This window comes from Sciurus vulgaris (genome assembly GCF_902686455.1).
Source record: "Sciurus vulgaris genome assembly, chromosome: X".
Lineage (NCBI taxonomy): Eukaryota > Metazoa > Chordata > Mammalia > Rodentia > Sciuridae > Sciurus > Sciurus vulgaris.
In genome coordinates, this window is record NC_136471.1 from 101,504,958 (window position 1) to 102,081,673 (window position 576,716).

At 39.2% G+C, this 576,716-nt stretch overlaps 5 protein-coding genes across 18 annotated transcripts; 1 reads left to right on the top strand and 4 right to left on the bottom strand.

The window, feature by feature from the left end:
- The first annotated feature begins 25,064 nt into the window (after positions 1-25,064).
- On the top strand, positions 25,065-383,332 carry CASK (calcium/calmodulin dependent serine protein kinase). Of its 8 annotated transcripts, none has more exons than XM_079122840.1 (26): positions 25,065-25,664; positions 96,562-96,692; positions 155,861-155,966; positions 194,726-194,803; positions 200,029-200,101; positions 253,197-253,299; positions 259,608-259,783; positions 264,480-264,602; positions 272,829-272,912; positions 282,417-282,516; positions 295,046-295,167; positions 314,334-314,411; positions 317,732-317,812; positions 327,508-327,696; positions 335,496-335,574; positions 343,592-343,677; positions 344,723-344,791; positions 347,417-347,485; positions 348,912-348,947; positions 350,587-350,783; positions 357,993-358,108; positions 366,399-366,479; positions 366,602-366,682; positions 371,754-371,956; positions 378,955-379,038; positions 382,770-383,332. In XM_079122840.1, the coding sequence occupies exons 1-26, from the start codon at positions 25,606-25,608 to the stop codon at positions 382,944-382,946; spliced, it is 2,781 nt and encodes a 926-aa protein (XP_078978966.1). In that variant the 5' UTR covers positions 25,065-25,605; the 3' UTR covers positions 382,947-383,332. The 8 variants fall into 8 exon arrangements, with proteins under 8 accessions (XP_078978966.1, XP_078978967.1, XP_078978968.1 ...); XM_079122841.1 differs by having other exon boundaries at positions 96,562-96,674; XM_079122847.1 differs by lacking the exon at positions 25,065-25,664 and adding an exon at positions 89,594-89,655 and having other exon boundaries at positions 96,562-96,674.
- Positions 207,495-216,353, bottom strand: GPR82 (G protein-coupled receptor 82). Of its 2 annotated transcripts, XM_079122962.1 has the most exons (3): positions 214,903-216,353; positions 213,082-213,193; positions 207,495-210,758 (listed from the first exon to the last, which is right to left on the bottom strand). In XM_079122962.1, the coding sequence occupies exon 3, from the start codon at positions 210,517-210,519 to the stop codon at positions 209,509-209,511; it is 1,011 nt and encodes a 336-aa protein (XP_078979088.1). In that variant the 5' UTR covers positions 210,520-210,758; positions 213,082-213,193; positions 214,903-216,353; the 3' UTR covers positions 207,495-209,508. The 2 variants fall into 2 exon arrangements, with proteins under 2 accessions (XP_078979088.1, XP_078979087.1); XM_079122961.1 differs by having other exon boundaries at positions 213,082-216,353.
- GPR34 (G protein-coupled receptor 34) lies at positions 234,838-244,228 on the bottom strand. 4 transcript variants are annotated; one of them, XM_079122938.1, is made up of 4 exons: positions 242,889-244,228; positions 242,577-242,802; positions 241,905-241,980; positions 234,838-236,581 (listed from the first exon to the last, which is right to left on the bottom strand). In XM_079122938.1, exon 4 carries the CDS (start codon positions 236,482-236,484, stop codon positions 235,360-235,362), a length of 1,125 nt encoding a protein of 374 aa, XP_078979064.1. In that variant the 5' UTR covers positions 236,485-236,581; positions 241,905-241,980; positions 242,577-242,802; positions 242,889-244,228; the 3' UTR covers positions 234,838-235,359. The 4 variants fall into 4 exon arrangements, with proteins under 4 accessions (XP_078979064.1, XP_078979065.1, XP_078979063.1 ...); XM_079122939.1 differs by having other exon boundaries at positions 241,905-241,977; positions 242,577-244,228; XM_079122937.1 differs by having other exon boundaries at positions 242,577-244,228.
- A 29,908-nt stretch (positions 383,333-413,240) lies between the features above and the next one.
- On the bottom strand, positions 413,241-432,651 carry NYX (nyctalopin). Its single transcript, XM_079122657.1, has 3 exons — positions 432,138-432,651; positions 431,722-431,793; positions 413,241-415,446 (listed from the first exon to the last, which is right to left on the bottom strand). The coding sequence occupies exons 2-3, from the start codon at positions 431,741-431,743 to the stop codon at positions 414,038-414,040; spliced, it is 1,431 nt and encodes a 476-aa protein (XP_078978783.1). The 5' UTR covers positions 431,744-431,793; positions 432,138-432,651; the 3' UTR covers positions 413,241-414,037.
- Positions 432,652-503,616: 70,965 nt separating this feature from the next.
- On the bottom strand, positions 503,617-518,399 carry DDX3X (DEAD-box helicase 3 X-linked). Of its 3 annotated transcripts, none has more exons than XM_079122908.1 (17): positions 518,242-518,399; positions 515,599-515,656; positions 513,827-513,874; positions 511,683-511,815; positions 510,629-510,787; positions 510,445-510,544; positions 509,962-510,097; positions 509,492-509,577; positions 509,119-509,217; positions 508,854-509,014; positions 508,095-508,239; positions 507,870-508,014; positions 507,494-507,675; positions 507,286-507,403; positions 506,808-506,961; positions 506,388-506,524; positions 503,617-506,205 (listed from the first exon to the last, which is right to left on the bottom strand). In XM_079122908.1, exons 1-17 carry the CDS (start codon positions 518,284-518,286, stop codon positions 506,126-506,128), a joined length of 1,986 nt encoding a protein of 661 aa, XP_078979034.1. In that variant the 5' UTR covers positions 518,287-518,399; the 3' UTR covers positions 503,617-506,125. The 3 variants fall into 3 exon arrangements, with proteins under 3 accessions (XP_078979034.1, XP_078979033.1, XP_078979032.1); XM_079122907.1 differs by having other exon boundaries at positions 506,388-506,527; positions 513,827-513,871; positions 518,242-518,398; XM_079122906.1 differs by having other exon boundaries at positions 506,388-506,527; positions 518,242-518,398.
- Positions 518,400-576,716: the final 58,317 nt, after the last annotated feature.

Sequence of the window (576,716 nt, forward strand, 5' to 3'; positions counted from 1 at the left end):
TAGGTCCTGGAGGGCAGAGAAAACTTTCAAGCTAATGTTGCTCTGATGTGATAAGAACAAGGGGATTTGGGCAGGGTACTGTTAGCAACTGGTACCCTCTCCCATTGTACACGGCCATCTTCCACTGAAAGAGTGACTATAACTGTATTTACAAGTCTTTAATGACCTGATTGCTGTCCTCTTATCCTCAGCCTCACAGTGTTGTCACATGTAGTTCCTAAAACATAGTGGTTGAATGAATCCACAAATGATTTATTCCATCCATTATCATTATTACTAATGCAATTTAAAAGAAGCAAGAGCTCATTATGCAGTTCTGAAACTCTTTCCAAGTGTGCTTTCCTTCCAAAATAGCATCTAAAAAAACTAAGCAGTATGGCCAAGGGTGTGAGGAAATAGCAAATTTGCATGCTGTTAGTGAGTGTGCAAATAGAGCAAGTTTCCTGGAGGACAGTATGTCAACATTTACCAAAATTTTCGAGTGTACCCACTTTGGGGCCCAACAACTACATGAGCAGGAATTTATCTTACAGATACACTTACATAAGGGCACAGGGATATGCATGTAAAATATCCATTGCATATGAAATGTCCACTAATAGCATCAGGGTAAAATAAATTATTGCAAATTTATACAATTAAATGCTGTGCATACCTTGCAGGCATTAAAAGGAATGAGATTTAGCCATATTGGGTGACAAAGAAAAAGTCCAAGCTATATTTTTGAAAAGTATCAAATTGCAAAACAATGTGTTCATTATAATCCCGTGTGTACAAGAAAGGGAATGTCAGATATTGACAACATACCTGTGGTTATTTTTCAGTTAAATATCTAGAAATGAAATCCCTGAGCTTCCAGATCTATGAGACATCATAGTCTTTGTGTTTAACCTGAACCTTTGTATTCCAACTAAATTGATTGGCTATTTGGTAACTACATATTATGTACATTTCAACCTTACCAAAAATTCCACAAAGTGGGTGGTAATGCCCTATGTAACAGTCACTGTAAGTGCCCTGTTCATATACTACGCCTCACCGCAGAAGTTACCTCCAGAAAAATCTCTGCTTCCTTATCTCTTTGCCTGGGGCATTTGCTTGGTGTGGGAACATTATCTGCCTGTACAAGGTATGGGTTGGAAACACCAGGGAATGCTTCTCAATCCAATGAGTGACAGTGGTGTGTGGATAAATATTCCATCTTCCTTGGCCATCAGGTGGAATGTTTTCAAGGTATGTGTTCTTTCTACCTAGTCCTTCAGAACATTCCCCGCAGGACTGAGCCTCAATTGCCCACAGCAGTAACCTGTGCACCAACATGCCCTTTGTGGGCTTTCTCCTTTCCTTGTCTCTCTTACTCCACTCCCTCACTGAACTTCCTGCAGAATCCCCCAAATAAAATAATTACACCTAAACCCTCATCTGAGAGTCTGATGACCAAATGTTTACTCAGGGTCTGCTTAGGTTACAACATCACTATTTAATGGGCTAAGAAACTGAGACTCTAAATGGCTAATTAATGCCTACCATACTACATGACAACCAGATAAATAAAATTGCCCTCTGTGTAGGTCAAAAATGATTGCAGATCAGCAATTTTTATATGGTAGAAACCAATAGTAAGTATTATAATGGAGGTTTGTATTGAGATTGAAAGCAAAACTTGTGAGTTCAAAAGTGGTTCTAATGAATGTGGCCCAAGGAATGTTGTACACATTTTACATACTAGTTTTAAGTGTAGACTTTGGATAGACTCTGACCCAGGTTCAAATCAGACAATCCTCTGTCTCTTATTGGGATGCAATGATGAGCAGTGTTCCCTTATCTCTCCAAGGCTCCTATCCTATCACATATACAATGTAACTCCTTCACAAATTTCCTGTGAAAATCATATAAGATACTATGTAGCAAGTGCCTGGCACACAGAAAGTACTGGATAAATGGTTACTTGCTCAAAATGGGGAAAAAACTTTTTTTGGTTTTCTTTTGGTTACAATGAATAGAAATTCAATTCAAACAAGCTTAAATAGAAACAATGAATGTGGCAGGTGACTGGATGCTGGGATTTGGGGCATCTTCTTTCTGCCTATCATTCCTGTTTCTCTCAGGTGTTAGAGCATAGGATTACAGGCAGACTACTTCCAATTCTAGTTTGAAAAATCCTCAGAAAGATCCCTAAGGCATCAGGCTTTGACTCAATAGGTCTGGACTAACTCCTGGGACCAAAGAAAAGTGGTCAAGCCTGGATCATTTACCCACATCATGAGTTGAAGACAAGAGTAAAGAAGGAGCTCCTAGACAAAAGACAAACTTGCTTATCTCCATTTTAGCAGTCATTATTATAGTCAGAAATAGGATTTGTTTTTAAATTAATATATTTTAATTTTTAGAACAATTTTAGATTTGTAGGAAAATTGAACAGAAAGTAGAGCCCCTGCATTCTCCCTCTCACCCTCCCATTTTTGTTATTAACATCTTACATTAGTGTAGAACATTTGTTACAATTGATGAGGAACTATTGGTACATTTTTATACACCAAAGTCTATGTTTTTCATTAGGGTTCACTATTGATGTGCATTCTAAGGGTTTTGCCAAATGCATAATGTCACATGTCCACCACTACTATATAATACAGAACAGTTTCGTGGGCCTGAAATCCCCGTATTCCAGCTATCTTGTCCTTCCCTCACTTGAGTTCAGATCTCTTGAGTCAAAAAGCCACTGATCTTTTTAGTACCTATAGTTTTGAGTGATACATTGTTTTAAATAAACATTTGCAAAAGGATTTGAATACTATAACATTGGCTTTTGTTATGGTTTAGATGTGGTATCCCCCAAAAGCTCCCCATGAGACAATGCAAGAAAGTTTGGAGGAGAAATGATTGGGTTGCGAGAGCTTTAACCCAATCAGTGAATTAATCCCTAATGGGATTAACTGAGTGGTAACTAGAGGCAGATGGGGTGTGGCTGGAGGAGGTGGGAATTGGGGCATGGTTTTGGGTATATATTTGTATGTGGTGAGTTGAGTCTCTCTCTGCTTTCTGATCATAATGTGAGCCACTTTCCTCTGCCACACTCTTCTGCCATGATGATCTGCCTCACCTTGAGCCCCGAGGAATGGAATCTGCCTTCTATGGACTAAGACCTCTGAAACCATGAGCCCCAAATACACTTTTCCTCCTCTACAGTTGGATTGGTCAGGTCTTTAAGTCACAGCAGCAACAAAGCTGACTAAAACAGCTTTTATTAAAACTTTCATCATTTTTAAAGAAGCAAAGATTATTTTACAAACTGATCAACTTGCTTTTGTGAAATGGCAACCATTATATCAGATCCTTAGCTTTGACCCAATTTGCCTCTTCTCACCCTTCTGCACTTGAATGCCCCTCTTCCTCAAGTTCTGGCATCTTTTGAGCTGTAAATGCTATCGCATTTGGATTAATTTGCTGCCTATTAATTGGAAATCAAAGTTTCTGCACTTGGCATGATGTTAGATTATTGGATAGACATTTTGTGGCTTTGGGGGAGGTGTCTATAGAGGGGATGTTGTTTGGCATTTCTCTTGTTTTCTTTTGAGTTTTCTTTCAATTTTCTTTTCCATCCTAATTGGCAGTAGGAACTGATTTAGCAGCTATCACATCACTCACAGCCTCTTGACATTGCTAGCAACTTGTTTGTTTCTTCTCTTCAATATTTCTTTCAATTCCCCCCAATCTGATTTCTATTCTAAAGCAACTTGTTCAAAAAAAGTATCATAAGTAAAACCTATAACTAAGAATTCATGCTGCATTCTTCATATTAAAAAGCACTTTGGGAATTGCCTTAATTTCTTCCAACAATAAACATTTTCCCAGGGCTTAAGCAAAGGCTCTGTTTTAGCAGTATATAAAAAGACCTAGCAAAGTCTGATATTATATTAAAATGCTGATATTATCGTATTAAAATTATACAGATAACACATAAAGATTATATTGGCTGAATAATTTGTTTAAAGATATTTCAGCATCACTTTATTACATTTTTCTTTATTGGGTGTCTGCTTAACAATGTTAAAAAGCTTCACAATGATTTTCATCATATGATTCTGTGACAGAGAGAGAGAAAATCAAGAACAATACAGTATTTTTTTAGTCCATGATAAACTGTTCAGCTCTACTATCAACTCTTGGACCATGGCTTTACCAAGGTGCTAAGGGTCACAAAAGTAAGGCAAATAAGATGGGGAATTCAAAGTCTGTGTTGTAGGCTGGATTCTCCAAAAGCAGACAATGAGATGGAGTTTGCAGTACACGGTGGTTATTAGGAATCAACATCTGTGAAGGGAAAGTAGAGGGGAATGGGATTGAGTTCAAAGAGAAGTTGAACTGCAATCCAGATCTGAGATGATCCTCCAATCCTGCGGGGAGCTCTGGAGCAAGAGTTTTCCATAAAATCACATTTCCATAAAATATGAGAATTTATATAGCAATAATTTCATATAAAATTGCATAAAGCTGTCCCAAGTCTGGCTGTGCTGGCTGAAGTCTGATATTCCCAGTTTGACCTCCATTGAACTATGGGGCTAAGGGAGGGACCTAAGACCAATGGTCTCTCTATGATTCATGACCTCAAATAAGGGGCCCTGAAGGGGCTGGGAGCCCTTCCTGTAGCTGGGCAGCAAGTCTTCCCTTGAAAGGGAACCTGCGCATGAAATCTCTATGTCTACCATGTCTGTTGGGAAGAACACACCAAAATATAATCCTACTGCAATATGTAAAATTCAATGGTAGATGTGTTTGCAAGCTACTACAGAAACACAGAGCAGGGACTGGGCCAGGGAGAAGATTAAAAAAAGATTACAAAGGAGACCCCTAAGATTGCTAGAAGTGTTAATTTTTTTTTAAAAGAAGGTGAAAATGGCAGGGTGCAGTGTCACGCGCCTATAATCTCAGTGGCTTAGGAGGTTGAAGCAGGAGGATAACAAGTTCAAGGCCAGCCTCAGCAACTTATCAAGGCTGGAAGTAATTTAGTGAGACCCTGTCTCAAAATAAAAAAACAAAAAGGGCTGGGGATGTAGCTCAGTGGTAAAGTGACCCCGGGTTCAATCCCCAGTACCCATTCCCCCCCAAAAAAGGGTGAGAAATGATTAGGGTGGCAAGAACTTGAAGATGATATTTGTGTTCTTTGCATAGCTCCAAGCAGTTGGTAAAACCCCAAAGCCCAGCTCACCTCTATGGGGCTCCCCATGAAGTATAAGCATAGAGGGGGATTTCAGAGGGAATGGATATATTAGTAGTAGCTTGTTCATCATTACATCTGTGAATCTAAAACCATACTCAAGATATTTGTCCGATTGCCATTGAATCAGAGAAAGATTTCCACATGTAGAGAGGTTGTATCAGAATAAATAATAGGAACAAATAGGGTGAATTTAGAAAGAAAAGGTATTCTTGCAATAGGTCAATGGGAATACAATTATAGAATACAGAGTAATGCCCCCCACCCAAGATATCCACATCCTAATCCCAGGAACCTGGGACTATGTTACTTTACATGGAAAGAGGACTTTGCTGATAAAGTTAAGGATCCTGAGATGGAGAGATAATCCTGGCTAACAGAGGGGACTCAGTGCAATCTCAATCACTAGAATATTTATAAGAGAGAGGAAATAGGATCATAGACACAGAAGGCAACAGGAAATGTGATGATGGAAGGGCAAAGGGAGAAGAAAATGCAAAGCTAAATTGCTTATTTTGAGGAGGAGGATGGGGCCATAAATCGAGAAAGCAAGTGGCCTCTAGAAGATAGAAAAGCAAGGAAACAAGGAAACAGATCATCCCCAAGAGCTTCCAGAAGGAACACCTCCTTGCCAACTCAGTTCAGAACTTTTGCCCTCCAGAACTATAAAAGAATTTTTAAAAAGATGCATTGAGACACTAAACTTGTGATGATTTGTTAGAGTAGCAGCAGACACTATCACAGAAGCTAAAGATTAACTCAAGGAAATGGCAGGTAATACTGGAAAGATCTGAGTTTTCAAGGAAATGAACATTTTTTATTCATGATGTAATGCCAAGCTAGTCTTAATCCCCAGAGAAATCAGGCAGGGGCATAGACCATAACATTGAGTTCATCTTAGAAGACTGAGACATCTCCTTCAGGAGGAATTTAAACACTGAAGAAGTTTTCTTTACTACTCTGGTATGGTTTAGGAACAGTCCAGCTAAAAGCAAGGTTAACATCAAACATTTATGAATTGCACAGATCACAAGCGACCTTTCAATAGATTTGCTTGTATTTCAGCAGGATTGGAAAGGGTTTAGGAGCAAAGCTCAGGGATGCTGCCAGGGAATACGTGTTAGAAAAACAGGATAATTGGAGAAAGTCTTTTCCTATAGTGTAGACCTAGAGTTATGTGACTGGCTTTCCTGTTAAGATTTTCAACAACAGATTTGTGGACAGAGAAGACAGGCAAGCTCAGAAGAAGAGAAAGGGAAATTTAAAGTGGAATTCCCAAATATTAACTTCTCCTTCACTGTTGTCTCCCTTCTGTTTTTGTAATCTTGCTGCTTTTGAAAATCACAATTCTTGTAAATGGCAATGAATGCAAATATTACTATTCTCAGGTAGTCGTGCATGGTATCTATTCTACTAATCATAAAATACTATTACTTTAATGTTTTTATGTCTATAAGTAATGCTTTTTATGATCAATCATCCTGATCATTTAACCTCCTAACAACACCTCTAATATGTTCACTCCACTTTGTATCCTGCCACCATCTCTATCAGGGAAGGTACCAACAGGAAATATATGAGACATTAAATTAGAAGAATTAGAAGAGGGATTATTTACATAGAGATGAGTGCAGAGAAATCACATTAAATAAAACTATAGAAATTATTGGCAATAAAAGCAAAATTATCACCATCCCCTGGCCTGGAAGGATCAGGGGAAGGGGAGCAGTTACTGGAGTTACTGGAATACTGGAACCTGGAAAGAAGGGATGTGTGACTCAGTGGTAGAATGCTTACCAAACATGACCTAGGCCCAGGGTTCAATCTCCAGCCCTGCAAAATAAAATATGAGAGAGAGAGAGAGAGAGAGAGAGAGAGAGAGAGAGAGAGAGAGAGAGGTGTGCGTGTGTGTGTGTGTGCGCATGCGTGTAATGTGCAGAAGGGAAATTTGAGATTTTTATATATGAGTTTCTGTCAAAGGACACAGCCAGTCAGAGGCAACTTAGGACTAAAAGAACTAGGAAAATAAATACCCTAACCTCATTCTCCTCCAAATTTCAGTCTCCTATGGAGTTTCCCATTGGCCAAACTCAACCAGAAGACTGAAGGTATAGCATGCTGTTTCCGTAGTTTGAATAGTTTGGCTTCCCAGGACATAGAGCAGGATAGAGCAGGTGGAGAAGAAAGATGGAGAATCGAATGGAGCGATCCAGCACACCACCCCCATATGATGAATCCCCATTTCCCTGACACACCAAAGTCTAAATGATTTCTCACCATCCACTCTTACTCCGCTCTGGTATTTTGTATTGAAACTGAAGTGATCTTTTCAATACACATCTGATTATAGTAAATTCCTATTTAAAACCCATCAGTGACCTCCCAGAAAGATCAAAATCTTTGCCAGGCCCCCAATCTCATTTTAGATCATCCCCCAATACCAACTCCCTCTATCCCTGCCTCCACAAGCCTTCTTTCAGTTTCTGCAATAGCCCCAAAGACACAATACCAAATGACACAATAACAAATATTGAAAACCGAAAAGATCGAAATCCCTGAACTCTAAATTCCACCTAAAATCAAAACACTGAAAGAGTAAACTCCCAATGTTGAAATTCTGAAAGGCCCAAATCCCACAACTATGCTTTCCATGGGGGGAAAAGGCTACAGAAGAAGGATAGAAAGCTGAATTCTGAAGAAGGGATTGGCCACGCAAAACAGACATAATGAAAATTTTAGTTTAAAAATGCATAATTTGTCTGCATTGGCTTTTCTTCCAGCTTTTTAATGAATTAAAGCTACATTCATCTGGAGAAGCCAGCAAAGTTATGGACTGGTTTGAAAATCATTATGTGCATGGTAGGCTAATAATGGTGTCACTATTCAATCACCGATATTATATTTGCCAAATTTGTGGTCTGTATCTGAGTGCATGAGGAATAGATTTCCATGTTCCCAAAACAACACAGAAGCATGGCATGGAAGATGAGAAAATTTAATAGGGAATGCTTACATTGGTGTTTATCAAATGACAGGATTTCAAAAAGAGCAGTACCAGGTAGAAAATGAATGTGAATGTATTCTCCAAGGACAGCCATACTTTAAAAGAAAAAAGCAGCTATTCATTGTGATTCAAGACTTCAAAATATAGTTAATGATCTTTTATGGACTATCACTGTGCAATTTCCTTTAGTTTTCCCCCTCCCCTTTGGAGTGGGAGGTGGTTCTTTTTCTTTTTTTAAAGCTTTTTTCCTGCTATTTTAAATTGTCGGCATTATTTCTTATGATTTGGTATGCTATGTATTTCATTTTTGCATCATTTCCAATACTGGAGGTGCAAGCCACGTAAAGACTTTTAGAGAATCCTAATTCTTTTAATGCATTATTTCTTGTAAATTTAACTCCCAAATATGCATTATCGCAATGTTGACTTTGAACATAAGAATTGTGCATGTATGTAAAAATGTTCAATTTTCCTCTATTAAAGAATAGATATCCTTTTTGTACATCTGCATTTGTGAAAGATAAAACTTCTCAAGATCTCACTGGGCACAATGGCATACACCTATATCTCAGTGACTCAGGAGGCTGAAGTGGGAGGATCAAAAGTTCAGGGACAGCCTCAGCCACTTAGCAAGGCCCTGAGCAACTTAGTGAGACCCTGTCTCAAAATAAAAAAATAAAAAGGGTTGGGTATGTGGCTCCGTGGTTAAGCACCCCTGGGTTTAATACCCAGTACCAAAATATAAAATAAAATTACATTTCTCAAGATATCACCTATTCAGGTGATTGCATATGCAGTCATATGCAATATGCATATGCAGTCAAAATCATTGCTGATTTTGATAAATCTTGTCAAAAGATTTAGTTTATCCATAACAATATTTCAGATGACTGAAGTTTTAAAGATGGGTGCACACAATTATCAACCATTTAAACATTTAAACATTTCAGGTTTGCCTATTTATTTGTGGATATGGTTGGTCTGTTCATAGTGGTTACACCAGTACAACTGTTATTAGACTACTTGAATAAGTTTATGCTTGCAAAAGTATGTATGGTATTATTTCCTTTTATTGTGACCTATGAAGTGTTCTGTTGTGTTAATATGTTGTTCACTTTAAAAAAATATAAACAAATGTCTTTTAAAGAATTTATGCATTATTTCTTCCAGAATTATATTTTGAGGATTTTGATCTTTTAGAATTTTAGACTTTTAGAATTTCATATTTCAGGATTTCAGCACTGGGGTTTATGGTGTTTCGGATTGTGTCTTTTATGATTATGGCCCAAACCCTTACTTTCCAACCCCAGGGCCTTTGTATGTGCTGTTTCTTCTGTTTGGACTTTCCAGTCTCCAACCCAACCCTTGGTCTAGTCCATGCCCTTTCTGGGGAAGCCATATCTGGACTTCCACTATCACATCCTCTAAGTTTCCATTTTACACTCAATGATGTCATCACTGAGGGTACTTGGCTTAGTTTACAATTCTATGCCCATTTGGTGTGATCCTTTGATGAAGCCATCTTCCTCTGTCTTGTTACCCAACATGCCTTCTTTGCTGAGTACTGTGCCAGACACTTAATAAGCACTGGAAAGAAGGAAATAATACTAGCAAATTACTTTGAGGTTCAGATTTTTTGTTAATTCAAGCAGGTGCTAAAGTGAATTGTAGGAACTAATATTAACTTTAAAGCCCAGTTATATAGGAATTGGCTAAAGAAAGCAATCTTTCCTTACAAAAATGTGTTTCATCCCTTCATTTGTGAGAGTGATGATGCCTTCCATCATTCTTCTGTAACCATTTTCTCCAGCACAGCCTCAGTGCCTGGGCTCCCAGAGGAGGCAAGACTTCCCACAAGTGGCTGGTAAAGTACAATAAAACTGCTTCAGTGTTCTATACATAAATTATGACTTAACTGGAGTCTCTCCCTGCTCCCTTCTCAGCATTTGTCCTACCTCCTGGGTCACAAAGGATAGGAATTCATGACTCAGGAAATTGCAGCTTCTACACTAGCAGTTCTCTTTATTCATCACCATCAAAAGTCCAATATAAAAGGCATCATAGTACTAGGTGGTATAATTATTTATGTATACATTGACATGTAATGACATTTAAATGGTGAATTTCCTGACTTCCAATAACCCCAGGGTTTTAAAAAAAATGACCCCCCATGTCTTATAAGTCTCTAAATTCTAAACATTCAGTTTTATAGGTTTCTATACAACCTACTATGAATTTTTTCCTTAATTGAACTATTCATAAGGCAACGGGCATCTTTCAGTTTGACTTGAGAGCCTCAACTATTCAAAGTAGTCTGTGTGACTTTTTTTAAAACATATTCTTTTTTTATACCTTCATTTTATTTATTTATTTTTATGTGGTGCTGAGGATGGAACCCAGTGCCTTGCACATGCTAGGCAAGTGCTCTACCACTGAGCCACAACCCCAACCCCTTTGTGGCTTTTTTAATGTGATAAATCCATTCAAAGGATATTCCTTCTTTTCTTAAAATGTTCATTCCAGATCATTGTGAACTCTAGTGTTCTTTTTAATGTTTGTTATATTGCTTTCAGGAAAAGTAATTGTAAGGAAAGTAGCCCACAGGCTAAAAGGAGAAACAATTTGTCCAGATTTTTCTTCTTATTAAAAAGCATCACATTAGGTAGAGAAGCTTCATTATCAAAATAACCCAGAATCTTTTTGTAGCCATTTTAATATTCTTAAGCTTATAAACCTAAAGAATTTCTAGAGACTTAGACAATAATCTGCTTGTGCAATCACAGACTATGTCCCCCTTTCCATGAGACCCCAATATTTTTGAGCTCATGGCAATATGGCTGGGCTACTTTCCTTCACTTTACCAAAGTTCTATCCCTGTTTGGTCCCACTTAGGCACATCTACCTCTCTCCAAGTCCATTGTTGCTACCAGTTGCCCCATCCCAGCCTGTCTGCCTGAGCTTCTCCTTTGGTATAAATTATAGCCTTTACAACAGCATCAACCTTGATCCACTCAACCATTCCATGTACATGGCTCTCTTTAATATTATGGTAACTTCTTCAACTGAGGTACCTCAGCATCTCCAGCAGGTCAGAACACCCACATAACCTCCATGATCATCCACTCCAGGAATCCATCACTTTCTTTTCCCAGAGAAACTAATCTCCAGTTCACATCTACCAGCTACCTTATTTAGACTAAAGCAATCTATGATTTAACTGGACCTCTGAGATGTAACCAAGGGCTTTTCTAAGGACATCATGCCTTCAGTTGTCATTCTACCCTGCCAATAGGTTCTCAAGGATGCCGCTGTACTAAAAAATTCCAGGCTCTACCTCCATTGGGATTTAAGGTATTATCTTAACTGCAGAAGGAAAGGAAGCTTTTGAAACAGAATCAAAGAAAACTAAACTGTTATCCTGATTCCACACTTAACGTGAATTTTACATTGTCAGGGGTGTGGAGAGGGACTGATTATAATTACAGGGGACAGGTCCTTTATTGGCATCATTCACATTTACTGGTACCCACACTTCACTCTAAAGTTGGTGCTCTGTGATCTCTCATACTGCAATTACCAAACCCATCAACAAGTGGTTTTGCTCATTTATTTGAAGATCTGGTTATCTAAGTTAGGTGACAGTTTAGAACATGAACTTTAGGCTCAGGAAATGTGTTCAAATTCCACCTCCACCCATGAGTCTGTCACCTTGGGCAAATGACTTTGTCCCTTTAAATCTGAGTTCACCCTATAAAATGAGCACAATAAAGAGCTCTCAGAGAGTTGTTTAAAAGAGTAAAGGAGTTGCATATGTCAATTATACATTAAAAATGTTTCTTCAAATGTTAGATTGCAACAAAATATATATAACATAAAATTTACCATCTTAACCATTTTTAAGTACAGTTCAATAGTGTTAAGTATATTCCCAGTGCTATACAACCAATCTGTAGAACTTTTTTCATCTTGCAAAACTGAAACTCTATACTCAAACAAGTCCTCCTTTCCCTCTCCCTCCAGAAACCAGCAACCACCATTCTACTTTCTGTTTCTGTAAGTAAGTTTGGCTACTCTGGATACCTCATATATGAGAAATCATACATTATTTGCCTTTCTGTGTCTGAATTATTTCACTTAACAAAATATCTTCAAGGTTCATCCATGTTGTAGAATGTGTCAGATTTTCCTTCCTCTTTAGGGCTCACACTCTTCCATTGAACATATAGAACTTTGGGGTTGTTTCTACCTTTTGGGTATTATGAATAATGCTGCTGTGAACAGGGGGGGTCTGTCAATATCTTTTTGATATCTATCTTTTAATTATTTTAGATGTATACCCTATAGTGGTACTGTTATATCATATGGCAATTTAATTTTTAATTTTTTTTTTTTTTTTTGCAGTGCTGGGGATTGAACCCAGAGCCTTGTGCTTGCAAGGCAAGCGCTCTACCAACTGAGCTATCTCCCCAGCCCCTTATTTTTAATTTTTTAGGAAACTCCCTACTGTTTTCATAGCAGTAACACTATTTTACATTCCTATCAACAGTACACAGAGTTCTAGTTTCTCTATATCCTCAATCATTGTTGTTATTTTCTGGGTTTCTTCCTTCCTTCTTTCCTTCCTTATCTCCTTGATAGCAGCCATCCCCACAGGTATAAGGTGATAGCTCATTGCAGTTTTGATTACCATTTCTCTAATGACTAGTGACATTGAGCACATTTCCATAAGCTTTTTTTTTTATTGTAAACAAATGGGATACATGTTGTTTCTCTGTTTGTACATGGCGTAAAGGCATACCATTTGTGTAATCATAAATTTACATAGAGCAATGTTGTTTGATTCATTCTGTTATTTTTTCCCTTCCCCCCACCCCTCCCACCCCTCTTTACCCTCTATACAGTAGTTCCTTCCTCCATACTTGCCCCCCTCCCTAACCCTAACTCTAACCCTTCCCTCCCCCCCATTATGTGTCATCCTCCACTATCAGCGATATCATTCGTCCTTTGGCTTTTTGAGATCGGCCTATTTCACTTAGCATGATATTCTCCAATTTCATCCATTTGCCTGCAAATGTCATAATTTTATCATTCTTTATGGCTGAGTAATATTCCATTGTAAATATATACCACAGTTTCTTTATCCACTCATCAATTGAAGGGCATCTGGGTTGGTTCCACAGTCTGGCTATTGTGAATTGAACAGCTATGAACATTGATGTGGCTGTATCTCTGTAGTATGCAGATTTTAAGTCCTTTGGGTATAGGCCAAGGAGTGGGATAGCTGGGTCAAATGGTGGTTCCATTCCAAGTTTTCTAAGGAATCTCCACACTGCTTTCCAGAGTGGCTGCACTAATTTGCAGCCCCACCAGCAGTGTATGAGTGTACCTTTCTCCCCACATCCTCACCAACACCTGTTGTTGCTCGTATTCTTGATAATCGCCATTCTAATTGGGGTGAGATGGAATCTTAGGGTGGTTTTGATTTGCATTTCTCTTATTACTAGAGATGTTGAACATTTTTCCATATGTTTGTTGATTGCTTGTAGATCTTCTTCTGTGAAGTGTCTATTCATTTCCTTAGCCCATTTGTCGACTGGATTATTTGAATTCTTGGAGTAGAGTTTTTTGAGTTCTTTATAGATTCTGGAGATTAGTGCTCTATCTGAAGTATGATTGGCAAAGATATTCTCCCACTCTGTAGGCTCTTTCTTCGCATTGCTGATAGTTTCCTTTGCTGAGAGAAAGCTTTTTAGTTTGAATCTATCCCAGTGGTTGACTCTAGCTTTTATTTCTTGTGCTATGGGAGTCCTGTTAAGGAAGTCTGGTCCTAGACCAACAAGGTGAAGATTTGGACCTACTTTTTCTTCTGTAATCTGCAGGGTCTCTGGTCTGATTCCGAGGTCCTTAATCCATTTTGAGTTTAGTTTCGTGCATGGTGAGAGATATGGGTTTAGTTTCATTCTGTTGCATATGGATTTCCAATTCTCCCAGCACCATTTGTTGAAGAGGCTATCTTTTCTCCATTGCATATTTTTGGCCCCTTTGTCTAGTATGAGAAAATTGTATTTATTTGGGTTTGTGTCCATGTCCTCTATTCTGTACCATTGATCTACCTTTCTATTTTGGTACCAATACCATGCCGTTTTTGTTACTATTGCTCTGTAGTATAGTTGAAGATCTGGTATTGCAATACCCCCTGTTTCACTCTTCCTGCTAAGGATTGCTTTAGCTATTCTGGGTTTCTTATTCTTCCAGATGAATTTCATAATTGCTTGCTCTATTTATGTAAGGTACACAATTGGGATTTTAATTGGAATTGCATTGAATTTGTATAGCACTTTAGGTAGTATGGCCATTTTGACAATATTAATTCTTCCTATCCAAGAACATGGAAGATCTTTCCATCTTCTAAGGTGTTCTTTAATTTCTTTCTTTAGTGTTGTATAGTTCTCATTGTAGAGGTCTTTCACCTCTTTTGTGAGATTGATTCCCAAGTATTTTATTTTTTTCGAGGCTATTGTGAATGGGGTAGTTTTCCTAATTTCTCTTTCTGAAGATTCATCACTTATGTATAAAAATGCGTTGGATTTATGGGCATTGATCTTGTAACCTGCTACTTTACTGAAATCACTTATGAGTTCTAAGAGTTTTCTGGTGGAATTTCCAGGTTCCTCTAAATATATAATCATGTCATCAGCGAACAGGGATAGTTTGAGTTCTTCTTTTCCAATTCGTATCCCTTTAATTTCTTTGGTTTGTCTAATTGCTCTGGCCAGAGTCTCAAGAACGATGTTGAATAGAAGTGGTGAAAGAGGGCATCCCTGCCTTGTTCCCTTTTTTAGGGAGAATGCTTTCAGTTTTTCACCATTTAGAATGATATTAGCCATGGGCTTAGCATAAATGGCCTTTACAATGTTAAGGAATGTTCCCACTATCCCTATTTTTTCTAGTGTTTTGAGCATGAAGGGGTGCTGTATTTTATCAAATGCTTTTTCTGCATCTATTGAAATAATCATGTGATTCTTGACTTTAAGTCTATTAATATGGTGAATTACGTTTATTGATTTCCTGATGTTGAACCAACCTTGCATCCCTGGGATGAAACCCACTTGATCATGGTGCACTATCTTTTTAATATGTTTTTGTATGCGATTTGCTAAAATTTTGTTGAGAATTTTTGCGTCGATGTTCATTAAGGATATTGGTCTGAAATTTTCTTTCCTTGATGAGTCTCTGTCTGGTTTAGGTATCAGTGTGATATTGGCTTCATAGAATGAGTTTGGGAGGGTTCCCTCCTCTTCTATTTTATGGAATACTTTGAGAAGTATTGGAATGAGCTCTTCCTTAAAGGTTTTGTAGAACTCGGCTGAGAACCCATCTGGTTCCATAAGCTTTTTTAGCTATTAATGATCTTCTTTAGAGAAATGTCTATTCTAGTCCTTTGCCCATTTTTAATTTGGGTTATTTTGCGTTTTCTTGTTGAGTTGTAGAAGTTTTTTTATATATTTTGAATATGCCTAGGGATGTAGTTTACTGGTAGAGCACTTTCTTAGCATGCACAAGGCTCTGGGCTCCATCACCAGTACTGGAAAAAATAATATATTCTGGATATTAACCACCATATCTAATTTGTATTTTCTCCCATCCTACAGGTTGACTTTTCACTCTGTCAGTTGTGTCTCTTTTTTTTTTTTTTTGTCAGTGCTGGGGATTGAACCCAGGGCCTTGTGCTTGCAAGGCAAGCACTCTACCAACTGAGCTATATCCCCAGTCCCAGTTGTGTCTTTTGATGCACAGAAGTTTTAAATTTTGATGTAATTCAGTTTATCTATCTTTGCATTTGTTGCTTGCACTTTTAGTGTCATATCCATGAAATCATTGCTACATCCAATGTCATGAAACTTCTGTGTTTTCTTCTAAGAGTTTTATACTTTTTGGTCTTACATTTAGGTGTTTGATTCATTTTGAGTTAAATTTTGAATATGGTGTAAGGTAAGAATCCAACTTCATTCTTTTACATGTGGCTGTCCATTTTTAGTAGCACATTTGTTAAAATGACTGTACCTTCCCCCTATTAAATGGCCTGGGCACTCTTGTTAAAATAATCATACATTTATTTTTATGATTATCTGATTTATGTCTGTCTCCCTCACTAACCTATAAGTTCCAAGAGGGCAAGAATCAGGTTGATTTAATTCACTATTGTATCTTCAGTGCCTAAGTACATAATAAAGGGTCAATAAAGTTTTATTGAATGAGCAAAGAAACACTTGGGAAAACAACACAGTGCCTGGCACTAAATAAAACTTACATAAGCAGAAACTACTATTGCTGGGGCAGATCTGAAATAAAAGGCAACAAGATTTACTAACTTAGAGAAGCACAAGCAAGCCAATGGTAGGGTGCACAACAATTCAGACTTTGAGACCTGACAGAGTTGGTCCATACACTGGTCCCACCTCTTTCTAACTGTATGATCCTTGAGACATTACTCAACCTCTGAGTCTCAGTTTCCTCATCTGTATAGTAGTCTACCTCATAAGGTTGTTCTGTGGATTGGATGACTTACGTGTAATGTCCTTGCATAATGTATAGCACTTATAATAAGCCCTCAATAAATGGTACTTTCACTATTGCTTTACAGATCATTAGAATCTCATCTTTTCCCCTTAAGTTGTCTTTAAAAAGGTTACTGTTGTAACTATTGTCTCCATTTACAAGACCATTTAAAAGCCATAACAAGGGTAAATAAACTTGAATGGGAAATATTTGATTAGGATACTTACAGCAAAATGTCACTGAAGAATTCCTATCAGACCTGGGAATTACCACAAATCATCTGTGTATTTTTTCTCTTGACTGAAATGGAAAACATCTTATTAGTGTAGATCCTGACATACTCTGTGAGAATAAAGTTGCTTTTTTATTTTTTGGAAAAGAGCTTCCATTTAAAACAAAAAGATATCATTTCATGAGAAATTATGACAAGAACAACATACCTGCTGGAGAGTTTTGCAGATCCATGCAAGTCAGAAAAGACCCCCAGAAAGAATCTGCTTCACCCAAGCCCCATAGAAAGCAAATGATTAAACTTCCCAGTGTTGATAGGCTTGTATTTCATATCAGTGACTTATTAATCACTTGACCTTTTCCACAGTGCACCTAGCATAGTAAATTATACTCCTTTCTATAAAGGCTTGGGTGACTTACATGACACTTTTCAACCTAGCCAGGGTTGGGCTCGATATAAGTCATGCATTGAACATACTGCAGCTCATCACGTGTTCTTACTATGTGGTATGGCAGTTTAATGGCAACCTGGAAAGAAAGCACCAGGAAATACAGACAAAAGAAATTAAGGAGGGGATTTAATTCCCTATGTTTACCTTGGAGTTCTCTCACAGCTAAGCAGAAAGAAAATTTTTAACATTATGTCAGATTTTAATTTGTTTCCCCACACAAAAGAAAACTAATAGAACTATTTTCAACTACTGGAAATAAATCCAACGGCCTTTTTGTCCCTCCCTGCTTTCTTTAACAGTTCTTCAGACAGGATCTTGTTGACCACACCCTTGCTGTAAAAATCTTGATTCTTCTGTCCCATGGATTTTTTTTGTACTGAGGATTGAACACAGGGGTGCTTAACCTCTGAACCACATCCCCAGCCCTTTTTTATATTTTATTTCGAGACAGGGTCTCACTGAGTTGTTTAGGGCCTCAGTAAGTTGCTGAGGCTGGCTTTGAACTCCAGCCTCCAGAGCCACCGGGATTATAAGCATGTGCCATTGCACCCAGCTGTTTTGATTTCCTCCCAAGACCTCAACCCTTTGCTTCTGTTAGCTCCTCATTCTCTTCCTAAATAGGAATGATTCTCTAATTCAATTCAAGAAATGTATGCAGGGCTGGGAGGAGTGTAGCTTAGTTGGTAGAGCACTTGCCTAGCATACATGAGACCTGGGATTCTATCCCCAGCACCAAGCATGAGTAAGCATGCATGCACACACATACACACAAATATAAGGAAAGAAAGAGAAAGTGCTCCTCAACCTATCATGCAGTGACATCCCTATAAACTCGCATTGAGTTGAAATATCTATAAGTTGAAAATTCACTTAACACACTTATATTCCAAACATCCCAGTTTAGCCACACAGTACAGTACAGAGCACTGGTTGTTTCCACTAGAGATTGTGGGGTTAGCTGGGAGCTGTGGATCACTGGTACTACCCAGCATCACTAGAGAGAATCAGATCACTTCCTGCCAGCACTAAGAAGATCCAAATTCAGAATTTGATGCCTAGTTTTTACTGAATGCATATCAGTATGCATTCGTACCATTTTAAAGTTGAAAAATCATAAGATGAACCATTGCAAAACAGGAACCATCTGAAGTCATATTACTTAACAAATATATATCAAGAGCCTACTATCTCCAGACACCTACTAGGTGTCAGAGGTGAGGCAAAAACACTATAAACAAAATCAATGAAGGGGAATTCCAGGAAATGATAACAGCTATAAAGTTATCCATTCATTTGAACTTCAGAAAACATGTTCTGAATGCTTACTACACACCAGGCACAGTTTCAGATGCTTAGAATCCTCTCTCATGGATAAAAATTGGGTCTCTCCATGGTAAGTAGGACAGGACAAGCAGTTACTGGTAAGAGTTAGTGAGTCGAGTGAGGAAACATCTAAGTATGGGCTGATAGGAAAGTGGATTGGGGTAGAGACTGAAGAAATGGTACAGAAGGGGAGAATCCAGATGAAATTTTGAAAGAAAAATTAAGAGGAGATAGTGACTAGCTGAACTGGAGAAGGAAGCACAGTGTTCACATAGAGACAATGCTAGTGTCTGGGTGACTAGAGGAACAAGGAGTCTTCCCACCATTCATTCTGCCCTTCTCCTGCTAAAAGTGTGATGATTTCCCTTTGTGACTTTTTTTCTACCTCTAGTCCCATGCCCAGCTTGAGGACATGACTTAATTGGTAAAGTTATTCAGAAATTCTCATTGCATGGTTACAGTGATTGACTGAGGGATAGTCATGTGCCCCAGTACCAGGCCAATGAGACTAAATCTTAGGAAATGGGCAGGACCTTCTGAATTAGACTCCCTTTTCTCTAATCCTGGATGTACAAGGAGGTGAAATCAGAAACAATGGCAGCCATTTTGCTACCTCAAGGCCAGAGCCCGGAGTTCTGATGGCTATCTTGTGGCACCTAAGGATGTAACTAACACCACAGATGCATAATGATGAGACCTGGAGAAAGTGGACCATCAGTGATCACTTGAGTCCTGGATCAAGCCTCACCTGATTCTAGCATACATCTCAACTTTTCAATTATGTAAGCCAATACAGTCTCAGTATTCTTTAAGTTGGTTTGAGCTTTCTGATACTTGTAACCAAAAGAATTCCGATTAATGCAGTCCTCATTAGCATGTAGTACAATGTTGTGTCTTTAGGAGACCAGTGATCCACTTGTGATCATAAGTGGGTCAGTGAATTGATATCTTTGGGATAATTCTTAATCTACGACATGTTCAGTGTATACTGACACTGTGCTGTTTCCAAAGGCAATATTATTTTCTCTGTAAAAAAAAGCTTTTGGTGACTTCTTCATTGATGTTGAAGGAAGAAGGGCAAAGTGAGTCCTTAGACAGAAGTTTATAGGATTGGTAACAGAAGAAATTGCGTAGGAAACACACTTGCATTCAGGTCCTCATCTGCTCTCTGGAGTGTTCTTTTGCATTTCTTACAACTTCTCCACCCTAGTGATGAAGTCACCCTTGGCATTTTTGTTTGCTTGTTTCAGAGTGCTGTTTTATAGCCAGTGTCAGGGCAGTGGTACTTAATTTTTGATTGTACAACACTCACTTGGGGACCTTATAAAAATACAGAACTTGATTTAGTAGATTTTGGGTGGGTTCCAGATATCAACATTTTTAACATTCTGATAAACTCCAAAGTGATTTTGATGAAGTTGTCACTTCAAAAAACACCACTGTCTTAGGTTGGGTCCCCCCAAAGGCAATCCTGATGAAGGATTCATTAAGGAAGTGCTCCTGGGAGAAACCCATTAGGAAGAGACTTATAAAAGGGAATGGGAGGGAGGCAAGCAAGGGTATGATTTCAAAGTCCTGCAAAAGGTGGCTTTAGTCTGAACCCACAGGGAAGCTCTGGAGTATAAGGAATTCCCTCATTCCCAGTCAATGGAGCTGGGTGTCCACATTCCTGCACTATCAGTCATTGGCTAGTAGCTAATGGGATGGGGGAGACTGAAACTCCCAGGCACTTTCATGTTGCGAAACAATTCGTGTAGCTTTTGGGAAGTTCTCTGAAGTCATGGCATGGACTTTGGAAGAAAAATATGCTGAAGCTGGGGTGGGGCACACAAGGACCAGAGGGGATTTAAACATAGTACCTATAGTATCTACTAAAATCATTTAAAGAATTTCATATTTACTACAGGAATATCCACATTTTTCACATAACAGAAAGGACAGTGTGCACCAAGTATAAGGAAAGAATTACTTAAAAGTAAAATTCTATGCATGTGTGGGGTTGTGAGGACCCAATCTTACACATAAGACTGTTTGTAGTGCCACTGAAATTGAAAGTCTTTCAGTGGAGAACTCTTTAACATGATATGTGACATCTTTTATTTTCTGGCTCCTACCTACTTCTCTAACCTCCTCTGGTCTCTTTCTTCCTGTACTCTAGGATTCAGTCATGATCCAGATCTCCAAAACAGCGTGTTCATCTTCCAAAAGAGCATATTCTTGTTCACCTCCAAGAGTTCACAAATGCTATTCTCTCTGCCTGGAATCGACTGTCCCCCACTGCTCTCACCTGGCTAACTTCTATACTCTTTTCAGTCTTGGTCTAACTGTAAACCTTAGTGGCCATCAATCTTCATTGCAATTACTTGCCAGATCCTTGTTTTCTTTTCAAATGAAGCTTAAAGCAGGCAGGGACCATGTCTACCTTACTTGCAGCTGTAGTTCCAAAGGCTAGTACAGATATTCACTGAATAAATTACAGAATTTGCAACATGGAATTGGAGTATAAGTGCAATACATGAAATTTTCTGGAGAGATGGATGGTGTATGTCATTTGAGTTTAAAATGTCCTTCTTATACTATGAGACAATAACTTTATTTATTCCAGTTGTGAAGTGTCATTCTTAATTTTATTCATTAATTCAGTAATCATTTATGTGTTTAAAAAATCATACTACAGAGTGAGGCTGAACTCGAAATTGCCTAAATTAGCCCTGTGCTATGCTGACTCGTGTGGCCCTCTGTTAATACTTCTCTGGAGTGTGTTTTCTCCTGTTATATTTGTGTCGTGCTGAAATTCATGGGAGTCTGGCAACGTGAGAATGTCTAATGCAATCAGGAGGAATCCCAATACTTCAAAATCATTGAAGATTTTCACTGACTGACATCTGAGCATCAAATTTGTGTAGCATCAGCTCCATCTTTGTGAATTTCTAGATGTTTCCAAAAAATTTCTAAGGCTTATCAGTTACATATAGAGGTGTACTATATTTACTATAGGATAAAGATATAGAATTGCTTCCTTGGTAATTATTCTAGTATCAGAAATATTGCTGATTAGCTGCTGAAGTCCTTTCCCCACCTACTTCTCTCTTGACCACCTCCAAAGAGGAGGCAGCAAACATCAAATACTTGAGTCCCCAGCTTCCCTTGTGAGAGTTACTGTCTGACTCTGGACTGGACAGTGAAATGGGAAAAAATATTTTCATTCTCTAATATGAGAACAAAGAGGGTCTCCTACCTATATTGACTTCCTGTTTCCTGCCTTTGATGCTTGAAATGGCAGCAGCATCTTGTAACGATGAGGCAACAAGCCTGAGGATGAGATGCTAACGTATTGTGTTAGTCAGCTTTTCATCACTGTGACCAAAATACCTGACAAAAACAACTTTGGCTCACAATTTTAGAGGCCTCAGTTCATAGTAGGTCAACTCCATTGCTTTGGGCCTGATGTGAGGCAGAACATCATGGCACAATGGCATGGGAGAGGGAAGCCAAGAAGCAGAAAGAATGAGAGATAGAAAGAGGTGAGAAGGGACCGGGGACAAGATATAGACAAAGGTCATGTCTCCCAGGACCTACTTTCTCCAAATAGGTCCCACCTCCTAGTAGTCCATTCAGTTATCAATGGATTAATCCAGCAAATGGACTAATCCACTGATGAGGTCAGAACCCTAATCATTGTCTAAAAGCCACACTTCCGAAACTTGCCTTATCAGGGATCATGCTTCTAACACATGAGCTTTTGGGGACACACCAGATCCAAACCAAAACACTTATCAAGGATGGAAAAGTGGAAAGGACAAACCTAGAACACAGAGGACACTGTTGAATAGGTGATCCAATGTCAGTAACCACCCATCTCCAGAATCCTTGCTACATGGAAAAGATACCACTGTTGAAACTACACTTAGGTGATTATTCCACTATTAACATTTAAACATAATCAAATTGATGCACAAAGTACTTTAATGCTTCCTTTGTGGAAACTTAAACAGAACTGAATTATTGACACCTGACCATTTACACTTGGGGAAGAATATTGAATTTTGGGAAGAAATCTAGAAAAAAAATTACTTCATTTGAAAGGTTTGGTTATATTAGTCCTAGAAACAGGTGCTTTCACTAGCCTTTATCCTTAGTATAAATTCTGAATTGCAGAGAACCTTCTGTATGACTAAACACCACACTAGGAGCTGAGCGATCTAAGTTCAGCTTAGGGGGGCAAGTCCTGACCTTTGTACTGATTGGAGGACCTTGATTGGAGGCACTCACAAGGAGGGAATGCCAAGACCTGATTAAGTTAGGCCAGTTACTGTGGTAAGGGGGCTGCATTTATTAGTTTAATGAATCAGGGAACACCTCTTCAGTGAAGATGTGTACACTCCCACAGTCAACACTGGAGCTAGCCAAAAGTGGAGGGGTGGGATGGCTCTTGGAAGAGAGAACAACACATCCTCCACATCTGTAAATGAAGGAGTTGGACAAGCTTATCCCTAAGACTCTTTCCAGATCTAAACCAGCTGCAACTCAATTAGCAGAGAGCATACCTATCTTTGTAGTTGCCTTTTTTGTTTTTCATCTCCACTTTTTTTCTGCTTTACTTTGTAATTTTCCTTTTCTACCTCTGAGCATAGGTCCTGGTGAAAGACAAACCTCAAAACGAAGACAAGCCTTATAGCTCAGGCTTGGGCTGGGGAAAGGAAATGAATCTGACATGGTGGCTTGTGAGGGTCACTGGGCACTTCAGGGCAGAAGGGAGTGATGCCTTTTTCATTAGGTGTATGGTGGACATGCCACCTTGGGGAGAATGATTTGAAATGGTTGGACCCTCACAGGAGGTGATGTTTCTCAGGTTTTGAAGCCACCTTCTCTAGAGAATGCACAGGCTTTTTGGGAAAAGGAGAAAAACCTTGTTCAATTATATTTACCTCTGATTTGCATTTTTTTAAAAAAAGTTTTAGTACCCAAATCCTTACCAAATCTCTCAGCCTTTTGAGGGAGTGACCAAGGGTTTTGCAGGGAACATTTCTGAAGAAGAAATAGGCTCTGAGTCTCCCCTCTGCCTACTCCCTTTGGTAAATACTACTTTAAAAACACATTACCGCACTGAGAATTTTACCAGATGATTTCTGGAAGCTGACTTATGAACTAATTGGGCACTTTTTCTGTGCGGAGGAACAAAGACTTTTTTATTGGTCTTCAACTGAGGCATATACCTGTCTGTTGGCGTTGGCTCATTCTGCACATGCTCAGTTGAACAGAAATCTTCATATTGAATGCAACCTAGCACAACGGCAACACCCACAACCTTACTCCCGGGCTGACCCTATGCACCTACTCCCTCTAGTTGCATTTTTGCCCTGACAAATCTAACATTCACAGAGGGTATAGAGAACAGAGTAAGTATTGGGTGTTTGGGGACAATATACAACAGGGCTTAAAGTCTCGTTGTCACTACCTTACTTCTCTCCAGGTTGTCTCTAGTGGGGGTAGACGCTGCATAGATGTTTGAGTTAGGGGCAGAACGTGGGAGAAGCTGTCTGTCTAGGTTACTGTTTGTTGTTGCTCACTTTCCTAGACAGTTTTTGTTTAGTGTTTAAGTCTTGGACGGTCCTCCATCCCCAGCCCTCATCTTCATTGGAATGAGTGTGGCGCTGAAAGCATCCACTGCCAAGCACGGTCATGAGTGACAACCTCTCCCCACCTCTTTTCTTGCTTTCCCATTCATTAGCATCCTTTCCCTGCCTTTTTTCCCAGCAAAAACTGAGAAAGGCTTCCTGCAATTACAAAAGAAGGGGGACAGCGTCCGCAGTTGCGAGCATCTCGCCAAAGAACGTGCGTCCGTGGACCCTGTGTCCCTGGCCTCTTTCACGGGTTGGTCGCAACTGGGCGTGGAGGCGACGACCTAGACCAGCCCTGCCTCAGCAGCTGCAGCCCGAGCGCCCCACTTGCCAACCCCCTGCGCCCTCTAGATTCCCGGCGCCCGCCCGATCACCGTGACGTGGCCGGCGCTGCACGCATGCGCAGCTTGGCCCCATTCCCCCTTTCCCTGGGCCACCGCCTCCCGACGGGCTGGAATGGGCGGGGCCTGTGGGGCTGGCAGCGCGCGGACCTAAGTGGGAGGAGGGCGCGTATGCGCGAGGCGGGTGCGCTGGGCTCGCGAGCCGGTCGGCTGCTGAGGCTGAGGGGAGGAGCTGAAGACGGCGGCTTCAGCTCCCGCCCGCACAGAGCACTCGTCCAGCGAATCCCCCTCCCACTCCCGGGCGGGCGGCGGCGGCGGCGGGAGGAGGAGAAGGAGGAGGGAGCGTCTCTGCCGCCGCCTCCTGGTCCCCAGCGCCGATCCGCCGCCGCCACCTCCCTCCGTGGCGATCCTCCCTCCATGGTCCTGCCGCGGCCCCCCCTGTAGCCCAAGCTGCCCCGCGCCGCTCCGGAGCCGGCCTCGGGCAGAGGGAGCGGTCGCGGCCTCGCGGCCCGCGCGGGCTGACGAGCTGAGAGCGCGGCGCCGCGCGGTCCCCGAGGGTCCGCACGCCGGGCAGCGCGGCCCGAGCTGCGCGAGGAGCAGCGGGCGGGCGGGCGGCGCAGGGCCCGGGCCGCCCTCTCTCCCACGCCCCGGCCCCGCCGCCCGCGCCGGGGCGGTCGCCCGCAGAGGAAGGCGCTGCAGTCTCCGGGCCTCGCGGCCCCACTCAAGCGTCCTCAGCACCGAGGGCTCGCGGGTCCTGAAGGGAGGAGGCGAGCCCGGGGCCGGGCACTGAGCTCTTGGGCGCCCCCATCCCCGTTTTCGGAGCCCTCCACGCTGCGGCCGCTGTCCTCTCCGGACCATGGCCGACGACGACGTGCTGTTCGAGGATGTGTACGAGCTGTGCGAGGTGATCGGCAAGTGAGTCTCCACGCGAGGGAGCGGGAGTGTGGAAAAATGCATTTCAGTGATGCCCGGGTCCTCCCGCACCCGCTCCGGGCCTGCCCCCTGCCCTCCCTCCCTCCCCTCTGCCTCCCTCGTCCTCCTCACCCTGGAGTATTTATAGACGGGTACCTGGATCTTCTGCTAGGAGGGGGCCTGGGGGGTTCTCAGGGATCGGTTGAGGCCAAAGAGCCGAGGTCGGCCACCCCATAAGGCGTGGGGCCGGCTGCCTGCATTTTATCTGACGGTTGCACAGGGACGTGGCAGAACCGATTTTATAGTTGCTTCCTAGGAACAGTTGGGGTTATTGTTACCTTGCGTGTACCTTAGACCGTTTAGGAAAAGAGCAGCTTGCATTTCGTTTGCTTGTGTGGAGAAAGAGAGAAAGAGCGTCCAGGGTTTTTAATTGTGGGGTGTGTGTCTATTGTGCAGGATATTAGACAGATGCCTTTGTGTTCACCCCATGCCCGGATTGGAGGGGGTCATTTAAGATGGGGTGCGTCCAGTTTCAGCAAATTCCTCACCGGGTGTAGACGAACGTGCAAAGAGTTGGGGGCACCCGAATTTTTAATGCCTCGTTATGCAATAACTGTTCAATCAGTGCTCGAGGCTCCCTTCCACTGTTGTTGGGATGGTGGTTAGCGTGGTAGAGCCGTCTGCTTTGAGTCACTGGGCTGGTCTAGAATATAGAACTGACAGTCCAAATGCTCATCCTTTCATCTGTGTTGTATAATTACGCTAGGGAAAAGCAGGGAATCAGATTAATCACAGTGCTGATTGAGAATTAAATCTGCAGTTCCTCATCTAATTGTCCATTCCTTAAATCTGTTTTGAATAGTTTCCTTTTCATTCTTGTCAAACAATATTCCAAGTGCACAAATCCTGCTAATTTGCTTGTGAGGGAAAATGCTGGCGATCTGAAGTTGATTTCCTAGCTCAGCGTGTATTCTGTGGCTTTAGAAGTTGAGATAAGATTTAACAGCAATTTTTGCTTATTTAATAGAGCTCGCTAGATAGCTACCATTGGAATATTTTTTATCCCTTTTTTTGAAGCGGTGCTTTATTGTCTATTTTAAGGTCTGCAGTTGGGAAATGAAACCAAGACCTTAGAGCAATTGGCTCTCTCTCTTTTAAGTTGCCTGCAGTACTCAATTTCAATTTGTTTGAGTGCTGATAACTCATTTTTTCTTCCATGTTGAGGTATTACGGTGTTGCTTCACATGGTGAAATTGTGGGTAGAGCTTGCTACACACTTTACTCAGACCCAGTTGCTACGAGGACATGTTACTCCTTCCCCTATTGTTCAATGACCAGCCGTCTGTTAGAAGGAGGATATCCAAATGTGTCTGGTAAAGTCGTTGGGAAAGTGCTCCAGAGCTGCGCTGTCCAAAAGATATATAATGAGAGCCACATATGTAATTAAAAATTTTCTAGTTGACACATTAAATGATTAAAAATAAATAGGTACAATTAATTTTAATAAAATATTTTGTTTAACCCAGTAGATCCAAACTATTTCGATATTTATCATTATAAAAATTATTAATGAGATGTTGTACATCCTTTCAATACCAAGTCTTTGAAATCCAGTGTGTATTTTATATTAACAGCACATCTCAAATTCTGACGCTAAGATAAATTTTCATCAGAAATAACTTGATCTGTATTTAGGTTTCATAAAATTTGCATGTGTAAGAGTAGATTCACATACCCAAGTTGTTCCAAACATGCCTAAAAGTTTTTCAGTAACTGAATTGTTTCCTTCTAAATTTAAATTTAATTAAAATGAAATAAATTCCAAAATTCAGTCCCTCAGTCAGACTAGCCACGTTTCAAGTGCTCAGTAGCCACATGTAAGTGGCATAGTTCTAGAGAAAAAATATGTCCAAATTCTACTTGGTTTCTTCATTGTTAGGAGCACCCAGTGAGGAAAAATTAGGTGTTTCCCTAAAGTCCCCACATGACTATATGTGTGGGTGAATGATGTTTGTTGCGTCTCAGTTATAGCTGATGTAAATGAACCAGCAAAGTCATAATTGGAAAATGTAAGATTAAAATGTTAATTTTATTGTGATGATGGAGAATAGCCTTATTGAATCAATTTTGGTAAGTAGTCTGATTCCTTAAGGTCTGGAGGGGCAACAGTGTGATCTCTTTGAATCTTACAAAGTGGTCAGCATCACATCAGCACAGTCAGTATTCCACTGACTTTAAATTGATAGAATATTTTCAGGCAATACCCCCGTAGAATTCAGTTCCTCTGTTGTTTCATAGCAGAATAAGGCCCAAGAACAAGCTAATTTTGAGGCAGTAGGTATTCTATGGCTACCTTAACTGTTGTGAACAGTGAAATCTCCTTCAAATACTACAAAATCGAACTTGGTCAGTGCCATTTATAAAATGCCATTCTGTGAAATAATGAATCCAAGATAGCCTTAGTGTTAAAGAATGTAATGATAGCAGTCCTCACCCTGTGTAAAGGTTGAAGGTTTCTCCGGTAAATTGTCTCAGTATATATTGATCTGGAAATTGAAATTCGTTTGAGATTTTTCTAGCAGGGACCTTGACAGCATACATTTTAACTTAGAATTTGTTCAATTATGGATTTAAACAGAAATGCTTTGAAGATGTTCACTTGGACTGAAAACCTTTTTGTTGATTTCTATCCAAGTTCCATAGAAATTTGATTTTTTATATCAAATTAGTGTCACAAATTGATTTTCCCCATAAAGTCTTAATAGGTTTAAATTTTCACTAAGGCACTTTAAAATAGATTTCACTTTTCAAGACTAATTGGCCACCCACTCACTCCCCTACCTACTCATCCACCTACTCACTCAGCCACTGTGTACTAGGCTTTACTTGATGGTGTAAAGGAAAGTTCCATTTTAAACCCTAGTGTGTGTTTTCCTTGGGTCAAGAAGGACAACCTGAGTTAAGGAGGTTTTAAAGTACAAATCATTATTTGCAATATATTTTCTTTTTAATGGCTGTGGCCTTTATTTTTATTAAAGCTATCTTTGAGGGAATCATATATCTGATTCATTATAAAGATTGAGAGGATGCCATTTCTTTTTTAAAAATAAAAAGTCTCTCCCCTGTGTTTCTTATTTTTGAAAGTCTTGCAGAAACACTTTTGAATGTCTGTTGTTTACATAACATTTTCCATGTAACATCTTTCAGGTTATTGAAACAAATCTCCAATAATATTACCTTATCATAGTCCCAAAACTTCTTTTCTTTGCACATGTAGCAATTACTGGAAAAGAAAGGTATTATGCAGATCCAGGTTAGTGACTAATTTTTATGGCATGCTCATTTACTGTAGCTTTTGAAAATTTATAGTTTTGTAAGTAAGTATACAATTAGTAATATTACATGAAGGAAATTTTAAGATGATTCATCCAAAATAAAACATAGAAAAATGCATACTTTCTGGGGCAGCAGTTTCTGTGAAAGAGAATAGCAACATGCACATTATTTCCACCTTATGTAGGCTGAATATTTGCCCGGGCATTTAGGGTATTTAGTAATTTGTAACTTCTGACTTTCCTGCTCTGGTAGGACATATACTAAAATTGGAATGATGCAGCATGGCCCCTGCTCAAGGATGACATGCAAGTTTGTGAGGCATGCTGTATTTGCTTACACCTCAAGAGCACTTATCATATTTAATTACAGTTACTTATTTATGGTTCTCTCTCTACCTAGCAAACAGAGAGCTTCTTGAGGGCAGGGAGCAGATCTCACACATCTTTCTCCATTACTTAACACACTGCCTGCAACATAATAGTCATTCATTAGCTGTAGAATGAATTGAGTAGTTTTAATAAAATCTCATTAAAAGGCAAAACCATGTTTATCAACCTTGGAATAGTTATTGTCCCCAAAGGCTATATTAGTTTAAAATCATGATTCTTCACCTGGCTACCTATTAGAATCACCAGGGGAGCTATTAAAAAAGATCAATGCCAGGGCCCTGTGTCAGAGCAGTGAAATCAGAATCTCTGGGAGTGGGTCATGTCACTGGTATTTTTTTTAAGCTAACTGATTCTAATGTGCAGCAATGACTGAGAGTCATTGGTTTAAAACTCAGGTGATGTAGTATTTGGGGACTGGTTTTTCAGAGGATTACAGTTTTTACAAAGCATAATGTTTTTAGGAAGGCATTGAAGTGAATGGTCAAAACATGAATTTTAATCTTCTGTGTACTCATGTTTCTGAGCCTTGTTTAAGAATTTAGTTTCAGCCTTTGATTTCTTGGGCCTTTTAAGGTTCACATTGATTTATGACACTCATCTAATGCTAACGTGGTGATTGTCTGATATTTGGAACAGTATACAACAAGGATAGCTTCAATACCACTTGATGATGGCTTCCCACTAAAATGGCTTAATTTAAGATTAAGAAATTTATCAATTTAGTATGGATTGTGCTTGCATACACACTCTTTTAAAAGAGAATAGTTAAGTTTCTTGTGTACTTTAAATTCCATATTTGTGACTTCACTAAGGCTGTTTAGCAAAGGATTGAGTTAAACGTAACCTCCACATAAATACTGGATTAACAATGTGTAAAGTATATAATTCAGCTTAGAAAAAAATTCTGCTTTACTAAATTGTACTGGTTTCTATGACTTTCACCTGTATTGATTGGCTCAGTGATTTGGATTTCTAGCACTACCCAGGGAATGTTACATCATGTTGGAGAAATCTTCCTGGAAATTTTAACTAGACATTGTAGGTAAACTGGTTTTTAATGTTAAGAAAAGGTCAAGTTTAAGCCTGAAAGAAATAAGAAATTTCCAGAAATTTCAGGGAGTAGTATGCCCTGAAAGAACTGCATGATCACAGTGACAGCCATGTAACAAGGTAAATGAAACACAATCACCAGCTAAATTGCTGGGAGCCCAGAAAGAATCCAAGCCATGGAAGTACAGCTGCACTTCCACAGAGGAAAAACCCTGTTAAACACAGGATGTGAATTCCTACAGATGGTAGGCCTCATTGGGAGTGGAGAAGCAATGTTGATTTCTAATGATGGAATTTGATTCTGGGGCCCTTCAGCAGGGAACTGAGCTATTCATTTGCTTTTCTGCTTGTGCATCTCTTCATGTCCAGTTCTCACAGACTACTTTAGGAGGTGTCCTTTGCAAGTTGTCCCCCTAAATATTTCCCTTAACTTCCATGGCTGTGACCAGCTTTGTATATTTGACATGCAGTTTACCCGCCTCCATTCTTTTTCTGGTGTCTGCACAGTTTCACCTGATGAACAGTATTTCTAATGTCCCTTAAATTGTGTTCCTGGATATTTCCTTTCAGTTGAGCATTCTTCCATCTCTAGTTCTGGCTCTGCTCAATAAATTTAAAAAGTGGATATTCCTTATTTTTTGAGATCATGCTTGAATTATTACATTTTAAAACATATGCACATTGTAAATGTGCTAGGAACAGTATTTAAAGGAACTTTGACATAAGGTTGTCTAAAGATACAAAAGTTTTATAACTTAATGCCTACTTTGTAAAGGGAGTTTCCTTTAATTCTTCTAATGTTAGGCATCTTACATGTATTGTCACATTTAGTTATATCCATTTTACATTGAACAAGGGGAGAAGTGGTGGTAATTTGCCCCAAATCCCATGAAATTCCAAGTAGTTCTAAAGTCTATTAATTTCATGCCACATTCTGCTGCTGTTTCAGGTTGTGAAAATACTTCATTGGGTGTCTTTAAAATAAGACTCATCTTCATTTCCAAAGTTTATTACAAATTTTGATTGTTTCACTTTCTACTTAGATTTCTCACCTCTTCTGTAAAGATTCCATATACTGTTCATTCTTTCGTCTATTTACTTTTCCTTTTTGTCTTTATCATTAATGAAATAACAGCATTTTTTACCAAACTGACTGCTAAATCTATATATCTTTAGCAGAAGAAATAGGGAATCTTGGCCATCTGTCCAAAATATAATTGCTTTTGGAACTTTTTCTAACCCCTCTTACTCTTCAAGTTTTTCCTTCTGATTCCTCTGCCCCAACAGATGGAATATAATAATTACTCCTAGCTTGCCAAAACAGAAATAGTGGAGTTTCAGTGATAGATGTTTGTTTCGGTTTTGTGTTGTGATTTTCACAGGGTAGTTAATCCTATATCCTGTGTTGGAAATACTCAAATTATTCTCTCTGACTCTGAAAACCATGTACTCAATCACACTTGCTGAGTCTGAGCATCTCAGCCATCCGCCAGCGCTGCATGTCTAAGTAATCAAGATACTGAGTTACCTCTGCAGAGCAGGTACCTGTCCTCAGCCATCAATCTGATAGGATGTCCTGCTCTCACATTTTTTGGGTTATTTTTTAGTTGCACTGATAATGCAGATTCTGCAACCATCAAATATGGCACTGGATTTATGACACCAAGTTCAAGATGCTATATGACCCTGTCCTTTCTTTCTGTTCTGGGACCACTATGATGTGTATTGATTGTAGAGCTTGAGTCAGTATAAGGAGATTCTCTCTTTGACTTTCAAAACTGAAATGATTTCATATCTAAAGCTACAGTAGTTTGAAGTTAATGTGTATTTTTCAACTTTGAGATGTAATAGCATTTTAACATCTATTAATTACTGATTTTTATAAAGCAGCTTATAAAAATGATACACATAATCAATTTTAAAATATAAGTAGTACAAAGGTAAATAGAGAGTCTCTTTTCATTTTCCCACCATCTGCATCCCTATTTTTCAGAAGTACTATTATTCAATTTCTTATACATATTTTTGGAAGTGCTTTGTTTAAAAAATAAAATGGGAGTGTGTGGCACACACTTGTAACCCCAGTGATTTGGGAGGCTGAGGCAGGAAAACTGCAAGTTTGATGCCAGCCTCAGCAACTTAACAAGATTGTCTTAAAATAAAAAATAAGATGGCTTGGGTTATAGCTCAGTGGTAGAGTGCCCCTGGATTCATTCCCCAGTACCACTAAATAAATAAATACATGGGATCATGTTTGTGCACTATATTGAAATATTTACTTTCCGTTAAAAGTAGTATATCTGTTGATCTCCATTTCCATCATCATATCTTTCTCTAACTCTTTGATGCCCAGTATTCTATGATGTGGATGGTTACTTTGGCTTTGGATTGAGTATAAGCCATTTCTAACTGGACATTGCTAGATATGTCAGAATGAAATTTGAGTGCGAGGTATGGAATGTCAGTGAAGATTTGGGACTCGTTTGTGTGGAAGTGAACAATGAGTAAGTGAGTTCTTAGGGGTCAACTGATCTGAGGGGATTATGATTTCTATTTTGAGTATAACTCATAGAATCAGAAGAATCAGCATAGCTGGACAGCATAGAAGTTTCAAAATGAGGAAGATCAATAATGTAAAATTCAACATACTGAAGACCAGGAAAAGGTGTGGCTATAACACAGGGACAAATTAAAGTACATATCAAAATGAATATAACATTTAATATTCAGTTCATGGTGTGTCTGAAAAACAAGGCTCTGGCTGAATTTCTGTAGATGTTGGTAATTTTATACTATATCTCTGTGAATCTATCTCAAAACCGACTTATTTAGGGCCAAAAAAGAAGTAGATTTCTTTTTTACTGTAATTATGTTTTATAGATTCTGATGACTGGCTTTTAGATAAAATCATTTAGTTTTCCTAAAATTAGGTCATTTTCATTCCCTTGCTTATGCATGACTGCCAATTAAATGGGAGCCTTTCATGAAGTGACAATGTATATTTTTGATACTTTAAATTTACTTTAAGTTCTTGGTATTTGTCGAACTATTGTTATTTTCTTAAATCCTTCCACTATAAGGAACTTAATTTTTTTCTTGCCTCAAGAGTTTTTGTCTAGGTTGGATAAGACTACTAGTTTTCTTCTCCTTCCTCATCCCTCTTTCCACCACCCCCTAACTGAATTTGTCCTTTGGCTCATTCACAATAGAAAATTATTTCTTTATTGCATGTCGGCCATTTTTTATGTCTAAGTGCACATTATTTCACTTCAGCTTCTTGTGTTCTATTATTGGGCTGTTGTGCACCCCCCTCTTAAAGCATTTTTTTTTTTTTTTTTTGCTTTGTAACCATTGTGGTAAGTATTCAAATTATTTACAGGTTAGAAAGATGATTCATTCTCTCTCTTTCACCCTTCTCTCTCCGTTGTAGTTTAATGATAGCCAAAGTACCATGCAGATGTTAAATAAGCTTTTAATCTTGAATTTAGAGTATTTTGGTACATTTAAACCTGGCTTGGGAGTTTTACCATTTAACCATATGCAGATTTTAATATTTATTAAGCAAAATGATTGTAGTGTTATTAATTCAATTACAGAGGTCTGTAGCCCTGCTAGTGTGCAGATCATCATTATATTATTACTATTTTATATACTCTAGTTTGTGTTTTTAGGAAACATCACAGATTTTTGGCCTTTCTTCTTATAATTGGTATGTACTTTCCTCTGAACATATGGATCAACATTGCTTTGTGACTTGTAAGGCAGCCCCCTTAAGAGCTGGTCTGGTAACCTTTGGGCCCAGTGTGGTCATTTTCTTATTTGTAGACATGATCGCTGCTTCACAAGCCATTTGCATGGATAAGTGATTGTAAAGTACAACATAAGTAGTTTTTATTTGTAGAATGTCTGAGGTAGTCAATTTGCTTTTGGCAGTTGTGTACGAAAGTTTCAGCAATTTCCAAATGTGTACTTTTTCAGTGCTAAACACAGGCTGTGTTACACAAATAATGGTGAAATGAACATTCTGTTTACCATGTGTGTAAAATTGTTAGTAGTGTTAACATTTATTCTTTTGTTTATTTATTCCTAGCTGTGAGGTCGTGGGCAAATTAACCTTTCTCGGCCTTAGTTTCTTTATCTGTAAAATGAGATAGTACATACCTTACATAGCTGTTGTGAAGATTGAATAGCATGATCTTTGTAAAATGTTCAAGGGTTGTTGTTATTATTTTAATTACCATTATCATTATTTACCAAGCACTTGATGTGACATACCTCAAGGAGATCTCGGTCTGTAGGAGAAGATGAGAAGTAGTTAAATTTAAACTTTATCTAACCAGACCTTGAGTGCTGATAAGGCAAGGGTCACAACTGACTTGTTTGCATACCTATCCCCTGTGTAGTTTAGTAACCGATACATAGAATACTCAGTCAGAAGTTGTTCAATGAGTGTGTTAAGTGAGAAATGCAGACACTGTGACTACCTAGTAGGTGAAGGAAATTGGAGAAATCTTTATAGAGGAGGTGTGGCTTGAATGATTTTGTCAGTCTTCTTCTTGGGTAATTCATTTAATGTTTTTAGACTGTTTTCTTCATTTTTTAAAAATAAGAGAAATGCAAGTAAGGAAAATTAAATCTTAAGGAAGTTTAAAACATATTTAAGAGCACTTTGTCTTAAAAATCTGTTGTTGCTTCTTATGTACATAGGAAAGACAGTATTCTTGGATTTTACAGATTTTCAAAATTTGTAGGTCTGTTCTAGATTATAATTTTGTAGTTTTATGAAAAGCTCCAAAGATTATGTTAAAAGAGGGAATTTTCACCTTTGCATTTGGACATTTGACAGGACAATTAACTGTTCATAATATGGAATTTTAGGACTGAGAAAAGGAAAATTCTAGAATATACATTTAAGAAACAGCCATGTATAGGATTTATGAATATTATAATGTTCCTTTATGCAACTTCCCAAGGATTTATTATGACAGTAATTTCTGCATCTTAACAATGACCAAAATGAAATGGAAAGATCTTAAAGTTGTAGTCTCTGATATGATTGGGCACTGAATGCAAAGAACCTGAGTCCACAGAACAGCATTTCATCTACTAAGTCAGACTGTTGGAGGTGCAAGGATGATCATATTGGAATTGAGCAGTCTATTTAGAACACTTCTAGGGAAAAACCTAAGTTGGCTTCAGAGGAAGGCATCTTTTCCTGTGATAATCCTTGGACAGTATTATTTATATTACATAATTTAGGTTAGAAGTTTTTGGTGACTTTCCTTTTAGCCATTAATTCAAAAGTAGGATTGTCAGATTTTATTTAGATAAGAATTTCTACTGTTCCTCTTCTTAGGCTAAATATTTTCTTAACTGGATTTTTGTCCTGCCAGTATAATATATTGAATTTGAAATTATCTTTTTTAGTAAATAATTTTTCTTTAATTCAGTCATTTGTAAAATAATTAGATACTTGTAAAACAAATAGCAAACTGTTTTCACTGAAGACTTTCTTTAATTATATTTCATATATATTTAAAAATGTTGTTACTGGACTATTCAGATCACAGGTTAGAGTGAGAATGTAATTGTCTCACATTATCATCACCATATATAATGTTTTAAAAAACATACCAGGAAGAATGGAAAAAAAAACCTCTAGCAACCGTATACATTGTAGACTCTGCTGTTTTTAAAAAATGTTTGTGTTATGGATGTGAAAGCTATCTGTGTAAATATCTGTTCAAACAAAACCACTTTCATTATCATCATTGCAGAAAGAGCCTGGAAATCTGGAGAGGGAGCAGTCTAGGCCTGCTGCCCTACTTTTTGGATTATCTACATTAATATTTCTCCCATTGCTGAGTGTTTCTATTATACCACTGGATCACACTTCTATAATCTATGACCCACTTGCTCTAATGGTTTGGTAGGCTTTAAATTGACATCTGATTGAAGTTCGAGCTTCTTGGCTAGACTTGCTTAGGTGGCTTCAGAATTAGGCCCATAAATATGAATATGGACTAGAAGATTTTAATAGAATATTTTCCCCCATGTAGGCACATAGATGTAGTCCTAAAAGAATATGTGTGAATTGGATTTCAAAAATGTAATTTAAGACTTACTAGGAGAAATCAATATTTTAAGGAAGAAAAATTTAGTAAGTCACATTGCATTACCATTTGGTTTATTTTCCTCAGTTTGTTCATCTTGTAAAAGAAGGATAATAATGACTGCATTATAAAGTTCATGGAATTCTTAGCATGAAATGACAGAATTCTTAAACTGCCTTATATATATTGTTATTTCAACTTTATTGAAATGAAGTATTTCTAATTAGAAATAGGTTTTGTTGGATTTTCTTTAATTTTGCAAGAATCATTTACCTTTGCCTTTAAAAGTGATTTTATTTTCTTTGATTTGTCGACCTTAATACTTCTCAGCTCTAAGGACTTAGAACATGTTTGCTAAAAATGTTGAATAAAGAGAGTTGAGGGTGAATTGTGTGTATTTTACTGATGGGGGCAATAATAAATTTACACTGAAGTCAAAGTAAAGAATAAGAATTCCAAATAATGTGTTTCCCCTTAAATTGTATAATTTTGATTGAGCTTTGAAGTTTGGAATTCCCTAAAGTGCAAATGTTTGTGACCAGTCAGATATGAGCTTAGTTATTAGGATGTTCAGCATCCTGTTTAGCTAGTAAGGTCTACATCAATGGTTCTCAAAGTGTGGATCACCTCTGGACTCCAGCAGCATCTGGGGACTTGTTAGAAATACATATTCTCAGGCCCCATTGCCTGGATAGAGTCAGAAGCTCTGAGGATGGGACTCCACTATTTCTGATTTCATTAGCCCTCCAAGGGAATTCTGAAGCACAAAAAAGTTTGAGAACTACCAACTTGGCACTCTAGATCAGGGATCAGTAAATAATAGCCCATAGGCCAAATCATTCCACTACCTGTGGCTGCTTTCATGATGTAGGCAGAGTTGAGTAGCTTTGACAGGGACTGTATGGCCCACAAAGCCTCAACTATTTATTATTTGGCCTTTTAAACATAAAGCTTGCTGATCCATGATTGAGATGAACCCTTGGTGTTATTTTCTTGCCTGTAATTTTGAACTGAGACCAGCTAAAATCATTAGGTACACACTTGTGTCTACCTTTTACCTGACCGTCATATTTCTATAAGCCCATTCCCTTTTTCTGATATCAAATTATTAACTCAGTGACTAGCAAGTTGTGAATGAAAGTAATATACTACTCTGCCCTTTGCTTTTCTACTTGATAATGGTGGTTGCCCGTTTAACAATTCTGTGACTTTTCCTCATTGATTCTACACTGGTATATCCTCAGTTTTTCTGTGCTCTAGTGTCATCTAACTGAATCATCTATTATAATTTTCATTTTTCCCAATTCTTACTGCCTTTTTTATTTCCTCAAGAGAAAGCCCATCTTGTCAGTGCTAAGTTTAGGAATTCATGTGAGCTGTTTGGTGTGGTCTGAGTTGTTGAAATAGTGCCATCCCATCTGGAGCTTTGTTTTCCTTGTCGTAGAGTGCTGTAGTCACTTGTGTTTCACCAGGATGTTTGTGAACACATAGATACCAAATATTGTGGGCAATCTTAGAACATTTACCAGGAGAGTTATGGTTAGCTATCCCACATCTGACCAAGAATGGCTGTTTCTACCCATAGTTGGATTGTCATATTGTACTTTGTACTTGCTCTCAGCTGTTAAGGTGATTAGTGGCCAGCTTCACATAAAATCCAAGAACTGAATTTTTCCATTGTTCTTATTAATGTACTTGGAATTGTCCCCTTTACCCACATCACTGAAGGAAATGTAATAGCTTTTGAAAGAAAGGTCTCCTAGTTTTCAATGGCTTTAGTAGCAAGATCAAGAAAAAGTGTTGTTCTGCAGTTGGGATTCTATGGTTGTATTTTTTCCTTACTTGACTGATGTTTTAAGTTAGGAACATGAATTGGTCAAATCATACTGAGCTATATTATTGCTGAGTGTTTGGTCCGTAATTTTTTTCAGTAAATCTGCGCTGAATACTTTGATAGGAGATGCTGGGTATGACAGAAAATAGTGAGTTTGAGACTGGAAATGATTGAGTTAGCCCTTTCATTTAGGCTTTCCCAATCAACTTAATTCATAGCTTTTGCCCTGCTTACTCATCCCAGAGGAGAGATACAAAGAGAAAGGGTCAGGGAAAGGCCAGCCCTCAGAGTGTGGTTACTCAGGTCTGTTGCCAGAAGCATCCTTTCTACAGGAGAATTTGCACTTTGCTGTTTTCTGCAATATAGTGTTGGAAATGCAGTATTTTAAAAATTAAATTGTTATTTATAGTGGTGAATAAAATGTGAACTCTTTAAAAGAGAGCAGTGTTATTTTCCCAGCCCTCACAATAGCCACCCACACGAATCTTCTGAACAACCTCATCATTTCTGTTTTATCTACCTTAAATAGGGGTCACGGGTGGGTGATGATGAAAGCTTGGGAAATCACACCACACTTTAGGCAAGAGAAAAGCTCTGGTGATTCTCACTGTGTTGGTCTCCCCTCGTGTGCAGAGGAGTCTGGGACAGCCCCACAGAGTTGAAGGTAAGCTTTGGTAATTACCCTCCCTTCTCTGGCAGCTGGACATGCTTGGGAGCTGGATGCTACTTCAAGAGTAGCAACTGCTATTGACAGGTTCTGCCAAATGTGTGGATTTTGAGTCATTTTAAAGACTGTAATGTTCAGGCTCAAAATTTCTTAGTGGGCACAGAGTGTCATTTAAAGGTTCTTATGCTACAGTATCAGATGAGACTCATTATGAAATAAACATTGCATCAAGGTCCTGTGTCATAAATTTATTGGAACTTGTGTGTGTTTAAAACCATGCATTTCTTTATTATGTATTTTGAGCTTCATTAAGTCAGGATTCTTGGCTTTCATAATAATTGCTCTATCTCTACCACCAAACATTGTATTTGGTACATAGTACATATATAGTGGTTGAACCAATTCAAAGAAAGGAAGGCAATGGCCAAACACAATTAGAAAAGATAAAAATCTGGCTCATAATGCACAAAGTCAGGAGTTTGAATTTTCTTTTAGTGCTAAAATTTTCCTACTTCGAAACCATCTAATTCTCATAATGACCCTTTATTAGTAGTTAGTAGGTGTGTAGAATTGTACATAGATACTGAACATAATGGTAGAATCCTAAATAATACTTAGCTTCCCTAGTTAAGATCAATGAGATCATTGCTAGAAGAATAAAAGAAGTTTCTAAGGTTGAAATGGAATGGAGAATTTTACAGTGAGTAAAATTACTAGTAATTGGCTTACTTGATCTATCTAAAACTATCCTCATTTGTGAGATGGAGTCAGTAGAATCTGCCTAATTGTGATAATGAGATGGTGAATATGAATGAAGCACAGTCCTTGAAGCTATGCAGGTGCTTAATAAACATAAGTTGTTTTCTTCATCTATAGTAATTTTTAAGAACTTTCTAAATGCCAGGCTGTATGCTGAATACCTCCTCCTGATAGATGTTACATTTATTCCCCTTTCTGTTGTCCTTATTGGATGGATCACTTGTGGTTCCTTCTGGGGTACCTGGAGTGAGTCATGAGGCTGGGCTTGACTTCGGTCACCTAGCCACTCCCATAGGCCTTTGAACCACTAGATATAGCTATTTGAGGTTAATTAATATTGAATATTAAAATTAATTGAACAGATGTTTCTCCAAAGAAGATTTATAACTCGCCAGTAAACACATGAAAAGGTATACAATATCAAATCACTAGGGAAATGCAAATCAAAAACCACCATGAGATACTGCTTCATATGCATTAGGATGGCTAGAAACAAGTGCTGAGGAGATTGTAGAAAAATTGCATCTTTTGTACATTACTGGTACAAAGTATAAAATGGTACAGGCACTGTGGATAACATGCTAGTAATTCCTCAAAAAGTTAAATATAGTTTCCATGGGACCCAGAAATTCCACTCCTAGCTATATATCCAAGAAAATGGATACATGGAAACTTATTATATGAGTATTATACATAATAGCCAAAAGATATAAATAACCCCTGTGTTACATTTGACAAATGGATCAACAAAATGTGGTAGTTGCACACAGGGAAATATTATTCAGCCATGAAAAGAAGGAAGAATGGATGCATTCTTCAACATGAATTAACTTCAAAAACATTGTGCCAAGTGAAAGAAGCCAGATGCAAAAGACCACACACATAGTATGATTCCATTTCCATGCAGTATCCAGAATAGGTAAATCTGTTGAGCCAGCAGTGAGATTAGTGGTTATGAGGGATTAGGGGGAGGAGAGAATGGAGAGTGACTGCTAATGAGGTATGGGTTTCATTTTTGGGTTATAAAAATACTCTGGAATTAGTGCTTGCTGATTTAAACCCAACTGTGAATATACTAAAAACTACTGAATTGTATACTTTATAAGGGTGAACTTTATGAAGTATGAATTATGTCACATCAGCCACATTTCAGTTTCTCAGTAGCTATATATGGATAGTGGCTATAGAGTGGACAGTGTAGATTTAGGACATTTCCATCATCACTGAAAATTCTGTTAGTGCTAAAGGAACTGAGATTCTCAGTCTGGGATCAAAAAGGAAAACGGTTTTAAAAAGTCACAGAGAGAATGGAAGACAAATTATGTTTTGAAGAAATGTTATTTAGGTTATTTTTATCTTTCTTACCTTCTGATTTGTCCATTAGGACACCCTAAAACTATTTGGATTTCATTCTCAAAACAAATGCATGTGGTAGACAATATTATACTCACTTTTTATAAATGAAGTAATTGAGGTTTTAGTGAGCTTTAAGAGATTTACCTAGCTAGTGAGGGCAAAGCCAAGTTTCTAATCTAGGTTGTATTACTCCAAAGGTGCTTAACCTCTATGTTACATTGCTTTTCTCTGCTTGTGGATTTTTATTTTCTTGCCATCCACCCTCTACTTTGTTGCTAGCCCAGTAGAGCTATTTACAGCACTCAAAATGCACAGTTCTTTCCATGTAATAGCAGATGCTAGTCCTCTCTCCTCCTGCCCTCTCCCTTCAGTAGTACATGCAAATATTTACTGGCCTCACTTGCCTGAAAGCACAATGCAAGTATCTCATCCTTTGTGAAGGTACCCTGTGCAGGACTTCTTCGTGTGTTTCATTTCTGTATTTAACTTCTATATATCCTCAAGATGAAAAGATCCACTGAGGAAACAAATATGTCAGGCAGTTTTAGGGGCTGTTGTCTCACCTGATTGAGACTATATAATGTCCTAAGATAAAAGCAAGGGTGCTGACCTGATTCTTGTTTGTAGCACTGTGACACATCAAGCCTTATTCATTCCTACTATGTTGGTGATTCTAACAAGGAAGTGGTCTTGAATCTTTGCTTCAATTTATATATCACCTCCTTTCCATTCATGGGAATCTTCGCTGCCTACCCTCAATTTCATAGTACTTGACTGAACTTTGCTTTGTTTTTGGCTCTTTTTCTGCTTGGGGTCCCCACACTTGATGAAATACTACCATGTTTTCATGTTTTTCTGTCCATAAAACTCTTAATGAGAAAAAGACACCCAGTTGAATTCTGAGATTTTTTTCATGATTTTGTGTGATTTTGATGTCATCTTGTTCTTACTTTAGCATCAGTTTACTCTGGCTTTTGTAGAGCATATACTCCAATAGTTTCTGGAGAAATGTTTACTGGGAAGTAAATTTTGAGGCTATAGTCTGGGTAATGGTTTCCCCCAAAGTGTCCATGTCCTGATTCCTTGAAACTTGAATATGTAACCTTGCATAGTAAAATATTCTTTTCACATATGATTAAGTAAGACTTTGAGATGGGGGACTTACTGTGACTATTTGATTAGGCCTAGTTTAATCACAAGGGACCCTATAAGAGGGAGGCAGATGGATCAAACTCAGTAAAATGAGACATGACTGTGGAACAAACCAGAGGTTGTAGTGATGTACTCTGAAGATGGAGGAAGAGGGCCAGAAGCCAAGAAATGCAGGTGGCCTCTAGAAGCTAAAAAAGGTAAAGAAGTAGATTCTCCCCTAAAGCCACCAGAAAGAATACAGCCAGTACTTTAATTTTAGACTTCTGACCTCCAAAACTGTTGAGGATTAATTTGTGCTGTTTAAAGCTACCAAGTTTGTAATTATTTATTATAATAGCAATGGGAAACTATAAATATACCATGTATAAAATTATCTTTATTATGACCTTTGGCTTGGTTCAAAGTTTATATAGACAAATTATAGTTATTATGTCTCTAGGATAGTCCCTGTGACCCCAGGTGCCAAGCCATTCCCTATGGTCCCTGTTCCACTAGAGCCAAGGCTCAGGGCCATCTTCTATGGATGTGGAATCTAGGCTTTATCCCAGCATATCTAACCTTCATGCCCACCCTGTGAATCCAGGCTCCAGGCCAGCCCCTATGGGCTAAGGCTCTAGGTCCACCCTCACAGTCTCAGGTACCAGGCTCATCCTAGCATTAGGCTAAACCCTCAGAACTAGGACTCAGGACCTAACCCAGCACCTTGTTGACCCACATGGACCCAGGGTTCATGTTGACCCCCCCCCATGAACACAGGCTGCATGCTTGTCCTGTAGGCCCAGTTGACAGGCCCACCCCAGTGAACCTAGAATCCAGTTTTAATTCCACAGACCCAGGCATCAGACTGACCATTGTGCACCAAGGTACAAAGTCAGTCCACCTGAAAAATCTGTCATCAAGTCTATCCATGGATCCTGCCAGATGGCCCTTCCTAAATTTCTGGAGAGACTGACTAATGAGGGGCTTTCCCTGTTGAAGCCAGAGTGACTACTTCAGATGTGAGACACCACTGAAATGCCACAACAAATAATCAGGAGAACATGACACCATCAAAAGAATATAATACAGCACCAGTAACCAAGCATAAAGAAATGGATATCTATGAACTGCCTGACAAACAATTAAAAATAATAATTTTAAAGAAGTGTAGTGAACTCCAAGAGAATACAGATAGATAACTAAACAAAATCAAGAAAACAGTATGTGAACAAAATGAGAAGTTCAACAGAGATAAAATCAAACTTGGGAGGCTGAGGCAAGAAGGTTGCAAGTTTGAGACCAGCCTTAGCAAATTTAAGACCAACCCAGCAATTTAGTGAGACCCTGTCTCTAAATAAAAAAGTGAAAAGGACTAGGAATGTAGATCAGTGGTAAAACATGCTTGAATCCCTAGTACCACTGTTAATAGTTTGAATATGAGGTATCCCCCAAAAGCTCCTGTGTTAATTCAGGAGGTAAAATTATTAGATTTTAAGAGCTGTAACCCAGTCAGTTCATCCTAATTTGAATGGGCTAATTGGGTGATAAATACAGGTAGGTAGGGTGTGGTCGAAGGATATCAGGTCACTGGGGGCATGTCCTTGGGCATTATACCTTGGTTCCTGGCTTCTATCCCTCTCTGCTTCCTGGCTGCCATGAGCTGAGTAGTTTCCTTCTGCCATACCCTTCTGCATGATACTCTGCCTCACCGTGGGCCCAAAGTGATAAGAGTTGGCTGAGTGTAGACTGAACCTCTGAAACCATGAGCCCAAAATAAACTTTTCCTCTTCTAGGTTGATCTTGTTGGGTATTTTGGTCACACTGACATAAAGGAGAGAGAAAAATCATTAAAAAGAATCAAATTCTGAAGCTAAAGAATACAGTAACTAAACTGAAGAATTCCAGAGACCTTCAATAGCAAATTCAAGAAGAAGAAAGAATCAAAGAGCTCAAAGATGAGACATTTGAAATCACCCAGAGGAACAAAAAGAAAAAAAAAATGAAAGTGAAAACAGCCTCCAGGACTTATGGGACACCATCAAATGAACCAATATAAGCATTACAGGATTTCCAGAAGGAGGAGAAAAATGGGAAGAAAGCTTATTTTTTAAAAAATGACAGAAAAGGAACACCCAAGTCATGAAGTCCATAGGACACCTGAGTAGATTAAATATAAAGAGGTCTTCACTGAAACACATTATAATCAAATTCTCAAAAATCAAAGAGAAATTTGAAAGCAGTAAGAGAAAAGCAACTCATCAACAACAAGGGAAACCTCATAAGACTATCAGTGGGTTCCTCAGAGGAAATCTTACAGGGTAAGAGAGAATGGTATGATATATTTAAAGTGCTGAAAGAAAAAAAAAAACTATAGTGGATGCTATACTTAAAAAGCCTGTCCTTCAGAAATGAAGGAGAAAGAAAGACTTTCCTGTGGGATTTCATCACTACTAGACCTGCCTTACACGATTTCTACAGGGAGTCCTTCAATTTAAAACTAAGGGACCCTTAACAACATAAAAACTTGAAAGTATAAAACTTATTGTTAAGGTGAGAAGACAAATATTCTAATACTATAATGATGGTACATGAGTTACTTTGAATTCTAGTTTAAAAATTAAAAGTGAGTATTAAAAATAGCATATAGTTAAAATAATTTGTTAATGAATACACAATTTATAAAAGCCATAAATTGCGATATCAATAATATAAAATATGAGGGAGGATAAAATGTAGAATTCTTGCATGCGATTAAAGTTCTTTTCAGCCTAAAATAGATTGTTACAATTAAGAGATGCTTTATCAGCTCAACTCACAATAACTAAACTATGGAACCAACCTAGGTGCCTTTCAACAGATGAATGGATAAGAAAATGTGGTATATATATACACAATATAATATTCATTATTCAGCCTTAAAAAAAGAATGAAATTATGGCAGTCCCAGTAAATGGATGGAGCTGGAGAATATCATGCTAAGCGAAATAAGCCAACCCCCAAAAAACCAAAGGCCAAGGTTTTCTCTGATATGCAGATGCTAATTCACAATGAGGGGGTGGAGCTAGGGAAGAATAGCATAACTTTGGATTAGGCAGAGGGGAATGAAGGGAGGGAAGGGGTATGGGGGTAGGAAGGACAGTAGAATGAATAGCACATTATTACCCTATGTACATATATGACTACACATCTAGTGTGATTCTGCATCATGAACAACCAGAAGAATGAGAAATTATGCTCCATTTATGTATGATGTGTCAAAATGCTTTCTACTGTCATGTATAACTAATTAGAACAAATTTTTAAAAAGAAGCATTTTAAAAGAGCAAACATTAAAAAGATGCTTTATGTAAACCTCAAGTCTTAACAAATTTAAGATTGAAATCATATCAAGTATCTTTTCTAACATTATGAAAGTAGAAATCAATAATGAGATTAATTGGAAAATTAACAAATATGTGAAAGTTAAACAACACATTTCTGAACAACTAGTCAAGAAATCAAAAGGAAATTTTTAAAAAAAAATCTTGAGACCAAAAATGAAAATGGAAACACAGCATATCAAAACTCATGGGATGCTTTAAAAGCAGCTCTAAGGGGAAGTTTATGGTACTAAACACCTACATTAATAAAAACAAAAATCTCTAAAGAAAAACCCTAACTTTATACCTTGAGGAAATAGAAAAAGAAGAAACAGCCTAAAGTCAGCAATAGGAAAGAAATAATAAATATCAATGTATAAATAAATAAAATAGAAAAAGATCAACAAAACTAACAGTTAACTTTTGAAAAGATAAAATTGACAAAATTTTAGCTAGACTAAGAATAAAAGATGATGCAATTAAGCAAAAATCATAATTGATAGAGGAGACAACACAGCCGATAGTAGAGAAATGCAAAGGATCATAAGAGATGACCATGAGCAATTATGTGGTAACAAATTGAATAACCTAGAAGAAATGGATAAATTCTTAGAAAACGCCCCTTACCAAGACTGGATCATGGAAGAAATAGAAAATCTGGAGAAACAAATAATGAGTAAAGAAATTGAATCAGTAACCCGAAACCTTCCAACAAGAAGGAAAAAAAAAAAAAGCCTAGGACCTGATGGCTTCATTGGTGTAGTCTACCAGGCATTTAAAGAACATTAATGCCAGTACTTCTCAATTGCTTCTAAAAAATTGAGGGGGAACCACTTTCGAACTGATTTTATGAATCCAGCATTACCCTGATACTAAAATTAGGCAAGGACACTGCAGGAAAAGAAAATTACAAGCCAGTATCTCTGATGAACAAAGATATAAAAATGTTCACCAAGTACTAGCAAACCAAGATGAACAGCATATCAAAAGGAACAGACATTTTTATGTCAGCCTCAAACAAGTGATAAACTGACTTTTCAAAAACAAAGATTTATTCAAGAATGACAGGGTATTGTAATCTGGGATATGTGTGTCATTGTAAACCATGGGCATATCCAGGGAGACACAAGAAGACAAGAGTTTTAAAACAAAACAAGAAAAGTTTCATGAGGTGTTTTGAAACAGATATTCTTGGCTACAGGGTCAATAACAAGGAGGTGGTGTCAGTCCAAGGTTGAATAGGCAATTACTGGGTAGGTATATTTATAGATGCCTTTTTTTGGTACAAGATTGTTGTTTTGGCAAAGTTGTTCTTGATAGTTCTTGTTATCAGGCAAATATGCTTGAGAAGCCCTGCTTAGAACCTCCCAATTGTTAGAGTTTGACATGTGACTCCATTTTGATTCTGACAACTTTCACATGTGGTATACCAAATTTGATATGTGAAGGGACTCTTCTTTGAGATTGGTTTCTTCTTGATTGTCACTATCTCTTTAGTAAGCTAGATGCCCTTCAACAGATGAATGGATAAAGAAACTGTGGTATATATACACAATGGAATATTACTCAGCCATAAAGAAGAATAATATTATGGCATTTGCAAATAAATGGATGGAATTGGAGAATATGCTGAGTAAAATAAGCCAATCTAAAAAACCAAAGGCTGAATATTTTCCCTGATAAATGGATGATGATATATGATGAGGGTGGAGGGGGTGGGGCGTGAAAGAAGAATGGAGGAACTTTAGATTATGTAGAAGGAAATGAGAGGGAGCGGAGTATAACAATCATGGAATGAGACAGACATCACTACCCTATGTACATGTATGATTACACAAATGGCATGAATCTACATCATGTACAACCATAGAAATGAAATGATGTACCCCATTTGTGTACAATGAATCAAAATACAGTCTGTAAAAATTTTTTTTAAAAAATTACACAAATCTGAATGTGTAGCATGGGTAAAGTCACCTCTCTGGTCTCTAGATTTTTTAATGAGAAAATGGGGAGATTAGTTCCAATCATTTCTTAAGTCCTTTTGAGCTCTGAAATTAGTGATCCTATAATTTTAAAATGTTTTAAATTCATTAACTGAATGATATCACCCTTTCCCTTTAATACCTGTCAGATTCACTTTAAAACTGTTATCATACTTCATTTACTTACTAATAACTTTCTGGCAGTGTGGTTGGGGCAGCAGAAGGATCATATATCATGATCAAATAGGATTTATCCATGGGCTACAAAGATGGCTCACCATATGTAAAGAAATAAAGATGATGCATCACATTAGCAGAATGAAGTACAAAACCTGTATGATTGCTTAAATAGATGCAGAAAAAGCATTTGACAAAATTCAGCTTCCTTTTGTGATTAAAAACATTGAATAACTTAGGTATAGGAGGAGTGTACCTAGACAGAATAAAGGCCATATGACAGTCCCAAAGCTATCATCAGAGTGAACCTTGAAAATGTGAAAGATTTTCCTTTAAGGTGAGGAATAAGACAAAGATGCCCACTCTCATCATTTCTATTCAGTTTTGTGCTAGAAATCTCAGCCAGAGCAGTTACTCAAGGAAAATAAATAAAAGACATTCAGGTCACAAAGGAAGAAGCAAAATATTCTTTTTGCAGATGACATGATCTAACATCCAGAAAACCCTTTATGGGCTCCACAAAAAAACTGTAAGAACTAATAAGCAAACTCTAAAGTGGCAAGCTGCAAAATCAACCTATAAAAATGAGTAGCTTTTTGTACACTAACAATGGACTTTTCTAAAAGGAAATCAAGAAGGGTATCAAATATTTTTAATTTATTTCTAAGAGTTTTGTTGTTCCCTATTCCTTTTATATAGCTTCATGATTTTGGTTCTTGTGTTGTCTAATGTCCTCAAAGAGAAAGAGAAAGTAATGGAATTACTTATAATTAAAAATAATTAATTATAATTACTTATAATTAAAAATAATTATATTTTGACATTTTTCTTTTCCTTGTATTAACTGTTTCTCTGATTTTCTATTCCCCCATTTGTCAGTTTTGATCTCTGTCTTTCATGTTAGAGCCATTCCTGATGAATCTTTAGCTCTTAATTTCTAGTAAGGAAAAGGTGATTGGAAACGGTTCTTGTTGAATGATGGACCTCACTTTGGTAAGATTGGGGGGAAACCTGGGCGCTTACACGTGGGACCTTCTATCAGTTCTTTTTTCTTAAGCCAGTCAGTTTTTCTAAATAGGAATCCTCAAAATTCTTGTAGGAGGGAGTTTGAGGGTAATATGTTCACATCTAATGCTAATAATATTCAGAACCTGGAAAGGTCTGGATCTTTCATCATTGGCTGCACAGACTTTTACTTACTCCTTGTTTTCAGCAAGGCATTCCATTTCTGTTCTTAGAAATGGTTGGTGTTCCTGAATTCAGGGGTTCTTTGATTCATCCTCTCTAGAGAGTAACAAGTTCTCTGCTGTGTAGAGAAGTGGCAGTTGCCAGATATTCTGGTTGGGAAGAAAGAATCTGAGTCTTCCTTCTATTTTAAAGGGCTTTCACCCCCACCAGCATTTAAGGATATTCCTGTTTCCTTTGAGTATGCCCAGAGGCTGCAATTCCTGAACTTTTACTTTCTGATTTTCCAGGGCCCTCAAGGAATGAACTAACTTACTTCTGTTAAGATTCCCTCACTGCAGGTACTTGGCAGAAAGAAGGATGCAGTCAAATAGGTTGCTTCCTTCTTCCCACCTCCTCCTCTTCCCCCTCTTCTTCTTATTCCCCTTTCCTCCTTCTCTTTCTCCTCCTTTCTTCTTTCTTCCATGGAGAATTGAATCCAAGGGTGTTTTAACACTGAGCCACATCCCCAGCCCTTTTTAATTAGAGAGAGGGGCTCACTAAATTGCTAAGGGTCTGGCTAAGTTGCTGAGGCTGGCCTTAAAGTGATCCTCAGCCTCACAATCTGCTGAGATTACAGGCATGTGCCACTGCCCTTGGCTTCTAATTGCTTTTCATTAGGTTTTGTGGATAGCTCTCCTTTATTGTCATAATGCCTCCCACTCTCTTGATCTTGTTGGTTTATATCCAGTTCTTCACTTTCATGATTTATAGAGGGAGTTCGATAAATAAATCCTGTGTTCGTGTTCAGTTGGTTATATTTAAACAAAGCCCTTCTGTCTCTCTCTCTCTCTCTCTCTTTCTCTCTCTCTCTCTCTCTCTTTCTCTCTCTCTCTCTCTCTCTCTCTCTCTCTCTCTCTCTCTCTCTCTCTCTCTCTCTCTCTCTCTCTCTCTCTCCCCCCCCCCCCCCCGCCTTTTGGTATTGGGCATTGAACCTAGGGGTGCTTAACCACCAAGCCACATCCCTAGCCCTTTTATTTTTTATTTTGAGACAGGTTCTCGCCAAGTTCCCAAGGCTGGCCTTGAACTTTTGATCCTCCTTCCTATCTCAGCCTCCTGAGGCATTGGGATTACAGGGTGTGTGCCATGACACCTGGCGGACTTCTGTTTCTTGAACTGTACTTTTATCATTAGAATATGAGATTTTCAAAGGAAGAAACCATAGTTTTTATATCTTCAGGACTAGTATAATATCTGGAGTACAGTAGGATTATTAAATAAATGAAAATATTTTTAAGTTGTAGACTTCTCTTTCTTGGAAGATATTGTTTCAAATAAAATAATAAAGTCCTGCTAGTAGATAAGTTGGGATACTCCTTTTTCCTTGATTAATGTTTCTTCCTTATCCTCAATGCATCTCATTAAGGGAAAGAATAGATCTTTCTTTCTTTCCTCATTGGTAAAATACGTGGCTTTCAGAGCTGTTCAAATTAATGTACAAAGAATAAGTTGGGTATGTTTCTAGTGCTAAGTTGCTGAGCTTCTAGAAAGGTATTCACATACCTTCTACATACTTTGTCTACCTTTCTCTTAATGGTCCTGGTATATACACTATTCTGCCTACTATAAGTCCAGGAGCAATAGAATAGAGAATGGGTAAAGTATACCATTTCAAAGATTCACTATTGCTGCTTAGATGCAAAATCTAAAGGGAAAATCATTATACTATACATAAACTAGGTAACTCACATACACCATCAGAAATTCCATCTAAAGTAAATACTGATACATATGTGTTTTAGTGATTTGCCCGGACTAATGATGCAGTCTGTCTTTCTTGAAGTATGTAGCCACTGAAGTCTTTGATATTTTTTTGTTTTGTTTTGTTTTGTTTAAATTCTCGTCTTTATTTTTAAGCTTGGCTTCCTAGGGGGTTTCCCCTAGGTCAGCATTACTTTGTGGTTAGTCGCTGACTAGCCAGTTTTTCTTAAACACTTTGAGCCAATAAGCCTCCATCTTTTACTGAGGAGAATCTGTCTGTGGATTGTCCACACATTCATAGTTCAGGCAATTGAAAAGTCTGCCTTGGTGTCCACTTTCTGCTTTGTACATAGCCAACTAGGAGCCAGTAGATAACTGGGACCCTCTCCAGTCTCTCTGGAACATGCATGCTGCCCTGAACATGTACACAGCAGAACCCCCAGAATATTTCAGAGATTTAACTTCCTGTGGCTGTCTCATTTTCCAGGTTTTAGCTGATGTCTTGTTTGCCTCAACCAATATTTCATGCTTAAGCAGCTTTAATGTTTGATTATTTGCTAATGATTATTATTATTTTCCATAATGCCCCTGAACATGCCCCTTGAAGTTCTAAATCAGGGCAGCTCCCTCCCATGGCACTGTTCACACAGCTATAAGGATGCAGAATTTTGGTGGGAGGTTGGAAGCAGCCCCAAGTTAAAATGCAACAAACCTTGCTGGTCATACCTAGTATCAGGTAAGGTCCTCACTCTGCCATTCCAGATGTCTTTTCTACCCTTTAGGTTTTCAAGGTATTTTTATAGTCTTTTATAGTTTGATAGCTTTTCATTTGGTATAAATATTTCCTCATGTCCTTGATAATTCATTGTAAATAATTTCTGATGCCTGTGTCATCCCATCATTTGAATGTTCATAATTTACTTGGAAATTCCCCTGTTATTGTACTTTAGATAATTACTTGTGTAATTTGTCTGGATTTCCCAGCAGGCTCTAAATTCAGTGAGGCCTGGGACTGTTTTGTTTACTACTTCATCCTCAGTGCCTGACAATAATTTTCATTAAATGGAATTTGCTTTCCCAATTTTTAAAACGTTACAAGTAACACTCTGAGAGGTGTATCTCCCTGCCAAAGCTTTATCCAGATTTCAGATAATTTCTTAAGAATGAAGTTCCAGAAATGGAATTGCTTGGTCAAATGATATTTGTAAACCTCTTGACATAGGGTTGCCATATTGATTTTCAGAGAAGTTCCACAAAAATATTTTAACAAGAAATGGTATCCCTGTCTATCGCATTGTGTATTTGGCAACATTGAATGTGCTAATTGCTTAAATTTTATTGACCTGACAGGCAAAATGAATGTTACCTCATTGAATTATTTTGTGTCTGTTTGATAACCAATGAAATTATTGATTTCCCCATGTTTAATTTTTTGTTCTTTCTATAATTTGGACACTTGTCCTCCTACCCCCATTTTCCTCTTAGTTGCCTACTGTTTTTCTTATTAATTTATGTAAACTTTATGTATGAAAGATCTTAATCTTTCATCATCTTTCATGTATTTTTCAAATTTGTTTTTTAATTGTGTTCCTAATGAGTTTAGATATGAAAAAATTTAAAATCATATGGAAAAAAACTTTATATGATGTGTTTGGATCTCATAACTGATCTATTAAAGAAGGAGGGGCATCCCCAAAGTCTATATATGTATCTCCTCATCTTTTTAACTTAAAGCTTCAAAATAATAATATGTAGCCAATCTTTTGATATTGGCCTACCCTTTTCTTTCTTCCCTTTTTTTTTTAGTACCACAAATTGAACCTGAGACACTGAATTACTGAGCCACATCCTCAGTTCCCCCCACCTTTTTTATTTTGAGACAGGGTCTCACTAAGTTGCTTAAAGCCTCACTTCATTGTGAGACTAGCTTTGAACTTGCAGTCCCGCCTCAGCCTCCTGAGCCCCTGGGATTATAGGCATGCACCACCACGCCCAGCTACTCTTTTCTTTTAATGAGGCTGATTGATTAGAAATCTGCTATATATGCCTTTTATATATTTCATCCAGAATGTATCATCAGTGACTTCCAGTTTGGATTTCCTTCTTTAAGTTATAAGTAACTTTCTATTTTTAGGATGACATTATTTTGCACATATTTCCCACCTTAAATATGGTTATAGCTTTCACAGCTTCTAATTTACTATCAACAGTCTTTTACAAATGTTTGTTTTAAAATTTTCAGTTGACACATAATAATTGGATGTATTTATAGGGTACCATGTGATACTTCAATACATGTATACAACATGTAATGATCAGATCAGGGTAATTGACATAACTTACATCACCTCAAATATTATTTCTTTGTATTAGGAACATTCAGAATGCTTTCTTTTAGTTATTTTGTAATGCATAATTAATTTTCATCAACCACTTTAATCATCCTCTCTCCACCCCTCCCCACTTTCCTACCCTTCCCAGCCTCTGGTAACTATTTTTGTAGCTTCCACATATAAGTGAGGATATGCAGTATTTGTATTTCTGTGTCTGGTTTATTTCACTTAATGTGCTCCAGTTCCAAGTTTTGATTTCTTTAAAATGGACGGAGTAATAATGAGCCATCATCTGAGTGCACAATCCTTTCAATATTTTACGGTCTATCCTCACCCCCCCAAAAACCTTTTGCTGTTTTGTCACTTACTTTTAATACAAGATCACCTTTTTTGCAATTTGTTGCTCTGTTTTTTTACTCACATTTGATTGATTTAACATATCTGTAATATATAATTAAGAATTACAGAAACACCTACACATCTAGTATAAAGAGAAACACATTTGGGAACAAACAAATAATTCTTGGTAAGTAGACAACTTAATTTGTAGGGCTTATGAGCAGGTGTACTACGCAGTAGCCAGTCAGCATTGAGCAATCAGCGTGCTGTGAACTTTCATTAGGTTTCAGTCTGTGAAATTTGTTAATGGAGGTTGATTAAGATCATCTTCCATACTCATAATTTATCAGCCTTTTCCTTTGTTATTTCTGTGATTGTTTTGATGCTTAGAAAGTCCTTCCCTTCCTGGGTGTCATATTAAAATTCACCTACATTTTTCTCCTTTTGTTTTAATTTCTTATTAACTCTTTGATTCATCTGAAATTTGTTTTTTAAGTTAAAATAAGGATGAAAGGAGCTGAATATATTTTCCTACCCTCAAATGATGAGCCAGGGCTGTTTTTTTCCAATATGGCAAGTGCTTTCTTGATAGGGACAGATCAAAAGTGTAATTTCTAAATTTCTAGTTTTCAACAATTTGAATAGATCTGGTTCTTTGGAATGAAGGCCTCTCCCATTATTGGGGTTAGGTAAAGTGGGGCACAGAGTAGAATTTCACGCATTTGTGCACACAGAGAGACAGACCGACAGACAGACACACCAGGAGACCTGGGAAATTGGGTAAGAGCAGAGCTAGAAAGAACTGGGCATTTCTCACGGAATCCTTTATAGAACCCACACCCTTCCTGAAATGGAAATTTGAAGGGACAGCTGGACTCTATCTGGGTACTAGTGGGTATAGTAGATTATTAAACAGTATAACAAACAAACAAATACTATGTAGTTTATTAATAAGGAAGAAATTAAGCAAGTTCTACAGAAATGGCAAACTTGAAAGTGATTTGCTCCCATCGATTTTACCAGTTTCTACTGGGAAATTCATGATCATTTCTCAGTCCTTTGAACTATGATATTTTTCATGTAAGACATTTTCTGTAATACACTGACTTCTGCTTTTTTGTGAGCCATAGTTTTAGATCAATTAGTGAAATATTGGGTATAAAACTGTTTAAGGCTGTGAATACCCTTCAACTAGTGTCTAAAAATATGGGATTAATATTGAGAAGCTACAGTGAAGCAAATATTACTAGTCGAAAATTTTATTATGCAGTGGTATTTATGGTATTTTAAGCTGTAAAATGTTTTCTCTTAAAATGGCCATAGTATAAATTTTACTTTCAAAATATTGTTTGGTGTTAATAGGGACTATTTGGTCTTCCTAACATTAATTTGCATTACTAGTCACTTCAGAGTGACTCACTGGCTTAGCATTTAAACAAAGAACAACCAAACATGGGAGGTCTTAGTCTCTTAAATGTGTTTTCTTCCCTTGCTCTGGAAAGTACTAATTCTAAGTCCTTTTTTCCCCTTCCCAATTTTACATTGTTGGGGTTCTTGCTAGAAAGCTTAGGTGGAGTACATGGAGCCAGTTTTTCAGACTATCTGGAGCTACCTGTGGTTGACAAATAGCCTCAAACTCCAGGTGCTTTTATTATCTATTGACAGATGGCTAACTTGGGATCCTTGTGTCATGGTTCTCTTTTACTTTTTCATTCCAGAATAGAGAAGAAAATGAAATGGAGAAAGAATTATATTGAAGGTTACCATAGTTTCTATAAATTTGATAAGTATTGACATTTTTCAGAAGAATATGACTATAAATGATGTTGTCACTGACTTGGTTTTTTTTTTTCCTTGAGTCTCACATTTCTTCACCTGGAATTAACTGAGGAAAAGTGGCATTTGTAATGGATTAATGATTTCATTTAGAATAAAATATGGTATGATTTTATTTTTGGTGCCTTCAGAGATGTGGCTTAAATTAATTAGAAAGGTTTCACTCCTTTGTACAAGTCTCAAAAAAGAGTATCGATAAAAAGTCTTAGGATTTACTGAAAAGAGTTAAATGGTCCTGATCTCAATTGCTCCCTTCTACCCTCACACACTATTTTGCCTACTGTCCCTTTTGAATCCAAGGTGATTCCTCAACTTATAAAAGTTTTAATATTTCATTGTATTTCTAGGACATGTCCAGAATATTTAAGTGCATTTATTTTGGAAATGTAGACATGTTATAACACCCCATTTTATTTGTTTAGGTATCCAATAAAGACTTATACAAATGTGTGTACATGTGTGTGTGTAGAAGGGAGGGTCACTCAGCTAACCTAGAAGAAAGAAAAATGACTCCTAGTCAGAAGCCAGGCTGGAAACCTATGAGAACTCAGTTAGGTGTGTACCTGTTTATTAGGTAGTTAGATACACATAAATTAGTGCAGGAGAATATGAAATATGTTTAAACTTTCTGGTTTTGTTTATATGACTCTCTAAATCAACCCAGATGGTGGTTATTGTTCATAGTAATAGAAGGGAAGAAATATCACAGCCCCCTGACTGTGAGTGTATAAGCCCACTGTCAAAGGTATGCTGCAGCAAATCTATCATGTAGAGTGGCTTTTAGAGAGTTATGAAAGCTTTTCCATCCACGTCAGCCAAGCAAGAGAATGGATTAGACAGGACCTGCTAGTGCTTTTATCTCTGGCAGGGAGCTGAGTTTTTGAAAGAAGCTTTAATCTTCTCATCTACTCAGATTTTCACTTGAAATTTCCTAACTTTGCTTGCATGTCCTTATTTGTTCATTTTTAAACTGAGGTCCTTTAGCATTTAAACACATAATAGCCCTTGTAGAGCAATCAGATGTACTGTCTGCACATATATCTTTTATTTTCCATAGTTGGAATCTGTGTTATATTTATTATGTATTCAGTGTGAAAGGTATTCCAAAAGTGATCTAAGCAAACTTGACCTTAAAGATGTCTTTTGTAACTTGTTCTACATTGGTGCTGTTTCCTTCTTAGGTTACATTTCTAGACTTTCCAAGTGGTTCCAAAGTGTTGAAAAGGAAATTGAAATAACCTTTGGCAAATGTTACTGGGGGCTGAGGTTGTAGCTCAATAATAGAGTGCTTGCTTTGCATGTATAATGATCTGGGTTCCCTCTCTATAACTAAAAAATAAATACAAAAGAGAGAAGAAAAAAATGCTAATGAACTTCAGCTGGAAATATGTATACTAGCATCTGTTTTGAAGGCCACTGATAATGAGATGTTGAGTGCATTTTTAATGTTACAAAACTTCTCTAAGCACTGAAACTTCAATTACATTTTTATCATGGATTGCTTTGCTGCTTTCCTTAGTTGGGGGTCCTTATGTTGTTCTTTATTATAATGGTGTCAGATCGCTATGTTTGGTAGGCAGTCAAATAGTTGCTAGTGTTATTTCTGCCCAATGAAATTAAAGCAGTGAATACCACTGGAATACATCCTTGATCTTTTTGTGCTCCCTCCATCCCAGTCCACTATTTCTTTGGTGTAAAATCAGAATAATGAACTTAGTAGAATACTGTATACCATTATAAGGGTAACAGCCATTTTCTTGAAATGAATTTAAGACCTAAAAAGATATTGAGCATTCATAAATAGTAGCAAATTATTATGCTCGTTGTGAAGAATAAATTATACATTATAAATTTATAATGATTTATGTGTCCATAATAATTTCAGGTTCAAAGTTTTTCACACTCATTTTGTATATGATCTTCACATCAACTTAGGAGGTAAGTCAGTGTTCTTAATTTTTCTGTCTCATAGATGAAGAAACAGGTTTTTTGAGACAATGCAACTGGTTCAAAGTTGTACAATTTATATAATTAGAAGTGAGTTACTTAATATGTGTAGAAATTTTTACTTGACACATTTTCTCCATTGTAAGGTCTATATTTTTGTCTTAGGATTCTAGAGTTCTAGAGCTGAGAGAAACTGAAGTTGATACAAATGGAAAATGAGTTCTATATTGGATATCAGGTCAATATCAGTTGTAGCCATTGAAAGTTGGAGTTGAGAATTTTGCGAGGACATAGTCCCAACTTTTTGGAAGAAAGTGCCCTGATCAGCTGACCACGCCTGAAGATGTTATGGGGCAACCTATAAATAACAAATATGTGGCAGTCTGATAAGTAAACCTGGTAGAGCTTTTTACAGATTTTATTTTGTCTAAGGCATATTTGAAATAAATAGGACTCACTGAGTTAGAGGATTCTGTATGTATCAGTTAGGGATTGAATTTTGCTACATCAAACAGAAAACCCAAATAATAGTGGCTTAAATAAACTTGAGTTAATTTTCCTCACAAAATTCTAAAGTTAAGCTAGTAGAGTACCTCCAAGATATCATTAGGGACCTGGGCACCTTCTAGCCTTCCCAGCTGTCCTTATCCTGTGCTCATGGTTACAAAATAGTTCCCAAGGTTCTGGTCATCCCACTTGTGTTCCAGACATTTTGGAAAACAGGGAGGAACAAAATGATACCTGCCAGCTGAGTAAGGCCTCTTTAAAAAGCTTTCCTATAAACTACATCCTACGATGTCTTCTTTTATCTTGTTGGCCAAACTGTATCATGTGATGACTAACTCATCTACTACAAAGCTGGGAAATGTATTTTTATCTAAGCACATTGGAGCCCAACAGCAGTGGACTTCTAATAGCAAGAAAGAAGGGAAGAATGAATATTGGGTGAATAATTAACCTTTGCTACCATACACCCTTTTTTCTATCTGGTACTTATTCAGTCAGCTTCCCATACAAGAACATTCCCACCCCTTCCATAAAGGAAACACCTCCAAAATCTTATACAGTTATTGTGTTCAGTCTTTAATTCCTTGATTTCTTGGTGATGTACAGTCCTCTCTGTTAGGTCTAGTTATGACTTTTGGTGTTCTTGTGTCCCAGTAGCTTCCCCTTCCTCCTTTATTACATAGGTAGAAAAAAGGTAGCATAATATAATAATAATTCCTACCCCAAAAAAGGGGAAAGTGGGAAACATGGCAGTTATCAAATCCTACAGGGCAGAAAAGCAAGACTCCTTGCCCTGGATTTTTGGGTCACCTATCTGGCATTCCATGTTTCTGTTCTCTTAGGGGACTTTCCTCTACCTGGAAAGTAAATTAGTGAGGGGAGTGCCATCATCCTTGAAGAGCTCTGTGTTCAGTCAGAAATTGCAGTGGAAACTGCTGCTACTGATTGGGGAACCTAAACACAGTGCGGGCAATTGGATCCCAAGGTGGCAGGGGCCAATGATACTGAATTGCCAAATTCAGTAGATGTGGTTACTGAAACAGACTGCAAGATCAAAGCATCTGGGCAAGGTTGTGCAAGCCTGTAATCCCAGCGATTTGAGAGGCTGAGGCAGGTAGGTCACAAGTTCGAGGCCAGCCCCCACAATTTAAGGATACCCTGTCTCAAAATGAAAAGAACTTGGGAATGTCTCTCAGTGGTAAAGTGGCTCTGGGTTCCATCCCTACTGCCAAAAAGAAAGTAGCCCTCAAAATGGTCTAAGGAATACAGGTGGGGTTTCCTTTGCCCGGAAACAAGCCCCCAACTGTTCTCAGGAGATTTTTCATTATCCTTCCTTCTCCATGGCCCCATTTGAAGTACTGGGGTTTCATAATTTTAATTTTCTTGGATACTGCACAGCTTCACAGCCAGTGTCCTATTGATGAGGCTTTGGGGCCATGAATTATTTTAGAGTATTAATGGCTGCTGAATGCTGCAGGGCACTCTTAGGTTTTCCATGACCATATTGTTCCCTCAAAAACATGTAGGATTTTATTCATGTTTTTTCTTTTAGTAAGCTCCACAAGGGAGAAGCCATATTTAGACATAATTCCTTAGCCTGAAAATTATTCTTACCGGCCTCTGTGTTCTGCCCTTATTTTAGCTTTAAATTAATAATTATTTGCCTTGAGGTAGGCAACACCCTTAATCTGATTTTTGCTGTCTGGTTTTCTTATTTGTCCTAAGGAGAAGTCTTAAAACAGCTTGGGACTGTGGTCTCCTCTCCAATTATGACAGCTATTCTCAGAGTTATTGCTTATAATCACCTCAATATGAGTATACAGAGAGTATTGATATTTGTAGTCCTTTAAAGTTTGAAATAATGCCACTCTCAATTTAGATTGAAGGCTGCTTCATACAATGGCTAGCTATAGTGCCAATTTGGTCTTTCATGGGACTGGACTCAAAAGCTATAAGAGGAAGCCATCAAAGATCCATATCTTGAAAACGTCCTACATTTCTGTGAGTTATAGATTCATTTGACATGTGGTATTACTAAATGTTTTGCTACTACCTAACAAGAGTAACTTGCTTTAAAAACCACTATAAATTGGTTAGAGACTGATGGAATCAGTTAAGACTAATTTTCCTTTAAATCTTTCCTTTTCCTTAATATAGGTACATTCTGGCTGTTGATGTGCAGCTTGGGGTACATTCACTTTTTAGACTCATAAATTGGAAGAAATTAGGACTATGGGGAGTCATTTTCCCAAGGACAGGAACATTTGGAAAAGACAAGGAAAAAGTATGAGAGAAGAAATATGTTGACATAATTGCCAAGGAGGGAGTTAATCAGTGATGGATAAATGATCAAGAAAAAATGGACAGTTTGGTCCCTGTCTGATCCTGAAAGACAGAACAGATATTATACTGGTCATTTTTTTTTTAAATTAAAACACCAGGTGAGAGAAACCATAGTTAGAAGGTGAACTTACCATTAATAGTTTATACTTTCTCTAACACTAGGACCTGTCAGATGGTATCTAATAATTTTTTTCTTCAAGTGAAAAGTAAAAATTCTTTTGTGGCTGCTTTCTCCAATACTTATGTGTTCTTAAATTTACCTTTATGTAAATATGCTTAATCAATTTTACTTAAACTTCATAAGCTCTACCGTTTGGTAATGTCCTAGACTGAGAATTTATCTTGAATGACAAATTCTAATATAGAATCTTTCATGCCATTTAACTTTGAATATTGTAGTTTTATAACTTTTCTACTTTTCTAGTTAGACCCAACTAGATTTCTTCAAGATATTCCCCCATTTAAAAAAATCTCTAAAAAAATAACATTAAAGAGGCAAATAAATAATATGTGACCTTTATTAGAATCTCATATTCTAAATATTTTCAAATACTTTCTCATCTTATGAAATAGGAAGGGAAGAGTCATAAAATAATACATATTTGAACACTAATTGTCAGCCGTTACATTAAATAATAGGACTTAATATTGTGGAATTTTATAGTGCTTATTAAATACCAGGCATGATGATAACCATTTTACATATATTCCTTTAATCCTCACAACAATCCCAAGGGGCAGATGATATTATCCTTTATTAGTTTGCTTTCCGTCACTATAACAAATACCTCAATTTATAAAGGAAAAAAATGTTTTATTTTGGCTCACAATTTTGTAGATTTCAATTCATACTCAACTCCATTGCTTTGGGCCTGTAGCAAGGCAACACATCATGGCAGTAGTGAATGGGCAGAGGTAGGCTGGGAAGCAATAGCAAGGAAGAGGAAGGGGTAGTGGTCCCATTGGTCTAAGGACTTCCACTAGGCTCCACTTCTTAAAGCTTCCACATCTTCCTAATAGTGCACTTTGAGGGAACTACCCTTTAGCTTGACATTGAATGTTCAAGATTAAAACTAAAGCATAACTTTATGTTACTGATATATGTAAACTGAGACTCAGAGAAGTGTAAATCACTTTCCCAAAAGTGTCAAGCTCTCAAGTTGTAAAGCTGGGAGTCTGAGGAAGTTTGATTCTAAAGGTATTCTTCTACCTTGCTAAGTTATATATGATCCCTGCCATTTGGGAACTCAGTTTAATAGGGGAAGTAAACATAGAAATAATTGTATTATTTCACTTTCTTAGTTTTGCAGTAGTTGTTATGATCATTTCACAATATCTGTAAACAAATTGCATATGCAAAAAAGCTTTGGCATGCTTAGTCAGGATATCATTTTTGTGGTAATGAACCGAAATGGCACATCAATGAGTCCAAAATGACATGGAGTTTTTTTTAAAACCTTCATTCATTAAAATTTATTCAGCAGGTACTCCTCTCCACATTTTTCTGGACCCTGGTAATGCAAGTGGGAATAATATAGGCACTTCCCTTTCTGTCTTGGAACCTGCAATTCAGAGAGTAAGATAGATGTCAAATAATTCTACAATTATTTAAAATTCAATGTTGAGTGCTTTAGAGGAAAGTCATAGGGGTGCTATGACAGAATATGAAAAGGGAACTGAGTCTACTTCAAGAGTGAGAATTAATGGAATGATGTACTTTCTGAGTAATCTTTCATATTTCACAACCTACTTTAATATTTTATCAGTGAATATTGTGATTTTTGATTCATTGTCCTTTCTACTAATATACTGCAGTCCTGTGCTTTGTGAGCACCTAGGAGGAAGGAAGAATTTAACTTGGTCTGAGGAGAATGAAAAGCAATTCTTAGATACTTCAACAAAATCTCCAAGTATTAACAGAGTATGTTCTAGGCCAAGAAAACAGTTTATACAAAATTTGCACAAAGGCATTGAACATGACAAGAACCCAATCTTTTGAAGATAATGGTGACTGGTATAGCTGGATGTGGTTTCTCTCTAGGTGGTGTTGAGTGATGAGGCTGGGAAGGTAGATAGAAGGTGTGAAATATTCATGTAATCAAATCTGGTTTCTATAGAGCTATTCTATTAACCTTTCCCCATCATTTCAGAAGATCTAAGAGACGTAGAATTTTCTTTTCTCTGTCTTTTAATCATTAACGCTTTTAAAGAAAGTTTAAAAATTGGTTTAAACAGTTTGGATAATGGTTATAGTTGAAATTGTATATGACACAGTGATTGTAAGAATCATAGTCAGACTACCAAAGGAAGGCTACTGATCAGTGAAATACATTTGGATTCCCTCGATAGGCTGAGGTTTGGGTGTTGTGGAAATATACGGTTGACTATCCATAGCCATGGGTTCCACATCTATGGATTCAACCAACCACAGGTTGAAAATATTTGGGGGAAAAAATCAAATTTGTGCTGAACATGTATTGACTTTTTTCTTGACACTTTCTAAAGAATACTACATAACTGCTTACATCACATTTACATTGTATTAAGTATAACAAGTAATCTGGGATAAATTAAAAGATGTGGGAGGTTGTGTCTAGGTTCTATACAAATACTACTCCATTTTGTATAGGGGACTTGAGCAGGAAGCAATCTTCCACAGATACAGAGAGAGGACTACTGTATATTATCACATGTATATAAAATTAAGTCAGCCTGAAGGGAGACTTTTTAGTCATGGTATTCCAGGCATATTCTGATGATGAGGCAGTATATTTTATTAATTATCAAAGGAGAAATAAGAGATTAAATGGGAGAAAATTATTAACAGTGAAAGCAGCATAGGCAATTTGATATGGAACACTGAGACGTATCTAGAAGTCACATGTTCTATATTTGTGATGCCCTCTACCACTGATCTTAGGCAAGTTGCTGGACATTTTGGAATCAATTTGTTTTACTTTTTTAAACTTTTATTGAAGTATAACATGGCATACAGAAAGCATACAAATAATTAGCATGTATAGCTTGACAAGCTTTTACAAAGGGAACACACTCCTATAAGCAGCACCTAGATGAAGAAATTAGGGCATTGCCAGACGCCCTCTTTGAGTTCCTTTACTTCCTTCATTTTATCCTTAAAATAAGGGACATAATGTTTTCTTCACTTTTCAAAAGTACTGAGATATGACAAATTTTTAAAATGCCTTGATTTTTCTCAGATGATTTTATTGAAGTAAAATGAAATGCTGCTAGTGTTATGAAGAAATAAGACTAGTTTCCAAAGTTATATAGTGCACAGAACTTACTTGAAGCATTATTGATAAACCTATTAAGTTAGAGGTGATTGAAGAAGTAAATCTGAAAACCATAAAGCAAAGAACAAAATAGTAGTCTGAAACTAATCATAAAGATGTGTGGAAATAGTATGCAGTACCTTGTTGTGTTAGTTGTTATAAGTGGTCAGCCTTGGGATTGAATAGAACAACTTGTATATTTTTATGTGTTCAATAGATGCTAAGCCATTCTCATTATTTGAGGATACCTAAGAAATGGTACCTCCCTGAAATAAAAACAAGTTTCATATTGATGAAGTTTCAAATTTGTTTAGTGTGGTAGCAGAATGATGCTTACCATTTCTGACAAATAACACTAGCTCTAGTCACCACAATAACAATTTTGCATTTTTTAATCAGGTCTATTTGCTTCCCAGTTCCCCATCATCTCCTTCTGGAATCTGGTTGGATCCCCTTATGATCTATTCTGGCATGTACCAGTAAATGAAAGAAAATGCACTATGATTTTTAATTTCTCTAAGGTAATTTTATCAAGTTTTTTTTTTTTGTCTCTGATACTTAAAATTATCTTTTCTGAACTCAGAAGTTGAGTACATTTTTCAGTTGTCTTTTGATTTACTTGGAAAGTCCTTGACATAGGCAGTATACTTCTACAGATCTAAAAAATAAACAAGCAGTTATATTTACAGTAAAAATTTGGATATTACACAAGATTTTCATATTTTAAAATAGGATTTGAAAGTGTAATTGGAAGAAAAGTTAGGACTAAATATTATTTGACCAGTATTTGCATAGACATTATTGGGCATTTGAATGATTTCCATTTGGTTTCATATAGTCAATGATTTCAGTCTGTTCCACTGGAGATGGCCAGCTGTAAGTAGAGGAGAGCTGACTTTGTCAAGCACCTGTGATAATGCTGCCTACTGTGATTTGGATGCAGAGTTCCTTCATCCCTCATTTATCATGTGATTCTCAGTTCCTTCCGAAAACCACTTATTTTCTATATCTTTGGGGCAAAGTTTACTTAGCAATGATAGATGATCTGTGAGAGAGAGAGAGCTGTTGGTGTGTGTGTGTATAAGTGTGACAGTGCTTATTTTCAGATCAAGGAGAAACCTGGTCACTGGTAAGAAGGTAGAATCTAGATTTGTGGTTGCAGAGGGTATCTTAAATGTGAATATAACATAAGGTAAGTTAAATCCAGTCAGGAAAAGAGACTCTTAATCCTTCTCAAGTACTTGAATTTCCTGTGGCTATTTAGGCAAAAGGAAAGTTGGTCACATGGGTCTATGAATAAAAGGTAAACCCCTCCTTACTGGAACAAATACGCTACCATACTACATTACACCATGTCTTTCTTGGGCACCAGAGGCTTATTACTAAGGCAGATCTTCTATTCATTAGAAAGGGATTTTTGAAAACTTGTTCCTAGTCTGTCTGGTGTGATGGCACAGACCTCTAATACCAGTGACTTGGTAGGCAGAGGTAGGAGAATTGCAAGTAAGGGCTCGGGATGAGCTTGGTGCTAGAGCACTCATGTGTGAGGCCCTGGGTTCAACCCTCAGTATCCAAAAATGAAAAAACAAAACAAAAAACTTGTTCCTGCCATCTAGTACACAACCGTTGAACGTTTGGAAACATGTATAGCTCACATCCCATAGTTTGCCACTTTCATTAGTACAAATAGAGGGAACATTTCAAATTACATAGGATGTGTATAATTATATTTTATATCCAATTCCAAAAATTCAGTGCTTGCTAGAAGTTAACAAAATGCTGTTCTGATTGTTTAGCATAGGCTCAACCAACACTGCTGCCTTCAGATTAGCAGGAAACCTATATACTCCCTTTAGATTACCACTAAATCTACATATTCATTTCAGCAGAAAGACTGTTCCCCCAAACCATGGGGTCAATCTTAAGAATACTTGTTCTTTGGAGTAGGGGTAGCATGTGTTTAGTCTACCTCTATTATGTTACAGTCTTGTTCTTTGAAAATTCTTTAAGTCTATGTAATGAGCACATTCCATATCAGCCCATGTTTTGTTTTTTGTATTCAAATGACAAACTCTGTCAAATCTTGAATAAAAATGATTTATCAGAATTTATGCTTTTATTTTGAAGAGTCTCTTATCTTTGTATGTTGTAACATATTTTCCTCCCCTAAGAATCAAACATATAGTTAGTTGATATCTATGCTTTTTGTTGCTACTTTATTTGATGTGTTCTGAGTTTAATTCAGCTCCAGAAATATGTATGAACTCCAGGTTCTGAACAAGGCTCAAGGATAACATCTTGCAAAATATGCCTCAGAGAATATTGGTTGCATTTTTTGCAGATTGTGTGCTCAAAAATTTAGGATTTTATCTTAGTCTATTTTGAACTCTATAGCAAAATCTGGGACTGGGTAACTAATAAAGAATAGGAATTAATTTTCTCAGAACTCTATAGACTGGGGAGTCCAAGATCAAGGTGCCAGTAGGATTGGTGTCAAGTCAGAGCTGCTCTCTGCTTCCAAGATAGTGCCTTATTGCTATATCCTTCATAAGGAAGGAACACTGTGTCCACACATGGAAGAAGGAATGGAAGTATAAGACACTCCCTTCAAACTTGTAACCCTTTATAATGGGCACTAATCCCATTCATGAGGGTGGAGCCCTTATGACTTAATCACCTCCTAAAGGCTTCTCCTCTTAATATTGTTGCATTGGGAGTTAATTTTCAACATGAATTTGGGAAGGGACATCATTCAAACCATAGCATAAGTGCTAGTTTTAATGAAATATAATAAATCTCTTTTCCATGGGACCTCTTAGAGCCTTAAATTTGCTAATATGCATTGACTTTTTAAAGATAAAGATTATATAGCATGTTTATTAAGTTAATTTAATCCTCTGGGACCTTTGAGTAGTATGTCATATTGCAGGGGTAGTGAGCCTCAGAACACATTCTGGGAAATGTGATAGGGATAAAAACCAATTAAGAATATGAGTAACCATTTCAAAACATCATATATGCCCTAAACATATACCATTTTTACTTGTCAATTAAATTCAATTTAAAAACCGTAAATACTACAGAACTCCCAGGACACCTCACATTCCAGACTATATCCAATACAGAATAATTTTGATCAATGGCCTTAGTATTGCCAAGATGTTAGGCTTACCTTTGAAAAAGCAATTTTGAGGAGCTGGGATTGTAGCTCAGTGGTAGAGTGCTTGCCTAGCATGTGTGAGGCACTGGATTCAATCCTCAGCACCATATAAAAATATGTAAATAAAATAAAGGTATTGCATCCATCTATAATTTAAAAATTATTTTTGAATTACAATTTTTATCCATCAGTATATGAGCAAGACCACATTGCACTGATTTTTTTATAAGATGATGATATCATTAAAATATCCTAGAGATTAAGAATTCATCTGGAGATTGGGATGAATTCCTGGGATGAATTCCATTTTATCAAATAAAATCACTGGCCAGTTGTGAAAATGATCCAAAAATAAAAAGCATCAGGTTTGGCTTAACATTTGTGAGTATCATTGGTGCTACATTTTCCCTCTCTTCCTAAAGCCCTTGAATTTCATATAAATGTAAACAAATGTATTTGGCATTTTTGAGTCATGATGGATGTTTAGAAGGAAAATAAATGGAGAATAGAACGAAGTGAATGAAGATAGTTGCACTTTGAGTTGCAGAGTTTGGGTCCTAGCTCTGTTCCTAGTACCTTGTGTATCCATGTGTCCAAGTTTGTATCTGCATGCCTGCATGCCTGTTTTCAGGTGTGTGGGAGGTCGTGGTGGTCTCTTACCTTTTGCATGCCTAGAGTCTTCATCTGCAAAACTAGATCAAGTGACAACTGTGGTCATCTCCACACCTGACCTTTTTTTATTCTAGATGTGCCTCACTCAAAACAAACCATGTATGGAAGCCAGAATTTGTAATACACATCTGCAGAATTTATTGGCAGTTCGCTTTGAAAAAAATCTTTCATTTTAGAAAATTACTGTTGGTTCCTTTTCAAGCCAATTTTTAAAAATTAAATCATGGTACTATTTTATTATTCAAGGTACGTGCTATAAGGAACTGTGAAGGGTCTGAAATTTTATTCTATTTGCAAGCTAACAAGTTAGCCTAAACTGTTCTGTGGATGCTGGCAGAAGACCTAAGACTACAGAGACAAAGGTCATTATTGCCCACAGCAGCAATAGTGTGCTAGAGTATTAAGCATTTTAAAAAATTTTTAAACATTTTATTATGAAAAATGTATACGTACAATAAATTATGAACAATTTTAAATAAACACATACTCATCTCCTATAATGTATCATTTAACTTTTTGGGATTTTAAGCTTTTTATTTTTAATTGACACATAATAATTTTATATATTTATGGGGTGCAGTGTGATGTTTCAGTAGATGCATACATTTCATAATGATCAAATCAGGGTAGTTAGCATATCTGTCAACTCAGATATTTATCATTTCTTTGTGATGAGAGCATTCAAAATCCACTCTTCTAGCTACTTTGGAAATATATAATACATTATTGTTAACTGTTGTCCCTTACTGAACAATAGAGCACCAAAATTCATTCCTTCTGTGTAACAGCATTTTCTTGTTCTGGACCTTCAAGCCCTAAATCCCATAGGGTAGCACAAAGAGAGCCTAGGTGACATCTACACATACTATGTATTGCATTAGCAGAAAGGACTCCCAGTCAAGCCAAGTTTTGTCAGTTTTTCCCTCAAATTCATTTAGTCATAGTTTACATGAGCCAGAATTATCAGAAATATAACAAGTGTAAATATAACAAAGTTTTCAGAAGTATAATGTGATCCTTATGAGGTTTTGTGTCACAGCACTGTTAATGAAAAAGTTGGCCCTTTAAAACTCAACAGAAGAATATACTTATTTCACTTGAACAACATGCTAGATAATTTTTAAAACATACCCTCATGAAAATAAAATGCATTCCAAGATGTGCTTTTTGTTCTTCCCTATTAAAATTTTTTAAATTGTGTTGAAATGTATGTAACATGAAATTTGCCATTTTCTCCAGTCTTAAGTGTGTAATTGAGTGGCTTCAATTACATTCACAATGTTGTGCAGGCATCACCACCATGTCTGTACCTTCCTGGTATACTGCCTGATCCTAGGTATTATGGGAAGAGGGCACAATTCATAGTGTAGAATGGTTAAGTGATTTCTTAAGATCTAGTATTTTAGGTCTGAATTAAATAAATCCTTTGGCCAAAGATCAAGTTGAATCCGATTGACCAGAAGTCAAATCAGCAAGTACCTTACTGAATAGCTGCCTTTTTTAGACACAGAATAGCTGCCTTTTTTAGACACAGGTAGTCTACTCCCACAGGGTCTTAATGTAGTATTTCAAGCAAAAGAAAGGTGAAGGCACATCCAGCATTTATTGCCATTCATTCTCTCTCTCTCTCTCTCTCTCTCTCTCTCTCTCCTCTCTCTCTCTCTCTCTCTCTCCTCACTCTCTCTCCTCCCTCTCTCTCTCTCCCCTCTCTCCCTCTCCCTCTCTCCCTCTCTCTGTCCCTCTCTCTCCCTCTCTTTCCCTCTCTCTCTCTCTCTTTCCCTCGCTCTCTCCCTCTCTCCCTCTCTCTTTCCCTCTCTTTCCCTCTCTCTCCCTTTCTCCCCCCCTTCCCTTCTCTTCCTCTCTCTCACTCTGACCCTCTTTCTCCCCCTTCTCGGCTTCCATCTTTCTGGCAGTCTCACATTACAACCATAGATTTCTCCCTTGCTCATAGTATCTATTTGGCAATGGGGCTGGACTTTGGTAACTTCTATCAGGAACAAACGTTTCCTCCCAGCAAATGCTGTTGTTGTATGAGTACTCTCCTTCTCACTTCTGATTGCTAATATTACATCTTTGGGTAAATGAAGTTACTCATCCCTACAAAAAGAGATTTGAAACCAGTGTAACTTACCCCTATTTGAAGGAAGCCCCAGGGAGAACTAATAGGATGGGTTTAGAACTAAAACACATGTGTTCCAGTCTCTGGTCAGAGAAGATGGTTGTTCTGTGGTGGTCAGTGAAACAGAGATAGGGACAGGGTCAATAGAAAAACCTATGAGTAAACCCATTACCTTATGGTTTTTCCTAGAGTCAGAATTTTGAACTTGGCAGAATGGGAGTACTTCTAACCCCCTCTGTTAAAAATGAGGAAATAGGCACAGAGTGACTATAACTCAAAAATATATAACCAGTCAGTTGCAAAGCTAGAACTGAATACCCATATATCTTGACTTTTGCCCTACTGCCAGAGGTATAACACTGTGACTCTGTGCTTTTCTCTAATAGTTTATTTGCCTATGATATACTTGATTGAATTGTCACTGCCACATTATTATAGAATTGCTCCAAATGAACTATTTTTTATATTCTTGTTTTGTATTACCTTCTAACCAAGTAAGTACAAAATGTTTTAGTGCCATTTAACAGTGTAATCTTTCAACAGAAAGGAAATTATATCAATATGCAGTGTTAACTTCACTTTTATAAGTTTGAAAACTTTTTTTAAGTAACATTGACTATAAAGAGAAATGCTTTCTACACATTTCTGATAGCTATTAATACATATGCAATATTTTTCTTATATCATGTAAGTGAATACTTAATACATATTAATTTTAAAAACCCAAAGTACTAATAATTTTACCCAAATCTGTAAAACTTCCTGATATATGTAATAAATGAGTTTTTACTTCTAATAAAAGAGATAAAGACTGGATAACTTCAGTGGAGGACCTTGAATTTAGTCTGATATAGAGGTGAGGCAGGGATAATATAGTGATTAAGAAGAGCAGTGGATCTGGAATTTTTGGATTTAAATTCTGATTGAAGCAGTTACTAGCTGTGTGGCCAAATTATTTAACTTTGTACCTCAGTGTGCCTGTCTATAAAATGGGGCTAAAGATACTATCTGTAATTGATCTGACCTACCAGTTGTTAGAATTATGAGAATGAAATGAGTGGATACCTTTAAGACTTCAAAAATTACTGGCATGTTGTGAGTATTCAATACTAATGTCTTAGTCTGTTTTGTACTACTATAACTAATACCATAGACTGGTAATTTATAACAAATAAATTTATGTTGGGGGTTAAGTTTCCAATACATGAATTTTGAGGGACACATTCAAACCATAGTAATTAATACTATACTAATATATACTATGCATACTAGTATAGTACCTAGTACTAATAAATTTATCATTCTTGTTCCTCTAGTTGAAAGACTATGGTAAAGGTAAAATGTGAATGGGTAATCATTTTGATGCCTCTGATAAGCACAAGATTTTCACCTGTGGATCCTCTTGACTATTTAAATATAAACAAAAGTATTTTAATCAAAATTAAATCAATATTAATAAATTTTTATTGAGAAAGTATTTCTCAGCCCAGATGGTTTCACTAAGCCAACTTAACTCCTTGATCAATTTTCTGCACCACACAGCTAAACAATTTTTTATTTTTCTATTTGTATATTTTTCTGAAAATGTATTCATTGGGATTTTTTTCTGTTTAAATTCTTAAACCTAGCTGTTTTATTTCTGTGGTACTGGTAATTGAATGCAGGTGAACTCCACCACTGAACTACTATTTTTTTAAATTGTGAAATAGGGTCTCACCAAGTTACTTAGGCTGGCCTTGAACTTGTGATCCTCCTGCCTCAGCCTCCTGAGTCACTGGGATTGTAGGTGTGCACTGCTGCACCCAGCAGATTTTTTAAAATAATTTTTATTAATTATGGCTTCTGCCATTGTGAGTTTTCTTTCGTACTGGAATTGCAATACATTCTTTTTTCTTTATTATTATACCCTAATATACCAACCAATACAGGTTTTTTTAAGGGAAGCATTATTATGCCTTCCTGATTGTTATGTTTCTTTTAAAATGCATTCTTGTTTTCCTTACGTTTCTACCTATCAACCTCCCTCCACCTTGATATCATTAGCGCACTGTCTTTCAAACATCCCATTAACTTTGTAGTCAGAGAGCATAAACAAGGGTAGATGCTGGCTCAACAGTGAGTGCAAGATGTCCCTGTAGTAATGTTCCTGATGCCTAGGAGTGTAGCACGCCTGAGTCCTCAAGTAAACCAACCTGTTCTGTATGAGGAGTAAAAGGTAAGAAAAGAAAGAAGGCCAAGATGGTTTTGCAAATGCTCTGAAGAAACTGAATCACAAAGAGAAACTTCAGCAGGAAAAAAAGGTCACAATGTTCAGTTAGTTCATAAAGAAGAGTCACTGAAACTTAAGAACCAAAAAGGATTTGTATGGCACTTTTAAAACATTCACTATCTCTGATCAGTTTAATTCTAGTTAAAGATATAAATACAGGATTTCTTTTCTTTTTTCTTTTCTTTTCTTTTTTTTTTTTTAGTACTGGGGATTGAACCCAGGGGTGCTTAACCACTAAGCCACATCTGCAGCCTTTTTTATATTTTATTTAGAGACAGGGTCTCACTAAGTTGCTTAGGCCCTTGTTAAGTTGCTGAGGCTGGCTTTAAACTCCCAATCCTCCTGCCTCAGCCTCCCAAGCCTCTGGGATTACGATGTCATGTGCCACTGCACCCAGCAGGATTTCATTTATTAAGGAATATATTGTTGAAACTATTCTCTTGCTAAGCAATGACTTCTTGGTTTAGGGTATGAATCTCTCCAAGATCTTAGATAAAGCAATAAAGACAGATTTGCTCTGATGGCTTTAGCGTTATGCACTGTGCTTGATAATTTATTTAATGTTTTATTAAGATTGAGAAACATTAAGTATTGTACATTCAAATCAAGTAATAATCCAAATCAGTAAGCATCTGTTACCACTCATGCTTGTCTCTGTTCTGTGAAAAGCAACATTATGGCAAGGCTAAGAGTGTCTTGAGCAGTGATTGAAATAGTAGCCTTTGCCGATTCAACTGATCAGAACCATCTTTATTTTCTAGTCACTACAATACTCTTTATCTAATAAAGTTAAGGATTAAGCTGAGTGATCACTTTCAAAAAGAATGATAAGTCTTGACCAATAGAATATTACTGTAGATAGCATTTTTAGTGTAATGTGATTTCCTTACCTAATATTGAAATCCATTTTATCTGTCCAAGAAATGAAAGCAGCAGATGTATAGTACTTTAGATTGTTTATATTACAGATCAGCTAAGTATTTGTGTGAAACAAGAAGTATGAAACAAGTTCTAAAACCCAGTCTGTTATATGGAAGTAACAACTATAATCTCATTAAGGACAGTCATTCTGCATTTATGTGCCATGGAAGTACTAGAATTTCCCACAAGTGGAATGGTAATGGCCTTTTTCATGTGCTCTCTGCAAAGAACTGTGGTCCATCATTTTTTTCAATTCTTTGTTGTTTGGTGCTTTCAATGTTTTTATCAATAATTACAACCAAAATAAAATAGAGCTGTGCAGTAGAGCTCATTTCTTCTCTGTTATAGCTGACTCTGTGAAAGATGTTTTGAGGAAATCCTAATTGCCTACAGCCCTGCATGAATTGTACAACAGATGTACCATTTTAAACTCTTGAGTCTTGGCATGTGTTTTTCACCTTTTACTTTAGCATTAGCCTTTTGTTCAGAGCACTTAATGTTAAGTGGTATAAATGTGTCTTTCTAGGAGACATAATTGAGTTCTCATTTTTTTTCCAAAGGAAGAAAGAAAGCAAGGTCAGCATACACTTTGCATTTCCTTCTCAGGTTGTTCCTTGAATGGAATCAGGGTTGGGTCAAGGTAAAAAAAAAAAAATATTCTTTTCTATTTGCTAAAATGTAGTGGTAGAACAACTAAATATTTTGGATAAAAAGTTCTTCTGAAAATTTGTTATTTTAGATAATATTCAAATGTCATCATTACAGTGCCTTAAATTGTTATTACTTCTGCAAAAAAGGCACTTTTATGTAATATTTTCATTTACTTTACTCTTCAGTCATGAAGTAGTTGATCATATGCAAGGACACAGGAAGAAATAAGAAATGAACCCATAGCCTCTACTTATGTCTTGTGTATCTTATGTTAGCCAAATGTTCTATCACTTATAAACTTATAAAGAGAAAAGTTTTATTTTGGCCCACAGTTTTGGAGGTTCCAGTCCAAGATTGGGCAAACCTAGGGTTTTGGGCTAATAGGCATGCTGGGTGGTAATGGGAGGGAACATATAACAGAGCAAACTGCTTACCTCATGGCCAAGAAGCAAGAGAATAAGGAAGGGACCATATCCTTCAAGGATATACCTTCCCCAGTGACCTAAGAACCTCACTCACTAGGTCCTACCTCCTAAAGGTTCCACCACCTCCCAACACTGCCACTCTGGGAACCAAACCTTTAACACATGGACCTTTGGAAAACACTTATCTAAACCATAGCACATCTCATAAAGGATTAATTATAGATTAGTCCAGTGAGGTGATTTGAACTGTCAAGGTCATCAAAAACAAGGTAAGTGTGAGAAACTGTCACAGCCAAGAGATACCTGAAGAGACAGTGATGATTAAATGTAATGTGGAATCCTGGATGGAATCCTGGAATAGGGAGAGAATATTCAGGTAAAAAGTAAGGAAATCTGAATGAAGAATAGACTTGAGTTAATGTTGGTTTACCAATATTGGATCATTAATTGTAACAAATGTACAAGTTTAATGAAAGATGTTAATAATCAGGGAACTAGATACAGGGCATATGGGAACTCTCTGTACTGTCTTTGTAATTTTAATCTAAAAATATGCTAAAAATCATATTTTCAAAAAAGAGGTGTTGACTATGAAGATGATCTCTTGGTGATGAGGTGAGAGAATGTTTAAGAAGAACAAGAGAAGCATAGGTTGTAGGGCATGCTGTGACAAAAAGATTTTGCTAATCATGGTAATGCAGTAACAAGGCTTGGACAAGTATAATTCCCTATTCAAGATAAAATCAACTGTCACTGAATCACCTGTGGCAGAACTGAAGGGTTGGAAAAGATAGTCTTTTAGCATAATCTGAAACCTGTACTCTAAATGCATTATGAGATTGAAATCAACACTTTTTGGGAATGTCTTAAGTAAGGGGTAGACAACCTAGTTCTGTAAAGTGCCAGAGAGTAAATATTTCAGTATTTGCAGCCCATACAGTGTTTGTCAGAGCCACTCAACTCAGCTATTGTAGCAAAAAAAGCATAGACAATATATAAATGAATGGGTGTGACTGTATTCCAGTAAAACCATGTTTACCTAAACAGTTGGCAGTCTGGTTTTGGCCTGTGGTCTGCTGACCCTTCTGACATAAGTGATTACACTGACCAGCTTCATTAGGCACACTATTCTAATTCTTTCAAGAATTTATGAAGGAATGCAGTCTGAACAAACTATCATTGCCTTGCCTCTGTTTTCAGAGTAGGAATGGCAGCAATAGAGGGATAGATGCACATGGTCACCTGTGCATATGGCCATTGTGCCTTTGGAAGCTCCAAGGCCTATGGATCTGAATTCAGGAAAATTCATTAACCATACTTTTTTAAGGTTTAGTTTAATTTTAGTCTTTTTTATTTGTTTTTTCTTAACTGATTTGACTATGCTACAGCATTCAAAATCCTCTAGGGAAACCCTATACCACTGTCTTTTTGACCAAATTATTTCTAGCTAGGACTTAAAATAATATTCCCCTAAGTGTATGACAGGTATTATGGTAGGCTGTGTTTTTTAGGTACTACCCCAACAAATCAATTAAACAGTAATAAACAAAGAATTCTGTGTAGTGTTCTTTCAGTCTGACTAGTCTAATACCCTTGAAAAAGTCAAAGGTTGGTTTTCATACAACATTAACAACCAACATAACCTGTTTTTTTAAGTAAAATAGCTTTCAAGTTCACAGTATTTTGAATGCAACAGTACTTACCTGGAATTCTATAGTGCTGTTGTTTTGGTTTATTCTATTCACTTTTAAGGTTACCTTCTACTTGTGGGAAGAGATACTGTTTCTTGTTAATGGAAGTGGTACAGTTTTTTTTAAAATTAAGGAAAGAAGGTCAGTTTAAAGGATACTTTCTGTAAGAAGAGATTGGAATTGTGGGAGGGATTTGATGTGAGAGAGATTCTTCATTGCTGGCTTGAAGATGGAAGGGGCTGTGGGGCAAATATTACAGACGTGTTCTGAGAAATATGAGTGGCTCCTGGCTAATATAATAGCCATCAAGGAAATGGACCTTTAGCCCTACAGCTGCCAACTACCTGAATGATCTTGGAAGTGGACTCTTCCCCCACTGCCTCTAGATAAGAGTCCAGCCAAACTGTCACCTTGGTTTCAGACTTTAAGCAAAGAACCTACCAGAGCCACCTGGACTCCTGACCTGCAAAAGCTGTGATAAACACTTGTTATTTAAAGATGCTAAATTTGTTGAAATTTGTTGCAGAACAATGAAAAATTAGTACAAGCCTATAGACTTTATTCTTACTGCTCTTCAAACTATTAGAGACAGTGCTCTCCTCTCACAGCATCACTCCTTCCCACCAAAACAGACACTGAAGGGCTTTGGGAAAACTGAATCATTTAGTACTTGTCTTCAGGCTACTTCTGGTATGGTGAGAGGTCTTCTTTCTCTGGATGTGTAGCATGGCTGGCTTGGCAGAATACAGAATTTCTTGAAACCACCATGCCTGGAGAAGTTAGTTCTTCCTGTTAACTAGACTTCAAATTTTTGTTATTTGGGGAAAATTACCCAACGTATGATGCAAGAAGCAAAAAAAAAAAAAAAAAAAATCATCCAACATACGAGAATCTTAAAACATTTTAGCTGTAGACAAAGGAAATGAGACAGGAAAACACAACATTGCCTGTAGATTAAGAAAAACTAAAATTCCTTGAACATGCTTAGGATGATAAAATCAAAGAATCATAACAAACCAGAGCAAGGGAGAATGAAGACCAAATTAGTGACTGGAGGTATAGCTGCTGAAATTGACTGAGCAGTGGCTTTTCACTCTAGTCCATAAACCCATTTCTCTGTGGGTTTGTTTTTATTTTTAGCTAGTCCTTGACAATAAAAGTTCTGTGAATCCTCATCCAGCCAAATGCTTATTGAGTATCTTTAGCAGGTCTTACAGCATCTACTAATTTCATGATATCTTTCCTTCTAAATTTACTCTTCGTTCTTGCCAATAGTGACTGGCACAAGATGCAGCATGTTAAAACTCCTAGATTTGCAGTGGTATTAGCTGTGGGACACTGTGTAAGTTCTTAAAGTTAAGAAATCCTTATGTCCTTATTTGTAAGACAGGAATAATATTGTCCTCCTTCTAGAGCTGTTGAGAAAATTACATAAGACCTTTTGTAAAACAATAGAGTGCTTGGTGAGCCATAGGTATTTAGTAAATGGTAGCACTGCTGCTATTGTCTTCCTCAGGGCAAATCCAGGATGGAAGAACTCTGGGAAGCCCTCAAGGAAATGGAGGGGTGACAAACATGGGGAAGATACAGTATATTAAAAACAACAGTCGCTGCAAAGGTCCCAGCAGAGCTGTCACTGGAGATATATGACTTTAAGTCAGCTCTAAGCCACTTTCTTAATGAGGTCTCTCTTATTTAATACTAAATCTGTCCCAAACCCATCCTAATATTTCCAGTTCCCCTATAATATTCTACTTTTTATTCCCTGTAGACCTATTCCCTTTTAATACACTTTATTATGGTCATTATTTATATGTTTATTCCTGCTCCTGGCACTTAGTAGTGATATATCTGAATTTAAGTTTTCTATCTTATTTTATTCTTTGCTTGACCTGCCTTTTTAAGTCTTTATTTTTGTTCCTTTCTCCTATGATTTTTTTAATTCACTCCATTTCCTCCCCTGCTTAGTTTGGAACTTAGACACTGTGTTTCAATTTTTGTGGTGGTGGCAGGCATTGTGGAACATGACTGTGATACCAGCAGGTTGGAAGTCTGAAACCAGGAGGATTACAAGTTTGAGGCCAACCTCAGCAACTTAATGAGACCCTTAACAACATAGTGAAACCCTGTTTAAAAATTTTTAAAAAGGGCTCCATGGTAGAATGCCTCTGAGTTCAACCCCTACTACTCCTACCCCCCCCAACAAGATTGTTTTTTTTAAATAACATGTAGTATGCACTTATCAAAGTATAATATTAACAAGTGTCATTACCCTTGTCTCAACCAATGCAAGAGTCTTAAGGACATTTCAGTTTATTCCTTCCTGACTTATACAATGACTATATAATATTTATTATGCATTTTATTTTTTCTATTTTCAAAAAGCCCAGAAAACATTACTGTTTTACACAGTGTTTGTTTAGATTTATCCACATATTTACATTTTATTTTGTTTTTCTTTCTTTTATAAAGCAATCTCTGACCTTCTGTCTGATTGAAGTATCATTTAGAAATTCATTAAGTGGCTAATTTCACTTAGTATAAAATTCTCCAGCTCCATCCATTTACCTGCGAATGCCATGATTTTATTTTTCTTTATGGCTAAATAATATTCCATTGTGTATATATACCACAGTTTCTTTATCCATTCATCTATTGAAGGGGATCTCTAGTGGATGATGATACATAATGGGAGGAGTGGCAGGGGGTAAGAGACAAATTTAGGAACTTTGGATTGTGTAGAGGGAAATGAGGGGGTAGAGGGCAGGGGAAGGAAAGATAGTGGAATGAGACAGACATCCTTACCCTACGTACACATATAATTACACGAATGGTGTGAATCTACATCCTGTACAACCATAGAAATGAAAAGTTGTACCCCATTTGTGTACAATGAATCAAAATGCAGCCTGTAAAAATAAAAAATAAATTCATTGAGTGTGAGTTATGACAAATTTTTTGTTTGTCTTCAGTATGCTCTCATCATTGAAGATTATTTTCCCTTAGTACAGAATTGTTTGGCACTTTATTTCAACTCTGAATAGATCATGATTCCATTGTCAATTTCTGTTATCAGCTATTGTCACATCTTTAAAAATAATCTGGGGCTGGGGATACAGCTCAGTTGGTAGAGTGCTTGTCTTGCAAACGTAAGGCCCTGGGTTCAGTCCCCAGCACTGCTAAATAAATAAATAAAAAATAATCTGTTCTCCTTACTTATGGTTATAAGGGTTTTCTCTTTGTTTATTTTTCTATGATGTGGCTAGATGTACATTTCTTTTGAGTAATCCTGCTGTAATTCACTAGGCATCTCAAATTTATTGATAGATTGGTCTTATGAAAATTCTGTGAAAGTGTTCTATGAAAAATTCTTAACCATTTCTTCAAATGTCATCTCTAACTCATTCTCTCCTCTCCTGTTGGGATTCCAGTTAGTGTGTATGAAACCCTGTCATATTTCATTTGTTTCTTACCCTACCTTCTATGGTTTCTATCTTTTTTTCCTCCATGATGTATTTTGGATAATTTCTTTGGATCTGTATTCCTCTTCACTAATTCCTTCTTCAACTCTCCTTTGCACTGAAATCCATCCATTGAGTACATATCCAAAACAGATCACCCCTGGAAGAAGTCCCCTCTTTTTTGTATGTGCCTATTATCTTCTGTATACCTCAGAACTCTCTGAAGTATCTGTCATCTTCATTGCACAGTTTTATAAGGTAGGCCCAGAGATATTGAATAACTGGGCTCATGTCATCATAATTAGCAATGGGCACATCCAGCGTTCAACCCCAGGTCTTTTGAACTCTCAAGCACTTGTAATGATTATGCTCTGATGGTTTTGGTTCAAAGAGGAAAAGGTTCATCTATCAAGGATTGAAGTACCTTCTCCCAAGAAGACTTTTTCATAACTAAGAGATGTTTATAGCTAGAGTATTTATATTTCCATGTTACTTGGGCATGCCAAAGGAAGTTGTAAGTTCATTGTGAACCATTAATGTGCAAGGATACTTGACTACTAGAATAAATTTTCCTTTAAAAAATTCAGTGGTCACTTTAGCTCCCTTTAAAAATCATGTTAAAACATCTTGCTCTTTACTGTGATCTCAACCCATTTGTTTTATATCTATGCTAGATATTCTTTTATCCCACATTTTTATTGGTACATTGTAGTTGTACATAATGATGGGAGTTGTTGTTAGATATTCATATGTGCACACAATATAACAATATAATTTGGTCAAAATCACTCCCTAGTACTTCCCCCTCCCTCCCCACCTCTAACACCCTGGTCCCTTTCCTCTACTGATCTCCCTTTGATTTTCATGAGATCCCCTACCCCCCACCTTTCTTTTCCTTTTTCCTCTCTAGCTTCCGCATATAAAACATATGACTCTTGACCTTCTGAGTTTGACTTATTTAGCTTAACTTGATGGTCTCTTTCCTCTATTTTCCTGCAAATGAAATAATTTCACTTTTCTTTATGGCTGAATAAAATTCCACTGTATATATATATGTCACATTTTCTTTATCCATTCATCCATTGATGGACACCTGGACTGGTTCCATAGTTTGACTATTGTGAATTGACTTACTATAAGCATGGATATGCATGTGTCACTATCATATGATGACTTTAATTCTTTAGGATAAATACCAAGAAGTGGTATAGCTGGTAATATGGTGGTTCCATGCCTAGTTTTGAGGAACATCCATACTGATTTCCATAGTGATTGTACTAATTTACAGTCCCACTAACAGTGTAAAAGTGTTTCTTTTTCTGCACATCCTCTCTATGTGCTAGATATTCTTCATGCTTCATTCCATATTTTTCCCCACTGATTGGTAAAAAATAATTTGGTTAAAGGATAAGACATGGTATTGAATATGTGTTGATTTTTAAGGAATTGGTGAGTAATCATTGACTAACAGGTTTCTAATATTTTGAACTCATCCTACATTTATATACTGACTTAAGCTTATGATCAAAATGACAGTCTTCAATCTAGCATTAAGTTTTATTTGTTTTCCAAGTCTTAATTGAGTTTATCTATCTGTAATTTCACGTACAAAAAAGCTGATCATATGGATAATACAGTTTATTTCCAGTTATTAATATCTTCTGATGATAAACTATTACAGTGATTAGGCTCATAACGAATCTTGTCATATCATACAAACTGTATGTTTGTAGCAAACTATCAAAACCTATAAACAAAAAGCTTGAATTTGGAGTGAGTTATTGTTATAAACCTTTAGTTTAAAAAGCTTTATGAATTCTAGGAAATGTTCAGTTCTTTGCCATTACAAAATGTCATTTTGTTAAATACCTCAAGTTTACAAGGTCTATTTTAAATGATTATTTAAGAGCAGGTGTCAGTATATGTTAAAAGTTTAAGTGTACTTTTTGGGTTTTGATTATGGTAGCACTAGAAGAATTTTAAACATCTCTTAGTGAAACAGAATAATTTATTTTTTAAGAAGTATGTTAAAATTTGATAACATGTTACATGCTTTTCCAACTTTTGTTTACCTTTCAATAATTGACATTGACAAATGAAAATTTTTATTTCCACCAGGTAAATGAAATTTCCCCCCAAGGTATCTATAACTTTAGATTGACTAAAATATAATATTGATAGCACCTATGTTTGTGCATCCTAAAAAGGATTTATTTTTTGTCCATACAAAAGCATTTCTTGGGTCTCTACTAGGATGGTGTCAGCCATTGATTTACATGCTAGAGATAAAGGATGAGTAAGAGAAAATCTCTATCCTCAAAGTCATTTGGGAGGTCCTTTATTAAGAATTGATCTGTACAATAACACCTAACTTTTCTCACTGTATTTGTGTAGTGTATAAGACCTAAGTGATGAGTTTGTTATTAAAAACACCATTTCTCAACAGCGTGCTATGACTGAGAAATACTAAATACACTGGCATTTTAAATCTCTTTTTCAACTCACAAAGTCTTGAAGGTGAATAAGAATGTGTATGTGTGTATGTGAATGTGCATGCACACATATGCCTATGAAAACAACAGAAACAAACCCCTAGTATAGTTTGATTTGGATAGTTTGGTATTACTCAAATCCTAAAAGATTGGGAAACATCAATTACCTATTTGAGACGCTAAAATTCTGAGCCAAGACTCATGGAAAACTACATTATGGACCTTATGAGTTTAATGGGTACATTTGTCCTAAAAGAACTGTAGCTTGTTCCCTGATCTTGAATGAAGTGGTTTCCTAATGCCAGCCAGAAGGAAATGGGTTTAAAAAAGTACAGAATTCTATTTCCAGATCAAGATGACAGACTCACTTTTCCCTCACCCCTCCCCTATAAATACAACTAACTACCCTGGAAGTTATTCAACTATTAGCAGTAAAGGCATTCTGAAAGTTGGAATGAAGAAAGTGGAACATCTAGAAACCTCAGCACTTGAGGTTAGTTCACTAGGTTTTCTCTTTCACATACCATTTACTCCTGGACTGGATAGTGGAGAGGCCTACAACCCAGAATCATCAGTGGGAATAGAAATCAAACAAAAGCTTGCTTTCTGTGGCAAAAAGACCTGGAAAGAGGAAACCCATCAGAGACCTAGTCAAAAGCACTCATTCTTGCTTCTCTATGCTGGGCCTAGTGGGCAGTCTGATCTGCCTGCAGGAACAGGAATACCCCGGCCCCTCCCAGTCCTTTCTGCACAACCAAGGCCCCCGTGGACAGTCAGATCCACTAACAGCAGCAAAACCCTGGCTGGTTCATCCTCTGTGCCACAATCCCTAGTCCCTGTGATCTGATCTGCCAGCAGCAAAGCCCAGACTATACCCACCTCTACTTCCTGCTGGCCCCAGCAGGTGCTCTGTTCTATAGATAGCAGTCTTGTGGCCCCCTGCCTTCTGCCCCATAGCTTAAAGAGACCAAGGCCTAGTAACTTCTGAGCCCTCTCCCTCAATGCTGCTCAGTGATAGACAGCAAGTGACCCTGGGAAAGACCTTTTCTTCGTCCCTGCAGGTAACATCAGCAGAGATGGGGTGGGAGCTCCAATAGCACCAGAAGAATGAAGCAGACCGAAATAGCTTTGTGAGGGCTCAGGAAACTCAACTGCCATTGGAAGTAAAGCCCACAAAAGTAGTCTAGAACCTACACACTAAACCTAAGCAGGATGACTGCTTGCTAAAATAGAAGATCCTGTGATCATGAGTCTCCTAACAATAACCACAATATTCAGGATGCAATCAAAAAACCACTTGTCATACCAAACACCAGAAAAAACACAATTTGAATGAGAAAAGACATTCAACTGACTTCAATACTCAGTTGAATCAGATACTGGAATTATCTGATGAGAATTTTAATTCAGCTCTAATAAAATTGCTGCAACAATCAATTGAAAATTTTCTTGAAACAAAAAGATAGAGCTCAGCAAGGTGGAGCCAAGAGCATTTTCTAATGAATTAAATTGGAATATGAAAGAAAGGGGTCAAGAATGGTGCTCTGATTTTTGGCTAGGCTACTAAAAGGAAATAAGTTGCCTTCAACTGTAATAGGGAGAAAGGAGATGACAGGAGTTCATTTTCAGACATTTTGAGGGATAAAGGCCCTTTTTCTTGTCTTCCATGCTCTACTCTTTGAGTTTTTGATTAACAGGAAGTCATTCGATGAGCAATGAAAGGTGGTTCATCCTCGGGACTGGTTACAAGTGAGCATTACTAACTTGCATACTCTGTAACTTCGGTTTCTTACCCAACTTGAAAAATTCCCCATGTGTTTCAATATTTGATTTTCTATCTTGACTAAACAATTACATCTACTATACTCTTATTTTCAGATTTTTCCCCTAAAGCAATTACTTTCCAGATCATCTACTTTACTTCTTTAGAACTAGAAACTGATTACTACAATTATGATTCAAAACCTATTTTCTGCTGCCCTGCACTGAGCTGGGTAATTGGGTGTAAATGGTGATTTCCTTTGCATGCTTTGCCTTTGTGTTAAGTGCTTTTGGTTAAAAGACCAGAGGTTGCATTATTGCCTGCTGAATATGCTTATATTAACAATTGTGAAAGAAAGTAAATTACTTTTGGGAGTATTAATGAGCAGACATTTAAATTGCATGGTTAAATCTTTTCCATCCTTTACTAAGCAAAAAATTGGATTAACCCCCTTGTAGGTATTTAATCAACAATTTATATGCCTTATTTGGGTGGGAGAAAATTTGTTGCAGAAAAAAGTTGAGATCTAAATGGTTCTTACCATTGCAACTTCATTATTTGTATTGCTTGTTATCGTAAATATTGATTCAGATTATCATATACAAAGAGTTTTTAGGGAACATTTATGATTAGCAGGTTCTATATGGATGATAAGGGTGGAATAGGGCAAAGGAGAGATGCTTATTTCTTAACCATAAGGCTAAGCTGCTAACATGTCATATGTACGTGAGGGGCATGGGTTAGGTATTTTCTATGGTGTTTCCTGAGCTTACTTGGAAGAGAAATTTTAATTCTTTAAGGACACCTAAGATGCCAGTTTGGAAAACTCTAATTTAGAGTGTCAGCTTATTATATTTTTGTTTCTGTGTTACAACATAAATACTGCATAACCCCAATGCAAATAAAATGAGTAATAGAAAGGAGTATTGCTGGCTTTGAGATTTTTTTACTAACATTGATTTTTAATTAGATAATTTAATTGTATTTAATTTAGAAGTAGGTTTAACTAGTTATGGTGAGCCTTAAAACATGATTCTGAATCTGAAGAGATTAACAGCATTCCACAGAAGTATCACTGAAAAAAAATCTGGTAATTAAGATAGCAGCTTCTAAGCCCATTTATTAGTCTCCCCCACCCATAGATGCAGAGTTGTGATTAATAACTTGCAACAATACTATTATAAGATAATGTAACATTTGGAAAACAATCTATGTTAGAGGCATATTAACAGAACACATCCCTTTAAAGATATGATTTACAATGTAATTTCATACTCCCAGATTTCCATAATTATTAGTTTCAGTTTATGAAGACTGGATTATGCACAGAGAATTTGACACTTGTGATAATGGTAGTACTAGTTATAAGTAATTACATTCATGAACACTGGTAGAAGGAGAAGAAAAGGTCAGGAGTGAGTTCCAAAACTGTTGTTTCTCTGTTAAATATTTCCATTGGGCCAGTTTCTGATATATAACCCCAATGGAAATAAATGGAAAATAACAAGATGATAATTTGAAAGTGAAAATGATGGTTTTTTTGGGCCAGAAGTGAGTGGAATGGGGGAACCCCTGATCTGGTCTAGGGCAAACATGGCTAGGCATTTGGTTGTTGTGTTCGTATTTCTGGAAACTGCCATGCTCTAAGAGCTTGCCTTTAGCACTTGTTCTTTTTTCTTACTGGGCTTCTTACAATTTTTCAATGATGATGTTTCCAGCAATCCCTTGGAGAAGAGTTCAAGTCTGTGTTCATGGTTTCTGGGGCATCCTCCTCTGTTTCTTAAGTGTTCTCATTTGCAGCAATGACTTCAGTTACCTCCCATTCACTTGTGTTTCCTAGAAAGTATAGAGAATAAGAACTTAAGATTTTAGTGTTCCATATGAAAGCTGTAGTCCTTAACCTGTCTGAGCTGTAGTTTCCTAGTCTATAAAATGGGGGCTAATATTAGATTAGCTATGATGATAATGAGAGAATCTATATAAAGTTCTTAGCCGTATGCTTGCCATGTAGTATATCATAAATGGTAGTTGTTGATCATCAGGTAAATGTTGACCGCTTCCTTAAACCTTATGATCCTATCTATCTGCTCTCTATAAATCCCTGCCTTGGTATTCCATGAAAATCAGATACAACGTGTTTTTTTTTTTTTTTCTTTCTTTCTCGCCTTCTACCAGTGCTTTCTCCTATAGTTCCTCTCATTTGATGGTATCTCTGTTTATCCAGTAACTGTTGTCAGATATCTGCAAGTATTCTTTTAATACAACTGCAGCCAACTCCTAGCTAATCATTCACTATGTTGTCTTATCAACTTATTTACTTAAATGTCTGTCAGTTGTCTCTTTGGTATTGGTTCAAGTCTACCACTGCTTGCTCGGGCTAAGGTAATTACTCTCTGACTGTCCCCTGCACTCCCCCCAGCTCATCCTCCACTCTTTATCTTTGGCCTCCTCCATCACCAGCCACTTCTCACCCTCCAGTTTTTCATGCCAGTAGTACTGAGTAGCATGGAGTACCCAGCACACACTGCATTTTGACTTGGTTCTAGGCCATTTCACATGCTGTTCCCTATCTCTGGAATCTTCCCCTCTCTCTATTTGGCTTGAAAAACTCCTTTTCATAGTTCTGAGCCCTTCCAGATATCCCTGTCTCATAGAGGTCTTCTCTGACCACATTCCTATCCACAGATAATAAACTCATTGCATTAAACTATTTTAATACTTAATCCTATAACATTATACTAACATATTTTATATATATATATATCAACAACAATTTGCTAGATTGGGTGTTCCTTGAAGGCAAGAATTCCTTTATTAATCTTTTGTTTGTTCTTTGTATTTTTGTCTTATTTCCATTGGGGAAAATGAGGTGAATATGATAAAATGTGCAAATATCAATCAGGTTTTTAAAAATGTCAATGCTTCAGTATCCTATGTGAAAATTCTTTATATATTAACTAAGAGGGTCTAAACATGTATAACCAAATCAGAGTTCTTACTTTGTGATGGGTTTATCTTGCAATTGTTCATGCTTTCTATTTTTTAGTGGTGCATTGATTATATGTAATAGTGGATTCATTATGCCATATTCATACATTCACATAACATAATTTGATTAATTTTATTTCCCTTTAACTTCCCTTTCTCTCCCCTTCCCCCTCTCTTAGGTCCCCTTGCTCTATTCTGTTGGTCTCCCTTCTGTTATTTTTATTTAGTGCATTATGCTTATATATAAACACAGAATTCATTGTGGCATATTCATATATGGACCTAACATATTAGGTAGACTTTGTTTTCTGGTAGTTCCCCATGCCCTTCCTACCTCCCTCCTCTTCATCCCCTTCCTCTATTCTATTGGTCTCCCTTCTATTTTTTGTGATATCTGTTTTCTTTTCCTTATTCCTCGACACTAGCTTCCACATATTAGAGAAAACATTTGACCCTTGACTTTCTGGGTCTGGCTTATTGCATTTAGCCTGATATTCTCCAGTTTCATCCATTTGCCAACAAATGCCATGATTTTATCCTTTATGACTGAGCAAAACTCCATTGGTGCAAGTCTATCATTTATCTGTTGATGGGCACCTGGGCTGGTTCCATAACTTGGCTATTGTGCTGCTATAAACATTGGAATGTGTATATTGCTATAGTATGCTGATTTCAGTTCTTTCAGATAAATACTGAAGATTGCTTACTCTTTTCTTTCCACCTGTGTCTATTCTGCTTCCTATTTCTTATGTTACAAAACCTTTTTCCTTCTTTCTTAGCAATTCTCTTTGATCTATGCTCCATCATGTACAAATTAACAAATTCAAATTCCTCTACATTGACTGTAAACTCAGTCTGTTCTTCCCTGCCACCCTCCTATCTCCCTCCCTCCTTTTCCTTCCCCCTCTATCCCCCCAACATTTTCCAGAATCTTTGCTATGAGCAGAGACTGCTGTATATGGTCTGCAGCCCCTCTCATAAAAGTAGTAAATGATGGCTGTATCTTATGTAGACTCAGACTAAAGATGGCATACTATATGAAATCTAAAGCAAGACCTACTAAACTTTTCACCGAACTGTTAAGGTTTGACAGAGGTACTAATTATGCTGATATAAGTACTGAGCTAGTAAATGCTAGTCTTAATTCTGAATTACTCAGCTTTGACAGGTGAACCTGATTTGTTCCCTTAGGTTATTGGAGATCCATTGCTAACTTTCTTAAATAAGCCTCCCTCTTCTATTTTCAAGGAATGATCTGAATTGTACTGAGCTTAATTCCTTTGTTGGGCCTTTAATTGTTAACATTTAGTCAATGGTTCCCAAGACTGATTTTACTAATTTTCTACTTTATGTGTATTTCTTTAGCTATGAGTAGGCAATTTCTTTTGGTTCAGTCTCTGTACCTGCTACCTTGGGGTGTGTGTGTGTGTGTGTGTGTGTGTGTGTGTGTGTGTGTGTTGAAGTTTCTGTGTTGGCTATGGGGATGGGTACCAAAAGTATTAAGGAGGAAAAAAAAAGTGTCAGCACAGCATACAAAACAACAGGAAGACAAAGAATCTCTTTAAAGACAAGAGCCAGGTGTGGTGACACACACACTAATTGTCTCAGAAGCTTGGGAGGCTAAGGCAGGAGGATTGAAAGTTCAAAACCAGCCTTAGCAACTTAACGGGCCCTAAGCAACTTAGCAAGATTGTATCTCAAAATAAAACATAAAAAAGAGGACTGGGGATGTGGCTCAGTAGTTAAGTGCCCCTGTACCAAAAACAAAACAAAACAAAACAAAACAAAACAAAAAAGATATACATAAGCTCTTTTTTAATAGCAATGGCTAAATTAAATAGCAATAAATTTGAGGGAAAACGCCATTGTTATCTTTTTTAGGTATCATTTTTATATACATTTGTATATGTAGTGTAGTTTGCAAGATTTTATTCTTACTCCCACTGTCATTTATTATATTTCGGCATTGTTTCCTTTTTACCCACCCTCCAGAAATGTCCTTGTATTCTGAACGTCAGAGCTACACAGAAAGTCATACAAGAATATAGATTTAGTAAATGGGTAGAGAAATGTCAAGAAGCACTGTGACTTTTCAAAATTTTATATACTTAGGCAAAATTGTGTGATGTGATAAGTGTATCAGTGACTTATTGATTGCTAGTTTGTCATTTTTTACATTATCTACCAATATTTATTAACAACCAGTGACTGGTACATATCAGGTTCTTGATAAATATTTGGGAGGTTTGACTGTATCTTTATAATATGTAATATTGTTGTATTTATTATGAATATATAGTCAGCCTTTGGTATCTGGGTTCTGCATCCATGGATTCAGCTAATCACAGATCAAAAATATTCAGAAAAAATTGTCTATACTAAACATATGTAGACATTTTTCTTGTCATCATTCCCCAAATGATACAGTATAAAAACGATTTACATAGTTTATATTGTATTAGATATTATAAGTAATCTAAAGGTGATTCAAAGTATAGGAAACTGGGTGCAGTCATTTACATCTGTAATCCCCATGTCTTAGGAGGCTGAGGCAGGAGGATTGCAAGTTCACAGGTTTGAGGCCAGCCTCAGTAACTTAGTGAGACCCTAAGCAATTTAGCAAGACTCTGTCTCAAAATATAAAAAATAAAAAAGAACAGGGATATAGTTCAATGGTAAAGCACCCCTGGGTTCAATCTCTAGTAAGTACACACACACACAGATGCATACATACATACATACACATACAGGATTATGTAGGTTTTATGTATATACTTTCATTTTATATAAGGAACTTGAGTATCTGTTGAATTTGGTCTCCACAGGGAATCCTAGAACCCCTGCAGATATCAAAAATTACCATTATATTACATAATATAAATACACACGTATATATGCATATATCTGTGTGCATATACACATACACAGTTGATTCTTATTATTTGTATTATGTTTTATAAAGTTACCAGAACACTGAAAGAGAAAATACTGAACTATTGTTCCTGATGGAAATACAAGGTTAGATTCCTTTAAGCCTCTGGTCACAACATTTTCATCAGTCAATCAGTGTATAACCTTGCTTTATGTGTGTTTCTGTTTAAAGGTACTGTATTTAATATGTGCCCTTGATTCGTTAACACTGAACACATGACCAGCAATTCTATAACTCATGCCTGAATGAAGCTCTTCTAGCACACATATTTTCCTCATAAGGCACATCACAACTTTTTTGTGCATAGGAACACTTGATAACATTTGAGCACTACACTTGGAGACCATCTTCAATGGCAAAAATCACCAACAAAAAGCAAAAAATTGCAAAACAAAAGTGACTAAAAAGACTTCACAAATGTCACTTGTTTACGGAATAATAGCTGGAACAAGAAGCCAGAGTCTCACCTTGTTCAACCTCCAGTGACACAAATTTTTGCTACTATGTACATATCCATAAATAACTGCCAGAAGTGTTGATTTTAAGGTTACAAATAAATTTTAGCAAGTAGGCAAATGCATAAATATGGAATCTGAGTAATAAGGATCAACTATATATCAACTCTGTGTGTATTGTATGTGTGTTTGTGTAAAACTTTGTTCTTGGTCTTCATTTTCCTTACCCTTTTCTTTCCTTTTTTTTTAAAGGCCTTTATTATCACAGGCCTGCAGGTTTTATTGATACACATGGTGAATTAGCAATATATCACAAGGTATGTAGGAAAATTGTGAAAAAGAAGAAAAATTATATTTATTTATATTTAATATATATCATCATTTAGAATAATTTGTATTGTACATCTATGAAAAATTAAGACTTCCTGTGATTAGCAATATCTTAGGAACTTACCCCAACCATGAAATATACTTTTAAGTAGGAAATATAGATGTGTGTATGTGTGCATAAAATGTGTTTGTTTTATAGAATAATAGTAAATGAAAAACTACTATCTTGGCTTTTATATTAATCATCATGCCTTTTGGTTTTCTTCATATCTTTATCCCCATGTGTATGTTTAGTCTTTTTTTTTTTTTTTTGTACCAGGGATTGAATTCAGGGGCACTCAACCACTGAGCCAGTACTATTTTGTGTGTGTGTGTGTGTGTGTGTGTGTGTGTGTGTGTGTGTGTGTGTGTGTGTGTAACTGGGGATCGAACTGAGGGCCTTGTGCTTGCAAGGCAAGCCCTCTACCAGCTGAGGTATCTCCCCAGCCCAGTCCTATTTTGTATTTAATTTGGAGACAGGGTCTCACTGAGTTGCTTAGCACCTCACTACATTGCAGAGTCGAGCTATGAACTTGAGATCCTCCTGCCTCAGCCTCCCAAGCTGCTGGGATTACAGGCATGGGCCACCATGCCTGGCTATGGTGTTTAGTCTTTAAAAACTGAGTTGTTAAGTACAAACTTATCTGTATAAGGAAAAGGCAACATTGCTATCATTATATGAAGACTTTGAAGAGAAAAAGTCAAACAGAATCTCTTATTCAAAATTCAAAGTCTGTATTCAGTTGCCCTTAGTGCTTAGGAGCCCATTCTGGGAAGTCAGCTGGCAAGGTCACTAATAAATCCCAGTGCTTGGGGCTCTTTCCAAGCAGGAAGGACATTGGAACTATAGTGCAGAGTGGGCCAGGTCCAGCAGGAATGCGGTCAGGGATATAGTCCACTCTGCATTTCCTCCTCTTTAGCTGATTGGCACCTTCCTCCAGCTCTTTGGAGTAGGTCAAAGAAGAACACTGCAGTGGAGTGAAATAAGAGTCCTCTGCTAGTCCAGACAGCAGAGAAGAGCAGATATTTCATCAGTCTGAGGCCACAAAAGGCAAAACAGAAGAATAAGGATCCAACTTACCTAGCCATTCTCTTTTCAGGTTTAAAAAGTGATCAAAAATAGTGGAAATCTTTCCTGGCTCCCAGTCTGGTCTAGTTGCTCTCTGTGTTTGACACATAGCTATTAGCCTGAGAGTCCCTTCCTTGCGTTCCTAGGGATTACTTTCCTCCATCTTCTGTACTGGAGCACCTATTTTCTGTCCCTTGGCATCCATTTCATTGGTTCACTCTTTCTGACAACACATCCTACAATAATTCTTCAGAAATTATACATGGCAAGTAATTCGTTGAGCTTCTCATGTCTGAGAATGTCTTCATGGTTATTGGTGGTCTGGTTGGATGTAAAATTAAAGGTTAGATATCATTTTCTTTCATGATTTTGAAGATGTTCCTCTATTGTCTGGCGTTGCCATTGAGAGATCTAAAGCCATTTGATTCCTAATCCATTGTGTAGGAATTGTGTATCACCCTTCTCCTCTGTGCACTCTTACCTCCACTTCTGGAACCCTGAAAAGCTTGTCTACAGTGATTTTAAATTCTGCAGTGGTGTGTATACAGACATGGGTTATTTTGCTGAGTGCTTGGCAGGTCCTTTTAAGTTGGGCTATTCGTGATTTAAGTTCTGGGAAATCTTCTTGAATTATCCTTTTAAGTTCTTCCCTTCTGTTTTCTTTGTTATCTTTGTTCTCCTTTCTGGGAGATTTTTTCAAGATTGTCTGCCAACCACTTATTTGAGTTTTAGATTTCTTTGTGTATTTATTTTTCAAGAACCTTTTTTTGTTTTCCTAAAGTTCTGAGTTGCATTTTTCTTCATATTTGCAGCATCTTTCTGAGGATATTAATGGTCATTGGAAGTGTTTTTCTCATGTAGTCTGTTTCCTTTAAATTTCTCTTTGTTTGTTTTGGCCCCTATTTTCCAAATTAGAGACTCTTCTCCAGATGTCTTATGAGTCTTGATTGTCTACTCACAATTAGTAATAGAGCAGTGATTCTCTATTGGGGGCAGTTTTGCCCCACAGCGGACATTTGGCAACATCTAGAGACATTTTTGATTGTCAAAGCTAGAGGGAGAGGGGCTTCCAGTGGGTACAATGCAAATGATAATTTTCATACAAGAAAAAATTATCCAGCTCAAAATGCTAATAGTGCTGAAGTTGGAAACCCTGCCCCAGAGGACTCTGCAGGTGCAAGTGCAACTTGTTGACTATGGTTTTTGCCGAAGGGTGATCTAGTTGAGCAATTTGGAGAACTTTGTGTCTTTATCTTTACATCTTTCCCACTTGGCTCTTCATATATTCAGTAGAAAAGTCTTGACATCTCCTACCTTAAGAGTAAAGCTCTGGCTTCTAGCTTTCCCTCTGTTAGGTGAAAAGGAACTGGGACCATTTGTATTCAGTGTATGTGATCACATACTCCCCTTGTTTTCCATATAGTACCCCCTTGGTCATTGGCCATATCTTTCTGGTCCCATGACCCTGTTTTATACTCTCTGGAGAATAAATCTATTAGGATGGAGGAGGGGCAGTTACCCATGATATAGAGTTGAGAGAGATCTAACCACTCCCTAACAAATTTCAGTCAAACATTGTTATTTTAACCACACCCTCTCTACTTCTAGTTCCAGAATTGTCTGGTGCTATTAATTCATGAGCTTCTTGAAGATTTCTGTACTGTAAATGGGTTTGGTTCCAAATTGGTTTCCTTATTTTCTCTTTGCAGCTCAACTTTCCCAAGTCAGCTGAGTCAACTACCATCACTCCATCTTCTGCCTTGCCCTCCAAATTTGATTATTACAATTGTCTCCTCTCTTGCTCTCCCAGTCCTTTTTAAAAACCCTTTGATGTTTTAGTGGGGCTTGGGGAGGGAAATAAATTAGATGCATTGTGCTCAGTCTATCCTATTATTCCAGAAACTAACATACTAGCATAATTTCTAACATAATTTCATTTAACTCTAGTCTTTATTTTGATATATTTACCTTCAATATCAGAACCATACCAATATTTAACCTTCTCACAAATGAAAACTAGAGGAGATAGTTCTATGACTGCATATGGACACAGTTGTATTCTTTTCAAAACGTTTGGAGATTTTATAGCAATACTCACCTATATTCTGGTTTAATTGGCCTTTTACCTAAAAGCAAACTTCTGTAAGCAGCCATCTGCCTCAAGTAGAACCTTAAGTTACAATCCCAGTTAATGGTCAGTATTTGTAAGGGTTTGAATAAAGGTATCTATAGATGTATCTATAGATAGATAGATAGATAGATAGATAGATAGATAGATAGATAGATATAATTAAATCTGAAATGCCATCAATTATCATCCTATTTGATCAATACCCTAGGGTCAAAATTAATAGAGATATGAAAGAGATGGTAATTTATGATGATGGCTTACAAACTATCAATATTTTCCCCCACACATATACTCAAGGATTTATTGTACCATATTTAAAATTTTAGGGATGAAATTTCAAGCATCAAAAAAGGGTACAGGCCAGACTAAAATCTAGGCCCCAGAATTTTGCTCTTTCCTGAACTGTCATCCAAATATAACTAATAAGAATAATATAGTAGATGAGTTACACACATTTTTATCATCCCTTCCCATTTATGGGAGACCAAGCTAAATTTTAAATTTTTTATCAGTTACTGCCAGGTGTGGTGGTACATGCCTGTAAAATCCTAGTGACTTGGGAGGCTGAAGCAGGAGGATCACACGTTCATGGCCAGCCTCAGCACCTTAGCAAGGACCTGAGCAATTTAGCAAGACCCTGTCTCAATATGAAAAAGGACTGGGGACTTAGCTCAGTGGTAAAGCATCCCTGGGTTCAGTCCCCAATACCACAAAACCACAAAAGAAATTATCAGTTTCTGCGGAGTTTTAAGTTGAAGGTAAAATTACACACACACACACACACACACACACACACACACACACACACAACCTTTAAGTAAATTTTGGTATCATTTTAGGGTATTAAATTTGGTTCACTTTTTTAGCCCCCTGGATGTCATTGAACAACTGGCTCTTAAAATGCTTTACTGTGACTTGTCTTCAGGTCCTGAATAGTTCATAGATAACACTATTTTTTTTTCTTTGTCCCATGTTATAAAATTAGCTTAAAGAACCGGGAATATAAGTTCATGAATTTTAAACTTTCTGTGTATTATTGTTCCATTATTCCTTTTTCTCTCCTTTCTCCCTGGCTTTCTTAGTTTTACTCTTACTAAAAGGGTGGCGGGGAGAAGCTATGCTTTCTTCCTCAGCTTTGTTCAAGCAGGAAAAAGTGAAGAATTGACTCGATTGACCATGAACAATTCCACATACAGATCTCGGAAAGTTTCCAAAATGATGTAGTGAATTGAAGCACACTACACAAATGTAAATATAAATAGAGTCCCAAGGGTTTGTGTGTGGACAAAAACCAATTACGTTAAGCATTTCCTGAAATTGCTTGCTATTGTTAGAATAAATACAAGTAAGACATCCAGGTTGAGAATGAAAACATTTGTAGGAGTCCTGCCTCACTTTGTTATGTTGTCACAGAAGAAAACCTTTGAAGGGTTTTGAGTGATTATTGAAAAGGTCTTCTTTTCATTAAGTTTTGAAAGGTACATTATTACCCTTTCTTTTCTTTCCAGGTTAGCTTTGTTAGGTCATTTGAAGAGAGATTTGAAGCTGTGGTGTAATTGATGTCCTCATGCTGGTGATCATGTGATTTGGGAGAAATGTTTAATTCTAGGTTAAATTTCATTCATTTGTCCTCTAATTTACAAAAAAAGAAAGACAAACTAAGGCAAGCAGTATCACAAGGTATTCTTGTGTAAATGAAGAATCTTTTCATATATGCTATTGAGCACATACATCCAGCTATACTGTTTCGACCTGTGTGAAGGCATTCTTTTGTCTGTTCTCCCTCCCTAGGAGGTAAAAAAAAAAAAACACATAGATACATGTGTATGTTTTTCTAATTGGTGAATTATACCATAGTCAAATACACTGCTATAGTACATTGCTATTGTGTTGTGTTAATAGTCAATTCAAACACACACACAAATCTTTGATTATCTTGAGTTCTGATAGTTATTTGGTGACTTAATCTCAAAGAACAATGTCTGTGTGTGCTTGTGTATGCATGTGTGTTTGTATTGCCTGAGTGTAAGTATTGACTTTTTTTAAAGCTAGGGATAGAACCCAGGACCTCATGCCAGGTAAAAACTATACCACTGAACATATATCCCCAGCCTGAACATTGGCATTTAAAAATTTTTAATGACTCCTATTAAGAATCACTACTTTAGTATGCTGATTTTAAGTCCTTTGGGTATAGGCCAAGGAGTGCATACTACAGAGATACAGCCACATCAATGTTTATAGCTGCTCAATTCACAATAGCCAGACTGTGGAACCAACCTAGATGTCCTTCAATTGATGAATGGATAAAGAAACTGTGGTATATATATACAATGGAATATTACTCAGCCATAAAGAATGATAAAATTATGGCATTTGCAGGTAAATGGATGAAATTGGAGAATATCATGCTAAGTGAGATAAGACAATCTCAAAAAGCCAAAGGACGAATGATATCGCTAATAAATGGATGATGACACATAATGGGGGGAGGGAAGGGTTAGTGTTAGGGTTAGAGTTAGGGTTAGGGAGGGGGGCAAGTATGGAGGAAGGAAGGACTGTATAGAGGGAAAAGAGGGGTGGGAGGGGTGGGGGGAAGGGAAAAAATAACAGAATGAATCAAACAACATTACTCTATGTAAATTTATGATTACACAAATGGTATGCCTTTATGCCATGTACAAACAGAGAAACAACATGTATCCCATTTGTTTACAATAAAAAAAAATTTAAAAAAAAAGAATCGCTACTTTAGATTGAGGAGAAGACTGGTAAGCAAACAACTGGACCAGTGACTCTGCTGGTATAAATTATTTCCTTTCCTGTGGCAGTTTAAAACAATTCTAATTTGAAGTTTAAGGAGGGCAAAGGATTGCTCTGAATTCAAGTGAGACTGGAGAGATTGCTGGAGGTCAAATCATGTATGAAGTGCCTTTTGGCCAGATTTTATTGGGAGTGTATTCTTTTCCTTATTTTATTTAGGAATTACTTATATATATTGTTTCTTGATTAGATATGTGTATTGTAAGTACTTTCTCTGAGATTTTAAGCAGAGACATGAGATTTTCATTTTTAAACTACTACTGCAAGAATGAATGGCAGAGACAAATTCTGTTTTCATGGCAAAAGATGGTAGTAGCTCAAACTAGGGTATGAGACATGGAGAGAAGTGGACAGGTTTGAGAGATATTTGATATAAATTCAGTAGGACTTGTTAGTGCATATTAGATACGTGGTAAGATGGGAGGAAGGTGTCAAGAATGACTTCACTTTCATACTACCACTGCGATGGACCTCACTTTGTTTAAGGTGTTGATAATCTATATAGAATATGACAATGACTATTTGCCTTGAACATAAAAAATACTATGTAGAATTTTTTAAAAATGATTTCAGATAGCAAATAGCTTCCGTCTTTTCTGGTTTAATAATATTTTTAAACAATGAATTGCCTCATGAATTTCAGAAAAATATGTTCAAAATTACATTACTTAAATTTTCCTTAGAAAATTATATTCCATCAGGAATTTAAAATTAAACATCTTGGTGATTATGTAGTATGTCTACAGTAGATAATGAAACACAGAAAGATGTTGATATGAAAGAGGAACTTAAGAGAATCAATAAATTAAAACTGATTTTTTTGTTTTTTAGGGGTCCCTTCAGTGTTGTACGACGATGTATCAACAGAGAAACTGGGCAACAATTTGCTGTAAAAATTGTTGATGTAGCCAAGTTCACATCAAGTCCAGGGTTAAGTACAGAAGGTAAGAGATGGATTTCAAGTAAGTTATTTGATGTCTGGCTTTATTCCATCTCCAAATCCATTTATCAACCTAACCTTCATCTGGGGGTGGGAAATCAAAGGGTATGATGTAGTGGGAAGTGGGTGGAGACAGCTTAAACTCCATTTCAGTTACTCAGAATTCTTAAAGATAGTGTTTGAAAGAGTCATTTATAGTAATAAAGTCATCTAGGATTGTTAACAGGCCTATTTTTTTTTTTTAACTAGGAAGAAAGTGAAATCTGGGCATGTATGTTTTTAGAGTCTCATTTGTAATTTGAATCCTATGGTATAAGACACGGGATAGGAAGGAATGGGAAATAATTGCAAGGATGATAATTGCAGATTCAGGAGAAGCTAAGATTAGGCCTTCTCAAGTATATTAAGTATTACCTTTATGCTTATGATCTAATAGAACTAGAAGATTCATATATCACTTTTGCCTTAAGCCTCAAATAGCATAATGTGTAAAAATTTAAAAGATCAGTACAGTTAGGACTTACAGGACTTAAAATTTTGTCTTAAGACACTAATATGTGTAATCATATTTACATGTATGAATGTTTACAAGCAATATCTAAGCATTTTAAAGTTTCTTATTTTTAAATTTTTAAGCCGTAGTTTCATGTAACTACAATTCATATTTCATAATAGATTATTATATTAACTTTTCTAATTAGCCTATCTTTTAACTTTAAGCTTTTCCACAGTCCGTTAAAAGACAAATCCTTTAATCCTTTACTTTTTAATCCCAAGAGCGATGCAGTTGAGAATCTAGATTGGAAAATCTAAGGCAGAGTAATTATCTTACTGTGGGAAGTAGAAGCTCACATCAAGTTAATCTTCATGTAGATCTGTTTTCAGGATCATATCATTACTTAATTATTTTTGTGACCCTCTGAATTATTATCATTCATATACTGTTTATAAAAGATTCTTAGAAGTTGCTACTCACAATGAATCACTGATTTTTTTAGTGCATTAATCTTTAAAATCTTATGGTAAAATTTAGAGATTTTATATTTTATGATTTCATAGTCCCCTCGAATTGGGTATTAACTACTTTTGAATATAAATTACTTAAATTTACTTTTAAGCAGGCTTTGCAACTAAAATTATATTTCTTTAAACTTTTTTTTTTACAGTACTAGGGATGGAACGCAAGGCCTCAAGCATGCTAGGCAAGCTCGTTTTTCTTAAAAACTTTTAACTGCCTTTGAGTTTAATATATTCTGCTTGTTTTTTCCATACCTCAGTTGTCTAATAAAGAAAACCTGAAGTATTGAAGTCATTTTGCATAGACCTAATTCACTAAACAGGTATCTTGAAACTCTTTCTTTAAATATTCTGATACTGTTTATAAAATTAGTAAGATTCCTATTTAAAAATCATGTGTTTATCAATAATTACCTATATTTAATAGGAGTAATATGAGCTAAACTCTCTTAAGCATTGTTACAAATAATTGAAATAAATATTCATAGCATATTTTAATCAAAAATTATTAATACCAGATGTTTGATTTATCTCATCATTATACCTAATTTACATTTCTAAGCTAGAGACAATTTTTAGGGAAACAATTAATTACTTTTTCATTTAGTTGAGGTAGCTTATTGACATCAGCCAGAATGTGAGACTAAATCTCTGTTTATTGTCACATAGAGTCAAACTCCAAACTTAAAAAGGGAAGACAGCTGGGCATATATAATCCATATCCCTGGGTTTAAGTCCTGTCTTCACGTAATATAACATATGGGATACTAGCATTGAGATCATAGCTCACTCCTTCATTGCTTTGGCAATATAAATGTATTGAAGTCCTTCCTGAAGACAAGGTCAAGTCATTCCATTGATCCTTTATACTCAAAAGCTTCTTTGACCTGAATGGAATCCTGTACTCTTTTATATCCAGCCTGTATGGTAGGGCCATAGCTTATACATATTCAGTGATACCCAGTTGAATTCTTCATATTTCTCATGACTTTAACTAGTTTTGGTCAGAGTTCAGAGTGCAGTGGTAGTCAATTGAAAATATTACAGTTGACCCTTTATATTTATAGCATCAAACTATAGTTTTTCCCATCATCAGCAAAATGATTCATTATAAATTAACCAAGAAACTGAAGCAGAATTTCATCTTTACCACCTCCACCTGTTTTTTTGTTTTGCTTTTTGTTTTGTAATGAAATCCACATGCCCTCTGTTGCTTATGTTCACATTAGCTTCCTTACCTCTATTTTGACTTGGATACATTTTATTATAAGATGTATAATATATGTAACAAATACTAAATTATTTTATAACATAAAACCTCTATAAATAGTGCCCCCCAAGACTTCCCAAACAACTTCTTTCAACCCTCTTCCAGTCACTAAAGGCAAAACATCTTATCTCCTCTGTTCTTCTGGTCCATTTAAAAATTATTAGGGTCAAAAAATGGCCTTATCCATGACAGAATGTAGAAGGAGATCTTGTATTATGAAGAAACTAGTTTTGAAGTAAAATTTAATAAAAGATATTCCTAAGTTCAAATAAGAATATCTAGAAATATCTGTTTTCTAATTAAACCAGATTCTCAGGCAATAGATATTTTAAAAATCTATTTTATCTTTCCTTTTCTACCTCATTTTATTATTTTATTCTTGGCTTTGTGGTTTATTTCATCTTTGTCAATGTCTCAATATTTTTCCTATTTTCTTAGTGCATTTCTACTCAAAATATTATAAGCAAAATAGGTTTCATAAAGGGCTGCCTGGGAATGTATCATATGCTATTTATTTGGATAGATCATTGTAATACAAAGACAAAATGGGTACCTATACTTAAGAGACTTAAATTTTAATAGTCCCTAACTATTACTTATGTTTTTATTAGAAAAAATATATAATAAATTCTAAGTAAATAATTTACAAATCAACTTTTGAAATAAAATGTTTATTAGTTGCAGACCACCTTGTGTATGTTTTAATGTTAAATTCTCATTGCCCTACTAAAAATGAGGTAGTATAATTATTTGAATGTGTTCCATATTTTGCCATCAAAATCACAATTTTTATGTTCAATAGTTTTTTTTAAACTTGCAGGATGCAGGGTATCCAATAATCTTTTGAAATTATAAACAGATTTATGTATATATATATGAGATTATATATGAGATTATGTATATATGAGATTTATGTATATATATTTATGTGTATATATATATATATATGAGAGAGAGATAGAGATACCACAACTTTTGTTAGATTCCTAATAAGGCATATTATTCCTAAATAATTTAGAATTTCTCCTTTCATATGTATGAAAAAGTGAATTTGATACTTGTAAACATGAGGCAAAGCAGTTTCTGTTAAATGAAAGCTAGATGAATTCATGTTAGAATATTACTTCCGATTAGAAGATATTTTTATACTTATATACATAGTTTCCAATAATGAAATCCCAAGATTATGATCTTGAACTTTCAATTAATACACTTTTGTCCCTTACTCTGCTGAGCCACTAATTAAATTAGACTTTTATTTTAAAAATAGGTATCCAAATTAATTCAGGTAAATAAGGAAATTAGAAGGAGGAAAATGGATGGGATTAAGAACTGAATTGTCAAAGTTCTGAGTTCTTAATAGGACTCAGTTCTTTGTGATTTAATTGTTAGAGTCAAGTCCAAAAATGGCAGTTTTTGCTTTGGAATATTATAAGTTGTCCTCTAGAGAGGGTATAGATTGGGTTCCAGTTTATGTAGTCTCCAAGAATATCTTTGTTCTAAAAGTCCCGTGGTAGTGAGTGATGTCAGCGAAATTGGAGGAGTGTGGTTTTTAGATAGTTCTCATCGCCACAAAAGGAATGAAAAAACTGACAAAAATGTCAGAATCAACCCTGGAAGATCTGTGGCAGAGGTGGGCGGGGCAATGCTGGGTATAGAACCCAAGGCCTCACACATACAAGGCAAGCTGCACCCCCAGCAACACCCTGTTCTTTTGAGATGGGGTCACACTGTATTGTCCAGGCTGGCCTGGAACTTGTGGTCATCCTATCTCAGCCTCCTGAGTAGCTGGAATTACAGGTGCATGCCACTGTGCCTGGCAACCCAAGAAGAATTTAAGTAAGAAAAAATGACTGATTCTTGGTAAGAACAGTGAACTTCATAGCACTATAACTTGCAGCATTCCCATCTGCCTCTCTTTAGCTTCTTAGTATCCTTGAAAACAAACAATTCACAATTATGTTGAAAACCAGCAGCCTGACAGCCACCAAAGGAGTCAAAACAGGGAAGGAACTTTTTCAAAACCTCTTTCCCAAAATATTTTCATTGGGTGGGGTGTGGGGCTGTGTCTGGTAGTTCTTAGAAGACCCCACTTGCAAGGCTGTTTTTATTTGATCTGACTCTGAGTGCAAAAAACGTTTACTCCAGGGGCATTTGCTAAAAACTTTGAGTCAGCTGGTTAATGTCATTGCTGCCTGAGGCAATAGATAACCGGTTCAGGCAAACAGAAAACTAACTGAAAGCTTAAAAAAGAAAAGCTTAGGCATGAAATGTTCATAACATATACCTGGGAATCAAGAAAGCCATGCACATGTGTAGGGCTGTGCACATGCTCAAGAAAAGTCTGAGAAGCCATCACCTCTGACTGACTGTCAAGTTCTGCAAACAGGATGGTAAGACAGATGTCAGCTCTCAGACTGAGTGTTGAAGGTATCCCCACACGTGCACAAAAACTAAGCAAACCAAACAGACTTCAGTGGTCACACACAATAAAGAATGCAATTATAGAATTTATTCCCCCCAAATCATTAAGGAGCATTAAGGAACAAGAACAACAGTAAATAGCAGCAGCAGCAACAAACCCTGCAGGAGGCGGGATTCTGATGTTTAGAGTTGACACAATTTTTTTTTTTTTTTTTTTTTTTTTTTTTTTTTTTGCGATACTGGGGATCAAACCCAGGGCCTTGTGCTTGCAAGGCAAGCACTCTTCCAACTGAGCTATCTCCCCAGCCCAACACAATTCTTAAAACATCCAGTTTTCAACAAAACAAATTATGAAGTATGCATGAGAAGAAACAAGAAAATATGGCTTATGCACAGAGGGGAAAAATCAATCAGTAAAAACTGTCCCTGAGCAAATCCAGATGTTGGACTTATTAGAAAAATAATTTAAATTAGCTATTTTTAACATGCTCAAAGAAATAAAGGAAACCATGTCTAAAAAACTAAAGGAAAATGTGAAAAAGTTATCCTGCCAAATAGAAGATATCAGTAACGTAAGAAACTATTAAAAAAAGAGGGAACAAGATGGAAATTCTGGAATTGAGAGGTAAAACAACCAAAGTAAAAAAGTCAGTGGAGGGTCTCAGCAGCAGATTTTAGCAGGTAAAAGAAAGAATTAAAATTAGCAGACCTGAAGATAGGTTCATTGAGATTATGTTGTCTCAAGAACAAAAAGAAAAATGATGGGGCTCCCAAAAAACCAAAGGTCGAATGTTGCCTCTGATATGCAGAAGCTAGCCCATAATAAGGTGGGGGTAGGGGAAAAATAGAAGTTCAGTGGATTAGACAAAAGGGAATGAAGGGAAGGGAAGGAGAATGGGAATGGAAAAGACAGTGGAATGAATGCGACATAACTTTCCTGTGTTCATGTATGAATACACCAGTGAATCTCACCATCATGCACAATCACAAGACTGGGATCCTAATTAGAATAAGATATATTCCATGCCTGTATACTCACATCAAAATGGACTCTACTGTCATATATAACTAAAAAGAACCAATAAAAAAAGAAAAATGATTAAGCAACATGAACAGAGACCTATGGAAAATCATCAAACATATCAATATATATAGGCATAAAGAACTGCCAGAAGGAGAGGAGAAAAAGGAGTATAAGGAATATTTGAAGAAATAATGGCATAGAAGTTCAACAAACTTCAAGTAGGATAAAGCCCCAAACACATCATAATTATGCTGTCAAAAGCTACAGACAAGGAAAGCAAAGCTACGAACTAGAGTATCATGAAGGCAGCCAGAGAAGCAGCTAATCATATACAGAGGATCTTTAATAACATTAATGACACATTTCTCACCAGAAACTATGAAGACTAGAAAGTAATGGAATAGCATTTGAAGTGCTGAAAGTAAAAGATTATCTACCAGGATTCCTTTAACCAGCAAAACTATACTTAAAACCTGAAGGATAAATTGAGATAGTCCCAGAGAAACAAAAATAAACAAAAACATAAAATTTGTCACTAGCTAACCTGCCCTCAAGAAATACTAAAAGCAGCCCTTTAGGCTCAAGAGAAAATATTTGATAGTAATCTGAAATCATACAAAGAAAAAAAGATCACTGTTAAATTTTATACAATATGTCCTCTCTGACCCCAGTGGAATGAAATGATAACTCAATAACACAAGAAAATTTGGGAATGTCACAAATAAGTGGGAGTTAAACAGCACATTACTAAATAGCCAATGGGTCAAAGAAGAAGTAGCAAGGAAAATTATCAGATGAATGTAAACAAAAGCATAATATACAAAAATTAATGTGATTGGGCAAAAGCATTAGAAATTTATTATTGTAAGTTCCTATATTGAAAATTAAAAACAAGCTCAAATCAATAACTTAACTCTCTACTTTAAGAAATTACAAAAGAAATCTAAAACCAAGGCAGAAAGAAGAAAATAATGAAGATTATAGGAGAAGTAAATGGAGAATAGAAAAACAATATAGAAAATTGTTGGAACCAAAAGTTGCTTCTTTGAAAAGATAAAAAAAAGTAGCCTTTATCTATACTAATCAGTAAAAGGAGATGTTTCAAATTAATAAACTCAGAAAATAGAGGATATTACGAGTGGCATTATTAAAATAAGGGTCATAATACCATGAAAAATTGTATGTCAACCAATTAGATAGTCTAGTTGAAATGAACTAATTTCTTCAAGACTGACTTAAGAAGAAATAGAGTTTCATAAGTTCTTTGTAAATTTTGAAGATTAGTACATGTGGAAAAGATTTTCTCCCACTCTGTAGGCTCTCTTTTCACATTGTTAATTGTTTCCTTTGAAAAATACAAAGAACCCAATCAATAAATGAGCCAAGGAACTGGACAGACACTTTATAGAAGAAGATATACAGGTGATTAATAAATATATGAAAAAGTGTTCAACATCTCTAGTAATTACAGAAATGCAAATTAAAACAACTCTAAGATTTCATCTTACTCCAATTAGAATGACTGTTATCAAAAACACAAACAATAATAGATGTTGGAATGGATGTGGGGAAAAAGGCACACTCATCCTTTGCTGGTAGAGTTGCAAATTGGTGCAGCCACTCTGGAAAGAAGCATGGAGAATCCTCAGAAAACTTGGGATGAACCTACCTTTGACCCAGTTATCCCACTCCTTGGTTTATATCCAAAGGACTTAAAATTAGCATACTACAGTACCACAGCCACATCAATGTTTATAGCAGCTCAATTCACAATAGTAGATTGTGGAACCAACCTAGATGCCCTTCAACAGATGAATGGATAAAGAAACTGAGGTATATATACACAATGGAATATTATTCAGCCATAAAGAAGAATGAAATTATGGCATTTGCAGGTAAATGGATGGAATTGGAGAATACCATGCTAAGTGAAATAAACCAATCCAAAAAAACCAAAGGCTGAATGTTTTCCCTGATAAGTGGATGATGATACATAATGGGGGTGAGGGAAGAATGGAGGAACTTTAGATTGTGTAGAGGGAAGTGAGAGGGAGGAGGGGGCAAGGGTATGAAAGATGGTAGAATGAAACAGACATCATTACCCTGTGTACATGTATGATTTCACGAATAGTGTGAAGCTACAGGGTGCACAGCCATAAAAAAGAAAAGTTGTACCCCATTTGTGTACAATGAATTAAAATGCAGTCTGTAAAAATAAGTTTAAAAAATAAAGTTTTTTAAATGGCATAAAAAAGAAGAAATAGAATATCTGAATAGACCTATAATAAGAAAAGATTGTGTAACTGAAAATTTCCCATAAAGAAATTTGTAATGGGTATGGGATTTCTTTTTGAGATGATTAAATGTTCAGTATATGAATGTGGTAATGGTTGCATGGTTGTGAATATATTAAAATCCACTAAACTGTACACTTTGTAGGGAAATTGTATGGCATGTGAATTCTATTGCAATAAAACTGTTTTAAGTGTTATATGCCATGATTAAGTGGAATTTATATAAGAAGTTCATGTTTGGTTAAACATTAAAAATCAATCAGTATGGGCTAGGGATGTTGCTCGGTGATAGAATGCCTGCCTGATATGCGCTAGGCTGTCCCCAGCACTGCAAAAGAAAAAAATCAGTGTAAAACACGTCATTAATTGGGCAGAGTCCCAAATGACCCAGAGAAGAGATTTGTCATTCACATCAAAAGCTAATAAGCACAAGCAAAACTTCAACAGAACAAACCAATAAGAATTTCACTACATTGAGCAAGTATAGTATCCGATACAAGATCGGAAAAATGCAATCAGTCTTTGTAGTCCTAATGACATAGGACAATCTTTTAGCTTAAATAGCAAAGGTTGAACTGTGGCACTATTTGTTTGAAAGGGAAATGTGAATAGAAACAGAGCTCAGTAGTCTAAGGTTTCTCAGACTAGAATAAAAACTTTCTCCTAAATTATGCCAAGATAATAATATATGTATATTCATTGGCTAGAAATTACTGTTCTTGATATGGAAATATATACACTAAGAATTTTCATGAGAAAGTAAAAGTAAATGGTTCCTGCTATTATATTGCAATTAGTTAATAAGAGTATTAGTGACATAAAGTCACCTGTCAACATATTGTGTTTACCATTTATTGCCTAATAAATTCTGTATTTCATTGTTTCAGAGCACATATTACCAATAAGGTCAAATTTACATTTTCAAAAAAACCCATGTTACTAATAAAAGATGGACAACAGCCAAATGATCATCTCAGTAGACATAGAAAAAGCATTTTTAAAACCCCAATACCCTTACATGATTAAAACCACTGAACAAACTATTGAGTAGAAGGTAACTTCAGCCTTTTAAAAGATAATTAAAACAAATGGCTAACTTCATATCAAATGTTTGAAAACAATACTTTTCTCTTAAGATCAGGAATAAGACAGGGATGTCTGTTCTCAGCACTTTTATTCAACATTGTACTGAAAATTTTTAGCCCAGGCAGTAATGCAAGGAATAGAAATAAAAACTATCCAGATTTGAAAGGTAAAAATTAAACTTCATTTGTAGAGAACATAATCCTTTATGTTGAAAATCTGAAGAAAACCACAAAACCCTTAGATGTAAGCAGTGAGCTTAGCAAGTCTGCTGCATACAAGACCAATATACAAAAATCAGTTATATTTCTAAACAATAACAGTGAAAATCTGAAAAATGAAATTAAGAAAACAAATCCATTTACCGTAGCATCAAAGCAGATGAAATACTTAGGAATATATTTAACCAAGAAAGTATGAGACTTGCTAACTAAAAACTGTAAAATATTGAGAAAACTAACGAAGTCCCAAGTAAATGATAAGACCTCCCATGTTCTTTGCTCAGAAGACTTAATATTATTGACATGCTAATTATAAAATTCACTTGGAAAGCAAGGGACCCTAAATAGTCATAATCTGAAGACAAAAGGACAGAGTAGGAGGACCCACATTTACCAATTTTAAAATTTCCAATAAGGCTACATTAATACACTTAGTGTAGTACTGCATAAGGATAGACATAGACTAATGAAATTGAATTAAGAGTTTGGTAATAAACCCATGCATTTTGTTTCATTTTGGGAGTTTGTTTGTTTTGGTTTTTGAGATGGTTTTGCTATGTTGCCTAAGCTGGTTTTGAAGCCCCGTTCTCAAATGATCCTCTTGCCTCAGCCTCCCGAGTAACAAGGACTATGGGTTTTCAGCACTGTGCCTGTCAAACCCATAGATTTAAGGTTACATTAATTTTAACAGTGCTGCCAAGACAGTCAAAACAGTGGCATTGGGACAACTGAACATTGACATGCAAAAGCATGAAAGTGGACCCCTTCCTCTCGGCATACATAAAAATTAACATAAAGTAGATCAAAGATCCAAATGTATGAGTTAAAACCATGAAACTTAGAAAAAAAACAGTCATAATTCTTCATGACCTTGAATTGAACACTGGTTTTGTAGATATGAAACCTAAAGTACAAGCAGTCAAATTAAAAATCAATAAATTATCTTTCATCAGAATTACAAACTTTTGTGTTTCAAAGGACACTATCGAGAAAGTAAAATGATAAGATATAGAATTAGGGAAAATATTTGCAAATCATCTATTTGATAAGATCCTATATCCCAAATATAACCTTGAAATATAATAACCCTTGCAAGTCAACATTAAATAAGAACTCAGTTAAAAATGACAATAGGTTTAAGAGACTTCTTCAGTGAATATTTACAGATGGTCAATAAACATATAAAGAGATGCTTGACATTATTAGTCTTTAGGAAAATGAAAATCCAAATCATAATGAGATGCTACTTCACACCAACTAGGATGTCTATATTCAGAAAGACAAACATCTGTTGGCAAGGGTATGCAGAATTTGAAACCCTCATTTGTTGCTATTAGTAATGTAAAATGGTGTAGCTGCTGTGGAAGAGTTTGGCACTTCCTCAAATATTGAACTTAGAGCACCTCATGACCTAGCAATTCCAATCCTAGGTATATACCCAAAACGATTGAAAATAGTTTTCACAACCTTTGCACAAAAACTGGTACATGAATGTTCATAGCCACAGTATTTGTAGTCAAATTGTGGAAACAAACTCATAATCCATCAATTGATTGATGAATGGACAAACAAAATGGACTGTTTCATATAACAGAATATTATTCAGCTTTAAAAAGGAATAAACATGCAAGACTGATCAACATTGGAAAGTTAATGTAATCCACAGCAAGCTAAAGAAAATCATTCGATCATGTCAGCAGGTGCAGATAAGGTTTTTGACAAAATCTAACACCCATTCATGATAAAAAAAAAAAAAAAACTTTCAGGAAACTAGAACTAAAAGGCAACTTCCTCAACTTTATAAAGAAGATCCACAAGACACTTCAGCTAACATGATTAATGGTGAGACTAGATACTTTCCCCCTAAAATTGGGAATAAGGCAAGGATGTCCCTGCTTACCTCTCCTATTCAATATCCTACTGGAAGTTATAGCTAATGGAATAAGACAGGGTAAAAGAACAAAAGCTGTAAAAACTGGGAAAGAAGAACTAAAACTATCTTTTTGTTCTTAGATGGTATGATTGTCTTATGTAGAAAATCCCAAAGAATCAAAAGTAACAAAACAACACTCTGGAACTAAGAAATTATTTTAGCAAGGTTGCAGGTTACAAGACCAATATGCAAAAGTCTTCTTGCTTTCCTATATAACAGCAGTGAGTAACTGGACTTTGAACTAAAAATACAAAACCATCACATTAATGTCAAAAAAAAAACGCTGAAATATTTATGTGTAAATTTAAGAAAATGTATACAGGACCTACATAAAGAAAACTTTAAAACTGTGATAAAATAGATTTTTAAGGTGATCCACATACATAGGGAAATATTTGATGGTCATTGTTGGGAAGACTCAATGTAGTTAAGGGTCAGTTCTTCCCAACTTCATCTACACATTCATTGCAATTTTTGAATACCAACAAACATTGTAAATTTTATAGGAAAAGGCAAAAAGATCCAGAAGAGGTACCATTATTAGAGAGAATCAGAGTTGGAGGACTGACATTAACTGACATTAGTTCTTACTTAAAATCTATAGTAACATGACAGTGTGTTATTGGTGAAAGAATAAACAGAGATCAATGGAGTAGAATAAAGAACCCAGAAATAAATCCACACAAATATAGCCAATTGATCTTTGACAAAGTAGCAAGGGCAATCCAATGAAGAAAAAGATAGTTTTTTTCAACAAATGGTGCTGAATACCTGGTCATCCACATGGAAAATAATTGCGACAACAGAACTTACATCTTATGATGCTTTCCCCTAAGAATGGGAATAAGGCAAGGTGACCCTTCTCACCAATCGTATTCAACATACTGCAAGAAATCATCACAATATGGTAGGAAAAATAAATGTTTTAGTTTTTCGTCACTGAGACCAAAATACCCAACAAGAATGATTTAGAAAAAGGAAAGTTTATTTGGGATTCATAGTTTCAGAGGTCTCAGTCCATACATAGCCAGTCCCTTTGCTGTACGTCTAAGATAAGGCAGCACAACATGGGGGAAGGGCCCAGGGAAAGCTGCTCAGCTCATGGGGGGGTCACGACTGGCACAGAGAGAAGGGAAGGGACCCTAGGGAAGATGCATCCTTCCGAGGTACACCCCCACTTACCTCCTCCAGACACACCCCACCTGCCTACAGTGACCACCCAGTCAGTCCATTCAAACTAAGATGGACTGATTAGGTTATAGCTTTCATAATTTAATCATTTTACCTTTGAACATTCCTGCTAACACAGGAGCTTTAGGGGTACACCTCATATCCAAACCATAACAGTAAATATAAGCATATAGACAAAAAAGGAAGAAACAAAATTTTCTATTTGCAGGTGAAATGAATGTCTATGGACAAAATCCTGCAGAATCTATAAAAGAGAGAGTGAACCTGTAAACCACAGTTGAAAACAAAGTCATTTGCATTTGTAAAACAAAATTAATTGAATACTTAGATATAAATATACTACAAAGCATATACAAACCTGATATGATGGAAACAAAATACTCTGATGAGAGAAATCAAAGATCTAAATAAAGAGATGTACTCTGTTCATAGATGGAAGACTCACCATAATAAAGATATAATTTCTCCTCAAATTTATCTCTAGGTTTGACCCGGTTTCAATTAAAATTCCAGGAAGATTTTCTTTGTGAATATAAGAAAGCTTATCCTAAAATGTTTCTGGAAAGGAAAGAGTACAAAAATAGCTAAAGCCATAATAAAGTGGGAGGAATTATTCTGTCCCCATTTTAAGTATATATAGCTATAGGCATTCATACAATGTGGTACTAGCAAAGGGATAAACACATAGACCAATGGAACAGATTCAGTTTTCCAGAAGTAGCTCTGCAAGTATAGGCAACTGATTTTTGATGAAGGTTCAAACCCAATTCAACAAAGAAAAGATAATGTTTTTAAACAAATGATAGTGGAACAATTGGACATCCATAGACCAAAAATGAACCTGAACTTCACATCCTATATGAAAACCAACTCAAAATGGGACATAGATTTAAATGCAAAGCATGAAACTACATAACTTTTAAAATAAAATATACCAGAAAATCATTGAGACCTAGAGCTAGATAAAAAAAATCGTTGGACATGACACCAAATGCATCATTCATCGATTAAAAAACAAATGGTGCATTTTAAAAAGAGAGCAACAATTAAATAAGTAGGTAAAAGACATGAACATTTGCCCAAAAGATATATGAGTTCTAACAAAGCACATGAAAATATATTCAATATCATTATCCATTAGGGAAATCAAAATCACAATGAGATGTCACTGTACACTTCTAGAACACTTACAATAAAAAATAGTGGTAATGCCATTTTCTGGCAAGGGTACAAGGACAATAGATCTTTCATGCATTGCTGGTGGGAATATAAAGTAATACAGTAACTCTGAAAAGTAGCATGTTTAGAATATTAAACATTCACTTTTCATACAACCCAGCAATTATATTCAAAGGAAGTGTACATCCCAGAGAAATGAAAACTTGGGTTCACACTAAGACCTGTAGTCAGTTTTCATAACTGCTTTATTCATAATAGGTAAAATTTGGAAAACACCAAAATATCCTACAATAATTATGGTACCTCCATACCATGAAATATTGTTCAGCAATAAAAAAATAAAAATCTATTAATACATGAAACAATGTGAATGGATCTTAAGGAATTATGCTTCATTTAAAAACAACTCTCAATATCATATACTGTATGATCTCCTTTATTTAAGTTTCAAAGTTATAAAATTATAGAACTGGGGAACAGATTAGTGATCATGAGGTTTGGGGCACTGCTGAGTTGGGGTAAGAATCACGAGACAAAGGTGGGTGTGCCTATAAAGGGGTAGTTTGTGGAGGATCTTTGTGGAACAGTTCTGACTTCTATTTTGGTGGTGACTACAAGAATTTGCACATGATAGTAAACTTCAGTAGCTCTCTGTATACACAAATGAGGGCATGTTTAAACTGGTGAAATTAAAATAAGGTCTGTCCGTTTTACCAAGGTCAGTTTCCTAGATTTGATACTGTACTATGATTATATAATATGCCACTATGGAGTGGGGGACTGGGTTAAGGGTACACAAGACCTCTGTATTATTTTTACAACTTTCTGTTAATGTACAATTATTTTAAAATAAAGAAAAATTAAGTTTTCTTATGATCTCTGTGCTCTTCCATAAAGCTGATAATTAGCCTACAGATAGTTGGGACTGTTGAAAAAGACATTTTATTTAACTAAAGGTTTGGTTTCCAAATAATCCAAATTGTTCTGTACAGGCAAACCCTGATTAATGTAACTGATAGCATCATCAAACATTGTCACTTGCTTTCCTCAGGAAACATGAATATTTAATAGATTTAATTTACATAGGGAATTTATGTTCATTTTGTGGAATAATTACTAGTCTAGCTAATAAATCTGTATCTCCTCCTCTTGCATGGAGGAAGCATGCCAAAACCTTTTATTTGCAGTTGCATTTTTCATAGCATGTCTTTCACTGTGTCTTATAATTGACATACTTAGAAGCAACCCAGTAAATTTCAAGGCATTAAGGGTTATGCTTTCATTTAATTTTGTCATACAAAATATCATGATGTGATTCCTAAGCCATTTGATCGTGTGTTATTAAGTGCTGATCATATATTTAATATATCAAATTGTATTTTATGAATTCAGTATTTGAAGTGAAAAGATGCATTCTTTCAAATATTAATAAATTTATCCTCTGTGAACCACATCACATGTAAGTGAAACATTCCTTTTATTACTGCATTATCAGATAATCATTTTTCAGCATTGGTATTATTAATCATAGATTTTTAATGATAATGAAATCCTTAAATGTGGCTAATATTTTTAAAATTACATTTCTTAATAGTGGTTTTATGGGGAAAACAGAACGAGGTTTGTATTACATGGAATATTTAAGCAAAACTGCTGCAGACCAGATGCTAGCTAGTGGTATTATTTTCAATGAAACATCTACTTTTCACAGTTACTGATCATAGTACTCATTTAATTAGTGTTTGGGTCACTGGCTAGTAGATTCCTGCAGGGGATTTTCCCATTAAGTTTTTTTCCCTTGTTTACTTTTCAAACAAATATTCTTTGTATAGAAAAATCATGTATCTCTGTAGATCTTAGATAATAAATTATAAGTACTGTTTTAGCACACTGCCTTTATGGTACATCTTTGGCTATTTTTCTTAATGGTTTGTGTGTGTATATTGAACCTTTTCAGACTAAAGAGTCGACTTTAAAACAAGTATATCTGGTTTTAATGAATAATGTTGCTGTATTGTGGCAGACAGTTCTGTGTAACTGTATTTTAACTAAGATAAATGTATTTAAAATAACTGTATTTTAAATAAATGTCAATGTGAAGTTTATAATTGTCTCACTAATCAAATCCTGTAGCCGTATGAAAAACTGCTGATATATCTCTAAATCTGAGGCAATTTATAGTGATTATTCTTGAGATAAACTGTGTGAAAAAAGAAAACTGATTTCTTTCATCTTAATTTTTTTCTTTTTAAAAAATGTAGAAAAGACTTAGTCCAGATTTACCTGCTCCTGAAAACATATGGCTTTTTCTTAACTAAAATAACACATGCTTGTTCAATATAATTCTAGGTATAAATATGGCTCATTTGATTTGTTGGCCGTTATCCCTAATATTAACATTTTACTTATAAATGTCTCAATCTGGTTTCCTGTCTCATTTGACTTAGGTATGTTGATAAAGTGGCTATCATGTTTATATGTTAACATTCTCAAAGCTTGTTGGCTTATATATTCAGTTTCATCTTAATATCATCTTTCTGTCACATTCAGGAAATATAACAGTATTAAAGAATGTAAGATGAGAGACTCTGCTCACTTTTTATTCTGAAACAAAACAGCTTTTTAAGTATTTTTCCCTCCACTATATGTGGAGTTTCTTTTTTTAATTCTTTTTTTTTTCAGTTCTTTGCTTCTGTATATATAGCTCCTATTTTCTTTCAAATCTTCATTTTGTTAGATTTTACATTATGTGATTTAGAGAATTTCTCTGAAAGCCAAAGACATAGAAAATAGATGATTACAGAGATTTTGTTGAGTTAATAGGTGCATAAATCCTGATCTATGGATTATGGTAGACAAAACTATGCACTAGGTATAAGAAGAACCTTGCAATATAGTAAGTAATTACAATATTAAAATTTGAAGAATCAGTTCTTATTTCTTGAATATTTCAATTACTATTATTATATCTATATGAATTTGGTTTTGAAATAATCAAAGAAATGTCTTTTTATCCAGGTTGTTCTACAAGAATTTCTTTTGTATAATTAAATAATGTGTCAAAAATTCATTAAGCTATTTTTATTAACTCATTATGCAATTCATGGTATATAACTCATAAAAGAGATTGCTCTAGCAAAGCTCCATTTACTCCTATCTACTTTATAGAGCAAAATGAGGGAAATGGGGTCCTTCCCACAAAAATAGAAAGGAGATCACTGGAGTAGAGAAGGGAATCAAGAGGGAGGAAGGAGGGTTGGGAAAAGGGAGGAACTGCAGAATGAAATTGACCAAATTACATTATGTGTGTGTGTGTGTGTGTGTGTGTGTGTGTATACACACATGAATATACCACAGTGAATTCCACCTGTATGTATATCTATAAAGCACCTATTTAAAAACAATAAATTAATAGAAGGAAGACCAGTAAAGCAGAGGCAGGGGAACAGGGGAAAGGAAAGAGGACTGGAGACTGAAGTGGAGCAAATTATATTCCATGCATGTTTGATTATGTCAAAATGAACCCCACTATTATGTGTAACAATAATTCACTAATAAAACATTTATAATTCCATTATATAAAAAATAGAACTAATGAAAAAATAGTAGCTTTAAAACAACAGTGAAAAGACAACTTGCATAATGGGAGAAAATCTTTGCCAATTTGACAAAGAATTAATAACCAGAATATATAAGGAACTCAACACTTAACAAAAGACAAATAATCCAATTCTTAAAAGGGCATATTATCCGAATAGATACTTCCCACAAATGGCCAACGATTATATGAAAAAAGTGCCCAATTATCATTAACCATCAGGAAAATACAAATCAAAAGTACAATGAGTTATCTTCTCACCCATTAGAATGATTATTATCACAAAAATAACAAATGCTGGAGAGGATGTGGAGAAAAAATCTTTGTACACTGTTGATGGGAATGTAAATTAGTACAGCCATTATGGAAAACAGTATGGAGATTCCTCAAAAAATAGATCTACCATATAATCCTGCTGTCCCACTCTTGAGTATATATATTCAAAAGGAACCCATCAACATACCAAAGAGATGCCTACATGCCCCATGTTTATTGCTGCACTATTCGCAAAAGTAAAATATGGAACAAGCCTAAGTAACCATCAACAGATAAATGGATAAAGAAAATATGGTATATATTGACAATGGAATACTGCACAGCCATAACAAAGAATGAAATCCTGTCATTCGCAGCAGACTGAATGGAGCTAAAGGGCATTAGGTGAAGTGAAATAAGCAAAATGTGGGAAGACAAGTACACCATGTTCCCTCATATGTGGAAGCTAAAAAATGTTGACCTTAAAGTAGAATAATGATTACTAATTGTTAGAAAGGGTGGGCTGGGGGGAAGGTGGATAAAGGTTTGAGTCTGGATTTGATTAGTGTGCATGCTATGCATGTGTTGAAATGTCACACCAAAACCTCTTTAATATGCAGTATGTATACATGTTAATCAAAAATAAAATATTATATTTGAAAACTAGCTTATTGAGATTAGTCACAAACCTTAAAACTTACCCCTTTGAATTTTACAATTCACTGGTTTTCAATGTACAGTTTTCAGAGTTGTGTAATTCTTCTGTTTCCAGAACATTTTCATCCCCAACAGAAACCCTATGTAGGCACCCACTATTTTCCCTCTCCCCCACTTCTGGAAACCACTAACCTACTTTCTGTTTCAGTAGTGGGTATTAATGGAACAGTGTATGACTTCTATGTCTGGCTTCCTTCACTTAACATGTTTTCAAGGTTCATCTATGTTGTAGCATGTCAATACTTTGGTCTTTTTTATGGATGATTATTCCATTGTGTGGATATACCACATTTTCTATATCCATTCATCAGGTGATGGACTTTTGGGTTAAATTAGTCTTTTAGCTACTATGTATGCTACTGCCAACATTCATGTACAGTCAATCCTTATTGATGGATTCTGTATTTATGAATTCAATTATTTATTAATATTTACTTTTAACTCCCAAACAAATACTCTTGGCACTTCTGTGGTCACTCACTGACTAGGCTAAGCATTAAAAATTTGAATTGCTCACTACACAGGTTCCTATCTGAGATCAAACAGAGCACCCCTTTGCCTTCTTGTTTTGGCTCATACTGAAAATGAGTGCCCTTTCCAAGGTCTAGTTAGTGCTACACTTTTTTAATATTTTTGTGCTTTTTGCTATTAACTTTTCTGCTTAACAGTGGCCCCCAAGTGTAGTGCCAAAATGCTGTCTGGTGTTTCTGGTGCAATGCAGGTATGATGTGCCTTACAGACCAAATATATATGTGAGGTATACTTCATTCAGCCATGAGTTACAGCTGTTGGCCATGAGTTCAATGTTAATGAATCAATAGTATATATGAAATAAGATGTCTTTACATGGACACGCATAAAATAAGGTTATGAATTTATCAGTTGAAAAGATGTGGCCAGAGATCCATAGGAACTTATCCCTGTATTTCTCCTAAGGATCAATGGCTCAGTATTTGCCCATTCAGTGTTCAAGTCAAATTTACAGAACATAGCCACCATGAAAAATCCCGAAAATCAACTATATGATTTTGCATGGATGTACGTTTCTCTTGGGTATATATATACTTAGGAGTAGCATTGTGAGGCCATATGGTAACATCTGATTGTTTTTGTGAACAAGGTTTCTCATTGTTTACATACATAAAAATGAAAATAAGAATAGAATTTGTGCTGAACCCTGTCTTATTCTACCAGGTGCAAGGGAATGAGATCCTTGTCGGGCCAGTGTGGGAATTGCTCTAGCCTAGACACGCATAGCACATAGGAGTCATTATCTTTTGTGATCCCTCCATAGGCATAGTTTTCAAAGGCCCCTGAGGAGTTGTCCCCAATTACAAGAAATCACCACATTCAGGGGAGCCCAAAGCTGTTTATTTACAATTTTCCTAGAGTGGATTCCTTTCTTTGTTCATTATAACAGCTTTCCACCATCTGTCTCACTTTCTGTTGCCCAGTTTCTTCACGGTCAATTCATGGGATTGAATCTAGAGGGTTTAAGCCTTAATAGGAAGTTGCTGGGCCTATATGAGACAGTGATTTTTAAAAGCTGATATTTTATGTGAACTGTTGTAACTGTTGCCTCTACAGTAGAATGTATAATTGACTATATAATTAAAAGATTTTAGTAATGTGCTTCAAAAAGCATTATCTATAATCAGCAGCAGTTTTGTGCTTCTGTTTATAGTAAAGATTGCATCTGTACCCTAATAAATAAGCATATTCTTTTTAAGAGCTGCCATGTACTGATCACCTATTATTTTCAACACCAGGCATGTTGCTGGGTGGTGTTTATATTTGTTGTCTCATTGTATCTTCTGAGAAACCCTGAAAAAATATATTATGTATGTTTTGCCTATATAGGATTAAAGACTTTAAAGATCTTTTCAGTTGATGCCCAGGAAATGCCAGGTGAATCCTAATGGATCTGTGTTTTTGAACTCCAAAGTCTATATTTTCTGCACATTCCAGTCTTAGTCCTCACCCTTTATATCCCAGTGCTTAGCTACTATTGGTTTCATGTTCCCCACAACCCCAAACAGAAAAGTGGTATGTGTGTGAAGAGAAGGTAAGGGATATTTATTTTTCTGGGTTTTTACAACTGTACTCATCTAGAACTATGCATAGCACAAAGTAGGTACTCAGTAAATATTTACTGAGTGAATGATGGAATGTCATATGTTTTGTAAACTTACTGAGGACTCTAGGGGTGGTACAATAAAGGAATAGTGTGACAGTTGATAAACAAAGGAAGGTTTCTACTCCTTGGTAAAGATGACATCTGTTAAAGGTAAACAGGACTTTAAATCTGAGTTATAAAAACATGATTCTAATACTGTGTTTATCTGTCCCTTCTTTCATGGCTAGCACTCTAGTTTATCTATACTACTTTGTTATGCAAGCTTGTTCTGCAGCTTGCTGTAGTGAGGTCATATATTTAGTTATGGTAGTGGGTGGTGACCCTTCTCAAACTATGAGGAAAGAAGTCAAGTGTAAGTATCCTCAACGTAAACTCTGCAGAGATCCCGGAGACATCAAAAGTGGACAAAAGACTTGAAATATATTTTAGGAAAAAAATTTACCCAGTCAGTAAATGGTGTACAACTTCATTAGTCATTAGAGAAATGAAAATTAAAATCACAACTTGAGAGAGTTGGGAATTTAGCTCAGTGGCAAAGTACTTGCCTAGCATGGGCAAGGCCCTGAGTTTGGTTCTCAGCCCTGAAACACACACACACACACACACACACACACACACACACACACACACACACACTAAAACTACAACTTGATACTACTGCATTCCATTAAAAATGGCTAAAAATGATAATGACAGACAATTCCAAGTGTCAGTGAGGATGTAGACTCATCACAGCTCTTGGGGCTGAAGAGAGTGCAAATTAATTCAACCACTTTGGTAAAGTGGGAGTAACTACAAAGCTGCCATACACATTCCTATGGCCTGGCATTTCCACTCCCAGGTATATACACAACAGAAATGCTTTAACATATGTCCACAAGAAAACTGTACAAGAAAGTTTTTGCAGAATACTTCATAATAGCCCTAAATTAGAAACAACCCAAATGTTCAACAGTAAATTATAGTGTATGCATATAGTGGAGAACTAAAAAACAAAAGAATAAACCTTTGTAACGCAGAGTGTAGATGAATCTTGCAAACATAATGAGAAGTGAAAGAAGCCAGGCATTAGAGACTACCTACTCTATGACTACATTTATAGAGTACAAAAACAATATAACTAGTCTGTGATGTTTGAGGTGAAAATTATGGTTATTTCTGGGAAGGTAGTGACTGAGAGGGGGCACAGAATGAGCTGCTGCTCATGTCCCATTTTTTTCAGCTTTAATCAGTGCTTTATCTGGCACTAAATACATATTTACTGAATGAGTATCTCCTTGTGTATATAAACTAGAAATAGAGGACTGTCCATATATGTTGATTGTGATCATTAATTCTTGAGTTTTGTTTTTCAAAAGATATGCAAAACCAGTTTAAAAAAATCAATTGCACTAATTAATAACCACTCTTAATAACCACTCTTCTAGGTATAGATCACAACTGTTTTTGTACAATTATGGTGTGGAATGTAAATAAACTCAGATATGGTTTCTTAAAATAGTTTTCACATGCAGTAATTAGGTGAATTGTACACATGGATTTCATCTAAGAACCTTTGCGAAGTAAAGCCTCTACTAAAAAAACACCTCTCTTTAGTCATGCCTTATTCTGTACTGAGTGCATGAAAGATGTCTTTCTTAGGTCAAAGAAAATGTTCTCCACAAGTATCTCAACATAATGGTCTGTTGTCCTGTAAGAAAAAGTTGATTATAATTCTAAACCAAATAAATTTTATCAGTGGGTTTATTTCTGGCCGCTACAAATAAGACTGGTCATATGGAAAGCTTGTTTATGATTGGTTTCCATGATTGACTGTGTTCTTTTGCTGGATTAAGTTATATCATTTATTGAATGGTATGATACACAGCTAGTTTGAAGGACAGCAGTGAATAATAATTTATAGACCAAAATATAGGTCCAGACTGACTGGGTTCAAATCTAGACTTCATTAATAACTCTTTGATAATTGATAACACAACCTCTCTGAGATTCAGATCATAACAGCACCAACCTCTGAGAGTTATGGGAATTCCATGAGTTAGCACATGTAAATAATTTAGAACACTACTTGGCACATTGTGATTATAGCCAGCTCTCTCTATCTGTTGGTTCCATCTTGAAGGATTTTGAAGGAGTAAAAATATTCAGAATATAATTGCATCTGTACCAAACATGTACAGACTGTTTTCTTGTCATTTCCTGAATAATACAGTTCAAATATTTTATTTACATAGCATTTATGTTGTATTAAGTATTATAAGTAATATAATAATGATTTAAAGCATATGGAATGATATGGGTAGTTTATTGGCAAATACTGTGTCACTGTATGAAGGACTTAAATATCCTTAGATTTGGGTATTAGGCGGGGAGGGAGGAAGGTCCTTGAACCAATCTCCCAGGAATACTGAAGGATGACTGTGCTCACTCAATCTTACCTGTTTGATCATCAACTCCACTGCGTTACAAACCTACATGTGAGATCTAGTCCTTTAACTTTGAGTCTTTAAGTGCTTATAGCAATCAAAGAAACTTGTAGATCACTTTAGCAAAGCATTATACCATGTTGCAAATTGACCTGTTAATTAATTTTAAGTAACATTTTATTGAAATATAACCTACATACAGAAAAAGTATACAAATTATCCATGCGTAGCTTTATGAATTTTATGGCAGCTATGAATAACTGCCAGGAGATTTAGATGAATATACATGAAATCACCACCCAAAACAAGCAAAAAAAAATGGAACTTTATTGGCATCCCAGGGGTCACTTTAATGCACACTTACTTGTGTCCTATTTCTCGATCTGGGTGCTGGTTACCTGGGTGAGTTCACTGAAAATTCATCAAGCTGTACACTTACAATTTCTGTACAAGGAATAGCTATACATTTTCCCAAAGGAAAGAGAGTGGAACAATTTTTTGTCCGCTCATGTGGTCTGGGGTGAAAATCTGTCTAGACTATTTAGACAGTTTGCACAAGGGGAGTCTGATTTGTTAGTTTGCAGAAATACTCAATCTTATGAGGGAAAAAAGCTCATTAGATAACATATGCAGAATGCTTAAGTACTAGGGTGAGGGCAAATAAGAATAAAACATAGATACCTTTAAATCTAGTAATACAGATTTTTATTAAGGAAGACCGACTCAGGACCCAGATGAATCTTATTGGATACTTAGAAAATAATGACAAAATGCATTTGGTTCAAAAAGAAATAAAATGTTTCCAAAATTATGACATTTTTGAAATGGGAAAGAATTCTCTTAGTCTATTTGAACTGGCCTTGCCTTGACTGTGCTGTTCGCCTTTATCCTGGCATGCTTAAATTTCTCCCCATCAATATGGTACATTTTATCTGTTTTGTTTACTCTCCAGAAATAACTGCCAGGAGATTTAAGACTACTGTTTGATGAATGATTGCCAAATTACTCATTTTTTAGTTTAAAGTGAGTAAGCAATGCTGGCTTTCTGCAATGCTTCAACAATTCGTCTTTATACATATTTCGGACACTTTTAATATATGCATGAAAATATTATTGTGTCTCCTGTGTCCCCAATGAAATTATTAGCCCATTTAATGGTTTTTCACTGAGCTTCGCAAACTAGCTTTTTTCTTTTTAACATGATCATCTTCTCCTATGATATTTGAAAAAAAATCTCTCTCTCTCTCTCTCTCTCTCTCTCTCTCTCTCTCTCTCTCTCTCTCTCTCTCTCTCTCTCTCTCTCTCTCTCATGCGCGTGCTCCTCTCTCTTGACTAAGGAAAGTACTAGCCTGTTGAGTTCTTATTAAATCCAAGTAAAATTTGAGACAGATAAGTACTAAGTGGATTATAGCTAAAGGTTTTAGTTTTTCTTATAGATCCATCAAAGTGGAAAAAGCTGTAGTCAGACATGCCAGACATTCCAAATTTGTACTGTACAGCATGACCTTAAGTTCTTTAAACCTTAGCTTTCCATACTGTCAAATGAGGAGAATAATGCTGTCCTCACAGAGCTGCCAAAATGATTAAGGGTGACTATACGTGTAAAGCTCCTCAGCTTAGTGTGTAGCACACTGTTGGTGGTCGTTTCCCTGTCCTCAATAATGACTCGTCTTCTATTAATTCCAGAGTGTTCTTCATCTTGGCCACCTCAATCCCATCTCTACAATTTCCATTTGTTTAATTATTTTGTTTTCCTCTTAACTTCTTTTAACAAAGCTATTGGAGAGTAATTTTATAAGCTATAGAAAGACATGATTGTTTTCTTTTTCTAATACTATAAGCAAAAAAACTTTAATTTGTTAAATTTTAAAAAATCAAACATGCTCATGGAAATTGTCTTCTTTCAAACTCTCTTGCCAGCCACCAGTATAGCTAATAAAATAAAATTTCCACTTATAAGTCTGACATTTATTTAAGGACTGCTAATTTGAGGAATATGGGTCTACTGTGGTCTAAATGTTTGTGTCTTTCCTCAAATTCATAAGTTGAAGTCTAATCATCAAGGTGATGGTATTACGAGGTGGTGGGGATCTCTGGGAGGTGATGAAGTCATGAGGGCATTAGTGTCCTTATTAAAGAGGCCCCAGATTCAGTTTCTTCATCAAATGAAGATGAAATGATCACAGGGTAATTGGAATAACTAGGACAATGTGTATCATTTTATAAGTTAGTGACATTAATAAAAACAAGGACACATGGCAAACCTAATATCAAGTCCTATGCTAAAGACTTTATCACTATTTCCTTAATCCTCGTAACAGCCCATTGAGGTAGTACTTATTATTTGGCCCAGTTTACAGAAGAGGAAACTGAGGCTCAGAAAAGAAAAGAAGTTATTTGCCTCGCTGGTATTTAATAGGACCAGGATTGGAACAGTTTAATGTCACTCTGAAAATCTCTGTGATGCTTCAACAATTTGTCTTTATAGGTCTTTTGAAGACTTTTAATATATGAATGAAAATATTACCATGTTTCCTATGTCCCCAATGAAACCATTAGCCCATTTAATATGATATAGAATATACATGTAAGCTTTGAAAACTAGTTTAGAAATAATTCATTCTCTTAACATCAAAAAAACCCTAAAATCTTAAACATTTCCTCACGTGGTACAAATTCTGCAGTCACTTTTGCAACATACCACCCTCCTAGAAGAGCTTAGTTTATAAAGCACCTTTAGGGGTTTGGCACAGAATATGAGAACGTGTGATGCTAAGTGTATGTTATCTTCTGAAAAGATTGTGAACTGAGACTCCACAAGCGTCCATCTGAAGGCTCTCTTTGCTCAGTTATTGTTTCCCACAACCCACTCCTTTTTCCCATGTCATTTTCTAGCCAGAACAAACATATGGTTTCTGTACAAAACTGAGTCTGTGTGGCATACTCCAAGGAAATCCTACCATATTGTTTTCCAGAGCATTCTTTTTAAACAACAAACCCCCCCAAAAAAAGATTCTTTATTCTCATATGTAAGACAATTAAAAAGCTTTCCCTGTGTGTATAATGTTTGAAAAAAAAGGTGGGGGTGGGCAGAGAGCTGTCTCACTCTTTTTACTATGAGGACACAGTAAGATGTCATCTGTGAGCCAAAGGGTGAACCCTCATCAGATACCAGCTTCACTGGTACCTTGATCTTACACTTCCCAGCCTTCATAACTGTGAGAAATGTTTCTGATGTTCGTAAGTTACCCAGTCTGTGGTATTTTATTATACGGCCCAAATGGATTAGAGAAGCATCCTTTTATATTCTGGTTGACCACATATGTCTCCATGTGTCTAGTTTATTCATTGAAACCCCTCTTTTCTCCAGAATGTTTCTTTGATTTAAATTTAGTTTGAAAGCATTTTCATGTCTTTTCCTTAAAAATTTTCTCAAAATTATTAACTGACATATCAAGTGAATTTTTCTCTCCCATTCATATTTTATATGATGGCTACTTTCATTTGAAGTTTTTTGTTAAGTTAAATCAAAGTAAGTGGATTACGTAGTATTTTTAAAAACTGCTTTTTGCTTTAGTGTACTGTTAACACTTCAGTGAAGAATAACAATGGTTTTACCAATTAAAAAACAATGAAAATTATTCCAAAGAGCCTATTAAATAATTTGTAATTATTAAAATTACAGAAAAGTATTTGTCTTATAATGTAAAGACTTACTTTAAGTGAAATTTGGCCATTTATTAGACTAGCCACATACAAAATCTGATGTCTTAAAACTAGTCTCAACCAAAGATCAAAGTGGTGTGGTGACAGGGACCTAGATAATAAGGAAAATGCTCCTTCTGACTAACAGGGAAACTGGCACAGTTAAATTTCTCAATATATTATTGGTCAAAGAAGTCACAGCTCACCTGAATTGAAGAGGAAGGGATATAGATCCCACTTGTGAATGTGCAAAATGACAAAACCAGTGCTGCCTTAATGTTTGAGTGAGGTAGTAGTAGTTGGTACTACTTCATTCCAAAGCAGTACTAAAATTCTACTGCAGGATCAAATGTCCTCATTAAGTACCAATTCAGGATACACACGACAACAGTGAATAATTTGTTGCTGTGAATAGGAAACTAAAATAAGGACATATTGTGTTCTACAATTAGAAAGAAACTATTTAAAATCCAGTCTGGCACTGTTTATTAAAACCAAATTTTAATAATCCTTGTAATGAAATGATAGGAAAATTATTTTAGGCAGACTGTTTCTATAATATGGTTGGAATTCTACTCAAAAGAATAATACTGTAAGGAAAGAGATAGTGATTGCATTTTGAACTGTAAAGCACTTTTCATTTTTAGTAAGAGATTTAACATTCTGAAAGGACAGATCATCTATCAGGCAATGGTGAAGTGGTCACTGGAAGGCTCCGGAGGCCTGGAACTCATTATAAAATTCTCATTTAAGGATATTCTTAGAGCTGAGTATAGAGCTGGTTTGATTACATCACAATAGGCAGATGTAGGTGGCTTAACTGTGAAAAATTCATGACAGGAAGCATAATTGTTGGTTTTATAATGCATTTTGAAATGTTTGATTCCAAAACAAAGACAAATTCTAAAACTAATGTCTGTCTTTCTTTTTATTCTCTTCGTGACCAGTTTAATTTCCATAATTCAGGGCAATCAAAGAATTTGCTGATTATCTAGAGTGAATATTTTATCGCTTTAGATAATTCAGTCACATCAAAGGTCTCTTATAGCCCAGTAATTATAGTTTTGGCATTTTTTCCCCCAGATAAGGATGGTGTATCAGTCAGGGTCTAGTCAGAATATGGAAGGCAAACAGTAATTTAATTTGTACAAGCAGAGTTTAACATAAATAATTATTGCCAGGGAATTGGAGTAATGAGGCATTGACTAGTAAGAATTAGAGAAGTCTCAAAAATTCAGGAATAGCAGACATATGAAATAGCCACTACTTAAGGACTGAGATGGAACATTCAAGGAGGAGGTTTTGGCTACTCTTCCAGCAGGGCTGAGATCCGAAGCTTGGAGGGATCATGGTCATGGCTCACTGGATAACAAAGAAATTTACTGAGATACCATGGTAGTGGGACTCATTGGAAATCTGCTGTTTGGAGTGATGGGGAAGCCATCTGTAGGGACAGACAGACCTCAACTTTGAATGTGCAGCAAGCTGACTAAAGGGATGCTGGAGGGAAGCTGGTCAGAGAGAGAATGCCCTACCAGCGGTAGTCTGTTGCAAAGCCACCTTAAGAGGGTTTCTGGAGAAGCTACCCATGGAAAGGTGCTGTATCTTGGGCTCTGCAGATTAACAACACATGTTATAAGAGCCTCATGAGAAAAGCAGGGGAACTGGAAAAGTGAAATTCTTTCTAGCCACGTGCAGTGGCACACACCTGTAATCCCAGCAAGTTGGGAGACAGGCAGAAGGATCCCAAGTTCAAGCCTCAGCAACATGGCAAGTCCCTAAGTAACTTAGTTAAGTAAAATTAAATAAAATTTTTAAAAAAGAACTAGGAATATAGCTCAGCGGTAAAATGCTCTGAGTTCAATCCCCAATACAAAATCCTTTCTCCTCCATTGTCCCTCCAGTGCCCTCCATCAACAAAGCTAAATGTGCCAACTGGAAGAACATTTAATCTAGTTCCAACAGTGCAAGCAATGAAGTATAGCTTTAGAACTGTAAGACAATAAATTCTAAGTGGCATAGGGGTGGAAATTATGTATATGGCAGTGAATATAGTTTTGATGACATCTAATATCTGTAATATTTAGCATTGTTTTCATTTCATTTTTGCTTTCTTTTTCTCCTGTATTCTCCTTAAATGATTAGTAAATATCATAGTTTATTTCAAAGTACAATATTTAGTATTAATTCTCGTCAATTTGGCAAAATTGTTTTTAAAATTAAATCCTACCTGAAAAATCATCCACACAAATAAAATAAACATATGATTTTATTTAGAACATTGGATTGGTCCAGGTGGTATATTTGTTTTTGTAATATGAGGATTTCACATGTGTTACCTAAATAGATTTATAGAATAATATCAAACGTCCAAATGAGTTTTGGTGGAAATGCTATTAATCTGTATATTCAAAGTAAAAGCTAGAATGCTTCTTTGAAAATTAAGTTTAAAGAAGAAGTGAGGAATGGGATGTGGTCAGATGGATCTCCTCAGTAGTGTGTATCATATAAATGCTAACCAACACATTTGTGGAGTAGTGACACTAATATTGCTATTAGGAAGACTTGATTTATTATTTTATCATTTCTAATAATGTGACTCTTGTTCTTTTTTACCTTTCTCCATTCTCACTAGTGCCTCTTTCAGTTCCTAATTTTCTCATTGCCAAACTACTTACTGCAAAAATTTTATTGAGTATTCTCCAATATCACCCCACCTCTAATTTATTCTACCAACTACTGCCATTTTTATCTTTCTTAATTACTGCTTTCCTCATTTTCCCCAATCTTGGGAACATATAATTAACAGTGGTTCTCCCTGTTGCTCTGTTGCTTTAGGATTGAATTAAAATTTCAACATTTAATTTTCCAGGCCCACATTACCACTGCAATCCTGTTTTGCCTTACTTTCCAACAGAAACCCTTTGTTAGGTTTAGTTAACAAGTCTTTGTTAAATTCTTACTACGTCAAATACTGAGAAGATGAAAATGAACCTACCTTAAAGGAGGTCAAAGTGCAGTCAAGGAGGCATGCATTCAAATAAATTATAATTGTTACAGAGTGTGGAAGGCTGAATGATGCTCCCTGACTTCCAAAATGTGTTCACATCTCAATCCCAGAACCTGTAAATATGTTACCTTAGATGCCAAAAGGAATTTTGCAGATGTGATTAAATTAAGGATCTTGAGATGGGAGAATGATTCTGGATTGCCCCACTGGGCTCAATACAGTGACAAAGGTCTTTGTAAGAGAAGCAGAGAGAGACTTGATTACAGAAGAGAGTGTGACAAAAGAAGCAGAGATTGGGGTGATGCAGCCATGATTCAAAGTGTGTCAATAGCCTCTAGAAGCTGGAAGAGGCAAAGAACAGATTCTTTCCTGGAGGCTCCAGAAAGAATCAGCCTTTCTAACATCTTGATTTTAGCCCTGAAAGGCTTAATGCAGACTTCTGACTTCTAAAAATGTAAGAGAATAACTTTGTTGCTTTAAGACACAAATTTGTTGCCACAGCACTAGGAAACAAATTACACAGCTTAGTAAATATAAAAATGTAATCATGGCCAGGTGTGGTGGCACACACCTGTAATCCCAGCAATTTGGAAGGCTGAGGCAGGAGGATCACAAGTTCAAAGCCAACCTCAGCAACTTAGTGAGGCCCTAAGCAACTCAGTGAGACCTTGTCTCAAAATAAAAAGGGTTGGGGATATGGCTCACTGGTTAAGCACACCTGAGCTTAATCCACAGTACCAAAAAGGGAAAAAAAGAAAAAGAAAAGAGAAAGAAAAGTAACCATTCTCTGCTTACAGTCCAGGGTGAGCTGACTGTGAAGGGTGGGTGGAGGAAAGCTGCTCAACTCATGGCTGCAGGAAGCAGAGAGACAGGAAGAAAGGGATCCAGGACAAAATATAACTCCCAAGAGTATGTTCCCAGTGACCTCTAACCATGTCCCATCTGCCTACAGTTTCCGCCTCCTTCTAGTAATTCATTCAAATTATTAATTCATCGAGTGGATTAATCCACTGATGATGTTAGAGCCATCATGATCCAATCATTTTCCAAAGCCCCACCTCTGGACATTGCTGCACTGGGGTTCAAGTCTTCAATACATGAGCTTTGGGGAAACATTTCAGATCCAAACCATAACAGTGAGTCAGGAAGAATAAATGAATTCTGAACACATTGCATCAGAGGAAATTTCAAAATATGTTTATCACTTAGATATTTTAATCTAAAACTTAAGACCAAGGTCTGAACAAATGATGAAAGAATTAAGAATCTTCATCATATGGGAAATAGAAGAAACCCTGGAAACACACATGGTACACATGCTTGCTTTAAAAAATAAATAAATAAAACACAGAAAAGGCACAGTGAAAGGATAGATAGTCAAGGTCAGGATCCTAAGGAAAACCTCTTTTTAAAAAGGGTGGGCCGAGACAGAGGAACCAGGAGACACAGGGAAAAAGAATATATCATCAGAGGGTGCTGTTGTTATAGATGCAGAGAAAAGATTTTTCTGTGGTGTCAAATGGCATAAAGAGGCCAAATGAGGGAATAACTGTGATGTCCATGGAATTTGGCAGCATGAGATCAGTGGGAACCTTGGCCAGAGCAGTTTCTGTGTTGTGGTGGAGACAGAAGCCAGATTGCAGATTGTCGTAGGCTGAGGAAGGAATGGGGGGTGAGAAAGTAAATATAGGATCCTTTTCAAGAGAAAAATTCCTAGAGTGGGAGAAGGAGAGAGGAATAGTCCTAGATGGAGGGGCATGTGGAGTATTGCTAGGGATTAAGACAGGAGGAGTTTCAGCATCACTTTTGCTGGTGGGAATAGCTAGTACAAAGGAAAAAGAAAACACTACTGATAGGGTGAGATTTTTAACAGGCAGCATCTGGGTCTCTCAAGCACTGGAACAAAAGGAAAGATAGGATACAGATGGATCCCAGGCAGGAGGAGAAATCAGGAAGTCCCTTAGCTGATGATCTGATTTTCTTGGTAAAATGGGAAGCAGAGGCCCTGCTGAGAGTAGGGATGGTAGAGAGCAGAAAGATAAGATAATTTGTAATAGCACCTTAGAGGAATGGAAGGAGGTAGAGAAATTGCTAGTTGCCTCAAGGGCCCTGCTGAACCTGTATGGCAGGAGTTTGTAGCAGCACTCATCAACATGCTGAACAGCAGCACTAATTAGCCTACATGTTAGGAGAGGGAAATTGTATGGGTAGAATGTGCCAAAGTGGGAAGAATTACACACAGCCAACACAATGGTCCAAAGACTCAAGAGAAAAAAATAATGACAAGAAAAAGGGCCATGAAGCTGGATGGTGAAAGAAGAGTTCAGAGGTGCAGCCAAAGTATTCTAGTGGGCAATCTAGTCACCAGTCACAATAGCTATCATCACACTATCACATCATTATAAGAGAAGCTGTAGTGCCATGAGTAAGAACAGGAAAGTTAATTTCAGGAAGACTTGGGTTCTTGGGATGAGTCTACTATTTATTGATTTTGACCTTGTGAGTGTTATTTCTAAGCAAGCATGAATTTTTACACATAGTAAATATTCAACAAATGTTTAAAATAAATAACATTTCAGAAAATGGGAATGTGCCAGATGACACATCATTAAAGGTGCCATTCTGGCATAAAGAGACAAAATCAGGGTCAGCCCTGATTTTCACTTAGGGCTATGATAGCCAGTCTCGGTCAGAACATTTTTCTTCACCACATGGTATTCCAGAGACTAAGACTGCATAATGTATAACCCCAAAACTTAGTGGCATAAAACAACTAATACATTCACAGATTCTGGGGCTCAGCAATTTGGACAGGGCACTGCAGAGACAGATCTTCAATTTCAAGATGTCTGAAGCATGAGCTCAAAGACTTAAGGGTGAGGAGCTGGAGTCATCTGCAGACTCAGCAAGTCATATCCAACCATCAGTGCTGGTTGGTTTTTTTTTTTTTTTTTTTTTTTGGGGGGGGGGGGGTGTGCTGGGGATTGAACCCAGGCCTTGTGCTTACAAGGCAAGCACTCTACTGACTGAGCTATCTCCCCAGCCCCAGTGCTGGTTGTTGACTGAGAGACCTTAGTTGTACACTTCATGTGGCTTCTCCATGTGGCAAAGCTTCCTTACAACATTGCAGCATGGCAGCTGAATTCCATGAGTAAGAACGTGTTGAGAGAGACATATTTATTTATTTATTTTTTTGCTCAGCATAATGGTTTTGAGATTCATTCCATGTCTGTTGTGTGTATCAGCATTTAGTTCATTTTTAATGGTAATATTCCATTGCAGACTTATACCAAAGTTTTTAAATCCATTTTGCTGTTGATAGAAATACAGATAGTTTCTAGTTTGGGGCTCCAAGTAAAGCTGCTTTGAATGTTCCCATACGAATCTTTTGAGTGGACATGTATTTCATTTCTCTTGTGTAAATACGTAAGTAATACACTTGCTAGGTCATTAAGAAACTGACAAGTGGTTGACTGTGTCGAGTAGTTCCATAGTGGTTGTACTGTTTTACATCACTGCCAATAATGTATGAGAGTTACAGCTTTTCTACATCCTTGCCGATGCCTGCTATTGTCATCCTTTTAAATTTTAGTTGTTCTAGTGGGTATGTCATGGAATTTCTTGTGCTTTTCATTTACATTTACCTGATGACTAAAGACATTGTATTTACTGGCCACTGTATGACTTTGCTAAAAGTATCTCTTCAGATTTTATACACACACACACACACACACACACACACACACACATGTTATGGATACATTATCTCTTCAGATTATATATATATATATACATTCTGGGTACATGTCCTCTGTCAAATATACATATTGCAAATATTTTCTCACAATTTGTGACTTTCCATTTTATATTTTTAATGAAATCTCTCAAAGAGAAAAGGTTTTTAATTTTGATGAAGTCCAATTTGCCACTGTTTTCTGTTATGGTTCATGATTTCTGTATCCTAAGAAAACTGTGCCTATATCAAATTTGTGCTTATTTTCTGTATATTTTCTTCTATAATTTTAGTTTTAGCTATTACTTTAAGTTTATGAACTCCTTAATATAATAAGTTATGTATGGCATGAGGTAAGAGTTGAGATTCGTGGATAGCTAGTTGTTCCAACACTATTTGTTGAAAAGCTGTCTTTCCCTATTGAAGTATTTTGGTGCTTTTATCAAAAATAATGAATTGGTCTATTTGTGCACTGTCTATTCTGATCTAACCTTGTATCAGACTCATGCTGCCTACATTACTCTAAATCTCTAAATTAAGTCTTAAAATACATCAACTTAAATCCTGTCAATATTTTCAAAAACGTTTAGGCTATTCTAGATTTTTTATGTTTTCATTAAAAATTTAGAGTGTTAATTTCTGCAATAAACAGCATGGAATTTTGATTGGAGTTATTTTGAATCTATATATTAGTTTGGGGAAGATATTGAGTCATCCAATGTATGAACACTTCTATATTTATATAGGTCTTCTTACTTTATGTAAGCAAATGTTTTGTAGTTTTAAGAGGAGAAATCTTATGCATATTTCATTTAATTTATTTTTAGGACTTTGTGTGTTGGGTGCTATGGTAAATGATATTATTTTTATGTTTTTAGTATAAGAATTATTGATAGTGTATACAAATACAATTGATTTTTGGTTTTTGATTATATATTTGGTAACCTTGCCAATTTTGCTTATTGGTTCTAGTTGCTATTTTAAAATTCCTAAAGATATTCTATTTGCATAATCACATCATATGCAAATAATGACACTCTTTATTTCTTTCCATCCTGTATCCCTTTTCTTCCCTTTCTTACCTTAATGCCTTGACTTAGACAACCAAACCAGTTAAATGATCTTAGGGGAAAACATTCCATCTTTCACCACTAAGAATTATATTAGCTGTAGATTTTCTATAAATATCTCTTATTAGATTCAAGAATTTGTTTTCTCTTCCTAATTTGTTGAAATTTGTATCATAGACAAGTGTTGAATTTCTTTAAATGCTTTTTTACTGTATCAAGATTTTTATATAGTTCTCAATTCTGTTAGTTACATTGATTAATTTTTGAATGTTAAAATGACCTTGCATTCCAAGGATAAACCTCACTTGGTTATGGTGTATTAGAGTATTATACACTCATAGAGTAAATATACTAACATTTTAGAATAATTTTGTATCAATATTTATGAAGGATATTGTTTTCTAGTTTTCTTTTTCAAGTTTCTACTGACTTTGACATCAGCAGACTCGACTATTGAGTTCCTTTATTTTCTCAAAATGTTGGCATTGAACTGGTGTTGCATTTTCTTCATATTCGTAGAATTCACCTGTGAAAACATGTAGGCTTGGAATTTTTGTAGGTAGATTTTAAATCAAACATTCGACTTCTGAAATAGATACAGACTATTCATATCTCCTAGTTTTTCTTGTGTCAGTTTTGGTAATCTGAGCATTTCAAGGAATTTGTATTTGCTGGGTTTATTGGTGTATCTTGTTTTTGTATTTCTTATAATGTTCCTGTCTGACATATCTGTAGTGATATTGCCTCTTTCATTTCCAATAGTAATCATTTGTATGTACTCTTTTTTCCTTGATCATTGGAATGTTTCCAATTCTTTCAAATAGAAGTTTTTAATATTGATAAACTCACGTTTAGGAGTACTCAGGAGTTTATTGTTTTCATTGATCTTTACAAAGAATAATTTTTGGTACGTAAATATATATGTGTGTATGTTTTTACATGTAGAAATACGATTATTCTAGCATGATTTGTTGAAAATCCTTTCTCCATTGAGTTCTCCTTGCAACTTTTTAAAAAGTTGATTGTACATCATATACAACCACAATAATGGGTTCCTAATTAGAATAAGTATATATTCCATGTATATATATATGTCAAAAGACACTGTACTGTCAATAAACAAAAGAAAAGAAAAAAATGTTGATCACACACATTTGTATGGGTATGTTTTAAAACTCTCCATTCTGTTCCACAGACCTACTGATCTGTCTTTATGGTAATACTATGCTCTCTTGATTACTGTAGCTTTGTAATAAGTCAAAATCAGGTAGTATCCATACCCCTATTTTGTTCTACTTGGTCAAATTTGTTTATACTTTTCAAGTTCCTTTGCATTTCCATATGAATTTTATAAGTAGTTTTTCAATTTCTGCAGAAAGGGCCTTCTGGGAATTTGATTAAAATTATGTTGAATATAGTCCTCACCTTTGCATGGCCCTCTTTACTGAAAAGGGCATATTAAAACTAAGACCTCACCTTGCATAGTTCCAGTATGCACATTTCCGTTTACACAGTGCTTTGCAGAGTAAGTATAACATATATATAGAATAATTTGGGTAGAACTAATATATTAATGACATTGAGTCTGCCAACTCATAGTTATTCTTTTTTTTTTTTTTTTTTTTTTTTTTTTTTGGCAGTACTGGGGATTGGACATATAGGGGATTTCTACTACTGAGCTATGTCCTCAATTCTTTTTATTTTTTGTTTTGAAACAATTTTATTAAGTTGCCCAGGCTGGCCTCAAATGTGTGATCCTCCTGCCTCATCCTCCTGAATCACTGGAATTACAGGCATACACCACTACACCTGACTCATAGCTATCTTTCATTTGTGTTTTCCTTAGTATCTGTCAGCAGCATTTTGTAATTTTTAGTGTAAATGTTTTTTACAACTTTTGTAAAATTTCTCTCTCTGTATTTTGTATATTTGATGTAAATTTGTTGTAAATTTCAACAAGTTAAATGTCCAATATTTTGCTGCTAGGATATAAATACAAATAGATTTTTGTGTGTCAGTCTTATTTTTCAGTTTTGCTAAACTCACATAGTAGTTCTCATATTATTTTTATAGATTTCCTATGACTTTTTCCATGGAAGATTATATGTCAGCTATGTTATTTCAAATATAATCTTCTTGTCCATTCTGGATGCCTCTGATTTTCTTGCCTTATGGCACTGTCTAGTACTCTACTCCAGTATAATGTTGAATAGAAGTCTTAAGAACATGTTGTATTATCCTCATCTTAAAGGGAAAACATTTGGTGTTTACTAGTAAGTATGAGTTACCTGTTCAAGTTTTTGTGGATAACCTTTTTCAAGTTGAAGAAGTTCCTTTCTGTTTCTAGTTTGATAAGAATTTTTATCAAGAGTGGATGTTGGATTTTATCCAATGCCTTTTCTGCATTTATTGAAATGGTTGTGTTTTTCTTTTTAGCTTATTAACATGATGAATATTGATTTTTTATACTGATAAACCAACCTGCATTTATGAAAATTGCATATTGGTGTACAGTTTTCTTGTAGTGTCTCTGTCTGTTTTTGTAACAAGGTAATGTTGACCTCATAGAATAAGTTGGAAGTGTTCTTTTTCAATTTGGGGAGAGGTTGTTGTGTGGAATTGATATTATTTCTTCATTGTGTGGTTGGCAGAATTCATCAGTGAAACTGTTGGGTCTAGAGTTTTCTTTGAGGGATGGTTTTGAACAAACATTCTTTTTTATGGTGTAGGACTGTTCTGTTTATTCCTTCTTAAGTGAGCTTTAGTCACTGATGTCTTTCAAGAAATCTGTCATTTGATAAGTTTGTAAATTTATTCTCATGAAATTGTTTATAATATTCATTATCCTTGTTATATCTATAATACCTTCAATGATGTCAACTTTCTTTGTCCCTAATATTAATAATTCATATCTTCTCCTGATCAGACTGTTATATCAATTTCATTGATCTTTTTTAAGAACTAGTTTTTTGCTTCATTTTTTCCATTTTTTATATATATTTTATTTTTCCCCACTTTAGTTGGTTTTTTCCTTTCATGAACTTGTTTTGATTTAGTTTTTTCATTGTTTTCTAGTTTCTTATATTGAAAACTAAGATCATCAAATTGAGACCTTTTTACTGATATGGTTTTATTTTGGTTTGGTTTTTGTTTTTGTTTTTTGGGGTTTTTTTTTTTTTTTTTTTGCAGTGCTGGGGATTGAACCCAGAGTCGTGTGCATGAGAGACAAGCACTCTACCAACTGAGCTATTATCCCCAGCCCACTAATATAGTTCTTTAATGCTATAAATTTTGCCCAAGTGCTGCTGTAGTCATATTTCAAATTTTAATTCAGCTCAGTATACTTTACATTTTCCGTTTATATTTTTGTTCTGACTCATAAATTATTTGGAAGAGTGTTGTTTTCAACTATTTAAACTCAAATATTGGTACTAAACTTGACTGTGATCAGAGAAATACTTTATACTTCTGGAGTCCTTTTCAGTTTATTGAGATCTTTTCTAATTGGCCCAGAACATGACCTATATAGCTAAATGTTCTAAAATCTACCAAGTTATGCTATGTCAATGTGCAAATATATGACAATGAATCTTGCTTTTATATGTAATTACAATACATTAATTAAAATAATAATAATAATGATAAAGGGATCAATAGAGTAGAGCAAGCAGATCAGGGGAGGGAAAAGGAAAGAGAATGAGCTTGATTGAATTTTGGTATGTGCATATACAAATATGGCATTAATAAATCCAGCTATTATGTATAATTATAATGTACCAATAAAAAATATGTAAATGTTCTGTGAGCAGCTGAACAGAACATGTAATTGGTTCTTGTATGTAGTAGTCTGTAAATATCATTTATTTGTAAGTTTGTTTGGTTTTTTCTTTCAGTTATGTTGTATAGTTTGCTGCTTCCTTCCTTAGTCCAGAACTACAATAGCCTTTATTCTGGCACTTATTTTAGCTCCAGTACATATGAATTGTCTGCAGCATCAAGTGAGGTCTCTCTATTGTATCTGGTTAGGACTCTGGTGTCTCTGCTGTCTTTGCCCTGCCTCATGGAATTTCAAGCTATATATGCCCAAATTATTATTAAGGTAAAGATCCATAGTGTTCTTTGTGCAGGTTTTTATGCCTTGCTCCCTTCTTCTTGGTACTCTGTCCAGAACATTCCCTCTCCTTCATTCTCCCAAACTGTGATCACTATCTTCTCAACTAAGTGACACTGTGCTGTTTTGTTTCCCCTCCCTTTGTTGGGGACTGAAAATTGCTTCCAGGAAGAATTCTTTCAATGTCTGGAAATATTTGTTTTTATACATTTGTTCACTTTCCTAGTTTAGTGGGAAAAGAAACTTTGTTCCAGTGAAGTCCTTATCATGGTTTTTAATGTAATTTCAAAGAATCTTAATTCTAATACCTTCACTTTCAGATAGAAACAGACTATTATAAAATTTTGTCAAATATAATAGTAGAGATTAGCTTGTTTCCATTGATACTCTGGAGCTATACCCAGAGTAATATTATTGCTGTATTTTCAACATGGTTAAGAATACAAGTTTGTGAGAGTGAAATAGAAGGATAGAGTTTTACAGTAGTTGGAATTAATTATACAAAAATATATCAGCAGTAGATAACATTTATTCTGCATTTTGGTGGTGTGAGGTGCCTCACTAAGAGTTGTTTCATTAGTTCTCAGCACAATTCTACTACATAGGCTTATACTCTGCTTATTTTATGGGTGAAAAAACTGAAGTTGAAGAGGTTAAGTGACTTGTTCAAGCTCACAGATCTGTCAAGTAAATGCAGAGACCAGATTCAAACTCAGTACTATTAAATCTCAGCCTTATTCTTCTTCAACACACTACACTGCCTTCAAAGTAGATGGGCATCTCTAACAAGTAAGGGATCAGCTATAGAACTTGGCGTATGGGATGCTTTGCTTTAGAGGCCCATTTCCAGGTTTTGTACAAGTCTTTCTTGGGTTACATTTTCCCTTCAAAAGACCAAGTCAGGCATCTTTGAAGCAACACTTATGGGCAGATTATGAAGTCACCTTTCTTTTATCTGCACGTGATTAAAAATCTAAGGGGACTTGGTTGGGAACCTTGTCATTCATTGGCAATCAGTTTTCCTGTAGCTCTGTGTTAAGACAGTTTTTTAAGAATGCTAAGGTATAATGGGAGCAGATTGCATTACTGGAAAAGTGGCAGCTAGATTTATAATTGCAAAACATTCAGTAATTTTCTAGGTCTGAAATTATTTCAAAATAAAAGTATTTTTAAGTAAAGTATTTTACTTAAAATAACTCTTTGTGGTTTAACCACCCATTTGTTATATTATTAGGTTGTTTCATTTTTATTTTTATTTCTATGTGTTTTTATTTTGATTTAATTTTTTACAATTACATATAACATTTACATGCTTCTAAAAGGAAACTATAAAACAAGGTACTTTAACAGAAGTGTATTTTCCATTTCTGTTCTCTCCCTTCTCCTTAAGTGATCATGATCACTAGCTTTATTATTCATTGTCTTTTTTAAAAAATTATAAATGGTATGTGTGTGTGTGTGTGTTTGTATAAAAACACACACATATTTTCCTCTTTCTTGGATAATGTGTAACATATTCCACACATTATTTTGTATCTTCCTTTTTCACTAATAGCTACTCTAGAGTTCCCTCCATACCAGGATATTTACATTATATTTATTCCATTAATAGCTCTAAGACATTCCACTAGATTTGAATTCTTCAAAATCTCACTTTGTATACATGTATTTTCTATAATATATGCCATCTATCAAGTGGAGTACATGGTATTGTGTTGTAAACAGATGTATAGTTTTCACCCTCAAGAAACTTAAAGGAATTTAAAAATATTTTTATACTTCCCTCTGATACATAGGAGGTGATCCAGTAATACTTATTTTCATTTTTACCCATCTCCTTTTTGAAGAACACTGAGTAGAAAGTATTTTGTCTATTGTTTCTGCTACATGTAATGTCATTTCAATAGTATTTGTAAGCCTCCTATTGAAGATATCCCAACATTTAAAATGTTTAGTTGTCTAATCATAAAGTATGAGACAGATATATGTGAATAAATTTATGCTATTTGTAAATATTCATCATTAATTTCAATCCTTGCAGAGACACAATATACCATATAATCTGAATTACTATAATTACACTGTCCTCTTAAAAGCCTGGCTCTCCTTTATTCTCCACATTATTTCTGCCATTTTCTTTGTATGAGGTTTCTATTCTGCACTTCACTTCTCTGCACTCTTCTCCAATATTCCTTATTTCTCTTAACAACCCCACCATGAATTTTCCTTTGAAGATTTGCATGGTAGGCCTGAGAGTGCAAAAGTCCAGACATATGAAAGCAGCCCACCTATGATACTTTGTCACAGGAATGGGCATATCTGTTAGATAATGTCCTGTTTCTTTGTTGGCTTCTGGGGGCACTGTCTTTATTTTGGTTCCCAACCCTGAGTCTGACTTTGCTTCTTTGAATTTGGCACCCCTCCTGAAAGGAATCTTAGTTACACCTAGGGTTTTCCTTTTCTTTGCCTATCCTCCAGTCATACCCTAAAGTCTACCCATGGCATTGCCTACTCCTGCTCTGGACCTACTGTACGTAGGATGCCCTCTTACCTTTCTCCTCACTCTTTCCTCACTTGCTTTCTGAGTTTCCTAATCTCTTTTCACTCGTCACATATTGCTTCATTCAGAAGTAACCTTTGTCCCTAAACACACAAATATAAAGCTAGGAAATGCTTGCTTTGTCTTCCTAGGGAAGGAAGCTCTTTGAGATCTCTCTATGCTTCCTCAGACATTGTAGGTTGCAACAAGGTTAAATGACTGAAAGCAGTGAAGGAACGAGAAGTTTTATTACATAAATGTAGATTTGGTAATCTAGCACCTAGTATGCTACTTAAAGCATTTCCTACAGGGAAGGCTTCTGAGAAAATAAATACTGTGCAAGAAGTAGCTTCACAAAAACCTTTTCTAATTCAGAAAATTGATTCCATGTGCACGAAGTCAGCAATTTCTCTCAGCAGGCATTGTAACTAATGACATTAATGAAACCCATGCCATATTTTTGAAAAAGAAGAGAATAAAAATGGGCAAAACTGAGAATTTTAAAGGGAATTATTTTCAGTGGCCTGTTTGAACATTGTAATTAACCAAGAAATAAAACAAGAAAAAGGGCCATTTTAATTGTGGATTTTAGTACTCCATTTAATAGTGCATCAAATTCCATATGAATTGGGACAGGATAAAATGAGTGCTTATGTTAGAGTGGGAGATGCATCCTTCTGCAGGAGAGCCTTGTGTTTATTTCAAAGTATCCCAGACCTGAATGAGTATTATCACCATTTAGATGTCTGTTATTTTTTAAATGTCTGCTGTTTTAACAAAAAAATTTTTTTTGAATATCATACAAGAGAATCAACACTAAATTGACTAATAAAGTTTAAACAATAAGTGAAACAGCTAGAAACTGCTTGCTTTTGTTAGAGGCAGTATGATTTTGTAGCCCCAACACATTACATGGGCTTTGTTACCTTTGACAAGTTAACTGTTCCCAAAAAGAGAGAGGGCCATAACCAGTGTTGAACTCTGACCTACTTACAAAGCAAGCTTATCCATGATCCCTGGTGTCACCTTAGGAAGTTTAATAGGAAAGATGGACCTTCTAAGGGACCTGATTCACAGTATTTATTCCTTATATTCTGTCCTTCATTCCTGTAGTTTTGTTTTGTTTGGGTTTTGCTCTTTCTTATTTTAAATGTATTTGTCTCTACATATGTATATATAAATAAATATTCAGCAAATGATGTCACCTATGGACAAAATGTTTGAACTCAGCCCCAGCAACTCCAGAGCTGAATGTCATAGCGAATTGGTGGGCAAATGTGACCAACTGAATATTATGTCTTCTTTTTCTTTAGTCATTATAAATATATTATTTCGGATGGACTCTAGAAAATTAATTCTGATTCTTTATATAGTTGAGTTTTACTTTTATCTAAGTAATATAAGCACATGTGTTTGTTTTTTTATGATTATAAAAAGGGAATTTATTAGATTGGCTTACACAGCCAGAAGCTGGATAGACCGCATGTGTTTGTTTTTTGTTTTTGTTTTTGTTTGCTTTGAATACTGGGGATTAAACCCAGGGGTGCTTTACCACTGGTCTACATCCCCAGTCATTTTTATTTTTTATTTTGAGACAGGGTCTCTCTAAGTTACAGAGGCTGGCCTTGAACTTGTAATCCTTTTGCCTCAACCTCCTGAGTTCCTGCAATTAGAGCCATATGCCACCACGCCTGGCAAGCATATAAGTTTTCAAAGTCAAATCGTGCTACTTCTAACAACAACAAAAAAGCAGTTTCTTTCCTAATTCATTCAAACCTCGTCAGTCTATTATCTGAGGCAACCACTTTAAGCACTTCTTGCTGTTTCTTTTGCAACTAAGAGCTTATGTTTATATTCCTATTTCCTGATTTTATAGTTTTAAATATCATAAATTATGGGTTTGAAAGATGCAGCACTTTTTTGTTGCTGCCCCCTACCCTCCTTTCTGCTTCTGCCTCACTTCCCTTTCTGCATTTTATAACATTATTCATATTCGAGTCATTGGTATGATGTGATTATACTTTTTGTATAATTTGTTGTTTTGCCTGGAATAAATAGTTGACTTAGTTTTTTGACTGTTTTTTATATGTTATTTCTGATTTCTAATTTATTCCTAGACTATCCCACTAAACTGTATATCTTTTTTCAGTACATTCAATCCCATCAGATAATTTATCACATTCATTATTTTTCTTGGCAATGGAGGGCTCCCTCCCTGTGAGCTCTTCATCTGTTTCATTATAAATTGGTTGGTACATCTTGCCCTACTGGGTTCTCATCAGGGGAATTCTGTTTGCCTTTCATCTATGCCAGAGTCCCTGTTTCCTAGATTTCCTGTACTTTTTATTTTTCTTCTTCATTTTGGTAGAGTATGCCTTCTTGTAACTTCCCAAGAAACACCTCAAAATGTCCTTATTATACTCTATAATTTGATAGTTTGGCTGGGTATAGAATTCTGCATCAGAAGAAACTTTTCAGAATTTTGAAAAAGCATAGTATATGGATAAAAGTTTATATGCTGTAACTAGATTACTTGAGTTCATATCATACTTACCAGCTATGCAACGTGGGCACATTACCTAACTTCTCTGTGCCTAAGTTTCCTCCTTTTTAAAAAAATCATGTATAACATCTTGCATACCACTGGAACTAATGAGAAAATTAAATGGAAAACATATGTAAAGCACTTAGAACAGTACCTGGCCTTTTCTTTTTCTTTTTTTGAAAAGCTTGAAGAATATTCTCTTTACCACAGTACCTTGAAATTTCACAATGATGTGCTTTGCTGTGAGCTTTTTAAAAGTCATTATACTAGGAGCTTGGAAATCTTTTTAAATCTGGAAACTCATTTTTTAGTTCAGAGAAAGTTTATTTTGGCCGGGGGTGGTGGGTGGTACCAGGGATTGAACTCAGGGGCACTGGACCACTGAGCCACATCCCCAGACCTATTTTGTATTTTATTTAGAGACAGGGTCTCACTGAGTTGCTTAGTCCCTCGCTGTTGCTGAGACTGGCTTTGAACTTGTGATCCTCCTGCCTTAGCCTCCCAAGCTGCTAGGATTACAGGCATGCACCACTGTGCCCAGCCAGAGAAAGATTTTTATATTTCTTAAATAACTTCATTCCCTCAAGTTTCTCTGTTCTTCCTTTCTTGATGCCATTTTAAAAAATAACATTATACTTTATAGGATTGGCCACTACTTATCACTTTTTTCTATTCCCATCTCTATATTTTTGTTCTACTTTAAGATATTTCCTCAAATTGATCTTCTAATCCTTCTATTCAGATCTCCATTTTTTGGTTCTCATTTTTTATTTTCAAGGGTTTTTTTCTGTTTCTCTCTCAAATTATTAGTATTATATAGTTTCATACACACATCTGTAATCCCAGTGGCTCAGGAGGCTGAGGCAGGAGGATCACAAGTTCAAAGCCCGTCTCAGCAATTTAGTGAGGCCCTAAGCAACTTAGTGAGACCCTGTCTCAAAAATAAAAGGCTGGAGATGTAAGTGTTTAAATACCTAGGGTTCAATCCCAGATATCAAAAAAAAAATTAAAACATAGGGAGGGATAATTTCCTTTGTTGAGGATATCTAGGGTCAGATTGCTCCTATAAAGTTTCAGCCAATTCAGTCCTCCATGCTCCACCATGCACCCCTACTTCAAAAGTGCCTGGTGCTTCCTATTCCTGAAACTTTCTTGAGAGTATTTTGATAAGCATATCAGCTGGCTTCTTACTAACTCGCCCTGTCACCAAGCTTGATATGTTAGTTTAGGTTCTGCAAAATGCAGCTGTCAATAAAGAATTAAATTTGCAAGAAATTTATTGAGAAATTTCTTGTGAATAAAATGAATGGATAGGAAACCCAAGGGGACTCAGAGATCCATCACTGGTTATGTAGGTCTGACTCCTTTGGAGGAGAAAGGCAAGAAATAAAGGAAGAGTGGGTAGGGAAATTCTTAAACCAAAGTGCAGTTTCAAGAATGGTTTAGAAAGGTCTCTTGGAAGTCCTTTAGCCAAAGTCAGCCATCAGAGTCCCATATCTCACAGGAAGGAACCTGCTTTAGTATTCCTGCTGCTCTTGGTCACTAGCTTATTGTAGTCTGTAGTAAGCATGATGTTGCTTGGAATGCAGTGGTGGATTCATAGTGCTGCACCTGGGTTGTCAGTCTGTTGCACTCCCTGCTGTCAGAAATTGAGAGGCATCTCAATTTAACTTTGTCCATTCACTTTCTACTATCTAAGATTTTGTTTACCTATCCAATATGCTTCTGTTTCCTATCATTCTCTTTATCTTTATAGGTTTATGCCTTTTTAATGCCTTTACAGAAATACTAGTTGGGCTTCAAGAAGTAGCAGAGAAATGTACTGCTGTGTTCAAATAGAAATACTGGCCCACTTATACATTCGAATTATGACTTCCTTAATCATATGCACTATGTATTTATTACACTATGTGGATCTCTGGTTACCCCTTCCTATAATACAGTTCATCTGGTAACATAGTGGTCCCTACTTGGAACTTTCTAGGAGCAGCAAAAGCTAAAGGCAAAGACATAAGCAGGGGCCAGTTCACTGTGGTTTTATTCTTCATTGTGCAGAGTAATTGTAGAGAGGACAGTGAGGATGGTGCTTATTAAAAGCACTGGTGGGTCTTTGGGCCCCTTCCTGGGTGAGTTCAATCTGATATGTATGAGGTGTGGACCAGGAGCCTCTTTTTAAAATAATTGCTATAGCAATTCTGAGAAACTCCCAAATAAGCCAATAAGTCATTTCTAAGGGGAATAGTATGTGAGTATAAGTAGGGGGAACTGTAGTGAAAATGATGGAATTTTCATTAAAAGAGCTCTTTGTACTATGGGGACAAAATTTGAGGGCTTTTGCAATCATCTAGATAAGATAAATGATGACCTCAACTAAATCCCAAGTGACAATAGGAATGGACAGAGAAAGAGATTCACGGAGTCTTTAATACTAGAGTCAAGTCAGATAACCTGATTAGTGTTTGAATGTTTTCTACACAGGAGGCTCATCTATTTCCCTTATTCATTCATTCATTCATTCATTCATTCATTCATTCATTGTACAGCATTTTAGCCCCTTTTTCTTTTTCCTCTTCTTTTGACACTCCAATTATGCATATATTGGTGTGCTTACTGGTGTTTGACCTTTCTCTAAGGCCCTATTAAATTTTTTGTCATTCTTTCTTTATATTCACATTGCTTAATATCTGTCAGTATATCTTCAAGTTTGCTGATTCTTCTGCAGCTCAAATCTCTATTGCTGTTATACCTTCCTTTAATTTCTTAAACATGATTTCCTTCAGTCCTATGAATATGTTTATAATAATTGCTTTGAAGTCTTTTCTGATAACTCCAACATCTGGACCTTGTCAAAGGCAGTTTTTAATATTTGCTTCTACCCCCCCACATAAGGGTCACACTTTTCTCATTTTTTGTGTATCTTCTAACTTCTTATTATACCAACTGTGGATACTGACAGCCTTCTTCCATTCCAGGGCTTGTTGTGGCTTTAGCTGGGCTCTCTCTTTGACTAACTTTTCTCCTGATATCTCCATTAGACTTATTTACCTCTGTTGTTATATTATACTAATTGCTAGCTAATTATTTTGCTGTTCTTCACAATGCCCTATGGTATAAATTGTACCATAGTCATAGTCTGATGGAGTTAACACTTGGCCCCTTGTTAGGGACAGGGCTTGCTAGTCTGTGTGAAGCTTACTATACCTCTTTCTGATTAGAATCTCTGCATGGAGTAAGTGCTGGGGGAAATGGGGAACTCACTCCTCACTGGCTGTTCCACCCAGACCCTCCCAATGAAGTGGGAGCTTTGTTTTATGGGGAAAGCATGGCATGAACCAGTGTCCCCTCCTGGCTCTTCTACCAAACAGTATGGATATCCCATAGTCTAAAGCCAGGGAGCATGACATCTGCCAAAGTTCACCAGGTGCTGAATATACTTGGAATAGTTCTTTTGCCTTAAGAAACTGAAAGAGACAGAAGCTGCCCCTGAGCTACAGTCCATCTCTGTAGCTCTCTTGCAACTCAGAGCTATGTGGGAAAGGAGAACTATACTAGTTTCCTCACCTGAATCGTCTGTATTTAGCTGGAATTGAGGATAGGGGAATGGATGTTGCCATTGGCTTCTGTAACCCACTCAGTATAGGTCTTCCACAGTATGAAACTTTGGAAAATGGGATCTGCCAATGTTTATCAGCTGCCAAATTCGCCCTGAATAGCTCTTCAGCCTCAAGCTACTGATCTAGTCACTGAGTTGCTGAGCCCCCTTAGAACAGTTACCTCTGCACAACAGCTGTGGGGGGAGGTATACTCCCTATATAGTCCCTCTCTCCATTGCCACAGCTTCCTATTGTTCTTACCAAATTTCTGTGGATTTTACTGAATAAATGCTTCTTAGTTTGTCCTTTGATCAATCTCCCAAAACTATGAATAATTGTGTTTGTCAGTTTTGATTAGCTAAATACAGTTACCTCTCTGTATCTTCAGGGTCTGCACCCAAAGGTTCAACCATCTATGGGTTGCAAATATTTGGGGAAAGAATTGGGTCTGTAGTGAACGCGTATAGACTTTTTTTTTCCTTCTCACTATTCCCTAAACAATCCAGTATAACAACTATTTACAAAGCATTTTTATTATATAAGTATTGTAGAGATTATTTAAAGTATAGGTTATATGCAAATACTATGCAATTTTATATTAAAGGACTTGATCATCTGCAGATTTTGGCATCTAAAGGAAGTTCTGGAACCACTACCCCACAGATATCATGGGAGGACTTTGTGTGCTCTCCAAGGAAGAGGTTTCCCTGACCTCCTTACATAGTCATCCCAGAGCCCTGCCTAGTCATTGTTTTTTAATGAGTCTGTATCTTAATAGAACACTAATTTTTCAAACTATAATCAGGTAATTTGAACTGAAAAGACTCAACTAAGATTTTGAAGGTTATTATTATTTCATTACTGAAATTTTCTCTGAGCTTTACTTTAATCAATACTTTATGGTTCTGTTTTTAGAAATTATACAGAGAAATAGCTTACCTATAAAATTCATCTTCAGAGTTGAGCAATTGTAGACCTTAGAAGTGTCATAGCAGAGTTAAGAGCATAGATTCTGGGGTCAGACTCATTTGTTCTGTGGGTGAGCTACTTAACTGCTGTTGGCCGAAGCTTCTTCATATATAGTGTGTGTATTGTCTGTTTCTTAGGATTGTCGTGAAGGTTAAATGGGTCAATGCATCATCTAAAATATAGCCTGACTCATAGTAAATACTCAGTATATATTAGCTGATGGTTATTATTGTCATTATACATGTTAAAGGCAAACAATCATCTGTGTATTATATTCTCAAGACCAATAATGTCTGTAGCCATAGATCTTGGTTATATTCTATGAATCTTGGTGATATTCTCATTGCCTAACTAGGTATAATATGATCTTTAGTTCCCCCTAGTGGAAGAAAATTCGATTTGCTCTTGTCATAAACCTGATTCTTTTGGAATTGTGATCATTTAATCTGATAAAATTACTCCTCATTAGTTAACCAAAGACAAGATCCACATATATAAATGGATTTAAGAAATTGTTCAAATTTGCATGAAACTTGTAATTTTAACTATTCTTTCAAAACCCAACTTTTGGGGGCCATGTGATTTATAATATTAAATAATGTAGTATGTAAATTATACAGTGACACAGAAATGTTAGACATAGATTACTTTTGTTTAAAGCTAGCATAGTCAGTACAGCAGTACCTTGAAGCTTTCCATTTGAAGTCAGGACAATAACATACACAGAGTAATATTTATACCCCATTTCTGCAAGTAGCAAGCATTTCTTGGTCATTCTCTAAAAAGTCTTTTGGTGTGAATATGCCACCAAGAGTAGATTGCCTCAAAGTTTAGACAGTTAGTGTCTTCCTCCACATAGGGTAACAGAAAGAATGCTGGATTGGGAATCAAAAACCTGGGTTCATCCCACAGTTGTGCTGTGAATTAACTATGTGGCTTCAGGTATATCACCTGACTACCTAGGCCCTCATTTTCCTCTGAGTAAAATGTGAAGACAAAGAGAAGTGTGTGATGATGGCTTTGTTATTGTCATGCCCATTTCTAACATTTTGTTTCAGTGAGATAGATTTTGATGTGAGAAAGTGAAATCACTCATTAAAGTGATTAAAACACTTCAATGAGTAGAATGAAATGAGGAAACTGAAAGCAAAAAAATCCATTAGAAGATCTTTGCTGTGATCCAGTCAAGAATCAGTGAGGGCTGAAACTGGGGTAATAGCAGAAAGGGGAAGTTAGTTTTGACAGGTGTTGCAGAAATAGAATGGACAGGTTTTGACAGCTGCACATAGGAAGCGGTGGAGAAGCAGTGGTTGGTATGAAGATGACTCCAGGGAGTGTCTGGAAGAAGAATAATGATGCTGGTAGTCTGCAGTCCACACACGCATGGCTATGTAGATTCTGTTTCACTGTATATTAAAGCAGTGTCCTTATTATTAGACATTTTAACTCTACCTATTTTTCCCCAAATAATCGTATGGTCAACTTCAGTTCTTTATGAGCTATATGATTTCCCAACAAAAATGTAGATGAGAAAATGCAAAGTTAAAGCAGGCCTTGAACTATATGGCACTGTGGTCTAGTAATGAATGTTCACATTATCATTTTCTTGTGCTCAAATGTGGTTTGATTGACATTTGTTAAAGGTAAGAGAGAATGATTTCCACCAAAAATGGTCAAATAAAAAATCATATACATATTCCTTGTCATGTACTAATGGGAAGCACTTTCACATACTTTTATGAATCATCCAGAATTAGCTACAACCCTGTATGGGAACTATGGCCTCACTCTATCCATTTTACAGATGAGGAAATTCATGTTCTAAGGTGATACAGCTACCAAATGATGGAGATGGGGTTAAAAGACAGGCCTTTTGACTAGAAGTCTGTTCTATTTATCATAACTGCCTTCCTGAAGAAAGTGTTAGTGCTCAAAAGGTTAAGTGCCAGATCTGCAGAGATAGAGTGACCAATCACCTCAGTTTGACAGGAACTGAGGGTAGGTTCTCCAGACAGAAGACTTTTAGTGCTACAACCAGGAAAGTCCTGGGCATGCTGAAGTTGGTAGCCAATCTTGAAAAGTCACATATATGAAATAAACCATTACCTAAAATGACCTAAGTAATGTATTGATTATATTTGTTTTCAATAATATTACATTATGCATTGGGCCTTTTGTTGCTGCTAAGGGACCAATGATTGTTTAAGTGAGGAGGAGTTGAGGCCCTGCCCTGTCTGCCTTCCATCTGCTGGTTTTCACTAAGCATCCTGCCTTGCTGTGGTTGTACTCAACTGCCTGTGAATCAGCTACTAAAAGCCTCTGCTTCAAACCAATCATCAAGGAAATTTTTGTTTTACCATTCCAAGTTTGATGTAATGGCAAGTTTGATGTAATGGCAAAAGAGCTATTCAGGACAAAAAAGTGAAGAAGGAAGATAGATTGATTATAAATTTGCATTTTGTAAAGAGTAAGGAAATACGTATTTTGGCATTCAACCTACGACAAAAAGTGGAAACCCTTTAGCATCATTATTTGGCAGATACCCCAGAATATATTTATTTTATGTGTGTAAATATGATACTCTAATAAGTAAACAATTCATATTATTGTGAAATCAAGATGGGAAACAGCAAATTGGGCCACATAGAATGCTCCCAGGAACTTCCTGTAATTTTTCAAAGAATACAAAAACACTTTATATTTATGCATCCCACACAGTAAAGGGTGGGGCTTCGGGGGCAAATGGCTAAAATTATATGAGGAATGTACTTTTTTAACCTAAGAAATGGTTGTTCTCATAATTGTGCCCATTACTAGAGTATAAAAGAAGGGACTAGCTTCTAAACAATGCTCTTAAAGCAAACAAGAACTGAGTCAGATTGTCTGTCCTGATCCTAACCTTAAGACATTTATACCTAGATCAGTTTTGGCTTTAGTGCTTCCCTTAAATTGTACTGCAAAAACTTTTAGGGCAGAGCATTTACTACTTCACAGATGTTTAAAACGGTTTCTGACTCCAAAACAATTAAAAATTGCACGTCTAAATAGTTGCCATTTTCAGGTATTTAAGTATGGTACTTTTAGATTTTATAGAAAAGATCAAGTGAAAAGTTTATTATGATGATAGGGCAGTGTAATAATTAAAAAGGACTGAGAATGTAACTTATTGGTAGAGCACCCCTGGGTTCAATCCCCAGTTCCAGGGAAAATAATTATGACTACAAGGCGAGCCATTTTACTTATACATGCCTGTTAGTTAGCAATTTCTCTTGTAAATCTTGAATTTGGGCTATAATTTTTGTTTGTACAAACAAAATAGAATACAGAAATAGTTTGGTGGTTAAGACCATAAATCTGCAGACATATACAGATCCCTGATTTCAAATTATCTCTTAAAACAATAGCATATTATGTTTATTGATCCTTTTCAAAATTAGTGTCACACATTGCTAATTTTTTTAGTATGAATTTGTTTTATACTATTTTATGAGATTTTGTCGACAAAAGGATACTGTGGCTGGATGGGGAAACCTGTTATTAAAAATAACTGATAATTATTTCATTATGCCAGAGAATCTTGGCCTTAGTTGTGTATTTACATATTAAAACAGACCACAGATTGCTTTCTGGGGAGAATGTTGACCCTGCTGGCAGTATTTCCTGCACTGGCCCCATACTGGAGAAAGGAGGTTTAGGAGAGAAGTGGGTTACGTAAGGAGGTCTATCCTGACACATGTCCTTTGTGAGCTCCTCAGTTATCAGGAAATAAGTACAAATAGAAGGAAAATCTAGAGAACACAATTGGGAAAGTATAAAGCACCAAGTATGTGAATAATGTTTTTTGACTTTGACATAAGTTGATTACTCTTTTATTGGAATAACTTTTTTCTTTTTCTTTTTAAACTTTGCTGAAATTGTGAATAAAATGAACCAGATAAGTATATGGCTCAGAGTTTTAACAAACACATGCATTTGATCATCCCACAAAATGCCCTCATGCTCCCAACATGTATGATTTTTAAGACTTTAATATTAAAAAATTAACTGAGACATAAACTATTTTTTTAACAAAATAAGGAGTGCCATGTTGAAATAGATGTCTGGTTTCTCTCATAGTAAAATGCCCTGATCTTTCTTCCCCACACCCCTTTGGCTTACATTTCCCACAATAAAAAGCAACAGAATTATACCTTCAAGAGGAGTTTAGAATATTGTATTTCTGTTATTATCATGTACAAAAATATGATCTCAATAAGAGTCATTCATACATTTGAGAAAAACTCATAACACCAGAACTTTATTTGGTTTGGATTTCTGTCACCTCTGCCTTCTCCTTTTATCTCTATGATTAACATTTTTCTGTTTTATTAGTTGAGTCCCCAAACATATTTGCACCAAATTTATGGTTGAGTAACTCCTTGAATAGAAGAGCTACATCTTCTAAGAGACAAATAATTTGGCTTCTTTTTAATTTAATGTTGGCTTGTATTCACAAATGACTTTTTAAGGAAATGCTTTTCTTTCAGGACATCTTAACATCCCAGAAGATAAATATCAGTGAAGATCATTGACTTAATTACCTGGAATCTTTATTAATAAATAACTAGTAAGCTCAATGATTTATAGTATCTTAATGTTGATTAGGAATGACCTGTATTTTTAAAAGTTTAAATCCATAGGAAATAAATGACAGTTTAGGTAATTATTTACTAACTCATCCTAATGAAAAGTGAGAGGGAAGACAAGTAGTTCTCACAGTAATTGGCTTTATTTTATTTAAGAACCGATAGCTGTTTATATCTATAATGTTGCATTTAGTTTAAATTTGGTATTCAACAGGGCAGTCTACTTTAATGTATTCATTACATTTATCAGAACTGAAAACTCTTTGGGAAATATATTACCAAAATCCCATTAATTTGTAAATGCTTAATGCGGTTAAGATTGATTTCTAATTAATACACATTTGCCTATTTAAGAAACAATTTTACATCAGTCAAACATTCTCAATTAATGGTATGCTGCTTCCTTTTTCGATTCACCTGACAGATGAGTTTTTAGCCATAGGATGGAAAAGGGGGAACAAGAATACAAGGAATTTAGAAGCTGCTTGGATATCTGTCTGTGTGAAAAAGGAATAAAATATATGGGGATGGTAGTAAAATGTGTAAAAGATCAAAGAAATAATGAGTTTGCAGTTAACCCAAATGCTTGTGTGGGCTTGTCCAGGTCTCTGATCATCACTAGTTGAGAAGGTCAACTTTCCTGATTTATAGGAAGATGGCCTCATTAAAACCAACCTGACCTGTATTATTGCCAGAGGCAACTGGGATCTTTTGTCTTCAAATTGGTTATTAGGTAAAGGTGAAACTCAGCAACAGAAATTGCTATTTAATCCTTCCAAGATTCTGTTTTCTTAAAATATCATATGGTCAGTAATTTCAGTATACGAAGAAAAAAATTTTGAGTCAATAATAACTTTCATTTACTTATTTGGTTATTAATATATATATTCAGGGCTGGGGATATAGCTCAGTTGGTAGAGTGCTTGCCTCACATGCATGAGGCCCTGGGTTTAATCCCCAGCACCACACAAAAAATATTTATTCAAATGAACAAATTAATACTGATCTTAATTATCTCTAAGACTATAATAGTATATTTTTTGTTCGGATTAGAGCTCTTAGTACGTTTTAACTATTGAGTTTTAAACATAACCAAGAAATGAATGAGAATACTTCTATATTTTGTTAAGAAAAGAGCAGTGTCTACTTTCTGACCATCACTATGACAGGGAGAATAGAATAAGCTGTTTTTGTAACAGTCTCAATAGCTCTTCAGCCAAGTCAGTGTCACCAAATTAGCACTGTTGTGCCACTGGATCTAGGGACATATAAAAAGTACATAGCCCCAGGAGCCATTGTGGTATGATGTAAAGAGCACTGGGCTTTATTAGTCCTGCTTCCTCCTCTTACTAGTTGTATGATTTCCATTGACTTATTTGTTTCACTGAACCCTGGGCCTCAGTTTCTTCCTCTGTAAAATGGGGATATATGTGTTTGTGTGTCTGTGTTTTAGAGCATTAGAGTCAGTAAATGAGGACTTATAGAGGGGCACTTTAAAATTGCAGATGTTGCATAGTAAACTCTCATGTGCTTCACTGCATTGTCTAGTGATAAAATCTACAAAGGCATTAAAAATTTTTTGAAACATCCAAAGGGCTGCCATACAGTGACAATTGACTATTCCCTGCCTGTCTGGTAAATTAAGCAAGACAATATAATTAAAAACTATATAACAAACAAAAACTGTATAACAAAACTATAAAACAAATTATTTATATTTATAAATAAACAATAGTGAAAAAACTCCAGACTTAGTTATTAAATGATGGACTTGGGTCATTAAAAGAAGCTGAGAGTTTCCTTTTTTGGAAGTATTTTTGAAAAACACGTGTTTAAGTCTAGATTCTTTTTTAAATGACAGACTTTGCAACTATCTGTGTAAAAATTGCAAAAGAACTCACAATCAGGAAAGGGTAAGAATTGAAGTCAATCAGTTTATCATTCCAGTTTGGTAACCACTAGCCTCAGGTAGCCGTTGAGCATTTAGAATATGGCTAGCCTGAATTGAGATATGCTGTAAGAAGAGAGTACAAAAGAGAACACATTTCACTAATAATTTTAAATGAATTTTGAAATAATAATACTTTTATCTATTGTATTAGATAAAATGTTGTTCAAATAAATTTCATCTGTTTCTTTTTACTCTTTTAATGTGGCTACTAAACAATTTTAAATTATATGTGTGACTTGCATCATTTTTGTTAGTTACTGCTTGTCTAAATCCTCATTGACTGGTTCTGGGCAGACTAACCCTGAAGTTTAGGCCTTTTAAGTTCAAATATTGAGACTGAGACTGCTACTTCAATGCTAACAATATCAGAAATTGTTCCTTTCTTCAATCATATTTATAAATACCCCAGTTAGTTTTTAACCATGGTCAAATAAACTTGCTGCAAAACTATGGCACTCTGTAGCTATTATCTGAGTTTTAACAGATAATATGAAGAATTCTGCTATTGCAAGAACAAATGGTAGTAAAATGAATAATAAAAATACTTTCCAGGAAAAATAATTTTTTCTGGAAAATTAGTTTTAAGACTAACTACCTGAAACAGCTTCCCTAAACTATTACCTTATTTGAGAGGTAGCCTGATAGGCAGACTCTGGACACATACTTGCTTTACTGTTATTAGACAGCCCAAGCTTCTTAGGAAATTAGTAGGAGTTAATACTGTATAGCAGGTTGATTTAATATACACACAATTAGACGTAAGGGCACTAAATATAGAAATAGATGATTCAAAAGTCATTTTAAACCAGGTACAGTAATCCCAGCCTGTAATCCCAGCTACTCAGGAGGCTGAGGCAGAAGGATCACAAGTTCAAGGCCAGCCTCAGCAACTTAGCGAGACCCTGTCTCAAAATTTAAAAAATAAAATTGTAAGGACTAGGGATGTTTCTCAGTGGTAGAGTGCCCCTGGGTTCAATCCCAAGTACTGAAGAAAAAATCTTTTAAAATTTCTCTGAGAGTTTATAAAACAGGAAATTACAAGAGAATGGAAGAGTTACCACTTACTAGTCTGTAAACAAAGCAACACTTAAAAACAGAGATGACAACTAGTTACATCACTTACAAGCATGTTTTGTGCTAATATCTGTAAGCAGTCAGGTAATCACAACTTTATATTGAACTGGTATCATCTACTTTAAAATTTCTTCTTACTCTGCCCCATGAGTTGATTTGTAGACAAATAGTGGTTTTAGTTTGCTGTATCAGCACAGGACTTCATAGCATGTGCACTCTCTCTCTCTCTCTCATATGTGTGTGTGTGTGTGTGTGTGTAAAATTTTAATATTTTTAGTAGTAGATGACACAATATCTTTATTTTATTTATTTATTTTTATGTAATGCTGAAGATCAAACCCAGTGCCTCACATGAACTAGGCAAGCACTGTACCACTGAGCTACAACCCCAGTCTTATATATATCTTTAATTCATATTCACATGTAAAAGTAATCATTTTGAATTTAATATCCTGGGAGTCTTATAGTTAGGATGCATAGATAATGTAGTTTTGTTTTTTAAATTGTGCTTTTCTAGGGGGCTGGGGTTGTGGCTCAGTGGTAGAGCGCTTGCCTAGCATGTGTGAGGCACTGGGTTCAATTCTCAGCACCACATATAAAAAAATAAAATAAAGGTTTGTCGACAACTAAAAAGCATTTTAAAAATTGTGCTTTTCTATTTGAGCTATTTAATTGATATTTGAATTATGGAAAATAGTACCACAGTTAACCTAAATATAAGCCATCTTTTGCATCATTGTCCCTTCAAATATATTTTTATGTTGTTAGTTTTGTGCTATTCAGTCAGTGTTCTGCTTTTAGTCCCTGAAATGTCAGATCCAGTGACATTTAAATAGCTTTAGTCTTTGAAGGCAGAGCCCCCAGCAATTCTGCCTTTGTTTGGAGAATGGGTGGGTGATAAGACTAGACCAAGAGCTTGTTCAGCTGTTTACCAAGCAGAAATGTGAGGCTCAAGTGGTGGGGGGTTTCTTTAGAACATCCATTTCTACTTGCAAGCTTTCAGTGCAACAAAAGTGTCATGGCAAATGGTGAGAACTGAAGCAACTGTAGTTACATGCAAGGCGCAGAATAGAAAACAAACCAAAAAGAGGAAAAGAGATTGGTTTTCATTGTGGCAAACACTAAATATGTTTACTTCTTGACTCCAGTGTCAAAGCATTGAGTGCTTTTGATCAGAACAGAGATGAATGGAAAGAGAATAACTAACATGAAAACAGAAGGTATGAGAGGGTGACTTCTAATAAAATGAGAAGCTAGAGATAAACATAAAAATGGGTAATAAAATTCCTAAGAAGCTATTCATAGAATCAGGAGGCAGAACATTCTTGAAGAGAGAGAAAAAAGTGTTCAGGCATCTGATTAATGTTGTCTGGCTCAACCAGGCCCTCCAGCACACTCATTAAAAGCTTTCTTCATGGTTATGACTTCCCTGCACAAACTCCACAGCTGCTTCATACCCTCCTCTCCTGCAGAGCTTTCCCAGTGGCTTTTGGACACAGACATTTTTCCTGTGTCTCTGATCTCTTCCTTTTCAGTGAACATGGAGCTCCCAGCTCACACTCAGCCCCCTTAACCCCTGCCCCCATATGCTATGCTTCACATGGGCCTCTCACATCTGGCTTCTCATTTGAATCTTATCACTGCTCTTTGAAGCTGATTTAGTAGACTCTGCAGGAACCTATCACCATCTCCATTTCATTGGCTGTAAGGAAGCCATTTGCACAAGTTAATAGCCTGCAGGTGGAAGGACAAAGGCAGGACTAGCACCAAGTTTCTGACTCCAGATCCCATGGACTTTTCATCCTCGCCACTCACTGCCACACAGAGTACTTACTTTACAACCACGACAAAAACAGACAAGCAAAATCTTTGACTTTGCTATTCCTTTTCTACTGCCAGAATCTTCAAACCCATGGCACAGCATAGTGAAAGGACTCTTGACTTTGGAGTCCAGCAGGTCAGGATTCAAAGTACCCCTGTGATAGCTGTGTATCCTTGAACATGTTTCTAAGCCTCAGTTTCCTCATCTGTAAGGTAGCTACCTCACAGGATGGTTGCAATGTTAAATGACAGTGACTATACTAAATATGTAGCCTACTGAGTAGCATGATAAATTTTAGTTTATTATTAGGTGATTGTCTCCTGTGTACTGACTTTGACCCTGAACTTTCTATAGAACTTAGTACAGCCCAGAATGCTCATGATCTTTTCTGGCTGAATGTTAAGGCCTTTTCTCAGCTTTCAACCTGCTCTACCCATATGTCTTTACTGCCTTTATTCCCTTGACTTTCTTCATATCATATTGATTCCTCCTTTTTCAGTGGTTTCTCTTTTGTCTAATTTACTACCTTCTTTCCCTCTCATTCTACCCTTATGTATGTAAGTCTTCTGAGGTTCCATTTGTAGCAATTGCTCTTGTTGACAAGACGAAGTTGAATTAATAAATCAGAAAGGAAATCATCTTATCTATTTTGCTTCGTGCAACACATCCTTAGCCTTATTTCTTCCTTACTTGTCTCCTTTCTACTTTCAAATGTAAAAACATCACATTGAACTTGATTCATCAGCAAACAGGCAAAGCCCAGCCCTGTCAGCACTGGAAGGCTTTAATTATCTTATTCCATGTAGACATGGCAAGTGATGCCCCTGCCCAAACTGTTTCAGTGAGATGATGATGATGTTAACAATTTTGCTTTCCAAATAGTATTACAGAGTTTAAGGAGCAGTGTCACATACATAATCTGAATTTATTCTTCAAAATTATACTGTGAGGCAAGTAGAGTCCTGAATTATCCAACACATTTTATAGATGTAAAAAAATTTCTGGGTTGGGGGTATAGTTCAGCTGCAGAGCCTAGCATGCATAAAGTCCTAGGTTTAATGCCCAGCACTGCAAGAAAGAAAGAGAGGGGGCGAGAGGGAGAGAGGGAAGAAGGAAGGAAGGATGATTGATTGATTGATTCTGACTTTGACTCTAGGACTAGCGCCTTCTTTGTTTAAACCATATATGTAACTTTGCTGATATACCCGTATATCCTAGATTTTAGGCTAAAGAATAGATAGTACATTCTTATCTGACTGAGGGGAAACTAAAAAAGAGGTAAAATTTAAAACAGTAAGTTGGGGTACCTACTAGTAGATTGAGGAAGAGTTATCAATTTGGAAGCTGAAACTTGATTAGAAAAGTTTGGGGAAAGTATTTATTTGTGTTTTTTTACTTTTGGGCAAAGTATTTATTTGTACTAAGAAGTGTAAATATGTTCTTAATAAGAGCCAACTCATGTAATGTATATAGATTTAAGCTGATAAAAATTATGAAACATTATATTGTCAAAGATTTTAAAGGGTAAAAAGTTAAGCTTAATTTAAGTGGGGGATTTCATCTCTGTAGTTAGAGAAGTCTTCATGTTACCATAGACCACATCATTCACTCATCATTCACTCTAATTGTCTTGTGTTCCTACCTAATAAAGTATGTTGTATGTTTGTTTTGCAGATCTAAAGCGGGAAGCCAGTATCTGTCATATGCTGAAACATCCACACATTGTAGAGTTATTGGAGACATATAGCTCAGATGGAATGCTTTACATGGTTTTTGAATTGTGAGTGTATATTTTATTTCTTAAGGAGTAAAGTTTTAAACAACGTTGGTTTTAGAAAATGCTAACAACTTTCTCTTAAAATTTAGCAATGATTATGAACTCATCAGTTTAGAAAGACCTGAAAGCACAGGAAAAGAAAAGGATTATTTCATCTTAAGGTTCATAATGATGAAGGAAGCAAAAGCTGGGTATATTTGGTTATCCTCATACTTCTAAGCACACTTCGGAGAAAAGGCTCCGAAAGGAAATAGAGTTCAGAGGGATATAGTAGGCCCCAAAATATGCAGTTCTGACCAGAAGGTCAGACTGGGGTGAAGAGTAGGATGAGAGTGGAGGCTTCCATGTAGCAAATCTTTCTGGCAACTTAAAATGAATAATAATGGACAACTCTAATTTTGATATAATCACTATATTGACATATGAGGGAAATTCTATAACTAATAGTGTATCTTGATTTCAGTAAGGTCCTTGATGTGTTTCTCACAGAACTTTTATGAGTCAGATAGAGACATGTGAGCTAAGGATAGTACAAATGAGTAGCCCATAGCTAGTTGGATGATCGTCCAAAGAGATTTATAGGACGGCATACTACAGGCTTTTGTCTTTACCCTATTCTGTTCAAAATTAATCAGTAACTTTGGTTAGGAAAATTAAAGAAGGTATACATGCTAAAGAGTCAAAAGATACCAAGGTTGGAAGGTGTGTTCATTTGCTATGACCTCATAGCAATTTACCCCAGAACGACACATGTATCATCTCGGTCTCTGTGTGTCAAGAACATGAGCACCATTCAGGTGGGTCCTCTAGCTAACCAAGGTGTTAGGCAGGTCCAAAGTCATTTTTAAGGCTTCGCTGGAGGGAGGAGGTGGATCTGCTTCCAAGCTCACTCACAAGGTTGTTGTCAGTCTTCAGTTCCTCTTGGATTCTTGAACTATGGGTCTCAGTTCCTTTAGAGCTGCTGGCCCCGGGTGTCTCTTGGTTCTTTGTTACATGAACCTTTAAATCAATATGGCCAATGGCTTCCTCAAAGCAAGCAAGCAAACAAGAGGAAATGGCAAGGTAGAAGTCACAGTGTATAACCTAATCTCCAAAATTATATATCATCACTTCTGCCCTATTCTCCTAGTTAGAAACAAGTAGATCCAGCCCACATACCACAGCCTGAATACCAGGAGGTGGGAATCTCTAGGAGGCGGTTCACCAACTGCCCCCCACAGAGAGCTAGATAACACATTGGCTATCTATACCAAAACTCAAAAATAGTTTACAAACCTATAGCCAAGGAGCTGAAACAAAGAAGGTGAAATTTATGACCAGTTAATATAAACTCCTTCATTCAAATATATAAATGCAAGATCAATGTGAATTTAGTTGTGACTACTTAAGTGAAAAAGATGTTAATGTTTTAGTTAGTTGTTTGCAACAGCTTAAAAACTCCAAATGGAATGTTAGGTTACATTAATGAGAAGGTAGATAGTATTCTGAACAAAACCACACTCCCATTGTATTATACATTGCCCATTCTCCCTGGAGTTTTCGTAGTAAGCAGGACACAGGAATATTTACAGAAGGGTATAACCAGAATGAAAAGGAGCCTGAACATTCTGTCATAGAGTCATGGCCTTCAGTCTCTTTGCCAACAAACCTACTAAAAGAATTTTGAAAAACCTAGATGCCCTTCTCACATGTTTTTAAGTCAATATATAAAAATTTTTATCGTGAGAATATAATTTTTAGTGTCTTGGATTTGCCTTTAAATATATTTCCTTCACAACTGCAGAGCTGCACATTTATCTCATTCGCTTTATGGGAAGTGTCTGCTATGTGACCTACATGGCAAAGCTAGTCCTCATTGTCAAATCACTCAGCCAAATCAGACTCACTTTTCTATCAGGAAAAAAAAAATCTGACTTCATTTTTCAAATAAAATTAAAATGTTAATAGACATCCCAATGACACTCATCTTACTATTGATTTCAAATTCTAACATAGATCAGGCTTTGCTATGGATATGTTATCCGGATGAAATAGGTGACATATCCTTTTCTTTCTCAAATTCTCTTTGCTCCCAGGTGTGTCTCCCTCCCACAGGAGCTGTGCATTCCCCATCGTCTCTTTGAAGTTAGACAGGCTTTTCAGGATAGGGGAGCAGTTGGTCTTTTGAGATGACCGATTGTAGATGTGGAGAGGTGAAAGGAAAACTAGACTTGTTTTCAGACAGACCATGTTATGGCAAATGAAGATATGCAAGTCAATTGCCTTAAAATATACTAGTCCATGTGTTTCCTAGAAGGACTTTGGGTACTCCCAGATATACCTGAATTCCACGTTGAAGACCCCCACCCCTGGCATGGAAGAGCTCTTGAAAAGACTAGAGGCTTTCCCTACCCGTTAATTTATTGGTTTTCTTATTCTGCTAAGAGTCCCCAGAGCAGAAAGCCATAGGTAGAGCATAATCCATGTTTTCAGTTATTTGAAAGATCATGATGTATAAGATTATATGCTTAATCACTACAGCATCACAAGCCATAAGTAGAATCAACAAGTGGCAGATTTCACCTTTAAGGCAAGGAGACCTCTAATTATGAGACTTACTCCATCCAAGGGGACAAAGATAGTTTACTTTTGGTTTAGAGAGGGACTCTGATGTCTCTTCCAATTTTAAGATATTATAATTTTTTCAGAATGACTTTTCTGGTTTAATTTTATTCTCTATTGAAGAAATCTATTTCTGTGCATATTTTTATTCTCTGAGAAAAACCAAAAGCAGATTTATTCATATACTTTCAAATTCTGAGTACAGAAAGCAACATTTAAAAAGTTACCTGAATCTACCATGTTAACCGTTTGTATCAAAGGGGTCTAAATGACAGAGTAATAGAGAGAAGATGATCTTTAGTGTCATAAAATAGGCTTTAGTTTCTCAGTGTAGAAGCGGTCTCTATGGGATATTTATAGTCCATTTCATATGATGCAGTTGTGACTAAAATAATTCAATGGCTATACATTAAAATGAGATCTCATTAAAGTTGGATATTTACTAGTAAACTAATCCTGATTTAACCCAGATTACTAGAACATGATTTAAAAAAAAAATTGTAGTTGTGGATGAACAGCATACCTTTATTTTGTTTGTTTATATGTGGTGCTAAGGATCGAACCCAGTGCCTCACGCGTGGTAGGGAAGCGCTCTGCCATTGAGCTGCAACCTCAGCCCCTAGAACATGGTTTTGTATTTCATTTTTTTAACCTTTATTTTGTAAAGTGTCAAATAAGAAGAGATTATAGAATAATGAATGCCAACATCCCAGCTGCTGAGTTCAATAGTTATCAAAATATTTTGCCATTCCTGTTCAAACTATCCTTTCCCCCCTGTCTTTTTACCTCTGGAGATTTCTAAAGCAATGTCACTTCACCTATAAATACTCCTGTTTGTGCTTCTAACAGATAAGGACTTTAAAATTATCATAATAATATTATCATATCTAAAAATCAATAATTCCTTAATACAGTATCATATTCAGTTGATGTTCAATTTTCCCTGATTGAACATGAATCTTAAATAACACATTTCTAAATTTAGAATTGTCTTATGAGCTCTAGGGATCTGAAAGTAGGTTGTAAATTCACAGTTCAAATAACTTAAATAGAAATATAAAACTGTTCTTTTGTACCATTGTTTTATAAATTCACCTCAGCATTTGCCCTCGCCCAGTTTTTTGCATTCTCCTAATCTGGTTTCAAACCCACAGACCCAAAACATTGATTACTATGATTTAAAGTCATGTGGATCAGAGCAAAACCAAAAAACTTGTGTGCGCCTCCACCTACTGGCTAGGTGAGAGATTGCTTCTATAACTGCATTGTGAACTAAGCTACTCTAGATTTGGCTCCATGTTCCTAACAATACATGTCATTTTCCCCAGTATCCAAGGACTCACTCCTTAGGTTATGAGTGGTCTAGACCTGTTTCCCAGTTTTCTACCATGACACTATTACAGAATAGACAAGTAAAAGGAAAACGAATAAATTTAGACTAGTTAACTTTGCTGTTTGTTGACTGCTTGTAAACGGCTCTATCACTTACATGGACAAAAGGCTAGACAAAACAACATATTTCAATTATCAACACGTTTCTTAATATGGCATCCATATGTGTCTTTACTACAGACTGTGTATAAATAACCCTCCTTTTCTCTTCCTAAACTGGAGTCATGAAGTTGTATGACCCGATCATGTTGCTTATCTGTTAAAAAATATCCTTACAATGAGTTGATACTCACTTAATTACAGTTTATAAGTTTAAAGCATACTTATATACAGGGATTCACAGAGCCATAATTTTCAAGTTGAAAAAGATGATTTAAAACTTAGATTTTAAAATCCTGTGGAGAGCTTGTTAGACAACATGTACCCAAGCCCCACCCCTAGACTTTCAGTTTCAGCAGATATAGGTCCTGATAGGACAGACCTAGAGGACTGACCTTTAAAGTAGGGCCAATACTACTTAGAGGTTTCTTTGTCATTTCCCCAATACATATTGTACTTAGACATCTGTATGTGTTTGCATTACATCCATTTCTTTGGGATTACACTTAAATTGGAACTTGTCTGTAGCAATTTGCTGAAATGTATTTTAAAACACAGGTTCCATTTTGAAGACAGGGCTGAGTTGTATTACCTCCCCAAAATTAAATGTTTATTCAGGCTTGTCTTTAGTAGTGTCTGGTACTTGAGTTAAGCTGTAAATCCTAAATTGGCTGGCTAAGGAATTTTAATTGCCTTATTATAGAATGATTACATATACCACAGGGAGACTTTTACAGTAATTAAATATGGATTTAAAACATATCTGACATGAAAATAATAGTTCGTATCTCTTAAAATAATATTAGTAGTTTGTGTTTTTGAAGCCAATAAAGGAGAGAGTAGACTGAAACCTCGTTTATTTTTTACTTTAATTTTTTGTTGGATATTTATGCTTGGAGAAGGGAGTGTTTGTGGAATTCATTTATATGGATAGGGTGGAAATGAATATTACTTACCAGCAAACTTGCCACTTAAGGGAAATTATGTCTGTCTCAAGTCAAACAATAAAAATCTGGACTATTGCATTTCAATTCGTTTGAGGGTCTGCACACATTTTTATAGCTGGTCTTCTCTGATCTATTTTGATTTTTTTTATGTGAGATGATACAAATTGCTATTCATTCATTCAGCAAACTAAACATGTCCTTAAGTCACTGTATCAAATGTCCAGTTGATTTTAATTTTAAGAACTGTGTGTTAGGGTCCCCAAGACCACCCCCAGGTTTGATGATTCACTAAGAGAGCTCAAAGGACTCAGCATATAGTTGTATTCACAGCTATGATTTATTATAGCACAAGTTTATAATGTAAAATCAGTAAAAGACATAGGGGTACAAGTCCAGGGGAAACCATAATTTGGTCACATAGGCACCCTATGCCTGGTATGTACCAAATTCTAGACTCCCAGGAACAAAGCAGATGTTCAGCATAAATCATATTATTTACACAAACAGTTTAGACACAAGGAACCATCTCGTCAGTTAGGTAGTAGGAAACTCCTGAAAATTAAATTCCCTGATGCCTGCCTATCAAAGCCAACCTTTGGAAGCATACTTTTCAAGCCTTTCTTAAAATAGCAACTTAGGCCTACTATGTTAATTCTTCCACACAAACTAAAATACTGATAAATAGAAGATTGGTTTTGAGTTGATAAACTCCTGGATCTGCAAACCAAATGTAATTGCCTGTAAAGATAATTACAAGTTTTGGGTTTGGGTTTTAACTCTAACTATGGTATCATTTTGATGTCTATTGAATAAAATAGGTGACCAGATTTTTGCTTAAAACAAGTCCTTGTTTGAAATGTTACAGTGTAGAATAGATTTTCAGCTTTGAATGCTATATCAGAAAATAAATTGCATTCTGATGCTACTATTTTAGAAATACATTTGAAGTTGTCGCTTTGGTAATTTTTCGTACAGCATATGAAAGCTGATCTTCAAGCTACTAAAATAATTTTGGATAAATGTATATATGCATAAAATACAAAGAAAATTCAGCTGCTTTTCTGTTATTTTAAAAGTAATATAGTTTATTTATTAAAAAATGAAAGGTACAGCCAGAAATGGCAACACATGCCTGTAATCCCAGCTACTCAGAAGGCTGAGACAGGAGAATCACAAGTTGGAGACCAAACATAGCAACTTAACAAGACCCTGTCTCAAAATAAAATAAAAAGTGCTGGGGATGTAGTTAATTAGTGAACATTTTGGAATATTTCCTTCTACTTTTATTTGTTATCATAATTACAGTAATTGGAACTATTTTATATAAGTAATTTTGTTTCCCAATTCTTTTCACTTAATAATTTTAAGCCTTTTGTTATACCATTAAATATTTTTTCAGCATAGTATTTTATGACTACAATAAGATGTTTATGTGCATGTACATTGTTTTTTGGTTTTCTTTACTAGAAATATTAAAATTAATATTCTTACACATAATTACTTTTGTTTTCTCAAACTACTTCTGGAAGTAGAATTACTGGATAAAGAGTATGTGAACATAAACATGTACATTACACATAGATCTAACATTTTAATATAGTATGTCACATTTATAAAAATGCATACACATAAATATCCAGCTTAAGGAATTATTGTAAAACTACAACCCAGGTCAAGAAGTAAAAAGACTACCTGCTTCAACAGCTGCTTAATTTCTCTTTCCAATCACAACCCATTCTTCTGTCAGAAATAATTTTAATCTGGACTTCATTTCTATGTTTTTATATCTATACCATCCAAAATAAGCATCCCTGATTAATATAATTCAGTGTCTGTTTTTTAAATCTTTATTTAAATAGACTCCTACAGTATATATTCTTTTTATTAGAATAAATTAAATTTATCATTTCTGTTTTTCTGAAAAGAAATTATAGCACAAGCATTAACAAATACTATCCCCAAATCTAACACATTTTTTTGACTTACAGTTTAATTCTTGTGCAACTTTTGATGTTTTGTCAGTGTATTATACATAATAGTGGGGTTCATTTTGACATAATCATACGTGCATGGAATATAATTTCCTTCACTTCAGTCCTCAGTAATTTCTCTTTACGTCCTCTCCTCCCTCTTGTTGTTCCCCTTTCCCCACTCTATCAGTTTATTTATAGTTTTTAAATTAGTGCTTTATAGATATACACAAAAGTGGAATTCACTGTGGTACATTCATATATATACACCTAGCATAATTTGGTCAGTTTCATTCCATAGTTCCTCCCTTTCCTTACCCCTCCTTTCTCCTTCTCTATTCCCTTCCTCTACACCACTGATCTCACTTCTCTTTTCATGGGATCCCTCCCTGTGTTTTTTCCTTATTTTGCTCTAGCTTTGGCATATGAGAGAAAACATTCAACCCTTGACTTTTTGAGTTTGGATTATTTCACTTAGCATGATGTTCTCCAGTTACATCCATTTACCAGAAAATATCTTTTCTTTGCTTTTCTTTTTTCTTTGCTTTTCTCTTTTTTCTTTTCTTTCTTTTTCTTTCCCTCCCTCCCTCCTTCCTTTCCCTTCCCTTCCCTTCCTTTCCTTTCCTTCTTTCTCTTTCTTTCTTTCTTTCTTTCTTTCTTTCTTTCTTTCTTTCTTTCTTTCTTTCTTTCTTTCTTTCTTTCTTTTTCTTTCTTCTTTCAACTGACTAATACTCCATTGTGTATATATACCACATTTTCTCGATCCATTCATCCGTTGAGTCACCCTGGCTGGTTCTGTAACTTGGCTGTTGTGAATTTTGCTGCTATAAACATTGATATGCCTTATCACTACAGTATACTGACCTTAGTTCTTTTGGATAAATACTAAGGAGTGAGGTAGCTGGGTGAGAGTTCATCTCACTCCACTTAGAATGGCAATCATCAAGAATACAAATAATAATAAATGCTGGTGAGGTTGTCAGGGGGGAGGTACACTCATACATTGTTGGTGAAACTGGAAATTAGTAGAAGCACTCTGGAAAGAAGTATGGAGATTCCTTAAAAGACTAGAAATGGAACCACCATAGGACCCAGTATACATATAAATATTCGTTTTTCGGTCTTTGAGATTCATCTAGGTTGCTTTGTGCAACTATTCCTTTTATTGCTACATAGTATTGCAGCAAACACACTTTCACTGTTTATTCATTGTAATGTTAACAGATGCATATTTGAGTGGTTTCTAGATTTGGCTATTTTGAATACAGCTTTGTGTATGTATCCTGGTGCACCTAAGTACATGTTCATATACTCCTAGGCATAGACCTATGAAGAGAATTGATAGATTTTAAAATATGTACAACTTCAGTTTTCCTAGAAAATAGTGAGCTATTTTCTTTTTTTTTTTTTTTTTTTTTTATTGTAAACAAATGGGATACATGTTGTTTCTCTGTTTGTACATGGCGTAAAGGCATACCATTTGTGTAATCATAAATTTACATAGAGCAATGTTGTTTGATTCATTCTGTTATTTTTTTCCCTTCCCCCCACCCCTCCCACCCCTCTTTACCCTCTATACAGTAGTTCCTTCCTCCATACTTGCCCCCCTCCCTAACCCTAACTCTAACCCTTCCCTCCCCCCCATTATGTGTCAACCTCCACTTATTAGCGATATCATTCATCCTTTGGCTTTTTGAGATTGGCTTATCTCACTTAGCATGATATTCTCCAATTTCATCCATTTGCCTGCAAATGTCATAATTTTATCATTCTTTATGGCTGAGTAATATTCCATAGTATATATATACCACAGTTTCTTTATCCACTCATCAATTGAAGGGCATCTAGGTTGGTTCCACAGTCTGGCTATTGTGAATTGAGCAGCTATGAACATTGATGTGGCTGTATTTCTGTAGTATGCAGATTTTAAGTCCTTTGGGTATAGGCCAAGGAGTGGGATAGCTGGGTCAAATGGTGGTTCCATTCCAAGTTTTCTAAGGAATCTCCACACTGCTTTCCATAGTGGCTGTACTAATTTGCAGCCCCACCAGCAGTGTATGAGTGTACCTTTCTCCCCACATCCTCACCAACACCTGTTGTTGCTCGTATTCTTGATAATCGCCATTCTAATTGGGGTGAGATGGAACCTTAGGGTGGTTTTGATTTGCATTTCTCTTATTACTAGAGATGTTGAACATTTTTCCATATGTTTGTTGATTGCTTGTAGATCTTCTTCTGTGAAGTGTCTATTCATTTCCTTAGCCCATTTGTTGACTGGACTGTTTGAATTCTTGGAGTAGAGTTTTTTGAGTTCTTTATAGATTCTGGAGATTAGTGCTCTATCTGAAGTATGATTGGCAAAGATATTCTCCCACTCTGTAGGCTCTTTCTTCGCATTGCTGATAGTTTCCTTTGCTGAGAGAAAGCTTTTTAGTTTGAATCTATCCCAGTGGTTGATTCTAGCTTTTATTTCTTGTGCTATGGGAGTCCTGTTAAGGAAGTCTGGTCCTAGACCAACAAGGTGAAGATTTGGACCTACTTTTTCTTCTATAATCTGCAGGGTCTCTGGTCTGATTCCGAGGTCCTTAATCCATTTTGAGTTTAGTTTCGTGCATGGTGAGAGATATGGGTTTAGTTTCATTCTGTTGCATATGGATTTCCAATTCTCCCAGCACCATTTGTTGAAGAGGCTATCTTTTCTCCATTGCATATTTTTGGCCCCTTTGTCTAGTATGAGAAAATTGTATTTATTTGGGTTGTGTCCGTGTCCTCTATTCTGTACCATTGATCTACCTTTCTATTTTGGTACCAATACCATGCCGTTTTTGTTACTATTGCTTTGTAGTAGAGTTGAAGATCTGGTATTGCAATACCCCCTGTTTCACTCTTCCTGCTAAGGATTGCTTTAGCTATTCTGGGTTTCTTATTCTTCCAGATGAATTTCATAATTGCCTGCTCTATTTCTGTAAGGTACGTCATTGGGATTTTAATTGGAATTGCATTGAATTTGTATAGCACTTTAGGTAGTATGGCCATTTTGACAATATTAATTCTTCCTATCCAAGAACATGGAAGATCTTTCCATCTTCTAAGGTGTTCTTTAATTTCTTTCTTTAGTGTTGTATAGTTCTCATTGTAGAGGTCTTTCACCTCTTTTGTGAGATTGATTCCCAAGTATTTTATTTTTTTCGAGGCTATTGTGAATGGGGTAGTTTTCCTAATTTCTCTTTCTGAAGATTCATCACTTATGTATAAAAATGCGTTGGATTTATGGGCATTGATCTTGTAACCTGCTACTTTACTGAAATCACTTATGAGTTCTAAGAGTTTTCTGGTGGAATTTCCAGGTTCCTCTAAATATATAATCATGTCATCAGCGAACAGGGATAGTTTGAGTTCTTCTTTTCCAATTCGTATCCCTTTAATTTCTTTGGTTTGTCTAATTGCTCTGGCCAGAGTCTCAAGAACGATGTTGAATAGAAGTGGTGAAAGAGGGCATCCCTGCCTTGTTCCAGTTTTTAGGGGGAATGCTTTCAGTTTTTCACCATTTAGAATGATATTAGCCATGGGCTTAGCATAAATGGCCTTTACAATATTAAGGAATGTTCCCACTATCCCTATTTTTTCTAGTGTTTTGAGTAGGAAGGGGTGCTGTATTTTATCAAATGCTTTTTCTGCATCTATTGAAATAATCATGTGATTCTTGACTTTAAGTCTATTAATATGGTGAATTACGTTTATTGATTTCCTGATGTTGAACCAACCTTGCATCCCTGGGATGAAACCCACTTGATCATGGTGCACTATCTTTTTAATATGTTTTTGTATGCGATTTGCTAAAATTTTGTTGAGAATTTTTGCGTCGATGTTCATTAAGGATATTGGTCTCAAATTTTCTTTCCTTGATGAGTCTCTGTCTGGTTTAGGTATCAGTGTGATATTGGCTTCATAGAATGAGTTTGGGAGGGTTCCCTCCTCTTCTATTTTATGGAATACTTTGAGAAGTATTGGAATGAGCTCTTCCTTAAAGGTTTTGTAGAACTCGGCTGAGAACCCATCTGGTCCCAGACTTTTCTTTGTTGGTAGGCTTTTGATGACTTCTTCTATTTCAGTACTTGAAATTGGTCTATTTAAATTGTTTATGTCCTCCTCATTCAGTTTAGGCAATTCATATGTCTCTAGAAACCTGTTGATGTCTTCGAAATTTTCTATTTTGTTGGAGTATAGATTTTCAAAATAGCTTCTAATTATGTTTTGTATTTCCATCCTGTCTGTTGTGATATTTCCTTGTTCATTCCGAATTTTAGTGATTTGGGTTTTCTCTCGTCTTCTCTTTGTTAGTGTGGCTAAAGGTTTATCAATTTTGTTTATTTTTTCGAAGAACCAACTATTTATTTTGTCAATTTTTTGTATTGTTTCTTTTGTTTCAATTTCATTGATTTCAGCTCTGAGTTTAACTATTTCCTGTCTTCTACTACTTTTGGTGCTGTTCTGTTCTTCTTTTTCTAAGGCTTTGAGCTGTAGTGTTAGGTTGTTTATTTGTTGAGTTTTACTTCTTTTATTAAATGCGCTCCATGAAATAAATTTCCCTCTAAGTACTGCTTTCATAGTGTCCCAGAGATTTTGATATGATGTTTCTTTGTTCTCATTTACCTCTAAGAATTTTTTAATTTCCTTCCTAATATCTTCTGTTATCCATTCATCATATAATAGCATATTGTTTAATCTCCAGATGTTGGAATAGTTTCTGTGTTTTACTCTTTCATTTATTTCTAACTTCAATCCATTATGATCTGATAGAATACATGCTAGTGTCTCTATCTTCTTGTATTTGCTAACATTAGCTTTGTGGCATAATATATGGTCTATTTTAGAGAAGGATCCATGTGGTGCTGAGAAGAAAGTGTATTCACTCTTGGTTGGATGGAATATTCTATAAATGTCCGTTAAGTCTAAATTATTGATTGTGTTGTTGAGATCTATGGTTTCTTTGCTCAATTTTTGTCTGGAAGATCTGTCCAGTGGTGAGAGCGGCGTGTTAAAATCACCTAGTATTATTGTGTTGTGGTCTATTTGGTTTCTGAAATTGAGAAGGATTTGTTTGACATACATAGATGAGCCACTGTTTGGGGCATAGATGTTTATGATTGTTATATCTTGCTGATTTATGCTTCCCTTAAGCAGTATGAAATGACCTTCTTTATCCCTTCTGACTAACTTTGGCTTGAAGTCCACATTATCGGAAATGAGGATGGATACTCCAGCTTTTTTGCTGAGTCCATGTGCATGGTATGTTTTTCCCCATCCTTTCACCTTTAATCTATGGGTATCTTTTTCTATGAGGTGAGTCTCTTGCAGGCAACATATTGTTGGATCTTTCTTTTTAATCCAGTCTGCCAGTCTATGTCTTTTGATTGATGGATTCAGGCCATTAACATTCAGGGTTATTATAGAGAAATGATTTGGTTTCCCGGTCATTTGGTTCATTTTTAAAATTTTGTTTATTTATTTGTTTGACACAACTTGTTTCCTCCTTTATTTGACAATTCCTTTAGGATAATTCCTCCCTTTGCTGATTTGCTTCTTTGTTTTTCATCTCTTCCTCATGGAATATTTTGTTGAGAATGTTCTGTAATGCTGGCTTTCTTTTTGTAAATTCTTTTAGCTTTTGTTTATCATGGAAGGATTTTATTTCATCGTCAAATTTGAAGGTAAGTTTTGCTGGGTATAAGATTCTTGGTTGGCATCCATTTTCTTTCAGGGCTTGAAAAATGTTGTTCCAGGACCTTCTAGCTTTTAGGGTCTGGATTGAAAAATCTGCTGATATGCGTATTGGTTTCCCCCTGAATGTAATTTGGTTCTTTTCTCTCACAGCCTTTAAAATTCTGTCTTTATTTTGTATGTTAGGTATTTTCATTATAATGTGCCTTGGTGTGGGTCTGTTGTAATTTTGTGTATTTGGAGTCCTGTAAGCCTCTTGAACTTGATTTTCCATTTCATTCTTCAGATTTGGGAAATTTTCTGATATTATTTCATTGAATAGGTTGTTCATTCCTTTGGCTTGTTTCTCTAGGCCTTCCTCAATCCCAATAATTCTTAAATTTGGCCTTTTCATGATATCCCATAGTTCTTGTAGATTCTGTTCATGATTTCTTACCATCTTCTCTGTTTGTTCAGCTTTGTTTTCAAGGTTAAATATTTTGTCTTCAATGTCTGAGGTTCTGTCTTCCAGGTGTTCTATCCTATTGGATATGCTTTCTATGGAGTTCTTAATTTGGTTTATTGTTTCCTTCATGTCAAGGATTTCTGTTTGGTTTTTTTTCAATATCTCTAACTCTTTATTGAAATGATCTTTTGCTTCCTGTATTTGCTCTTTTAACTGTCGATTGGTGCGATCAATCAATGCTTGCATTTGCTCTTTCATCTCATCATTCAATGCTTGCATTTGCTCTTTCATCTCCTCGTTTGCTTCTCTGATCATTTTAATTATGTACATTCTGAACTCCTTTTCTGTCATTTCTTCTGCCATGCTGTCATTGGGTTTTATTGATGTAACATCTAGATTTGTTTGCAGCATTTTCTTTCCTTGTTTTCTCATGTTGTTCAGATATCAGTGGACCGCTGAGATATTGCAGATTTCCTCTGTTGATTTACAATGACCCTGAAGATTTCTATATATATCCCCTCTTAGCCTTCAGTAGGCTGAAGTCTTGGAGGAGGTTGATAATGCGGTGCTCCACAAGGAAGCTGCCTCTCTAGGAGTGGTGGCCTTCAGGTGGGGTATATTCCCTGCTAGTGGGCAGAGGTGCCTCCACTTGTTGACCAATGGTCATCCAAAGGGGACCTAGGCTGTGGGCTGAGGCAAGGCCTGTTTGGGCCTGAGTCTCTGGTTTTACCGTCCTTGTGGGAAACCTCACCCAGCAGGGAAGACTCACCTGGTGGGGAGGTCTCGCTGGTCAGTTTCCTCCTAGAGGTTCCCCTCAATTTACAGCTACTGCCTGGGCTGGGCTGCCTTCCTCTGCAAAGTTTCCAGGGGCCCGGCCCTACCTCCTGGGCCTGGGAGCCTCACCCTTCGCAGATGAATCTCCTTAGGCTGCCCCTCCTCAGAGAATTTGCCCATAGGCCTGGAACCTTCGCTCCGCCCTAAGCCTGTCTCTGTGCGGCTCTTCCACCCAGAAGCCTCCTAGATCCTGGGACCCTGTTCTGCACCTAATCGCCTGGCTGCGTGGCCCCTCCTCTGAGCAGCCACCTGTGGCCCCGAACAATCGCTCTGAGTCCCAGAGACCCGCCACAGGCCTCTTCCTCCAGACAGCCGCCCAGTATGCCAGTGCGGTCACTAGGAGTCCAAGAAACTCACTTCGTGCCTCCTCCTCCCACCAACCACCCGTAGCCCGGGGCAATCAATCACTCCGAGTCGAAGTGACCCTGCCCGTTCCTCCTCCTTCTCCAGATAACCCCCCGGGTGTTCAGGAGCAGTCCCTCTGAGTGGCTCTGAATCCACGTGACCCGCTGCACGGGTCCTCTGAGCACCGCCCGGAGCTCTGGTGTGGTCCCTCAAGACCAAGCGTCCCACCACGCTTCTCCTCCAGGCAGCCCCCCTGTGTTCAGGAGCTGTCACTTTAAGACCAAACAACTCACCACTCGCCTTCTCCTCTGAGCAGCCGCCTGGAGCGCTAATGCAGTCACTGCGAGTCCAAAGGACCCGCCGCGCTCCTTCTCCTCCTTCTCCTACTCCTCCGGGCAGGCCCCGGGGTTCAGAAGTGGTCAGGGTCCAAACAGCTCGCCACGCAGCCCCTTCTCTGGCAACCGCCTGTAGTTCCCGTATAGTCACCCGAATCCAAGCGGCTGCTCCTCTTCCTCCTCGTCCTCAGGGCAGGCCCCGGGGTTCAGAAGCGTCGTTCTGATTCCAAACAGCTCGCCGCGCGGCTTCTCCTCTGGCAACCGCCTGCAGCTCTGGCGCAGTCTCTCCGAATCCAAGTGGCCACGCTCCTCTCCTCCTCCTCAGGGCAGGCCCCGGTGTCCTGAGTCCACACAGTTCTCCCCGCCTCTCCTCCCCCGGGCAGCCGCCGGAGCCCCAGTGGCTGCTCCGAGTCCCAGCGCTGTGCCGAGCGGCCTCCTCTACGGCGCTCCAGCGGGGGGAGGGGCGTCTCGCCGGCAGTTCTACTTCACAAAGTTTCCTGCGTTCCGGGACCCCCGTCCCATCCGGGATGCCCCCCCAGGGGGTGAGAGTCACCCGGCTACTTTGAGTTGGTCCCAAGCGTCTCAATATCTCCTCTCTTGAATCCTGAGTTCTGGAGCAACACGTAATGCAGCCACCCTCTAGGCCGCCATCTTGAAAACCTCCTATTTTCTTAAGTAGGTATATAAACTGACCCTCCACCATATGACATTCTAAGGTGATTCACATCACCTCTAATTTCTTTTATTATTTTATTCATTTAGATTTACCCACACACTCTTCCTTCTTTATTCTTTTTCTAAACATAATTCACATGTTATTTAGATTGAAATAAACTCTACAAAATTGATTTTCTTCACCAGAAATAACAGCAATATTTTCTGTATTAATTCTAGATAAACCACAAAACATTTATTTTGTAGGTTTTCCAGGTTTTGCTTATAAATCAAGATGAGGCAGTAGAAAGAGTCAGGGAAAAAGAAGAAAACAGATAAGTTGCCCGTCTTTGACAGCCTCTGATTCTGCCCCATATTGACAGCCTCTGGTTCTGTCCCATACTGACAGCCTCTGGTTCTGTCTTGAGCATGAAGTAAAACTGTCCAATATTTACCTGCTAAAATGAAGGTGTAAGCTTATGAAGATATAGGCTCAACAAAGGAATGTAAACAGCAACAACCAGATGTGGAAAAGAAAGTATCTTATGAAATGTTACAATAAAGCCTACTGCTGACCTTTGACTATTAGGAATTTTAAGTGTGTTAAAAATCTGTAATGGACAGTTAAGGGAATTAACCAGAGAGTTGTGAACTCACCACACAGATTTCAGTATAGAGTTTGTCTTTATCAAATGAACATAAAGAACAAGTTACAGTTAAAGTTTGAGTGGAAGATCCTGCCTTGTTGTTCCTTCTTTAATCTTGAAGCATCTCCAAGGTTTTAACTGGGTTCATTTTCCTTCCGTCAGTCTTCTGGGGTATAAACTTTCCATTTTTATTAGTTTCAGAATTTCCTTTACTCCTTTCAGTCATGAGGCTCTTTACTGAGTAGAGAATTCTAGCTTGGCATATTCTCTGCATTAGGTATCATTCTATTGTCTTCTAGCTTCCATTGTTTTTGAGAATTGAGCTAGTAATCTGTCATTTCTCTGAGGGCAATCCGTGTCTCTATTGATTTTTTTCATCTTTTGCAATACGTCTTAAGAGTGTGATGTGTATGTGTATTTTAATCTTTTCTTAGGTTTTTTTAAATTTTCTTGAATCAGTGAATTGATATTATTCATGGTCATGGAAAATTGTCAGCCATTATCTGTCCAAGTAATTGCCTCTGCCCTTTTCTCTCATCACCTTTATGACCCAATTAAATATAATTAGAGGTATACTTTGTGATATTTTGTATGCTTCCTACCTTCTTTCATATATTTTACGTTTTTCTTAATGTTTCATCCTTTTTTATTCTATCCTCTCTTCAAGTTATCTAATATTCTCTTTAGCACTATCTAATATGCTATTTATCTTCTGGATTTTTAATATCACTTTTTTTAGTTTTATAGTTTCTATTTCCTTCTTAAAATTTGCTATTTTAATTTTTATTATTTTCATGTTTTTGCTAAAGAGTTCAAGCAGCTTCTAAGGTCTAAGATATAGTAAGCTTCATCATTTAGCAATCTTGTTTTGAATAACTTCCTGTGGTTTTGCTTATATTGTCTATTATTTTTGCTTATTCTTGAGTAAAATCTCTTATCCTTTCATGTGCCAATTCATGTTGACTTTGTGCTGGAAGTGATATTGAAACTTAATTAGCCTAAGAATGATGCTTCCTTCCTCTAGAGAGGATTTGTATCTGCTGCTTCTAGGTACCTTCCAACTCTAGCAGTTTGGGACTATCTTAATCAAGGTTCAAGGCTTAGATTTTCAGGGCCACCTAGATGTAGAGCCAGGTTTCAACTCTATGAAGAGAATGATTACTTACAGTTCACCTCTAGCTCTTTAGGACCTCATCTTAGTGTTGGAGAGGAGAGTTTATCAGATTGCCCTGGATTCTGACATATTTTCCTTTCTGAAGTCTTCTGTATAAGCAAATGTCCCAAGGGCAAAGAACACTATGATTCTTGGCCTTACCTCTCTGGATTTCTATTCTCTGCTAGATATCAGCTAACATTCCTGACAATTTGGTTCATACCTTGATGCTTTCGAGAAGTTTTTTTTCCAAATTTTTTAGTTGTTTGCAATGGGGGACATCACCTAAGCCATCATTATTGGAAGCATAAGTTTAGTAATATATTTAAAACTCATCTTACATAGTTTTATATTACTTGCCATAAAGATTTAACAATTTATGTTTATATCAATGGTAGATGAGAGTATCCATGTTTACATTTTAATAGATCAAAATGATGTTTTGGTTTAATTTGCATGCATTTTGTCATTAGTACGGTCAAATATTTTTAAAGTATATATACCCATTTCTTTTGCATCCATTTACTTTCTTTAGTTGTTTGTTCTTTTGCAAGAATCCTTTATTTACTAAAGATGTTTACCTTGTACATTTAATTGCAACTATTTCTCCAAAATTTGCTTGTTTAATTTTGTTTATAGGATTGGATTGTTTTGTTTACTGATTTTTTAAAATATGCACATGGCTAAAATTCTTTCCAAGAAAGAAGTTACAAATGAGCAGGAGGGAAGGCTAGAATGAACCCTGTGATATGGGATTAGAATTGGAGACAGCAGCATGACTTCATATTTAATTTATTACATGTACACACACAGAGACAGGTAGATATAATTACAGAAGTAATTATAGACATGTGCATACATGGGTTAATGCACATACATACATTTCCTAGCCTTTCCACTTAGAGAACCCAAAGCAGTGACATCCCAGTAGTAATGGGTATACCCACACACTCCCAGAACATCATTTCTAAATATCCTTCTCTAATAGAAGGACCTAGGGCTTCTTGGAGAAATTATCATTAATAGTAGAACTGAGGCAGAGAAAATGTAAAATAAGCCTGAAAGTAAAGAAGTGTTCAAAAAGATGGATGCATCTTTTTGAAGATGGAGTCAATCAAGACAATGGCTGGTGACAATGGTGAGAGACACTAAAGCCAATCTGATAGTGTTTCCAATGGCCAAAAGTGAAACAATTTGAGCAACAAAATAGTCTTGGATTATAATCCAAAGTACAAAGTAACTATGAATCCATACTGATATAAAGAAATAATTAGACAATAAATGAGAGAGAAGAAACAAACTTCCATTACAAAGGAATTCCAAGTATTCCATGTAGATAATCACCCTTTTCTCTTGAGTGTGGGCTGGACTTCATTTCAAAGAACAAAGTATACAAAGAGAAAAATGATAACTTTACAGCAGAAAGACTGGCAGATACTATCTTCACCAAGTTAATATCACCAGCAGGGAGTCACGTGGGCATCATGTACCCTCTGATAGGATGTGAAGAGAAGGGCATTTCACGTCTAATATTCTTTCCCCCCAAAACCATAATCCTAATCTAGACATGAAGAAAACATCAGACAAACCCAGGCTGAGGGACATTATACAAAATACCTAACCAGTACTCTTTTTTTTTTTCCTTAAGCAAGAAAGGAATTTTTTGAGCTGGGCATGGTGGTGCATACCTGTAATCCCAGTGGCTCAGGAGGCTGAGGCAGGGGGATCACAAGTTCAAGGCCAGCCTCAGCACATATTGAAGCCCTAAGCAACTTAGTGAGACCCTGTCTCAAAATAAAAAATAAAAAATAAATGAGCTGGGGATGTGGCTTAGTGGTTAAGCACCTCAGGGTTCAATCTCTGGAACCAAAAGAAGAAGAAGAAGAAAAGATTTTTTTTCTCAGTTGGACCAAAACTGGGAAGACAGCTAGCCTAGAAATCTGTCTTCTCTATACTGACAGAGGGAAAGGACAAAAGCAGGGAGCTAAAAGTTATACATATGCATAGCAATCTTTGTCAGGCTATAGTATATTGCAGGCCTAGTTTTTCTGGGATCCCATCCCTGGAGTCCTGCTGGCTTCTTCCTGTTACCATGGGGTGGGGGTGGGGAGTGTTTGTTTTCATCCTAAGCATGAGATGACTGCCAGCAGGAAGCTGGGACAGAGAAATAAAGAACAGGTTAGAGGAACAAAATGGAGTTAATCAAGACAATGGCTTTATCTTTTAAAAATTTTTTCCCAATTTTAAAGGAACCCCTATTATAGGGCAGTCTTGCAATACAGATCCCTTAACCTATAGTATCTGTGCTAGCTCCAGTAGTAGTTGGTTAGAAAATTAATTGAATTCTTTTAAAATTAAAAGTTGCTTTAATCAAAACTAAACAAACAAAAATGAAACAGATTACACCATTATTTCCTGTTTAAAGAAACAATTGCAGATTTTTATTCATTAGATAATAGTTGTTAGACAATATGACAGTTACTAGATAATAAGAAGTTATTATTTTTTTTCATGTGTGACTTTGGTATTACAGCTATTTTACCAAAAATGAGTCCTTATTCTTTGGAGATAAGAACTGAAATATTTATACATGTGTTATTGATGTCTGGGATTTGCCTCAAAATGAAACAAGGGATGAGCAGTTAGAATATAGGTAAAATGGTTGGCCAATGAGTTGTTCACTGTTGGAGCAGAATAATGAATACAGGAGGTTCTGTACTTTGCACATTTGAAATTTTCTACAATATAAAAGGTTTTTTACTGAGGGAAAAATTACAGGGTTTCTACTTAACTTTTTCAACTTTGTTTCTAAATGATATCTCTAAAACTCTTGGCTCCTTGTAACATGAAATGTTTATTTGCTTCATCCTACTAGTTTAAATACATAATAAAAGTAATGAAATGGAGTTCATTGCCTTTCTTTTCATCCTTAAGGTATATTTCCATAGGGATGCACAATCAAATGCTGGATTTGACTAAATTCTAAACTTCTCTTTGAGATATATATAAGAAATAATACAGATGTCCTTATAGACTTGGCCAAGTTTCTGCCAACATTAATATTCTGCAAAACTAATATAGTATTACAGTGAGGATACTGACATTAATACAATCTACCAATCCTATATAGTTACCAGCAGGAGTTTGTTTTTAATTTTTAAGACTGCCTTTTTTACTACTTTAATCTTGATTTTTTTTAGATTATGGAAAATCTTTACATGATTGCAAAGTCAAACCTATGAATAGGGTTCATTTAGAAAGGTCTGGTTTGTTTCCCTTGTCCCCATTCACTTCCTTGCTCTAGTAGTAACTAGTAACATCTTTAAAAAGTAGTTTATTTTCAATTTATTTTTCCATTATTAATTATTTAAAAGTTATTTTATTTTATTTTTCCATTATTGCTGTTTGAAAATATAAGAAGAGCCAGGCATAGTGGCACATATCTGTAATCCCAGAAACTCATGAGACTGAGGCAGGAGGATCACAAGTTAGAAGCCAGCCCCATCAATTTACCAAGACCCTCAGCAGCTTACTGAGATCTTGTCTCAAAATAAAAAGTGAAAAGACTAGCCAGGCACACAGGTGCATGTCTGTAGTCCCAGTGGCTCAGGAGGCTGAGGCAGGAGGTTTGTAAGTTCAAAGCCAGATTTAGCAACTTAGAAAGGCTCTAAGCAACTTAGTGAGACCCTGTCTCAAAATAAAAAGGCTGGGGATATGGCTCAGTGGTTAAGCACCTCTGGGTTAAATCTCTACTACCAAAAAAAAATAAAAAGAAAAAAGAAAAGAAAAGAAAGAAAAAAAGTAAAAGGAGCTGATGTTAGGGCTGGGGATATAGCTCAGATGGTAGAGTGCTTGCTCTGCTCTGCAAGCACAAAGCCCTGGGTTCAATCCCCAGCACCAAAGAGAGAGAGAGAGAGCTGATGTTATAGTTCAGTGGTAAAGTGCCCCTAGGATATGGAGATATATATATATATATTTGGGAATTTCACTCCTAAAGATGTGGATACCATCAAAAGGCATAAGGTTTTCATTGTTTCCTCCAGAGGTTTTGAACTTTAATTAATAGTTGTGCATATTATTTTTAAAGTGGCTTTGTTTTCCTCAAGTAAAATGGTGAACTCATTTGCTTTCCAAGGGCAGGGCATGAGTTACAGAGACTGAAGAGTATTGTAGATTGTAGTATGTGCCTTCTTAATGTATTCCTGGGCACACTTTTTTTTCATAAACTTGAAAACTCAAAAGGGACATTTGGTTAGGTTATAAACTGTACATCAATCTATGCATAAATGGCAGCTTGTTTTCTTGAGCCACTGTCTAATGTTTTTGTTTTTATGGAAATTTTTTAATACTGATTGGTTCATGGATGGTCAGTTTTATACAGAGTGAACAATACAACACTTTGCCAAAAATAAGTGTAGCATTGCTTAAACTTGTGTATTAACACCAGTTCTTTGTAATTGGGTTCAGTGGTGCATTTTGCAGGGCCTGGAGTTATAGTTTTTTATTCTGTCAGTAAATAAAATGTCCTTTAACGTCAAAAAAAAGGAATATGGTTTTATGGGTGTGTGTGTGTGTGTGTGTGTGTGTGTGTGTTGTTAGGTATTGAGGCCAGGGCTAAGCTACATCTCTAGCCCTTTTTTATTTTAAGTTGCCTACACTGGCCTCAAACTTGAGAGCATCCTTCCCCAGCTTCCCAAGTAGCTGGAATTACAGGCATGCACCACCGTGCCTGGCCATTTTAAGAGAGGTTTTGCTTGTTTGTTTGTTTGTTTTGGCTACAGTATGGCTATTGGGTTAGAAGGAACACATTTGGATATGGGGGAAATTGGTAGACCATTGCAGTAGTTCAGTATGGACAGTGATGGGTAGGATAGATCAATATCAGTAGAGAGCAAAGGAAGGGAATATAGGTGCAGATATTTAGAAATTAGAAGGGATAGTGTTTCATGTTTGGATAAAGGAAATAAGGAAAGTGAAGGCACCAAAGTTGACTTCTCTATCTCTGGCTTGAGCACCTGGTGTATGATGGTGACATTGACTCCCTTGGGTATCCCTGGAAGTAAGCAATGACATACATTTTGGTCATGTTAAGTGTGAAGTCTCTATAAGACATCTGAATGAAATTATTAAAAGGAAGTTGAACATGTGGGTTAGGTACACAGAGAGAGATCTTGGATGGATCCAGATATTTGTGAATGACTGCTATATAAGATGATTTAGAAGAATATACAGGGAGAACAGAAAAGACGACTTAAGGGTTGAGGTTCTCCCAAACTTTGAAGGTTATAGAACAGGAGGAATAACTGGCAAGTGAAATAGATAAGGAATAGATGAAGAGATGGAAGGAAAATTATGACAGCAGGGGTCACAGAGACCAGGTAAAGAGAGTTGATCAAGGATAATTTTTGTGGAGAAATGAAGGATTTCAGTACTTCTTAGTTCCATCCTTCACTAAGTTCTTTTATTCCTTCACCATCCATCAGTACTCAAGTTATTCAGCACTCTCTATTCTGCTCATTTCTGAGATGTGCTCTCTGTTGGGTGTCTCTTGGTATCTCCTTGCTCCCATTTGGTACCCCTTTCTGCTGTTTAATTTCCTTAGTGAGAGACTTAAGAACATCAGAGGACAAGTGAAGAGGCCTATACTGTTGCCCTAACTTTGTTACCGACTTTATTTATTAATTTTATTATACTTATTACCATACATATTATCTGTGATATATGGCCAGAAACTTGGGACAGTGATGGCTGGATATGGAAACAGTTACAATGACAGGGAGAAAGAGGGGAAGGTAAAGAAAGAGCTGCCTTAGAGGAGGTGATACCAAAACTTGAAGGATGACCAGGAATTTGCCAGGTGGTCAGAGCAGGGATAAAACTAGGCAAAAGTAGTAAAGATGTAAAGATATAGCAATCCCAGGAAATTCAGAGAAAGAAAACAGAATGAAGCCAGGCCTCGTGGAAACTAGAAAAACAATGATCCTAGGAACCAAAGTCACTACTCCCTTCCTTCCTCAGCATTTTGCATTGACTTTGCTCTGGAAAGACCAGCTTTCCCTGTTTACTCAAGGGCCTACATGTGGCCCCAAAACAAACTTCCCCATTCCCAAATGTCCATGAAGCCAAAGTAATTTCTTAGAGTATCTGTTCCAGACAGAGAGAAAAACTACAAATGAATGTATCTGGCTGTCTCCATTTTTCCCTTCTTTTCTAGAACCGAGTATCCTATTGTTGCCCTGACCACCTGCACACAGTCTTCTTTTGACTCAGGGACCCATTCTGTGTCCAACCAGGAGCAAATAAAAGCCCACTGTTGTTTTCATGTTTGGTCTAGGGTTCTAGGTGGGTAAGTTTAATAGTAGAGATGGCAAGTTGGCTACAAAAGTGGGAAAGGAGCTGGGTATTTCTGGTAGGCAAAGTGCATGTGGAATGGCTGGCCAGAAATATGAGTCAGTTGTGTGCTTGGGTATTACTGGTTAATAATGGTTAGCTATTACTTTGAAACAAGGTGCAAGACAATAGAATGACTGGAGATGAATTTTGATATGTAACAGAAAACCACTGGTGGAGCATGTAAGTGTACACCATACTTTACACATTTTAATGGTCTCTTAATGTCTCTTAACAACCCACTGACTTTCATTGCTATGCCCATTTTACAGATGCAAGAACTGAAACTTAGAAGGCTGTGACTTGCTGAAGGTCACAAAGCTGGTTTGCTGCAGCCCGAATTTTTTTTTTAGAGGGGGAGGTTACTAGAAGTTGAACCCAAGGGCACTTAACCAAATCCCCAGCCTTCTAATTTTTTATTTTGAGACAGGGTCTTGCCAAATTGCTCAGGGTCTTCCTTAGTTGCTAAGGTTGGCTTTAAACTTGGGGTCATCCTGCCTCAGCCTCCTGAGCCACTGGGATTACAGGTGTGCACCACCACATGCCCAGAGCTTACTCTGGTATGCCTAGGCTTTTGATATTGTTCTAAGGCTCAACAAGTACTCACTGAGTGTGCACAGTGTTCCAGGCACTGTTCTAGGTACTATAAATCTAACAGGAGTAACTCAAAATCTATACCTATGAGACTTATATTCTAGTGGAAGAGACTAACAAACAACTATGTAATAATAATAGTCAAGTAGTAATACGTGCTATGAGGAACAGGATCGAGTAAGGAATAAAGAGTGATGAGGCTGCTACTTTAGATAGGTTTCATGGAAGCCCTTTCTCAAGAGGTGACCTTGAATCAGATTTAAAGCTTTATTCTATAGGTGGGGGAGCACATTGAAATAATTTTACCAAGGTAATAATCTAGTCAAACTTGTGCATTAGAGAGAGACCTCTAGATTCAGTATGAAAAATGGTAGTAGAAGGTGGAAACAAAAGTCAATAAAGAATTCCAGGCAAGACGGGATTTGGAGTTCAACTTCTATATTGTAATAGGAACCAAAATCTACAGGGAAAGAAACTGGAGTGAGGCTAGCTGCATGAAATCCAGAGGTGGGCAGAGATCCTAAACCTGGATTAGTGGCTGAGAAAAGCTCCAGCCACCATACATAGAGTGGTAGCTCAGAGGAACAGAAGAAGGAAAACAAAAACAAGAAATCCCCACTGAAGATTAGTGTTCATATTAAATTTTCAGAGCACACAAGGAAAAACTAATTTTCTGAAACAAACTCAACACATAGGAAATATAGTCTAAGGAAAATGCAGATAATAAAAAAATGTAAAAAGGACTTTAAAACCCTCAAAAAGATAAAAGGAAGGAGTAACAGCCATGCACAAGAGGCTGTTTTATTTGGTGAACATTGGAAACATCTGAAGAGAATATGTGTGTGTATGTGTGCATGCATACTTGCCTATGTGTCTGTCTGTCTATCTTTGGAATCAGGATGGTAGTATTAAAGAACCAATACAGAACAAAGCACAGTTCAATAGAGATGGTGTGCATGAAAGAGAAGCTGAGAGTCATGGAGGCTAGATGGAGAATATCCAACATAAAAAACCCAGGAATTCTACAGTTGAGCATAGAGGGAATGATAAAGATACTAATAAACTTTGGGGAAGAATATTACTTATCAACTCAGATTCTTTATGTTTGTTGTGATTATAGGCCACCCACCCATAGATGTCCAGTGAGCTACCTGTACGAATTTGTAACTGAGTAGAATAGAGTTTAGTATTCACTACCATTACATTAGCACAGGGCCACTTTCACCTCTTGGTACCTCAATTCCTACCTTACCAACTTTCGAGAATGAAATGAAATGGGAAAGAAGTCTGATACCCTCAGTCATCATCTTCATTGTCATTGTCATAAATTCTATTTGTTATAGAACTTCAGGATGGGAGATTATGAGCTCAGGATTCTGGAGCCAGATGGCCTAGGTTCAAACACTGGCTCTGCTAATTTGTAACCATGTGACCTTGGACAAGTTACATAACATTTGTCATAGCCTCAATTTCCACATCTGCAAAATAGTAGTTGTCTCCTAGTGCTGTTATGAGGATTAAATAAGTTATTATTGGTAAAGTACTTAAAATGGCACTTGGCATGTAGTTAAATGCTCAGTAAATCTTTGCTATTTGCAGTTAACAAACCTGCATTTAACAGGAACCTTCAGTATCCTAATCCCAGAGGACTGACTACTGTAAAAATGTAGTGTACGAGGATCATAAATTTAGGTATCTATGTCTTCAATAATACTGGAAAGATCTGTTTAGTTAATTGCTGGCTTTTATTTGTCCATGTAAAGAGTTTTGCTACTGTATGCAAATTGGCCCTGATGTTATCTGAACATTCCAGGACTCCTATATTTTTTTCTTCACAATGTCTAAAACTTAGAACTAATTCCTGAGCATGTGAGATATTCTCCTGAGGACATACTAATGGTTCCATTTTTTTTTTTCTTGCTAAGTTGGAACACTTCAGTCTTAAACAGATACCTATGCTTATCTTCTGTTTGTTTATATCTACATCTGTAGTTTTATAAGTACCAATCTTAACATTTCATTTTAACTAGAAACTTGCCCAGAGGTAAGAATTATACCCCCTAATTCGGTTTCAGAGCACAAATGGCAGTAGAATTAAAACAGAAAATCAATAATTAACAAGAACCATATGATTAATTTGTAATCCCTGCTTTGTTTGTTCAAGGTGAGATCATTTTCCAAATTAGCCCACCTTCCTCATCTGCAGGGCCACGGCCACATTGGGGCTGGCATGAGACAGATAGAGAAGACATGCCAGAGGTAGATGTATCAAAGAATGACCCTGAATCTTTGAATTCCAAAGATGCTGAAAGGAACCTGTTGTGGTTTTCATATCCCCATGTTTGAAGGATACCTCCCTCTCTAGAGTCCAGGAACTTTATCATTACTGGCAGCAGGGTCCTGGACCAATGAACCTGCCTTTAAATGAAGAGAAGGCTTTGAGGAGCAAGAGGGAGAATTTATTTCCAGGGAGAAAAGTGGCAAGAAGAGGTAGAGAGGCTTAAGTATAACAATAGATGCTCACCCACAGCAGAATTATAAGAATTATGGCAAGGAAAAAAAAAACAATCTGGTACAATGACTGTGACTAACTTGGCTTTGGGTGGCAGAGGTTTCATCCCATCTCCCCAAAAGAGTAAGAAAGACTAGAACAAAGGTCAAGAAACTTAAAAAGAAATGTGTTTAAACTAGCCAAACTAATATATCCAGTAGATGAAGAATTGTGTGATAAAGTATTTGTACCAAATTATATTTTAGAATTAATTGAGTTAAAAATTTTAGGGGTAGAGGACTGGGTAGAAAAGAGAGAAGTTCAAGGGTCTGGGTTTTTGAACTTCTTGCCCTGTGCAAAGAAGTTGGGGCCATTTAGTAACCAGTGTCTGAGTTGAAATCTATAGACCTCATTTTAAGTATAGTATCAGTGGTAACTTGGAACCATGGTCCCTACTAGCACCATGAGACCTGATCTGTGTCCTGGTCAGTAGGGAAAGAACTTGTAAGGATATGCTGTAATTTTTAAAAATACCTCTGAAGAAACAATGTCATTATCCTCTCAATAACCCCTGTAAACCCATATTAGGTCAAGGACAACGTCCTTCAAAAGGGTGAGCAGGAAGGATGGAGTTTACACTGGGCTAAGAAGCAAGCAACTGAGTTTCTAGTCTCATCTGCTGTTAATTGTTAACTAGCCCCAAGCGTGTCTTTTAATTAAACTTCCAGTTTTAAGATTCTGTGATGTCAGCCAGATGCCATAGCACACACCTGTGATCCCAGCAACTCGAGACTGAAGCAGGAGGATCACAAGTTTGAGACCAACCTCAGCAACTCAGTGAGACCCTGTCTCAAAATAAAATTTAAAAAATAATATTCTGTGATGTGACTCATCAAGATTTATACCTGGAGGTTGCTCTGTCTCATTTTAGCGTTGGTGGTTGGGGACGTGGATATTCAACTGTGAGGATTAGTGGAAACGCTGAGGGATAACTGAAGTTTCTACAGGATAGAACAGAACAGGGGCTATGGCTCCCATCTGCCTTCATTGTTCTCTGAGAATTTCAGAAAACTAGAGTAGTATGTTAACATAAGCAAGTAATAATTCAGAGGTCAGCTGCTCCTTTTCAGGAACATTTGCTGTCACTCGTAGCTGAAGTTTCCTCAGCCACTAGGAGGCACCATTGTCAAACAACATTCATTAGGGGCTGGAGCCATTAAGCAATTGGAGAGAAAAAAAATGTCAAGAAAGGAAGGATAGTAGAGTGAAACAGACATTATTACCTCATGTACATATATACCTGCATGACCAATGTGATCCTACAATATGTACAATCAGAAAAACTCCATTTATGTATGATTTATCAAAATGCATAAATGCATTCTACTGTCATGTATAACCAATTAGAACAAAAAAAATTTTTAAATTAAATTTAAAAATGTAGATAAAGAAAGAGTAGTAAATATAGGACCCTGGAAATTGTGGCAGTTCAGTCTTTGATATCTAGAGGGATGTCAGAACTATCTCCACTTCCGAAAACTTGATTAACGTGTTAATCTTAGACCACATTTCAGTTTTAGAGGCAACAAAATCTTTCAAGCAAGTCTTTTTCCAAAGAAACAATTATGTGAGATAAGAAAAGAGATTTTAGCCAGGCACAGTGGCACAGATCTGTAATCCCAGCAACTCAGGAGACTGAGACAGAAGGATCACAAGATGGGGGGTAGCCTCAGTAACTTAGTGAGACCCTGTCTCAAAATAAAAAATTAATAAGGAATGGGGATGAAGCTTAGTGGCAAAGTGCCCCTGGGTTCAAAATGCTGTTAGAAATATCAAGATGCTGCAAGAAATCAAACACGTGCTCAAAAGTGCATGGGCAAGTGTTTTACTTCTGTCAGGAGAGTGTGCTAACCCACTAGCAAAACCTGGCTAGCCAGCCCTTGCCTGGTCAGGCAGTCTGAGGTTTATATAACCTAATGCAGCACTGCCCTTTGTCCTGATTGGAGGACTCAGGAGTACCATCTACGCAATTGGCTAATTTTAAAATTAGGGTGGGCCAAAGGAAAGAGTTATGATTTAAATGGCTACAGTTGAATCCAATTAAGGCTGAATACTATATTCTGAAAATGGACCAAAAGATTTTCTGTTTCTCACAATTGCCCAGCACCACCACCACCACCACCACCACCACCCGCCAACAACAACAAAAAAAGAGACCTTAGAGATTGCTAAATAGAGTTATTATCTTACAGAGGAGTCATTGTCAGCCAGGAAAGAGTAAGTGTCATGATTAAGGTCTGCTCAAACAGTTAAATGTAGGCTTGAGTCTAGAATCAATTGTAGGGGGCATTTCTCATTGTTTTGTCTGTCCCAATGTTCGAACACTTTTCCAGTATTTGGAGTATTCCTCATCTTAAGAGTCTTGATGTGGGATAAATCCCATTTCCCACTATGGATGCTAAAAATGCCAGATATTTGCTCTCCTTGGCAGTTAGGATATTGTCACATGACATAGGGTTTGTAACTCAGACACATCCATCTATGATGTAATAACTAGTAACAAAAAAAAAAAAACACAATCATGTAGAACTCTCAGGTGACAGAAAGGAAGATTACTGGGACAGTAGGAGTAATAGCACTTTGGGTGGCGTCCATCATCTACCAGAATTGATATCCGCTCCTTGTAACTAAGAACCTTAACTGACCCAGAATTAAGTACCAGCAGAGTAAAAGAGGGATGACACAAGACCCCATTCTATGATGGGGCATCAGCCTTGTTAAGTGATTATAAAATATGTGGTTGGACTGCCTGGCACCTCTTTTACCTTGGAATATGAACCATAGTTGGGAAGGCTCCAAGATTAGGGATGGAACTAGAAATGGTGGGAAAAGGAAGAAGGCAAGCTAAGGCCAGATATCCCAGATTCCAGGTTCTGGTAAGGAACTCTGAGGAACCCAAGAATTCTTAACCAAACCAAACCTTCCAAGGCTTTACAAAGATCTATTTGTCAAAGTGGAAGCTTAGACCATATTTAGTAATTTGTAAGTTTAATGTACAAGGTCTCAGCATTAATCCAAATGTATCCCTAATCAATCCAAAATCCTAATAGTTTTTGAGCACAGACATGAAGGGGCAAATGGAAAATTCTGCACCTGACCTCCTGTGACAGGTCACAGTCAAAACACAGGCACACTAAAAATACTGTACAAAATTACCTTCGGGCCAAGTATATGTGATATATATGAAATATAAATGAATTTCATGTTTAGACATGGGTCCCATTCCCAAGAAATCTCATTATGTATATGCAAAAATGCTAAAATCTGAAAAAATCTGAAATCCCAAATGCTCTGGTCCCTAGCATTTTTGATAAGGGATTCTCATCCTACATAACTGCTACATATTTAGACATATGGTAGCAGAGTCTTCCATTTGTACACTTGTCCCAGGCCCTGCACAAGCTAAGGGAGGCCACCTGAGGCGTATGTGCCCAGACAGCTTTAAATCCATACTCTGGCCAGGAGCAGTGGTGCATGCCTGTAAATCCCAGCAGCTTGGGAGGCTGAGGTAGGAGGATCGTGAGTTCAAAGCCAGCCTCAGCAACTTAGTGAGGCTAAGCCACTCAGTGAGACCCTGTCTCTAAATAAAATATTTTAAAAGGGCTGGGGGATGTGACTCAGTGGTTGAGCACCCCTGGGTTTAATCCTTGGTTAAAAAAAAAAATCTGTACACTGGTAGAGCCAGCCAAAATTGCAAGGTAGGAGAATATCTATGATGTGCTCTTCTCTCTTCCCTGCCCCCAGTCTTTCCCTTCTTTCAGTGCTTAGCCGCTTTGTGTCCATTCACCCTGAGTGAATGAAGGCCTTCTTAGTACATTTGCCCCTCAGTGAAGCATGACGAATCCCTTCAGACATGACTTCATCTGCAGCAACCACTAGGAGGGCTCTTCTTTTTAGGCACTACCAAACATTCAGACCTACAAAATTAGCAAGGCCACAGTGAGCAGCAGATTGACTTAGAAGGATACAGGGTAGGAAAAAACAGAATTTTCCAGACAGGCAGCACTAGGCATTCCTCTCTCATAGGAATCCAGTCAGCATTGCATAAAGTAAATTCATCAAATATAGTAGGAGATCAGGGGTTTTTTAATAGTGTGAAAACTACCAATTCGAAAGTCAGTTTAGATCCACCACAGCCATCCCCACATGCAAATGAGAAAACTACACACAGAATAGTTTATAGAAGCTAATCAAATCACAGGAAAGTAAGCAAGAAATAAAATTATTTAACAGATCTTTGGAGAGCTTTTAAAACTTCAAAGGACTGGGATTCACAAAGGAAAAACATCAATAGATTTAACAAAAATTGAAAAAAAACTGGAAAGTTAATTTGCTTCAATATTGGCATAAAAGAGTTACGTTCTATTGAACAAAAAGAGTTCACTCCAATGAAAAGGAAGATATTAAGCTTTGTACACAAATGGGTGAGGACAGGAATAAATAGTTCCCATCACGAGAAATACAGTTGGTAAATAGACATTTGGGGACGTGCTCAGTCATTTTAACATTTTTAACAATACATCAGAATTGCTTTATTAAGCCATTCAGTTCCCATTACAGTAAATATCCTCTTTCTTCATTGAAAAGATGAAGGTTTCTATCTACTTGCATATTATAGTTAACAGTCCTGACTAAGTACTTCTCTGGTCCCTGTCCAGGTTCATACTGAAAGAATATGGGTCTGGGGAGATAGCTCAGTTGGTAGAGTGCTTGCCTAGCTTGCACAAGGCCCTGGGTTCAATCTCCACCACTGCAAGAAAAAAAAAAGAAAGAAAGAATATGATTGTATGTGTACAGTGCGGTGGGAAGGGAGAGATTAGCTCAAATTATGGCACCTCACACATTCCCCCATCCACCCCACACCCACCTAACATGTTGACACACTTCCTGGGACTTCAGGCCTTACGGTCATTGAACAGAAAAAAAATGCCTTGAGATACTGCTCTCCTCTTAACTACCACATAGTTACCACCCCTACTGTACTCTCACTGTGCTCTTGCCTGCTCTTTTTCTTATTCTCTTCTCTTCTCCCTCTCTTCTTCTCTTCTTCAGGACCCATCTACCTACTTCAGCAAGACTTTCTGAATCCCTCCAAGATGTGCTTTTTCCTTCCATTGAAACTCAGGTTGTCTTCTTTCATCCATTACAATTTTTGTCTTGTTTCTTCATTTGCTCTTCTGCAGTGTAGGCTCTTAGAAGATGAAGTCTTCTCAGAACTGGTCTTTCATCTTCTACATGTAGTAGATGCTTAATAAATGTATACTGACTGAAACTGAATTCCCTGTCCCAGTTTTGGTTTAGATGGGGAAAGAGTGACAAAGGTTGTGTGTACATGACTTCTCTTTCTTTTAGAAATGCACTTACCACCCACAAATACTTGTAAATACTCATCAGTATGTGGGGTTTTATTCAGATAAAAGACCTGTTTGTGCCCCCAAGTTATCTATAGTTAAATTATACACACAAGACAGGTACCTGCCCATGAAATAAATAATAATTGATAGTTTAGATCTAAATGACCATAGACACAGGTTCTTAGAGCCCCCACGAGTTCCACAGAGGAAACAGTTTGGAGCTTGTAAGAAGTTGGTGAAGGACATCAGTATCAGTGTAAGAATCAGACAGGTGGAAAAGTAGAGAGAAGACATCCCAGAGAGAGGCATAAAGAGGGCCAAAGTATTGAAATAGGTGGTAGTTTTAGTACATTTGTGAACACATCAAAACAGTACCATGAGCAAAGTCTTGATTTAGGAGAAAATAAAAAAGAATTATTTTTTTAATCAAGAGACTGATTTGTATATGCCAGGCATTTATCCACAAGCTCAGTAAATATAGAGAATTCATTGAAACAATATCAGTAATACAATATTCACATATATCATCTGGGAGGATGAGAATGGAGGCTCTGCATTTTGAAGATCCCCCTGGGGAACCGAGTGCAGTGCTGCATGCCTGTATATCAGCAGCTTGGGAGGCTGAGGCAGAAGGATCACAAGTTCAAAGTCAGCCTCAGCAACTTAACAAGGGCCTAAGTAACTCAGTGAGATCCTGTCTCTAAATGAAAAATAAAGGGCTGGGGATGTGGCTTAGTGATTAAGTGCCTGTGGGTTCAATCCCCAGTACCAAAAAAGAAAATCCCTCTGGGGATTCTGGAGTATGGGACCCCTGTGATAGGCATGAAATGAATTTCTTGTGCAGAACCTTCCTTTATGCTATTATTTTACCTATTTATTAGGAATCTCTTGTCTTCCATTAAATAAATGAAAACCTTGAGTACAAGTTATTTTATTAAGTTTCATTGGGTCAAAGAACATGTATATTTTTAAGGCTTTGGTCAATTACTATAAAATTGTCCTTCAAAAAGATCATATTGATGTATTTTTCCATCAACAGTGGATTTCCTGATCCAAGAAAATTTCTCTAAGGCTGAGTTGTGTGTGTGTGTGTGTGTGTGTGTGTGTGTGTGTGTGTGTGTGTGTGACATGAATTGCCATCTTCTCAGACTGGAATGTTAGAACTGTGTTCAAAATACAAAAAAAAATAATGCCTCAATCTGACATGAGTTTTGTGTGTACTCTTTTCATTGTCATTGTTAGAAATATCTTCTAATTTTCATTATGATTTCTCCCTTCATTGATGTTATTTAGCATGCATTTCTCCACCTCCAACTAGGTGAGGATTTGTTTAGTTATTTTGTTGATTTATTTCTAACATAGCTACTATAATGTCATTTATGACATTATAGTGATTAGGAAACATATCCTGAGTACTTGTTTCTTGCTGAAGTTTTGAGGCTCTGCTTCTGTCTACATTGGGGTTTTTCTATGCTACCAACATGCTGTACCAGAAAAGATTCATTATCCCAGTTTTCCAAATGCAGCTCTGTGACCCCAGCCAGGGTGTTTTGTCAGGGCTTTAACCTTTGCAGGCTCTTCAGAGATGCACCAAAGAATCATTTAGCCTCTCCTCTTAGATCACGCTCATGCAAAAGTAACTGGCCCTATCAGTCTTCATCTGACTACCTCCCCCACCTCTCCAGAGTTCTCCTAAAGGTCCCCTCATCCCTGCCTCCTTTCCATAGCCCACTCCCTACCCCACAATGCAGAAGCATCTCTTGCTAACCTCTCTGAGCTCTAATTCTTTCCCTGTTCTTACTAGGTAATTTTTCATTCACTGTACTGTTAATACTTTGAAGACTTAAACAATTTTTTTCTAATTTCACCCAGCTTCTATAGTTGCTATTTTTGTCATCTTCAGGGAAAATGCTGGTGAGAGAAATCCAGATTTGGTCTGTCCTTTATAACAATGTTTCTCAAAGAGTAGTTTGCAGACAAGCGCCAGCTGACCATCTGTTACCTGTCTGCTGAGAGATAGGTACAGAAATTGAGAGTAAACATTTAAAAACTGTATTGCAATTTGAGCAAATTAACAGCACATGATTTTGTGCCTTCAGCTCAAAATGATCCTTATGCCAAAGTGGTGTATTTGGGAGTGGCATATTCTGAGCCCCTTCTGTACACTGAACCTTGCCTGCCTTCATCTCCCTTTTCTCTTTTCCCTTCTAGGTCCCTCCAAAAAGTCTTCCTCTAAGTCTCAGGATAGCTCCTAGATTCTTATGTTTTATTGTTATTGTTTTGATATGAGGTGTCCCCCCAGAACTTCCTGGGTTTTTGCACTAATATTCAGAGGTGAAATGATTGGATTGTGAGAGCAATAATACCTTGTGCCTCCAAACCTGTGATCTGTTTTGTTTGTTTCATACCTTGCCTTGGGATAATCTTTTTAATTATATAAACATTCATGTTTATGAAAATTTTTTTTTAAATTCAGATAGAAGAAAGAGAGGGAAGGCTAAACTCATTCATAATCCCACCACTTTTAATTCGGAGCAAATCTCCCCTGGTTTCTTTCTGCATACAGTACAGATGCACTTCTCATACTCTCCCATAGGAGGGTTTCTCCTCCCTGTCACCTCACTCCCTCAGAATGGAGACAACTGGGACATTCAGAACACGCTTTTTGAAGATTCATGACAGCACCAGGAATAGCCCAAGATAGGAAGCCAAAGACAAAAATGAAATGAAAAAAGCCTTATCGTTGTTTAAAGAATCCTTACATTATTAAATAAAGTTTATCAAAGAATTGAATCATCAATTTTGTTTAAAAGGTTCAAGGTTATTATATGAGGATTGTATTATGAATATGTACATATTAAATTTCTGTGATGAATAAAATTTACATAAGTAACAGTATTTTTAGTTTTTATTTCTGTATCTCATGAAATTTAAAATTAGCAGATTGCTTTTTTTACTTTAATATCAATTAATGTTATAAATAATCAGATAGCTTTAATAAAAGGACTTTCACAGCAATTATTTCTTTCAGAATAATTCTTCATAGAACATACCTACATATTTAAAAATTTACATAGGTGATTTTGTTTGGTACCTCTGGCTATGAGCCACTGAACTGAAAAAGCACATAATGACCAAAATATCCCATTTATAATGCAATGAAAATACAAAATGCTGGGCTTTGGATATGCTCAGTGGTAAGCACTTGCCTAACCTGTCTGAGGGTTTGATCCCCAGCACCACACACACAAAAATTATATATATATTATACACCCATGGCTAGGAGAAGAGAAAAAAACTAACGACATTTGGAACCATTATAAAGAAAACCTTAAAACTATAACTTAAAGATACGAAAAGTGGATAAACATATCATGTTCATGGATGAAAATATTTTTAAAATTTAATTTCTAGAAGTTAATTTATAAATAGATATAATATCATCTGTGTCAAAATATAAAAAAAATTTAGAGTTTAGCAAAATGATTTTAATATTCATTTGGGGAAAAAAATCATAAAGAAAGATAATGAAATGAGATGTATTTTGCCAAATATCACAAAGTGCCATTATGGTCTGTAAAATGAACCCGGTGCACATGCCTATCATCCCAACTACTTGAGAGGTTGAGGCAAGAGGGTAGAAAGTTTGAGGCCAGCCTCAGCAACTTAGTGAGACTGTGTTTCAAAATAAAAAATTTAAAAAAGAACCGGGGATGTAGCTCAGTGGTAAAGCGCCCCTGGGTTCAATCCCCAGTAACAAAAAATGTTTAAAAAATAAAGATAAAGTGATATGGTTCTGGATCCAAGAATAGACAGGTCAGTGGATGAGAACAGCAACTTAAAAATACCCCATGTATATATGTGCACTTGTAGAGATGGTCATTTCAAGGACTAGGATTTCAGATATAATCAGAAGAAAAAAATAGATTGATCTTTGCTTTTAAGTATAACACAGGGCAGTAAATAATTTTCATTTATTTCTCATTGACTAGTTCTCTCCTTAGGCTCTGGCCTTTCACCACTTTGCAGCCTTGCCTGCCTTCATTTCCCTTTTCTCTTTTCCCTTCTAGGTCCCTCCAAAAAGTCTTCCTCTAGGGCTCAGGATAGCTCCCAGATTCTTATGTTTTATTGTTATGGTTTTGATATGAGGTGTCCCCCCACAACTTCCTGGTTTTTGCACTATTATTCAGAGGTGAAATGATTGCATTGTGAGAGCTATAATCTAATCAGTGCATCCTAGTTTGAATGAACTGACTAAACACTAACTGTAGGCAAGTGCGAAGTGGGTGGAGGAAGTGGGTCACTGGTGGAATGCCCTGTGGCCCCTTCTACCCTCTGTCTCTCTCTCTGCTTCCTGACCCCACCATGAGCTGAGCAGTATTCCTTCACAGGGCTCTTGCCCCATGATGCACTGCCTCAACTTGAGCCAATAGTAATGGACTCCGCTCACCATGGACTGAACTGCTGACACCGTGAGCCCAAATAAATTTTTCCTCCTCCTAGTATTTCTCATTGGATCTTTTGTTCACAGCAATGAAAGGCTGACTATCACATTTATTATGCAATCAATTTGTCTCACTCCTTTCACCAACTCCTCTTCTAAGCTGAATAGTGCTTATCTTCACATTTCACAATTAGAAAGGAAAACACCTGAACAAAACTAATTCCTTCACTATGAGATATTTTTGCAGTCCTCGTAGATCAACTAACCAGTTTAAACTGCAGTCGGGTTTAAAAATAGTGTTTTTTTTCTCCCACAGAACAAAGAAACAAAAAATATTCAACCTCTGGGGTAATCAAAGAAATGTAAATTAAAGCAATAACAAATGACTTGTTTCTCCTCTCTGATTGGCAGAGATGAAAAAGAGTAGTCATCCTAGTGGGGACAAGGTAGAGGAAAGGACGCATCCATACTCAGTAGAAGGAATATGAATCGCTAAAATGTTTCTGGTAGTATGTATATGGAAAGTGTTGTTGTATATACTTTAGACCCAGTAACTCCCACTCCTAAGAATTTTACTACCACAGATGATCAGAGTTATTCACAGAGGTACGTGATCCCATTCACCCAGGCTTGATTTGTGATGGTGGGAAACAGGTGACACAGTACTTCAGCATAGACTAGGCCCTCAGAAACATTTTGGAGAAGAATCCTCCTTAACATTGGAAAATGTCCCTCAGGTGTGAAATGGAAAATAGGTAAAAATTGTGAAACCTGGTATAAATGTGGAAGTATCTTCATTTATATAAAACCACACCAAGATCCAAATGATATAATCAGTTGTTTGTTAAATACCTACTGTGTGCTCAGTCTTCTGGTGTGTATTGGGTACGGGCATATTGAAAGTATAAAATCTACTTGTTGTTTAGAACTTTACACTCTTGTTGAAGTGTTATAGGGCCCAAGGTTGTGTGTTCTTTGTACACCCTGTAGGTGTAGCTGTAGTCAACCAGAAGAGCACTGGACACGGCTAGAGATTTGAATCCTGTCCCTATCACATCTTTGTCCAGTCACTTAGATCATTTGAGAATGAGAATGATTCTGACCTCATGGAGTAGTTGAATGGAGATATGATAGGAAGTGCTCCCCATGAAGCCTGATGAATAATGTTAGTGACTTTTTTCCCCCTTCTAGAAGTTTCTATTTTCTTAGCATAATACCTGCAGCAGGTATACTGAAGACTGAGCCACTGGATTTGAAAACATTTTCTAAGGCTTAAAGCATGAAAATGTTACTTATTGATATTGGAATAATTTCATTAATATAAGTAATGATCTGGCAAGAGTTTCATGTGTATATATATGTGTGTAATGTGTTTATATTATGTAAATGCCAAATGTTATGATATAGATCATATGTAGGTTGTTAAAGGATGAAAGCAAAGGAAGACATTGGACATTAATATAACTGGTGATCATTGAGGGGGCTTCATAGGAAGTAGGATTGGAGTGGAAACTTGAATCAAGGCAGTTATTAAGAAGAGCAGTATATGCAAAAGTGTATGACCAGAAAATAAAGGGAAAATAAATTATATATCCAGGGAGTGCTAAGAAACCTGACTGCAGTTTAAACTGGCTAAAGAGGGTGGTTTCTTGAAATGAGAGACCAGGTGTGGCCAAGTACCACAAGAGATCTTACCTAGCCCATGAGCAGTAGAAACCATTATAAGTTCTAGGGCAGATATTAGCACTGTGTCACCATCACATCAATGTATTAGAATATATTTATAGCAATTAACTTTGGTAATGAAAGTGTAAACAAAAATGTAGATCAGCTCTTTATTTTTTCCTTTCACAGCATATAGCTCAAATTTCCCATTTGATGGTGATAACTACAGTAAAATGTTTTAAATCTTTGTATTCCTAAAATATTTACTAGAAACAGGTAATTTTAGAATTTGACTCAAAAATATGTCCACAACCTCCAGCATTGCTTCTTTCTGGGACTTCTTATCATGACGACCTAAAGAAAATTTATAGTCAGTTTTTTATACCTCATGTTATCGGATATTCCCATTGCCTTACTCTTGCTGCAGGTTACTTTTCCTGCAGATTTTCAGTGCTAAGATACTTATAATGTCCTGTATAATTTATGCCTCCTTTGCATTGAAAAAAGGAGATTGAAATACTGTTAGCAGTATGTCAACAAATAACTTGGTGACAACGTATTTGCTTTCAGTGTTGCCTTTTTGGAATTTCCTCTTACATTCTTTTTCATGTTTCTCTACAGTATGGATGGAGCGGATCTGTGCTTTGAAATCGTAAAGCGAGCTGATGCTGGTTTTGTATACAGTGAAGCTGTAGCCAGGTATGTAATCTGTATCTAACTTCCTAGAGGTGGGCTGCAGATGTGGCTCAGTGAGTGGTAGAGTGCTTGCTTGCCTAGCATGCACAAGGCCCTGGGTTCAGTTCCCAGTACTGCAAAAATAATAATAAAATGAGTCCCCAGAGATAAAGTGGAGGAAGGTAATGATGAAGAAATCACTTGCTCTTCTAATTGATGGCGAGAGCGCTGCTGCTCTTTGCTGCAGGGATCACAGCTGTTTCCATATGTATTAGCAGAATCAAAAAGTAACTGAAAGTGCAAACTACCAAACAATGAATTGGTCTATTAAAACATGGGTTTAGGGGCTGGGTTGTGACTCAGTGGTAGAGCACTTGCCTAGCATGTGTGAGGCGCTATGTTTGATCCTCAGCACCACATAAAAATAAATAAATAAAATAAAAATATTGTGTCCATTTAAAATATTTTTTTAAAAAAACTAGGTTTACATTTTCACATCAGTACTGCTGTCTTTCCCATTTCTGATGCTTTTACACAAGGAGGGATTTGATAGCTCAGGAACCTTGTAGAATTGAACTTGGGTTTCTTTGGTTTGATATTTGTTTTCTGACAGATGCACCTCATTAGTTCTTCATTTTGCCTTTAGTGATATCACATTGCTATGCGATCAGTTAATCTAAGGAAAAACACAAAGCAGTAAAAGAAACAAAAAAAATCACCATTTTTCTGCTGAATGGATTTGCTTCAGGCCAGTGTATGGCAACGGTTGTTCTTAAATGGAGTTGTTATAAAGACCTAATGACCCAAGATAAGAAATAAATATGAAAAATCACAGAAGCCAAGCAAGAACTGGGTCACTAGCTTATATATTTAAAGCACTACAGCAGTCTGCTTTGGATATATTAGATCATATCATAATTATGCTCCAGTGGGTTGCCTGTTTAAAACATGGAGTATAGCTGGGCACAGTGGTACACGCCTGTAATCCCAGTGGCTCGGGAGGCTGAGGCAGGAGGATTGCAAGTTCAAAGCCAGTCTCAGCAACTCAGTGAGACTGTTTCTAAAAGAAAGAATATTTTTAAAAGGGCTGGGAATGTGGCTCGGTGGTTAAGCACCCCTGGGTTCCATCCCCAGTACCACATGGAGTACAGCATCCCAGCATCCCTCCTCAGTCACCAACCATAATATGTTGAAAGGTTCAAACCCACAAACATATTAGGATTTATTAAAAGCTTCTCTCATTTGAGAAAGTTACATTCAATGATTACAACTTCCTCCCTCTTACCATTCCTTTTATAATGATAGCATCAAAAAAGGACATAGTTGGAAACAATTTAGAGACCACCCTAATACAACTTTTTAAAAAATATTCATGAGATTTTATTTTTTATTTTATTTTTTATTATTGTAAACAAATGGGGTACAACTTGTTTCTCTGGTTGTACATGAAGTAGAGGTGTACCATTTGTGTAATCATACATTTACATAGGGCAATGCTGTTTGATTTATTCTGTTATTTTTTTCCTACCCCCCCACCCCTCCCACCCTCTTTCCCTCTATACAGTCCCTCCTTCCTCCATTCTTGCCTCCCTCCCTCCCTCCCTCCCACCACCCATTATGTATCATCATCTGCTTATCAGCAAGATCATTCGCCCTTTGATTTTTTGGGATTGGCTTACCTCACTTAGCATGATTTTCTCCAATTTCATCCATTTGCCTGCAAATGCCATAATTTTATTATTCTTTATGGCTGAGTAAAATTCCATTGTGTGTGTGTGTGTGTGTGTGTGTGTATATATATATATATATATATATATGCCACAGTTTCTTTATCCATTCATTGAGTTGTCCTGGCTAGGGAGCAAAGACTCCAGCCTCAGAGGTGGAGCAGCCATAGCTATAGCACAGAATAAAGAATATGCACACTGTAGGGAAGCTGCTTTTCTGCACTACTGGGGCCAGAGAGAAGCAGCACATCAAAGTTTATATAAGTTAACTATAATTATTTCTTTAGATTTCTGATGCATGTTAGAACTGAAGCTTAAATATCCTCTTTTGTGTCATGCTCTTTTTAAGTCCTGCTTTTCTATTGTTAAGTTCCTATCACAATTATAAATTCATATTTTTTCTTGTGCCTCAAAATTAAAAAAACATTCCCTACTACCAAAAATAGTCAATGCTATCTTGATTTTCTGTGACCTAGCTGTAAATCACTTTATATGACAAAATAAAATTCTCAGACTTTTGCATATTATTGCTTATATGTTTGTTTGTTTGTTTTTATTTTTGTTTTTGTTTTGGTACCGGGATTGAGCTCAGGGGCACTTAACCACTGAGCTACATCCCCAGCCCTTTTTCACATTTTATTTGAGACAGGGTCTCACTGAGTTGCTTAGGGCCTCACTAAGTTGCTGAGTCTGGCTTTGAACTCGAGATCCTCCTGCCTCAACCTCCCAAGTCTCTGGGATGACAGGCATGCCTCACTGTGCCTCTCGTTTATGTGTATTTTTAAGTAAGTCAAGGTAACTTGCCTTTCCTGCTTTTCACTGGGTACAGTGGCACATACCTGTAGTCCCAGCATCTCGGGATGCTGAAAGCAGGAGGATCACAAGTTTGAGGCCAGCCTCAGCAACTTAGGCCTCCAAGAATTTAGTGAGATTGCCTCAAAATAAAAAATAAAAAAGCCTAGGGATGAGACCAAGTGGTAATGTGCCCCTGGGTTAAATCCCTAGTAACTGCCCCCCTCCAAAAAAAATTCCTACTTGTCCATATTGCAATTTTCCAAGGGCAGCATAGCATAAAATAAGGAAAGCCAAAAATTCAGTATTTTGATTCTTTTAAAATGTTTATCCTCAATGGAGGATGGTTTTTTTTCTTTTTTGAATCATGGTAACCCAGATATCTGTCATATATGTTGACAGAGCTGATATTAAACCAGTGCTACTTTTACTGTGTTCCCCAGTCATTTTTTCTTAAGTTTTCTTAGCTTTCCCTTAATTTCAAGTCTGTCTTTTCCACTGGACTGGGCAGGATGAGATCATCAATCCATTTGTATTTGCTGTATTTGTATTTTCATAAAAATGGTGATTTTTATGAAAGGAACTTTCCAGAATGGATCAGAAAAGAGTAGCATTGAGACCACTAAGTGGCCTTGCTCAGAGAAAGATTTAGATACAATTTATTAAAGAATCTTCCTCCTAACAGTGAAAAAGACAGGGGGAAGGGGGCAGACAGTATTATTAGGCATGTTCCCTACTGCAGATCATCAATGACCATGTAACAAGGGCACGTGGATTCTTCCTTTTGTGTCCAATGTTTGGCCAGATGACTCCTAACCTTCCTTTCTCCCTTCTGATTCTGAGATTCATTGTTAGGAAATTCAGCTTTTATCAGTATTCTAGTGAGACCAACTGCAAGAAGACTGAGACACCAAGTAATGAAATTGCTAATGTTGTTTTTCTCCAACTGGCTGAGTTTCAAGAGGAGCAGCAAAGCATGGCATCAAATAAAAATCTGCTCAGTGCTTAGTACAGCCCAATTAGTGATTACCTCTGTCCTTTCAGGGGTGATGAGTTGTGGAGTGAGCTAACATATAGAATCAGATTATCAAATCAAATTCTTGCAAATCAGAGAGATCTTTTTACCAAGTACCAAGCTTTACTGAATAATTTCAAGGATACAGGCAATCAAAAGGCTCAGCTGAAGCAGAGAGACCTGGGCTGTCAAGGATAGCACCCCACATCATTTCTTTCTGCATCAGCAATGCACCTCACCCCTGGTCCAGAATAGATTAAGTCTCTATTGGAGGTTTGTGGGATTCTACATACACAGGACAGCGTTTCAGTTATGAAACATCTCCATTTTATACCCAAGAGAGATGGATATCTTATGTGACATTCTCCAGGAAATCATCTATGCCTCAGAGATCCCAGGTTCTATTTACCATAGATAATCTTAGCCAGGCACATTCTGTTAAGGGCACTTGAGAGATAAGGTCTCTTATGCCCAGCAAAGAGCATTAGTCTTTTTACCCAGAGTTGACAAGGAAATAGACTGAATCACCTCTCCTTTTCTTCCTCCACTCCCCACCCCCAATAATGCCTCCTTAAACAAATAAATAGATTTTCATAAACAAATAGATTGCTGGCCAGTTCTTTCCTTGCATGGAATTACCATCTTTTCTGATCTTTAAGGAAGATGGAGACAAACATAGACATTGTTGAGTTTCTCTGCAAAGCAGGGACCACAATGCTTCATTAAATGAAGATTGTGAAGGTTTTTTGTTTAAATTTTGTTTTTGTACTGGGGATTGAACCCAGGGGCATTTTACCACTGAGCCAAATCCCCAGCCCTTTTATAATTTTTTATTTTGAGACAGGGTCTTGCTAAATTGCTGAGGCTGGCTTTGAACTCATGATCCTCCTGCCTCAGCCTCCTGAACTGCTGGGATTACAGGTGTGCACCACCATGCTTGGTTTAAGTGCATTTGAATTTGCAATGTTTTTAACTTAACATGGGTTTCTACATCTTCAACCCCATCATAAGTCGAGGATCGGTTGTACTCTTGGTCACACACTGTTGCTAGTTGACCCTGTTTCCACATTTTAATGACTTTTTTTAGAAATGTTAACTCCTTCTTTGTTCTTCGTCTGTCCCCAGTGGAGGAATTTTAGCAGACAACCAGTGACCGTGTGAAGGCTCAGACTTCCCAGGACATGGGCCTAGAACTAACCCTGCTATTTTCAAGGATGCCCCAACTAAAACCTGGTTAGATTACAAAGATAAATTGTACCCATAGGAGGCTTTTCCCTCATTTGTCTTCAGAGATAAATGGGAACAAGGCAGAATGTCTACTGTGGTTGCAGACAGAAGGCCCCGCCCCTTTGGTCAGAATCTTCCACATAGTTTTGAGCATGGCTTACTTAATAGCAATCCAGTTTAACTAAATAGAATTGAATATTAGAATTTTTTCATGTTACAAGCTTCAATCTTTAGTTTGCAGAGAAATTTTACTTATGGACTGTGTGAAATTCTCTTGACCTGGCTTAGCAAATACAGAACATACTATTTCTTCATTAAGGTCATCATTCACGAGTCTGCCACCTTTTTCATTAAGTTCACTTTCTTGTCTGCTCACATAAAAATGTCTATAGGCAGCTAAAATAAAGGCGGAAGTTACAAAGTAGGGATTCCGTGCATTAATTTTTAAAATAAAAATGTTTTACAGTTTTAAATTTTTGTTTTCACAGCCATTACATGAGACAGATACTGGAAGCTCTACGCTATTGTCATGATAATAACATAATTCACAGAGATGTGAAGGTAAGTCATTCTTATCACTAATTTTAATTTAATGAAGAGAAACTGACATAATAAGTGATAATAATCAGACATTTTTCTTTAATACTTTCATAGAGAGCATCTTACATGTAATTTTATTTGCAAATAAAAATTTATTTAGCTGCTTTATATTTGGAAAGTCATTGTACTAATTCTTAATAGGAACACCTTATCATTTCAATTTCCTTCTTTTTACTAAACATCGCATACAATCTAAAATTTCATTATTCCTCTTTTGCCATTGTGTGAGAGAAAGATATGAAAAATCCAACAAATAGGAGAAATGAAACTCTATCCTATACTGAGTTAATTGAGGGGAAAATTAGAATTTGGTTAATGTAGTAAAAGTTAACCATGTACTTATATTTCCATAATGCTTCAGTGTACAACGGTCAGCATTGCATTTTCTTTGCAGGTAGTTTTTAAACATAATATGAAATCATAATTATAGATACAATACAGTTTATACCCTTAGAATACAAGTGTGATCGTTATTCACTCTTTCTGCCCATTCCATCCTGGTATCAAATTAATGAGAACTTTCAGTATCTGGCTCTTTATCATTGCCAAGCAAAACACAGAGACAATCCAGAAAGGACCAGTGGGCCCTTCTCCTGGCCTCCTGTGCCTTCCAAGGCGTAGATTCAACAGGGAGCCTCTTAGGTCTCTCCAGCCCTGGGCTATACTTTCAGACTCTGATATTATGTTGCTGACCTCTCTAACCCCCAGCACCCAGAGACAAGGAGCTCCTTCCTTCAAGACATACTATTAAAGGTGTGGCTTCTTCAGTGTATTTTAAATGTCTAAAAAAATTAAGTAGAGTTTAATTTAAGTTTCTATAATTGAGAAATTTTAAGAGAAATTCTTGTAGTTAAAAACTGAGGGAAAACATGAGCAATTTCAAAACTAGCTAGTAGAATGTTAATAACAGCAAATGAAAATCAATGGAGAAATGTACAAAATGCACATTAGTGTAAGTTAGTTGTATAATGTCTTATTCATTCTTTTTAAATGTGTTGATAGGAAATTGATCCTGTTGTGAGAACGCAATACTGAACAAACCAATGGTTGCCTAGCACTTTTATTAAAAAAATATTTGTCAGTTATCCAGAGAGTAAGAAGTATGGAAAGGTAAAGGGGGTGGGAATTGTCAAATAGAATAGCATGCTGTGTGATTCTTTTGCATTTAATGAATATGGGAAGGTACATATAAAGTAAAATATATCTGTATGTATTGTAAAATACATTCAAGAAAAATGATGTAATAGCAGTATGTTAGGACTATTTTGCTCAAGAGGCAATTTCGTTTTGCATGAATTCTGTTCTCGAAAGATAATTGTATCTGCAAGATGTAATAAATCATGATTGACAACACACTCCACTGTAATACTTTCAATAACATAGTCAGCTTTTGATTAGCCATGATATTTGCTATAATGACAATTCCAAACCAAATAAAATCCAAAAGTAGTTATATTTGACTTCTCCTTCTAATTTATATTCTGGTTTATTTATTCAACAAATATTTGAGTGCCTACTTCAACAGAATACTGTGCTTGGAGCCCTAAAAGGATTATGATCTCAGGAAGGAGATAAAGCAGTGTATCTTTCATCAACTACTGTAGATCACACATACCAAAATTTGGTGACTTGAAACAACAAGTGTCATCATCTGTTCACAATTCTTCAGTTTGGGCAGAGTTCAATGGGGACAGCTCACTTCTGTTACCCAGGCCATTGGCTAAGGTGGCATGGCTAGTTTCCCCAAAGACTTCACTCAGTCTTCTGGCATCTCAGCTGAGGAGACTGGAACAACTAGGAACTAACCAGGTCCTCTTCACTTTCTCTCATTCAGGGCTTCTCTCACTCTTCCCACATGGTCCCATCTCCCCCAGGATAGTGGCTCAGGGCTCCAAAAGAGCAGAAAGGGAGATTGCCAGGCTTCTTGAAACCTGGGCCTGGAATTGGCATTGTGTCACATCCTCTGCATTCAGTTGGTAACATCAATCATAAAAAGGTCATAAGGTGCCAAGTGCAGTAGCACACACATGTAATCACAGTAACCATGGTGGCTGAGGCAGAAGGATTGCAAGCTTGAGGCCAGCCTCAGCAACTTAGCAAAGCCCTAAGCAATTCAGTGAGACCCTGTCTCAAAATGAAGGGCTGGGGAGATAGCTCAGCTGGTAGAGTGCTTACCTTGCAAGCACAAGGCCCTGAGTTCGATCCCCAGTACTGCAAAAAAAAAAAAAAGAAAAGAAAAAAGAAAGGACTGGGAATACAGCTTAATGGTAGAGCACCCTGCATTCAATTCCCCTCCCTGCAAAATGATCATAAGGCTAACCTGGGTCCAAGGGGAAGAAAAATAGATTCATGTTTTTTAAATGTCTTTATTAGTGCATTGTAGTTGTACATAGTACTTGGGTTCTTTTTGACATAGTCATACATGCATGCAATATAATTTGCTCCAGTTCAGTCCCCAGTACTTCCCCCTCTCCTCCCCTCCTTCCTCCCACTGGCCCTCTTCCTCTGCTGCTATTCATCTTTTGTTTGGAGTAGTGCCAGATGTACACAAGAACAGAAGAACTGGTTTATAAACAGGCAAACAAATAATTATTGTACAAGGTAGAAAGTGGTAGTATCATTAAATGACACGGTCACTTAATGACCTGAGGAATTTCATGGAGGAGGTCATGTTGGAGCCTGGTCTTCAGTCATGGGGTAGTTATATGGAGACAAGAAGACATTTCACAGAGAAGGAACAGTATGTGCAAAGACCTCAGTTTTGCATTGGATTAGATTAGATTAGTTTATTATTTCTAAAGTGCATGCCAAATAATTTTTAGGAAGCACCCAGAAACCTGCTGAGGAAGGGAAAAGAAAAGTCAAACTGCAAATTAATAAGAAACACCTTTTTTTTAAGTCAGCAGGGAGACTCAACACAGAGCACACATTTATGTTGATGTTCTTTATATTTTAGTACCTGGAATCTACACATTCCGTGTGGATAAATGGAATACTCACAATTTACTTAATTGGCAATGTTGAATTTCAGTGCATTTTCTTAAGACATTCATCCAAAAGATATTTACTGACAGCCTACTGTGTTGCAGGTACTGTCCTAGGAACTGGAGCATCATCAGTGAACAAAACAAAGTCACTGCTCTTGTGAAGTTGACATTCTAGTTCAGAAGAGACACATAATAATCACCGTTGTTATTTGGTTTTGTTTTTGCAGTGCTGGGGACCAAACCTGGAGCCTCATGCATGCTAGGCAGGTGCTCTACCCCGAGCTACAACCCCAGCTCAAGACAGACAACAGTCAATAAGCAGAAATAAGGAACTATTTGGTAGGCTAGAATATGAAAAGGACTTCAGGGAAATAAGGGCCATAAGGCCAGGGAGTGTTAGAGTAGGAACTACAGTTTAAATCTGGTGGTCGGAGCAGGCCTCATTGGGAACATGCCATCTGAGCAAGGACTTGAAGGAGACAAGGGAGGGGCTGAGCTGATATCTAAGACAAGAATGTGCTGGGTAAAAGAAATAGCCAGTGCAAAGGTACAAAGACAGGAACTCAAGTGGCCTGATTGAGGAACAGCAAGGAAGCAGGTTATGACTGAGGCAAAATGAGCAAAGGGAAGAGTAAAAAAAAAAACAAACCACCCCCTCCATCCTCCATCCCTCCTGACCTCATCTTAGACCAGAGTGGTAGTAGTGGAGGTGGTTTTAAAAAATACAGTATATATCATCTGTATCTCAAAAGTTGTCAATAGGATTTACTAATATAACTTGGGTAAACTTAGTTTGAGGATCTCGTTATGGAGGTATTCCCACATAGTAGTCAATTGTAAACCTTTCCTAACAATGCATTTCATGTGGCTACTAATTTTTAAAATTGCATTTGTTTTATTTTCTTAATACTTTTGCCAGCAAAGCAGCCTATCAGGTTTTCTTTGCACCCATGTATATATTCAGTGATTTGTCCATGTGTAGATTTAGTTTGTACGTACATTTTGGTTCTTGCCGTTAAAATTTTTGTTTATTTGTTTCCCTGGTATTTTGTAAACAAAATTGAAGAACATGGCAACACTTCATGTCTCTTTAAAACTTTAATTACCTGTTTCATCTGGCCAAGAATATTTTTGTATTCCCTCCTTCCTTCCCTTCATTTTCCCTCCCTCTTTCCTTCCTTTTTTTCTCTCTCTCTTCTCTCCTTCTCTCTTTTCCATTCTCATAATTCTTACCATAAGATTTTAAATCATTCAGTTTCTCAAAGGTCCCACCATTATATTGATTAAGAGTACTTTTTTCTTTACTTGGGCATTTCTTTTTGAATCATCATACTTGAGTCTGAAAAGGACTGTTAGATTTGAGTACACAAGCCGGGTGTGGTGACACATGCCTGAAATCCCAGCCACTAGGGAGTCTGAGGCAGGAGGATCATGAGTTCACAGCCAGCCTCAGCAACTTAGCAAGGCCCTAAGCAACTCAACCAGACCCTGTCTCTAAATAAAATAGAAAAAAAGGGCTGGGGATGTTGCTCAGTGGTTAAGCACCCCTGGGTTCAATCCCGGGTACCAAAAAAAAAAAAAAAAAGATTTGAATATACAGACCATGTGACCTGTAGTGGAACCTGCTTGTTTTGGAGCAGTTTCACATGAAATTGCATTAAAAGTAATAAGCCAGGCGTGGTAGTGCACACCTGTAATTCCAGCGACTTGGGAGGCTTAGGTAAGAGGATCACAAGTTCAAGGCCAACCTCAGCGACTTAGTGAAACCCTGTCTCTAAATAAATTTTAAAAAAACTTAGAGGGTTGGGGATGTGGTTCAGTGGTAAAGCACCCCTAGGTTCAATCCCCAGTACCATATACACACAAAAAGTAATGGTATAATTCTTTGAAATTCAGGGAGAAATATCATGACACAAGGTCTTCCAACAGCCACACTAGTGACATTTGGAACCAGATACTTTGTAGTGAAAGACTATCCTGGGTATTGTAGCACATTTCTCAGCATCCTAGCCAATCGCATCTCCTCCCAGTTGTGACAACCAAAAATGTCTCCAGACCTTGTCAAATGTTCTCAGGGGCACAAAATTGCCCCTGGTTAAGACCCATCATCATCATATAATATTTCTCAGACATTAATTAAGGCATGCATATAAATTTCCATTTTTTTCTATCATCTTCTTCCCTTAGTTCATTTTTTTCTTGCGAAAGGATGAGAAAATTTCCATTATGTTTTTATTTTCTTCCTCTTGCCCCTAAATTAAAAGAACTTTGGATAAAATTTGCACAATCATTCAAGAAAATGCAACTCCTGGCCCCTTGCCTGCCTTTGCTGGCTCTGCTAAGCTCAGTTCGTGGAATTCTCTGGGCTCTCCCAACTCTTGCAGACAGCCCACAAGGCACCATGTGGATGTGCAGAGCCTCGGCATTCCATAGGCCTTTCTGTCACTCTGACCTACTCAGGTAGTTTTAATAAACAAAGTTGAAGTGACACAGCTCCTGTGGGAGCACAACTACTTGCTACACATGCAGTCACTTTCTATTTTGAATGGAGCCTGTTCCCAGGAGGTTTGGGTGCTTACTTTTTAGTTCTCAGAACTGTGCAAACCCACAGTGCACATACACTCAGTCTGAGACCTCCCGCCCTAGTGTTTCTGGGTATGTTTCCTATAAATGGTTTTCCTTGCAATGTGGTCAACACGCCTAGCTGCCCTTTGCTCCCCCTCTGATCTCAGTTCTCCTTTCACCTGCTGAAGGCCTGACTTTATTATAAATGTGTGTTCATCATATAACACTCATTGCCACAGCATTGTGGATTTCTTAAAGTATTCCTTCCTCTTGCCTATGGTTACTGTCGTTTCTTTGGTATCTATGACCGTGACTCCCAAAAGCCCCTCGTACTGTATTTAAAAAATTTAATTGTAATTAAAATGCAAATTTTTATTCCTTATGATAAGAAGCACACTGTCAATCCTCAGGCATTACTTCTTTAAGGTTGTTGAACATGTGCACATTGTTTGAATAATCATACTTAGAAAACTCAAATTATAAGATCATCAATTTATCTTGCATCTCTAACTGCTATGTATGCCTTTCTCCTCCCATCCTACCCTTCCAAATACCAAAACTCCTTGATTTATTGGGGGAAAGAGATAAATGGTTTCTTATTGAAAGTGGCTCTTTTCACTACTCCTCTCCTGAGCCAGTGGTGGTGTGTCATGTAGCCAGAGGTTTCTCTGCCAGGTGTAAAACCTTTCTAGCTATAGGAACTCTCTCTAGTGATATCAGTCCCATTGGAATTTGGGGGCCATCAGAAGGTTGCAAGCATTAGACTGCACAATTGAAATACTTAATGAATTACCAGTGTCCATTCTGTGTTCCCTTTGTGGTTTGCCAGCAAGCTTCTCTTTCACTGGTCTTCACATGTTTGCCTGTAACAGCTTCTACCCTTGCAAGCTGCAAAGCTGGGGATAGGCCACAAGTCTTCACATGTTTGCCTGTAACAGCTTCTACCCTTGCAAACTGCAAAACCAGAGATAGGCCACAAGTCCTCACCAAATTAGAATTGGGATGGGCCATCTTCCTCTCCTACCCAGAGAGGACAGACTCACTTCCAGGTTGGGTAGTCATCCTGAATATTGCTTGCCAGTCTTAATGGTTTGTGTTCCTGATTAATAATTTGAAATCTGCTTTAATGAGTGTGTACATGGGAAGAATCAAAGGGGAAATAAGCATATGTCATGCCTGTTTTCTTGTTAAAAGATAATCCCGTTAACCTGTAAGTCAAAATTCAAGATTTCTGAAATTCCAAACTTGTGATTGACCATAACTCACAAACACATTATAAATACCATTTCTCTGAAATCCAAACTTTAGAGTAAATTTAGAAAAGGATTTTTTTATATAAAACATTTACTATAACATTAAATAGCCAGTTTTTCAATTCAATTTAAGAAAAACTCAGCATGGTTCAATCTGTTTGGGAAAGCATCTATGGTGTAAAGATAAACATGGTCATAAAAAAACTATAAAGAACAAAAAAAAAATTATAATTTGTATGCTTAGTATAGTTCAGTACATGGAGTTTCCTATCAGAATGAATAACTTGAAATACCTAAGTGAATCCCACACCATGTGTGCACCCACAAGAATTGGGTCCTAATTAGAAGAAGATATTTCATGCTTGTATAATTTTATCAAAATGGAATCTGTCATGTATAACTGAAATAAGCCAATTAAAAAAAGAGTAACTTAAAGAGAAATTGTGCACACCTTCTCCTGCCTTTTTAAATGTAGGAAACTCTACTTTGATATCTTTTATTTCAAATAGTGGGTACAGCTATAAAGTGATTTTTTAAATAATAATTTTTTAAGCTTCTAAGTGCAGTGACTTTTAATATAGTACAGTGTGTGTTAAATGAAAGTTATCGATCATCTCAGTTCCTCTTAGAATAAAACTACTGTTACACCTGTGGAAAATTCCAGGCATCTCAGGAACTTTCCTGATGAACTTTGAGTTATTCTGATCCACATGTCTAGAAAGTCACTAGAATGGACACCTCCATTTACAGACAGCATACAGGGAGATCACTTGGAATTCCCAAACCTTCTCTGTCTGAAAATTATTGAACCAGAAATCTACTCTTAAAGATTAGATATCTACTGTAAATACTTAAAGCTGGAATGTGGTCAGACTTTCCTCTGAACATTTTCATCTCTCACTTAAGCACTGAAATAAAAAGAACAAACATTTACTTTTTTCTTATTGATTTTTAATGAGAATTACACAAATGTGTCAGAACCATCTCTAATAATTTTGAACATGGCTCTTAGAGAATCTATACAGTGAATTGCTTCTACAGTTCCAATTCAGTAATAAAACATGCTTTGAAGTTAAAGACTTGGAAGTGTCATGTGAACTTACTTTAAACTTCTCCTTGAGCACTGAAGGAATTGCCACATGGAGAAAACGATGAATCTTTAAGCAGTTTCTAACTAAGTGGTAAGTTATAGTTATTGGTTGATTTTGTTCAACTGTTTTTGTTTGGTTCTCATCGAAAAAGAGAATGCAAGTACCAAAGGAGGAGAAATAGAAAACTGATTATAGCTCCAAAGGTGCTTATGATCTTTGGGGGAAGACAACACATTTACACTTTTTTAAGATCATAACGTATATGATACAGAATACAGTCACCATCATTTGTCTTACTGACAAGATTACATGGAAGAAAGAAATGACCATTAAGAAATGCTTACTTCTTGAATATTTACTTAGATATTGGAGAAAATCGGGCTTGCTTAACTATGCTCTTCAGGTTTTTCATCAGCAAGTAAATTGGCATACTTTATGGTTGTGATGATTAAAATTATACGTGTCAAGCATATAAGCAGAGTGCCTAGCACATAGCAAGTGCCAAGTGACATTATCTGATTTAATAATAGTGCCTATGAATAAGGTGGTATTTTCTGTTCTACAAATGAAAAAATAAACATGTAAAAAGGGTAAGTAATTTGCTTAAGAGTGTCCAGCTAAATAAGATATGGAACCAGGATTGAACCCAGGGAGTCTAAATTCAGGGTCCAATCTTTAACAATGATACTGCTTTAACATGCATTCATTTCACAAAATTAATTGAATATATTGACATGCCTGGTACTGTTTACCAGTAATAACATTTTTATATTAGATATAGAGGAAAATACACAAAATGTGATGAAGATGGGCACATTATAATGATGTATTAGCTTTTTATTTTGACAAAGCCTAATCCAAATATTTAAGCATATTTATAAGTAATATGTGTTCATTAAATATTGGAATCAATGAATATTGCCTTTCCTAGTAACATGAGTCAGATAACTTCAAATAAATACGTTCATAAAACCTTGGATTTTTATACTGTATTATTCATGCATTTCGTGAGGACATTTCTTATTTTTTTCTTGTACTCATTCGTAAAATTTTGTGTGTTACCAACAAAACAAATGCTAACCTTTGTATTCTAAGATGGACTCTTGTATTCTTAGTACAAAGCAGACAACCCATAAACCATTTGCTTCTTTATCCTACAGTCATGAAATACTGTGTTCTGGAGAGAAGATCCACAATAGAGTTCAAACAGAAAATGGTTGGTTGCTTTCATATGCGGTGGTATCCTTTCAGTACACTTGTCTTTCACCTCTGAAAATCTCTGCCGTCTCAACTTTCAATATAAGTAGAACTTTAAGCGAGTTTTATGGATATATTTACTTATTTTTAAAATCCAGAGAGGCTTTCTTGGTGCCTGCTGTCAACCAAGATATGACATGTTAATCATTTAGGTTAGTGTCCCTAATAGAGTCACATGAACACTTTGCTGTTTCATGGTGTTTTCCATCCAGAAGTCAACGATATGGTTGTATATGTGATGAATTAGACTTCATAAAGAGATTATATAGTGTCTTCTTGAACGTTTTATCTAATAGAAGAAATATAATGGGGTCTGTACTACTTCTGGCTGAAGCAAGACAAGTGAGGACGTTTTTTATTTCTATTAAATTATTCAATTGCTGACAGCCCTCTCTCTGATGCAAAACATAAAAAATGGGTTTAAAAATACTATATGGAAGAAAGCAAACTATGAGTAGAATCTGGATAACCAAAAGATGTCTTTTCACAGAACTGTAAGTCAGATCTTTCTCCACAATGGATGTACAGGTCCTTATTTTTCTCAGATGATTGACAAAAGAATAGTATGATGTTAGCACCACTAAAAAGGAAAATCCAATAAATGTGGTTCCAATAAGGCCTGCAATCTGAGAGATCATGGCTCCTAGTTCCATCTGTGGATTGTAGCACAGGCTCTCTCCTCCTTCCGTAGCCTCCACGACTGAGTAGTATATAATAATGGGAAAAATTATGCCCAGGACAACTCCCCATATATAAATGCACAGTTTTCTGGCAAAGTTGGGCTGGCGAAATTTTTTCAGTAAATGGCCATAAAATATTTTCTCATAGCATGACGTAGTCTCTTGTTTGGAATCCTTTTTCATTAAGGTAGCATAGCGGCTTATGGCTATCCAACTTAAAATTAAGAGACTGACAAACATACTCACGTGCATGGACAGCGTTCCCAGAAAATTGACCACTCTGCATTGTACAGAGTGATATTCCCATTGGTAGCCTTTCAGGAAATAGATAACCATGAAAGGCATGGCACCGCACACAAGTAAGTTTGCAGTCACAAGATGTGCCAGGTAGATGTGCGTTGATGTTTTCTTACCTATTTTTGTTAAAAACACCCACTGAGAAAGTGAGTTTCCAAAGAGACCGACAATACAAAGCACAGTATAAATGATTGGCAGAGCTGTGGAAGAGATCATAGATGGTTGAATGCATGTTGAGTTGTTCCTCATTTATATCAGATTTTTTTGAATTTGCCACAGGAGCTAGAACAGAATTGCAGATATTTTATATCAAATTATGCATAGTATTTAAGCTAAAGAGTAAAAAAAAAAAGCAACGGAGGAAATAAAATAGTTACAAAATGTTTTGGATGGAAAAAAGGAATAGCTTGCTTCTTACCTTTTCTAATCACAGTTGTCCAGTTGAAGTACAAAAGAAGTGTTCTTATTGTGATGGATAGTGCTTTTGTCTAAAAAACAAAATTTGATGCAAAGAAATAAATGCCTGAGATTTAAAACTTGACTTTAGAAGAATTTATAGTTCTTATATCATAAAGTAATGTGTAAGTGATGACAAATTTTGCCTAGAAATGTAATTTTAGAAAATTTAAGGTACATGCAAACTATTCATGCTGGGCAAAGGAAAGTATTATATAAGTATTTTGTTCCACATTTAAGGAGAGATAGGCTGGGCACAGCAATTCAGTTTGTAATTCCAGTGACTGGGGAGGCCAAGGCAGGAAGATCAAAAGTCTGAGGTCAGCCTCTGCAATTTTGCAAGACCCCGTCTCAAAAGAAGGCCTGGGGTATAGCTCAGTGGTAGAGCACCCCTGAGTTCAATCCCTAGTACCAAAGAGAGAAATAGAGGGATAAGACTCTTTTTAATTAATACATTAACTACATGCAAATAGTCTTTCCTGGCTAGGTTTAAAACACTTCTCTATAACCCAATACTATTAAGAGCCCCTTTTCATAATCCAGAAGTAAACTCAATTCCTCATGAACAAAAACTCAGGAAAGAGCCTAAATTTAAATAAAGGAAAACATAGTGACCAAGGATAGACGCCCAAATCCCAGGATCATTGCCAAAGGGCATCAGTAATTTTTAACTTCAAATAGTTAATGTTAAACTGTCATATTTTCAATAATAAGTTGACTTTACAATCATGTCAGAACTGTAGTTGCTGTGCTTGTTGGCTAGAGCGCCCTCAAGTGTCCTCATGTGTAATTAGTATCTGGATTTTTCAGTTTTAAATTTGTTTAGAGGATGTGCTGTTCTAATCACAGAATAAACGCAGGTGTGGTTTTTGCCTTTTTATGTCTTATTTTTAAATCTTTCTTGCTGTGCAGAGTACACATGAAGTGTTGAAGAATGACGAGCTCTTTTTCATTCTTACTTTTCTCCTTATTTCCTTATTTTGTTCAGGCAGTAAATAACAAAGACAAATTACTGGATTCTGGCCAAATAAGAATCATGATCTCTATTCAGAACGTGCCACATTTCTCTCTGTTCTTCACTATTGCTTTCTGAGCACCGCATTCTCCACTCATTTATGATCTACAACAGGGTTTCTCAATCCTTTTTTTAAAACATTGCATTCTCTGTTTTGATAAGCATAAAATTTTTATCGTATGCCAATCTCAGCCCTCAGCTCCTGAGGGCTTTTTTAGTCTCTATCCCTCTTCAGAATTGTGGTTTTATTAATTTTCTGCCTCTTGGGTTGCTTTAAAATTATGTCAATTTTTACAGAACTAGGCATTTTTTCCAAATATGATATTATAATTTCAAAATGATTTTTTAAACCACACAGTCTACACTCAAAGACTTAAAAACTTAAACTCTGTGCAGTCTCCAGGTTCAAACATTGAGACACTTAATTAATACCTACCCCTGTCTTCATCATTTTATTTATTTCTCTGTGATTTTTATTTAGAAAACAGTCCATATGCTTCAGAGTGAGTTTGTATCAGAGAACTGCAATCTGGTTGCAGTTAGTGTAGATGCAGTTACAAATATATAAAACCTAATCTGTAACTTCACTGATTTAAAAATCAGTCAAATAAAGAATGAAGTGAGGCAGTTTATTTCTTCAGGAAATTTATCTGCTCAAAGTAGATTTTGATTTTCCCTAAGGAATGGAGTTTCCTTTTATGATGATATTAAAGAAAAGCACCAGCCTTTGCCTTGTGTGGATAATACATAACACACTAAAAACAGCAAAGCAATGGTGCTTCTCTGTGAATATCAATAGCAAATGCTCCTGAACAAAAGAAAGGTAAAAGACTTTGACAGAAGCTAGCTTTAACAGACAGTCGATGTTGAGTCTCAAGGCAGGACCTCAAGGTAGCAAAGGAAAATCAGTTCATCTTTCACTTCCAAAATTTGTGTCTACTGTGTACCTGTCCTTTAAAAATAAACTGTGATTTTAAAACTACGAGATAAATTGTCTTCCAAATTTTGGGAAATATCTTTACATTTAAATCAAATCAAAATGACATGTTGCAGATACAGAATTGCTTTCCAGAAAATGTCTCCAAGTCGACATTCACCTCACTAGAATGCCTGTCAAGTTACTCACGTACACATTGTGTGTCTGCCAATTTGACAAATGAAAAAAGTTCTATAACTTATAACAACTACTAATATTCTCTACTTATAACAACTACTAATATTCTCTACATAAATGTGCTGATTGCCTTTCCTAATTACCAGTTTTCAAAATTTAAACAGTTTAGACCTGTTACAGTTCTTATAAAACAAATTTATAAGCTAAAATCAATAATCACCCTTACCTGTCTGTTTATGCCAACTAAGGTTATATTGTTCAAGGTAGCAATGCAAATTTCAGACTTACAACTCTCTGATCTTCACTCTTCCAGTATTCTTAGTCAGTGTAAATAGATTCTTGCATGACACCAACTACAGTGAGGGGAAAAAGGAAATTAAACTGAGCATTGAAGAAATTCAGTAGTTATGGTAAATGTAGCAACCACCTCCTCAAAAAAAAAAAGCCCTCATTTCTCTATTTCTGTGGTGAGAGGAAGTTGATGTGCAATATATATATATATATATATATAAAATATTTCCTTATGATTATTTCATGAACTAGTAGTTATACCTCAGCTTTATGAAGAATGCTTGGCTGCAGTTAAGTTCAAAGGTTTAATTCCCCATAGCTAGTTAATTTTATGTGACACAGTGATAGAGGGAAACCAATAAATATTGGTACAAATGTTTCCATGAACTTATCTGTAATATCCTTTATGGGTAGCTTATTTGCTGTCCATCTTTATCAAGAATAGAGGCAAACACACTCCAAGTTTTCTTAAGAACAGCTTTCCAGAATCAAGTATCATACAACTGGACTAGAATTTCATGATCATGTCTGAGTTGAGATCTTTCATTTTAAGGTTGAAGAAGCTGAGACCCAGAGAAGTTCATTGTCAGCACAGAGAGCACTGAGGGCTTTGGGTCCACTGTAGTACGTTATTTGGATCATTTGTAATGAATTTGGGGAATCCTGGGAAGTGGCAAATAGGCCTCAGATCAAATGAGTAGTTATAATATAAAGAATTACGAAACCAATTTTATATATGACATTTTTAGTCAGTTTGTGAATGACTAACTAAATGAAAGCCCAGTGTGTACATCTGGGGAGTCAAACTTGCCTCAAGCACTACCTTCCTAGGGCAGTTAAACCAGTGGGAGTCTAAAAAAGAGAACAGAGAACAGAAATCTAATTTTATCAAGTCTGAGCACTTTAGCTATTAGTAAATCATTTAAAATTAATAAAAGCACTCTGCTACTTCTCATAACTCCCAACACTTAAACCTTATTTCATGCCGATTGCATAAATTCTCTATGATGTTTGCTAATATTTTTTTCTAAAGCAAAAGCGAAAACTCTCTGAAGTTTCTGGAGCCTGTCCTGCTGCTGTGCATCTTTGCAATGCTTGCCATCATTTAATTAAGGGTAGTTAGCAGGGACTGTGGCACGCACAGCCCGGGAGGCGGAGACAGGAGGATTCTGAGTTCAAAGCCAGCCTCAGCAACTTAGTGAGGCCCCTAAGCAACTCAGTGAGACCCTGTCTCTAAATAAAAAATACAAAAAGGGGCTGGGGATGTGGCTCAGTGGTCGAGTGCCCCAGGGTTCAATCCCCGGTACCAAAAAAAAAAAAATAATGACTCATCCAGGGTACATGGCTATTGATTGCAGAAATTTGACTTCTAGAATTCCCATCATATCTATTTAAGCAATTTCTCATGTTCCTGGAAGGAATTACTTAGAGCAAAAACCGGCTGGATGCTGGGGGTGTAGCTCAGTGGTAGAGCTGTGTGCCTGGGTTCAATTCCTAGCACCACAAAAGGAAGAACAAAAAAAAGCAGCTTGATGAACAAGGCCCTGGGTTCAATTCCTGACACCACCCCCCCCCCGCCAAAAAAAGCAGCTTAAAGTAATTTAGAAAAGAATGGAAATGAAATGCTGTTTCCAAGTGATTAAAAGATCATTTTAATATTACCTATTAGGGCTTAAGCATCTTTGACTCAGAAAAATAAAAAAAAGAATACCCTTGTTTCCTCCATTGTCCCCAAAACTCAGTGTATGATACATACCATCGCTCCTTCAGTCACTCAAGCCAAAAACCTAGGGCTCATCCTGGATTCCTCTTTCCTTCACGCCTCACATCCACTCACCTGCTGCTGTTGCAGGAGAAGAGAAGTCTCTGGAGAAGGGTCTGAGAGGAGCTCGGCGAGGAGAGGGAGATCTCAACTCAGGACCAGTGGGGGTTCTTGGAAGAAAAGAATTTCAGCAGGAGCCAGACAAAGGCAGAGACAGAGGTTTTTTTAGGAAGGTAGATAAGCATTCAAGAATACGAACTGCCTTCAGAGTAAGAACCAGCCCCGACCTAGGCTGGGGGTGGGGGTCCGATACTTATGGAAGGGCTGTGTCAGGGGCGGTACTGTAGGTTGATCCAGGGTGGAGTCGCACGATTTCACACCAGTTTTCCTCTGCTTGCGTATTTCCCTCACTTTACCATTGCAGAAGCCAAGGGCATGTTGTTCAAGATTTACTACTATGCTTTTTACATCTCAATGGCTCAAGGGTGTTTCCTTTAAGATTCAGGGTTTCCCTCTATCCTAAATCCCTATCTCACTGCCACTAGAACTTCTATCATCCCCACCACCACCATTAAGTATCACATTTCAGGAGAGCTTCCTATGTACCAGACTTCCTGCTATTAGCTTTATATGCAATTCTTATTTAATCTTCATAATGCCCTGAGAAATAAATATTTCCATTTTAAAGGTGTGGAAAACTGAAGCTCAGAAAGGTCATAAAAGTTTCCCCAGGTCACCCAGCCATCTGTCCTCTCAGTACAGTGACTAGCTTTCTTTAGAGCAAGTAATTCACTAGAACAAGTCCATAGCTGGAATACCTTTCTTTAAAAAAGAAAAAAAAATCTAGCCTCTGAAGTCAACACTGTCACCTCTGCAGTGTTCTGTTAGTCACCCAGAGCCACACCTGACTTGTGGGAAGAATAAATATCAGGAGGTGATGATCACTGGGGGCATCTTAACATCTACCACAAATGTGAAGCAATCATTGAACCAGAGTCAGAACCATTGGCAGACCATTTATCAGGCAAAGCACCTGAATAGATGTAAATTTTGCCAATTCTTTTTACCATATCCAGGTCTGTCAGTTCACTGTTCAAAAGTCTAGACTTGGGAGATGGTGGAAAAGAAACCAGTTTTATTCAAGCCGGCCCTGAGAAGATGGAGGGGAGCTACCTTGCTAAAAGTTCCATCTTGGGGAACTGAAGTTCACAAAAGGGCTTTTGTATGGAGAGAATGGAAATGTAATGGGACAATGGGCAGGAAGCGGGTGGGGAGTTGTCTTCTGATCTTCCTGGGCTTGTGTCTCCTCCCCTAACTCCCTGGGACCCGAATGTCCCAATAGACCCTGACCTCCTGGGTCTAGTTACAAACATGACTCTCCTCCAAGTTAAACATCACAACAATTTGTATGCTTTGTGTTAGTTGATGTACATATTCAAAGAATAAGGAGGGGTGTTACACATTGTTTTCCCAGAAGATCACCAGGTATTCTGGGTTCTGTAAATCTAAAGAAAGGTTAAGGAGCAGTGAACACCTCAATGATTCGGCTGCTGCTAATTTAAAATGCCAGACGAAGGGAGAAGAAACGGAAGGGGTGGGGTGGGGGAGGGAATGACTCTGCCAAGGACAACTCCCAAGTGTGGCCACTGTTACCTTCTTGGACTGTTTTGATTTTTAGGGCTCTGTATTTTTCTTAAACAGTGCAATTCACTCAACAAATATTCATCAGAGTTCCTACTGTGTTTTCAATGGCGTGCAGAGGTCCCGGAACTAGTCTGTTAGCCACAAACTAATTCAGGATTTCTGGAAATATAAGAGAGATTCCAAAAGCAAGCCACGAATTTAGATTCATATGCGATGTGTGCTACAGACTTCAAATGCTGCCCTTTTTAGGGAGGAAACAGTGAGTCGAAGTGATTCTGAAAGGCTTTGTGAAAGCAAAAGAAGGAACGAGAAGAGAACACCTGGTGAACGACAACTGTGAAGCAGGGATTTTACATAAAAGAACCCTGGAGGTGGGTGGTGGAAACTGAGGCTGGAAGAGGTTAAGCAGTGTGGGTAAGGTAGACCCAACTAGTAAATTAGCTTTAAAGCAACCTCTTTCTCTGCCTCAGAAAGCAAAAATTACTGGCTTTCCTTGCCCATCAATAATGTCACCTTATGATACGTAGGAGAAATAAACTAGGGTCCAGTTTCAAGTGCTTTTAACTTCCTTCAGGTAGGGTTTCCTGTTCTAGACTCTGAGGCAGCAGAAATGGACTGACTACAGAAGAAATAAAGACCATTCTTTTCAGTCTTTGTAAGCACTGAACTTCATTAAGCTAATTTGTTTTCCAGCAATATCAGTATCAATTTTTCATGATTTAAGTGATTTTGTGTTCCTAATGGAAATAACAGACAAGTTTTATTTACATTTTCCTAAGAAATTGGGAAATGTTGTAACGGATAGAAAAGAAGTATCAGAGAGCATGAGACGAAGAAAAAGATTACTTGTCGAGGAGAAATGTCAAGAATAAATAAATACTTTAATATTTATAAAGTGTAATAAATACTTTAGTATTTTGCAGGATCTCTGCAAAACGTGGCCCCTTGAGACTTTTCTTATTCAGATCAGTGGGAGTTTTCTTTAGTTCTTCATCTTTCCCATCCTTCTCCTCTTCAAAGTTCTGCTTTTGTTGAAAGAGTCCAAATGCTCTTGCCTCAGTTCTGATTACTTCCTGTATCACCTGCCAAAAACTTATCTCCTAAGTGTTCTACTCTGACCCTCAAGATCTGCCTCCTTGAAGTGTTAGTTTCCTACAATTCAAGTCCTGTCTTGTGCTAAGTTTCCTTGATACTTGTGTGAGTATCAACTGTAATATGTAAATTGCCCCAGAATTCCTTTGGAGTGGTTCAGTGAGAATGGTCCAAAGGGCAGGCATGTGGTCAATCATTTCGGTGGGCTGCATACAGCAAGGGTACAATGACAGCCTTCCTGACTCACATGAATTCTTGGGAATTAGAATTAGGGTCCCTTATCAATTTCCCTGAGAGTCAGAAATCAGAGAACACAGGACAGCTTTGGACCTTTGTGCTTCAACTCAAAAGTTATTTTAGGCCGTCCAAGCTCTTGTCTAAACCGGCTGCGCTTGGCCTTCTGGACACTCTGTCTGACCAATCAGGAGCTCAGGGCATCAGAAGACTGTTGTGCAGGAGGAGAAGACCTGCCTCATTTTGTCCACATCAGAACATCGCAAGCTAAAGATGATAATTTTTCTAAAAAGGGGTCAGTGGTAAGTCTTGCCCAGTTCAATACACACCCAAGCAATGATCACCTTAAGAAGGAACGAGGCACAGCCTTGTTGCTCAAAGCTGTGGTTTGTTCAAGGCCAGTTGAGCCCCCTGCTCTATTCAGGATGTGGTGTCTGGCCACAGCCCTGTTTCCAGTTGCACTGCTCAGGCCCTCACCTCCTGCTTACAAGCAGCTCTTATCATGGGCGTCCCACCCGGGGTGCAGAAAAAGGACCTCTCCTTGCTCACAAGAGCTGATTTCTCAACAAGTAGTGGGAGCATTTGTCTCAAGTACTGCTAAAAACAGCAGAGAATACAGTCCCAAGTTTGGACATTTGTAATTGCACAGAAAAGTTATTAGCCTTCTGAGGAAGGTGTAATGACAAAACATAAATGAACCTAATGATCTGAATTTCACTGTCCCTCAACTGTGACTTTTGTCTATTCATAGAGGCCTCAATGTGCTGGCTGCACATTAAGAATGCACAGCACAGAAACACTATGTGGGCTCAGTGGTGGTCACAAGAATTAGGTTCACCTCAGAGGTGGAAAGCAGATGAGAAATTAGCAAGTTTAGGGGAGGGGACAAACTTTAGCGACAGGTGAGACAAGGCAAAAGTGTCTTTGAATTTTGGCATCTTTGAATTAAATTTGAGCCACATCATGTTTCAGAAGCACCCATTCTCTCTCTTTCTCTGGCTCTCTCTAGTTTTTGTTTATTTGTTTGTTGTTTTATTTTTATGGTACTGGGCATTGAACCCAGGGGAGCTTCACCACTGAGCTAGATCCACAGCCCTTTTCAATATTTTATTTATTTATTTATTTATTGGTACCAGGGATTGAATCCAGGGCACTCAACCCCTGAGCCACATCCCCAGCCCTTTTTCTATTTTATTTTGTGACAGTGTCTCACTGAGTTGCTTAGTACCTTGCTCAGTTGTTGAGTCTGGCTTTGAACTTGCCATCCTCCCGCTTCAGCCTCCCAAGCTGCTGGGATTACAGGCTTGCACCACCACGCCGGCCTTATTTTTTAATTTTGATACAGGGTCTCACTAAATTGCTGAGGCTGGTCTAGAACTTGTGATCCTCCTTTCTCAGCTTCCCAAGTAGCTGGGGTTACAGGCGTGCTTAACCATACCAGCCAGGCAATCAATCATTTCTTCCTATAGGTTCTTTGAAAATACAGAAGTAAAGATTTCTGAAAATGAAGCATTTGATAAGAGTCTAAAAATATTTTAGTCCACTGTATTGAATAGATTTTGTGTGTGTGTGTGTGTGTGTGTGTGTGTGTGTGTGTGTGTGTATCACATCCAGACCCTGGGAAACAACAACCAATCACTTCTTTTGGATTTCTAGACAAAATCATCTTAAAGTTAAGTCCTTGTTCCAGGTCACTTTCCATCCTTATTGAAAGGGGGGAAAGAAAGAGATGAGGAAGAACTGAGTATCTGAAGTCTTCCTCCTGTACTGGTTAGTAGGTTAGTATCTGCATTCAGTTTCTCATATTCAGAGCACCAAGTATTGAAGTAACAAGTTTTTCTGAGAACCACTGTTTAAAAAAATCAGTAACAGGACTGGGGATGTAGCTCAATGGTACAGTGCCTGCCTAGCATGCATAAGGCCTTGGATTCCATCACTAGCACAAGAAGGAAGGAAGGAGAAAAGAAGAAAGATTAATAATAATAAATGACAGCCACTGAATTTTAAATATATTTCTAAAATAAATGCTATTATTACTTTCATATTCCAGATGATAGTTTTACATCCACATAGGATAAGTGACTTGCCTGTGGTGATACAACTAGTATACTGTAACCCCGCGTAGTCTGATTTCGGAGCCTACGTTCCTATAGGGTACTTTATACTGACTCTCACAGTATAAGATAGTACTCACAGAGTCTATTTTATTATTTTGAATAAGGTAACCAAAAAATGTATCTCATTTAGGTATGTTTCCAGATTTCAGCCTGGAAATTTACTAACTCCTGCCAACCTCCCGTTGTAAAGGTACCCTTTTCCCTTTGTAATTATAAGTATTCTGAGGGTCATATTTTGAGACCCTTCAATGTTTCCCTTCCATACCATGGATTTAGCATCCATTGATGATGATTCTTGCCTAAATCCACAGTTTCATTGGCATTTGCATCTTGGCAATCCTTTGATAGAGATATGTTAGACTTGAAGCAATCACTTTAAGGCATCATTCTAAATAAGTCTTGTTTTATTTATTTCTCAAATAGAAGCACATGTAGCACAGTTTATAACATTTTCCTATTGCCTCATCTTTCTCTTCCTCCAATGAAAACCAGCCTAAAATATGTTATTTTAATAAAACTGCAAATAAAGCATTGAATCTTGGAAATAATAAGATCTCTAGAGTTCCATATCTCCAGAAATATCTACTAGAAGAAAATTGGAAAGAAGATGCCTGCGTTAAATTTTTACGCATTCTGGAAGTGGTTCACTGCTTGCGTGGTGCTTTGGCCAGCAGAGGGCACTATATCACTGGTCTTTGATAAACCCATTGCTATCAGCTACTGATGCTGTCCGCATTGCACTATTTTCTAACTGGAAACTTAAAGCAATAGAAAAGTTTAGGGTTTCTTTTTGTTTTCATTTTAAGCTCTGATAAAATTATCAACTTTATTTTAGTAGCTGAAAACCACTTTAAAAGTGATAGAATAAAAATAATTGTACAGACAATGGATTTCTGTCCTTAAGATGAAAACCGAGTAACACTTACCTGCCTTTAATAGAATGTGTCCTTTGGGGATTGTTTTGTTTTATTTTATACTAGTAATTCTCACAAGAGTCACCTTGGTAAAATGTTCACAGCCATATTATCCGAATGGTAAAAAGAAAGTCCTTTTTGTTTTCTGCTGCCATATTTATTTATTTTTTTAATTTTTATTTTTACAGACTGCATTTTGATTCATTGTACACAAATGGAGTACAACTTTTCATTTCTGTGGTTGTACACGCTGTAGATTCACACCATTCATGTGCTCATACATGTACATAGGGTAATGATATTTGTCTCATTCCACTATCTTTCCTCCCCGCCACCTGCCTCCTCCCCTCCCCTTTTTCCTCTGCACAGTCAGGTGTAAAAGAAAGTCTTGACATTTTAGTATGTGAAAGTTTTCATTACCATCTTTCAGTTTTTAACTTTAAAAAAATTATAGCAACTGATGGATATAGTCGTAAAAGGCAAATAGTACTAAAAGGTTTGTAATGATAGCAGTTAATAAGTGTAATTTAAAGCATGTTTCACCTTTTGAAGAAAGCATAGGAGACATCACCTTTATCCTCCACTGTGGTCACTTTCTCCTGTCAGCCTATGAAGACTCCCTCATCTTAAGAGATGCCCTAGCCAGATGCAGTGGTGCTTGCAGGTAATCCCATCAACTTGGGAGGCTGAGGCAAGAGGATCACAAGTTGGAGGCCAGCCTGGGTAACATAGCGAGACCCTGTCTCAAACTAAAAACTAAAAAGGGGTGAGGGTGTGACTCAGTGGTAGAGTGTCCCTGGGATGATACCCAGTACCAGGGAAAGGAAGAAAAAAAAAAGTCACCCTAAACTGTTTGTCTCATTATTCAGCTGTCTCCATCAGGGGGAGTATGTGCTTGTTAGTGTCCCTGAGGACAGAGGGTCTGTTACCAAAACCTTCTGTAACCTCACTACTCCCCACCCTGCAAAAGGTTTTAAAATTCTGCCTCTCTCTGTCTTACACACACATGCACACATAAGCACATAAGCCTTATGAGCTTCCAAGTAAAATAATCTGGGGCATTGTCTTTTGTTGCTAAAGAAATTTCTTAAATTCATTGTCACTTTTTTAGAGATTCATTCCATACATTCTCTTCATTTACATTTTGTATGCATCATTTATCTGTTGCTGCATGCTAAACCACCCCCAGACTTGGTGGCTTAACAAAACAGTCCTTCATTCCCTCTCAATTCTGCAGTTTGTTCTAAGCTCAGCTGGGCAGGTCTTCTGAGTCTCACCTGGGACCATTCGTGCAACTTAGTCATCTGGCAACTAACTGAGGCTTGATGGTTCAAGATGTCCTCACTCACATGTCTAGAGAGTTACTTGGGATGGTTGGGCAGGCAGGACATCCCTCTCTATTTGATTTTTCATCCTGGATTTATTTACAATGAGATGATCTTTGGATTCCAAGACAGCAAAACTGGCAGCTGCAAGGTGTCTTAAAGCTTTGCTCAGATGTTGTATAATGTCCACAATATACTATTTTTTATATTATTATTATTATTATTATTATTATTATTATTATTTGGTGCCAGGAATTGAACTCAGGGACACTTTACCACTGAACCACATCCCCAGCCCTTTTTTATATTTTATTTAGAGGCAGGGTCTGCTGAGTTGCTTACGGTCCGCTAAGTTGCTGAGGCTGGCTTTGAACTCAAGATCCTCCTGCCTCCTGAGCCGCTAGGATTACAGGCATGCACCACCACGCCTGGCCACAATATTTTTACTGGTCAAATCAAGTCTCAGTGCCCATCCAGATTAAAAAAGAGTGACTGAGAGAAGTGGCAGGGTCATTTTTAATCTACCTCACTTCTTTTAATATGCTTGTAATTTTAAAGCTCTAACAACACATTTTTTCCCTTAAAGTGCAGTGAATTGCCTCTTTCCTTAGAGATGAATATAGTATGTGTATCTCAGAGTTCACTGTTTCCTGGGTACTATCCCTCAAAGAAAAAGACATTGTACTTTGCAAAGGGATGCCCATCGTGTCCCACGTGGAGCTCCTGTTGTTTTGTTTCTTCTTCATTTTTAAAGATATATTAAATGAAAGAAAGCTGAAGAGATAGCTCCTCTTGGAGAGCAATCACCTAGCATGCACAAGGACCCTGGTTCGAATCCCCAGACCCTCAGACAGAGTGGGGACAAAAAAAAAAAAGATATATTAAATGTGCCATGAAGCCATGCTGTTTCCTTTGTATTTTTTTATCCTCTATAGTCTCTCCCTTTCTTTTCTGTTTCCAGATTATTAATCTAGCTTTTCAGTAAAACCAGAACAAAAGTCTGTTTGTGCTACTTCCCAATAGTGTGTTCCATCCTGAAAGCTGGATAAATTCACTGATACCTCCAATACTAGAGCATGAATAGCTGGAGAAAGATAACCAGGCTCACAGAGAGGGGGCGACTTTCTGCCCACCGCCCTACGTTGTACTCATTACTCAAAGTTTCTGTTATTTTCAGGATCACAAACTTGAGATCACTGGACCATCAAATTCACATTGACTTACTTAGCTGCCTTCTCTCCCTCCTTGCCACAGATATCTGGAACCCTCCAGTCTGTCCCCACAAGAGCTGACCCTATGTGTTCCTGTGTTTTTCAAGCCTCGCTAGCCACAAAGGGGAACTGAATATGAACATGCATGCAAACCTCATCAGTTCCCTTTGCAGCCATCTGAACATGTTTTTTATTAATATAGAGGAAACAAGTGTTTTTTCTTTGAGTAAAAACTGAATCTCTATGTGGAATTGAAGCATTTCTGCTTCTGACAGATGGGGGCAGGGAGGTGGACCACAAGAGAACAGGGCCATCAATGGTGAGAAAGGCATTTAAAAGAGAATGCAGGCAAACAAGAGACAAAAGTGAATCAGGGAAGAGAAAGAGGTGCTGCTCAGTACTGGAAAGGGAATAAAAAACAAGGTAGGACAGGGGTGCTAGAAAGTCTCCATAATTAATAGGACTGGAGAAGAGGCAGGAAATGTAGAAGGGAACTGTCTACTAAGGAACTGTCTATAACAGCTATGCTAGCAGTATTGATGGAAGACCTTAAAAACTTTGGGTCTAGAAACTTGCTGTTGGACAAAATTTGAAAATATGACACAGTAGAGTGCTTACCATTCCCACCTGCTTTCTTGCTATTGAGCCAGATTTTGGTTTTGTTTTTGTTTCTTGTACTAGGAATTGAACCCAGGGGTGCTTAACCACTGAGCCACATCCCCAGCCCTTGTTATATTTTATTTAGAGACAGGGTCTCACTGAGTTGCTTAGTGCCTCGCTACATTGCTGAGGCTGGCTTTGAACTCATGATCCTCCTGCCTCAGCCTCCTGAGCCGCTGGGATTACAGGCGTGCGCCATCCTGCCCAGCAAAGCCAGGTTTCTAATGAAGGTGCTTGTCCCCATTTCACAATGCAATGTGGTAACCAGTTCAACCACTCTGATTATGCAGAACAAAGCCAAGGACTGGATATGTTTTAGCATATCTTCTTCTGACATCTCACCAGGCACCCTCATATTCTTCTACTTGCTCAAATTTCAGAGTATGGTTCTGACTAGCAAAAAATGGAATGAACCGGCTACCTCTCCTGTCCAGGACATTGCTATAGTGAATGAAAGCTAAGGCTAAATTACCCCTTTTGAGTTACTTCCTCCGCTCATTGGATCCAAATTGGCTCCCTCGGTATATCTCTAGTTCCAAAGTTTACTCTCAGCTTCTGCCCATTCCATTTTGTGTTTTTCCCCTATCTTTCCTTGGCCTTTGGATGTTTGGGTAACATTGAATGTTTCCTACTTGCTTGGTGCATTTTTTAAAACTCATTTGATCTTCCTAACAACCCTCTCAGTAGAGGAACTAGAGCTGATTCAAGATTACATAGTAATTGGTGGAACCAAAAATTGAGCAGTCTGTGTTACCCACCCTTTTAACCTGTTATACTGCCTCTTGGCTAATTACTTAATGATATTATTGGGCTAATAAAGCCTAACAGGTTCAGACTCACCATAATTCTTGCCCTGCCCTTACCAATTAAATCAAAGTACTCCACATCCATTGGCCAAGACTAATCCCCTGGACTGCGTTTGAATGGGCAATACCTACATTTTCCTGGAAACTCCCCGCCCCCCACCAATTTTATTTCACCCACTAGTGAGCAGTTAATTCTTTCCTTAGATATACTAGTACATTTAATCAGGTCCTCTGGTCTAAGAGACTTTCTGTCTCTTTAAAGTTCTTTTACATATCTGTACTCAGGTGTTTGGGTTTTGTAGTTAATGCCCAGAAAATATTTGTGTTCATGTTTTCAGGGATCACCTAATTAGATGCCTCTGTATTATTTGTAACTGAAATGCCAAGCTGTTGAATTGTATAATTTTATCTACAGATTCTTCATCTTAGTCCTTGAGGAATGTGTATTAAAGGGCCAGTATTTAATCTAGATTTGTTGATTGGAAAAATATTTTTACTTTGCTTATGAGCAAAAGAAATCATGTACAAAATAAAAGGCAAGCACATTAGAACTAATTAGCAGCCCATATAAATAAGAAAGGATTATGCTGCAGAATATATAAAGAACTACTTCAACGATTTTTTTGAATTTTTATTGTAAATAAATGGGGTACCACTTGTTTCTCTGGTTGTACATGAAGTAGAGGCATATCATTTGTGTAATCATACATTTACATAGGGTAATGGTGTTTGATTCATTCTGTTATTTTTCCTTCCCTTCACCCCTCCCACCCCTCTTTTCCCTCTATACAGTCCCTCATTCCTCCATTCTTGCCTCCCTCCCACCCCCCATTATGTATCATCATCTGCTTATCAGCGAGATCATTTCTCCTTTGGTTTTTTGAGATTGGCTTAACTCACTTAGCATGATATTCTCCAATTTCATCCATTTGCCTGCAAATGCCATAATTTTATTCTTCTTTATGGCTGAGTAATATTCCATCGTGTATATATACCACAGTTTCTTTATCCATTTATCTGCTGAAGGGCATCTAGGCTACTACAACAATTTTTTAAAAATCTTCTTAATTGTAGATGGACACAATACCTTTATTTTATTTATTTATTTTTATGTGCTGCTGAGGATCAAACCCAGTGCCTCACACGTGCCAGGCAAGTGCTCTACCACTGAGTCACAACCCCAGCCCTTCCATAGTTTTTGAGAAGAAATAAAAAAAGATAAGCAACTCAGGATATAAAGGAGGAGGAGAGGTTTAGATATGAACAGGCCATTCACCCAAGAAGAAAACCATGTGAGCAAAAACATAGGAGATGATGCTTCATGGCACTAGTAATCGGGGATGTGCCAATTGAAACCACAGTGAGATGCCATTTCGCACCTATCAGATTGAGAAAAATTAGTAAATGTAATAAAACCAAGTGTTAGTGAAGATGTGGGTAAATAGGAACTCATTTCTCTCTAGTGGTGGGATGGGCATATAAATGGTAAAATCACTTTAGAAAGCAATTTGTCAAAACCAAGAGAAACTGAAGTATATACCCTTACAACCAAACATTCCTACGTCGTCAACCATAGAGAACCTTCACGCATGGGTGCAGGGCGTACAAAAGACTTCTCTTGAGTGTGGTTTCTAATAGTGGAAAAAGTGGAAACCACCTAAGTACCCATTGTTAGAGGAAATGGAGAAATGAACTATTATTTTTTTCTTATAGTATAGTACTGCATCAGTGAAAATGAATGAATAAGACTTCCTTGTTAAAAACATACATAAACATAATTTGAGGGGGAAAAAGTTACAAAGGAATATAATATTAAAACACCATTTGTGTGAATTTATGAAACAAAAAAATGCATATTGTTATGCACATATATATTGTAAAAGTACAAAAATATACATCACAATGATATGTACTAACTTTAGGAAATAGACTTGGGGTGGGTATAAGGTGATCTTTACTCTAACTTTTTGAATTGCATGTATGGGTTTAAGAGAACATTTTTTTTTTGTACTAGGGATTGAGCCCAGAGATGCTTTACCACTGATCCACACATTAGCCGTATTTTATTTTTTAGTTTGAGACAGGATCTCACTAAGTTGCTTGGAGACTCCCTTAGTTGCTGAGGCTGGCCTCTTGTGATCCCTCTGCCCCAGCCTCCCTAGTCGATGATGAGAGAACTTTAAAGTAAGGCCAAAATGTTAACATCTGTCTGATTTGGATGATGAGTGCTTACCTGCCTATTATATTGTGTTTTTTTTTTTTTTTCTTCTTTCTTATATATTCTGAAGTGTTTTATTACTAAGCAAAACAAAAACTTTATATGTGAAATTACCAAGCCAGATTATAAGTAACAATTAACTGTTGCTCCTGAAATAATTTGCATAGCTTATTAAAGCAAAAAGAGATTTTGTGAACACCTTTGTCTAACCCATTATTAGAAAACTTTTCCAAAGCTCATCTTATGCATTTCATGGGCTAGAAGCACAATCAATTAGCATAAGATGCTCAGATTCGATTTCATTTATTTTTTTCAATTCCACCTGTATGATGAGTCTGTTCTGGATTATCATCCCTGTTTCAGATAGAACTTTCAGAGTGTACAATGTATGATAGCTAGAAAACCAGTCTTGAGGATTTTGGAGTTTTAGTATCAGATAATTTTGACCGATGATCAGCAAAACTTTTGCCCCAAATACATGTTAAGGGCAACTTAGGATTTTTAAAGCCACAGACATCTCAGGAGTTACTACTGGGCTTGGATAAAATAAAAAGCAAGTGGAAAGCATTTTGTTAACAGAGATGGTGATTGTAGAATGGAAGCTTACCAACTTTCATCCCTTCATATGGAAAATATAGTTACTGCTTACACCCCAATGCAATGAAGAATAAATGATGATAATGCATGTAAAGCACCCAGCACAGTGAAAGGCACATAAATAAACTTCTATTTATTTAGTTAGTTTTGGTACTAGGGATTGGACTCAGGGGCACTCAACCACTCAGCCACATCCCCAGCCCTTTTTGGTATTTTATTTAGAGACAGGGTCTCACTGAGTTCCTTCACGCCTCACTGTTGCTGAGGCTGACTTTGAACTCATGATCCTCCTGCCTCAGCCTCCTGAGCCGCTGAGATTTCAGGCATGTGCCACCACACCCAGCAGCTTTTACTTGGCTTCGTATTCTGTTGCATGTGAACTTGAAGGAGAGAAATAAGAGGCAAAATGGAAGTTTAGGACAAATCTTGTACCTCCTCTCCAGTTCTGTGCCCACTGTTGCAACCACCCAACCAGCTTGCCAAGTCTTCATCTGCAAAACCAGACTGAGCTGAAGTGCTACAGGAGCCATTCAGCTGAGCCGTGTAGCTACGACAAAAGACATTGTGCCATCTGACATGAGAGTGTGCCATAGTTTCTCTCTCATCTGAGTTGACATAATTCAGATTATATTTGGAGTTGTAAATGATTTCTTCCAGTCAAAATATAAGCTTCTTTAAAGTTTATGGTGTTTGTGGGTGCCTGACATAATAGGTGCTCCAGTAAATATGGTATCTGTTGTGAATATTTCTCCCACTTTATGCTCTCACTTTTATTTTTGTTTATGGTTTTTGAAAAGAATAATCTAAATTTTTGTTCAGTCAAACCTATGGATTTTTCCCTATAGCTCTTTCTGTTGTTTTTTTGTGTGTGTGGTGGGAGTGTACTGGGGTTGGAACCCAGGATGCTTTACCACTGAGTCACCTCTCCAGCCCTTTTAAATTTTGAGTTTGAGACAGGGCTTCAATAAATTGCTGAGGCTGGCCTCTAACTTATGATCCTCCTGCCTCAGCCTCCTGAGTCACTGGGATTCTGGGTGTATGCCACCACATCCAGCTTTATTTGTTTTATTAATAGAAAATTGTTTCCTACCCACAGATGAGTTAGTTACCATAAGTTTTTTAATCTTTTAGTGATCTCATTATTTACATTTCAATTTTACATCTACTTATATTCTTTTTTGGTGTGATACAAGGCAAGGAAGTAAGTTGACTTTTTATTTTAAGACAGTATAGCAGGGGCTGGGGAGATAGCTCAGTCGATAGAGTGCTTGCCTTGCAAGCACAAGGCCCTGGGTTCAATCCCCAGCACCCAAAAAAAAAAAAAAAAAAAAGATGGTGTAGCACTATTGAGTAATCTCTCTTTGCCTTCCTGGTGCTTTCTGTAATGTTTCCTTTATTTGTAGTGATTCTCTGTAAAGGCAGAGAATATATCAGTCACCTAGAAAGCTTTGTAAGATTCTACCCTACCTTTGTAATAGTCTAGCACATTTTGACTAACAGAATCTTAGATCTCCCTCTGATTTGTTCCTGCTCAGACTCTTTTTTTTTTAATTTGTCTCTTAATTTTTTACAGACTGCATTTTGAGTCATTGTACACAAATGGAGTACATCATTTTGTTTCTATGGTTGTACACGATGTAGTTTCATACCATTCATGTAATCATACATGTACCTAGGGCAATGATGTCTGTCTCATTCCACTATCTTTCATACCCCCCTCCCTCTCATTTCCTTCTACATATTCTAAAGTTCCCCTATTCTTCTCTCCCTCCCCACACCTCCACCCCCACTTATCATTCTCCACTTATCAGGGAAATCATTTGGCCTTTGGTGTTTTGGGATTGGTTTATTTCACTTAGCATGATATTCTCCAATTCCATCCATTTATTTGCAAATGCCATGATATTATTCTTCTTTATGGCTGAATAATATCCCATTGTGTATATATACCACAGTTTCTTTATCCATTCCTCTGTTGAAGGGCATCTAGGTTGGTTCCACAATCTAGCTATTGTGAACTGAGCTGCAATAAACATTGATGTGGCTGTGTTACGGTAGTATGCTAATTTTAAGTCCTTTGGGTATAAACTGAAGAGTGGAATAACTGGGCCAAAAGGTGGGTCCAGTCCAAGTTTTCTGGGGATTCTCCACAACTGCTTTCCAGAGTGGCTGCTCCAATTTGCAGTTCTACCAACAATGTAAAAGTGTGCCTTTTCCCCCACATCCATGCTAACATCTATTATTGTTGGTGTTCTTGATAATAGCCATTCTAATTAGAGTAAGATGAAATCTTAGAGTAGTTTTAATTTGCATTTCTCTAATTACTAGAGATGTTGAACACTTTTTCATATATTTATTAATCACCTGTATGTCTTCTTCTGTAAAGTGTCTGTCTAGTTCCTTGGCCCATTTATTGATTGGAGTATTTGTATTTTTGGTGTAAAATTTCATAAGTTCTTTATAAATTTTGGAGATAAGTGCTCTATCTGAAGTGTGTGTAGAAAAGATTTTCTCACACACTGTAGGCTCTCTCTTCACATTTTTGATTGTATCCTTTGCTGAGAAAAAGTTTTTTAATTTGAGTCCATCCCATTTATTGATTCTTGCTTTGATTTCTTGTGCTTTGGGAGTCTTGTTAAGGAAGTCTGATCCTAAGCCAACATGATGAAGATTCATACCTACTTTGTCTTCTATTTGGTGCAGGGTCTCTGGTCTAATTCCTATGTCCTTGATCCATTTCAAGTTGAGTTTTGTGCAGGGTGAAAAACAGAGGTTTAATTTCATTTTACTGCATAAATGCAGTCATTTGCCAGCACCACTTGTTGAACAGGCTATCTTTTCTCCATTGTATGTTTTTTGGCTCCTTCGTCTAGTATGAGGTGACTGTATTTATGTGGTTTTTGTCTCTGTGTCTTCTGTACCATTGGTCTGCCTGTCTATTTTGGTGCCAATACCATGCTGTTTTTGTTACTATTGCTCTGTGGTATAGTTTAATCCTGCTCAGATTCTTTTGAGAGCAGTTACTGTGTCATATACTCTTCTCAGGTCATCTAGGGTCTACAAAGAGATGTGTACCCTGTTCCACTAATAAGTTTATCTTTGCATCTGCTCTTCAATGTTTTTCTTACTGAAGGGTAGGAATATATTTTAATATCTGGTAAAGGAAGCTTCCATTACACAGGTTAAATATTCCTTATTTGAGATGTTTGGACAAGAAGTGTTTTAGATCTAGTTTTTCTGATTTGGGAATATCTGTAGATACTTTACCATTTGAACATCCCTAACCTGCCAAAATCTGAAACTTAAAAATGTTTCAGGATTTCAGGGCTGGTATGTAACTCAGTGGTAGAGTACTTGCCTAGCATGTGCCAGATCCCCAGCATTGACCAAAAAAAAGGTTTCAGATTTTGGAACATTTGGGATTTCAGCTTTTCAGATCAGGGATACTCAACAAGTACTTCAAATACGTAAAAGTTAATTGGCTCATTAACATATTTCTGCAGCATCCAGGTTGCTTATCCAGAGAACTCTATTTCGTGTTGATTTTTCTCTTGTGAATAACTTTCAATAATGCCAGAAATCAAATGGTTGCAATTATATCAGTTCTATTTTTATATCAGCAGGACTAATCCATTTTTAAAAATTGAAAATAAAAACTTGAGTCAAGTGTGGTGGCTTACACCTGTAATCCCAGTTGTCGGGGTCTTAAGCCCCCTTGCCCTTCTCCACCAGCGACAAGGGAAGGAAGCACACCCCAGCAAGGCCAGATCGGGATAGGTAGGGCCGACTGACCAACCGCACCCAGCATGGCGCACCCAGCCCTCTGGGTGGAGGACAATCAGACGCGTCAGGGAGACCAGTCACAGCAGGAACTCGTTTATTGAGGAAGCCACACAGCTTTTATGTAGGGTGAAGGCTAGGTGGGAACCAATCAGCTTAAAGGTCAGCAAGTCATGGGGGGTTCACGCAGGCGAGAGTCCCATAGGACTATATGGCAAGCACGAGCTGATCACGTTCTCGGAAGTGTTGTTAACCAATCCCTGGCGGTGGTCCGATTTATCGTCATGAACCTTTGAAACCGCCTTTGAGCCTTGATCTTGCTCACTCGCCAGGGAGTAAGGAGTCAGCCTGAGTTAGTTAACGTATCTTTAGTCCCAACACCAGTGGCTTGGGAGGCTGAGGCAGAAGGATGGTGAGTTCAAAGCCAGCCTCAGTAATTTAGTGAAGCCCTAAGCAACTCAGCAGGACCCGTCTCGAAATAAAAAGAGCTGGGAATGTGGCTCAGAGATTAAGCACCCCTGGGTTCAATGCTTGGTACTAAAAGAAAAAAAGAAAAGAAAGAAAGAAGGAAAGAAAATAAAATCTGTACTGGAAAAGAATTGTCTTTTTCTAACAATAGAATGGTAGAAAGTCAACCACCATCAAACCTGGCTCTGCACAAAAGACATCTCAAAACTAACAGCAGTACTCAGCATTGAGGTCTCACTTCAGTAGCCAGGCAGTGCATCTTGTCTTTGTTTGGTTTTGCATTTGTGAGATGTTATTTAGAAACTTGTTTTGAAGGTCTTTTGCAAGGTGAAGATATGTATATACTTCTGAATTTCCCTTTTCAGTATTCTTCCAGCACTGAACCTTGGGTTGGGGGGGTGTAAGAACAGAGTTTCCTACTTACATACACCAATGCTCAGTAAGAAATGAAAGATTTTATGTAATAAATAGCCCTATATTTGGTGAGTCAGTAGCATATTATAAAAAGTTAGAAATATTCTCAAGATTCAGTTCTATCAGTAAACCATCCATTATGAGATTACAGATGGTCTTTCGTCAAAATTTATTTTATTGCAAATAATGGTAGAGCAAGAATTAACTCAGTGAACTTTATTTAAAAGTTTTTAAGAATGCTACTGTGTAGGGCTTTATACTAATCATCTCATTTAATAATGAGATAGCTTCTATAACTCTGAGTGTATTTATATTTTAATGTTCCTTAGAATTGATAACAATAACTTAACCATTCAAACTGTATGATTTGAATAGAGACATGTTAAGGATACAAAACGTTTACCAGTAATGTAAAACAAAATTTTAATTTCAAGGACATGAGGAAGGATCTAAGTTTCCAAAATCGTGGAAACAGAAATACTGAATTTCATTTAGATGGTATTTATAACATTGTAAAGGCAAAGCAATTAAAATAATTTTATTACTTTTTTCTGAGCCTCATTCTGCAGATTTTAATTTGTATCTACAAATGTAATTTGTTTTTAAGTATATTTTTGCTGTGGCCTATTCTCTATTCAACCAGTTGTGTGCACTTACTGAAATATGGTTAACTGGACATTCACCGAACAAAAGCCAAATCTCATTCAAATAAATTCAGCTCTGCAACAGGTCTCCATGCTCTTGAACACTGATTTCCCAGCCAGCGGCCTAACTTGAGTTTTAAGAAGTTATCTGATTTAAAAATTTTTCATATTCTATGACAGAAACTTGCAAATGGACCCTTAGAGTTTGTCATTAACAGGCTTTTACATATTGATTCTATGACATTTTAGCTTTGTGGATAGCCAAATAATTTGACAAATGCTGGACAAACTTTCAAGGAGGTTTGCCTTATGACACCTCCCTAGATTGAAATTGTATATTATATGTAGCTATAACCATGTAGATTGACTAGGAAAAAAGCTAAGTAATACCCAGCTTGTGTTATTTTTTTTTTCTTTTAAGCACCTCTTCCTTCCTTTCTCCATGCCTTCTTCATTCATCTACCCAGCCTTTCATCCTTTCATTCATTCAATTATTCAACAAACATATATTGATTTCCTATGTGTCAAGCAATATACTAAGCTCTGGGAAGATGGTGATGAACAAGATCCCTTTCTCTTAGAGAATACTAATTTTTTTAACATCCACGAATATTTCATTTTGCTCCTTTAAATTCTTTATTCTTTTTTTGAGGGGTTGCTGAGGATTGAGCCCAGGGGTATTATGCAACTCAGTTATATCTCAAGATCTCAAGCCCCCCACCTTTTTTTTTTTTTTTTTGAGACAGGGTCTCCTTAAGTTGCTGAGGCTAACCTCGAACTTGAGATCTTTCTGCCTCAGCCTACCTGTAGCTGGGATTACAGACATGCACTGCCACATATGGCTTGCTTCTTTCAATGCAAATCTCTGGTTTTCTTTTATTATTTTGAAATCTTTCAAACACCTCAAAAACAGTTTACCAAAAATAATATAACAAAGACCCATCTACCTACCCCCCAGATTCAATAGACATTAACATTTTGCCATGTTTGCATCAAATCTCTCCAAATGTGACCATTAACCTTACGTTGGTACATATGTTATGTACATTTCCATGCATGTTTTATATTTTGTGCTTTATATGTTATATTTTATATTTTGTGCTTTATATTTTATTTAGATATGTGGATCCATAAAGAATATGATACTGTTTATGTGTTTTTATACCTTACATGAATAATCATGTGGTACATACCCTTTTGCAATTTTCTGTGGTTTTCTTTATCACTCAACATTATTTTTGAGATTCCCCATTTTCATGCATGTTGTTATAGTTCATGGCATTGAGGTGCTATATGGCAATGTAGCACCTCAAAGTGTTGGTAATGAACCGCAGTTTGCTTCTCCATACTTTTTACTGATACATACTGTTTCCAGTTGTTTAATATTGTAAAAAGTAGTTCACTGAGCATCACTATATATGTGTCCTTGTGTACGTATTTGAGTGATTCTTGTGGTGAACTTGCTGGATGTACGCACATCTTTGATTTGACCCGACCAAAGTGTGGCTGAGATGACTAAATCATTTATAAATCTGTTTTAAGTAAGGTGCAGTTTTTAAAAAAAGTATTTTTAGCTGTAGATGGACACAATACCTTTATTTTATTTATCTATTTTTATGTGGTGCTGAGGATCGAACCCAATACTTCATATGTGCCAGGCAAGTGCTCTACCACTGAGCCACAACCACAGTCCAAGGTGCAGTTTTAAATCCTTTTGCTAGGCTATTAAATTTGTCACTTATCTAGATGTTTAATTTTTACTGTCTGGTATCTAAGTTCTTTCCATTTTGATCTAAGTAGTGATAGATAGTGGGTGATCTCATTTTTATTAGAATTTCATTATCATTACATCTGTTAATAGAAATTTAGGCATACATGAACACAGAAGCAAATTACACAAGCTTTTAAAATGATAAATGAGCATATATTTTCTGACATTTTAAGTCAATCCTAAAATCACTTAACTTACTTGGAAAACAAAATTTAATTTAGTATCAAGTGCTTGCTTTTAGTAACTACTTTACTGACTTGAGAAACTGTGATATTTCCTTTAGTTATTCTGTTGTTAAAGCCATGAATCTCATATAACTTTATAATCCATGTTAAGAGTGTTAGCTTAACACTGTATTTTGAGAGAATTTTACATACAGTTTATAAGCTTTCCTTTGCCTTGAGACATTTTACAAGTAAGCAAATGAAATATCACAAATGTGTACAGAGCTTTGAGAAGGCCTGAGTTTTGTAAATGCAAGGGCTTTGTTTCAAAGTTTTTTAGATCTTTGAGGAACTAAGAGGCTGGATTGTATCAATCTTTCCAGTATGTTGCCTCAAGTACTTTTAGAGCTGTACTGTATCTTAGCTGCCACAGACGTCTCATGCAGGGAGTATCCTGGTTTAAATTCCGAAGTACTTTCACTTCTGCTTGCTTCACCTTGAAATCGTCTAAAGAGAAGGTGACACATTATTTTGCGAATATTACTGGACATCAGGAAATACATGACTGGATCCAAGCAGCTATTGAAAGATGAGAGAACCAGCATGATCTCGTTGGTTTTGTGAACGATCTCCTTCCAGTAGCAAGATGATACATTGAGCTGTGAAGAAATGTAGATGAATCGAAAGGCATGATAGGGAACAAAACAGAGAGTAAAAATGATCAGTACGATGAAGGAATTCCGGGCTGTAGTGGCATATTTACCAGAATTAGGAAATTTGGACCTCCTTTTTGAAATCCTCAGTAGATTCTTGCCAATCTTAATATACGAAAGGATTATTAGTAGGAAAATGAACCAGAACATTATCACAAGAACAAAGTTAAAAATGGCTTCTCCTTTAGCATTATGCCTATCTCTATAATGGAAACACATTGTGGAATTGTGTCCTCCTTTCCTAAGTGTTAGAACAATCATAGTTAAAAATCCAGCAAGAGCAACTGTCCACACTATACAGCAAACATAAATACTTTGTCTGGTTGTTATTGCCCTGCGTTGTTGTATGGACCGATTAATTTTTATATAGCGATCCAAACTGATAAATCCAAGCAAAATAATACTAATATACATATTCATATAAAATAGTGTTCCCACAACCTTGCAAAGAATCACACCTAGCGTCCATTTGTTTTGGTTAATGTGATACATTATTCGGAAGGGGAGGCAGAAGATGAGCAGAAGGTCTGCAATGGCGACATTAAGTAGGTAAATTTGAATGGAATTTCTTTTGCGGTGGATGCCCAGAAACACATAGAGGGCGATTATGTTTCCAACCAATCCCACAATGAAGATAACAGAGTAGAATGTTGTTAACACAGTGGATAGTAATTTTTCATCCATGGAACAGCTAGTAACGTTTGGTGCTCCTGAGACATTTTGTGGCACTTGGTCACTGTGATTAGTTATAAAGCTTGTTCCATGGGAGGAGCAAGGCCAGCTGCCGACTGAAGTAGTCGTCATCGCTATGATGTGACTTCTCCGTGTCTCCCGTGCGGATCAAAAAGGGATGCTAAATGACGTGTTCCTTGCATGTAGTTCTTATGTCTTCAGATTCTTCCTACAACAGAGTACCAAACATTGAGTCATTTGCTATTTTTTTTAAGTCTGAACATTTTTTTTATTTGTTCTTTTCAGTTATACATGACCATAGAGTATTTTGACATTTTACATACATGAAGTATGTAAACATCCCATTCTCTGGTTCACTTACTATTTTAATAACAGTAACTTTAACACAAAGCATAAATAATAAATGGTTTTTTTTCAGATACTGTGAGAAATTTTACTGTTGTCCTACCTTTGAACCATTTAGATATCTACACCATATAGCATTGTATCACAAAACAGTCAACAAGAAGTAGGATCTCAGGGAGTGTCCTACTCGAAACTTCCCTACAGCTTTGACGTTCACTCAGAGTTTGTTTCATTTCTTATATTAAAATGAATAACTGGAAAATAAGGTCATCCTTTCTTAGGGAGACCATCACGGGAATAGAGGTGGAGGTAAAGGGATATGACAGCTCATATTTTTGAAAGATGAGCATCAATTTCCCTAAACATGATTAAAGCCATGAGAAAGCTGGGTCCACTGCTGGCCCTGCCCAGCTTCAAAACTGCTTCCTGCCTTGGCCCTTCCCCTCAGATGTGGCATTCATTGTTTTTGACACGTATCACCACATGACAGATAAACTGTGATAATCTCTCATGCCATGGTAGGAATAGGGGGTCCTAAATTTCTTCCTTCTCAACCTAAGACCAAGGTAGGAATATTAACATCATTAGCCTAAAGGAACATATAGTTTACATTATAGACCAAAAAAGCCAGCACCTGTCTCCTTATATAAACTCACCTAATACTGATCAAAGAATGAAGTAGCCAAACAAAACCAAGTCAGGTGGAAGCAATCATTAGCCATTCTGACCTGGAAGGTAATAATGTAGATGGGAAACAGGATATGCAACCCAAGATTTTGAAAGTAACTGACTGAAGTTTAAATGTGCCTTGGGTTACATAATTTGAGACTGTTGCTAGAACCTTATGACAGATATTATGTGGTGGCCCATGCAGGCAGAAGGATGGCAAGTTTGAGACCAGCCTGAGAAACTGAGGGAGACCTTGTCTCAAAATAAAATTTAAAAAGGGTTGGGATGTAGCTCAGTGGCCAAGCACTTGCCTAACTTTCATGAAGCCCTGCATTCAATTCCTAGTACCACAGAAAAATATTTTTTAAAAAAAGAATAAAATAGGTAGTATGTGAATTTCACCTGTTTGTGGCAGTAGAGAATGTTCCCATTGCTACTTGTTACTGGATATTTCCTGGCATTTGACTGCTATGAAGAGCACAGTCTGAGACCCTGTTATAAAGATCTAGAAGATGTAAGGAGTGGATTCCAGAAAGTCTTGTCCCATTCCTTTCTTAGGGTGACTTCCCTGTTTCTCTACAGCAGCCCATTAGCAGGGGTAACATAAAGACATTCAGAACAGGGTTTTCAAACTGAGACCTAACTCACTCTGTGATCAAGAGTAAATAATCTTTTCTAAGCCTCAGTTCTTGCATTTGTGAAAATGAAAAATAAATATGATGAAGTTCATCCTAGCACATAACAAGTGTTCAATTAAAGTAAGCTTTGAGGCTGGGGATATACCTCAGTGGTACAGTGCTTGACTAGCATGTGGGAGATCCTGAGTTTCATCCCCAGAATCATGCACACACGCGCACACACACACACACACACACACACGCGCGCGCGCGCGCTCACACACACACACACACACACACACACACACAGTTAGCTTTAAAAAACACCCTTTACATGTATGATTACACTACTGGTGTGACTCAGCACCACGTACAGCCAGAGGAATGAGAAGTTATGCTCCATTTGTGTACAGTGTGTCAAAATGCATTCTACTGCCATGTATAACAAATTAGAACAAATTTAAAAATTTTTAAAAGCATCTACTGATTAATCTCATTTTAATAACTATTTCACACTTAGCCAAGTACTGCTTGGAAAATGAAGACCAGGTCCCTACCCTCAGTCAACCTTTTGGTAGGAGTGTGCATTCAAACCCTGAATGCCGTAATATAAAGTGGATTTTAATCACAATCATAATTTCTTGATTTGACATTATGCACAGAGAAAAATAGTTCGAAGATTGTTGTCTTTCTTAAAACTATACCTATCATTTGATCAAAAATAAACCATTTTGGTAGAGGGTTAACATTCATGTTTAAAATTTTATAAAGCAGTGAGGGAGTTGACTCTAAGGAAGAGGAACTGGCTGGTGAAGAGGAAGTTCCTATGAGCCCTTGTGGGAGCTTGTCTCCCAAGCTTAGGACAGAAGGGGAGAGGGGCAGGAAGGAAGGGAGAAAGGAAGGAAGCAAGGAAGATTTGAGTCGTCTGTCCTGTGTCTCAACTGCAGGAAGTCAGATTTCACAAAGTTTGTAGAAATTTACAGGCATGTTTCCTAGGATCTGACAGCCTAAAAGGAAAGGATAATCTAAGAAGAGTGGCAGGCTGTGCAAAATGAAACTGATCGTGTAATGTGCATTACCAATAAGCGGAAAAGGGTGTGTGTGGACAGAACTGGGTTGTGTGGTCTCACAGGGAGCTCCTCTCAAGAAGTTCAGATAGAAACATGTTATCTCCTGGTGAAAGGATGATGACACGCAGGAAGTGATGAACTTTTGAGAGCTCAGGTAGCTGAAATGACTCAAAAACCTCATTTTTAAGTAGTTTCTGTTTTCTTCCATGCTAGATTTTAAACACCATTAGGATTAAGAACCAAGTCTGTTTTGTTTGCCTCTTGTGTACTAAGTGCTTAGCACAGTAAGTATTGTTGAATCAAAGATGGAATTTATTAGGAATATATGTAAAGTTCTGCATGTGGATATTAAAATCAAAAGCACAAGTACTGCAAGGACCATTCGCTGCACTAACAGAAACACAAGTTCATTTGCTGAATCAGCAGGCAATGCTGCCGCAGCAAAACTAACTCCATCTTTGGTTGAATTTGTAGATATGAACTGTCTTCAATGAAGATTATCACTACTGCTCTGGTTCTGTCCCAGGCTGATAGGGTCTTCCCTGGAATGCAGTGTTTGAGCATCCTCAGCAGCACACTTAGGAAAAGCCACTAATCAAATGGGGATAAGAAGAATTCAAATCATGTCATAGAAGCAAGTTGAAGGAAGTAGGAACCTTGCCTTGCAGATGGGAGCATTTCACAAGGTCATGGAGAACAGACTTTCATCTTATTACCTGAAAGCAGAGCAAGGATCTGTGATAGAAAAAGATGTCACCTCCTTGTAAGGAAATGCTTTTTTAGAATGAAATGGTCTATCTTGGGAGGCAAGAAAGATCTTACTGCCACCCATTGGGCACTTTTTTAGAAGAAATTCTCAGTGGTACTCAATCCTGGATGCATGTTAGAATTCCCTTGAGGATGTCTTTTTAACTTTATTTTATTTATTTTGATGTGGTGCCAAGGATCAAACCTAATGCCTCACCTGTGCTAGGCAAGCACTGTACCCCTGAGCCACAACCCCAGCCCCACTTGAAGCCTTTCGATACCAATGCCTGGCTCCTTCCCCAGATATTCTGATGTAATTGGACCAGAAAGGGCTTCAGGAACTGGTTTCCTTTAAAAGCTACGGTAAGCCCAGGCATGGTGGCACACTCCTGTAATCCCAGCAGCTTGGGAGGGTGAGGCAGGAGGATCATGAGTTCAAAGCCAGCCTCAGCAACTTAGTGAGACCCTGTCTCAAAATAAAAAATAAAAATAAAACGGGCTTAGGATGTGGCTCAGTGGTTAATTACCCCTGGGTTCAATCTCTGGTACAAAAGAAAGCTGCTGTGGGGGTAGTCTAATGTGCAGTCAAAACTGAACCCCCAGGCTGGATGGCCAAAACATTAATATTTATTTAGCATTGGCTGTGTACGAAACCACATTTATTTAATTTACATATTCTTTACAACAACTGTATGAGGTAGGATTTACAAAAGAGGTTCTGAAAGATCAACAGGTTAGGAACTTGACCCATGACCACACAGCTCTTAAATGGCCATGCCCAAGTTGGGACTCAGATCTGACTTTTGAGAACCCATGATCCTTTTCACAAAATCTCACTCCTTATCACATCTGATCACCATTTCCTTACTAATGATGAGTTCTATTAGCAGTATTTTGATGTGAATCCTTTTACATTATCTCCCCAGAGCAGTTTTAAGAAGAAATTATGCCAGCTAGCTTTGCTTCTTTGAAAAGTTATTGATCTTTTTAGTTGCTATGTTCATTATAATAAGTAAACAAATGTAGAGTTTACTGAATCACAAAGCATTCATTCCAGACCATCCTCCAGAGCATATCTACTCAAAAGTACTTCTAGACCCAATAGTCATAATCAGAATGTTTCTAGAAAGCTGTTAGCACAAAGCACGTACTCTGAAACCATTTGCCTCAGCTCTACTCTGCAAGGAAAATAAATAAATAAGTTGGACAAGGCCACTGGTAAACTTTTCTGGTTTTGCTTAGTCTCAAGCTTAAAGAGACCAAAGGAAAAGCAGTACATTTATTTAAATAGTAATAGTAGCCACCATGTATTGCTATGTATCAGATGGCTAGCAGCCAATTATTAACAAATTAACATATTAAATTCTGTTTTAAACTTAGTGACTGATTTTTACCTCCTTTAAAGTCTGTTGGCACTTTATAATGTCAATCACTTACTATTCTTAAGGTGATTTATTGATATTTTTAAAACTACTTGTTTAATGTGTTAAGAATTGCCAGCGAAGACAAAAAACAAACCACTTTGTTCACAGAATGGACTAATTTCCCAGTGGGCCTTACTTGTAACCCTTGTACCATATTGAACATATTGAAGAGGACGCAATAGTTTTCTTTTTTCCTTTCTTTCTTTCTCTCTCTTTCTTTTTTCTTTTTGGCAGTACTGGGGAGGGAACCCAGGGCTTCACACATGCTGGGGAAGTGCTGAGCCACACCCCCAGCCCTTTTTTAAAAAAATTTTGAGATAGAATCTCAATAAGTTGCCCAGGTTGACCTCCAGCTTGCAATCCTCCTACCTGAGCTTCCCCAAGTAGCTGGGATTACAGGAGTGCACCTTATCACAGTACTTTTCTAGTACTTGAGAGTGTTCATTAGTTGGTAAATCCCATTCCTAAGGTTGCGACCCTGTGTTAGTGCTTGTACCTTCCCACTGCCACCGACCTACTTCTACCTCTGGCAGTAGGAGTTGCTGTCTCAAAAGGCAGAACCCAACAGATTCCATTGTGACACCAGATAAGCAGAAACTTTTTAAATGCATTTTAGGCATGCTTATATAAACATCACATTGCTATGCTGAAATACATACCTGTTTGATTGTGATAGCACTGTGTCGATAATGACTTGAATCTATTCAGGCCATGCTTCAAAAACTGCACTAACTGCTGTATACAGAAGGAAAAATCAAGAGCACATTACTTTGGAAGTAAAACTATTAGGAGTATACTAAGTTGTAACTGTCAAAAGAATTTTTTAATTTTAGTTATTTGAATTAAATAAGTGTATTTTTCTTTCTCTTTCCTGTAATATTCACCTTATTTACTTCTAAAACACCAAACTTAAAATTTAATTGGCCTGGTAATTACCATAAAGTAGTAATAATATAATAAAGAACATACTGTAATTTAAAGCAAGAAGGCACCATAAATTAATAAAGTCAAGTTATAGATAATGTATACTATGTTAGAATTAAAATGTATAGCATCTAAAACTAACTTGATTCAAGTAGATCTGCAGCTCTTTGTGGACACTACAAAGGCGACTAAACAATGCAATTATCTTAATAGTAAGTGTTCTAAAGAAGGAGTAACAGAATCTCATTTAGAATCAAGGCAGAGGTACCTCTAAAAGCAACAGAACTGCTGGTACCAAAGTAGCATTCTCACTATGAATCAGGTTTCACTTTGAATGCTCAGATAATCGAATTTTAAGTAAAATAAAAGCTCATTTATGTAGTTAAAAAAAATCAATGAATACTCACAGTTCATGCTTTCCTGAAGTCAAAAGAGATAAACCCCAAGCTTCCCTAGCTGGGTTGTGTCAGCTGGTTCCTCCATCCGGTGCTGGTGCAATTGGTTGGGGTTCTCTTCTTTTTTATATTCACATGTGGTGGTAAGGGTTTCTTTTTCCCCTTTTCTTTCTTTTTTCAATGTGACAACCTGGGACTCCTTTTGAAGATACTGAAAGGCCCCATCATCCTGAAACAACTTCAAGTTCAATCAACATTGAACTCTAGGAAATATCTTCTTCATGAATACCTTCCAACTTGAAAATTGGAGAAAGTTTCCCTCACCTCCTGAAATAAAATGAAAGTTCTGTGAAGTGGTGGGCTGGGGAGATAGCTCAGTCGGTAGGGTGCTTGCCTTGCATGTACAAGGCCCTGGGTTCAGTCCCCAGCACTGCAAAAAAAAAAAAAATTCTATAAAGTTTAAGAAGAACTAAGCATTTTCTGAACTTCCCAAGAAATGATACATAAGATACTATCATCATGGACTTTTAAAGCACCAGCATTGAATTTCTGTTTCTTTCTAGATTCATTTGACAAATCAGTATTCACAGACTGAATTATACTAATGTTAGTACTACATTTTTTTACTCTTTAATTTTTCTTTTATCTGAATATTATTTTGGTATATTTTCATGTATTCCTTTAAGACCTTAGATTTATTTTCTAAGGACTAAATGAGATTTGGAATGGTATTCTTTCAGAAGTATAAACTCACCCAAGTAAATTAAAACAATTTCTTATATTTTGAAGAAATAATGATGGGATTCTGCAGCTTTTCTTTTGGTCCTAGTCCAGTATTTAACCACTATCTGTTCATCTGTGTAACTGCTGGCCCAGCAGTTTAGTGTCATTTCCCTTTTTTTGTTGTCATTTGGAATGAAGAGTTGACTTTTATCCTCATAATTGTTATCCTGCAGCTTTGTTTAACTAAATCATATTTAACTCATTGAGCTTCATCTAACATTGTAATTATTTCTGGGCATGCGCTTCTGAACATCATATTCTCCAGAGCTTTTAGTTTGTTATAAATATAATACATGGGACAATGTTTTTAAATTGCTAGAATAAAAATATTTTGTGACTCTTACTTCCCCTTAGAACCACTGAGTAGGAAGATGGTTACTGTATCGGACTCACAATATTTTTTTCTTATGGTGGTAAAGTACATATAACATCAGATTTACCATCTTAACCATTTTTAAGTATCTAGTTCAGGAATGTTAAATATATCCACATTGTTGTGGAAACAAATTGTTCATCTTGCAAACCTGAAACTCTATACCCAGTAAACACTGATTTTTCCCTCCCCCACCCTTGTAGTAGCCATGATTTTACTTTATATTTCTATGATTTTGACTGTTCCAGATACTTTACAGGAGTGGAATCATACGATATTTGACCTTTTGTGACAAGTTTATTTCACTTAGTATAGCATTCTGAAGGTTTATCCAGGTTGTACCTACCATTGGACAGAATTTCTTTAATTAGGCTGTATAATATTCCATTGTATGCATATATCTCATTTCCCATATTCATTCATCTGTCTGTGGACATGTGATTGCTTCCATCTCTTGGAAATTGTGAAAAATATAGCAATGAACATAGGTGTGCAAATATCTCTTCAATATCCTAGCTGGATTTTTTAATGACAAAATAGGTGTTTATTTATTAGCATTCTATCTCATAAAATCTAGCATAAATATTTTTTCTGTATTGTTCTATTTTTCTCATACCTAAGCCATCTCTTTTCAAAATACTAATTGTTTTTGGGGTTTTTTTGGTTTTGGGTTTTTTTGTTTTGTTTTGTTTTGTTTTGTTTTGGTACAAGGGATTGAATTCAGGGGCACTCGACCACTGAGCCACACTCCCAGCCCTTTTTATATATCATTTAGAGACAGGGTCTCACTGAGTTGCTTAGCACCTTGCTAAGTTGCTAGGGCTGGGTTTGAACTTGTGATCTTCCTGCCTCAGCCTCCCAAGCCACTGGGATTACAGGTGTGCTCCACTGTACCTGGCACTAATTGTTTTTTAAATCTTTAGTTTTCTCATATTGTGACCACATTTTCTCTTCAATGTCAATCAGCAAAGCTTACACCCATTTGAGTACAAATCTTTTTCCAGTTCCTTGAATGACCTTTCTGTCGTTCTGAACTTTGTACTTTTGTGTTATTAGCTTATTCCTGTAAATCCTCTTCCCCACCCTTCCTGGCTCTCTTCTATTGGTATTGTAAGCTTTTTACTTGTATGAGGATAGAAAAGGAGAAATAAGTGTATATGCTTATTTGGTGACTTCAGTTACTAATGTCCCCCTTCTCTCTTATCTAAATCCCAACCCTGGTGAAATTCAGCTCTCCTTCTCCTCCAGGCCTGAAACTTACCAACTAAAATGAGGACTGCTGGGTACAAACACACAATCATGCTGGTTGGTCTCACTTCAAATTCATGACCACAAACTTCAAGTGGGCTCCTGTGCTGTCAGCAATCCTGGTGTATTTTCTTGGTCCAATGGTTCTAAAAGTATGGCTCCCAGGCCAGTAGCATGAATGATGTTGATGAAGCATCAAGAGCTTGTTGGGCCTAGGTGCCCTTCAATAGATGAATGTATAAAAAAAAAAAAAAAGAAAGAAAACGGAGTATATATACACAGTGGAATATTACTCAGTCATAAAGAAGAATAAAATTGTGGCATTTGTCAGTAAATGGATGGAGCTGGAGAATATCATGCTAAGTGAAATAAACCAATCTCCCAAAACCAAAGGCTCAATGCTCTCTCTGATATGCAGATGCTAATTCACAATAACATGGGGAGGGAAGAATAGAAATTCATTGGATTAGACATAGGGGAATGAGGGGAAGGGAAGGGGATGGGAACAGGAAAGACAGTAGAATGAGTTGGATATATCATTCCTATGTTCATATATGAATACACGACCAGTGTAACTCCATGTCATGTACAAGCACAAGAATGGGAAGTTATACTCCATGTATGTATGATATGTCAAAATGCACTCTACTGTCATGTATATCTAAAAATGATAAATTTTAAAAAGAGAAAAAAAGAACTTGTTGGGAATGAGTACTCTTGACCTCATCCCAGACCCATGGAGCCAGGAATTCTGGGAATGGGGCCCAGCAAGCTGTGATTTGGATGCTAAAGTTTCAGAGCCACTACCTAAGTCGATTCATTCTCTTATTCTTCAAAAATCTTTTTTTACACTTTCACTCTTTTCTGACTGCAGGCAACCCCCTCTCCTTCCCTACACCCACCAAACTGCTTTTTATTTCACTCAGAAAATAGAAGCATTCAGACAAGAACTTCCCAGGATATATTCGTGAAATTATTTAAATTTTATATGTATTTTCTTATTTTAAAATAGTCCTTATTTGTACATCCTACCATTGAAGGATAAGCCAAAAGTTAAAGGAACCACAGACATATTTTATATAATTAAAACACCAAACTAAGCCCAAATCTAATTAAAACAAATGAAACTCACTATATTACAAAGCAAAGGCATAACCACAAGGAGAATTCTTTTAAGTGGCTTTAAAATAGGATGGGGTTTTTCATACATAAATTTAGATCTATGAAAAAGTTACAAGAACAGTACAAAGAATTCTGGATATCTTTCACTAAGATGTTAATCCCTTGTTAACATTTTTCTGTATTTGGTTTATCTTTCTTGATCTCTCATTCTTTATTTATCTATCTATATTTCCTGGAAACAAGAAATTCTTTTATATAGCTAAAGCATAATAATCAAAATCAAGGAATTTACATTGGAAGAATACTGTTACATAATCTACAGACCTTGTTCCAGTTTCATCCATTATCCTGATAATATCCTTTGTAGCAAAGTAAAAACAAGATCACACTTGCATTTAGCTATTTTATTTCTTCCTTTCATTTAATGCCTTCCTCCGCCACACCCCATACTGGGGAGTGAGCCCAGGGGTGCTTTACCACTGATTACATCCCCAACCCTTTTTATTTTTTATTTTGAGACAGGGTCTCACTAAGTTGCTGAGGCTGCCTCAAATTTGCAATGCTCCTCGCTTCAGCTTCCTGAGCTGCTGGGATTACTGGTGATGCCTGGTCACTTAATGTCTTTAATCCAGGACTGTATTTGAAGCATATAAGCCGGTTACTTTCTAGAATGCCTCACATTTTGGGTATGTGCAGTTTCCTAATGACAAGATCTGGTTGCATGCTTTGACAGGAACATTACAGCGGTGTCACTCAGCTCTTTTCAGCAAAACCTATCAGGAAGTTTTTGCTATCCACTTGATCCCATTACTAGCAGGATTAAATTTGCTAGTTTCTGCCAGATTTATTCCCTGTAAAATTACTATTTTCTCCTCTGTAATTAAGTATCCCATGGGGGGGCTGGGGAGATAGCTCAGTTGGTAGAGTGCTTGCCTTGCAAGCACGAGGCCCTGGGTTCAATCCCCATGACCGCAAAAAAAAAAAGTATCCCATGGCATATTCTTTGAGATATAAAATATCCTATCGCTTTCACCCTCTAGACATTCTTTACGATTCTTGCCTGAAATCAGTTAGAATGATGAAAACTGCCAAATAATGATTTTCAACTCCAGCATTTCTTCTGCATTTAATTGGTTTCCTACTTAAAGAAAGAAAAGCTTTTCCTTCTCCCCCATACATTTGTTTCCATATGTATTTATGTCAGCATAGACTCATGGATTCTTTCTTTACTCAGGAATAAGACATTATTTTTTAAAAATGTTTTTGGTAGTTGTAGCTCGGCAGCATGCCTTTATCGTATTTGTTTATTTATATGTGGTACTAAGGATCAAACCCAGTGCTAGGCAAGCACGCTGCCACTGAGCTACAGCCTTGACTGGGCTTATTTCACAGTATATCTTAAAGACCAAAGGAACCACAAAGAAATCATAAACAGCATACAGTGGTTTTGTTGTTGGTGGATAGACATTGTTATTTTAAAACTATACATGCTGAAGGACAAAGCAAATGAGTAATTATATTAATATTATTAGGAACCAAGATGATTTGCCAAGTCAAAGAAGTAAAAACCCTGTAATTGAGTGGGAAGAAATATCAGTGTAAATTTGTAATTTATTTTTCTCCTTCTTAAAAAATACATTTTTACTATCCTTAGAACAAATAAAAATACATTATTTTTAGCTCTGTCCACTGAAAACTCAAAGCATCATAACTCAGTAGTAATAATATGTCTAGCACCCATGTTATGGCTTTAAAAATCTTTTCCCACTAAAAAGAAGTGGAACTCCTTGGAGAAATGGCTGATTCTGGGACAAGAAGTGAATGGGATGATGCCTGGGACATCATTTTTGTCCTGAAAGCAACAAAGTTAACAAACTCCTAGAATCTTAAGAAAGGAAATAGGAGCCGACTGACTTAAAGGGGTTCCCACTGCCCAAACACAGGACAATTTAAACATCAAAATGTAAAAAGGGCAGCAATTGCTTAAAATATATCAATATAGAAACCTCTTTAAGTTCATAACAATACAAAACACCTTCACTGGTCAACTTCGAAGGTTGCCTAGAAACCAACTTGCTCTTCTGGAAATAGTTCATAGCACCTTTGTTTGTAATATCAAAAACCAAACAACATAAGAAACAGCTGAAATGTCCATCCACAGTAGAATGGACAAACTGGTATTTTCATATAGGAGAATACTTAGCATTAAAAAAAGGAATTACTAATCACAGTGGAATGGATGAATCTCAGAAATATACTGATTGAAATAAAGTCTTACATAAAGGAGTGCATATCATGATTTCATGTATATGAAGTTCTAAAATAGGCAGAACAAATATATGGTGAAAAATATCGAATAGTGGTTTGCACCGTGTGGGGGGTGGCAGCAGAAATCTAATAAGAAGGAGATGAGGAAGATTTCTGGGATAATGATGATATTTTGATAGGCATTTGGATTACACAGATGCATGCAATTCTTCAAAACTAACTACTAAGGTTTGTGCATTTCATGGTATGTAAATTCTACCTTAAGCAGTTTTAACACATATTACATTCTAATAACATGTATTGCTGAGGTGTAATAAAAAGTAAGATGGATTTTTTTTTTTGTACTGGGGATTAAACCCAGGGTCACTCAACCACTGAGCCATATCTCTGGCCCTATTTTGTATTTTATTTAGAAACAGGGTCTCACTGAATTGCTGAGGGCCTCACTAAATTCCTAAGGCTGACTTTAAACTTGAGACCCTCCTGCCTCAGCCTCCCAGGCTGCTGAGATTACAGGTGTGTGCCACCATGCCCAGCAGTAAGGTGGATTTATGGAAGGATAAATAGTTGATAAAAACAAATGTAGAAAAATGTTAATTGTAGAATCTAGGTGGTGAATAAGTGGCTATTTACTATAACATTCTTTTAATTTTTTCTATCTTTAATAGTTCTTACAACAAAATGGTGAGTCAAATCTCCATTTTGGAACCCCAGATTACAGACCTAGGCATCAATGGCTCCCAACATTATTGAGTGAAAAGTTGATGGAGAATCTTACTACGATGGGTCAGGCAGAAAATGCCTGATCCTACCACTGAATTCTGTCACTAAAAGGAGGGTATCAGACTTTATATTCTTCCTGAGGCAATACAATAGTTACCCCACAGATGAAGTATCAGTGCATAAAACCAAAATTGAATCTGAATATAATGAAGATTCTTGATCTAGCTACCAATTTACAGGAAATGCAGGAGGGCAAAGAATATATTAAATGACACCATGTGGGTATAATTAACCAAATCCAGACTGTGGGGGATTCCATGGGGGAAATTACCTAGTATCTTAAATCAATGACACGAACACTGAAAAAGTAGACACAAAGAGGAGGATCTCTAATACAGTCGTGTATGGACCTTGGATCCCATTTTGAACCAACTTACAATAAGAAGACATTTTTGAGATAGTTAAGAGAAATGGAATGTGGTGTATTAGATGATATTTTTTAAATACTGCTTGTTTTATTGGATGCAATGATATTATGGTGATTTTTTAAGTCCTCTGTTAGAAATACTGAATTATAAGAAGATGAAATGATAGGATTTGTTTTTAAACTACTTGCACAAAAATAAGTAAATGGTTGGGGGATAGGCCATGCAAGAATGGCAGAATGGCAATAATTGTCAAAGCTAGGTGCTAGGCACATGGAGTTTTATTAATCTATTTTCTCCACTTCTAAATGTTAAAAAGTTCTTAAAAAAAAAAAGAAAGAAACTTCCTCAACTTCACATTCTCTTCTAGCTACATCCCATTTCTCCATTCCTGATAGAGCAAAACTTTGAAAAGTATCCATACTTACTCTCTCCACATCAGCTCTTCCCATTCTCTCCTGAAACTGGTTCAGTGGGGATATTTGTCTCCATCATGCCACCAATGCCACTCAATCAAGGTCACCATGACTTCCAAGTTGCCAAATCTAATCATCTGTTCTCAGTTCTCAATTGAAATGACCTTCGTAACATTGACCACTAGTAATCATTCCTTCTCAAAAAAAGCTTCTTCATTTGGCTTCAGGACACCAAATTCCGATTTTCCTCCTGCTTCAGTCTCTGTTTTTTCTTTTTCCTTTCTAGATTATTCTCATTTTCCTGCCCTCAAATACAGGTACACACAGGGCTCAATTCTCCAACCTCTTCTCTATCAGTTGTCATTCCCTTAGACTTAATTTATTATCATTATCTTGGCTATAAATACCATTAACATGCTGGTGATTCTCAAATTTTCATTGCTAATCCCAGCCTCCCCTCTACCCCATCTCATAAGATCTCATGCTCAATATGTATGGAACCGAATTCTTAATTCCCCTTACAAGCTCTTTCCTTAGTATTGCCCATTTCAGCAAGTGGTATCTTCATTTTCACTTAGTTGCCTAGGACAAAAACCCGCCTATCACACTTGACTTGTCTCTTTCTCGCACACCCATATCCAGCAGCAATTGCTGTCAGCTTTACCTTCTAAACATAAACTGAATGTGACCACTTATCATCTCTACTTCTGTCACTCTAGTCTAGTCCACGTCACCATCTTCTCCTGCCTGGTCAACTGCAGTGGCCTCCTAACTGGCCTCCTTTCTTCTACTTTTGTGCTCCTACAGCCGCTCATCCACAGGGCAGCCAGAATGATCCTTTACAAACCCCTGCTCAAATCTCTCCAGTGGTTTCCCATCTCGATCAGCATAAAATCCAGAATTTTGATTATAGCTTCAAGATCCTAGATGATGGAGCCTTTGATCATCTCTCAGACCACATTTCCTGCCTCTTTCTTCTTCACACACACTTCCTTCCTTCCTATTCTCTAAACATAGCAACCCTCCCCATCCCCCTGGACCTTTGTATTGACTGTCTTCTGCACCTGGAGCTTCCTTCTACATGGCTTGCTCTTTCACTTAATTCTAGTCTCTGTTCAGATATTACCCCTTTAAAGAGGCCTTCTCTGATACCCTCCTCCAAAAAAGTAAAATGGAAGCCCCCTAATCTCTAAACCTGTAACATTTAATTCCTCACCAGTTTAATTGTACCTTATAACACTTAATGCTACCTGACTTTACACTCTATTAATATTTTTTGGTACTGAGGAATGAACCCAGTGGTACTTAAACACTGAGCCACATCCCCAGCCCTTTTTTTTTTTTTTTATTTAGAGATAGGATGTGCCTGAGTTACTTAGGGCCTCGCTAAATTGCTAAGGCTGGCTTTGAATTTGAGATCCTCCTGCCTCAGCCTCCTGAGCCACTGGAATTACAGGGGTGTGCCACCGTGCCCAGCTACATTCTATTAATTTTTATCTATGTGTTTCTTTACTTTCTATCTTAAGCTCAAACTTCATGTCTCATCTCACTTCAGGATTTATAAAGAGTGACCAAATCCTTATGAGGATGAGAATTACATAGACTGAAGTATAACATTAACTTTAGCATACTCAACAGACTATGAAGAGTATATACCACAGGCTTCCAATTTAAGTGTCTACTTCTCCTTCCTAACAAGGTGATAAAAACGCTCCCACAGGCATGGCCAGGAGACTCTGCTTGGGTCTAGGTTGTATTTTCTTCTCCTACACTATGCCCACCCTTTCCTAGGCTTGCCCATTTGCTGTGCCCCACACTAGAATCATACTAAGACTCTTGACCTTATTTATTACATTGTTATCAATCTCCTTGAACCAGCTGAAAGTTCTTAGTGAGAGCAGTCATCATGGTTGTTTTCTGTAGAGGTTTGCTCCCTCTCTCCCTTGTCACTACCTTGTCATGCTATCTTCTCACTCTTCACTTGCTTGTTTTCCCTCTGATTTTCTTTCTCTTGCTCTCACATGCTCGTACACACTTATATTTGAGGGCTCATCTTTGTGCTAGACTCTTTTTTAAAATTTATTTTTATTGTAAACAAATAGGATACATGTTGTTTCTGTTTGTACATGGAGTAACATGCTAGACTCTTTATAAAGACCTTTAAACTTCTTTGGACAGCACTACTTCCAAAGTAGAATCCTGATGCTCTCATTGGGTGGAATGAGGACCCCTTCCTCCTCTGTGTATCATCATCAAACATCTGTCTGGGTATACTAGTTCAGTTTTATTGCAGTTTTTTAAAGACTATCATGTCAGCTAAAACTGTATCATTTATGAATGAGAAAGTATAGGAGAGAGTGAAATATTTTGTCTTTTGGTCTAACAAAGTTTATCATCTTTACTAACCCATATTTTGAGAGCAGGTCAATGTAGTATTAGGGATATTAGGAGAACACAGTATTAAAGCAGAGACCAAAGGTCCCCACAATTAAATTCTGTCCTGATACCAGCTCCAATAAGCTTCCAGAAAGAGATAAATATAGATGAGAAGGTCCTACAAATAAATCGTCGTTGTTACCACAAGGCATATAGTATCTAGGAAGCCCTGGTCAAGCGGGCTACTCTTTGGGGAGGATTTCTTGCTCTGAACCAGAGACTGACCAGGTGGTCTCCTTCTTCACTTCACTTCCCTCTCCCATAGAGAGAGAAGACATTCTCAGAAAGGGTATTGGATTCCCAGGGAACAAGGCTCAAATAAAGTCATTAAATCCAAACACCTATTTGGTACTCCTCTTACTCAGAAGAGGAATGAAAGAAGAAAAGAAAGAGGATAGGAGAGGAAGGACCAATCACCATTGGATAAAGAAAGTTCTTAGGGGTAAGGGCCAGGATATAATGGCTCTGTAGGTCAAGTCAGAGGTTATAAGAAACATTTTGGCCACAAAGGTAACATATCTTTTTCCTGAAACACATCTAGACTACCAAAGAAAGATAATATTGCATAAAAGGGCAGAAAATGTATCTGTATTTCTTGAACATCCATACTTTCTGAGTAATTCTTAGCACCTTATTCTAATCTTGGAAGCATGTAATTCCTAAAAATGATTGACTAAAACAGGTAAGTCTTTGGACAAGTCAGCCAGAAGTGACAATAAGAAGTTTTATAAGTATTACTATATTATTATGTTATTCCATTTTGAGTGAATTGAATTGTTTATTTTCAACTAATCCTTATCTCTGGGTTTGTTTTCTGTGTGTCTGTTTTTCTTTTCAGCCCCATTGTGTTCTCCTTGCCTCAAAAGAAAACTCAGCACCTGTTAAACTTGGGGGCTTTGGGGTAGCTATTCAATTAGGAGAGTCCGGACTTGTAGCTGGAGGTAAGACCACATTTAAAATATTTTTCCTTCAAAATCTGGTCACTTTTAGGTTGGTTTAAAACTTTCAAACTAAATACTAATCCAACCTCAGTGTTTCATACTCCACTCCACCCCACCTCACCCCACCACTACAAAAGCACCATTGGGCAGTTTTGAATTTAATAACTTAGTAGTCATAATAGAATTTTTGCCCCTTAAGAATAGACTCTGGGGCTGTAAGGGTAGCTCAGTGGTAGAGTGCATGCTTAGCATGCCCAAGATCCTGGATTTGATCCCCAGCACCAAAAAAGTAGGAGAGGGGAGGAGGAGGAGGAGGAGGAGAAGGAGGAAGAGGAGGAGGAGAGAGAAAATAGACTATCTTTCTACTCATTGTATCCCTAACATGTAAAAGAGAAGACGTCCTACACAGATTAAAACAATTTTCAAAGGACATAATAATTGAGGCCGTAGATGCTTTTAAAGTTGAACTGTCCAAAGTCAAATCTACAACATATGTAAAACTTTCAGGTTTACATTTATGGCTAATTTTTAATTTCATAGTGTTTTCTGTTTTTGATTCATCAAAGAACCTGCTCAGGCTATCAACCTATGTGTTCATGGACTGCAAGAAAATGTGAATGCAGGCTGATTTTATTAACCAAAGCAAAGCATCATTTTAAAAATCCCAATTTTAAACTGGGAATACAAAGAAAAAAAAAGTTTTAAAAAGAAAGTATACCTAGGCAGATACTAATTACAGATTCAAGTATTTGGGTTTTTTTTTTTTTTTATTCCTTTCAATAGATTCCAACTCAGAACTTTTCGTTCTCTTCCTTAGTATTGCAAATTGCATAGTTCTCCTTTCTATCCATGATCAGTCTTTTAGTCAGGGCTTTATCTTTTCCATCTCAAAGTACTGCCAGGCTTCACAAGGAGGAAAGTACAAAAACTATTAACAAAACTTCTTAAACTAATTATCCTTTAAGACTGCTGGTGTTAGATTCAAGTACGTGACAAATAATAAATATAAAAATAATAATCTCGTTGCACAGGATATTTCATGCAACTTAATTCATTATAGCTAGATCATCAAACAGTGATAAGTTAGACCATCTTCTGAAAAATGAGCCATGGCTTATAGTTGTATTCCTTAAATCTTTTTTTACCATCTTAACTTCTAAAATTAAATTATGTGTAAGTTTTCCTCTAGTTTTGCATTCTTTTCCAGCTAATCCTTTCCATTAATATGAGAAACTGCAAACTGAGTACAGTTTCAAATAATGCTGTATTCACCCCCAGTTCAAAACTTTCTGTCAATGACCAGAAGACTGAGCAAAAGGTCAGGCAGTAGAGCACAATTTAATCATAGACCTTCGAATCCCATGTTTGCAGGGGGCTTAATAACTTCTCCAATCTTATAACTGATGAATTCTCCCATAATAGTTCCCCAAAAAAAGATTGAACTCTGATTTAATTCCTCTGATGGCAAAGAATTCATTATGTCCCAGGACAATTCATTTTTGGAAAATTCTGGGTGTTAAAAAGTTTGTCCTTGTATTAAGCAGAAATCTATCTTTCTGTAACTTCCACAAAATGGTCCTAATTCTGACTTTTGAAGCCACTCTGAGCAATTTGCCTCCTTCCGTATGATAGCCATTCAGATGCTTGAAGACAGCTACCATGTCCCCCTAAGTATTATCCAGATTACTTCCCAAGGTTAATGGAGCTATTCCTTCTATAAACTGGTCCTGAATCTCCTCACTGTCCACAAAGATGAGGCCAGAAATGAATACCATAACTACAGATCCAGTCAGGCCTGTGTGCACAGTGGCATTGGGCTAGCACTTCTTTTTGTTCTGGGTCTTACCTTTCCACTAGGTTCCTTCAATGTCATTAGCTGTTTGGACAACTACATAACACTAGTGGCTCATACAGATGTTGCCATCAACTAAAAATCCTAAGATTTTTTTTAAACAAATATTGCTGGTAAACCAAGCTCTCAAATGTGTTATGTGTACAGATCATCCCTGTGTTAAGAAAGCACAATGAGCCGGGCGTGGTGGTGCATGCTTATAATCTCAGTGACCTGGGAGGCTGAGACAGGAGGATGGCAACTTCAAAGCCAGTGTCAGCAACTTAGGGAGACCCTAAGCAACTTAGCAAAATAAATAAAACTAAACTAAATAAAACTTAGCCCTGTCTCAAAATAAAATATAAAAAGAACTGGGGATGTGGTTCAGTGGTTAAGTGCCCTTGGGTTCAATTCCTGGTATAAAAAAAAAAGATAGTGCAATGATAAGAAATAATTTGATGATTACTTCCCCAAGGTTAATGAGATGAGTTGAGATGAGATGAATTGAGTTCCTTTTATGTTATATATTGGCCGTTTATAATGACTTTCTTTCTGTTCCTCTAAATCTTCATCCTGTTAGTATTCAGAATGTCATGGGCTTCATATTTTATTGTGCATCTTGCTTGAGCAGGAAAAGTAGATTCATTAGATTTACCTGGATATTTTCTCCATGGTAATCTTATTTTCTAAAGTTCGTGAATCTTTCCCCCAGATTGTATTTTGAAAGCTAATTTTGAATCCCCAGTGTGCCATTCAAAATTTATTATTTACTATGTTTTAGAATTAAAATACTTTCTGATAGTCAACATATTGTTATTTCTTAACATAGACTTACTTATATTCTTGAAATAAGTACTGTAAGCATGACAGTATGTATTTTTTTTTCTTTTTGCGGTGCTGGGGATCAAACCAAGGCCTTGTGCATGCCATACAAGTGCTGTACCATACAGCTACATCCCCAGCTGCTTTATAATACTTTTAGAAACACAATATGAGTAGATAAGGGATGAAAGATTTCTCACAGAAAAAAAATCTTTCTTGTAGTTGAAGGTGCTTTTAAAATTTTGCTACTATTTATCAACTTTGAAATCGAAAGTTACTTTCTTGTCACTTGGAATCTTTGATCACAGAGTCCTTCAACTAGAAAGGGGTTCTCGTCTTTATAGGTGCCATATAGTAAAAATCATTTAAATATATTTTACTTCCCCTATCTGAAACTCAGCTGTTTGGAGAAACAAGTAGGAACCTAGAAAATAATTATAATAACAGCAAAACTGTCACTACCCTTAAAACCCATTCATGATCCTCTCAGTTGACATCTAAAGACTTTCTCTGAGGCTGACCTACTCCCATTTTTCATAAAGTTGTATAGATTTGAGTTCCTTCCTAACTTGCGCCTGCCATTCCCTCTGGTTGGAATGTCTTTTGTCATTTTATCTATCTGGTTAACTCTTATTATTGTTGAAGGCTGCACTAACAATTGTCTCCTTTTAAAAGTAGGCTGTTCTTAACCATCTGAGTTAGATAGTACTATTCCTTCCCTTCCGTTTTACCAGAACCATCTGGTCTCTATTATCTCCACCTAACACTTGATGCGGGGACTCGTGGCTGTAGCAAAGACTGAGATTTGTAAGGGGTAGGAGAACCCCCTACCATCATGTCTGAGATCTACCAAGCACATGAGAAATTGCTATGAAATGAAAGAATGTTCTTGCTAGTCAGTTTCCCATTACTAGCAGATTATAAACAACAAACTAGGGGAAGCTGGAACTGGAGTAAGCATAGCAAGAGAAAAGAAATGAAAGGCTGATGGAAAATAAAATACAGTAAGCAAACCCTCAAACTTGGAAAACACAGCAGCCTTTTAATAGCAACGAAATTGACCTTTACAAACCTTTGGAGTTTCTGAGGGTGCTCTCTGTTCTACAGTAGGGTTTTTTAAGTGATGTCAACATTGACAACTCTGAGTCATCAAAACAGGTTAAATTATTTGCAGCATCCTGTGTAAAAGAGGTCAGGAAATTGTAGAAAAATAGTCATACAAAAATTATTAAAGTAAAAAACATTATGTGCATAAAGGTTCCAATCCAAAAAGTATTGAAAATGTAGCTATTTAGAACCCTGAGGTTCTAGGTAGAAAAGTTTTATTATATTATCAAAATATAACATTTCAATGTACATCTGAAGTATTTCATCAACAGTGACATTTAATTTGGTTTGCTAATTGGTTTCCTGTTCTTAGAATTTTGTGGTCAAAGTCATAAAGTCAAGTGGTCACAATGAAGGAAAATTAGTAACAAGGAGTTTGGGGAAGTTGGTGTATAACAAAGGTTAACTCCAGTCCTTTTCACTTTCTGCCAATGTACTTGAAATAAAAGGAACATTTCTGTATATTCTTTTGACCATGGTGTTCCTTGATCATCTATGAGCAAATTCTTTTTTTTTTTGTTTGTTTGTGGTGCTGGGAATCAAACCCACAGCCTTGTGCTTGCAGGGCAAGCACTTTTCCAACTGAGCTATCTCCCCAGCCCTGAGCAAATTCTTAAACCCAAAGACATACATCTTCCCCAAGAATGTCCCTAGAATTGGGTAGTCGTCAATCCAGATAGATGGAGAAAACCTCCTCAGGATGGTTGAGACTGGTCATGGTGGCTCTGATTATTCCTAGTGTGGAATTCCCTGTTTTGAGTTGCTTGACCCTTTCTTGTATGGGAAAGTAGTAGGAATCAAGTTGAATTCCAGGGAACCTCATCTGAACCCTCTGCTGGTACCTATCTGGTGTCCTGGTACCAGTATCCTGAGTGGTACCCTGGGCTCTTTCCCTGCTTCTCCTTGCTCCTGCCAGCTCCCATCCATCAAAACAATGCTCATCTCCAGTGGCCCCTCCCTGTCCAGGCTGCTAATGAAGTAGGAGGCTTAGCTCTCGTGGCTTTAGCTTATTTATGCTACTCAAGGAAGCAAAATGGAACAATCCAGAAATAAAAATATTTCTGTAGCCAGGTCTTTCTAACCAGTACAGAGATTTCACTGATCTGTTAGACATTTTAAATGAACACATTTTCACAATTCGAACCCTAAACTTAATCTCTTCTATTCTGTGGGGAGGAAGGAGACTCATAATGTCCTGCAACAAAGGAACATCCCCAGTACACAAGCTGAGAGCTGTATTATCTTTCTCTGTCCCAACTGAGTTCAGTAAACACTAACAGACCTTGGTCTCCAGCTGGACCAAAAGATTTCTTAAGTTATTTTAAAGCTCTGAACCATAGTTCTGGGCTCTAAAGTATTTGTGCAAATCTCAAAGTAAAAATTATATTGAACTTAGTATGATCAGACAGACTAGCAGAGGGAGGAAGGGGTTGAGCCTGCAAACATCTAGAATGACTGCCAAGTCTAGTCAGCAGTGCCCCATCCCATGGTAATCTCACTCAGGGTACAGCTTTTTATTTCACAGAAGAAAAAAACTCCCCTTGGAATATTGAGTTAAAGATGGCTATTAATGTGCACACATCTGGTATCAGATTCCTTCCAGAAAGCTAGTTTTTGATAGAGAGGGGGGGAAAGGAAAATTCATTAAAGAAGATGGTCAAAGAGGAGCTAATGGGAGGAGCTTCATAATTTAGCTTTGGTATGTGTCATGTATTTGCTGTCATTTATCTTCAAATCTTAATGTTAGGGAGCTGGAAGCAGTGACTTGTGCCTGTAATCCCAGTGGCTCAGGAGGCTGAGGCAGGAGGATGGTGAGTTCAAAGCCAGCCTCAGCAACTTGGTGGAATCCTGTCTCAAAATAAAATATAAAAGAAGGTTGGAGGTGTGGCTCAGTGGTTAAGGGCCCCTGGGTTCAACCCCCAGTACCCACCCCCCAAAAATCTTAATATTAGGAAGAAGCTAAGACTAGTTCCTAGTCTAACAAAGTACCACTAACCATTGTTAACTGCTACAATCAACCAAACAGGACAGCAGATTCAAATTCATATTGCAGCATTAGGTTTTATTGGGTGATTTCCATTTGGCAATCAAAAGTAATCTTTTTGCCACAGATTTTTTTCCCTCATCCCTGAGGTCTCCTTTCCCTGCCTCTATCTCTGCCCAGGGCCGGCCTCTCAGCTCTTTCCTGGCCAGTTACAGACTCTGTCTATAGATGCTTCCACCTACCTCTGCTCCAAATTAAAAATTTAAACTTCTTTGTGAAGCAAGAAATAACATTAATTTCTACTATGTAGCATGCAGAATTCAAGAAGGACTACCAGGGGCCTATCCTGGGCTCAATTTTCAAGAAGTGATTAAGAGAAATAATTCTCCCCCTCCCCCTTCCCCTGCTGTGAACTTCATTTTATGGGAAGAGGTGACGAGAGGATATTTATCTTGGCAGACTTTTCATTCTGATTGTGATCACTCTATTATTTTCAGTTTTCAGATGAAAAACTCTTGTTTTATATCAACAGTTTTCCTTCATGTTGTTGTTATTTAAATGTAGGACGCGTCGGGACGCCTCACTTTATGGCCCCAGAAGTGGTCAAAAGAGAGCCTTATGGAAAGCCCGTGGACGTGTGGGGTTGTGGCGTGATCCTTTTCATCCTGCTCAGTGGTTGTTTGCCTTTTTACGGAACCAAGGAAAGATTGTTTGAAGGCATCATTAAAGGAAAATATAAGGTAATGTCTTAGGGCCATTTAATTTTTCCATTGAAATTCGATTATACTGAAAAGTGTGTTTTGGTGCTGGGCGTGGTGGCTACGTGCCATAAACCTGGCAAGTGAGGAAGCTGAGGCAAGAGAATCACAAATTTGAGGCCAGCCTCTGCAATCTAATGAGACCCTGTCCCAAAATAAAAATAAGTAAATAAATAAAAAGGACTGGGGATGTGGCTCAGGGGTTAATCCCCTATGGGTTCAGTTCCCAGTACTAAAGAAGAAAAGGTGCCACTTACTTTCCAAGATAAACTTGAAATGTCAGTATCACAACTATGGTCCATAACACAATCTAAAGGCTTTTTGATGAGACTTAAACGTTGGTATTCTTTGGCTGCTATGTGTTCATGTCCTATCATTACTTGTAATTTAGTGAATTATTACTTTGATTATTTAAAAAATTTTAAAAAGTCATTACTGACTACTGGCTGTATTAGAAAGAGGTAAGGACTTCTTGAAAATAAACTGAAGATGGATTTCACTACCCCAGCTCTTCTACTTGTTTGCCGATAATACCACATCTAGCCAACAAGAGACTAGGGAACTGGGCATGGGAAGCATGGGAGAGTACTGTCTGCACACCAGGTCAGGGCACTTTGGGTCAGAGAGATTCTCTTTCCTCTCATTATTATGAAACTATACCTTCTACTCAACAGAATCGCTATTTCATTTTTGGCCATGCATGGCAACATAAAACAAGTTTATGTAACACTAGATTCCCAATCCAATGAGGCCCCCCCCCCTAAAGTTTTCTTTCCAATTCCTTAGTAATTTAGAATTTTTTTGTGGGACGTGGGGAAAAAAAGAGAAAAAAAGATACAGTATTTTCAGATTTGCGGTCTTATCCTCTTAAGCCCTAACTAAAGCTCTTGGAGGTGAGAATGGTCTAGACTTTTGTTAGCCCTGTACACCACCTGCTCATAAGTAACATACAGGTTTGTCTTGTTTTATTTGGTGTAAGATCTCTGCCAAAATTCTGCTAACAGAGGAAGGTGCTTTTAGAAATAGACTTTTCTCCTTAGTCAGTTGGCCATTGGGGAATTAAATCAATACTTTGAAAGTAACTAAATGTCTCAGGAAATTGCTTGTGACTTATTATCCCCTTCTAATCCCTGGAAATTGTGAGTGGCTATCAGGAAAGCACAGCCTGGGTTTTCTGTTTGAATTTTGAAAAATCAAATAAAGTCACAGAAACTAACAAATAAAAAGAAACATAATTTTAGTAATACATCAGCATAATGATAATTATAGCAATAATGGTAGCTGAGACATAACATTTGGTATGTGCCAAAACTTCTCTAAATGCTTTACTTATATTAACTCATTTAATACTCTCAGCAATTTATGACGTGGATACCATATAATAAAGTCTCCCACCTGCCTTTTTGAGTTATAAGCACTTGCTAATAATAGAATTCTTCCTTTGTGTTTGTTCAGTTACTAACTTCCTGGTTTCCAAGGCAATGTGCTTCATTCCAACAGCGTCTGGTATTTGATTTTGCCTATTTTTAAAACATTGAATGGTTATTTTTATTTCTTTGTAAGAAACTTGGACTGTTCAAAATGTCCAAAAAATAAATTATTTAAAATTTCCCTGTTCCTAGGAAATAGTAAAAGTATTAGCATAAGTCAGATGGATAGCAGCAGATATCATAATTTCTGTACCTGAGATTTGAAGTTTTGAGGTTAAAAACTTGTTTACTGTTTTATTTGACTGATCTCACCTCTCACTTTTCTTCATGGCTTTCCTTACAAAGGTCCAGGTTTTCAGCAGCTTAGTTTGAGGTATAGATTCCTCTTTGCCACCTATGATGAAACTCTTGGGTCTTTTTTTAAAAAAGTATACTGTCATATGATTCTGTCAGTATTTATTATTACTTTTTATTATAGAAATTTTCAAACAAAAATAATGGATGGGGGAGTAATATTGACCATATTATATTATTATATTCTGTACATGTATGAATATGTAACAGTAAATTCTACTGCTATGTATAATTATAATGTACTAATAAATATGTGGAAAAATAGTGTAGAACTCCAGTTTTAATGGTTAATATATAGCCAAGATTGTTTTATCTGTATTCTGCATATTACTAGATCACTTTATTTTATTCATTTTATTTGGTACCAGGGATTGAACCCACAGGTGTTTAACCACTGAGCCACATCCCCAGCCCTTTTTATTTTTTATTTTGAGTCAGAGTCTTGCTGAGTTGCTCAGGGCCTTGCTAAGTTGCTGAGGCTGGCATTGAACTTGTGATCCTCCTGCCTCAGCCTCCCAAGCCACTAGGATTATAGGCATGCACCACCATGTTTAGCCTACTAGATTATTTTGAAACAGATCTCAAAAAACAAAATTTATCACTCTGGTGGTTCTTAACAAAAGAATTTTTAACAAAATTCTTGATCTTGATAGGTATTTTCAAGAAAAGTTCCATGACATATTTTAAATGTATATAAAATTACGAACTGCTAGTGCTCTTGAGTGATTTTTTTAATAGTTCTGGGATTGAACCCAGGGACGCTCTATGACTGAGCTTCACCCGCAACCCTTTTTATTTATTTATTTATTTTAGACAAGGTCTTGCTAAGTTGCTGAGGCTGGCTTCCAACTGGTGATTGTCCTGCCTCAGCTTCCTGAGAGGCTGAGATTACAGGTGTGTGCCACCACACCCAGCTCTTAAGTGATTTTAATTTGACTTTTTATTCTCATTTGCTGGTTTACTTGATCTTTTCAGGTATATGTCATAGACTACTATTTAACTGAAATATGTGCTAACATTTAACCTCAGTTAACTTTTTTATGAAGGACAAAAGTAATATAATCCCTAACTCTATATAATAGATGCAGTGTCATCTTATACCACGGTCACAGGTAGCCAATTGGAACCTACACAGCATGATTCCAAGCTGCTGTGGCTATGGTATTCAAAAACTCAAGTTCAGAAATCTTACCACTGCTTTCAGATGGTTTCTCAACCCCTTTGCTAGAAAAACAAAATCATTCAGACCATAAAGAATACAGCAGCACCAGGATAGGGAAGAGGGAGCAAGGCCATCTACGACCTGTGTAGTCACTCACCTCATTACAAACTGGTCATTTGATGATAATTTCAATAGGATGACATCTTTCAAACCATCTCATGACATTCATCTTCATGGGATTTGACAAACTAAAGGGACTACTGTTTACAATTCTGCCTGTTACCAAAAGAAAATGGGACACCTTCCAATTTTAAGAGTTGTCCCTAACATGGAGTCATTTTCCCTTCCCCACCTTCATCTACAAGCACAAAGCCTCACCTTAGCCAAAGCTAAGTGTCTATTGCTAGCCCTTAGCTAAATTGGAATGATTCACTTCTACTGGGATGCAAATACTGTGATTTCATTTGGCTTTAAAAGTGGAGTTTATTCTCCATCTTTCTCCCTTAGATGGTGACATAGGTCTCTGCTGGTGAAATTCAAGGGCCTCAAACTGGGAGTGCAGCTCAGTGGGAGAACACTTGCCTCCCAGACACAAGGCCTTGGGTTCCATCCCTAGCACACACACATGAAAAAGCTGTGACATAGCTTAACCCTCCTAGTACCAGACAGCTCCCATAAGCTCACCCAATCAGGCAGCTTCCTGATGCTGAAAATAAGGAATGAGACCCTTCTCCATCTCTACCTCCTATTCCTACTCACTTCCCAGACCCAAGCCCTAAGTACTCTCCTTTAATTTTTTTTCTGATTTCTGCTCTCAGACATATCTCCTTTCCCAGGTGCCTTCCATCTTTTTTCTCACAGAACCACAGTTTTTCTCATAAGTCTTTCAAATAGCTCATAATTGTTTTTATTTGATTTTAGTCTATTTACCATTTGGCTTAGTTGTCTCATCTCTAAAAGACAACATTTCACTGAGGACAACACACAAGTGAATTGGTTATTTTGTAGGGTAATGGTAATGGTATATTTTTCCCTGTATACTGAAATTGACATACTCTGACCAAAATATCCTATTAATAATTTTCCTAGTTTCACAATTACTGCTGATTCAAAGTTTTAAAAACATGTTTTGAAATATTTCTTTAGCCAGGCACAGTGATATATGTGGCTCAGGAGACTGAGGCAGGAGGATCACGAGTTCAAAGCCAGCCTCAGCAACTTAGTGAGGCCCTAAACAACTTAGCAAGACTGTGTCTCAAAATAAAAAATCAAAAGGGCCAGGGGGATGTAGTTCAGTGGTTATGTACTCCTAGATTCAATCCTGGTACCCAAATAAATAAACATTTCTTTAATTTTTTAAAAAATATTAAATAAAATATAAAATATTTATAAAATAAAATATTTCTTTAATTTTTTAAATTTTATTTTTAGTCCTTTCTGGATCAAGTTGTTCTATCTAGTCTCTTTAGCTGAGGATCTAAAGGTAGAAACTGGAATCATGAGCATTATATCCTTCAATTTTTAAAAATATTATCATAATATAACAAGAACATGTACGGAATATTTACTGATGCAGATTCTCATAGTGAACAACAAGAACAGAATTGCATTTAAAGTAAGCCTTTCAAAATGAGATTTTTGTCACATTGAAGCAATATAAGAATATTAAATGATAATAAATGTTAACTTCTCACTGAAGATAACTATGTAGTTTTCCTTTTCTCCTTCCCAGATGAATCCTAGGCAGTGGAGCCATATCTCTGAAAGTGCCAAAGACCTAGTACGCCGCATGCTGATGCTGGATCCAGCTGAAAGAATCACCGTTTATGAAGCACTGAATCACCCATGGCTTAAGGTACATGAGCTCTCAGGTCACCATCCACGCTGTTTGAACACTTCCACTGACAGCTGTGCATTGACCTATAAGGTGGCCCTTTTTTTATCTTTTCTTCCTTTTGAGATTTTCCCATTATTTTTCTTCCTCTTCTTGGTCATTCCTGTGCATCATCTGTGAACGTTCTAATGGCATTCAACTAGAACACAGAGAATACAAAAGCAGATTAAGACAGAATATATAAGGGAAGAAGGCCTATTTCCCCCCTACCAACACATGTTCCAAAGATGTAACATGAACGACTGAAATTACACCACATTACAATAAGTTAATTATCTTTTCTTTTTTTTTTTTTTTTTTTTTTTTTTTTGCGGTACTGGGGATTGAACTCAAGGCCTTGTGCTTGTGAGGCAAGCACTCTCCCAACTGAGCTATCTCCCCAGCCCAGTTAATTATCTTTATTTCAGGTGTGACATGTGCTTTACAACATTAACTACTTTTCCATAAAAATTAGATATGAATTGACTGTCTTAGGAAAGAGGCCCATTTTAAAAATCCTCTTCATATCCCATCTTTCCCATGAGGATTAAGAAAAATTATAACTTGAGACATCAATGAAACAGTACTATTTGATTAAAACATTACATAGTTCAAGACAGGTGTGGTAGCTCATGCCTGTAATTCCTGCAGCTTGGGAGGCTGAGGCAGGAGGATCACAAGTTGGAGACCAGCCTCAGCAACTTAGTGAGGCCCTGAGCAACTCAGTGAGACCCTGTCTCAAAATTAAAAAACAAAAAAGACTGGGAATGTGGCCCAGTGGTAAGTTGCCCCTAGGTTCAATCCCTAGTACCACAAAACAAACAAAAAAGCACTATACAGTTTAGTAATTCCAGGAAATCCTCACTTTATAGGTAGGAAAATTAATGTTCAGAGAAGTTAAGAGACTTGTCTTCTACTGCCACCAAAAAAAGAATCTTTCCCTAAGACTCAGAAGTTGTCAGTAGTGGGGCCAGGATTTTAATTCAGCTTACCAAGACCCTGTGGCTTGTATAGACCCTGTCCCTTTTACTTATATGATGACATTGTTCCAACAACTTTTCCCTTTCCTTCATCATCAGTTTTTTTGTCTCTTTTGCATCCATCAGCCTATAATTTATCTTTATTTCTTACATATGTACATATTTACACACACATGCCTTCTCTTGCTCCTGCACCACCCCTCCCCCAGAGTCTGCCCCTATTTTCTGATTCCCTTGACACCAAAACTCCTGGAAAGAGTTTTCTGTACTCACTTCTTCCAATTTCTCCCATCCCTTTCTCTTGAACTGACACTAGTCAAGGTCATAATCCTACCAACTCCATGAAGAAAGCTCTGGTTGAGCTGGGACTGAGGGCCTAGTGGTAGGGCACTTGCCTAGCATGGGTGAGGCCCTCGGTGTCATCCCAGCATCACAAACAAAATAAAACAAAAAAACAAACAAACAAAAAATTCCACAGCTCTTATCATGTCACCACTGACCTCTATATGACTAAGTTCAGTGGTTCAATTCCACAGCTTGTCCGTCTTGGCCTATTGGCAACTTTGTTTTTTGTACCAGAAATTGAACCCAGGGATGTTTAACCACTGAGCCACATCCCCAGCCCTTTTTATTTTTTATTTTGAGACAAGGTCTTGCTGAGTTGCTTAGCGCCTCACTAAATTGCTAAGACAGGCTTTGAACTCCAGCCTCCCAAGCCACTGGATTACAAGCATGCACCCCTGCACCCGGCCTATCAGCAACATTTGACAAGCATCCTTCTGAAGCTCTTATCTGCCTTTGGCTTCTAGGATACATGTTCTCCTGGTTTCTCTTCTGCTACTCTGGCTGCTCTTCCTCAGATCTTGCTGATGTGTCCTTGTGTCCCCTAACCTCCCTCTTCACATTGGAGTGCCACTAGCCTCTGTCCTTGCTTCTCCTTTTTTTCTTGATCTATACTCAGTCCCTTGACTGGACTCATCCAGTCTTACTGAACTTAAATGCTGTCTGTACACTGATAACTCCTGAATCCAGGCCTCTCCCCTGAAGTATTCTTTCTTAATCTGCTATACAGCTTGACTTCCTGATTTCACCCTTCTCTCACTCTCCCTTCTCTTTCTCAGTTCTCAATCAAATTGGCCTGCTTGCTAATCTCAGATCACAGGTACATTCTTGCCTTAGTGCCCTGTTAACCATGTCTTTCCCCTAGAACATTCTGCCCCCATTTCTGCATGGCTTGTTCCCTCACCATCTTTGCTTAGATACCAGCTTCTTATTAGAACCTTCTCTGACCACTATTTAAAATATGGGAGAAGGAATGCCTCCTGCCTCTGGAATTCCCTATTTGCCTTCCTTGCCTTATTTTGCTCTATAGCAAGAGTCTCCATAAGATGTACTTATATCTTAATTTTTAGTTGTCTGTCTAGTCCTAGCCGCACAAGGGTAGGAATTTTCCATTCTGGTTCATTTCTGTATAAACCTAGAAAGTATCTGGCACATAGTAGGTGATCAATAAATACTAATGATTTAATGACTGGTTGAATGAATGTTCATTATATTATACCATGCTTCTTCCCCAGAACTTATGAAAAACAATAAGATACATAAAATGTAGATTAATAATGTATCTTAGTAGTGATGATAGGGAATAATATTAATTGAACAATTTAGGGTGTCCAGTGACTCCAGATTGTCTTAAATAATACTACTTCTCAGACATTCTGATATTCCCAATTTTTCCTAGAAAACAGTGGTAAATGGTTCTTAGATACTTTTAAAATATTTTTTCCTCCCAGATATGAAAATGAACAATTTAGACAAGATTCCTATTTCTCCCTTATTTTTCTCAGTTTTTCCCTAATGGGGATCTTTTGTTATTAGAAGCTAGTCTAAATACCAAATAGCAATGAAAGTGGCAGCCACTTTAGTCATTTTTAAAATCCTTTAGAAAATGTTCTAGCATTATATAGTATATATGTTCACAGTGACTTTCATTATCAAAGCTTATCTTGGCCAATAACATTTATTTTTGGAAACCCTTTCCCCTGCCAATAATGATAATTCTTATTCTAAGTAAACTGTGCTTCATACATTATAGATTTCTGGTGCCAGAGAGAAAAATGACAAGAAGTGTCATTAACTTAAAAAAAGGTCCAGAAGGCTGTTTGAGCTCAGGGTCACAAGCTGTATCTGAACTACAGTTGAACTTCACTGGTTATGTGTCATCTGAAGAATTCAGTGAGATTCAATGAGGTCATCCAGCTGATGGGAGTAGCTTTCTGTTATATTTCAATTCATGTCCATGTCTATCTGTAACTCATTTCAGTCAATGTAAGTGGTATTGATTTGGAACTCTAGGCTCAAGTTTAAACTGTGATTTAATTATGAAAAAGTTCTAAATAACTGCAAAGTGAAGAAATAAGATGATGAAAGTTCTCAAAATGAAGAGTTCCCAGTCAAAATACCCTTGCTTTATGTCAAAAAAATAAAGACAAGAATTAATTCTTCAATAAAACAAGCCCAAAAAGTCTTATTTAATCATTTCATGTCAAAAAAGAATTTGAGATTAGATCAAGTAATATGTGAATGTCTTATAATTCTTAAATTACACCCATTGAACACCTTTACCTATCCAAATTAATGAGACTTGCTCATTCCAACAAAAGTAGGCCAACGGAGATTGTACTCTCCTCATAGATGGCTGAATTCTTCTCACACATTTTGTATTTGTAGGCTGTAAAGTTTATTGGCTAATAAAGGGTGTTTATATCAGATTTATTGATTTGAATTTTGGAAATATCAATCAACACACCAATTAATTATGTATCCCACATCTAGTGCGCCCAAAGGACTATGCACTATGTACTTTATTAAAGTACAGGAAACATTGCTATGGAAATTTTCTGAATTCATCTCACATTATTAGTGTCAGGAGGGATTGTTTAATCCAGAAAAATATTATGTTTACTCTTGGTTCATTTGGGCTTTTGGTATTGCTTACTTATTTTCTGGTAAGAGATACCTTAATAGACTGAAAAATCTTGTGATTTTTGTCTACTTAGAAAATATCAGAATTCATAATTAAAACATAATTTTATTTTTTGGACTTTGTTCACTTCACATTAATGAATGATGAATGGAAAGGAAACTCACTAGACATAGAATTTATGGTCAGAGATGCAGTAAACTTCCCAGTCTGCTAGAGAGAGGAAGACATTGCCAGGCTATAAAACAGATTTTCTTTCTTTCTTTTTCTCTTTTTTTCACTACTAAAGACTGAACCCAGGGGTGCTCTACCACTGAGCTACATCCTCAGTTTTTTATTTTTTATTTTGAGACAGAGTCTCACTAAATTGCCCAGACTAGCCTTGAACTTGCACTCCTCCTGCCTCAGCCTCCTGAATCTCTGGGATTACAGGCATGTACCATGCCCTGCTAAATTTTCATAGTTGTAATATAATCTAAAGACACAGAGAAGATTCTGTCCTTCAGGACAGCCATTCTCAGTGGCCTTTTCTTGGGGTTCATTTTGTCTGCCTTCCTTGTCCTTGGAGTTCCCAGGTTGCAAGCTGCTCTCGCACCCAGGCTCATACATGTTAGGAGGCAAAAAATTTCCAACGCCGTCACCATTGTTTGATTGATTGTTCCCTTCAATCCTGGGGTGCCTACCCAGTCTACCTTCTTTTCTCCAGTTTTCAAAGTATTCCATTAGTTGCTTTATGTTCCATACCAGGAGCTTTTAGTGTAATTGTAGTGGTGAAATATGCTTGTTCTATCTCACCACTGGGTAGTCATTTTAGCACTTTACTTTTGAATCAATTTCCTTATCAATAACTCTGACTCAGACAGTGCACTCTGGGTGAAAGTGTTTATTATGTTCAATGGGAAGTATTTTTAAAATCAACTCCATGGACTGGGGGTGTAGCTCAGTGGTAGAGCACTTTTCTAGCATGTGAGAAGCCCTAGGTTCCATCTCCAGCACCAGGGAGAGGGGAGATCAACTGAAGTGCCCATTTGGTGCTATAGAATCCAGGCATGACATGCATCTTTCAGGATGCTTGCCCCCATCTTCTCAATACAATTGGTATCAGACTTCCAGTTGCTCACACCAAAAATCTCTGTATGTAGTGGTACCGTTGACTTTTCTCTTTTTCTCACACCCCACATCCAGTTGGTCAGAAAATTCAGTTCTCTCTACCTGCAAACTGTATGCAGCATTAAGATCTTCTGTTATTTGCAAGATGATATGAGAAGAATGAAAAAACAAATCACAGACTAAATAGAATGAAAAAAACAAATCCCAGACTAAATACTTGAAAATTATATATCTGATAAAGGACTTATATCTAGAATATGTAAAGATTTCTCAAACCTCAGTAAAAAGAAAACATTTAACCCAATTCAGCATGGGAGAAGATTTGAACAGACACTTCAACAAAGAAGACATACAAATGGCAGATAAGCACAGGCAAAAATGTTCAGCATTATTAGTCATTAGGAAATAGGAATTAACACCACAATAAGATACCTGCACAAATGTATTAGAAGGACTAAAATAAAAAAGACTGACTATATCAAATGTTGGCAAGGATGTGAAACAACTGGTACTCATTCACTGCTAGTGGGAATGTAGAATGGTACAGCCAGTATGGAAAATAGTTTCATAGCTTCTTAAAAAGCTCAATATATTCCTATCTTATGGCCCAGTCATTCTGCTCCATATGATTTACCTAAGAGAAATGACATATATTTATACAAAGACTTGTATATGAATGTTCATAAGAAGCTTTATATGTAATATTCAAAAACTGAAAACAACCCAGGGCCCAACAATAGATGGAAGGATAAATTATGGTACATCTATACAATGGAATACCACTCAGCAATAAAATGGAATGAACTATTGATATATAGCAGATAAATTTAGAATTATTATGCTGTGTTGGGCAATAATGAGCACCTACTGTATGATTCCATTTATATGAAGTTCTAGGAAAAACAAACTATAGTGATAGAAAATAGATTGGTGGTTGTCTGAGGGGGAGGAGGAGGGATTGGAAGATATGAGGGAACTTTTGAGAGTGGTGGATGTATTCATTATCTTGATTGTACTGATGTTTTATAGTGGTAGACATGTCAAAAATTACCAAATTGTACATTTTAAACGTGCAGTTTATTATACACGGATTATACCTTGGAGACATGTGTTCCAAGCCTATCTCTTTTTAACCCTTTTTATTGTTTCTCTCTGACTTCATCCACAATCATCTTTTACCTGGATTACTGCAATGGGCTCCTAACTGTTCTCTGTGCCCTTTTTGCTTTCTTGCCAATCATCACCTCTCAATCTATTCTCAGCACAACAATCAGAGTGTTCCTTTAAAGTTAAGTCAAATCATGTCACTCCTACTCAAGAGCCGCCAGTGGCTCCCTCTCCCGCTCACAATAAAAACCAAAGACCCTTCACTTCACAGCCTACCCCAGCCTTGTCATCTCTTCAATCAGATCTGTTCCTCTCTCCACTTCCCTGTCACTTCACTCTACATACATTGATCTCCTTGCTATTTCTCAAAAATCTGACCTGGTCCCTCCTTTAGCCCTTTGCATTGGTTGTTCTCTCTACTGGGACCACTCCCTTGCCCTTTTTGAATGTCACCTTCTCCACTGGGCCTACACTGATCACCCCATTATTAATTGCAATGCACCCACTCCTGCTTACTCAGCTTCACTTTTTGCTTTACTCCATAGTACTTTTGACATACTCTATAATTTACCTTTTAGTTATTTTCTCATCTTCTCCAATTAGAATATGAACTACACGAGGGCTGGTATCTCTGTTGTTGATAATCCCAAGTACATCAAACAATGCCTGACATATAGTAGGATCTCAAGAAATATTATTATGGAATGAATGAAGCTTAAAGCATATACATCTTCAAGATACATTGACAAATTGGAGTAGAACCAAAGGGAGGATAAGAAGAATGGCAAAAAGTTTGAAATATACATGAGAAATAGTTGAGACAACGAGGGACATTGTCTCAGAGAATAGGCTTAGTGGGAACATGGTCCCCCTCTTCACCATTAAAGGGCTATTATAAGCCAGGTGCGGTAGCACATGTCAATAATCGCAGCAACTCAGGAGGCTGAGACAGGAGGATCACAAGTTCAAGACTAGCCTCAGCAAAAGCAAGGTGCTAAGCAACTCAGTGAGATACTGTCTCTAAATAAAATTTAGAATAAGGCTGGGGATGTGGCTCAGTGGTGTAGTGTCCCTGGGTTCAATCCCTGGAAACCCCCCCCCCCCAAAAAAAGAGATATTATAGGGAAAGGATAGGATGTTTGTTCTGTGTTACTGCAAAAGACAGCTGACCTAAATGAGTTAGAAGTGGGCTCAGGCTAAGAAAGACTATTTTCAAAATTACTCTTTCTTAAATAAGATTCAAATGGGTCACTATAGAGTAATGATCTCTTACTCAGCAAGCTCAAATAGAATGATTATCCATTAGGCAGTGAAGGAGATTTTCCTGTGTGGGGAAAATGGTTGAATTAGATGGCCTTGAAAGGTTTGTCCTAGTTGGAAGATTTTGTGGTATTTATTTATTTATTTTTGGTACCGGGGATTGAACCCAGAGGTGCTTAACACCGAACCACATCCCCAGCCCTATTTTGTATTTTATTTAGAGACAGGGTCTTGCTGAGTTACTTAGGACTGGCCTTTCTAAATTGGATGAGGCTGGCTTTGAACTCTCAATCCTCCTGCCTTAGCCTCCTGACCTGCTGGGGTTACAGGTATGTATAACTGTGCCCAGAAATTTTGTGGTTTTTATAATTCAGTTATTTCTGACCCTAAGAATGATGAATTGGTTGTAGAGTTAACTTTTCAAGTGCTTATTTTACCTGACAAAACTTATGTCAAATGTAATTTCATACCTTTACGATCATTATGACTATTTTAGCCACATAACCATATATCTCAAAATTAGATTAAGTCCTTTATTATTTCAGTCCTTTATTATTGCTGAAACTATAATTTTGCTTTACTATCCATTTTAACCCTCCTATCCCTCATTTCAGAGTATTTACCATTATCATGAAATAAAATCTCCAATCTCCTAGAATTCAATCTAAGCTTCACATTTAAGAATCTGGACTTTATTATTTGTTATATATTAGGTTTCTTCACTTTTCAAAATGGTTATGTGTGTTCATTATCTTTCTTCTTTTATAGGAGAGGGATCGTTATGCCTACAAGATTCATCTTCCAGAAACAGTAGAACAACTGAGGAAATTCAATGCAAGGAGGAAACTAAAGGTAAATTAAATCAGCAAAGATCCAAACAAATATAGTCATTGACAATCTTCTTATTCTGTTTTGTTGCCCTTCGGTATAACCTAGGGTTGGCTATTATTTTTGTTAAAGCTAAATTCTCATTTCTAAAAATTACTGCCATTTCAATAAACTTTCAGTTTTTAAAAATCCATTAATATCTAAATATGAATCTAAATAAACAAGTTTTAATAACTGGAAGATAAATTTTATTTTAGAGTTTTCTCCTTAAAATTCATAGTAGAGATATAGTTAACATTATCATCCATTATTATCAAATATTAATCTAGGCTGCTTTTTCAAACAAATTTTATTTTGACAGAAAATGTGAATTTAGTTCAATGGAAATAACACTGAATTAACATTTGATCTAGGATTAAATCCCCATCACAAAGCAATAGATAAGATCCCCCACTACCTTGATCTACTTGGAAATATTTTCAAGTCACTTTTCTTACCTTCCTTCCTTTATTCTTTCTAGACATCATTCTCTCTCTTGCTACTCTCCCTATCCTTCACCCCATCAAAAAATAAATAATAATTACCCCACATGGGGAGTCCATTTGACTTCAAAAGCTTCTGAAAAGACCCAACATTAAATAGTGGAGTCTTTCTGGCATTGGAAGAAAATGATATGGAACAATACTGCTCTACCCCGTCCCACCCTAGGATAACAGAAAACCTATTACATTACGGCATTAAAATTCATTTATATTTGACCTACTTTTGATACATAAAATGTTAACTCTGCTCTTTAAGTGGCTTATTGTATAGTAGTCCTCTTTATTCATGTGACTCCTGCCAACTATAAAACCTTTCTTCTGAAGTACTTTCAGATACATCATAAATTGCAATAATATTATTCATCTGTTATTATTCAACCCCTAACATTTATGAATGATTTTATACAATTCCAAATTTAAAAGAATATTTGTATAAATTTTGGGAAAACTTAGTCTACAATATTATACTGTAAAGCTGAAATGTTCAACATGGTATCCACTAGCCACATGCAACTATTTAAATTTAAATTCATTGAAATTAAATAAAATTCAACGGTCAGTTCCCCATTCACACTAGCACATTTCAGGTGCTCAACAACCACATATGGCTAGTGACTACATTTTGGACAGCACATATATAGAACATTCCCATGGTTATGGAAAGTTCCATTGAACAGTGGTGCCATAGAACAAGGGAAATTTTAACATGTTATTGTTGGTGATGAGTAGTCCCATTTAAGTCTTTCTCCTACTTGTTTTTGTAGTCAGAAGTTCAAACTGACTCTTGTCTATTTGCTTTATAAAAATCCTTGGCCAAGGTATTTATTAATAACGTGCCATTTTTTAAGAAGTTGCCCAAAGAAGTTTCCCATGACTTTTTTTCCCCTTTGGGATAATATCCACCTGAACTATTAACCTACAAAAGAAAAAAAAACAGGTCTTATCATTCCTAGTGAAATTTGCTCAGCTATTTTTGAAGTTAGTTTTCTTCCCAAAGAAACTATTTATTGTACTTCTTTCTTAATTCTGCCCTAAGTCTTTTAGACTCCTAACACTGCTTTGGTGTTATGTGATGTAACACTACGCAGGGCTGAACCTGCCATTGCCCAGGTATAGATATTTCACCATCACAAGAGACATGCTGTTCTTCTCTCAGGGCCACAAAATCAGACTTAGGCCTAAAATAGCCAAAGTGGTGACTAAGATTCATTTGGACAGGGTCAAGCTGTCACAGCACAGAGGGGTCATGTGGATTTACCACATCCCTTTGCAGGGCTATTTAAAGTTTTAAGACCCGCCAAACAACCTAGAATTAAGAACATCAGCAGGGTCAATACTGAATTTTTTTTCCAGCTTTTTCTGGTAAGGCAGTATTCTGTGGAGTAGCTCAGCCACCCTGTTAAGAGGTGTCACATCTGCCCTCCTCAAGGAACTCATTCTCCTCATTCTGCCTCTCTTGCAAACCTCTAGAACAAAAAAGTCAACTTCCCTGGCTTTCAGAGCCCACTGTATAACTGCCTATCCTACCCAGACACTTATTTTTAAGCTCCTCAATTAGTGGAAGACAACCTAATTTCTAGAACTCCCTTGGAAGTGATTATAAAGGAAGTTCATTGAAATCAGTAGAAAATTACTTCTGTTTCTTAGTCAGCGATGAAATTTTTAGTGTCATTGGCAAAAAGGAGAAGGAAAGAGTGGGCTCTCAAGCTACACTGCATTTAGCGTATCTTCATTCTGACACTTCCTAGCTGTGTAGCCTCGAACACATTATCTAAACTTTCTGTGCCTCTATTTCTTTATCTATAAAATGGGTATGGTGATGATAGTTCATTCATAGGTTGGATTTAATGAATTAGTATATTACAAAAGTTGTAGTAAGTGCTTCTTAAATATTATTTACTAGTAACTTTGCAATTGCTATTAATGTGTTATTATAATTTTAATGTTAATACCTTTGATTGGGTACACTATAAACAACTGTCATTCCTGAATGGACATTCTGTACCATTTGAGCTTTTTGCCAGTCATTGACTTTGACATTTTTGAGGGTTTTGAAAGTTGTTTTAAAAAGCATTAAAATATCAAAAATTTCACTGAGTAATCTTTACTCTTGTATTTTTTCCAAAGTAATTATGCTTACATTTTTCTGACCATTTTGATCATCATTCTCCTCACATTATTTAGAAAGAACAACTCTTACACTTACACTGTAATATTTAACTTCCTTTCTATTGTTTTCCTCTACTATCATATCCGTTGTATAATATACCATAGTTCCTCTTATCCATAGGGGATACATTACCAAACAGTGGATGCTTGAAACCACAGACAGTATACACTCTATATATACTGTTATTTTCTATATAATACATTGCTCTGATAAAGTATAATTTATAAATTAGTTCTAGAAAGAGATGAACAACAACAACTAATAATACATTTGGATAATTATAATAGTATATTATAATAATATTTAAGACATGAATTATTGATTTCTAGAATTTTCCATTTAATATTTTTATACCAAGGTTTACCATAGGTAAGTGAAGTCATGAATGAAGGGAAACTACTGTACACTTTTCTTGTGTGGTCCCTGGACCAGCAGCATCAGCCTCATCTGAGATCTTGTTAGAAATATAAATTCTTGGGCTCTTGCATATTCAGGCAAGAAAAGAAAAGGCATTTGTTTACATATGGCATGATTCCATATATAGAAAATCCTAAGGAACCCTTCGAAAAACTATCAGAAATAGCAAGGTCAGCAAGGTAGCAGGATATAAGATCAGGATACAAAATTGAATTATATTTCTATATATGAGCAATGAACATGCCTAAAGTGAAATTAAGAAAAATTCCAGCCATGATAGCTTCAAAAAAGAATGAAATACTTATGAAAAAGATGAACAAAAGAAATACAAGACCCATAAACTAACTTGCTGAGAGTAATTATTTTTTATTATTTTTTCTTGCGAGGGATGGGTACTGGAGCTTGAACTCACGGGCATTCAACCACTGAGCCACATCCCCAGCCCATTTTGTATTTTATTTAGAGACAGGGACTCACTGAGTTGCTTAGCACCTTGCTTTTGCTGAGGCTGGCTTTGAACTTGCAATCTTCTGCCTCAGCTTCCTGAGCCACTAGGATTACAGGCGTGAACCACCACAACCTGCCTGCTAAGAGTAGTTAAAGATCTGAATGGAGAAGTATTTAATGTTCATGGATTGAAAGAGTCAATATTATAAAGATGACAGTTCTTCCCAAATTGATGTATAGATTCACCATAATCCCTATCAAAGTTTTAGCAGAAACTAAACTATTCCTAAAATTTACATGGAAATGCAGAGCCTCTGGAATAGCCAAAACAATCTTGAAAAAAAAGGACAAGGTTGGAAGACTCATGCTTTCCAATTTGGACATTTACTATAAAGCTGCAGTTACCAGAACACTGTTGTGCTAGTATTGTATATGGATGGATGGATATATAGCTCTGTGGAACAGAATTGAGAGCTCAAGAATAAATCCTTTTACTTATGGTCAATTGATATTTTTTCCCCCTGGGGATCGAACCCAGGGGGCACTTAACCACTGAGACACAACCCCAGTCCTTGCAGTCCTTTTTATTTTTTTAAGACACGTCTTGCTAAGTTGTTTAGGGCCCTGCTAAATTGCTGAGGCTGACTTTCAACTCATAATCCTGCCTCAGCCTCCTGAGTCACTGGGATTACAGGCATGAGCCACCGCACCCAGCTATGGTCAATCAATTTTTTTTACAAAACTTTCCAAGCAATTCAAAGGAGAAAGAATAGTCTTTTCAACAAATGGGGCTGGAACAATTGGATATCCACATGCAAAAAGAGATATGACACCACATATTAGATGATTCTGTGTATATGAAATATCTAGACTAGGTATTTATGTTTCTAAATCCATAGAGACAGAAAGCAAATTGGTGATAGTTAGGTGTTGGAAAGTGTCTGCTTAGTAGGTATCAGGGTTTGGGGGAGTGATAAAAATTCTTTAGAACCAGACAATTGTGAATGTACTAAATACCACTGAATTATACACTGTGAGACGATTAATTTTATATCATGGGAATTTCATAAAACCCACTTTTTTATACCTCGTAACAAAATGCAGGTTTAAATACTGGTTTCCACTTCAGCACACTTGAGGGATATAACACATTGCCATCATTAATAGTGGCTCACTGTACCACTCAACCAAGGGACCACCCCTACCTCCCTAATCCCTCAGTGTGTTTGTGAGGTTGAAGGAATGTGTATTTTTTTTTATTTTTTATTGTAAACAAATGAGGTACAACTTGTTTCTCTGTACATGAAGTAGAGGCATACCATTTGTGTAATCATACATGTACATAGGATAATGATGTTTGATTCATTCTGTTATTTTTCCTTCCCCCCACCCCTCCCACTCCTCTTTTTCCTCTATACAATCCATCCTTCCTCCATTCTTGCCCCCCTCCCAGCCCCCATTATGTATCATCATCCATTTATCAGCAAGATCATTTGTCCTTTGTTTTTTTGAGATTGGCTTATCTCACTTAGCATGATATTCTCCAATTTCATCCATTTGCCTGCAAATGCCATAATTTTATTATTCTTTATGGCTGAGTAATATTCCATTGTATGTATGTGTATATATATATATATATATATATATCACAATATTTTATCCATTCCATCAATTGAAGGACATGTAGGTTGGTTCCACAATCTGGCTATTGTGAATTGAGCAGCTATGAACATTGATGTGGCTGCATCACTGTAGTATGCTGATTTTAAGTCCTTTGGGTATAGGCCAAGGAGTGGGATAGCTGGGTCAAATGGTGGGTCCATTCCAAGCTTTCTGAGGAATCTCCATACTGCTTTCCAGAGTGGCTGCACCAATTTGCAACCCCACCAGCAATGTGTGAGTGGAAGGAATGTGTATTTTGAAAGAGGTTCATTGGTGATTCTGACACGTCCACCTTATTGAGAGTCATTATTCTAAAGCATAAACTATAATGGTTCTATACCTATTCCATTATATGTACAAATCATAATATAATTAACCAGTTTTTGGACATGGAGATTGCTTCTAGTTTTGCACTGCCAGACATGATATTGACTGCATTTTTGATAGTAAGTTTATTATTTGCACAGTTGAACCTTTTTCTCATGCTGAAAGTCTTGTGAGACTCTGTTCTTTTTTGCCTTTTTGTATTTTTTATTGGTTCTTTTTAGTTATACATGACAGTAGAATCTATTTTCATATATTTATACAAGCATGGAATATGCCTTATTCTAATGAGGATCCCAATCTCATGCATGTAGATATTGGTGACTTTTTGATGCCAGAATATAAAATATTACTCATTTTACTTATCTGACTACCTTTGCTGAAATTTCAGGATTATTATTCATTATGGGTATAATAGCCTCAATGCTCAACAATCCAGAAAATTGTTCCTTTCCATATTCTTACATTCATTTTGACACTCAACCTGTTCAGCAGGCTACAGAAGACAACAAATTTCTAAGAAGAAATTTATTTAGATAATTAGAAATTATCCATATCATTTCCAGACTATCTTTGAAACTGTAGATTAACAAAGTTTGTGGAACCCTGCATATGATTCAAATTATGATCACAAACTTCTTTTGGTCTTCCTTTCTTTCATTATTTCACCTTATCTCTGTGAGTAAAAGTTTCTTTTCCCCATTTTGGTAACCAGACATTTCAGGATGTTGGGGCTTTTCCTCCTTTAACATCATACTCAATTCTAGAGATGTTTGTTTGTTTGTTTGTTGGATGTGCTGGGGATGGAATCCAGGGCTTCATGCATGCTAGACAAGTGCTCTACCACTGAGCTACACCCCCTCTCCATAAACTTTAGAGTTTTAATATTTCAGTTTTTTAAAAATCCTCTAGAAATAATAATTCCTTTTTATAAACTATGTAGTCCTCAGCACAGGACTAGATATGAGGAGCATATTTTCTCGAATCGAATTTAAGGATACATGAGACAGACTGTGTGACCTAGGCTGTAAGGAAAATCTGTGCTCTGGGGTTGTGAGTCTCTTGAGGGAGTACACATGGAGTCGGACCTGGGAGTCAGTTCCTGAAGGAGTTACGAGCAAAGATATGTTTATGGGTATCTGAGCTTGTCTGTCTAGGAGGGGAATCTGTTCTAGAAATCATCTTCTTTGTTTCATGAATTATTTCTATACCTAGAAAGCAAATTTCCCATATAAATAGAAACAATATTCTGTATTTGAGTGATTTTATTGCAATCGGTTTAGGAGATGGTAAGTTGAAACCATGTGATTCAATTAAGAGGATAAAACCACTTATTCCCTGTGTATATGGAAAGCAAGGAAGATTTCTGATGACTTTCTGTGATTTTTTTCCTTTATTGCTTTTGCAATTACAATAGTATGCCCTGAATGCTTCTCTGACTTACTGATCGGTCTCTTGCATTCCTGAACTGTGCATAAGTAGGAAAAGTTTGTTTAGAAATCTGTTTTCTAGTACTTAAAGGAGAAAATTTCAACTTTAATATTACTCTTAATAGATTGTGAATAGTCTTCTTAACTAAAATTATTATGTTTCATCTTTAAAACACACTGAAGTATACCTACTAAATTAAAGCAGAAAATTTGAAGAACTATTTATATAAGCTCAGATTTTATATTACTGTTGTACACAGAGGATCTCGAAAGTGATTGTGTAGTACAGAGTTTGGTAAACTACCACGTGGAGGCCAAATCCAACCTACTGCCTATAGATATAGATACACAGATATAGATAAAGTTTTATTGGAACACAGCACTGTACTTTCATTTATATTTCATCAATTGCTGATTTTAGGCTAAATGGTGGAGTTGAGTACTTGCAAAAGATACCATATGGCATTCAAAGCCTAAAATTATCTACTGTCTGGCCCTTTACCAAAAAAAATGTTGACTCCTGGTAAGTAGAAATCGTTGAACTGGGCAGAGTAGTCAGCAGACCTCAGTTCTGTCTGCCCTTGATTATGTCTCTAAGTTGACAGTAATCTTCACAGGTCGCTAAGCCTCTCTGGATCTCAGTTTTTCCATTGGCAAAACTAAATCTCCTAGAATAAGACATTTCTAAGATTGTCTCTCGAACCATAATAAAACTCTATGAATCCATGAACTATTTTGGAATTATTTTACTATTTTATATAATAGCTTGGCATTCAATATTTGTAGTCACTGAGTTTAAAGAACTAAATAAACAAAACTGCTAGCCATAAGACAGACAAAATTAGGAACTTGCTACAATTACTTCAAAAGAATTTACTTCTCAGGGTTCTTTTAAATAGTGTTTCCCTAATAGTTTAAGTATTTATAGATCTTGGACTATTTTAGTAGCTAGAACAGGGCTTAAAACTTGAAACTAACATATCAAAATCTCAGTTGGACTTTATTTGGAAATAAAAATAATGCATTTCTAAAAGTCTAATTTCAGTGTATGGGAAATATGATTTGATATATAAAAATTCCATTCCCACCCACCTTTTAGGGAACATGTATAATATGTAAACTGAAATACAATTCTTCTGTAGAAAGAAGAACTCAACATTCACTACTGTTTTTTTTCAACATGGTTGCCACAGTTCTGCATTAGAACCTTTCTGCATTGACCCTGAACTTTTGGAAATCTAAATTTGTCTGAAATGGTGGCCTCAAGATCAGGTGTTGGGTTTTTTGTTTTTGTTCTTCCCTTTCGACAGTCTACTTTTCAATTTACATTTGTAGGAGAAATAGAAACTAAGAAAATAGAAACTAAGAAAAAGAAACTAAGATGAGCCCCCCCAAAAGTGATCTTTGTGGAAGTGTATTTCTATCGTTTTCATAGATTTATTAACAAATGCCTACACATTAAGAGATGTGTCTTTCTTTTCATAAAAATTCAAGAGTTCAGTATTTAAAATTTAGACCAAGACTACTATAGTCTTGAACAACCTTGCGTGATTTGATACTTAAACCACATGAGCAATTCTGTGTAGACTGGCCAATGGCTGTGCTCATGTTCTGACCTCTATTTGTAGGGCTAGTCATGATTTCCACTCAGAAAATTTTTTACAATTTGCAAAGCACTTTCATATGCATTATGACTTTTGATAATCCTATAAGGTAAAGTATGTTAGTATTAGTACCCTCAGTTTACAGATAAGAAAACCTAGTGAGATTAAATGATTTACACAAGCAGTGTTGTACAGCTGGAAAGGGGCAGAGCTAAGGAACAAACCCGGAAGTTTTGTTAGTCTTCCTGTTCTGGAAACAATAACTCTGATCCTTTCTCCACTAGACAGTCCTAAGGTCTGCCAGGTATTCAACATGGCAGTGATCCTCAATCAGGACTCATGGAGGCTATACATGTGACTTGAAAGTCACATGCAGTTTGTTCTGATGTTTAGTCTGATTGGGAATTCATGTACAAGAGTAACACATGGTCATTGTTAAAAACAGAAAGAAAGGCGGAAAAAAGATTTTGAAAAGAAAAATGGCTCATAATCCTACTATCCAAGGATAATTAATACAATGAATATTCTGGTGTATGTTGACTTTTATATCTATATTAACATTTTTTCCAAAAATGAGATCATACCATACCTTGTTTTCAAGGTGTGATTCATCACAAACATCTTTCCATTTCATTAAACATCCCTTCTGCAGCATCATTTTAATAATGACTACCAAATATTCCATTATGTGGTACATATTTGAGTTCAAAATGTAATTAGTTCATACACTTTTGCAATTCCCAACAGTGTTATTGTAGTGTATGCATATGTAATTTATTTAAAGGGCTCCAAAATTATTTTAAAAGTTACCTTTCTTCCAGCCAACATCGTCTATGTATTTGACTGTCTGAACAATCCTTAAGATACCCACTTAATTAACCTTTTATATTTGTGCATTTGTTTTAATCATATATTTTTCATCTCTGCTTTAGGGAGCAGTACTAGCCGCTGTGTCAAGTCACAAATTCAACTCATTCTATGGGGATCCCCCTGAAGAGTTGCCAGATTTCTCTGAAGATCCTACCTCCTCAGGTAATTGCGTAATTCATCCATTCAGCTGTGTAAATCACTTGGCATCTACATCCTTTCTCTTCAATTGTAAATAAACTTTTTTCTGTGTGAATTTAAATTCTCCAAGGGATTTTATCAGCAACCAAATTCTACCTACATATGTCTTACTCCTTTTCATTTTAGTTCCAAAGTGTTCCTCCACTAGTACTCCAAAACCAACATTTCACTTTTTTCTTTTTACCTCAGTAATATTTCTTCCCCTTTCTGCACTTCAGACCTGACATTACACTTCATCTAGTCCAACATTACAGTCAGTCTTTTTGGATCTTTCCAATCACCTTCTCCCTCAACAAAAACTGTTGTAAGAATTCCCCCATGTCATCACGTTAAGTCAGACTTTGAGACAGCACTACTTTGAAATGAATCTTTCAATGGAAAGCTGTCTTGTAAGTTTTGTCTTGAAACAATTATCAAGTTCTCTCTATATAAAAAGTCTATAATCCATGATATAAGTATTCAAATAGGAAGAACACAGAAGAGTTACCTGTTTTGATGAACTGTGTACAGGTCCTGAAGAAACCTGATAGTGTCCATGAAATCATTTATGCTCAGACTTCCATCTTGCCAGTGAGATATTCTCAAGGGTCATTTGCTGAAAATCCTAAGGCTCCATGTATATGTATATACAGATGTGTGTGTGTGTGTGTGTGTTAGAGTTTTAATTTTTTATTTATGCATTTCTTTATTAACTCCTGAGTTATGTCATCTGGCCTCAGCTTTTCTTCTTTCTTTCACTAAAGACACTCAGTATCCATCATGTGGTTGACTTTGCACTGCTGATTTGATTTTTGTACTCTTGGACTGGCATTTTCAATACTCATATATCATCATTGGAACCAAGGCCCAAAGTGTGAGTTGGTTTTCCCACAGCCAACAAGATGAAAAGAAGGAATGTACTAGTACTTCTTCCCTGTTTTTATGCTTCTGCCCTCCTCTGTTCACACACTTGTACACACACTCAGAATTTCTAGCCAGTTAGAATGTACTTTTTTACCTTGTACAAAATGACAGGATCAAGTTTCCCATTCAGCAGGTATATAGTTCCTCATTTTAACTTTTACCAATTGGGATATGAATCTTCCTCTTTTGAGTGAAGGTGATTTCCAAAAACATTCAGAAATGGGAATCTTAGATTAGAAGTGACTCTGAGGAGAAGACCTTTCTGTTGTGCTGGCTTGGTAACCATCCAAGCCCTTACCACATGGAAGGCAAGGTTGTGCTTATAGGTATGGTTCCCCCATATTCCCTATCATTTTATCTGTCTCTTCTTGCTACTAATTCATTTTTCCCCTCCCCCTGTGACTTTTTGTTACCTTGAATTTTACTCTTGTGTGTTGAGGCTGGTACTGGGGATTGAACTGAGGGGCACTCTACCATTGAGTCACATCCCCAGCCCTTCTTATTTGTTTATCTTGAGATAGGGTCTTGTTGAATTGCCCAGGCTAACCTTGAATTTGTGATCCTCCTGCCTCAGCCTCCCAAATTCTGGGATTATAAGTGTGCACCACCACACCCGACTTGGATTTCAGTCCTTTCTCCTCCCACTCAGATTACAGTTGACCCTCTTTAGAATAGTTCTTATGTCACAATGTGACTACATCAAGCAGCCACATACTTGGAATATATATATATACACACACACACACACACACACACACACACACTATATATATATATATATATATATATATATATATATATACACTATATATATGTGAGATTTTAGATCCGTATTTCTACTATCATTTGCATCTTTAGAAATGGTCCTAGAAAACAGTATGGTCCTTGCAAATCACTTCATAGACCTAATCTTCAGTGTTGGCCCTTAATTAATATTTATCTCTATCTAGAAAGAATTTAACAAGCTCTTTCATGTTCTCTTCTGGGAAGAGTTGGATTTTTCCTGTAGGGAAAGGAATTATCACTTTATAGAAGTGCTTATTTTCTATTCAATATATTTTATTACCCAATTTTTGTCTCATTTTTAGTATAATCTTTAGGTGATTTGGTTGAAATAGTTTCTGATTATAATACTTGATTTTTTTAATGTTTGTGGTCCAGGGGTGCTCTCCCACTGAGCTACATCCACAGCCCTTTTTATTTTTTACTCCGAGATAGGGTCTCACTAAGACGCAGTGGCTGGCTTCAAATTTGCCATCCTCAACCCAATTAGCTGGGATTACAGGCATGCTCCACTGTGCCCAATAATATTTGATTTTTAAGCTAAAGAAAGAAACTTCTTACACCATCTTACAGGTGTCCTGCAAACCCTCATATTAGTTATCCACAGTTTACATTCCTTCTTGCCTTCTACCTCCTGCGATCATACCCAGTTTCTTTTCTTTACTTTTCTTTTTAAATTTCTGGATCTTAATGATCTTGTAAGCAGTCTGTATTTTCATTTGATATGCTAAATGTCTGTCATAAGTATTTTTCAATGGCATTGTCTGGGTGCTACAAATAAAATATGGAAGAATTAAAATGCTCTGTATGTGACTAATGCTAATCACCCCCTAAATGAGGAGAAAATATTTTTATATGTTCAGAAGCAAAAAATAACAAATAAATTTTTTGAAGAAAATTCTTAACACATTTCTAAATTTGACATACCTATTGGGAATTATTCGTACATTCCTGAAGTCAATTTTTAATACCAAGTCATTTAAAGGAAGGCATTCTACTGTTATAACCAGCATTATTTATCAAATAGCTAATCTGCCACCAAGCATCCTTTATCTGCAACCAAACAGTAGTGGTTATATGGTTGGTTGCAGAAAGCCAATTATATATTTTAATTGGACTCATATAAAGCTTCACACTTTCATAAATTAAAACATCTGTGTTTGCTTTTCATTATTTTTTCATTTCATTTTTAAAGTATATTCATTGATTTCCATACCTGAATTTTCTCTACTTCTAATACTTAAATTCTGCATCATTCCTTTTAAGTTCCCAAAGTTATCTTTCCTGGTGTCTTTCTGTTGAAATTTGTGTGGCTTTGTTTTAGAGAAGAAAACACAAAGCACTTTTCATCATTACCTGAAAGTTCATTCAAGCCCATAGCACAAAGAGAAAAGGATCACAAAACATGTGCTTGTAGGGCAGGGCCATGGGGGACAGGGAATGAGGGGTTAGAAAGACAGAGGACAACATAAGGTCACCAATTGTTCTTTCTTGAGATGGACTGTCTTTGTGTTCCACCTTTAGGCACTGCTTTTTATATGAAAATGATAATGGTAGGTAGGTCAGTTTTTTTAATGACCTTTTTGGACAAAATTAATACTGGGCAATCCTAATTTGGTCCCCCAAATTTCTTGCAATTCTACGGCGCTATGAAATGCCAGTATTTGAGAAGAGCCATAAAGCTGCCTACTCACAAAATCCAGCATGTTTTCTTAAATTGAACCTTATCATGGTAATGAGTAATATATACTATATGCATTCAGGAAAATATGAATATTTGAAAATCACAATTTAAAAACTAGCTTTCCAGTTTGTCATCTAAAAGAAAGTCAAATATGCTTGTGTTAGGTCATTTACAATATAAAACAATGTTTTATAAAAGATGTTTTTCTATTTTGATCATTGAAATTCATCCATTGTCCATATACTAGAATCCATGGAGTTTAATCTTCTGATAAACAGAGTACTATTGCTTTGTTACTTAATAAATCAAAGTGGATATATTCTATTGTCATATTTCAAATCAAAGAAGTCAGAATCAGAACCCAGTATTTGATGTCTGAAATCCTGAACAGTCTGGTGATTGTGCTCGTGGAATGTGAGGACTTCCTTTGGGGTCAGCTGGGGGACTGCTACTTCTTGCAGCTCATCTGATGGGCCCAACTGTGGCTTGATAACCTGTTTGCTCTAAAATCATACTGTTTGTTGTTTGTCCATATGCTGCCTTCCTCCTAGGACTTCTAGCAGCAGAAAGTAGGTATCCCTTTGTTTTCCTCTAAGGTTTATCTTTTATGCAAAAGTGTTTGGCTTTGCATGGTTCATAATCAGCTTGACTTTTTCCTTGGCTGTTTGTGTTTAGATGTTTAAATCTGAATTTTAACACTGTCTGACCATGAAATTAAAACCTGGATATATTGATTTCCTGAGGTATTGTTGCACAAATCTTCACTTCTCACTTCTTTCATAAGAAGAAAAAGAGGCAGTGTTAAAATTTCAGCCACATCTTACATTATTTCACATCTGAATTTCAAACACAAATACATTAATTCTGGGGAAAGGGTAACGTTTTATTTTATAGTTGGCTTTCAAGAAAACTTTCAGGGTAAGTGAATTTTCACTTGACAAATTACATGACCTCTAAGTAGTTTTCATTACTTTCTGTTATTGAGTCCATTTTCAGTTTATTAATAGGGAGCTGTGAAATAAACTCTGAAATCATGTCTCTTAATAACTTTTATGACCAAGTAGACATTTGAAGGGAATAATATGATAGCTAGATTTTAATGACAAAGGGATATAATTTGCGAATGTGAGAAAATTAAAATGTAAGAAATATACACACATAAATGATTCTAAATAAAACTGAGGTGATCTGGATAAAATAGATGGATTGTATCAATTTCAGTATTCTGGTTGTGATATGCTACAACTTTTTGTGAAATGTTCCCAGTGCAGAAATTGAGCAAGGTACAGAAGGCATCTATAATTATCTCAATAAAAATTCAATTAAAAATAAAATAAACCTTTTCCTCAAAGTTGTGTTTACTAAGGGGAAAGTAGATAAAAGACAAAGGGTAAATTAGAAAATCTGGGTGCTGATCATTGAATGGATTGTCACATTTTCTTGCATTCATTATTTGCAGCTCAAATTGTAGCCAATTTCATCTGAAAATCTCGTGGTGTATTAGTTATCTCTTGCTGTGTAATGAAATTATCTCATCTCGTAGTTTTTGTGGGCGTGGAATGGGAGCTTGACTTAGCTCCCATCTCCCTCGAGGGCTGGACCACAAGGGGAATCACATGGTTATTGATAGACTTTAGTTCCTCACTGGTTGTGGGTGAGGGCTGTTCACAATATGGCAACTTGCTTCCCCAGTGCCTGTGATCAAAGAGGGCAAGAGCGACATTGCCTAAGATAGAAGACATAATCTTTATAATTTTGTCTTAGAAGTGATATCATATAACTTGTGCCTTATTTTGTTCGTTAGAAGTGAGTCAATAAGCCCAGCCCTCACTCCAGGTGAGGAAATTGATCACACGAGGGTGAGAATACCAGCGGGTGAGAATCATATAGGGGTCCATTTTAGAAGCTGCCTACCACATACAACCTAACAACTATTAAAATGAAAGACTTTTCCCAAATAGATTCAGCACTCTCCTATCTCTGTCTCTGTCTGTGTCTCCTGCCCCCTTCTTCTTCCCTCCCTTCTCTTCTTTCAATCAGCCAGACCTGTCATGTCATTTGGGAATGAGCATTGTGGAGTTATCAATAGAGCTTTACACAAATGGGCACCTAATAGCCAGCAGAATGTTGTCAAAGTACCTTGAAAACATTGGGCTCAAAGATGTTGCTATTTGGTAACACAGACTATTTCAATAAGCATAATGGCATTAGAATTATAGCATCTATATTCTGACAAAATGCATATGTAGCATTTGCTTCTGTTAACTCATAAAATTTGAAGTGTCCATACTATATACATAAAGAATCTAAAATATTTATCACCATGTGTAATTTGAATTGGACATAGCACAGATATGTAAGTCCAAAACAATTTCCATTGCAGGATTCACTGTTGCTTATAACTTGATTGAAAACCGGAATTTGCTTTGTGCAATGTGAATAAAAGCTATTCCAGGGGGTAGGGAAGTGAAAAGAACTTGACTGCAGAGGGACAAAAGGGATGATTTTTGGAGTAATGACAATATGCACTTAAATTGTTAAATTTTAACTTAATAAAGTATACCTTAGTAAACAATTCTTAAAAAATGTTATTGTGCTTTCAAGGAAAGGTTTTTGGGTTTTTTGTTTGTTTGGTTGGTTGGTTAGTTGGTTTTGGTAGCGGGGATTGAACCCAGGGGCACTTAATCACTGAGCCACACTCCCAGCCCTTCTTATTCTTTATTTTGAGATGAAGTCTCACTAAGTTCTTAGGGCCTTGCTAAGTTCCTGAGGCTGGCTTTGGACTTGAGATGCTCCTGCCTCAGCCTTCCAAGCTGCTGAGATTACAGGCTTGTGCCACTGTGCCCAGCACAAGGAAACATTTTGATTGGGTGATAAAAATGTGTGTGTAGTGATATAGTGTTGTGTTAATGTATCACTAATATAATAGGAAAGAGATTATTGAATACTCTTCAGGAGGAGAAACTAGAGCCAATTCAGATGCTGGATTTGCTAGTCATACTGGGTTTCATGGCTATATGTGTAATTTAAGAAATACGCACAAGTCTTCATTGAAATAATTGCTAGGGAACATAGGTATATCAACAGTGATTGCATGGTACACTTGAGATTTGTGTATTTCACTCTATGTAAATTTTACCTGAGAGAGAGGAAAAAGGATTAAAAACCTTTACAGGTTTAGGTTCAGTTTAGGGATGAAATGGCCGATGTTAACCACTCTGTCATTTACTTTACTTTGAAATGAAAGAAAAATAAGGTGAATTTGTGGATGGATGGTTGGATAGACATGTGATAAAGAAATACAGCAAGTTGTTAACAATTGTAGGATGTAAATGGTGTACACAATTCTTTCCAATTATCTATGGTTAGAATTTTTCATAGTAAAATGTTTAGGGAGACAGTTTTAAAACAGATTCAGCCTACTTTGACACAGAATTTTTCAGTTTAAACATTCTACTGTTTATTTTTCTGTCCTCCTTTTGGGTTATTTTTACTCAGTCAACTTTTTCAGGAGACCTTTCAGTCTTGTAATGAAATCATTCCAGATCCAAAGCTTTTATTGACTTTAGAAGCATATTCCTCTTTAAAGAAATAGGCTTTTAAAACAGTTGATATATTTATACTTTTTTGACTATTATTTTGGAATAGTAGTAGGAAACTTTTTAAGAGACTTGTTTATATCAGTGAGATTCTTTGAAAAAAATGTTTTTTGAAAAAAAATGTTAAAATGTATGATTATCAACCTGATTATTAAATACAAACTTGATTCCAAATGAACTAGGCAAAAAGAAAAAGTAAAATACTATTCTGAAGGCAGGGCATAATTGCTTCTAATAAATTCATCAATGCAAATTTTGGATCAAGGGCTAGAAAAAAATCCTTATATGGTAAATAAAGTTGAGATTAAAGATGTAATAGAATTTGGACATCACTCATTACCAAGTGCAGATTATTCTAGTACATTGCTGAGAGGGAAACATGGTTTTGGGGAGGCTCCTTCTGTAGCAGAAGGAACACTGGAGTAGGAGTCAGAGACTTGGGTCCTAGGATTCACTCTTCTGCCCACTGTTTGTGGCTCTTGGATGGGTCACTTAACCCTACCAAGCCTCCAGTCATTCCAATATAAAAATACTTGCCCTCAGATGGGGTTATTGTAGAATCACATAAGATAATAAGTATGACAGCATTCTAGAAACTATAAACTGTTGTACAAATATTAGTGTTAAAATGATCTTCATTATGACTTTAAGGACACAGTAGTATAAAATAAATTATTTTCTATGGTTAAATCTTTTGTTCTAATACTTTCTTTCAATTTTTCAGAACTTGCTCAGAAAAAAATCATTTCAATCAAGTATCTTTTTATGAAGTGTCTTTTTGTACAATGCACTGTCCAAAGCACAGGCCAGAATTCAAAGACACTAGGATGCCCATAATCCTGCCATAATGTCCTCTGAGGAGAATTTGTGTGCTATTTATTGATCACTTTTCCCCCAAGGTGGTTGTAAGCTTATTCAGTGATTTTATAGGAAAAATGTCCTTTTCGATCTTTGAGAAAAATGAATAGTTCTTACATATGTGACAGAATTGATCTACAAATGAATACTAGTAACAGCTTAATAGGTATGTGCATGTTGTATTAATTATCACTATTGCCTGTGTTTAAAATCTGAAACAAATAGCAAATGGGAAGGCCCCAGCACTGTCTTTGTGTCCATTTCTATTTTATAATGAATTGAAAAATTATGAGGTTTGTGTGGGGTGGGTACTGGAGATTTAACCCTGGGGCACGTTATCACTGAGCTATGTCCCCATAGTTCAGTTTTAAATACATCCCTGTTTTTTAAATTTGGAGACAGGGTCTCACTAAATTGCTGAGACTAGCCTTGAATTTGAGGTCCTCCTACCTTAGCCTCCCAAGTCACTGGGATTACAAGCAGGAGCCACCATGGCCAGTATTATGGGACTTTTAAATAGGCTTGGTTCTGAACTGCAGATATCAGTTATGCACATCTATTGGATCAAGAATATATTCTTTGGTTCTGCTGGTCACATCCAAAGAAAGAAATAACAAACTAGATTTTAAAGGAAGGTGTTAAAATGGTCAAGGGTGAAGAAAGATTTTAAGATCAGGCCAAAAATATGTTTTTTCAATTTGCAAATATGGAAGGAAAAGTATAATGTTCCTACCTAATTACAGAAACTTGAAATTAGGGGCACCTTTTTGAGTCAGGAACAGACAGCTTGAGTGCAAAATATTTCTTTTCATGTTTGAAAGCCACTAAATTCATTATAAGACTATAAATCAGGTCAGAAGAGAGAAAAGATCAAAGAAGTTTAATAGACCTGTGGAGACTGTAGGTCTTGCCTCTTGGAGATGCAGGCCAACCATTGCTTTGGTTCCTTCCAGCAAAGCGTCCATCCAGTTGGGCTCATGAGCACAGATTCAGCCCTTTGTGAAGGTGATGAATTCCTGCTCATCCACCTCCAGAGCAGCCCCTCCCTAGACAGCCTATATGTGTGCCACTTTGATTTTGCCTCAGCTCTTGCGTTAACATCAGTACAGTAGGCCTACTTCGCACACCAGCCTGAGAAACCTTCCTCAGCGATAGGGCTCAGCATTGTGTTTTCTCTGAAGCCCCTGGCTAGTGCCTAGCAGAAAGCATGAACATTCAGTAAAAGTTGGGGTTATGATCTGACCAATAGGGCATTATCAAAGTTCTTCTCCAACCTCCATATCCACACATAAATCATAGTTCTTATTGAAGTTTCCTCTATGTTTAATATCATGGTCAACTAGTGTAGTAAGTCAGGCAGAGCATAGACTTTGGGTTGAGTTTTGGACCCCTTTGAACCTAGGTCCTCTGTCTAGAAAGGTGGATAATAGGTCAACCTTACTGTGTTGGCCTGGCACATAATAGACACTTAAGAATTAGGAGCTACTGTTATTACATTTTCTTGGGACTTACTTAATTCAGTGCATATTTTGTGGATGTTATAAAATGAATAAAATATAGACCTGCCTATGGACCTTACATGCAGAAAAAAGAGTAAATAAGTGCATACATAAGTAACCCACAGAGTGTGCTGGTGAGACAGGAACTGCCCAGAGCAACTCAGGGAGCTCACAGACCAACGAATGATGCATCCCTGGTTGGGCACATCCACAATTGCTTCCCAGTCATCAGACTGGCCATCTTAGTGATTTTTTAATACAAGGTTGTTCTTATTTTAACCTTATTAATAAACTACCACATGTATTACTGTCAGCACAAACAATGCTGGTTAGAGATAACAAAAACTAGATACAGTTTTACTAAGTTAAAATTGTATTGAGTGAAAATTGTACTTGGGTTTCTGTGTTACCTGTTAACGTTTTCAAAATATACAAAAAATAATAATTTTATGACTATTTTTATTATTGTAGTTTCCTACGTCCAGGAGTTTAGAACTGGCTTTAATAACTTGATAAACCTGGTATCGTTTAATTCTGCTATTGATGATGCACTGAGGTCAGAAGTTCAGAGGGACATTTGGGATGGATTTCTTCACATCATCTCTTGCTTTTCAAGGCTCTAAATGAGAGACAAACAGAGAGTTGGCTTTGAACTAATTTTCAGATTTTTTTCACCACTTTAAACAAATAAAAAGTCCCGAGAAGAGCAGGTAGAAGAAAGTGGATTATGTTAATTCCTCTTCAGGAATATCAGGGGAGATGAGTACTGACTTCTGCCTTTTATGTTTTTTATCCCACTTAATATTTCTAGTGAAAGAATACCAGTACCCTGGCAGGTATAATTATTCAAAATAAAAATTATCTATAGCTACTTCAACAAATGAATCATCAAATTGGTACATCCATACCATGGACTACTACCCAGCAATAAAAAATAACAAATGAGAATTATGTGGACTTTGAAAAAAAGACAATTCAAAATGGTTATATATGGCATGATTTCACTTATATAGCATTCTTAAAATGAAAAAAATATATAGAAATGGAGAACTGATTAGTAGTTGCTAGGGACTGGGAGTAATAAGATGGGAGGGAAATTAGTATGGCTATGAAAGGGCAACATGAAGGATCTTTATGGTATTGGAACATCCCATAGCTTGACTGTCAAAGGCCTGGTTGTGATAATGTACTAAATTTTCACACTATGTTACCCTTAGAGGAAAGTGGGTAAAGGTACATTAGATCTTTGTTTTTTTTTTTCTTTCTTCTTTTTTTTTTTTTTTTACAAATGTGTATGTCTCTATAGTCATCTCAAAACAAAAAGTCAAAATTTAAAAAATAGCCACAGTAATTTCCACGTGGATAGCCACATGATTTGTGGCTTAAACATCAAATCTTTAATATAATTAAATAGTGCTACAAAAATCAGTAGCTTATATAGAAAAGTTTTTGCTCATGTAGATTTTGAACATATGTACAAGAATAGAATAGAGTATAAATAAGAAAATAAAGATAACTACTATTATCTTTTTAGCGTTTTTCATTCTGGGTTTTTCCTGCATTTGTGTTATATAATTTATTGTTAATCACAATTGGGAGTATACAGTGTATATGATTCTGCATTCTACTTTCTTGAATTTTCTATCATGAGGATTTCTCTACATCTTCACAAATTCAAAAATAATGTCCATTTGGCTACATATTGCATCATATGTATATTCTATAATTTATGTAATCACCATCTGTTAGATTTATATTTATTTTATACAACAAATATCCTTATGTATAAATAAGTCTACTCCTATTTTTACCGTAAGATAGGTTTTTAGAAATGAAATTCCTCAATCAAGCATGTGAACCTTTTTAAGGCTCTTTGATATATGTTACCAGATTGCTTTCTGGAAAAATGGTACTGATTTAGACTCTCACCAATAAGTGCACAACAGTGGATGAGATCTAACATAAGAATTAGACACAGCATAAAGTTCCCAAAGAGAATTCTATTTTTATTGAAAACAGGGTTTATCAGTCTCAGCACTGCTAACAGTTTGGGCCAGATAACTGTTGTTGGAGTGCTGTCCTGGGCATTGTAGGGTATTTATCAGCATCCCTAGCCCTCTGGATGCCAATATCTGCCCTCCCCCTGCTGTTGGGACAACCAAAAATATCTCAAGATTTTAAGAAATGTTCCCTCGGGAAGCAAAGTTGCCCCTGGTTGAGAACCACTGATCCAAAGACTTAAATGTGCAACAGAACATTTATTCTTAGACTTTCTCTGGTGTATACAAATATTCTGAAGTCTAGACTCTTCGGGTTTTGGTTTTGTTTTGTTTTGTTTCGTTGTTGTTTTGATGGAGGATATAAAGTGCATATTGTCTGCAGAGTAAAATAGGTTAACCATTTCTTCAAGGCTATATAAATGACTTTGATACTACCTAGTGTGTATCTTTCCTTACTAATTACCTGCCAGGAGTCCTTGATTATAAGAGGAAATATGACAGTGTTTCCTTTGTGTCCTTTAAATATGGATTGTATTGAAACTGCATATGATATTTGGAAGTATCGGTCAGTATAGATACACGTTGGCTTTGTCTTCTGAGAAAGAAGGGCCAAAAAGAATGAGAATGTTTTCAGCTTTCTTGACTTTGCATGTAAAGAAAAGAATGAATGAAGTGGGATTTTTGTAACTAAAGTCTGAGACTTAAAAATCCTCTGAAGTTTAAGTGGCAGGTGCTCCCAGCTGAAGGTTTGTCTCCCACACCTACAGCTGACTTATTTCTTGATGGATGTCTCCTGCATAAAAAGGCCTAATGTTTCTATAATATTTCAAAACACCTTGGGATTCGACAGCCATACTTTCTTTCTGATATATAACTTGCTGCACCCAGATCTTCTAGTAGTTCAGAGTTGATGAATTTCCTTCATTCAAATAAGACAAGTTTCAGCTTACTTTAAAATATGAAGAGCACACAAATACATTGTTGAATACAGAAATTTACCCTAAATACCCTGCCCTTAAACGATTTGAAACTCATTTAAGCCTCTCTTTCAGTAAAGACACTAGCCTTTCAAGTTCCAATGTTAATTTATTATTCTTAAATGTAAGTTAAGGTTAGTTGGAAATTGATTTCCTGTACTAGTTTTTTCCTTTCTGTTTGCCCCTTCAGGAGCAGTCTCACAGGTGCTGGACAGTCTGGAAGAGATACATGCACTTACAGACTGCAGTGAAAAGGACCTAGATTTCCTACACAGTGTTTTCCAGGATCAGCATCTTCACACACTGCTAGATGTAAGTCTTATTTTTTATTTCTCTTTCTTTTGTGGAGCTTGGGGAGACAAGTTGAGTACTTAGCATACCTTTTTACTTTTCAGAAATCCAGATGTCCATCCTAACAATCCTTTTTCAGTTGCCTTAAATCTCTGAGAAATGTGGCAAATCATCCATCATCGATTCAGAATTGAAATAAAGTATATGTGTAGTACAAATGCAATATAGTCTATCAAGCTACAGTGGAAATTTTACATACATATATATATATATATCTGTATTTATAAATTACATATGCATGCAAGTGATTTGTGAGTTTTTAAAAAGTGTATACCACAACCCTAATTTACTGCAATATCTTTGTTTTTATTAGAAGAATCCATTGATCTATAGCTGTGATTATTTTTTATTTCCTTAAAACACTATGCTGCAAGCCTGAATATAGGAGAGAGGAAAGCATATGAGATATTATGCAATGGACTGTGTTCACACATTTCATATTTATCATCACTGGGCTTCATAGAATCAGTGTCTTTTCCTTAAAACATGAGTAGATTCCATCATTAAATATGGCAGACTCCAATGACAGCAGATTGGGACCCAAAGAAAATTCAAGCTGCCCATTCATTTCTGCCTTCAGTTCACTCACAGTTTAAGTAAAAATACCTTTCTTATACGACCTGGTTCACTTTAGCAGTGAACACAGTCTTGGGTACTTCTGATGATATTTATACATGCTAGTCATTTTACAAGAAAACCCTTCCCTTAATAAGAGAATGAGGGGCAGGCATGTGGCTCAGTGGTAGCACACTTGCCTAGGAAGTGCAAGGCCCTGGGTTCAATCTCCAGCACCACGAAAAGAGAGTAACATTTGCTTTAGGGTCCCAGAACTGTTTCATGCTGATTAATCTACCATATGATGCAAATTACACTAAAAACAAAAGTTCCCAGGATGTGTTCTACAGAACATCCCTCTGGGAGGTAGTAATGGGTGTTGCCACAGTGGGAAGGGGAAGTAGATCTTAAATTTATTCATTAAATGATTTGTTGCCTAAATACATTTGGGAAATGCTACATTCTTTTGTCCCTTTATACAGATTCACAACAGCCATTATTACATTGACAGCTCTGAGATGTCTTTGCTTGAGCAAAGAAACCTGTTGAACTTTAACAGCATCTCTCAAACTAATTGTGTTACAATATTTTATTCACAATCCTGTTGAGCTCCATTTTGATGAAGTCTAGTTTGGAATAAGCTAAGCCAAGAGTGTTGTTTTGCTTCAGCTTCAAACTATATGGTTGTATGTATCTGACACTTGCTTCTAGAATTCCCTAAATTGGTTCAATTCAAATTAATTATCAGATTTCCATAGTTGACTTTTTACATAGTGCATGGGTTTATCAGTGCTAACAGCTATAATGACATGCAATTCTAAAATTTGAGTGACTTATCAGAATAAAAGCTTATCTCTTACACACCTCACAGTTCAATGCTAGCAGATAAGGAAGGTTTCTTCTACTAAGTCACTCAGGGACCCAGACCTCTTCCAGCATGTGGCTCTGCTGTCATTCCATTTCATGGAATCTTCCTCTGCATCCCTTGCATTCAGCCAGTAGATAGGAGAGAATATGGAGAATCTTGTAGGGTCAACAGTAGGAATGGGCTATGTCAGTTTTGCCCACATTTCATTGGCAAGTACTAGTCATGTGCCTACTTACATGCAAGAGAGTTGGAAAATATAGTTTAGAAATACATTTAGTCAGAAAAATGAAAGAAATTTACTTGGCAAAATAAAGAATTGGATCTTTGCTTTTGTGTAATTTTTCTTTAAAGCATTTTTTGGTGGGCTGGGGAGATAGCTCAGTCAGTAGAGTGCTTGACTTGCAAGCACAAGGCCCTGGGTTTGATCCCCAGCACCGCAAAAAAAAAAAAAAAAAGTTTTTTGGGGAGGGGTACTGGGAATTGAATCTAGGAGCACTTTACCACTGAGCTACATCCCCTACATCCCCAAACCCTTTTTTCATTTTTGAGGGAGAGGATCTCACTGATTTGCTTAGGGGCTTTACTAAATTGCTGAGGCTGGCCTCAAACTTGCTATGCTCCTGCCTCAGCCTCCCAAATCACTGGTATTATGGGGTGTGTGCTACCATGCCTGGCTGTTTTAAGTAATTTGAATATTTCAGATTGTATTTATTTTAAAGAACTCAGTTGCCTTGAGCACCAGAAAGCCCTTGAGATTCATTCTGTTTCGTGGATAGCTCAGTAGCATTCCATTATCATGATCTTCTTGATCATCATCGTCATCATTATTGTTATTGTTGTTATTTGAATTAGAATTTGACTTGTATTCACTTGTTACTTAAATGTCTACTGCTCACTATCATTTGGTGCTAAAAACTTCTTAAATGTGCATTTCCCACAGAAGTCATCCCCCCACTTTACTAGAACTAGTTAATGGGATATTTGTAAGATGCTGTAGCAGGGTGTGGAGATTTATTTTGTTGTTGATTTCAGTGTAGTCAGTGGTTAATAAGGTCATTGCTGAGTAGATTTGCTGACCTTTTTTAAGATCGAGGACTTTCTGTAAGGTAAAGGCTCAGAGTAGCCCAAATTGGTTTTCATAGTTGTATGTTTTTTATCATTACAAGGTACCTGAGCACACTGAACTTGAGACTACAGGGGGTGTGTAAGGACATTGCTGATTTGTATTCAGACACAAACTAGACTTTCCAACTGAGCCATATTGCCACTTAGTTCCCAATGCAGAACTTCTCAGACCTCACTGGAAATATTAATTTTTAATAACTACTGCACTTTTCGGTAGAAATCATCATAGTTTCAGAAAACATTCATAGATTTTAGTGAGGAAAACATACTTAAACTTTCTTTTAATTCTTTTGAATTACAAACCTAAATAAGTATGTGCATTATCTACCTCTGGCCCAGTCAGTACAGCTCAATTTTAAATGAATCTGTTGGACTGAAAATGAATCATGCCCATTAAAAAGACAGGGTCATGGGCTGGGGGTGTGGCTCTGTGGTAGAGCCTTACCTAGTGTGCATGAGGCCCTGTGTTCTATCCCAGCACCACAAAAACGAAAGAAAGAAAAAGACGCAAGAACTACATGCGAATGCTAGAATTCTCCAGAAATTACTATGGGGCCAAGCCCTGGGCAGTGTTTGGATGCATGTAGTTCTAAGTATCCAAACTGAACTATCATTAAATGAAAGCTTAATCATCATGAGTAACATAAGCCATAGATTGTGCCCTTCTCTACATCCTGTAAATTAGATTTATTAAGCTTTGTTTTACTGATAATAGGCTACTTTTCAATGTTATAATCAATGAAGTATTCAAGTGGCTGCCATATAGAGAAAGCTAATCATTAAAAAGACTTTTTTGGGGTTGGGGATAGATCTCAGTAGTAGAACACTTGTTTAGCATGCACATGACCCTGGGTTCCATCTCCAGCAACTCAAAAGAACTGGTTTTTCTAATTAAAAGACTTTTAAAATACTTAAATGCTTATGGTATACATTAGAAAGGAAACCTGGGTACCCGGGTATGAACAACTCTTGGGAAGGAGCTATTAAAACATTGGCTATTCAGGGTTTAAGCACAGTGATAGAGCCCTTGCCTAGCATGCAGAAGGCCCTGAGTTCCATCCCCAGCAACACACACACACACACACACACACACACACACACACACACACACACACGCACGAGAGGGGGGGAAGAAGAAGAAGGAAGAGAAAGGAGGAAAAGGAGAGAAAAACTTTAACCTTTCTTTTTTTTCTCTCTTCCAATGTTTCCTATCTCATGCTTGTTTTTTTAATAACTTCATTTTATTTTTTATGTCATGCTGAGGATCAAACCCAGTGCCTCACATGTGCTAGGCAAGCACAAGTACTCCACCACTGAGCCACAACCCCAGTTCCCATGCTTGGTTTTGCATTATTTTTTTATAGAATCAAAATTGATTCTTTGTTAAGGATTAGAATGCTGATACCCAGTAACAGAGTTTTGTGAACCATGGCTTGATTAAAGTTACTTGATCCCACTGAGCCATTTTATGAAATATCCTTATTATATTTATTTTATGCCTGTGAATTCAGCAACACTAAATATGTTTAAGGCTATAATATTTAAGTTTACAGAAAGAAACAGTAGTAAGTTCCTAGGGATGACTAAAGAGCATCTAGGACTTTATTTTTTTCTAGCCAGGCTTTTAAAATAATAAGCTCAGAATTTTAAATGGCATTATTAGAATTTGTTTAGAGGAAACAAAATGAGTACAATATGGAAAATCCTGTCATTTGTAGCAATGTGAATGGACCTGGAGGACATTAGGTTTAGTGAAATAAACCAGGCACAGAAAAACAAAATCTTCATGACCTCACTTATATGTAGAATGTAAAGCTGATCTCATAGAAACCAAGAGCAGAATAGTCATCATGAGAAGCTGTTAGATGATGGAGGGATGAGGAGAGGTTGGTGAATGGGTAGAGAGTTACTATTGGGGGATTAAGTGCTAGTGATCTATTGCACTGTAGTCAACTAGTGTTGTAACAATATTGTATTGAATTTCAAAATAGCTAGAAGAGAGAATTTTGAATGTTCTCACCACAAAGAAATGATAAATGTGTGAGGTGACAAATACATGTATTTAGTTTGTTACTTACTGTATATGTGTATCAAAGCATCATACCATGCTCCATAAATATGTAGCTTATTATGCACCAATTTTTAAAAAGGAGAAGCACAGTGGTTCCACAGAAGAGGAAATGTTTTCTGATTTGAATTCTAGCAAAATACATCAAGTTGAATCTGTAGTTAGAAATGGATCCAGAAATCTCTAAATATTTACTGCCTAACCACTTCCACTACTCCTCATTTTGTGGGGAGAAATACAGAGGCCTGAAGAGGAACTACTTGACTCTGTCTGTACCATTCTGTGGTTAAAATTTTCAAGCACTGGCGTTGAGATGGTCTTCATATGAAATATATAGATCAGTTTTAACAATTTGGCATGAGTGATAGTTGGCTAGGGCTGTCCAAACCAATACACCAGAAACTGAGTGGCTTAAGACAGCAGAAATTTATTCTCTCACAGTTGTACAGCCTAGAAAGTCCTAAATGAAGGTGTCGGTAGCTTCCAGAGACTCCAGGGAAGAATCCTTCCATCCCTTCTTCAAGCTTCTGGTGGTTGCCCACAGTCCTCGGTGTTCCTTGGCTTTTAGACACATCACTCCAATCTGCCTCCAATCATCACATGTCATTCTCCTGTGTCCTTCTGTGTGTCTTTGTCAGCACATAAGTGTCATGTGTCATTGGATTTAGAGCCCATCCTAATTCAGTATGACCTCATCTTGATTAATTACATTTGAAAAACTGCTATTTCCAGATAAGTTCACATCCTGAGACTTGAGGTGGACATAAATTTTGGGGAGACAGAATTTAACCCATAATAACATATAAAACTGATTTCGCCCCAAATTAATTCTTCAGGTATGAGAACAAATTACACAAATCTATTGTAAAATAATGTAATGTTACCCTGTCAGTCGGTCATTAGGCTTTCTTGGGAATTGAGGTTAAAGTATGGTCTATGTCTTTTCATGATATTTTGTATCAGTTATGGTTGGAACTTGTATTTGGCACATTGGATGGCCAGATGATGGATACATTATTTTTTTTTTTTTGCTTGATGGTTTTGATTTTCAAATTTGAAAAACATTTTGCAAATATTTAGTGATAGTTCTCAGTCTTCTCATTTTCTTGTAGAAATTTTCCTATTACAGAATAAACGTTTACTTTATAAGTCAACGATGTTACAAAACATTGTTAAATGACAAATTTATCTCTCACTGCCAAAGTTTGACAACCAAGTGTTAAACATTCGCCCACCATCTGTCATACCTCTGAACAGCTGTTAGTATTTGTTACATACTTTTTTTCATAGAAAATATAATGCCCCATCTAATGAAGATTATTTTTGTAGGAAACCTTAAAATTGCTTTCTAAAAAAAATGCAGTTGGGGGCTGGGGTTGTGGCTCAGGGGGAGAGTGCTTGCCTAGCATGTGTGAGGCACTGAGTTCAATCCTCAGCTCCACATATAAATAAAATAAAGGTTCATTGACAACTAGAAAAATATTTTTTTAAAAAACACAATTGATGATTAGATTACTAAAGCAAAAAAGCTTACTGCAGTAGAGGATCACAAGTTCAAAGTCAACCTGGGCGACTTAATAAGACCCTGCCTCAGAAGAAAAGAGAAAAAGGGCTGAGGATGTGGCTCAGTGATAGAGCACCCCTGGGTTCAATTCCTAGTGCCAGGGTTGGGGCGGAAATGAAGCACTGTTGGAAGTTCCTTTGGTGTACTGTGGATCACATAATGTCATTTGTGACGCATTGCTCACACTGCAATACAGCAGTGCGATGCCTCCTGGTGTTGTCCATCTGTTTTAACACCAACACACCAAAGCCACAGAGATGCAATGCCCAGAAGCTATCCAGGAGATCAGCCCAGTAGATTTCCCAGGTCGATTATACTACATTAAAATTTAGTTTTATGGCTAAGAATTACTATTAACTCTACTGACTCAAACATACTAAATTTGATTCGCTCAAGAACTATCTTGTTAACCAGTGTGTCATTGTGCCTTATGGAAGAAGCCCAAATTGTCTTTTTCATTTGAAAACATTATAAATTACATAATTCTGGGTATTTTCCAATAATGAGGATACCTTAGAGCAATATGTTTTAGCTCGTTCAGTACATATTTGCCATTTCCCAAAGTTCACAGCTTTTTTTGGCAAATGTTACTTAACAACATCAGTGCTTTGGTCTTTTTTATGATGATAACATATACCTAACACAATTTACCATTTTAACCATTTTTAAATGTACAGTTCAGTGGCATTAAGCATAGTCACACTGTTGTGCAACCATCACTACCATCCATTCCCAGAATTCTTACATCCCCCACAACTGACTCCATTAAGCACTAACTTCCCATTCACCTTCTTTCCTTAGCCCCTGGCAACAACCATTCTCCTTTTTTCTCTGTCAATATTACTACTCTAAGAACTTCAATATAAGTGAAATCACACAATATTTGTCTTTTTGGGACTTAACATAATGCCCTCAAAGTTCACGCATATTGCAACATGCATCAGAATTTTCTTCCTTTTTAAGGCTGAGTAGTCTGCAATTGTGTGCTTGCCATATTTCATTTGTCCACTCATCCCCTATCCATGTTTTGTGGTTACCAATTATATAGTAGGAAAAAACAAATTCTCAGAATAAGGCTATCTAGTACTAGAAGGGAATTCGCCTTGGTTCCATCTCCATCAATTGCTCTTTCTGGGTCCCAAGTTAACTCCTGTGTTCTACATCTTTTTGAAGGGAATGTGTGATTTTTCTCTGAACATATTGACTACAGGAGTCCCTCAAGTTCCTGTATTTGTTCAGATGAATTACTTCTTTTTTTCCAACAACTAATTTTTATTGACACGTTTTGCGTCTTTCAGTTCATGTCCATTAACAAATTATGACAGTGAAAATTATTTTAGTTTTATGTTTTATATTCATTTTAGAGAAAAATTTGTTTTTATGCCCTTACATTATAAGTGTCCTGAGTTTGAATAGGTATGTAGATTGCTAATGAGCTTTTTTGTTATGTTCCTTGATTCTTATGTTTCTGCTGATCAATCTTTTTTGTCTATTAAAATGCTTTTTTATTTTGATTCATTGTACACAAACGGGGTACAATTATCATTTCTCTGGTTGTACACAAAGTAGTGACATACCATTTGCATAATTATACATGTACATAGGGTAATGATGTTTGTCTCATTCTGTTATCTTTCCTTCCCCCCGCCCCTCCCCACCCCTCATTTTCGGATAAAGAAACTGTGGTTTATATACACAATGGAATATTATTCAGCCATAAAGAATAATAAAATTATGGCATCTGCCTATCAATCTTTTCCTTCAACTTGAAGGACTACTTTTTAAATTTCTTGTAAGTTTGATCTAGTGCTGATATATTTCTTCAACTTTTGTTTATATGAGAAAAATATCACACTTTCATTTTTGTTTTTTTATTTGTTCTAATTAGTTATACATGACAGTAGAATGCATTTTGACATCATACATAAATGAACTTTAACTTCTCGTTGTACATGATATAGAATCACATCAGTCGTCTAGTCATATATTTACATACAGTAATGATGCTTATTGCATTCTACTCTCCTTCCTATCCTCATACTCCCTCCCTTCAGTTTCCTCCCCTCTGGCAAATCCAGAGTACCTCTATTCTTCCCTACCCCTGCCACCCTTATTGTGAATTAGCATCCACAGATCAGAGAAAACACTTGGCCTTTGGGTTTTGGGGATTGGCTTATTTCCCTCAGCATGATAGTCTCCGGCTCCATCCATTTACCAGCAAATGCCATAATTTCATTCTTCTTTGAGGCTGAGTAATATTCCATTATGTATGTATACCACATTTTTCTTCATCTATTCCAGATAAATGACTTCTTAAGTCATAGTTTGGAATTTACTCTAGAATACCAAGAGTAATCAATCAACCTGTCCCAGGTATCCATGTTTCCCACTAAATACTATTCCTTTTTATGGCATCATAATCAACTTTATCAGAAGACAAAGGAATTTTCAAAAAGTTTTCAAAGTACAACAAGCACTGATTCTTTTTTATGCTATTCTCCAAGAAAGAAGGGGTCTTCCCATTAGGAAGAAATGTGATATGCTCAGTTATAGAATGTTTGATGGGGTGGATTGCAGTATTTTCACAATCCAAGAACAAGCTGCTTTCTTCTCTTTGTGACCCTTTATACATCATTCCATAAAACCGCTTCTGCCAGACTTTGTGTTGTTCTCTTTTTGACTCACAGAAATTCATTTTGACTATAACTACTCATCCAAAAATGCTTACCTATGCAAATATGTTTGCCTATGCAAAAAAAGTTTACCTATGCAAAATAAAATCCTATCAAAAACCAAAGGTAAATAAATATGTAACACACAACATAACATTAATATTACATAATTTCTTTGAAAGCAGAAAAATAACAGGATATTCATTTAGATTAAGTGTCATTTACTAATAAGTGGAGATGCTTAAGAGCAAGACTAGAAAATGAGTTTATAATATGTTTTTTTAAAAATAGAAAGGAAATTCATATCATAGTGGGAATTTCTCACAGTTGGGCACACTCTTGCCTCTGGTATTAAAAAAATGCATTATCTCAGAAGGTTTTATTAGAGCAAAATACTATCTGCCTATATCATATCATCTAACTGGTTGTTTTTCTTCTGCTTTCTTTTGCTTGCTCAAGAGTAGACAATGTGATTTGTTTCTTCCAGAACATAACTTCAGAGTTATTTGCCAACTAAAAAGACCTCAAAAAGATGATTGGGTCATCTGAGGCCACTGTTTGAGTTTCTCAAAAAAGAGCTGCCAACTGAGCTGAAATCTGCCACACTGGCCTATATTGTTAAGCCACCAAACGGGCAGTCCTTTTAGATTGAACTAGGAGGTCAAGCAAGTCTTAATTTCTTGAATTCAAAAATAAATCTCTGTAAGGGCAGTATTCTAATAAGACTGAAACAAAAGCAACCCTGTATACAGACAAATAAAACTTAAACCAAACAAGGGCCTCATTATGGGTACTTCTGCTGTCATGATTCAGAAGCATTTTGCAACTTTTTCAGGAAATCTTGAATTGGCCTGGATGTAATGGTCTTTCAATTTTCTCATTTACTGTTAGAAGAAGACTTTAATAATTGGATTTACTTAGAGTAGCATATTACTGGGCCACCTGAGCCCCTTTTTATAACTTTAAGTAAGGACATATTCCCCATCACAGTTTTACTAAAACGACTTAAAGTAGCATTTCACTGCTGTTATTTAGCTTTCCTGGGACATCTAACTCAAGAGCTTCCTGCCACTAAGTACAGTATATAGTCCATTGCCTGTCCATTTTCAACTTGAGTTACACAGTGTAAACTGGGCCCTACCCTGGGAAAATCTAAATTCCAGGCAAGGACTCATGCTACTTTATTTGTGGGTTTGACACACTTTTTAAATAAGAAACAAATTTAGTTTAAAATTTATAAAACTTGACTGTTTACATGTTTTGCAAACATTTGGAGGGAAAGTTTGCAATAATATAAATTCTAATGATCATGTTCAAAGAAAATAAAAGTACACCCTTCATGTAAATGGAATACACTGTCTCTGTGCACATGGAGAATCATCTCATGATTCATATTTGAGTGCCTTCCTCAACTATTTAAAAAATTAAGTTGATTTGAAAATTTAATGGAATGTAAATTTTTAGGAAAAGCAACTTTTAATGCTGATAAAGAGAGGCATCTTTTTTTTAACTCCATTAAAGAAAAACGTGCCAAGTGCTGTGGTGCATACCTATAATCCCAGCAGCATGGGAGGCTGAGGCAGGAGGATCGCAAGTTCAAGGCCAGTCTCAGCAACTTAACAAGAGCCTGTCTCAAAATAAAAAAATAAAAGGGCTGGGAATGTGGCTCAGTGGTTAAGCACCCCTGGGTTCAATCCCTGGTATGAAAGAAAGGGAGAGGGAGAAAGAGGCAGGGGGCAGGAAGAAAAATGGTCTGGGTATTTTGATTTCTTTTTGTAAATCATAATATCAGAATGATGTATGATCATTCCTGGATTTGGAAGATGAACAGGTTATATCAATTCTTCCTAGAGTTTAATGGTAGCTCCTTAAATTTTTGAAAGTGCCATTGTAGATTTTGCAGTGTGTTTCTTTCACACCTGTGTTACCTATCATACTGTCTTTGCACTATATCATGTTTAATGATGCCAAAGATCTTAAAAGAGTATTTTTTGTTTTTATTTTAAGATGTAGGGTCTCACTATGTTGCCCAGGCTGAGCCCCAAACGTGTGGGCTCAAGTGAGTGATCCTCCTGCTTCAACCTCCAGAGTAGCTGTGACTCTAAGGCATGTACCACCACGCCTGGCTTCTCATGTAACAAGTTTATATGTAAACTTGAACAGGAAAAACAGATTTTTAGATCTCAGAAGATTTTCTCCAATATTAAACTTTAGAAAATCAACCCCATAAAGTAGTTGAGTATCAGTTCCCTATATTTAGTATTAAATCACCTTTCTCTAACATTTTGCTGAATTTCAAATGTATATGAAAAAATACCATTGCATATCAATGACTGATCTTCTCAGTTCACTGAAAAAAGGTGACATTGAAACTTTGTTCCTGTTCACCCAGCTTCTTCTCGGATGATTCATAGAAACTGTGAAGAAAGTTCCTAATAAAATGGTCTCTTTCCAGAGCAAGCCATTTCAATTCCCATTGTTGTCACACAGGGTAGTATTGTGCATGCTGTTGTCTGTTTTATTAGGCTCACAGACACATTTCATTCATGCACATCCTTTGCAGCTAAGTACTTGCTCTAGCAAACTTTAAATCTTTTCCAGCAGCAAGTTTCTTCAGTGTCTGTAAAGTAAATGGTTGCTAAGAAACCTCTCTGTGACTCTCCAACCCCGTTCGTTATTCGGCCCATGCCTATAGTCCAGTTGCAAATGTTATAAACTTGTTTCAACGAATATACATTCTGGTCCTTAGTTTTGGTTTTCTCAGTGCAAAAAAAAATGTTAATGGGATACACCAAACTAGGGAATATTATTTTATAGCTTCTTGCCACCCTTTCTATTTTAAATGTTAATCTTGATAAATACTGCACATAAACTATAAGCAAACAAAAGCTTCTAGTTGAGAACTAAAAAATTAGAAGAGAGTGAGATCTAATGGAATGTGTAAAAAAATGAAACTTTATTTCAGTGCTCTGAATGTAAATATAAGTTACATTAACTGATTTTATTTTTATGTTTGAAAATCCAACCTCAGGAAATTGGAATTGAATATTACCAATTTTACTCTCTGCTTTGTTTGAAACAATTCATGTGAAATGCAGAATGTGACCTCCTAAGGGAACTGTGCTGACACTCCTTGAGGCAGAAGGATGCAGCGTGTCCATACAGCTGTGTGTGGTCATGTCTGACCCAGTGCCAAAGGCTGGAAGGGATCAGGCCTGTCTGTGAGGGAAGCAGTGTGAGACAGTCTGTTCCCCTTGCAGCTGTTCACATTTCCTTGTTTTTTTCTCGGTGCTGTGTGTGACTTTTTTTTTTTTTTAATATAAATTGCTGAACTTGGATAACTGTAATTTCTTTAAAACAAGAAGGCAAACAGTAATAGATTTCTGCATCCTTGTTTCCCCTCTAGGGATAATTTATTAGAAGAGAAATTGCAAACTCCCACCTCAGGACCAATCCAGACAACCACTTGTTTTCATAAATAAAGTTTTATTGAAATATAGCCATGTCTATTTATTTATAGATTGTTAACACTGCCTTTGCACAACACAGCAGGGTTGAGTAGTTGCAATAGAGACCATGTGGCCAAAAGAACCTAAAATAGTTCCTATCTGTTCAGGATAAGGTTACGATCCTAATATTCTTGGCTTGCAATTGATTAACCAAAAGCTTTCAAATCATATTTAGCAATTTGTTCTTTTTAAAAAAAAAAATTTAGTTGTAGATGAACATAATACCTTTATTTATTTATTTTTATGCAGTGTGAGGATCAAACCCAGTGCCTCACACGTGCCAGGCAAGTGCTCTACCACTGAGTCACAACTCCAGCCCCATGTATTTGTTCTTATAACCTATAAATAGCATTTTCTAAAGTTCCTTTTCCCCAAATATTGCTGAAGGCATCTCCCTGGCACAGGTGTTGTGTATTACTGAATTCTAATACAAGCTGAGATGATCTGGTATGACAGAAAAGACAACATATCAGCAAGCCAATGTCTTATCCCTGCTGCTCTGGCTGTATGGCCCTGGGTACGGCCTGACTGGATCTTAGCTTTCTCCTCTGTGTTAGTGAGTTTTCCAATACCATGACAAAATACCTGAGGTAATCAACTAATAAGGAAGAAAGCTTGTTTTGGTTCACAATTTTGAAAGTTTCAGTACATGGTCAATTGACCCTGTTGCTTTGGGGCCTTTGAGAGGCAGTACATCCTGGCTGGAGTGCATGGTGAATGAAGCTGCTCACCTTCCGACTACCAGGAAACAAAGAGAGAGGAAGGGGCCAGCCAGGGTCCCAGTATCCCCTTCAAGGGCACATCCCTAGTGACCTAACTTCCTTTAACTAGGCCCCACCTCTTAAAGGTTCCACCACTTCCATTAGTGCCACCAGCTTGGAATCTTTGACAATGGGTCTTATCCAAATCATAATATCCTCTTTAAAATAGAGAAGTTGAGTCATGTTGATACCTAAAGTCTCTTCTACTTTGAAAAATTTATGAAGCCAGGAGCAGTGGGACATGCCTGTAACCCCAGCAACTTGGAAAGCTAAGATAGAAGGATCACAAGTTCAAGGCAAGCCGAGCAACTTAGCAAGATCCTAAGCAACTTAGCATGACCCTGTTTTAAAATAAAAAATTAAAAGTGCTGGGGATGTTGCTCAATGGTTAAGCACCCCTGGGTTCAATCCCTGGTACAAAAAAAAAAAATTTATGAAAGAAACAAAAAACTTGAAAGAGACAAAAAAAAAAAACAATTAAATACGATCAAAATGCATGTCTTGATTTCAGGGCAAAAGGGGTTTTTGTTGTTATTTTTGTTGTTTTTACTGTGCAAGCAGAACCAAAGAGAAATGATATCTGGTTCCTAAAGAAACAAGATAAAATAAGTATTCCCTCTATGTTTATTTTTATGTTACTCTGAATTTGTTTTACAAATATCTATTTATAATTTCTATGTGCTAGTTCAAATACTCAATTATTTTTGGAGGAAACATTTATGAAACATCTACTGTTTTCTCAGCCCCATGTGAGGTGCTATTACCTAATGTCAAAGCTCAAGAATCTGGTCATAGAAAAGAGAAAGAAACATTTGCACAGCATGTTCTATAATCATGAACCTTGGGCAGCCAGTCCCTTGGCTGTTGATGCCCTTGTTGCGGCAGGCAACCTAATGTGGATGATGACTTTGGTTGAAAACATGTGACTTTGACATTGTGAGTGTGTACTGTACCTGGCTTCAGCAGCACCCTCTTGGCCTTGCCCCCAGGTGTTACCCCTTAGTTCCCTATTTCTGGACCCTCTTGCTCTGTGCAGGCAGCCCCTCTTGGGCAGAACTTTATCAAGATGGTTCCAGCCAGGTTACCTTCTGAAGCATATCATTGACTCAAGGGAAGCACATTGTCCCAACATAGGCTGCGAGTGTAGGCTTCTCCAGGCGATCTCCAAAAATGGCAGGCACCAATCTCTTTTCACTTAGGACTTCAAGTGCCATATGAAGCCACCCCCAGGGACTCTTTCTTAGTGCACTGAGGTGAGCCTGTAAGTTGCTGTGATTCCGCAGTCACCTTTCAGAGAATGAGGCAGTGAACTCTTTGCTGGCACCTCCAGTTCCTATGCATGGTTCTTCTGGAACATCCACCACCCTTCACTTTACATGATGAAGGGCACAGTTCCCTCCTCTTCCATCTGCAAGAAGAAGAAGGGAAATCAAAGACTTGCTTTCCTCAGTCCTGTGATTCCTACAAACTCCAGGCTTCTGCCTCTGTAGGCAAAATGAGGCCCTGGGGTGAACGTGGAAGGACCATTTGATTGCCTGTCAACAAACCCTAGAGGGTGCCTTGGCAACTTCCTACTAGATTTGGTGCTACTTATTTCCTGCTGACCTCCGCTTTGGGCTAAATGTCCAAGACAACAGGTAAAGTCTCAAGTCACATCATTATATATTCCTATTTTTATACCGTTGGAATGAGAGAGGGGGGCAAAGGATAATAAAGATAAACATTAGCCTTCCTTTATTCTCAAAATCCAACCACCTCTTTTGCTTGCCCCCTGACTTTGGCAGAACTGTACCTGGATTTGAACTTCAAGTCCTGCATATCAACTTGTTGGCAGCGTGCAGTACAAAGATGACCCATGAGAATGAGAACCCCAAAAGCACCATGTTTTTTACTACTATTTTAAAACATTTTAATTTTCCATTGCATTCAAACTTTTCTCCAGAAAAAACAAAAAAAAAACTTTTCTCCATTGATGACTTATTGACCTGCTTTGCCACATTTCTCAAATGCTTTATATTTATTATAAGTATTACTAAAAAAATATTTTTAGTCTCTAAGGCAAAAATATAATTCAAGAAATTAAAGAGGGAAATGAAGGTTGATATATTACACAAACACATCCAGATAGTCTCTATTGAGATCATTTCCAGTTGATATTGCTGGAGACCAAATGATTCTTGGGTCTCCAAAGGGATCAAGCCATCCTAAGTTTCCAGGCCTTTGGTTAGATATGTCTTTGGAATTTGTGAGCTCCTTTTTAAAAAATTTTTTTAAATAGGTGTAGATGGATACAATATCTTTATTTATTTTTATACAGTGCTGAGGATGGAACCCAGTGCCTCACACATGCTAGGCAAGTGCTCTACCACAGAGCCCCAACCCCAGCCCAATTTGTGAGCTCTTTAGGGGATCAGAAATCTCTTTTTCATCTCCGAAACCCCAATAAATAGAATCCCACTGCCTAGTACACAGTAGGACCTCAATAAATATTGGATGGGCAGACAGATGGGTGGATGGATGGCTAGGTATGTGGATAAGCCAACAAGGGATCACTTCTTTCCTCTGATGGCAACAAAATAAGCCCCTTCCCCCATCCCTTCCTGCTTCAGCTTCTTTCCCTTTTGGTTAATGAGCAGGCAGTTGAGATCACCATGTAACCACATGGACACCATCCTCTCTGTTCAGTACCTGTCCAGAGAACTCCAGTCTTTGTGCTTTCCTGGAGAGGCTGGAAGGTAGGGCAGAGTCCAGTGCCCCATTTAAGATAGAACATCCCTTTGGGTTCCTTCCCATGTACATGACTTTCATCTTAAGCATTTCCCTCTTCCTACCACTAGTTCCACTGAATTTCAGATGAATACATGATTAAACTAGATCAGCCCAGACCAAAGGAAAAGAAGATAATTTGATTTGAGAACCCTTCCTTAAAACAGGGCTTTGAGACTCCAGGCACCTGCATAATACCCATGAAGACATCATAAAGCTATAACAGTGGTTCTCATATTTACTGCTCTGTGTTGTTTCCTCATCTGTACAATGGGAATAATAGAGGTACCAACCTCATGAGATTACATGAGGTTAAATGATGAATATGTTAAGAACTTAAACTAGTAACTAACATCTAGTGGGTACTCAATAAAAGTAAAAGTTATCATTGTTATTAATAGTATGGATTGAGTCTCCCTTATCTGAAATGCTTGGGACAAGAAGTGGTTTGGATTTTGGATTTTTCTGGATATTGGAATGTTTACATATTTGTAAATGAGGTATCTTGGGGATGAGACCCAAATGTAAACACAAGATTCAGTTATGTTTCATATACACATAGCCTCATGGTAATTTTATAAAGTATTTTTAGTGCTCCTGTGTTTTGACTTTGACCCGTCATGTGAGGTCAGGTGTGGAATTTTCCACTTTGTGGAATCAGATCAACATTCAAAAAGTTTAGGATTTTGGCACATTTTAGATTTTGGGTTTTTAGATGAGGGGTATTCAACCTGGACAACTGTTATTAGTTTCAGAAGTTAGCACTGGACATCTTTATAAATACCGAAGGAGTTTATTAAAGCACAGATTTCTGGACTTTATCTCAAATTCTGATGGAGTAGGTCTGGAGGGGGCCCAGGAATCCCTTGTTTTATAAGCCTTCCAGCAGATTCTGCCACAAGTCCTTAGGAAACTGCACTGGCATATGGGGCTAGGGGTGTAGCTCAGTGTAGAACACATGCTTAGCATATGTGAAGCCCTGGATTCAATTCCCAACACTAAACAAAGAAGGAAGGAGGTAAGGAAGGAGGGAGGGAAGGAAGGAAGGAAGGAAGGGAGGGAGGGAGGGAGGGAGGGAGGGAGGGAGGGAGGGAGGGAGGGAGGAAGGAGAGAAACTATACTGATAAGACCTTGGGAGTTGTACTTGACATAGTAAAACCAGGTCAGAAATCAAGTCTTCAATTTAGGGAGTTGTGGGATATTTGTTGCTTTTTTAGTAAAAATGTGTAAATGGAAACTAATCCTAATCATAGTTGAGAATGTTGAACGTAGTGTTAATAACAGTCCTTAGTCAAGAAAAAGGTAAAACTTCAGAGTTTGTGGTAAAATTAGACATTATAAATTGACGGTGTTCTCAAGTTATAAAGCTTTAAATTTAACTGGCTTTTCTTAAAAATAGTTTTGAGATTTTTAAAAATATTTTTATTCATTTAGGTTTTTTAAAACTTTGCCTGATCATTAATATTATGATATGCAAAGGATAACTGAATATCTTTTTAGAGTGTTATGTATTTTTATTGTGATAAGAACACTGTGAGATCTATCCTCTTAAACATCTAAGTGTATGATATAGTATTATTAACAATAGACAATGTCATACAGCACATCTCTGGAACTTATTCATCTTGCAAGTGTTATGTATTTTAAGTATGTTTTTTTAAACTTATGATTATGTGTTTTAAATGTCTCTTTTAAACTTAGGATTTTGGGGAGGTCGTTCAGTTAGGTTTGGTTAATTTATTATATACATACAATATTTCATTTATTTTATTACCTAGGAAATAGTCTAAACACTATTCACAACATTATTTCTATGAGAAAACATATTCCCCTCATTCCAGATTTCAAAATTGGCAATCTTGAGGCTGGGGTTGTAGCTCAGTGGTAGAGCACTAGCCTAGCATGCGTGAGGCCCTGGGTTTGATCCTCAGCACCACATAACAATGAAACAAAGGTATTGTGTCCACCTACAACTAAAAAAATGTATATTTGGAAAAAAATTGGCAATCTTTAGAAATAGAAACCATTGAGAAGATAGAGACCATCCATGTATAATCTAAAGGGATTTGGGCAAACTTTTGTGAACCAGCCACTTACTGTTAGTTTTCTAAAATGTTAATGTAATATTTGAAGTAGAGCAGCATAACTCGTCTATTCATATTATTCATTTAACCCCCCATTTAGTAGTGCTTTCTTAATTAATGGCGTCATTTAAAAATGGTTCCCACTCTACCTTCACAATGCTCATGTCAGATATTTTTTTGTACGGCATGACCCAAATATTTACAAGTCATAAAGTTTTATCTTACATCAGTATAAACAGATCTAACTATAATTTGAAGATTGTTTACAGTCAGTATTTGACCTCTCAACTAGCACTGGCGTGTAGAGTAAATGAGGAAAGGAAAGAACAAGACCAACAAAACCCTCCCTCTATTTTAGAGAAGTTAGGAAATAGAAGCTTTCAGACTAGCCAAGGTCTTTTTTAACTTTTCACTTTTCAAAGCAGACTATTGACTATGAGACATTTCATTTGAAGTAAAAACTAATATATTTTAATTGCATTTCTAAACTACAGAGTTTTTTTTCTCTAAAGAAATAAATGAATGTTCTGAAAGTGTGACTTTGGATCATTTAGGTTTGTGGGCTTTTAAAGAATATAGTTAGCTCTCCTTTAGCATCTTCTCACACTCTTTGAATTTACAGAGTCAAAAGGAAAAAAGTTTATGTCCTTGACTTCCTCCAGCATTGATTCTGTTAATGAACAGCCCTGGTAAAACAAGCATAAACCTTTTGTGAGAACATTCCTTCCTAGAAGGAGTTGGGTTTGCCCTTTCCCAAGATTTAGGTTTCTGTGAAAATTCTTTCAGACGGGAATTGGCCAGAAAGCGTTCTTTCATTTTACTCCGTATTCACATTATTGAATCCTGCTTTGGTCGGAGGCAAAAAGCACTGTGATCGCTGAAATATTGACAGATTTAAAACGCAAAGGAAATTGCCACATTGACAGAATTTTAGTCCAGCTATTTAAAGACGTTTTATAAAAAGATACGTAAAAAACTCATATTCTGATAAGTTTTATTGAATGACTAAGAGATTATTAACAAAAGGATCCCACTGAAATCAGCAGCCTGCCTTTTTAAGAGGGAAAGCATTGTTTAGTGAAATAATAAATACAAAGCTGTGGATTGTGGCACAGAATTATGAGTGCTGATCAGATTCTCTTCCTTGCTTTTTAGCTCTACGACAAAATTAACACAAAATCTTCACCGCAAATCAGGAATCCTCCAAGCGACGCAGTACAGAGAGCCAAAGAGGTAAGTGATAAATTTTCTGAAAGTATTTGGTATCATCATCTTTCCTATCTTGATTGAAGATGTTTCTGCTTTACCTTAAGAGGCAGTTTCCTTGGATTTACAGTTGACTCATTATATTCAGATTTAGTGTTTCTAAGTTTATCACTGACAGGAAAGAAAAAAAATTCAGAATCAATATTGCCAGATTTCTAGTTCTGGTTCTGCTATGTAAACTTGAATATATTAACGATTGATTTTGCTTCTTTTGTGTTTTTTTTAAGTTATTTTACTGTACTTGGTACCAATAGATATGCTATGAAATTTTGAATTGCTTTTTTGAAATGGTATTGTTTGAAAGTTAATTAAATTTCTGTAGCAGTTAAATATACTGAGTTCAAAGAAGTCATTTTTATACATCACCAATATATGTGGCTGTATCTGTCACAAACTTTCTTTAAACTTATTGTAGAAACATGACACCAGAAAGTTTGGAAAATAAAAATCGATCGAGAATCCCTTCTCCCTTACACAGTAGTTTCATTTTTGCGTATCTTTTTCCAGTCACTATCCACTTGCATATGAACTTTATATAGTTGCAATCAAAATATCTTTTTAGTCATAACATTATATAATAAGCATTTTTCTGGGTTTCTTCTTGGTCCTCATAAATACAACTTCTAATGACTGTAATTTTTCTTTACTGTTATTAAATTAGAATGAATTAATAGTTCCCCCTTTATTAAACACCTAGGTTTTTTTCATTTTTTAATCTTATAAAAGTGTTCATGCATCAGTAGAGGAAAGGGAGGGACCAAGTGGGGGGAAGAGGGAAGGGAGAGAAGAAATGCTGGGGAATGATATTGAAGGACCTCCAAAAAGGAGACCCCGACTCTATCCCTTGGACCGACGGCAACCCCAATCAACCACAGGAGGCGTCACTTGATGCAAACCGCAAGAGGTGTTTATTCCAGCGCGCTGGGACCCGACTCGTGACTCACGCAGGAGTGCAAGGGTCGAGTCCCTAGCAGAAAATCTTACAAGCTTATAAAGGCAGAAAACCACACATCGGGAGGGGTCGCACATGAAAGGGAGAAAAGGGAAAAGAAAAGAAAAAATGGGGGAACAAAGCTGCCGGGAAATTCCAAAGGGGGTCTAAGTTGTCTGATAACATACAACATGTTTTACAATGTTTTACAACAGGGCGTAAGATTCTGGTCAATAGTTTCTGGTAATCCTACTGTTTGAGCACTATTTAGTCATCTAGCCCAATTTACTCTTTTACCCTCTGTTTGGGGCTATTTCCTGGAACAGCTTTTAGGGGCTTTTGCTCCCATCACTGGGAGGGTGACCTCAGGGAGTTAAGATAACTGGGAGAGTGACCTCAGGGAGTTAAGATAACCAGGAGGGTGACATCAGAGAGTTAAGACAATGGGCAGGAGACCTTAGGGAGTTAAGATAAAAAAATGTTCATTCTTTAGAACAGCTTACAGCTTAGAAATGTTCACTCTTTAAAACAGCTTAAAAAAATGTTTATTCTTTCAATATTGGCCCTATTATATTGTTATATTGTGTGCATGTACAAATATGTAACAACAAATCCCATCATTATGTGCAACTATAAAACACTAATAAAAATGTGGAAAAAATAAAATATATCAAAAAAGTCTTTGTGGAAATAAACGTTTCCCTTTCTAAAAATTATTTCTTGTAAAGTAAGATCACTCTGTGAAAACATGAAAGACATACTCTGTTCCCTAGCAGATTTTTAACACAGGACTTATACTGGAAAATATATATTCACTGAGAAAGGAGACTGATACTGTGGTGGCTACCAGGCCATCCACTAGGTCAGAATAAGCTGAAAGAGGTTGTCTCCTTACTTTGCCCACCAAGCACTCATTGAAAGGAATTAAGGTATCTTGGGCAGGAGTCATGAGAGTCACTATCTGATCTTTATGATGCCCAAACAGATAGAAGCAGAGACATTCTGGGGAAAATTCTTTGGCTTAACTGAACAGTGAGAACATGCTGACGGTACCCAAATAGCAATACTTAGGAGACCACACCTCTGTGTTTGAGATCATGTACCATGTGAGTAGCAGGGGACAGAGAGAATGGGTGCTTTTGTCCTTTTATTTCCCTCTGAGAGAAATGTGAGGCCTAAACTATGTCAGGGAGAATAGGTTTATCATCATTAAATATGAATTCATAGCATAACCAGCCCTGAGGAACAGAACATTTGGATAAGAAAGTAACCTTGTAGTGTGTGTGTGTGTGTGTGTGTGTTTGTGTGTGTGTGTGTGTGTGTGTGTGTGTGTAGTTGTTGTTTATTTTGTTGGTCCATACTTGAGTAACAGAGAATTTGTAAGTATGATATGTAGTATGAAATCTAAAGCTCAGGCTAAGTGACCTAAAGACCTTCCCTAAGGTTCTCACTGGTCCAGGCAAGAGATCCCCACTGAGTAAAGGCTTGTGAGCCCCTGACATCCCCTAGGGCTAAAGCAATCCTCAGTTGGCTCTGTGGTTGGAATTCAGTTGAATACAACGATAAGACCTCTCTGTGAATCCAGCCATCTACAGTTAAAGGAGTAGCAGGTGTTTGCCATGGGCTCATGTCCCCAAATCAAGTTAAACAGATAAACTCCATCCTAGGGGGAAGGGATTACTTTTGAAGAACAATTTTATTTGAAAATGCCATTTGCACGAGGGCAGGGAAAATATTAACAACTAATTGGTGAAGAAAATTTGAGTGGAACTCTTCCAGAAGAAGGTTTTTTAACATTGTTCTTGGGTTCTCTTGAATTCAATCCCAGAAGCCATTGACAGGGAGATGAGATGGAGAATACCATTAATCCTTCCCTACTACAAGGAAAATTACTTGAGTGTATTTTGTATTAATTAACTATTCTAATTAATTAGTATTCTTTAAGTAGTTTTTATTTGAGCCTATGTCATCTTTCTAAAAGTAATTGGTAGTGCTGTCAATGTAAAAGAAAGCTGTTATTAACTTTTAGTACAAACTGATTTTGATGTTGAGTTTGGAAAATATTCCCCCATTAAGTTAATTCAGCTTCTTAAATCTGTAATAAATATGTATTGCTTGTCATTTTGTCTTTCAGTGACCTTTTGGGTTTATAGTTGGGTAATGTAGCCAAACTATTATGTGAAATTGTTTCATCTTTATTACCATAAGTACCATTATTTTTTATATTAATAACCTTTAAATAAAATGAAGAATTTTTGAAAATAATTATTTTGCCTGGCACAAAAATCCAAAAATTCCATAGTTTGTCAATCTTGTATTATGTTCGCATTGCTATATCTCTTGCTTATTTTTTTAGGTATTGGAAGAAATTTCATGTTACCCTGAGAATAATGATGCAAAGGAACTAAAGCGTATCTTAACACAACCTCATTTCATGGTAAGTCACAATTAAATTTCCATAAAACTAAAAACCTAAGTTTTGAAAGTTTTTAATAACCCTCATAAAATGTTGCTTAATGATAAATCAATTCTGAGAAATGTGTCATTAGGCAGTTTCACCATTGTAAGAGCATCGTAGAGTGCCCTCACACAGCCCTGGGTGGTATATACTATTACACACCTAGGCAGTGTGATATATGTGCTCTAGTTCTATGCTCCTAGGGCCATGATGAAATAATAGTAGATTAAATCAATCACAAGAGAAAATTATGCCATCAAGAGACACAGTTAGTACCAGGTGTCTAAGGATGCTCCCAACATAACACGGCATACATGTTTTACAGTAAACCTTTCTCTTATAAATAGGCGGAATGTACTCTAAAATGGTAGTAAAAGGTATGTATAGTAAATATGTGAACCAGTAACAATTGTTTATTATGGAGTATTATGAACTGTACATAATTGTACATGCTACACTCTTATCCAACTGGCAGTAGAGTAGGTTTGTTTATAGCAACATCGCCAGAGACATGTAAGTAATACAATGCACCAAGAAGTCACTAGACCATACAAAAATTTCAGATCAATTAAAATCTTGTGGGAGCACCATCATATATGTGGTCCATTGGTGACCAAATGACTACAGTATCAGACTATTAAGATCATAAGACCAGGTAATATCAAACACTTTAAAATTCTTTTTGTTTACTTTGTATCACTATTATAAAGATGTTACTTGTGAAGTGGCTCTTCAGGGACTGTGTAGTCCCCAGACAAGGAATTTGTTTCTTTATCGGACCATCCATAAGTCACTGGAACTGTTTGTTACATAAATAGCAAAGAGCTAAAATGGAGACAATTTTTGCTGATAAAGAATTCTCTGGGCTGGGGATATAGCTCAGTTGGTAGAGTGCTTGCCTCACAAGCACAAGGCCCTGGGTTCAATCCCCAACACCACAAAAAAAAAAAGTAAAAAAAAAAAATTCTCTGAACTTAGGTAATACAATGAAAGATTTACATCTCTTCTCTGATAGTGCAAAACTCTCACACTTTCTTCATTCATTTCTGTTGTATGGAAAACTTTGGTGTATAGGAACAGCACCTATATTTAGCCAGTTATTATAAAGCTAAATGGTTAAACAAAACTTAAATAGATAAACTTTTCTGTTGAAAGAGGTTCATGATTACCCATTTAACTGCAATTCAAAAACAATTACAGATGGAAATTTATGTTGAATATAACATTTTAAAAACATTTGCTGCATCTGTATATGTGGACTATATACAAAGAGTTGAAAATTCAGCTGATTGGCCTATAAAAGAAAATCTAACTTAAAAGCCATGTTCTTATTCCTACTATTTTTGGTGGTATTTTTCTTTTAATTATTTTATTGGTTATTCTTAGTTATACATGGCAGTAGAATCCATTTTGATAATATTATGCAAGTATAGGCTCTAGCTTATTCTAATTAGGACCCCATTCTTGTGGGTAAGCATGATGGTGGGGTTCATATGTATTCATAGGAAAATTGTGTTAGATTTATTCTACCGTCCTTCCTATTCCTATCCTCTCTTCCTTTTGTTCCCCTTTGTCTAATGTACTGAACCTCTCTTCTTCCCCTCCCCCCCTTATTTTGTATTAACATCTGCATATCAAAGAGGACATTTGGCCTTTGGTTTTTTGGAATTGGCTTTTTTCACTTAGCATGATAGTCTCCAGATCCATCCATTTACTGGCAAAAGTCATAAAGTCATTCTTTTTATGGCTAATAGTCCATTGTGTGTAAATATATACCACATTTTCTTTATCCATTCATCTGTTGAAGGACACCTAGGTTGGTTCCATAACTTAGCTGTTGTGAATTGAGCTGCTATAATCATTGATGTGGCTGTGTCACTGTAGTATGCTGATTTTAAATCCTTTAGATATATGCCAAGGAGCGGAATAATAGGCTCAAATGGTGGTTCCATTCCATGCTTTCTGAGGACTCTCCATACTGCTTTCCAGAGTGGTTGTACCAATTTGTAGTCCCACCAACAATGTATGAGTGTTCCCTTTCTCTCACATCCTCACCAACATTTGTTGCTACTTGTATTCTTGATAATTTCCATTCTGACTGGAGTGAGAGAGAATCTCAGTGTCGCTTTAATTTGCATTTCTCTAATTGCTAGAGATATTGAATACTTTTTCATTCATTTGTGGACCATTCGTGTTTCTTTTGAAAAGTGTCTGTTTAGTTCCTTTGCCCGTATATTGATTGGGTTATTTGAGTTTTTGGTTGGTTGTTTTTTGTTTTGGTGTTAAGCTTTTTGAGTTCTTTGTATATCTTGGAAGTTAACCCCCATCTGAGGTGCAAGTGGCAAAGATTTTCTCCCATTCTGTAGATTCTCTCTTCACTCTCTTCATTCTTTTGCTGTGAAGATGCTTTTTAGTTCAATGCCATCCCATTTATTGGTTTTTTATTTTATTTCTTGTGTGTTAGAAGTCTTGTTCAGGAAGTCAGTTCCTGTGCCAATAGGTTGAAGTGTTGGGCTACCTTTTCTTCTAGTGTATGCAGATTTTCTGGTCTAATTTCTAGGTCTTTGATCCGCTTACAGTTGATTTTTGTGTAGAATGAGATTTAGAGGTTAACTTTCATTCTTTTATATATGGATTTCCAGTTTTCCCAGCACCATTTGTTTAAGAGGCTATATTTTCTCCAGTGTGTGTTTTTGGTACCTTTATCTAATATAAGGTAACTGTATTTATGTGGGTTTATCTCTGTGTCTTCTGTTCCTTTGGTCTTCTTGCCTATTTTGGTGCCAGTACCATGTTGTTTTTGTTACTATAGCTCTGTAGTATGGTTTAAGGTCTGGTATTGTGATGTCTCCTGCTTTTGTATTTCTTGGTGGTATTTTTTAAAGAATGGTAACAGTGTAATATGTGTATCCTCTCAATTACTTTCTGGCATCCATGCTACTTTATGATACATACAGTGTTTTCAAAACCTTAGCCCAGACATTGAAATAAAATTTTTCCTCAAAGTGACCATCTTGGAAAAAGCAGTGGTGATATTTACCCTCCCTAACTCCTACTCAAGCATTAAAGGCTGGACTCAAGTATAATCCTTAATAGTATTTGGCTTTATTCTATATGATAGCAGCACTGCCTAGTGAATTACAGAATTAATTAGGAATACAGGTTCCATCCTTGTGGGTGAGCACACTTTCACAACTTAAGTGTGAAAACACAGAACTCAGTTCAAATCTCGCCTCTGCTATCAAAATCTCCCATAACTCCTCTAAAATCCATATTGACCCTTCTCTAACTCTTTTCTCTTTGTTTGTATTCACCTATGTAACATTCTAATATACATTGAACTGCTGATGCAAGTCCCTTCCCTGGTGAATGGACCTGGGCAATTCATCCATCCATATCTCAGCTTAGCTTTATTCTTATTAAACTTATGATCTCATTTAATCATTTTCTCTATCTCACAGAGCAGGAAAATGAAGAAACTGTATGCCTTATTAGTATCCTCAAATATGAGTATTCACAAATATCAAGAGTTAATTATCATTGGGTGTGGTGGGGCATGACTATAATCCCAGCAACTCAGGAGGCTGAGGCAGGAGGATCGCAAGTTCAAAGCCAGCCTTACCAACTAAGTGAGGTCTTAAGCAATTTATTGAGACTGTCTCAAAATAAAAAGGGCTGGGAATATTGTTCAGTGGTTAAGCACTCCTGTGTCCAATCCCTAGTAGCAAAAAAAGAAAAGAAACTTGTACATATTTTTAGACAGACCTGTCTATAAATTGCTAAGTAACCTCAGCTAAATTCAGAGAATGATACAGGGCCATTTGAGACTAATACTCATTCAGATTTGAAGTAAGCTAAATGAAGACAGTACATATACCCAAGTAAGAGCCTTATGATTAAGTACTTTTTACTCTAAAATCATTAAGCTCATTAACCCCTTATCACACAGCTTACCTACCTTCTAAGCCTTGATTTATTTTGCATTTCTTAAGTCAGAATTTGATGTGGGTGTTGCTATTAGTAAACATTTTTGGAAATAAAAGTTTTTGACATTTCTTGAGAACCTAGACAGGTGCTTAGAAGACATTTTCATTTGTTTATCAAATATATAAGTGCCTACTATGTACCAGGCATAAAGGGTCTGTTGGGGAATAGATCAAGTCCCTGCCCTCGTGGAGCTTCCATTCTAGTTGGGGTGAAGTGGGGTGGGGTGGGGTGAGTAGGTGAGGTAGAGGCAGACAGGGAGCAAGTAAACTAACAAAATAATTTCACATAATGATAATAGTAACCACAAAGAAAAGAAAGGATAATGAAGCAGAGATAATAGTAAAGTGTGAACTACTTAGATGGTCAAGGGAATGTCCCTCTGAAGAGTTAACATGTGGGCTGAGACTTGTTACATGACAGAACTAAGGCTGGAGGTTATCGCCCAGTGGTAGAGTGCTGGCCTGACACATGCAAGTCCCTGGTTTGATTCCCAGCACCTCCAAAGAAAAAGAGTGCAAGAACAAGCCCTCTGAATATCTAAGCATGAGGAAGAGCAGACGCAAAGGCACAGAGGTGGGAAGGAGCTTCAAAGGTTCGAGGAGCACATTTAAGGCCACTGTGGTTGGGATATAGTAAACAAGGGAGTGTGTGTCACAGAAGTGCTAATAGAGGTTGGCAGATTAGATGGAGCTGGAGACTATCATGCTAAGTGAAAAAAACCAATCCCCAAAAAGCAAAGGCTGAATATTCTCTCTGATGATGCAGATGCTAACACACAATAAGTCGGGGAGGATTAGACAAAGGGGAATGAAGGGAAGGGAGGGCGAGGGGAATGAAGGGAAGGGAGGGCGAGGGGAATAGGAAAGACAGAGGAATGAATGGGACATCACTTTCCTATGTACATATATGAATACATGACCAGTGAAACTCCACATCGTGTACAACCATCAAAATGGGAAGTTATACTCCATGTGTGTATGCTATGTCAAAATACATTGTACTGTCACGTATTCTAAAAAGAACAAATTAAAATAAATCAATAAATAAAAGAGAGAGAGAGGTTGGCAGAGGCCAAGCCAAGGAGAGCCTTACATGCCATGGGAGAGTCAGGATTCTTCTCCTGATTGCAGTAAGATGACACTAGGTGATTGCAAACAGGAAAATAGCCAAAATCCTTGCTTTCACAATTCCTGGGGCTGAAGTGTAGAGAAGAGACAATACGGGGAATAAGAAATAAAGGTGGGAAGACAATTAGAAGGCTGTTGTGAGAGGCGATAGAGACCTGGAGAAAGATGGGGATGGTAGAAAATAGGCAGATTGGGCTCTGTGAAGGAGACGGTTTGAATACAACAGGACTGCTCATGATTGACAAGTGAGGTAGTGTGATTAACCCCTACTGAGAGGAAACTCACCTAATAAGGTAAAGAGACTTGTTTAAGGTCACCCACCAGTGAGTGGCTTCACTGAAGTTTAAGCTGATGCTCTTAAAAGTAGCTTGAGGGGCTGGGGTCGTGGCTCAGTGGTAGAGTACTTGCCTAGCACGTGTGAGGCCCTGGTTTCCATCCTCAGCACCACATGAAAATAAATAAATAAAATAAAGGTATAAATGATGAGATTAAAAACCTTTTTTAAAAAGTGGTTCGATTTGTTATACTGATGAATTTTCCTATGAGCTTAAGTTGAACATTGTGGTCCTTTCCAGAGAAGCATATGTGTGGATAATGTCCCATGAGGAGAATATATATATACACACACACACACACACACACACACACACACACACATATGTTAAGTAAACTTTGAAATGCTGGATATTTCTATCTTATAAACATTTTTAAATGATGGTTTTTAAAACAGAAATATTAATAGCTAAAGGGGAATATTTTAATTATAATATTTTTATTCTTAACATATTTACAATTTCGCACTTATTTCCTCAAGTATTGGGATTTTTCTTTGCTTTCTGATCTATATTACATGAGGATTTAACATTGAATTCCCTGACACTTAAAGTACAAATACTTGTAAATATTTACAGTAACTTAAAGGAGAGTAAACAAGGATAGATTCATATGATTTTTTTAAATCTGTGCTCTAATCTTTAGAGGTCATGATAAAAAAAATTGTCTCCTTTTTCAGTGATTCTATTTGAAAGACTGATTTTTCAAAAGCACAATTATTTTGTTCATTGTAGTTGTGAAATACAAAGCATTAAAGATAAATTCCTTATATATTATATGGATAGAAAGTTAATGATTTAAATTTTTTTCTTAAAAAAATAGGCGATGGCACATGCCTGTAATCCAGTGACTTGGGATGCTGAAGCAGGAAGATCGCGAGTTCAAAGCCAGCCTCAGCAACTTAGCCAGACCCTAAGCAACTCAGTGAGACCCTGTCTCTAAATAAAATACAAAATAGGACTGGGGATGTGGCTCAGTGGTCAAGTGCCCTTGAGCTCAATTCCTGATACCACCCCCCACACAAAAAATAGGACCTAGAGTGGTATGGAAGAATTTTTAAAACAAAGCTTGCATCCAGCTTTTCCCAAAACAAGAAGGTTAAAGCTTTAGGTTGTAATAAAAGTTTTGTTATAAAGTAGTAAATTTTATGGTTTATAATTAAAACATCAGAGGAACCACTTCTCAGGACAAAAATTCACATTTTTCCTGTTCATTTTAAGGTAGTCAGATTTTTTTCCCGCCACTCTAGTCTTTTTAGTTATCTTATACATACTCTTTCTACAGTACAAAGTGTTTCTTCCCTGTTCTATTACTCTTGTGTAATTAAAACTAACAGCTATTTCAACTTAGTAACAATGCTCAATCATACCTCATAACACATTTGAAGAAAAATATTCAAATTTTGATTTCTTTATTATTTTACATATTCTTTTTTAAGCTTTTTAGAAATTTCTCTGTTATTTTGCCTATTCCAAAAAGGTTTTTTTAGTCTATAAGTGGCCCCCTTTTTCTGTTTGCATGTAAACTAGAGCTTGAGGGTAAATTTTATTTTGTGGCAGCAATCTATTACAGTGACAAATTGTGGTCAGTATCAAATTCCTTACTTGGCGACATCATTTAAGCATTTTTCTTTTAAAATTCTGTTTCCTAATTTCATTCAATTTTATGAATTTTATGATTGTGAGCTTATTCCTCCTTATAAATAATATATTAAATACAAACATTTGCTTATATAATTTAAAAGGGTGACTAGAAATTTGCAAAAAAATAGTATAAATGTTTTCTTCAACCCACATAACTTCAAAGACTGGCATTATCCTGATGCGAGCATGGCTGCCTACTTATGGCTGTGTTGACAAAGCATGTTTTTTAAAAGTCACTGTTAGGCTGGGCATGGTGGCGCACACCTAAAATCCCAGCAGCTCAGGAGGCTGAGGCCGGAGGATCACAAGTTTGAGGCCAGCCTCAGCAACTTAGAGAGGCCCTAAGCAACTTAACAAGACCCTCTTCCAAAATTAAAAAAAAAATTTAAATGTGGGGACAGGGGATGTGGTTCAGTGGTCAAGTGCCCCTGGGTTCAATTCCTAGTACCAAAAGAAAAAAGAAAAAAAAAGTCACTAGTTATAAAATATATACATATATATGATATGATGAACCTGATTTTAGCACTTGAAGCTTTACGGTTGACCTGTTACTGAGTTTCGCTTTCTGCCTTAAATCTTCATTTGTTAAGTAGCTACAATTAAACCAGAAAGAGAATTTGCTCACATGGCATTGAAAGAATGGACATTTTTTTTAAGCTGTCTGAGGTCACCCTCCCAGTTGTCTTAACTCCCTAAGGTCACCCTCCCAGTCATCTCAACTCCCTAAGGTCACCCTCCCAGGAATGGGAACAAAGCCCTTAAAGCTGTTCCAAGAAACAGCCCCAAACAGAGAATAAAAGGGTAAATTGAGCCAGATAGCCAGATAGTGATCAAACAGAATGATTACCAGAAACTATTGACCAGAATCTACACCCTGTTGTAAAACATTGTGAGACATGTTGTATGTTATCAGCAAACCCAGACCCCCTTTGAAATTTCCCGGCAGCTTTGATCCCCTTTTCCCTTTCATGTGCGACCCCTCCCGATGTGTGGTTTCTGCCTTTATAAACCTACAAGATTTTCTGCTAGGGACTCGACTCCTGGAGTTGGGTCCCAGCGCGCTGGAATAAACACCTCTTGCGGTTTGCATCAAGTGACGCCTCCTGCGGTTGATTGGGGTTGCCATCCATCCATGGGACAGAGTTGGGGTTTCCTTTTTGGGGGCCTTACAGCATAACCTCCACATGGGCCTGGGAGTAGCAATACAGAGTGCTACGAAGGCACTGGTGAGGAAGCTCTGGTCCCCTGGGCCATTGTGGAACCCTACTTTCAAGCTCTGTACAGCTAAGCCGTGCCCCTTGGTCACCCTTACCCAAACCCTAGTTGAGACCAGCTGGCTGAGATCTTGAAATTATGTGCTATTTCCATTAGAAATCCCAATGTATCCATTGCTTGAATCATATTCTCTACTGATGAGAAATCAGCACCATCTCCTTTCTGATTTTACCACATTGTTGCCTTATTTTTGCCTCATATGCATACCTTTCAAATTAAAAGTCAAGTCATGAGTTTGATAAGCCTTTTAATTAAATAACTTAATTTCAGACACTAAGGGTTATACTTTTAAAGCAATTTTAATTGCATTTCATTATCTGTAGATATTTCATTACCACACAGATGGCAAATTAAATTAAAATTAAGTTTATAATTAGCACACAAAGAAAATACAATCTGTGTAAAGCTCTAAACAGACTTATACTCAGCTATAAATCCTCTTTGGAAAAAAAATGTTCAAATACTCATGCTTATTTAAAAATGTTTTTTATGATAGCACATATAATGCAGTGACTGGGAGGATATCCTTTTTTTATGGAAACAAGGAACATTTATTATCCAAGTTCACCAAGATGACATATACCAGACAGATATCAGTACAAAGAAAAAAATTTTTGTTAATGGATTTTGCAGAAAGAACTCATAATAATTTGCAGCTTATTTTTGGTTTGGGCAAATGCTCCAAAAATTAGAAATCAACAGAAACAGTAAACACATTTTGAGTTCCAGAGCATATATGATATTTTAGAAAATTACAATTTTTTCAAATATTGTACACTCTTATTTCTTTTGCCAAGCCATATAAATTATCTTCCTCTTTTGGGTTATAAAAAAGTCATATTGTTAATACCATTGATGAAAAATAGTTGTTTAATGCATCAAATATTGCACTATTTATTTTTAAATTTGTTTTAATATTAAGCCCCAACACAAATTTGTCAACCCTTTTTATAGATGATTATTTCTGCTAAATTATTTGAAATTTCAGTAAGTCAGCCTGTATTTGAACAAGTTAGTTGGTTACCTTTTCATAACATCAGATAATACCTTTAACCCAGGTAATCAAACACATCCATTCATTGATTTGCTCTTTCACCAATTCATTCTTTAAAAAAAAAATTCCATCGTTCAAGATGATTTGTCACAAAGAAATTGAGGTCTGGTTATATGTAGATGTCATCACTCCTAGTTCTCTTTAGATGAGAGAGACCTTTGAGAGGTCAAGAATAATTTTATGTGTGTTCCTATAGCAGATTTCTGTTGGAATCGTAATTTTATTAATATTTGTCTTCTTTCATAAAAATCCTAGGCCTTACTTCAGACTCACGACGTAGTGGCTCATGAAGTTTACAGTGATGAAGCTTTGAGGGTCACGCCTCCTCCCACCTCTCCCTATTTAAATGGTGATTCTCCAGAAAGTGCTAATGGAGACATGGATATGGAGAACGTGACAAGAGTTCGGCTGGTACAGTTCCAAAAGAACACGGATGAACCAATGGTAAGTGGCAAAAGAGTTTCCTATACTCTCATGAATCCCAGCTTCAGTTAGATCTGCCAGCTTCAACCTACACGATTACAAGGAGGGAAGAGGGAGGAGGTAGGAAGGAGGACATGGATAGTTCTTAAGAAATCAGTTCTCACAGCTTCAGTTCCCTTCTTGCCCTTCTTTCCTAGAATTGTTCTGCCTGACACCATGTCTTAAACATGCTGGTCCTTCTCATCTTTCCTTTCAAAAATGCTGTTCAACCTTACACACGCACACACACACACACACACACACACACACACACACACACACACACATGCGCACACACATACATACCAAAGCAAAACAAAACAAAAACACTGCACTGGTAAATTACTCCGGATTGTAAAAATCTCTGGGATAGCAAAGAAAGGGACAATTTGCAATACTGATATTGGTGTTAAGAAAGTGAATATCTAATGCATTGTAATAAGATATCCTTTTACAAATCTGGTACTTCCAGATCTTGTGCCTTCAACAAAAGTAGAGGGAAAAGGACTAATTCAGAAGGTATTCAGATAATCTAACAACATTGCTAAAATCAGATTCCTTCCATTCACATTTGTCCCCCCTTAATATGAGTTAATTTTCTCAGCGCGGGGGAATCAAGTTGGAATAGAATTGTTGCTGAACCTCACCTCATTCTCATAGAATCCTCATAGATTGAAAAGTTCATAGAAGGGCTTCTTGCTGGTAACTGAGCAGAGAAAGGGTGAATGGGTGGTCGGGGGGACACCATTCAGGCAAACCAAATAGCATGTGCAGGAACCTGGCAGTGAAAAGACTTTCAGCATGGTTTCAAGATGGAAAGAAGGCTCCATAACTCCATTGGAGACATCAAGGTGGTTGGGCACAACAGGACCACACAAGTGTTGAAAGACCTGTTAAGGATTCTGTTCTTTATCTTAAAAGCAGTGGGAAGCTATTCAAAGATTTTAAGCAAGGAGATAAATTACATTTTCATGTTAGAGATATCACTCTGGAGAATATGTTAAAGGGGATAAGAGGGAGACCTTTTAAGGGACTGTTACTGTAGTAGTTCAGGTGAGAGAGAATGGGACACTGAACTAGAGAAGTGGGTGTCAAGATGGAAAGAAGTGAACAGATTTAAGAAATAATGAAAGAGTAAAATCAGTAAGCCTTAATAATGGACTCACATTGGGAATGAGGGAGAAGCTAGGATCAAAGATGAACCTTAAACTTTAGATTTGTACAACTGATTGAACAATTTGGGACATTGAGACAGGGAACATGGGACATGTTCCAAGTTTGGAGGAAGGATCATGTCTTTAGGGGACAAAACATTCAAGCTTATGCATGCATAGAAAAGAGATATTGGAATATAGAAGAACAAATGCCTACTTAAGGAAGTTGACCAGGGGCTAGGGCTGTGGCTCAGTGGTAGAGCACTCGCCTAGCACATGTGAGGCACTGGGTTCAGATCCTCAGCACCACATAAAAATAAATAAATAAAATTAAGTTATTAACAAAAGTTATTAAAAAGAAAATAAAAAAGAAAGTTGACCAGTTTCCTTTCAGATTAAAGGAAGAGTTACAGAGCAGTTACTCTGTGACCACAATTTCCAGAGAAACTTCAACTCCAGACATTTCTTGTTATGATTCTTATTAGCTGTTCTTTGTCCATTATGTACTATTTGTACTGGGAATTGAACCCAAGAGCACTTACCCACTGAACCATATCCCAGCCCTTTGATTTTTTTTAATTTTAAGACAGGGTCTAAGTTGCTTACAGCCCCACTAAATTGCTAAAGCTGGCCTCCAACTTGTGATCCTCCTGCCTCAGCCTCCTGAGTCACTGGGTGTATATCTTAACGGTAGGCAGGAGCATGATCATCTTGCCCCTTCTGGTGCTCTCTAAGCAACTCTTTGGCTTAACAGCGTGAGTGGCAGCAGCTGTTGAAGCCTTAAGCCTCAGTTTTTCATCTCTAAAAGCACACATAGCTAAAGGATCCCCAATAGCCCTCCTAACTCTGAAAGTCAAATATTCCATTCAATCATTTTGTGTATTCATTCACTCATTCAGCAAACGTTTAAGCCCCCACCATGTACAAATCACTACATTTAATGCCAGTGATGTTGTGGCAGATAAGATATAGCCCTTTCCTAGAGCTTGCTTTCAACAAGACTGGCTACTTTAAGCAGGTACATTTGCAGTTTAACAGATTAACAAGCCCAGTTATGACAGAGCTAGAGAGGAGAGAAAGCTGTGTCGGAGAGGCAGGGAGAAAGGGTGATGTTCAGTCCAGCAAAGCAGACAGAAAGGTAGAAGGGACCATGAGAAGACCCCAAAGTGTCACATGATCATCATGCTCTGAAGCAGCCCAGTGACAATTGCTTGGTCTTTTGTCTGAAGGGTGACTACACAGAAACACAGACTGAGTAAAAGCATTAAACTATGTCCCCAATTTACTGTTTCAGGAAGCATAACTTGACCTGAAAGTCTTGAAAAAGCCCTTCTCCCTTTGTCTTCTCTGATCATAATGACGGGTGTATATTTCTTCTTTTGACTGGTTGCCATAAAAACAATTCTTTGATGTAAAATATATTTTCAATAATAGAGTATAAATCTCTTGCACTAATACAGCTTTATTTGTTCACTTAGTTTTCTTCTTCAAAGCACTACATTTCTGTGCAGATTAAACCTCTGTGGCCTGTTTGGCGTTTTGGACCCTCTGTAACAGGTCCATTCTCAAAGGGTGATGCACTCCCATTCCACCCAGTGCTTTCCAGGTTCATAACGTCATACTTGTAATTATTTCTCTATTGACTGTGACTCCCTTAGTGGCAAGTGAGAAAGACCAAACTTGAACTAGCTTATATTATAGGGGAAGGACTTAGGTAAACAATGAAAAGCCGGGCATGTACACCACCACCCCCAACACCTCAAATTCTGGTAGGTTCCTGAGTAGACACCTAACTCAAGGTGGGCCAATTCCTTCCCCAGAATTTGTGAACTTGTGAACAGAGAACATGAGCCAATTTCTCTCTACAGAGAAATGTTTGGTGCAGATGAATTTTTTTCAATGTTAACTACAGTTGTTCTGAGGTGATTTCCCCACCCCTGAGAGACCCTGTCTATCTCATTTACTACTACATCTAGAAGAGTGCCTGCCCCATAATAGGTTCATATGCATGGTTCTTAAATGAAGACATAAATCTATTAGTTTTAAGGGTGGAAATTCCACTGTATTGTCATAGCCCTTATGAAATTATATTTGACTTACACATTAATTTACAGCATTTTTCCAGGAATACTTCTCTCAGAAACCATACATGCTGATTGAATGTACAAATTGGAAATGAAACTTGAACATTACAATTGAATGTTGGGACCAGAAACATTTTGATAAACTAATTTTCCACATTGCTCACTTACCGCTTCTGAGAACTGCAAAATAGGAACCATGAATGTTATTCTCCAATGAAGAGACAAGATTGGGTTCCTACTCTTAACTGTCTCAAATTCAAGGCCATTTTTTTACCAAGGGATCTTGCTAAAAATACAGATTTCTGGGCTCCATTCCAGGTCTCCCAAATCTAAATCTAAAGAGTGAATTTAAGAGTCAGTGTTACTTAAATGTTCCTTGTGTGAGTGTTAGGATCAAGCGGATCTAGTGCAATAGAAAATGTTTATAAAAGTTTGTCTTTTGCCAGGCATACTGGTGTACTCCAGTAGTCCCAGTGGCTTGGGAGGAGGATCACAAGTTCAAAGCTATCCTTAACAATTTAGCAAGATCCTAAGCAACTTAGCAAGACCCTATCTAAAAAGAAAAAGGGATAGGGATGTGACTCAGTGGTAAAGCACTCTGAGGTTCAATCCCCAGTACCTCACAAAAAAGGAAGGAAGGAAGGAAAATTCTGTCTTTTAATAGTGAATAATGAGAAAACAAAAAGTAGTCTACTCCATAGAATGGTGTTATGACATTAAATATGACCATGAAATGTCCACTTCAGGGACCAGGTGTACCCTCTAATCTGAAACAATCAAACATATAAAACTATTTTTAAATATAAAACATTATATTACATAAGAGTTTTTGAGACATTGGACATCAAGTAACAAAGGACCATGATCTCTAAGAAACAGGAAGCAAACAAGGTAACCCTATGAATACCCCCACCTTACTACCTTGAGAGTTTCCAGACCACAACACAGATAACTGAGGCAGAGCAGGCAGACTCCCTGAATCGAGAGGACAGAGCTGAGAGTCTGAGGAGACCAACAAAGGTATCTTTCGAAATCAAAGGCAAAATAAAAAACATTTTCAGACTTACTAAAGCTGAAGGGATTCAGCAGATCCACACTCTAATAAATATTAAAGGACACCCTTCAGCAGAAGGAAAAGATGGTAACAGATGAAAATACAGACTACAGAAAGGGAGTAAAGAGTACCGGGAATGGTAACCACATGAGTAAACTGTAAGTTGTTTTTCTTATCACTGAAATATTTTTCAAAAACATTTAGCAGTTTAAACAAAAATCACCATGTGCTACACATATGTAAAAGTACAATGTATGACAATAATAACACAAAGGTCAGGAGGAAAGAAGTGGACATTTACTATTATATAATACCATATGTGATATGGTATAATCCACCTGAAGGCACACTGGTAAGTTAAGGATGTATGCTACAAAGTCTAACACAACCACTAAAATAACAAAATGTAGAGCCGTAGCTAATAAGACAGCACAAAAGAGAAAAAAGAATTTTAAAAAATCCAGAAACAGGCAGAAAAAGAGATAAAAGGGAACATAGGTAGAACAAGTAGAAGTCAAATAGGAGGAAGATACACTTATAACAAACTGTATAAATAATCACATTAGCCTGGCACAGTGGTGCATGCCTGTAAACCGAGTGGCTCCAGAGGCTGAGGCAGGAGGATCACAAGTTCAAGACCCAGCCTCAGCAACTTAGCAAGGCCCTGAGCAACTCAGCAAGACCCTGTCTCTAAATAAAATACAAAAAGGGCTGAGGGTGTGGCTCAGTGGTTAAGTTCCTCTGGGTTCAACACCTGCTACCAAAAAAATCATCATCATCATCACATTAACATAAATATAGTCTAAATTCACCAGTTAAAGAGCACAGGTTATCAGATTACAGATGCTACCTGCAAGAAAAGCACTGTATACATTAAGAAAAACAGGTTCAAACAATAAAAAAAGATATTCCATAAAAATATTATTCCAAAAGAAGTTGGAGTGACTTTATTTTTTTAATATTTTTATTAATTGTTGATGGATCTTTATTTTATTTACTTATTTGTATGTGGTGCTGAGACTCAAACCCAGTGCCTCGCATATGCTAGGCAAGCGCTCTACCACTGAGCCACAACCCCAGCCCCATGGAGTGACTTTATTAATATCAAAGTATATTCTCAGATCACAATGAAATTAAATTAGAAATTAATAACAAAATAAAAATCCCCAAGTACTTAAAAACTAAATCACACAACTCTAACTAACCCATGACTGAAAATAGAAAACAAAAGGGACATTAAATAGTATTTTGAAGTGAATGAAAATGAACCACAACCTATCAGAATTTATGGGATGCCATTACAAACAGAGAAAAATATATTCCACTAAATATATATATTAAAAAAGAAGAAATGTTTCAAATCAATGACCTCAGCTTCCACCTTAAAAAAATCAGAATGAGAGAGAGGAAAAAACTAAACCCAAAATGAGTAGAAGGAAATAAAAAATAAGGATCCAAGTAGAAATCAATGAAATAGAAAACAGAAAAATAATAGAATATCAATAACACAAAATGTTTTCTTTGAGAAGATCAGACTAATCAGGGCAAAGGACTGCATAATCAGGAAAAAGAAAAAAATACAAATTACCAAAATCAACCCAGTGTAATGGTGCACATCTGTAATCCCAATTACTGAGGAGGCTGAGTTCAAGGCCAGCTTTGAAACTTAGCTAAACCCAGTTTGAAAACAAAAAAAAATAAAAGAATGGAGTGTAGTTCAGTGGTAGAACGCTTGCATAACATATGCCAGACTCTGGGTTCCATCCTTAGTGATATAGATATAGATATATAGATATATAGACATAGATATAGATATCAAACAAAATCTAACAAAATATGAAAAGGTTAGTAGGTACTCACTTCAGCTTCACATATGCTAAAATATAAGCAATACAGAAACTAATATGGCCTCCATACAAGGGTGATACACAAAGGCATAAAGTGTTCCATATCATGTGTGTGTGTGTGTGTGTGTGTGTGTGTGTGTGTGTGTGTGTGACAGAGAGAGAGAGACTGGTGATTGAACCTAAGGGTGATCTACTACTGAGCTACATCCCCAGCCCTTTCTTTCTTATTTGCTTATTTTGATACAGGGTCTTGCTAAATTGCTGAGGCTAGCCTCAAATTTGCAATCCTCCTGCCTCAGCCTCCCTAGTCACCGGGATTACAAACATGTGCCAAGACACCCACCTCCATATCTTTAAAAAAGAGTATGTTATGATCAAATAGGGATTAACCCAGGAATACAACTTTACTTATAATAGCCCAAAACTAGAAGCAATGCAGTATGTGAATGGATAAACAAACTCTTATGTCCATGCTGTGGAATACTAGTTAGCAAGAACAACAGCACATTAGAATCTCAAAATAATTGTGCTGAGTGAAAGAAAGCAACAAAAAAGAGTACGCACTGTATAATTCTATCTACATACAGCACAAACTAATTTATAATCAGCAAAAGCCAGTCAGTGGTTGCTTGGGGAAGAAGGAGTAGGGAGAGCATGGACGGATGGGAAGAGATTGCCAACAGACTTGAAGGAAACATTTGGGGGTGAGAGAGATAGTCACTCTCCTGGTTGTAGTGATAGTTTCACTTATGTATGCCCATGTCGAACTTTTCAGATTGTACACTTTAAATATGTGTGTCAATTATACATTAAAAAAACTTTTTGAAAATAATTGGCAAGACTGGGCATGGTGGCATGCACCTGTTGTCCCAGCCACTCAAGAGCCTGAAGCAGGAAGATCACAAGTTCATGGCCAGCCTGGGTGACATAGCGTGATCCTGTCTCAAAACGAAACAAAAGCAAAAAACGGGGGCTGGGGTGTAAGCTTAGTGGTAGAGCACTTGCCTAGCATGCATGAGACCCTGGGTTCCACTTCCAGCACCTCAAAAAAAAAAAGGAAAAGGAAAGAAGGAAGGAAAGAAATTGGCAATATGAAAAATAAAGCAACATGGAAAGTAATCATTATAATTGGAGGATTAGAAAGTATGACATACAATGTATGCATGCTATTATTATAGCAATCAAAGTACCAAAAATAGTCTTTGTATTATGGAACGTTTATTTTGTGTGTGGAATAATGGAGGACTTTCATTTTCCATATTTTCTTTAATATTTTCCTAACTCTTGGTAATTAAAATTACCTGCGGCAAAATCACAAATATAAAGGAAGTACGCTCTTCACCAAATTATGCTATGTGCATGTATGAATATATCATGATTCATTTCAATTTTATATATAACTGTAATGCACCAATTAAAAAAAGAAAAATAAATGGAAGAGTAGAAGAAGGGAATTGGGGAGGGAAGAGGGGAGGAAAAGAGGAAGCACTGGGGATTGAAATGAAGAAAACTATGTTATATGCACTTATGAATATGTCAAAATGAACCTCACTATTATGTATAACTATAATGTACTCATAAAAAATTTAAAAAGAAGTGCTCTTTTATAGTAACTGTTTTTTCCTGGGCTTTCTTTTTATAGGGAATCACTTTAAAAATGAATGAGCTAAATCATTGTATTGTTGCAAGAATTATGCATGGGGGCATGATTCACAGGCAAGGTGAGTTTCATCTGTAATTCTTTCTTTGCCTTCCTTAACTTTTACCAGTAACCTAGTGAAGACAGTGTTTTTTACGATCTACATAAAAGATCCATTCACGTTGTCTTTGAGTTTTAGGCACTGTTGGCCTCCATTTGTTCTTATTCATCTGCATATACTGCAGAACATAGATATGAAGAAAGGATATAATAGAGTTCTGTTGACCTGGAGCATCTCTAGATCATGATTAGATGGTGACTTATTAAAGACCATGGGAGCTATTTGCAGTGGTACATGCCTGTAATCCCAGTGGCTCGGGAGGCTGAGGCAGGAGGATCACAAGTTCAAAGTCAGCCTCAGCAACTTAGTGAGGCCCTAAGCAACTCAGTGAGACCTTGTCTCCAAATAAAAAATAAAAAGGATTGGGGATGTAGCTTAGTGGCTGAGCACCCCTGGGTTCAATCCTTGGTACCAATAAGTAAATAAAGACTATGGGAGATAAAACAAAGTTTCGCATAGGGCCCCAGGATATAGGGGAAACATCTATTCAGAATACACACATACATATATAAAAAATTAAATAACAGTTTAAGAATTGCTCTCATTCATTCAGAAATGATATGCTATTTATAAATGAGGACAACAGAGAATGAGATAATATAAAAATTAAATGGTAAAATAAGAGATGTCAAATCAGTGATTAAATTCTTAATACCTGCTCCAGTAAGTGCAGTCATTCAGAGGAGGGAATTCACTAAGGACTGATGTCAATGAAGAATGATATTTTGAGAAAGTGCAACTTCAGTTATCAAGGATGAGCAGGATTTGGACATGTAGATTTAGGCTCCCCCTTTGAAAGGACTGGATTATACACATTAGTATTCAGAGGATGTTCCAGAAATGATTCTCCTAGCAGCCTCCCTTTCTTTGAGATGGGGTTATTTTTGTACTTAAAAACCTCTTTCCTTACTCCTGGAGAGCAAGACATAATAGCCTAAGCATTTTTTTAATGCCTTATTCTCATTAGAGATGGCCATCGTGTACTCAAGATTGTGTCTGACATGACTGTTACTTTCAGGGAAATTTTTATAGGCATAGATCACATACAGAACTCACACAGAAGGATGTTCAGCTTTAGATCTCAGTATGCATTTTTTGTTATTTTTAATATATGCTGTGTATTTGATAAAATTGCAACATCATTTTGTTGTTGTTGTTGTTGTTACTGGGGATTGAACCCAGAAGTGATTAACCACTGAGCCACATCCCCAACGCTTTTTTTTTTTAATTTTGAGACAGGGTCTCGCTAAGTTGCTGAGGCTGACTTTGAACTCACAGTCCTCCTGCCTCAGCCTCCTGAATTGCTGAGATTACAGGCATGTGCCACCCACACCTGGCACAATATCATTATTTCTTTAAACTCTTTGTTATATTACTGTACCAACTAGGATTGTCATCCTTTAACAGAAGTGGTATAGCAGACAAACTTGTCCTATTCCTATTTTATTTATGTGTTTATTTTTTAATTTATTGATCTATTATTTATTTGCTGTCCTGGGTGTCGTACCCGGGGCCTCGTGCATGTGAGGCAAGAGCTCTACTACTGAGTTACATCCCCAGTCCCCCATTCCTATTTTTAAAAGGAATCTTAGGGTAAAGAAAACATGGTACATGTACACAATGAAATACTGTTCGACCATAAAAGAAGAATGAAATTCTGTCATTTGCAGCAACATGGATGGAACTGGAGATCATTGTGTTAAGTAGAATATGTCAGACACAGAAAGACAAGCACCACATGATGTCATTCACATGCGGAAGCCAAAAACTCGATGTTGTACAAATTGAGAGTGGTGTCCCCAGAGACAGGAGAGTGCAGTGAAGTGAGGGGGAGGAAAGGTTGATCAGTGGGTACTTAGTTCCAGTTAGGAGGCAAGAAACTCCAGTGTGCTGTTTACACAGTAGGGTGACTATGGATAACAATTATGCGCTGTAAATCTCAAAAAGCTGCAGGAAAGGATTTCAAATGTTTTCACCTTGAAAAAATGATAGATGTTTGAGGAGAGACATATTTAACTTGATTTAAACATTACACAATATATACATATATCAAAATATCACATAGTACCCCCTTGATATGTACAGTTCTTGTTTTGTTTTGTTTAATTTTAATTTATTTTATTGTAAACAAATGGGGTACATGTTGTTTCTGTTTGTACATGGAGTAACAGCATACCATTTGCATAATCATACATTTACATAGAGTAATGATGTTTGATTCATTCTGTTATTTTTCCTTCCCCCCACCCCTCCCACCCCTCTTTTCCCTCTGTACAGTCCCTCCTTCCTCCATTCTTGCCCCCCTCCCACCCCCCATTATGTGTCATCATCTGCTTATCAGCGAGATCATTCGTCCTTTGATTTTTTGAGATTGGCTTATCTCACTTAGCATTATATTCTCCAATTTCATCCATTTGCCTGCAAATGCCATAATTTTATTATTCTTTATAGCTGAGTAATATTCCATTGTCTATATATACAACAGTTTCTTTATCCATTCATCAATTGAAGGACATCTAGGTTGGTTCCACAGTCTGGCTATTGTGAATTGAGCAGCTATGAACATTGATGTGGCTGCAGTTCTTGTTTTTATGTATCAGTTAAAAATAACATTGGAAATTAAGATAAACCTGAAGGTGGTATCTTAACTTCCGATTTTAAGTTCCTACCTTTTTTTTATTTAGCTTTTAATTTTTTACAGACTGCATTTTGATTCATTGTACACAAATGGGGTACATCATTTCATTTCTATGGTTGCACACAATGAGTGTAATCATACATGTACGTAGGGTAATGATGTCTGTCTCATTCCACCATTTTGCATACCCCCCTCCCTCTCAACAGGGTCTCGCTAAGTTGCTGAGGCCTCAAACCTTCAATACTCCTGCACCAGCCTCCGGAGCTGCTGGGATTCTAGGCAGGCACCACCATGCCCAGCTAGTCTCCACATTTTATTAGAGCTGAAGAAGCTCCCTTATATTCCTGGTTGCTGAGCATTTTTCATTGTGATTGGCTGTTGAATTTTATTAAATGACTTTTTCAATCTGCTGATCATTTGGGGTGGGGGTTCCTCTTTTATCTGTTAATGTGGTGAATGACTTAAAGATTTCCTAATAATAAACCACTCTGTTTCTCAGATAAACCTAGCTTAGTCATTGTTTATTATCCTTCTTATGTACTGCTGAACTCTGTGTGGTACTATTTTGTTTAGGATTTGGGTGTTTACTTGTATGAGATTGGCCTGTAGTTAATTATCCTTTCTTGTATTTCTGTCTGGTTTTTGTTTCAAAGTTACATTCTGCAAGGCCTCATAGAATGAATTGGAGAACATTTTTTCGTTGATTCCCTGAAAGATTTTATGTAATTTCTGAGTGATTTGTGTCTTAAAGGTTTGGTAGAGAATTTGCCTATAAAAGTATCAAGGGCTGGTGTTTTGTTTTTGTTTTCGTGTTTGTTTGTTTGGAAACAGTGTCTTGCTATGTTGCCCAGGCTGGTCCCAAATTCCTGGGCTCAAGTGATTCTACTACCTCAGCTTCCTGAGTAGCTGGGATTTAAGCACATACCGCTGCATCTGGCTTGTTTTGATTTTTTGGAAAATTTCACTTTGATTTTCATAGCAGCTTCAATTTCTTTAACATTCATAAGGCCACTCAGACTTTTTATGTCTTGGATGAATTTTGGTAAATTACATTTTCCTTGAAAATCTAAGTTTTTATATCTTATTGCAGAAAGCTTCTTCACAATATTTTCTTAATTTTTTATTCTCTTCCATCTCTGGAATCATGCCCCCTTGCTCATTTTCAATATTGTTTATTTACACCCTCTATTTTTTATCTTGATTAACTTTGCCAGAGATTTGTTTGAAAAACTACTTTGAGTTCTGTTCATTCTCTCCATGTTTATTTTCTATTTTGTTTATGCTTTCTTATTTTTATTATCTCCTTCCTCATACTCTATTGTTTTTGGCTAACTTTTTAAATATTTCCAGTTTTTCTTTTATTCTAATTTGTGCATTTAAAACTAAAATCTCCCTCTAAGTACTGTTTTATCTAGATCCTAACAGTTTGATATGCAGCATTTTAAAGTACTTTTCTGTTTCTGTTACATTTTTCATTGACCTGTAAGTTATTTAAAAGTGTTCCACATTTGAGAAGAAGATTTTTGGTTTTTATTTTTTGTTTTTTGGGGTGGTTTTTTTTTTGTTTTGTTTTGTTTTGTTTTGTTTTGTTTTGTTTTTGGTACCAGGAATTGAACTCAGGGGCACTTAACTACTAAACCACATCCTCAACCCTTTTTTATATTTTATTTAGAGGCAGGATCTCACTGAGTTGCTTAGGGTCTCAATGAGTTGTTGGGGCTGGCTTTGAACTTGTGATTCTCCTACCTCAGCCTCCCTAGCCGCTGGAATTTCAGGTGTGCACCACCACACCAGACTCTGTATCTCTTTCTGAAATGAACTTCTAACTTAATTGCATTGTGGGCAGAGAATGTGGCTTCCATGACAACATTTCTCTGAGGTTTATTGAGAATTCTTTATGGCATAGCATTTTAATTACTTTTGTAAGTGGTTCATATGTGGGCTTAAGGTTTATTCTTTAATTGTTGTGTGCAGAGTTCCCTATGTGATGATTGACTTGGTATTGTTAATATTTTTGTTTAAATCTTCTATATCTTGACTAACTTTTTGTCTGCTTGGTCTATCAATAATCATTGAAATATCCCATTATCATGGTAGAGTTTTTCAATATCTATTTATAGATCTTCAGTTTGGGTTTATATATTTGAAGCTGTGTTACTAGGTTCATAGAAGTGACTAGTATCCATTTATATCCTTAATAACATTCAACTTAAAACCTATTTTATCAAGCATTCATATAATTATTCCTACCTTATTTCAGTATTTGCTAGCATGTCTTCTTCCATCCTTTTATTTCTAATTATTTTGTCTGTATGCTTTAGTGTGTCTTCTTCAAACATTTCCAAAGTTGAGCTTTTCATTTTTTAACTCTGTTGGTCTCTGCAGAAAGTTTGGATTAGTCTATTAAAAGACTAATGATGATTTCTACTATCTCACTTTTTGTTTATATTTATCCTATCTTTTAATTGATTTTATTGTTCATTTTTTACTTCCCTCCACTGATAGTTTAGAATTTGAGCACCCCATTTCTATTATTTTAGTAGTTATCTCGGAATATTATCATACATATTTAACTTTCCATATACTAAAGTTTAAACAATATGCCATGTAGACATGTAGAACACAATTTGAGTACACTCTTTTCTGTCTTATGTACTTTATTTTTTATGGTGTCCAGTGAAAGGGAAGGGGAAGGAGAGGTACTGGGGTCTGAACTAGAATATGATAAATTCCCTGCTTTTATGTACTCTTCCTGCCCAGTGTTGTAGTTCAATCCCATTTTAAAACCTAAAAATTTGAAATTAGTATTAAAATATATGGCCACTTTTTCTTGGGGTTTATATAAATGTTTATAATTTTATTTGCTCACCATTCCTTCTTGCATTTTAGACCACCCTTTGGGGAGCATTGTGTGATATTGAGAAGTTTGATATTACTACAATTGTCTTTGCTTTACCAACATCCTGTCTTTCTGGATATTTTACAATCTTTATCTTTGATGGCCTGCAGTTTCACTATCTCTTAGCATGGATTTATTTGTATTTATCCTGTTTGGGTTATGATTTTTCCTGTGTCTATATAATCATGTTTCCAACAGTTAAAGAAAATTTACAACCATTATTCCTTCCAACATCACCCTTTCTTCATTTTCTTTATTCTCTCTCTCTTTCTCTCTCTCTCTCTCTCTCTCTCTCTCTCTCTCTCTCTCTCTCTCTCTCTGAACTCCAGTTAGATGTATGTTAGACATTTTCCCCATGTCTCTTAATGTCTTTTTCATGTTTTCTTTATTTCTTGTTTCCTATTTTATGTCTTTATTTCTCTAACCTACATTCTACATAATTGGTTATGTCTTTCAGTTCACTGAAACTCTTTAGCCATATCCAAACTCCTATTTAACTATCCATTCCTTAGTTTCCGTTGGTACTTACACTGTTTTAGAAGTACTGATCATTTGTCTATATTTTATTTTCAGATCTGTCTGTTCACACCTGCTAGTCTCTTATTGGGTGCTAATCCTTGCAATAGAATGTTTTCTTTTTCTTCTAATATTTAACATACAGCTATTTTATATTATATATCTGATTATTCCAGCATGTTAGATGCTTGTGGATCTAAGTCTGTGCTATTTCTGATAGTTCCCATACCTAGTAACTTGACATACAATATTTTTGGTGATCTTTGATTGTTCTAGTCAATGGAAATCCTGTGGGCCTAAACTGAGAACTTGCCTCCAGAGGGAATTTCTTCTTTGTTCTGCCAGTTGCCATTGTGGGCCACTGATCTGAGTCTTGGCTTCCTGCAGTCCTGGGTACAGCTTCTTTAACTTGCCACTGACCCTAGGCTCAGAATCCAACTAGCAGGCATTGCTACTCTGGCATTCATCCTTTCCAGTGAGCCCTCCACCCTTAGTTTGCCACCACTCTGGATCTGGCTCACAGGATTCATTTGTGTGGGGGGAAGAATAGGGGTGGAAATGAGAGATGTTCTTAGAGATTTATACTCCTTTTGTGAGACCTGTAACTCTTTTTTAAAAAAAAATTTTAAATGTAGATGGACACATTACCTTTATTTTATTTCTTTATTTTTGTGTTGGGCTGAGGCTGGAACCCAGTGCCTCATACATACTAGGCAAGTGCTCTACCACAGAGCCACAACTGCAGCCCTAGAGACCTAGAACTCTTGAAGTATGCCCCAGGCAGCATATCACTGTGAGAAAGTTTTTCAATACCCAATCCATCATGTTGGAAGCAAAAATTCCCCAACTTTCATTTTAAGTTTTATTAGGACAGCCTAGTGCAATGAATGCCATCATACCCACAGCCCACCTGTAATTGTCATTAATTCATGACCACACTCCCTCCTTCTATATTTGCCCTACTGCTCACCCCCTAGATAATTCTGAAGCAGTCTCAGGCATCTTATCATTTTATTTGTATGCATCTTAGTATGTACCTCTAAAAGACACTGTAAACTGTTCATAATGAAGCCATAGCAGTATATAAGTATGTGCATCATTTTTAAATAAGGAAGCCAAATTATATTTTTAATTTTATTTATTTTTATTTTATATTTATTTTTATAAGACCGCACTTATAAATTACACTCTAAGCATTATCTCTTCATCACTTTTCCAGTTTTTGGTTTTTTTTTTCATTATTTAGAGAATACTTTATTAGTTTCTGTAATCACTTTTCCAGTTGAAGTATCACAAAAGACCCAAATGCCCACCAAATTATTAAAGATTAAATTATATTTAATTGTAATGTTATGTAGATGTCATTATATCACAATTCTTGTAAGAGTGGTAAGCTTTGTCTCATATTTGGTAGATAATAATAGCAGCACACATTTACAGAGCACTTACCATGTGCCAAGAACCGTTCTAAGCCCTCTGTAGATATTAAATTCATTTAATCCTCAAAACAGTCCTATGAGATGGGTACCATTTGTATTGCCATTTTCTCAAAGTGAAAAAATCTGGGGCATGGAGAGTTTGAGTAACTTACCCAAGATTTTAAAGCTCGTAAGTGACTAAGCTGGGGTGTGAACCCAGACAGGCTAGCTCCTGAAACCATCTTTTCAAACCACTATGCACACCACCTCTCTCAGAAAAAAAAAATAGATTTCCATGGCCATCCATCAAAACTGTGCCTTCTCCAAGTAGATTTATCTGTTTTGGTGAGTTGATTACATGAGTTAAATAATTCTGCTGCAGCCAAACTTGTAACTGTTTCTGAAATATTGACCTTCAGTATATAAGTTAATTTTTTACATTGCTGCCTTTGGACTTTATTATTATAAAGGCCTATTTCACATTTGTAATTTTGTGTACTCTGTTAGGTACACTTCATGTTGGTGATGAAATTCGGGAAATCAATGGCATCAGCGTGGCTAACCAAACAGTGGAACAGCTGCAAAAAATGCTTGTAAGTAAATGAGTTTCCTGTTCCTAAGACTAACTTTCAGTTCATTGTCTGTTATTTAATAGAAAAGAAAGGGATATTCATTCATAATGAGAGTATTTCTGGGCCCGTCATTTATGTGAGCTTATCCAACATTCATAAAAAGTGACAACTAAGAAAATAAATGTAATAGAATTTGGAAACATTTTGCCAGCCTTTAGCAGCCTGGGCTTTAACACTCTGCTTTTATCCTTTATACATTTCTTACCAAGCAGATATTTAAAGAAAACCTTTCCAGTGTGTATTCATGTGAACTGGTTTCTCACTGACCCCAACTCTCCTGACATAAGCAATGTCAGAAACCTCTTTCCTGTTTAGCTGAGTCATAGCCAGATGTAGTGGATTTCTCTGTGGCACAAAGGGGATGAAAGTCACTGTGGACCAGGCATTTTGACTGTACGGATCCAAAAATCCTTGTTCAGATTATTAGGCTTTGGGTTAAAAGAAGAAGCAGCAGAATGGAGCTTGCCTGGATTCATTGTCATAGTGAGCAGAAGAGGAGATTTTGGTCTTCTGGTCCTTCTTCCCACTGCAGTATAGCAGCTTCCCATGTCATGAGTACCTATTAAGTATAAAATAAGCACTGTGGATTCACTACAATAAAAAGCCAAAATTAATAAAATAAAAAGCAAATTTTATGGAGTACACCATCACAGATAAAATACCAAGTGGATTTCTTATGTCATTCTTCGTTTATTGTCTGGTTCCATTTAGAGTCACTTTTGAAAGTTATGTCATTTAGATTGTTTTGTATTCATGTCTATAAAAAGGTAATCATCAAAGATCTGTGAGACCACAGCTAGATTCAAAGCAATTGGCCTTGACTTTGCAAGGCTTTGCCCAGAAACTTCTACTATAAACTCAAGCATGGTTTTATAATTAGGTTTCACTTTATGGCTGTGTGCTGTCAGGTGGCTCGTGCTAATTGCTCCCACGTGTTTTGAGTGGTTTCTTATGTGTTTTGGTGTGCGACATTTGTCTGTAAAAAACTCTCCTTTTGTCCCTCCAGAGGGAAATGCGGGGGAGTATTACCTTCAAGATTGTGCCAAGCTACCGCACTCAGTCTTCGTCCTGTGAGGTAATGATTCTGACAAACCATCCCCATCTCCTCTGAGTTCCTAACTAACTGTCTGCTGATGGCTGAATGTTTTTGCTTTCTGGGAAATTGTTTCTGCCTGTGCTGTTAGATCACTGCACACCAATTTTACAACAAAGATAACGGAACAAAGGAGTTCCCATCCACCTACACAGCCTTGCTTTCATGCAGATCTCCTCAGCACTTGAACTTTTGGCAGGCTGAAATCTAAGCCAAATATAGAGAAGCTACAAAGAATGACATAAGACCTGATAAAGAAAAAAATGGAGCCTCTGAGGAAAAACAAAGAAAGATCATAATTGCAGTAATATTTCCAGGAAGTACATTCACTTCCCTCATTAAGAAATTACAGATAGTTCTTCTTTCCAAGAACCTGAGAAGTGATATATTTCTATTGAGATAGAGTTGTTCAAATAGTTGTGACAGGTCTTGAGTTTGATGCTAAGTCCCTGCTGCATTGATAACTGACTTTGCTACAGGGATATAGGCCTCTTGCAACCTTGTGTAAAATTGTTCATATTTGGAATATTAAGGAATTCATACACAAGTAAGTTTTCTAGAATAACACAACCCCAAAGTTTCTTCCTTAAGATAGGGTTGATCCTATAGAAATTGTAGTTCTTCCAGCTATATTTTTTTTTATTATTCAGGTAGATGTTGGTTTTTAAGTAAGATTCCAAAATCTCTTCTTTTTCTAGTTGAAGATTTAAACTGGCATAGACAGTTTCATTCTTTGGTATTATATACTAAGCTTGCTCTTCTGTGTGCATCTTCCAAATGTGTGTACATCTACATGAAGTACACATTTTCTAAAGTTAATTTTTTAAGGCCGGTGGGCAATTTCTTGGATTTGTATTTAGAAGAATCTGAGGGAGAAATTTTAATGCTTCCAGTCTCTAGTTGATGCTATTGATTTCACAAAAATTTGGAGCCTTTTTTCTAAACCTTTTCAAAACGTGTATAAGAATTTTTAGTTGTCAAGGGTATTTTTAGTGAGCCATGACAGTTGGGTGTCCGTTATGTTGGGTCTTGAGCTCCTCTTGGTGGCTTCTTATGGAACTTCAATTAACAGTAGATTTCAAAAGAAAATGCAGAACTGCTTCTGCCGCAGACTGCAGAGTATCGAAATTTGTTATCTAAAACACAAACCTTATCTAGAAAGACAGAATATCACATGTACATTTTATGTAAATAATTTTAATAGTCTAAAATCCCAGGGGTTCCTCATATCATTTCTTATCTGTTGAATAAACATAGTATAACCATAATTGGTTTTTATTAGCTAACTAGAAGATATTGTTAGTTATTAATGTAACTTTTTAAAAATGGTTGAACTAGTTCAGTGATGCAACCAGTATTATACATGTAAATTCTATGCTCTTGTGTAAGGAGAAACTCCCTCACCCCTTCTTTACCTTTGAATAAAATAATGATACTCCTCTCCGAGCCCCATCCCAACCTTTCTGCCCCTCCTGTGGTCAGACAGCCTTCAAGCATGCAGCAGGACTCTTCCCAGCCAGGGCACAGCTTCCTAAAGAAAGGTTTTCTGGCCACCTGCATCTACATCTCTCAATCCCTTAAGTAAAAGAAGTAGACCCTGCCCCTCCCCCTGACCCTGCTGTATTGACTCTCTAAAGGGTGGCACCTGCAGACCAGTCTACTCGCTAACATTTGAGAATGTTCCTCTAACAGATCCCATTCCCTTTAAGACTAAAAAGTTCCAGAAGTTTTCTTCGAATCATCTAGGAGAAAACCAAACGTCTTTTGGGTAGAAATACACACATCAAAGGCTTAGAAGAACTCTATAAACCAAAAATCGTAAAAGTACTTATTTTCTTCCTCTCCTTGCTCTTATCATTCAGGTTGATTTGGACACTAAGGGAAGGGAAGGCTTTTGAGTGTGTTGAATAGCAGAGAGCCTGCAGGTGAGGAGTGTAGCTACAGGGAGAGCAGCTATGGCTTCTAGGATCTTGGCCAGAAGTAGAACATTGTTATAGGTTCCAGATCATTGTTTTAATCAATCTGCTAAAATGATACAAAGCAGAAGAGTTCTTCTAGGGTGTATATCTATCTATCTTTTGCCCCTTTCAGTAATACTTATTCTGGAAAGACACTAAGATGATTACAACATGTGAAATCTTTCTCTCAGGCTTGTTTCTTTGCAAATTGAGTTGTTCAGCAATTCTTGACACTGAGGTACCTAACAACTATCAATGACTTTTCAAACCTAATCTTTCATAAAAAAATCAGGCAGTTGGAATCTTCAGCACAACAATTTCATACTAATGTTTGTCGTCTCATGATACATGGTAGGGTTTTAACATGGCGTCACTCTGCCGGGTCTCATTAAAAGAAAGCAAAGATTGTAGAATGCAGTAGACAGGAAAGAAATGATCGATTCACATATTGTAAGTGATCACTTACAATATGTGAATCTCCAAACTGCAAAAATTTTGTTGATACTTCTGTGAAATCATTCAAGTAAGTCAGTATGACAGCTTTATAGGTCAAACCTCAAAGGAAATGGTTGTCAGACTGTGGTTGTAACTATTGATGTAAATTTCTCTGTGTTTCTGTGCTGTTAATGAACCTTGTGTCTTATTTCAGAGAGATTCCCCCTCCACTTCCAGACAGTCCCCTGCTAATGGTCATAGCAGCACTAACAATTCTGTTTCGGTAAGAACTCTAGCTCCACACAGCAAAGTGTGACAATTTTGTTGGTGCTCACCTGCCATGAGTGTTCTAGTTACATGTGTTCAGTGGAAATATTGTCTCCTGCAGATATACAAGGCTACTACAGCTACAATGCAGTTTACTCCTGGAAAATCTTTTGCAACATTTCCTTTTTCCTTAAAAATCCTGTGCATTATTTACATTCAAAGAAATGTAGCTCAAGACTGCTGTGGTCATTCTCAAATATCTCTATGCCACCCTACCAGGTGTATAACTTTGCACAAACCCATGCAAAGGACCTAGGTGGAAATTTGTTTAAATTTCTAATTTTTTTTAAATTTGAGAAAAGATAAAGAAATGTAAGGATTTCACAGAATAGTCATTTGGGTGTTCTCGGGCTTTGTAGTTTTCTATTCTGAGGGATATCAGCAACATGTTTAGTTTCCGCTATCTAAGTTTACGAATTGGTGTGCCCTCTGTTATTGTGGTACGTGCACATATTTTTGTGAATTATAAGCCTTGCCTGGATATGAAAAGCAAAAGGAACTGGCTTCAAACTGCACTCAAGCCACGCTGTTATCACATCTTTAACACAAAGTACTTTATATTTGACTTGAATATGGAAATTTTCCATTTTTTCAGAACCATCCATTTCGGAATACAGATAGAATTGTTTTTAATTTATTTCAACGAAGAGAAGCACTTACAAGTGCAGGTTTGCAAACTTTTGGGGTAACCAAATCTTCTCCAAGTTGCTGACGCTGCTGTCTGTCACCCAGTTGAAATTATCAAGAGTTCTGAGAATGCAGCATTATTTTAACTGATTTTTAACTCACCCTGTAAATAATATGTCAACTTTTTGCCAAGTAAAATTGTAAATAATTTCAAGATCATCTCAAATGCAATAATATTCTAACTATATCACTAACTAAAATTCTGGAAGAAAATTGTCCATGACTTTATTTCCAACTTTGAAATAGGCTACCAAAGGAATTCATTTATGACACTTAATGTTGAATGCTTTTAAGATGGTGGAAATCCATATAGCTATTGAATTTTTCTAAATCTAAATGGTTGCAGTGACTAAGTTGAAAGGGCAATAGCTCTTTTTAGTTTGGGGTGTTTTTTTTTTTTTTTAAATAGGCTATTTCACTCGCAGTGGCTTTTGTGTTGAAGATGCTGAGTTGGTTCTTAAGAACACATTTTCTCTCTGCTTCAACTTACCTGCTTTCTTCAGCTTGCTGCTAAATGGCCTGGGTTTGATTTTTTTGATAACTCAACATTTCTGAGAACTGAAATAATGTATATGATCTCTTTACAACTTAAATCTAGCTCATTTTTTAACCATATTGTAACAGAACACACAAATTACCTTGTGCTCTTGACAAGTAAATGAAAATTTTTCTCCTGGGTTGGCTTTATTCTACAGGACTTGCCATCAACTACCCAACCAAAAGGACGACAGGTGAATAGATATCCTCTATAGAAACTTCTCTAAACTGAGCTGCTAATAGCCAATCCTTTATTAACCCTTTCCATCCCATAATGTCTGCATTTTGGACCATAACATTTGAGCGTTGAGAGCTTGTACCATTTCATTTTAACACATTACACGTGACTAATTCTCTATAAAGATTTTCTCCTCACATCTTTGTAGCTGTGATGGTTATTGTAATTTCAACCTGATAATTTTGTGTCGATGGTTAAGAATTCAGCCCTTAAGGGTCTTATGTGCGGCTCTGGGGTGGAAAAGAATTTTAAAAGTTACAAAATTCATAGAATTCTAAAAATAACTAAAAGATACTTGATGAACATTTTTAAACAATTTTCTGAAGTTGAAAGCTTTTTCTTAAATTTTGTATTTGCATGTGTATTTCTGAAAACCATTTACAGTTAAAAATAAAAGAAATAGCATAAATATCCTGACTTCACATCCTAATATACCTGCATTCATTTAAATATGAAATGTTAAGTGCTGCTGGCACTACAAGTAACTTTCAAATTGCCAGCACTTTTAAATATGGGTTTTAAGTGCAAATACAGAAATTCGTTGATTTTATAGGCTGGATTGCTAAAAATAAACAGAAAAAAATTATACAATGGTTCCAAAGCCTTCAGGTTGGTTTTACAGTGACTTAAGCATTAATATTCAAGTTTAATTTCAAGAGATAGAATTTTTATGGAATTATTTCTTAAAATGCGGTGTTAAAATAATTCAAATTGAGTTCAGAATTACATAAATTAGAATTTATAGAATTCATCCACACTTTAGTCTTAAGACTGTGTAACATCAGTTTATAGTACCTCATTTTAAAGCATTTAGAAATCACAAAATGCTGCCATATTCTAACCCTTGGATGTTCATCTGTTTCCTAAGTAAATTCATATCCTAAAACTCAGAGCCTTGAACTAGGCATATCCTGAAGCTCTGTGCTGATTTCAAGTGTTATGTTGGCAAAACTAGGGTTCACATTCAACTTTTATTCTCTCAGAAGAGCAAAACACAAGTGTAAAGCCTAAATTCTTTTAAAGAAATAAAATATTTTTTAACTTTTTCTTTAAATTGCTCGGGTTACATTTAAGTTTATCAGCAGTGTGTAGACACGCTGCCAGTTGTCATGTATGCCTTGTTTTTCAAGACACTAGCCCAAAGTTTCTTGCTAGTTTTATGTCATGTGCTGCTTTAGGGTTAAAACTTACCCTGATTGCTAGTCTTTATGGCTTAAAGGCTGCTATGTTGTCATGACAGCTTATCCATAACATCAACATAACCACTGTAGGTTTAAAAATGATAAGCATACTTCTCTGTAAGTATAGACCGATTCTGTTACACTAAAAGCAGAAATAAGTATTTATTTTAATTAATGAGTATTTTAAGTGTTCCTTCCAAATAAAAACAGCAAAGTTTTGAACCTTTACACATCAAAGGTAGTACATTGTTTATAGCAGTATAGAAGTCTTTTGTGTCGTACTTCCATACATCATTTTTGCTTTTCCCATCTTACGTCCTATTTGTATTGTAAGTGTGGTGTGTGATTATTAGATTAGAGCTGTTTTCCTTCACATCACTATGGCCTCCTTTCTCACAAACTCCTATTTTATAGATCTATGTAAGAGCACAATTTGAATATGATCCAGCCAAGGATGACCTCATCCCCTGCAAGGAAGCTGGCATTCGATTCCGAGTTGGTGACATCATCCAAATTATTAGTAAGGATGATCACAATTGGTGGCAGGGTAAACTGGAAAACTCCAAAAATGGAACCGCAGGCCTCATCCCTTCTCCTGAACTTCAGGAATGGTATGCTTTTGTTATTTTATAATAAAAATGAAACCCTGCCCATCCAATGTTCAACTTTATGTTATTTCATATTGTGAAATCTGTTTGATACATACTTTGCTAGCCAAACAAAATCCAAAATCAGCCATCTAAGAATTCTCAGTCCTCAGCAGATCTGAGTTTTATGTATGAGCAAAAGAAGGCCTAGAGTGGTTGAGTGACTAGCATCAGATCACAGGATCACACAGGCAGAACCTTCTACTCTATAAGATGTTGCAGTCCTTTTAGAGTGGCATTTTCTTTAAATGTATCTCCTCCTTACCCCTCTGTATGCTTTCGTGCCCATATGGCCCCATCACCAGCAAAACAACTCAGTATCACTGAGGGATGATTCAGTATCACTCAGGGATGTTTTTTGCACTCAGGACATTTAAAAATAAAAACATGTTTTACTGTTGGGAGAAAGGCAGCCAGAACCTTCTTTCTTTGCCTTACCAGTTGTTTCAAAATGCCTTTTCTGAGCTGGGGGTGTTGGCTGTATGGTAGAGCACTTGCCTGGCATGCAAAAGACCCTAGGTTCCATCCGCAGCATCAAACAAAGGAAGGAAAAAGGAAGGGAAGGCAGACGCAGACTCTGAAAGCAGGCTAATGTCAGACAAGGTTGTTAGACCCTGTTTTTAACTGAGAGAAGAGACACGAGTCAGTTTATATTTTTGTAAAATTTGGTTCTGCTATCATTGCTCTAGTTTGTGCAAACAATTTTTTTAAATGTTCATGGTCTTGCCTTTGTTGGTATTTGGGCAGTTTCTACCAGAAATCTGATTCAAAAGAAATAACCCAATGTTTGTTTCATGTAACAAAAAATAACAACCATAAGCAGCCCCCCCACCACAAAAAATTTTGAACCTAGTTAAAAGAAGCCAAAGTCCATAGACATTTTTAATGACTTTTTCACCCATTTTTCTCTCTAATTAAGAGCTTTCTCAACCACTCAACTGTGTGCAGTGTGCACCTCTGTAATCTCAGATACCTGGGAGGCTTAGAAGGATGATTGTGAGTTCAGGGCCAGCCCCAGAAATTTAACTAGACACCATCTCAAAATAAAAAGGACTGGGGCTATAGCTTAGTGGTAGAGCACTTGCCTAGCATGTGTGAGGCCCTGGGATCAATCCCCAGTATAGAAAAAAAAAAAAAGGAGCTTTCTCAGTTATTTCAGTTAATCTCTTCTGCTTGATCGCCTCTTTCAGCTATCCTATGTTTCCCAAAAATATCCTTAAATTTAGAATGTTGGAGCTGATGAGGACTTCAGATGCCATTTTTTTCCACATGAGGAAACGTGGGCCCAGTGAAGCAGCAGCCTTACTTCCATCTGGCCTTGTCTTTCACTCTGATCTTCAAGAAACAGTTTAGCATAAGCTGGAGGAAAGCAATTTCTAAATCATTTTGATGATGCTTCTGTTATGCTCATAACAGATTTACATTCTACAAAATGTTTTCTTGAGTGTTGCCATATATTATGAACATTTATCAAAAATAATTATGTAGATCTCAAACCTCTTCTCCCTAATAAGATCATCTATTAAAAAAAAAATCATGTTCCACCAATATCTAGAACTTTGAGTTCTCTGGAGGAAATTCTGAGAAATGGCAGCGGGAAAAGCAGATTCGCTTCCTCTTTCCCATAATGGTCGACTAGGTTATTTGGATCAATCTCCCTGCTGAAAAAAAAAAAAAAGAAAAGTGCTACTGAAAATATGCTTTTTAAAAAGGCCTTGAAAGTACTGAATAGTTGAAAAGGTACTAGAGAACTCAGTGACCAATTTTTCTATGAAAGCCTTTACTCAGAATGATAAGCAGAAATTTGAAATGCCAAAATTGGTACATTTTGCCAGGAGGGGCATTTGCCCTTACTGAACACTTATTATGCCAGAGGATCCAAGTTAAGCTCTAAGGCCTAAACAAGTTGGGGAATCTGTTGAGAGACCCTCCTTATAGTGTTAGAATTACAAAAGGTAATACCCACAAGTGAAGAGTAATGGGTAAGTAGACCCTTACTCCCCCTTTGACCAGGAGACTATAGAGATGACTGCTTTGTCACTGAGCAAAGCCAAAGGCAAAAGTAAAGAGGAAACAAACTCCCTCTGAAAAAATTGTGGCTACCAGTTCACCTTGAATTAATTGATACCAAGGTGCATCTAGTCTGGGGCAGCCAGGGAAACTCAAGTCATGTATTCGGTTTGAAGTTTTCATTTTCCTTATTAAGAGTCCCATGTATCTGATATAAATGAAAAGAAAGTCTCTAAAAAAGAACACTTTTATCTTAACCCCACAACCTCATCCTGACACCCTACATAAACTTTTTCCAGGGCAGTGACCAACAAGTCCAAGTTGCCAAGCACACAAGGAAACAAGACCCAACAGAAATGACAACAAAGACAAACTCAAACCCACTCTATCTATTGAATTAGAAGACAAAGATTTTAAAATTAGGATTACCAGGTTTTAAAATATCAACAATGAGCTTGAAAAATATCTCTAGGGAACAGAAAAAAATATAAATGACATGACAGATTTGAAAAAGAACCAGAGGAACTCTCAAGTGGGGTGGGGAAGACAGTAACAATATGAAAATTGCAGGGCCACACATCTATTAGAATGATGTTAAAGTGTTCCACCAGTTGAATGGATAAAAAAAAATGATAATGCACCCATACAAACGGAACGCCACCCAGCTATAAAAAGGAATAAACCATTTATATAATAGTAGGGATGAAACTCAAAACTATTCTACTGAGCGAAAGAAGCCAGGCAAAAGGAAGAGGGTTTTCTATATGATTCCATTTACTGACATGGAATGGCTCAAGAGAAAAAGCAGTTTCCCTCTATTGGGAAAGGGAATTGGTCTCTAAAATGTCAGTAGGCATGAAAGACTTACAAGAAAGATTTGAAACAATATCATCAGCCAGACCTAGACATTTTATTCAAAGGTATCGCCATCAAGTCACATTTTTCACATCTTCTAGTTAAGAAATTAAATTTTTTGAACCCAATGTCTTTCTGTAGTCACATCAGTCTAGGTCTGTGGTATGTTTGGGTATCCTTGCCTATGAGCAAGGGTACTAATAAAATTAACATGCGGATCACACATTCCTTGTCTTTTTATTGCTGAATGGCATTCCCCTATATGAAACTTTTAAAAGTCATCCTAACAGGTGTGTGGCCACTGAGATTTTAATTTTGACAATAAAATTAACATCAGTGAAATAAACCTGTGTTTGAAATTTCCTTCCATGTTGACCTTAACCCTAAACCTCAGTCAGTTTCTGTGCACTGACTGAGCTAAAGAATTGCCATTTATTTCCTGAGTGGTAAAAAGTCACTTTCATTCCTTTATCATCATACTACACATGACCACACCACCAACTTGTTATTGTAAGATACTATGTACATGATAACATAAGCCTCACAAGGGCAGGGTTTGTCTTTTTTTAACCTGTCAAAAAATTTTTTCCTCAATTCTGTCCATGTTTCCAAAGATCCTAAGCCTCAGAGAAGTTATAATTAATTATGACTATAGCATATATTGACTTAGGTCAGAATTCCCCAAGTAAAGATCTCATTAGCCTTCTCTGTATGGCACATGTGGAGATTGAGTTTGATGCTATCGCTGATAGGTCACAGCATTTCCCAATAAATGTCTTCTCCCCAACCAAAAATAAATAAAAACTGCGGTAAACAAGAGACATGGAGGAAAATGTCTTTAAGAAAATAGAAAGGAATACCTCCCAACTCATGTTATGATGCCCTTATTACCCCAAAACCAAAATTAAATAAAGCCAGTTCAAGAAAACTACATCCCAGCCAGGCATGGTGGCACATACCTGTAATCCCAGCGGCTCAGGAGGCTGAGGCAGGAGGATTGCGAGTTCAAAGGCAGCCTCAGCAACTAAACAAGGCACTAAGCAACTCAGTGAGACCCTGTCTCAAAATAAAAAGGGTTGGGGATGTTGCTCAGTGGTAAAGCATCCTTGGATTTAATCCCCAGTACAAAAATAAAGAAAATAAAACTGTATACTAGTATCCATCATGAACACATACAAAAGTTCTTAACAAAATATTAGCAAGTTGAGTCCAGCAATATATAAAAAGGACAAAACATCATGACCTAGTGGAATTTGTACTGGCTGTTTTGACATTTGGAAACCAATCAGCCTGATCCACCACATTAACAGACTAAAGAAGAGAATCCATATGGTCATATCAATAGATATAGAAAAAAATTTTTGATAAAATTCAATACCCAATCCTGATTAAAACTCCCACAAGCCATAAAATGAAGGGGACCTCCTTAACCAGATAGAGGACATCTCCAAGAAACCTACAATTAACATTATTGGAAAGGGAAAATTTTTACAGATTTTGTGATTCATAGAAATTCAAAGGAATCTGTAGATAAACAATTAGAATTAATATGACAGTTCAGCAAGTTTGCTGATACAAAACCAATATTTTAAAAATCAATTCTAGGAAGGAACTGTGGAATCAAATTGACCAAATTATGCCACATGCATGTATGAATATATCACAGTGAGTTTCACTTTAATGAACCAACTTGAAAACAAAGAAATGAAAGTCCAGTAAAGTAGAAGAAGGGGATCATAGAGAGGGAGGATAGTAGGGAAAGAGTAAGTACTGGGGATTAAAATGGAGCAAATTATGTTACATGCATCTATGACTAGGTCAGAATAAACCCCCTGTTGTGTATAATCAACTAATAGAACCACTTAATTTAAAAATCAATTTCACTTCTGTTTACCAGTCACAAACAGAAAGTAAAACTTTTAAAAGATGCCATACATAATATCACCTGCAACACCATGATGCTCTATTCTTTAAAAAAAAATTAAACCTGAATCTGATTAGGTCTCTAGATTAATTACCTATTTGTAAGAAATGCAAAGGGTAAAGGAACACACTTAAGATACCACAGAGATGCAATAAAAAAAAATCAGACCCTCTAGAACTACAGATAGACCAGCAGTTTCTACAACAAATAAATTTCAAGGGGAATAAAAAAGAGAAAGGGAACCTATAGACTTAAAAGTTATAAGACTATTTAAGAAGGAAATGATGTACCCTTGGACTTATTCCTAAATAATCTAGAGGTGAGTAGGGTATAAATAAAACAAAGTAAACTATGAGTAAATAATTGTTGAAGCTGTGCTGTACGTATCTGGGGTTCATTTCATTATATTCTCATATATGTTTGAAATTTTCATCACTACAAAGTGGTTTTTAAATACCATTTACAAAATCTTGTTTGTACATTTAAATCAGTAGCCTGGAAACAAATCTAACAAAGGTGTTCAAGACATTTATAGAATAAATTATAAAATGTTTTGAGACTTACTTAAGGAAAACAGAAAGACATGTTGTGTTCATGAACTGGAAGACTCAATATTGTAGAACCACCTATTCCTCCCATACTGATTTTATGGATTCAGTATGACCTCAGCCAAAATCCCAACAGTTTTGAAATCGACAAGCTAATTTTGAAGTTTACATGGAAATGCACAAGTTAAGGAGTAACCAAGATGTTCTTGAAGAATGAGGAAGGAGGTCTTACTCCACTAGATACCAAGACTCCTTATAAAGATATAGTAGTTAAGATAATCAAGTATTGCAGGGCATGGTGGCACACACCTGTAATCCCAGCGACTCAGGAAGCTGAGGCAGGAGGGTCGCAAGTTCAAAGCCAGCCTCAGCAACTTAGCAAGGCCCTAAGCAACTTAGCAAGACCGTGTCTCAAAATAGAAAATAAAAAGGTCTAGGGATGTGGCTCAGTGGTTAAGCATCCCTGGGTTCAATCCCTGGTACCAAAAATAATAATAATCATCTGCAATAAATTTAAGGATGCTCAGATAGATCAGATGAAAAGAGTAGAAAACACCCCCCCCAAAACACTCCCATACATAAATGGATACTTGATATATGACAGAAATAATCCTGCAAAGCAATCTGAAATGGATAGACTTTTCAGTAAGTCGTGCTGGGATAATTGGGTATCTATTAAGGAGAAAAAGAAGAAAGAAACTGGACCCCTACTTTACACAAAAATCAAAAATCAGTTCCTTTACATTAAAAACCAAAACATGGAAGATAAAAACTATTAACTTTGAGACGGTAATATTGGAAAAAATCTTCAAAGACAAGGAAGGATTTCTCAAAATATAAAAAATACTTCTCATTAGAGGAAAGATTGATAAATTTAACTAAATTAAAACTAATAAAGTATGTTCATTAAAAGATATCATAAAAAGAATAAAGAAGCAAACCATAGAGTTGAAGAAGATATCTGCAATGTATATAACTAACAAAGGTGTAATATCCTATTATATAAAGAGGTCTAGGGTCTAAGGATGTGGCTCAGTGGGTAAGTACCCCTGGGTTCAGTCTCCAGTATGCAAAAAGAAAAAGAAAAAGGAATTGTCATGTAGTAGTAGTACCATTTACTGAACATCTGTGTGCCTGGCGTTGTGGTAGGGACATTTACATTTTGTCTTTAATTCTTTACAACAGCCTCTGAGAGACTCCAAGAGGTTAAAGACCTTAGTGATTGAATGTTCTGGCTGTGATCATAGACTCTTCCCTTCATAGAATGTTCTGGCTAAGGTCATGGGCTCTTGGTGCCAGACCTTCCCCACTTTTACAGGATATAAAGTTACAATGTAGCTGTGTAATTTCAGGGAAATCGCTTAACCCCTCAATCCTTCAATATCCCTTCATCTGTACAATGGTGACACAATTCTATTTGTCATTAGAAAGATTGAGTTAATATATGTAAAATTCCTAGAAAAGTGCCCAACACTAAGTACTGAATACCAGCTAATGCGTGACAAAGCCAGTGTTCAAACCAGGCCTGTTTTGACTCAAAATTCCGTGATTATCCAACTGAATCTCATAGCCACATGTTTAGGCTTCTAATCTGTCTTATTATCAGTTATGTATGCTCAAGAAATGCAGTGCCATTTTAACATAAGCCCATGCTTTTTAAACATTTCTAGGAAATTGTCATGAAAACCAAAAAACAGCCTTTTGTGAGTGATTTGAAAGGCTGCAATGAGTGTGTTCATGCTTTTTCATGTAAACTCTTCGAATGAATCATGTTTCTTTTATCAACATACAACTATACATTAATTTTGGCGGGTTTTCTCCCCCTCTGTGTACTAGGCGAGTAGCTTGCATTGCAATGGAGAAGACCAAACAGGAGCAGCAGGCCAGCTGTACTTGGTTTGGCAAGAAAAAGAAGCAGTACAAAGATAAATATTTGGCAAAGCACAACGCAGGTAGGGGAAAAGTACATGGGTTCCTGAGGCTGGGTTAAACATCTCCAAGACCAATGTAGATATAACGTTTCCATTTGGTCTTCAGAGTTCACCAAAATGTTCTACCCTCGGAGATCTTCACTAGCTTGCAGAAACATTAAGAAAACCCTGCCTCCAATTAATATGTTGGGTGTTAGCAACATATTTTACAAAGCTGTACTTTAGGGGATAGAAATGCTATTGGGAAATAGTGTATTCGGAGACTAAAGGATGTCAACAAGTTAAGTCCTCCCCTGAGAAATGGGAGCTTGAGAGTTTGCTGAGTCCCCAGGATTCTTACCTCCCTTGGCATTTGAGCAGATAACCCTCCCTCCTGGCTTCCTCCCTGGTGCTTGGACATGGCCCCATGACAGATATCTAAGGGCAAAGGTGCACGTATGAGCTGTGCTGCTAATGGTTCAGTGCTTGGTTCGAAAGGGCACAGATGACATAGATACTAACTTGGTTTAGTCCATTTCTGTGAGTAGTCTTCTCCTTCATGACATGTCCAAGCTCCTAAAAGATCAAAGACATTATCTTGGCTTTCCCTTCATAGTTTGTTTGTCTATATGGAAGCTTGTGTGCAACGTAAGTCAACATGTTCACTTGTTTTGTTAAAAACTGAAACGAATACTAGGAAAGCATGATCTGTTATTACAAGGGAATTCCCAGAAAAGACTCACAGGATGTAACTTACGTGAAAAGAAAATGCACGATGATACAGCTCTTTTCCATGATTCCTTAAAACAACACCTTTTATAAGGAACTTTTTCTGAGGAATTAAGAGCCCTGGCCCTGGCATTAGATTAGTTCCCAAGGTTTCAGAAATAACTCCAAAAATCAAACGTGACCCAAAAAATCAAGTGCATTCAAACATACATACCCAATTCAACAATACAATGGTTCTGACAAATATGAAAAGCTTCTTTCTCTGTAGAATGTTCTAACATTCACTGGTAAAATTTAAGAATTCTCAATTCTCATTTCTCATTCAGAAATTAAAAGAAAACATTTTGAAATGCTGTATATAGTATAGAATGAATGTGAGTGGCCACATAGGTTAAGTTCAAATGGTAGTGTTACATGGGAAGTCTTTCCTTTGGAAAGACTTACAATTACATTGTACTTACAATTACATTGTATCACATTTTTATTTCTGATAAAATGTATCTTTCACTTCTGATTATGTACTACTACAGAGCACTCGTCTCATAATGGCTTTTTGTTTTGTTTTATTGAGTTCACAGCCAGCCTCGGCAACAGCAAGATGCTAAGCAACTCAGTGAGACCCTGTCTCTAAATAAAATACAAAATAGGGCTGGGGATGTGGCTCAGTGGTTGAGTGTCCCTGGGTTCAATCCCTGCTACCCTCCCAAAAAGAGAGAGAAGAAATACTTACAGCAAACATGTTAAATGCAATCTAGCAACTATTAATCGCAAATTCTCAAGCAGTATTCTTTGAAAAAATGCAGTGCAATATCAGCAGAATGTTGCTCAACCCACGATATCAGCAATTTTTTGCCAAGTCTCCTTAGTTGCTTTTATTTCTATCAGCTTCTACCGGTAGCATAATGTAACAGGTTTGCAAGGAAATATACGGACATTATCTAAATACTCAAAAAATCTATCTCAACTTGAAATTTTTACAATGTTAAATAATATATAGATATAGACGGCATTGAAATTAATTTAAACCTAGAAAAACCAAAGAAATGGCTGGTTAAGGCTGTCAGTATCATTAGTTTTATACTCTACTAATGGAGGGCACGTAGCATGAGTGTTCAGTTTGCCAATATTCTTTAATTCAGTTATGATGGAAAATAAGCAAGTCAATTGGAAAACTAGACCTTTCTAAATGCTGGTAAAGAATCAAACGCATCAATCATGCATTAAAGAATTTTGCCAGAGAATCAGCATCCAATCTGGCGGCCAGTGTTTTCTGTGATTCACTTTTTCTGTTCTTCTAACATGGGGACATCACTAGTCTCTTCTGTTGTCCTCATTCTCTGATTCCTAATGGATGATGCACACTGGTCCTGCAAATGCATCTGTAAGCTTAGTAAGCAGCCTGAGATAGGACCAGAAATCGGCACACCTGAGTAACCATAGGACTCAGGCAAATCACTTATGCCTATAATCCCAGCAGCTCGGGAGACGGAGGCAGGAGGATCACAAGTTCAAGGCCAGCCTCAGCAACTTAGCAAGGCCCTGAGCAACTCCGCAAGACCCTCTCTCTAGATAAAATATTTTAAAAAATGGCCGGGGTATGGCTCAGTGGTTGAGCACCCAGGTACCAAAAGAAAAAAAAAACAAGGAAATGTGGCTAATCAATCAAGGATGTCTTTTTCTAATTCTCAAATCCAGTGTTCTTTCACCACTTATCCTGCCAGATGGGTGTCATTTAATGAAGCTAGGTATTCTGCCCCATAGCAGGCTTTTGCTTTCTGGTAGACATTGCCTGTCAGGGTTGAAAGGTTTTACCCTTGATACAGGCAGGAACCTAACAGGGGTAGAATAGAAGTGGTTTTTTCCTCTATCTTTACATCTCCTATCCCAGACCATTGACCTATCTAAGTTCTTGTAAACTCAAAATGAAGAAAATCATGGACAAGAAGAGCTGGGGGACCTACTTCAACCACTTAGTTGTTATCTTCAGTATTTTACTAACCAATGATCTCTTCTGGGCCTTCCTTATCAACTTTGCTTAAGGGAATGTTCTGCCAGTCAGTACTTTTCTCTGCATGTGAGCCCTCTTGGGAAACCAAGTCTGAGCTCCTCAGAGGGTTCTTGCAGAGCCCCTTAAACAATGCTTTTCTCTAATGGCATAGAATCGGGATGGGGATGGGAGTTATTGTTTGCCTTCTTAACCATTTAGAGCATTTGTTCTTACATTGTGATTTGCTGTCCTCCAGCAACCTGAGATATATGAGTGTCAGAAGCTAGACCTGTGTAAGCTTTTTGCTAAATCCTGACTGCTTTCACCTCTGGTATGAACATGATAATTGACCTTTAAGTGCTAATAAAATGTAGACCAAGAAAAGAAAAGTTTCTTTGTGTTTAGGTTTATCTGTGATTCTCTACTCAGAATATCATTGTTAGGGGTTCCTTCACCTGCAAAGCAGTCACCCACAAGCTCTCCTTTTGGTTTCTCTGGTCAGGAGAAATGATCAACTTTTTTCCTGCACTTTCTGGAATATTCTACCTGACAAAGCCTAGCATTCCTTTCTGTTACCAGCTCTTTAGATTCCTTCTGCTTTACCAACCAACTTTTCCATTTGCTTAGTAATTGCTATTACTTTACAAGAGATCAGATTGTCAGGAAGGGAATTCAGGCATCTTAGTTCTTCTGCTTTTAGCCATAATGAAATTTCATCCTAACATACAGAATTGCCCTAGAAGAGTGAGAAGCAAATACTGTTGACCTCCATTAGTAAGACAGGTACATGGAAACATCAAAAATTGGAAATATCATAATCTTTCATACTGAAAACTAGCCAGATGGGCTCGTAGGCACAAATCAAACTATATTTGCAGAGGATTTTCCGGCTTTTTCAGAAATGAAATGAAACACAATACACTCTTGCTTCTTCCTGTAGTGCTCAGTAAATTTAAAATAAAAACTGTATGTTTTGTTTCACAATCCACATCTTTGAGACTTGATCATATATTGACGGCAAGAGTCAAACCTTATCATCAAATTTTGAAATTGTTTATATTTGTGGTAAAAATAAAGGATGGGAACTGCGTCGGTAGATAAAACTTGTGGAAACAATAATACCAGAATTATTTCCATTTCTGTCACTAGGAAATGCCACTATTTAATTAAAGCCAAATTCTGCTCATCTGTGTGGCCTACATCTCACATCATAAAGTGACAGCCTATTTGTTAGCTCAGTTTGACCCATAAATAAGTTTTGTCTTACACACACACACACACACACACACACACACACACACACACGGTGTTTGAAATAATTTTTTATAAGTTATCACATTTGAAAGTCAGATTATTCAACATAAAACTCTGGGTTTAGACTGCATCAACAGTGAGCTACTTCCTTTGTTAAGGCCTCTGGGCTATTGATGGCCTTTTGGATAGACACTCATTCTTCAGCCCCACCAACCCCACAATCCCCTGTTTTTGTGTCTGGCCCATGTCATTTAACCACATTAGTTGCCTGGCCACTGCAGGCATTCAAGTGTACACTCGATAGCCTGATGCTACCAGTGTGCAACGCCCTTTTTTAACTGAAGAATTTTTACAGTATTTGAAGTTATCTGCAGCTTTTCAAACTGAGACAAGGATTCATTGCTAACAGCTTTTTTTTATGGAAAAGATTCAACTGGAAAGTAGTTACCAGAATACTTAAAAGAAGTGTCTGGAATGTTGAGTAACCTACCAGGAAATCAGAGAAATATAAGCAAACTCTGCCAGAAAGTATTTCTGAATCCTTGGGAAAAGATTGATTATAGTATGTGTAGTGTTCACAGCAAATACATTTTCCCTAACACATAAAGACTTTTAGCCACCTACATTTGGTGCAAAAAGCATTGTCATGCTGCTAGAAATTGCATTTGAGATTCCCACCCCTAAGACTTCCACAAAGAAATTTTAGATCAAGTTACTAACGTAAAATTTTTTAAAAATTACAAAGTCTTCATGTCGGGTATGGTAGTGCATGCCTGTAATCCCAGTGACTCTAGAGGCTGAGGCAGAATGATCACAAGTTCAAGACCAGCCTCAGCAAGTTAAGGGAGACCCTGTTGCAAAATAAAAACTAAAAAGGGCTGAGGATGTAGCTCAGTGGTAGAGTGCCCCTGGATTCAATCACCAGTGCAGAGGAAGGAAGAAAGCCCTCATTCATTCATTTTTAAGTGATGGATCCCTGAGTAATGATATTTGAATATCCTAAAATATGCTACTTATAAACATACCTATGAACTTAGAGGGTTTCTACAGTGCCATTCATAGGCATGTTTAAATTATGCGTAATGCTACAAATTGGGCTGGGGTTGTAGCTCAGTTGGTAGAGTGCTTACCTCGCAAACACAAGGCCCTGGGTTCAATCCCCAGCACCGCAAAAAAAAAAAAGAAAAAAAAAAAACAATGCTACCAATTACTACTGTTTACTTTTTAAAACTATGCTTTTTATTTTCTTGAATACATAGAACTTTAAAGACAAAATAGTGGCCCGTAACCTCACTGCCCTAGGGCATTTTTTTAATAATAAAAGTAAGGCTGGGGGTGCAGCTCAGTGGTAGAGCACTTGCCTAGCACGTGCAAGACCCTGGGTTCCATCCCCAAGCACCAGCAAAAATTAATAATAATAATAATAGTAGGCACACAAGATTAGAAATTGCAGACAGTACAGGAAGGTACAAAGTGAAAAGCAAAAGACTTCCACACCTACACTCTCTGAAGAGAGTTTCTTGTAAATTCCCATGTAAAATTTTTACACAGATGCTAGTATATGAAACCCACTGACTTTTATACAAGGATATGATTAAATTTTTATTAAAATGAGTTTGTTTCTTAATGTGATTTATTTGCCTTGTGTTTAGAATATTGCATGATAAAGTTTATTTTGTGCATATTATACTTTTATTTTACTAATATATGAAAAGCCATATTTCAATGACCCCTGTACATTTTTCATGCTGTCTCACTCCCAATGGCCTCTGTGCATGTAAGTAACCTGTTGAATGACTATGCCTCTGTGTTTTTGGTGGTTTCATTTTCTTAAGTCCTTTTTTTTTCAATCAGCAAGCAACTTGAAACCTTTAAAAGTTCAGTCTTTAAGTACACTCCTAATATTCCATGTATCTCTTATGTTTAAATATCCTTTCTTATTACTTTGCAACCCTATGACCACGTGGCAATTTCATTTAGAGCAAAGTAACCCCTTCATGTTACTCGTTCACAGTTAAGGTGCTAATGTTTAACCTATCTGTTCATTTCGTGGTGTCAGTTGTTGATATCTAACACATTCTTGTGTGTTTTTAAAAACTGATGTCATAATTCAGTAGGACTAGAGTCAGGGCTCTGTAGAGGGAGGGGATGTGTTTACCATTCAGAATGCTTGTGTCATCGTCATCTTGCTCTTTCATGACAGGATTGATTATTTTTACACACTAAAATATATCAGCTGGGTATGGTGGCAAACGCCTGTAATCCCAGCCATTTGGGAGGCTGAGGCAGGAGGATCGCAAGTTGGAGGCCAGCCTCAGCAATTTAGTGAGGCCCTAAGCAACTTAGCAAGATCCTTTCTCAAAATAAAAAATAAGAAGGGCTGAGGATGTGGCTCAGTAGTTAAGTGCCCCTGGGCTCAATCCCCAGTACCTAAATAAATAAGTAAACCAGCCAGCTGATGCACTTCTTTCCTAAGCATGCTTTTTCTTGATAGATATTACCCAGTGGGCAATAGGTACAAAAAGCGATGCCATAAGCACTCCTGCTTTCATTTTGCAGCTCTCATCACTCCATTACCACTGCGGTGTCACTAGCTAGCTCTGCCACAGAGAGCCTCATGTTCATTTTAATTTTGGGAGCGTGCCATTCCAAACAGAGAAAACATGTCGTCATTTTTAGCTGCTGCTAGAGAACATGCTCTAAAGACTTGCCGTCAACCTTCATGAAATCCAGTTATGGAAGGAAAATGAATGCACAAATACCCATTAATATGCACTAATGCTTTATTAACATATCATATTTCTTTTTATATATTTTGAGAATCATGCTTTTTGTTCATTTGTTTGTTTCTTATGTACTGCATTCCAGGGTATCTTATTTTGCATTGTGAGGTTCTTTGCTACTGGGCAGGTCACAAGGGTTAAGGACTGAGCTGATCTAATCATTTGGCCACATTGTTTCAGGGAGCAGAAGCCCTCTTAATGATCCACCTACGTATCCCAGATTCCTTTACTACATTGTGAAATCGACTTTATTGAATTTATTTCAACCCCTCTAAAATCCAGGGCTAGAAGCTGGGCACGGTGGTGCATGCCTATAATCCCAGCAGCTCAGGAGGCTGAGGCAGAAGGATCACAAGTTCAAAGCCAGCCTCAGAACTTAGCGAGGCTGTAAGCAATTTTGCGATACCCTGTCTCTAAATAAAAAATAAAAAGGGCTGGGAATGTGGCTCAGTGATGAAGCACCCCTGGGTTCAATTGGGAACCAAAAATAATAAATAAATAAAATCCAGGGCTAATTCATTATTCTTTGAAGAGAAAGCTTTAGTGTGTACCTAACAACATTTGGGTACAACCATGCACCCCCCCCCCAAAAAAAAAAAAAAACTGCAGAAAACAGACAAATGATTTTAGCCTTCTTGTGAGAATTTTCAAATGTGTGTGAGAAACTGACCACACTGAACTTCAACAGGAATGGTCATTTGCTCAGAAAACTTTCACATGTTGCTTGAAATCCTTCCCGTGTCATTAAGAGGCAGGCGTCAGAGAAGTACTTTTTAAACTATTTCTTCTTGGTCTGTAATAGAGAATTCTCCTTTGGCAAAAGTTTCTGAGCTCAGACTCTCCTTCACTACTCTTTCCATCCTGTCCATCCTGATTGATCACACACAACTGTCCATAGTGACATGGTTTCGGGGCCAGGAAAGCATGTTCCCCTACTTACATACCTGAGATTTCCCATCGAATGGATATCTGGCTTAGAGTAAAACTTGCAAGATGCTCATTTGAAAGCTTGGGACAATAGTTACAGAACTTGACTTTGAAAGAATCTAGCATGCCACCTTCATCAGCTTCAAAGAAAGAATCATGAAGTTCAAGACCATGGCCTTGCATTTCTCATCCATCTCTAGAAATGATCCAGCTGGCCCCTCTCTTGGTTGACTTTAGCTGCATTCATACTCTGTTCATGTTGGTGACTGTCCATAAACTTTTTCTTTGTAGTATTGCTGATTTCTTAAGATTGTAAAACTATGAACAGCATGTGGTTTTGAATGATCATATGATTTGCTAGATACTGCATGAAAGAAAATATGCAGTATCCTTTCAAATTGGACTTTTCTGCATGTACTCAGCGTATCTTTGGATGCCCGTTTCTAAAGTGCATTTTCATGGGTTTAAAAATGAAAATTTCTCCCCTAAAGGCTATACAATTTAAATTACATGTAAACCATATATCAAGTTGGATTGGTATTTTTAAGACACTGTTTTAACATAACTTGGTTTTTGCCAGTAAAATTATAGTTTACATACTTGAAATAGTCATTCCATAAATTTACCTTTCTTCTGCATCTTTGCATTTTAGTGTTTGATCAATTAGATCTTGTCACATATGAAGAAGTAGTAAAACTGCCAGCATTCAAAAGGAAAACACTAGTCTTATTAGGTAAGTTTGGCCATAAAATAGTGGCTTGCTTATTCTCACTTTCAGAACATTTTGCAAATATTATTAACAGTTGTCAATTTTATCTTTCTTTTTTTTTTTTTTTTTTTCAAAAAATGACATAGGTGCACATGGTGTTGGGAGAAGACACATAAAAAACACCCTCATCACAAAGCACCCAGACCGGTTTGCATACCCTATTCCACGTAAGCAATGTCTCAATATCTTTTAATTATGCTTTTCTTATTAATTGTCAATATGGTAATTTACATATTCTTTTTTGATTACATAAGTAATAACTGTTCATTGTAGAAAATTTGTAAAACCCAAAAGAGGACAATGAACAAAATGAGTTAATAATCCCAACTTCACTCTCCCAATAATAAGTACTATAAATATTTTGTTGTATACCCTTCTAGACTTCTTTTAGTATGAATATATGTACAATGTGTGGGCGGGGGGGGGTTAAAGAACATTAAGCTCATCCATTCTGTTTATAATTTAATTTTTCCAACAGTATGTCTTAAACATTGCCTTGATTAATTATTCTTCAGAAAGATGAATTTTAATAGTTGTATACTTTTCTCTAATACAGCAGTATTTTTCTCTTTTTTTTTTTTGGTACTAAGGATTGAACCCAAGGGTGCTTTACCACTGAGCTGCATCCCCAGCCCTTTTGATTTTTTATTTTGAGACAGAGTCTGGCTAAGACGCCTGGGGCCTCACTGAGTTGCTGAGGCTGGCCTCAAACTTGCGATTCTCTCCTGTCTCAGCCTCCCAAGAAGCTGAGATTGCAGGCGTGTGCCACCGCGCCTGGCTTTTTCTTATCAGTTTTAAAACCCAGTTGATGTGCTATCAGTTGTTTACTATAAAGAATTTGAAAATTGTAGGATTTCTAATATTCCCCTTACCTTTCTATATCTTATTCTTAACCTTTTGCCCTCTTGGTTATGTGAAATGTAAAATGAAGTAATCTCAGGGTTGTAAAGAAGATTCGAGAACATGTGTATGAAGCACTTAGCAGATGGTGGATAAGTAGCAGCCATCTTATTATTTTATTATCATCTCTATATTCTAAAGTTTCAAATTTTAATCCCTAAAGCTTTCTAGCAGTTACAGCTTTGTTCAGGGTGGGAAAAGTTTAAGGAGAATGATTTGTTAAAAAAAAAAAAAAAAACTGGAGAAAATGTCCTGACTGGCTCCTTCCTGCAGGGCCCTAGGATACCATACTGAAACATAGTCCACACCACTTACTCAATTTGTAGACCTGAGAGAGCCAAGAGGCTTCAGAAGATGGCTCTGATTTACACAAGAAAAGTTTATCAACTATTATTACAATTGGTGCTACTAGAGTTTTCTAATCAAACACTTGAAATGTTCTTTTAATCCTCCTTATATCTACATCATGAGTACAGCAAGCTTGGCTAATATTTAGTTTCTTCTTGAGCACATAACAATTGAACTTCCATGTTATTAAATGGCCAGTTAGCTAACTTGGCTTTAAACCTTACTTTTGATGATGTCAATCATGTCTAATCTCTGAAATATTTGACCCCAGGTAATGGTAATGCACCAATAAAAAAATCTGGAAGGGAGAAAGCTTTTTAGTTTGAGTTCATCCCATTTATTGATTCTTGCTTTGATTTCTTGTGCTTTGGGAGTCTTGTTGAGGAAGTCTGATCCTAAGCCAACATGATGAAGATTCAGGCCTACTTTGTCTTCTATTTGGGGCAGAGTCTCTGGTCTAATTCCTAAGTCCTTAATTCATTTTGAGTTGAGATTTGTGCAGGGTGAGAGATAGGGGTTTAATTTCATTTTACTGCATATGGATTTCCAGTTTTCCCAGCACCATTTGTTGAACAGTCTATCTTTCCTCCATTGTATGTTTTTGGTTCCTTTGTCTAGTATGAGGTAACTGTATTTATATGGGTTTGTCTCTGTGTTTTCTATTCTGTACCATTGGTCTACCTGTCTATTTTGGTGCCAATATCATGCTGTTTTTGTTACTATTGCTCTGTAGTATAGTTTAAGGTCTGGTGTTGTGATACCTCCTGCTTCAGTTTTTCTACTCAGGATTGTTTTCGCTATTCAAGGTCTCTTGTTCTTCTAGATGAAGTTCATGATCTATTTCTATGAGGAATGTCATTGGGATTTTAATTGGAATTGCATTGAATCTGTATAGCACCTTTGGTAGAATGGCCCATTTGACAATGTTAATTCTGCCTATCCAAGAACATGGGAGATCTTTCCATCTTCTAAGGTTTTCTTCAATTTCTTTCATTAGTGTTCTGTGGTTTTAATTGTAGAGGTCTTTAACTTTTGTTAGGTTGATTCCCAAATATTTTTTTGAGACTATTGTGAATGGGGTGGTTTTCCTAATTTCTCTTTCAGAGGGTTCATCACTTATGAATAGAAATGCATTAGATTTACACGTATTGATTTTATATCCTGCTACTTTGCTGAATTCATTTATGAGTTCTAGAAGTTTTTTAGTGGAGTTTTTTGGATCCTCTAAATATAGAATCATGTCATCGGCAAATAGTAACAGCTTGAGTTCCTCTTTTTCTATTTGTATCCCTTTAATTTCTTTGGTCCATCTAATTATTCTGGCTAGTGTTTCTAGAATAATGTTGAATAGAAGTGGTGAAAGAGGGCATCCCTGTCTTTTTCCAGTTTTTAGAGGGAATGCTTTCAGTTTTTCTCCATTAAGAATGATGTTGGCTATGAGTTTAGCATAGATAGCCTTTACAATGTTGAGGTATATTCAATCAATAATGTGAAAAGAGACCTTACAGAGTGGGAGAAAATCTTTTCCACACACAATTCAGATAGAGCACTTATCTCCAAATTTTATAAAGAACTTACAAAACTTTACACCAAAAATACAAAGAACCCAATCAATAAATGAATGGAAGGAACTGGACAGACACTTTACAGAAGAAGACATACAGGCAATTAATAAATATATGAAAAAATGTTCAACATCTCTAGTAATTACAGAAATGTAAATTAAAACTACTCTAAGATTTCATCTTACTCCAATTAGAATGACTATTATCAAAAACACAAACAATAATAGATGTTGGTGTAGATGTGGGGAAAAGGCATACTTTTACATTGCTGGTGGAGTTGCAAATTGGTGAACCCACTCTGGAAAGCAGAATCCTCAGAAAACTTGGAATGGACTTACCATTTGACCTAGTTATCCCACTCCTCAGTTTATACCCAAAGGACTTAAAATCAGCATACTACAGTAACACAACCACATCAATGTTTATAGCAGCTCAATTCACAACAGCTAGATTGTGGAAGCAACCTAGATGCCCTTCAACAGAGGAATGGATAAAGAAACTGTGATATATATATACACAATGGAATATTATTCAGCCATAAAGAAGAATAATATTATGGCATTTGCAAATAAATGGATGGAATTGGAGAATATCATGCTAAGTGAAATATACCAATTCCAAAAAACCAAAGGCCAAATGTTTTCCCTGATAAGTAGAGAATGATATATAATGGGAGTCGGAGGAGGGGTGGGGAGTGAGAGAAGAGTGGAGGAATTTAGATTATGTAGAAGGAAATGAGAGGGAGGGGGGTATGAAAAATGGTGGAATGAGACAGACATCATCCCCCTATGTACATGTATGATTACATGAATGGTATGAATCTATATCACGTACAACCATAGAAATGAAATGATGTACCCCCTCTATGGACAATGAATCAAAATGCAGTCTGTAAAAATTTTTAAAAATAAATAATTTTTTTAAAAATTTGGAAGAAAAAATAAAATATTTGACCCCAGATATGCATACAGCAAACATTTAACTACTGAAATAACGAAAGATACAACATCATCAGTATATTATGCCCTTTCTTCAGCTTTTGATGTGTCTGAAGAAAGGATTCCTCTTTAGATTGTCTACATTTTGAAGTCCATGACACTTGGCACTTTTAAAGGAAAGAAGAAATTCCCCACCGGCTTGAGCCCATGTACCAGCAAAGAGTAGTCTAAACTTGCCCTTTTTTAAGGAAGGTAGGAACTTGGAAGAAAGGCAGAGAACAAAAACAGAGAGAGAGAAGAAAGGGAGAAAGGAAGAAAAATATTTAAACTAATATTCCTTGCTCACCTGGAAAAACATTTCCTAAAGTGAGTTTTGCATATTGGTATATTGGTATAGCCTGACTCACTTATATCAGGCTTTGGCAAATCTTTTCTGTAAAGGACCAGATAGTAACCATTTGAGACTTCAGAGGCCACACAGTCTGTGTCACAACTACTCAACTCTGCCATTGCAGCACAGACAAAAATGCGAACAAATATACATGGCCGTGTCTTGGTAAAACTTGAAGCCTGCAGACCATTTTCAGCCCTTGAGCCAATTTGCCACCTCCTGGTTTAGGTCTTCCATAATAATTATGACCACACCTTGCTAACTTTCCATAATGAAGCATTCAATCTCTGAATTGTCAGTACAGCAGTCATTAACCTCATATGCCAGTTAAACCCTGGGAATGGTGGCTAGCAAATATATAATGGGGATTGGGGATGGGGAGTGAGAGAAGAATGGAGGAATTTAGATTATGTAGAAGGAAATGAGAGAGAAGGGGGTATGAAAAATGGTGGAATGAGGCAGACATCATTACCCTATGTACATGTATGATTACACAATTGGTATGAATCTACATCATGTATGACCATAGAAATGAAATGATGTACCCCATTTGTGTACAATGAATCAAAATGCAGCCTGTAAAAAATTAAAAGATAAATAAAAAAATTTTAAAAAGATATAGAGAAAACATTATAGAAGAGAGAAAATAAACATTGGAACAAATTTTTAAAAACTGAGAAACTAAATTTTTAATTATTCATTACTGAAATTTAAATAATCATATTTGGTGTTTCCTTGTTTTTAATCTTCTTTCTTCCCTCTGCTCAAGGCCCAAATACACAGAGACATACAGTGAGTGATGTTAATCTTGGATCATTTCATATCTTTCTCCTGTGGTGGTCCATGAAGGAGTGAAATATATCTCTGAACACTGAAATATTCCCCAAACCAAATGACTAATTGGCATAGTTGTACACAGATAAATGTGGTTCCTAGAATTTGCTTCTACATAGCTGCTGGGATGGGAACAGGGGATGTGGGACAGACCTTAAAGAAGCCACAGCTTTTAAAAAGAGATTTAGTTTGGGTGGGCCCATTAGGAACATAAGTTCACCAGCTCAGCCTTTTAAACTTCTTGTGACATGGGACTTTGCAGATACAACCAGACCTCCAAAGAAAGATGAAGAAAATGGAAAGAATTATTACTTTGTATCTCATGACCAAATGATGCAAGACATCTCAAACAACGAATACCTGGAGTATGGCAGCCACGAGGACGCGATGTATGGGACAAAACTGGAGACCATTCGGAAGATCCACGAGCAGGGACTGATTGCAATTCTGGATGTGGAGCCTCAGGTAAGGCCCAGCCACCTGAACCCCTCCATCCTACCTGCATGCTGATAAGTTCAGATTCTGAAATCAAAAATGCCATCAGAGAGTCGTGGGTCGTATCATAATTTTATAAGCTTCAGGGAAGTGTCAATAATCAAGATTTCTTGGGTTAACAGTCTAGAATGCAGACTGGCTGATCACTGGCCATGTATTTAAGAAACAGATGATTCTCTACGGAGATTTGTTATACTCCAAACTTCTACAGAAATTCTACAATCATTTGACCTCAGGGTGAAACTCTGACACTTTGTTATCACGACAGCCTTGGTACAGCTACGCTGAACCATCAGAGCACCCACCAGCATCTTAAGTTAATCACCAGCAAAAAATCTGATCTTGGGGCCTGCTTATGAAACACAGCGCTAGGTTTCTGAAAACAAGCATGAGTGACCCCAGATGTCACATGTCAGATGGAGCAGGAATGGAGAACAGTTAGAATTAGGACTCAAAGGGGAGGTGGATGTGGAAGTGAAAGAAAACTGAAGGTTTGACATCAAAGGGGATGAGGGTGTAGCTCAGTGGTAGGGCGTGGGCTTAGCCTGTGTGAGGCCCTGGGTTCCATCTCCAGCACCTAAGAAAAATGCTGACAAGCTGTTTTTTCATGCCTGAGTATAATCCAAGCAAAATAGACTTGAAGCACAGAAGGGAGGATTTGGGAATTTTAGACATTAGGGGAGGTTACAGGAGAGGCTTGCGGGTTCCCTTGTGACTCTCAGGTCTGCCGCTTTGAAGACCATTCTGTCGCCCAAATCCCTCATCACCTAGAATCAGTCCACTACCCACCAAGATGGTAGGTCACCTTCCCTTCAGTAGTCTCCCCTCCTATTTCATCAGGAGGCTTATGTGGCCATCTTAGGCAAGGCAAATCCCTGTTTAAGGGTCACAACATGAGACTTGGTCCCCCAGCCATCCCAAAATGAGGACAGAAACTGCATAGCAGGATCCGTGGGACCTGGGACCTGACTGCTCAGATTCTGGGCAACAAGATCCTGACTTGTGGCCAATGGGTTCATCTGTTTTTCCGTTTCATAGCACTTGATGGGGTTCTTGAACTTGGAACTTTGGAAACCATGAGAAGATCTGGTTAGGGGACTAGGAAGAAGAGCAACAATAGTGCAAACACTATAGTTTACGTAACAATTAAATTGGACCTATATAGAACTAAATATGATGATGTCTAACACAGATTGATTTTTGTTTAACTACTAATCCCTCCTTACTAGGGATTGGAAAAATCTTCTGGCCAGGGGTGGCTAGAGGCAAGGTCTCAATCCTGGTCCTGGTCTTCGACATCCTCTCCTTGGGTTCCACACTGGTCTTCACCTGAACGTCGTTTTCTGCTGGTAGTAATGTCTCTAGCAGTATGCTGGCTGCAGGGCTCCTCAGACCCCCTCTGCATTACCTAAGTCCTACTTTCAAGGGCTTTCTGCCTTACCTGCTGCTGCTGCCGCTGCTGTCATCACCGCCGCCACCGCTACTGCCGCTGCTGCTCCACCCATAGTGTCCAGCTTTCCCTGACCCTTGGCCCTTGCACAGCCATGCATTGCTCTGCACTGCTGAGCGGGAGACCCTTCTCTCAGCCTCATCAGGACATCCACAGCAGTTCCTTTAACCCATTGCACTTGGCCCTGGAGCACCTCCTTGCCCCAGCTGGGCACACTGTCCCCCTGCTCCCCTGACTGCTGGATGAGCACACCTGCACTCTCCTGTTCTGCTTCCTGTGTCCCTACCTCTCAGAACTGTGATCTCTCAAGTCCACTGGCCCTGAAGGCAGGCCATGGACATCCTGGTCTCTGCCTGAGCCTCCTTGGGTCAGCAACCCTAGGGATGGGGACAGCCCAGGGCCTGCTCCCCTCACTGGGCTGGTTGACCACTCTGGTCCCAGGCTCTCCTGCCCAGTCTAGGCTCATTCCCAGCCCTGGTGTCACACTTGAGACCACTGTGTACACCAGTACAGCCGGGGATGCCCACAGAGTCTGCACCAACTGGACTTTACCCTCAGGCCTGTCTGCCCTCAGCCAACTCTCCTTAGGTCTGGGAAAGGCCCTCATCCTGCTTTGGGGATGCCAGAGGTCATGAACAACCTACTTTCAGGCAGAGCCTTGATGCTTCAGGAAGACTTTCCCCTTGGGACCTTATGACGTTTTTCTCCATGCCCCTTTCCTGTCCCAGCTTGTTAGATTGACCCCTCTACTGTATCTCACAGATAGTTTGATTCAACAAACATGTATCAAGCTCATATATGCCAAGCACTGTGCCAGAAGCTAAAAATGTAATTAAGAAGACAAACTGGTGAGGATGAAATTCCTTCCTCCATGTACATCAGAAACTCTCCTTAACAAGGAAAACTCACATCCACGACAGCTGAGGCCATTTCTACCATATATGGGCCATAGAAAGACCGCCTAATGCGGGTGTTCCACACATTTAGCGCAGGTCTGATGCTTTGGGGCCATCTTAATCTATTTTAGACAATTAAGGCCAAATTGAGCACATGTGTAATAATACCATATGATAAAATATTGTGGTCCAACTCTAGACCTACAGGACAATGGTAAAGACATTTTAAAATAATAGATTATATTATAATGTTTTATATTTCATTAAGCATTATTACTCCTTACCTAATCCTCGTAATCCTATGAAATAGAAATCAGTATCTATTTTCATAAATGAAGAAATCGAGGCTTAATGTAATAGTAACTCAACCAAGGTTTATAGGTGATTGAAACTGAGGTTTGAACTTAAACTGTTGTATTGGTTTGGTTTGGTTTGGTTTGGTTTGTAATAAATCCCAACCTCCTCCCTGAGAATCTTCAAGATGGTTCACCAAATTTTTTAAATATTTAAAGAACTCTATAAGGCAGTAAACCTGAGAAAAAAAATAGAGGACCTATTTCTCATGGAAATAGTTATGACTCAGTAATCTGTGTCCCTAAAGCTGAAACTGTAATCTCTCCAGTGTGTAATGACAGCTTAATGCAATGGTTTTAGAAGTTAACCTCACTCCAGTTTATCTGTTCACAGTGTTAAAAGTTAACAGTAGCAGAATATTTGGGCTTTGGCTTTTGCCTACAGAGGGGAAGGTTGCCATCAAAAGGCAGCTCCCAGGAGCTGAGGATGTAGCTCAATGAGAAAGTGTTTGCCAAGCATGCACGAGGCCCTGGATTCAGTCCCTAGTAGGGCAAAAATAAATTTAAAAATAAATAAATAAATGGCAAAATGAGGTATGGGGACAAGGACTTTCAGAAACAAGGAAATGCATGGTGACTTTGCTAAAGATTTAAGGCCCTATACCCAAAAACATCATAGTTGGGATTTGAGATACCTTAAAATTTTGGAAATACAATAAGATAGAATAGAAATAGAAAATACAATGATTGGAAAATATAGTAATTGAAATATAATAAATACAATAATTGGAAAAGACATAATTGAAATAATTGGAAAATACAATAATATAGGAAATAGAAAATATAGAAATAGAAAATCAAAATACAAAAATAGAAAATCAAAGCCATGAAAAAGAGAAGGAAGTAAATATGAGAATCACAGGAGGTACTGCAGTTACTGTGATGAACAAATTTGACTCTGAACATCCTGGCAACCAGGTTCGGAACCAGACACCATTTTGTTAAATTGGTTTCCTCTCTGAAGTCACTGTGCTCTCCCCTAAACCCTTAGATTTTTGCGGAAAATTATTTGGCTGCCTGCCCTTGTATACTTTTTAACTTTGTAAACCAAATTAATCTTCTAGAGATCTGCATCATACTTGGGTCAAACGAGTTTGCATTTTCCTTGAAGATGGTAACTTGAGATTAATTCTTGGCCATACATAGATGAACCATAAAATCAGTTTACTCCACAAAAGAGAACTAAAGAAGTAACTGTTGAATTAATGTTACTTTGACTATTTGAATATGGTGTTCTCAGTGATCTTTCTAGAGTGTGTGTGCTTGAGAGTTCTCTCTCTCTTTCTCTCTCTCCGGAGAAAGTAGGGCTAACAGTCTTTCTCTGGAGAGAGAGAGAGAGAGAGAGAGATTGCATCTCCTCTTGAGTCAGAGCTGAAGAGAGTTTAGAGTTTGTCTTTAAGTCATCTATTAACTGCCTGAGGGAGGGGAATCCTTGTGAGCAGTTTCATTTCCTGTTCCTGAAGTGACTCTGAACCTCATCCAGGCTGAAACTGCACCCAAAATGGTGCCCACTTGAGACACCTAAGTAGGGTGGGGACAGAGACCTTCAGGAACAAGGAAATGTGTGGTGACTCTGCTAAAGATATGATACCCACTAGACAAGAACATCACAGTCAAGGCTTGAGGCACCTCAGAATTTTGGAAAATATAATAATAGAGGACAGAAATAGAAAATTGAAGCCATGATAAAGAGGAGAAAGAAAATATGCCAACCACAGGAGCTACTGTAATTTACTGTGACAAACATTAAATTTGGCTCTGAACTTCCTGGCAACCAGGGGAAAAAAAAAACTTTTTATTTTTTTTTGGAATCAAGATTCCAAAGATTTCAAGATTCCAAACATTCTTGACACAAAGACTCTTGGCAATATGGCGAACTTGGCCTTCATTGATGGTTTCCTACAGTAAAGGCAGGACAACCTTCATTTGTTTACGGATATAGCAAGTAGGATTTCTTCCCCCATCTCAGTTGCGGGTATGTGTGTGTGATGGGGGTGGGTGATAAGAAAACCTTCCGTTCCCAGTCGACCCTGTATTTACCTGATGCAGGAGCACAGGAAAGAAGGAAGAGAGGCCCAAGATAACACTGACAAACAGGACATTTCTAAGGGAAGGTTCCTGTTAGGCTCAAACTGGCTTTTTCATGATGTTAGTTCCTTGCTAAAGTCTCCAGTCACAAAAGATCAGAAAAGAAATTGCCAGTTACCTTTTTCAAAAGTGAACATGTGCAAGTTCGAAGAGATTTCTTACCAGGGGACTCCGAACTATGACTTCAACAGTTAAAGAACTCTCATGGACAAATAAGACAGTGTGCCAGTTTCCCTTATCCTACCAATAGATATTGTGTGACCAAAATTCAGAAATAGAATCCCAGTGAAAGTAGGGCTAACAGTCAAAAAGAAAGCCAGAATGTTTCACACCAAATTCGTCTCTTACATGCATGTAGCAGCATGTTCTCTGGTTAAACCTGCCTCCAAAGACCAGAGAAATCTAGTGCAAATTAGATTTATTGTTTTGACCTTTTAATTGGATCATAAACGCAGTTTATGACAGGTTTCATGTTGGGCATGAGAGAGACAACTGAACAGGACATAGTCCCTGCCCACAAGGTCCCCAAGAGCTTAATGTTTCCAGCGTTATGGGTGCTTCAAGAGCACAGGGGAGTGGCTCAGGGCTCACAAAGAACTTTCCAGAGAAAAGAACATCAGGACTGAGTTCTGAAGGATTATTCTGTCACACAAAGAGGAGAGCAAAGAAGGGGGCAAGGGAATGGGAGGTCCAGGCAGAGGGAGTTGTAAGTAAAAATGCCAGGAAGCTGGAGTCTGACCCTTTCTAGAACTGAAAGTGGTTCAGTAAAGCCAGTCCACAGAGGAGACTGCACAGAGGCAGGCTGAATATGTGACAGCATGGGCCAGTTGGTGAGGGCAGAACCAGGTCGTCATGCTAAGGAGGATACATTTTTTTTATACTATGGCCAAAAGGGAGCCATTGAAGGATTTTGAACATGGGACAATGGGATTGCACTTCAGAAAGACCATTTAGTAGCAGGGTGGAGTATATAGTTGGAGATCAGCAAAACTAGAAACAGGCAACCAGTCTAATTGTGCTTACAGCAAGCCAGGAAAAAGAGGGAGTAACAGGAATAGGGGAAAGCAAACATATTTAGAGTGTTTAAAAAGCAAGATATGTGGGAGGCCCTGGGTTCCATCTCTAGCACTGTAAAAAATAAAAACAATAATTTTAAAAAGCAAAATATGTAGCTAACAAAATTGATATGTTAAATTCTTATATAAAGAACAGCAAGATATTTACCCCTGATGCATATGAATTAACTTGTGGATTGGGTTCCTGGATGGGTGTATTAGGTTTTGTCCTTGGAGGGGCCTTTATAACCTCCAAGAGCATCATGTCCTCCAAGGGGAGGAGCTAAAGCAGTGATCCCACAGGAGAATCAACTCTTATTGCATCTGATTGCAATTTTGCAATACATCTATGCAGACTAGCGGCTGGTGCAGTTAGAGGTTTGGGATGCTTTGGAAAGGAAGTGAAGGAGGCCTCAGAGCTCCTTCTTCCCTTGAGTGCCACGTTTTCTTGTGGGTCAATGCACTGCCCACAGCCACATAGTGTCTTTAGTTACAGAACTAAAAATAAACAAACAAACAAAAAAAACAGGGCTTTATGAGTCCATGACTCCAGCCCTGGGCAAGGTCCTCCTGTCCCATGAACCCTATCAGGTCCTTTCACCAGGGCAACTCAGAAAGCCTTATGTAAGTGTGAATGCAGCCCACACAGTTATAGTAGCCAGGATTTGCTATAATTGGTTAGTAATTTACAGTTTCAAATGTAGCAAAGCAGGCTCTGGATTGCTGTGAAGCTGATCTGCAGGCCCATTACCCCCCCAGATGCATAGACCATCAATTAAATTTCAGTCTCCAACTAATAACCAGGTCTTAATGAACATTAACCAACATAGTCCATGTTAACTTTTGTGAAAGGAAATAAAGCCAATTGATTCATGAGATCCATAAGAAAAATGTCCCGTTTGTCAGCTTTTGTTTCCTGAGAACTATCATTCATCCTTTAGAAGATAAGAAGTAATATAACATTACTTATGAAATTGGTACATTTAATTCCTTGCCAAAAATTTGAACCAAGAGCTTGAATTTTTCAGTTATGTAAATTCTTTATAGACTCATTTGAAAGTCACATACTTATATCTTCATTGAAGTCTCTTTTTGTTGTTGTTGTTGTTGTTTTGTTTTTGCGCAGGCGCTGAAGGTCCTGAGAACTGCGGAGTTTGCTCCTTTTGTCGTCTTTATCGCTGCTCCAACTATCACTCCAGGTTTAAATGAGGTACGAATGAATCTATTTTTTCCCCCAAATAAGCATGCCCCATTGTAAGGATCCACACGTGTTACGCACTCAAAACCAAAGCCCCTTCTAATTAAGATAACTAAATGAAACTGTTTTATTGTTGATGCTGGGCAGTCAGTATTTGGAATGAAGTGACACCAAGTGTGAACTTCAGAGATCAGAATCATTAAACATATTCAAGCCTTGGTCTGCAGCACAGTTGGAAGCACATCAGTCTACATTTGCAGCAAATGTCAGCTCTGGTGAAACAGGATGTGGAAAAGAATGGTCAGTCTATGGCCTTATCAATAAGTCACGTCTAAAGGTCAAGGGTAAACCCCATCAGTCCCCCAGGATGGAGTTTTCCCAGGCAGCTCATGCTCTCCAGGGCTGCCAGCCCACTCTTGACCTAAAGAAACCTGTAAGGAATCCATGACCTTATTACCTGGGCTGCAGAGGCCTCTAGAGACTATCAGACTTAGAAATGAGTTCTGTCCACCTGGGGAGATGGCTTAGTGGAAGAGCCCTTGCCTAGCCATGCATGAGGCCCTGGGTTCCATCCCCAGCACTGGAAACAAAAAGAAAAGAGCTCTTGTCAGTTCTCAAGCCAACTCAAGTCAGCAGCTTCTAGAAAGATGGTGTGTGCAAGAACTGGTGTGCCATCTTTCTTCCCAGATCCACTAGGAACGCTTTCTCTTGCTGACCAGATAGTATCACATGTCTGGTAAGTGGAACAGTGCCTACCTGCCATCCTTTCCTTAGTGAAGGGGATATGGCTGTACAAAGTTATCCTGAAGAACTTTTGCAAGTTCTAGAAACCACCAGAGGACTCTTGGCTGTGTTCAGTAAACACTGGCCTAAATGCACCTAAGCATATAGTACAGTTAAATCAAGGCTTGGAAATTCTCACTTCGTGTGCCTTTAAGAAAGGTTAAATATGTAGATGGACCTTATTTACTCATATTTTCAGTCTTCATTTTTTTGTCATTTCACCTATTCCTTTGTAAAATTCAACTTTCCCATCTTATTCAATACACAAGCATGTTTGAAATCCACATTGTGGTTAGCGTTTATCCTTTGGTTACCATGTATTTTTCTTGAATTATCATCTTTGCTTTGTTTTTGTTTTTGTTTTGCCTGTTTTCCTGCCCTGTTACTAATTTTCCATAGCTGCCAAAATGGTGCAGAAAATTGCCTGTAAGTACCAGCTAGGAGGTGATGAAATATAGCCTTTGTTTCTTTTAATAGATGTAGAATGTAGACATTTTGGTCCCACAAATCCTTGCTTTCTGCTGTTAGAATAAAGGCATTTGTTTTCACTGAGTTGAACCCTGCTCACGTGTGAGTCCAGCATGCAGACAAGCTGTTGTCAAGGAAGAAACTGGGAAATAGAATTTCATCTTAAAAGATCTGTAAGAGGAAGTTTTATTTTCCTGTAAAGAGAACTACATCAAAAAGTTAACACGCTCAGCCACACGTGTATTTTTTTGAATGGTTTCATCAGCCCCACTTTCTGAACAAATCATCATCCCTGTTTTTGAAGCCCAACACTGTATAGTCAAATAGAGTCTCCTGGGGCTGGGGATATAGCTCAGTTGGTAGAGTGCTTGCCTCGCATGCACAGGGTCCTGGGTTCAATCCCCAGCACCGCAAAAAAAAAGAATCTCCTAACCTGGAGAGTGACTTCATAGGAATTGTTCCTTCTTGTACAGGAAGTGCTTCTGTCTTTGGGTGAATGCAGGTTTCCTAAAATGGGGGTTTTGCATTGTGTCTATTGTAAAATAGACCCACAGTGAAAAATACTACATTTTTTTAAGTGCAAGCAGAACATGTGTTGATAGGCCCTTGGAGGCTGATTAACTGAGGTCTTATCTACACCATAGTAATTAACACTGACATTCAGAGCATGCCATGTCCAACTTTGAAATTCCTGTAGAAGACTACTAAACAGGTAGCACAAAACATTCGCATGTCAGAGTGTCTTGATGGGCAGGAAGCCTGTCCCCACTGCAGGACTGGGGTAGAATCAAGCAAGTCTCTTTATCTTGCTTCTGCTGCCCTTTCCAGAGAGCTGTACCCACAGAGAGAGCACAGGCTTGTCTGGGCCTCTCTGCAGTCTCATCGGGAAGGGTCTCTTGTAAACAACAGAGGGCCATCAGAGAAGAGGAGAGGAGGGGGTCCTAAGCCAGTATTGGGCAGCCATAGCTCCTGGGTCCCTCTTTTATTTTCTCTGGAGATCTGTCCCAGACCCCCATTTTCTAATAGAATTGCTCAGTCTCTTGATTATAGACTTAATACTTGTAAAATTCTGTGATAATCAGTTATCAGCTAGGTGTTTGTTCTTTTGACAGTATTTACTAAGCACCTACTGTGTGCAAGGCTCTATGCTTGACACTGGAGCACAACAATGACAAGGCACCGGAGACAAGTTTAAGCCCTAATTGGAAAGAGGGAAATTAATGAAATAAATATATTTATGTCAATTAAATAATATATAATTTTAAATGTGTGTGTGTGTATATATATATATGTGTGCGTGTGTGTGTGTGTGTGTGTGTGTGTGTGTGTGTGTATTTTAACTCAAGCAGATTGTTCACCTACCCAGTGTTCATCCAGGGCAAGGGGAGAGTAGGTGTGGCTAATTTGACTCATAAAGTTTCCTAGTTTCAATTGAACTTGGCCTTGAAAACTTCAGTATAACCAAACTTAAGCTGTGAAGATAATAAAGGCAGACTTCTTTCCATTGGCCCTTAAGAGATCCCTGTCTTAAAAGACCTGCCAGCAAAAAGCAATTTTCATATGACGAATTCGGGACCCTAAATTCCGCCCTGATGTGGCCCAACCTGATGAAAGTTCTCAAAATCTGTAGCCAGCTATGGTTTAGGAAACATCCTTTACTGCAGCAAGCCTGCCTAGCGTTCCGTAGCTTCTCTTCCTTCCGAGTTGTTTCCATGAGAAATGTGACTACATGCAAAAAGTGACATTTGACCATTTCCAATGCAGACCAGCTTGCCAGCTGCTGTTTTATTTAGGAAATGGACTTCTTCCAGCCATTATTTGTAACATCCAAAAAGCTTTTGCCTCTGGCATCTGATGCTGTCGAATCAGGGCCATTATACATAATTGAATTTTTGAAACATGGTGAACCTTTAAGTAGAAAAGGAAAAAATGCAACTTAATTTGTCATCCATAGGCAGGGCTTATTGGTGCAAACACAGGTGGGCCCCCGAGGTGTGGCTCAAGGGAGCTTCAGGGACCAAGCGGGTGGGGATTAAGAGCTAGCGCCTTGTCATGGCAGCCCTTGTGCCAAGTGTGAGGATGGCTTCCTGCGGGCCCATGTTAAAGGAAGGAAGGAAGAACGGCAGCCACTGGTAACTCACGCCTGGCGTGGCCTCAGCCCATCTGACCCGGAACCAATACAGCTAGGCCTGGGTGGGGGTGATGTGTTTGTTGTTTTGTCTGGTTTGTCATGGAGCCAGCCCCCTGTTGCATGTTGAGCCATTGCGGATGCTAGCAGGAGATCTGTAACCCTGCTGTCACAGGGACGGTGGTCTCCTTTGTCATGGCGCCACCCTGGCCTCATGCCCAGATGCAGCACGTCAAGGTTGGTCCTTGACCGTTTCTGACACTGGGATGAACAAAAATGTGAAAAGAGAAAGAATCCAGCTGACTTCTCTCTTCTGTTTGCTCTCCCCTGCTCCCCTGTCTGCCCTCCACGCTTCCCCTTGCAGGATGAATCTCTCCAGCGCCTGCAGAAGGAGTCTGACATCTTACAGAGAACATACGCGCACTACTTCGATCTCACAATTATCAACAATGAAATTGATGAGACAATCAGACATCTGGAGGAAGCCGTTGAGCTCGTGTGCACAGCCCCACAGTGGGTCCCGGTCTCCTGGGTCTATTAGGCCTGTCCCCAGATATCTGAGCATAACTGGGAGCCACCTCATACATGGAAAAGCCTCTTTGTTATGGGCCTTGTGTCAGCAGGTCGTGGTCCCTAGAGACTACCTAGTTGTAGTGTGACCTACATTTATAATTATTGTCATGTCCGAATAGATAGAAGGAGAAAAACAATTACACACTAATTTAAAGAGACAGTATCTTTTTTAATCAGTTCTCCTAAACTTTAATAAAATGTATCTTTAAATGTATGTATTATTCAATCCTTTGGAATGTTATATTTTTGGAAATCATAGCTTTTTATTTCCAAGGCCCCTAAAAACTGCACAAAATAGATGCTGCTTTCTATAATCTATTTTAATAATAATAAACAATGATTCTGTTACCTTGACTGGGGGTGGAACACTACATTCTTTTTAGAGTCTGATTTTATGGATTGGAATATCTTTCTTTCCTTTATTTATTTGAAATAATTAGTCTAGTGATTACAAAACAGTCATAAATTTTTAAAGGCCTTTTTTCTCTCTCTTTTTTTTTTAGAATAGTATTTTTTTTAAGTCCTTTATGTAACATCCAGATAATGTGATACTGTCTCTTTGAAGCACCCTGTAAACCTTTTAGAGATTTGAAGTTGGGTCTTGACTCTTAATGCATGTGGACAGTCGCGAGCGTTTATGCTGTCGGTGTGTCTGTGTTGGACAAATCAATCTGTAATCTACAGCAAAGTACATTCCGTTCACGGGGCACACCCAGGAGAATAAGAATAAAATGCTGTTATGACTAAGTTGTAAACCTATGCACATCCCTTGCATTTCGGGCAACTTTATAAAAAAAAAAAGAAAAGAAACTGATTTTTATTAATAATAATCATGTAGTGAAATGTGTTTGTAATTTTGTCTCAATTTAATTTGTTGTAAGGTGGGAGGGGGAATTGCTGGTTTCACCATTTCAGATCTGTGTTGTCTTAAGAGTATTAACGTTTTAATTAAGCAAAGAAATGAGGATTTTTAATCTGTATGTAATTGTTTTAAAAGCACCCATTTTAAGAGAAAATACTGTGCAATGAAGAAACCAGTTTAGGCATTTGCTATAAACTGAATTATTCCAAAAGAATAATCTATAACAGCCCTGTAAATTCCTTTAAAATGATAACTAACAGGACAGTCTGACCAATTTTTTTTAAATATACTTCCTTTTATGTGTTCAATAATTAAATGCCTTTGGGTCCTTCATTTCATTATAGATTTGTTCAGGTTCCCGAGCTGATCATCTTTTCAGTTTTAGAATTCATTAGCTGCTCATTGACCCTTCAAAGGCCCAGGAGTGAGTATCAATCGGCAGGACTCAACAGCCCCCTGCCAGGGCACAGCTTGGACCGCATCTGACTCGCAGGGCCACCTGTGGTCTCTCCTTCCTCTTGCTATATCCCTTGGCACAGGGGAATCATCTGTCCTTGTTGCTTTAGAGACATTCACCATCTCATCACCCTGCCACGAGGTCACATACTTCTAATACAGGAGATTCGGGCTGGGGGTTCCCAGACTCTGCCAGAGGTCAGTAGAAGGTTTTTCCTTAGCATGTGAGGGCGTGACACGCTTACATTAACCTGCAGTTCTTGAAAACACACCATCGTTTTTGCTTCTTGTAAGTTAGATGGCCTCTGTCACAATTGCCCTGGCAGGATGTGCAGGGTGTGTTCCAAGCTGAAGAACTCTTAAGGGACCGAACAGAAAAGGCAGTTTTTGTATACTCCTCTTACCTGGTCAACACCCCACCCCTCACCTACTGTTATGAAATCATGCCGATTTTTTTTCCTGATATCATTCTTTGTCAGTGACTGGATGAGTCTACAACCTACTAACAAGGTGTTGAGTGACCTCCTTCTGTTTGGGCCCTATGGTGGGGGTGACCAGACAGGCAAACCAGAGACAAGCTCAACAGTGGGCTCCCCTAGATGGAGAGAGAAATATTCAAAGAGTTGTATAGGACTGTGTTAGGGTCGATTTAATCTGATGTCAAGGCCAGACAGTCATTCCTGCGATGGTACTGACCACAATCCGGGCTCTTCTCAATGTCAAGGTGCCCGCTCTACCTCTTTACCAGTGAAGCACAAAGAAGAATACAACTAACACATGGGAAACCAATTCCCTCCCTCTGGTAGAAACCCTCACGCCCCCACTTGCCCTTGGAGACAGAGTCTCCAGAGATGTTAACAGTACCCTTTTGAAGCCGTCAACCATGTTGCTAACCACGGATTAAACCAAGGAGGAGAAACGTAAGGCCAACTCAAACATCAGTGGTCCCACAGTGGAAAGGCACCGTGCCACTTGTCCCCTTGTCGGTCGCTTTCCGCATGCTCCGAGAAGGGCACAGGCAGCCATCTTCTCTGGAGCAGTGTCTTTACAACCTAGCAGAAAATACGTAAATTTCCGAATCCAGAGTAATTTCAGCACATTGCTGCTCCATCGCAATTGTCCACTAAGCAATCAGAGAAAATTCCTAAAACTTCTTTCCTGCCTCCATCCCATCAGCAGAACCATTTTTTTTTTTTTCCTTTTTAAGGACCAGAGCAAGTGATTAGATTACTAAATCTTATCAGTGGTCAGTCGAAGCATTGGAGAGCCCTATTCCAAAGGTCCTCTCCCCCACCTGACCCCACTCTCCACAGCAGGAAAGGGAGTGTTTTGATGTGTCGACTTCTTTGTTAAGAAAGTGAAATGTCCTGATTTTCTAATCATAAGGCAGCAATTACTTTGCACATGTAGCATATTGCATTTTAACACTGAAAAGGAAAATGTCACTCAATTTAATTCATCTGGAAGTTTCCCAGTGTCAAGATAACATTGTAGCTTTTTAAAAATGCAATTAACTGTCTCTCCTGTCAGGTGAGATGATTTAAAATATCTGCTCAGAGAGAAAAAGAAATGGTTGACCTACTTCTTGCTATTTGCATTCAGAAGCCATCATCCCAGCCCATCCTATTGATGGCAGAATATCTAAAGATGTGCAGAGTTCCCCACTGCACGAAGAAATGCAGAAACTGTCCCCTTCCCGTGTCCAATTCCTTCTCCCACTGCTGGAGCCAGCCAGAAAGGCCATGCCTTCCTCTGAAGCTACTAGTATCTTTTTAAAGCCTTTGATCTCAGCGTTCTTTTGTTTGTGTTTAAATCATTGTAGTTGTCGCTTCATTAAGGCTTCCAATTCATTCCTTGCAAAAGTTTAGTCAGTGGACACTGGACGTGGAGATGCCCAGAGTGGAAACTGCCCCTCAAGGACAAGGCGGCCCAAAGCACTCTTGTCTCCCAACTCATGGGATGTCCTTGATTATCATTTCAGGTCAGTGTCTTAACTTGGAGCAAAGGTAAGCTTAGCTTGCTGCTGAAGCTACCAAGAAAACTGCTTGATTGGTAAATTCTTCATATCCAACCTGGGCAAGTTTTGTGGGGATTTTGGTTTTGTTTTGCTTTTTCAGAACTGAGCACAGTCTCCTAAGTCCGTTCTCTTTGCAAGGACTTACGGCTCACTGTGGCCTGTAACAGATTTAAGGCCCCTGAGCGCGTCTCTCTTGTCCTGCACTTGAGATGAATTCTTCTCTTACAAAGATACCTTGCTTCTCGCTGCAGCTCATGGAAGGGCTACACACTTTAGTCATGACTCATTTCATTTGGTAGAGATTTCCCTTTTCTGATCCCTTTAGAAATCAGGTTTCCATCTGGCCTGTGCACTGGCGAGTCTGATCGCCATAAATTTGGAGATATGGGACATCTCAAACTGCCAAGCTTAGTGAATGAAGTGTAGCTGTCACATCCCTCCAGGAAGTAGGGGAAAGGAAGGAGAGTCTGTTCTCTGCCATTTTCCCATCTGGTCTTTTTCCTAACCCACAGATACCACAACGACAAGAGGGCAGCACCATCTATGGAGCAGACACTCCCAAGTCTTAACTCTTTTGGGGAGGCTGGGGGAGACAAAATCCTGAGTTCCCACCACCTCTCACCTGACCCTCCATCTACTCCCTTGAACCTGTGCAAATGGACCAAGCAAAAGAAAATGGAAAGAGAGATTTACAACCACACAGGAGACCTCTTTTCTGGCCCCAAGCACAACTCCATATCTATGTTCGCACAGAAACTCAGAACTTTGTTACTACTCGGAGTTAGCTCCATTCTCTCTGGTGTGTGACCAAAGCAACACACCAATGTCCTTACCCACAGAGGCCTGCAGGTGAGCATCTCTGGACCCTGGGGAAGTACAATCTCTGTAGAAGGAACTGTGCTTGGGAGTAGAATCATGTTCCTCCACAGACAGTGGCTCCACATTTTTTTTTCTTTTTTCTTGTTTGAAAGAGACCAAGAATCGGGGGGATTGATTTCCAGTCTCAGCTGTCTCCCAGAATGTCCGCGCAGGCAGGTGGGTGGCTGCCTGAAGGAGTGTCACTAATCAAACTCAGTTCTGGGGTGGTTTTGCATAAAGTTTTGCCAACGTGTTCTTTTTTCTGTATGTATTATTGCCTTTTTATAAAAGGTTTTGAAGTATTGTCTCAGTGATAAAAAGAGAGAGATGTTAATGGTTGTTGTATATTTCACCGTATCCAATTGTAAGTATTTGCGGGGTACAGCAAAGCCTTAGGTCGCCAGAGGAACTGAGGGGATTGCAAAGGTTCGGATGCTTTGTAAAATGTCCTGCTTTTCTTTCTCTCTGTGTGTATCTATTTACATGCCTTAGCACACGCCCTCCCGTCCTGATCCCTTTGCCCTGTCGCCGGAACAACCACAACGCTGGTGTGCTGCCAGCACAGTACAAGTCGAAACCCTAATCAGTTATCTTGTGTGACAGGGGAAGAAGAGAAACTCCATAGTATTCTTTGTAGAATATACATACCTGTAGGATGCTGTGTAATGGGAAACCATAGAATTGGGCTTTTGTCATTTCAAAGTTGGAGAAATGTATGAATAAAATGTATAAAACATGAAAAGTCAGTTGTCTCCTCAGATTGCAAGCCAAACAGCTTGGGGACAAACAACATGAGGGTTAGTAGAAGAGAGGTGGCCCAACTTCTTTCTTTTCTTTTTTTTTTTTTTCAATTGATTTATTTTTTTCCAGTACTGGGGATTGAACTCTATTACAAATATCCTCAGCCCTTTTTTATTTTTGTTTTGAGACAGGTTCTCCCTAAGTTACCCACACTGGCCTCAAACTTGGATCCTCCTTCCTCAGCCTCCCGAGTCACTGGGATTACAGGGGGGCACCACTGTGTCCAACAGATAGTCCAATTTCTAAAGGTCCCTGTAGAGTTCCTCCACACAGGTAAGACTCACAGATCTTCCCTCTAAAGGCTCAAGGGCAGAGGGACAGCTCCTGCCCCCTCCCAGGCTCCTGGGGTCCATCCTGGAAGCCTCCGTCTTCAGCCACGACTGTCACAGACCGTGTACCGAGAACAGTGCAAACCGGTTGGATACAGATTTAAAAATAGCTTCAGATTTTTATATAAAAAAGGAAAAATAATCCAAGTTGTGATATCTGCTAGAAATAGACATCTAAATTGATTTTAGTGATGTAGGCGCCGCAGTACAGAAAACGTGGCTCTTGTTTGACGTTTGTATCAAAAACTATAGGAGGAAGCTGCTTCCGGGACTGTGGCTCACACCGAAACCTTTGCTGTTTTGTTTGGATTTGGTGTCTGCTGGAGTCTGGGTCGCGGCTCCTGGTGTGTCCCACTTGCCTGCTTTACATACGTCCTTCCCGCCCCTCCCCCAGTGCTTCACCGAGAAGGCTTCAGAGACCCACACTTAGCATATGTCACACCCTGAGGGTCAGGGTCGGCACCCTGAGGCACTTACCTGGCTCACGTTAAGAAGACTCATAAAAGAAAAATGAACTACAAGTGATTGTTTGCATTACTCAAACTTAACACTGCAAAAATTATAAAACACAAGAGTCTGGACCTTGTTCAAACCCAACAAATTGAGCCCCAACACATTGATTCAGGCAATCACAAGCCATCTTTCTGCAGACTTCTTAGTCTGGAGGTACAGAAGGCAAAACATGCTACGATCAAGCATTTACTGAACTTCATGATATTTAAAACCCAATTGACATGTCAATATTAAGCTGATAGAAGCAAATATACACATTATTCCCATGTTTTTTCCCTGTTGGCTAAAATACACGAAGATGAATAAATAACACTGGGTACCATTGCATACACTGCAGCAGAGACTGGCGATCTGCAAAACACACAAGGAGAATCATATAAGGTGAGGGTAGCGAGCTTCCTGAACAGACAATGTAGCAATGCAAGCTAACAACCCAGCCAAAGGGAAAGGATGTGCCAGAAAAGAATATTCCAGAAAGTGGTGTTTGACTTTATCAACAAGTGAGAACACAAGACATGGGACCTGCAGATCCCACGATTGTGGCATCAGGGATGCTGGACCCACCGTACCTACTCCATCCTCTCCTCCCCATCACAACCTTTCAGAAAGTGACACCCAGAAACTACTTTTTGTCATAGATGCCATTTTGAGGCAAGATCCCTAAAAGCCTCCAACTATGGCTATTACCCTCTTTGTCCCTCAGAAGGCAGTTTTAAATCCCCCTCCCCATGGCCACTTGCCCTGCAGAGGATCTGGCTCCCTCTGATAAACACCTGGAGGGGAACAGAGATGGGACAGCCTGCTGGGACTTCGCAAGTGACCCTAGGCCTGGAAGACATTAGATGCAGGAGGCTGGTCCACCACAAATCAACAGCATTCCACAGAATTTTTCATAGAACTTTTTGCACTTGGGATGGTGGTGACAGGGGTGTACACAATGCTCAGAATACACTAAACCATTTTCCTAGGATCTGAGTGTTTTATCTTATGTAAAATATATCTCAGCTACAGAAAACAGAAACCATGATCATTTTTGCATCTGCCCCAAAAAAATCATTTGACAAAATTCAACACCCAGCTAGCTCTAAGTTTAAAAAAAAAATCTTAAAAATAAGATAGGCAAGATCTTCAGTAGATAAAGAACAGCTGTTTCAGCCCACAGCCAACACAATAAAAGGAACACAATAAATGTCTTCAAAGTGCCATTTTTTAAAATTGCCTAAATAATATATGATCTTCATAGAATGATCCAAAATGTGTATAAATGAAAAGGTAGATTCAACTAAATTCTGCCACTCAAGGACATATGCTAACCACTTAGCTAACCAGCTAGTATCAGTTTACACATTTTGGGGGTGGGGCGGGGGTACTGGGGATTGAAGCCAGGGGCGCTTAACCACTGAGCCACATCCTCAGCCCTTTTCTGTATTTTATTTAGAAACACTGAGTTGCTTAGAGCCTCACTAAGTTGCTGAGGCTGGCTTTGAACTCATGATCCTCCTGCCTCAGCCTCCAGAGCCACTGGGATTACAAGAGTGTGCCACTGTGCCTGGCTCACATATTTTTTTTTAATATAGTCAAGGTTTCATAGTAAGCACATCATTCTATTATTTACTTAACATCTCCTCCCCCATGATTATTTACTGTTGCTTTTAAAACATTGCCCAAAAATGTAAAAGCATTGGAAAAAATGAGGCCAAATTGCTCTCATTTACTAATGATACTGTATACCTTGAAACTCCAAAGTGAACAATTGAACAGCCATTGGAGTCCACAAAGAGCAGGTAAAAAACACACAGAATCAGAAGTGTTCTTCTCTCCTAGCGATAAAGTTAGAAAATGTAATGTGAAAGGGTGCCGTTCTCAATTGCAAGAAGTTCTTATTAAAACAAAACTAACAAAATCTGAGCTGGATACAGCGGTGCACACCTTTAATCCCAGCGACTTGGGAGGCTGAGGCAGGAGGATCACAAGTTCGAAACCAGCCTCAGCAACTTCATAAGACCCTCCCATCTCAAAAACACAAAATATAAAAATTAAATTATAGCAATGAAAATAGAATTAGGTTGTCAGTAAAACTGTGGAAGAGGGTAACTTTTTAAAGTCAACACAGGAGAAAGACATCACAAAGCAATTAAAAGGTTTTATTTACTTGTTTATTTCTCTCTCTTTTTTTTTTTTATGGTGCTGGGTTAGAACCCAGGACCTCACACCTACCACTCTACCACTGAGCTCTATTGTCTGGCACCTAATTTAAGAATTTGATTCCATAAAATCATAGAACTTTCATGTGAAAAAGTTAAAGATCTCAAACTGAAGAGTGGAAGACATTTTGCAACAAATACCATATACAAAGAGTTGATATATTTATTGTATAATGAACTTATGTAAATTGATTAAAAATGCAAATGTCCCAACAAATGGACAAAGGACATGAACATTTAACAGACTACAAACATGTTTTCTATTAAAAACCAGACAATGAGCTGTACAGTGCAGTGGTGCACACCTGTAATCCCAGCAGCTCGGGAGGCTGAGGCAGGAGGATTGCAAGTTCAAGGCCAGCCTCAGCAACTTAGTGAGGCCCTAAGCAACTCAACCAGACCCTATCTCTAAATAAAATTACACAAAGGGCCAGGGATGTGGCTCAGTGGTAGAGCACTGCTGGGTTCAATCTCCAGTACAAAAGAAAAAAACAAAGAATAAAAAGTATCTCAATGACCAAGAAAATGTAAGTTAAATCTTTTTGTAAAAACAGAAGCACCGAGCATGAACTGGGGATGTGGTTCAGTGGTAGAGCACTTGCCTAGTATGCACAAGACCCTGGGTTCACCCCTAGCAACACAAAACAAACCAAAACCAAAACCAGACCCTGAGGAATTATATTGACCTATTAATTAGCAGACTTTAAAAATAAAATACCCATGCTGGGTTTGGATTGCAAGCTCATGGCCAGCCACAACAACTTTGAGAGACCCTGTCTCGAAAATATAAAGACCTGTGGATGTGGCTAGTGCTCCTGGGTTCAATTCCTGGTACCCCCCCCCAAAAATTAAATATATGTATAATACCCAAAGCTAGTGTGTGTGCATCAAGGAAACTAGTACTTTTATATTGTGACTGGTTTGAGGTCAGGGCCAGCACTGGGGATTAAACCTGGGGTGCTCTCCACTTTTCCACTAAGCTGGGGATATGCCAAGCTCTTTCATTTTTTATTTTGAGACAGTGTCTTGCTAAATTGCTAAGGTTGGTCTCGAACTTGGCATCCTCCTGCCTCAGCCTCCCAAATTATTAGGATTAGAAGCATGCACCACCATGCCCAGCTGGAGATGTATTTTTAAACATTGCTCGCAGTACTGAAAGTAATACGGTTACATCTACCCCAAGATTCATAAAAATAAAAGTTCCTGGGAGTGGGGAGACTGGAGATTGAACCCAAGACCTCAAGCATGGTAGACAAGTGCCCCACCACTGAGCCACATTCCCAGCCCTTTTTATTTTTTTATTTTGAGACAGGGTCTTGTGAAGTTGTGAGGCTGGTCTCAAACTTGCGATCCTTCTGCCTCAGCCTCCTAAGTAGATGGCATTACAGGCATGTACCACCCAATCTGGCTTAATTCATATTTTTAATACAATAGTGATATTTCACTGAATAATTTTCAGAAAAAGAAATCTAAAAATGATAATGGTAGTCAGTAGCATTGACTGAGGAGTAACTATGATGTTCCAGGCACCAAGTGCTTTGCATGACTTAGTGAGCTTCCCTCCTCAGCTGTCTGACCCTGGAGCTCTTAATCCTAAATAAATAAATAAATATGGTCAATAAGTCAATTCAAATGGTGGTGCTATTGTAATAATGAAGATAATGAATTTTCCTTTTTTTTGTGCACTGGGGATTGAACCCAGCAGCCCTCTACCACTGAGACCCATCCCATCTCCCCCGACTTTTGATTTTCTACTTTGAGACAGGGTCTGGTTAAGTTGCCGAGGCTGGCCTCGAACTTGCAATCCTTCTGCCTCAGCCTCCTGAGTAGCTGGGATTATCAGCCTGTGCCACCACGACCTGTTTGTACTATCATAAATATACTCTTTTAAAATTTTTTAATTTGTTCTAATTAGTTATATGTGACAGTAGAATGCATTTTTTAATGTTGCTCAGATTTATTCCCTTCTTCCCTTCTTCAGTTGACTGTTGAGGACACATTGCAGGGACAATTCTATGACTGTCTTCTCACCCTGTGTCAGCCTTTTGCCTTCCCACCCTCACAGCTAGGTGACACAGGGAAGCAGCAGAGTGAGTCCAGGCCGTGGTGACCCTAGTGCTGCCTCTTGCATCCGGGTATCTGAGGCAACTTGCTCAATCTACCAAGCTCAGTTTTCTCATGGGAACTGTGTATGGATATGAGACATATTCACGTATATGTGCATATGTATATGCTCCTGGTTGCACTAGACCATTGTAGTGAAATAAAGAGGACTTTTGAAAAATATAACAGCTTAAAACAATGTCTACATGGAAATAGTGGTTTTGTAGCTATTGCTCAAGTGAAATTAAGGTAGATGAAATCTCTTTACAGTCTTTAACAAGAATCGACCAGAGCAAAACCTGAACATTTCACATGTGGCCGTGTGACAGGACCATAGCAGGGAGCAGGACAGCTGCCTATTCATTCTTCCTGATGGCTGTCACAATGCTTGAGGACTTAAGCTGTCAGCATCAGTGAACCAAGCTACACAGGTCATCTAAACAAACCACAGTGACATAGTTGTACCAGGTGGAAAAGAATGAATGTCTTAGGGGGAGAGTTTCCCAGCCCAAAAACAAAATGTAATAGCTTAAGTGAAGTAATACAGGCAGTGTGCAGGGATAGGAAGAATAGCCCAAGGAACACAATAGACATCCCACGAACAGATGCACAAGCCTATGAAAAATTGAATATGACAAAGATGGGATTTTAAGGCAGTGCTGAAATCGCAGACTATTCAAGAATTGTCCACATGGAGCTGGGTACGGTGATGCATGCTGGTAATCCCAGCGATTTAACTTGGGAGGCTGAGGTAAGAGGATCTCAAATTGGAAGCCAGCCTCAGCAACTTAGGGAGGCCCTAAGCAACTTAGCAACACCCTGTCTCAAAATTTAAAAAAAAAAAAAAAAAACATTAAAAACTGATGCATGAAGCTCTGGGTTCAATCTCCAGCACTGGAGGGGGACAGGGGGGCAGGGGGAGTGGATGCACCTGGAATCTTTTGAACAACCTCCAAAATTTGGAGTTTCCTATATTATAAGTAAATATCCCCAAAGTAGAAGCCATAGCTCTATTTCTCTTGCAGTTGCATATGCAGGTGACCTGTGGGGCACCTGGACTCAAGAAAGCAACATGATGAAGTGAATGTCTAACAGACTTTATGATCAGCAGCTGTGGTCATGGGTGTCTCTGGAGGGACCCCATAAGACAGTTTTGAGGGTTTTTTTTCCCTTCACTATAGAATATCTGGTCTACCTCAGGATTCTTTGAGCTACCCTAATACATTTTTTTTATTCTAAAAAATCAACCTCAAAATCATTTGAAACTTTTTTTAAAAAGTTGCAGATATACTTGTAGTGAATGCTCGTGGTTTTATGTTGCTTGGACAGCCTACATACTTGTTTGTTTGTTTATCAGTACTGGAGATTGAATCCAAAGACACTCTACCATTGAACCTCATTCCCAGACCACCGCCTGCCCCCTTTTTAATTTGAGACAGGCAGCCAGGATTGGGCATTTATTTTATTTTATTATTTATTTTCTTATTTATTTTTGTACCCAGGATTGAACTCAGAGCCACTCAACCACTGAGCCATATCCCCAGACTATTTTGTACTTTATTTAGAGACAGGGTCTCACTGAGTTGCTTAGGGCCTCCTAAGTTGCTGAGGCTGGCTCTGAACTGAAGATCCTCCTGCCTCAGCCTCCTGAGCTGCTGGGATTACAGGCATGCACCACCGCGCCTGGCTGGGCATTTATTTTAAATACAACTTGAACTTTGTCACATCAGAAGCAGGGCTCAGTCACTCATGGCACAGTTTCCAGTTTTCCACTTCCCCAAATTCCTTAGTGTGGCCATGACGGGGGACAGAGGCATTCACTGTGAAAGGAAAGACAGAAGAGACAAGGAGAAACAGGTTCGGGGTGGAAACAAGATGGAGATAATGAGTGTGGGTTTAAGCTGTTGAGAACAGAATCTGCTTCCCCCACCCTTCCCCTGAATGTGGGGGTCAAGCATTTGAACATCCCACTTGGGGGAATATTTCAAGATAGGTGGGGACAGGGAGCTTCCCATGGAGCTTGCCAAAGGAAAGTCAATGTTCTTTCCCTCCCTCTCTGGCAGGTAGGGGTGTGACCCAGGCCCTACCAACGGGACATTCTTGTTGAGGTTTTCGATCTTGAGAGAGGGGCAGAAAGATGGGAATGTACACAAATTATTCAAAGCAGTGATACAAACGATCTCCCAAGAATTTGTTCTGGGATAAGGTAAAGGAAAAAAACATCATTGGAAAACACAGAAAGATGAAAGCATAATACGGACACCCTAATTTTCCAAGTAGACAGTATCAAGTAGACAGGGTTCCTGCAAGTACTTCCTAATGTGCTCATCATTTATAACATTTAAATGTTCCTCCCCTGCCCCTTTTGCCTCAACGTCTTTGTGGAGTTCTTGATTGATGTAGTAACACCTCCCTAAACAGTGCTGAACAGTACTATGCACATTGGTGACGAAGGGAAATTGCAAATGGCCCAAAAAGATTCGGACTTCATGCTGTCAATGGAAATGATGCTGAAACATCAATGCGGAGCCCTTGACTGATGAGGATCTGGTAGTGGTGCCAGGTAACGATACAAGAATAAATCAACAATGGTAATCACAGGAACATCCTAAGAGCCTGAATACCCTTGGGAGAATCAGTGAAGCTCCAGAACTTTCTTTCTGAAATGACTCTTTCTACTACAAAAAGTCAACCATAAATGGAATCACCATTTGACCCAGCTATCCCACTCCTTGGCCTATACCCAAAGGACTTAAAATCAGCATACTACAGAGATACAGCCACATCAATGTTCATAGCTGCTTTGATAGCTATGAACCATAGCCAGATTGTGGAACCAACCTAGATGCCCTTCAATTGATGAATGGATAAGGAAACTGTGGCATATATATACAATGGAATATTACTCCGCCATAAAGAATGATAAAATTATGGCATTTGCAGGGAAATGGATGAAATTGGAGAATATCATGCTAAGTGAGATAAGACAATCTCAAAAAAACAAAGAACGAATGATCTCGCTGATAAGTGGATGATGACACATAATGGGGGGTGGGAGGGGGGCAAGAATGGAGGAAGGAGGGATAAGACTGTATAGAAGGATAAGAGGAGTGGGAGGGGTGGGGGGAAGGAAAAAAATAACAGAATGAATCAAACACCATTACCCTATGTAAATGTATGATTACACAAATGGTATGCCTCTACTTCATGTACAGAGAAACAAGTTATACCCCATTTGTTTACAATAAAAATAAAAAATAAAAAAGTCAACCATAAAGTAAAAGGTATAATATCATGCCATCCTATAATTTTGTTCAAAAATACATTAAAAAGTTTAATTCATTTCTTTTTTAAGTATTAGTGTGGTTGCAATCATGCCATTTTTTAGTTATTCTTTTTAGATATGCATGACAGTAGAGTGTGTTTTGACATATTACACATACATGAAGTATAACTTCCCATTCTTGTGGTTGTACATGACGTGGAGTTTCACTGGTCATGTATTCATATATGAACATAGGAAAGTGATGTCCCATTCATTCCACTGTCTTTCCCATTCCCATCCCCCTCCCTTCCCTTCATTCCCCTTTGTCTAATCCAATGAACTTCTATTCTTTCCCACCCTTATTGTGAGTCAGCATCCACATATCAGAGAAACATTCAGTCTTCGGTTTTTGGGGATTGGTTTATTTCACTTAGCATGATAGCCTCCAGCTAAATTTGCCAGCAAATGCCGTAATTTCATTCTTCTTTAAGGCTGAGTAACATTCTAGGTGTATACATACCACATTTTCTTTATCCATTCATCTGTTGAATGGGCTTATGATCATTCTTATGATCAACTATACTATATATTTCCTAACTTTTATTTTTATTTTTATTTTTTTCAGTACTGGACCTTGAACCCAGGGATGATTTTCCACTGAATTATATCCCCAGCCATTATTTATTTATTTAAAAATTTGAGACAGGGTCTCAGTAAGTCATTGAGACTGGCCTCAACCTTACAATCTTCCTGCCTCAGCCTCCCAAGTAGCTGGGGTTTACAGGTGTGTGCCGCCATGCCTGTCTTTGCTTCCCATTTTAAGGGGATTCACTTTTATTACTGTTTTTCTGGTACTGAGTTTTCAGATAATTCTGGAGAAAATCCATATCTCAGTAAGGGCCAAAAAATTACTTAATAACATTTGAAACACATTCCTGATAAACATTCTTGACAGAGTAGTACTAGAAAATTAGTGTTTTTAAATCAGGAATCATTAAAGCTAGCTTAAGTATAGAAATAATATAGCAGTTGGCTAGGATGATTAACTTCTAATATCCTGTGATAAAGTAACTCTGGTTCAAAACAATTAATTGGATATTTCAAAATAGCTAGTAGGGAAATTTTTGAGTGATACCAACAAAAAATAATAATAAATGCCTGAGATTATAGATATGCCAATTACCTTGATTTGATCATTATGTATTATACACATGTGTTGCAATCTCATGTTGTGTTCCATAAATATGTACAATTACAATGTGTTATTTAAAATAAAAAATATAGCTGGGCATGGTGGCTCACATCTGTAATACCAGCGACTCAGGAGCTGAAACAGGAGGATCACAAGTTCAAGGCCAGCCACAGCAACTTAGCAAGACTCTGCCTCAAAATTTAAATAATAATAATAATAAAAGAACCAAATGTGATGGTGTGCACCCATAATCCCAGTAGCTCAGGAGGCTGAGACAGAAGGATCTCGAGTTGGAACCAGTCTCAGCAACAGCGAGGCCCTAAGCAACTCAGCGAGACCCTGTCTCTAAATAAAATACAAAATAAGGCTGGGGATGTGGCTTAGGGGTTAAGTGCCACTGAGTTCAATCCCTGGTACCAAAAAAAGAAAGGCGGGGCTTAGTGGGAAGAAGTTATGTCACTGATAATTATGGCCTTGAAGGGGTTATGGACCCCAGCCCCTGCATGTCTCTCTCTCTTTGATTACCAGATGCCACAAGGTGAACAGGCCTCCTCCACCACACACTCCTGCCATGATGTGCTGCCTCGCCACAGGCCCAAAGGCAACAGGGCCAAGCAACTATGAACTGAAACCTCTGAAACTGTGAGTCAATATAAACCCTTCCTCCTTAGCCGCTGGTTTATCTCAGGCCTGTGTTACAGTAATAGAGAGCCGACCGGCATAACTTCTGCTGTTCCCTCAGCTGGCCCAGCTGGGAACCCTCCTCACACCAGACCCCGGCTCAAGCACCATTTCCTCTAGAGAGGCCTTCTCTGATACCCTGAGGCGCGGACCCCTCTTGCCCTCGCTGACTTCTGCCACATCTCCCATACTAAGCCCCTGTGTCTCCTTTTCAAGCCCCCAGCCACGCAGCTCAGTGTCCATCATGGTATAAACTCTTCACAAATGTTTACTGAGTAAAGAATAAACGACGCTGGTGAGAGATTTCCTTCTTGTCACAGCCCCGGATTTGTCTGTGGCCTTGAAATTGACCTGCAAAGAATCATTAGGTGGGCAGCTAATGTATGAACTGGAACTTGGAAAAACTGAAAATGGTTGTCAGCGACAGGGTCAACCCAAGGTCCCGAGGGGAAGCTCCCTGGGTTCCTGCTCCTCTAATCCCCCAAATCCTCCCGTCTTGCCCAGGGCCAGCCTCTCAGGCTCTCTCCACCCTTCTTGGGGGACTCAGGAGCCAAGCTTGCCCCTCCTCCCCAGCCCCTCATCTTCAGCACCTCTGCCGTCTCCTTCCAAGGTGACAGTTACCTGGTCAGAAGCTGATATCCTGCACTGACTTGAACTACTGAAGCTTTGCAAACCCCTACCAGAAAGCGCACCCGTGGTGTGAACTACCCCAAGGGAAGTCAGGCCTTTAAAATTGGTGGCGGGCTGGGGAGGGCTGTAGCTCAGTGGCATAGCCCATGCACGAGGCCCTGGGTTCAATCCTCAGCACCAGAAATTTACTATTTTTAAATTGTATTCATTATTTCTATTTCAACTTACTTTGGAAAAATTCTAAAACCCACAGAAAAGTCGTGCAACTATTACAACGAGCCCCAGAGACGCCTTCTGGGTTCACTTATTAAGTATGTAGATATAATCCATGCGTGGTTATCATCGTGATTCATTTTTGTTGAACCAGTCAACAATAAACTGCCCATATTGTGGCCATTTCTTCCTATATCCCTCAGCCCATATGTTCTGGAAATAGGACATTCTCTGACATAATCACAATACAATGGTCAAACTCTAAAAATTCAACACTAACACAATGTTCTGTTTCGTGTTGTTGTTTGTCTTGTGGAAGGAGATGGTTGGGGAGACGGTGATCATACAGCACCCATCTGGGTCCCTCCTTTCCCGTCCTCTGTCTGGTTGCCCTGATCCGGGTCCTTTTACTGCTTCCCCCTGCACTCTTGCAGTGACTCCTAATCTTCTACCTGGAGTCAAATGTACTCTTTTCTCCATCTACAAGGGAGGCGTTCATTCCATGGCTGAACTGTGATCCTCCCCTACCCAGGAGCCTTCTGTGACTCCCTCTGCCTTCTCCAGATCATACCTGACTTTCTAGGTTTGTCTCCTCCCCCTCAACTCGATATACTCAATATACTTAATTCTGCCAGATGAACCCAGGCACTTTCCCACAGTAGCCTCCCAAATCTTTTTTTTTTATTTTTGTACCAGGGATTGAACTCAGGGGCACTCAACCACTGAGCCACATCCCCAGCCATATTTTGTATTTTATTTAGAGACAGGGTCTCGCTGAATTGCTTAGGGCCTCGCTTTTGCTGAGGCTGGCTTTGAACTCTTGATCCTCCTGCCTCAGCCTCCCCAGATGCTGGGATTACAGGTGTGCACCACCACGCCCGGCCCTCCCCGTATCTTTTTTTCCTTTATTTTTTTTCTTTTTCTTTTTCTTTCTTTCTTTCTTTTTTTTTTTATTGGCTCTTTTTTAGTTATGCATAACATTAGGATTCATTTTGACATAATTATAAAAGCATGGACTGTAATTTCCTCTAATGCAGTCCCTAGTGCTTCCCCTTCCCCTCCCCTCACCCCTCCCCGCATTCCCTTCCCTCTGCTCCACTGATCTCTCTGCTGTTTACTCACAGGTTTTTTAAGTTAGTGTCTTGTAGACGTGTACGCGATGGTGAGGTTCGCTGTGGTGTGTTCACATCTGTGAGCAGGCCAGCGAGCTCCCCAGCCCACCCCGCCTCTGTCCCCTGATCCCCTTTGTCAGCTCCTCTGATCTTTCTTCTATTTTTTCTCAATACTCGTATCTAATTCACACTCCATTTTCAAGTTGCACCGACTGCCCTGAGACCGTCCTTTATGACAAGGCTCCCTCCAACCCAGAGTCACCCTCTGCCCTCAGTTGTCATGCCTCTTTAATCTGGGACAGTCCCTCAGCCTTTCACCGCCTTTCACAACTGACTTTGTTCAGAATCAGGCTCATTGTGTCTTTCTCGCACGTTCCCATGGGCAAAGGAAGAATTGGCTATGACCCGGTGACCCCATGGAAAAGTCCCCCTTGTCATCACAGGAATTTCCCAGGTCTGCCTTGAGAAAATGCATCTGGCCTTTGTACCATGGGAGGGTGGCTACAGGAGCAGGGAGGGGGAACCCACATTTGCTAAGCAGTATCTACTGCATGCTGGACACGGTTCCATTACTTAGTTCTCAAAGCAACTCTTTACGTCCACTTTACAGATGCGGAAACTGAGGCCTGAAGACGGTAAGTCATTTTTTTTCAAGGTCACTTGATTTGATGTAGATGTTGACCCACCAAGTCCTAGAAAGAAAGCCCAAATCCCCTCTCCTGTGTGTTTTCGGAAACGGCTTGGTGTCCCCCATAGGGTACCAGAAGTGGCCACAGGAATAGGGGAAGTAGGCCTACCCTTCTAGATCCTGGGGAGACTTCCAGGGAAGCAGTTGCAGCAAGGGGACCAGGTGGAAGGCAAGCTGCGGAAACCCCCTCCAAGCAGACAGCCCTAAGGGTGGGCAAGGACCAGCCCCTCACCTTTGCCCACACTCTTGCCAAGACCCAGAAAGGTTCCCCAGGGCCTGGGGCATGGCTGGATTCAATCAGCACATCCAAGATCCCAACCAGAGTTGGCTAAGGCTAAGTTTCCCCTACGGCAGGAGAGACAACTTTCAGGCCAGATGTGTGCATATTTTTCTTGCCTTGACCAAAGTCTATTGGCAGATGGTACGACCTTCCTGTGGGTTGCTGATGGAAGTTACAGAACAGTCTTCTATTTTCCTAGTGTGCCAATCAAGTTGGCAGACTCTATTTTTCCTGTAATTTCCATTTTCCTATAGTAATAGAATCCTGTTTTTTTAGCTGGGTACACATTCTGGTTTCTCTTCAGTGTATAAATCTTTCCCCTTTAACTGGGCACAAGACCAAATGGAATAAAAAATGATATTTCCCAACCTCTCCTGCAGTTTGCTTTGGTTTATGTGACTAAGGTTTGGGCAATGAGATTTGAGCAGAGGACTGTGCACAACTTACAGAAATATTCCTGATAGAAGATGACATACCTTCTTTGCTCCCTTCTTCCCTCTGTCTAGAATATGGATGTGTTGGCTGGTGCTCTGGCAGCTCTGTTGGATTATGAGACGACTGTGAGAATAGAAACTACACACAACAGAGTTATTAGATATGAGGAATCTGGATCCTTTGACGCTTCATGGGGCAAAGCTGTCTCACAGGCTCCAGATCTCCTCCCCTGGACTTTTTAATTTATGTTTAATTGTGAACAAAAATTATATATATTTATGGCATACAACATGATGTTTTGATATATGTCTACATTGTAAAATGGTTAAATCAAGCTAATTCACTTTTTCATTATTTATTTACTGCAGTGCCTGGGGATTGAACCCCGGACCTTGCACACGCTAAGCAAGTGCTCTATCATTGAGCTACCTCCCCAGTCCTTACTCAAATATTTATCATATTTTTGTAGTGAGAGCATTTAAAATGCTCTCTTAGCAAATTTTGAGTATATAGTATTGGTAACTGTAATCACCCTATGTTATGGTTCGGATGTGAGGTGTCCCCCAAAAGCTCACGTGTGAGACAATGCAAGAAGGTTCAGAGGAGATATGATTGGGTTGTAAGAGTCTTGACCCAATGAGTGAATGAATCCCTGATGGGATTAGCTGAGTGGTAACTGGAGGCAGGTGGGTGTGGCTGGAGGGGGCGTGGCCTGGGGCGTGGCCATGGGTGTATATTTGCATCTGGAGGGTGGAGTCTCTCTCTGCTTCCTGATTCTCATGTGAGCTGCTTCCCTCTACCACACTCTTCCGCCATGATGTCCTGCCTCACCTTGAGCCCAGAGGAATGGAGCCAGCCTTCTACGGACTGAGACCTCTGAAACTGAGCCCCCAAATAAACTTCCTTCTTAAAAATGTTCTTGTCAGGTCTTTTCTGCACAGCAGCAAAAAAGCTGACTAAAACACCATACTGTACCTTAGGTCTCCAGGGCTTACTCATCCTTTGGGCCTGAAACTTCACCCTTGACCAACCCATCTTCCCCAAACCCCTCCCCTAGGTTCCACATGGAAGTGAGATCATGCACTCTTTGTCTTTCTGTGCCTACTTATTTCACTTAGCATAACGTCCTCCAGCTTCCTCCATATTGTCACACCCCTGGGCTTTATTATGAAAGAGAAACGAATTTCTTCCTCATTGAAGCCACTGGTCTGTGGGAGTTGATGTTACTCACAGCTAAGCCAAATCCGACTCGAGCCTCAAGTGATGCCTCACATTTCCTTGGCTCTAGCAAAGTGCTCCACAGCTATTTCTGCTCTTCATTCCTCACAATAGCTCTTTGAGGTGAAAGGAATTTTCCTAATGAGGAAATGGAAGCTTCCAGCACTCCGCGGTGAGGTAAGACAAATGATGCTGGTTTTGTCTTTCCAGAAGGCTGTTCCTGCAGCTGCTGTATTAATCACAGTGAGCAAGCCCTGGAATGTCAGCCATGTGCCAGGGAAAACAGAAAGCACAAGTCGTTCCTAGTTAGCCATAACCTAAAATTACTGAAGTGCTGTGGTGGGTTCGTTCATCCAGGAACCAGCTCCCAACCACAGGATGCCGTTTCACAAGGTCCCAAAACAGGACAGGGAACCAAGCAATGTCACCTCCCAGCTTTGAGCAGAAATGTTTCAAACCCCCAGGAGAGGCATTTGACAATACTGTTCATAATGGATAAACTTCTGGATTGCTGATGAATGAATGTCTTTTAAAACTAGAAGAAACAAAAATCTAGAAAAAAAATGTTTTAAGGAAAAACACTAGGCAGGGGGTGGGGGGTATAGCTCAGAGGTGGAGCATATGCTTAGCATGATTGAGGTCCCGGGTTCCATCTCCGGCACTGGAAAACAAAGCCGGGCTTGGTGACAATCGCCTGAAATTCCAGCAGCTCGGGAGTCTGAGGCAGGAGGATCATGAGTTCAAAGCCAGCCTCGGCAACTTAGTGAGGCCCTAGGCAACTCAGAGAGACCCTGTATCTAAATAAAATACAAAATAGGGCTGGGGATGTGGCTCAGTGGTTAAGCACTCCTGGGTTCAATCCCTGGTACGAAGGAAGGAAGGAAGGAAGGAAGGAAGGAAGGAAGGAAGGAAGGAAGGAAGGAAGGAAGGAAGGAAGGAAGGAAGGAATTATTATTTTTTTAATTGAAAATAAAAAATAAACTAGAGAAAGCAAAGCCTTTCCAGCAAGGAACATTACTAGTGGGAGTTTGGGGAAGCCGAAACATAACACCACAGTTTGTTTAACCCAGTCACCTGTTGAAGGACATCTAGCTGCTTCTGCTTTTTGGCTATTATGAATAAAGCTTCCATGAACATTCATACACAGGTTTTTGTATAAACTGCAGCTTTCATTTCTCTGGTATGAATGACCAGGAGTATAATTGCTAGAAACTGCCAAACTTCTTCCAGAGTGGCTGTTCCCTTATATATTCCCACCAGTCAAGTGTGAGTGACCTGGTTTCTCTTCATCCTTGCCAGCATTTGGGGTTGTCACTAGTTTTTATTTTTGCCATTCTCATACGTGGGTAATATGATCTCAGTATGCTTTTTTTTTTTTTTTTTTTTTTTTTTTGGTTTTTTGGTTTTTGTTTTTGTTTGGTATCAGGGGCACAAAATCCCTGAGCCACATCCCCAGCCTTTTCTTATTTTTTTTTATTTAGAGACAGAATCTCACTGAGTTGCTTAGGGCCTTGCTAAGTAGTTGAGGCTGGCCTTGAACTTGCAATCCTCCTGCCTCAGCCTCCAAGCCATTACAGGTATGTGCCACCACACCCAGCTTCATTATGGTTTTAATTTGCTTTTCTCTGATGGCTAGTAATGCTGAGCATGTCTTCATGTGCTCATTTGCCATCTGTAAATCCTCTTCAGTGAAATGTATTCATGCCTTTTGCCCATTTTCTAATTACATTATTGATTTTTTTTTTTTTTTACTGTTTTTAAATTCCTTCCCAGATTATGTGATTTGCAGTTACTTTCTCACAGGCTATAACTCACCACTTCATCTTATTCACAAAATGAGCTGTCATGAAACAAAACATTTTAATTTTGATGAAATAAATTTTGTCAAGTTTTCCGTTTCATGGACTGTCTTTTTAGTGTCGCATCTAAGAACTCTTTGCCTAGTCCAAGAACCCAAAATTTTTAAATTTTTCTTGTATTTTTTAAATGTTTCATCATTTTGTTATTTTACATATAATTTCATGATTCGCTTTAAGCTTTGTGAGTGTACGGGGGCTGGGATGGAACCCAGGACCATGCTAGGCAAATTCTCTACCACTGAGAGGCACCCCCAAACTGAGGTAATTCTTGTATAAGGTGTGAGGTTTGTTTTTGTTTTTGCCTATGAATATTCAATGGCACCATCTGTTAAAAAGTCTATCCTTCCTCTATTGAATTGCTTTTGTGCTTTTGTCTAAACCTGGCTGAGCATATCACATCAGAGTATTTCTGGATTCTCTATCCTATTCGTTGATTTATTTTTCTTTGTTCCTATCTTTCTGATCCTATCACACTGTTTTAGTTACTGTAGCCATATGGTAAGCTTGGTATCATATAAAACAATTCCTCCTACCTTATTCTTTGTCAAGATTACTTTAGTTATTCTAGGGACAGTGCCTTTCCGCATAGGTTTTACAATAGGCTTGTCCATATCTACTAATAATCTTGCTGAGATTGTGAGAGATAAAACATTATTCCTCTCGAGCAATTTGAGCCAAACTGACATCTTTACTATGTTGAGCCTTCCAGTCCATGAATATAGTATGTCTCTCCATTCATTGAGGTTTTCTTTGATTCCTTTCATCATCATTTTGTACAGATCCTGTTAAAGTTTTGTTAAGTGTAGACCTAGATATTTCATTTTCCTTAGAGTGATTATAAGTTGTATTTTCAATTTTGGTTTCCATGTGTTTGTTCTTAGTATATAGAAATGTGATAGATTTTATATAGTAATTTTACATCCTATGACATTGCCAAACATGCTTATTAGGTATAAGAATTTTTGTGGATTATTTAGAATTTCCCACACAGAAAAATGTGTTGTTTACAAGTAAGAGCAATTTAGTTCTCTCTTTCTCTCCCTCCCCCCACTCTCTCTCATTACTTTTTTTTCTTTTTCTTTTTCCCTTGTTTGTGTGTGTGTGTGTGTGTGTGTGTGTGTGTGTGTGATACTGGGAATTGAACCCAGGGGTGCTCTACCACTGAGCTATATCTTCAGCCGTTTTTGTTTTTTCTTTTGAGACAGGACTTTACAAAGTTGCTGAGGCTGGCCTCAAACTTGTGATCCTCCTGCTTCAGCCTCCTGAGTTGCCAGGACTACAGGCATGTGCCACTGCATCCAGCATAGTTTTAGGTTTTTCTTTAAAATCTGTATGTCTTTTATTTCTTTTTCATGCCTTATTGCTATGGCTAGGACTTCCAGCACTACATTGAATAAAAGTGGTAACTATGGACACTTTCTCTTATTCCTGATCTTAGGGGGAAAGCATTGAGTCTTTCACCAGTAAGTATGACATTAACTATAGATTTGTCATAAATGCTCTTTATCAAGTTAAGATGATTACCTTCTACCTTCTAACTTGCTGAGCATTTTTATCATGAATGGATATTTTATTATTATCACTAGTAGTAGTAGTAGTAGTAGTAGTAGTAGTAGTAGTAGTAGTATTTTGGTACTGAGGATTGAACCCACAAGCCATATCCCCATCCCTTTTATTTTGAGACAGGTTCCTGCTAAGTTGCTGAGGCTGGTCTCAACCTTACAATCCTCCTGCCTCAGCCTCCCCAGTCACTAGGATTACACATGTGCCACGACACCCCACAAAAATGGGTATTGAATCATAACAATTATATAATTTTTCTTCTTTGGCTTGTTGATATGGCAGATTGCATTGATTTTCAAATTTTAATCAGCCTTGTATAACAGGGATAAATTCCATTCAATGATGGTGAATAATTCTTTTGGAATCTTTTCATTTCTTCTGAACTTCAACTATTAGCTCCAGAAGAGCTAATAGTTACTATTCCTATAGCCTTACTATCTGAAGACAGAAGTTTACTCAGGTTTAGAGGCATAGGTTCAAATCCCACTTTTGCCACTTGCTAACTCTGGACCTTTGGCAAGTCACTTTATTTTCTACACCTCAGTTTCTATATCTGTAAAATGGGGTTATAAATGCCTCTGCCACAGGATTGTCATATGAATTAAATGAGATGATTACGTGATTAAGCATTGACTACCTACATGACATATAATAGTCCACCAATAATGGTGACCATTTGCTGAGCATGGCACACACCTGTAATCCCAGCAGCTCTGAAGGAGAGGCAGGAGAATTGCAAGTTCAAAGCCAGCCTCAGCAACTAAGTGAGACCCTGTCTCTAAATAAAATATAAAAAAGGGCTGGGGATGTGGCTCAGTGGTTAAGCACCCCTGGGTTCAGTCCCCGGTACTGAAAAAATAATGGTAATCATTTGATTTCCAGAACAACAAGCAATTTGGAGGAGTAGAAGCAGAGTGGAAATTTTGGACTATCATGTTAGGAACAGGGCACAGAGGTGACATAATGGGATTTATACTAATGATCACAATCTCTGTAATCATTTATCTTTGGTTACTGGGGTTTCTTTTTTTCATGTTATTGAGTGATTTAATAATAGGTATCACTGCAAGAGACCATGAGGGCCATTCGAGGACATTCTCATTAGTAGTTATTAACTTATTAAATGAAAACAGAGTCTCATTAGTGGCCTGGGTTGCACATACCAATCACCCTGCCTTTCCAGGCCAAAGAGCATCTCAATTATAATTCCTAATTGCCCAGGTGATCTTCCAAACTCCCAGCCTTATTTCTTTGAATCTAACTATGCTTTTAAATAGGATATAAATAAGGCAAGTCCACTTTCTCATGGTGGTACAAGAAAATAAATTGTCTGAGAGAAAGATAGGCAAAATATGAAATGGAGTCTTGGGCTTTACTTGCAACCACACATTCTTTGAAAACAAAGAAGAAATCAAATTCAACTATGACAATGGCTTCATGCTCACAATTGTTAGCTAGCTGTGGCGGCGTGCGCCTGTGATCCCAGTGAGTTGGGAGGCTGGGGCAGAAGGATCGCAAGTTCAAAGCCAGCCTTGGCAACCTAGTGAGACCCTGTCTCAAAAAAATAAAATTTTAAAGGGCTGCGGGTGTTGCTCAGTGGTTAAGCACCCCCCTGGGTTCAATCCATGGTACCAAAAGAAATTACAATTATAACCCACAAGGATAGACTTGGGTATTGTGATCTGGTACACACACACACAACTGAAGAAAAGTTTAATGAAATAATATTTTTCTGATTGCCTGGGAGGGATGCTGAAATCTCCCTATTTTGTTACTCTGTTGTTGGTGCTGTCACTGGAGATGGGACCCGGGCCTCACAAATGCAAGTGGCCCTCAGGCATGACGTAATGTAGACCCATAGGGAACTCCTGCTAGGTCACTGGGGACCACAGAGGAACGGCCTCCATGGGAGTCCCTGTGAGTTGGTGCTGGTGGGACTCAGTTCAGCTGTGAAGAAAAACTGTTTTTCTCCTCTCAGGATCACAGTTGTCAAAGTCAGCAAAATCTGAACACATCTCCCTTGAAATTTGCCAATGTTTGGATAAGTGCCTCTGAATTTCCTCTGCCTGGAGCACATTCATTTAGGAACTGAAGTTGGCCAGGAGTGACCATGCTTTACTCCAGCTTGTATCCCAGGCAATAGGAAGGCAGGCACCATAGTGCTCTTTGAGACCAGGGGTTGCTTGTGTGTTGTATGTTGGGGAGAGGAGAAACAGATGGAAAATTCCTTCGCTAATCAGCCTAGCCCCTGTGAGTGTGTGTGTGTGTGTGTGTGTGTGTGTGTGTGTAGAGGGCAAGGAGGACTGAACCAGTGGTCACTGCTATTTAAAACACAGAAACAGAAGCAGACCATGGTGGCACAGGCCTGCAATCCTAACCACTTGGGAGGCTGAGGCAGGAGGATCACAAGTTTGAGGCCAGCCTCCGCAACTTACTGAGGTCCTAAGCAATTTATCAAGATCCTGTCTCTAAATAAAAAATAAAAAGGGTTGGGGATGTGGCTCAGTGGTTGAGCACCCTGGGCTTAATCTGCAGTATACAAACAAAACAAACAAACAAAAAACACAAAAATAGGATTTAGGTTGTAGGTCAGTGAGAAAGTATGTACCTAGCGCACACCTGGGTTCTATCCCCAGCACCACTACAAAAAAAGAAAAAAGAAAAAGAAAAAATATCCCCATATGACTCCTGTTCCTCTCCACCTTTCTGGAAGACTCTGAGCACAAGGCTGTACCACCCAAGTACCCATGACCCACTAGAGTCAGGAGACAAAGGAACATTCCCTGGCACACAGGGTTAGCGAGGTGAAGATGGAGCTCTCAGACTTGTGGAACCAGGAAAACTCATTTAAGGTCACGAGCAGTTCCTGCCCTGGGGTGAAAACTTGGGCAGGCCTCCAGAAGATCTGTCCTTTGCTCTTTGAAGCCACCAGGCCCAGTGCAAATAGAAAGGCAGGGCCCAGCCCTTGCTCTTGGAGGGAAACCTGAACACACTCACCGAGTGAGAGGCACAGAGTCCTGTTTGTTAGCAGAGAAGGGGAGTATCTTCCAAGATAGAAATGTTGGTCGTACATGCCAGACTTTTTTAAAAAAGGGAGCTTGCTGCCATCTTTATCAGAGCAGTGTCTCCCAGACTTGCAGACTTTTTGGAGAGAAATGTTACTTTAATCTCTATAACTTCATGGTTTGTTCTTTGGAGCACTGAGCAGCAGTTTTTAGGCCATATGGAGGCAAAATGAAGAAAAGACTGGAAGGCAGGCAGGAAGCAGGTGGACTGAGGACCCTCATGCTAGGAGCTGCAGAGGCCAAGGCCACTTTCCAAAGAGTGAAGTTTCCTTTGTGAGGCTTCCGAGGTGGGCCTGAGGTGGGAACTTAGTTTCAGAAACAGTGAGGGCTAGGCCTTGGCATTCCTGGTGCATTTGGGTGGGGAAGTAAGAGCCGACCCTGTGACAGGGGACTCTAAGGGAGCTGGGGCCTGGGAGTGCTGCCAATGGCCACATCCAGCGGCAATTGGATGACCTACTTACTTCTCTTCCACTATAACCAGCCCCTTGGAAAGTCTCATTCGTTTCCCAGCCTGCCGTGCGTTCTCTTCTGAGTTGTGGGGGATTCAGAGGAAGGGCCTAACCCAAGATCTAAAAGAACAGGGTCTTCTGGGGGGAAGAAGTGGTGGTTGCAGAGCCAAAGACAGCTGTGCCCAGCAGATAGTATCCTCTACAGAGCAGCATCGCAGTGACCTGATAAAGGGATGGGTGGACGTGAAGGCCATCAACCATCTTTGTGAATCCACTGCAGAGGATGCAACGTCTCAGAAACATTCAACGAGTCTTGTGAGAGGGAATATTTTGAGGAATATTTTCCAAAGATCAAGCTCCCAGGGAGTCAAATATTATAAGTTGAGGATTTGTACATGGAAAACGTTTTTAAAGGAAAACTATGAACCCTTTGTCTCTCCATTTTCTCTCTCCTTTCTTGAAAGAGCCAAGGTAAGGAGGCCCTGGTATTCCTATTGATTGGAGCAAATGCTGTATTCAGAAGTCTCATTGGGGACAAGTGGATCACTCACCAGGTTTTCCGTCAAGTCTCTATGGTTTCAAAAAATTCTGAAAAGTGCAGTTTTGATTCTACCAGGTGAGCCACTAGTTTAGCGCCACTAGTGCTTTGCAGCATTACTAGTGTTCACAAATAGCTCTAGTTCTCTCCTGGGCAAATGGAAGGTCACAGTTTCCTGTCTCCACAAAGTTAAATGTAGCCACATGACTTCTTTGGCCAATGAAATGTGAATTGCAACATGTGTCACATCTGGGTGGAAGTATTGAAGAGTGACGCATGATGCTAGAAATGGTAATGCACGCCCATAATCCCAGCAGCTCAGGAGGCTGAGACAGGAAGATTGCAAGTTCAAGGCCAGCCTCCGCAACTTAGCAAGACCCTAAGTAACTTAGCAAGAACCTGTCTCAAAATTAAAAGGAGGGGGGAAGCTGGGGATGTCACCCAGTGGTTAAGCTCCCTTGGGTTGAATCCCTGGGGCCAAAAAATAAAGGGGGGATGGGGGTGCTGGGGCTGTAGCTCAGTGGTAGAGTGCCCCTGAGTTCAATCCTCAATACTACAGAAAATAAAAGAAGCAGAGCCCCCCTAATAAGCCTACCTTTGTCATGTAGCATAAGCAAGACATAAACTTAAGTAAGCCAGTGAAGTTTGGGGTTTGTTTGTTATCACAGCTTAATGTGGCCTGTCCTGACTGTTACTCATAGCTTTGCTTAGCAAAATCCATGGTACCTAACATTTCCCAAGGTACTAACTGGTCTGTGGTGGGGGAGAGACTAAATGAACTCCAAATGAGAACTCTTCACTCTCTGATCTCTCCTGAGAACCCATAATGGCTACAAATTCACTGGGAATTCATTCCAGGCATCTTTGGATCTGTTTGGCAGTAAGTAGCTCCCACGTTCCCAGAATTCTATTGGGCTGGGCAGCTCTATAAAAATCTGTCTCTCAGGAGGCTATTTTAGCGTTGATATTTGTTCAGAAACATTCAGCCAAGCAAATGTTCATTAAAAAGCTGGCCATCTAACCACCCAGGCAGAAGTAGAGCAGTACTTTGAGGCTGACTCTCATGAACCCGCTCCAAATGAAAGGAAGAATATTCCTCTCAAGGCGATAGCTTGCTCCTCAGTAACCCAGACTGCTTGTCTGTCGAGGACTTCCGTGGTTACCCAAATGCAGAGATCTGGTCTCCTGGATTCTCGTGGTGTTCACTCAGTTTCCATGGCCACCACGCAAGGTTTGAGCAAACAACATTTCTGACCTCATCCGATTCTCACATTTGAAAAGTAAGACATTTGGAGAACTAGTTCACTTTGAAACCTTAAATCAATCAACAGGTTTAGAGTTGTGAGTTTTGCCACCAAATGAAAACAGGCTGTGATTCGGGAAGCTCATTTTCCACCAGTAAGAAAAGGAATAACTACTTAAAAAAATCACTGGACAACTATTGACTTTGCAATATAGAATATGTTTTACTTTAATTTTATTTTGAGGGGTGCCGGAGACCAAACTCAGGGCCTCAAGAACGCTAGGCCTTCAAACTATTAGTAATAAGTAATAGTAATATAGAAAGAGAAAGGATGAAAACATGGTAAAAAGTTAACTTCGAGTTAAACCTTGAGTGAACAAAGTGTTGATCCTATTCTTGCAGCTTTTTTTAAAAGGCGTGAACATTTTCAAAATAAAAAAATAAATAAATCACTCATGCTCTAGATCAGTGGCTTTCAAATTTTTTTAACCACCACCCCACAATAAACTACAAATTGTACACAGCAACCCAGTACACACATATATACACATACAACTGGGTCAAATGTATACAAATTAAAGTTTCACAAAACAATGCTTACTTTTATATTACACGAGATGCTCTGTGGCTATTCTATCCTATCGTTGTTGGCGATGTTGCTTTTTGCAGCACTGGGGACAGAACTCAGGACCTGGAACAAGCTAGCACATACCCTACCACTGAGTCACACCCCCCTAGCCCCTAAGTTTTTTCTTCAATGCTGGTCATGACCCATTCTATGGTCAAAACCCATTTGAAAACTCCTGCAGCCATTCTAATACCTAGTATACTAAGTACTGTTGCCATGAAAACCTAACAGATGGGTACACCCTGAATCCATGTGGGTTTTGAAAATCCACCTCTCCAAATACAAAGAGAGGAACTGGGGACATTAAGATTGCAGATTCCAGAACATTGACAAAAGCAGTTATCACTGTACATGATGAGAAGAATAGCTTCAGCAAGTTTTGGCAGACCTATGGCACTTTTGTTTGTTGGCTTGATTGCTTCATGGTCTGTCAAACATGTGCCGGTTGTGACCAGCATAGGACAGTTCCGCTGCCAACTACAGAGATGGGTATAGGAAGATAGCAGAGCTGGCATTTGGATTTTTATTTGTATTTTTTTGGCAGTGCTGGGGATGGGACCCAGGGCCTCATGCATGCATGCTAGGCAAATGCTCTGCCACTGAGCCACATCCCCAGCCCAGAGCTGGCACTGAGGAGGAAGCCCGCCAAGCCTACCCTAGTGGCCATGGCCCAAAGAGCTGCTGATCCCCCAGCCAGCAAAACAGCCAACCTCTGCTCATTTCTGCTGAGCCCTGAAAAGAGCTGGTTGGTTGGGGTGCCTAGGGTGGGAGGTGGCAGCCCTGTCCTCAGACACTGGGCAGAGGCCCTGAATGCTTGCTGCAGGTGCTGGCCGGCCTTTGCTCTGGTCATCAAGCCTGGGGACAGGGAGTTGGCCAGTTCCCATCCTGAGAAGCCTCTAGGCCTCCTGTCCCCTACTGCTGCTTCCCTCCTCCTTAGCCATTCGCCCCAAAGTGTGCAGCTCCTAACAAATTTCCACACCCATGGAATCATCGCCCTGCTAACAGCACCTCTGTGTCTTCCCACAGTTTGCTAAGAAAAGAGGATTTGTGGCTTCCTAGGAGATTCACAATGCATGTTAACATATGAAAGACTCTGAAAAGTCCTATAGAGAAGAAACCAGTTGAACTTTTTTTTTTTAATTTTAGGATTTTACAAGCTTGTCCCCAAAGATATCCTGCCGCCCTAAAGTTCCTCTGTGGCTAAGGATACCCCTGGGCATCATTGTGGAGTAAATGAAATGCGTCATTGTGTGAAATAGCTCCTAACCGCATCTCAGATCCCAGGAACCACCCTCACCACCCTTTTGGGGTCTAAATCTTTTTCCCATCTTCCCTTTTTTCATGTCCTGTCCCACTTCAAGAATCCTAGTGTCCCCAGGCTCCTGGGGGGGGGGGGGGGCGGATTGCCATAGAAAACAAAGGGGTTGGTTTAATGGGTTACCCTGCCAGGAGAATTGGCATAGTTCTTAGAATTCGGCCAGAGGGCTGACCACCTAATCCAGGCATTATAGGCACCGCTGCCTGGAAGACAGGGAACCCTAGGAGCTTCCAATTCCTCGCCTTTGCACCCAGGGCCTATATTCATTCTTGTTTCTCCATTCCAATGGATGCCCGTATGAGAAGAGCAGAAATCCGTAACAACCCAGCCTCTCCCCTCCCTGCGGCACTTCCCAGGGTTCTTTCTCCTCTGCTTAGGGCCATCTTTGGTGGCAAACTGTTCCTTCCACCCTCCACTAGAATTCTCACCACCCGCCTCCATCCCGTTCCCTCTCCCCTCCCCCATGAACACCCCTAAACCCAGCTAACCAAACGCTCCCCTGGCCAAAGCAGTTTGGGCCATCCTGTGTGGCAGGGGGGTCAGTCCCTCTGCAGGCCAACCACCATGGAGTAGGCCACACTGAGCAGGGGCCAGGAGATGAAGAGCAAGGTGGACTTGTGGCCCGAGCCGCCCACCCCACGGGACGGAAGGCTGTTGGACAGCGAGGCGTTGGCCAGCCCTCCGGTAGAGTTGGCTGCCTCCTCCACGGGGACCCTTGGGGCCAGCAGCTTGGAGAGAAGACTGCTGAACCTGCTCACGGTGGTGGCCACGGGCTCTGGGGACGAGCCCGGACTAGACGTAGTGAGGTTCAGCTCCTCTGGGTCCACACACAGGCCATCGGAGGAGCGCTCGAAAGCCACCTGGCTGAGGTCCAGGCCGGCCACGGAGCCAGGGGAGGCGCAGGGCACGTCGGCCACGCGCCCAGAGCCCTCTATCCAGTCCCGCAGCCACTCCAGGTGGCAGTCGCAGCGCCACGGATTACGGAAGAGGAAGAGGCGTCCCAGGAAGAAGCCGGGCTGGAAGGCGGCCCAGGAGAGCACGGTGAGGCGATTGCTGTTGAGGTGCAGCGCCAGCAGGCCCGACAGGTTCTGGAAGGCGCCTTCCTCCACGAAGGAGATGCTGTTCCGGTCCAGGTAGAGCAGCTCCAGCTCCGCCAGGTCGGCGAACCAGGCGCGCGCCACCAGGCCCAGCGCGTTGCCGCCCAGGTTGAGCGTGCGCAGGCGCCGCAGGCCGCGGAAGGCGTGAGCCGGCAGCTCGGCCAGCAGGTTGTCGTTGAGCAGCAGATGCTCCAGGGCGCCGCAGTCGCCGAAGGCACCGGCGTGCACCACGCGGACGCGGTTGGCCTGCAAGCTGAGTGAGCGCAGGCGCCGCAGGCCCAGCAGCGAGCTGGAGGCCACGGCCTCGATGCGGCCGCGCTCCAGGTGCGCATGTGTCAGGTTGGCCAGGCCGCGGAGCGCGCCCGGCACGCGGCGGAACAGGTTGTCGAAGGCGGCGAGCTCGCGCAGGGCCGGCAGCTCGGCCAGGAGGCGCTCGGGCACGCTGAACAGGCGGCACGCGGCCAGGTCGAGGCGGCGCAGGCGGCCAAGGGCGGCGAAGGTGCGCGCGTGCAGGTAGCGCAGCTCGCCGTTGTGCGCCAGGCGCAGCTCCGCCAGCCGCGGCAGACCCTTGAAGGCGCCCGGCGTGATAAAGGACAGGTTGTTGTGGCGCAGCGACAGGCGGCGCAGAGACGGCAGCGTGCCAAAGGCCCGCTCCCCCAGGATGCGCAGGCCGTTCCGGTCCAGATCGATGGAGGTTGCCTCGCACGGGAACTCGGCCGGCACCCGGAGGAGGCCCGCACGGTCGCAGCGCACTGAGCAGCTACGCTCTGCCGTACTGCAGGTGCAGGCCGCCGGGCAGGCGCGCAAGCAGGCCTCGGAGGCCTGGGTGCTGGGCAGGCCGAGGATCACCGCTGTGGGCGGGTGTAGGGCACAGGAAGGAGAAGAGACAAAAGAGGAGCAATAGTCAGCCAGAAGTCACCCCAGGTAGCAGGACACAGGCCCTCTCCCAAGTTCTCCTGCATCCTGCACATGGCTCCTTCCCACCACCCAGGTCGCACAGGTTTCCCCGCCTTACAGTGCAGTCTTCTTTGCTTTCCGGTTACCCTAATCAGCAAAACCCATGCTGTAATCCCTGCATGGGACTCCATTCTAAACTCCCTCTTGCCTGTATCATGATTGAGTGGCCTGGAAGTTTTGTTGTGTACATGCCTACGGGGATCTTGGAGGGCATTATTAGGGCCTATGCATAGACCTGAGCTGCCTGATACAGCAGCCACGAGGTACATTGCCACAGAGTATTTGAAATGTGGCCAGTCTTAATTGCCATGTGCTCTAAATGGAGAAGAGGCAGCAGATCTCAAAGATGCATTACCAAAAAGAGTAAACTATCACATCAATAATTTTTGTGTTCATTATATATTGAAATATTTTAGGTATGTTGGGGTTAAATGTTAAAATCAATATCAACTGTTTCTACCTTTTTTAGTGGGCCTACTTAGAAATGTATGCATAGGAAGCGGGGCAGAGGGGCCCAGGTTGGTAATCCCAGCAACTCTGGAGGCTGAGGCAAGAGGATCACAAGGTAAGCCTCAGCAATTTAGCCAGGCCCTAAGCAACTTTAACAAGACCCTGTCTCAAAATAAAATATAAAAAGGACTGGAGTGTAGCTTAGAGACAGAGTGCCCCTGGGTTCAATCCCAAGGAAGAAAGGAAAGAAAGAAATTAATTTATACATATGTGGCTTGTGTTTTATTTCTCTTAGTGCTGTTGACCCCTCTCCTAAGAATTCAGTTCTGAAAAAAACCCCACCAAGTAAATTAAGCCTCATGGTGATGAAAGAATTAGGGAGCAGAGGGGTTGGATTTTTTTAGATAAGTTTATCAATCTTCCTTTTTTCCCCCTGTACTGGGGATTGAACCCAGGGGTACTCTATCATTGAGCTACATCCCCAGTCCTTTTCTTCTTACTTTTTTTATTTTGAGATAGGTCTCACTAAGTTGCCCAGACTGACCTTGAACTTTTGATCCCCCTGCCTTAGCCTCCCAAATTGGGTCACTGGGATTACAGGTGTGCTCCACCTACCTGTCCTCTTTTTCTTTAATGGTCACTGAAATTAAACCATAAGGACAGAATGCAAATAAATTATCCATGTCCTCACACATCCCAAAAGAATTAATTATAGGCACTATGCAGTTACATTCCATTCAAGAGCCCTGGCCCTGTAGAAACTTTTTAATGTCATTCTGGGAAAGAAAGGTGCTTATAAATTGTCTTCTGAGCATCTGAGTAGAGAATCAGGTAGAGACTTCAAAAGCCACCCCCCCATAGGCTTTCCACTGGCAGCAAACAGAATGGCATGGCCTACTGTCCTATGGAAGCCAGAGGTCCCAAGCGCGATCTTAAGGACCAGTGGAAAAGACAGCATTGACACATGCACAAGTTTTACTCTCCGGCCAGAAGCAGCTCTCAGGTAGTGTGTGCTCAATCCACAGTTCCTGCAGGGAAGAAAGGGTATCCACAAGTAGCCACTGATTCATACTTTCTGCTGCTCCTCTGCAGTACTCCCAAATTCCTAGCAAACACCCCCGGCCTGCCGTTCAGTCCCTTTCACTGTGTACACAGTATCCGGGCTTATCTACCCAAGCCACTGGGGGAACCTGAAGCTATGGTCAGCACAGAGCTGTGGAGAGTACACTTGCTGCTGCCTCTGGAGATTTGCTCAGCTTCTAGGGTCTTTTCAGTCCATCTGTTGCAGACACTTCATGCTTTCTCAGCTGCTGGGAAGGGGATCCAGCCCTTTCAGACTTGGCTGGGAAACACTCTGACCTTTGAGTGTTCAGTTGAAAGCTGTAGCTGTTTCAACATTCCGATCCTGAGAAAGCTTGACTTGGCTTTTTCTTCTCCCTTCAAGGCTGAGATTGACAGACAGCTTCCAGCAAAGTTCTTGGACCCTATGCCAAGCTCAGCTGTGAACAGGACCTCTGCTGGGTTGGGAGACACTGTGTTAGGGAGACAGGGCCAAGAATATAACCTTTACTCCAGGTCTCAGCTGGACACAGGCAGGACCTTTCCTACCAACTCTTCCAACTGGGTCAAGTCGAAGGCATTAGATTTCATTACAAATTGTCCTTTATTCTAGTCTCTTCTTTCTAATTAAGAGAACTGTGCTCTCAATCATGACTCATGTTTATACCCCACGATAGCTAAAATTGTTCCAGGCACACAGTACGGCTCAATAAATGTTTGCAGAATTAAATGGAATTGATGCCTTCCTCTGTGAGCTTCCTGCTGGAGGATGTCATTTATTTTTAAAACTCTTTGTCAAGAACTCACAGGATTATAAGAGGCAGGATACAACCAATTTGTATGATACAAGAGATCAAAAAAGGTAGTTCCCAGCTAGGAGTGGAAGTGCATAACTCCTGTTATTCCAGTGAATTGGGAGGCTCAGGCAGGAGGATCACTAGTTTAAGGCCAGTCTCAACAACTTAGCAAGACCCTGTCTCAAAATAAAAAAATAAAAAGAACTGGGGATGTGACTCAGTAGTAAAGCATCTTTGGGCTCAATTCTCACAGCCAAAAAGGAAAAAAAAAAAAAGGTAACTCTCAATGTTTTAAAACTGTATGTGAGAGGTGAGAGTGAACTTTTCACTGTATATCCTTTTCACTTAAAATTTTGAACCATGTGGATATATAACCTACTTCAGAAAATAAGTTAAAATTTACTTTCAATTTTATTAAACATTCAAGACAACCAGGAATGGTGGTACATGCCTGTAATCCCAGCTGCTTCAGAGGCTGAGGCAGGAGGATCAGAAATTCAAAGCCAGCCTGGGAAATTTAGTGAGACCTTTTCTCAATAAATAAGTAAATAAATACGAAGATAAAAATAAAAATTTCAAGACATTGTCACTATTGGAGACCTATTTTCAGTCTCTGAAACTTTGATAGCCATTAGAAATGATAACTCACCAAATTATTTAGTGAAATATAAATTTAGTCAAGTAAATTCTCAGAACAGATAGCAGAATTCCAGTATTGGTTCACCCAATATGAAGACTAAGTATATGTTTGTAAGCCAGAAAAATTGGGCATCAAAATAAATTTTTTTTCTAAATAATAACATATTTGGGTGAGTTCTGCTTGCAATGACAAAGTAGTTTGTTATCAGATGAACATTCGTGCAGATAGTTACAGTATACCCAGTTATTACTACAGGGACACGCGGGGCACTTCTAAAACTCACACCCCCAGGCTAATTGCACCAGGGTTGGGATCAGGCAGTAGTAACTTTAAAGCTGCACAGCCTAATTCCAGCAAGGTGGAAGGCTGAGACAGGAGGATCCCAACTTCAAGACCAGTCTCAGCAACTTAGCAAGGTCTTAAGCAACTTAGACCCTATCTCAAAATAAAAAGGGGTGGGGATGTACCACAGTGACAAAGTGCCCCGGGTTCCATCCCCAGTACCAAAACAAAGAAACAAACATGGAAAGCAACCCAAGTAGAAGAGAAGCAAAGTGAGTAAAACCCGGCACGGTGGCACACACCTATAATCTCAGCGACTCAGGAGGCTGAGGCAGGAGGATCACAAGTTCAAGACGAGCCTCAGCTTATTAGCAAGGCCCTAAGGACATAGCAAGACCCTGCCTCAAAAAAAGTCGATGTAACTGATTTTTCCTCTCAGGGCATTTTCACATGGGAAATGCAACCTCTCCAGTTAGAGGTCAGCATTTAAAGCTGCCATGCTGGTCAGAAATTAAGGAGGGAAAAAAGAAAAGAAGGAGCCATAAAATTAGCATATAGTCTCCCCTTATATCCTTGGTTGAAGGACATTTGTGAGGAGTGACTTTTAAGAGGAAAACCAAAACTGATGGCGTAATGGAGGTAGATGAAGAGTTCAAGGTTCACGAGGTTAGAGGATCTTGTAAAATACATCCAGCTTTCCATTGAAACGCCAAAGGGGCACACCTTCGAAGTAAAGACCATTTCCTGGAAGTAAAGACCAAACTAAAATAGGCTTGCTCTAAGCAAGCCCCAAACCAAGCCCTTCAAATATTTGGGGCATCTGCTGGTACTTAAATCTGGATGCTAGAACAAAATTCTATAGCCTTCAAAGGAACACAAGAGAACCCAGAGTTTCTACAATTATCATCCACAGTAGTCAGTGTATAATCGAATAACACTACACATGTTAAAAAGTAGCAAAACAGCCAGGTGCAGTGGTACATACCTGTAATCCCAGAGTCTAGGGAGGCTGAGGCATGAGGATTGCAAGATCGAGACCAGCCTCAGCAAGTTAGTGTGACCTTGTCTCAAAATAAAAAATAAAAAGAGCTGGGGTGTAACTCGGTGGGTTTAGTACCCAGTACCCATAACAAACTAACAAAACAGTTAAGGAAACTGACCCATAGACAGACCACATGTTAGAATTGCCAAAGAAGGGTTTATTATAAATATGTTAGTTTACAGGGGGAGGGAAAAGGTATGAGTCAAGACATGGGGAGCCTGACTTTTGAAAGAGGTCTGGAAACTCTAAAAATGAACCCAATGAAATCTTAGCATTACAATAAGACAATATCTGGAAGTTTTTAAATCATCAAATATACATTGCAGAAGAAAAGATTTATGAACCTGAAAGGCAATCAAAAGATATAACCCAAAGTAAAGCACAAAGAGGAAAAAAATTGAGCCAAAAAATCACCAGATCTGCAAAGACCTTTGGGACAATATCGAGCAGTGAGACCAACATGCATGTATTTGGAGTCCTAGAAGAGAAATGGGACTGGCTGAAAAAGAACTGATGACAATTACTGAAATTGTATTAAAAACAAAAAGCTCATTAGGGCTGGGGCTCAGTGGTAGAGCGCTTGCCTGGTATATGTGAAGCCCTGGGTTCGATTCTCAGCACTGCATAAAAAATAAATAAGGGTCCACTGACAACTAAAAAAATATTTTAAAAAGAAAACTCAGGAAGCCCCATATAACATAAAACCACCACACACACACACACACACACACACACACACACACACACACACACACACACTCCTCTGTCTAGAGATATAATCAAACTGCCAAAAGCCAAAGATAGACAATTCTGAAAAGCATCCGAAGAAGAAAGACATGACATAGAGTAAAGAGCAGTCATAAATAAAATATATACATGTATATCACTATTATGGTCTGAATGTTTGTGGCCCCTGTCCCCTGATTCATATGTTGAAATCCCAACCCCCAAGGTGATAGTATTAGGAGGTACAGAATTTGAAAGGTTATCAGGTCATAGGGGCAGAGCCCTCATGAATGGGATTAGTGCCCTTAGAAAAGGGACTGTAGAGGACTGGGATGCAGCTCAGTGGGAGAGCATTTGTCTAGAATATACAAAGCCCCAGGTTCAGGCTGGGGATGTAGCTCAGTTGGTAGAGTGCTTGCCTTGCATGCACAAGGCCCTGGGTTCAATCCCCAGTACCACCAAAAAAAGAAAAACCAAAACCCATGTAAGACACAAGGAAAAACTGCCACTTATTAGGAATGGACCCTTGCCAGACACCAACTCTGATGGTGCCTTGATTTTAAAACGTTGTTTATAAGTCACCCAGGTTATGGTGTTTTTGTTATAGCAGCCTGAATAAAATAAGACAATAACTGACTTCTTGTCTGTAACAATGAAGGCCATTAGACAGTAGAATGGCATTTCTAAGTGCTGAAAGAAAAGCAAAATCTGGCAACCCAATTCTATATCCAGTGAAAGCATCTTAGAAATGAAGGAAAATAGAGATATTTTCAGATAAACAAAATCAGAGAAAATTCATCTCCAGCAGACTTGTTGCACAAGAAATGAAGACTTTCTCCAGCCTGAAGAAAAATTATACTAGATGAAAATCAGATCCATAGGAAGAAATGAAGAGCAATGGAAATGGTATAAATATGTCATAAAATATAAAAGATGACTTTTCTCATCTGAATTGCCTAACAGACAAGTGGCTGTTTAAAGCAAAAATACCAAGGTATTGTGGCATTTATAGCATATGTAAATGAAAAAACCTGACAACAATGGCATAAAGAATGAAAAGAGAGGTAAATTTAGTTGAATCGTAAATAATCTTGCATTGTGCATGAAGCAAAATAAGATTAATTCAAAGTAAACCATCACAAAAAAAGGTGCGTGTTATAAGCCCTAATAATAAAAAGGGTCTCAACCCCTACCTCACACCATATGTAACACAACCCCAAATGGCAGCAACTATCTATAGGACATAATCTAGGAACTGTGATAACATATGTTATCTGGGTGTTATAAGCATGCATAATGTCACTTAATTAAATTGTATGGGTTTTGCTGGGTGTGGTGGCACAACCCCCTATTCCAGTGACTCGGGAGGCTGAGGCAGGAGGATTGGGAGTTGAAAGCCAGCCTCAACAATTTAGCAAGGCCCTAAGCAACTCAGCAAGACCCTGTCTCAAAATAGAAAATAAAAAGGTCTAGGGATGTGACTCAGTGGTTAAGCACCCCTGGGTTCAACCCCCAGTATCCAAAAAGAAAAATTTTATGTGTTTCTTTTGCTATTATAACAACCAACTTTTTTTTTGGCGGGGGGTGGGGGAGATACTGAGAATTGAATCCAGAAGCACCTTACCACTGAACTACACTCCCAGTCATTTTTATTTTATATTTTGAGACAGAGTCTCACTAAGTTGCTCAGGTGACCTTGAACTTGGGATCCTCCTGCCTCAGCCTCACCAGCCACTGGGATTGCAGGCATGCACCACTCTACCTAGAAACAACCAACTTTTAATAAATATTTGTTCAGGGCTAAGATTGCTACATACATTATTTCATTGACAATGACAGCTGTGCAAGTAAGTATCACTCCCTCCTTCTCACAAGAGGAAACTATTGTACTGTCTCCCACCCCCCACATGGAACCTTTTGAACTTCCATTTCTTTAACTGTGAACTGCACTTCCTGACCTTTGAGGACCTGTCTGGCCCCGTTTTCTGTGGTTCCACAGCAGCTGTTACCAACCACTGCCTCCAAGAAATAAAACACTCCACTCAGAGTCCCATGTGTCTCTGCCATCTCCTCCCAGTCACAGCTGCTTGCTCATGAGCAAACACTTTGATCTAAGTAGAGCTAATCTGATTCAGCCCTTCTCCATGAAGAGGAAATAGGCACTGAGCCAAAGGTCAGTGAGCTTCTATGAGCACAAACCTGCCAGGCATTGGAGATGGGGTTTGTACCAAAGTCACATACAGTTCAGCATTATGGAGGAGTGGAGTTGAGGGGAAGGTGAAGGAGTTGGGGTACTGTCAGTCTGCTCAGGGTGCCATAACAAACCACCATAAAGTGGGAGCTTTCAAACAACAGAAACCTATTTCTTACAGCTCTGGAGGCTGGGAAGTCTAAGAACAAGGCAGACTCTGTCTCGTGAGGGCTCACTTCCTGGTTCATGGACAGCCATCTTGTTGTGTCCTCACACGGTGGGAAGGGCGGGGGAACTTTCTAGGGTCTCTTTTATAACAGCACCAATCACAACCATGAGGGCTCCATCCTTATAGATTATCACTTTCAAAAGCCCCACCTCCTATAGGTCTCATTGGGGGATTTGGTTTTAACCAATAAATTGGGAGTGGGGGCCACAAATGTTCAGACCATTGCATGTGCAGAGAGAGCAATAGCTCTGACATGGGAATCACAGAGATGGAACTCATGAAGCCCAGAGGGGAGCAGAAAGGTGCTGGCCAGCTCTCTAGTTCCCACAAGGCCCTGCTAGAGCTGTTTCTGACATTCTCCTGTTCCCATTTTGGAAACGCACTCAAACCATCTGCGTGGGCGAGTCAATTTCTGTTCCTTTCTGCAAACAAACCATCTCTGATTGCAGTGGACACTGGACACTGGAAAAGGGGACATGTTTTAAACACACTTTCTACACTTAGGAAATTTCCCATATTACAAGTCCTACCTCAAGACAGAAGCCAGAGCCGGCCATAGTGGCGCACACCTGTAATCCCAGAGGCTTGGGAGGCTGAGGCAGGAGGATTGTGAGTTCAAGGCCAACCTCAGCAACTTAGCAAGGCCCTAAACAATTTAGTGAGACCTTGTCTCTAAATAAAATATATATTTTAAAAAGGACCAGGGATGTGGCTCAGTGGTTAAGCACCCCTGAGTTCAATCTCTGGTGAAAAAAAAAAATAGAAGCCAGAAACTCTTTTTTTTTCTCGGGGCTGGGGATTGAACCCAGAGCCTTGTGCTTGCAAGGCAAGCACTCTACCAACTGAGCTATCTCCCCAGCCCCAGAAACTCTTTTTCCTAACTTCCTTAGCAGTTAAGACCCAGGCACGTGACCTAATTTTGTCAAGCAGACACCCAGCAAGACTTGGATTCAGAAGTAGACACCAGGCAGAAACCATTTTCTAGAGAGAATGGCAGAAGAAGCTTTAAGGTTTGCATGGTGGAATTTCTAGCATCCAGCACATAAAACATGATTCTCATGAGGTTTTAGGTGGACCCACCAAGTGGCAGTGGCAGTAGAGTCTTTTGGAGTTGCCCACATCCTGATATAGGCATCGCTCCTGGGTAGTGTGACCTCCAGTTGGGAAGCCTGGAGACACATAATGTCCCCCAAATAAATTTCTGCTCAGTGTCAATGACCTAGAGTAGGTTCGATGGTTTGCAATAAGATTCTTGAGCAAGAGCCTAAGACAGATGCTACAGTTTTGATCTGAAATATAGCCCAAAGTCCCATGTGCTCAAAGCTTGGTCACCAGCCTGTGGTATTACTGAGAGGTGCTGAAACTTTTGAAAGGTGGGGCCTACTTGGAGGATGCTGGGTCATTGGCAGGGTGCCTTTGAAGGGGATGCTGGGATCTTATCCTCTTCCTCTCTTTCTCTCTCTGCTTCTCCGCCAACCTGAGGTAAACACCTCTGCATATGCTCCCGCCCTGACAGAAGCGACAATGTTGACTGACCCTGGACTGAAACCTCTGAAACAATAAACCAAAATAAACTTTTTTCTCCTTGTAAATTGTCACAGCAACGAAAAGCTGACTAACATACCAGTTTCCCTTCATTTCTCTAGTGCCATCTCCCTCCTCATGGCCCCCTCCTTCCTTCCCCGGAAACACCAGGCAAACTCTTCCCTTTGCCAGAGCAAAGGACTCAAATTCAGGGCCAGGCAGCACCCCTCAACCAAAAGGAAACTCCTCACCATTCACTGACAGGAGATACAGAAGAGTAAATGAAAAACTTGTTTAGGACAACCCTGCTTTCTCCATATCCAAATGAAAAGTGCTCTCTCCCAGAATCAGCAGTCACCATTCCAGAAACAAATCTCCTTGGCCATCCAGAGCTGAGTTCCCTGAGAATACCTTGGCCAGAAACACACTTATCAAATTAAAATAAAGATTTCAGTTTGTGAGAAGAGAAAGTCAACTCATTTGGCAGTTGCTTAGCAAATTCTCTTCTCACATTGGTATTTTGGGGAAGGATTCATCTGGAAGTCAGAAAAGACATCAGTGTTCTTATTTCCAATCTGAGGAACAAGGAGAAGAAGATGAGAAATGCAGGAGGGGTCTGGGCTCAGGACTGCCCCTGCTCAGCCAAAAGTTGTCATAGCTCCAGGGTTCATATGCAGGCTTTCCAGAACATTCGTTCTGGAAACACTTACTTTGAGGGCATGCCAGGGTCTTCTCATAAACCCTGAGGATACTTATTCTCACCCCTGCTCTCTCATGCTGCTTTTTTTTTTTAACCTGAGATGACCTCTGTCTCTCCATTTGTTCGTCTGTAAGGTGTGGACAGCTATGAGGAACAGATGCCCCATGCTGCTTGAGACAGCTGTGAAGGCACTGGGCCAAGTTCAAAGTGGGCTCCGTGAGCCACTCATCACAGGATTAAACCTCATCAAGGGACAAATCCTTCCAGGGCCAGGTGGAAATCTGCCCCAGAGTAGAAAGCAACACACCAAGTGTTATGGGGCAGATCTTAAATGTCCCCCAAAAGCTCATATGTTACAGGCCTGGTCACCAGCCTTCGGCACTTTTGGGAGGTGGCGGAACCTTTAAGAGGTAGGGCATGGTGGAAGGATGTCACTGGGAGCATGCACATTAAGGGGATATTGGACATCTGGACCATCCCTTCTTCTCTCTTTCTGCTTCCTACCGCCATGAAGGCAGCTTCTTTGCTCTACCGAAAACTCCCTGCCATGATGTTCGACCTTGCCACAGACAAAAGAGCAACAGAGTCAAGTGATCATGGACTGAAACCTCTAAAAGCATGAGCCAAAGTAAATCTTTCCTCCTTATAAATTTATTATCTCAGGTATTTTGTCATAGCAACAAAAAGTTGACTAACACATGGTTAAACCACAGAATCCTAAAAAATAAGAAATAGTTGTTTTAAGCCACAACGTGTTAGAGTTTATTTCAGGGTAATAGATAACTGTCAAAACACATATGCAATTGCCAGTGGACTCACTCGGGCCAGTTCCTGACACATCATGCCCTGTGACTATCTTTACCATCGTTTTTCTTAAAGGAGGCACAAAGGTGTGTACAGAGTGAATGGAGACCTCCCCAGATGGGGCAGGGGAAATCTGTATCACTGCAAGGCCCTTTGCACAGTGTGAACCAACTTTATTCAGCAGAAGCAAGAAGTAGAGGAAATTGAACTTCAATTTCTGACAGAGGAAAGCAAGCCTGAGGAGAGGGAGACACAGACTGGAGCCAGGAGTGGTTACGTGTAATTGAAAACCTGCTTGATGAATGCTGGCTTCTTCTTTCTGAAGAATGGGTGGACCCTTGAAGGGAATATTGGGATCCTGGCCCCCTCTCTCTCTGCTTGCTTCCCATCTGCCATGAGATAAGCAGTTTTGCTCTATCACGTGCTCCTCGCTATGATGTTCTGCCTCGCCACGGGCCCAAAAGCAATGGAGCCAGCCAATCATGGACTGAAACATCTAAAACCATGAACCAAAATAAATTTTTCCTCCTTATAGATTGTTTACTTTGGAAACTTTGTCACAGCAATGGAAAGCTGACAAATGTGCCAGGTGTCAGAATATTGAAGTTACAGGAGGCTGAGGCAGGAGGATGGCTAGCTCAAAGCCAGCCTCAACAACAGAGAGGCCCTAAGCAACTCAGTGAGACTCTGTCTCTAAATAAAATACAAAATAGGGTTGGGGATGTGGCTCAGTGGTTAAGAGCCCTGAGTTCAATCCCTGGTGCCCCCCCAAAATATATTGAAGTTATTATCACAAGGATAGTGCAAAGGATCTAGAATGATTGCAAGCCAATTACATCAGGATGTTCGGGGGAGGACCAGGCATTGGTATTTTTAAAGCTTCATAGGTGATTCCAAAGTTAAAAGTCAAAATGAGACCAAAGTCAAAAACCAAGAGCCTAGGTAGGCCAACCTTATAAAAATGGGGTTCTTCCGTGTGTATAAAATTTTACAAGATGTAATGGAGTGACCATATGACCTAGCAACTCTACTCCTAGTTATTCCAATTCCAAAGGAATTGGAAGCAGGTTATCTAACAGATACTTGAATATGAATATAAGTAGCTAGCACTATTCACAAGAGCCAAAAGGTAGAAACAACAAATGTCCATCAATGAATGAATGGATAACTTTATGTGGTATGCCATACCATGGAATATTATTCAGCCTTTAAGAAGAGCAAAGGACTGACACATGCTATAAAGCAGATGAAGGGTGAACCTCAAAGTCATTATGCTGAGTAAAATAAGCCAATTATACAAGGCCACATGTTGTATGATTCCATTTATAGGAAAAGTTCAGAACAGGCAAATCCATAAAGGCAGAAAGGAGATTAGTGGTCGCCAGGGGCTGAGCAGAGAATAGGAGTGACTGCTGGATAATAGATAGGCCAAAGTTTCCTTTCTGGAAGATGGAAAATGTCTTGGAACTAGATAGAGGTGATGGCTGCACAACATTGCGAATATGCTAAATATCACTGAATTGTGCACTTTAAAAATGGCTAATGACAGCCGAGCATGGTGGCACACCCCTGTAATCCAAGCAGCTCGGGAGGCTGAGGTAAGAGGATCGCAAGTTCGAGGTCAGCCTCAGCAACTTAGCGAGACCCTAAGCAACTTAATGAGACCCTGTCTCTAATAAAATATAAAAAAGGATGTGGATGTGGTTCAGTGGTAAAGCAACCCTGGGTTCTCAATCTCCAGTACCAAAAAAATAAAATAAAAATAAAAATAAAATGACTAAAAGTAAATTTTATATGGATTTTACCTCTTTTATTTTATTTTGTTTCTGAGGATGGAACCCAGGGGTACTTTACTACTGAGCTACATCCCTCCCCTTTTTTATTTTTATTATATTACTATATATATATACTACATATACTATAGTAATATATATTACTATATATACTATATATATTATTATATTACTAATATATATTATATTACTATATTATATTATTATTACTATGATTATTATATTATTATTACTATTATTATTATTTATTATTATTATTACTTTTTCAAATGTTTCAGGCAGGTGCGTATCACCACACCTGGTTTACCTCTATTTAAAAACAAAAATTACAAGTGTCCCTGAATGTGGACAAACACCTGGAATGGGCACTGAGACTGTGTACTGGTGGCATGCATAGGCCAGCCCCCAGCTGCAAGAAGGCAGCAATGGCTAGGCTCAGGGGCCCCACAGAATGATATCTTAATGCAGACCAGCTGAGTTTCTCTCAGGAGGCCCCGAGCTTTGCAAATATGTGTCTTCCCCCCTTGAGGTTTGCTAGAATGGTTACTCATGGAGTTTCCAACCACAGACTGAGTTTGGAATGTTTCTCTCTTCGAATTGTTTTAAAAGAACTTGTGCCTCATGAAACCAAAATAGCATGGGAAAATATGATCAATTTTCTGGTTTCAGCAAAATCTATTCAGCCACTTTGGCTCTAGAAATTATTCCCTTCCCACTCCTGGCAAAGGCTACCCCAGTTGCTCCTCAGGCCAAGACCCACTGCTGGATTTTCAAAACAAAACTGCATGGGAGAAACCTAAGCAGCAGGAAAGACCATGGCATGGCCTCTGGCCTCACCTGACCCAGAACTGGCTTCCCACACCATGGCAGCAAAATGGGAACCATTGGCAAGAAAAAAGGATCATGGATTCCAGCTGCAGTTTTGCGGCTGAGTCATGAAGGAAGGAGGTATCTCTCTCTGGAGAGGTGGGCTGCTGGGGGCCTCAAAGGCCTTCTGAAATTCCAAGGTAAAGATCTGACCCTTCTGAGAACCAGACAAGACTCTAGAAAGACCTCCAGGACTAAATACTGATCATTATCCTGCTCTGGGCTGGTTATTGGAATGTGTCCTGCAGAGGTTCATGTACTAAAGGCCTGGTCCTCAGGGTGGTGGTATTAACAGGTGGTACTTCCTTTAAAAGGTGGGGCCTAGTGGAAGGTAATTAGGTCATCAAAGGTCTAGCCCTTGGGAGGAATTAATGTAGTTATCAATCCTTCAGAAAGTTCCACAAGACCTGGTAGTTATAAGTGAGCCTGGTACATCCCCTGAGTCCCTCTTGGTTCCTGTCTTGCCATGTCACCTCTTCCTCTCACACATGCTTCTACCATGAAGGCCCCACCAGAACTGAGCAGATGTTGGTGTCATGCTCTTGAACCTCCAGAACTGTAAGTTAAATAAATTGCCTTTCTTTATAAAATACTCAACCTCAGGTATTTTATTATAGCAACAGAAAACAGACTAAGACATACTCCCTAACTGGAGGCAACTTAAATATCCAACAATAGGGGAATTGATAAACAAGCACATCTATAGGATGGAATACTACTAGGCAAGCAAAAGGTAGCAACTACTGCTCCGTGCATTGACATCGGTGAATCTCACATGCATATTGCTCACCATGCCACAGTACTTAACTCTTGACAGTGAGGGATTTATTCCACTTGGTGTACAGTCATTCTATCCCTACATTCTTTCTTCTTTTAAATCCAATTGAATTTACTTATAATACAATGTACCACCTTTAATGAACAATTCAGTAAGTATAACATACGTGTATACATACCATCCCAATCAAGATTTAGAACATTTCCAGCCAGGTGTGGTGCTGCACACCTGTAATTCCGACTCAGGAGGCTGAGGCAGGAGGATGGCAAGTTCAAGGTCAGCCTGGGCAACTTAGGGAAACCCTGTCTCAAAATCTAAAACAATTTAAAAAGGGCTGAGGATGTGGCTCAGTGGCAGTGTGCCCCTGGATTCCCGCACTTAAAAAAAAAACGCAAGTCTTACCCTCTTAGAAGAAGACCTAATCCCTAGCATGAGTGAGTCCCTCAGGCTGAGTAAAGGTTCTGATCTCTGCAGCTTCACCCATTCAACCAACAAACCCTTGTAAAGCACCCATGATGCTTTACTCCAAGGGAGGGAGACCAAACACAAACCCGGACCCTCTTTAAAGACTCAGTATAGAGCAAGCGAAATATGAGGGACCTGTAAAACAATATATGAAATTTGCATGTTATACTATGAATGAGAGGAACACTTGGGAGGCAGTGACAGGGGGGCAGAGGTGGACACTTAATCCTCTGGCAGAAGATGCACTTCTAGGGGAACTGTATGTCCTCAAAAGGAGAAGTTCTGTTCCGATCTTGCCCCAAATTTCCCCTGCTGTGAGCCGCTTCTGATTCCCCCTAGGTCTTGTCGTTTTTGCTCACCAAGGAGACAGAGCACTATCGCTGCCTGTGTCTCAGGAACATGTTGTCCCTATTACTTGTGACTCATGGTCGTCAGAGAAATATTCTCTGTGCTGCTAGAGTGTGTTTTAAATGAAAGCACCAGGGGACATGGAGACGGTCATTAATTTTAAGTGCATCTATTGTTAGCAAATGATGTCACCACTGAGTCCTCCAACTGTCACAAGAAGTCTGGATGTATTTCAGGTTTTTGTCGCATGGTTCCCATTTTGCTGTATGTAGGCTCTGAACTATCTGCATTCTGTAAGGACAGCAGAGCTTTCGGTGCAGTTTTAAATAATAACACTGGCTCGCAGAAGCAAACATTCTGTCCCCATGAGTCAATCAAACTTGATGTCCTTTCTAGGTAGGAGAAATGGCAAGAAGCTGGCTGTTGGTAATTATATAAATGTCAACCTCTGTCCTTTGGAGGCTCCACGAGGTAGGAAGTTGTATCTTATTTATCATAATGTTCCCTATGCCCTGTTCCAATTTTTTCTCATTTATTTATTGGCTCTCCCATAAAGGAATGTAATTTTCTCAAGGATAAAGATCCCTCATAGTATCGAACATATTGAAAGTACATTGTGCATCTATTTGGTTAAACAGAGTAAGTTCTGCTTTTTGAAAAGGTGAAATAAAGAGGAAGAAAATTCTATTACTACCATTTTAGAATGAACTGGTAAAATGTTCCCTACTAGTACTGCAAAAAAAGTCTATCACATAGATCATCATTACCTGAAATAATTAAATTCATCCCAAGGGTCGGAAAAAACGATTCTGTGGGGTCAAATCACTTACTTAACAGATTTTTTCCTTGGGCTATCTCAGATTTGAGCAGCCGGAGCTGGGGAAAATATCTTGTGATGAATCTTCTCGGTTTGGTTGTGTAGTGCTGGGGATGGAAGCCAGGGCCCCGAGCATGCGCAGTAAGCAAGCGCTCTGCCACCTTCTTGGGATATGAAAACGCATGTAACAACAGGACAAAAAACTTTGAAAAAATTCTAAGCATCTCTAATTGCGTAAAGTCCTACAATGCCAACGTCTTTCATTTTTTCTTTCTCTTTTAGGAAGATGGTTTCTTGAAGGGATTGGGGGTTTTAACTAAATGAGCTTAAAATAACATGATCAGAAAACCACTGTAGATGGGGGTTAGAACATTAATAAATTTATATCTGAGATTAGAATAAGAAAGTCACCGAGGAGACTATTTCATATATTTGGCTGGGGTGGGGGTGGGGTTCGTTTTTCAACAAACAGGGGAGGGGACACCACTTGCTGTTTACTCTCATTCTCTATCCCCTCCCCCACGTCACTCCCCCAGTGAAATCTGATCGTGAATGTCCAGATCATAGAAGCCACTTGAAAACTGAACTCTTTGGGTAGAAGCCATGTGACTTCCGGGCATCTTTCCAATTCCTGCACCCAGTGGTAGCAAAACTCACCATGCAGAAGCAGGACCAGCATCCCTTTTACAGACCTGGTGGCTTAGAGCCACCCAGCTGTGGGATCCCTGCCTGAAGAGAGAAAGCAAGCACAGGTCACCTGGTGCCTAGGAGGGGTCCCTTGCGACCCCCATCACCGCCACTGCCTCCACACTTCCTCCAAAATGTCCTACCTTTTTGCCCTTCTTCACATCCATTGCTTCCCCCCAGTGACCTTGGTGTTGGGTGAAGAGAAGCCAACAGCCAATCAGAAGCTCGCCCCAAAGTTCAGCTTGAATCTATTTGGAAACTCTTTCCCCCGCCCGGAGAAGATCCTGACAGTGACTCCGAGGGTATCACTGACAGCCCAGCAAGAAAATGCATGCGGAGAAACCCCTGCAGAGAAGCCTTCATGAAAGTTCCCAAATGCAGCTTACCGTCCTGGGGATCTGCCTGGTCCTGCGCCTCCAAGGAGCCCCTGGGCTGCCCCAGCCCCTCCATCTCCCAAATCAGTCAGCCACACATGATAAAAGATGGTTCGACAGAGAAAGAAAGGCTGGGGGTAGGGGGAGGTCAGAAAGCAGAACAGGAGTCGTTGCTTCTGTGGGTTTCAGTGTTTAGTTTTCTTTCTCCAGATTTAATGGCAGGAAAATCCTGTATCAGATGAGGATTAACAGAGATGAAAGAACGTGTCTGCCTTTCGAATCACCAAAGCCAGTGGCAGATTTTGCTGACACACCAATCAGCTTTATCCCCAGGCCTTGGCCACCCCAGCCCTACTGCCCTCTCCATCTGCCTGGCCCCTTTCTCTCCTTAAACCTTCCCCAGACCCTGCCCCCTTCCCTGACCCCAGCCCCAGCCACCAGCAATATGCAGCCAGAAATTGGCTTCATGCCACCCAAATAGCATTATCAGCATTTTCAACAAGGACACGTTATATAACTTGGAGGGCTGGAGAAAGGACAGGGCAGTTTTAAATAATGATGTTTTCCCGAAATGCAGGCTGCTGGTTTCCTTTCTTTGGAGTGGTGGATGGTGGATGATTCCAAACCAGACTAGGGTGTGGGCCCTTCCACTCCAGTAAGGCTGGAGGCCTGGCTTTGGAATGGAAGCTCACAGCCACAGCCTAAGACAGCAGATCCAGGAAGCCTGTTCAGAATCTGCCCGAAGTTTCTCAAACTCACTCTGACTGCATTAAAGCCCTTGCTACTCTGTGTCCTGCGAAATGCCCTCAGCAACTGTTTGAGAAAAAGCACCTTGGAGCTGGTTAGGAATGCAGAATCTCTGGGCACCCCCAACTCCCACCCTAGACCTCTTGACCCAATATCTGCATTTTAACAAGATGGGGGTGGGGTGGTTCCTAGGTTGTTGTTTTTTGGGTTTTTTTTTTTTTTTTTTTTTTTTTTTGGTACCAGGGATTGAATCCAGGGCATTTAACCACTGAGCCACACTCCCAGCCCTTTTTATTTGAGGCAAGTTCTAAGTTCCTTAGGGCCTCGTTAAACTGCTGAGGCTGGTCTTGAATTTGTGATCCTCCTGGGTCAGCCTCCCAGAGTCACTGGAATTACGGGCATTTACCACCCTGCCCGGCCTGTTCCTATACATTTAAGGTTTGGAAAGCCCTGGTCGGGGAGTAAAGGAGGGAGTCTGGTCTGATCCAGGCAGGGAGGCCAATTTCTCTGGCCCCACTGGCTAGAAGTTCAGTTGCCCTACATTCCCGTGTCCCAGCAGATCCGCCAGGCCTGCAGAGGGCTGGACCCTCTGCTCTCTGCTAGGACCAAGCTCCCCGGTATCCATGACAACCTGCCAACGTCTGGCTCGCTGGCCTTGCAGCACTGATGGGATGAAGGCTAGAGTTAGTTCCCCTCCCACAGCAAGGGATCTGGGTGGGAATCGAGACATCTGAGGTCACTGTGCCCAGGGGAATTTTTGTTGTCTTCCTTTGGGGCCTTAAAAGCCAAACCGTGGCTGAATGGGTCTAACCTCTGGGGATGAGGTAGAGTTGTGGGTGGAGGGAGCCCCCCAAATGAAGCCCTTATCCCCCTGGTGGGCTCGGCCTACCTCCATGGGAGTGGAGGACAGCACTCTCTTTGTGACCACCAGCACTGGATATGTCTTTGTACCTTCACTGCAAACCTTGGTCTAATGAAGCCCCCGCCCCTCCGCAGGCTGAGAGAGTCTGAAACATGGCTGTAAGAGCCAGCCTGTCTACCTAAAACCCTGTCCTTGTCCACAGCTTCCTGAGCCAGTGTTGCCATCTCCAGGAGCTCCTAGGCCCATGGGGCATGCTTGACTCAGGACAAGTGGTGTCCTTGGTGTAAGTGACAGAAGAGAATTTCAGCAACACCAGTGAGAGACACAGATGGAGATTTATTTAAGAAAGCAGATACATATTTAAGAGAGAATAGAAGCTATCTCAACAGAGAGATGCTTTGGGATAAAGTCAGGAAGACACTTTAAGGGAGCATGTGGGCCATCTTGAGAGTAAGAGAAGTTTGGGGGATTCTTGGGCTCTTTGGTGTACTTTTGTTTGGTTTTGTTCATTTGTTTTATTTTTTTGGTACCAGGGGTTGAACCCAAGGGTGCTTAACCACTGAGCCACATCCCCAGCCCTTTTTATTTTTTATTTTGAGACAGGGTCTCACTTAAATTGCTCAGGGCCTTTCTAAGTTGCTGAGGCTGGCTTTGAACTTGCCATCCTCCTACCTCAGCCTCCTGAGCCACTGGGATTACAGGCATGCACCTGGCTCTCTGGCTCTTCTTTTAAAGGAAACATGGTGACAGGTAGGCACTGGTAGTTATGTGGGGATGATATCAGTCTGGTGATCACAAGAGGATTTATCGTGATCTAGTTGCTCTCAGGATCCTTAGACCCATGAGGTCTTCATTATCTGATCAGCAGATGACATTGGAAAGTCCTCTAAATTATAGATTTCTTCTAATGTTGTAGCTCTCTTTGCTTAGATCTATTAATCAAATAGGATAATTAACAGTGCACAAGGTAATTATCATAAATGAGTACATTTGCAATAACTTTAAGATTTATAGCTCGGCAGGGGACGCACACCTGTAATCTACTCCCAGAAGCTCAGGAGGCTGAGGCAGGAGGATCTTGGTTCAAAGCCAGCCTCGGCAATTTAGCAATTTAGAGACCTGCTCTCAAATAAAAAATAAAAAGGGCTGGGGATGTGGCTCAGTGGTTAAGTACTCCTGGGTTCAATTCCTGGTACCAAAAAGAGAGAGAGAGAGAGAGATTTACAGATTTCCCAGAAATTTGGGAGTGACCCATCCTGAAATGATATAATGAACTTTAAACTAAAATTATATTTCCTTATCCTTCTTTTTGTCTCATTTTTCTCTTTTTCCTCTTTCTTCTATCCTACTTCACTCTAGCACGAGGAACTCACTGAGGAACACCTTGTCCACCTGCGGAATCAACCATTTCTCCCAAATGGAAAGTTGGAAAGTAATCAGACAATCCCGGAGGACCCAGGGAGGCACCCATCCACCTGGTCAGTAGGGGACGAATAGACCTTGAAATCAAAACCTTGCTCAAAGCCAAAAAAGGGGGCCAAGGGCAAGGGACAGGGATTATTGCCTTCTTATTGCAATTGACTGACATGTCCCCAAGGAGAAACTTCAGGCAAGACCCTGTTAATGGGAAAGATAGAAGGACCTTCCTTTCAGAGGCAGCCCCAGCCACCCTGGGGCCCCTGAGGCGGGTTTGCACCCATGCTAGCTCCGGGTCACCATGCATTTGGTAGCAGATAAAAGGGGCAAGAGGAGAGGGGAGGGGCATGCTAAGTGAGCATGTGAAATAGAGGCAACCGGGGAAACATCTCTTTGTCCTTACAGGGCATCTAGAAAAGCTCCATCAGTGGGGACAGCCAGTAGGGCCCCAACAGAGCGCTTCTAATTAAAGGAAAAGACAAAAATCCTCCTTTGGGTTCAGATGTTCAGGCGTCCCCTGTGGGCACTCAGAGGAAGCTCAGACACGGAGCAGATTCTTTTTTTTTAATAACTTCTTAATTTGTTCTTTTTAGATAAACATGACAGTAGAGTGTATTTTGACATAGTATACATACATGGAGTATAACTTATTCTAATTAGGATCCCATTCTTCTGGTATACATGATGTGGAATTTCACTGGTCATGTATTCATATATGAACATAGGAAAGTCATGTTCTAATCATTCTATGTCTTTCCCATTCCCATCCCCCATCCCCTTTCCCCTTTGTCTAGTCCAATGAACTTCTATTCCCCCACCCTTATTGTGCGTCAACATCTACATATCAGAGAGAACATTCAGCCTTTGGTTTGGGGGATTGGTTTATTTCACTTAGCATGATAATCTTCAGTTCCATCCATTCCAACAAATGCCATAATTTCATTCTTCTTTGTGGCTGAGTAATATTCCATTGTGTATGTATATTACATTTTCTTTATCCATTCCTCTGTTGAAGGGTACCTAGTTTGGTTCCATAGCTTAGCTATTGTGAATTGAGCTGCTTATAAATATTGATGTAGCTGTGTTACTATAGTATGCTGGTTTTAGGCCCTTTGGGTATAAACCGAGGAGTGGGATAAGTGGGTCAAATGGTGGTTCCATTCCAAGGTTTCTGAGGTGTCTCCATACTGCTTTCCAGAGTGGCTGCACCAATGTGCAGTCCAACCAACAATGTATATGTGAACATTTTCCCCCACATCCTCGCCAGCATTTTTTGTTACTTGTATTCTTGAAAATCTATTATCAAGAACACAAACAATAATAGGTGTTGGCGTGGATGTGGGGAAAAAGTCACACTTGTACATTGTTGGTGGAGTTGCAAATTGGTGCAGCCACCCTGGAAACCAGTACGAAGATTCCTCAGAAAACTTGGAATGGACCCACCTTTTGGCCCAGTTATCCCACTCCTCGGTTTATACCCAATGGACCTAAAATCAGCAAACTACAGTGGCACAGCCACATCAATGTTGATAGCAGCTCAATTCACAATAGCTAGATTGTGGAACCAACCTAGATGCCCTTCAGCAGATGAATGGATAAATCAACTGTGGTATATATACACAATGGAATATTACTCTGCCATAAGGAAGAATAATATTATGGCATTTACAGATAAATGGATGGAATTGGAGAATATCATTCTAAGTGAAATAAGCCAATCCCCAAAAACCAAAGGCCGAATGTTTTCTCTGATAAGTGGATGATGATACATAATGGGGGTGGGGGTGAGGGGTGGGAGAAGAGTGGAGGAACTTTGGATTACATAAAGGGAAATGAGAGGGATGAGGAGGTGGGGGTATAAAAGATGGTGGACTGAGACTTCATTACCCTATGTACATGTATGATTACACGAATGGTATGAATCTACATCGTGCACAACCATAGAAATGAAAAGTTGTGCCCCATTTGTGTACAATGAATCAAAAGGCAGTCTGTAAAAATAAAACATGTTAAAAAATCAAAATCATCTTTTTAAGAACTCTAAAAATTAAAAAAAAGAAAAAGAAAATTGCCATTCTGACGGGAGTAAGATGAAATCTCAGTGTAGTTGCAACTTGCATTTCTCTAATTGCTAGAGATAGTGAACATTTTTTCATATATTTGTCCAAACCAGATTCTGTCTATTTCTTGGCCCCCACCCCCACTTCACACACATATACACCAGCGCATGGAGACAAAACCATTGCGCAGGTGCAGACGGTGCAAGGGTATTTAGCCCGACACTGAATGAAAGAAAGCAAGATGTCCTGTTTCATTGGAGTAAGGTTGACAGCGCAAACTGCAGAGACTTGGAAGCAAAGCCTGCAATCACCTCATTCCACACCTTTGTTCACAGATGGCAAAAATCAGGCTCAGACACTGCAGCATCCTAGCCTTGATTTGGGTTCCCCCAGAAGCAGATCTGGCGACAAAGATACAGACCAAAGGCCTTCACTTAGGAGGTGGCTGAGAGAGACTCCACCAGGGGAGCAGGGGAGGTAGAAATAAGGATATTGTCAAGCAAGTCACCACTATGGGCCACTATGGCTTTATCCTTCCAAACGCCCATCTGATTCCTCTCAACCGTGGGCCAAGGAGCCTAGCCATTTATCCACCAATCCCAGTTAAATTCCCAGCAGTCTCTGGCTACCAGGCAAAAGGCTGTAGATGCACTGTCCCAAAGAAAACTTCTTTGCAGCCAGACATGGTGGCACGCACCTATAATCCAGTGACTGGGGAGGCTGAGGCAGGAGGATTGCAAGTTTCAAGACAGATTGGGCAATGAAGTGAGACTGTTTCTCAAAATAAAAAATAAAAAGGGCTGGGGATGTCACTCAGTGATAAAGCACCCCAAGGTTCAATGCCCAGTGCAAAAGACAGAAGGGTGGAGAAAAGAAAATTTCCTTTCAGTATCAACTCATAGCGAAGGAGGCGATGGGGAGTGGGGGAGGGGCAGAATTCCTACTGAAAGCTTTGAGTAGCTAAGCTTCCCCACCTTGGAACAGGTAGGGAGGGCCGATTACCAAGGTGACATGGTGCAGGGAGAGGTGTCCAGACTGGCGCCACTAGGGAGCTACGCCAGGATGAGCTGAAAGGTCTCAGCCTGCTCTGATCGGTGACACTAGCCCTCAGGGGCTCACCAGCCTGTGGCCACTGGAAACTGCCCTACTGCATTGGTATCACCTTCCGTCCACCTAACAGTTCATGGTGTTTGGGTGGACGGCCTCGGTGAAGAGGCTGTGCTGGATCCAAGTCTGCACCCCCACAAACCTGGCCAGTACCACCTTCAGATGGGGCAAGAGGGACGAAGACATGGGGCAAGGAGTCACCAGGGACAAAGAATGTGCTCACCCAGAACCATATTTTAGGGACCTGGGACCTCAGAATTCTCCACTCAACAGATTCAGAACCCACTTCTCCTGGTCTGTTCTCCTGAAGGTAGATTGTGTCACCAATGTACACCTGCTAAGTACAGCTGTCTACAGGAATCTAGACAGAACTTGGACTTGTGGGAAAGGGCCCTTGTGGTGTGGAGTGCACCCAGTCTTCGAAGAGAAGGAAGCCACACCATGTCCTTTGAGCTGGGGCCACTCTCTATGCCCACACCTTCCAGCACTGAGTGCTAAGGAATACAAGAATTCCAAACTTAAACTTCACCTTCTGAACTGTTACAAAGTATATCCGTCAAGGTAGGATAGAACATATTTTATTGAACCGTTTGTGAGCTTAACTTGATTTATAATTTTTAAATATGTAGACATATCGTATGTGATCCTCCCTGCGTACTCGTCCCCAGATGCCGCAAACAACAGGGACAAGCCTGTTTGGCGTCCAGGCAGAGATGCTCAGATGCTTGCTGAAGAGAACCAAAGCGTGTGTGAGAACTTGAGTTAGACAACTGGGGTGACAGGATGGCCCCTGGTCCTACCTTTTTGCCTTGACTTGCTAGATGGTCTCAGGACAGGTGGCACCCACCTATCAGATCCCCAGCCATATATAGGGCTGGAAACATATTCTGTAATCTAATCTACACCCCTCATCCTTCAAGTGAGGAAACTGAGGCCCAGAAAGGTTTAAGTGGCCTGCTCTCCAGGGTGACAGTTAGATGAAGGTGGAGCTAGGAGCCATCCTCCTGCCTCCTAGTTCCTACTTTTTCTGGCGCCCGAGCAAGACAGGGACACAAACCAACCCCCAGGGCTACCCTGGCCGCCTGCGTGAGAAAGGGATGGGGGCAGGGCAGCCTCCCCTCTCTTGCCGGACACCCCCGAACTGCCTTAACTGAACACATTCTGTGGCTGTACCACGTGACTCCCTTGTTCTTTATTTGCAAAGCACCCTACTTCCCCCACCTTTCATTTCCCACCTTCCAGCCCAGCTTGTGGGGGCTGGTTAGAGCGGCTTGGGCTCAGGGGCCTCAGTTCTCGGAATCGGAGTGGGGGAGGGGGAGAAGACAGTGACCTCATTCTGCTGACTCCCAGTGGAATGACGTCATCTCCACTGCAGGCCCGGATGCAGTCTGGGTGCAGGCTCGCACCCCCTTTCCAGGCCCCGGGGGCGCCGGGCGCGCCGCCGCGGTAATGCAGGGGCAAGAGCCAGCGAGTCACCAGTCTGGACGTTTCAGCCCAGCCCCTCCCTCGTGCCCTCCCTCCCCGGGCTTCGGAGAACAAGTTCAGCTCGCTAGCCCCGGTTGGCAACCACGTGTGACACAGTAGAAGGGGGGTTTCTCCTTAAGGTCACGTCCTTGCGAAATCTCTGCAGCCTCTGCGGGCAACCACCGCCCCAGCCCCACCCCGCCCCAGGGCCGAAGAGCCAGACCCAAGCCCCGCCCCCGGCCAGCCCCGCCACGCCTAGTGCGGCCGCCAGAGGGCGCCAAGGTGTCGGAGCTGGGGTGGGGCGGCCCGGCCTGCGCCCGCTCCCCGCACCCGCCCCGACACGGCACCGGCGGGGCGAGGTGGGGGGCAGGGGCCAAAGCCCGGGAAAGTCCCTGGGTGCGCCTGTGCCGGAAACGTTAGTCACCCACCTGGAGCCGCAGAAGGTCCAGCTGCAAGGGGTTCGGGGCGGGGCCCGATTTGCCAAAGGCCACACCCTGGGGAGGGTCTCCCAAGTCCTGACCTCCTGACTCTGCAGTGTAGCTCTGAAGGCGGATGATAACGTGTAAATGAAGGGTTGCTTTAGGGTCTCTTCCTGCCATCCCCACTCAACAAAGGCGGTGCCCCAAAACACACCTCCTCGGATCCTCGTCTGAAATCATCACTCTGTGTGTGGCATCCAATGTAGGTGTCTCTTCATTTCCCACCCTAAGGAACCGAAGCCCCTTGCCAAAAAAGCCTGCTTCTTCACTTGCTCAATCAATTGTTGAGACTCAGAGATTTTTTGAAATAAAGGTTTATTGCAGTGATACAGATACTAAAAGGTGAAAGGAGGAGTGGTTCGTAAGCCACCAGCAGCATGGCCAGATAGCAGTTGGAAAATGTCCTCCGATCTAAGGTGCCAGGATATTTTGTAATGAAATTTGAGGGAGACAAATTGAATATATTGAACAGGTAAAAGGGGCTGGACTACGTGAAGCAGGCAAAGTCCTAGGATAGATTAGTGCATAAACCGAAGTTTTTGCTGTTTCTTGGTCGGTCGGTTCGGAAAGCAGAATGCAATGTTTACAGGAATGTGAAGCAGTTATTTTTTTTCCTTTTTTTTTTCGATTGAGCTGTACGCTGTCAGTTAAAATAAACTTCAGTTATCTCCTTCCTTCATTCTCTGGTCTGTAACTTAATTTAGGCCATCTCACAATTTTTTTATTTGTCCTTTTTAGATATGCACGACGGTAGAATGCATTTTGTCATATCACACATACATGGAGTGTAACGTCCCATTCTTGTGCTTGTGCATGATGTAGAGTTTCACTGGTCATGAATTCACATATGAACATAGGAAAGTTAAGGACATCTCGCAATTTCTATCACAGTTGTGGGGAAGACAAAGTACAGCACCATCCTTGAACATCTTGTTATTTCAGAAGACAAGCCATCAAAGATACTTGGGTCACTGGATTGCTAAGTGGTAGCACCGTCCAAAGGTGGGGAAAGCATTGATAAGAAGAGTGATTAGCCAGGCGTGGCGACGCACGCTTGTAATGGCAGCCACTCGGGAGGCTGAGGCAGGAGGATCAAGAGTTCAAAGTCAGCCTGAGCAACTTAGGGAGACCCTGTCTCAAAATAAAAAATTAAAAAGGACTGGAGATGTAGGTCAGTGGTACAGCACTTACCTAAATGCATGAAGCCCTGGGTTCCATCCCCAGCACCACCAAAAAAAAAAAAAAAAAAAAAAAATCACGTGCCTCTGCGTTCCATATCTCGCGAGACTTCGCAGAGGCTTCTCTTTTTTCACTGCAGACGGGTGTTGAGACTGAGGACGACTGGGAAACTTCAGGGCAACGCGAAGCCACGTGAGCCGCATCTGCACGCACTGGAAGCATCCAGGAGGCTGGGGAAATACTGATGGCATGTATAGCCACAGGATTAACTTCGACAAGTATCACCCAGGTTACTTTGGGAAAGTTGGAAGGATGCATTACCACTGAAAGAGGATACCAGAGCTTCTGCCCAAATGTTAACCTTGATCAATTGTGGACGTTGATCAGTGAGCAGACGCGAGTAAATGCTGCCCCAAACAAGACTGGAGGCGCTCTCATCATTGATGAGATGGGGTTACTCCAGAGTTTTGGGGAAGGGAAAGCTCCCAGAGCAGCCTGTCATCGTGAAGGCCAAATCCTTCGGCAGAAGAACTGGGGAGAAAATGAAGGGCGTTGGGGGTGCCTGGGTCCTGGTGGCTTGAAGCCACATGGAGCTCCAGACGTTCATTAAATATGAACAAATGCTTTTCAAAAAAAAAAAAAAAATCAAAATCACAGCTACTCGGTGCAGAGGTAATAGAATGAGAAAGCCACGGAGTTGCTATGACATGACAGGTCCTGTTCTTCAGTCTTCTCATGACCCCAGATGGCACACCAGAATATCATGTGCCTCCTGATGTAATGCGACGCGATAGAAATCAAAGCCCCAAACAAAACAAAAAGAACCCAGAGCTAATCAAGCCTGCAGATCTAACTACCATTTAAAGAAATGCAAGAGACGGAGAAATGTGGAAAGACACCAGAAAACAATACAATCAGCTGAATATAGACTGGAAAGTTCTGCAGGACGAATGATTCAGTTTTTCCAACAAATTAATGGAATGAGGGAAAGAAGGAGGGGGGAGGTCTCAAGTAAAAAAAGACTTGAGAGGCATTGACGAATGCAATTTTTGGACAAATTTGAAACAATTGAAAGGAAATGTGGACTGATTATTAGATAACATTAATGAACTTTTTTTTTGGTTGGGTGATAATGATATTATGGTTCTGTTTTTCAAATTATTTTTTTGTGGGGGTGAGGGGAACCAGGGATTGAACCCAGGGGTACTTAACCACTGAGCCACATCCCCAGCCCTTTTTAAATTTTTATTTAGAGACAGGGTCTCACTGGGTTACTTAGGGCCTCACTAAGTTGCTGAGGCTGGCTTTGAACTCGTGATCCTCCTGCCTCAGCCTCCCCAGCCACTGGGATTACAGGCATGCACCACCACACCCAGCTCAAGTTCTTATCTGTTAGAAAAAAAAATAGAAGTATTTATGGTGAAATGAGATGATATCTGGGATTTGATTTTAATATTCCAACAAAACAAGTAGTAAGGCGAGACTAGCAGAAACAAGAATAGCAAAAGGTCAATAACTGTGGAAACTAGGTGATGAATACATGGGAGCTCTCTAGTTTTTGTGTATGTTTGAATTTTTTTCATAATAACTTTTAAAATTTACACCCCTGGTTTGGTCATTTTCAGATACTTAAAACAAAGAAGTCTCTATTTTTCTCTGCATTTCCTTCCACTCACCCCTATCATGTTGCCCATATTTTCTCCTTCTGAAGGTGGAAATGACCTATCAAAAATATAATGGTGCCAAGCATGGTAGTGCACATCTGAAATCCCAGCTATCAGGAGGCTGAGGCAGGAGGATTGCAAATTGGATGCCAGCCTGGGCAAGACCCTGTCTCGAAATAAAATAATGAAATAAAAACCGGGGCTGTAGCTCAGTGGTAGAGCACTTGCCTAGCATGTGCAAGGCCCTGGGTTCAATCCTCAGTATGGGGAAAAAAGAGGGGGGCGGGGCATGGAACTCAGGGTCCCACGCATGCTAGGCAACTGCTGAGCCTACCTATATCCCCAGCCCCAATCCCTTCCATTTTTGATCCAGGACAGTTCCATACATAACCAAAAACTGAAAATAGTTAAAGAGGAAACTGGGAATCAGGACTTCGGCATTTTATGGTCTATTTGATTTCTTAAGATTTACTGTTTTCTTGTTTTTTTGTTCATTTGTTTGTTTAGCTAACCTTAGGAGGTGGCTTATAGTAAGCCATAATTTATTTTTTACATGAACCCCATGGCTTTGTACATAATAGACAAGTGCCCTACCTATCCCTGAGCTACACACCCAGCCCCCATTAAGCAATAATTTCTTATGGACAATGTATAATTTTTGCCTCTGAGGTCTAAAGTGTCAAGGTGTGAACAAATCTGTTTTCTTCATTTAAAACCTGTGAATGTCAATCAATTCTTGGTCGAAGGGAAAGAGAAACTTTCAGTCCATTGCTTTATTCTGCCAAAGTCCCCCCAAGCCCAAGCAGGATCCTTCTACCATTTTGTAAAATGGAGCTGTTTTACTTCTTCCTAATTAAAGCTTGTGGAAGTACTTTTAAAGAAGATCCTAAGATGTACGATGCTAGAGAAGTGAAAACTATCATTAATTTATTTTAATCATCACGTTAAATACCCACATAGACACACCCACCTCTTCTCCATTCCGGCAGATTTTTTGCAAAGGGGTAATTAACAGGGATGATGTCATAACAGAGATTGCTGCTTTCATCCCGAAAACTATAAAGTTTCCAACTACTAACTCCCGATGAGACTTTACAACGTACTAAATAAGTTAAGTCCCCCATATTTAAATGAAAGCATGGGAAAGAAACCTTTTTTCTTTGTCGACACAACAAATAAACATTAAAAGTGGCTGTCCTAGGGCTGGGATGTAGCTCAATGGGAGAGCATTAGAGCACTTGCCAGCACAGCACGTGTGAAGTCCCAAGTTCAATTCCCAGTATTGAAAAAAAGAAAAAAAAAAAAAGCCATCCTGTAGATAAAACCTGCCAAAACCCCAGAGGACTGCAGTACTATAATAAAGTGCTGGGGTAGCATGTTTGCAAAATCAATGTGACTTCCTCTACAAAGAACCCCTCCCCCAAAACACCTGCTTTTTACATCCTCACCAGGAAGTTAAAGAGCTGAAGGATTTTTTTTTTTTTCCTCCTGGCACCTGGAGAAGGATGGTGAGCATATTTCCAGCCATTAAATGCCAAGTCCTCTGGGGAATAGCTATCCAGTACATTGACAATCCAGGCTTCAGCTACAAAAGCCCAGCTCTTTGAAACTGAAACACATTGGGTTCAAATCCCCTTGTGATGGGAAACCCTACATCCCTTACCACGATCTACAGGGATTTGTCTGGGATAGCTGAATGGGGCAGGAGAACCTCACATGTTACCCAGTGACTTCCAGTTCTGCTTTCCTGCAACTTCCGGTTCTGCTTTCCTGCTTACTCAGAATTGCTCAGCCCATTTCAATTCGTTTTCTCTCCCCCACTCACTGAAATCCTACCACGTAATAAAGCAGTTTCCCCCAAACTCATTCACCGTCTGTTGGGAATGACAGCAGATATTTACTGAGAATTTGGAGGCAGTAACAGAAGGACTCTGAGGAGAATTGGTCAAGAGAGAGTCCCACAGCCTCTTTTTCCCAGAATCCTTCAGTCCCCAGAAAGGAAGCTACCTTGGGCACCTCTTCCTTTCACCCCCTCCCCAGCCACAAGATGAGGACTTCTGCTCCTTCACTTCCTTTATTCCCCTCCCTAGCTCCCTCACCCCAAACACTTCAAATTGTCATCCTTTGCTTAGGCAAAGCAGTCTAACTTCCTTCTTGTCTCATCCCTAGGCCCCCAGCCCTGCTATCTTTCCCCAACCACAGTGGCTCATCAGTTTGTCTCACAGAGTCTGTTCTCCCCCAAGAGTCCTGGTCTGTGTCATTCAGAAATGCTGCAGCAGGCCGCAATTAACAGAAAACCCATGTAATGATACCTTGAATCAACAGTTCCTTTACGTTCTTAAAAATGATCAAGGACCCCTGTGAGCTTTTTGTGTTGGGGGGTTATATCTATCAATATTTAGTGTCTTAGAAATTCAAACTGAGAAATTTTTAAATGTGATATTCATTAATTTCTTTAAAAATATCATTCAGGGCTGGGGTTGTGGCTCAGTGGCAGAGTGCTCGCCTAGTGTGTGTGAGGCACTGGGTTCAATTCTCAGCACCACATAAAAATAAGTCAATAAAAAACAAAGGTATTGTTTCCATCTACAACCAATAAATAAATATATATATAAGTAAATAAATAAGAATTATTTTACATTTTTTGCAAATCTCTTTCCTGTCTGACTTAATAGAAGACAGCTGGATTCCCTATGTGTTTCTCCCATCTATTCAAGAACTTCTGGAAAATTCTACCTGACACTTTGAGAGAAAGATGAAAAAGGTAAATGGCACAATGTCAAAGTGAATTCCCATAAAAGTCACACTACGAAACCCCATCCTGATGGGGCACAGGTACATAGCTCTTCCAAGATGTGGCTTAACCCAAAGGTAAAATTTCTAGACAATAGAGGCCTACCAACAGCAAGATGCAAAGGAGAGTTCAGTACATTGTAACATTAACAAAGAACAAATTGGACAAGAAAAAGTAAAATAAATCAGTAAATATTTTGAGAAAGAATTGGTACAGGGTGAATATCATTATCTAGCAACCATAGAAGTTGGTGAGGAACAGACAAAAAATAAAGTGGTTTTCTTGTTATTGTTTTGTTTTGTTATTGGAGACTGAACCCAGGGACACATTACCACTGAACTACACCCCCGGCTCTTTTTCTTTTTTGAGACACCATCTCTCTAAGTTGCTTACGGCCTCACTAAGTTGCTGAAGCTGGCCTCAAACTTGTGATCCTCCTGCCTCAGCCTCAGAGGTCACTGGGCTTACAGGTGTGCACCACCGCTCCAGTCAACGAATAAAGTTTTGAAAACAACTTTTAACATTCCCCACCTAAGCCTGGGGATGTGAATCTGTTGGTGGAGCCTTTGCCTAGCACGCACAGGTCCTCAGTTCCATCTCCAGAATTCAAAGTGTCTTAGGTTAATAACAGAAGTAAATGCAAGAACCAGCTTGTGAAAATGTAGGAAACTGTAAATGTTAGAAAATTTTCAGAAAAAGCAGATTCGTTAAGGTTATCTTCTGATCTAATTCAAAGGGGAACAAAAAGATATTTTAAAAACCTGCAGCCGGGAGTAGTGGTACATGCCAGTGATTCCAGCGGCTCAGGAGGCTGAGACAGGAGGATCAGGAGTTCAAAGCCAGCCTCAGCAAAGGCGAGGCATTAAGCAACTCAGTGAGACCCTGTCTCTAAGTAAAATACAAAACAGGGCTGGGGGTGTGGTCAGTGATTGAGTGCCCCTGAGTTCAATCCCCGGTACCAAAACAAAACAAAACTGCATACACTCCATAGGTTGTAAGAGTGAACAAATAAAAATTAAACTAATCTTAAAAGGAAATAGAATCAGCTCAGGCAGCTAAGGCAGGAGGATTGAGAGTTCAAAGCCAGCCTCAGCAAAAGTGAGGCACTAAGCAACTCAGCGAGACCCTGTCTCTAAATAAAATACGAAATAGGGCTGGGGATGTGGCTCAGTGGTTGGGTACCCCTGAGTTCAATTCCCGGTACCCCCCCCCCCAAAAAAAAAACTCACCTGGCTTGGTGGTACACACCTGTAATCCCAGAGAATTGGGAAGCTGAGGTAGGAGGATTGCAAGTTCGAGGCCAGCTTAAGCAACTTAGTGAGAACCTGTCTCAAAATTAAAAAATTTTAAAAAGGGCTGGGGATGTGGCTCAGTGGTTAAGCACTCCTGGGTTCAATCCCTGGTACAAAAGAAAAAAACATGAAAAACAAAATCAACTTTTTTTTTCCTTCAAGAGACACAGAAACCAAAAACATTACCCACAGAGAAGCAGTGTAAGAGGATATTTCTATGTGAGCAGAAGAAAAGCTGGGATTACTATTTTAGTATCAGATAAACAGATGTCAAAGCAAAAAGCAGTACAATAAATAAATAAGGTCATTACATAATGGTCAGATGTATATTAAATTAATACAAAAAGCAAAAAATATATATTAAATCATGAAGATCACAAAAACACTCAATATATATATTACCAAACCATTGTGACAAAATCCACAAAAGAAAACGGACAAAAATGCAAGAAGGAAAGACAAATATTATTTTAATTGGAACCCTCAATATTCCACTTCTAAAGAGTAGACAAAAATAAAATGGACCAGAGAAACAATGGATGTACCCCATTTGTGTACAATGATTCAAAATAAATAAATTAAAAATAAATAAATAAAAATAATGATAATAAAACAAATTGGAAAATACTATATGATTGAATAATTCCTTCAACAGAAATGGAGGGGGCAACCCACTGGGTTCCAGGGTCTGTACTACGTGCTAGACGCTAATTCCGAAAACAATACAAATTTAAGAAACATAGATTAGAGATGGGACAGGTTAATATAATCTGTTTTCAAGTGTACATGCATCATACCATCTACAAACAAACATAAAAATGTAAGGTCCCATGTTGGACAATAGAGACTCATTCTGACCTTAACAAATTTATTCAACCTATTAGGTTGTTTGGTGTTCAGAGAAAGGCAGAAATACCATCTCCACCAAATGCCAAACCACAAGGCAGTAAAATTTTTAAAAATAATAAAAATAAAATAAGATGCCAATCAGTATTTTAGACTAGGCAGAGGGGAGTGGAGGGAGGGGAGGGGTATGGGGGAGGAAGGACAGTAGAATAAATCGCACATTATTACCCTCTGTGCATATACGACCATACAACTGGTGTGATCCTACATCTTGTGCGGCCAGAATGAGAAGTTTTACTCCATTTATGCATGATGTGTCAAAATGCATTCTGTCACGTATGACTAATTAAAACAAATAAAAAAATTTTTTTAAATAGGAACAATGCTAAAAAAAAAAGAAAGAAATGGAATTTGGCATTTGAATACCAAAAAAAAAATAATAATAATAATAATAAAGGAAAAAAGATGCCAATCAGGTGGGACTGTTTTGAAACCCTTAAGCACTTTCTTTGGTAGTGTTTGGGTCACAAGAGGACATCCAGAACATCCGTAGTAGACACCTGCTGTGTATGTCCAGTCCTATCTTTTCCACCTTCTACTGGTAACAGAAGCAGCTCCTTCCTTGGGGAACTTCCCCTCCCCTACTCTGCATGACTAGGGTGGAACTGTCAATCTCATGCTTCTGTGATGAGGTGGCCCAGATGGCCAGAGTAACTTCTGAAGGTGGCAAGTGACTGGAGAAGGCCAATCGGAGCCCTTTACAAAGACTGATATGAATGCTAGAGGGGAGGGAGTCAGCAAATTCTCCAAGATTCTGGGGGCTTAAGGAAGACATAAACCTAGTGACACTGGTGACCATTTCAATACCTATGTGAACAGTCTACCTCAGACTGAAACCCACACAAACAAAAGAACCAAGATGAACGAACCTGATGGTGCGTGCCTGTAAATGCAGCTACCCTGGAGGATGAGGCAGGAGGATCACAAGTTCAAGGCCAGACCCTGAGCAACTTAATGAGACCCTCGTCTCAAAATAAAATATAAAAAGGGCCAGGGATGCATGCATGTGGGGGAAAAGGCACACTCATATATTGCTGGTGGAGTTGCAAATTGGTGCAACCACTCTGGAAAGCAGTATGGAGATTCCTCAGAAAGCTTGGAACCACCACTTGACCCAGCTATCCCACTCCTCAGTTTATACCCAAAGGACTTAAAATCAGCATACTACAGAAATACAGCCACATCAGTGTTCATAGCTACTCAATTCACAATAGCCAGATTGTGGAACCAACCTAGATGTCCTTCAACTGATGAATGGATAAAGAAACTGTGGTATATATACACAATGGAATATTACTCAGCCGTAAGAAGAATGAAATTATGGCATTTTCAGGTAAATGGATGGAGTTGGAGAATATCATGCTAAGTGAAATAGGCCAAGCCCAAAAAACCAAAGGCCGAATGTTTTCTCTGACATGACAAGTTCAAGTGCATGACAATATATAATGGTGGGGGGGTGAAAGGGGGAAGAGAAGAAAGAAGGAACTTTGGATGGTGTAGAGGAAAATGAGGTGGGAAGGGGGAGGGGGAAAGGAAGATGGCAGAATGAAACAGACAGTATTACCCTATGTATATGTATGATTACACGAATGGTGTGAATCTACATTGTGTACAACCATAGAAATGAAAAGTTGTACCACATTTGTGTATAATGAATCAAACTGCAGTCTGTAAAAATAAAAAAGATTTTAATAAAAAAAGGGGCTAGGGATGCATCTCATTGGTAGAGCACCCCTGGGTGCAATCCCCAGAACTCCCACCCCCCAAAAAAAGTTAAGGATGCCAAGGGGAGGAAGAACGTAATGAAAACGTGAAAGGTGAAGACATTCTCACAGCAGAATGCTGGCTCGTCTCACTTTCGGGTCTCTTCTTTGAAATGGGGGGGCATGGGAAGGTATATGGAAATGGGAGCAACCTGGTGAACTCATTTCTTTGGTCATACATCGCAAGATGTTTCTGGTGGTCTGGTCTCTCTGGGATCATCAGGTTGATGTGTCTCTATCTGAATTGACCCCAGGGGTGCTTAACCACTGAATTGCATCCCCAGCCCTTTTTTATATTTTATTTAGAGACAGGGTCTTGCTGAATTGCTGAGGGCCTTTCTAAGTTGCTGAGGCTGGCCTTGAACTTGCAATCCTTCTGCCTCAGCCTCCCAAGCCACTGGGATTACAGGCGTGAGCCACTGCGTCCTGCTATATTGTAGGTTTTTTAAAATACATCTCCTATGTTTTATCTAATCTGAAAATATACTGTGTCGGTGAACAGCACAAGTTTTAATCAAATGAGGTCATTTTTATAGATAAGTAAATTTACAGTAATGCTAAGATTTGTAGATTTCTCAAAAAATTGGGAGTGATAGGCCTAAAGGAAAAACAGATCTGGGAAGGAAGTCTCATCATGGAATTCTAGATTTACAGCTATAGTCTATTTTTCCTTCCCTTTTGTCACCTTTCTCCTTAACTTTATTTCTTCAACCTTAGGAGGAGCAATTAACTGAGCCCTGGTATTTGAAGCCAGCCTAGGCAACCTAGTGAGACTCCACTTGGAAAAAAAAAAATAAAGTAGCCAGGTGCAGGCATGTGCCACCACACCAGGCTAAAACAATTTTTAATGACATATGTGAACTATGTAGAAGCATGAAAGTGTTCGTGTAAAATAATATAAAGTTTTAAAAAGCAAGAGAAACCAGGCATGGTGGTGCATGACCCTAATCCCAGCAGGCTGGGAGGTTGAGGCAGGAGGATTGCAAGTTCGAGGCCAGCCTCAGCAACTTAGTGAGGCCCTAAGCAACTCAGAGAGACGCTGTCTCTAAATAAAATACATTTTTTAAAAAGGGGGGCTTGGAATGTGGCTCAGTGTTTAAGCAACCCTGGGTTCAATCCCTAGCACCAAAAAAAAAAAAAAAAATAACAGCTCAGTGATAGAGTGCTTGCCTACCATGCATGAGGCCCTAGGTTCCATCCCCAGCACTGCAAAAGAAAGAGGACAAGGAAGAGAAAGAGGAGAAACACATTTTATATATATATATATATATATATATATATATATATATATATATATAATATATGATATATATATCATATATATTAGTATATATAGTATGTACATATATGTGTATTTATATATTGATATATATTTAAATATATACTGTGTTTGTGTGTATGTGTGTATGTGTATGCATGTGTCACTGGGAATTCAACCCAGGGGTTTAATTTATTTTATTTTCAGACAGATTCTCGCTAAGATGCCCAGGCTGGCCTTGAACTTGCAATCCTCTTGCCTCAGCCTCCCAAATCACTGGGATTAGAGGCACGTGCCACGGTTAAACCCATTATATATTAATTAATAATATATTTCTATGATAAATAACTCTATTTTTAAAAATTAGCCAGAAGAGCAGCTTTGCTTTACATTTTTATGAAAAAACACCACGTAGCCCCCCTGGAAAACTGCACTGTATGCTCTTGGGATAATGACAATTATTACGAAAGTAGTCTTAATCTTGTGGCACCCAGGGAAAGGTCCCAGGATTCCCCTAAAAGCCCATGCACCACATTTTAGAATTACTGCTGTACAGAAACGGATTCAACAAGATTCTATTTCATTAGATTCTTTGTTCTATAAAATTGCTTAAATCGATAATTTTTTTATGTCAAAAATGAAACAGATTCTCCGCAGAAAGCTCATTTAGCATCTGCCAAGAGGCCAGCAGCTCCTGTTGGAATCTGTGTTTCTGCGTCTCTCCTGCAGTAGAAAGAGACTGCTGTCCTGGTTGCCAAGGACGCCCTGTCCCCACTGGAAAACCCTGGTCGCCACCCAGAGTTCCAGTGGATGTCAATGCGGTTATTATTATTTTTTAATGCAAAGCTAAATGGCTGACGCTGAGGTCGTGCATGGAGGGGGAATGTAGGCTGCTCAGGATTCACTTCAGGGGATCAGAGCAGGGCTCTGAGCCCCTGGGGCTTCAGTGCACAAATGTGCCCATGCCTGCACCGGGGAGGGGGAGCGGGGCAGGACTGCGCAGGCGCCTGCCAGCTCGCCGCCGCTCTGCTCGGCGTGCCAGCACCAGCCAGCCAAGGGCCGTCTTTCTATTTGTTTATTCTTTATATTAACTAGATTCGGTTTTGAACTTGTTGTTAAAGTGTAAGCTATATATGGAAAAGTGCACACAGCATGACCTAGAGTTGCATCCGTTTCCAGAAAGTTTGCACCCCGCGTGGTCCTCACCCAAGGCCCCCCATTGAGCCCATTCCCAGTCCAATTCCACCCACGCCTTACGTCACCACGATCCTGACTTCGAACACCGGAAATCCCTTTTGCCAGTTTCTGTTCTTTGCAAAAATGGAATAAAGCGTAAATCTTTGTTGTGCAAGGTTTCTTTTGCTCAAGCTACAACTGTGTGATCATCCATGTTGTGGTTTGTTTTCTTCGTTTGTTTTTGTTTTGTTTTGGTTGGGTTTGTCTTGGTACTGGAGGTTGAACCCAGGGGTAATAACCACTGGGCCTCATCCCCAGGTCTTTTTGCAAATTATTTTTTATTTAAATACAGGGTCTCTCTGAGTTGCTTAGGGCCTCACGAAGTTGCTGAGGCTGGCTTTGAACTCAGATCCTCCTGCCTCAGCCTCCTGAGTCACTGGGATTACAGGCATGCACCACCATGCCAGCTCATCCATGTTGTTAACATGTAGTTTGTTCACGTTCCTTGCAGGATGGTGAGTATTCCATTGTGTGAATTTTACTGCACAACAGATTCATATAATATGATGGTCATATTTATGTCATAGCCACATTCTATGATTCCATGGCGTGAATATAACACAATTTGGTTATTCGCCTACACATGAACACACAGGCTATTTCCAGTTTGAGGCTGTTATGAATAAAGCTATCATGACCATTGTAGAAATGGGTGTTTTCGTGTGTGGAAACATTAGCTACTTTGAAATGTAAACTTACCATGGTCTTGTTTTCTGTTGTTATTGTTTTAAATCCAGCAATACAGGTTATAATGTGAAAACTAGAAATCACCTTCCCATCTTTGTCTCCTTTCAACTCTCTTTTTGTAAGCTCTGTTAAAATCCTATTAAGGTTTTGGTACTGGGAATGGAACTCAGGGTTGCTCTATCACTGAGCCACATCCCCGGCCCTTTTTATTTTTTACTTAGAGACAGGGTCTCACTGAGTTGCTGAGGGCCTTGCTAAGTTGCCGATGCTGGCTTTGAATTCATGATCCTCCTGCCTCAGCCTCGTGAGCCACTGGAATTATAGGTGTGTACCACCGTGCCTGGCTTATTTTTTATTTTAACTCTGGGTCTCCCTCATTTACTGAGGTTGGCCTTGAACTTGTGATCCTCCTGCCTCAGCCTCTCCAGTCACTGAGATTACCGGCCTGTACCACAGCACCTGGCTACTTTCAGAGATTTCTTAAGCAGATAAACATACACATCCACACAACTAAGATCACTCTTTACACTCAGGAGGTTTTTTTTTTTTATTCATTAAACAATTATCTTAGAGATTTTATGAGCCAAGACTGATCAGAATATGCTGAGGTAATAAAAAGCATCCACAATTTCAGTGGTTATTTCCTAATTATACTACACATTCAAATGGGACATAAAAGAGGGACCCACTCACCAGAGTCACTTGGAGACCCAGGCACCATCTCAACATTTGTGTCCACAATCACTAGACCAGGCAACGTCACATAGAACACTTAAGGAATTCACCTAGAAAGGACACATGTCACTTCTGTTCAGATATCACTGGCCAAAGGCCATGTACTCCCATCTATCTTTAAAGGGAATGGAAAGTGCAACCCTACCCTGTATGGGGAGGGAGAAGAAAAGCAGGACATTCAGGAACAGCTTTAATAGGGGCTTTCATGGGCTGGGGATATAGCTCAGTTGGTAGGGTGCTTGCCTCTATTCTCTAAGGCCCTGGGTTCAATCCCTAGCAAGCTGATGATAATAATGATGATTTTTCTCACCTAGAGATCTTTCCACTTCGGTACTCATAAATCTACCTCATTCTACCATGGCAAAGATGTCCTGGGGATCACTTAACCCCACTTTTCCAGTTCCTGTTATTGGACAAAACAATACCACAATAAACGTATTTATCTTTATCCATTCTTTCGATACACCTGTAAAATAAATTCTTCAACGCAGAATTGCTGGTTCAGAGTTTGTGTTTTGTTTTGCTGTACTGGGCACAGGGCAAAGGGTCTCCCACAGCTGTGCAAGATTCTACCACTCACCTACCCACCCCCAGCCTTTTGAGTTTATTTTGAGACAAGGCCTCACTAAGTTGCCCAGGCCAGCCTTGAATTTTCAATCCTCCTGCCTCAGCCTCCCAAGTAGCTGAGACTATAGGTGTGTGCCACCATGCCCAGCTTAATTTGTGCATTTTTGAGTTGTGCTAAACACTGCTGAATTGCTAGACATTATTCAATTATCTCCTGAAAAAGTTGCCAAGTTGCATGAATACAAAGAGAGGGTGAGAATTTCTATTTCCACAGAGTCCTAGCTCTATTTAACTTTGAATTCTTTGGCCATTAGAAAAACTAACATTATTGTTTTGGTTTGCATTTTTAAAATTACAGTTTAAGTCTAGCATCTTATCACATGTTTCTTAGCCACTAACTATCCCTGACCATTGCCTATTTTCTATTGGGTTACTGATTTTTTTTTCTCACTGATTAGTAAGAGCTCTTTGTATATTCAGGACATTAGCCCATAGTCTGTGTATTTCGAAGTTTTCGTTTTGGTTTTAGTCTATGTTTGTCCTTCTGTATTTAGTTATGGCATTTCTTTCATGTAGACTTTTTTTTTTTGTACCAGGGATTGAATCCAGGGGCGCTTAAGCCCTAAACCACATCCCCAGCCCTTTTTTATTTTTTATTTTGACACAGAGTCTCACTAAGCTTCTCAGGGCCTCACTAAGTTGCGGAGGCTGACTTGGAACTTTTGATTCTCCTGCCCAGCCTCCCAAACCACTGGGATTATAGGAGTGCACCAACACACCCAGCCACAGACATTTTTAATGTTATATAATCAAAACGACCAGTTTTCTGCTTTATGGATTCTGAGCTTTGGAACTTGTTTTAAAAGACTTTGCCCAACCAAAATAAATTTTTAATCACCTGTTTCTAAAACTTTCCTGTTCCTTACTCTTAGGAGGAGCTCCCTTTCTCCAAAGAACAGGATTGGTGTTACTAAAAATAAGTTTCTTACATGTGTCTGTCAGTTTTTCATCGCTGTAACCAAAATTCCTGATCAGAACAACTTAAAGGAGGCAAAGTTTATTTTGGCTTATGGTTTCAGAGATTTAGATCATGGTGGGATGACTCCGTTGCTCTGGGTCCAAGGTAAGGCAGAACAGCATGGCGGAAGAGTGTGAAGGAGGAACATTTCTCCTTTGTTCACGGTGGGAAGGACACAGAGAGGGGGAAAAGACCACAGGGAAGATGAACCCTTCCAGGCTATGCACCCGGGTTTTACAGAAAGGGGATGGATAAATCGTGACTCAAACTCTTACATTATCTTGCATATCAACTTCCTCCAGATACATGCATGTTGGGCTTGAAAACTTCCTGCCGGGCACTGTGGTGCACCCCTGTAATCCCAGGGCTGGGGAGGCTGAGGCAGGAGGATCTCAAGTTCAAAACCAGCCTCAGCAACTTAGCAAGGCCCTAAGCAACTCAGCCAGACCCTGTCTCTAAATAAAATACAAAAAAGGACTGGGGATGTGGCTCAGTGATTAAGTGCCCCTGGGTTCAATCCCTGGTACAAAAAACAAACAAACAAAAAAACTCGTTTCCTAAATTCACTTAATTCTTTCTCCCAGAAAATATCATTACTGGCTTAATTACAGATATTTCACTGGGAAAAGGAAAGAAATGATCTGGATCAGAAAGAGCTGCCTCTGCCTCCTTCTCAAGTCTTCCTTCCTGAACACAGGATTATGTACCATAATTATGGGTGGGTTGAGTTGAGTTGATGTAACAACCAAGGAGATGCCACAAATCTGGCAAGATGAAAAGAAGGTCAAGTTCCTTGAAGATGGCTACTTTGTATTCCCCTTTTCCTAAGCCTGTGAACTTTGGAAATTATTTTAGTCAGCTTTTCATTGCTGTGACCAAAATAGCTGACAAGAATGACTTAGATGAGGAAGTTTATTTTGGGTTCATGGTTTCAGAGGTTCAATCCATGGTTGGCTGACTGCATTGCTCTGGGCCCAAGTTGAAGCAGAACATCATGGCCGATGGGCATGGCAGAGGGAAGTTTCTCAGTTCATGGCAGGCTGGAAGCGAGAGAGAAAAGATGAACCTCTCCAATGGCACATCCCCAGTGACCTACCTCCTCCAGCCACACCCCACCTGCCTACAGTTACCACCCAGTCAGTCCATTCAAACTAAGATGGACTGATTAGGCTCCATCTCTTATTTCACATCCGAATATTCCTGCATTAATACAGAAGTTTTTTTTTTATCCAAGCCAGAGCAGATATGCACAAACTAAAAGTATATATAATATCTAAACTAAGTAAAAAGAAGTCTGAGAGGATGGAACTGTATATTCTCACACGTACTTTTAAATGACACAGTTTTCTTATTGAAACTTTAACAATTGTTTGCTCATTGAATTTGGTAAGATGAAATCAAGGATTCTTCATTTTCGTTTTCATTCTTGCATCTGATTTAAATGTGTATTTAATCTTCATATTTAGGCAATCTCAAATCCAGAGTTGTAGGGCTCAGTGGTTCATACCTGTCTCAGCTACTCAGGAGGCTAAGGTGGGAGGATTGCTTGAGTTCAGAAGTTTGAGGCAAGCCTGGGCAATATGGCAAGACCCTGTTTCTTGTTTTTTTGTTATGTTTTGGTTTTGGGTTTCTCCTCCTCCTCCTCCTCCTCCTCCTCCTCCCCCTCTCCCTCCTCCTCCTCCTCCTCCTCCTCCTCCTCCCTCTCCCCCTCCTCCTCCTCCTCCTCCTCCTCCTCCTCCTCCCAGGGACTCTTTACCACTGAGCTACATTCTCAGCCCTTTTTTCTTTTTTAAAGACAGGGTCCCACTTAGTTGCGTAGGGCCTCATTAAATTGCTGAGGCTGGCCTCCAACTTGCATTCCTCCTACCTTAGCCTCCCAAGTCACTGGGATTACAGGCATGTGCCACCATGCCTGGCTAAGACCCTGTTTCTTTAAAATAAAATAAAGTAAAATAAAATAAGATAAAATAAATAAAATAAAATCTAGAGTCTTCCTAGCAAAATCCTTGCATATGTGTACTGGAATATACATGCAAAAACAGTCATGGTAGCATTATTGATAACTGTCAAACTGGAAACACCCCAATACTCTACTGACAGAAGAAAGGATAAATTATGTAATATTGATAACACAGAGGACTACCCAACATGAAGGGTTTAGACACCCTCCAAAAAAGGTCAAATAAAAAAAAATCACAAGCAGTATGATTTATCTCCCTCAAGATCAATTACAGGCAAAGCTAAACAGCAATTTTTGTAGAATACACACACGATGGCTAAAGTATAAAGAGAAGCAAGGAAAAGGCAGGAGAGGGCTTTCGTGCACCACCTAAAAATAATAATTATTATTTCTGAAAATTTAATATTTACTAAATACAAAAAAAAACTGGGATAACATTTCACACATTAGGTCCAGACCTACACATATGCCAAATTAAGAATAATAAAAGTCTCTTAATATTTCCAAATACTTCTGAGCAGCCATCTTGTAAGAATCATTCTAATTTATGAGCATCTCCAGAACCATGGATTAGGATTCTAGGAGAGCTGGGTGCGGTGGCGCACACCTGTAATCCCAGCAGCTCAGGAGGCTGAGGCAGGAGGATCGCGAGTTCAAAGCCAGCCTCAGCAACTTAGTGAGACTCTGACTGAAAATAAAGAAAAAGGGTTGAGGATATAGCTCAGTGGTAAAGCACCCCTGAGATCAGTCCCCAGTACTAAAAAATAAATTCATTATTTAAAATGATAAAAAAGAGTTCGGATGTAAAGATAAAAAGCAGTAGTGGAGTTCTTGTCTAACATGAGCAAGGCCCTGGGTTCCATGTCCAGCACCAAAAAGAAGCAAGCATCATCCAGAACTTCAGCAAGAGTAAGTCTGACAAGCTTTGCCCAGTGATATAAACACCCAGAAACCACAGCGCTTCCGTAGGAAGTGTCCTCGTGGCTAAAGTAGAATGTCAGCCATGAACCAGTTGGTTCTAGCTTGGCCAAACCTGGCCCAAGCTCTGCAGGTGGGCAGCATGGAACCCCCTTTGAGGTTTCTGCTGTCTGCATTCCGGCCATCAGTAGAGACAGAGAGGGCACTACGGCTTCCATAATCCCAGCCTCCATCTCACTGGATGACGTCATTCTCCACCCCTCAAGGAGAGACCTCTCTCTCTCTCCAATTTGGCACCCTTTCACTAATTCTCTTTATTTTTATTATTTTTATTTTATTTAACTTTATTTTTTGGTACCGGGGATTGAACCCAGGGGCGCTCAACCACTGAGCCACATCCCCAGCCCTTTTTATTTTTTATTTTGAGACACGGTCTTGCTAAGTTGCTTAGGGCCTCACTAACTTACTGGCTTTGAACTTGTGATCCTCCTACTTCAGCCTCCAGAGCTGCTGGGATTGAAGGCAAGCGCCACTGTGCCCACCTCCTAATTCTTGTTGGCCAGGTTAGCCTTGAACTCCCGGCCTTAAGCAATCCTCCCACATCAGCCTCCAGAGCTGAGACCTTAGCACACACCACCGCCCCAGGTTCTAAATATTAGAGCTTGGAATGCTGAGGTTAGGGTCTGGGCCAAAGGTCTTCCAGCTAATTCTGTCTCCACTCGGCCTGATCTTTTCATCTCTGAGCTGTATTCCATTTCAGCAGCTGTTAAGTTTTCTGCTTCATTTAGGACATGCTTCCTGCTCCACCTCCATGTTTGGGGGCATTCCAGAACTCTCTCTGAACAAGAAGTGGAGATCACCTATCAATGCAAAATCTGTAGAGCACTTTTGACTTAGGTAGGGTGACTCCTGGCCTTCTACCTTGTGAATTAATGAATGGGGTTGATTAAGACTCTTCTCACACATCACTTCCCCCCGCTGCTGCTGGAAATTGAACTCAGGGGCACTCTACCACAGAGCTACAGCCCTTTTCATTTTTTATTTTGAGACAGAATCTTGCTAAGTTGTTGAGGCTGGCCTCAAATTTTGCAAACCTCCTTCCTCAGCCTCCTAAATAGCTGGGATTATGGGTGTGTACCCTTATGCCTGAATAAGGTGTATTTTTAAATTTAAGTGTGTTTTCATATGTCACAAAAACTAATCTTAAAGGTTATTCCATTTCAGAACTGGGAGTGTAGCTCAGTGTTAGAGCACTTGTCTGGCATGCCAGGTGGCCTTGGGTTCCATTCCCAGCATTACAAAAAAAAGAAGGAGGAGGAGGAGAAGGAGAAGAGGAGGAGGAAGAGGAGGAGGAGGAGAAGGAGAAGAGGAGGAGGAAGAGGAGGAAGAGGAGGAGGAGAAGGACAAGAGGAGGAGGAGGAGGAGGAAGGAAATTCTCTTTCATTGGAATTATTGCTAATTATTCATTTAAAATACAGTCTATTGTTGCACAATCTCATGTGCAAAATATTGAAATCATTTCACGTGTAGGAAGATTTAGGTGTAAAGCAAAATAAACCAATCCCAAATCACTTCAGAGTTAAGTCCCTCCCCTGTCTCTGCCACTCCTTGTTCTCAAGTTCATTCATTTGACTTCATCTTACAGTTCTCAGCGTGTTTTATTTTCTTGCAGTGCTGGAATTGGAGCCCAGGACCTTGCACATGCTAAGCAGGTGCTCTGCCACTGAGCCATACCCCTAGCTTCTCTGGATTTTTTTTAGGAGAGAACTTGAAATGCTCTGTTTCAGAGGATGAAAGTTTTGCTGCTACAACCCTGCCTTCTAGACACCTAGCAAGTGCTCAGTAAATAGTCACTGAATGACTGAGTCAATCCTCTTAAAATCCATTGAGGTTTATACGAATCAGGCTCCTGACCAAGAAAAGTTACATTCTGCTCAATGACAGAAAGTTTGTCTCTTTTTCTTTATAATTCTTTTCAAAATATAAAAGTAATTTGAAAAATTACTTAAAATATGTAGAAAAGTAAAGAATTTTCTGAGTGCAGTGGCATATGCCTGTAATTCCAGCCATCTTGGGAGGTTGAAGCAGGAGGATCATAATTTAGAGGCCAGCCTCTGCAATTTAGCAAGGCCTTAAGGAACTTAGTGAGACCCTGTCTCAAAATAAAAAAAAAAGAAAAAGAAAAAGAACTGGGAATACCAGTAAAGAAAAAAAAATGGCAACTATCAAGAACATGAATGATTATAAATGCTGGTGAGGATGGAGGGAAAAGGTACACATATATTGCTGGTGGGACTGCAAATTAGTGAAACCACTTTGGATACTAGTGTGGCGACTTCTCAGAAAACCAGGAATGGAGCCACCATATGACCCAGCTATCCCATTCTTAGGTATTTATCCAAAAGAACTAAAATCAGTATACTATAGCAATACAGTCACTTCAATGTTTATAGCAGCACAATTCACAATAGCCAAATTATGGAATCAACCAGATGCCTGTCGATAGATGAATGGATCAAAAAAATGTGGTATATATACACAATGGAGTTTTGCTCAACCAGAAAGAAGGAAATTATGGCATTTGCAGGGAAATGGATGAAAATGGAGGACATCATGCTAAGTGAAATAAGCAAGATTCAGAATATCAAGGGTTGAATATTTTGTCTCATAAGTGAAAGTAAAAAAGACAGCGGGGGAGGGGCAGGGATATCATAAAGATATAGGGAAGGTCGGTGGAGCAGAAGGAGGAGGAGAGGGAGGGAGGAAGGAAGGGAAGAAACACGGAATACATTTAACAAAACCTCGTTCTATTCATATACAAATGGACCAAATTGAATTGCACCTTTATGTATATGTAGAAAATATCAATCAAAAATAAATAAATAAAGGAGAAAGGAAGATTAATAGAGGAGAGGAGAGAGAATAGGAGGATCGAGAAGAAAAAGAAAAGAGGTGAAATGGGGATGCAAATCAAATTCCTTGCATATATTATTTTGTCAAAATGAACCCAAATACTATGTATAATTATAATGTTCTAATTTTTTAAAAAAGGTTAGAGATGTATCTCAATGGTAAAATGCCCCTGGGTTCAATCCCCAGTACCAAAAAAATAAATGCAAAAATTTTTTAAAGGAAAACGGAAAAGTAGAGAATTTGGAAAGCAATAGAAAAATACAAAGAAGAAAATAATTCCTGATATCTCACCACCCCAGGCTACCACAAACAGCAGAAGGTTTTTAGGATTGCAATTAATCAAGTCATCTGTGCTTATAATAGAAAAACAAAAAAAAAGAGGAAACAGTGACCTTCTCAAAGCAGAATGGCTACTCCAAGCCTTGGGTCTTAAAATTGGGCTATTAGTTTAAGCTGTTCTTCAGCTTGAAGCACAAGTTCAAGGTCAACCCCAGCCCTGACATTTGCAGGTTCCATATCACGTCTATTTAAAATTTATACATCAGAATGACTCAAATCAAGCTGACATTTTATTTAGTTATTTGAAAAAATATTAAACCCAGGGGGGTTTTGCCCCAGCCCTTTTTCATTTTGAGACAGGGTCTGGCTAACTTGCTGAGACTGGCCTTGAACTTTCGATCCTCCTGCCTCAACTTCCCCACGTCACTGGGATGACAGGCAAGCACCACACACCCTGCTTGAAAATGCAATTATAAGCTGGTTGTGGTCGTGCACACCTGTGATCCCACCTGCTCAGGAGGCTGAAGCAGGAGGATCTCGAGTTCAAAGCCAGCCTTAGCAACTTAGGGAGGCCCTAAGCAACTCAGTGAGACCCTGTCTCTAAATAAAATACAAAATAGGGCTGGGGATGTGGCTCAGTGGTTAAGCGCCTCTGGGTTCAATCTCCGGTGCAAAAAAAAAAAAGGCAATTATATTGCATTAAAGATTTTTATAAATACATAACTTTTTGCAACATCCATGTTCAATACCCATGTTGGTTCCATTGTGAAAAATTGATATCATTCTCCATGTATATTAGGAGTATGTGCGTGTGTATGTGTATCAGTGGGAAATATTTTTCTGTGTGTGTGGTTTGGCGTACTTTGTTTGTTTAGGGGGTTGGGGTTTCTTATTGTTTCGTGGTCTCGGGGATTGAGCCTTACACATGTAAAAGCAAGAGTGAAGACAAATTCATTTGTCTTCTTTCCCCTAAGCCTTCTGCAGCCCCAGCCCTCCAGCGCTCTGAAGCACAGCCCCCAAACCTTCACAGCATCCATAAATAGCTGCTTTTTGTTTTTGAGAACACAAGGCAAGCACTGTGCAGAAGTATTCCCCTGGAATCTGAGCAGTGTAGGTCACAAGAGTGGCTGTCCCCAAGTAAGGTATAGCTCAGGACTCAAAATGGCAGAGGTGGGCTGGGGTTGTGGCTCAGTGGCAGAGCACTCGCATAGCATGTGTGAGCCACTGTGTTCAATTCACAGCACTGCATATAAATAAATAAAAGAAATGTCCATCGACAAGTAAAGAAATATTTTTTTAAATAAATAAATAAAAGACAGCAGAGGTGTCCAAGCAATCTGCTCTGCCTGTTCTGCATGCTCCTGGGTCACGTGGCCGCCTCCAAAACCTGGAGGCCAGGACAGGGACCTTTTGCCTGGGGCCCAGGGCAACGTCATTAGGAGCTCCCTTTGCCCCCAGGGCAACCTAGTCCTTGTTGTGCTTCATTTTTTTGTTTTGCTTTGTTTTTGTTTGGTTTGGTTGGTTAGGTTTGATTTGGGTTCGGGTTTTGGTTGTGGTCTAGTTTTTGGTTGTTTTCCTCTTTATAGTACTGAAGATTGAACTCGGGAGCCCTCTACCACGGAGCTATGTCCCCAGCCTTTTTTATTTTTTATTTTGAGACAGGGTCTCACTAAGGTGAGGTTTGCAATCCTCCTGCCGCAGCCTCCAGAGCTGCTGGGACTATGGTTATGCATCACCATACCCAGCCTGTGTCTTATTTTATAGTAAAAAGCATTCTAGTTTTTAAAAATCTTCCCTGGACTATTGGTTGGCTATATAATCCACAAGGACTTTAATTTGGTGTTTCTAGCACCCAGAAACCCTCTGTAATCCAGTGGCTCAGAAGGCTGAGGCAGGAGAATTGTGAGTTCAAAGCCAGCCTCAGTAACTCAGCAAGGCCCTAAGCAACTCAGCAAGACTCAGTCTCTAAATAAAAAATAGGGGCTGGGGAGATAGCTCAGTCGGTAGAACCAAGCACAAGACCCTGGGTTCAATCCCCAGCACCCAAAAAAAATTTAAAAAAATTAAAAAGGGCTGGGGGTGTGGCTTAGTGGTTAAACACCCCTGGGTTCAATCCCTGGTACCAAAAATAAATAAAATTCCCAATTCTCTGCTATCTGCAGGAGCCGGGCCTTTCATGCATATGGTTTCCATATGTCCATCATGTGTTCTGGCTATTCTGGGGCAGACTTGATTGTAAAAAAAAAAAAAAAGACCTGTCTGCTTTGTACTGCATCATTATTTTTCCATAAATTCCAAGATCTTGATGAATTGTATTTGTTTTTCTTAATTTAAATTTTTATTTTTACAGACTGCATTTTGATTCATTGTACACAAACGGGGTACAACTTTTCATTTCTATGGTTGTACACGATGTAGATTCACACCGTTTGTGTAATCATACGTGTACATAGGGTGATGATGTCTGTCTCAGTCCACCATCTTTCCTTCCCCCCCACATCCCTCCCTTCATTTCCCTCTGTACCATCCAACGTTCCTCCATTCTTCTCTCCGCCTGCCCCACCCGCCCCCCATGAATTGTATTCGAATGAACAAAATCATGAAGCACTTTTTGAGACTGTAGGACTGGAGAGGGAAGAAAAACAACTCAATTATTCATAACACTGAGCTCACCCTGACCCATACTCTGCTGAGAGGCCTGTGTGGAACACATTCTGGTCAGGGAGTCTGTGAGCCAGGGCCAGGGAAAACAAAGAACAGTGTTGAATAGTTTCAGCCCCTTTTCTCTGAGAAGTGCCCACCTTTTTGAGGTCTAGTGATTGGCTTGCAGAGGACCAAAGGTAGTCGGGACCTAGATTTCTAGTTAAGTGGGAAAAGCCGGAGAGTGGACCCGATTCAGTGACCCTTGGGGCCAAGGATGGGAAACTCAGGTCAAAAGACAAATCTCCAGTTTAAAAGCAGAGCTACGAACAGGGACAAGGCCAAAGGGCAGGAGATGGGCAGGGCAAGAGTAGGCCCGCGTGTGGAAGTGGTGGCTTTCTTCATTGACCATCTATCTTATGGAAGGAGATTAGGTGTCCTGGGTTAAAGGGCAGGTTACCACCCTCTGTTTGCTCTCCTCTAGGCAGCTGGGCAGGTTAAGGCCCCAAATTTGTCTGAGGACAGATCTTTGCCATTTCTCACAGTGCATATTGAATAGAGCTAGCTAGGGTCTCTGTCACAACTGGGTACCTCCTCCCCGCATCTTCTCCTGCTTCCTCTCTCCAGTGGTTGGGATGTGGCGGTACGGAAATCCCCAGAACCTGTGGGTGTATTACCTGATGGACAAAAGAGACTTTGTACATGTGATTAACTTAAGGCTCTTACAATAGGGAGCTCATCCTGGATTATCCAGCAAGCCCCAGTGTGATCGCAGAGTCCTCCTAAGAGGGAGGCAAGAAGGTCAGAGGCAGAGAAGGTATTGTGACAATGGAAGCAGAGGCCAGGGAGAGAGATGCAAAAAGAGACCTGTAGATGCTATGCTTCTGGCTTTGAGGAGGGAGGGAGGGGCATGAGCCAGAGAGTGCAGGTGGCTTCTAGCCAGCAAATGCCATAATTTTATTCTGCCTTTGATGTTAGGCCTTCCATCCTCCCTGTGTTAGTCAGGGTTTTGTCACTGTGACCAAAACACCTGACAGGAACAACTTAGAGGAGAGAAAGTGTATTTGAGGCTCACGGTTTCAGAGGTCTCAGTCGAAAGATGACTGACTCCACAGCTCTGGCGCAAGGTGAGGCAGAACAATATGGTGGAAGGGTATCCGCATTGCGCTATTCATGCAGCCAGGAAGCAGAGAGAGGGAAAGGGGCCACAGGGAAGAGGAACCCTTGCAGGGCACTCCTCTAGTGACCCATCTCCTCCAGCCAGGCACTCCATTCTAAGATAGACTGATTAGATTATAGCTCTCGCAATCCAATCATTTCACCGCTTAATATTCCTGCATTAACACAGGAGCTTTTGGGGGACACCTCGTATCCAAACCATAACACCTCCAAACTCTAAGATGGTAAATGGGTGTTATTTTCAGACACTAAGTTTGTGATGATTTGTTACAGCAGCTGCAGGGAGAAATGGAGGGGCACCCAAAGCAGAGATGGTGGATGCTGGGTTCCGGGAGAGTCTCTTACAGTGGAATTCCATGGAGCTGATTAAACCTGTGACTTGGCCTGGCCCAGGAAATGTTCCAACAGGGAGAGTCAAAGCAGTTGGTGTGTGTAGGGATGCTTTCCTCAGATTTCTGTGCAGCCATGTCTGTTGGCCATGTTGTAGGGTATCCCAAAGGTCACCCTTAAATCTACTATGGGTTGTGTCCTACTGAGGCAAGGAGAAACTGTCCTAAATATTAACAGGCAGCTGTCATTAGAATATGGCTCATAAGCATTAGGGATGGAAGCTCTAATGACCAAGGAATGGAATGTTCTTGGTAGAGGGAGTCACATTTATGGGTGACCTGTTACCTGGATGATGAGTTAGCGTGGGGCCAGGTGAATCATTCAGTCTGGCTCTGGGGCAAGAATTGGAAAACTGTGGGGATTGTTGCCTTATGATAGAAACTCCGGAAGCTTCTGTTCCTTCATCTGTGAAATGGGCTGAAAATAGTACCTACCTCACAGGGTTGTAATTAGACTTAAGGAGATAATCCACGCAAAACGCTTGGTATAGTGCCTGGCACACAGCACCGGGTTGAAGGCTGTAATTATATCAAATAATTATCCAATTGGGCTGCAGCTCAATTGGAAATCCAGTAGGGGAAGGTCTTTGATAAACAGGGTGGGTGGAGGTCTGCTGAGTGCAAGTAGTGAGAGAACAGGTCCCTCAGGAAGTCCAGCAGATGGATCTCCACAGATGCTCTGTGGTCAGCAGCAGATGCCCAGGCCCTAAGAGCTACATGCAAGCCTAGGGACCTGACAGCCACCTCATCTCTGTCCCTGTAACAATGAGCGTGTGTCTGACACAAAAAACTGATGACAGGTAGTCAGGCAGTCCAGCGTTGAGGATTTTATCCTATGGCCAAACCAGAGCAGAGCATCTTCAAGACAAAGCTGGAGCCAGAGGAGAGGCCCAGCCAGGTGAGGCCAGAGAGCTCGGGCCAGGACTAGGTGGGATCATTCAAGGAGACCCAAGGGGAAGAACAGGACTGCACACAAGACAGTTGGGGCTGGCCATGCAGCTCAGTGGTAGAGAGTTGGCGTAGCACACGTAAGGCCCTGGGCTCCGTCCCTACCACTGCAAAAATGAACCAACGCACAGGGGAGCTCAATGGTAAAGGACCTGCCTAGCCTTCAAGAGGCCCCAGGTTCCATCTCTAACACTTGAAAAAAACCAAAACCAGCATCGGGGTCAGAGGCCAAGTCAGCAGGAGTCAGGAAAGCATGGGGCAACTCGCCAACAACCAGTCAAGGGCCATGAATGCTTTCACTGACTGTCCATGTTGGGGTGCACAAGGCTTGGGCTGTCTAACTTTGTCAACCTTTCCAGGCTCTTTGAAGTGTTTGGGGAAACATTTAAGTGCAGTTTTAATTTTCATATCAAAATGAGTTCCACCCGGACACTGTAATCCCAGCATCTCAGGAGGCTGATGCAGGAGGACAGCAAGTTCAAAGCCAGCCTCAGCAACTTAGAGGCGCTAAAGAACTCAGTGAGACCCTGTCTCTAAATAAAAAATTTAAAAGGACTGGGGATGTGGCTCAGTGGTTAAGCAGCCCTGGGTTTAATCCCTGGTCCCCCCCCCCAAAAAAAAAAAAAAAAGAATTCCAAAGGTATGAGGAGAACATGGAGTTTCACAAAATTGACCTTACATCATTTTATACTCAGTGGAAAAGTGGGATAACTTTTTTTATGGTGGAAAATCAGACTTCACTAATACAGCCAAAGAGCCATCAGTTTACCACCAGTTCGGCAACTTCTATTGTGTTTGTGAAAAAAATTTTTTCACACAATTCTTCTGTTAGAAATGAAAGATGACTTTGCATTATCAGAAAATCAGGGGTTTTTGGTTTTGTGTGCAGTACTGGGGATGGATCCCAGGGCCTCAAGAACGCTGAGCAAGCGCTCTACCACGGAGCCATATCCCCCACCCTACCTTCTTTTCTAAACAGATCACCCCATTACCTAACACCATCATGGCTTCAGAGTGTCCCAAACATCAATTTTCACATAGCTAAAACCCACATTTTTATCGGCACCAACAAAAAGTAGAAAAGTGGTGGAAAAGTTTTGTTCCAAAACCACAAAAGAACTAACCAGTGGTATTAGGTGAAATTTTCTCTCTTAGATTTATCTGAATTCAAACATAAAAAAATGTTCCTATCATTACTAAAATATTTTATGAAAATGCTGCAGTTGCTGTGAAAGCTCTTGAACTGGACGTTCTACTGTGGAAGTTAACCGACTAAATAAATATTTTCATTGTTATGTGCTACGAAGGACATGGTACGAAAACTTCTGGCATGTCTACTCAAAATATTAATATAGTGACTTTGGAGAAGCCAAATTTGAAAGAGCTGTAGCAGGGTTTAGAAGAAAGAAAACCTGAAATTTTGTAGCTTCTAGAAAGAAAATTGCAGTAGATAATTGCTAATGACAGTATAGGCAAATCTATTTTTGGTTTTTTTTGTTTTTATTTTGGTCCCAGTCATGGAACTCAGGGGTGCTTAACCACTGAACCACATCCCCAGAGACAGGGCCTTGCTAAGTTGCTTAGGGCCTCACTAAATTGCTGAGGCTGTCTTTGAACTCAAGATCCTCCTGCCCCAGCCTCCCAAGCCACTGGGGTTACAGGTATGCATCACCCTGCCTGGCGTATAAACAAATTTTAAAGCATCTGTTGATTATTCTAATTTCAATAAGGGGAAAAAATCTCTGAATGGGTTGATTCAAAGAAAGCTTAGAACCTTTTAAAACTCCATCTTCCTTCTTTATCATAGTGTGACATCATTCTTATTTTATTTCTAAGAACAGTAGTCAAAAGGAACACACAGCATTACTTCCATCCAAATCAAAAATGGCACATAAAAATGATCATAAGAACATGAAGTTATTGGTCTACTCATTTCTAGGAAATTGAGATTGTTTTGTTGGTTATCCAATTTAAAGGGCCAGAAAAGTAATCGACCACTGAAACCAGAAAACATCTCTGAAGAATTTAAATTAATTTCTGAGATGGGTCGGAGAATTTTAGGAAATTGCAAAGAAGAATAATTGTTGAACAAGCTGAGTTCTTCAAACAAGTACACGGAGACCCACGTGATTTTTCCATCAGCCGATAATGGTGAATGGCAAAAATAACATCTCAAATAATGACTCTCAAGCATCAATTTTGTTGGTGAATTCTATGTGCATTTCAATTAATGCTTTTCATTTCTATGTAGCTCATACAGTAGATGGCCAATTTTGATTTTTATGCCTAAGACTTTTACAAACACAGAACCAAGAGGCGAGCACATGTTGGCTGCCAACAATGAACTAAGTGTTTTATTTTCCCCCATCCTGACAGCCCTAGGAACTGAGCATTACCATCCCTCAGACCGGGAAGTAATTTGCTTTCACAGCTGGTATGAGGGACAGATGTATATTTAAAACCAAGTCTGTTCCCCTGCAAATGCCAGAGTAAGGTTTTGAACATCAAGCCAACTTGCTCAAGTTACAAATCAAATACAAAAATGCTTGTCAGATTTTTGTGACCAGATTTCCAATTTGGGAAGTAGAATCACTGTCGCACTGTCTTTGTAAATGATACTGAATCCATATAGGAGAGAGATCATGCAGAAGCATGTGGAAGAGCTTCCCAAAAGAAGGGGTCAAATGAGTAGATTCGAGGTAAACCTATAGTTTAGACAGTCTTCTTTGGGGTCAGGTAACGGGTGATACATATTTGGAAGAGTGAGAAATTGAGAAGTTTTCAAAGTGGCAACCACATATATTCCCTGCTTCTTCCTACCCAAATCCTACTCAAAAGCTTCCAGAAGTCTTTTTAAAAGAATTAAAGGCTAAGGATGCAGCTAAGTGGTCAAGCAGATGCTTAGCAAATGCAAAACCCTGGGTTTTATCCTCGGCGCCACTGCGCATGCTCTACTGCATGCGAAAATGAAAAAAGACTCACAGGATGGGTGAGGCTACAACAGCGAAGGAGGACGGGCGGTGGGGACATGAAAACAAAGAAGTGGAAGGCAGATGATAAAAGGACAGTGGGCCTGAAGAGTAAAGAATGCTAGAGTCTAGGAGTCTGCAAAGGGGGAATGTCAACGTGACCTGGACCAGTCATCCCGACAGACTCCGGACTGAGATCTCTGAAAGTCAAAATCAGGGGCATCTGTGGAAAGTCTGTGTACGCAGCAGTATAACTGGTACCTAGGTTCCTGCGACCACTCCACCCAGCCAGGTGGCCCTTCCTTCCTCCCCATCATCTCCTCTGAAGGACTTTCCTCGAGACAAGACCTCACATCAACTTCAGAGATACCCAGATAAAACAGGCTGCTCTCTGGGGACCACCTTCAGTGCAGCCCACCCACTCTGAAGGGCCACCCCACACTCAGCATTTCCAACTAGTATTTTTTTTTTTTTTTTTTTTTTCTGGACTGGGGATTGAACCCCGGGGCACTTAACCCCTGAGCCACATCCTCAGCCCTTTTTACATTTTATTTAGAGACAGGGTCTCACTAAGTTGCGGAGGCTGACTTTGAACTTACCATCCTCCTGCCTCAGCCTCTCCACCACAGCCAGTATCCAATCAGCTTTTTAGTTAGTGCTTCGCTGTTACATATCAGCAAACGAATCACTAGACATTTCGTAAGAGTCTCCCTCATGAAAAAGAGATTAAAATGGAGAGGCTAGGGGAAAACTGATAAACAGAAAAAGAAAACGATGAAAAATTGAAGCAGCAGAATTTTTTAAGTGATGTTTATGCTTGGTACAGTGGCACAAGCCTGCCATCCCAGAGGCTCTGGAAGAGACACTAGATGCCTATCACCCTGCACCCAAGGCAACTCAAAAAGAATCAAAGACCTAGAATTAGACCAGAAAATATGCAACTCCTAGAAGAAAACGCAGGGTCCACACTTCCACATATAGACACACGTAGGGGATCCTCCTGCCACCTCCCACGTGGAGGAGAAAAGGGTTGACTGCCGGAGGAGGATGTTGGCAGTTTTCTATCTGTTGCCCAAAAAACTTATCTATTCAATGACACACAAGAGCCAATACTCTTTTTATGAGAGAGGGGGTGACGTCCAGCCATGCCAGCTCTGGCCTCTTACAACAACTCGCTCAACTCTCCTTTATTTATAACATACAGGTAAAAGGGGCCAGGGCTGGGAGGAGCTTCTGTGATGGACAGATAGGGTGGAGTTAGGGGAGACATCCCCTTAGGGGGAAAATTCCAGAAGGAGACAGGAAACCACTCCCACACAGCGCCACAGGCTTCCCAGCAGTTCCTAGAAGCCAAACCAGACCAGGTGGCTCAACCTAGTCTGATTCTGCTAAATAAGGATGGCTTCCCACAGACACAGGCAATAATTTTCTCAATAAAACCCCTAAAGCTCAGGAACTCATAGCAAGAATTAATAAATGGGATAACATTCAGATAAAAAGCTTTTGCACAACAAAGGAAACAATTGGGAATATAAACAGAGAAAATTTACATGGAAGTAAGTCTTTGCTAGTTACTCTTCTGACAGAGTTAATACCCAGAATATATAAAGAACTCAAAAAACTCTGTATCCAAAAACCAAATAATTCGATTGATAAATGGGTAAATAAATTAAAGAGGCATTTCTCAAAATAAGAAATATGAATGGCCAATAAATATGTAAAAATGTTCAATGTCTTTAGCAATTAGGAAAAATGCAAATCAAAACTAAGCTAAGATTTTCTGTCTCTCCAGTTAGAATAGTAGCTATAAGGAATTAAAGCAATAGTAAGTGCTGGAGAGGATGTGGAGAAAAAGGAACATTTTTACACTGTTGGGATTGTAAATTAGTACAACCACCATGGAAATCAATATGGTGGTTCTCATATTAACCATCATATGATCCAGCTATGCCATTCCTCTGTATTTATCCTGAAGAATTAAAATCATCTTAACTACAGTGATAATGCAACCCATGTTTACAGCAGCACAATTCACAATAGCCAAACTATGAAACCAGCCTAGGTGTCCATCAGCGGATGAATGGATAAGGAAGATGTGGTCTATATACACAATGGTTTTATTCAGTCATAAAGAAGAATTGAATTATGTCATTTGCAGGAAAATGGATGGAACTAGAGACCGTTATGTTTAGCAGAATAAACCAAACTCAGAAAATCAAGGGTTGTGTGTTTTCTCTCATATGTAGAAGCTAGAGAGGAAAAAGGAAAAGAAGTGGGGCGGGGGGATCTTATGAAAATCTACGGGAAACCAGTAGAGAGGGGGAGGAAAAAGGGGAGGGAAAGGGGAACAATATTGGTCAAATTAGACTGTTATATTGTGTGCGTGTGCAAATTATGTAATAACAGATCCCACCATTATGAAGTTATAATGCACCAATAAAAATATGGGAGATGTGGGGGAAAAGGTACACTTATACATTGCTGGTGGGGCTGCAAATTGGTGCAGCCACTCTGGAAAGCAGTGTGGAGATTCCTCAGAAAACTTGGAATGGAACCACCATTTGACCCAGTTATCCCACTCCTTGGCCTATACCCAAAGGACTTAAAATCAGCATACTACAGAGATACAGCCACATCAATGTTCACAGCAGCTCAATTCACAATAGCTAGATTGTGGAACCAACCGAGATGCCCTTCAACCGCTGATTGGATAAAGAAAATGTGGTATATAAACACAACGGAATATTACTCAGCCATAAAGAAGAATAAAATTATGGCATTTGCTGGTAAATGGGTGGAATTGGAGAATATCATGCTAAGTGAAATAGGCCAAGTCCAAAAAACCAAAGGCCGAATGTTTTCTCTGATAAGTGCATGACAATATATAACGATGGGGGGTAATGTGGGGAAGAGAAGAATGAAGGAACTTTGGATGGTATAGAGGAAAAAGGGGTGGGAGGGGTGGGGATGGAAAAACAGTAGAATGAAACACACAGTATTACCCTATGTATATGTATGATTGCATGAACGGTGTGGATCTACATTGTGTACCACCATAGAAATGAAAAGTTGTACCCCATTTGTGTACAATGAATCAAAATGTGTCTGTGAAAATAAAAAATATTTTAATAAAAATAAATAAATAAATATGGGGGAAATGGGGTTATGGCGCTTATGGCTGGGAATGTAGCTCAGTGGGTACGGCACCTGCCTAACGCACGTGAGATGGGGTTCTATCCCCATCACCAAAATAACAACAAACCTATCATCTAACAGTTCCCAGAATTGGAGTCACCAAATTGAAAGGGCCTCCCCTGTATCAACCTAGTAAGTGAAAGAAAAAAGACCTGTCAGAAGATTGCATATCACCAATAAATTTTCAAGTACCAAGGAAAGGATTCTAAAAGTCCTTAGGGTAAGATCCTAAAGATTTCATACAGGGGCTGGGGTTGTAGCTCAGTGGGGGAGCACTTGCCTAGTGCACATAAGGCACTGGGTTTGATCCTCAGCACCACATAAAAATAAATAAATAAAATAAAGGTATTGTGTCCATTTAAAAAAGAAAAGATTTCATACAAAGGAACAGGAATTGAAATAACTCTGGACTTCTCAAGAGAAACACTAAATTCCAGTAGGCAATAGAGCACTGCCTTCAATAGTCTATGGGAAAATTATTTTCAACTAGGATTCTAGATAGAATAAGACATTTTCAGCTGCATATACTCTCAAAAGTATATTTCTCATTCATACTTTTTTTTGGGGGGTGTTACTGGGTATTCAACCCAGAGGTGCTTTACCACTGAGCTACATCCCCAACCCTTTTTCTTCTTTTTCTTTTCTTTTTCAGACAGGGTCTTGCTAAGTTGCTGAGGCCGGCCTTGAATTTGCAGTCCTCCTGCCTCAGCCTCCCAAATCACCGGATCTACAGGCATGTGCCACCAGACCCAGCCCGTACATATATTTTTAGGAAGCCCCAGAAGATTGGCCCAGCAAAGTGAAGAAGTAAACTGAGAAAAGAAGGAGATCACAGAAACAGAGACGTGAGAAAGAAGAGGCAGGAAGTTCAGAGATAGTCACAGAACAACAGCTGTGCAGCAAGCAGACCTGGAAAGGAAGACAGTGAGTGGGAGGTATGTCCAGGAAAGAAATTAGAGCTGAGGCGTTTGGGCATGTGGAAAGTGCCAAAGATTGGTTTATGATTGTGATTTTGCAGCATTTGGGATGTAGTAATGTTAGCTACGTAGAAAACCAGGCAAATGCTGGTTCCACCAACCTCTCTGAACTATTTGGCTAATGTTTTAGGCAATATTTCAGGCTTGATAACACTACTGAAGGCAAGGATCAGATTTTCTTGTTCAAAGTGAACTCCCAGGTGGGCATGTAATCCCAGCTGCTCGGGAGGCTGAGGCAGGAGGATTGCAAGTTCGAGGCCAGCCTCAGCAATTTAGCAAGGCCCTAAGCAACTCAGGAGACCCTGTCTCAAAATAAAAAAATAAAAAGGACTGGGGATGTGGCTCAGTGGTAAAGCACCCCTGGATTCAATCTCCAGTACCAAAAAAGAAAGAAAATAACAATTCGACTGAATACTCTCTCTTCCATCCAATGGATGCTCTGTAATCCTTGTGAATGTCTCAGCCCTCTTGTGACCATGAGGACACAATCAACAGGACCAAAGCCAATGACAGCTAAGGATGACACAGCAGAAAGACAAAAAAAAGACTTGGGTCTTTGCTGATATCGAGTCACTGAATTAACCAACCCTAGCTCTGGACTTCTTATACGAAATGAGAAATCTCATTATTATGTCATTTTGGATTGAACTTGGTGTCACCTGCAGCAAAAACACGCAGACAGGCATGGACTGTTGGTTGACCACAACGAAGAGATCCTGTGACCTAGTTCTGACCCATGAGATGTATGGGGAAATCCACCTGGAACTTCGGGGAAGGACTCCCGCGCCACAACAGAATAAAAGAGAAAGGCATAAAAGGAGCAAATCCTTCTCCCGGCTTTGAATGATGTGAAAATTGACTCTTGGAATTGCGTCAACCATCTTGCGACTATCAGAAGCAAAACTAAATGTGAAAACCAGGCCACTGAGGATGGCAGAGTGGAAAGAGGGAAGGGACTGGGTTCTGGTGACACTGCCAATCCTTGACCCACTTACTTTCTGCTTCTTGTTAAGTATTTAAGAAGTCACATTATTCTCACCCCAATTAGAATGGCGATTATCAAGAACACAAGCAACAACAGGTGTTGGCGAGGATGTGGGGAAAAGGTACACTCATCCATTGCTGGTGGGGTTGCAAATTAGTGTAGCTACTCTGGAAAGCAGTGTGGAGATTCCTTAGAAAACTTGGAATGGACCCGCCATTTGACCCAGCTATCCCACTCCTCGGCCTATACCCAAAGGTCTTAAAATCAGCATACTACAGAAATACAGCCACATCAATGTTCACAGCTGCTCAATTCACAATAGCCAGATTGTGGAACCAACCTAGATGCCCTTCAATTGATGAAAGCATAAAGAAACTGTGGTATATATATACAATGGAATATTACTCAGCCATAAAGAATGATAAAATTATGGCATTTGCAGGCAAATGGATGAATTGGAGAATATCATGCTAAGTGAGATAAGCCAATCTCAAAAAACCAAAGGACGAATGATATCGCTAATAAGTGGATGATGACACATAATGGGGGGTGGGAGGGGTTAGTGTTAGGGTTAGAGTTAGGGTTAGGGAGGGGGGCAAGAATGGAGGAAGGAAGGGCTGTATAGAGGGAAAAGAGGGGTGGGAGGGGTGGGGGAAGGGAAAAATAACAGAATGAATCAAACAACATTACCCTATGTAAATGTATGATTACACAAATGGTATGCCTCTACTTCATGAACACCCAGAGAAACAACACGTATCCCATTTGTTTACAATAAAAATAAATAAATAAATAAAAATTTTAAAAAAAGAAGTCACCTTATGATTGAAGCCTCTGCTGGTGAGATGGGTTTTCCGTTATTGGCATCCTTACTTTGGAAGAGAATCGGGGGAGATGGTGAAGGTCAGGGAGGGCAACAGCTCTGATGCACTATGACCTTTTTGGTTCTATTTGACTCTTAAAAAATGAATGCCTTCCAGGTGTGCTAGGTTGTAATCCCAGTGGCTCAGGAGGCTGAGGCAGGAGGATCGTGAGTTCAAAGCCAGCCTCAGCAACTCAGCAAGGCCCTCAGCAACTCAACCAGACCCTGTCTCTAAATAAAATATAAAAAAGGTCTGGAGATGTTGCTCAGTGGTTAAGCACCCCTGGGTTCGATCCCAAACAAAACAAAACAAAACCAAAATTTAATTATAAGCTAAATTAAACAATGTTGTAGATGTTGGAGCAAATTTTTATTTTAGTTATTTATGCAGTTCTGGGGGATTGAACCCAGGGGCATTCTGCCACTGAACTACATCCTCTTTTATTTATTTATTTATTTATTTATTTATTTATTTATTTATTTATTTATTTATTTATTTTTGGTACTGGGGATTGAACCCAGGGGTGCTTTACCACTGAGCCACGTTCCCCAGCCCTTTATTGTATTTTATTTAGAGACAGGGTCTTGTTTAGGGCCTCACTGAGTTGCTGAGGCTGGCTTTGAACTTGCAATGCTCCTGCCTCAGCCTCCTGAGCCACTAGAATTACATTCTTCTTATTTTTATTTTGAGACAGGGTCTCACGAACTTTCTGAGGCTAGGCTCCAACAACTGATCCTCCTGCCTCAGCCTCCAGGGTAACTGAATTTACATTCATGCAGCATCATGCCAAATGATATTAACAAAACCATACCAAAGAGAAACAAACCAATAAGAAAGTGAGTTTTTGCCAGGCACAGTGACGCACACCCGCAAACCCAGCTACTCGAGAGGCTGAAGCAGGAAGATCACAAGTCACAGGCCAGCCTCAGCAATTTAGCAAGACCCTGTCTCAAAATAAGAAATAAAAAGGGCTGGGGATGGGGCTCAGTGGTAGAACACCCCTGATTCAATCCCTAGCTCCACACATACACACACTCATACAAAAAAAGGGTTTTTATGTCGTAGATTACTCGTTAACATGCTCTAAGATCCTTTCATAATTACAAAGATGGGTAGAAATTACAAAGACGAGGCTGTCAGAGGTGTGTGGTTTCAGGCATTTTTGATGAACATTAGAAAATGTGGTTAAGAGAGCCTGAAATTGTAGCTTCCAGTTCAAGGCATCCACTTCTCAATTTCCAGATCCTAGTTTTGTGCGTGTTACATGCTCAGTAAGGAAGCTCAAGAGCCCCCACTGGAGAGCCAGGGGCAACCACAAAACATAAACGGAACAACACAAGAAAAGGGGTCAAGTGGGATTAATGAGTGAACATTGGTGTGGGCAGGTACAGCCCAATGGGCTTGAACAATGAATGGCGTTTTAGGAGGTAGCAAGAAGGAGGGCGGGGTTCCAACTAAAATTAAGAAGATGAACAGTCATTAATGTAGGAAAGATCTTTTACATCAAACAGCACCCCCCACCACTCTCAGGACAAAGAGCTCTTCTAAGTAATTTGAGGCCTGGATTCCATCCCTGGCAGGAAGAAAGAGGGACAGGAAAGAAAGGAGGGAGGAAGGGAAGATGGAAAGAAGGAAGGAAAGAAGGAAGGAAGAAAGAAGGAACGAAAGAAATCAAAAACCCAGTGAGAAAAAGAGCAAAGAAAATACACAGATATCACTAACCAAAAGAACACAAATGCAAATGGATCTCAGTATATGAAGATTCACAAGCATAATCAGAAATACCCAGGCCAATTGTCGGGGTGAACAGCTGTAATCCCAGTGGCTCCGGAGGCTGAGGCAGGAGGACCATGAGTTCAAAGCCAGCCTCGGCAACTTAGGGAGGCGCTAAGCAACTCAGTGAGACCCTGTCTCTAAATAAAATACAAATAGGGCTGGGGATGTGGCTCAGTGGTCAAGTGCCCCTGAGTTCAATCCCCGGTATCCCCCACACACACACCAAAATACATAAATAAATAAATACCCAGGTGCACATGACCTAGTCTCATACAGGCCCTTTAAATTCAGACCTAGAGGTCAGAGAGAGAAATCAGCAACCCAAAACACTAGGATTGATGTGCTTTGGTTCCCAGGAAGATGGAGGAAATCTCTACATGACAACCAGCAAGGAGACCTCAGTCCTACAACCAGAAGGAACTGAATTTGGTCGACCATCAGAAATAAGTCTGGAAGTGAATATTTCCTCAGGGCCTCCAGACAAGACTTCAGCCCAGTCAACACTTTGAACTTGGCCTTGTGTTCCCCAGATAGAGGACCCAGCTATGAGATGCCAGGTTTCTGATCTACCTGTACGGAACTGCAAACTAATGTATGGGTGTTGTTTTGAGCCACTGAGTTCGTGGTAATTTGTTTCACAGCAACTGAAATTTAATGTGCTGTGTTTAAGAGGGCGTGGGAAAACTAGCACATTCATTTATTGGTGGTTGGCATGTAAGTAGGTATAACCTCTATGGAGGGCAAATTGGTAATAACTATGAAAATTAAAGTTGTTCATCCCATCCCATTGATCGGGCAACTCCACCTTCAGAGATCTACCCTACAGATATATTCACTCATGTGAATATACAAAGATATACATTGTAGCTCTGTTTGTAATCACATAAGATTACACATGACCTAAATATGTATCAGGATATAGGCTAACTAAATACATGATGGTATGAACCTCTATAATGAGTCCACTTCTTATATATTGACACAAAAAGATCACCAGGAATGACTTTTAGGTAAAACTGTAGGTTCAGGATGGTGTATAAAAGACTACTACTGGGCTGGGGATGTAACTTAGTTGGTAGAGTGCTTGCCTCTCATGCACAAGGCCCTGGGTTCAAATCCCCAGCACCGCAACCAAACAATAGTAATAAAAGACTACTATTGATAATGGGGAAAAAAAAGAAAAATATAATCAGGTATGTTGGTAAATGCATAGGATATCTCTGGAAGATAAACCAGAAACTGGTACCAAGGGTCACCTCTCAGGAGGGGACCTGCAAAGGAGGGACATAGTCTCCAATTGACCTTTGTTCTCTTTCAAGAACAAAGAGGTGTTTGCATTACCTGTTTTGAAAAATAAATACATAATGAAAGAACAAGATTAGCTCTGCCTTTGTGGGCACTTAAGAGAATAAAATGATATTTCTAGAAGGAAAGGGGAGGGGGCCGTGGAGGAAGGTGGAAAGGGGCAAGGTGGGACTTCCTGCCATATCCTCTTTGTTCAAATGAACTGTCAAGGAACCATGGGACATATTCTGAGCAATGCGTCATTAGGCTATTTTGTCATTGTGCAAACATCACAGTGTACTCACGCAGATGCAATGGTGTCATTGGGCTATATAATCTTAAGGGACCACGCCACATATGCTCTCCATTGTTGACTGAAACATTGCTATGTGGCATGTGATTGTCCTTCTCTTCTATTTTGTGTCAATACTATGGTTCACTTTCAGACACTTGTCCACTTACAAATGGACACAGAGACATCCCCTGTGAGAATGGCTCTCTGGGGCTGACGCAGTAGGTGCCCCACAAATATTTACTATGTAAGTGAGGGACCGGTGGATGCTTTATCCGTGTTCTTTCCCTCACCATATTAGGGCAGAAATGTTATAAGTTCATTGAAAGATGTCTAAACTTTGGCTAAAATGGCAGCATTTCAATATTAGATATTGTCCCTTTTCCAGAAGACACCAGTGGGACCGGAATGCAGGGTAGAGTTTATGTGTGGTGAACTGATTTTGAAATTGACGGTGCACTTGGTTAAGAATGGAATCCAGGCCTGGGGAGGTAGCTCAGTTGGTAGAGCACTTGCCTGCCAAGCACAAGGCCCTGGGCTCAATCCCCAGCACCGCAAAGAAAAAAAAAAAGAAATGGAATCCAACTTGGACCCCAGACCTGACTGCATGGAAGATCTGGCCTTGCGCAGCCTGTCATCTGTCACACACATGTATACGTGCAGTCCTACATTGTACTGGGTTGACTTCTGGTTTTTCAACTTTAAGATGGTACGAAGGCATACCCATACAGCAGTTCTATTCTTTACTTTGAGTATTCAGCAAATTCCATGAACTATTCTATACTTCATGATAAAATAGGCCTTGTGTTGGATGGTTTTGCTCCTGTACGTGCTCTGTGCACATTTAAAGGAGGATTGGCTAGGCGTATTCAGTGCCTTTTCGACTTACAACGTTTTCAATGAGCCATGGATTTGTCTGGGCAGAAGCCCATGGTAAGTCAAGGAGCTCCTGTATTTGCAGTTGTACAGTTTCTCACACCCATGTACCTTTCCCCTTGTTGGTCCCTCTGCCTGGAACCCAATCCGTCTCCCTCTTGTGTGGCTGACCCACTCAGATCTGGTTTGTCACAAGACTTTTGTTTGGTGGAACTTTCGAGACTCACGCAGTCTAGATTGGGGATTGCTTCTCCAGGATCTGCTAGCATTCTCTATTGCCTTAGTTTGCCCCCAAAAGCAAACATTGACTCAAGGACTTTGAGTGCCATTGGTTTATTTGGAATGTGGCCCCAGGAGTCACAAATGAGAGAAAGGGAGTCAAGGCAGGGAACAAAGAGAATGGAAGAGTGACTTTATGAGCTGGTTACCACCACGGGCCACTGGGGCCTGAACCTGCTGGGAAGAGTCCAAGGGACCGTATGGATCATGCCTCAAAATTGTCCAACTGGAACTACGGTGTGGTACCCTTAAAAATGGTTAAGAAAGGCTGAAGATGAAGCTCAGTGGCAGAGTGTGTACTTAGCACGTGTGAGGCACTGGGATCCATCCCCAAAACCAAAACCTAAAAAACAACAAAAAACCAAGGTCTAGAGGGCCAATTTTACTTTGGGATTTTAACCACAGTAGTAATAATGATAAACACTAACCAACTAGAGGACAGAGTAGATGGGGCATTTCTCCACCAACTTGTGTCAATGATTGTTAACTTTCTCCCCAACCCCGCCCACAATTTGGAGTTGTCCCTCTACTGCCACTCAAGCAAAGAGATGTTAGAGGAAGCAGACCCTTGAGGTAGGAGATGTTCACGTATCTTCCGTATCTACAGGTAAATTCAATGGGCCCAGGGGCTGTGGGGTAGGTCATCAGCTGCATTTGTGACATCAACCATAACATTTTCATAGCCAATTGTAATTTTGCTTTCATTTCCTCCTCCTAGGACACAGTGCTTAAAAACCATTTATTGGATGGTTGGGTGGATGGATGGATGGATACACAAGCTTGGAGTTTATGTTACTGAGTTGAGTTAGAAGATAGATTGGGAGATTCTAGGATCAAAGTTTAGCAGTTTCGAATGTCATCAGGAATTGTCTACTTTAATAATTTGGGAGAACAACTTTCACATGCAAAAACTGGCAAGCAGGGTGCTGTGGCACATGCCTGTTATCCCAGTGACCCAGAGGGCTGAGGCAGGAGGATCACGAGTTTGAGACCAGCCTCAGCAGCTTAGGGAGACCCTGACACAAAATAAAAATTAAAAGGGCTGGGGATGTGGCTCAGTGGTAAAACACCCCTGGGTTCAATCCCCAGTACCAAAATGTCAGAAAACACAGGAGTTTCAAGTCATAAAAATCTCAAAACAACTTGGCATACAAGACTGTTCCCTATCCACACAGTCTCACAGGATGAATGAAAAACATTTGTTCTGTAATGCTGGTAGCAGCTGAGAGTGTCAGGAAGTGACTCCCTCAGTATCCCCTTCTCAAACAAGGGCTGTTCTCAGTCCATCCCCAAACTTCCCTCTCACACCAAACAGAGGGGCTATTTCATTTTAGTTTCCTCTTTAAGCCTAAATGGCATTGAAAGCAACAACTAGGGCAAAACTAAAATTGCCCCAGACAGGAAGAACGAGTGGTAGCCAGTTGTGTGGAAATCGGGTGTTGTATGTGCAGCCACCACTGTCCCTACTTAATTACCCGACACTCCCTCCTGGCCCAGTTCACAGACCTGGACCAGGCAGGCCTGGCCACGCAAGTGACCTGCCCACTGCCCTTAGGCCAATAGGTGTGCCTGCCTGTCTGGGCACTCCCACAGCCTCTGCCGTGCTGGCACCTGGATTGGGCCACTTTGCCCCAGGTTGTGGACGGGAACTGAGGTGTGCCCATGCCCTCTGGCCTGGAGCCAGGACCTGGGCTGCATGCTGACAGGGAGAAGTCCCCTAGACTATTGAAGGCCCTGACTCAACTGTTGTACCTATCATGGGCGTGGCTTCAGCAGGGACACTTACCTAAGGGCTTGGGTGGTCCCAGAATGGGAATCTACTCCTGCCAACCCCAGTGATAGGGATGGAAGCCAGGGCCTTGCTCATGCCAGGCAAGCGTTCTTCCACTAAACTACACCACCAGCCAGGGGACCTGATTTTCTATCGGCCTGCAATGCAATAGGACTACTTTGGAGCATACATGTTAGGTTCAGGGAATTCAGCTTGCCTCCCCACTCCCTGAAATGTCAGGAGAGCACAGTGCTCTCACAGGAATGCCATCAACACAGCCCTTTTGACAAGGATTAGTCTAACTCACACGGAACTAAATGTCCTAGAAGCTCTTGCCTCCCCGGGCTTCTTTGACACAGTACTTTTTGGGTTTTCCGGTTCCACTTCCGGTCCCTGCAGTGCCTCTTCCTCTGTCCTCTCCTTGGCTCAGAGCATTCCGTCTTCTGCCCTAGTTTTCTCTAATTATGGGTCTCCCCACCCTGTTCATCCATGAGCTCACCAAGCCTGGCTTCGAGGATCATTTTTTGAGAGCTGGAACTGTTGTTCATCTTTATATCTGCCTCTTTCTCTTTTTCTCTCCCCTCTCTGCTTCCCAGGGCAGAACTTTCTAGAGGCTCAATGAATGTTGACTCTTCAGTACCTACCTGTAGCTCAATTTCTTCCTCTTTGCCTAAATCCAGCCAGAACAGAATGTTCTGTCCATGCCACACAGCTCCAGAGGGTGACTCTGGATGGTAATGCTCATCACTCTGTACCTCCAAGACATTCCATGTGTTCCCCCAGTGCAGGGGACAAGGGAACTCAGTATGAGACAGTCTCCTCTTGGAGACCCAAATATGAATCTGGTTAAAAACCTCTGGCTTCCAGTTTCTTTCAACTTAGCCAACTTTCCACCCATTTTCTGGCAATAAGCCCAGAAAAGTGACCTTGGGACCCATTGCCAAAGCCTCTCCTTGCCTGGCTTCCGTGTTTCTGCTCACACTTCCTGGGAACCAGAAGGGATGACCTTTGAGCTTTCACTTCCTCCAGGTCATATCCTCTTATTCAAAGGCAACAAAGCAACTGTGTCTTCTCTCTACCACGGAGGAGACATTATAATCTGAGTTCTCCAGGGTTGATTTTTAATTTGCTCAAGAAATTGGGAAACCCTTCCCTATTCCTGAGAAGATGGCTTAAGGCCATCCAGGGATTTAGATGTAATGCAAGATGGGGCTGGGGATATAGCTCCATGGAAGAGTTCATGCTTAGCATGCTTAAGGCCCTGAGTTCAATTCCCTATAGCCCTCTGTGAAAAAAAAATAAAAATCAATGACTACACTTAGTGAGACCTGTCTCCAAATAAAAAGCAAAAAGACTTGGAGATGTAGCTCAGTGGTAGAGCACCCCTGGGTTCAATCCCTAGTACCCAAGGCGGTGGAGGGAACATAACCAGGTCCTGGCCTCATCGCACACAATGCACGAGAGAAAAGTGCCTTTGTGTTCTTCAATGTCCTGATTTCTGTCCAACTTTTTTCTATCTGTTTTTTTTTTTTTTTTTTTGGAGGTGGTGGGGATGGGGTCCAGGGCTTCACGCACGCTAAGCAAGTGCTTTACCACTGAGCTCCGTCCCCAGCCCTTCAACTTCCCAATCGGCCTTTTATGGCCAGTCCTGGCTTATGATACATTATTATATAACACCAGGTTAGTAACCCTCAAGCTGCTTTTGGCACATCATTACAGTCTCTTGACTCCATATCCTCCACCACCATGCATGCCAGCTTCTAGAGATGACTCCAGTTCACCCCTGCGAAGCCAACTCCCCCAATCAATTTTACCTTCCAGGTCAGGAGGAGCTATCTCCAGACTACATCCAGCATACACCAAAGTCACTCCTACCTCCAAATTTTGCCACATACCTCTTCCTGACTGGAATGAGTCCCTCCTACCTGTGGAAATCTTTTTTATTTTGGGGCGGGGGGTGTAACCAAGGACTGAACCCAGGGGCCTTAACCACTGAGCCACGTCCCCAGCCATTTCTTATATTTTATTTAGAGGTAGGGTCTTGCTAAGTTGCTTTGGGCCTTGCTAAGTTGCTGAGGCTGGCTTTGAACTTGCGATCCTCCTGCCTCAGCCTCCCAAGTTGCTGGGATTAGAGGCATGAACCACTGTGCCCAGTGTGTCTGTGGAAATGTCGTCCCATCCTCTCAAGGTCATTTAGCTGCCTTGCCCCTCCCAGGTGCCAGTACCTTGACCCACAGTGACCTTGCTCTCTCACTTTGTAAATTTTTCTTGCCCTGCTGAGTATTGAACCCAGGGCTTTACACATGTCTCAAAATAAAATTTAAAAAAGGCCTGGATATGTAGCTCAGACGTAGAATGCTCCTGGGCTCAACCCCTAGTACTGTAATAATAATAATAATAGTAATAGTATAATAATAATAAGTAGAAATAAAAATAAAATACACAATTGATTGGTCTTTAGTGAATCCCATAGTTTTGCAGCCAGCAAGGGACACTATGTAGTGTTAAAACATTTTTATCACCCCCGAAAGAAATTCCACACCCATTAGCAGTTGCTTCCCATAACCTCTCCCCTTGCCCCTGGCAACCACTAATCTACTTTGTCTTTGGCTGCACTTATTCTGAACATTTCATATAAATGGAATCATACAGTATACAATATGTGACCTTTTGTGTCTGAAAACGCAGCATAACATTTTCAAGTTTCATCCCTGTTGTAGCATGTATCAGTACTTCCATTCCTGTTAATGACTGAATAATACTCCATTGTGTGGATATACCATGTTCATTTATCATTAATTGGTTGATGGATATTTGGGTTATTTCTGCTTTGGAGCTATTGTAAGCAATGCTACTATGAACACTAGTATACAAGTTTTTGGGCGGCCATACATTCTCTTTTCTCTTAGGTAGTTACTGGGATGTATGGTAACCCTGTTTAACTTTGTGTGTGTGTGTGTGTGTGTGTGTGTGTGTGTGTGTGTGGTGTGTATCAGGGGTTAAACCCAGGGATGCTTACCCACTGAGTCACATCCCCAATCTTTTTTTATTATTATTATTTTATTTTGACAAGGTCTCACTAAGTTGCTTAGGGCCTTGCTAAGTTGCTGAGGCTGACTTTGAACCTGCGATCCTCCCACTTCAGCCTCCCTGTTGAACTTTTTGAGGAACTTGCAAAATTTTCCAAAGTAGCTGCACATCGAACAATCTCTCCAGCCAGGAACAAGGAGTCCAGTTTCTCTGCATCCTGGGCCTATATGTTTTTACCAGATGCCACAGGTGTGACCAAGTTTGGGCATCCCTGTGCTGAGCTTGGAAGCTCTACTTATCTGTTATCCTGCCAATGACTGGAGATGGCTCTGAGGTGCTGGGTGGCCCTGGATTGTCTCGCCTTCCGCAGAGAGGCCAGGGTGAGGATGATGGCTATAGCATACTTATGGGCTCAAGCACTATCAGGGTATTAATCGGGGCAGTCATGGTGCTCAAGTGATTAGAGATATTTAGGAGGAAGTAGCTGGGAGAAGGCGGAGGAGGAGGGCCGAGGACCAAGCCCAGCCCTGACTCAGCCTTTGAGTTGCTACTTGACTCTGATTGCGTCATTTCGCCTCCCTCCGCACCATGGCTCGGATCTGTTAAAAAGACTGAGGATTGTATCTGTTCCCCATCCCGCCCCCAGAAGGATGCTGTGAAGTTAAAATGAGCTACTTGACAGCCGCCGATGCCAGCGCCGGGCAACTCCTATGTATTATTATGGTATTAGCTCGTTCTTGGCCTCAGGCGGGCAAGTGGGAGCGGGAGGGCGTGGCCGCTGGGCCGGGCACTGTCCCCATTTGCTGGCCGGATCCAGCTGTTGGGATTCCTTCTGAGAGCATCAGCTGACCCCTTTGATCACCCCTCTCTGCTGTAAGGGACTAAACTAAACCGGAAGTTGCCATTTCACCCAGTGGGCTGCAAGGGACTTGCTGTGAGCTGAGACTTTTGCTGTCCCTGTTCCTTATCTGTTGGAAGGAATGTTTTAAGTCAAGGCGTGGTTCCATGTGGACTGGCAGTAAAGTTTCCTTGTTTTTGCTTTTGCCTGGCTAACTTCCTGTCTAGAAGCAGTTCGTCCCCCCCCCCCCACCATTTTTATACATCTCAAGGATATGTGCTGAAATCAAAAGATTAGGATTCATGTCAAAGCCCAACATCCAGTATCTTGTCGCAATCAACACTAAGCTATTTGTGTGGGCCCAGGCTGACAGATGCTTCGCAGAAGCTCAGTTCCAGGAACAGGAGGAGGAGTCTGGGGGGTCTTATTTGTGTGTGTGTGCCTGCGAGTGAGATGTGCGTGCGTGCAGGGAAGAACCCAGGACTTCACACACCACGGCTCTGCCACCGAGCTGCACCCCAGCCCAATTTTGCTCTTTTTTTTGGGGGGGGGGGGTACCCGGGATTGAACCCAGGGTTATTTAACCACTGAGCCACCTCCCCAGCCCTTTTTTGTATTTTATTTAGAGACAGGGTCTCACTGAGTTGCTTAGCACCTCAGCAAGTTGCTGAGGCTGGCCTCGAACTCTCGATCCTCCTGCCTTGGCCTCCGGAGTCGCTGGGATTATGGGCATGTGCCACCACGCCCAGTTTTTGGCTTTTTGCTTTTTTTAACTGAATGAAATCTTGGTCCTTTGAGCTCACCTCATCCTCAACCTGTAAAAAAGTACAAAGCTTATTTCTTTGCCCTGACCCACCCAGGCTGCTTTTGGGGTAGGTCAGAGTATAGACTTAGTTTTTCTTTGTCCTTGGGCTTGTCACAGTGTCCCCAAGAAGACTGAGATGGAGCCAGTGTGTGCGCGTACCCTGACATCAGCCAAAAGAGAGGAGGTGGGGGTGATTGCCATAGTTAGGAATGTGGGTTTTATTTCCTTTATACTATGTAAAGAACAGCAAATCCCCAAAATGGCTCTCTATGGAACTGGTTATAGAGAATCAATGGTTGTTCACATACTTCTCGGCCACAGCAGGCCTCCCTTCTCCGGCTTCCTAGAATTATACTTCTAGGCCCAGGAGATGGGCAGATGGTGCTCGTTCATTTGTGGTTTTAAAATTAAGGTTATTTTTTTTTTTTTTTTAGTAGACAAACTAATGGCTTCCTCATGGGTTGCTGCTACCCAAATCTTGCTAAATTTTGTTCATCCCTTATGTTTCTCATGTCTTTTCAGCCAGATCTCAGTCATAAGTAAATAAGCGGATCTGAACCTCTGCCCTTTTCTTTCCAGAACTGGGATGAGTCACCCGGTTCCTCAGCCTCCCTGTCTCAGAAGCCAGTGAGAGTGTGGCTAGAGAGGACTCTGCCCCCAGGAAAAAGCCAGGCTAGTCCTTGGGATTTTGAGAACAAAGAGAGTTCCAGTCCCAGTGGGAGGGGGTGAGGGGTTCTGGTAACAGTGGGAAGAGACCAGAAAACTTCCTCAGAAGGCCTAGAAACTTCCCAGAGTTCTGAGGGATAGTGAGCAAGGTCATTGTAGCCCCCAGATAAACCCACTGGGTTACCTCCAAAGGAAAAAGGCCACACACGAGTTCTGTCGCTGCCCCCAAGACCTGTCCTGTTTGAAAAAGTTCTTTGAACTGGGAGGAGAAATCGACTGGAAAGCTCAAGGTGCAGCTTGTATTTGTTGTGGCCTTACTCAGGGCCACTCTCAAACCTCACCCAGGCCCAGGCTGCCGTTGAAAGCTGAGAGAATCACCTCTGAATCCTCCCGCACAGGCCTTCCTCAAACTCTGGCTTGAGAACAGGACCAGGCCTCACGTCTTACAGACCAGGACTGACTGCAGAGGCCTGTTCCTCCCAGGTGCTCTGCCAACCCAGTTTGACAGGTTGGCGGCCACTCCCTTCCTGGGGGCAGTTTCTAGCCAACATGAGTAGCATCCCTCACTGGAACTGACAACCCTTAGACTCCAGGACATCATCCAGAATGGTAATGGTCTGGAGATAGCTCTGGAAAATAACTGGAGTTAAAAAATAAAGCGCACCCCCTTCCCCAACTCCCTGCCCAAGAGACAGAACATGGGCCTCTGAGGCAAGTTCCAGGCAGAGGGTTCTGAAAAGGGAGCTTAGGACCTCTCTGCCATTCTTCTGCCACAAGGGCAGCAACATCCTGACCCTGAGGAACACTGGCACCACAACAGGTCTCCGCCTCTCTGGCTGATGTTCCTCAGAGGTGACAGAAGCAGATGATAGTTCTGCTATCCCAAGTTGTGGTGAAGATAAGAAGAGATAATGGGAGGGAACTCTCAGGAGTGTTGGAATGTTCCGGAGCTTGATCTATGTAGAGGTTACCTGGGTGTATACACGTGGTGACATTAAGCTGGTCACTAAAGATTTATGCACTGTGTTATATGGAAACAAAATCCTAATAAAGTACTGTTGAACTGGAAAAGAACGAAAGTACTGCCTTTTTTTTTTTTTTTTTTTTTTAGTGTAGATGGACACAATATCTTTCTTTTATTTATGTATTTTTATGTGGTGCTGAGGATTGAACCCAGTGCCTCAGGCATGCTAGGCGTGTGCTCTATAACTGAGCCACAACCCCAGCCCAGGTAGTGCCATTTTGTTCTGACCTGACTCCATTGTATGCTTGCTTATAATGTTTCCTTTTCAGTCTTCTGACAGTCGTATCTATGTTGACAGTACGGTAGGACCTTATCACGTTGCTATGTATATGGCCCTGATGTATAACAAAATGACTTGGAAATGTATAATCAAACACTTCTCAGGGGCTGGGTTGTGGCTCAGTGGTAGAGCGCTTGCCTAGCATGTGTGAGGCACTGAATTCGGTTCTCAGCACTGCTTATAAATAAGTAAAAATAAAGGTCCATCGACAACTAATAAAAATATTTTAACCCAAAGGACTTAAAATCAGCATACTACAGTGATGCAGCCACATCAGTGTTCATAGCAGCTCAATTCACAATAGCCAGACTGTGGAACCAACCTAGATGCCCTTCAATTGATGAGTGGATAAAGAAACTGTGGTATATATATACAATGGAATAGTACTCAGCCACAAAGAAGAATAAAATTATGGCATTTGCTGGTAAATGGATGAAGTTGGAAAATATCATGCTAAGTGAAATAGGCCAAGCCCAAAAAACCAAAGGCTGAATGTTTTCTCTGATAAGTGGATGACATAACGAGAGGAGGTGGCATGAGCGGGGAGAGAATAATGAAGGAACTTTGGATGGTGTAGAGGAAAATGGGGTGGGAGGGGGTGGGGGAAGGGAAGATAGTAGAATGAAACAGTATTACCCTAGGTACATGTATGATTACATGAATGGTGTGAATCTACATTGTGCACAATCATAGAAATGAAAAGCTGTACCCCATTTGTGTACAGTGAATCAAAATGCAGTCTGTAAAATAAAAAAGATTTTACTAAAAAATAAAAATTAAAAAAAAAAAAACATTTTAAAAAGCCATGTCTCTCATGTAATCAAAATATGTCTCAACAGGGTCTTTCTGACCTACATGTGCCTCAATTGTTCTTGTGGTTTTTGCCTTTATAAACTCTGTCCTTCCAAAATTCAGGTGCTGGGAGTTCTTTGAGGCGCTAGCCTGCTCCCAGCTGCTTGCTTGGCACGCTCATTAAAGGACCCTTTTTCCCTTTCAATTTGGCTCAATATGCATGGTGGTTTGTAATTCTCGCACACTCTAACACTGTCGGTGTCAAAAAGAACAAAAAAGAACAAAAATGAGAACAGATATGCAGAGGCACTTTGTACCCTGTACACCTTTTGTTGTTATGTTAAAGGTTTTATTGAACTGTAACCACTGACTTTTAATATCATGATTTTGTTTTGCTTGGTTTTGAATTTCATATAAATGAAGTCGTATAGTCTGAACTCATTTCTTTGCTTTTTCACTCAACATTATGAGATTCTTCTATGTTGTATCAATAGCTTGTTCATTCTCGATGTTATGTAATATTCCATGGTATAAATACACCTTTATATTTCTCCATTCCCTATTGATGACAGGCATTTGGGTAGTTTCTGATTTGGGGCTATTACAAAGAATGCTGCTGTGAACATTTTTTTGTCTGGTTAAACATACAGTCTTTGACTTATGATAGTTTGACTTATGACTTTTTTACTTTGCCATGGTGTGAGAGTCGCACATACTTAGTAGAAACCACACCTCAAATTCTGAATTTGAATCGTCTCCCAATCCTCTTTTGAGATCAGCGTCACAATCCCAGGGGAAACCAGTGACACTCTACAGTGTCGGTTGCGTGTTGAATTTTTTCTTCTTTTTTTTAATATTATTGATTTCTAAAGGATAATCCTACAGTGTTCTCATTACCAAAATAATTAAGTAGGGCTGGGGATGTAGCTCAGCAGCAGAGTCTTGCCTAGCATGCATGAGGTCCTGGCTTTGATCTGCAGCACTGCAAATAATGGCAACAATAATAAAATACACAAGGTCTGAATGAGCTCCTTTTCCTATTAATCATATAAAACAGTCGCACCCCACTGCAGCAGCATTCGGAAGTTCAGGGCTTTTGCCAGCAGCACGGGCTTCCTTGTCCAGCCTACATCTCTACCACGGCAATTGAAGGACACCCAGTACAGCTCACTTAACATGAATGAAAACTTTTCCATCTTCCCCAGTTCTGGGGGTTGGACCCTTTCCTGTAAGACCCCTGCACCCAGAGCACCTCTACCAAGGCTCCCAGAGCCCCTGAGCCATCAGCAGCTTCTGAAGCCAAGGATGATGAGCCAAACCCCTAGAATTGGGACAGAGCATGGGGCCAGTGTCACCTTAAGAGGCGTCATACTCTACTAGGGCTGCGATAACAACAGACATTTATTTTCTCACGGTTCTGGAGGCTGGAAGTCCAAAACCATGACACCATCATGGTCAGGTTCTTGGGCGGGCTGTCTTCCTGTTGTGTAGACAGCCACCTTCTTGATGTGCACACGTGCCTTTCTTTGGTGTGCACATATGGAGGGAGAGAGCATGCGTGATGTCTTGTCTTACAAGGACACGGATCCCATCACTAGGGACCCACCCTCATGACCTTATCTAAACCCAGTTACCATTGAAAGCCTCATCTCCAAAGACCATTCTACTGGGTTAGCATTTCAGCATGAATCCGAGAGGGATTTAATCTATCACAGGCCAGCTAGTTCATGGCTGTATCCTCACAAGGTCTATAAGCAAAGTATGTGCTCCCTAAATACTATTTTTATTTACATTTTATCTTTTTATTTAGTTAGTTTTCGGACTGGAGACTTAACCCAGGGGTGCTTAACCACTGAGCCATGTCACCTGCCCTTTTTATTTTTTATTTAGAGACAGGGTCTCACTAAGTGGCTTAGGGCCTCGCTAAGTTGCTGAGGCTGGTCTCCAACTTCCGATCCTCCTCAGTTGCTGGGATTACAAGTGTGCACCACCACACCTGGCATAAATACTGTTTTTATTTATTGACCTTTATTTTTATTTATTTTGTGGTATGGGGGAATCAAACCCAATGCCTTGCGCATGCTAGGCAAGCTCTCTGCCATGAGCTATATCCCTAGCCTGCTATTTTTAAAACCTATTTTAATGGAAAATCTCAAGCACATAAAAAACAGAGACAGGCTAATATAATGAGCCCTTGGTTCTCATTGCCTAGTTTCAAAAATTATCAACATGTCAGAGCCGATACTCCAAGAGGGAGCAGCATGTAAGAGGCACCAAGGGATAAAGATTGCATTCTGGAATGGATCCTGCAGAGAGGTCTGAGTGCTTACTGCGGGCCTCTCCTGAGCAGGGACAACAGGGTGAACAGGACACACCATTCTGCCTCTTAAGGAGCTGACTGTCTAGGGAGAAAAACCAAAAAGTGAATGAGTAAACAGCCTGATGGTGCTCTAACAGGAGGCTGCGGTCACTTAGCCAGATTTGGGGATCAGGAAAGGAATCTCTGTGGAAGTATCCACTTGCCCCCAAGACCATTGTCTATCTTTCCATGCCATTGAGAGTTAACCTTGAATGGAGTCACCAGCCAGCTTCCGTTGCCCCTCTGCCATCCAGGTGAATTGAGTCAATCAGAAGGATGGGCAGGAGGTTGTAGAGTGGGAAGAAAAAGAGGTGGGAGTGTCTATTCCTTTGGCTTTCTGCCCACTGTGGTTCTGGCAGCGGAAATTCCCAAGGCCACCCTTCCTGGCCAGGTGGCCCCTTCTCGTGGCTATAGTTCTTTGCCAGGTTCCTGGAACATCGCTTCCTCCACTTACCCCTGTAAGACCTATAGGATGTCTGGCTTCCTGCTCTTGCTAGTTCCTGGGTGCCTCAGCATCCCCTATTAATTCCCTTACCCTACCAATGACTTTGTAAATGGTACCTTCAGGTCTGGGGGTGCAGCTAAGTGGTAGAATACATGCCTAGCATGTGAAAGGCCCTGGGTTCCATCCCTAGCACTGAAGAAAAAAAAAAAAAAAAAAAAAAAATATATATATATATATATATATACCTTGACTAAAAAAATCTCCCCAAAAAAGAAAACAAGAGCTTGGTATGATCCACACCTGTAATCCCAGCCTCTAGGGAGTCTGAGGCAGGAGGATCCCAAGTTCAAGGCCAGCCTGGGCAACTTAGTAGGATCCTGTCAAAAGCGGGGTGTAGTGGCACAGGCCTATAATCCCAGCAACTCAGGAGACTGAGGCAGGAGGATCCCAAGTTCAAGGTCAGCCTGGGAAAGTCAGCCAGACCCTGGCTCAAAATAAAAAGGGCTAGGGATGCAGCTCAGTGGTAAAGTACTCCTGGGTTCAATTCCTGGGACCCAAATCAGGATCCTGTCAAAATAAAAATAACTGGAGATGAAGCCCAGTGGGAGAGCACTTGTCTAGCATGAGAACAGTCCTGATTTTGATCCCTGGCACCTCAAAAACAAACCAAAAAAAAATGAGTGCTCAAAAAAGGACGGGAATAGGTTGAAGGAACAAAGGAGCCAACCTGAAGCAATTCCCTGTCACCAAAATTAGGACAATTCAAGCAATGAAATAAATAGTGACAGTATTGGCTTACACCCATAAAATAAAATAAATATCCATGAGCTCATATGATATTCCTAAACAAATAAGTGACTAAGTAAATGAATGAGAGAGAATGGACAGCTCTTCCTTATAGAATTCCAATTGATAAATATAAAAAGAGGGACATCTAAACAGTATAGCAATAATCAGCAGCAGCAAGCTCTACTAACGAATGTGAAAGGCCCTGGTTCCATCCCCAGCACTGCAAAAAAAAAAATATATATATACACACACACACATATATATATATATTAAGTCAGTAGGCCAAAGTTTTTTTGTTTTGTTTTTTGCGGTGCTGGGGATCGAACCCAGGGCCTTGTGCTTGCAAGGCGAGCACCCTACCAACTGAGCTATCTCCCCAGCCCTAGGCCAAAGTTTGAGGAGAAATAGGATATGCACATAATCCCAAAGTGTCTTCCCCAAGATATTTATTAATAACAGAGGGAAAAATAATGTTAACAGTACAAACACCAGAAACCACTCTGACCAAATCATCAGGATTAACTCCTGATATAAGAAGGCACATCCTTTCTGTGATAGTTTTGCCAAAAATGCATAATCTCAATTTAATCACAAAGCATCCTCAGATAAGCCATGTGTGGTGTCACATGCCTGTAATCCCAGTGACTCGGGAGGCTGAGGCAGGAGGATCACAAATTTGAGGCCAGCCTCAGCAATTTCATGAGAACCTAAGCAATCAAGTGACATCCTGTGTCAAAAAAAAATAAAAAAAATAAAAAGGGCTGAGGATGTGGCTCAGTGGTTAAGCACCCCTGGGTTCAATCCCCAGTACCAAAATAAAATAAAATAATATTCCCCAGGCTGACTGGGGAATATGCCGGAGCTGAAGTTTTCACCAATCCAGCAATGAGATTCCCAGGTTTGTTTTACTTCCTTTCTTTCCTGACCTGAATTCTAAAGCAGTACAAATCCCAGCATTGTGCACCAGGTGGGGACAGAAAGATAAGTGCTATCATTCTAGTCCAAGTAATGAGAAGGGGCCCCTGAGAAACAGAGAAAAGGGAGAAACACTCTACTTCTCAAACCGCCAAGCAAGCCTTGGTCCCTAAGCTGCAGTCGCATGGTAACGGCAGTGGCAACAGTGGCCGAGAGGGTCAGGGGTGCTGTGGTACAAAGATCGTGGGGGATCCCTGCCACTTCTTTTTTCCTTGTAGGTATCCTTCTGCAGCTGGACTCCGGAAGTGAACTCAGTCACAGGAAGTACGTGGCCGAGTAGGAGGCTTAAGACCCAACCAAGGTTTCTAGCCACTGGATCAAGATGGAGACACCGTGGCGCCAGGGTGTATGCAGCGATTGCAAATAGAACAGAATTCAAGAAAAAAATCACATAAAATTAGGCATAAAGTTCTAGATTTACCCTCAAGTTCCAAACATATGGCTCAGACTCTAAAGAGCATACCAAAGATTTGGATAACTGAACTACAGAGTAGACCAGTGTCCAGGTTCCAGACTGGACCCTGGATGGTATACACATGGAACAGGCCTGAACAGTGCTATTAGGGGTTCAAAAACTAAAATGACATTGGAACCACAGCCTACAGAAGATGGGTCAAAACTTGTGGCCTAAGCCAGGTGTGGTGGCTCTTGCCTGTAAACCCAGTGACTCAAGAGGCTGAGGCAGTTTGAGGCCATCCTCAGCAACTTAATGAGGGCCTCAGCAACTTAGCCAGAGCCTGTTTCAAAATAAAGAGTAAAAAAGGATACGGATGGGAATGTGGCTCAGTAGTAGAGCACCCCTGGGTTCGATCCCCAGTACCACCAAAAAAAAAATTAAATTAGAACTCGGGTATCCGTGACACAATACCAAAAGGTCTAAGTCATGTTATTGAAGTCCTACAAGAAGGAGTGTGGTGCAGAAGAAATATTTGAGGATAAAATGTCTAAATCTTCCTAAATTTGATGATACACCTGAGCTTAGAGATCTACAAAACTTAAGAAATTAAAAAAAGAGAAACAAAAAAGATCTATAAAGCTCAATGAAACCAAAACCGAATTAACTCAAAGAAATCCACCTCGGAAACCATAATCAAACTTCTAAAAAACAAAGACAGAAGAAATAGTTTAACAAGGTCTGTACATCAGAATCTGTAGGGGTGCCTTTGTCAAACACAACAAGTCCCTGCCCCAGCCTTGGAGCCTTGGAGCCTCTGAGCTGGGTACAGTGGTACAAGCCTATAATCCCGTCAGCTGTGGAGGCTGAAGCAGGAGGATCACAAGTTTGAGGCTTGACAACTTAGTGAAACATTATCTAAAAATAAGATTTCTTTTTGTACTGGGGATTGAACCCAGGGATGTTTCAGCATAGAGCTACATTCCCAGTCCTTTTTATCTCTTATTTTGAGATAGTCCCACTAAGTTTCTGAGGTTGGCCTCCAACTTGCAATCCTCCTGCCTCAGCCTCCTGCCTCAAGCCTCCTGCCTCAGAGACAGGTGTGCAATACTACACCTAGCTAACCTCTAACCAGACTGACAAAGAAACAAAAGACACAAATTACCAATATCAGGATAAAATAGTAGCTGTCACAATAGACACCATAGACATTACAAAGATAAGTGTATACTACAAACAACTCTTCAATGTACAGGAATTTAACCATGTAGATGAAATAAAGTCATTCCGTGAATGACAGAAAACAATAAGTGGAATAGTCCTATATGTAATCAAGAAATTGAATTCATAGTTAAAAACCTTCCCAAGAAGAAAACAAAATACATCACGGGCCAGGTATGGTACCACACACCTACAATCCCAGTAGCTTGGGAGGCTGAGGCAGGAAGATCGTGAGTTCAAAGCCAGCCTCAGCAACTTAGCAAGGCCCTAAGCAACTCAATGAGAGTCTGTCTCTAAATAAAATATAAAAAGGGCTGGGGATGTGGCTTAATGGTTAAGTGCCCCTGGGTTCAATCCCCAGTACCAAAAGAAAAAGAAAAAAAAAAAAAAATCACAGGCCTAAATGTAAAATGTAAAACTATGGAAACTTTAGGAAAAAAAAAAAAAAGAAAATTTTCATGACCCAGGTAGGGTTAGGAGAAGAATTCTTACACATGAGACCAGAAGCTGATCCATATAAGATAAAATCAGTGCATAGAACTTCATCAAAATTAAAAATATTTTGGTCTTCATAAAACACTGTTAGGGAGCTGGGGAGATAGCTCAGTTGGTAGAGTGCTTACCTCACAAGCACAAGGCCCTGGGTTCGATCCCCAGCACCCCCGTTAGGGCCGGGCATGTGGCTCAGCGGTAGAGCACTTGCTTACCACATGTGAGGCCCTGGGTTCCAACCCCAGTACCCTAAAGAAAAGGAAGGAAGAAGTAAAGCAGCAGCCTCACCATCTTAGCCATCAGCAGACTGGCCCTTTCTAAGGGCAACAGGAATCCATGGAAACAGTGATTTCTGCCCAGGGTTGTGCTCCAGAGTGTTTGCAAAATACATGCTCCCACGCCTCATGCCAGCTCTATGGCTCAGAGGCTCCAAGGCTGGGGCAGGGACCTGTGTGTTTGACAAAGGCAACCCTACAGATTCTGATGTACAGACCTTGTTAAAAACACTGGCAGGGGCTGGGGCTGTGGCTCAGTGGCAGAGCACCTGCCTGGCATGTGTGAGGCACTGGGTTTGATACTCAGCACAGCATAAAAAACGAATAAAGTGAAGTTTATATAAAAGAAAACGAAGTTTGTTTTTAAAAAATACACACCGGCATGGGGCCAGGCGCAGTGGTGCAGGCCCGTAATCCCAACGACTCAGCAGGCTGATAGGAGAATCACAAGTTCAAGGCCAGCCTCAGCATCTTACTTAGCAAGACCCAAAATAAAAAACAGAAAGGAGGGTCCAGCACCCATAACTTTCCTGTGTTCACGTATGAATACATGATCAGTGAAACTCCACATCATGTGCAATGGACAGTTATACTCCATGTATGTAGGATATGTCAAAACACACTCTATTGTCATGTATGACTAAAGAGAACAAGGAAATTTTAAAAAAAAGCATTGAATGTAAAAAACAAAATAAACAGAAATGGCTGGGGATGCTATCCCACTCCTGTGTATCTTCCCAAAAGACCTAAATCGGCCTACTACAGCGTCACAGCCACATCAATGTTTATAGCAGCTCAATTCACAATAGCTAAGCTATGGAACCAGCCTAGATGCCCTTCGACAGCTGAATGGAGAAAGAAATTGTGGTGTATATGTACAATGGAGTTCTACTCAACCATGAAAAAGAAAGAAATTATGGCATTTGCTGATAAATGGATTGAACTGGAAAATATGCTAAGTGAAATTAGCCAAACTCAAAAACTCAAAGGTTGAATGTTTGCTCTCACAGGTAGAAGCTAGAGTAAAATAAAGGCAAGGGGGAGGGAAGATTACATAAAGAACAAATCAAACAAATTAATAAACAAGCAAAACAATCTGGTAGAGTAGAGGAAGGAGAGGGGGAGGGGAGGCAGGACAAGAGGGAAAAGGGGAAAGATCCTGAACTGAAGTGGATTTCTATGTGTGTATGAGTTTGTCAGGATGAACCCAACTAGCATGTATAACCATAAAGCTCTAAAAAATAAAATAAAAAAGAAAGGGCTGGCAATGTAGCTCAGTGGTAAAGCAACTCTGAATTCCATCTAGTACAATAACAACAAAAAACTTTGCATTGGGCTGGAGGGATGTAGCCCCATGGTAGAGCACTTGCCTAGCATGCTCAAGGCCCTGGGGTTCATCCCCAGCACCCCCAAATAAAATTTAAAAACCACTTGTGTTGCAATATTGATACTATTGAAACTGCATGTAGCTCTACGGAGGTTAATTACACCATTCCTTCTCTATTTGGGTGTTTAAAAATCTTACAACCTACCAAGCGTGGTAGCATAGACTTGTAATCCCAGCAGCTCGGGAGGCTGAGGCAGGAGGATTGCAAGTTCAAAACCAGCCTCAGCAATTTAGCAAGGCCCTAAGCAACTCAGTGACACCCTGTCTCTTAATAAAATATTAAAAGGGCTGGGGATGTGGCTGAGGAGTTAAAGAATTTAAACCTGCCCCAAAGTTGCAGGAGAGAGAGGTACTGAAATAAGGAGTTGTCAGACAGCACTCGGGGATGAGGCCAAGATGCATAGGGGTTTATTTTTCCTGTGTATTGAGAAATCCAGAGGGAAGCAGATCAGGCTAGGTATTCATGTCACCATGGTGTCGGGCAGATGGGCTCACTCACGTCTCTATTTCACCTATCTCAGCGTTTTTGTTTTTTTTTTTTTTTTCTGTCCTTGTAGTTGCAGACCTATGTCTGTACTTGTGGGCATCATGTTTCATTTCCTAGGAGAGAAAAAGACAGTCAGGTCAACAGCCTCCCATGAGGTTTTTTTGGGGAAGGGACAATGGACATAGGACTCCCAGCTCTATCTCATTAAGTGAAAGTGGGAGCTAAAGCTCTCACAGGGTGTCAGGGAAGCTGAGGAGTCAAGTATTCTTTGGGAGGCACATTGCCATCGTGAACCAAATTGGGCTTTCCTTAGGAAGGCAGAGTGGGCTGGGTGCCATGGTGCACGCCTGTAATCCCAGCAGCTCAGGAGGCAGGAGGATCGCAAGTTCTAGGCCAGCCTCAGTAACTTAGCGAGGCCCTGAACAACTCAGTGAGACCCTGTCTCTAAATAAAATATAAAAAGGGCTGGGGATGTGGCTCAGTGGTTAAGCACCCCTGGGTTCAATCCCTGGTACCAAAAAAAAAAAAGGGGGGGGGGAGGCAGAAGTGGAAATGGAGACCCGTCAGAGAGGAAGAAGAGAATGGGGGCGGAGAGGCAGCCATTTCCATGGTGTAGGCCAAGACAGCGGACATGAGCAATGTTCAGAAATAACGAAGCTGCTTCAGGGAACTGGCCAGTAGAGAGAGGTAGTGAAAAAAGGAGTTCTCAGGGTGGGTCTGAGCTTCCCACCCTGGGAGAGTAAGTGGAAAGATTGGGGGAAGGGGAAAGGCTTGAGTTTTTGTGACCGGTGTGACAGTCCACTATCAACAGGAACCATGAATTCATAAAATGGCACTTTAAATCGATCATCCCTTAATTGTATAGGGCAAGTACTATTGTTATTACTTCACTGTAAAGAAAGCAATGACTCAGCCCTGATGCACGCCCGTCATCCCAGTCACTCAGGAGCCTGAGGCAGAAGGATCTTAAGTTCAAAGCCAGCCTCAGCCAATTTAGAAAGGCCGGCCCTGAGCAACTCAAGTGAGACCCTATCTCTAAATAAAATTTAAAGAGGGGCTGGGGCTGGGGCTCAGTTGTTAAGTGCCCCTGGGTTCAATTCCTGGTACAAAAAAAAACCAAAACACATCCTTAGTTGTTTTATCTCCCCCAGTAAAGAATACAATCATAGGAACCACCACTCCCAATGGGCCTCTGTAAAGCCACAATACAAGAGGATAAAACCCAACTTGCCTGCAGATCTAAATCAACCTAAGAGCTGTATCCCAGCCCTAAGGCAGGAAATGAATAGAAATACCTGAGTTGCTGTGCTACCAGATTTGGGGTAGGAATCACCTCCTTCCTTTTCTCTTTATTATCCCTGTTTAATCTCAATTCTCCTGTCTCAAAATATTCCTTCTTGCTTGGGAAGAAACCAGAATAGCACACTTTAAAAAAAAAAAAAAGCCAATAGCTTTAGTTTCATTTGATATATTTATATCTTATCTCACTCCAAAACTTGGAGGCAACTTTTAGATGTCTATGCAAAAAGATGAAAAAGTCAGAAAAAATTAATAGGCTAGGATTCAACCAAGAGTGTTGTTAATAAAAGCCATAAGATCTTATTCCTGTGGGTAAGCCAAAGTAAACTCACATGCCCAGGGCGACACTGAGTCTTGGGACGTAGCTCAGTGGTAAAAGGTTTGCTTTGCATGTGTGAAGCCCTGGGCTCGATCCCCGGCTCCAAAAAAGATGAAAGACCAAAAGCAAAACAAGAAAAAGAAAAAAAAAAAAAAAAAAACAGTGTGATACCGATATCAAAGATAAACTTGATCAACAGATTTGGGGGTGCAGGTCCTAGGGATAGAACTCAGGGGCTCACATGCTAGGAAGCACTGTACCACGGAGCTATATCCCTGGACTTACAGGTTCTCTTTTATGAGGAATCCTGTTAATCTTGTAGATTTCTTCAAAATCCTTATAAAGAGGATCAAGAATTGCATATGGCAGCTGCTTCTGTTCGAAAGGAAGACTTGGGTAGACTCAAGTGTGTTTCAGTTAAAGAACTTCTACAGGAAGTCACAACAATACCTTTCAAGGACATGCTCCTTGGTGAAAATTGACATGAAAAATTTAAATGTTATTAGAATTCTGGAACACTGTGGTAATTAAGTTGGATGCTTGCTGCAAATTAATATTCAAGTAAGATCCCCAAAGTACTCTTAAAATGATGTTTTAAGAAGATGCGACCAAAAAGGTATGGGTTTTTTCCAAGTTTGCAATCAGCTGAAGATTGCATTTTCTGTCCAGTTACTAACTTACTTAATTGACTGTTGGGAAGCCTCTGTCTCCGTCCCAGATAGGAACCCTTCCAAACCAAAAGGTTCTTCCAGACTCAGAATAGGAATGCCTTCATAAGTTTTCATAGTTGTTTAGCAAGGTAGATCTAAACACCTAAGGCTGCCATGACTAGAAGCAGGACTTCTGAATGCCTATGTGAACTTTCTTCACCAAATATGGTATTTCATGGAGACACTTGCTCTCCACAAGCATACATGCAAAAGAGGAACAGGATCCATGTTAGAAAGTTTCAGGTAATCTTTCCTGATGGTTGGAAATTCTGAGTTCACAACTTAAATTTTAGACTCAAGATGTCAATTCTTCCCCAAATTGATCTATAGGTTTAGTTCAATTTCTGTCAAAATCCAAGCAAGATCTTTTAGAGATATAGAAAAACATTTTAAAGGCAAAGGATTTAGAAAAGCTAAAACAGCTTTGAAAAATAGTACTAAAGTAGAAGGGATCACGTTGCCATACTTTTAAGAGTTTTATGCAGGTAAAAATAATGGAGACAATGCGATATTGGTGGAGGGGTAAACACACAGATCAATAAAAGAGAACAGAGAATCTAGAATCCCAGTGCGGTGACATACACCTGTAATCCCAGAAAGTCAGGAGGCTGAGGCAGGAAGATGGCAAGTTCAAAGCCAGCCTAACAATTTAACGAGGCCCTAAGCAAAACTCAGCAAGACCCTGCCTTTAAATACAATATAAAAAGGGCTGGGGATGTGGCTCAGTGGTGAAGCACCCCTGGGTTCAATCCCCAGCACCCGGCGTGGGAAGGGGGGCGGTGATTCAACAATTGCACTCCCAGATCCACACAGACTTGTACATAGGTTCACATATGCAGTTGATGTTTACAGCAGCTTTATTTATTAAGTCAAAAACTAGGAACAAGTGGCTCAGTGGTTGAGAAGCACAAAAGGGAAATCAGGCTCCAAGAGGGCAAGGAGTATCTGAATTTAGCACTACCTTGTCCAATGGCCAGTATTCAAGTAGACACCAAGTTAGGCCGAGCGACTAGATCCTAAATTAACCTCCTTGCACTGAAAGACCCTATTGGGTGACTGGGGTCAAGTGCAGGTCAATCTGCTGACAGTAGGTGATGAGCTGCTAGGAACAGAAGAGTGAAAAAGGAATCGTAGAATGCAGGAGTTCCAACAGGCATTTCCCTCTAACGTCCTAACACCCTCATATTATAAACTATGACTGTATCTGCTAAATAATAACTGCTTCACTCCTGTTTTTATTGTACTTAGCAGATAGTCATGAAAATTTTAGCATAGCTGTGTCTCAGTTCTGACAGGCCACCCCTAATGACCCTTTGAAGAGGGGGAAGAAATTGGATATACGGTTTGGTCCCCCAAAGGAGTTTGTATTAAACAGCACTCCATCTTCAGGATTTACATCTTGTTTACCTGCTTATCAGTTAATGAGCTTTGGTTTCCACTTTTTTGGCTATTGTGAATAATGCTGTAAACATTCACATACAAAATCTAAATTATAGACTGGCATTTTTGTCTCCTGGGTAGCATTCTCCTAGGAATTACTGAGTCATACGGTAATTCTATATTTAACTCATTGAGACATTTCCTGCTTTTAAATTGTTGATCTTTTACTTTTTCTCCCATCATAAACAACTTTCCAAGTCACAGAATATTCTTCCAATATATAGACACAACATGCTAAGAAAATAGATCAAAAACTGAAATTAGGGCAAGATAGGAAGCAAAGCAGGTTTAATCAGACCCAGAATTGTGTTCAGTGAAAACAGAACGGAACAGGGAGGAAAAAAATTCCCAAGATATTCTTTAAAAAAAAACTTCAAACCTCTGCATTCCTGAGCAAAGGGGAGAGACCATTCATTGGCAACCATGAATGTGTTAGTCAGTGAACTTCAAAGAACGAACCTGTGCCCGTTCAAGCAGGTCGCTTAAAGCAGAGGGAAACACACAAGTGTATATTGTTTAAGCATGAAGACATTAGCCATTTTCAAACAAGTAAAAACCCAGTTCCTATATAAGCCATTAGAAAAGAAAAGCCCAAGTTGAAACTCGGATGAATAAAAACCGAGATGAATAAGAACCCAGGAAACATTAGCTGGAGCAGTGACAATAGTATTTAAAGTTAAAATTAGAAAGCAAATGTCAGTCCAATGAACTTGAATTACCATCATTCTAAACCTGCTACACTAGAAATCTCTAATTGTGGATGTTTAAGCAGTCCCTCACAGCAGACAAGTTCTCCTCATAATCTACATGAACAGGGTCTTTATCCCTAGAATTCGTTACCTCTTGTCACTGGTTTCTCATTTTAACAATTCTTAGTATTTCTTTCCATATTATTTGGCCTCAACTACTTTCATTTTTCTACAAAAACAAAATGGCATATTATACTCCAAAATTCTGCCTAAAACACTTGGGCCAAAGTTGGACAGGGTGGGGTATCTGAAGTCCTTCCTGGGGAGGCCAAGGAAGGATCTCGAGTTATAGACCAGCCGGGGCCATTTGGGGAGACCATCTCAAAAAGGGCTAGGGCTGTAGCTCAGAGGTAGAGAATCCCTGGGTTCGATCCCCAGTACCATAAAACGCTTAGGCCTGCCGTTTTGAGGTCACGACTGTGAAAATGGTTAAACTATCCATGTATCCATCTCAACGTAAAAAACAAAAACACAACACACCCAGCAGTTTCCTCTAGTTCAATCTAACTTCATCATAGAAATTACTATCCATGCAGTTATGGCTCATGCCATTTCATTCATCTATAGTAGTGACTGCCTGCAGCAGCTGTGTGGCCAAATAGGTCTCCTATCACAGACCCCCAAATACACCCTTGATCCCTAAATGGATGAACATCAACTTGTAGGATTACTAGTAAGCTTGCCTATTACCCAATCCATTCTTACACTGTGCAACCGCCCTTCAAAGAAGTCTCTCACCCATATTGTTGCTTCAAGTATAAACTAGTCTGCAATAAATGCCGTACATCAATCAGGAAGCTCCATTTAGATTTCCATCGATTTCATTCTATTTGAAACACAACCTTCATCTTTTATTACAGTCATGTCCGAAAAGCATCTCAAAATACAGTAATGGACAATAATTAAAACACATTTTACAATTCTTCAGGCAAAAGCACAACTTTATTTTCACCTCTAAAAATAAACCACAATTGACAACTACAAAGGAGACTGTGCAGTTCAATTTTTTATTTTAATAAAATCAGAATATGCACAGCACATGCAGTGCTAGCATCTAAACTAATACAATAAGCAATTACTAAAGCTACAGTGACTTGAGGTTCAATCTTTACATTCAGCAAGTTTAAATCCATTCTTACATGATTTTCAAAACTTTAATGTATTAACTGAAAATATTGCTTGCTGATAAAACTTGCTCAAATGCTATCGCTGAATGTACAAGTCACTGATTATGCCAATACAACAAAGATAACCACATGTTTGAGGATTGCAATGTGCCAGACATTCACTGAAAAAAAAAAAAAAAAATACACACAACTAAACAAAACTCACACAACAAACATCTGAGAATCTGGACACTTCATATCAGTGTTTTGAAGTGTTTCATTAATATCTTAAGACAAGTGTATCAAAACCTTGGCATGATTTAATTTCAAGTCGCCAATTTTGTTTTTACTAACATCAGAAAGTTATGGCTACACTGCCAATGCCGGGTCTGCTCAATTTGACTTAAGAGTTTAATATGACTTAACATTAAAAGCTCACACTACCCCGAAATATATAATTTCACGCATACGGTGACATTCAACATTCAAGTGCCAGTGTTTTTGTACTGTCTTTTGGTCAAGTTTCTTTAAACTTTCAAAGAATCACTTTTAGGCTTACAAAAATAAATATTTGTCAAAATGTTCAATAAATATTACATAAAACTAGCAGCAAAAAGTATCTAGAAATCTGTCGTGTGCAAATAGTTTTCTTCCCAGCTATCATTCCCATGGTCCCAAATAAATTTTAGAATCTAGTCCCATCCCCTTCCTAGACAAGCTGCGTTCAACAATCTCCAAGAGACAAAATAAGATTGGAAGTTTTAAGGACACGCACACAAGACATATATATAAAATTCTCTGAATGTGCAATAAAAGAAGTACTTTGTAAAAAGTTATGGGCAAAATGTACAAGGGCCTAAACCTAGACTAATTGAAATAGCACCATAACAAATGACCTCAATACTGTCAAGTGCACCTACTTAATAAAAGTTTTAGAACAAGGCACAATACACTTGAAAATCTATTGCACTTTAGGAAATTTTTGCCGTCTTCCTATGCCACTGTAAAAAGATTGAGCGTTTTGATCACCGCATTCTGGCCACAAAAATTAGCCCAGAATTCAAAGTGGCAGAGGCATTTTAGTGGTGGACAATGCTCATCTTTGGCCAGATTTAGCATAAACAGACTATAAATACAATGGAAACCTATGCAACTAAAACTGACTAAACTGCACTGTAGAGCAGAATCGACACCTTGTGCAGTTATGTACATATTTCCAACCTGTGTGATCTCAAAGATTTCAGTTTGTTACTCTTCTGGAGCCATTTTTACAAAGTCTATAGTAAGCCAGTTTAACATCTCAACGCAGCTTGAACAGAGTAATGTGAATCGGCATTTAAAATAAAGCCTGCTGCATAATTCTTCCTGTTCATACCCTCTTGACCAAAAAACATCAACACTAGCATGCGTTATTAGACCAAAAATCATCCAGGGCCCTAACGAGGGCTGGTCATTGCTGTGGTCAGCCATTCTACCATTTCAATTTCATTTATGGCAGGCATTTAAAAAGTCTAAGTAGATGAATTCTCCTAAAAACCTATTTCAAGTTATCAGACCTTTAAACTTCCCCTGTAATAGTATGCCCACATTTGGCTAGCTCATAATTAATGATCTGCCTAAACATTGAAAGAGGAATTGCTGTATTTACTTGCATTAACTTTGAAAACAGTGCTTTGAATGTATGCATGTATTCATACATCACCTCATCATGACTGGAATGGCTTGTTTAAAGACTATCAGGTTCTAAATACCTATCCAGGATAGAGTGAGCAAATCAGAACTTTAACTTAATACAGTTTGCCACATTAGAAACTAATTCCATTGATATGCTTCAAGACGTTTGTTGTTTGTTTTCCCCCAATCTGCAAGTATCAAAAAGCCCTAATGCAGGCTACCGCATAAGTTTTTTCCTTATAATATTTATGGATGAATCGATGATTCCTGTTAAGTTGTATCACACCTGTGTGCCAAGGTTTGATTTTAGCCCAAGTTCAGTAAATTTATTTTGTCAAAACAATTGATATCTTGAGCATTACTGAGCCAACAGGACATCAAAATAAAAAGTTGTCTAAAGTTAAAGGCACAGTACATTAACAAACAAATGATCCTCAGTCACAAAATTATAAATGCAGTTTGGGATGGGGATAGGCGGGAGGGGAGTTAATCCAAACTACAGCAATGAAGTCTTCAAACCACCTTCCGAACAGGGCTGCTGATTGTTCCTTTCATTTCTTCTTGTGACCTTGAGCTCCCTTAAAAAAAAAATTTCAGTGGAGAATCACAGCTGGTAATGTACTGCGAGTTCTTGAAGCTACACAAGGTATAGTCTGGCTAAGTTACATGTGGTTTCCATATTAGCTTGTTTGGCAGGGTGACCTACTCAAGGCAGGCTCAGTTACCCCACCAGTCAACCCCCTGGGAGTTATAATTTCCTCCATATCCATCACTGTTGTAAAAGCCTCCATAGCCACCTAATGAGAGATTTAAAAGAGAGAAAAATTAATTAATTCATCCATCATTAGACACAATCCTTCCAATCTTTAACTATTTCGATGTAAAGTTACAAAAAGCAATCTCTAGTATAGTGCTGAACTTCCCCTGAGGGTTTTAATGATGCTCTGGAAAAAGAGGACAGGTTAAAAATGAACACTACCTCCACCAAATCCTCTGCTGCTGCCATGGCCACCTCCACCGCTGCGACTGCTGCTCGCACGGCTGCTGCTGAAGCTGGAACTGCTGGCACCACTGCTCTGCCGATAGTCTCTGGCACCAAACCCTCCACTAAATCTACTGCTACAAAGGAAAAAAAAGAAAACACCTCAAGTAACTCAACTCCTGCTCAAACTTTCCAAACAATGAGTTTTCCTTTCAAACAATTCCCCATCCAGACACACTTCACCCAAGAGTGGTTTGGTTGTGAAGTCCTTCACAGTGAAGGACTAACACATTAACAGTCTCACCCAAGAAAATTAAGCTTTTAAAATTAAATACCAAAAAGTTCACCTACCCAGAGCAAGTGACACTGGGAAGTGGAAGTGAACACCTCCCCCACTATGCACCACCCAGACCTCACCTCTTAGAACGTCCACGACTGCTACCCTTGTAGTGGTGTTCAAAAGCCATGTTTTCTAACCAAGATGGCACTTCTTGTTTTGCTTCAACAAGAAGATCCAACAAATCCTTAGTAATATTTATGTTTCTCTCGTTAAAGAATGAGGTGGCAAGGCCTAGAACGGATCCAAAAAAAGGACATAAACAAAGGTTTTCCACAAAGTAGTTTAGCAGTCTTACTTTCTATGTAGACCAAGGTGGTTTTTCTTTTTGTTTCTTTTTGGTGGGGTGTGGGGGTTACTGGGGACGGAACTCCTGGGTGCTTTACCACTGAGCTACACCCCCAGTCCTTTTTATTTTGAGATAAGGTCTAAATCTGCTTGGGGACTCAATAAAATACTTCTAATCTTATCAAGTTCTTTGCTGCGTGCAGCACAATGGAAAACCGAAAAAAAAAAAAAAAAAAAAAAAAAAAAATCGACCACCTAGTAACCACTTACCAAGGTTTCCTACACGTCCTGTACGGCCTATGCGATGCACATATTCTTCAATATCACTTGGCAAATCAAAATTGATAACGTGTTTCACATTTGAAATATCTAATCCTCTTGCTGCTACCTGAAAAAGAACTTCTGTTATATATGGCCCATTTCAAAGAAAGCATTTAAACATGCCAAGCCTGAATGAAAATGATAGTAGTATACATACTGCCGTAGCCACCAGAATTGGGCTTTTTCCTGAGCGGAACTGGTGAAGGGCCTCTTCTCTATCTCTTTGAGAACGGTCTCCATGGATACTGGTGCAAGCATATCCTTCATGATATAAGAAATCCTCCAGAGAATCTGCACCTTTTTTAGTCTCCACGAACACTAAGGTCAGTGAATCCTTGCCTGAATTTGAAAAATTACAAGGTTGATGTCACTATTAACAGCTTAATTCTTTATACTTAGTGAACATGCAAAGAGGCAAGTGAAATGGACTGCTTTAACACAGAATGTTTTAGATCAAAAGAAAAGTTAAAAGACAACCAGATGGATTCTCATTAAGCAAGCCACAGTGATGCTGAAATTATTCATAATTTTACCTGTTGCATTTAGGAGGTCAAGCAGAAATGACCGTTTGTCTGGTTCTTCCACCCAGACTACTTTCTGTGTGATATTCTCAGAAGTAGAGCCCACTCTTCCTACGGCCAAAAAGATATATTCATCCAAGAAATCACGAGCTAGCATCTGAAATAATAAAAACATATTTTTTAGTATCTGCCAAGATAAATTGCTAAATAAATAATATTTGCAACAGCATCTAGTACCTGTATTTCCTTAGGAAAAGTAGCACTAAACATCATAGTGTGGCGGACACCTTTTGGAGGCATAGTATCTTGTTCAACTATTCTACGGATCTGAGGCTCAAACCCCATATCCAACATCCGATCAGCTTCATCTAACACCAAGTATCTGTCATAAAAGAAAACTTAGTTTACAATTTGTAAAGAAATCAAAGGAGTTTTAGTACTGCTGCACTGTAATTACAATTATACACTAAGGCAATTAAATTCCTTACACTGCATGATTTGGCACAGGAATATATAGACACACAAGCACAGGATTCTTCCCATTAGGTTAAGTCATTCAAGATAGATGCCAAATCAGTTTTTACTACTTGATGTCTATTGATCTGGTCATCCTCATCTCTACTAAAATGTTAACTAATTTTTCAACATTAAAATTACGAGGGCTGAGGTTGTGGCTCAGTGGTAGAGTACTTGCCTAGCATGTGTGAGACACTGAGTTCGATTCTCAGCACCCCTTATAAATAAATGAATAAAATAAAGGTCTATCAATATCTAAAGAAAATTAAAGAAAAAAAATTACAATGTACAAACTTTCTTTAAAAAGGACTAAATTAAATCACTTCTCATCTTTAAATTTAGAGGGCTAGGGCTGTAGCTCAGTGGCAGGGCACTTGTCAAGCATGTGCTAGACCCTGGGTTCAACTTGCAGTACCAAAAAATAGATTTAAATTTAGACAATACCAAAAAAGTTATGGTCATTATTAAACATTAACATACTTGCAGAAGTCTAATCCGATCTTTCCTCTTTCCATCATATCCACGAGACGTCCTGGAGTAGCTACTAACAAGTGGCACCCACGTTCTAAGTCTCGAATCTGCTGACCGATATCAGCACCACCATAAACCACACAAGGACGAACCCTCGATCGGTATGAGAACTATAAGCAAAAAAATTTTTTTTTATCAATTCCAAGGTCAAGATTTTCACACAATCATAAATGTTTTATAGAATCAGTGAGAAAATAATCACTGAAGCACATACTTTTCTGGCTTCCTCATAAATCTGTACTGCCAGCTCTCTTGTCGGTGCCAATACCAAGGAGATTGGGTATTGCTTGCGGCGCCCATACCTTCCATTCTCCTGAAGGGGGGAAAAAGGTATTTCTCAAAAAGTTCATCACAACATAATTTTCTTTTGAAACTTACATATTACACATGAGGTTAGACTACATAGAATCTTAGCACCATTTAGAAAGTTCTTTTCAATAGCTACGAGTTCTACCTACAACAAATTTCCACTTTATAAAGAAAACACTGGGTTGGGGTAAGGCTCAGTGTTTAGTACTTGTCTAGTATTGCCAAGGCCCTGGGTTCAATCCCTAGTACCAGGAAAAAAAGAAGAAAGAAATATTTACCTTCATGGCCCTCAAAGCCTCTCCTGGACCATCTGAATAAATTTGACTCAAGATGGGCAGAAGAAATGCTGCAGTTTTCCCAGATCCTATTAAGAGAAAGCATATCCATTCAAGTCAGCAAAATTCAGGCCAGAGCTACATGCAATAATATATGTAACACCTATGGCTTCTTTCATACTATAAACAGCAGAGCTGGGTAGTAATCAGAAACCACATGACCCACCGAAAAACCCACAAGCCAGGCACAGTAGTATATACATCTGTAATCCCAGCCACTCAGGAGGCTGAGGTGGAAGGCTTGGAGTTCCAGGCCTGCCTGGGCAAATGAGCAAGACCCTCTTTCAGAAAAAAATAGCTGAGGATGTAGACATAGCTCAGTGGTAGAGAACCTGCCTAGCCCACAAATTACTCATTTGGTTCTTTACAGAAAAAGTGTTAACAAACATATCACTCTTATCAAGTGACCTTACCTGTTTGGGCACAAGCCATCAAGTCTCTTTTCTCTTTGATAATAGGAATAGCATGCTTCTGCACTGGAGTTGGGCGAGTATAACGAGTAAGCTCAATATTTCCCATGATAATTTCTCCCATCTCAACATCACTGAACTGTCAAGAAATTTAATAAGGTTAAATAACTAAAAACACATTATCTAGACATCTTGTTTTATACAATAATGGAAATCACCATTTAGTTTATCATTGCTTTCAGTAAAATTATGTTATACTTTGAGAAAAATCAATCCCCAAGCTTACTCTACATTGAAAACTTTGGGCTCGTATGTTTGACCTATTTCTTACTCTAGTAGAGAATTATGTATAAAGTAAATAATCTCTCCCTTCCACAAGCCAATGAGGTATTTGATCTATATATGAGAAGCCCATCTCATTCTGATGTGCTGTGGAAAAAGTTACAATTTCCTTTGTGTCTCAAAAGGTCAAACAAAAATACTTACACTTTCAATATGTGGAGGGCAGTTGTTGCCTGTTGCCTCAACCGGAATGTCATCATATTTCTCAAAGTTAATCCCAGTGTTGCCTCCAGAAAAGAGTTCCCTAAAATCAAAAGACTGATAAGTTTACCTACTATATAAGCTAATAAGGCTTCATCGTAAATTAGCACACATTTAAAAAACTTACTGTTCCAAGCGTTCACTTGGTGGGAGTGGCTTTGACCAGTCATCTTCATCTGATTTGTCACACCAGCGACTATTGCCACCACGTTCAAATTTGCCAAAGCCACTTCTGTCTCCACGGCTGCCAATGCCATCATAGTCACTCCGTCCACGATCATCAAACCTAAACAGCACAAGCAATTAATCAGAATCATACCATTTAGCTATTATCAGATCTCCACTACTACTCCTGAATGCTATCTGGAGATAGGTGATTATTATTCATTAATGGTCAATTACAAGGATGTCGACAGACGAATTCTTGCTTCTTATTTGACAAGGCTTACTAATTGTCAAATTGTACATATCATTTATATACTTCCTAAAATCACTTTTTCTACAAAGTCATACAGATTATAATAATGCCTCATGCATTCCAACATTAAAAATCAAGTTTTATATGTTTAAAATTGGCACATAAGCTCACACCTTCATTTAGAGTGCTCTTGGATCCAAATATACTTAGTGGTAGGAAAAAGAAAATAGCACACCGAATATCAATTGTCCAAGTTATACTAGGATGTCATTTAAAGGGCAATTCACCTGTGTGACAAATTTTGGATAAAAGGTAGAAAAAAATCCTTACCTGAATTAAGATGTTTTTAGGGATTTAGGCCTGTTTGCGAAAAATCAGGACACAGGACTAACCACAGCTATTAGGCGCATGGGGTCAGTTCACCACACTTGCATAATCAAAAATATAAGGTGTTTAAAAATTGTCATAGAGAGTCCACAAAAACCTCAATCAAATTAGGCCATTATATTAAATATATAAAACTAGAGAAATAAAAAAATAGCTGACTTTATTATGCCAAAGAGCGAGCATATTCATATTTCTATCTAATTTCTATGTAACAAGTTCAATTTATTAAAGACTTTTTACAGCTAAGAAACACAACGATTAAACAGAATGCTTAACATTCAAATAGGCAGTCAGGATGAGGAATTACCAAATTAGAGATCAATTCCTAAGTTTCTATTGCATATGCACATAAGGTGAGAAGACAAAAATCACTTACCTTCCCCTTGATCCACTTCCACGATCGCTGAAGAAACTTGACTTCCCTCTTGAATCACTTCGAGATCCAAAACTGCTGTACGCATCCTTGTCTTTACTAGAACTCCACCCTGAACTGTCTTTATCGTAGAATCCTTAAAAAACAAACAAAGAAAAACACTATATTAGAAGAATCATTAAAGTATTATCAATCTTTGTTTTTTCTTTTTTTGTGGGGAGGGGGTACTAGGGATTAAACCCAGGGGTACTCCACCAGAGTCACATCCCTAGACCTTTTGATTTGAGACAGGAGTCATGTTAAGCTGCCAAGGCTGGCCTCAAACTTGGGTTCCTCTTGCGTCAGCCTAAGTAGCTGGGATTGCAGGCATACACCACCATACCCAGCAATCTTGATGCATCTGAAGGTCCCTCCACTGACTTTTTTCTATGGGCCAATGGATGTATTCCTACCATGTCACTAGAAAAGAATCAAGATTTACAACTGGTTACACCAGTTTGATATTTTAAATGTTAAAAAAAACAATTCTCTCCACTAGAAAATACTGTACACTAGACCAAGGGTCAATCTAAGAATGTTCTGAATGAATACCACCTTTAAGTTATCAATAGCTTTACCTGTAATTCAATGGTTATCGTTTTGCCAAATAACCACATTTTAATTTCTATTCACGTCATGTCTGAACGAGTTTGAGGAAACAGTTGCCATTGTTTCAATGTTTCCTAAAGGTGGTACTCATGCAAAACATTCTTCTTAGTATGTCAGATTATTTGGTTTAATATTATCTTTAGATTTTGATGGTAAAAAGTTCAAAAACAGTGTTTTGTACACATGAAACACACTAGTGTCAATGATACCATTTTAATGGTTCATCTATTTATAAACTTGACGTGAAACAGAAACTTGGAAAAGGAGAACTCTTTCCTACCCATTCTCAGGGTGGATAAGTTCCTTGGGTACAGTTGTAAATATTCACGTGAGAGGGTATCACAAAGGTATAAATTAGCCCAAAGACAGGTGGAAGGTTTAAAGACAGAGTTTAATTAACTATCTTAAATGATACCTTATTAAACTGAGACAACTGATAAGTTACTTTCCTTCTGCCTCCCACCTCTACCATTAGCCAGCCAGGTGCCCTTTGCGAGCAATCAAGATCTAAATTCAATTTCTAGATCTCTTCCAGTTCTAAAATCTTTGATATTATTTCTGATTCCTATCAATGCAACAAAGGGGAAAACAGCACTAAATATATGTGAGGGTCCATTCCAGCTACCTGCCTTCTTTATCTATCTTCCTTCCCTCTTGATCTTTAAAGTTTCCATGATCTTCCCTTTTCCTCTAAAAATTTCATTATCGTCCATTTTATGCAACACACAGCACCCACGATATGAAACATCTATTAATTATCAATCACTACATCACACGTATAATAGGAAAAGACACGAGGTGTTGTAATATACTTTGCATAAAACCTTTCAAAAGAGGCAGTTAAGTAGATGAAACTTGAAAATTGTTCCCAATTCACTGGAGTGTGACCAATGCTATTAACTAGTCTACAATAGGTCCATCTTCATTTTGGTACCTCCACAAACAGAAACTAGATTATCACTTTGCAGTTGGGTTTATATAGCAGAGTACCTGCTTACCTTTTTCAAATGAAAACCATGCTTTAAATTATTACAAAAATAGGATACTGTACAAAAACCATATCCCTTGGCCTTAGAAGAGTCTGACAGGAAAATTCTCCACTATCTGATATTAAAAGAGGTTTTTCTTCTCTATTCTTGTGGAGTATGGGGTGGGTTCTGGGGGGACCCCAGGAGCTTGTGCATTCTAGACAAGCATTCTACCTCTGAGCTACACCCCCAGCCTTTATTTTTTAACTTTAAACAGGGTCACACTAAGTTGCCCAGGATGGCCTCAAACTTGGGATCCTCCCCAGCTCAGCCTCCCTAGTAGGTGGCATTTGAGGTCACAGCCCGCTAAATACGATTTTTTCAAAGTTTCTAAATCCTAGTATTTGAAGCAGTCCTGTTGGAAACAGGACAACACAATGTTAACAGACTTCTAAGCTGCCTCATTTTCCCTAGAATTTGACCAATTTCTAAATGAAGAGTGAACTCTAAAACATTGTTGTAAGGACTTACCTTTAGCAGCTTCTCTGTTCCTTAAATGAGGAGGGATATAGCGCCCTTCTAAAAGAAATAATATAAATTAATGTCAAAAACCTTAACATTATAGCTTTTTACAAAAATTTCTGCTATTTAAAAAAAAAAATGGACCTCGAAAACATTTTTTCCTAACACTTTCCAGATTCCTGGTCTGCCTACTTGCCTGGAAACTGAGAGGGAAAAATATGAACCTTACTTTAAATGGGTTACAGCTTCATAAGATTTTTTTTTTTTTTGGTGGGGGCATGGGACAGGGTAGGGGGTATATACCAGGGATTGATCCCAAGGGCACTTAAACCACTGAGCCATTTCACCAGCCTCCTTGTTTTAAATTTTGATTCAGGGTCTTACTAAATTGCTGAGGCTGGCCTTGAACTTTTTTGATCCTCCTGCCTCAGTGGCCTCTGGGATTATAGGCATGTGCCACCACATCCAACTAGAACTTTGACTTGAAACCTAATAGCTGAAACCCACAAATCAAATACATTTAACTAGCTACTAGAAGTTATTTAACCTGATTTTCTTATAAAAGACTACTATTAGGTAATAAATCAACACAACTAGCCTCTAAGAAGCTTTTGTTTCTACGCCATTAAGTTCCAAAACATACATCAAATATACATGAAAAAGTTGCGAAGGGGAGACATTAAGAAATTGGAATTTCTAATTTGGGGCTTGCTGAGTTTAAGTCAACTGTTATTCTGTAGGTGGGGAGGAAAACAGCCTAGACTATGGATGAAAAGCAAAAGCAAATTATGTATATCCAAGTAAAGGTAAGTTAACTTCTTTGTTTTTTATTGTTCTTTTTATTTTTCAGTTCTGGGGATAGAATTCAGGGCTTCACAAATGTTAGCGAGCACTCTACTACTGAGCTACGACCCAGGCTCATTTTATTTTGAGTAGTAAACCTACAATTTGTCTTTTTCACTTCTGGACTGAATTAAATATTTTTTAAAAGCTCTCTATTAGGATGAGCAATTCTTAAGATTCTCAGCATGGCAAATAACATGGATTTTAAAGCGAATATCTTGTGCCTAGTGAGACCCTCTTAAGCTGAAAATGAGGAGATCATAGTCGATTCACCAATTCATGTTGTAAGTGGCAAGAGATCTGAGGTGAAACAGGTCTACTGCCAAATAAGAAGCCACCAAAATCTCCTAACCTCTGACAATCTCCAAATAACCTCTTTAAAAAAAAATCTTTTACCAGAGTTCACAATGTATACATATCGAAACATTATATGGCATCCTATTTTTGTCGGTTTTAAAAATTAAAAAAATTTAAAAATCCTAGCCATCACCCCAAAATTCAATATAATCTGTTATATTAGTAAGTCCCATGTTCTTCAAGAGAAAGGAGTAACTGTAGCTGATGAAAATGTATGTTTCCTTAACTGAGTGTAATTCTAGTCAATTCACTCCAACGGGGATAAATGCATCCCCACCACCTCCAAACTGGGGCACAATTCATAATGAGCATAATCGAAGTCTTCAAAGAATAATATATGCATTCTGTAAGTTCTTTTTAATGATTAACTGCTGTTACTCAACAGAACCACCTAATCCCTTTTATTATCAGAAAGGTCACAATGCTTTAGATTGATCTCTAAGTACTACGTAACACCAAATCTACGTAATTCCATACGTAGTAAAAATCAAAGAACAAATTTTTAAATTTTAAGTATATTCATGAAAATATTAAGATCTTGAGCTCTAATACTCAATAAATCCATAAAACGTATTACTTACTGCTGGCAGTACTTCCTCCAGTCTGATTATCTGAAGAGTTCAGGTCTAGGCCAGCAAACTAGAAAAGAGTTAGATAGTTAGCAGCCCCAGTACTAAAACATACTGACATCCTGCATTCAAACAGTTCCCCCAGATAGTTCGCAGAGCAGATAAGAACCTAGTGAGAATGTGACCAAGAATGCTCTGAAGACATAAGCCTCAGAGCAAATGCAAAATAATAACACTATAGACACTACATAAGGCAGCACAGAACGATGCAGTGCAATCCAGTACCAACTGGGCCCGAATTTAATGTTAGGGCACATTCTGAGTTAACTATTCTTTTATTCCTTTACCTCCGAATAAAACACTAGTTTATTTAAATTAGGATATACTCCACAAGAACAAAAAAATTAGCTCACTTGAGGTGGGCACCACTCTGAAAGTTATCTATTCTCCCATTTTAACAGTAAGTTCAAAGACAATTAATCATAAATGGCTCCAATGCTCCTAAAGAACATTTTACCACCTTTGAATCTCCACTTCTACCCATCCCTTTACACTGATAGTTCAAAGCCTCAACGTTCTAGAAAAAAAGGTTATGTCATGCTACGTTCATGACGTTTTATAATGGCTAACCAAGAACTACTGACAAGCAGCAAGGGAGGAAAAATCTATAAATGCAAAAACAAAATTACTTTTTTCAGAAAAGCCACAGAAGACCAAGTCATCCAGTACTGTTGCCATGTGTTTGCAAGAGATGTCATACCACATTTATAAATTCTGTGTTTAAAGCTCAATGATACTGCCAAACTGCAAGTATCAATGGAGTCACTGAAAACTGGAAGCAGATGCTATGTCAAATAAATTATAAAAAAGAATGAGGACTTTAGGGAACTCATTTCCAGAATTTCCACTGGCAAAAACGCTGCCATGCACTCTCTGCAATTAGTTAATAAACTGATACTTTAAGGCACAGTAGGAACGTGCCAACTTTCTTCTCGCACTTGTTACAGTATAAATTTTGTTTTTAATTTTATACTGTGGCAATATAATTTCTTTATTTTGCACTGTGGCAATATGAACTAAAAGCAAGTGTAAATGCTTCTATAAATTGATAGGATTACATTGTGGCAATTTTCTCAATAGTGAACTTGCTTGCTATAAATTCCTATCTAAACTTTAACGACCCTGAAGGCGTAATTTTTAGGTTAAATCGATTACAAATTTAAGATTCATTTCTGCCTACAATCTTAAAATCGACACCATCTATGTGGAGTATGTTAGAACTGGGGATTAGCCTTGATTGCCCTTGATACCAGATATTTTTGTCTATGCTCCATTCAACATACGAAGCGTCAGTAATATGGAGAATTAATGTAACTGTTTCATTAACGGGGGAAAAAATACTCCCCCCAAAAGAAGAGATCATTAAATCCTTCTCTCAGACCACACATCCATCCTCTTTGCCCGGAAAACCTTAGAAGGGATTCCGATTAAGACAAAAGAGAAGAGCTCTCTGACCCATTCCCCATATTTTACTGCGCAAATAGCAACAAGTCAACAACAAAACTGTTTATCTCCCCCTAAGTCATATCCCGGGTATTTTTCCTCTGGTGAGTTCCTGGATCAAACGTCATGATCATGAAGACACGCAAAAACAACCCGCGGTATCCGCCCCCCAAGAAAAACAAAGGGCAGCCCTAGGCGAAAGTGCCACAGTGACCATCTCAGGCAAAACGGAGTTAAGAGATGCGACAGGTCCCGAACCTCCCCGATGTCTTCCCGCCGTTCAACTTCTATCTCTAGAGCCTGGCGCCACGACATACGCAGCGGCCCATTACTCCCTCCCCTTCCCCCCTCCTCCCTGAATTTTCTGCGTCACAAAACTTTCCACTCCGGAAACGCGGCCTCCCCAGCCGCGGCGCCGGGCCTGCGACGACCCTGCGGAAACTGGGCTGAAGCTTGAAGGGCCTGCGGAAGGAAACCCGGGAGGAACTAGATGCCCGTTCCATCCTCTTTTCCAGGCTCTCGTCGGCCGTGGGCCCGCTGGCCCGGCCTCTCCCAGTAGTGGGCCACAGCGCCGCCCAGCCACCCAGCACCACACAAAGGAGGCCGCCGCCATTACCCAGAGCGAAGGCCACCCCCCCGCGTCGCCCCCTCCCACATTCCAGGGCAGCGTTTCTCAACCGCTCACACGCACGCTCACACCGGACGAGTCCGGGTCTGCCCGACAGGAATCTGGGCCGCGAGAGAAGTGAAGGCCGAGGCCCTTGAGGCCAAAAGGGTCCCCATTCGCGCGCCGTCGCGCTGCGCAACCCCCCCGCCCCCCACGGGTCACTAATCAGCCGGGGTTCGCGCGTGCGCGTCCCTGCGAGAGCGCGCACCCCTCCCCCTCCGCCCGCCTGCGCACGCACACACAAAAGCCGCCATTGTGCTCGGCCGGGGGACAATACCGCGGGCCAAGCCGGGGCCCAAAAGACAGCCAACACTAGCACTTCCGCCGCCTCCCCGTCCCTCTAAAGCCCCGGGCAATGAAAGTCCCTATCCCAAGGAACCCAGGAAATGTAAACTGAGGGTGCCAGTTAGCGCTGCGCCATAAACCAGGTTAAGTCAGGGGAGAATTCATGCAGCGGCCGCCTTGGTCCGCTCCTTGAAGCTCACCTGCTGGTCCAGCCCGAGCGCATTTTCCACCGCCACATGACTCATCCCTGAAGAGTACCGAGAACTCGGAGTCTTCTGCTGCTGAGCGAGTGTGCTTGGTTCACCGCGAAGGCTCTCTCACGGGAGAACTGCGGCTCTGGAGCGCACGGCGCGGTCACCGTTCTAATATACCCACTCGAAAGACTGCTACGTCAGCACGTAAGACGTGTGCCCAGCCGCACTCCCCCTGCCGCTACGACTTCTGCCTGGCTACTGCGCGCTCTTGTTCCTAATCTCGCGGGATTTCGTAGTCAATCCCGTCGCCCCCTAGTCGTGCAGCCTTGGAGCTAGGCACATCAAATGCTGTCCTGTTTTGCTGGAGCTTCACTTGCCCTACTCCCCGTTAAAGCCTGACTTGTGGAGTTCTCGAGATCTCGCGAGAACTTGTAGTCTTCCCTCGCCTTCAGCAACAAGGCCTTAAAATTTAACCCAGGCTTCCTCACTCCCCTTTCCTCCCCTATGCACCCAGTGTTCGTTCTTCCTTTCTAGCGCTCTTCCTTCTCTCTCGGTCCCCGGGCACGAAGATGTCGTGGGATTTTTCTGGTGTAACCAGCACTTGGTCTTCCGAGTGCAGCCTTTCCAAAATCGGAGTTAGGCAAAAAGAGGCCCGAAACCGAGAGGGCGGCGGGTCACATGACCGCAGGTGTTGAGAACGGTGGCCATTTTGTGGAGCAGGAAACGGTGACTAGAATAGAGGGTTCAGAGTGGGGGAGGGGAGGAGGTGGGAAAGGGGGGAAGTGGAGGGGGGGAGGTGGAGGGGGGAAGGGGGAAGGGGGGGATGGGAGAGAGTAGGGGCGGTATGGTGACCCGGGTGGGGTCGGGGAAGAAATGAAAGGGAGCTGGCGGCGCGCGCGGGTGGCCGGACGCTTCCCGGCGTGGTTGCCTAGGTAGCGGGGACGCCGCCCAAAACCGCAAAGCCCCTCCGCCCCGCGCCCCCAGCTATGAGGAAACAATGAGACAATCGTGCTGATCTTGGTCCAGAGCTCTCCCAGGACCCCGGCTGTCCGCCGGCGTGCGGGCCTCTAGTCTCCTTCCCCGGGTCTCCCAGGGCCAGTGGCCACCGGCGCTTCAGGGACTCTGGGGGTCGTGAACTGCCCTAGGACCTGAAGGAGTGGAGGGGGGTGCCGGACGCAACCAGGCTGGGCTTGGGGTGACCTCCAGGCCACTGCGGTGAACTGAGAATAGGAGGAATCGCGTTTCAGCCTTCGGAGGGACCGCTTATGGTGGCCCCCTCCTCGGCCGGCCACTCCTAGACTCAGCGTCGGTGCCGTAGACCCTTAAATGGGGAGGGGGATGCTTTCACTGGTGGCTCCCCGACTTTAGGCAAGTGACCACACATACATGGTTCTAATAAACTTTTTCCACCCTCTTCTGACCCTCAGCCTGACAAATAATACGCAGGATTTTCCGCCATCCCCACAAAGGCTTCTCCCCAAATTCAAATTGCTTGTTCTCATCACATAACTTCTTTTTTTACAGTTTTTAAAAACTGAAACTGAAATTCTAATAAGGTAGGGGGATAATACAACGCTGTATTTCGGGACAGTTTAACGGCTTCGGGTTTCAATTTTCTCATCTATGAAAGAAGTCGGCTAAACTGCATAACCCTGTAAAAGACCCAACTCCGCTGTAAAGCATTTTTTTAATGTCCCCTGTAGCCATACTGAGATAACAAATCGTAGATAATATAACCTAAACTTAACTACACCTACTTTAAAAAAAAAAAAAAACATGATCTAGTCGTAATATGAAAACAATGACGATAATAAAACAATATGTTTTAACATGTAAATGCTCCCACAACTACGTTAATGTTAGATACCTGCTAGTGAAGCCACTGGAAAGGAGCGTTGTTTTCACAGCTCAAGTACCAGGAGCAGCTGCTGTCTCTGATGGCCTTATTTTCCAAAATGGTGAACTCTTAGTTAACATTTGAAACAAAGCAGTACCATCTTCTTTCAGTGGATACAATAGTTGCATTCCTGAACAATTCAGTGTACACAGGAACTGGAGAAAAATACTTTGTATTTATATGTAGAACAGTGTCCTAGCTTAGGTGATGATGAACTACTTTTTCACCTACATGAGGGCCCAGTGGATCAATTCTTTGTTGTGTGGGACTGATCAGCATCGCAGAACATATCTACTATGTCTGACTTCTGCAGATTTAGTGCCGGTAGCCCTGGCCAGTCACTGTGACAACTAAAAACATAAGGTTTCCACATTGCCCCCTTGGAACACCACTAGGCTTAATGATCATCAGAGTCCCTTCCTGCTGTGAGATTCCCAAATTCTCACAGAGCATTGGTGAAGTGTGTTCTTGGTTTGGCTTCAGTTTCCTTTTCCTATAGACGAGTCCAAGATTCAAAAGCTGTGAGTTTTGATAGCTCTTCAAATTGCATGTAGCAACCATGGGATATGCCAACTACCCCGGTTGTGGACTGTTTTACTTTTGAGTAGAACTGGCATACAGAGTATTTAACTGCCATGGGAGTATCTTTAAAAATTAACATATACAGCAGTTTCCTATTTTCAATTAACCCCGGGCTCATACACTATGCAGTTCAAACCACTAGGGCATTTTGTTAATCAATATGTTATAATTGAAAATATCAAATGAATAGGAAGTGGAGAAACATACAAAGCATTGTTTTAAACATTTCCATTCCTAAAAAGAATGATGTGCACACTTGAGGCAGCTAAATGAGTCAACTTTCACCATGCTCCAAGTGACTTTTCCATTAAGCAGTCATTTGCATATCTTCACAAGGCAGTCATTGGCAAATTTTATCGGAAGTGACTTTAAAAGGGTTAGAAATTACTGCCACCAAGGACTTTTTGTTTGCATGCTCACTTGCCTACCTTCTCAGTCATTTTTAAGTTAAGTACTCATATCGAAGCAAATAAACTATGTGCAACACACCCCCATCACCTATCCCTGGAGGCAGCCCAGTGGACAAGAGCCTGAAGTTCCTGGAACAAGCAAAAAGCTCCCTGCTCTACTGCTTGTAAGCAGTGTCACTGGAGACAACTCACTTGACATCTCAATGCCTCAGATTCCTGCCCCCAAACAGTGTTTGGAATTCAAGGCTGGTGCATTATAATGGTTTGCACGGAGTAAGAGTGTTGTCTAGGGTAGTTCTGTGGACACATCTATCACCCATTGTGTAATACAAAGCCGATCTCCCGCCCCTTCCGTTGCGCTACAACCTAACTTGCTAGTCTGAAAGTTGCTCTGCCCTCCCCTTACGTTGCAGAAATTTCCGGCTTTCGCTACAGCCATTTCCTGCTTCCCACGTTACATCCTAGCTTGTCAGTCTGAACATGCTAGCTAGCTATTGGTTCATCAGTCAGCTTGCAAGTATTCTCTTCGGCTATTGGTTCCTTCCAGCCCGGGTGATTCCAATATCTGGGAGAAGCGCCCACGCCATCTTTCTCTTTCTCTTCTTTTCCAGCCTGTCCGTCGCGCTGGTCATCTGCATAATAAAGTCTCTTGCGTGAGGTCCTGTGTCCGTCGTGGACTGCAACTCAGGGAGTAACAGAGCGACAGCTCCATCGGAAGAGCTGGAGCCACCGCGGGTCCCGAGCTGAGCTGCATTTTTCCTTACACATTGTCCCAACGTTCCCAGGAGAATGAGTTGCTCTGGGAACTAGGCTACCGCAGCCCTCACTATTCAAACCTCCACTGTAACACCTATGACACTGCCATTGTGTGTAAGCCCACATAGAAGAGAAAACTTGTCACACCTCCCTGTGCACAGAAATAGACTATTCTTCAGCTAGAAGATAAAGAGTAATAAAAGCGATTCCAAGAGATAGACACCTGAGCAGGGTTTTTAATGAACTGCATGATCGCCAGTCATTTTTCTGGAGATCTGAAAGAAGGGGCCTTTTGGGTCCATCTGACCCCCGCTTCCTTTAGCATGAACTGGGAATAAAGTTCAAAGAAGGCAAAAGGACCCTGTAATCAGAAAGATAATTATAGGTGTGAAGGTAAAAGCACTTCCCTACCGGGTCTTCTTTTATGTTTTAAAGTGTAATAGGCTTTTGGTGTTTTGTTTTGTTTTTTTTTTTTTTAATCCTGTGGCTTTGAAGCCAGAATTGGGAACAGGTAGTTAGTGTAGAAATAGGGGATCGGGTCAAATCGAGGAAATGGAGGCCATAAAATCATCTGCCTCTGGAAGTTGGAGACTGCCCCTGGAAGAATGGAATGTCAAGGATCTCCGGAGTCCATTGATTACCAAATTTACCTGCCTTTATCAAGGATTGCAAACAAGGAGCTGCTAATTAATGCCCCCTGGGCCCTTGCCTGCCTGAATCACCTTGGCCCTCCCCCTGCCCATGGCTTTTCACTTACTGCAAAACCAGGCCTAGTCACGTAGGCAGGGAAGAGAGGTAAGGGGGAGAGAACTGGAGAACAAAAGAATTTAACCTATAAAAGATGTAGGGTGCGCTCACTTCTGGGGACTTCAGAACATCAGCCATGGCCCCCTTCTCCCTGCTGGGAGAAGTCTGTATTATTAGCTTTAAATAAAACCTGCTTAATATGCTTGCCTTGGCGTGCTTCTCTAGTGCTCAATCTTCAACATTAGAAGGAGCAGAACTCGGCACCGGTAAACGGCGGTATCAGCTTCAGATAAAGCAGATTAACTTCCAGTGTGCCTGATAATTTGCAATAATTAGGAGACCGTTATTACTGTAGAGGCTAATGAAAGCTCTAGAGGGGAAAAAGAGATCTTGGACTCCAGTATGCTGCCATGACACCCTTCTTCTCTAAGGGTGAAGACTGGTACCTAGATGTTTTAGGCAGTTCCTGACAGCAAGATCTGACCTGGAATCTGCTTGCTTTCCACAAAGATGACAAGACCAACACAAAATTATATTGAAGGACATCTTCTCTACCACTAAAATCGCTAAAAGTATTTTCAAAGAGAAAAGGCCAATGTATTTATGCAGAGTGACTCGGTAGTAGGAAGAATAATAGGGAAGCCCTGGGCAGAGGCTCTGAACTGGAGGGAAACCGGTTGGGAGTCTTGGAAGCACGGCCTAGGTGGTGAGTCCGTCACATCCTCCCAGGAATCCATGCTGCCACTTAGGTAATAGGGACATTTTTAGCAGATACTCTCAGGTAATGTAGAACTTGAAGCCTGGCCATCACAGATCTGTTTTGGAATTATGTTTTGGGTACTTAGTAAAAGTAATTCACAGTGGGTTGTGGTGGCGCACGCCTGTAATCCCAGCGGCTCAGGAGGCTGAGGCAGGAGGATCACAAATTCAAACCCAGCCTCAGCGGCTTAATGAGGCCCTAAGCAACTTAGTGAGATGCTGTCTGTAAATAAAATATAAAAAGGTCTGGGGATGTGGCTCAGGGGTTAAGTGCCCCTGAGTTCAATTTCTGGTACAAAAGAAAAAAAAGTAATTCACTCTCTTCATCTTCCTCCCTAGCAATTATTGCTGTCATTGGCCTACAGACCTTGATGAATGCCTGGTTTAACCACTTTTAAAGTTTTAAAAACTTTTTCAGGCTGGGGACATAGCTCAGCTGGTAGAGTGCTTGCCTTGCAAGCACAAGGCCCTGAGTTCGATTCCCGGTACCGCAAAAAATAAAAATAAAATAAAATAAAAACTTTTTCAGTCTTTTAGTGTGGAAGGATACTGGGAATTGAACCCCAGTACGGGTCTTGCTGGGTTGCTTAGGGTCTTGTTAAATTGCCAAGGCTAGCCTCAAATTTGTGATCCTCCTGTCTCAGCCTCCTGAGTCACTGAGATTACAGGAGTGTGCCACCACATTTGGCTTAAAACTTCTTCATTCTTTTAACTTCTGATTTTTTTAAAGATAGCTTGTCATCTTGGATCTTGTCCAAATTAGTATTCTCTCTTAAGAAATGCAAAACTCTGTTTAGGTAGAGCCCCAACATTCTTCTGCAAATTCTCCCTCCCTGATAGCCATCTGATATCCAAAGATAGGGAAGATATTTCATGGAAATCCAGTTTAATTACAAACTGTGAGAGTCACCACCCACACAGGGTAGGGGGATGGAACCCAGAGGCACTTTACCCCTGAGCCACATCCCCAGCACTTTTTTATTTTTTATTTTGAGACAGGGTCTTGCTGGGTTGCTTAGGCCCTGGCCAAGTTGCTGAGGCTGAGTTTGAATGCTGGATCCTCCTGCCTCAACCTCCCGAGTCACTGGGATCACAGGCCTGCACCACCGCGCCCAGCGATGACACACTTCTCTACACTCTCTGGGAAGATGAGGGGCTGTACTTTGAACTGTGGGATTGGTTTATCTAATCCTCATGACCCACCTAGAAGGAAGGACCATTTGCCAGGCTGCACTGAAGTAGGCAAAGGACAAGCCTCCCAACTGCCTTTCAGAGTGGAGACTGTCAAATCAGCCCTTCCTGGGCTTGCCAGCCCCACTATTGTGTGAGCCACCTCCTTAAATAAATATATACCTTTCCACCTGTCTACACACACACACCCTATCGGTTGTTTCTCTGGCGGACCCTGATGAAGGCAGTCTCTCCCGCCATCTTTCCACTTCCATCCTTCCCCGTCTTGTCCATCGAGGACAGAGACAGTTTCTTCTCTGCGCGTCTCCATGGAGCCTGGAACTTGTTAAAGACCAGCTCCACGAGGAAAGGAGATGCCCCAAAGCAGAGGCAGGAAAGCTAGAGAAATGAGGAGTCTGAGCCGTGTTGGGGGCAGGAGCCAACCCTGGAAGGAAGCATGTTTTGCTGGGGGGGAGGCGGGTCACACTTAGGCCACGTGGTTGGAAAAGGGCAGCCAAGCAGCTGGGATGGCACGTGGCATTTGGAGGGAGCCCAGTACAGGGCCAACCCAGTCTTTCCCTACAGGAATACAGCCCTGTGGGGCCAGGTTTCTTAAGACAGGCTAGAACTCCAGATTTTTGTGTGAAGTATCTTTTTGGGAGGGGCAGGTGCTACAGTGATTAAACCAAGGGCCTCACTGGGTGCGGTGGGGCACACCTGCAGTCCCAGCAGCTCGTGAGGCCAAGGCAGGAGGATCATGAGTTCAAAGCCAGCCTCAGCTACTTAGCAAGGGCCTAAGCAACTCAGCCAGACCCTGTCTCAAAATAAGGTACCAAAAAAAAAAAAAAAAAAAAATCCTGGGGATGTGGCTCAGCGGTAAAGTGCCTCCGGGTTCAATCCCCAGCACCAAAAAAAAACAAAAGCAAAAAAACCAAGGGCCTCACACATGCTAGGCAGGAGTTCTACCACTGAGCTGCACCCCCAGCCCAAATGTCCCAAGTTTTAACTGTCAGCAGGTAATCCAGGTTATTTCAGTATTTCTGTGTATGTCTAGAAGGCTTCAGGGATACAGGTGCTGTTCTGTTTTTCAAGCTGAGGGGATGGGTATGTGTTTGTTTTTCCTGTATTTTTATTGCCTTATAGAACTGTTATAAATATACTTTCTTATGGATTCCAAATGAAGTTGAACACACCTGTAATCCAGTGACTCAGGAGGCTGAGGCAGGAGGATCGCAAGTGTGAGGCCAGCCTCAGCAATTCAGCAAGGCCCTAAGCAATTTAGCAAGACCCTATTTCAAAGTAAAAAATAAAAAGAGGCTGGGAATGTGGGTTAGTGGTAAAGTACCCCTGGGTTCAATCCCCAGCACCCAAAACAAAGAACAAACAACCAAACAAAAATTAAGTTGAAAAAAATTTTTTGAATAGTGTAGGTGAGTTCAGTTGTGCTATCAGACCACCTATTTGCATCCTCTGCTCCATGTAAATTTGTTGTTTTGAAAATTTTGCAGAATAAATAAAGGTTTGTGGCTATACACCTTCACTTGAATAATAATTAGATTAGTTAAGTGTTACTTTTGCTGAAAATAGAAAAAGCCAGCAATGCTATTTCTTCTACAAGAATTGTTCTGTAAAAGGAAAAATGCTCGCCCACTGCCACCTACTCATTCCTCTCTGGAATGTTTTGAATCTACCACATTACCTTTCACACAACTCTATCAGGAACAGAAGAAGAAATATTAATTTCTCTGCATACACCAACCTCTGACTTCAAGACATATATGTCCCTCTTCCTGATTTCCATAGTCTGTACGTGAGTGCTGTGACCCAAATGTGTCCCCCAAAACTTCATGTGGTGGAAAGTTAATTATCCCAGATTCATATGTTAATGGTACTTAGATGTAAGGCCTTTGAGAAATAATGAGGATTAGGGGAGGTCATGAGGGTGGGCCCTCATGATGGTATTAGTAGTTTGGTTTTTTTTAATTTATTTTTATTATTTTTAATTTATTTTATAAACAAATGGGATACATGTTGTTTCTGTTTGTACATGGAGTAACAGCATACCATTTGTGGAATCATACATTTACATAGGGTAATGGTGTTTGGTTCATTCTGTTATTTTTTTCCTTCCCCCAACCCCTCCCACCCCTCTTTTCCCTCTATACAGTCCTTCCTTCCTCCATTCTTGCCCCCCTCTCACCCCCCATTATGTATCATCATCTGCTTATCAGCGAGATCATTCGTCCTTTGGTTTTTGAGATTGGCTTATCTCACTTAGCATGATATTCTCCAATTTCATCCATTTGCCTGCAAATGCCATAAATTTATTATTCTTTATAGCTGAGTAATATTCCACATATTCCATATATATACCACAGTTTCTTTATCCATTCATCAATTGAAGGACATCTAGGTTGGTTCCACAATCTGGCTATTGTGAATTGAGCAGCTATGAGCATTGATGTGGCTGTATCTCTGTAGTATTATAAGAGAGAGACCCAAACTAGTGCGCTTGCTCTGTCTCACCATGTAATGCCCACCATGTTATGATGCAGCACAAGGCCCTCACCAGATGCTGAGCAGATGCCAGCACTGTGCTCTTGGATTTCCCAACCTCCAGAACCACAAGTTGAATGTACTTCTGTTTCTTATGAATTTCCCAGTCTCAGGTCTTTTGTTACAACAACAGAAAAACAATGAGTATTCTTGGCATGATTTGTACCTCAGCATCTGAGAAAGCTGCCTAAATTCTGATACAATGGACACATAGTTGCCTCTATTTCCAAAGCTCTTCTACCTATATTTTGGATAAAGCAACCATAATTCACTTGCAATCTGGAACAAGTTATTTCACTATTCCTTGTCTTGTGAGTTTTCTCACTTATAAAATAAAGGTAATGAGGACTGGCTCCTAAGCTTCACATGGAGGTGATTGGAAATTATTCTAGGTGGAAGAACACCATAGTGGGGTGTGTATCAAATCAAAGGTGTTTTTGTTTTTGTTTTTTTATGTGTACATGTATGTGTGTGTGGTACTGGGAGTTGAACCCAGGGATACTCCACCGCTAAGTTACATCCCCAGTCCTTTTTATTTTTTATTTTGAGATAGGGTCTCGCTGAGTTGTCCAGGCTGGCCTTGAACTTACAATCCTCCTGTCTCAGCCTCCCAAAGAGCTGGGATTTCAGGAGTGCGCCACTGTGCCTAGCTCAAAGTATTATTTTAATGATTCAAGAGATGTTTATTGAATACCATACTAAGTTAGGGCTAAGAGGAAGACGAACAAGTTGAAGACATGACTTCTGCTGTCACAGGACTGGGAAGACAAGATACACACATACAAGCACACACCGATAGCAAAACACAACGTGAGGCAGCATGTGGTCCATCCCAGCTAGACTGTGAGCTCCTCTAGAGCACAGTCTGTACCCTGTTCACCTCTGGAAGTGTGGAGTGAATGAACCAACATGCCAAAAGAATCTGAGGAAGACAGCAGAGTAGGCTCGAAAGGTCGGGAAGCTTTCAAAGTCGGAGCGTGAGTCAAACCTGGAAGCATGGACAGAGTTTAGTCCAAGGGGTGGGGAAAGACTGTTTCTGGTGCAGGTGGCTATGGGCATGAGGAGGAGACACCCAGGCTGCAGAAACTTAGGGGTCTGGGAAGTAATAATAGCCGAGGAACTCTGGAAACTTTTAGAAACAGTGATTGCAGGGAATGGTTCATTCATTTGCTTGGCGAAACACACAAAGTAGCGTCCTAACAGCTGAGAATACGGGTTGTGAATAAGAAAGACACCAGTCCTTGACTTCCTGGGGATCACCATTTCTGGGCCATTGTGTTTATTCTTATTCTTATTTTTATTGATCCTGGGGATTGAACCCAGGATTGCTCCACCACAAAGCGACATCCCCAGCCCTTTTTATATTTTATTTTGAGACAGGATCTCACTAAGTTGCTTAGGATCTGGCTAAGTTGCTGAGGCTGCCTTTGAACTTGCGATCCTCCCATCTCAGCCTCCCAAGTCACTGGGATCACAGGTATGTGCCCCTGTGTCTGGCTTTACTTTATTAAGAGGTGGTCTCACTGTGTAGCCTAGACTTCCCTCAAACTGTGTTCAAGCAACCCTCCTACCTCAGCCTCCCGAGTAGCTGGGACTGCAGGAGCCTGCCACTGCACCTGGCTGACCACAGTGTTTGTTTTTCTTTAAACATTTTGTTTTCTGTCTGTAGTGTTTAAATGGACGTTTAGGGAAAGTGTGGCAGGTTAGAAAAGATAGGTTGGAAAGATAAGTCGAGGCTGGTCACAGAGAGTGAAGCGCATGGACTTGATTTTGGAAACAGCAGCAAGAAACAACAGCGACGGCAAGAGGGTATGTTGCCTTGCGGATATTAATTCACCAGGTTTGTGCACAGGGTGGGCTTGGGACAGAGAGAGCAGAAGCTGGGCCACTGGGTGTCCAATGTCCTGGACCCAAATCTGAACAGAAATAGGAAGGAAGAGAAAATATAAGGGGTAGGGGACACCACCCAGGGACAGTTGACAGGACAAAGTCCTGATTGGACATGAGAACAAACAGCATCCTCAGCTTTTGAGATTCAAGTATTTATTTATTTTTCTCTTTCCTTGTTTGTACTTGTGCCATACCCCGGCCCTTAATCTGTCTTATATAAGGACAATCAGGCTTTACACTTTTAAAAATTCTTTGAAGAGAACTGTAGCCTCAACCAAAGGTCCAGTCCTCTTTTCTCATTTAGACTCCCTCATTTCTCTAGGCTCCTCCCAAACATGTCACTGGGTATACTTTTCTCGTCGCTGGATAGGGAGCATCATACTCTACTTGGAATATAGGCCACTGCATAATAAACCTCATCTTGCCTTCCTCGAAGAGTCAGTGCAAAAATGAGGCAGCATGTCATGTGAGGCAAGTCCTTTAAGCTTCTCAGATGAACGTGGCTATATTAGAACCAAGGACTGTTATGCAACAAGACCTATCTACACCTTACCCAGATGCCAGCACTTCACAGCAGAGACCACCTGTTGAACGAACAGGTGTCGTTGTATTTTTGAAAAACTGATCAGTTCTGGGGTAGAGTCTCCATTCATCTCACAGGATCTCAGTTTTGGTATCAGCTGTTTGAAGATGTGGGGAAAGAATCTTCTAGAAAATGAACCAGTCATAATTATGATGAAGAGGTGGAAATATTTTTTTATAGAAAACACCCACACACCCACACAAACTCAAAACAAATACAACCTCTCTTAGAATATGCTTTGACCTGTATCTCCCTAGAATAATGCCACTATTTCAACTGATTCATAACTACCAAGCAAGAAGCAGCCTTCCCCACCTTTCCCAATCAGAGCAGTGCTTGATCCTGGGCTCCTGGGACCTGCTCTATCTCCCTTACCACACTCTAGTGGAAAGAGATGTGCTTATGTGTCCCTGTCCCTGCTAGACTGAACACTGGAAGACGACTGTATTTTATTCATTTTTAGGTCACTTGCACCTGATACTGAACCTGGAACATAGTGGATACTCAATGAACATTGGCTAAATAAATAGATAGATAGGTGGATGAAGGCACATAAAAATTTAAAACTTTGTTCTGCCAAAGACCCTGTTAGAAAAAAATGCCAGGAAGGTGTGATGTCTGCCTGTAATCCAAGAGGCTCTGGAGGCTGAGGCAGGAGGACCACAAGTTCAAAGCCAGCCTCAGCAACTTTGCCAGATCTTGTCTCAAATTTTTAAAAAATATATAAAAGGGCTGTGGATATAGCTCAGTGGTAAAGCCCCCCTGAGTTCAATCCCTATTGCCGAAACAAAAAGAACTCTCAAAGCTCAACAATAATAAACAATCTAATTAGAAAATGGGCAAAGGACATGAACTGATATTTCACTGAAGAGGACATGGGGGGCAAATTAGCATATGAAAAGACGTTCAGTGTCATTAGAGAAATGCAAATTAAGACTACAATGAGGGGCTGGGGGTGTAGCTGAGTGATACAGTACTTGCCTAGAGTGTATGAGGCCCTCGGTTCAATCCCTAGCACCAAAAGCAAAACCAAGAAATAACCACAATGAGATATTACCACCCTCCTATCAGAATGGCAAAAATAAAAAATAGTGACAACACCAAATGCTGGAGAGGATGCTGAGAAACTGGATCCCTCACATTGCTGGTGGGAATGTAAAATGATACAGCCACTCCAGAAAATAGTTTGGCAGTTCCTTTAAAAACTAAAAATGGACTTGCCAGAGGACCCAGCACTTGCATTCTTGGGCATTTATCCCAGAGAAGTGAAAACTTATTTTCACACGGAAACTTCTACACAAATGTTCATAGCAGCTTTATCTGTTATAGTCAAAGACCGGAAACCATCCAAATGTCCTTCAGGGCATGAATGGTTATACAAACCCTTGTACATCCATATCATGGACTACCACTCAGCAGTAAAAAGGAATGGACTATTGACACATGCAACAACGTGGGAGGATCTTCAGAGAATCAGGCTGAGTGGGGGGTAGTGCTAATCTCAGAAGGATATATATCCCATGATTCCATTTATGTGACAACTCATTGAAGAACAATTCTGTAGATGGTGAAGAGCTTAGTTTGGCCAGCAGTTGGGAATTGGGGAAGAGAGTGGGTGTGGCTATAAAGGAATGGCCTAAAGGAGCCTAGAAGTGACAATAGAGTTAATTATCTCTCTTTTTTGGGGAAGTACCAGGGATTGAACTCAGGGGCACTCAACCACTGAGCCCCATCCCCAGCCCTATTTTGTATTTGATTTAGAGACAGGGTCTCACTGAGTTGCTTAGGGCCTCGCTTTTGCTAAGGCTGGCTTTGAACTCCTGATCCGCCTGCCTCAGCCTCCCGAGCTGAGCCTCCCATGCCTGATTACAGGCACTGGGCTGAGTTAAGTATCTTCATGTGGTACAGCTACATGCGAAAAAACTGGGTGGACACACACACATACACACACACACACACACACGTGCAAATGTATGTAAAATTAGTGAAACCCAAATAAATTCTGTGAGTTGCACCAATATCAATTTCCCGGTTGGGTGTGTCTGTTGGTTTTCGGTACTGGGGATGGAACCCAGGCCTGGCACATGCTAGCCAAGTGCCCTCTCACTGAGCTAAACCCCAGCATTTCCTGATTTTGATTCAGTACTGCAGTTACACAACTTCCTGTGGATCTGCAATTATTTCAAAATTAAAAGTTTTAAAAAATGAAACTAGTCGGCATCTCTGACTTGCAACATTTTCCCGGATGCATGCCCTCCCTCTCTTTTAAAAAATTCTTACCTCATGGTTTGGGGGAACTTCGAGGCAATGATTATTATTGAGACAGGGCCTTATTAGGTTGCTTACTTATAGCCTCACTATGTTGCTGAGGCCTGCTTGGGAACCTTAATCCTCCCACCCCAGTCTCCTGAGCCACTGGGATTACAGGTTTGCGCCACCATGCCCAGCTCAAGGCACTTATAATCAATCTAGAACCTTCCACTATGCCTTTAAAATTTGTGGTTGTTTTGTGGGGCAACAGTGGGAGTAGATTTTTTTTAAAAGTCCAATGTTAATTTCTGTCCCCTTCTTTCCTGTCTGGGCATGGAATTGGTCATCTCCTTCCTCTTTGGTAGAACCTTCTAATTTATTCCAGACTTTGAGTTCAAGCCCCAGCACCAAACTAACAAACAAACAAAATCACTTTTTAAAAAAATCTTGGTTCTGGGGATTGGGGCGCTTTACCTCTGAGCTCCATCCCTAATCCTTTTTATTTTTTATTTTGAGACTGAGTCTCACTAAGTTGGTGAGAGTCTCACTGAATTTCTGAGGCTGGCCTCAAACTTGAAGTCTACCTGCCTCAGCATCCCAAGTCACTGGAATCATGGGTGTGTACCACTAAAACACCTTTGACAAATGTCTGGGTAAAGTGTTTTCCAAGGATCCTGGAGGAATAAAATAGAGCATCTAGAAATGTAAACTAGTTGGCTTTGTAGGTGGAGAACTTTCCTCTGTTGTGTCCCTGAAAGGTTTATTGGACAATTATGCTCTTTCATTAACCTACTTTTAATGGCAGGAAAATCTCCTTACTTGGCAGTAAATTAACCATCACAACATCCTTGGGTTATTCTGGACCTCCTCACAAGGACAAGTAACAAATATTCCTCCTAGGCCCTCCAATTGGAGATGATCCAGCACAAGGGTGGCTGGAAGCACCTTCTTCCCTTCTGAGTTCCTCCCTGTACGAGGCCTCCCGGCAGCGCTGGAAGTGTAGGCCATATGGGGCTTCCCAGAAAACCTTACAAAACAGAAGAGATTTGTTACAACCTCTGAGACCCAACTGGTAAAGATCAGGGGTGTTTGATGCTAATATCCAGGGTGTTCATAAAGTCTGGAAATGCAGATACTTCTCCCCAACAATGTCCTTGAGAGCAGTTTACATTTTTGCCTATTTGCAGACTGAATGGATACCCTGTCTAGTTGCCTAGGATCTAACTCAATTACAGCATGAATGGACCTGTTTTCAGTCTTTTTTTTTTTTTTTTTTTTGGTACCAGGGATTGAACCCAGGGGTGCTTAACCACTGAGCCACATCCCCAGTCTTTTTATTTTTTTTTTTCATTTTGAAACAGGGTCTTGCTAAGTTGTTCAGGGCCTCCCTAAGTTGCTAAGGTTGACCTCAAACTTGCTGTCCTCCTGCCTCAGCCTCCAGAGCTGCTGGAATTGCAGGCCTGTGCCACCACACCCGGCTCAGTCTTGCTATTTATAGGATCCCTGTGGGTTACCTGACTCCAAACTACTCAGTTTCAGGACTTCTAAGTCATAGGACTCATTCATCAGGCAAACATGTTTGAGTACCAGCTGACAGCATTCCTGATACATGGAGAAAAGCAACTCCTGTTATTAACCTGAGCCCCAGACAAACGCTTTGCATTTTATCAACTCCTCTAACATAATTGCATGCTTCACTCTTCTGAGAGATAGGAATTGGTGAAGCCCTGGGATGTCTAGTTCAGCTAGGTGACTGTGTCACTGTAACTGAGTTAGTTCATGTCATTGTTCAACCATGAGTTTACCGGCCTTGTCAGAAGAAACATCAACCCACTGAAAATTCACCAAGAAAATGACTGCTCTCTTAAATCATTTCGAGAGCACAGGGAATCTTAGGCAATATGCCTGGCAGATCTTTCTTTATCCAATTCCTTAAGCCAGTCTCTGAAAAAAAACAAAAAAAGAACCCCACACTGCTATCTCCAGAAGCACCCAGTTCTTGGAAAGAGATTATAGAGGAACGTGTGAGAGAAAAATCACTAACAGCAGTAAAACTGTAGAAACAGGAAATATTCATCCAGTCAACTATGGAACATTGGCCTAGGGTTACTTCCGGTTCCTCTAAGGCTGCCCCACCAGAATATACTACAAGTAGCTGCTTTACAGGATGAATCTTATTCAAGAGCTCATGGTTATTGATTACTTATTGCTTGTCCTTAATTATATTATCTAGCCTTCTAACCTAGCAGAAGGCCCATATAGGGGATTTAAGGAGAAATTCTTGCAGATCTAAAATCTGAGCATGCTTGGAGATTCTTGAAGTTACTTCATACTAAGTTGGTTGAGATGGGAGAAGATGGTCATTTGGAACTGAAATGTTGATGTGTTTTGTAGGAAAGCAAGGTTGGGACTTAACCTGGGTTCTAGTTATCTGTTGTGTAAAAACCATCCCAAAACTTAGTGACTTAAAATAACAATTTGTTTACTATTCTTCATAGTTTTGGGGTAAGATAATAGGCTCAGGTGAGCTTCTGAATTTGGTCTCAGTCAGATGGTGAATAAGGCTGGACTTACCTGAATCTTCTCTCACAAGTCTGGCACCCAGGGCTTGAGAGGCTAGAAAAGAGTTGTAGGCTTCCTTCTTACACAGTAGCCTTGGAGTAGCTGGACTTCCCTAGGCCAGCATGGTGGCTGGCTTCCCCTACAGCCCATGCTGGAGGAGACTGAGCCCTAAGACTTCTTAGGACCTAGCCATGGAAGTCATGTAGTGTCATTCTGAGGAATTCTTTTAGCCAAAATGCAAGTTCCAGGGTCAGCCAAGATCCAAGGGCATGAATACCAGTCCATTGCAGGGTGGCCATCTTTGGCGATTAGCTCTTATAATCTGGTTCTACACAGCAGGTATGCCCTGAGTTTCCAATGCTGGATATTAAAGCAGGTCTTGAACTTGAGTGGCTGGCAATACACAGTGCCTTCCTTCCCTTTTCCAGCAACCTAGGGACAGTGCCCAAGCTCTCAGTCCCTGACAGCCACTCTGAAGGGCACCGGTGGACTCAAGCCCGCCTTCCCTCGACAGTTTTTCTTCTCATGGCCACCTTTCACCAGAGGGACACAGTAATCCCACCTGCATCATCTTTCACCTCTTATCTGTACCTCCTAGAGTCTTTTTCCAAGCAGTGCTTAAGTACTTGGGTAAAATCTTTCTCCTTTGGGTTCATCTGTGAGCCCAAACCCTACCCCCCCGTCATGGCCAGTGTTAAACCAGAGTGCTGTCAATGCTATGGTTGTCTTTAAAAAAAGGAAGGCTGGGGCCAGGGCTGTAGCTTAGTGGTAGAGCACTGGCCTGGCACGTGTGAGACACTGGGTTCAATCCTTAGCACCACATAAAAATAAATAAATAAATACAATGATGATTATTTTAAAAAAAGAAAAAGAAAGACAAGCCTGAGGCAGGAGGATCTCGAGTTCAAAGCCAGCTTCAGCAACTTAGCGAGGCCCTAAGCAACTCAGTGAGACCCCGTCTCTAAATCGAATACAAAAAAGGGCTGGGGACGTGGCTCAGTGGTAAGTGTCCCTGAGTTCAATCCCTGGTACTAAGAAAGAAAGAGAGAGAGAGAGAGAGAAAGGATGTAAATTGTGAAGTAAGAAGAACCAATGAAGAAACAACATGTATCCCATTTGTTTACAATAAAAATAAATAAATAAATAAAAAAAGAAGAACCAATGACTTCAAGCCCTAAACTTTGACAGTTCCCGGAAGTGCCTATCAAAATCTTCCCAAAAGTTCTATTCTATTAAGTCAGTCTGGTTTCTTCAAGCATGAGTGCTTCAGATGAATAAAATTGGTCTTACTTTCTGCCCTGAAATTGTTTTTCCTTTGTTTCTTTAAAATTATTATTGCAAAATGACATTTTGTTCCCTACTAAATTTTCTTTGTAAGAGATAAGAATTTAACCCTGTTATAAATTATATTGAATTTTGAGATCCAGCCTAGGAATCCAACCCCCTTTTGACATTGTTCTGTTTTTCTCAGAGAAAAAGCATTCTAAGCTCCAGACCACAAACTTCAAAATGACATTTTGTGGACACACACCATTTGTATCTGACTCCTGCCTGCTCATTTCTCTCTTTTCATTGACTTATATCATGAACTTGGATTTTGTTCCATGACACTGAAATATTGAAAAGCAAAGTTGACATGAGAATTTAAGGAATTTCCTCTGTGGGTTCAGAACTGCATCTTTCAGTGCTAGGCCATGCTGTCCCCATCTGTCAAAACTTTAGCCTCACTATAAACCAAAGGGAGCAGAGGACAATTTGGCAACATCTCCCCCATAAACAGAAACTACTGGTTAACATCTCCAGCCAGTTTGGGGGCACTGCTATCCAGGGTGGTGCCATCCGTTTGTCATTGTCCTGTGTATCTGCTTTCCCTGGACTGCACCCTACCAGTAGTTGGTACCCAAAGGCAGAGGATGCAACTGTACCCCCAGCAGGAAGGTGAGAGTAGTAGGCCCAGTCTGTGACCTCTTTATCACCTGTGCATAGCCCCAGCATCATAGGGACAAGCTGTCAGTGACTCTGCCACACTCCTCAATAAAGCCCCAAGTGACTGAGCACCCAAACAAAAAATAAAAGTTCCTCCCATCATCCCTAGCGTAATGTTAGGGACCCTATGCAAACAAAAAAGTGACTTCCAGCATTCCAGATGGGCAAAAATGTAGATGTGCAACACAGGTTGTTATTAACTTTCCAAAAGAAATCACCCTGGTGTGTTTTTTGTTTGTTTGTTTGTTTGTTTGTTTTTAATGAGCCTCATGCACGATGCTAGGCAGGCACTCTACCACTGAGCCGTGTCCCCAACCTTTTTTTTTTTTTTTTTTTTTTGTATCAGGGATTGAACCCAGGGGCACTTAACCACTGAGCCACATCCTCAGCCCTTTTTATATTTTATTTAGAGACAGGGTCTCGCTCAGTTGCTTAGGGCCTCGCTAAGTTGCTGAGGCTGGCTTTGAACTTGCGATCCTCCTGCCTCAGCCTCCCGAGCTGCTGGGATGACAGGCGTGCGCCTGGCTCTTTCTTTTTCATTCTTTCTTTTCCCCTTTCTTCTTCTCCTCCTCTTCCTTCTTTTCTTGTTTAAGTGACAAAGTCTTTTTTCATACTTAGGATCAAAATACCCTTAAAGTTTTTACATTTTATAGTAAAAAGGTTAACAAGACACAAGATCATGTACAAACTTAAGCCTGCAAGTTTCAAAGAGACAAAAATGGAAATAGTGGCCTACTACAAAGCTGTAGCATCTAGTCATAAATGCCTTCAAGGAGTGCAGATTAAAGCAACATATGTACTCCTTGGGCTTCTGATTCTTGATTTAAAAAAATGCTTAACTAAATAACTATTATAGCCAGGTGCAGTGGCACACGCCTATAATCCCAGCCACTCAAATGGCTGAAGCAGGAGGATGAAAAGTTCGAGGCTAGCCTCTGCAATTTAGTGAGGCCCTGTCTCAAAATAAAAACTAAAAAGGATTGAGGATATAGCTCAGCATAAAGCAACTCTGGATTCAATCCCCAATACAGTCAAAATAATAATAATACAACAAATTATTATTATAATCTGATTATGCAGTTGCTTGGCTTTTTGTTACTCTTCCATAGGTTCTTTTAAAGCAGTGCAACTTTAGTCAGGCACAGTGACACACACCTGTAATCCCAGTGGCTCCGAATGCTGAGGCAGGAGGATCACAGCTTCAAAGCCAGCCTCAGCAATTTAAGGAGGTCCTAAGCAACTTAGCAAGGCCCTGTCTCAAAACAAAAAGTAAAAAGGGCTGGAATGTGGCTCAGAGATAAAGCGCCCCTGGGTTTCAATCCCCAGTACTACAAGACAAAACAAACAAAAACAGAGCAATTTAAAACAAACTTACAGGGCACACATTATTTTCAAATTAGTCATTTTAAAGGACATTCGCTAGAGATAGTCAAAAGATTCTATAGTTAATCTTATCTACCAATTCAAGAATCAAATGAAAATTTCTAAGCCATTATTGCATATTAATAAAAACAAATATTTGAATATACAGCAATGTAAGACTTGAAAAAACATTCAACTTCCATAACCAAGGACAGTTCATATGAAGAAGGATGATAGGCACAGGCATCGAGAGCTCTGCCCCAAAACATAGAACTATCGATAGTAAAATTTTTAAGCCAGGCACAGCGGTAGACACCTGTAATCCCAACAATTTGGGAGGCAGAAGACAGGAGAATCACAAGTTTGAAGGCACGGCTGGGGTTGTGGCTCAGTGGTAGCGTGCTCACCTAGCATGTGTAAGGCCATGGATTTGATCCTCAGTATCACATAAAAATAAAATAAAGGTATTATGTCCACCTACAACTTAAACAAAATATTTAAAAAAAAAATAGTTTGAGGCCAGCCTCAGCAATTTAGCAAGGCCCTAAGCAACTTTGCAAGACCCTGTCTCAAAATAAAACATAAAAAGGGCTGGGGGTGTGGCTCAGGGGTTAAGAAACCCTGGTACAAAAAAAAAAAATTAAGAAAGGCACAATCCTAACAGGTAATCTTATAAAATTTTAAAGATATAACATTTAACGGTTATTTAAATGTAACCTCAAGCAGCCTACAAATTCCACCTTGTGCCTTTGGCTCAGTCCGAATTGTTCTTACCTCTGTCCTTTGTTTACTCTTCTTTGTCCTTCTCTTTATCTTTGTTTTTTGATATATCTGGTTTCTTGTACATTCCTACTATCTGTTTACTTTGCCATTTGCTTCTCAATCACCCCGTGATAACTGTGCTGGACTCTTAGAGACAGGGTTTCACTAAATTGCCCAGGCTGGCCTTAAACTTGCGATCCTCTTGCCTCAGCCTCCAGAGCAGTCAGGACCACAGCTTTCAAGCACTATGCCTGGCTTCTGGAACTTCTTTTGTGGGTAATCATAGAACATTAGAAAGAGGCTGAAGCAAGAAGATCACAAGTTCAAAGCCAGCCTCAGCAATTTAGCAAGGCCCCAAGCATCTTAGTGAGACCCTGTGTCAAATTTCAAAATAAAGGGGTGGGGAGGTTAGGAATGTGACTCTGTGGTTAAGTGCCCCTGGGTTCAGTCCCTGGTATCAAGATAAAGGAAAGAAAGAAAGAAAGAAAGAAAGAAAGGAAGGAAGGAAGGAAGGAAGGAAGGAAGGAAGGAAGGAAGGAAGGAAGGAAGGAAGGAGAGAGAGAGAGAGAGAGAGAAAGAAAGAAAGAAAGAAAGAAAGAAAGAAAGAAAGAAAGAAAGAAAGAAAGAAAGAAAGAAAGAAAGAAAGAGAAAGAAAGAAAGAAAGAAAGAAAGAGAAATAGGATTTCAGTTACACGTAATCTCTTGGATCCCCAACATGTTCATTAGATAAAATAAGACATGTCTTTATGGAAATGTCTGTTAATTAAAGCTTCATTCAGACATGCTCATTTTTCCTTGAATTGTCTGGAAAATTAGGGAATGCCAAGGGGGCTTCAGGATGAACCACAGTTCTTAAAATTTTCACAGGACATAGAACTTTTGATTTAAGGGGCTGGGGTTGTGGCTCAGTGGTAGACCGCTTGCCTGGCATGTGTGAGGCACTGGGTTCGATTCTCAGCACCACATATAAATAAATGAATAGAATAAATGTCAATCGACATCTAAAAAAAAAAAAAAAATATATATATATATATATATATATATATATATATATATATATATATAAAGAAATTTTGATTTAACCTGGGGGTAAGGAGAAAGATTTTTTTTTTTTTTTTTTTTTTTTTTTGCGGTGCTGGGGATTTGAACCCAAGAAAGAATATTTTTAAAGAGCCACCAAATATCTACTCACTGCCACTCAATCTCATCGACTCTAAACTAATGACTGCCTGGAAATTAAGCTATCACCCTGTCTCTAAGTCTGCTAAACAGGCAAAGAAAAGGTGAGTCTTTTTTTTGGTATTGGGGATTGAACCCAGGGGCACTTGACCACTGAGCCGCATCCCCAGCCCTTTTTCTTTAGTTTTTATTTAGAGACAGGTTGTCACTGAGTTGCTTGGGCCTCGCTAAATTGCTGAGGCTGGTTTCGAACTTGTGATCCTCCTGCCTCAGCCTCCTGAGCTACTGGGATTACAGGTGTGTGCCACCACGCCTAGCAGCAACCATCTTTTGTTGAAAAGTGCCTGTCTGAGAATTGCCAAAACTTTGGGGGAAAGTCTCAGGTAATGTTAACTGTGTGACATGCACACAGCTGGAACACTGACCGCTTCTACACGGGGTTCCAGTAAAACCTGAGACATGATATTTCACCCACTAGATTTCAAATATTCCCCTATTGTCCTCCAAATGATACTGTCCTCTAACAATTATTGATTGAAAGGGGATACAGGGAATAAGTGCAAGAAGAACAAATTGCGATTTATGGAGAATGATTTGTCAATATCATAATCCTTAAACAAACGTGTTTATACCCTTCCATTCGAAACTTCAATTCTGCCCAGTGTGGTGACACATACCTGTAATCCCAGCAATTTGGGAGGCTCAGGCAAGAGGGTTACAAGTTTGAGGCCAGCCTCAACAACTCAGTAAGACCCTGTCTCAAATTGTTTTTATTAAAATATTTTTTTATTTTTACAGACACTTTTTGATTCATTGTACACAAATGGGGTACAACTTTTCATTTCTATGGTTGTTCACAACGTAGATTCACACCATTCATGCAATCATACATATACACAGGGTAATACTGTCTGTTTCATTCTACTGTTTTTCCATCCCCACCCCCTCCCACCCCATTTTCCTCTACACCATCCAAAGTTCCTTCATTCTTCTCTTCTCCCCACCACGCCCCCCTCATTATATATTGTCATCCACTTATCAAAGAAAACATTTGGCCTTTGGTTTTTTGGGCTCGGCCTATTTCACTTAGCATGATATTTTCCAACTTCATCCATTTACCAGCAAATGCCATAATTTTATTCTTATTTATGGCTCAGTAATATTCCATTGTATATATATATACCACAGTTTCTTTATCCATTCCTCAATCGAAGGACATGTAGGTTGGTTCCACAATCTAGCTATTGTGAATTGAGCAGCTATGAACATTGATGTGGCTGCGTCACTGTAGTATGCTGATTTTAAGTCCCTTGGGTATAAACCGAGGAGTGGGATAGCTGGGTCAAATGTTGGGTCCATTCCAAGTTTTCTGAGGAATTTCCATACTGCTTTCCAGAGTGGCTGCACCAATTTGCAACTCCACCAGCAATGTATGAGTGTGCCTTTTTCCCCACATCCACACCAACACTTATTATTGCTTGTGTTCTTGATAATAGCCATTCTAATTGAAGTTCAACCTCAATTTGCCTTTCTCTAATTACTAGGGATGATGAGCACTTTTTCATATATTTGTTGATCGCCTGTATATCTTCTGTGAAGTGTCTGCCCATTTCCTTAGCCCATTTATTGATCGGTTTCTTTGTATTTTGGGTGTAAAGTTTTTTAAGTTCTTTATAATCTTTGGAGATGAGTGCTCTGTCTGAAGTGTGTGTGGAAAAGATTTTCTCCCACTCTGTAGGCTTTCTTTTCACATTATTTATTGTTTCCTGTGCTGAGAAAAAGCTTTTTAGTTTGAATCTATCCCATTTATTGATTCTTGCTTTTATTTCTTGCGCTATGGGGGTCTTGTTAAGGAAGTCTGGTCCTAAGCCAACGTGATGGAGATTTGAACCTACTTTTTCTTCTGTTTGGTGAAGGGTCTCAGGTCTAGTGCCTAGATCCTTGATCCATTTCGAGTTGAGTTTTGTACAGGGTGAGAGATAGGGGTTTAATTCCTGTCTCAAAATGAAAAATGAAAAAGGGTGGGGATGTAGCTCTGTGGTAAAGTGTCCCTGGAATCAATCCCCAAAAACAAAAACAAAAAAATAAGAAAGCTTCACTTCTGGGATAGGGATATAGTTCAGTGATAAGAGAACTTGACCAGACAAGGCCCTGTGTTCTATCACCAGCGCCACAAAAACAGAGTTCCAAATAAAAAGAAAAAAGACAAACACAAACTTCACTTCTAAGGCTCAGTGGAAAGCCCTGGGTTCCATCACCAGCACCACCACCACCAAAAAAATAAAATAAAATAAAAACTGACAACAACATATATATATTTAAATAACCTCTACTGTCCTATATATCTAACAAGAACAAATAAAAAAATCAAGAAAAATAATAATAAATAAAATGAAAAGTTAAAACTTCACTTCTAAAATTATATTAAAGAAAACAAAGAAATATTTAAAAGTGTATGCAAGGGAATGTTTATTCCCAATGTTATTTACAATAACAAAGAGAGGGCTGGGGAGATAGCTCAGTCGGTAGAGTGCTTGCCTTGGAAGCACAAGGCCCTGGGTTCGATCCCCAGCACCAAAAAAAAAAAAAAAAACAAAGAGACCCAGAAAGCGGTGGCAGATAAATAAGGGACTTAAATGATCAAATACTATGAAGTCATTAAAGTTGAAAAAGTGTATTTAATGGCCTGGGAAATATCCAGAATATCTTAAGTAGAAGGAAGCAGATCACAAAGAGTGTGTTTCTCAGGTTTACAGGGATAATGTGTGTTTATGTTTACACAGAAAGAGGATTGGAGGGATGCATACAAAAATGTTGATACGGGTATCTCTGGATGGTAGAATCAGGGCTGATTTTATCATCTTCTTTGTGCGCATTTTATGTTCCAATTTCGCAATGAATGCATATTGCTTTTTTAATCAGGAAGAAACAAATTCTAACACAATAATGATTCTGTCTTTTTTTTTTTTTTTTTTCCCATTCCGGGGTGCTGGGGATTCGAACCCTGGTCCTTCTGGATGCTAGGCAAGCACCCTCCGAGATGGGTTATATCACCAGCACCACAATAATGATTCCGTAGGGCCCCTTCACTCTTCTTTTCTGAGCCTCATGTGTGTTACAAACTGCTTTGAGAATGTGACGAGCATCATAAATCTTCTCTCCAGAAGTGCAAAATATGTATCATCCCGTTTTACCAACTCCTGGGGATTCACAACCTAGGACTTGATTGTAGTGAGTTAAGAAGTCTTCTTGCCTAGCCTGGGTGGCTTCCACGTCAGGCGTTTGATCCATTCTTTGCACATGTGCCAGTGTCACTGGGGTCCCTGAACTTTCCCTCCACCCCTGGGCCACTCCAAGAACAGTAAGACCTGTCCTCAGCGTATCCGTGGGCCCAAGCAGGTACTTTGAAGGTGCCCCAGTTTATTCTCTTAGGTTGGCATCACCAATGGAGAGGCGTGAACAGAGATCACAGTGTTCTTAAATGCTATCATCAAAGCCAGGGTACTAAGAGCAGAGCATCCAGGCCACTTCTGCAGTTTTGTAATGAGCCGAGGCCACTTGATGTGCCCCAGGGGACGGGGGTGTATATACTCAGATGGCTCTTATTTGGACACAGCCAGTATGACCCTTGAGACTTTGAAAATTAATCGCAGGCGGTCATCACTGAGAAACCTGACTCAACACAGGGGTACAGTGAGGTGATGAGAGCCGAAAGTGATGACTGGGGACAGGAAAACCACAGTCATCAGGTCACTGGTCACTGGAACTCGGAACTTGGTAGTAAAAGCGGAGGACATAGAACTTCAAAGCGTAGTCCCACTGGATTCAAGGTATTGACCTACAAGCAAGGTCATGGGCATTGAATACGTGCAGGAGAACTGAAAAGTGACAAGAGATCAGGGCTGGGGATGTGGCTCAGTGGCAGAGCACTTGCCTAGCATGCGTGAGGCCCTGGGTTCCATCCCCAGCCCCGAGCAAAACCAAAAACCATGATGAGATCTGAGTTGACTCAGAGAAGGGTAACTAGAGACGGGAGGTCACAGGAGGGCCAGAGAGGACACTCGCTGCTGGAGTGACAGGCCCGAGCACAGAGGCCAGGGGGATGGAGGCACGTTTGAGCTGTAGGACCCAGTGGATCTGGGAACAGATCAAGTGGGGAGGGCGCAGAAGCCAGAGCCCTTAAGGAAGTCTCTGAGGTGGCTCGCCTGGGAGACTATTTGGATGACTGCATTCACCGAGACCACAAATATGTGAGGCAGAGCTCTGTGGGAGGACATAATGAGCCATCGTGACCTTGTTAATCTCAGAAGCCTGAAGACATTCGGTGAAAATGTCCGGCAGGCATTAGGAAATAGAGATGGGGCGCTGCTGTCTAAGTAGCCAGATGACGTTGGTTGCTAAAAGGAACACAAGATTAGACTGCATTTAGAGCTGCATAGTATTTAGACAGAGGTAATCAGCTACTATTCACACCTCATTAGTATCACTAGCAGCGGCGGGAGTGGGCATATTTTAAGACTGACGTTAGTAACCCAGCTCAGAACAGGCTCAGAGGGGGTGGCCACCATGGCAGGAGAACTCAAAATCTTGTTATAGATACTACAAAAAAAAAAAATCCTGGATGTCAGTGTTTTCCAGAAAAGAAACTGGGGGTGGAATGATCTGTGTGTCACAGGCTATGAAAAGGGAAACCTCTACAGAGACACCAAGTGACAGCAAATGTCAGGTGTCAGGGGCCAAGTTGCCACGTACAGATTTACGAAAGAAATGGTGTCCAGGTCTGAATCAGATCAAAGACAGGCAAAGTCAGAAAGTAGGAAAGGGGACAAAGATAAAGAGATTTGGGGACAAAGGGGTAGTAGTTGCTGGGTCCGACACCCCACATGAGTCCTAAATATGCGAGACTCTATAGGGAAAAATGTGTGTAGAGAGGTGTTAACTTTGAACCCCAAATCTAATCAGGGAGCTACCAGGGCCTGTCTTCTTAGCACACACCTCCACCCTGGGCCCCAAAGCAGAGCCTGAGAGAAGGACTTCCTTGCAGCTAGCTTATTTTATGGAATGGTCCCAAGGAACAGGAGTGAGGGACACGGAAGCTGGGGAAGCTGATCTAAAGTCATCGGTACTCTAGGTTAACTGGGCCTTGATCTCACTGGGGACTTTCTGAGGAGCCCTGAATGTGTCTCAGAAGTGTCTGCCTGGGCTGGGGTGTGGTTCAGTGTTGGAGCACTTGCCTAGCATGCATGACAGCCTGGTTCCCCTGGGATCCGCCCATCATTCTAGAGTGCATTTGGACAAAAGTTGCCTGTATGTTTCTTCGGCCTTCACAGGAAACAGACCCCTTAGGGCTGTCTCAGAACGCCCAAGACTTCTAGGGGTGGGTGGGGATGAGACGTCAGCATAAAGAAGCTGGAAAGCACTACCCAATCCCCAGGGACCAGAGAGGCCAAGCCCATGTCCCTATATCTGGGAACTGGGAGAGGATCCCAATGGCGAGAATCTCTGAAGAGCTCCTGAAAACTCGTCGGGAATCGAGAACCAGGTTTAGACATGTGCAGGAGGCCAGAAAGAGAACGAGGTCCAGAGAGGCCTTGCCCTTACTACATTCCCTGCACCCACTATTCTCCCTCAGGAGCTGGGATAGGAGGGATACCAGGTTGAGAAACAGACAGGAAGTCAGCCATACCCACTTCCTGCTGGAGGATTCCAACAGAAAGCAGGCCCAAGCCTGGAAAGGCAGAAGTTATGAAAAATGTCTTGAACTGGATATTCTAATTATGGAAGAGGGTGCGTTTGTGACTTCGAGGGTCTCTGAGGCTGTCTCTTGGGACTGGGGGTGTGGCTCAGCGGTAGAGTGCTTGCCTAGCATGTGGGAGACTCCAGGATCCATCCCCAGCACCACTCAAACAACAACAAACAAACAAACAAGCAAAAAACCTTTCTCTTACCTGAGACTGAGCTGAACTGAAGAGTCATGGGCCCACTGGAATATTTATCTAGGAATGAGATTTATTTATCCAGTGTATTAGTCAGGGTTCTCCAGAGAAACAGAACCAGTAGGGTGTGTGTGTGTGTGTGTGTGTGTGTGTGTGTGTGTGTGTGTGTGTGTGTGTGTGTGTGAATTGCCTCAGGTGATTATAGAGGATGAACCTAGGAGAGTAAATGACACAGCTCTAGTCCAAGTCCAAAGGCCTGAGACCCAGGAGAGCCAATGTTGGCAGCAGCCTGGAGACCCAGGAAGAGCTAACCCTTCAGTTTGCGTCTGAAAACAGGAAAAAAATGCCCCAGCTCCAAGATAGGAGGAAAAAATTTCCTCTCAGTTGGAGGATGTCAACCTAGTTTTTTGGTACCGGGGATTGAACCCAGGGGTGCTTAACCACTGAGCCACCTCCCCAGCCCTTTTAAAATTTTATTTAGAGACAGGGTCTCGCTGAGTTGCTTAGGGCCTTGCTAAGTTGCTGAGGCTGGCTTTGAACTCGTGAGCCTTCTGCCTCAGCCTCCCGAGCTGCTGGGATGACAGGCATGTGTTGCCATGCCCAGTCAGATGTCAACCTTTTTGATCTGTTCAAGCCTTCAACCAATTGGATGATGCCCGCCCACATGAGGAACGACAATCTGCTTAACTCAGTCTATTGAAATAAATATTAGTCTTTTCCAAAAATACCCTCAAAGAAACACCTACACTAATGTTTGGCCAAATACCAGGGCCCTCTGTGACCCAGTCAAGTTGACACATAAAAATAACTATCACATCCAGGTAATGTCTACTGAATTATATTATTTATTTTCTTAGTTACTAGGCATTTGACCCAGGAGCACTTCACCACGGAGCTGCATCCTCAGCTCTTTTCATTTTTTATTTTGAGACAGGGTCTCGCTAAGTCCTTAGGACCTTGCTAACTTGCTGAGGCTGGCCTCGAACTTGCAATCCTCCAGCCTCAGTCTCCCAAAGCCACTGAGATTACAGAAGTGCGTCACTGCACCCAGCAAGATTTTTTTTTTTAATTTGTGTATTCATTTATTTTTTTACAGTACTAGAGATTGAACCCAGGGGCGCTGTACTGCTGAGCTACATTCCCAGATTTTCTTATTTCATTTTGAGACAGGGTTTGCCAAGTTGCCTAGGCTACTTGTGATCATACTATCTCAGCCTTCTGAGTCCCTGGAATTACAGGCATTTGCTATGTGCCTGGCTATACTGAATGGATTTTAAAGGAGACAATAAAGTCGTATCTTCATTATGTACAAGTCGAACATAGACAACATGCCAGTTCCATTCTTAGAACTAGCTCAGGCCTTCCTATGGGGCCTGCTGAACCTGATCTTGGACTACCCTGTCCCCAACCTCCACTCTTCAGTCGGTCTCCTATCATCCTCTTCCATCTTGACACATAGGTAGTGCCTTCCTGGCTCTTGGTTTGGGACTCTGCCCTCTGAAATCCATAGTCATAAAATTAATGGACTCCTTGTTGGCCACAGACTAGAATCATCCCAGGCATGACTCTCCCCACCTGGCTGAGAGATGCAACACCCTCTTCCAGAACAGCCTGGTGATTACTTTTTTGTTTGGTTGGGTGCTAGGTTGAAACTCAGAGTCTCACGCGGGCTCACATCCTCAGCTCTAGCAGTCAGCTAGAGGGGTCTCCAAGCTGAGTTCCAGTGGCCTAGCTTGGGTGTGACAATCCACTGGAACTAGGTCCTCTTTTTTTTTTTCTGTTCCTTTTTCCTATAGAGCTTAGATCAAGGTGCCAAAAGGCTTCCTTTGTACCCAGTAGCCTCAGCACTTGCAAATCTTTACCAGTGGGTTCCTCAAGCCACGATCTTTTGGATGTCAACCATATTAAGTTGGATGGAAGAAAGAAATATTTATGAGACTAGGTCTCTGCCTTAGGGAGAAATAAATCCATAATCACTCTTCTGTGCTCTGAGTCTGATAACGGAGAGAGGAATAGCACACACCTCTGGGGGCACATCTGCTTATGCCCACAGAGGTGGGGAAGGCGTCTGTGTTGGGTAAACCTCCCCCAAAGTAAAGTCAATCAGCACAGTGATTCTGGCAGGAGTGACTTATAGAGGGAAGACCTTTAGCAGGAAGTTCCAAGGAGTAAGGGAAACGGGAGGAAAAGAGTTGTGCAGGGACGTGGTCCCCAAGCTTAGGCTCAGTCTGACCCCCAGGGGAGCTCTGCTCTGCTTGGATGGAGTATTTCTTCCACCCACTTCATTCGACTTCCTAAAGCTGAATTTAGGACGTTTGGATTTGTGTTCATAAACAAGTTCAGCCAATTTCTTTCTGATCCTGTCATTGTATGTCTCTCATTTCAATATCTGGATTCTAATAGTTCCATAAAAAAGAATTGGGCCGCTGGGTGAGGTGGCGCATGCCTGTCATCCCAGTGACTCGGGAGGCTGAGGCAGGAGGATCTCAAGTTTGAGGCCAGCCTCAGCAACTTAGCGTGGCCCTAAGCAACTCAATGATACCCTGTCTCTAAATAAAATATAATAAAGGACTGGGGATGTGGCTCAGTGGTTAAGTGCCCTTGGGTGCAATCCCTGGTACCCAAAAAAAAAGGGACAGGGGTGTTACTAGGGATGTGGCTCCATGGTAGAGCAACCCTGAATTCAATCCCCAATTGCACAGATTTTTAAAAAAGTCACCCTAGCACTGAGTCTCAATTGGTTGACCAGGCTCTCAGGGCCCTGTGGAATGTGATACAGCCATGACACAAATCCCTGTGTTCACTGTCTTACCTAGATCCAGGAAGAGTACCAGGGACAAGGACACCTGTCAAGGAAAGGATCTCTAAGGTGAGTCCGGAAGTCATAATAAGGCCAGCAAGGTAAATCGTATGCTAATCTGTAAAGTCCTGCTATGGATATGAATAGCGGGGAGCAATCGGATGAGGAGAGAAAACAGTTGCAAGGTTCAGAAGGAAAAGGTCAAGCGGGGCCACATGTAGAGTTTTAGTCAACAGAAACTTCGAGGTGAAAGGCAGGACCTGGCCCAGGAGAAGACCTCACTTAATTACAGACATGGAAGGAGAGGGGGGCCCGCCTGCTGGTCTTGCGTGCAGAACAGGAACTGAACGCATCTGGGGAACAGGTTGGGGTGGGAACCGATGGGATTGACTGACTGACTGATAGTCTTTCACATAACAATACTTTTTTTTTTAAGGCGCTGGGGATTGAACCCAGGGACACTGTTCCACTGAGCTACATCCCCAGTCCTTTTCACGTTTTATTTTGAGACACGGTCTTGCTGGGTCATCCAGGCTGACCTCACACTTGTGATCCTCCTGACTCGGCCTCCTGAGTAGCTGCGATGACAGATCCAAGATGGCGGACTAGAGGGAGGCTGCGTTCCTTGTCGCTCCATAACTCGGGTTTCAAGCAGAAGACATCTGTTTCTTGGTGAGGCAGCTTTTGCTGCTCATCGATCCCCTGCTGAGTAGCTGGGATTACAGGGTGGTCTCTGCATCCAACAACATATTTTTACACATAACAATACATCCTTATGTCAGCAACCCAATGTCCACTGATGGATTAATGGATAGGCAAAATGTGATATAGCCATACATTGGAATATTACTCAGCCTTCAAAAGAAAGGCAATTCCCAGTGTGATGGCGCACACCTCTAATTCCAGGGACTCGGGAGGCTGAGGCAGGAGGATCTCAAGTTCATAGCCAGCCTCAGTTTCAACTGTTTCATTGGTACAGAGTTTTGGAAAGATGAGAAAGTTCTAGAGATGGATGGCAGTGATGGTTACAAAACAGTGTGAATGTATTTGATGCACTAAACTGTATACTTAAAGTGACTAAAAGGGAAAATATTACATTTTTCCTATTTTTAAAATATTTTATAAAATTTTTAAGTTGTGTACATTTTACCACACATGAAAATTTAAAGACTACATGCTTATTCTATATAAGAGTATATGTAGAGCCGGGTGCGGTTGTGCATATCTATAATCCCAGTAACTTGGGAGGCCGAGACAGGAGGATTGCAAGTTGGAGACCAACTTCCGCAACATAGCGAGGTCCTAAGGAACTTAGCAACCTGGCTGAGTGGTAAAGCACCCCTGGGTTCAATCCCTAGTACCACAAGAAATAAAAAGAAAGAGAGAGAGTATACATATACGTCCCGAGGAACATAGACCAGAGTGAACAATAATCATTGCTGGATGGTGGCAGCACCCAGAATATTCTATAGTGTACATTTCCACATGATTTGAATGTCTGATAATGAGCATGTAATCTTTTAATCATAAGATAATTAGAAATGGAAAAAAACCAGAGGAGGATGTCAGGTGATGGATTAGTGTGGAAAGTACTTGGGTTCTGGCTGAGTCACCTCAGGGGACGGTTTTCCTTCCTTACCGAGGGATCTACTTTCCCTTAAATCCCTGGGATGACTGAGGAGGGGCAATGGAAAAGTTAGGATTCCAGAGAAGCTGAGTCTCAGGAACCTCTGGCAATTTTTTCCTGTGAGCAAAGGGAACTTGGGGCTGGCCGTCAACAGGGCAGGTGCACCCCGCTCCACGCCCCTGCCAACCACCATGTATGCTCCTGCGGCCTGGCCCAGGGATCCAAGGTGGCCGAATGCACAGCAGCTGAAACGCACACAAGCCCTGAGTTGCCAGTGTCTACCTGGAGGGCCCAGAGGCCTCCCACCCCACTGAGGACAGGCCCATCTCATCTAGACACTTCACCTTCTGGAAAAAGCCAGCGTGGTCCAGGAGGCTGGGAGGGAACTGGCATGTGCAGTGGTTCCTGGGCTTTGCTCCCAGGTTGCTAGGGTAAAATCCATAAACACACTCGCTGGCTTCCTTAGAGACGAAGGAGCTCAGGCTGTATGCCTGACCTTCCTTGGACCTGACCCAGCAGGCTCCCTGCTCCTCCGAACAGCAAATTCAAAGCTCGGTGGTTCTCCCCCAGCCCAACCCCCTACAGAGAAGTTCCCTGAGGCTGCCTCCTCTCCTGAGCTGGCCTGGCCTTCCCCTTTCAGGCCTCCCGGCCCAGGTGTGTCTCCACCCAAGTATCATGCTAAGTGAAATAAGCCAGTCCCCAGAAACCAAAGGCCGAATGTTCTCTCTGACATGCAGATGCTAACTCACAATAAGTGGGGGAGGGAAGAATAGAAGTTCACTGGATTAGACAAAGGGAACGGGAAAGGAGGGGGGATGGGAATAGGAAAGACAGTGGAATGAATGGGACATCACTTTCCTATGTTCATATATGAATGTACCACAGTGAAACTCCACGTCATGTTCAACCACAGAATGGGATCCTAATTAAAGTAAGTTATACACCATGTATGTATAATATGTCAAAATATATCCTACTGTCATGTATATCTAAACAGAACAAATTATAAAAAGATGATTCTATTAAAAATTTATTTGTGGGTGGAGATATAGCTCAGTTGGTAGAGTGCTTGCCTCGCATGCACAAGACCCAGAGTTCAATCCTCAGCACCATAATATATATATATATATATTGGCACAGAGCAATGGAGTTGGCTATCTATGGACTGAGACCTTGGAAATCATGAGCCCTAAATAAAATTTCCCTCCTCTAAAATCATTCTTGTTAGGTCTTTTGGTCACAGCAATGGAAAAGCTGACTGAAACAGTATATATATATATATATAAATAGCTGTTACACAATATTGTTTAGGGAATAATGAGAAGAAAGTCTGCACATGTTTAATAAAGACTCAATATATATATATATGACAACCAGGAAGCAGAGGGACTCTGCTCACCAGAGATTGAACCCAGGGGCACTTAACCACTGAGCACATCCCCAGCCCTTTTTTGTATTTTTTATTTAAAGACAGGGTCTCACTGAGTTGCTTAGGGTCTCACTAAGTTGCTGAGGCTGGCTTTGAACTCACCATCCTCCTGTCTCCGCCTCCCGAGCCACTGGGATCACAGGCATGCGCTACCGCGTCCATCAGCAGTGTTAAACTGAGTTTAACTTTGGCCTCAGGCTGCCTCTGTAAGTGTAGAGTAAAGCTTTTTCTGTCCACAGTGAACTGCAACCAAACTCCATGTGTAAAAAGACTGTAACCTACTCTTTCTATTGTGATGTGGGGATGGAACCCAGGGTCCCAGGCATGCTGGGCCTGTGCTGTTCCACTGAGCTACACCCCCAGCCCACGAAACCCACTCTCATAATGGGTGGCTGAGCCTCAGCCAATCACAGGCAGCCAACTGTTCGAGTCACATTCAGATAAGACAGACTTGAACTGTAACCACTTAGACCACCTCTGTACCCCATTTCCACTCATGTATCACTTCCTTTAGTTCAGTTATAGATATAACCTGCACATGTGGTGGGCTGGAACATTCTGCACCCATTTTGGACTATACTGCTGCCTAATTCTGGAATTGCAAATGAAGTTAATTAAGGTCTGCAAAACTAGATTTGTTGTAATTTTCTCTTTTTACAGGAGGTATTGTGAATGGCACATCTATGACTGCCACATGCCACAGCAGAGTGGGATATTTAAGAGCAAAGCATCCAAAGTCACACTGCCCAAACTTGTCAGTGTCCTTGGGTAAGCGAATTTCAAAGGACCTCAGTCTTCTTATCTGTAAAATGGGAATAGTGATAATAATTCTACCTACTGCAGGAAGATTAAATGAACAGGTTTGTATAAAGTGCTTAGAACAGCATCAGGCATGTAATTAGTGCCCAATAAATTCTAGAAATCTTTCTCCATATTTTTTGTGGGAGTACTGGGGATTGAATCCAGGGATGCTTAACCATTGAGCTACATCCCCAGTCCTTTTTATTTTTTATTTTGAGATAGCATCTAATTTTGCCGAGGGTCTTCTCAATTACAGACGCCTTGAACTTGTGATCCTCCTGCTTCGACCTTGCAAGTTGCTGGAATCACAGGTGTATGACACCACACCCAGAAATCACTTTTCAAAATAACAGTAACAGCTGGCATGGTGACCCAGCCTGTAATTCCAGCAACTCAGGAGGCTGAGGCAGGAGAATCACAAGTTTGAGGCCAGCCTTGGCAATTTTTTCTAGACACTGTCAAATAAATTGTACAAATATCATCATGGGCTGTGTGTGAAAAGGTTAGGGAGCCCCACTCTAGACCCCTGTGACCACTCTCTACTGTCGCATGCTCTCTTCCTGTGGGGTCATGATGTAATTACTGAGGGAGGTCCCTTCCTGGATGCACACTCTCATTTCCCTGAGACTACCACTTGAGTAAATTTGGCTGTGACCCAGATTCCTCAGCTGAAAGCTCAGATTTCACCTCTTGCAATGAAGGAAGGTTGCAGCTGATGGCCAAAGTTGGCTTTGAGGGCTTGGGGTTTTACCACCCAAAGCCCACATTATCTCTGCTTCCAGAAGCTACCTGCATTGTCGGTGGCAATGGCTTCCCTTCTCAGCCCCCACCACCTAGTTAGGGAGAGTCAAGGCTAAGGTCTGTCCCATAATCTGGCATGCGACCTGATGTGCTTGTCATTTTTTAATTTGTTCTCTTTAGCTATACATGCTATACATGATTTTGACGTATCATCCATACATGGAATGTGACTTCCCATTCTTGTGGTCGTACATGACGTGGAGTTTCACTGGTTGTGAATTCATATATCAACATAGGAAAGTGACATCCCATCCATTCCACTGTCTTTCCTATTCCCCTCCCCCTCCCTTCCCTTCATTCCCCTGTCTAATCCAATGAACTTCTATTCTTCCCTTACCCCCTTATTGTGAGTTAGCATCTGTACATCAGAAAGAACATTCGACCTTTGGTTTTTGGGGACTGGCTTATTTTACTTGGCATGATAGTCTCCAGTTTCATCCATTTACCAGCAAAGGCCACAATTTCTTCATGCTTGTCATTTTTAAGGGGCAGTTCTCAAATCAAAGAAGTATGTTAAAAATGCAAATTCTAGCTGAGGGTGTAGTTCAGTGGTAGAGCACTTGCCAAGCATGTGTGAAGTCCTGGGTTGGTAATAAATACACAAGAAATGTAAGTTCTCAGGCCCCACCCCAGCCTACTCAACCAGAAACCCTCAGGGTCAGGCCCGGTAATCTGGGCTTTGAGAAGCCTTTCTTAGAAAGTATTTTTGTGGTGGTGGGGACTGAACCCAGGGCTTTGTGCCTGCTAGGCAAACATTCTACCAACTGAGCTATCTCCCCAGCCCCTAGAATGTATCTTTCTGTTCTTGCTTAGAGCATGTCTTTCCTCCACAACCAGAGGGTGGTCATAAACCAGAGTGAGCCTCTGCAGTTGGGAAGTTGGGTCTCTGAGGCCCGAATGGAACTCAGCACTTCTAGGGGACTCAGAGAGCATGAGAAGGGAGTCGTTAATCCCACAGAAAACCAGACAGTTAAAGACAGACTCTTTTTTTTGGCAAGTGGGGGTGCTTTACCACTAAGCTACATACTCAGCCCTTTTATTTTTTACTTTGAGAGAGGGTCTTCCTAAATTGCCCAGACTGACCTTGAACTTGAGATCCTCCTGCCTCAGCCTCCAGAGTCTGATGTACGCCACCACACCTGGCTGGAGACAGACTCTTTTATGGTGGCAGGGGTGGGGATCGGTACTGGGGATTGAACCCAGGGCACTTTACCACTGAGTTACATCCCTAGCCTTTAAAATTTTTTTTAAATAATTTTATTTATTTTTATGTAGTGCTGAGGATCAAACTCAGTGCCTCTAGATATCTAGTGCCTTACTAGATAAGTACTCTACCACTGAGCTACAACCCTGGCCCTTTATTTTGAGACAGGGTCTCATTCAGTTGCCTAGGCTGACCTCAAACTTAGAATCCTCTTGTCTCAGCCTCCCCAGTAGCTGGGATTACAGGTACACACCACAGTGCCCAGCTGGAGACAGGTTCTTTTTTTTTTTGGTACAGGGAATTGAACCCAGAAGTATTTAACCACTGAGCCACCTCCCCAGGCCTATTTTGTTTTTTTTGTTTTTTTGTTTTTTTTTTGGCGATACTGGGGATTGAACTCAGGGCCTTGTGCTTGCAAGGCAAGCACTCTACCAGCTGAGCTATCTCCCCAGGACATATTTTGTATTTTATTTAGAGACAGGATCTCACTGAGTTGCTTAGGGACTCACTAAGTGCTGAGGCTGGCTTTGAACTATGATCCTCCTGCCTCAGCCTCCTGAGCAGCTGGGATTATAGGAGGGTGACACTGGGCCCGGCTTCCTTTGGTTTTAACCTCAGGTGCAGGACACATTTATACTCCTCAGTGGCATATTAACATTGATCCACATAAGGTCTATCTTTTGTGTGTTTCATTATATTTTTATTGCCCTCTTCCACTCTCCCTCCCCACAATCTTTTGTGTGCTCATGTGCGCGCGCATGTGTGTGTGTGTGTGTGTGAGAGAGAGAGAGAGAGACAGACAGACAGACAGACGGACAGAGACTGGGGATTAAATTCGGGGCATCTTGCATGCTAGGCAAGGGCTCTACCAATGAACCACAGAGCTTTTTAAATTGTATTTAAAAAGATAGTGAGATAGTGTCTTGCTAAATTGCTGAGGGTCCAAGATACCAAGCCTGGCCTAAAATTTGATCTTCCAGTCTCAGCCTGCGAAGACTGGGATTATATGTGTGCACCACCCAGGCTGGAGGCCATTTTTTTTTTTTTTTTTGTCAGAATATTTCCAATCTGCAGCCAGATGTGGTGGTACATGCCTATAACCCAGTCACTCAAGAGGTTGAGACAAGAGGATCACAAGTTCAAGGCCTGCCTTGGCAATTTAGTGAGATCCTCAGCAATTTAGCAAGACCCTATCTCAAAATTAATTTTTTTTAAAAAGGACTGGAGATGCAGCTCGGTGGTAAAGTGCCCCTGGGGTTCAATCCCTACTATCAAAAAGAAAAGAAAGAATATTTTCAATCTGTGATGAGTTGAATCAATGAGTGTGGAATGCATGGATACATGCTGGGCGCAGTGGCGCATGCCTGTCATCCCAGAGGCCAGGAGGCTGAGGCAGGAGGAACGTGAGTTCAAAGCCAGCCTCAGCAACTTAGCGAGGCCCTGAGCAACTTAGTGAAACCCTGTCTCAAAATAAAAAAATAAAAAGGGCTGGGGATGTGGTTCAGAGGTTAAGTACCTCTGGCTTCAATTCTCGGTACAAAAAAAAAACACAGATACGAAAAACCAACTGTACATCTATAATTTCATACACTTGCATGCAAATGGAAATTGCTGCTTGGCATAAATTTTTTTTCTTTTTGGTGTGTGGTTTTTGTTTTTTGGCATCTTGTTCTGTTTTGTTTTGTCGTGCTGGGGGCGGAACCCCAGGCCTTGTGCATGCTAGGCAAGGGCTGTACCACTGAGCTACACCACCAGCACCCTGTATTTTAATTTTAATGTACATGTGATAGCCATGTAACATGCACATGAAAAAGGCACACATCATACATGCACAGCTGGATACATTTTCACAAAGTGAGCCCAGCTCAAGAGAATGTGATCAATCGAGCATCTCCTACACCCTACAGCACACCATCTCCCTGAGGGTAATTTGTATCCAGACGCCTAACAACATAGAGTACTTTTCCTGTTTCTGAAATTTATATACATGCAACCTAAATGCAGCATGTTTGTATGCATATATTTTAAATTTTCCAGTAGTGGTATTTGGGTGATATATTTCATCCTCTTACCTATTTTTCACCAAGGACTGAATTATACAGGTCTGTTCCATTCATATGCGTACATTAATATGCGTTGCTGTCTGGGCAATGGGCATCCGCCACACAGAACCTATCCACAGTCCCCCGGGTGGACCCCAGATCCCCTGGGGACCCCTTCCTCCACCATCAGCACTGCGGTGATCATCTCTGTACATTCCACCCGGACCACAGGACACAGGTTGGACACAAAAGCACGAGCACAGAGCAAACAGCCTCTGACACCTGTGTCCCGTGGTGCCCTGCGTGCTAGGTTGGCCCTAGGCTAGCTCCGGAAACTTATATTTGGAGAGGGCTCCCCCCATTTCTAGAACTGATAAAATTGGCTCACTTGGCCTCAACTGTTTGTGCCAACAATATGGTTCATGCAGAACACTCGCTTTCCATCCGGGAGTATGGTATGATCTGGGCAGCATGCCCAGCCCCCAGTGAAAACCCTGGACACCGAGTAATGAGTTTCCCGGGTAGGCAATACCACACAAGTGTTGTCACAACTCATCCGTTGCCGGGGAAACTCAACACGTCCCATGGACTCCACTGGGGGAGGACCCTTGTAAACTTGAGCCTGGCCTCTCTTGGACTTTACCTCCTGCACCTCTTTCCCTTGCTGACTTTGCTTTGGACCTTTTTCTTTTTTCCAACACCTTTCTTTCTTTATTTATTTTATGTGGTGCTGAGGATCCAACCCAGTGCCTCACACGTGCTAGGCAAGCGCTCTGCCACTGAGCTACAGCCCCAGCCCTGCTGGGATCTTTTAGGTGTGCTGTGACATAGCCATAGTTCAACTTTACCCTGAGTCCTGGGATGCCTGCTAGCGAATCATCAAATCAGAGGATAGGAGCCAGTAGAGAAGTGCACACCTGTAAGCTCAGCACTCAGGAGGCTGAGACAGGAGGATGCCAAGTTCAAGGCTGGCCTCACCAACTCAGTGAAACTCTGTCTCAAAATAAAATAAAAAGGGCTGGGGTTATAGGTCACTGATCGAGTGCTCGCTTAGCATGTGGGAGGCCCTGAGTTGGATTCCCCAGCATTGAAAAAAAAAAAAAAAAGTCACAATGTTTGGCGTCGGATTGGATTTTAGAGACTAGAAGCCCCGCTTCTAGTGGACTGCTCCGACACAACAGCTTAGCAACCCAGAGATGGTCAGTTCTGAGCAAAAGACAGTTTTGCAATGGTCAAGGCTTACTACAAATTTCTCTTCCACTTGGACTGATGGTACTGGAGAAGTCACTGACAAGTGGGGACACTGCGTGGAGCAGTTATCCACAACCCTGATCAGAAAATCATACACAACTTCCAGAGGCTGAGGCAAGTTGTGGTCTCTCCCGCAGCCAATGTCCTCTTGGTTTCCCTCTGGGATGCGTGAACTTGGAATATCTTCAAAAGTCGGCCGGCCGTGGTGGTCCACATCTGTAATCCCAGCGACTCAGGAGGCTGAGGCAGGAGGATCGCGAGTTCAAGGCCAGCCTGAGAAATTTTTTGAGACTTTGTCTCAAAATAAAAAATAAAAATGATTGGAGATCCAACTGACAGCGTCCCATGGAGTTCAATCCCAGATACCAAATAAGTAAACAAACAAATAAATAAATATTTGGTTCAACATGTACTTTTGAGGACCTTTCTGTAGATAACTAAATCCTACACTCTGTCACCTCAAGTTTCTCAGACTAAATTTGTGCTTTATTAATCAGGACTCATTACCATTTGCCTTTTAAGTGCTGACTCCCAACTGGTTTTGTGATATTAAGTTAGCAAATATCTTTTTTGGGGGGAGAGCGGATACTGGGAATTGAACTCAGGAGCACTCGACCACTGAGTCACATCCCCAGTCCTTTTTTATATTTTATTTATTTTTATTTATTTTTGGGGGGGGGTGCTGGGGATCGAACCCACGGCCTTGTGCTTACAAGGCAAGCAGTCTACCGACTGAGCTATCTCTTTATATTTGATTTAGAGACAGGGTCTTGTTGAGTTGCTTAACACCTTGCTTTTGCAGAGGCTGGCTTTGAACTTGAGATCCTCCTGCCTCAGCCTCCCAAGCTGCTGGGATTACAGGCATGTGCCACTGCACCCAGTTTAAGTTAGTTAATATCTTGAAAAGTGAGAATAACACCTTGCATTCAAGGGTGCTTTACCACTGAGCCATATCCCCAACCCTTTTTTATTTTTCATTTTGAGACAGAGTCTCTTTAAGTTGCTGAGGTTGGCCTCACATTTGCAATCCTCCTGCCTCAGCCTCCCAAGTTGCTGGGATTACAAGTATGCACCACCACCCCTTGGGGTATTGATTTGAAATAGTGTACAAGGGCTTAGCACAGTGGTTGTTATTATTATTTAAAATTAGGTTGTTAGGAAAACAATATGAAAGATTGTAAAAAAAAAAATTAGGGCTGGAGTTGTAGCTATGGTAGAGTGCATGCCTACCACGTGCGCAAGCATGTGTGAGGCACGGGGTTCAATCCTCAGCACCACATAGAAATAAATAAAAGAGAAAGGTATTGTCCATGTACAACTAAAAAAAAAAAAATAAACAGAATTGCTATATGAGGTCTGGGGATGTAGCTCTGTGGTAAAACATTTGCTTAGCATGGGTTCAGTCCCCATTACTACTCAAAAAAGAAAAACAAATCACCATAAGATCCAGTAATTTCACTTCTGGGTATGTACTCAAAAGAATTGAAAGCAGGAACTCCAACAGATATTTGCAAATCCCTGTGCTTATAGTAATATTATTCACAGTAGGAAAAGGGTAGAAGCAACCCAAGTATCCATCAATGGATGAATGGATAAACAAAAGTGTGGTATGCACATACAATGGAATACTATTCAGCCCTAAAAAGGAAGAGTTGTACTGGGTTTTGAGCCCAGAGAACTTAACTACTGAGCACATCCCAGAATTTTTTGTATTTTATTTAGAGACAGGGTCTCACTGAGTTGCTTAGGGCCTCACTAAGTTGCTGAGGCTGGCTTTGAACTTGTGATCCTCCTGCCTCAGCCTCCCAAGCCACTGGGATTTCAGGCATGAAAAGGAAGGAAATTCTGAACATGCCATGACATGGATGAACCAGGGAGCCATTATGCTAAATAAAATAAGTCAGTCACAAAAAGACAAATATTATATGACTATGTCTATAAGACAACTAGAGTAATGAAATTCATAAAGACAGCAGGTAGAATGGTGTCGACCAGTGGCTGGTGGTGGGAGAAATGGCAATTAGCAGTGAGTGCATATAGAGTTTCAGCTTGAGAAGATGAAAGCGTTCTGGACATAGATGGTGATGATAGCTGTAATGTGAATGTGCTCTGTTAAAAGACAAAATTGCAACACATCGAATTTTGCAGACCTTAATTGGCTTTATTTGGAGTTCTAGAATCAGACAGAAGTATGGACCAAAATGGTTTAGAGCTGGACATGGTGGCATACTCCTTTGATCCCAGCAACTCTGGAAGCTGAGGCAGGAGGATCGTGAGTTCAAGGCCAGCCTCAACAACTTAACAAGGCCCTAAGCAACTCAGGGAGACCCTGTCTCTAAATAAAATATAAAAAGGGCTGGGGATGTGGCTCAGTGGTTAAGAGTCCCTGGGTTCAATCCCTGGTACCCCCCCAAAAAAACACTTTAGAATGCTCCATCCTCCATGCCATTATCTGGTCAGGTTACATTTACAACCAGACAAAAGGAGGTGTTGTAGTTTGGATATGAGGTGTCCCCCAAAAGCTCCTGTATTAATTCAGGAATATTCAGAGGTGAGATGATTGGCTTATGAGAGCTATAACCTAATCAGTCCATCCTAGTTTGAACGGAATAACTGGGTGGTAACTGCAGGCAGGTGGGGCATGGCTGGAGGAGGTGGGCCACTGGGTGAGTTCCCTGGAAGGGTGCATCTTCCCTGTGGCCCCTTCCCTCTTTCTGCTTCCTGGCTACCAAGAATTGAGCAGCTTTCCTCCACCACCCACTCTGGCCATGATGTTCTGCCTCAGCTTGGGCCCAGAGCAATGAAGTGGTCCGACCATGGACTGAACCTCTGAGATCATGAGCTAAAATAAACTTTTCCTCCTCTAGTTGTTCTGGTCAGGTATTTCGGTCACAGAGACAGAGAGCTGACCAACACAGGAAGTGATGTAGAGACAAAATGAAAGCAAGGTACAGACACAGCCTGCTGATTACAGCTCAAGTCTGCCTTATTTGATTGCGGTTGGAACTTTGGTAGCTTGTGGCTGGCTGGGACTCAATGACAAGAGTAGGTTGCCATCTGCCTAGACATCAAGTTAGGTTGCAGTTCACTGTATAGGGAGAAACCTTTATGCCACACTTAAAATATGTCAGAGGCTATTTTAGGTCAAATTTAATACCACTAAATGGTACACTAAAAATAGTGAAAATGTTAAAGTTTATGTTATGTATATTTTACTGAGATTGAAGAGAAGGGTCTAATGCTCCCCCAAAGGGGCTTTTTCTTTTTCTTTTTCCATCTTTGACAGTCAGGGCTGCCTCAAATGCTCCACAGCTGCTCAGAATCTTTTGCTTTGACCACAGTAGCTTTGGTCTCAGTATGCCCCAGATGACTCTGCCCCACAGCCTCTCTGGTTGACTCCACCCTCTGCAGACACTTCAGCTGTCCCCAGTCGGGTCCACAAGAAGCCTCCCTACTGACCCACCCATAGCTAAGCAGAAAGCCTGCAGGTAGCTGGCAGGATACTGCACATGCACCAACCACCATTCTGTCTGCACAGGCAGTCTTCCCACTCCCCATCACATTCATCAGGGACTGTTTCTCCTTATGCTGCAGCATAAGTCCTAATAAAGCCTCTTACAGATGAATTTTGTTTTGCCTATTTGTTGTTGTTGTTGTGCTGAGGATTGAACTTAGGAGCACTTAACCACTGAACCCCAGCCCCGGCCCTATTTTATATTTTATTTAGAGACAGGATCTCACTGAGTTGCTAACACCTTGCCATTGTTGAGGCTGGCTTTGAACTCACGATCCTCCTGCTTCAGCCTCCCCATTTGCTGAGATTACAGGCATGGGCCACCATGCCCAGCTATTTGTGATTTCTATCTTGAGTAGACTGAGCTGGTTGTACTGAAGGTTGGTTACCTGAGGGTGACTAGCACTCAGAGAACAGTAGGAAGCAAAGAGGGCTGCTGGGAGCCACTATATTGGATTGTTGGAAGAGTTCCTGAGAGCTCCCAGTAACTGCTGCTTTCAGCTTCCGAAAGCAGCAAGGAGGGCCACGAACACTAAGAGCCGCTGGCATTCAAAGCTCTGAGCTGCTAACACTAAGGGAGCTGCATTTTGCCTGTTTGTGATTTCTATCTAAATTGAGCAAAAGCACCCTCAGCCAATTGGTAACATTATTGCAAAATGTATGTGAATTAAATGAAATTGAGATTTTTTTTTTTTTTATTGTTACCTTATTGTTACCTTTCTAAGACCAACAAGTGCATCTTCCTACTTCTTTGGTGTCAGTTGATTAAAAATACCCTTAGAATTCTTACAACCATATGGTACTGAAGAAGTGGAACCTGTGTACACAGAACTCTCGATAAGTCTACATCTCTCCATCGTGTCTGCTAAAATGTGTAGACACAGGGCTTGATGAGGGGTGACCAGCATTTGCACAGAATGGCTGCCTTTTGCTGTCACCTCTAGAGTAAATTTTATAGGTTTTCTGAAGGGTCAGGTGGTTTTCTGTTTTGCTTCTCTTCATATCTGTGGTAGTGAGCCTCCAAGATGGAGCTCCAGGGATCTCTGCTGCCTGGAATTCACACCGTTGTGTCATCTCCTCCTGTTGAGAGTGGACTGAACTTGAGAAGTAGAAGGCCAGCCAAGCATCAATGAAACCCTGGGTTCAATCCCCAGTAAAGCAGGGAAAGACCAGTGACTCATCTCTCAAGCAGTATATCTCTATCTGTCCCTCTCTTTCTGTCATCTCTCACTCTGGGGGGAACCTTGTCCTAAGCCCACACTGTAAGGAACTGAGGCTCCTGCCAATGGCCATATGTGTGATGTTGGCGGTGCATCCTCTAGCCCCGACAGAGTCTTCAGAGACCACTACCTTGGCCAGCAGCTTCACCACTACCTTCCCCATGTGACCCCCCTGAGTCAGAGCATTCAGATGCCCAACCCTCAAAAATTGTGTGAAATCCTGTGTCTATTGTTTTAAGCCACTAAGTTTGGGAGTACATCACTAATATCCTTCCCTTCGCAATGAAGTGGCTAACACTGGAACTCTGGGGCTGGGGATGTAGCTCAGTGGTCAAATACTTGCCTAACATTCTCTAAGCCCTGGGTTTCATCCCTGCACTGCAAAAACTAAACAAAACAAAACAAAAACATAAAACCCTGGAACTAGAATATTCACACTCAAATTCTGGTTAGGTCACTTCTAAGCTGTGTCCTTGAGCTTGTAACTTAATTTTTCTGTGTCTCAGCTTTGTCAATTATTAGATGGGGGCTAATGTTATTACTTACTTCATAAAGTTGTTGTCAAGGCTAAGTAAATACATATACAGTGCTTAGAAAGCTGCCTGGAACGTTATCAGTAGTCAGTGCAGTTCGCCTTCGTATCCGTGTGTCCTGCATCTGTGGATTCAACCAAACTTAAGCTAGAAAATACTTGGAAGAGCTGGGTGTGGTGGCACATGTCTGTAATCCCAGTGACTCAGGAGGCTGAGGCAGGAGGATCACAAGTTTGAGGCCAGCCTCAGCAACATAGCAAAGCCCTGAACAACTTAGTGAGATCTTGTCTCAAATAAAAAATATAAAGGGTTGGAGATGTGGCTCAGTGTTCAATTTCCAGGTTCAATTCCCAGGACAAAAAAAGAAAAAGAAAGAAAATACGTGGAATCAAAATTGTATCCTTACTGAACATGTACAGACATTTTTGTTTGTTTGTTTTGTTTTATGGTACTGGGGATTGAACCCAGAGTCACTTTCCCACTGAGCCACATCCCCAGCCCTTTATATTTTTTTATTTGGAGAGAAAAAGCCTTGCTAAATTTGAGGTCAAGCTGCCTCAAATTTGATGATCCTCCTGCCCCAGTTTCCTGAATAGCTGGGATTACAGGCATACATTGCTACCACACCCAGTTACAGACATTTTTTCTTGTCATTATTTCCTAAATAATAGAGTTTAAAAACTCTGTAGCATTTACATTGTATTAAGTATTGTAAGTCATCTACAGATGATTTAATGTATATGGGAAGAGTTGGGCACAATGGCCCACACCTGTAATCCCAGTGGCTGGGGAGGCTGAGGCAGGAGGATTGCAAGTTCAAAGCCAGCTTCAGCAACTTAGCGAGGTCCTAAGCAACTCAACAAGACCCTGTCTCAAAATAAAATACAAAAAAGGGGCTGGGGAGGTGGCTCACTGGTCAGGCGCCCTTGAGTTCAATCCCCGGCATGAAAAAAGAAAAAAAAAAATGTATATGGGAGGATGTGTGTCAATTTTATACCATGTTAGATAAGGGACTTGAGCATTCTCAGATTTCGGTATGTGCATGTGGCCTGGAACCAGTCCCCCAGGATACCAGGAGTTGATTGTCCATTTACAGCGCTATTGTTCTCGTTCTTAGGTTGATGGGAGGGTGCAGCACAGCCTGTCTGGGGATTAAGGGAAGGCAACACCTACCAATAGCACAATGACCGTGACCTGCAGAGAAACAAGAAGCAATGAGTATTGGCAGGTGCTCCTGAAACAGGCCCATGCCACAGAATGCAGAAGGAATCACGCTGCCTGGGGGAAGACCGACAGCCCTCAGCATGGTTCCACAGAGGCCAGGCTCCAGTTCCTGCCAGAACCTACCAGAAAAGATGAAGTCAGACACCGTTTTTTTTTGACAGGCTGGGCTATGACTGAAACCAGAAATGCCAGCATCTCTAGTTTCCAGGATTCAGTAAATATTATTTTCTCTTTTCTCAAAGGAAAAGCAGTGGATTCCAGTTTACTCAAGGTCTGAAATAAGCTTTTCCCTTAGTTGGAAGATGTTAATGTATTGTGTACACTTAATGAAAGAAGGGTCAGGAAAATAGAACCAGGAAATTCTTTTTTTTTTTTTAATTCCTGTAGTGGGGAGGGGGTGGGGGGAAGGAAAAATAACAGATTGAGACAAACACCATTACCCTGCGTACACGTACGATTACACAAACGGTGCGACTCTGCTAAGGGTACAACCAGGGAAACGACAGTTGTGCCCCATTTATGTACAATGAATCAAAATAAATAGATAAAACCCCTGTAATTTATTTTTTTAATATTTTTTGGTTGTCAATGGACATTTATTCATTTATTTATCTCTTTTTATGTGGTGCTGAGGATGGAACCCAGTGCCTCACATGTGCTAGGCAAGCTCTCTGCCACTGAGCCACCACACCAGCCCGAGGAAATTCTTACTATAAAAGTAAAATGAGTTGCTAAATGAAAGTAAAATGGCTACTTGGTATGAGTTCAACTGTATGACATTTTGAAAAAGGAAAGACTATGGAGATCTTTTTTTTTTTTTTTTTTTTAATCAGTGGTTGCCGGGAAGCAGAAGGAAGGGAGAGATAAACAGGGGGCACAAGGTCTTTTTAGTCCAGTGAAACTCCTCTGTATGTATCACAGGCCCATCAAATGCACACCACCAAGAGCAAACCCTGATATAAACTATGAACATGGGGTGACAAGGATGTGTCAGTACAGGTCCACTGGTTGTAACCAATGTACCACTCCGCTGGAGGGTGTTGATGGCGGCCGGGGAGGCTGTTGGGGGGGCCCAGGGAGTGTATGGAAATCTCTGTACCTTCTGTTCCATTTTGTTGTGAACCCCAAACTGCTCTTTTAAAAAATAGAGAGGAAAATGATAAGGTCAGCTTGGCCCTGAGGGCACGTAATTTAAAAGTCACAGAAATTTCAAGTCCACTGAACCTCAGAAGGAGGTTCTAGATCTTAAGTGCCTTGTGAACCAGAAGACAGAAATTATTATGGACCTCAGCAAAGTCGGGACTCCTTCTCGGGCAACCTGCCCCTTTCTGGGCCAGCATCTCTTTATTCTCATTTTCTTTCTCTCTTTTCTTCTTCCCAACTATACCCTCTGCCTCCTCAGGCCCTTGGCCTCCCTCCGCTCCTATATTTACATGGAACAACTTTTATTTCTTCAGTGGTTTTCTTTTATTCTTTTCTGGACCAACCATATTTTCTACAATAAGCATATATTTCTATTATTTAAATACATTTTAAAATTTAAAACACATGAAGGCCTTGCATAGCGAGGCACCCCTGTGAGTCCCAGGACTTGGGAGGCTGAGGCAGGAGGGCCCTGGAGCGCACCGGTTACAGACCAGCCTGGGCAACAGAAAAGAGCCTTAGCAAAGTTATTCAGATAGCCTAGCTTTCTCTTATGTGATACTTCTTGTAATTGGGCACATTTTGGAGAATCTCTAGGATATCACAAGGTTCTCTGGTCAGATCCAGCGGGTTGTCTTTCTGCCCTGGTAGTGGAAGGTTCCTCACAGTCGCTATATTGAAGGCTTTGAGTCACAACCCAGAAAACCTACACAGAACATTTTTAGCTCTTCTTAGATGCTGTTTCCTCTTCCTGTATCCCAGTCCTATATTCCTGAGCAGGGAGACTCCAGTGGCTGGCCTATTCCCAGTCCCACAACTGTGGCCCTGGGGAAAGGGGTGCTGGGGCCTGGCACCAAGGAAGATTCCTGGAGCTCATGGGCAGGGAGAGTGGGTGGGCGCAGGATGCCCAGGCTGCTAGGAGGGTGTGGAGCCTAGTCTGGTGACCGCCCAGCTCTGAGCAGGGATGCCAGGGTAGCTTCCGGCAGAGTGCTGGCCCACTTTCTGCGCTGGCCACGCAGGCAGGCGGCGGTCCCTGCAGGCTTGCTTAGGCGCAGAGGAGGAATTCCACCGCCACTTGGCCTGCATTCATCCTCTTATGTAACGAACAGCAACCGTGGGGGCGTGTGGCTTCAGCCTCTTTCTTTCTCTCTCTTTCTTTCTTTCTTTCTTTAAAATTTTTTTCCTGTTGCTTTTTTTTTTTTTTTTTTTTAATGAATTCGTGTGCAGAAAATAAAAAGGGAGTCACAAGCCCGTTGCTGTCCTGGTCCGCGTGCCCTGTGGGCTCATGATCCTGCAGCCTGGCCCCCGGGGAGGGAGCCGGCCAGGCGTCCTGAGATGCGGAGGCGACAGGCCAAGGCCATTCCTCGGTCTCCTTCCTGCCTGTCCCCCTCGGTCTTCTCGTTTCATCGCTCCCTCCCTCCCCCAGCGGGTTCTGGGCGTCCTTGGCAGGAAAGGACTTTCCAAGACAGCGGCTTCGTTAGAAAGCGGGCGCGGGCTCCACCAGGCGGCTGAAACTTGGGTGGCAGTCGTGGAGAAAGTGACACCTGACCCCGCTCCCTCACTCACAGCCGGGGATGCCCAGGCTCCTCCCGCCGCCCCAGTGCCTCTTTGAAAATGCGCCCCTTCATTTCAGGGGCGCACGCGGGAACATCTTGGCTGTCACAAGACTGTAATGTTTGCAATCGGCGATGATCGAAGCCCAGAGGGGACTCAAAGGGGCAGAGCCGTCCCCTCCCGGAGGCCCCGGCATCTACTGCAAGCCCCAAGGCGAGCAGGAATCTAGGGATGAGCCTTAAATCTGGTCACCAGAACCTTCTGTCCCCTTCCCGGAGCTGCTTTGTAATTCTGACCTGCCTTTTCCGTGGTAGCAAGGTGGAAGGGCCTTGTCACTCCTCTCAGTCCCCCTCCCGCCACTGTCCAGAAGCCTGGGCCTTAGTTTGCACAGTTACCAACCTGAGCAGATGCACAGCGCGGCGCCCGTCCCGGGGCAGGAAGGACCAAGCACACTCCCAGTGGCGCGCCATCCCAGACTGGGTGACTGACTGGGAGCTCCCGCCCTGTCGGAAAACTGGCAGGTGGAAGCACGAACTGCCCAGGGAGACCTTCCTGGATGTAGAGGCAGGCTGAGCTCGCCACCCTTACTCCCCCTGTGACACCCAGAAAAATGTGTATATTTCTCTATCTCTCAGGGGTTACGGAAGGGTATCTGGGAAGTCAAAATTGGACCTGGTGGAGGAAACGGTCTTTCATTTCTGCACACTCTGCAATCACGTAAAGAAAATCCAATGCAATTAGAAAAGGTGTTCAATAGCAAGTGTGTATGTAAAATTTTCTAATAAAGTCTTTCCAACCGTCCCCCCCCCCCAATTTGTCTAACTTTATTACGGAAAATTTCAAAAATACAAAGGCAGATGAGTAGATAATGAGTCCTCAGCTTCAGCAATTACCAGTGTACAGCCAATTTTGTTTTGTCTCTATCCCCACCCACTCCCTGTCCTGGTAAAGACTCTGGAGGAGCTGGGAGTATAGAATCAATCTTTTATTATTTTATTTTTTGTACCAGGGATTGAACTCAGGGGCGCTGAAGCACTGAGCCACATCCCCAGTCTATTTTTGTGTTTTATTTAGAGATAGACTCACTGAGTTGCTTAGGGCCTCACTAAATTGCGGAGGCTGGCCTCAAACTTGTGATGCTCCTGCCTCAGCCTCCCCAACTGCTGGGATCACAGGCGTACGGCCAGCATGCGCCACCGCTCCTAGTCTTTTGTTTTTTTAATAATACATTGTGTTTATGTTTTAGTTCATCTTTGCTGTGTTACAAACCAACCCCAAAACATAATCACCCCAAATGATCGTTTATTATTTCTCACCATGTGATGAGTGGGCAGCCTGGCTCTCTTGGTTTGGGCTTTTGCAGAGCTGGGGATTAGAACCCAGGGCCTCACTTTATCGCTGAGCTACATCCTCAGCTGAGTTTTGCCAGTTTGGGGAGGGTCATGGCTAGGACCCGCGATCTCCTCTCCACCACTGCCCCCTCCCTCCAGTAAGCTACGTGGGCTTCCTTATATAGCAAGGAGAAGCCAGACGGAAGTCTCAAACTTCCTGATTCTTAGGAGTTTCAAGTCATCAACCTCCTTCTGTTTAACCAAAGCAAGTCACAAAGCCAACCCAGCCTGGTGTGGAGGATGGAAGAGAAAAAGACCCCACTTCTGGATGGGAGAAACCAAGGGCAGACACATTGCAAAGTGATGTGCAAACAGGAGGAAAGAATCCGTGGCCTTTAAACAATTGGCTGTAGTTTGTGTCCATCAATATCATTTTTTTCAAAGACTTTTTTTTCTTTTTTGGTACTATGAATTGAACCCAGGGGCACTTTACCACTGAATCACACCCCCAGCCCTTTTTATTTTATTTTTTGAAATAGGGTCTCACTAAGTTGCTTAGGGCCTCGCTAAGTTGCTGAAGCTGGCCTCAAACTCATGATCCTCCTGCCTCAGCCTCCCAACTCACTGGAATTACAGGTGGGTGCCACCACACCCAACCTCAGGTTCTTTCTTTCACTTAGCAATATGCATTTAAGTTTCCTCCATGTCTTTTCATGACTTGGTAGCTCATTTCTTTTTAGCACTGGATACTATTCCATTGGCTGCATGTACCACAGTTTATTCATCCATTCACCTCCTGAGGGACACCTGGGTTGAGTCTAAATCATAGCAGTTATGAGTACAGTTGCTGTAAATATCCTTGTGCAGATTTTTGTGGGGATCAAAATTTTCTACGTCTTTGGGTAAATATCAAGAAGCATGATGTGGGGAGGAAAGAATAGAAGTTCACTGGATTAGACAAAGGGAACGGGAAAGGAGGGGGGATGGGAATAGGAAAGACAGTGGAATGAATGGGACATCACTTTCCTGTGTTCATATATGAATGCACCACAGTGAAACTCCACGTCATGCACAACCTCAAGAATGGGATCCTAATTGGAATAAAGTATACTCCACATGTGTATAATATGTCAAAATCCACTCTAATGTCATGTATATCTAAAAAGAACAAATTTTTGAAAAGAAGCATGTCAAAACTTTTTGTGTGACATTTTATGCTTGCCATGGTCATATATAGTTTCTGATCTGAACTTTTTAAGGAGGGACACTTTGGTTGCTCACCATCAAGGAGATTTTCTTTTCAGGGCTAGAGATGTTTGTTTTGTTTTGTTTTTAGTACTAGGGATTGAACCCAGGGGTGCTTAACCCCTGAGCCCCACCCCAGCCCTTTTTATATTTTATTTAGAGACAGGGTCTCGCTGAGTTGCTTAGTGCCTCACTAAGTTGCTGAGGCTGGCTTTGAACTCGCAATCCTCCTGCCTCAGCCTCCCGAGCGGCTGGGATCCAGGCGTGCGCCACTGCGCCCGGCTGCAGTGCTGGGGATGGAACCCAGCACCTTACACATGCTAGGCAAGAGCTCTACCATTGAGCCACCCCCCAGCCCCCAAAGAGAAATTGTCTTAAATGTTTAATGGTTTTTATCATGTATCTAAAACTTGGCAACAGTTGAAATTATATTTCAAGAAATTATTTGTGGTAATGGGAATGGATGTTGATGCAAACATACCTTTTCCTCTCAGGCATTTTGAAATAAAGATGAAGGCCTAGCTCCCAGAAGGCATGTGTGTGCTGACAGCAGCTGCCCTACAGGAGGCTTGGACACCAGCCGGGGAGACACAGGTAGCAACGCTAACCAAGCCGCTTCACCCCCTCACTCTACAGCTATTGCACCCCAGGAAGGACCCTCCTTCCCAGCAGCTCCATGGACACTTGTCCACTGTTCGGGACCACAGAATCAATGTGCAGTAGCAAAGCCTTCTTGGCCATGATTGCCTGTCAATCATCACTTGCTGTTCCCATCACCCATGGGGACTCGGGGACTCACAGCCAGATTCCACCATACTGGAACACCCACTGAAGCATCTGGAAGTGGCTCTTCCGGGAACCAGACCCTGGCACCCTCCCATCTATAAGGTCAGATGCTTCTATAAGATCAGGGCTTCTATAAGGTCATCTGCTTTCTTTCTCTCCCTTCCCTTCCTTCCCCCCCCTCCTCCCCCACCTCTTTATTGGGGACTGGACCCAGAAGTGCTCTATCACTAACCCACATTCTCAGCACTTCTTAGTTTTTATTTTGAGACAGGGCCTCACTAAATTGCTGAGGCTGGTCTCCAACTTGTGATCCTCCTGCCTCAACCTCCAGAGTTGCTGGGATTACAGGCGAGCGTTACCACACCTGGCTGTAAGGCCATTTTCTTACTATTGCATCTGTCATTGGAATTATAGGTGATCTGGTGATGCAAAGCTATGACCATTATTATTCATTTTCTTTTTTTTTAAGATATTTGAAATACAACTTTATTCTGATTCTAAATGAAAAGGAATAGGAATGATAACAAACAAGATCTCACAGGGTGTGGTAGTACACTTCTGTAATGCCAGTGACTCAGAAGGCTGAGATAGAAGGATCTCAAGTTCAAGGACAGCCTGGGCAATTTAGCAAAACCCTGTCTCAAAATAAAAAATAAAAAGATCGGGGTGTACCTCAGTGGTAGAGTGCTTGCCTAGCATGCTTGCGGTCCTGAGTTCAATCTGCGGCACTGCAAAAAACAATTTCACCACTGAATATTGTGACATGACCTTAGTAGTCTCATATTTAAAATTCAAGAGGGAAATAACTACATCCCCAAACAGCTAAATGTGTAAGACCAGCCGGACTTAGTGGCACGCACCTGTAATTCCAGAGACTTTCGAGGCTGAGGCAAGATGATCAGGAGTTTGAGGCCAGCCTCAACCCTGTCTCAACATAAAAAACAGAAAGGCCTGGGATGTAGCCCAGTGGTAGAGCACCCCTGGGTTCAATCCCCAGTACTGCAATCAATCAACCAATAAAAATATGTAGGGCTAGCCCACAGTAGTGCAGGTCTGTAATCCCAGTCACTTGGGAGGCTGAGGCAGGAGGACTGCAAGTTCAAAGTCAGCCTCAGCAACTTTGTGAGGCCCTAAGCAATTCAGTAAGACCCTGTCTCTGAATAAAATCTTTTTTTTAAAATGGGCTGGGGATGTGGCTCGGTGGTTAAGCACCCCTGGGTTCAATCCCTGGTACCAAAAAAAAAAAAAAAAAAAAAAAAAAAAAAAAGGAAGAAAGAAAGAAAAAGAAAAGAAAAAAGAAAAAAGATATGGCTAAAACATGAAGATTTTTAAAATTGTCACATTCACTCTGAAGCCCATGCATATCCTTCAGCATCCTGAAGATGAACACACATCCACTAGCTGTGCAATCAAGTGGCGAACACACACTCACCACCAAAGGCACAGCACAGTGGCCTTTGTGACACCGAGTACCAGCTCCGCTTTCTCACCAACCTCACCCGGCACATCGGCAGGCTGCTCAAACCTTGCCATCAGAGCTGTACATGTCGTGCAGTGGCACACACCTGTAATCCCAGCTATTCAGGAGGCTGAGGCAGGAGGATGGCTTGAGATCAGGGTTCCAGGCCAGCCTGGGCAAACGAGCAAGACCGGTTCTCAAAAAAAATTCTTTTATATTTAACAATAAGCAACAACAACAATGAAAAAGTAAGTTCTGAGGCTGCGACGGTCACTCGGTGGAGTGCTGTCTGAAATGCAAGAGGTCTTGGGGTCAATCCCCAGCACTGAAGAAAAATCCAGAATGAAGGAGATGTGCGTGAGTCAGAGGCTCCAGCTGAGGACTCAGTTGGATGCGGTGGGGTGTGTGGAAAGAGAGGCGGTGGGACTGGACCAAGCCGGCCTTCCAAGAAGCAGGCTTGGGGACCCCCAGCACCCTAGGCTGGCAGCCCTGTCCTGCAGAAGACAGTCTGCAGCGACACCCCCAGGCAGGCAGGTGGCTCACAGTGTTTTGCCCCGTGGGAGGGTCAGACATGCCAAGATTCATGCTAAATGTGGACATTCTTACTCAGAGCTGGGTTTGAGCCTTCTGGTGTTCAATACGAGCTTGGTTTTTAATAAACACAACACTATTTTGGTGCCATAAGCCTATTTTCACCATCTGGCGTATCCTTATGCCTCTTATGTTTCTTCTAGGACAACCTAACAGAAAGAAGAAAAAACTGTCAGGGAACGAGAAACACCCCACCCACCAGGATATTACCATTCCTTCCAAGGGGACCAGGGACTTCTCTTCAGGTTGCATCTGCTGAACTCTGAGTGACAGACTTTTAAAAAGCTCTCTTCCTATAAGTGTCTACAGAACAAAATAAAAGAAATTTGGGCTTATGAAACACTAACAAAAAAAGGAAGTTTGATTTTTTTTTTTTTTTTTTGCATAACAGATGATGATGATCTTAAAATATCCCTAAGAGTAAAGAAAAAAAAACAAAAAAACACCCGTTCTGGCTGAGACAATGGTGAAATAATGGCCCTAAGCCCTCCTCTGCGATTCCTTTGGGGCTGACACTGAAGGAATAGAAAGCAGTAGGGGGACCGAAAGGAAAATGAGTTTAATTAGTAAAATGAGCTTAATTAGTGGAAAATAATTCTCCTCGGAACAAGCTTTTAATCCATCTGTGGAAATGTTGTGATTCTATGAATTTTCTGGAATACGCGCCAGGCGTGGGGGGGGTAGGTCCAGGTTTTGTGCTGCCTGATTGTACAACTTGAGTGGCCCTTTAAAAAAGGAGGGGGCAGGGGGAGGTTGAGGAGGGGAAGACAGGGTTGCGGGTGTAGCTGAGGGTACAGTGCATCCTTAGCACATTCACCAAGCCCCGGATTCCATCCCAGCACCACACACACACACACACACACACACACACAATATGAATACAAAATTAGGAATTTATCTATTTTTAATTTTTTGGTACTGGGGATGGAACCCAGAGACGCTTTGTCACTGAGCAACATATCCGACCCTATTTACTTATTTGTTTGTTTGTTTTTTCAGACAGGGTCTCACTAAGTTGCCTTGTAAGGTCTTGCTAAATTGCAGAAGCTGGCCTCAAACATGTGATCCTCATGCCTCGGCCTCCAAAGTCACTGACATCACAAGCATGTGCCACTGCACCTGGCAGGAAATTTGTTTTTCGTTAAAGAGGGGTTAGAAAACATTCAGCTTCAAAATTGGTTAATAATTCTGGACACTTTTATTTTTTTTATTTTGAGATAGGGTATTGCTAAACTGCCAAGGCTGGCCTCAAATTTGTGACCCTCCTACCTCAGCCTCCCAAGTTGCTAGGATTACAAGCATGTATCACCTGGTCCAGCTCCATTCCGTGTACATTTTAAGGATTGTTGTCAAATTTGGAGAACCTCTAGTTCAGAGTCAGCCTCAAAAATTTAGTGAGGCCCTAAGCAACTCAGGAGATCCTGTCTCAAAATAGAAAATACAGGGGGCTGGGGATGTGGCTCAGTGGTTGAGCATCCCTGAGTTCAATCCCTGGTACTGAAAAACCAAAACAGTTTTTTTCTTTTTTTTTTTTTTTTCAGTGTTGCAGATTTTACAATGTATTTATCTCTCTCTCTCTTTTTAATTTTATTTTCTTTCTTTTTGGTACCAGGAATTGAACTCAGAAGGACTTGACAAATGATCCACATCCCCAGCCCTTTTTTGTATTTTATTAGAGACAGGGTTTCACTGAGTTGCTGAGGGCCTCACTGTTACTGAGGCTGGCTTTGAACTTGCGATTCCCTGACCTCAGCCTCCCCAGCTGCTGGGATTACAGGTGTGCACCACAGAGCCTGGCTTTTTTTTTTTTTTTGAGTTTGATATTTATCTTCAGCAGGATGAATATGCTAATGGTGAAGACATCATAGAAGATACGTCATTAGAAGACAATATCTGCAAAAGAAGCTCAATAGAAGTTAAAGAAATGATACCAAAAGACTAAAGACAAAAACTGTTTATTACTTACCCTTAATTCTGCAGACAATAAAACAAGTAACAATATATTTAAAATTGCATTTCTACCAGAAGATCAAAGACTAACAAGTATCAAATTCATCTTTTTAAAAATTCCATTTTTTAGCACTGGGTGCGGTGGCGCATGCCTGTAATCCCAGTGGCTCGGGAGGCTGAGGCAGGAGTCTCTGGAGTTCAAAGTCAGCCTCAGCAACTTAGCGAGGCCCTAAGCAGCTCAGTGAGACCCTGTCTCTAATAAAATATAAAAAAAAGGACTGGGGATGTGGCTCAGTGGTTAAGAGCCCCTGGATTCAATTCCTGGTATCAAAAAAAAAACTAAATCTAGCTCATGTACCCCTAACAATGCCTCAAAGGAAATATGAGCCTATTTCTTCTACCACCTCCTGCACCCCCAAACTTCTCATCAACAATACCAATAACTACTTAAAAGAGCAATGACTTTCTAAGTAACAGTATTTGTGGGCCGGAAGGGTGGGAATATGCTAAGCATCAGAATCAGAGATGGAACAAAGGAGTGAATTTTTAAATTTTAAAACAGGGTCTTGCTATGTGGCCCAGGCTGGTCTTGAATTCATGACCTCAAAGTGACCCTCCCACCTCAATCTCCTAAGTAGCTGGGACTGCAGGCACAGACCAGCAAACCGTGCTCCGCTTCCAAGGGATAATTTGAAGACTTAATGGTCTAGCTGAAAAACTACATGTACTCGGGATAGGAATTTAATAAATCCAATCACAATTTATTACAGGTAAAACTTCATGTCTACTGTTATTTTCCTATTATTTTTGTGCTTGAAGTTAAGGATTTAAGTTGATAAATTACCACTACTGCATGGAATCTCACACAAATAATTTTCAAATGCAATCAATTCTGCTACCTCTAAATTTCAAAGTTTACTTAAGCAGGTTGATTTGGTTAAAGTAGAAGGAAATCCATCGATTTGAGGAAGTTACTTAGGCCACTGCCTATAAAGATGTATGATCCCCACGTACTGGAGATTGAATGCTTTACCACTGAGCCACATCCCTAGTCCTTTGACTAGGGATTTTTTTTTTTTTTGAGACCAGGTCTCCCTAACTTGCTGGGACTGGCCTCCAATTTACCATCCTCCTGCCCGGGCCTCCCAAATTACTGGGATTACAGGCTTGCACCAGCACACCCGGCTTTATTATATTCTTGACAGGAAAACCTTTCTTTTTGATCTGCTCACATGTTTTTACATTTAATGGTTGGAAGAATTTTCCACAGGACCAGTTTCTGGATCTATCACTTCAAACCTGTTTCTTCTCCACCGCCCACGTGGCAGCTGCTGTAGCTCAGTATCATGATGCCAGACGGGCAGTGAGATTATTCCTGGAAGTCCTTCCTACCCCAGAATGGCCAGGAATCAGGATATGTGGAAACAGGCCATTAAGGTCACACAGAATGCACCTCTAACTCAACTTCAGTCCCGCAGCTTTTCTAAGGCTCCAGGACCCCGGGGGACGTCGCAGTGGGAAAGGTCACAGTGGAAAGAGACAGCAATCTTACCCAGTAACAGTTGCATTGCCTTTTGCAAATTTTACAAACATTTGTGACTGTGTGCATTCATTTCTGGCGTCCCTCCCCAGGGTCCCCGAAGGGTCCTCTGCAAGGGAGGGGCCGATGGCTTGAGTTTTATTAGTTTCACGGAGATGTTCTGGGTATGCATGAATGTGTGAGGCTTCTGTTGTTTCCTTTTTTCAATTATTTATTGATTTGATTTGTGGCGGTGCTGGGGATCGAACACGGGGTCTCGAGCATGCTGGCCAAGTGCTCCCCCACTGAGCTGCACCCCAGCCCGGTTTCCTTACAAATAATAATAATAACAAGAGGCACCAAAATGCCAAAGGGCTTGGATCTATGGCGCTGCCTCAGTCCCGCCGGCCTCGCCAGACGCCTCAAAGACCAGGTAGCCCCGCGACCGCTAGAGGGCACCAGATACTAATCCTGGGCCGCGAGGGCGGCCGCGTGCGCTTGGTTGCCAAGGGGACTTCCGATCGTGCGGCTGGCCACGCTCCGAGGACTTCCGGCGCTTTGCGCAGCCGCGCTGCACGCACGACGTCGGCGGCAGCGGGAAACCCGCCCACCGATCCCGGCCCGGCGCAGAGCCCGCGTGATTTGGGCGGAGGCGCGCGCTGCGGGGCAGTGGGGGGCGAGCCGCCTGCCCTTGAAGTTCAGGTTCGCCGGAGGGTCTCGGTGACTGAGATCCCTCCTGGGCAAAGGTCCGCTTGGCTGTGGGTCCAGGACCTAAGGAAATAGAAAGGGACCGGGGACTCCAAGGGTCTTGGCCCCTGTGCAAGTCTGTAAGGGACTTTCCTTGGGGACTTTTCTTTTTTGCATTATCATTATGCAGTTTGACATAATTGGTGGCAGTCATTATGCCACATCCGTCCATGCACGGAACATAACATGATCAGTCCCATTCCCTAGGACCTTCCCTTTCCTGGCTACTTTCCTCAGCCCTCCTGCTTCTGGAGCACGCAGGACATTCCTGCCCTTGATTTGGGGTGTCTGTAGCAGGAGGGGTCAGTGGGTGATGCGGGGAG

Excerpts from the sequence above, each read along its gene's own strand:
- DDX3X (XM_079122906.1), bottom strand. The coding sequence starts at position 518,286 with ATGAGTCATGTGGCGGTGGAAAATGCGCTCGGGCTGGACCAGCAG. Across the intron at positions 510,098-510,444 it reads GCCCTCCACATATTGAAAGT|TTCAGTGATGTTGAGATGGG; the intron begins GTAAGTATTTTT and ends ATTTCTTGACAG. Across the intron at positions 508,240-508,853 it reads ATCGGATTAGACTTCTGCAA|ATACTTGGTGTTAGATGAAG; the intron begins GTATGTTAATGT and ends CTTTTATGACAG.
- CASK (XM_079122840.1), top strand. The coding sequence starts at position 25,606 with ATGGCCGACGACGACGTGCTGTTCGAGGATGTGTACGAGCTGTGCGAG. Across the intron at positions 194,804-200,028 it reads TACAGTGAAGCTGTAGCCAG|CCATTACATGAGACAGATAC; the intron begins GTATGTAATCTG and ends TTGTTTTCACAG. Across the intron at positions 327,697-335,495 it reads AGAACACGGATGAACCAATG|GGAATCACTTTAAAAATGAA; the intron begins GTAAGTGGCAAA and ends TTCTTTTTATAG.
- NYX (XM_079122657.1), bottom strand. The coding sequence starts at position 431,743 with ATGCTGGTCCTGCTTCTGCATG. Across the intron at positions 415,447-431,721 it reads GCTGGTCCTGCTTCTGCATG|CGGTGATCCTCGGCCTGCCC; the intron begins GTGAGTTTTGCT and ends ACCCGCCCACAG.
- GPR82 (XM_079122962.1), bottom strand. The coding sequence starts at position 210,519 with ATGAGGAACAACTCAACATGCATTCAACCATCTATGATCTCTTCCACA.
- GPR34 (XM_079122938.1), bottom strand. The coding sequence starts at position 236,484 with ATGACGACTACTTCAGTCGGCAGCTGGCCTTGCTCCTCCCATGGAACA.